General features: G+C 50.3%; 194 protein-coding genes and 2 non-coding genes across 196 annotated transcripts in view; 98 read left to right on the forward strand and 98 right to left on the reverse strand.

Moving 5' to 3' along the window:
• Positions 1 to 467, reverse strand: part of P153DRAFT_321494 (uncharacterized protein) — a 6351-nt gene extending 5884 nt beyond the window's left edge. The window contains exon 1 of the mRNA XM_033665143.1: positions 1 to 467. This exon is cut by the window's left edge and continues 2386 nt beyond it. The gene's annotated coding sequence lies outside the window, so the exon portion shown is untranslated.
• A 121-nt stretch (positions 468 to 588) lies between these two features.
• P153DRAFT_368835 (Snf7-domain-containing protein) lies at positions 589 to 1630 on the forward strand. The gene is made up of 5 exons (XM_033668621.1): positions 589 to 995; positions 1041 to 1101; positions 1150 to 1198; positions 1245 to 1453; positions 1501 to 1630. Exons 1-5 carry the CDS (start codon positions 775 to 777, stop codon positions 1624 to 1626), a joined length of 666 nt encoding a protein of 221 aa, XP_033521179.1. The 5' UTR covers positions 589 to 774; the 3' UTR covers positions 1627 to 1630.
• Positions 1631 to 2819: 1189 nt separating this feature from the next.
• Positions 2820 to 4536, forward strand: P153DRAFT_296649 (protein phosphatase-like protein 2C; the record flags this gene model as incomplete). Its single annotated transcript, XM_033664099.1, has 2 exons — positions 2820 to 4103; positions 4150 to 4536. 2 exons carry the CDS (start codon positions 2820 to 2822, stop codon positions 4534 to 4536), a joined length of 1671 nt encoding a protein of 556 aa, XP_033521180.1.
• A 344-nt stretch (positions 4537 to 4880) lies between these two features.
• P153DRAFT_345375 (CBS-domain-containing protein) lies at positions 4881 to 6686 on the forward strand. The gene is made up of 6 exons (XM_033666087.1): positions 4881 to 5123; positions 5176 to 5299; positions 5362 to 5511; positions 5566 to 5922; positions 5976 to 6085; positions 6150 to 6686. Exons 1-6 carry the CDS (start codon positions 4962 to 4964, stop codon positions 6372 to 6374), a joined length of 1128 nt encoding a protein of 375 aa, XP_033521181.1. The 5' UTR covers positions 4881 to 4961; the 3' UTR covers positions 6375 to 6686.
• An 83-nt stretch (positions 6687 to 6769) lies between these two features.
• Positions 6770 to 8400, reverse strand: P153DRAFT_70300 (uncharacterized protein). Its single transcript, XM_033673354.1, has one exon. The coding sequence runs from the start codon at positions 8103 to 8105 to the stop codon at positions 6828 to 6830; it is 1278 nt and encodes a 425-aa protein (XP_033521182.1). The 5' UTR covers positions 8106 to 8400; the 3' UTR covers positions 6770 to 6827.
• A 798-nt stretch (positions 8401 to 9198) lies between these two features.
• Positions 9199 to 11326, forward strand: P153DRAFT_368837 (rhomboid-domain-containing protein). The gene is made up of 3 exons (XM_033668622.1): positions 9199 to 9756; positions 9822 to 10798; positions 10874 to 11326. Exons 1-3 carry the CDS (start codon positions 9312 to 9314, stop codon positions 11033 to 11035), a joined length of 1584 nt encoding a protein of 527 aa, XP_033521183.1. The 5' UTR covers positions 9199 to 9311; the 3' UTR covers positions 11036 to 11326.
• A 307-nt stretch (positions 11327 to 11633) lies between these two features.
• On the reverse strand, positions 11634 to 13130 carry P153DRAFT_321511 (uncharacterized protein; the record flags this gene model as incomplete). Its single annotated transcript, XM_033665144.1, has 2 exons — positions 11634 to 12812; positions 12867 to 13130. Coding segments are annotated over 2 exons (1443 nt in total), but the record flags the coding sequence as incomplete, so codon positions are not given.
• A 383-nt stretch (positions 13131 to 13513) lies between these two features.
• On the reverse strand, positions 13514 to 14582 carry P153DRAFT_368838 (cyanate hydratase). Its single transcript, XM_033668623.1, has 3 exons — positions 14345 to 14582; positions 13862 to 14298; positions 13514 to 13816 (listed from the first exon to the last, which is right to left on the reverse strand). Exons 1-3 carry the CDS (start codon positions 14372 to 14374, stop codon positions 13795 to 13797), a joined length of 489 nt encoding a protein of 162 aa, XP_033521185.1. The 5' UTR covers positions 14375 to 14582; the 3' UTR covers positions 13514 to 13794.
• On the forward strand, positions 14520 to 18760 carry P153DRAFT_321516 (phospholipase D/nuclease). Its single transcript, XM_033665145.1, has 6 exons — positions 14520 to 15134; positions 15349 to 16360; positions 16500 to 17011; positions 17058 to 17163; positions 17267 to 17468; positions 17618 to 18760. Exons 1-6 carry the CDS (start codon positions 15009 to 15011, stop codon positions 18705 to 18707), a joined length of 3048 nt encoding a protein of 1015 aa, XP_033521186.1. The 5' UTR covers positions 14520 to 15008; the 3' UTR covers positions 18708 to 18760.
• A 96-nt stretch (positions 18761 to 18856) lies between these two features.
• P153DRAFT_70073 (uncharacterized protein) lies at positions 18857 to 20487 on the forward strand. Its single transcript, XM_033673353.1, has 3 exons — positions 18857 to 19429; positions 19487 to 19935; positions 20028 to 20487. Exons 1-3 carry the CDS (start codon positions 19005 to 19007, stop codon positions 20225 to 20227), a joined length of 1074 nt encoding a protein of 357 aa, XP_033521187.1. The 5' UTR covers positions 18857 to 19004; the 3' UTR covers positions 20228 to 20487.
• Positions 20488 to 21599: 1112 nt separating this feature from the next.
• On the forward strand, positions 21600 to 23477 carry P153DRAFT_359141 (uncharacterized protein; the record flags this gene model as incomplete). Its single annotated transcript, XM_033666846.1, has 2 exons — positions 21600 to 21749; positions 21804 to 23477. 2 exons carry the CDS (start codon positions 21600 to 21602, stop codon positions 23475 to 23477), a joined length of 1824 nt encoding a protein of 607 aa, XP_033521188.1.
• Positions 23478 to 23699: 222 nt separating this feature from the next.
• P153DRAFT_368843 (GAF domain-like protein) lies at positions 23700 to 25279 on the reverse strand. The gene is made up of 4 exons (XM_033668624.1): positions 24884 to 25279; positions 24702 to 24816; positions 24275 to 24579; positions 23700 to 24177 (listed from the first exon to the last, which is right to left on the reverse strand). Exons 1-4 carry the CDS (start codon positions 24884 to 24886, stop codon positions 24067 to 24069), a joined length of 534 nt encoding a protein of 177 aa, XP_033521189.1. The 5' UTR covers positions 24887 to 25279; the 3' UTR covers positions 23700 to 24066.
• A 284-nt stretch (positions 25280 to 25563) lies between these two features.
• On the forward strand, positions 25564 to 25635 carry P153DRAFT_t93. The gene has a single exon. It is a non-coding gene; the product is annotated as a tRNA-Arg (tRNA).
• Positions 25636 to 26669: 1034 nt separating this feature from the next.
• P153DRAFT_388120 (uncharacterized protein) lies at positions 26670 to 27053 on the reverse strand (the record flags this gene model as incomplete). The annotated part of the gene is made up of 1 exon (XM_033670726.1): positions 26670 to 27053. One exon carries the CDS (start codon positions 27051 to 27053, stop codon positions 26670 to 26672), a length of 384 nt encoding a protein of 127 aa, XP_033521190.1.
• A 431-nt stretch (positions 27054 to 27484) lies between these two features.
• Positions 27485 to 28589, forward strand: P153DRAFT_388121 (chromatin associated protein KTI12; the record flags this gene model as incomplete). The annotated part of the gene is made up of 5 exons (XM_033670727.1): positions 27485 to 27490; positions 27541 to 27556; positions 27610 to 27930; positions 27980 to 28251; positions 28305 to 28589. The coding sequence occupies 5 exons, from the start codon at positions 27485 to 27487 to the stop codon at positions 28587 to 28589; spliced, it is 900 nt and encodes a 299-aa protein (XP_033521191.1).
• Positions 28590 to 29529: 940 nt separating this feature from the next.
• Positions 29530 to 32016, reverse strand: P153DRAFT_433312 (tyrosine-protein phosphatase CDC14). Its single transcript, XM_033673018.1, has 4 exons — positions 31715 to 32016; positions 31329 to 31644; positions 31048 to 31276; positions 29530 to 31000 (listed from the first exon to the last, which is right to left on the reverse strand). Exons 1-4 carry the CDS (start codon positions 31781 to 31783, stop codon positions 29728 to 29730), a joined length of 1887 nt encoding a protein of 628 aa, XP_033521192.1. The 5' UTR covers positions 31784 to 32016; the 3' UTR covers positions 29530 to 29727.
• Positions 32017 to 32679: 663 nt separating this feature from the next.
• Positions 32680 to 34396, forward strand: P153DRAFT_377759 (SET domain-containing protein; the record flags this gene model as incomplete). The annotated part of the gene is made up of 4 exons (XM_033669754.1): positions 32680 to 32970; positions 33025 to 33536; positions 33589 to 34141; positions 34313 to 34396. The coding sequence occupies 4 exons, from the start codon at positions 32680 to 32682 to the stop codon at positions 34394 to 34396; spliced, it is 1440 nt and encodes a 479-aa protein (XP_033521193.1).
• A 689-nt stretch (positions 34397 to 35085) lies between these two features.
• Positions 35086 to 38491, forward strand: P153DRAFT_398898 (transcriptional activator protein-like protein acu-15). Its single transcript, XM_033671685.1, has 6 exons — positions 35086 to 35806; positions 35859 to 36178; positions 36242 to 36522; positions 36574 to 36931; positions 36984 to 37309; positions 37360 to 38491. Exons 1-6 carry the CDS (start codon positions 35320 to 35322, stop codon positions 38177 to 38179), a joined length of 2592 nt encoding a protein of 863 aa, XP_033521194.1. The 5' UTR covers positions 35086 to 35319; the 3' UTR covers positions 38180 to 38491.
• Positions 38492 to 38866: 375 nt separating this feature from the next.
• Positions 38867 to 39718, forward strand: P153DRAFT_297056 (uncharacterized protein; the record flags this gene model as incomplete). Its single annotated transcript, XM_033664134.1, has 1 exon — positions 38867 to 39718. The coding sequence occupies one exon, from the start codon at positions 38867 to 38869 to the stop codon at positions 39716 to 39718; it is 852 nt and encodes a 283-aa protein (XP_033521195.1).
• A 1865-nt stretch (positions 39719 to 41583) lies between these two features.
• P153DRAFT_433316 (uncharacterized protein) lies at positions 41584 to 44292 on the forward strand (the record flags this gene model as incomplete). Its single annotated transcript, XM_033673019.1, has 1 exon — positions 41584 to 44292. Exon 1 carries the CDS (start codon positions 41596 to 41598, stop codon positions 44290 to 44292), a length of 2697 nt encoding a protein of 898 aa, XP_033521196.1. The 5' UTR covers positions 41584 to 41595.
• A 304-nt stretch (positions 44293 to 44596) lies between these two features.
• Positions 44597 to 48567, reverse strand: P153DRAFT_321542 (DUF221-domain-containing protein). The gene is made up of 3 exons (XM_033665146.1): positions 48143 to 48567; positions 45708 to 48094; positions 44597 to 45659 (listed from the first exon to the last, which is right to left on the reverse strand). Exons 1-3 carry the CDS (start codon positions 48346 to 48348, stop codon positions 44614 to 44616), a joined length of 3639 nt encoding a protein of 1212 aa, XP_033521197.1. The 5' UTR covers positions 48349 to 48567; the 3' UTR covers positions 44597 to 44613.
• Positions 48568 to 49642: 1075 nt separating this feature from the next.
• P153DRAFT_368853 (uncharacterized protein) lies at positions 49643 to 51839 on the forward strand. Its single transcript, XM_033668625.1, has one exon. It carries the CDS (start codon positions 49827 to 49829, stop codon positions 51483 to 51485), a length of 1659 nt encoding a protein of 552 aa, XP_033521198.1. The 5' UTR covers positions 49643 to 49826; the 3' UTR covers positions 51486 to 51839.
• Positions 51840 to 52021: 182 nt separating this feature from the next.
• Positions 52022 to 53164, forward strand: P153DRAFT_388129 (uncharacterized protein; the record flags this gene model as incomplete). Its single annotated transcript, XM_033670728.1, has 2 exons — positions 52022 to 52261; positions 53060 to 53164. 2 exons carry the CDS (start codon positions 52022 to 52024, stop codon positions 53162 to 53164), a joined length of 345 nt encoding a protein of 114 aa, XP_033521199.1.
• Positions 53165 to 53481: 317 nt separating this feature from the next.
• On the reverse strand, positions 53482 to 54226 carry P153DRAFT_359151 (uncharacterized protein; the record flags this gene model as incomplete). Its single annotated transcript, XM_033666847.1, has 2 exons — positions 53482 to 53669; positions 53719 to 54226. The coding sequence occupies 2 exons, from the start codon at positions 54224 to 54226 to the stop codon at positions 53482 to 53484; spliced, it is 696 nt and encodes a 231-aa protein (XP_033521200.1).
• Positions 54227 to 54601: 375 nt separating this feature from the next.
• Positions 54602 to 56206, reverse strand: P153DRAFT_321544 (sure-like protein). The gene is made up of 3 exons (XM_033665147.1): positions 55919 to 56206; positions 55813 to 55870; positions 54602 to 55754 (listed from the first exon to the last, which is right to left on the reverse strand). The coding sequence occupies exons 1-3, from the start codon at positions 55928 to 55930 to the stop codon at positions 54787 to 54789; spliced, it is 1038 nt and encodes a 345-aa protein (XP_033521201.1). The 5' UTR covers positions 55931 to 56206; the 3' UTR covers positions 54602 to 54786.
• Positions 56207 to 56794: 588 nt separating this feature from the next.
• On the forward strand, positions 56795 to 57601 carry P153DRAFT_359153 (NAD(P)-binding protein; the record flags this gene model as incomplete). Its single annotated transcript, XM_033666848.1, has 1 exon — positions 56795 to 57601. The coding sequence occupies one exon, from the start codon at positions 56795 to 56797 to the stop codon at positions 57599 to 57601; it is 807 nt and encodes a 268-aa protein (XP_033521202.1).
• A 421-nt stretch (positions 57602 to 58022) lies between these two features.
• Positions 58023 to 59570, reverse strand: P153DRAFT_321547 (uncharacterized protein). Its single transcript, XM_033665148.1, has 2 exons — positions 59405 to 59570; positions 58023 to 59348 (listed from the first exon to the last, which is right to left on the reverse strand). The coding sequence occupies exons 1-2, from the start codon at positions 59507 to 59509 to the stop codon at positions 58407 to 58409; spliced, it is 1047 nt and encodes a 348-aa protein (XP_033521203.1). The 5' UTR covers positions 59510 to 59570; the 3' UTR covers positions 58023 to 58406.
• A 761-nt stretch (positions 59571 to 60331) lies between these two features.
• On the forward strand, positions 60332 to 62185 carry P153DRAFT_359155 (uncharacterized protein; the record flags this gene model as incomplete). Its single annotated transcript, XM_033666849.1, has 4 exons — positions 60332 to 60718; positions 60847 to 60936; positions 60986 to 61633; positions 61685 to 62185. The coding sequence occupies 4 exons, from the start codon at positions 60332 to 60334 to the stop codon at positions 62183 to 62185; spliced, it is 1626 nt and encodes a 541-aa protein (XP_033521204.1).
• On the forward strand, positions 62186 to 62710 carry P153DRAFT_70724 (uncharacterized protein). The gene has a single exon (XM_033673355.1). The coding sequence runs from the start codon at positions 62314 to 62316 to the stop codon at positions 62590 to 62592; it is 279 nt and encodes a 92-aa protein (XP_033521205.1). The 5' UTR covers positions 62186 to 62313; the 3' UTR covers positions 62593 to 62710.
• A 4419-nt stretch (positions 62711 to 67129) lies between these two features.
• P153DRAFT_70755 (uncharacterized protein) lies at positions 67130 to 69888 on the reverse strand. The gene is made up of 2 exons (XM_033673357.1): positions 68724 to 69888; positions 67130 to 68674 (listed from the first exon to the last, which is right to left on the reverse strand). Exons 1-2 carry the CDS (start codon positions 69726 to 69728, stop codon positions 67313 to 67315), a joined length of 2367 nt encoding a protein of 788 aa, XP_033521206.1. The 5' UTR covers positions 69729 to 69888; the 3' UTR covers positions 67130 to 67312.
• Positions 69889 to 70049: 161 nt separating this feature from the next.
• Positions 70050 to 71853, forward strand: P153DRAFT_297008 (uncharacterized protein; the record flags this gene model as incomplete). Its single annotated transcript, XM_033664131.1, has 2 exons — positions 70050 to 70436; positions 70495 to 71853. 2 exons carry the CDS (start codon positions 70050 to 70052, stop codon positions 71851 to 71853), a joined length of 1746 nt encoding a protein of 581 aa, XP_033521207.1.
• A 245-nt stretch (positions 71854 to 72098) lies between these two features.
• Positions 72099 to 72767, forward strand: P153DRAFT_70752 (uncharacterized protein). Its single transcript, XM_033673356.1, has one exon. The coding sequence runs from the start codon at positions 72345 to 72347 to the stop codon at positions 72678 to 72680; it is 336 nt and encodes a 111-aa protein (XP_033521208.1). The 5' UTR covers positions 72099 to 72344; the 3' UTR covers positions 72681 to 72767.
• A 219-nt stretch (positions 72768 to 72986) lies between these two features.
• Positions 72987 to 74075, forward strand: P153DRAFT_296734 (uncharacterized protein; the record flags this gene model as incomplete). Its single annotated transcript, XM_033664107.1, has 1 exon — positions 72987 to 74075. One exon carries the CDS (start codon positions 72987 to 72989, stop codon positions 74073 to 74075), a length of 1089 nt encoding a protein of 362 aa, XP_033521209.1.
• Positions 74076 to 74595: 520 nt separating this feature from the next.
• P153DRAFT_368860 (NAD(P)-binding protein) lies at positions 74596 to 75803 on the forward strand. The gene has a single exon (XM_033668626.1). The coding sequence runs from the start codon at positions 74713 to 74715 to the stop codon at positions 75709 to 75711; it is 999 nt and encodes a 332-aa protein (XP_033521210.1). The 5' UTR covers positions 74596 to 74712; the 3' UTR covers positions 75712 to 75803.
• A 389-nt stretch (positions 75804 to 76192) lies between these two features.
• P153DRAFT_368862 (vacuolar ATP synthase 16 kDa proteolipid subunit) lies at positions 76193 to 77384 on the reverse strand. The gene is made up of 5 exons (XM_033668627.1): positions 77334 to 77384; positions 77170 to 77182; positions 76903 to 77032; positions 76552 to 76812; positions 76193 to 76501 (listed from the first exon to the last, which is right to left on the reverse strand). Exons 1-5 carry the CDS (start codon positions 77348 to 77350, stop codon positions 76437 to 76439), a joined length of 486 nt encoding a protein of 161 aa, XP_033521211.1. The 5' UTR covers positions 77351 to 77384; the 3' UTR covers positions 76193 to 76436.
• A 311-nt stretch (positions 77385 to 77695) lies between these two features.
• On the forward strand, positions 77696 to 78384 carry P153DRAFT_296786 (L30e-like protein; the record flags this gene model as incomplete). The annotated part of the gene is made up of 3 exons (XM_033664111.1): positions 77696 to 77736; positions 77788 to 77955; positions 78213 to 78384. The coding sequence occupies 3 exons, from the start codon at positions 77696 to 77698 to the stop codon at positions 78382 to 78384; spliced, it is 381 nt and encodes a 126-aa protein (XP_033521212.1).
• A 673-nt stretch (positions 78385 to 79057) lies between these two features.
• P153DRAFT_368864 (uncharacterized protein) lies at positions 79058 to 80695 on the reverse strand. Its single transcript, XM_033668628.1, has one exon. It carries the CDS (start codon positions 80222 to 80224, stop codon positions 79313 to 79315), a length of 912 nt encoding a protein of 303 aa, XP_033521213.1. The 5' UTR covers positions 80225 to 80695; the 3' UTR covers positions 79058 to 79312.
• Positions 80696 to 81059: 364 nt separating this feature from the next.
• Positions 81060 to 81896, reverse strand: P153DRAFT_296579 (uncharacterized protein; the record flags this gene model as incomplete). The annotated part of the gene is made up of 2 exons (XM_033664094.1): positions 81060 to 81691; positions 81740 to 81896. 2 exons carry the CDS (start codon positions 81894 to 81896, stop codon positions 81060 to 81062), a joined length of 789 nt encoding a protein of 262 aa, XP_033521214.1.
• A 69-nt stretch (positions 81897 to 81965) lies between these two features.
• Positions 81966 to 86687, reverse strand: P153DRAFT_70823 (uncharacterized protein). The gene is made up of 3 exons (XM_033673358.1): positions 86297 to 86687; positions 86090 to 86243; positions 81966 to 86038 (listed from the first exon to the last, which is right to left on the reverse strand). The coding sequence occupies exons 1-3, from the start codon at positions 86409 to 86411 to the stop codon at positions 82366 to 82368; spliced, it is 3942 nt and encodes a 1313-aa protein (XP_033521215.1). The 5' UTR covers positions 86412 to 86687; the 3' UTR covers positions 81966 to 82365.
• Positions 86688 to 87049: 362 nt separating this feature from the next.
• P153DRAFT_388145 (small nuclear ribonucleoprotein Sm D2) lies at positions 87050 to 87559 on the forward strand (the record flags this gene model as incomplete). The annotated part of the gene is made up of 4 exons (XM_033670729.1): positions 87050 to 87069; positions 87119 to 87151; positions 87210 to 87467; positions 87517 to 87559. 4 exons carry the CDS (start codon positions 87050 to 87052, stop codon positions 87557 to 87559), a joined length of 354 nt encoding a protein of 117 aa, XP_033521216.1.
• Positions 87560 to 88588: 1029 nt separating this feature from the next.
• Positions 88589 to 89738, forward strand: P153DRAFT_70978 (uncharacterized protein). The gene is made up of 2 exons (XM_033673359.1): positions 88589 to 89107; positions 89202 to 89738. The coding sequence occupies exons 1-2, from the start codon at positions 88774 to 88776 to the stop codon at positions 89633 to 89635; spliced, it is 768 nt and encodes a 255-aa protein (XP_033521217.1). The 5' UTR covers positions 88589 to 88773; the 3' UTR covers positions 89636 to 89738.
• On the reverse strand, positions 89708 to 91474 carry P153DRAFT_368867 (mannose-6-phosphate isomerase). The gene is made up of 5 exons (XM_033668629.1): positions 91371 to 91474; positions 91298 to 91318; positions 91152 to 91240; positions 90867 to 91104; positions 89708 to 90815 (listed from the first exon to the last, which is right to left on the reverse strand). The coding sequence occupies exons 1-5, from the start codon at positions 91399 to 91401 to the stop codon at positions 89842 to 89844; spliced, it is 1353 nt and encodes a 450-aa protein (XP_033521218.1). The 5' UTR covers positions 91402 to 91474; the 3' UTR covers positions 89708 to 89841.
• Positions 91475 to 91613: 139 nt separating this feature from the next.
• P153DRAFT_345451 (uncharacterized protein) lies at positions 91614 to 93623 on the forward strand (the record flags this gene model as incomplete). The annotated part of the gene is made up of 4 exons (XM_033666088.1): positions 91614 to 91833; positions 92232 to 92295; positions 92413 to 92829; positions 93166 to 93623. Exons 1-4 carry the CDS (start codon positions 91723 to 91725, stop codon positions 93621 to 93623), a joined length of 1050 nt encoding a protein of 349 aa, XP_033521219.1. The 5' UTR covers positions 91614 to 91722.
• Positions 93624 to 94266: 643 nt separating this feature from the next.
• P153DRAFT_296392 (mitochondrial carnitine/acylcarnitine carrier protein) lies at positions 94267 to 95314 on the reverse strand (the record flags this gene model as incomplete). The annotated part of the gene is made up of 3 exons (XM_033664086.1): positions 94267 to 94921; positions 94975 to 95143; positions 95191 to 95314. 3 exons carry the CDS (start codon positions 95312 to 95314, stop codon positions 94267 to 94269), a joined length of 948 nt encoding a protein of 315 aa, XP_033521220.1.
• A 375-nt stretch (positions 95315 to 95689) lies between these two features.
• Positions 95690 to 96842, forward strand: P153DRAFT_424787 (glycosyltransferase family 8 protein; the record flags this gene model as incomplete). The annotated part of the gene is made up of 3 exons (XM_033672504.1): positions 95690 to 95741; positions 95801 to 96236; positions 96284 to 96842. The coding sequence occupies 3 exons, from the start codon at positions 95690 to 95692 to the stop codon at positions 96738 to 96740; spliced, it is 945 nt and encodes a 314-aa protein (XP_033521221.1). The 3' UTR covers positions 96741 to 96842.
• Positions 96843 to 96875: 33 nt separating this feature from the next.
• On the reverse strand, positions 96876 to 97316 carry P153DRAFT_368871 (uncharacterized protein; the record flags this gene model as incomplete). Its single annotated transcript, XM_033668630.1, has 1 exon — positions 96876 to 97316. A coding segment is annotated over exon 1 (188 nt), but the record flags the coding sequence as incomplete, so codon positions are not given.
• Positions 97317 to 97342: 26 nt separating this feature from the next.
• P153DRAFT_368872 (ARF/SAR superfamily) lies at positions 97343 to 99069 on the forward strand. The gene is made up of 5 exons (XM_033668631.1): positions 97343 to 97820; positions 97899 to 98054; positions 98194 to 98340; positions 98393 to 98508; positions 98560 to 99069. The coding sequence occupies exons 1-5, from the start codon at positions 97727 to 97729 to the stop codon at positions 98602 to 98604; spliced, it is 558 nt and encodes a 185-aa protein (XP_033521223.1). The 5' UTR covers positions 97343 to 97726; the 3' UTR covers positions 98605 to 99069.
• Positions 99070 to 100199: 1130 nt separating this feature from the next.
• On the forward strand, positions 100200 to 103416 carry P153DRAFT_407140 (Piwi-domain-containing protein; the record flags this gene model as incomplete). The annotated part of the gene is made up of 5 exons (XM_033672038.1): positions 100200 to 101349; positions 101373 to 101624; positions 101823 to 102444; positions 102500 to 102950; positions 103009 to 103416. 5 exons carry the CDS (start codon positions 100200 to 100202, stop codon positions 103414 to 103416), a joined length of 2883 nt encoding a protein of 960 aa, XP_033521224.1.
• A 658-nt stretch (positions 103417 to 104074) lies between these two features.
• On the forward strand, positions 104075 to 105243 carry P153DRAFT_433340 (uncharacterized protein). Its single transcript, XM_033673020.1, has 2 exons — positions 104075 to 104351; positions 104411 to 105243. Exons 1-2 carry the CDS (start codon positions 104145 to 104147, stop codon positions 105170 to 105172), a joined length of 969 nt encoding a protein of 322 aa, XP_033521225.1. The 5' UTR covers positions 104075 to 104144; the 3' UTR covers positions 105173 to 105243.
• A 197-nt stretch (positions 105244 to 105440) lies between these two features.
• Positions 105441 to 106755, reverse strand: P153DRAFT_296360 (uncharacterized protein; the record flags this gene model as incomplete). Its single annotated transcript, XM_033664081.1, has 2 exons — positions 105441 to 105624; positions 105677 to 106755. 2 exons carry the CDS (start codon positions 106753 to 106755, stop codon positions 105441 to 105443), a joined length of 1263 nt encoding a protein of 420 aa, XP_033521226.1.
• A 793-nt stretch (positions 106756 to 107548) lies between these two features.
• P153DRAFT_262259 (uncharacterized protein) lies at positions 107549 to 108091 on the reverse strand (the record flags this gene model as incomplete). The annotated part of the gene is made up of 1 exon (XM_033662839.1): positions 107549 to 108091. A coding segment is annotated over one exon (543 nt), but the record flags the coding sequence as incomplete, so codon positions are not given.
• Positions 108092 to 108520: 429 nt separating this feature from the next.
• Positions 108521 to 109312, reverse strand: P153DRAFT_388157 (uncharacterized protein; the record flags this gene model as incomplete). The annotated part of the gene is made up of 3 exons (XM_033670730.1): positions 108521 to 108997; positions 109048 to 109242; positions 109292 to 109312. The coding sequence occupies 3 exons, from the start codon at positions 109310 to 109312 to the stop codon at positions 108521 to 108523; spliced, it is 693 nt and encodes a 230-aa protein (XP_033521228.1).
• Positions 109313 to 110018: 706 nt separating this feature from the next.
• P153DRAFT_296388 (uncharacterized protein) lies at positions 110019 to 110553 on the reverse strand (the record flags this gene model as incomplete). Its single annotated transcript, XM_033664085.1, has 2 exons — positions 110019 to 110476; positions 110523 to 110553. The coding sequence occupies 2 exons, from the start codon at positions 110551 to 110553 to the stop codon at positions 110019 to 110021; spliced, it is 489 nt and encodes a 162-aa protein (XP_033521229.1).
• A 714-nt stretch (positions 110554 to 111267) lies between these two features.
• Positions 111268 to 112999, forward strand: P153DRAFT_296567 (glycosyltransferase family 15 protein; the record flags this gene model as incomplete). Its single annotated transcript, XM_033664093.1, has 5 exons — positions 111268 to 111545; positions 111601 to 111999; positions 112049 to 112135; positions 112186 to 112600; positions 112652 to 112999. 5 exons carry the CDS (start codon positions 111268 to 111270, stop codon positions 112997 to 112999), a joined length of 1527 nt encoding a protein of 508 aa, XP_033521230.1.
• Positions 113000 to 113386: 387 nt separating this feature from the next.
• On the forward strand, positions 113387 to 116335 carry P153DRAFT_368876 (uncharacterized protein). The gene is made up of 2 exons (XM_033668632.1): positions 113387 to 113517; positions 113707 to 116335. Exon 2 carries the CDS (start codon positions 113789 to 113791, stop codon positions 115985 to 115987), a length of 2199 nt encoding a protein of 732 aa, XP_033521231.1. The 5' UTR covers positions 113387 to 113517; positions 113707 to 113788; the 3' UTR covers positions 115988 to 116335.
• Positions 116336 to 116621: 286 nt separating this feature from the next.
• Positions 116622 to 117862, forward strand: P153DRAFT_368877 (uncharacterized protein). The gene is made up of 4 exons (XM_033668633.1): positions 116622 to 117037; positions 117088 to 117352; positions 117403 to 117531; positions 117587 to 117862. Exons 1-4 carry the CDS (start codon positions 116747 to 116749, stop codon positions 117661 to 117663), a joined length of 762 nt encoding a protein of 253 aa, XP_033521232.1. The 5' UTR covers positions 116622 to 116746; the 3' UTR covers positions 117664 to 117862.
• Positions 117863 to 118022: 160 nt separating this feature from the next.
• P153DRAFT_368878 (SAS complex, SAS5 subunit/transcription initiation factor IID, subunit 14) lies at positions 118023 to 119617 on the forward strand. The gene is made up of 6 exons (XM_033668634.1): positions 118023 to 118262; positions 118322 to 118362; positions 118486 to 118634; positions 118688 to 118839; positions 118896 to 119133; positions 119187 to 119617. The coding sequence occupies exons 1-6, from the start codon at positions 118254 to 118256 to the stop codon at positions 119273 to 119275; spliced, it is 678 nt and encodes a 225-aa protein (XP_033521233.1). The 5' UTR covers positions 118023 to 118253; the 3' UTR covers positions 119276 to 119617.
• Positions 119618 to 124464: 4847 nt separating this feature from the next.
• On the reverse strand, positions 124465 to 126623 carry P153DRAFT_71275 (uncharacterized protein). Its single transcript, XM_033673360.1, has 3 exons — positions 126247 to 126623; positions 124680 to 126200; positions 124465 to 124633 (listed from the first exon to the last, which is right to left on the reverse strand). The coding sequence occupies exons 1-3, from the start codon at positions 126490 to 126492 to the stop codon at positions 124631 to 124633; spliced, it is 1770 nt and encodes a 589-aa protein (XP_033521234.1). The 5' UTR covers positions 126493 to 126623; the 3' UTR covers positions 124465 to 124630.
• An 88-nt stretch (positions 126624 to 126711) lies between these two features.
• P153DRAFT_368880 (glycosyltransferase family 62 protein) lies at positions 126712 to 128227 on the forward strand. The gene is made up of 2 exons (XM_033668635.1): positions 126712 to 128032; positions 128098 to 128227. Exons 1-2 carry the CDS (start codon positions 126947 to 126949, stop codon positions 128116 to 128118), a joined length of 1107 nt encoding a protein of 368 aa, XP_033521235.1. The 5' UTR covers positions 126712 to 126946; the 3' UTR covers positions 128119 to 128227.
• Positions 128228 to 128815: 588 nt separating this feature from the next.
• On the forward strand, positions 128816 to 130128 carry P153DRAFT_321618 (uncharacterized protein). The gene is made up of 2 exons (XM_033665149.1): positions 128816 to 129398; positions 129489 to 130128. The coding sequence occupies exons 1-2, from the start codon at positions 129086 to 129088 to the stop codon at positions 129854 to 129856; spliced, it is 681 nt and encodes a 226-aa protein (XP_033521236.1). The 5' UTR covers positions 128816 to 129085; the 3' UTR covers positions 129857 to 130128.
• P153DRAFT_368883 (P-loop containing nucleoside triphosphate hydrolase protein) lies at positions 129911 to 132160 on the reverse strand. The gene is made up of 5 exons (XM_033668636.1): positions 131545 to 132160; positions 130986 to 131468; positions 130701 to 130938; positions 130452 to 130652; positions 129911 to 130401 (listed from the first exon to the last, which is right to left on the reverse strand). Exons 1-5 carry the CDS (start codon positions 131790 to 131792, stop codon positions 130114 to 130116), a joined length of 1458 nt encoding a protein of 485 aa, XP_033521237.1. The 5' UTR covers positions 131793 to 132160; the 3' UTR covers positions 129911 to 130113.
• Positions 132161 to 135490, forward strand: P153DRAFT_398936 (FCH-domain-containing protein). The gene is made up of 6 exons (XM_033671686.1): positions 132161 to 132512; positions 132572 to 132598; positions 132704 to 132888; positions 132941 to 133283; positions 133331 to 133411; positions 133459 to 135490. The coding sequence occupies exons 1-6, from the start codon at positions 132471 to 132473 to the stop codon at positions 135070 to 135072; spliced, it is 2292 nt and encodes a 763-aa protein (XP_033521238.1). The 5' UTR covers positions 132161 to 132470; the 3' UTR covers positions 135073 to 135490.
• Positions 135491 to 136129: 639 nt separating this feature from the next.
• P153DRAFT_71341 (glycoside hydrolase family 132 protein) lies at positions 136130 to 137896 on the forward strand. The gene is made up of 4 exons (XM_033673361.1): positions 136130 to 136186; positions 136242 to 137204; positions 137253 to 137656; positions 137710 to 137896. The coding sequence occupies exons 2-4, from the start codon at positions 136289 to 136291 to the stop codon at positions 137758 to 137760; spliced, it is 1371 nt and encodes a 456-aa protein (XP_033521239.1). The 5' UTR covers positions 136130 to 136186; positions 136242 to 136288; the 3' UTR covers positions 137761 to 137896.
• A 1319-nt stretch (positions 137897 to 139215) lies between these two features.
• On the reverse strand, positions 139216 to 141084 carry P153DRAFT_296908 (uncharacterized protein; the record flags this gene model as incomplete). The annotated part of the gene is made up of 2 exons (XM_033664121.1): positions 139216 to 140656; positions 141044 to 141084. 2 exons carry the CDS (start codon positions 141082 to 141084, stop codon positions 139216 to 139218), a joined length of 1482 nt encoding a protein of 493 aa, XP_033521240.1.
• Positions 141085 to 142374: 1290 nt separating this feature from the next.
• P153DRAFT_407148 (uncharacterized protein) lies at positions 142375 to 143608 on the forward strand (the record flags this gene model as incomplete). The annotated part of the gene is made up of 4 exons (XM_033672039.1): positions 142375 to 142524; positions 142708 to 142956; positions 143004 to 143309; positions 143361 to 143608. 4 exons carry the CDS (start codon positions 142375 to 142377, stop codon positions 143412 to 143414), a joined length of 759 nt encoding a protein of 252 aa, XP_033521241.1. The 3' UTR covers positions 143415 to 143608.
• A 289-nt stretch (positions 143609 to 143897) lies between these two features.
• Positions 143898 to 144581, forward strand: P153DRAFT_296927 (uncharacterized protein; the record flags this gene model as incomplete). The annotated part of the gene is made up of 1 exon (XM_033664123.1): positions 143898 to 144581. The coding sequence occupies one exon, from the start codon at positions 143898 to 143900 to the stop codon at positions 144579 to 144581; it is 684 nt and encodes a 227-aa protein (XP_033521242.1).
• A 723-nt stretch (positions 144582 to 145304) lies between these two features.
• Positions 145305 to 146394, reverse strand: P153DRAFT_359191 (uncharacterized protein; the record flags this gene model as incomplete). The annotated part of the gene is made up of 3 exons (XM_033666850.1): positions 145305 to 145517; positions 145571 to 146235; positions 146286 to 146394. The coding sequence occupies 3 exons, from the start codon at positions 146392 to 146394 to the stop codon at positions 145305 to 145307; spliced, it is 987 nt and encodes a 328-aa protein (XP_033521243.1).
• A 1355-nt stretch (positions 146395 to 147749) lies between these two features.
• Positions 147750 to 148745, reverse strand: P153DRAFT_263925 (uncharacterized protein; the record flags this gene model as incomplete). Its single annotated transcript, XM_033662850.1, has 1 exon — positions 147750 to 148745. A coding segment is annotated over one exon (996 nt), but the record flags the coding sequence as incomplete, so codon positions are not given.
• A 360-nt stretch (positions 148746 to 149105) lies between these two features.
• P153DRAFT_368890 (UPF0057-domain-containing protein) lies at positions 149106 to 150022 on the reverse strand. Its single transcript, XM_033668637.1, has 3 exons — positions 149715 to 150022; positions 149540 to 149657; positions 149106 to 149486 (listed from the first exon to the last, which is right to left on the reverse strand). Exons 1-3 carry the CDS (start codon positions 149729 to 149731, stop codon positions 149448 to 149450), a joined length of 174 nt encoding a protein of 57 aa, XP_033521245.1. The 5' UTR covers positions 149732 to 150022; the 3' UTR covers positions 149106 to 149447.
• A 1024-nt stretch (positions 150023 to 151046) lies between these two features.
• P153DRAFT_296627 (uncharacterized protein) lies at positions 151047 to 151640 on the reverse strand (the record flags this gene model as incomplete). The annotated part of the gene is made up of 2 exons (XM_033664098.1): positions 151047 to 151475; positions 151533 to 151640. The coding sequence occupies 2 exons, from the start codon at positions 151638 to 151640 to the stop codon at positions 151047 to 151049; spliced, it is 537 nt and encodes a 178-aa protein (XP_033521246.1).
• Positions 151641 to 152208: 568 nt separating this feature from the next.
• P153DRAFT_377801 (indoleamine 2,3-dioxygenase-like protein) lies at positions 152209 to 153831 on the reverse strand (the record flags this gene model as incomplete). Its single annotated transcript, XM_033669755.1, has 3 exons — positions 152209 to 152249; positions 152324 to 153485; positions 153541 to 153831. 3 exons carry the CDS (start codon positions 153829 to 153831, stop codon positions 152209 to 152211), a joined length of 1494 nt encoding a protein of 497 aa, XP_033521247.1.
• An 800-nt stretch (positions 153832 to 154631) lies between these two features.
• Positions 154632 to 155209, reverse strand: P153DRAFT_71626 (uncharacterized protein). Its single transcript, XM_033673362.1, has one exon. The coding sequence runs from the start codon at positions 155165 to 155167 to the stop codon at positions 154787 to 154789; it is 381 nt and encodes a 126-aa protein (XP_033521248.1). The 5' UTR covers positions 155168 to 155209; the 3' UTR covers positions 154632 to 154786.
• On the reverse strand, positions 154760 to 159426 carry P153DRAFT_321649 (uncharacterized protein). Its single transcript, XM_033665150.1, has 3 exons — positions 156408 to 159426; positions 155257 to 156357; positions 154760 to 155199 (listed from the first exon to the last, which is right to left on the reverse strand). Exons 1-3 carry the CDS (start codon positions 159261 to 159263, stop codon positions 155188 to 155190), a joined length of 3969 nt encoding a protein of 1322 aa, XP_033521249.1. The 5' UTR covers positions 159264 to 159426; the 3' UTR covers positions 154760 to 155187.
• A 1861-nt stretch (positions 159427 to 161287) lies between these two features.
• Positions 161288 to 162864, forward strand: P153DRAFT_296565 (Pex24p-domain-containing protein; the record flags this gene model as incomplete). Its single annotated transcript, XM_033664092.1, has 2 exons — positions 161288 to 161496; positions 161553 to 162864. The coding sequence occupies 2 exons, from the start codon at positions 161288 to 161290 to the stop codon at positions 162862 to 162864; spliced, it is 1521 nt and encodes a 506-aa protein (XP_033521250.1).
• P153DRAFT_345524 (P-loop containing nucleoside triphosphate hydrolase protein) lies at positions 162725 to 164600 on the reverse strand. The gene is made up of 5 exons (XM_033666089.1): positions 164470 to 164600; positions 164384 to 164409; positions 164322 to 164331; positions 163089 to 164208; positions 162725 to 163039 (listed from the first exon to the last, which is right to left on the reverse strand). The coding sequence occupies exons 1-5, from the start codon at positions 164535 to 164537 to the stop codon at positions 163010 to 163012; spliced, it is 1254 nt and encodes a 417-aa protein (XP_033521251.1). The 5' UTR covers positions 164538 to 164600; the 3' UTR covers positions 162725 to 163009.
• On the reverse strand, positions 164598 to 166598 carry P153DRAFT_345527 (glycoside hydrolase family 72 protein). Its single transcript, XM_033666090.1, has 4 exons — positions 166316 to 166598; positions 166196 to 166249; positions 165542 to 166148; positions 164598 to 165489 (listed from the first exon to the last, which is right to left on the reverse strand). Exons 1-4 carry the CDS (start codon positions 166422 to 166424, stop codon positions 164901 to 164903), a joined length of 1359 nt encoding a protein of 452 aa, XP_033521252.1. The 5' UTR covers positions 166425 to 166598; the 3' UTR covers positions 164598 to 164900.
• A 548-nt stretch (positions 166599 to 167146) lies between these two features.
• Positions 167147 to 168965, reverse strand: P153DRAFT_321661 (t-SNARE). Its single transcript, XM_033665151.1, has 3 exons — positions 168456 to 168965; positions 167770 to 168405; positions 167147 to 167659 (listed from the first exon to the last, which is right to left on the reverse strand). Exons 1-3 carry the CDS (start codon positions 168591 to 168593, stop codon positions 167321 to 167323), a joined length of 1113 nt encoding a protein of 370 aa, XP_033521253.1. The 5' UTR covers positions 168594 to 168965; the 3' UTR covers positions 167147 to 167320.
• An 862-nt stretch (positions 168966 to 169827) lies between these two features.
• Positions 169828 to 171691, reverse strand: P153DRAFT_359199 (palmitoyltransferas-like protein PFA3; the record flags this gene model as incomplete). The annotated part of the gene is made up of 2 exons (XM_033666851.1): positions 169828 to 171434; positions 171493 to 171691. 2 exons carry the CDS (start codon positions 171689 to 171691, stop codon positions 169828 to 169830), a joined length of 1806 nt encoding a protein of 601 aa, XP_033521254.1.
• Positions 171692 to 172496: 805 nt separating this feature from the next.
• On the forward strand, positions 172497 to 173885 carry P153DRAFT_388183 (glycosyltransferase family 25 protein; the record flags this gene model as incomplete). Its single annotated transcript, XM_033670731.1, has 2 exons — positions 172497 to 172879; positions 172955 to 173885. The coding sequence occupies 2 exons, from the start codon at positions 172497 to 172499 to the stop codon at positions 173883 to 173885; spliced, it is 1314 nt and encodes a 437-aa protein (XP_033521255.1).
• Positions 173886 to 174397: 512 nt separating this feature from the next.
• Positions 174398 to 176525, reverse strand: P153DRAFT_368898 (lipase/serine esteras-like protein). Its single transcript, XM_033668638.1, has 2 exons — positions 176196 to 176525; positions 174398 to 176137 (listed from the first exon to the last, which is right to left on the reverse strand). Exons 1-2 carry the CDS (start codon positions 176258 to 176260, stop codon positions 174847 to 174849), a joined length of 1356 nt encoding a protein of 451 aa, XP_033521256.1. The 5' UTR covers positions 176261 to 176525; the 3' UTR covers positions 174398 to 174846.
• A 133-nt stretch (positions 176526 to 176658) lies between these two features.
• P153DRAFT_71842 (uncharacterized protein) lies at positions 176659 to 179161 on the forward strand. Its single transcript, XM_033673363.1, has 3 exons — positions 176659 to 176760; positions 176860 to 176974; positions 177024 to 179161. Exon 3 carries the CDS (start codon positions 177048 to 177050, stop codon positions 179031 to 179033), a length of 1986 nt encoding a protein of 661 aa, XP_033521257.1. The 5' UTR covers positions 176659 to 176760; positions 176860 to 176974; positions 177024 to 177047; the 3' UTR covers positions 179034 to 179161.
• On the reverse strand, positions 179044 to 179930 carry P153DRAFT_368899 (Pcc1-domain-containing protein). The gene is made up of 2 exons (XM_033668639.1): positions 179768 to 179930; positions 179044 to 179740 (listed from the first exon to the last, which is right to left on the reverse strand). The coding sequence occupies exons 1-2, from the start codon at positions 179836 to 179838 to the stop codon at positions 179395 to 179397; spliced, it is 417 nt and encodes a 138-aa protein (XP_033521258.1). The 5' UTR covers positions 179839 to 179930; the 3' UTR covers positions 179044 to 179394.
• Positions 179931 to 180011: 81 nt separating this feature from the next.
• On the forward strand, positions 180012 to 180785 carry P153DRAFT_368900 (uncharacterized protein). Its single transcript, XM_033668640.1, has 2 exons — positions 180012 to 180419; positions 180538 to 180785. The coding sequence occupies exons 1-2, from the start codon at positions 180301 to 180303 to the stop codon at positions 180689 to 180691; spliced, it is 273 nt and encodes a 90-aa protein (XP_033521259.1). The 5' UTR covers positions 180012 to 180300; the 3' UTR covers positions 180692 to 180785.
• Positions 180786 to 181160: 375 nt separating this feature from the next.
• Positions 181161 to 181645, forward strand: P153DRAFT_368901 (uncharacterized protein). Its single transcript, XM_033668641.1, has 2 exons — positions 181161 to 181422; positions 181478 to 181645. Exons 1-2 carry the CDS (start codon positions 181303 to 181305, stop codon positions 181577 to 181579), a joined length of 222 nt encoding a protein of 73 aa, XP_033521260.1. The 5' UTR covers positions 181161 to 181302; the 3' UTR covers positions 181580 to 181645.
• A 201-nt stretch (positions 181646 to 181846) lies between these two features.
• On the reverse strand, positions 181847 to 186328 carry P153DRAFT_321673 (aerobic respiration control sensor protein arcB). The gene is made up of 5 exons (XM_033665152.1): positions 184978 to 186328; positions 184856 to 184928; positions 184714 to 184804; positions 184627 to 184657; positions 181847 to 184453 (listed from the first exon to the last, which is right to left on the reverse strand). The coding sequence occupies exons 1-5, from the start codon at positions 185888 to 185890 to the stop codon at positions 181947 to 181949; spliced, it is 3615 nt and encodes a 1204-aa protein (XP_033521261.1). The 5' UTR covers positions 185891 to 186328; the 3' UTR covers positions 181847 to 181946.
• A 169-nt stretch (positions 186329 to 186497) lies between these two features.
• Positions 186498 to 189498, reverse strand: P153DRAFT_388190 (glycoside hydrolase family 31 protein; the record flags this gene model as incomplete). The annotated part of the gene is made up of 8 exons (XM_033670732.1): positions 186498 to 187044; positions 187099 to 187355; positions 187415 to 187622; positions 187670 to 187914; positions 187977 to 188200; positions 188251 to 188376; positions 188426 to 189133; positions 189255 to 189498. 8 exons carry the CDS (start codon positions 189496 to 189498, stop codon positions 186498 to 186500), a joined length of 2559 nt encoding a protein of 852 aa, XP_033521262.1.
• A 1272-nt stretch (positions 189499 to 190770) lies between these two features.
• P153DRAFT_71929 (uncharacterized protein) lies at positions 190771 to 192050 on the reverse strand. Its single transcript, XM_033673364.1, has one exon. It carries the CDS (start codon positions 191615 to 191617, stop codon positions 190916 to 190918), a length of 702 nt encoding a protein of 233 aa, XP_033521263.1. The 5' UTR covers positions 191618 to 192050; the 3' UTR covers positions 190771 to 190915.
• A 683-nt stretch (positions 192051 to 192733) lies between these two features.
• P153DRAFT_296696 (DUF1771-domain-containing protein) lies at positions 192734 to 193611 on the reverse strand (the record flags this gene model as incomplete). Its single annotated transcript, XM_033664104.1, has 2 exons — positions 192734 to 193506; positions 193575 to 193611. The coding sequence occupies 2 exons, from the start codon at positions 193609 to 193611 to the stop codon at positions 192734 to 192736; spliced, it is 810 nt and encodes a 269-aa protein (XP_033521264.1).
• Positions 193612 to 193971: 360 nt separating this feature from the next.
• Positions 193972 to 194937, reverse strand: P153DRAFT_296795 (uncharacterized protein; the record flags this gene model as incomplete). Its single annotated transcript, XM_033664113.1, has 2 exons — positions 193972 to 194724; positions 194788 to 194937. The coding sequence occupies 2 exons, from the start codon at positions 194935 to 194937 to the stop codon at positions 193972 to 193974; spliced, it is 903 nt and encodes a 300-aa protein (XP_033521265.1).
• Positions 194938 to 195462: 525 nt separating this feature from the next.
• On the reverse strand, positions 195463 to 195881 carry P153DRAFT_388194 (uncharacterized protein; the record flags this gene model as incomplete). Its single annotated transcript, XM_033670733.1, has 3 exons — positions 195463 to 195499; positions 195548 to 195678; positions 195732 to 195881. The coding sequence occupies 3 exons, from the start codon at positions 195879 to 195881 to the stop codon at positions 195463 to 195465; spliced, it is 318 nt and encodes a 105-aa protein (XP_033521266.1).
• Positions 195882 to 199733: 3852 nt separating this feature from the next.
• On the forward strand, positions 199734 to 201474 carry P153DRAFT_296868 (uncharacterized protein; the record flags this gene model as incomplete). Its single annotated transcript, XM_033664117.1, has 3 exons — positions 199734 to 200593; positions 200639 to 200878; positions 200931 to 201474. 3 exons carry the CDS (start codon positions 199734 to 199736, stop codon positions 201472 to 201474), a joined length of 1644 nt encoding a protein of 547 aa, XP_033521267.1.
• Positions 201475 to 204872: 3398 nt separating this feature from the next.
• On the forward strand, positions 204873 to 205544 carry P153DRAFT_296694 (glutathione peroxidase 1; the record flags this gene model as incomplete). The annotated part of the gene is made up of 3 exons (XM_033664103.1): positions 204873 to 204915; positions 204974 to 205239; positions 205344 to 205544. 3 exons carry the CDS (start codon positions 204873 to 204875, stop codon positions 205542 to 205544), a joined length of 510 nt encoding a protein of 169 aa, XP_033521268.1.
• Positions 205545 to 205689: 145 nt separating this feature from the next.
• P153DRAFT_424821 (Phosphotyrosyl phosphatase activator) lies at positions 205690 to 206979 on the reverse strand (the record flags this gene model as incomplete). Its single annotated transcript, XM_033672505.1, has 1 exon — positions 205690 to 206979. One exon carries the CDS (start codon positions 206977 to 206979, stop codon positions 205690 to 205692), a length of 1290 nt encoding a protein of 429 aa, XP_033521269.1.
• A 462-nt stretch (positions 206980 to 207441) lies between these two features.
• P153DRAFT_296523 (uncharacterized protein) lies at positions 207442 to 208842 on the reverse strand (the record flags this gene model as incomplete). Its single annotated transcript, XM_033664090.1, has 2 exons — positions 207442 to 207704; positions 207771 to 208842. The coding sequence occupies 2 exons, from the start codon at positions 208840 to 208842 to the stop codon at positions 207442 to 207444; spliced, it is 1335 nt and encodes a 444-aa protein (XP_033521270.1).
• A 566-nt stretch (positions 208843 to 209408) lies between these two features.
• P153DRAFT_345564 (apses-domain-containing protein) lies at positions 209409 to 211864 on the reverse strand. Its single transcript, XM_033666091.1, has 2 exons — positions 211791 to 211864; positions 209409 to 211688 (listed from the first exon to the last, which is right to left on the reverse strand). Exons 1-2 carry the CDS (start codon positions 211836 to 211838, stop codon positions 209601 to 209603), a joined length of 2136 nt encoding a protein of 711 aa, XP_033521271.1. The 5' UTR covers positions 211839 to 211864; the 3' UTR covers positions 209409 to 209600.
• A 169-nt stretch (positions 211865 to 212033) lies between these two features.
• On the forward strand, positions 212034 to 212438 carry P153DRAFT_296362 (uncharacterized protein; the record flags this gene model as incomplete). Its single annotated transcript, XM_033664082.1, has 3 exons — positions 212034 to 212085; positions 212154 to 212278; positions 212334 to 212438. 3 exons carry the CDS (start codon positions 212034 to 212036, stop codon positions 212436 to 212438), a joined length of 282 nt encoding a protein of 93 aa, XP_033521272.1.
• A 268-nt stretch (positions 212439 to 212706) lies between these two features.
• P153DRAFT_321696 (4-coumarate-CoA ligase-like protein) lies at positions 212707 to 214892 on the reverse strand. Its single transcript, XM_033665153.1, has 4 exons — positions 213290 to 214892; positions 213133 to 213236; positions 212920 to 213082; positions 212707 to 212866 (listed from the first exon to the last, which is right to left on the reverse strand). Exons 1-4 carry the CDS (start codon positions 214649 to 214651, stop codon positions 212798 to 212800), a joined length of 1698 nt encoding a protein of 565 aa, XP_033521273.1. The 5' UTR covers positions 214652 to 214892; the 3' UTR covers positions 212707 to 212797.
• Positions 214893 to 216925: 2033 nt separating this feature from the next.
• P153DRAFT_368910 (uncharacterized protein) lies at positions 216926 to 218010 on the forward strand. The gene has a single exon (XM_033668642.1). The coding sequence runs from the start codon at positions 217143 to 217145 to the stop codon at positions 217701 to 217703; it is 561 nt and encodes a 186-aa protein (XP_033521274.1). The 5' UTR covers positions 216926 to 217142; the 3' UTR covers positions 217704 to 218010.
• Positions 218011 to 218598: 588 nt separating this feature from the next.
• P153DRAFT_407201 (uncharacterized protein) lies at positions 218599 to 219240 on the forward strand (the record flags this gene model as incomplete). Its single annotated transcript, XM_033672040.1, has 2 exons — positions 218599 to 218670; positions 218707 to 219240. The coding sequence occupies 2 exons, from the start codon at positions 218599 to 218601 to the stop codon at positions 219238 to 219240; spliced, it is 606 nt and encodes a 201-aa protein (XP_033521275.1).
• A 611-nt stretch (positions 219241 to 219851) lies between these two features.
• Positions 219852 to 222043, reverse strand: P153DRAFT_424825 (HET-domain-containing protein; the record flags this gene model as incomplete). Its single annotated transcript, XM_033672506.1, has 4 exons — positions 219852 to 221247; positions 221485 to 221645; positions 221685 to 221813; positions 221999 to 222043. 4 exons carry the CDS (start codon positions 222041 to 222043, stop codon positions 219852 to 219854), a joined length of 1731 nt encoding a protein of 576 aa, XP_033521276.1.
• Positions 222044 to 223239: 1196 nt separating this feature from the next.
• P153DRAFT_359218 (P-loop containing nucleoside triphosphate hydrolase protein) lies at positions 223240 to 225471 on the forward strand (the record flags this gene model as incomplete). The annotated part of the gene is made up of 4 exons (XM_033666852.1): positions 223240 to 223682; positions 223739 to 223771; positions 223831 to 225172; positions 225244 to 225471. The coding sequence occupies 4 exons, from the start codon at positions 223240 to 223242 to the stop codon at positions 225469 to 225471; spliced, it is 2046 nt and encodes a 681-aa protein (XP_033521277.1).
• Positions 225472 to 227182: 1711 nt separating this feature from the next.
• P153DRAFT_388206 (uncharacterized protein) lies at positions 227183 to 229286 on the forward strand (the record flags this gene model as incomplete). The annotated part of the gene is made up of 2 exons (XM_033670734.1): positions 227183 to 227752; positions 227799 to 229286. The coding sequence occupies 2 exons, from the start codon at positions 227183 to 227185 to the stop codon at positions 229284 to 229286; spliced, it is 2058 nt and encodes a 685-aa protein (XP_033521278.1).
• Positions 229287 to 229772: 486 nt separating this feature from the next.
• Positions 229773 to 230658, forward strand: P153DRAFT_388207 (uncharacterized protein; the record flags this gene model as incomplete). Its single annotated transcript, XM_033670735.1, has 3 exons — positions 229773 to 229804; positions 229853 to 230536; positions 230586 to 230658. The coding sequence occupies 3 exons, from the start codon at positions 229773 to 229775 to the stop codon at positions 230656 to 230658; spliced, it is 789 nt and encodes a 262-aa protein (XP_033521279.1).
• Positions 230659 to 231136: 478 nt separating this feature from the next.
• On the forward strand, positions 231137 to 232212 carry P153DRAFT_368916 (uncharacterized protein). The gene is made up of 3 exons (XM_033668643.1): positions 231137 to 231192; positions 231238 to 231913; positions 231963 to 232212. Exons 2-3 carry the CDS (start codon positions 231239 to 231241, stop codon positions 232002 to 232004), a joined length of 717 nt encoding a protein of 238 aa, XP_033521280.1. The 5' UTR covers positions 231137 to 231192; position 231238; the 3' UTR covers positions 232005 to 232212.
• A 474-nt stretch (positions 232213 to 232686) lies between these two features.
• On the reverse strand, positions 232687 to 233787 carry P153DRAFT_377826 (uncharacterized protein; the record flags this gene model as incomplete). Its single annotated transcript, XM_033669756.1, has 2 exons — positions 232687 to 232998; positions 233050 to 233787. 2 exons carry the CDS (start codon positions 233785 to 233787, stop codon positions 232687 to 232689), a joined length of 1050 nt encoding a protein of 349 aa, XP_033521281.1.
• A 2032-nt stretch (positions 233788 to 235819) lies between these two features.
• P153DRAFT_359221 (uncharacterized protein) lies at positions 235820 to 237826 on the reverse strand (the record flags this gene model as incomplete). Its single annotated transcript, XM_033666853.1, has 1 exon — positions 235820 to 237826. The coding sequence occupies one exon, from the start codon at positions 237824 to 237826 to the stop codon at positions 235820 to 235822; it is 2007 nt and encodes a 668-aa protein (XP_033521282.1).
• A 299-nt stretch (positions 237827 to 238125) lies between these two features.
• On the forward strand, positions 238126 to 241119 carry P153DRAFT_296903 (DNA ligase 4; the record flags this gene model as incomplete). The annotated part of the gene is made up of 1 exon (XM_033664120.1): positions 238126 to 241119. One exon carries the CDS (start codon positions 238126 to 238128, stop codon positions 241117 to 241119), a length of 2994 nt encoding a protein of 997 aa, XP_033521283.1.
• A 120-nt stretch (positions 241120 to 241239) lies between these two features.
• On the reverse strand, positions 241240 to 242600 carry P153DRAFT_388212 (Clavaminate synthase-like protein; the record flags this gene model as incomplete). Its single annotated transcript, XM_033670736.1, has 3 exons — positions 241240 to 242243; positions 242435 to 242487; positions 242545 to 242600. 3 exons carry the CDS (start codon positions 242598 to 242600, stop codon positions 241240 to 241242), a joined length of 1113 nt encoding a protein of 370 aa, XP_033521284.1.
• Positions 242601 to 242838: 238 nt separating this feature from the next.
• P153DRAFT_377830 (LexA/Signal peptidase) lies at positions 242839 to 243485 on the forward strand (the record flags this gene model as incomplete). The annotated part of the gene is made up of 2 exons (XM_033669757.1): positions 242839 to 242875; positions 242926 to 243485. 2 exons carry the CDS (start codon positions 242839 to 242841, stop codon positions 243483 to 243485), a joined length of 597 nt encoding a protein of 198 aa, XP_033521285.1.
• Positions 243486 to 245899: 2414 nt separating this feature from the next.
• P153DRAFT_407210 (uncharacterized protein) lies at positions 245900 to 247003 on the forward strand (the record flags this gene model as incomplete). The annotated part of the gene is made up of 1 exon (XM_033672041.1): positions 245900 to 247003. One exon carries the CDS (start codon positions 245900 to 245902, stop codon positions 247001 to 247003), a length of 1104 nt encoding a protein of 367 aa, XP_033521286.1.
• A 974-nt stretch (positions 247004 to 247977) lies between these two features.
• Positions 247978 to 248883, reverse strand: P153DRAFT_388215 (kinase-like protein; the record flags this gene model as incomplete). The annotated part of the gene is made up of 1 exon (XM_033670737.1): positions 247978 to 248883. One exon carries the CDS (start codon positions 248881 to 248883, stop codon positions 247978 to 247980), a length of 906 nt encoding a protein of 301 aa, XP_033521287.1.
• Positions 248884 to 249800: 917 nt separating this feature from the next.
• P153DRAFT_296792 (uncharacterized protein) lies at positions 249801 to 251689 on the reverse strand (the record flags this gene model as incomplete). Its single annotated transcript, XM_033664112.1, has 2 exons — positions 249801 to 251402; positions 251495 to 251689. 2 exons carry the CDS (start codon positions 251687 to 251689, stop codon positions 249801 to 249803), a joined length of 1797 nt encoding a protein of 598 aa, XP_033521288.1.
• Positions 251690 to 251981: 292 nt separating this feature from the next.
• P153DRAFT_377832 (tyrosyl-DNA phosphodiesterase domain-containing protein) lies at positions 251982 to 253764 on the reverse strand (the record flags this gene model as incomplete). Its single annotated transcript, XM_033669758.1, has 2 exons — positions 251982 to 252684; positions 252731 to 253764. The coding sequence occupies 2 exons, from the start codon at positions 253762 to 253764 to the stop codon at positions 251982 to 251984; spliced, it is 1737 nt and encodes a 578-aa protein (XP_033521289.1).
• Positions 253765 to 253974: 210 nt separating this feature from the next.
• P153DRAFT_368923 (ubiquitin related modifier 1) lies at positions 253975 to 254658 on the reverse strand. The gene is made up of 2 exons (XM_033668644.1): positions 254406 to 254658; positions 253975 to 254354 (listed from the first exon to the last, which is right to left on the reverse strand). Exons 1-2 carry the CDS (start codon positions 254597 to 254599, stop codon positions 254237 to 254239), a joined length of 312 nt encoding a protein of 103 aa, XP_033521290.1. The 5' UTR covers positions 254600 to 254658; the 3' UTR covers positions 253975 to 254236.
• A 206-nt stretch (positions 254659 to 254864) lies between these two features.
• Positions 254865 to 257316, forward strand: P153DRAFT_377834 (WD40 repeat-like protein; the record flags this gene model as incomplete). The annotated part of the gene is made up of 2 exons (XM_033669759.1): positions 254865 to 254993; positions 255040 to 257316. The coding sequence occupies 2 exons, from the start codon at positions 254865 to 254867 to the stop codon at positions 257314 to 257316; spliced, it is 2406 nt and encodes an 801-aa protein (XP_033521291.1).
• A 546-nt stretch (positions 257317 to 257862) lies between these two features.
• P153DRAFT_398985 (uncharacterized protein) lies at positions 257863 to 259686 on the reverse strand (the record flags this gene model as incomplete). Its single annotated transcript, XM_033671687.1, has 1 exon — positions 257863 to 259686. One exon carries the CDS (start codon positions 259684 to 259686, stop codon positions 257863 to 257865), a length of 1824 nt encoding a protein of 607 aa, XP_033521292.1.
• A 139-nt stretch (positions 259687 to 259825) lies between these two features.
• P153DRAFT_368925 (DNA glycosylase) lies at positions 259826 to 261625 on the reverse strand. Its single transcript, XM_033668645.1, has one exon. The coding sequence runs from the start codon at positions 261510 to 261512 to the stop codon at positions 260205 to 260207; it is 1308 nt and encodes a 435-aa protein (XP_033521293.1). The 5' UTR covers positions 261513 to 261625; the 3' UTR covers positions 259826 to 260204.
• A 417-nt stretch (positions 261626 to 262042) lies between these two features.
• On the reverse strand, positions 262043 to 267804 carry P153DRAFT_345606 (uncharacterized protein; the record flags this gene model as incomplete). The annotated part of the gene is made up of 3 exons (XM_033666092.1): positions 267718 to 267804; positions 266720 to 267665; positions 262043 to 266668 (listed from the first exon to the last, which is right to left on the reverse strand). The coding sequence occupies exons 1-3, from the start codon at positions 267780 to 267782 to the stop codon at positions 262043 to 262045; spliced, it is 5637 nt and encodes a 1878-aa protein (XP_033521294.1). The 5' UTR covers positions 267783 to 267804.
• Positions 267805 to 268017: 213 nt separating this feature from the next.
• On the forward strand, positions 268018 to 270768 carry P153DRAFT_398988 (uncharacterized protein). The gene is made up of 2 exons (XM_033671688.1): positions 268018 to 268542; positions 268651 to 270768. The coding sequence occupies exons 1-2, from the start codon at positions 268223 to 268225 to the stop codon at positions 270638 to 270640; spliced, it is 2310 nt and encodes a 769-aa protein (XP_033521295.1). The 5' UTR covers positions 268018 to 268222; the 3' UTR covers positions 270641 to 270768.
• Positions 270769 to 271101: 333 nt separating this feature from the next.
• P153DRAFT_345610 (uncharacterized protein) lies at positions 271102 to 272701 on the forward strand (the record flags this gene model as incomplete). Its single annotated transcript, XM_033666093.1, has 2 exons — positions 271102 to 271438; positions 271485 to 272701. The coding sequence occupies 2 exons, from the start codon at positions 271102 to 271104 to the stop codon at positions 272699 to 272701; spliced, it is 1554 nt and encodes a 517-aa protein (XP_033521296.1).
• A 1573-nt stretch (positions 272702 to 274274) lies between these two features.
• P153DRAFT_398990 (uncharacterized protein) lies at positions 274275 to 276549 on the forward strand (the record flags this gene model as incomplete). Its single annotated transcript, XM_033671690.1, has 3 exons — positions 274275 to 274818; positions 274866 to 275058; positions 275112 to 276549. The coding sequence occupies exons 1-3, from the start codon at positions 274446 to 274448 to the stop codon at positions 276547 to 276549; spliced, it is 2004 nt and encodes a 667-aa protein (XP_033521297.1). The 5' UTR covers positions 274275 to 274445.
• A 503-nt stretch (positions 276550 to 277052) lies between these two features.
• Positions 277053 to 277563, forward strand: P153DRAFT_72351 (uncharacterized protein). The gene has a single exon (XM_033673365.1). It carries the CDS (start codon positions 277151 to 277153, stop codon positions 277454 to 277456), a length of 306 nt encoding a protein of 101 aa, XP_033521298.1. The 5' UTR covers positions 277053 to 277150; the 3' UTR covers positions 277457 to 277563.
• A 2805-nt stretch (positions 277564 to 280368) lies between these two features.
• On the forward strand, positions 280369 to 281603 carry P153DRAFT_321746 (HAD-like protein). The gene is made up of 2 exons (XM_033665154.1): positions 280369 to 280552; positions 280628 to 281603. The coding sequence occupies exons 1-2, from the start codon at positions 280496 to 280498 to the stop codon at positions 281429 to 281431; spliced, it is 861 nt and encodes a 286-aa protein (XP_033521299.1). The 5' UTR covers positions 280369 to 280495; the 3' UTR covers positions 281432 to 281603.
• A 14-nt stretch (positions 281604 to 281617) lies between these two features.
• P153DRAFT_398993 (uncharacterized protein) lies at positions 281618 to 282034 on the reverse strand (the record flags this gene model as incomplete). Its single annotated transcript, XM_033671691.1, has 1 exon — positions 281618 to 282034. One exon carries the CDS (start codon positions 282032 to 282034, stop codon positions 281618 to 281620), a length of 417 nt encoding a protein of 138 aa, XP_033521300.1.
• A 431-nt stretch (positions 282035 to 282465) lies between these two features.
• Positions 282466 to 283255, reverse strand: P153DRAFT_368929 (uncharacterized protein). The gene has a single exon (XM_033668646.1). It carries the CDS (start codon positions 282904 to 282906, stop codon positions 282511 to 282513), a length of 396 nt encoding a protein of 131 aa, XP_033521301.1. The 5' UTR covers positions 282907 to 283255; the 3' UTR covers positions 282466 to 282510.
• A 3366-nt stretch (positions 283256 to 286621) lies between these two features.
• Positions 286622 to 287140, reverse strand: P153DRAFT_297013 (uncharacterized protein; the record flags this gene model as incomplete). The annotated part of the gene is made up of 1 exon (XM_033664132.1): positions 286622 to 287140. The coding sequence occupies one exon, from the start codon at positions 287138 to 287140 to the stop codon at positions 286622 to 286624; it is 519 nt and encodes a 172-aa protein (XP_033521302.1).
• A 2478-nt stretch (positions 287141 to 289618) lies between these two features.
• P153DRAFT_368932 (Actin/actin-like protein) lies at positions 289619 to 291177 on the reverse strand. The gene is made up of 4 exons (XM_033668647.1): positions 291083 to 291177; positions 290984 to 291030; positions 290775 to 290921; positions 289619 to 290711 (listed from the first exon to the last, which is right to left on the reverse strand). Exons 1-4 carry the CDS (start codon positions 291099 to 291101, stop codon positions 289881 to 289883), a joined length of 1044 nt encoding a protein of 347 aa, XP_033521303.1. The 5' UTR covers positions 291102 to 291177; the 3' UTR covers positions 289619 to 289880.
• A 503-nt stretch (positions 291178 to 291680) lies between these two features.
• On the forward strand, positions 291681 to 292804 carry P153DRAFT_377842 (60S ribosomal protein L5-B; the record flags this gene model as incomplete). The annotated part of the gene is made up of 4 exons (XM_033669760.1): positions 291681 to 291689; positions 291809 to 291881; positions 291930 to 292083; positions 292138 to 292804. 4 exons carry the CDS (start codon positions 291681 to 291683, stop codon positions 292802 to 292804), a joined length of 903 nt encoding a protein of 300 aa, XP_033521304.1.
• Positions 292805 to 293542: 738 nt separating this feature from the next.
• P153DRAFT_377843 (RNI-like protein) lies at positions 293543 to 297282 on the forward strand (the record flags this gene model as incomplete). The annotated part of the gene is made up of 3 exons (XM_033669761.1): positions 293543 to 293630; positions 293735 to 296551; positions 296606 to 297282. 3 exons carry the CDS (start codon positions 293543 to 293545, stop codon positions 297280 to 297282), a joined length of 3582 nt encoding a protein of 1193 aa, XP_033521305.1.
• Positions 297283 to 299596: 2314 nt separating this feature from the next.
• Positions 299597 to 300945, reverse strand: P153DRAFT_359243 (HAD-superfamily hydrolase; the record flags this gene model as incomplete). Its single annotated transcript, XM_033666854.1, has 2 exons — positions 299597 to 300311; positions 300368 to 300945. 2 exons carry the CDS (start codon positions 300943 to 300945, stop codon positions 299597 to 299599), a joined length of 1293 nt encoding a protein of 430 aa, XP_033521306.1.
• Positions 300946 to 303367: 2422 nt separating this feature from the next.
• P153DRAFT_296958 (uncharacterized protein) lies at positions 303368 to 305581 on the forward strand (the record flags this gene model as incomplete). Its single annotated transcript, XM_033664126.1, has 2 exons — positions 303368 to 303749; positions 303801 to 305581. The coding sequence occupies 2 exons, from the start codon at positions 303368 to 303370 to the stop codon at positions 305579 to 305581; spliced, it is 2163 nt and encodes a 720-aa protein (XP_033521307.1).
• Positions 305582 to 306024: 443 nt separating this feature from the next.
• On the reverse strand, positions 306025 to 306474 carry P153DRAFT_368939 (uncharacterized protein). Its single transcript, XM_033668648.1, has one exon. The coding sequence runs from the start codon at positions 306450 to 306452 to the stop codon at positions 306273 to 306275; it is 180 nt and encodes a 59-aa protein (XP_033521308.1). The 5' UTR covers positions 306453 to 306474; the 3' UTR covers positions 306025 to 306272.
• A 1716-nt stretch (positions 306475 to 308190) lies between these two features.
• On the forward strand, positions 308191 to 311490 carry P153DRAFT_297005 (PLC-like phosphodiesterase; the record flags this gene model as incomplete). Its single annotated transcript, XM_033664130.1, has 1 exon — positions 308191 to 311490. The coding sequence occupies one exon, from the start codon at positions 308191 to 308193 to the stop codon at positions 311488 to 311490; it is 3300 nt and encodes a 1099-aa protein (XP_033521309.1).
• A 10853-nt stretch (positions 311491 to 322343) lies between these two features.
• Positions 322344 to 324882, forward strand: P153DRAFT_368944 (uncharacterized protein). Its single transcript, XM_033668649.1, has 4 exons — positions 322344 to 322485; positions 322540 to 323064; positions 323112 to 323987; positions 324039 to 324882. The coding sequence occupies exons 1-4, from the start codon at positions 322466 to 322468 to the stop codon at positions 324838 to 324840; spliced, it is 2223 nt and encodes a 740-aa protein (XP_033521310.1). The 5' UTR covers positions 322344 to 322465; the 3' UTR covers positions 324841 to 324882.
• An 80-nt stretch (positions 324883 to 324962) lies between these two features.
• Positions 324963 to 327702, reverse strand: P153DRAFT_399004 (uncharacterized protein). Its single transcript, XM_033671692.1, has 3 exons — positions 327327 to 327702; positions 326082 to 327267; positions 324963 to 326033 (listed from the first exon to the last, which is right to left on the reverse strand). Exons 1-3 carry the CDS (start codon positions 327477 to 327479, stop codon positions 325144 to 325146), a joined length of 2229 nt encoding a protein of 742 aa, XP_033521311.1. The 5' UTR covers positions 327480 to 327702; the 3' UTR covers positions 324963 to 325143.
• Positions 327703 to 327981: 279 nt separating this feature from the next.
• P153DRAFT_368945 (amino-acid permease inda1) lies at positions 327982 to 330321 on the reverse strand. The gene is made up of 4 exons (XM_033668650.1): positions 329893 to 330321; positions 329607 to 329843; positions 328949 to 329552; positions 327982 to 328898 (listed from the first exon to the last, which is right to left on the reverse strand). The coding sequence occupies exons 1-4, from the start codon at positions 330057 to 330059 to the stop codon at positions 328218 to 328220; spliced, it is 1689 nt and encodes a 562-aa protein (XP_033521312.1). The 5' UTR covers positions 330060 to 330321; the 3' UTR covers positions 327982 to 328217.
• Positions 330322 to 332437: 2116 nt separating this feature from the next.
• P153DRAFT_368948 (DUF1754-domain-containing protein) lies at positions 332438 to 333467 on the reverse strand. Its single transcript, XM_033668651.1, has one exon. The coding sequence runs from the start codon at positions 333400 to 333402 to the stop codon at positions 332884 to 332886; it is 519 nt and encodes a 172-aa protein (XP_033521313.1). The 5' UTR covers positions 333403 to 333467; the 3' UTR covers positions 332438 to 332883.
• A 679-nt stretch (positions 333468 to 334146) lies between these two features.
• On the forward strand, positions 334147 to 334722 carry P153DRAFT_297094 (uncharacterized protein; the record flags this gene model as incomplete). The annotated part of the gene is made up of 2 exons (XM_033664139.1): positions 334147 to 334435; positions 334517 to 334722. Coding segments are annotated over 2 exons (495 nt in total), but the record flags the coding sequence as incomplete, so codon positions are not given.
• A 483-nt stretch (positions 334723 to 335205) lies between these two features.
• P153DRAFT_296707 (uncharacterized protein) lies at positions 335206 to 335529 on the forward strand (the record flags this gene model as incomplete). The annotated part of the gene is made up of 1 exon (XM_033664106.1): positions 335206 to 335529. The coding sequence occupies one exon, from the start codon at positions 335206 to 335208 to the stop codon at positions 335527 to 335529; it is 324 nt and encodes a 107-aa protein (XP_033521315.1).
• A 306-nt stretch (positions 335530 to 335835) lies between these two features.
• P153DRAFT_321781 (alpha/beta-hydrolase) lies at positions 335836 to 337598 on the reverse strand (the record flags this gene model as incomplete). Its single annotated transcript, XM_033665155.1, has 2 exons — positions 335836 to 336666; positions 336723 to 337598. 2 exons carry the CDS (start codon positions 337596 to 337598, stop codon positions 335836 to 335838), a joined length of 1707 nt encoding a protein of 568 aa, XP_033521316.1.
• A 1199-nt stretch (positions 337599 to 338797) lies between these two features.
• On the reverse strand, positions 338798 to 341129 carry P153DRAFT_321784 (6-phosphofructo-2-kinase/fructose-2,6-bisphosphatase-like protein). Its single transcript, XM_033665156.1, has 4 exons — positions 340818 to 341129; positions 339559 to 340735; positions 339334 to 339510; positions 338798 to 339277 (listed from the first exon to the last, which is right to left on the reverse strand). The coding sequence occupies exons 1-4, from the start codon at positions 340829 to 340831 to the stop codon at positions 339047 to 339049; spliced, it is 1599 nt and encodes a 532-aa protein (XP_033521317.1). The 5' UTR covers positions 340832 to 341129; the 3' UTR covers positions 338798 to 339046.
• Positions 341130 to 341380: 251 nt separating this feature from the next.
• Positions 341381 to 342582, forward strand: P153DRAFT_297070 (uncharacterized protein; the record flags this gene model as incomplete). The annotated part of the gene is made up of 3 exons (XM_033664135.1): positions 341381 to 341710; positions 341767 to 342417; positions 342472 to 342582. 3 exons carry the CDS (start codon positions 341381 to 341383, stop codon positions 342580 to 342582), a joined length of 1092 nt encoding a protein of 363 aa, XP_033521318.1.
• A 77-nt stretch (positions 342583 to 342659) lies between these two features.
• P153DRAFT_73230 (uncharacterized protein) lies at positions 342660 to 343399 on the reverse strand. Its single transcript, XM_033673368.1, has one exon. It carries the CDS (start codon positions 343226 to 343228, stop codon positions 342791 to 342793), a length of 438 nt encoding a protein of 145 aa, XP_033521319.1. The 5' UTR covers positions 343229 to 343399; the 3' UTR covers positions 342660 to 342790.
• P153DRAFT_296700 (mitochondrial import translocase, subunit Tom22) lies at positions 343265 to 343892 on the reverse strand (the record flags this gene model as incomplete). The annotated part of the gene is made up of 3 exons (XM_033664105.1): positions 343265 to 343324; positions 343408 to 343697; positions 343805 to 343892. The coding sequence occupies 3 exons, from the start codon at positions 343890 to 343892 to the stop codon at positions 343265 to 343267; spliced, it is 438 nt and encodes a 145-aa protein (XP_033521320.1).
• Positions 343893 to 344527: 635 nt separating this feature from the next.
• On the reverse strand, positions 344528 to 345421 carry P153DRAFT_266986 (kinase-like protein; the record flags this gene model as incomplete). Its single annotated transcript, XM_033662874.1, has 2 exons — positions 344528 to 344757; positions 344860 to 345421. Coding segments are annotated over 2 exons (792 nt in total), but the record flags the coding sequence as incomplete, so codon positions are not given.
• Positions 345422 to 347082: 1661 nt separating this feature from the next.
• On the reverse strand, positions 347083 to 348723 carry P153DRAFT_296544 (uncharacterized protein; the record flags this gene model as incomplete). The annotated part of the gene is made up of 1 exon (XM_033664091.1): positions 347083 to 348723. One exon carries the CDS (start codon positions 348721 to 348723, stop codon positions 347083 to 347085), a length of 1641 nt encoding a protein of 546 aa, XP_033521322.1.
• A 1101-nt stretch (positions 348724 to 349824) lies between these two features.
• P153DRAFT_359257 (uncharacterized protein) lies at positions 349825 to 352782 on the reverse strand (the record flags this gene model as incomplete). The annotated part of the gene is made up of 1 exon (XM_033666855.1): positions 349825 to 352782. The coding sequence occupies one exon, from the start codon at positions 352780 to 352782 to the stop codon at positions 349825 to 349827; it is 2958 nt and encodes a 985-aa protein (XP_033521323.1).
• A 1951-nt stretch (positions 352783 to 354733) lies between these two features.
• P153DRAFT_399016 (uncharacterized protein) lies at positions 354734 to 359278 on the forward strand (the record flags this gene model as incomplete). The annotated part of the gene is made up of 1 exon (XM_033671693.1): positions 354734 to 359278. The coding sequence occupies one exon, from the start codon at positions 354734 to 354736 to the stop codon at positions 359276 to 359278; it is 4545 nt and encodes a 1514-aa protein (XP_033521324.1).
• A 1063-nt stretch (positions 359279 to 360341) lies between these two features.
• P153DRAFT_368955 (uncharacterized protein) lies at positions 360342 to 364160 on the reverse strand. The gene has a single exon (XM_033668652.1). It carries the CDS (start codon positions 363770 to 363772, stop codon positions 360812 to 360814), a length of 2961 nt encoding a protein of 986 aa, XP_033521325.1. The 5' UTR covers positions 363773 to 364160; the 3' UTR covers positions 360342 to 360811.
• A 1267-nt stretch (positions 364161 to 365427) lies between these two features.
• On the forward strand, positions 365428 to 366125 carry P153DRAFT_265694 (uncharacterized protein; the record flags this gene model as incomplete). The annotated part of the gene is made up of 4 exons (XM_033662866.1): positions 365428 to 365504; positions 365552 to 365795; positions 365858 to 365920; positions 365973 to 366125. Coding segments are annotated over 4 exons (537 nt in total), but the record flags the coding sequence as incomplete, so codon positions are not given.
• A 643-nt stretch (positions 366126 to 366768) lies between these two features.
• Positions 366769 to 367366, reverse strand: P153DRAFT_73488 (uncharacterized protein). Its single transcript, XM_033673369.1, has one exon. It carries the CDS (start codon positions 367215 to 367217, stop codon positions 366849 to 366851), a length of 369 nt encoding a protein of 122 aa, XP_033521327.1. The 5' UTR covers positions 367218 to 367366; the 3' UTR covers positions 366769 to 366848.
• On the reverse strand, positions 367295 to 368342 carry P153DRAFT_359261 (uncharacterized protein; the record flags this gene model as incomplete). Its single annotated transcript, XM_033666856.1, has 2 exons — positions 367295 to 367583; positions 368269 to 368342. The coding sequence occupies 2 exons, from the start codon at positions 368340 to 368342 to the stop codon at positions 367295 to 367297; spliced, it is 363 nt and encodes a 120-aa protein (XP_033521328.1).
• Positions 368343 to 371410: 3068 nt separating this feature from the next.
• On the reverse strand, positions 371411 to 372381 carry P153DRAFT_73535 (uncharacterized protein). The gene is made up of 2 exons (XM_033673371.1): positions 372331 to 372381; positions 371411 to 372085 (listed from the first exon to the last, which is right to left on the reverse strand). Exon 2 carries the CDS (start codon positions 371931 to 371933, stop codon positions 371442 to 371444), a length of 492 nt encoding a protein of 163 aa, XP_033521329.1. The 5' UTR covers positions 371934 to 372085; positions 372331 to 372381; the 3' UTR covers positions 371411 to 371441.
• On the forward strand, positions 372301 to 372975 carry P153DRAFT_73528 (uncharacterized protein). Its single transcript, XM_033673370.1, has one exon. The coding sequence runs from the start codon at positions 372476 to 372478 to the stop codon at positions 372935 to 372937; it is 462 nt and encodes a 153-aa protein (XP_033521330.1). The 5' UTR covers positions 372301 to 372475; the 3' UTR covers positions 372938 to 372975.
• Positions 372976 to 377571: 4596 nt separating this feature from the next.
• Positions 377572 to 383589, forward strand: P153DRAFT_377859 (GCS-domain-containing protein; the record flags this gene model as incomplete). The annotated part of the gene is made up of 11 exons (XM_033669762.1): positions 377572 to 377603; positions 377682 to 378657; positions 378705 to 379037; positions 379091 to 379196; positions 379248 to 379310; positions 381329 to 381447; positions 381502 to 381567; positions 381619 to 381767; positions 381814 to 381942; positions 381995 to 382577; positions 382624 to 383589. The coding sequence occupies 11 exons, from the start codon at positions 377572 to 377574 to the stop codon at positions 383587 to 383589; spliced, it is 3522 nt and encodes a 1173-aa protein (XP_033521331.1).
• Positions 383590 to 384029: 440 nt separating this feature from the next.
• P153DRAFT_345676 (uncharacterized protein) lies at positions 384030 to 385215 on the reverse strand (the record flags this gene model as incomplete). Its single annotated transcript, XM_033666094.1, has 2 exons — positions 384030 to 384418; positions 384471 to 385215. 2 exons carry the CDS (start codon positions 385213 to 385215, stop codon positions 384030 to 384032), a joined length of 1134 nt encoding a protein of 377 aa, XP_033521332.1.
• Positions 385216 to 386114: 899 nt separating this feature from the next.
• Positions 386115 to 388138, forward strand: P153DRAFT_368961 (uncharacterized protein). The gene is made up of 3 exons (XM_033668653.1): positions 386115 to 386304; positions 386354 to 386961; positions 387018 to 388138. Exons 1-3 carry the CDS (start codon positions 386145 to 386147, stop codon positions 387984 to 387986), a joined length of 1737 nt encoding a protein of 578 aa, XP_033521333.1. The 5' UTR covers positions 386115 to 386144; the 3' UTR covers positions 387987 to 388138.
• A 549-nt stretch (positions 388139 to 388687) lies between these two features.
• Positions 388688 to 391407, reverse strand: P153DRAFT_321812 (uncharacterized protein). The gene is made up of 3 exons (XM_033665157.1): positions 391367 to 391407; positions 391143 to 391316; positions 388688 to 391087 (listed from the first exon to the last, which is right to left on the reverse strand). The coding sequence occupies exons 1-3, from the start codon at positions 391382 to 391384 to the stop codon at positions 388766 to 388768; spliced, it is 2514 nt and encodes an 837-aa protein (XP_033521334.1). The 5' UTR covers positions 391385 to 391407; the 3' UTR covers positions 388688 to 388765.
• A 168-nt stretch (positions 391408 to 391575) lies between these two features.
• On the forward strand, positions 391576 to 395088 carry P153DRAFT_433429 (uncharacterized protein). The gene is made up of 2 exons (XM_033673021.1): positions 391576 to 394026; positions 394100 to 395088. The coding sequence occupies exons 1-2, from the start codon at positions 391657 to 391659 to the stop codon at positions 394721 to 394723; spliced, it is 2994 nt and encodes a 997-aa protein (XP_033521335.1). The 5' UTR covers positions 391576 to 391656; the 3' UTR covers positions 394724 to 395088.
• On the reverse strand, positions 394715 to 395821 carry P153DRAFT_73703 (ssDNA binding protein-like protein Ssb3). Its single transcript, XM_033673372.1, has 3 exons — positions 395584 to 395821; positions 395226 to 395328; positions 394715 to 395110 (listed from the first exon to the last, which is right to left on the reverse strand). The coding sequence occupies exons 1-3, from the start codon at positions 395731 to 395733 to the stop codon at positions 395040 to 395042; spliced, it is 324 nt and encodes a 107-aa protein (XP_033521336.1). The 5' UTR covers positions 395734 to 395821; the 3' UTR covers positions 394715 to 395039.
• Positions 395822 to 396555: 734 nt separating this feature from the next.
• P153DRAFT_388263 (uncharacterized protein) lies at positions 396556 to 396855 on the forward strand (the record flags this gene model as incomplete). The annotated part of the gene is made up of 1 exon (XM_033670738.1): positions 396556 to 396855. One exon carries the CDS (start codon positions 396556 to 396558, stop codon positions 396853 to 396855), a length of 300 nt encoding a protein of 99 aa, XP_033521337.1.
• A 98-nt stretch (positions 396856 to 396953) lies between these two features.
• P153DRAFT_73722 (uncharacterized protein) lies at positions 396954 to 397946 on the forward strand. The gene is made up of 3 exons (XM_033673373.1): positions 396954 to 397420; positions 397471 to 397629; positions 397683 to 397946. Exons 1-2 carry the CDS (start codon positions 397051 to 397053, stop codon positions 397587 to 397589), a joined length of 489 nt encoding a protein of 162 aa, XP_033521338.1. The 5' UTR covers positions 396954 to 397050; the 3' UTR covers positions 397590 to 397629; positions 397683 to 397946.
• Positions 397947 to 398496: 550 nt separating this feature from the next.
• On the forward strand, positions 398497 to 400817 carry P153DRAFT_321822 (cytochrome P450). The gene is made up of 3 exons (XM_033665158.1): positions 398497 to 398932; positions 398985 to 399722; positions 399792 to 400817. Exons 1-3 carry the CDS (start codon positions 398697 to 398699, stop codon positions 400495 to 400497), a joined length of 1680 nt encoding a protein of 559 aa, XP_033521339.1. The 5' UTR covers positions 398497 to 398696; the 3' UTR covers positions 400498 to 400817.
• A 35-nt stretch (positions 400818 to 400852) lies between these two features.
• Positions 400853 to 400925, reverse strand: P153DRAFT_t94. Its single transcript has one exon. It is a non-coding gene; the product is annotated as a tRNA-Lys (tRNA).
• Positions 400926 to 401157: 232 nt separating this feature from the next.
• Positions 401158 to 403431, reverse strand: P153DRAFT_368966 (uncharacterized protein). The gene is made up of 3 exons (XM_033668654.1): positions 403170 to 403431; positions 402907 to 403032; positions 401158 to 402844 (listed from the first exon to the last, which is right to left on the reverse strand). Exons 1-3 carry the CDS (start codon positions 403322 to 403324, stop codon positions 401401 to 401403), a joined length of 1725 nt encoding a protein of 574 aa, XP_033521340.1. The 5' UTR covers positions 403325 to 403431; the 3' UTR covers positions 401158 to 401400.
• Positions 403432 to 405654: 2223 nt separating this feature from the next.
• P153DRAFT_377869 (uncharacterized protein) lies at positions 405655 to 406754 on the forward strand (the record flags this gene model as incomplete). Its single annotated transcript, XM_033669763.1, has 4 exons — positions 405655 to 405753; positions 405823 to 406414; positions 406468 to 406506; positions 406561 to 406754. The coding sequence occupies 4 exons, from the start codon at positions 405655 to 405657 to the stop codon at positions 406752 to 406754; spliced, it is 924 nt and encodes a 307-aa protein (XP_033521341.1).
• A 382-nt stretch (positions 406755 to 407136) lies between these two features.
• Positions 407137 to 408056, forward strand: P153DRAFT_345695 (uncharacterized protein). Its single transcript, XM_033666095.1, has 2 exons — positions 407137 to 407466; positions 407561 to 408056. Exon 2 carries the CDS (start codon positions 407588 to 407590, stop codon positions 407906 to 407908), a length of 321 nt encoding a protein of 106 aa, XP_033521342.1. The 5' UTR covers positions 407137 to 407466; positions 407561 to 407587; the 3' UTR covers positions 407909 to 408056.
• Positions 408057 to 408234: 178 nt separating this feature from the next.
• P153DRAFT_399031 (uncharacterized protein) lies at positions 408235 to 409228 on the forward strand. The gene is made up of 2 exons (XM_033671694.1): positions 408235 to 408315; positions 408405 to 409228. Exons 1-2 carry the CDS (start codon positions 408292 to 408294, stop codon positions 408984 to 408986), a joined length of 606 nt encoding a protein of 201 aa, XP_033521343.1. The 5' UTR covers positions 408235 to 408291; the 3' UTR covers positions 408987 to 409228.
• Positions 409229 to 409338: 110 nt separating this feature from the next.
• Positions 409339 to 411385, forward strand: P153DRAFT_368973 (DUF1692-domain-containing protein). Its single transcript, XM_033668655.1, has 3 exons — positions 409339 to 409672; positions 409838 to 410389; positions 410451 to 411385. Exons 1-3 carry the CDS (start codon positions 409588 to 409590, stop codon positions 410981 to 410983), a joined length of 1170 nt encoding a protein of 389 aa, XP_033521344.1. The 5' UTR covers positions 409339 to 409587; the 3' UTR covers positions 410984 to 411385.
• A 257-nt stretch (positions 411386 to 411642) lies between these two features.
• Positions 411643 to 413142, reverse strand: P153DRAFT_368974 (uncharacterized protein). Its single transcript, XM_033668656.1, has one exon. The coding sequence runs from the start codon at positions 412861 to 412863 to the stop codon at positions 411805 to 411807; it is 1059 nt and encodes a 352-aa protein (XP_033521345.1). The 5' UTR covers positions 412864 to 413142; the 3' UTR covers positions 411643 to 411804.
• Positions 413143 to 414627: 1485 nt separating this feature from the next.
• P153DRAFT_433437 (uncharacterized protein) lies at positions 414628 to 419275 on the forward strand. Its single transcript, XM_033673022.1, has 13 exons — positions 414628 to 415116; positions 415185 to 415495; positions 415544 to 415701; positions 415749 to 415972; positions 416028 to 416106; positions 416154 to 416326; positions 416564 to 416670; positions 416847 to 416974; positions 417026 to 417530; positions 417586 to 417809; positions 417860 to 417996; positions 418049 to 418232; positions 418281 to 419275. Exons 1-13 carry the CDS (start codon positions 414674 to 414676, stop codon positions 419061 to 419063), a joined length of 3456 nt encoding a protein of 1151 aa, XP_033521346.1. The 5' UTR covers positions 414628 to 414673; the 3' UTR covers positions 419064 to 419275.
• A 340-nt stretch (positions 419276 to 419615) lies between these two features.
• On the forward strand, positions 419616 to 420632 carry P153DRAFT_296995 (uncharacterized protein; the record flags this gene model as incomplete). The annotated part of the gene is made up of 2 exons (XM_033664129.1): positions 419616 to 420076; positions 420158 to 420632. 2 exons carry the CDS (start codon positions 419616 to 419618, stop codon positions 420630 to 420632), a joined length of 936 nt encoding a protein of 311 aa, XP_033521347.1.
• Positions 420633 to 421048: 416 nt separating this feature from the next.
• On the reverse strand, positions 421049 to 422578 carry P153DRAFT_345716 (PLC-like phosphodiesterase; the record flags this gene model as incomplete). Its single annotated transcript, XM_033666096.1, has 1 exon — positions 421049 to 422578. Exon 1 carries the CDS (start codon positions 422285 to 422287, stop codon positions 421049 to 421051), a length of 1239 nt encoding a protein of 412 aa, XP_033521348.1. The 5' UTR covers positions 422288 to 422578.
• A 1281-nt stretch (positions 422579 to 423859) lies between these two features.
• On the reverse strand, positions 423860 to 424630 carry P153DRAFT_359278 (uncharacterized protein; the record flags this gene model as incomplete). Its single annotated transcript, XM_033666857.1, has 1 exon — positions 423860 to 424630. The coding sequence occupies one exon, from the start codon at positions 424628 to 424630 to the stop codon at positions 423860 to 423862; it is 771 nt and encodes a 256-aa protein (XP_033521349.1).
• Positions 424631 to 425146: 516 nt separating this feature from the next.
• P153DRAFT_359279 (24-dehydrocholesterol reductase-like protein precursor) lies at positions 425147 to 427099 on the reverse strand (the record flags this gene model as incomplete). The annotated part of the gene is made up of 2 exons (XM_033666858.1): positions 425147 to 426807; positions 427027 to 427099. 2 exons carry the CDS (start codon positions 427097 to 427099, stop codon positions 425147 to 425149), a joined length of 1734 nt encoding a protein of 577 aa, XP_033521350.1.
• Positions 427100 to 427398: 299 nt separating this feature from the next.
• Positions 427399 to 428002, forward strand: P153DRAFT_388277 (uncharacterized protein; the record flags this gene model as incomplete). Its single annotated transcript, XM_033670739.1, has 3 exons — positions 427399 to 427598; positions 427664 to 427786; positions 427873 to 428002. The coding sequence occupies 3 exons, from the start codon at positions 427399 to 427401 to the stop codon at positions 428000 to 428002; spliced, it is 453 nt and encodes a 150-aa protein (XP_033521351.1).
• Positions 428003 to 428180: 178 nt separating this feature from the next.
• Positions 428181 to 429762, reverse strand: P153DRAFT_74102 (GroES-like protein). Its single transcript, XM_033673375.1, has 2 exons — positions 428527 to 429762; positions 428181 to 428473 (listed from the first exon to the last, which is right to left on the reverse strand). Exons 1-2 carry the CDS (start codon positions 429401 to 429403, stop codon positions 428292 to 428294), a joined length of 1059 nt encoding a protein of 352 aa, XP_033521352.1. The 5' UTR covers positions 429404 to 429762; the 3' UTR covers positions 428181 to 428291.
• Positions 429763 to 430297: 535 nt separating this feature from the next.
• On the forward strand, positions 430298 to 431914 carry P153DRAFT_345726 (ribosomal protein L15). Its single transcript, XM_033666097.1, has 3 exons — positions 430298 to 430652; positions 430706 to 430862; positions 430917 to 431914. The coding sequence occupies exons 1-3, from the start codon at positions 430342 to 430344 to the stop codon at positions 431430 to 431432; spliced, it is 984 nt and encodes a 327-aa protein (XP_033521353.1). The 5' UTR covers positions 430298 to 430341; the 3' UTR covers positions 431433 to 431914.
• Positions 431915 to 434587: 2673 nt separating this feature from the next.
• Positions 434588 to 435217, forward strand: P153DRAFT_368982 (uncharacterized protein). The gene has a single exon (XM_033668657.1). The coding sequence runs from the start codon at positions 434681 to 434683 to the stop codon at positions 434849 to 434851; it is 171 nt and encodes a 56-aa protein (XP_033521354.1). The 5' UTR covers positions 434588 to 434680; the 3' UTR covers positions 434852 to 435217.
• A 21-nt stretch (positions 435218 to 435238) lies between these two features.
• Positions 435239 to 437894, forward strand: P153DRAFT_368983 (uncharacterized protein). The gene is made up of 2 exons (XM_033668658.1): positions 435239 to 436062; positions 436115 to 437894. Exons 1-2 carry the CDS (start codon positions 435613 to 435615, stop codon positions 437522 to 437524), a joined length of 1860 nt encoding a protein of 619 aa, XP_033521355.1. The 5' UTR covers positions 435239 to 435612; the 3' UTR covers positions 437525 to 437894.
• A 198-nt stretch (positions 437895 to 438092) lies between these two features.
• Positions 438093 to 439316, forward strand: P153DRAFT_377884 (uncharacterized protein; the record flags this gene model as incomplete). The annotated part of the gene is made up of 1 exon (XM_033669764.1): positions 438093 to 439316. One exon carries the CDS (start codon positions 438093 to 438095, stop codon positions 439314 to 439316), a length of 1224 nt encoding a protein of 407 aa, XP_033521356.1.
• Positions 439317 to 443051: 3735 nt separating this feature from the next.
• P153DRAFT_424885 (lipase 3 precursor) lies at positions 443052 to 445053 on the forward strand (the record flags this gene model as incomplete). The annotated part of the gene is made up of 4 exons (XM_033672507.1): positions 443052 to 443643; positions 443699 to 444629; positions 444730 to 444865; positions 444920 to 445053. The coding sequence occupies exons 1-4, from the start codon at positions 443231 to 443233 to the stop codon at positions 445051 to 445053; spliced, it is 1614 nt and encodes a 537-aa protein (XP_033521357.1). The 5' UTR covers positions 443052 to 443230.
• A 296-nt stretch (positions 445054 to 445349) lies between these two features.
• On the reverse strand, positions 445350 to 446280 carry P153DRAFT_297076 (UBC-like protein; the record flags this gene model as incomplete). Its single annotated transcript, XM_033664136.1, has 2 exons — positions 445350 to 446176; positions 446229 to 446280. 2 exons carry the CDS (start codon positions 446278 to 446280, stop codon positions 445350 to 445352), a joined length of 879 nt encoding a protein of 292 aa, XP_033521358.1.
• An 842-nt stretch (positions 446281 to 447122) lies between these two features.
• Positions 447123 to 448578, forward strand: P153DRAFT_74208 (heme oxygenase-like protein). Its single transcript, XM_033673376.1, has 2 exons — positions 447123 to 447294; positions 447355 to 448578. The coding sequence occupies exons 1-2, from the start codon at positions 447233 to 447235 to the stop codon at positions 448355 to 448357; spliced, it is 1065 nt and encodes a 354-aa protein (XP_033521359.1). The 5' UTR covers positions 447123 to 447232; the 3' UTR covers positions 448358 to 448578.
• On the reverse strand, positions 448454 to 449583 carry P153DRAFT_321875 (glycoside hydrolase family 131 protein). Its single transcript, XM_033665159.1, has 2 exons — positions 448873 to 449583; positions 448454 to 448811 (listed from the first exon to the last, which is right to left on the reverse strand). The coding sequence occupies exons 1-2, from the start codon at positions 449490 to 449492 to the stop codon at positions 448583 to 448585; spliced, it is 849 nt and encodes a 282-aa protein (XP_033521360.1). The 5' UTR covers positions 449493 to 449583; the 3' UTR covers positions 448454 to 448582.
• Positions 449584 to 450033: 450 nt separating this feature from the next.
• Positions 450034 to 451830, reverse strand: P153DRAFT_368987 (glycosyltransferase family 31 protein). Its single transcript, XM_033668659.1, has 2 exons — positions 450810 to 451830; positions 450034 to 450751 (listed from the first exon to the last, which is right to left on the reverse strand). The coding sequence occupies exons 1-2, from the start codon at positions 451803 to 451805 to the stop codon at positions 450365 to 450367; spliced, it is 1383 nt and encodes a 460-aa protein (XP_033521361.1). The 5' UTR covers positions 451806 to 451830; the 3' UTR covers positions 450034 to 450364.
• An 86-nt stretch (positions 451831 to 451916) lies between these two features.
• On the reverse strand, positions 451917 to 453500 carry P153DRAFT_74244 (DUF427-domain-containing protein). The gene is made up of 3 exons (XM_033673377.1): positions 452945 to 453500; positions 452736 to 452888; positions 451917 to 452689 (listed from the first exon to the last, which is right to left on the reverse strand). The coding sequence occupies exons 1-3, from the start codon at positions 453016 to 453018 to the stop codon at positions 452101 to 452103; spliced, it is 816 nt and encodes a 271-aa protein (XP_033521362.1). The 5' UTR covers positions 453019 to 453500; the 3' UTR covers positions 451917 to 452100.
• Positions 453501 to 454725: 1225 nt separating this feature from the next.
• P153DRAFT_296835 (carbohydrate esterase family 4 protein) lies at positions 454726 to 457120 on the forward strand (the record flags this gene model as incomplete). Its single annotated transcript, XM_033664116.1, has 2 exons — positions 454726 to 454861; positions 454908 to 457120. 2 exons carry the CDS (start codon positions 454726 to 454728, stop codon positions 457118 to 457120), a joined length of 2349 nt encoding a protein of 782 aa, XP_033521363.1.
• A 1967-nt stretch (positions 457121 to 459087) lies between these two features.
• On the reverse strand, positions 459088 to 459745 carry P153DRAFT_74345 (uncharacterized protein). Its single transcript, XM_033673378.1, has 2 exons — positions 459589 to 459745; positions 459088 to 459403 (listed from the first exon to the last, which is right to left on the reverse strand). Exons 1-2 carry the CDS (start codon positions 459598 to 459600, stop codon positions 459155 to 459157), a joined length of 261 nt encoding a protein of 86 aa, XP_033521364.1. The 5' UTR covers positions 459601 to 459745; the 3' UTR covers positions 459088 to 459154.
• Positions 459746 to 459891: 146 nt separating this feature from the next.
• P153DRAFT_359289 (uncharacterized protein) lies at positions 459892 to 461459 on the reverse strand (the record flags this gene model as incomplete). Its single annotated transcript, XM_033666859.1, has 5 exons — positions 459892 to 460267; positions 460344 to 460570; positions 460788 to 460848; positions 460880 to 461019; positions 461166 to 461459. 5 exons carry the CDS (start codon positions 461457 to 461459, stop codon positions 459892 to 459894), a joined length of 1098 nt encoding a protein of 365 aa, XP_033521365.1.
• A 778-nt stretch (positions 461460 to 462237) lies between these two features.
• On the forward strand, positions 462238 to 471988 carry P153DRAFT_321887 (uncharacterized protein). The gene is made up of 4 exons (XM_033665160.1): positions 462238 to 466712; positions 466765 to 467168; positions 467218 to 471479; positions 471534 to 471988. Exons 1-4 carry the CDS (start codon positions 462467 to 462469, stop codon positions 471592 to 471594), a joined length of 8973 nt encoding a protein of 2990 aa, XP_033521366.1. The 5' UTR covers positions 462238 to 462466; the 3' UTR covers positions 471595 to 471988.
• A 394-nt stretch (positions 471989 to 472382) lies between these two features.
• On the reverse strand, positions 472383 to 473471 carry P153DRAFT_388292 (uncharacterized protein; the record flags this gene model as incomplete). Its single annotated transcript, XM_033670740.1, has 2 exons — positions 472383 to 472708; positions 473231 to 473471. The coding sequence occupies 2 exons, from the start codon at positions 473469 to 473471 to the stop codon at positions 472383 to 472385; spliced, it is 567 nt and encodes a 188-aa protein (XP_033521367.1).
• Positions 473472 to 476915: 3444 nt separating this feature from the next.
• On the forward strand, positions 476916 to 478065 carry P153DRAFT_368997 (uncharacterized protein). The gene has a single exon (XM_033668660.1). The coding sequence runs from the start codon at positions 477006 to 477008 to the stop codon at positions 477972 to 477974; it is 969 nt and encodes a 322-aa protein (XP_033521368.1). The 5' UTR covers positions 476916 to 477005; the 3' UTR covers positions 477975 to 478065.
• Positions 478057 to 479503, reverse strand: P153DRAFT_399055 (uncharacterized protein). The gene is made up of 2 exons (XM_033671695.1): positions 479446 to 479503; positions 478057 to 479397 (listed from the first exon to the last, which is right to left on the reverse strand). The coding sequence occupies exons 1-2, from the start codon at positions 479464 to 479466 to the stop codon at positions 478510 to 478512; spliced, it is 909 nt and encodes a 302-aa protein (XP_033521369.1). The 5' UTR covers positions 479467 to 479503; the 3' UTR covers positions 478057 to 478509.
• A 29357-nt stretch (positions 479504 to 508860) lies between these two features.
• P153DRAFT_296691 (uncharacterized protein) lies at positions 508861 to 509010 on the forward strand (the record flags this gene model as incomplete). Its single annotated transcript, XM_033664102.1, has 1 exon — positions 508861 to 509010. A coding segment is annotated over one exon (150 nt), but the record flags the coding sequence as incomplete, so codon positions are not given.
• Positions 509011 to 509361: 351 nt separating this feature from the next.
• Positions 509362 to 509607, forward strand: P153DRAFT_297112 (uncharacterized protein; the record flags this gene model as incomplete). The annotated part of the gene is made up of 1 exon (XM_033664141.1): positions 509362 to 509607. A coding segment is annotated over one exon (246 nt), but the record flags the coding sequence as incomplete, so codon positions are not given.
• Positions 509608 to 514694: the final 5087 nt, after the last annotated feature.

Genomic DNA, 514694 nt, shown 5'->3' on the forward strand with positions numbered 1-514694 from the left:
AGATGCGCGGATAGGCGGGGGAGCATGTCGTGGAGGGTGAGGTGGTGTGGTGTGGAGGAAGATTTGCAGAGGATCGAATTCGACAGACGCCGATGCCGTCACGAGTGGCACGGGAAAAGCAGTGGCGCTTGCACGCTAGAGATCCGTCTACTATTGCAACACAGCCCACCACCACGTAAACGTTGGAGATGCGACTAGCAGGCGATAAAGATGGGTGCTCATGAACAGGTGCTCGCACGTGGGCAGGACGAAGGCCACAGAAAGGATTCGACCACCTTGCAGGAGTCCTGTTCGCGGGACAACGCAGCCCTCACCGCACTTTTCAACTTTTGCTTTGCTCCACCAATAACCCGCCCTGAACGTCTTCAATTGCTTTGCCTACTGCAGTCACTTGTGTCAACCAAGTTACCCCTGGGGCACGACCCCTCACACCAGTAGGGCTACGTTGACAAACTGCGCAAACCATACAAACTCGAGTGCATGCTGGCATCTGCCTCGAATCTTGGTGTCCAGGTGCCTAAACCAGTGTTGAACCGCCAAGGCGCGGCGCGTATCGCGACATCATACCATCCGCCTCCAATTCACTCTACTATCACCACCACCCCCAACGTTTGAACCTCCACAGCCACCTCACCATACTCTGCGTCTCACATCCCTAAACTCTATGGTCTTGCGGTAGTCAAGTCAACGACTTTCCATTCAACACTACATTGCAACTCCCCGCATTGCCATCACCACCACACTGGATTACGATTAGCCATATCACGTGACGTCATGAACATCGTAGAGTGGGCATTTGGGAAACGCATGACGCCGGCGGAGCGTCTGCGGAAACACCAGCGTGCACTTGAGAAGACGCAGAGAGAACTCGACCGCGAGCGGGTGAAGCTCGAGAACCAAGAGAAGAAGCTCATAGCCGATATCAAGAAGAGCGCCAAAAATGGACAAATGGGACCCTTGCGTATACAGGCAAAAGATCTCGTGCGGACACGAAGGTTTGTGCTGTGTCTGGTTGCGAGAGCACAACTGACCGGATGAAGGTATATCCAGAAGTTCTACCAGATGCGCACACAACTACAGGCGATTTCGCTGAGAATACAGGTTGGTTTGCTGTGATCATGTTCTTGTGCTTGTACTGACCTCAGACAGACTGTCCGCAGTAACGAGCAGATGATGCAGTCAATGAAGGGCGCGACAGGTAATATCCATCATTGCCCGATTTTTCATCCTCTAACATCCGACAGCATTGCTGGGAAGCATGAACAGGCAGATGAACCTCCCAGCTCTACAGCGCATCGCCATGGAATTTGAGAAAGAAAACGACATCATGGACCAGCGGCAAGAGATGATGGACGATGCCATTGATGATGCCACGGGTATGGAGGATGAAGAAGAGAGCGAAGATGTCGTCAATCAGGTCCTCGACGAGATAGGCATTGATCTTGGGCAGGCAGTACGTATTTTCTTGTCACACGAGGGCCAGGCACTAACATCATGCAGCTTGGGGAAACGCCTAGTGGTCTGCAGAAGGCTGCTGTGCCTGAGGGTAGGGTGGCGCAGGCGATCGGAGGAGCTGACCCTGACGATGACGATCTCCAGGCACGACTAGACAGCCTGAGGAGATGAGGGATGATTTGTTTCACGACGGAGCGACAGCGATTATGATCGTGGCTAGGTTGGCTGTTTTCCACATATTTCGAATTCATAGTCAAAACGATACCACACAGCGCGATCAAAACACTTTCAGTGACTGCTCTTGTCGGGTTCAAAGACCACAACACGCCATAAAAAGCAAGTAACTCCATGGATCTGTACTTCAAAGGGGAACATCTCGTGCAAAGTACTGCATCTGTCCTGTCTGTTCTTTTCCGCGGCATGTCACGTAGCCTAGAGTTTAGCTACAGGAAGACCCACGAACTCGAATCCCTGCATACTGCATACTCCACTAATTAAAAGCACATGCATCGTTGAGCCTAGATTCTGCTGATCGTCGACGTCCCCGTACCACCGGGAGATCTGTCTAGGTGGCCAAAACGGTGCACTACCGGCTTCAAGAACGTGCTGAGAAATAGGTCACAAGGTCATCCGGCTGTCAACCTTGAACAGCCTCAAGGCTACACTTGTTACCGAGTTTGTAAAGGGTCTGGGCGGGGTAGCGAGGTGAACTATTCCAGGGCTCTGACAGCCGGTCAAACCCACGCCTTCCTGGATGCCTTTAATAGCCTTGTCCCCGCACGACAGGCAACACTCCCCTGTACCGCTTCGTGGGCTATTCCTAGACCTTATCCAATCCAACCACCCTCTTGTGTCCCCTTCACAACGTCTATACGCGCTTCACCCTTTGTTCGGTTACCCTGACGTGCATATTGCGACGTCATTCGCCAGCCCACTACACGACGCCCAGCTCTTGGGATCGTCTCCCTCGCAACATTGCCCACGCACCTCACACCTCTCCCTCCTCCATATCACACAACAAGATCGCCTACATCAAACACGAGTCTCTCGCAAGAATCTGAAAACCAGTACGTTTGCTCGCCATGCACGATGAGCGCATCAGGCGCACGGTCCGCCACAAAGAGGGGTGCATTGCTTGCTGTCTGCGTCGGCCGTCCGTTTGAAGAGAGCTTGAGCTGATTTCTAAGACTTCTGCAGGCTATTGACGTCACACGCAAACACGCGCCGCATCCCAAGCAAGCAAGCTCTCGGAATACCCGGCTCTACAAGATCCACGACTCTGTACAGGGCGCTATCGCGAAGCCTTCAATCTGGCAGGAAACAAGCGTCGCAGCTTCTCCAGCCAAGGAGGCCTGCTAAACAGGATGTTTGGCTCTACTCCTGGGAAGGACGACGAGGTTGCCGCGGTAGATGGTCCGCCGATCGGCGACGCGTCGAAGCCGGTGACAGTGGCAGCCCCGACGGAGGATGCAGCCATGACAGAACAGAGGGTTTCTGGTAACGGCATTGCATCAGCAGACCGTAGAAGCAGCGATCTTACCTCCAGTCCTGTTGCGGAGAAGAAGCGGCGAAGTAGTGGTGTGTCGCGTGCTCGGGATATGTTCTCGAGCGTGAAGCAGTCACTACATTCAAGCAGCTCTTCTCCCACGACCAACCCAGCCACGCCGGAGAAGATCGCTCAGACACCTTTACAAAAGCTGGGAAAAGCTGATGCGGCACTGATCGTTCCTCAGGGGTCTCTCAACAACTCCGCCGGTGAATCTGCGCCAGGCCCACGATCTACCTTCCGCGTCGGTGTCACAGAAGACAAGAACAAGAAATGCAGGCGGACGATGGAGGACACACACGCCTATCTTTACAACTTCCTGAGTACACCGGCTCCCTCATATAGCATAGACCCGAGGGCTTCCGCATCGAGTACAGGATCGGCGCAGGTCGATCCTACTACACAACCTGTCATCGAGACTGACAATGGGTACTTTGCCATCTTCGATGGGCATGCTGGAAACTTCGCTGCCGACTGGTGCGGGAAGAAACTGCACCTGATCTTGGAAGACACCATCCGAAAGAACCCAAATACCCCCATTCCCGAGCTGCTCGACCAGACATTCACCATGGCCGATCAGCAACTCGAAAAGCTGCCCCTCAAGAACAGCGGTTGCACTGCGATTACAGCGGTTTTGAGGTGGGAGGATCGAGTGCCGAATGCTCAATCATCTACTGGTTCAGTCCTGTTTGCGCCCGCTGCTGTTTCGGCTGTTAAGAACGCTGTCGAGAGTGGTCAAGTCGCCGATGTACCCAGCGCAGATCCCGCTGTCGACCACCCTGTAGAAGCGAAGCTACGCAACGAGGCTAGTAGACAGCGAGTCCTCTACACGGCGAATGTTGGTGATGCGCGAATTGTTCTATGTCGAAATGGCAGAGCGCTCCGCCTTTCGTATGACCACAAGGGTAGTGATGAGAACGAAGGACGCCGCGTAGCCAGCGCTGGTGGCTTGATCCTCAACAACCGCGTGAACGGCGTGCTTGCTGTCACGCGAGCTTTGGGCGATGCATACATGAAAGATCTCGTTACCGGTCACCCATACACGACAGAAACCGTGATTCAGGCGGATCAGGATGAATTCCTCATTCTGGCTTGCGATGGCGTAAGTACACTGATTCCCGTGCTTCAGTATTTGCTAACAAAACTAGCTCTGGGACGTCTGCTCTGACCAAGAAGCCGTCGACTTGATCCGTGGCATCCACGATCCCCAGGACGCCTCTAAAAAGCTGGTTGATTACGCCCTTGCCCGGTTTTCGACGGACAATCTGTCTTGTATGGTGGTTCGGTTCGACAACAAGGCCCTCCGACAGCGCAAGCACGAAGGCACAATGGGGGTAGAGGGTGACGCAGCGGGTGCCAGGGGTGGAGTCAGCGAAGCAGAAGCCATCGTCGCGCAGGCACGGAAGTCGATTGGCGAACCAGAGCTGTCGGTCGAGAGTGCAGCCTCCCAAATTATCATGGAGGAGGAGGAGAAGGAACCCGTACCCGAACTCAGTCTCGAAGCTGCAAAGGCGGCTCAGAAGAACAAGGTATGAACAGAGCACTGCGATGATACAAGGCTGCGCGTTCAACAGTGCAAGGAGTAATGAGAGGCTGGCAGCAATGTATGGGTTCGGTTTTCTATAGCTGGGGGAGGATGGTTTCTGGAGGTGAATGCTCCTACACATAGCAACGCCAGGCGTTCCCCAAATCAATCAAGCTCACACTGCACCGCATCTCATGCACATGCATGACTCAGGACCGAACACGGCCATGCGCAACGCTCGTTTCTCGCGTGAATGATCGCCGCAACGGGCCCGAGCGCATGCCCCACACGATATCGGGAACGTCAGGTCTTCAGTGCACAAGGCGAGGCTGCCGCTGCCCACGCACCCACGCCCTGCCTCAGCTGCCGCCCGTCCTCCTGAGCGCCCTCGACGTCCCTCCATGCGGCTCCGACCGGAGGAGCACCGCTGTCACGATGTCTGGCGCAGACGAGTCCACCGAAGCCCACGTTGACGACGCCGCTGTCGCCCAAGGCCACCCTACCTTTGTCTCCCCGCGCACGCTGCTCGAGCCCTCGCGGCCCACGCTGCCTCCGCGGAGCTTCACCGCCCTGGACCACGAGCAGCTGGACGGCCTGGTATGCGGCACCCCGCGCTGTGAGCACAAACGCGGGCACTGACGTGGGGCAGAAAACCATCCGCGCCTTCCTCCGCGCCAGGACGAGCTACGACGTGCTGCCGCTCAGCTACCGCCTCATTGTGCTCGACACGGCCTTGATGGTCAAGAAGAGCCTCAACATCCTCAACCAGAATGGTCAGCGCGCCTTGCTTGTGCGGGTATGGGGTGGGAATGTCGCGGCTGACTCGTGTGTGCAGGCATTGTCTCTGCGCCGCTCTGGGACTCGAAGACGTCGACCTTTGCCGGCCTGCTGACGACGTCGGACTATATAAATGTCATCCAGTACTACTGGCAGAACCCAGACGCGCTGGGCAGGGTCGACCAGTTCCGCCTGAACAGCCTGCGAGGTACCGCTTCCCTGCGCAACCACACATGCGAGAACCCGCCACTGACAGCAGCAGAGATCGAGAAAGCGCTTGGTGTCAAGCCCATCGAGACAATCTCCATCCACCCCGACCGCCCCGTCTACGAAGCATGTCGCCTGATGCTCGAGTCGCGCGCGCGACGCATACCCATTGTCGACACTGACGACGAAACACGGCGCACAATGGTCGTCAGCGTCATCACACAGTACCGCATCCTGAAGTTCATCGCCGTGAACGTCAAGGAGACGCAGAAGCTGCGGAAGCCGCTGAACGAGCTGAGCGTGGGCACATATACGGATATTGCGACGGCGACCATGGACACGCCTGTCATGGATGTCATACACATGCTGGTCAAGAAGAGCATCTCCAGCGTGCCCATCGTAGACAGAACTGGTACGTCGCATGGATTACTATCGCGAAAACAGCACTAACTCCCCCCACCCTAGGCGTGGTCCTCAACGTCTTCGAATCCGTCGACGTCATCGCCCTCATCAAAGGCGGCATGTACGACGACCTCAGCCTGACGGTCGGCGACGCGCTGCTCAAACGCTCGGATGTACGTTACCCCTCCATCCCCCCCTTGCCCTCAAAATTTACTCACACTGACACCCCTCCTACAGGACTTCCCCGGCATCTTCACCTGCTCCCTCCAAGACAACATGTCCACCATCTACGACACCATCCGCAAATCCCGCGTCCACCGCTTCATCGTCATCGACGACGAGAGTAAACTCAAGGGCATCCTTACCCTGAGCGATGTATTGGAGCATACCCTGCTCGAGGGCATGGAGGAGGAGGAGTATGATGCTAGTAATCCGCCGTTGAGCTGTGCTTATAGGGGGTGATGCTTTGCTGGGGTTTGCATTATGGGGCGTATTGGGCGTTTTATGGCGTGGCGTGGCGTGGAGGGATGGGATGGGATATGAATGGGGTGGTATAGTGGGGATTTGTGCATATATCCTCAGTTTCTGACTTCTGAGTTTTGGGCGGTGGGTTCTGGGTGGTGGTAATATCTACACATGCACATGCACATATACATGAACTGAAATTCTGTCTAGCTATTAAGTGCTTGTCCCTGCACTCCTGTTCACCTCACTCCTTCCTTTCTTTCTTTCGGCACATTAGCGCATAGTTTCCTCGCCGTAGAGACAAGACTGAAATGGGAACAGTAAATATCAATTACATGCATATGTAACTCAGACTCACACTTTATAGCATCTAACTGTAGTGTTTTCGTGAGTAAAGAGAAATCTTGGCTAGGAGGCTGAAAGTACGCATTGTTTGTATTTACCACCTATTTATCTCAAGGTACGGTGTCGAGACATATATACCCTCCAATTCAATGTTGACACAAACATTGCCAATATCGCCGCTAGTCCCACTCCAGCCATCACGAAAGTACCCCACCCTTCTAACTTGCACGTCTTTACTAGTGTCCGACAGCACACACCCCGTCCGCAGCCATCCCTTAGTGCGCGAATAGTCGTTATGTATACCTTCCTATCTACATAACTGTGCGTACCGAACAAACAAGTAGATAGACGCTGTGCTTGGACCGCACCTCCTTCCATCAAACATGAAGGAAGAGTCTCGTTTTCGGGAGGTGGTGGTGGTTGTAATCCGGCAGAACTGGTGCGTCGACGGATGTATACCATGCGCGCGGATACAGCGTGGAGTGTTAGTCTTGTAGCTATAGCGGTGATAGCCGTGGAGTCAGGAGGGGAAGATGGGGGTGATTGGGATGTGGGGTGGGTATGTGGATGGGAAGGGGAAGGGGAGGGCGAGGGGGTTGGAAGGGGAGAAGCGGGTGTTATGATGATCTGGGGAAGGGTATGCGAGATCTGGGTTCTGGTCGTATACTCATCCGAAAGGGGAGACGCGGAAGGAGAAGAAGGAGGAGGAGGAGGAGAAGGAGAACGCAACGGCTGGTGAAACTCCGTGTGGGAAGTGGGGAATGCGGAGATATGGTGTAATATCCGCCTTGTGAAGGTCTTTAAACGCTGGAAATGTCTGGGTTTGTCTTTCTCCTTCTCTCTCCACTTCTTCTTTAGTTTCTTCCGCGGTCTGTCTTCCCTCTTCGCCTCTACCTCCCCCTCATCCACAGGTTTCACAACAGGCCGAGCCGTCCAAACACACTCACGCCCATGTGCGAATCTCACCCCATCCGCATCTCCATCCTCACTCCGCACTGTGCCAAAATCCGATGAACAACTCTTACGCAGCGCACCCAGCGTGCCCAGAGCCTCTGCGCTAGCTACTGTGAAAGCGTGGGTGCGGGGTTGAGTAGATGGTGGGGAGATTGTGTGTAGCGCGGTCAGTGTGCCGAGCGAGGATGCCGTGGATACCGTGAAGGGTTGGGCGCGGGGCTGGGCGGGTGTGGATGGATGGGCGTGGGAAGTGGAAGTGGAAGGGGCTGGTTGGTATGTTTCTCCCTCTTCCTCTTGTTCCTCCTTGATGCTGGGGAGTGGGTGGAAAGCCTTCGTTTTCAACGGGTTGTTGGGGGGTGGATTCATAGTTGAATGAGGAGTTGGGCGAGTTTGGAAAGGGAGGTGGGTTATGTAGGGCTTTGGAGACATTGTGCGTGGATGATAGATTGGTATCTATGGTTGTGAGGTGGAGTGAATGGGGATGGGGATTTGTTTAGGAGTTGGGTTGGAAGCGTATACTTTACTTTACTCGGGGAGTGGTGAAAGTGTTTACTGCACTGTATTTCACTATACTGTACCTCTTGAATTTTTGGTTATGGCCGTTGATCTCGTTCACTCGCCGCAGTACATTGATCTTCTCATTGTAGCGAGGTAGTGAACTGGAATGGGCGGGGAACAACGAGAAGCTTTGCGTATGGTGCATAACTGTATATCTCTTTCTTGCACTTTTGATATGGCGATGTTCCTCTATATACTCGCCCCGTTGTTGATTCTTGTGTTGTATCTTTCTTTCTTGGGACGTGCATGGCTTTTCCTGAAATGGAGTGGGATGGGATGCGTTCGCTATCGAGGAACACTTGGGTAGTGATACGGGGACGGGGATAGAGGAACGGCATTGTGAAGCAGCCTTAGTTTCAAAGCTTGAGACGTCCGAGAATCGAGGAGTAAAGACGTTATGTGTAAGTCTGCAGTAATTCTTAAGTTTCAAGTTCTTAGTTTTTGAGGTGGTTTAGATTGCATGTTCTCGTATCTTCGTGTTCTGGCTGATTTCGACGTGAAGAGATACGTCATCTTCTTCTTCCTTCTTGTATCTGTATCTCCTCTTTGGTTCTGCGTGGTTTTCGGTCTTATCTCTCGATGCGAACGATGCGCGAGTAATCTCTTCACAGTACGTACTTGTCGTGGACAATTCGTCATCTCTCCACGGGCCCACATTTTAACATGTGCCGTTGTGTCAGTCCTGTCAGCCATGCGGGAGCTTCCACTGTCGTGTTAGAGCCAGGAACCATGCGACATGACACGAGTAACAACATATGCATATATCTGTAAAGTGAGGGCAGAGTGTGTGGAAGCGTAACAAAGTCGTGGTGTGGTTGTACCGGCGCCACAGCCCTGTGCTCGGGATATTTTAAGCAACAGCGCGGATCGTTTCAGGGGTGGTGGTGGTGTGGATCCGGGGCGCAGCTGGGAACAAACGTCGATTGCTTGCGCAAGCAACAACGCACGGCTGACCTCAGCCACGTTCCTTTCTCTTCAGCCTGCCGGTTACCTTCATAGCATTCAAGTTTAAAGCGTCGGTCTTTGTTTTGGCTTTCCCATGACACTCCCCCCCGTCGCCTGTCCACACCGCGCATAATGGCTGCAAACGACTACTACACGACGACGACGAGCAGCCCTCACGACCGAGCAGACGCGCCGCTGCCTCCCCTCCCCGGCCAGCACCAGCACCACGCCCCCACGTCCCCCTTCGAAGACCACACATACCCGCCCTATCCCGCCACGGCCAACTCGTCGGGCGCCCTGTCCGCCCACGACACTTCGTACTACGGCCAGCCCCAGCGCTATGATTCTCGAGACTCGGACCCCTTTGCAGACCACAGCGCCATCCCGCTGAACACGCGCCCCAAGGCCGACGCCAGCCCCTCGCGCTACGATGCAGACCCGGAGCGGTATCCCAGTGCGCCGCGCGACGCGAAGAGGAAGAAGAAGAAGGGCTGGTTCAAGGGGAGGGTGACGTGGGTGTGCTACATCTTGACGCTGGCCCAGGTCGGGGTTTTTGTCGGCGAGCTGGTCAAGAATGGTGGGTCAAGTTATATTCCTATGTATTGTGAATGGAAGGGAAGGCTAACAATACCCCCCCTCCAGGCATGCTCACAGGCTCGCCCATCCAGACCAAACCCTCCTTCAACATCATGATCGGACCCTCGCCCTACACGCTGATCAACATGGGCTCCCGCTTCACCCCCTGCATGCACAACATCGCCGCCGTCATCGCCGCAGACGTACAAGAATGGCCCTGTCCAAACACCACCTCCCTCTCCGCCGACGCCCCCAAATGCTCCCTCAGCACCCTCTGCGGCAACGGCGGCGTCCCCGACCAATCCAGCGTAACAGACTTCCACGACCGCTCCCACGAACCAGACCAATGGTGGCGCTTCATCATACCCATCTTCCTCCACGCAGGCCTAATCCACATCGGCTTCAACATGCTCCTCCAGCTCACCCTCGGCCGGGACATGGAGAAAGAAATCGGCCCCCTCCGCTTCACACTCGTATACTTCAGCGCGGGTATCTTCGGCTTCGTGCTCGGCGGCAACTACGCCGCAGACGGCACCGCCTCCGTCGGCGCCTCCGGCTCGCTCTTCGGCATCCTAGCCCTCACCCTCCTCGACCTCCTGTACAACTGGAGCTCCAAACGCTCCCCGGTAAAAGACCTCCTCTTCCTCCTCCTCGACGTGGCCATCGCATTCGTCCTCGGCCTACTCCCGGGTCTGGATAACTTCTCCCACATCGGCGGTTTCGCAATGGGCCTCGTCCTGGGCATCTGCCTGCTACATAGCCCCCAGGCGCTGCGCGAACGTATCGGCACAGATGAACCCCCGTATAACGCCGTGGGCGATACGCAGCACCTCGCCCCTTCTGCCGGGGAGACGACGTCGAAAATCAACCACCTGCTCAAGCAACCCGTGGGCTTCTTTAAAGGCCGCAAGCCGCTGTGGTGGGCGTGGTGGCTTGTTCGTGCGGGGAGTCTGGTTACCGTGTTTATTGGGTTTATATTGTTGTTGCGCAACTTTTATGAGTGGAGGAATACGTGTAGTTGGTGTAAACATTTGTCTTGTTTGGTGAGTCTTTTCCCTTTCTTCTTTTTGCTGTCTTGGCGGCTTTTGGGATGCAGAAAGCTAATGTGTGTCTTGTAGCCTATTACTACAGGCGGTGTGAATTGGTGCGATATCGGGGGTTTGAATTTTACGAACTCTACGACCGATTCTTCGGGGACGTCGAAGCGTGGGCTTGGGCTTGGGATTGGGCCGGCGGATGTGTCGCTTTTTGTGGCTGAGGCTGTGGGCGCGTTTAGGTGAGGGTTGTTGTTGTGGTAGGTCTTTTTCTTTTCTTTTCGGGTACTTCGCATTGAAGGGTCAAGGCGTACGGTACGATATGGGGGTTATACACATACACACACGCGGCGCAGATACCCATTCATTCCTTGCTTTCTTATCACGGCATGTTTGAGGGAGTATGGACATGGAGATGGACATATCTTGGTTTATTTAAAAAGAAGGGAGGGGGTATGAGTACATTGGCATTCTGGATGGAAGTTGGAAAGGAAAAGAAAGAAAGAAACAATTAAAGAAACATCCTGCACCGGTATCCTTCCCCTGCTGTGAGAACTTGAAGACTTTTGAATGACGCTGAGACTCTGGCCCGTTGCTAAAAGTACACGTTGAGAAAAGAAAAGAAGAGCCATATGCAGTCGCTCATCAAGTTGCAGAGAGACACCATGAACGATTTCAAGACGTCCTGCCCCACGCATAACTCCGAGTTGCTGGACTAACCACCGCCAGATATGACGGTATTGAGTCGAGATCCCGCCGTGTCATGCCCACAGTCCAACGGGACAGGAAACTTCGCTCGCTGCCCGCATCCAGGACAGCAAATCTACCACTGCGAGCGGTTCTGCAGCGGAAAGCCGCCAATCTGCGCCGCATACTTGATGGGCTCCTTCCAATCCGGGGGTGTAGTCACTTCATACTGGAGGTACGTGGCGGTCGGGGGCTTGTACTTTTCCATACGTCCCGTGTCAGGGTTCTGGATCAACGAGACCGGATTGTTGAGGTGGTCTGGACGCGTCTTCTCGTCGACGCCGAGGAAGCCACCGGACAGGCGGTCGAGGAACATGTTGTAGTCGTCTGCTTTGTTGATCTGGCACCTGGCTCCTCGACTCTCGCAATGCGACATGAGGGCTGTGGCGGACCTGAAGTACTTGAGGCACATGGGGCACTTCATGCGTGTTATGCGGTGGTCGTTCATGATGTGCTTGTTCATGTCGGCTGGGGAGGGGAAGGTCTGCTCGCATACAAACGGGCAGTAGTATTTGTTTACCACCGGGTCCCAGAAACGTTCTGGGTTCCAGTCGTCGCTCATGGGGTCCCAGAAACGCGTGCGCATGATGTTGATGCCGTGGGACTTCTCCATCTGGTCGTCGTGAGCGGCTATGGAGAACTCACTTACGCTGGGTGCAGGGTTTGGTTTAGCGTTGGGGAATAGGGTGCTGCTCGAGGATTTGCCTTCGCGGCTACCCCAGACTTTGAGCTGTCGGCTGGTAGACGCAGCGGTCGAGCTACCATGGTTTGAACCTCCGTGAAATGGTGATGCAACAGGAGAGCCAACGACGGTAGTAGACTCCGAACCTCCATTCAAAGACATACCGCTCATAGTAGCCGTGATATCAGAGTAAGTGCCGCTAGTTTTCCCCACCTGAGACGGAAGAGGCGGATACGGTCCCATGTACTGAGGAGTTGTGGGAGTCTCTGGGGGGGTTTCGGGCTTAAGAGCTTCGTATCGCACCTCTCCAATCTCTTCATCTGCCATCAATGGATCGTCATCGAGATTGATGCCACCATCTTCCTCGTCATCTTGTGCCGCGTCGTATTGGGCCGTCTTCTGCTTGAATCGGTCGTAAGCTGTGCCTGTCTTTAGGAGCTCAGTGATGAGGTGTTTGTGCACGATATGACCCTGGAAGTCGGCGGCACGGATCACATCGCAGTGGCCAAACTCAAGGTGTTCAATAAACAAACAAGCGCGGTAAAATGACTGCCGGCAGCCAATGCATGTGAGCTTCTGATCGACTTTGTGGTTCTAGGGCACGAATCAGTGACCATGCTATATTGCGATTTTGAGCGGACCACTCACGAGCTCAATGTGACGCTTCAAGCCCGATTCGGACTTGAATTCGTCGCCGCATACCCGGCAGGCTTTGTTGTGCATGTCAGGGCGTGTGATCTTGTGGTGCGCAAATTCATCGTACGAGTCGAAGTCCTCGTCGCACTTGTGGCAGTAGTCATGCTCGTCCGAATGCTTCTTGTGGCTTCGCATGGCCTTCTCCGTGCTGAAGTGCATGTTGCAGTCTTTGTACGTGCATCTGACACGCTCGATGGGTTCAGACGGCACTGGCATCCTGGGCGACTGTGGGTTAGATTGCGCTCTTAGTCTGTACGCTGTGAGCTCAGCTCAGTTAGCTACTTCAAGTGCTACAGGCTCACCTTGGGATAGTAAGCTGCTACAGCGCGACCGGACTAGCAGTTCTGGTTGTACGGGTGCTTGGGGTGATGTGGTGAGACAAGGTTTATATTGATGGCGTTGATCGTCGATACTGCCGTCGATTCTGTCTCACCGAACATGCACTTCACAGTGACTTAAGCGCAAGGTAGCGATGTGTTTGTCAGGGCAAGAAGATGATGAGCGATTGGAGAAATGTATGTTGAATAACCTCCTAAATCCTGGCAACTAAGCGAGTGGAGGCGGGGTGTAGAGTGAGATTGGGGGTTTTGTGAGCTTGAGGTGAAAGAAGGTAAGCGAAACAGGCAAGAGCGTTTTGTTTGCTGCTTGAGCGAGGAAGGAGCAATGTCACACCGAAGATGATGCCTACACCAGCAGCTTGTCTCGACACAACATTGATGGTTCTGAGGATACCTCACTGTTTACGAGCACTGACATGATGTAGAGTATATTTGAGTCATTTTGTGCCATTGATATACCTCATCATGGTAATAGTGACAAGGTCATACACACCACGTCAATGGTCATAAGTGTTTATACTATTGATCTCATTATACGTCGCTTAGAATCGCGAGTATGGCAGCCTGGATGTATTAGCAATGGAACGTTCTGAAAACACACAAACGTACCATTTCCCCCTCAAGGTGATCTTCGCCCATTCGCCCTTCTCATCAGTCTCTTTCTCAATCTTCGTGCTGAAGCTAATCGCACTCATGATTCCATCGCCGAACTTCTCGTTCAACACAGCCTTGTACGCATACCCGTAGTTCTGCACAATCTCATACAAGCGGTAGACGAGCGGGTCTTTGGGAGGCATCTCAAGGGACCTTCCGCGATCAGGGAATCCAGCAAGCTGCGACTCAAGTGTCTCTACGGGAATTTCCAGGACTTCCGAGAGCTTCTTGATGTCCTCTGGTGTAGCCATTGCTTGCCCGTAGAAGAGGGCCGCAATCGCTACCTCTTCGCGACCGACATGCTTTGCGATGGCTTCAAAAGTGAGGTTCTTCTTCTTCTTTGCGTCGAAGAGGGTGGGAGAAGACGGAGGAAGGCGAGGAATAAGGTCCTCCTGATGATACATGAGCTCCGTTGAATACATATGACGGCGTTCTTACCTGCAGGGTAGCTATGGGATGGCTTGACATGTTGACGGGCGTTGAGTGGAAGCAACGAGAAGCTGTATAGACTATCGAAGGACGTGCAAAGGAGGCTGGAATGGGAGCAATTGCACGAGATGCGAATCTGGCAGAGAGAGCAAGACGAGTACACGCAGAAGAAGCCATGGTTGAACGACTATTGTAGTGATTATGTAGCTGCAGCTATGGTGGGCAAATGGGGCACTGGGGGGAGTCGTTGTCAGTTAGAGCTACGAACCATACGTCACGAAAACGCGCTGAAGCTATGCAATACCCTGCAAGCCGTCTGGACCTTTCTCCATTGCGGCATTATCTCCGCGGGGATCTACGTGATGTCGGTAGTGGAGGTTTAATGGTGTATGATCAGCTTGCGATAAGAGAGGGGAGGGGGGCATCGACGACGGCTAGCACAAGGACGAGATTAGTGCTACAGACAGTTGATCGAAGACGTACGTGTTGTGGTGTGTTGATTGAAATCGCTCAGGGCTGCATCATCTTGATGTTCGCCTGCGAGTACCCCGCTGTCACAAGCCTGCAGTGCATCATTGCGGGGCTCTCAGCCGAGATCTCGAGCTGAACAAAGCCCTCTCTTTACAATCACAGTCGCACTGGAGAGACAACGAGGAGCTGCGCATCTGGCACGATGTCACGTCATCGCTATGACGAAGATTTGGCATATGGAAACCTCCCCCCTGGAGACGAAGGTGGAGAGGGGGACCGTGGGCTGGTGGGTGACATGGGTCGGCGCCTGTTCGGGGGCAAGAAAGAGGTGAGATACCTTTCTGCAAAGTACCATGCCTGTCATTCGTGCACCCTGTACACATTGCGTATGATCCAAGCTCCACCAGCTCCACAGCCTGTTTCGCGCCCCGAACATCATCCTTCACCCAAGGCTCAACATTGATTGTTCACGAGCGTTGGAATCGATTCCTCTCTTCGCAAAAACATACTTTAAAACCTCCTACTGACGGTTGTCTTGTTAGAACTCTCGGCCACAGCAAGGATCCTCCGACGCAGGCGGCATGTCGTTCATGTTCGGTAAACTCCATGAGACCATACACGGCCTGGGCTCCGACTTGAAGGATACAATCTCGGGGAAGACTGGCACTCCAGCCAAACCTTCTCAAGGCCAGCAAGGCGAACAGTCGGTGCCCCAAGAACTCCACAACCAGCATCGCTTTCTGAGCTTTGCGCCCGAACGACGTGGCAATGACATCAAGTGGTATGTCGATGGAGCCTCTTACATGTGGGCTGTGAGCGTAGCATTGGAACGCGCTCGAGAGTCCGTATGGATCCTCGATTGGTGGCTATCCCCAGAACTGTACCTCCGTCGCCCGCCAGCGAAGAACCAGCAGTATCGACTTGACCGGATGCTCGAAGCCGCAGCCCAACGTGGTGTCAAGGTCAACATCATTGTGTACAAAGAGGTTACGCAAGCTTTGACTCGTAAGTTGCTAAGTCCAACTTTGCCCGATTATCTCCACTCTCTCCTACCGCAGTCTACGGACAATTTTACAAAAGGTCTTACTCGGTTCGGGCTTGATGTCATCTTCAAATCGCTCGAAGAATGGGAAAGGACAGACCCGCTGATTGCACCACCTATTACAGTCTCTTCATCTCATACGAAGCATCACTTGGAGGACCTCCACCCCAATATTGGGGTGTTCAGGCATCCCGACCATCTGCCTGATGTAGCAGTCCTCCAATCCAACTTTCTATCTTCGCTTCGGAGCATGACGCTGTCGCCGGCAAAACTGGCTCAACTCCCAGGAGATGGTCTCAAAGCCATCTACGGAGCTCACGAGGGTACAGTTCTATACTGGGCACATCACGAAAAGCTTTGTCTGATCGACGGCCAAACTGCATTCATGGGCGGGCTTGATCTTTGCTACGGTCGTTGGGACACAAATTCGCATCCCATTGCTGACGCACACCCTGGTGATATGAATCGGATCGTGTTTCCTGGCCAGGACTTCAACAACGCCCGAATGATGGGTAAGTACATGCGGTCAAATTTACTCATTTCTATGGAGACTGGTTAGCATCAGTAATCGTTTCAGTTGCAACACGTCGACTGGAAAGACACGCGAAGCTATCCTGTTCTTTGGTTGCCAGGAAGCTAACGTATGTTTAGATTTCAACGACGTCAGCCATTGGGAGAACAACAAACTCGACAGAAGCCAAAGCTCTCGCATGGGTTGGTCTGATGTCGCTCTTTGCATATCTGGAACAGTTGTCCAAGATCTCCGAACACACTTCACGCAACGCTGGAACTTCATTTATGACGAGAAGTACAGCAGGAAGGCGACTAGGTACCAACGGCTTCCTGATACCAGCAGTGGCGCCCAAGTCGGTGGCGAATATCCGCAGCGTGGGTTTGAAGGTGACCAAGATGGTCAGCGTGGATTTGGTGATGAAGGTGAGGGTGAACGAGGTTTGTTTGGTCGCGGTGGAGGGCTCCGCCAGAAAATATACAGTCGTGTCAACGAAGAATACCATGAGTTCGAGCAACAACACGGACATGGACAGGGCGGGCAACAGCAAGGCTACCAATCACATGCCGAACATAGTGCTCAGGGCGGTAGGGTCGACTGCCAGATCACGCGCAGTTCGGCGCTATGGAGTCACAATCTTATCAACACAGAGGTGAGTACACTGATTGAATTAAGGAAGTTAATACTAACAGCTCTAGCACTCGATACAAGAAGCTTATTGCGAGACTATCAGGAACAGCCAGCACTTTGTGTACATCGAAAACCAGTTCTTCATCACGTCTACCGGATCAGATCGCAAAATTGGTACGCAGAAAATTCCTACAACCTCTGCTTTGAGCTTCCAGGAGTTTGCAAGCTGTCCTTTACTTAAATCAAACGTATCAGAGCAGCAGCTAACGTCAAACAGTCAAGAACTTGATCGGTGCAGCTATTGTCGAACGCATTGTCCGCGCTGCTCGTGAGGGCCAGAAATTCAAGATGATCGTCATGATACCCTCTGTGCCAGCGTTCGCTGGTGACCTCAAGGCTGATGACGCCCTTGGAACCCGCGCCATCATGGAATTTCAGTACGACTCGATAAACCGCGGCGGTCACTCGATCTACGAAGAGTACGTATTCACTACCATGTCTCCATCATTTCCACCCAACAGTGCTGCCCACAGTACCTTGAACTATTCCGATACCCTTATGATACAGTTTCGACTTGCTTATAACATTGATCCTATCCAACCTTAGTCTATATACTAACTATCCACAGAATTGCCAAAGCTGGTTTCAACCCCATGGATTATATCAGATTCTACAATCTCCGCAGCTACGATCGTATCAATGCGAGCAAAATCATGCGTGAGACGGAACAGAACAGCGGCGTTTCGTATTCCCAGGCTAGCGAAGGTTACGACGCTGCACATGACGCTTCTCGAGACAATCTCGCGTACGGCGCATACGAGTTGGATGGATCGTCGGATCAAGCCAAACGCAACGATTACGAGCGGTATCAACAAGAAGCTGCTAAGACTGGTAGTCGACAGGGCCTCGGCGACGGACGATGGGACTCTGTCAGCGAGTGCTACATGCTCAATGGCGAAGACATTCGTAACGTTCCCTGGGAGGGCAGTGCGGCGGATGAGATGGACGCATTCGTCAGCGAGGAGCTGTATGTTCACACCAAACTCCTCATCGCTGATGACACAACTGTCATATGTGGCTCGGCGAACATCAACGATCGCTCGCAACTAGGAGATCACGACTCGGAGATAGCGGTCATTATCAACGATCAGGAACAGGTTGACTCGTACATGGATGGACGTCCCTGGCGTGTCTCCAAGTTTGCCTCCTCTCTCCGGAGGGAGATTTTCAGGAAACACTTGGGTCTGCTCAGACACCAAGACCCGGAACGACCAAACGAGAACTTTGAACCCATCGGTGTAGCAAATGTGTATGACTGGGGCTCGCGCGAGGACCAGCAAGTTGCAGATCCACTCTCAGACGAGTTCCAGGGTTTGTGGAACTGGCGAGCGAAGACAAACACCGAAGCTTTTGCAACGGTGTTCCACCCAGTACCAGATGATAAGGTCAGGAACTGGAAGCAGTACGACGAGTACTACTCCCGATTCTTCGCGCAGGATGCAAAGGACAAGCAGAACATCAAGCCCAGTCTTTACAAATGGGGCCATGTGGTTGCGGAGAACTTCAGCTCTGGTGAACAGGGTGTGCGCGAGGTCAAAGATATGCTGAGCACCATCAAGGGCAATCTTGTGGAGATGCCGTTGCTTTTCCTGAAAGAGGAAGATATCGCCAAAGAAGGTGCGGGCTTCAACGCCTTCACTGAGGAACTCTACACCTAAGCGAAGAGCGCTTGATTCTGGGCTGCGCACTTTGGGTGGTGGGAATGGCTGAGCTTCGGTTTTCTGGTTTCTCGACAAGTATATATTACAAGAATGATTGAATGATTCCATGAACGCATCCGTTTTTTCTTGTTTCATTGAAAAGGGGATACGAAGGAGATGCGGCCTTATCGAGAGCTGATTGGCTCAAGCTGTTTAGCGCGAAATACGCCCTATTCGAACATATGAAGTTCTCTTGGTGTCACGTCACAAGAGACCGACGTGCAACGTAACACTTGAACTACTCCAGTACTTCTCATGCCTTTGCACAGGCGGTTTACGGCGCGAAACGCCTTCATTGTTATCAGTTTCTTGTTTCTCGGCGCATATTTCGTCCACATCAAAAATGTGATACGCGACGAGAGCGCCGCTCTCGCGGGCACAGACAGTGATCTCACTGATCTCACTGATGTCGCTGAACTCGCTGAACTCGCTTTACCACCTGACCAGCTAGTCTTGGACAGCGCGAGCGAGCACGAGAAAGAGACCAAGCAGTTACAAGTGAACACAGGCATCAAGATGCGCAGGACAGCAGTCGTGGTCGCAAGCCAGGCTTCGGAGAACGCGACGTGGTTGGACGAGTACTTTCCACAGTGGGAGAAGAATATCTACCGCGTAGACGATCCCCAGGCGCCGCTCACGGTGCCCAAGAATAAGGGCAGGGAGAGTATGGTGTATTTGACGTTTGTACTCCCTCTGCTTCGCCACTGAGGATCACTAGCTAATCCAGTGTGGTGCAGTTACATCATAGACCACTACGACGCTCTACCTGACAACGTCCTATTCATCCATCCCAACCGCTACCAATGGCACAACGACGACCCAGACTACGACGGTGTACCCATGCTGCACCACTTTCAGCTTCCATACCTCGAGCAGGAGGGATACGTCAACATTCGATGTGTGTGGTCTCTTGGGTGTCCTGATGAGATCAAGCCACTAAAAGAGGAGGGTGAGCATAGAGCGAGTATACATGCCGGTGGCTACTACAAAAAGGCGTTCCAGGAGCTTTTCCCGGATACACAGGTACCGATACGTGTTGGTGTGAGCTGCTGTGCGCAGTTTGCAGTGACAAGGGAGAAGATTCGGCAGAAGAGTAGGGAGACGTATATAAGGTATCGGGAGTGGTTGATGAATACAGAGTTGGGCGACGCAATTAGTGGGAGGGTGTTGGAGTATTCGTGGCACAGTGAGTGGGCATTTTCTTAGCATGGGGGCTGCTTTATGCGGCTCTGCTTGGATGTCCTCCACACCTCTTGGACCACGTACTAATGCTTACAGTGATCTTCGACAAAGAGCCCGTTCACTGCCCAAGTGCGGAAGACTGCTATTGCAAAGTTTTTGGGCTCTGCAACCTGAAGTGCAACACAGAAGCCTGTGAAGGGCGATATATGCTGCCACCTTTTGCGTCCCTACCACAAGGCTGGCCCCTCGTAGGATGGAACGACGAGCCACGTCAAAGAGCTGGATCTGAAGAATAACTCCATCAACCAAGGACACATACCGCACAGTCTCTCGCATTGTGAGCAGGTGTCGTGGGTCCCCTCAACGGGAAAAGCATCCACGAGAGCAAAATATTGTTTTCCCCGATATCGGCGATGATTCTTGCTCGAACCGGATCCGGAAGCTCTGTCGCAGAACTCTATGTGCTGTGCCGCATCAAATTTCACATAAAATGTGTCAACCTTTGGCTTATGACGCGACAATGGCGGTTCTTCAACAATAACCTGCATACGCTCGCCTGTTTGGTATCAATTCCGGTGACTTCTTTTCGATAGTACCGCATAGCTGTGCAGGCTAGACCTTGTGGTGGCAGTACCTCCTCTCCATGGAATATAGACCGACGAGCATCTGCATGCCTTCGGTAGCTCTCCCGCATCCCCCCTGGACACTCATTCGTTGACTTAGGAGAACCCTTTCAAACCCGTCGAACTTACCCTCGCACTGGAAAATGGGAGGGCAAAGGGCAAAAAATACGACGGGTCATGGTCTTGGTCCTTCATGTATGCATGCCTGGATCACAACATGTTGCTTTTTCTGTGTGGATCCAGATCAGGTAGGGAATTGCATCACCTCTCATTGGTGATTCGAGCAAGGCTGAAGGTCTTCGTCGCAGGTTGCACAGGACCTCTGGTCGTATTGGCGGGGGGGCTGAGCAAATGAAAAACAAATAGCCTATGGGCAGCTGGCTTCGAAACCGCGGTACACGCGATTAATCGCTTTCCCGTGCTTCCATGTACTAGGGTGTCACAAGGCTGAAACAAATTCATGATGATTCTGAGGCTCTGATTTTGGCCCCTGATTGGTCCGATATTTTAAGCGGAGCGGAGCCGCATGCTCGCATTCTCGCAGCTCTTCTCTGTGGAACCCGATTGTATCAGCTGTTCTCGTCTCGTCACATCAGCCCTAACACAACAAATATGTTTGATCGTTGTGGCCTGCGAACGCAGAGCCGCATGTCCGTTTCTCGCAACGCTTAGCCGAGTTCCAGTTTGGTGGCTTGATGGTCTATCCAACACAGCCGACCTGCAGGCTGAGAGTATGTGTGGGCCCTTGCATAGGGGATAACCAAGTCGATTCTTGGACTATCATTTACCACCCCGAAGAGGCTCTGCGGAGTATGCTCGGAGTACTTCACGTTCCTAGCTTGCCAATGTCAACGTCTGGTACGAGGCTATGTGCAGCTGATCAACTTATATTGCATCATTTGGTTGAGCCTCATAGCTCGATCTCAAAAGTTCATGTATTTCCACTTCCAGTTTACTATCATCGGGTTGCAAATAATTCAATTTTCTCTTCAACCTTGCTCGGAACTGCTAGGTCGTTATCATCTTCAGGCTTTTGTCAATTTCTATGACTATCTCTCTTGACCGGTTGCCGTTTGACGTCTTATTCCACATTGCGTCAGGCCTCGATTTCGACGACATCATCCATCTTAGCCACACATGCCGTCAACTGAAAGTTCTACTCAACGAGAGAACGCTATGTCGACGAGCTGTCGAGGTGGGGGAAACATGAGATGACCTATGAGTTCAGCTGGCCTAACTCTACCTCTAGACTCATCATCCGCATACAAAAGAGGCTCAACTTGCGCGAGAAGAAGCAATCACATACAAAAAAGCCTTGCAATCTGTATATGACAGACGAAGTGCGATTTCCAACGCGTACCCTTTTTCGGCTCGTGTCCTCGACTCGGGCAATTCTTTTCTATATCGTCAAGGCGTGATATGTGTACTGGATGGTAACACTGTCCGTGTGTCGGATGTACATTCGTCTCTCGATACTGTTCATCTTGATCTTACCTCTCTTACTCGTTCTAAGCATAACGTAGCATCACCGTTGTTAAGTGACGCAAAAGTCAGTCTACTCTATTACAGCGACGACATACTTGCGGTACATGTTACGAACGGTAGTCGACCGAGCAACAGTCATATTTACGCTATCAGTACAAACACTAACTCACCACATGGGGGAAGAATCATCCAAGCAATTTCTATCGAAGCATGTTCAAGATTATTTGTTAGACACACATCTCGCTATCTCTATTATGGCACACACACAGGGACAGGCGATGATGGCCACCGTAAGTGGGAGATCCATGGCGTGTCATTCGACCAGCAATACCCCTTACCCAAGTGCGAACGGCCTTTGCTACTCGAGAACTTTCACGGTAATGACATTGGATCGACTGTTGCGTTCGAGATACACGACAACTACTTTTATGCGCTTTCGAACCAGGGAACTTTCGAAGTCGAAGAGGTGGATTGGACTTCCTTTTACCACGTTATTCGCTTCCCTCTGGACCAGCCACTTCCTACTGCTGTAGAAAAGAACGATCGTTTGTTTCGTCGCCAACACGCGCAAGGTCCGATACACGACTCCTGGACAGATCTCACTCTACAGCATGACGAACGTACAAACCAACTCATGATCGTCGAGTCTCGACGCGAGTGGGCTCAAGCATCCTCTCGACAATCACGCACTTTCTACACCTCGGATATCAAGTTTCCTCCTAAGCCATCATCCACCGCATCGTCTCCTATCATTGAGCCTTCTGATGGACCAATGCTACCTGAAAACGATATATACGTGGACGTTCTCGGTTCGTCAGATAACCCAAACTATGCGCCTACACCAGAACGGCTTAATTGGATGGCACACCCTGAGTTCCACGAGGACGTGGTTTCACCACGCTCATTCATCCTCGCTCGCACCAAGTTCCGCGCGTACAACCACTCCTGCAGTTCATTCCTTGATCTCGTCGAAGACGATCGGTGTTGCAACGATCCATCAGCACCGCCGTGTCTGAGACTGCGGATTGGATCACGACGCCCTGCGCCTCCACCATATACTACAGCAGGTAATGGTATCACGTCGGCTATTCCTGAAGAGGATGTCAAGTATCGCCATTCACCAATCCGCATGTGGCCCCCTCCAGCACGAAAATGCCCTTGCGCGGCACGATTGCACCGCATCCTCAACCCCTCCGTGTCATCGCATAGCAGGACCATCATTGGTGTGCTGGACGAGCGTAGTCTCGTGTACATGGTCAAGCCTGGGCGTTCGTATGGATCGAGTGAGGAGAGTGCGCAGGGCACCATTGTGCTTGTTGATTTTGGTCGGTCGCTGCAATGCGGAGACAGCGCACAGAAGGGCAACATGGACGATGAGAGGTGCTGGCAGTGGACGGTAGGGCTTGAAGGACGGTGTCGGGGTGGGACGTGTCAATGAGCAGGATCTTGGACGGTGGAAGAGGCAGATGGTAAGCTCACCATATTTTGCCTTATCACTACAATCGGTATGTGTGTGCTGAACGTGCATATTCAACCGGTGACAAGGCAACCAACCCCGCTATAAGGCCGGTACTAAGACAAGGCTGAGCCCGAGTGTCATTTCTTTGGTTCGATAGAGAGGGGAAAACAAAGTTTTGATTTCATGTTCCAAATCTTTTGCCGTGACATTCTGCTGCTTTCCATATACAGCCCAGCTTCGTAGTTGCCGTCTCACAAACTCCCGTTGCCTTCCAATCAGCAAAGTACTCACACGTGTACTACCATACTCCTTTCTTACCCCCCCCCCTCTCCGTTAGTCGAAATACCCGGAGTCAAGGTCTATTCTTTGCAGCAACACAACAAGATTGAAAGTACTACGAAGCCAAACATGTTTAGTAGGCGTATACAAACAACACGTTAGGCGTAAAAGTCCTACAGTTTGTTTATATGTAGTTGTCAAGCTGTTGCAAGACCTCGCTGCAGCCTACTTAATTCCGGATATTCCGACTAACCAAGAGCCCCCTCCTGTTCCTCCACGGCCCTTCCCCTCAGAAATCACACGACTCAGCCAACAGCTTAGCCAACTCCTCCAACGCCCTCTGATCCTCCTCCGTAAACCCATCCAGCTCCGCACAATCAACATCGATAATAGCAACGACCTACCCACACACATAGAAGTCAGCATGCCATCTCCCTAACCCCTAACCTCCATCACACAGGAGAAAACTACTTGATAAAGAGAACACGCAAACTCACTTTCCCCCCTTGCACAACGGGCACTACGATCTCGCTCCGACTCTGCCCATCACACGCGATGTGCCCCGGGAACGCTTCCACGTCGCGAACTAGCTGCGTCGTCTGGGTTGATGCAGCGGTGCCACATACGCCGCGGCCGAAGGCGATGGCCTGGCAGGCGACGCGGCCTTGGAAGGGTCCGAGAAGGAGTTGCGCCGCATTGGTGGGCGAGGTGAAGTAGAAGCCCGCCCAATTCACCGCGTTGGAAGGGGCGGGGAGGGAGTGGAAGGCGTGCCAGAGGAGGGAGGATGTGTTTGAGAAGTTGCTGTTGAACGAGATTTGTTAATTGGCATTGTTTAGGTATTCGATGTGGTTTGTGTGCCAGATTATGAAGACGTACCAGACCTGGTATGGACTATTAGTATGATGGCTTACGAGTATACGGTTGAGCAACATACCCAATTCCTCTGCCCGTCGAAAAGCGCGTGCGCTTGCTCCAGTACTTGCGCGTATACATCCTTCTTGCTCATTCCATCCGCGAAGGCGGATGCGTCTGCGTGCACCTAGTGTTCAACCCATCAGCCTCCTCTCCTGTTATAAACTCCCCTAGTTAATCCCTCCCTTACATACCATGATCCCAAGTGTATATTCTCAAAAGCCCTTAAATCAATTCAACACAACCTGGTCGGCACAGTCGACAATCCCAACCGAACTCCACTCTGATTGGCCAACACGCTACACAAATCCAACCCAAATTTTTTGAACGATACGTCTTACAAGAGCAGTCAGTAAGTAGCGTAAATAGAGGATATTGCGCAATGGTGTAGAAACAGTTGAACGGCAGGTTATCCGATGAGTTTGAGCAATTTGTAATCGAGTGAAAATAAAAATTGCGCCATCGTTTTCTAATCTCTTTGGGATGGATGCTTTGAGGTGCCGTACCCTTGCTGGAAATCAACACATCGCGTGCGCGGTGGGGGTTTTCTCGGTGTGGGTATGGATTGCATACACGCAGGGAAGTAGGGTATGGGAAGATGCAAAATCTGAATTTGATTGGAGTGCCTGTTATGTTTGTTTGCTTGGGGGCGATAATGTAAGTAGGTTTGGCTGGTTGAACGTCCTCGGATCATGCCACCTGAGAAGTTCTTGTGACTCATTACCTCATCTGGATGCTCACTGCTGCATTGTACAAGGCTTTGAGAAACAAACATGGACGATGCTATGAGGAGCTTGTGGTAGCAGTACTGCACAGTGCAAATTTGATAGGTTATAATTTTCTAAATTACCAAAATCCTCATCAAAACACGATTGGCCGGTTGGCGCAATGGTAGCGCGTGGCCCTCCTAAGGCCAAGGTTGCAGGTTCGAGTCCTGCATCGGTCGTCTTTTTTTGTCGACATCCATCCACATCAGCATCCAAACACATATGCTCTTGGTGATGACTGTTGAATGTTTTTTTGCCGAGACAGACATCACAAGGCACATTCTCTAGCTTCGGAGCACTGGTATTTGCACCTATAAACATCTTTTGCTAGCTCTAGATATATGATGACGAGTGGCTATATGAGTATCACTCTTGTAGGTACGACGTCATTGGGTTTTCAAGGTCTCCTTTGCACTAGGCTTTCTGATGGAGTAGGCACATCTACATTAGGCAATCCGGACTTCTCGTCGTGTTTATACCCTTAGCATGTCCTATGTCCAGATCAGATATTACTCGATATTGCGGGCCGAAGCGGCTTAAGAAGCCAGGCAATCATGACCTCGCGCGCCTTTTACTATGCATAACACGGTCTAGTCGATATGAGGGGAATATCCGGATATAGTATTCCGGTTACACACGTGTACATGATTCATCTATAGTAGTTTCTGGTCTTGCGCGCCTAGTCATACCCGCCCCACTCACTAAGTAATGGTAGTAGGAAGTAGTGTAGAAGATAAAAGAGGATAAACGCCAGGTGCATGCCAGACACCCTAAAACTCCAAGCTAAGAGGATATACATGCAGAGCTGTGTACAGAAACCGAAAGGAACTGTGGGAATCGCTGGGAAACCCGTTACATGACCGATGGGAGGGGAATATTTCCAGAGAAGCAAAAGACACCGACGCAGCGGTGAAAGAGGGCAAGATCGTAAGATGAAGAAAAAGCCAGAAGGTGAAAAAATAGGCGCTTCTCCCCACAAAAACGTGGTCTGAGTGTCAATCCACCGCGACACGCGTGCCAGCGTGAGGGTCTCGTCGTGCGGGAAGAATCTGAAATCTGGACCCACTACGGCTGCTCTGGGAAAGTGGTGCGATTATCAGAGCCGAATTTGCCCGCGTTTCCCCAGAGTCTCGGACATAGTGGTGTTTGTAGCGTGCAGTGCTTGCAGAGTACACGTCGTCGTTGCCGTCTCTTGAAATGAAGTGAAGTGAAGTTATAGTTCCATGCCCTCGATATCGCGCATAACACACGCAATCTGTGCCCTCTTCGCAGCCTCGGCAAGCAGCGCGAACTGGTCTAGGTACTGTGTTGTCTCGCCGGCGGTCTGGCCTGCTCCTTGTCGGTTTGGCAGGTATTCGAAGCTCGGGTGTCTGTGGGGCTGCAGCTGTTGGCGCGGCTGTTGTTGTTGGTTCACAGACCCGAAAAAGTGTTGCTGCTGAGGGCCGGACGAAGGCGAGGTGAGCGGCGCTGTAGGGGCAGGCGACTGAGAGGCCAGACTCGAAGTGCTGCTGAAGGTTGAGGTGTGGGAGGAGCTCGAGGACTGCAGCGGGGCGAAGGCTGGTCGCGAGGCATAGGATTGATTTGGAACTCGGGACATGATGTGAGTTATCGAATTTGTTTCCTCGTTTGCTTTGAAAGGGCTTCGGGTGAGTGGAGGAAAGTTGGTGGTACGGCGCTGTAGATGTGATTTGGCAAGTGGATATCTGCAAATCAAAAAAGTACGGTGGATCAAACGGCGGTTGGATGCACGGAGGTCGGAAGTGAGCGGCCTTGTAATTTCTTCGCAGATGTTTCAAAAGTGAATGCTGAGGGAAGAGGGTAATATCTATCGAGTGTGAGGGCGGGCGAAGGCAAAGATAGGCAGAGCAATCGCGTTAGGAACGACCGAGGCTCGGGCTGCTAGAGGCAGGGACTTTCTTCCCTTGTGAGGTCACCGCCCGCAAATTCTCCCGGATTCAGCGCACTTGGCCTCGTTATCGGTGCACCATACACTGCACTTAGGCCATTTAGCAGCGGGAACAGCGCAAGATGCCAGTAAGTCGCCTCGTTGCACCTGCCGCCCGAGTCTCGACTGACGCGCATAGCTCGTGCTCATCTCAGGTCGCGCCTTCCTTCTTGGTGGCCAGCGGAATTAGACTGACCCCAGATTCCAGGCTACCCCTCCGCGGGGAAAACGACGCGTTCTGTCCAACTTAAGGACTACTTCGAATCTAAGATTGCCGCCTCCAGCGCCGATGCTCGCCTGAATCGCCTGAAAGTACACCTCATCAACGACCAGACGCTTGGTGTGTCGCGCAGTGTCTATCACACGGCCAGAGCCGAGAAGGATGCGCGCGCGGAGGAATATTCTGCCGTTAAGAGAGTGCTGTCACGCGATGATATTGTGATTGCCGATGGCTTGAACTACATCAAGGGCTTCCGCTACCAGTTGTACTGCGAGGCGAAGGCTGTACAAACACCCAGCTGTGTGGTCAGTACTCACATATATACCGACATGTGGCAGAGCCAGGCTCACAGTCCTAGAGGTGCACATAGGGACGCCCGCCGAGAAATGTCGCGAGATCAACACCGCACTGCTGGCAGACAAAGACAACGATGGAGGCTATGAAGAAGACGACTTCGAGAACCTCATCTTCAGATACGAAGAGCCCAACGGCATGACACGGTGGGACAGTCCCCTGTTCATCGTCGTCCAAGAAGACGAAGCGCCATCATGGTGCGACCAAATCTGGGACTCTCTCATAGGCAGCGACGGCAAGATGAAGGTTGTAAAGTCACACCAAGCAACAGTCCTAGTACACGCCCCACGCTCCCCGACTGCACCACCAGCCAGACTAACCTCCCCCAGAAACCCGCAACGGAGCAAAACTACCTCTACGAGCTCGACAAGACCACATCCGACATCCTCGCGCAGATCATGACATACCAGAAAGACCACGCCGGCGAAGGCGGCGGCGAGATATCCGTCCAGGACGTCGACAAGCCCATCGAACTCCCTGCGAACCCGATGACCCTCCCACAACTCCAGCGCATACGCCGTCAATTCATTGCTATGAACCGCCAGCACAGTTTCTCCAAGTCGAGGATAAAGGAGGTCTTTGTCGAGTACCTCAACAGCGAGTTCCTGCGCTAAGACGAGGCAGCGTGGTCGGAGTGTGTAGGAGTGTATGCCTGTATGCAGGCTGTGTAGACTCATATCACTAGACGTGTGATTTTTCGATGCTGGGCGCATGCCACATCACCGTGCATACGCGATCATGGCGTGGCATCTCAAGATGGTGTCTGGGCACGACACTTGCAACTCGATGCAGAAGCACAGAACTCGAACAGCATGTGCCAATGCTATGAATCCCGTCTCTTGGTTAGTCGGAATACCCGGAACTAAGTTGGCTGCAGCGAGGCCTTGCAACAGCTTGACAACTACATCTAAACAAACTCTAGGACTTTTACGCCTTACGTGTTGTTTTGTATACGCCTACTACACATGTATGTTTTTGTAGTACTTCCAATCTTGTAGTTTAGGGTTGATGTGTTGCTGCAAAGAATAGACTGTAAAACTCGCAAAGACTCTACTTATATGATGTTTCGCAGTTGGGCGTGCTTGAAAGGTATATATTGGCTCTCGGTCAAGTGCAAAAACAGGAAGTAAGTTACATTGTTTGTGGCTCCTACAAGCCGCAAAACTACACAATTGCAATTTGTTAAACTGTATGCAAGGCGTATACAGCTTGAAATTCAGGCACAAGATCCCTACACTAAACTTAGTTGTAGTTGTCAAGCTGTTGCATGATTTCGCTGCGTTCTGCAAGGCATCCATCCCAAGTCCATCCACCAAACATCACCCATCACATCACAACAGCAACAGTGAACGCATTTGCAGTTTGAAAATAGTTAATACTAAAAACGCCTCATTAACTTCATACACATTCATAAGCCCTCCACCCCGCAGCAGCCAGACGCCAGGGCATCGAGGAAGCAAGATCGCACACACACAAAGTCCGCACCAGACAACACCCGAATAAAGAGAATGAAAAAAGAGAAAAAGTTTGACAGGAAAGGAAAACCCATTCGACAAAAAACCCCGCCGTGCGCCACCCGATGGAAAAACCTAAACTGTTTGTTTGATAAACACAAAACGCCCGTCCTGCAGACGCAAAGGTCCGGGGATATGCTGCCGCCGATGCAAGTGAGGAGGAGGAGAGTGAGGATCCGCGAAAAACGCCAATATGTTTAGACGCTCAAAATGCTGCAATGACTACCAGGCTGGCCGCTCATGGCTTCGGGCGGGCGATGGAGTGAGAAGCGCTTCCTACACGTCCACTGGTTTTCCGTACGCTGGTCTTGCCCTCGGTGCTTCGTCGCATGGGACTCGAGCGGATCTTGCTCATGCTGATGCCGCTGCCGCTCTTCTCTCTCGGTGTCTTCGGTCGAGCACCAGCTGGCGCCGTGTTCTCGGCGTCACTCCCATCGCCGAAGCCAAACGACGTGTGTGTCAAGGAGGTCTGGATGACGGAGGTTGTGCTGAAGGCACGACGCTGCTTGTCTTTCAGGACAGGTGAACGGGTTGGCGAGCGAGACGATGTTCTCCGTGCAATCTGGCGCAGGTGGTACTCTTCGTCGCTCTCGCCGTCGAACCGTGTTACGTCTGCCCTGATCTCAGTGGTTGATTTCGTGAATGGCTCGTTCTCGTGGATGCGCTGAGGTGATTGTCGCGAGCTGCCATTACCGTAAAGCTTGCTAGTCTTTCGCGGCTGGCCTGGTGTAGGCGCAGGCAGGTTGTCTTCTTGAACACCGATATTCGAATGTGTGGCGTTGTTGCGCTCATTGGACTCGATCTCTCCAAGTGCAGCGCGCTTCTGAGAACCGTTCGGTGGGGTGAAGGTCTGGCCGTTGCTTGCAAGGCGCTGCTTGTGAGGAGACCTGGTTGGCGTAGAAGGCATCGCCTCGGCATACTTGGCTTTGATAGTGTCCTCGTAGAACCACTCGCGGAAAGTGGCCTGGTTGAGGTGAAGCCAATGTTGTTGAGGTCCAACGACCATTCCGGGGCGCATAAAGCGCATGTATGCGATGATCTCGTTTGCAGTGAAGCCATGCCTGTAGATCAAGTATGCTCCAATGAGGCAGCCGGTGCGGCCAAGTCCAGCTTTGCAGTGCACAGCAATCCCCTTCTTTCGGACCGTAATCATATCGTGCGCAAGGTTGACGAACTGTCGCACCAGTGACAGAGGCGGGCAAGTTCCATCGTCGAAGATCATGTTCAGGTGCTTAATGCCGAGTTTGGTGAAATAGCTCGATGAGTAAAGCTCAGAGTTCAAACGGACGACGAGACCGACGTTGCGTGCGCAGAAGTGGGAGAGTACGTTCTTGAAGGGACCTGGGATGTTTGATCGCTGAATCTCGGCGATGTTCGAGGGCAGTGACGCGTATGTTGAGGATGTCGTGGCGATCTCGTGAGTGGGCTGGTGTTGTGGTGACGCAAAGGCCAGGAAGTCGGGAGTGACCCAGTTGAAGTCGCCCATGTCGACACGCTCAAACTTCTCGTATCTGGACCAGTTAGCAGTGCTCCTCTAGACAGACCAAGATAGACATACTCTTCCAGACTGAAGTCCTTGAGCCCGCAAAGGCCCTCCTCCTTCGCTTTCCACACTCCGTAGATGACATCCTGAATGTTCAGGACGTAGTCTGCCTGGCTGTAGCCTGCGTCGCGGAAAGGCATGCAGGGTGGGTCCATCTGGGCAATGGGCGCTAGGGCAAGATGAGGTGGCCATGACTGGATGAGGACCATGTAACACGCCAAGATGCAGGCAGCATTCGCGCGGCCTGTAGTTGTCAGCAAGTGTGTCGCAAGCGTGGGAAAGTCGTTTTGGCTCACTTCTCGAGTCTGCGTTGCTCCAGAACACTACGGCCCTGTCCTCGTTCGCGGGGTCCCCCAACACCTCGTGTAGCTGCACAGCAAAGCGGTACAGGTGGCCAATGTGCAGTGGGCCAAAGTCGCCGTGGAAAGCATTGTACAGCAGTGTCTTATCAATGCTAAAGTACACCGGAGGATGTGTCTTGGAGCCAGCGTGACCTGCTTGTGCCCGCGACGAGCGCTTCGTCGGCGACTGGCTTTGTTTTGGGTAGGGGAACGGCGTGCCGGCGTCTGGTGCGTGCGTGTATGAGGCAAGGTAGAGTCGGTCTTGGATGTACTGAGAGGTTGCGTGCGTCAGTACTGGTTGCCATGTTTGTTTTGTTTTTGGGGTTTGTTGTGATGCTCACCTCGATGACCTGTCCGTAGCTGGTCGAGTTCGCGCGAGGCGTCCTCGAGGGTCTTGGGTGTGCAGACATGTTGCGGGATCTGTGACGTCCGAGTATGTGCCCTGGTTGGCAAGAATTGGCGAGCTGCAGTAGTCGAGGGGTGCGCGATGTGTGTTGGACTCGGGACGGAACAGCGGGCTCGAGCAGCGCAGTGGAGCGGCGGGGCGGAAGGGTTTCCTGAGGCTGTCGACTTGGTCGCCGAGTGCTGTTGACCTTTCGTGCGTCCCGGGAAAGAAATAACTGTAAAGATACAAATCTGTCCGTGGTGGAGGAGAGGGCGGAGTTTTGAATGCCTCAAGACCAAAACAAATGATGTAAACAGGCTAAGTCCGGTCTGGGCTTAGCCTCGCCATCGCACAGATCGGGACGACCCTCAGACCAAAACAACAACAAACTCCGCTTGGCCAGTGCACAGGTAAGCCAGTCCCCTGCTCACCGTCTTGTTGTCTTGCTGTCTTGTTTATTTGTTTGTTTATCTGTGCTCCATCGAGGGGCTCACCGCATCGGTCAACATCGAGGCACAGCACTCTATGCCAGACTTGAACAGCATTCAAGGCTTCACGCGTCGTGTTCATGCATTATTTTCGAGATTCACCATGGCAGCGTTGACGTGGCGGTGCATTGCAGCCCGCCTACGATTCATGACTTACACTGAGCAGGAACAACGATCGTCACTCTGGTGACCACTTTGCCCCAGGACTTGTGTGCATGATATCACAGGGTCCAAGACATATGGTTTCTAGACTACAGTGCCTATATTTCCGATCCCTGACCTCGACACGCGATCTGCACCACAGGATACCCTGCATGCGACTATAGTACACCGCATATGCATCGAGTGCTTGTTGTTTAGTTGGTCTGATCAACAAAAACACCGAGTGTTCGATTGACTACACGTTGTTGAAGGATATTGTTGCACCGTCAGCATGATCAGAAGAGGCAGAACCGAAGGATGGCTCAAACAGCCTATCGAAGCCTTGCCAAGATGGGCAGCGTTCCATGGAGTCTCCTTCGAGGGCATTAGAATTGGCCCGCTCCCTGGCTTCGAAAATAGAGGGTCGACCGTCATAGCAGATCGTGAACTGGAGGGAGGCAAGGTCGAGCCGCTGTTGGTTGTCCCGAGAGATCTTATAATCTCGCGGCAGAATATTGAGGTTCTTGCCAAAGCAGACCGCAATCTCCGTGAAGTCCTCGATGTGTTGGGAGATTTTGGAACGGTGATACACCTTTGACAAACATCCAGGCAGCACAAACGCTGACTTGCAGAACAGACGACAAGAGGCGCTGTGCTGATGTTTCTGCTCATACAAGCCACCATATGCTGCCCAGATACAAAGAACGTTGGCGTCTTGAATCCTCTTACCGAATATGTCAAGTTTCTTCCAGATGAACTGCTACCAACATTTTGGACCGAGGACGAGCAGGAGCTCCTTACAGGCACAACTCTTAGGCCTGCAGTTCGAGCAAAGCTGAGCAGCCTATTACGCGAATTTGAAACAGTTCGCACAGCCACAGAATCCATCGGCTGGTGTTCAAAGTACTGGTGGGATGACGATACTGGAATGCTTACATTCGACGATTGGTTACGGGTCGATGCGATGTACAGATCCAGGGCGCTCGAGTTCCCAGGCGTTGGTGATTGCATGGTTCCATGCGTAGACATGGCAAATCATGCATCTGGAGAAACTACAGCTGCGTTATACGAGGCTGACGACGACGGGAATGGGCTGCTTCTTCTGCGAGAAGGCAAGAAGGTCGGGAAGACCAGCGAGATCACCATCACGTAGGCCTAGTTTCAACTGATATTGTTCTTCCGAGAACGCTGACAACGGTAGATACGGTGACGATAAAGGAGCATGCGAGAATGTATTCTCGTATGGATTCCTCGAAGATAGCATGATCTCCGCACAGGTCATGTTCCTGGATCTCGATATCCCGGACGATGATCCCTTACGACCCGCTAAAATCTTTGTATCCACAGCCGCACCGGGCTTCCGCATCTTCGAAGACAAGAAAAACGGTACTATAGATTGGGAGAGCGACTTCATTTGGCTCGTCATCATAAACGAAGAAGACGGGTTGGATTTCAAGATTCGGCAAACTATTGACGGAAAGAAAGAAATTCAAGCCTTCTGGAAAGACCGAGAGCTAGACGATACCTTGAAGCTGAAAGAGTATCTTCAGGACGAGCCGTTGTGGGATATATTCAAGCTGCGTGCTACAGTTCTTCTGCAAAATCGCGTCGAGACGCAGATAGAGACGCTGCAGGAAATGCAGAGCGTCAAGCGTGAAACTTCAATTCGGGAAATACCGTGGAGTCTGGCGAAGCGACTCCGAAGTCTCGAGCTAGACATGCTGCAGCGTGCTGAAGCGACGTTAGAAAGCCAGGTAAGGAACGTTCCTTGAAGTCTTACCCCGCGTTTCGCATGTTGCGCTTCTCGTATTCAGGCTTGTTGGTGCATGTGAGCTTGGCTATCATGCCTTAGCTTACGACATGTCCATAATGGCCCGAACAACCCCCTGTCTGACATTTGTATTCCCGACTAATTCCGATCCTAGAAGTCTACTTTGATCGAGTCAGAAGTCGTACAGCGGTATTTGGGCATGGCTGGAGACGACGAAGAGGAGGTAGATTTCACTTGAGATATGCCAGCTTTCCATAGAGATAGACAACTGAATCGCGTCCATCACTTACACAGTATTTCTAGCCCTGTTGGCCACGTTGGCCAGGGATGAGACAGGGATAAGACAGGGACTTCAGCTTCCAATTATCAGCTCATTATCTCAACCGGGACCTTCCAATCGGTGGCTTCTCACATGCAGCTCTAAACCTGAAAGAGTGATGTTGAACGTCCACAGTCACACCCACGGCGTTGATCAATCTCCCATGACAGTGGGCTGAACTGCACACTGTAATGGACATTAATCGTGCATTTGTGAGCTCGTAGATTAGTCAAGCGACAATGTGGCAGAACTAGCACAGATGATGGTCATATGCAGTAAGAGGCGCAGCTGTCAGGTGCCCTGGTCGAAGCCATCATAATTCGTAAGGCAGCTCACGATCACTAAGGCTAGTCTACCGCACACCCGACAATCTCCTGCATGCTGTTTGGCGAAAGCACCAGAAATCACTGGCGAGCTGTAGTCTAGTCCAGCCAAGTAGGCAAGGGGTGTCTGTGGTGCTCGTTGGTGCGTCGCGTTTAACCCCGCAGGGCCCACAGAAACAGACCATGGTGAGGATCCTTGTGGTCGGACACCAAACCCCGGATGGCGCTAACAAATGGGGCGTCTTTGGATCTGACTTGCGTCAGCCATCCGCTCGACCAGACACTCTGCCGCCCTCTTGGACTCTCGTGCACCCACCAACTCGCGCTTGTTTCACAGCTCAACACCCTCGCACGCTTGCTATCAATATTTTGACATTTGTTGCAAAGGACATCGTTGATAGTCTATTCCGAAGATCCGAATGTCACAGACCGTGACAGCATCTGTCAGCAACAGCCGTTGGGGCTCGACCAAAAATTACCTCACCATATCGTCAACCACGTAGAAACATCACCGCCAACATGCCTGGAATCCTGCCTATGAAAGTTATCAAAATCGGATCGAGCAGCCAAGCCCGTATCGCCCAAGCATGCGATCGATGTCGTTCAAAAAAGATACGCTGTGACGGCATACGCCCTAGCTGCACACAATGCACAAACGTTGGCTTCGAGTGCAAGACGAGCGACAAGTTGAGCCGTCGCGCCTTTCCGAGAGGGTACACAGAGTCACTGGAGGAGCGCACGCGACTCTTGGAGGCAGAGGTGCGCGAGCTCAAGGAGCTGCTTGACGAGAAAGATGAGAAGATTGATATGCTCTCGCGCATACATTCGCACTCTTCAGTCGCACATACGACTGGAAGACGGCCATCGCACCAACCAGGCTCTTGGGAGGTTCGTGACAAATCGCCAGAGAAGGACGACACTTTCAAAGTGCAAGCACCGCTCCTGTCTGACAGTGCGAACCACGATTCGTATTTTGAGGGCGGCTCCAGTGGACGGGCACTTATTGGTACGATCTAGACGATGCGCTCCCTATACTCGAGCTATCTAACATCTCGCAGAGGCTTTCAACCAAAAGGCCCAAAAGACGGGCAGATTGTGCACCGGTATTAGCTCAAACGCGTTCTTCGGAGCGGAGGAGAAGACAGCTACTTCTGCTTCGCCCAAACGCATTGTTTCTTTCAAGGCGCCTCCTCGCCTAGTCTCTGACCAGATGATCAACATCTTTTTCCAGGAATGGGCGCCTCTTTTTCCAATTCTTCATCGTCCAACCTTTCTCTCCCTTTACGAAAAGTATGTCGCAAATCCCGACGATATGGTCGACAGAAAGTCACTTGTCGTACTGAACCTTGTCTTTGGAATCGCCACGTTGTCACGCGATGTATGTTCCCGCAAATATCCATCTGATGTTACACGACAGAAAGCTGTACTGACACTGCGCTAGCCTCATGACGGTCAAGACGCAAGTTCTTACGAAGCTCAATGGCAGGGTGCCATTGAGAGTTTCTTGATGGACAATGACATTGAAACCCTACAATGCCTCGTCCTTGCTCAGATCTTCTGCTTGTTGAAGGCTGACAATTCGCGGCTTCTTCAGTACAAGGGCCTGGCGATTGGCCTGTCACAACGTCTCGGCTTGCATCAATCACAGAAGCGTTTCGAATACGGCGCACTGACCAGCGAAACAAGGAAGAAAGTCTTCTGGTCGTTTTACACTGTCGACTGGTAAGATTTCGATATCAAGCCATGTTTGTTCGTCTGGCTAATCTGCCACAGCCTATCTGCTGCGCAACTCGGCCTTCCCATGCTCATCAAAGATGACGATGTGCACTGCGAGTATCCAGTCGATGCCGATGACGAGTATGTTACCGAAAAGGGGTTCCTGCCGACCTTGCCCGGCGAGTCGACCAAGCTCTCAAGCGCCCTTGCGCTCTTCCGCGTCACACGTATCCTGTCTAAGGTTCTTGTTGAGTTGTACCCGACTTCGGCCTCTCATGAGATCTCCTTCCAAACTATCGCGTCTCTTGCCGACGATCTTGACGACTGGGAGAGAAACCTTGCACCTCACCTCAAATTGACGTTTGCACAAGACAAGCCGAGTACGAACGTGACTAGCAGCAGGTCACCTATTCTTGTATGCATTGCCTGAGAGCCTAGTTCACTTGCGAAGTGCTGACAAAGTTTAGTCTTTGACTTACCATCACATCCGGTCGCTCATCTATCGACCGGCTGTTATTGCTGACTTGGGAGATAAAAGCTCTTCGGCCGCCGTTGCTGTTGGCGATTCTTGCAAGCACATTGTACAGATCGTTCAACTCCTCGATGAACGTGGACTCTGTTTCTCTTTCTGCTTGAGTCGCAATGAAGTACTCGTGCAAGCTGGTTTCGGGCTGCTCTATCAGACTCTGGACCTTGCCCGTGATGGCAAACTCATCAAGGACTACAACCGCCTTCTCTGCTCCGTTATAGAAATGCTTGAGCGCGGAAATGCTCGTGGCTCTGTGGAGTTCCGGTATGCTTTATTCCCCTTTTCAATTCCTCATTTCACTAACTGTTGATAAGTCGCATTGGTTGCGCTATGATTACTGTTCCTCGCGTCAACCCATTGCCGGCGCCCTCGCTGTTACGCCATAATTCTGATGGCAATATGGGAGCGCCAATGGACACTTTCCGTGCCACTCAAAAGTCACTGAAGGCTATCGCAGCTCGCATGTCTCCGGGCTCTACGAAGTGTGCTCAAGCACTCACAGCCTCACGCCGTGCGACTCTCCCTGTCATTCCACCAAGCATGAGTATGCACGCCAATCCATCTTCAACAAGTCTGTCCTCTATCCACTCGGAAACATCTGTAAGCCGCTCAGAACCAACGCATAGTCCGCTAGCCAATAGAGATGTTCTCCCCATGCCGAGCAAACACCGTCAAGACCAGTCCACTAGCTCCAATCGCAACATCGATTATCTCTCCTTTAGTACCAACACACTCCCGAATTACGGTTCTACTGCTGGTATCAAGAAAGACAACTCGTCTGTTGACTGGGAACGCTTCCTCTCATCAATCGACAACGGCCAAGCCAACATTTACGACACTATATATGGCGGTCCGCCTGCAGATGCCTTTCTTAGTATTGCACAACATCCCGCCATAGCTGATGCCAATTCTACCCTCTCGCCAGATGACTGGAATTGGGAGAATTACAGCGAACAAGCGCCACCACCGCAGAGTGTTTTAAGCTTCAGCGACGAGAGCTTGACTAGCGGCGAAGACTTTGGCAGCAACCCTTGCGACTTTGACCTACCGCCTGGAGTCGACAAAACATACCTCCCAGACTACATCAATTCCCTGATTGGGACGGGTGGACTCGATGTGAACTTTGGGTTATGATTTTCTACAGGTGTGATAACATGGTGAACGGGTAACATCAAGATGGTCGGATTTTGATGGCGGTTGGAGTAAATGTGTATGTCAGGGATTTCGGTTTGTTCGGTTTGCTTCTAGGTTGGGGGAGTTGGACTTTGCTACGATCTGCTTTTTACGATATCCCATGCGGGCGCAAGTTAGGCAATGCGCCGTTGTTGGGAGCTGAGGTGGAGATGTCATCACATGTTCAATAGCGAAAATGCGTGAACCTTTCTCGATAGATAATTTGAGTTGTCAAATTGTATGTAGTTTGCAATGCGCAAAAGATCGTGTTCGCATCCTTCTGCTTAATATTGCAATCCCAACATTGCGATCCATGTTGAAGTGCTGTGTATGTCATGATTTCGTCTCGACTTGACTTAGCAATCTGGGCCTTGCCAACCCAAGGTTGCGTCTGCGATATCCAGTCTTCATCCTAATCAAATGGGAAAGGCTATATCATGATGACTCAGCGACCAAGCTCCATTAAGTGGGTCTATTAGCCAAGCGATAGCCAGACGTCACCACTTTCCGGGGTTCAGACATAAACATTTACCTGATAGTAACGACGACCATTGGTAGAATTGTACATACAATAACTAAACCTCAACCATCGCTCCTACAAGCCTTGCTCTTGGCACTCGACACAACACACCAAAAAGCCAGACAGAAATGCTACGCGAGAACATGAAAGAGGTGGACCTTCTAATCCTAGGCGCCGGCTGGACAAGCACATTTCTGCTGCCACTGCTGGACATCGAGCACATCACACACGCCGAGACAACAACCACAGGAAGAAACAACACGCTACCTTTCAAATTCGACCCAGAATCACACGATGAAGACTCATACAAGCGCCTCCCCTCGGCCCGTACAATCCTCATCACCTTCCCCCTAAAAGGCCCCGACCAGTCCAAGCTCATCACCTCGCTGTACCGCAAAACCCACGGCGACGAAAACAACTGGATCCAACTCGGCTCAACGGGCATCTTCAACCAAGTCCCCACCGACTGGAGCACAGACGAAAGCCCGTACGATACCGCCGATCTGCGAGCAATCGCCGAAGACGAGCTCATGCAGTGCGTCCGCGGCTGCGTGCTCAATCTCTCCGGCTTGTACGGGGGGACCCGCATCCCGCGAACCTGGCTCCCACGGCTCGCCTCGTGCAAAGACGATGTGCGGAAGCGCGGGGCGGTGCACTTTGTGCACGGCGAGGACGTAGCGCGAGCCATCGTCGCGACGCACAGGAAATTTACACCCGCAAAGCGGTGGATAGTGTCTGATCTCAGGGTCTACGATTGGTACGATTTGATCATGAGTTTCAGCGCCTTGGCGGAGGAGGTTGAGGAAAGCGCGCAGGAGGCGGAGGCGAGGCTGCAGTTTAGCACGTGGGTGGGCGAGCTGATGCTCGAGGAGGGTGTGCGGGCGTTGCCGAGGGAGATGGGCGTGCTGGGGCGGAAACTCGATTCTAGGGGGTTTTGGCGGGAGCATGGGATTTGGCCTAGGCATCGGCGGTTGGCGTAGGCGTGGACACTTAGGAATTCATAGCGTGGGCTTGTAAGATTGGTCCTCCAATTGGCAACTGAACATTTCGGATTACTTTGTGCCCGAGCAATCTCCGTGGCATCCATCACTGGCCTATCGGTTCGATGAGGCTGACATCACGGGCGAAGTACCATGGTCGACAGCGTGCGCAGGATCTGCAGAGCTTTTTCCCCATGGTTCCTACCTGACTGGGAAATCTTCCACTAATACGCTGCATGGTCCTCTTGGTAGCTCACTATCTAGCTCAGGCTGCCGTTGAGCACAGGGCACCAAAGCAGCCAGAGTGAACGGGACCGACACGGGCATATCCCATATTGTCGCCATTCGACCGGAGGATCTCTCCTGCCGCTAGTTACCGTTATTCGAGAACTAGTGACCGTTGTTCCCGTCACTGGGCCGTTATCAGATGAGGCTACTATGGGGAAGGAAGTATCGTGATGGTCAGAGGAATCGGGGTCTACAGAGTAAACAAGGTCGACGGAGTGAATGAGGCCAGCAAGGCCTCTTGACTAGATGAAATTGCATCGCGAAGACTACATGATATCACTACAATACTGCTGTGAATAACAAAGTATCGTCGTGTCTGACCTCCATTACAAGCCAGTCCCAGCCAGTCAGCCCTGCATGCAAATTCCTCTCTGATGACATCAAGCAAGAGCTCTCACGGTAGCCATAACGTATAGAAAACTTTTCCCACCGTCTCCACTCGACGGGAGTTTCCAGAGTCCGAATTCTCACAGTACTGTCACGGTGACGGGGTGATATTGTGCGCTTCGACCGACATCACAGCCAGTTACGGCGAGTGACCCCGGTATCCAGACTTTGTTCTGATGAGCTCGAAAGTACTGTACCGAAGTAACCAGAGTAGACGAAGGAAACCAAGTAAACAAGAGTTGATGGAGCTATTTCCTGCATCATCCGTGCCCGACGAGCCCGACGAAAAATATGGAGAGAGAGACTTCCACGGTTCGAACTCCCACTGGGCTGTTGCGTGATTTTGTTAGCTCTGACTCATATGACGAGCCAGTTAGACACAGTCACTTTGGCGAGATCGAGAGTGAGGTATTGTAGTTGCCAGAGTAGCTAGAATCAGCAGTGTAGACAGAGTAGATGAGGTCAACAAAGCTGTGTTCCCATCGTCTCTGCTCGAAAAGGGAGTCTTCACAGTCTGAACTCCTACTGTACGATCACGGTGACGACGTGATGTTGACCTCCATCATGAGCCAGTCACGGAAAGTCACTCCGGTTCCATTGAGAGACAAGTACCGTGGTAGCCAAAGTAGACATGGTCCACTGAGTTATATGCCTCATCGTCCCCACTCGACGATAGACGATGAGAGAATCCTCATGGTCAATACGCCACCGTACTATTGCGGTACTCCAGTTGACGATGGGGCATTGTCGTATATGTCCCCTATCACAGGCCGGTCACTGGTCACACTGTTGATGTGGGGACGGTTCTGATATCGGTACGATGCTTTTTTGCTCCCATCGATCTCGAGGCCAGATACGGCCTGGGGGGAGTCACGATGTTTCTCTGGTTCGAGCCTGTTGCCGTGGTTGGAGAGCCACATGCTCTAACGGCGTCGACCCGGTCGACGACAACGAGCAAAATTTTCCCCTGGCAGAGAGAAAGTTCGTGATGTCTATGAACCGTTGTTTGAACTTTGCCCAAGTCCCTGGGGGAGAGTATAAGGACGAAAATCTGCCTCCTAAACCTGCTTCTCTTGTATTATCTCTGTATTCACAGCAGCTTCGACGACTTACCAGTACTTCCCATCACATATCTTGTCCCTGCACTCCTTTCTCTTCATTTCTCCCCCTCTTCCCCCTTTCACACCCATCCCATCACCATCATGGTGGGCTTCGTCAACGTCCCGGGGTACCCCCACCTCGTTGTGACCGCGGACATGGAGCTGGGGTGGTGCTACAACACGCTCAGCAATGAGTGTGAGCCGATCCCCCTTGCTCCTCCTCCCCCGGTTGGTCTTCAACACCAGCCGAGTTTCCTCGCGGGCGTGGCTCAACCCACCCCGTATTCTTCTATGGCGCCGTCTGGGCAAGCGGCGTCCTACCAACAGCCCTGGGGTATTCAACAACCCCAACAGTTCACCGCGGGTCCAGTTCAACCTGGTCCGTATCCCTCCTCGCAGCCTGTCGGTCTTCAACACCGGCAGGTCTTCTCCACAGGCGTGGCTCAACCCACCCTGTATTCTCCTATGGCGTCGCTTGGGCGGGCGACGTCCTACCAGCAGCCCAGGGGTTTTCAACAACCCCAACAGTTCGTCACGAGCCCAGCTCAACCTGGCTCGTATCTCCCCTCGCAGTCTGTTGGGTTTCAACACCAGCAGGTCTCCTCCACAGGACCAGTTCAACATGGCCTGTATCCTCCCTTCGTGGCGTCGTCTGGGCAAGCGACGTCTCACCAACAGCCCTGGGGTCTCCAACAACCCCAACAGTTCGCCACGGGTCCAGCTCAACCTGGCTCGTATCTCCCCTCGCAGCCTGCTGGCTATCAACACCAGCAGGTCTTCTCCGCAGGACCAGCTCAACCTGGCCTGTATTCTTCCCCTGTGGCGCCGTATGGGCAAACGGCGTCCCACCAACAGCCCAGAGGTCTTCAACAACCTCACCAGTCGTCCTTTGCGGTCGCGGCTCAACCCGCCCCGCAGGCCTTCAACGGCCCGGTGATGCAAAACGTGCGTCAGACATCCAACATGTCTGACAACGAGCACGTGCGAGCCATGGGCGCATGGACGCAGCAGATGCCGATCCGGGAGAATACCAACGGCACTGGCCCGTCGGCAGCTCCCGCACAGGGCCCCTCGTCGGCGCCAAAGGTCGTCATAGACTTCACTGGCGACGATGACGACGAGCGTGAGGTCGAGGAATTCGTCGAGGAGCCGTCCACGATGTGGGTAACGTCGTGTCCGCAGCTCAGGCAGCGGCTGGTGTATATATCCTCACGGGCGCAGTCGGGCCCCACCACTTACATGGGGCTTCTGCAGTGTTCGATGTACCAGGACAGGCACAGGGAGGGCCTGAAGAAGTACTGCAACCGGTTCTGGCCGTCGGACGAAGAGGCGTTGGCTGATGTGCGCGAGATGGCTCGCTATTTCATCGACGCGCAGAAGATGTTCTGGATCCATGGGGTCTGGGACGATGCGGCGACGGCAGAGGAGATGGCGGACGTGGTGCTGCAGAAGAGGGCATTGGCTGCGGGGTTGAGTAAAGAAAAGGATGAGGAGATTGAGCGGAGGAGGGTTCGGGCGGAGATGGTTGCGATCGCCCGTCTATCCAAGACCAAGCGAGCGAAGAAAGAGGCTGCGCAGCGGGCGAAAGAGGCGGCTGCGGCCGAGAAGAAAGCGCAGAAGGAGGCGAAAGCCGAGGAGAAGAGGGTGCAAGCGGCCGAGAAGAGAGCGCAAGCGGAGGCGAAGCTTCAGGAGAAGAAGAGGAAGAGGGCAGACGCCCTTGCTGCGCCGAAGACAAAGCGGGTGAAGTCAACTCCTGCTCCACCGCCCGCCCCTATCTCCGTTCCCGCCGCCGCCGCCGAACCTGTGGAGGAGGAGGATCTTCTCGCAGCGTTTGACGCTTTCCCGCCTTCGCCCGTTCCCGCCGCCGCCGCCGCAAACCCCATTGCGGAGGAGGATCTCCTCGCAGCCTTCGAGGCTTTCCCGGCCTCGCCCTCACCCGCACCAGAGGAAGAGTCCACTCTTCTTGCGGCGTTTGCCGAAGACGAGAGCGAGAACGGCGACGATTTCGCCTCGGAACTCGTCATTGAAGACCCTGAAGAGGGCAACACTTCTTCCGGGGATATCCCCACTGCTCTTGCCCTGCAAGAGCAGGTCCCCTCCCCGCCCATCTCCCCCCTTCTCCCCCTTGCCCAGAGGGCAACCTCTGACGACGACGAGGAGGGATTCGGCACCCCCCCCGTCCCCTCCTCACCCCTCGTAGTCGCCCGAGGGCCTCAAGAGGAGGTCGCTCTGCGCACGCCTCCCGCCTCGCAGACGCCCAGCCCCCTTGTCGCCGAGGACGACGACCTCGGCTCCCTCTTTGGGGATGACGAGGCCGGCTCCCTGTTTGGGGACGACAATGTCGGTTCCCTCTTCGAAGATGACGAGGTCAACTCCCTCTTTGAGGACGACAACCTCGGTTCCCTCTTCGGGGACGAGGAGGAGGCGGTACCGTCTCCGCCCGCCCCAGCCCCGGTCGTCGAAGACGACAACGACGACGCTGCCGACTCTCTGTTCGGCGACCCGGACCCGTCGCTTGAAGAAGACGAGCCCGAGGAAGAGGAAGAGGAGGAGGAGAGCGAGGAGGTGCAGTGTTGGCGCCGACGGTGCGAGGTGGCGCGCAGCGAGGTCGCAGTGAAGGAGGCGGCGAGGGTGGAGCTGTGTGGGAGGAGGGATTTTCTTGCGCACGCCTTGCTCAAGAAGAGGTTCGACAAGAGCATCGAGAAGGCGGAGGCGGAGAAGGCGGAGAAGGAGAGGGAGTTGCAGGTGTTGCTGGATAGCGCGCCGAGGGGCTCCCGGGGGGTGGGTGGGAGCGAGTAGATAGTCTTTTTTGGCGTTGGTGTAGTTGTCTCGCTGTTGTGTTTCTACGGGGAGTTTGGGTTTGTTTTGTTGTTGTATGCATTTGGGTCCTGGCGTTAGTTGGTGGTCATGTCTGAATATCATTTCTGTATTTGCCAACTCCGTCTTTGTGAATGACTGTATTCGAGAAACTAAGGAGGACGTTGTCCACTACTTGCGAAAAGATATAATGTATACCAAGTAAAACCCGCAACGCTATGCAAAAAGATTAGAGTACCTTAATAATATATAAGAAGGTTAAGAAGAACATTACCCAAAACCCACCCTCCCTTCTCATACCCTCTACACCTCCATATTCTCAAACGGATCCCGATCCGGCGGCAACCCCCTGTACATGACATTGCCAACAGCGTCCAACCGCGCATTCACGCTGGTGATCCAGATCCTTCGCGTATACGAAGAAGTTCGCTGGATTTCGTCCTTAGCGACGCCCAACTCATCCCATGGTACCCATACAGCAGGCTGAATAGTCCGGACCGCCGGGTGCTGAAAGCTGCGCTTGATGAGCTTCTGGCGGGCTTCGGGCTCGATATCTTCGAGTTCATCGTCGATGTTGTCGAAAAGGTTGGAGGTGGGGAGGACTTGGGCTTCGATATCGCGTACGGGACGTGCAACGTCGTCTAGACCTTGTTTGAAAGTAGTGGCAATTGCATCGAAGGGGTCTTTGTGTTTGTGCTTCTTAGGTGTGCCGCGGGACTTCGATCGCATACCAGACCTGTTCGACCAAGAAGATTTGCGACGGGAATACTCCGGCTTGGGTGGGAGTTCATTGGTGGCTAGATTCTTCTTGTCCATGTTGCTCATCTCGTAGGCTCCTTCGGCGTGCGAAGCTTCCTGCTTGTTCAACTCCTCCATATGCGCGAGTTCGCGCTCCTCTGCTGTCTTGTTGGCCTTGTCTTCAGCGTTGAGAGGCTGAATTTCATCATCGTCCTTTGTCCAGCGAGAAGCCTGCGCACGTTGGAACTCCTCATCTCGGGCTACTGCCTCATCTTCGAATGTGATGGGGAGGTAAGTGAAAAGGGGTCCAAAGGCACTGTTCAGAACAAACTGATATATGACAGTAAACCCCGCCATGATGATCATGATGATCGCTTGAGGAAAGCAGGCCATATTTCCGTCACCTATGAAGAACAAACCAATAAGACAAAGCTCTAGGAAATACAATCCGGTGAAGAGCTGGTTGACTGCTCTGGGAAAGAGCAGACCGTTTGTTTCAGCCTTTGCGTAAGAGACGTAGATCATCTGATAACGATAGGTAAACCAAAATAGACCGAAGGTGATCAACATCATGATGATGATCAAGGGTGAGACGACTGAGTAGATGATACCTGCGTGGTGTTAGCAAATTGCAACATGCATCTGGCAGTTGATCGTACCGATTGCACCGAAATTAGTGTACACCGGGATCATGGTTCCCCAGTTGATGCCCGGTCGACCCAAAACCCTGGAAACCTTCTCTCGTGGAGTCGTGTCAAAGAAACGGAATACAATGATCATGACGACCGCTCCGATCTGCAACAGTGTTCCCGAACTGATACTGAGAGCCTGGAGAATCATGTAGGAGAAGAAGTAATTGGAAGCCTGTGGCAAGTTCCTCGCAAGTGTAGCCGGGATGCTGATGGGGTCGCTAAGCAACTCTGAGAGGGCAGTCGTAATACCTGTGGATATTGAGACCACCAGAAACAGTTCTACAAACACGAATGCGAAATAGAAGTTTTGAACAAGGAGCTCGCGTTCGCCGGTCGTTGTTGTACCGGTGAATCCAGCTAAGAGGCGCAGGACAATGGGTAGTACAGCAAAGAGAACCGCCAAGAAGGCTGGAGGCAACACACCCTGGATGAAACTGATCGCCCATGTAGGAAGACGGTTCAGAAACGCCAACCAATGCACCTGGGTAGTCAAAGTTCTAATCTGTGACAACGTTCCAGTGAACGCGACAGGAATACCCCAGAAGATGATGAGTACCACAATGATAGCAATGACAAAGAACATACGTAGGTATCGTTCCCACCACTTCATGGTTAAATTTTCCCACATCACGTAGTTCGGGTTAACTTCGACAGTACGAGGAGCCATCTGCCTAGGAATATGGTAGCTGAGTGACTGACAAGCCATGTGCGCTGCGACCTGGTGATTGAACTGGATGAAAGCCGAGTTCATCAAAGGAAATCGTTCTGGATGGGCCTGATCATCCGCAATCTCGGCATTGAGGCGAGCCAATTCTTTGCGGCAGTAGTAGATCGTATCCACTTTCTTGCCGGTCAGCGGAATCGCCGGCCACCAGGACCACTTGAACCAAGGGAGACGCATTGTATCACGGTCATTGGGCTTGATGTACTGCTTCCACAGTGCATCTTCAGCATCCTCAGCAAAGGCGTCGTTGTACAATCCAGCGAGATCATACTTGATGTTCTCAGGGTCCTTGATCTCCAGAAGAGGCTCTTCGCCTTCTTTGCGAAACGGCTGCGGCTCTGCAAAGTTGCCGTGTCCAACATAAGCGTTCTTCAAAGCTACGAATGGTCGAAGTGCGGTGCTAGTGGCTTTGTGCTTCTTCTCGTCCTTCTTGGGGGAGTTGGTCTGGGTTAGAGTGCCATCAGAATAGGGATTGTTGCTCTCTGGCTCTCTCAATGGAGAACGGGTGTCAGAACTCGCGCCTCTTTGCTGGTAGTCCGCAGACGTTGGCGACATGCCAGAGAGCTCAGGGCTACCATCGAGGTTTGGTTGCACAAGTTCATTCTTAGTGTGGTGATCGTGCTTTCCACCAAACGCACCTTTGAAGCCGCCAACCATCTTCTTTCCAAAACGATCAACACCCTGTCCAACGTCACGGAATCCGTCGTTGATTGCATAGAGACCCTGCCCAACGAGTGGGATGGGAAAAAGATTACGTTTTCGATGAGTTGAGGAGGAGCGAGAAGACGACGAGGACGAGGATGATGAGTGGTTTTCCACAAGCACCTCTCGGAGTTGTTGCTCAATTTCGTGTGGATTACCGGCATCTGTGCCCTGATCGTGCGTGTCATGCGCAATATTATGGTTTTGCAGCGCTTGGTCGTCTTTCTTCTCTTTTCTTGTCTTCTGCTTCTTGCCTGCCTCCTTGGCTTCCTTCTCTTGCATCTTCTTGTGTGCTTTTGTACATTGGATGATGAGGTTAGTCTCGGCAGCTTCCAGTGCGCGGGCGATCTTGGTCCTCTTGTCGACCTTTTCCTGCAGGTCGTCGTAGTTGCGGTTGATCCAGATATCCTTAATACCGCCGGGGAAAACATCGTAAAGCGCGTCCAGGGCTGCGACAGTAAGCCACTTTTCAGGTATGCTTTGCACGAGAATGGTGGTTGCGGAAGCTCGAATGCGATGCTCTGGCATGGTGAGAATGGTCTGCCTCAGGCGAACAAACTTCCTGAGGGCCAAGTAGAAGTTGAAGCACACCCAGCATATAACACCAACGGCAACGATACAGTGTCCCCATAGACGATTGATCTTTTCAGGCGTGGCAACGTTGGGCCATGCAAACGAGTCCAAGCCCGACACACCCGGCACATCACCGTGGCGGTTGAGCGGCAGGAGGATGGGTAGGATAACAAGGGCCATGGGTATGAAGATACGAAGCAGGAGTTGCAGGTACTGCAGGAAGAGGTAGCCGTCGACGCCGGCCACGCGGACGAGCTCACGGTCGCTGATGGTGAAGACATTCTTGAACGACTCGATGGCGGTGACGGGGGCAGCGATGCGCTTCTTCTCGGGCACAAAGGCTGTTTTGTAGTAGCTGGTGTGGTCAGCGCAGCCGCATGCATGGTAGACGAAAGGCACGTACTAGATCTTGTGGAAGAGACTCTGCCGCGCCGCCTGCTTGTCGTCGGCGAGACCTTTGCTCGACCTGCGGACCTTCCAGTTGCCGCTGAAGACCAGGAAGAAGCTGATCTGCACGCCAAAGATGATGGCAGCCGTCGACAGCGAGGCGGCAAAGTTGGCTATGCTCTGGTTCGAGTTCTTCTGCGCTGCTCCAGCGGTAGACGACATGTTGTTGGTTACAGAGCACTAGAGGCGCAACCACGAGAGGTGTGAATGGCAATGTCGTGAGTCGTGCCGATTTCCCGCGTGTCTAGGACGTGCTGGCCATGGAGAGGGGTGTGGGTAGGGGCAGTCGCTATGCAGGCGAACGCGACGTGACGAGGGCGAGGTTGAACGAGAACCGTGAAAGAAACGGCCCAAGGAGACATTCCGCCAACGACGATGAAGCTCATTACGGTGATTCGCCAGACCCGAACGTGTTTCGGTCGCCGTTGCCCTGCGTTGGTGCTTGGCAGCGCCTCTGGCGTCACTTCCAAGTGCGCTACCACAACAGCCAAACAAACCCCTGCGACTTGCTCTGTGCAGCCGCCTGCCCAACGGCTGCACTCTGTTCGCGCAACGCATCCATGCGTTCTTACTCTACTCAAGCTGCACAAATTGCCTGCTGGGAGAGACTGGATTTCCACCTCCATGCCTCCACCAGCAGATGCTCAGGCCTGCCGTAGTGAAATTAAAGATTGCGGGGGCTGCATAGCGACCATGACGACATTCTGCATCGAAAGGAGCCTTCCAAGGTTCGGTACCATTGTTTTCGGTAAACAACGAGAAAACCGGGCATCGTGATCGCAACAACCCCTCCAGACTAGGTACTCGAGAGACTTGGCGTAGTTCCAAATCACTGCTGTGAACAAGCCCTTGGTCACCGCTTCGCCGCCACAGATGACATCTTCCACGTGCCCATCTGTACACCACTTCGACTGTCGCCATTTGTTACCCAAACTGATAGAGTAACAGCACGATTCGCCTTGTGAGCATGTATCTTCGATGATGTTTGCATATCTTCTTGATGTGGATGGTGCCCATGAGTTGCACGTATCGAGAGGACCAGCTCGGCCAACCTTGTTTCCTTTTCGTCGCTTCGTTCCCTTGCTCCCATGCTAAAAGTAACACATCGAATTTCAACACTCGCGAACACAAAATGCTCTTCATGTCACCATCTGCAACCTATCGATGGTAAACAATCTACAATACCTGGATTTGCTCACAAATAACCTCATTGGCGTTCCTTTACTAATCAGCAGGTCGGTATACGCCATCTTCCTACAAAGCACACATAACATACAATTGTGCATCGCTTCGAACACATACATCCGCATAAATTCACCGTCGTCTCTGAGCGACACGTTGACGGCTGCAGCAATACAGCAGACTGACGTGTAAACGTTGGCGAGACCATCAGATGCGGGGCACCCACGGATGCTCCCGCAGCTAGCCAACCTAGAACTTCACTCCATCGCTCAGCCTTTCCTATCCCATATTCGTCTCCCACCGCCACATTTCCGTCTCGCTACTGCTACATGCCCATCACCCAAGAGCCTGACCTGTTTTCTTGTACAAATCTTCGCGTTGGACGACCAGGACTGGTCACCGCATCCCCATTCACAGTATCTACCCCGCAATAGTAGCACCTAGCAAGAGCTATCCATATGTCAAAACGCAAATTCACAAAGCCTGGAGATCTCCTACCTGGCCCATCACCACGCAAACGACGTGCCCAAGGTACGGACCGGCCGTTTACTACCAAAACATCTGTATTGAATGACCTACCTGAAGAGCTCATCCTCGAGGTACTCGATCAGGTGCTCTGGTGGGAAGACGGCGATGCAAAAGCACATTACCAAACCTTGCACAGTCTCTCTTTGACAAACCGGAAGCTGTACCGACTCACAAAGTCGTATCTGTACACAATCGTAGACAATGTTTTTGTAGATTCCGGCAAGCTCCTGCGCTCAGCGATCCAGGAGCCAGAGCTAGCAAAGCGCATCAAATGTGTCCACTGGCTTGATGACCACCAAGGAAGCCCGTATCAGTGGAATCCCGACAACAAATACAAACTCTCCCAGATTGAGCGCCGCGAACTCTGCAAACTCGTCGACCGACTCGGCATCCCGGAGATCCAAGCATATCGCATAGGATTCAAAGAGCAGAAGATGCGTGACAACCTCACCTCTCTACTCCTAGTAGCCCCAGATATCGAGTCCATCGAAGTAGCAGACACAAATATGTGCTGCTCCCCCTCGGGCTACCGCTTGCGACCCATGTGGCTAAAACTCCTCTGCGACGCCGGCATGTCCACCATCCCGGGACTATCAACTCACTTCCAGCACCTCAGCACAATACGGCTTCAGATGGGTCCCATAAAACTCGAGCACATAGGCGGCATGCTACGTCTTCCCTCCCTCCGCGCCCTCATGCTCGAAGACATCTTCCATCCAGGCGAGATCCTCCCCTGGCGATGGGACGCCGAAGTAGCACCCCGCTGCTCGAACCTACAAGTCCTATACATAGAAAACAGCTACATCGACTCGCTCGCGGTCGCACAGATCCTGCACGCCATAAAAGCGCTCAAGCTCTTCTGCCTCGACTTCGATAACTGGATCCACAGCGCCGCCAACCGTTTCTTCGGCGAGCGGCCCCCGCTCATGCACTACCCCACCCTCGCCGCCGCGCTGCTCGCACACAAGGACTCGCTCGAGCAGCTCAGCCTAGAGGATAGCTCAGAGGGCGAACTGCGCGCGTTCTTCGGCGACGAAACGGGCTGTCTCGGCAGTCTGCGCGATATGCATAAACTCAAGTATGTCGACATGGGCCTGTATCCGTTCCGCCAGAACAAGACGCCCCACGACGACAACGCGGCGCCTGCCCGTCTCGCGGAGAACTTACCGCGCAATATCGAGCACATGGATATTAGCATCGAGGAGGTGCTCAACGACGCAGAGGAGAAGCGCTGGCGGCGCGATCTGGAGGACCTGGCCAGGACGTGTAAGACGATGGTGCCGCTGCTGAGGGAGATTCGCGTCGCCAAGCGCCTGGTGCAGGTCGTGTTTGTCGACGACGAGGTGCGCAAGATCAAAGAGAAGTTTGCGGAGCAGGGCGTTGTGCTGCGGTTTTGTGGCGAGGAGGGGTATCGGCCGACGGTGAAGCATTGTACTGGGGGTGGGCGTGAGAGGGATGAGGATGTTGATGTTGATGTTGATGATGCTGAGGTTGACGATGACGATAACGATTCGAGTCTGAGTATACAGCTCATGGCTGACCTGCTGGGGACTGCTGGGGGTACGTATGTGCACGGGCATGAGGTTTAAAAGGAGCTTCGATGTGTGTTGTTTTCAGACTTGTATTTTGATATGGTACGATATGACCTACTACTATTAGAAGATCCATAATGCGTTACTGACGCTTTTACGACCCTGGCATGATCGTTACCGTCGGCGACGGTCCTACCCGGCATTACATTTCCCGCGTACCTACAACCCTAACATAACATTACTCACAGTCCTGGTATCAGATCTTACTACTTCTCATGAAGTTAAATATTACACCTGGACTCTTGAGCGTTCTCACTTTCATCAATTTGTCTTCACCATTATGAATTTGTATAACGTCCACACAACCTAATCTCAAACTCCCTCTCTCTCTGTTATGGGCGGTTAGGTGCCAGAAAATGTTTACAGCTGTTAGGTTAAATGGGCTTGTTGATAGCTGCCAAATACATGATATGATTGATAACTACCATTGTTGCAAATTCTACGTTGGTAGCTGTCTGACTTATCTCTCGCCTCTCTCCCACCTCAGCTTGACCTCCCCCCCCACACTCATTGCTGCACATCGACCCGACATCATGGACGACAATTTCAATTCCAGCGACATTGAGGTTGATGCAGCACCGCCAGATCGACTTGCGCTAGCTGGTACGCGTTCTGTTGATATCATCTTCGCCAACACTTCCGCATTCCGCATCGAGTCTAAGAAAGCCGTCGAGCAGCTACAATCAGTCAATGGAGCGCCCACAATGCGGATGCAGCGTGCCCGATGGGCAAAATGCATAGAGCATTTTCTACAAAGAAGCTCTCAACAAGACGTCAGTGATGCTACCTCTCTCACATCTTCTAACTCATGTGACGACTTGATACTTGTCGACCGAGATATTGAACAATTGCTTCTGAGCACCCCCCCCCCCGAAATGGCGCAATTTAGTTACGCGTCCCGTGAATTACTTTCTTGATCGACTTTGCAACTTGCTCTCAAGTACACCATGCACACCATGCGCTACCAGCACGATTCCTGTGCCTTGACTCACAGCGATCGACAACATGTCAAGGACTACTTCGAAAAGCTACATAGCCAGAAGAAGATTACCAAAGAACTGGCTCGTGAGGCATTATGGTTGATGATGCGGGTCATGGCTCATCTTATCAAAGCTTTTCTTGTCCAAACCATTCGATTCAGGGTTCCAGACCGGAGCATTGTAATGTAGAAGTGCCCTGGACCTGCTCTCCGGTAAGTATGTAGCTGTCGCGCTGGTGGGGGGATCACTGGCGACCTGCCCTCTCAGTCAAGTGTAAAAGCAGGAAGTAAGTTGCGTTCTCTATGGCTTCTACAAGCCTCAAGACTACGTTGATAAGGTTCAACAATGTGCACGCTAGGCGTATACTGCTAGGAATCTAGGCAGTAGATTCTTATCCTAATCTTAGATGTAGGCGTCCAGCTGTGGCATGACATTGCTGCACCTTGATATCTTGATCAACCGAGAGTTGCCCTATTGGAGGACTTCGAACATGTGTTCATCGTACTCTCGCGCTAGGAGGCAAGGTAGCATCCGGATACTATTCCTCAGAGATACTTAGTAGAGGGTAGGAAGAGCACAACTCACTGGAAGACAACACCTGACCTGGGCGACCACCTCCGCAAGACACATTTTCTCAAAGGCAAAGAGTTGAGCACCATCATCACCGCTACAAAGGCGGTCACAGGAACTGACTAAGATGATGGGAATCGGATGATAAGGGCATGGTAGCTGGTGATGGATCATGATATAGTAGCTAGTTCAATTAAATCATCAGATCATATAACTGGTATTCCATTCGTTTGGTAAGTCGCTCAATTCGGATCACTGGCATGAGAGGGATGGCAATATCGATCTTGACGATGTCGGTAACGATGTCGAGGACGAGGATGGTAATGATTCGAGTCCGAGTATACATATCATCGCTGATTTGCTGGGGACGGCTGAGGGTACCTCTACTGAGGTATCTCGAACGGGCCGTTTCATCGTTGTTGAAACCTTGTTTGACAGACGAGTCATTCGTCCCGCTTCCTGTTACTGGTCTTCTTTCCCAACTCCTCGTCGTCCTCATTTGACTCTTCCTTGTCCTCTGTTTCTTGTTCTCGCGCCTTCTGGATCTCATCCCCAAGCTCGTTTGCCTTTTTGCCATGGCCAATCTCAATGGGATGATCTTCGCAATCGGATTCGTATTCAACGCCGAATCCTAGAGCACTGTCAGCCAATCCCGACGAAGTAGAAAGCTGGTTACACACCAGCCAACTCCGTATTCATGCGCCTATATTTCTGCGGTTTCCACTGCGGTGCCTCGCTTTCAAACCTGTTCGCCGTACCGCAAGCCAAAGAAAAGCACTCGAGTGCTTGTTGAAGGGGTCCCATATCCATGTCTTGAGATGCTTCCTTCCCTTTCTCCGCTGTTCCACCGGCTTCCACTCTCGCAAGCTCATCTCCAATTGCGGCGGCGAGTTCTCGACCAGCGGCTGTCTCTTCGCCGTCTCTTTCCTCCTCGCCGTCATCTCGAACGCGAGTAGATGCCCACGCGGCCAAATCACCAGCCAACTTCTTATCTGCATTTGATATAGCTTGCTCCAAGTTCGTCGCTAGCTCCTTCTCACCGTCTCGTCGAGCGTTCTCGAGACAAGCATGATATGTGATCAACGAGTCGATCGTTTGCATTAATTCCGCCTTGTACCTGTCATCTGGACGTTTTGCCGGGGTAGTCGTCTTTGTGGAGTGCTTCTTGTTCTCAGAAAAGCGACCCATCTTTGCGTTCTTGGGTGATGGAATGATATGGGTTTGGTTGTTATTTGGAGAATGTTTCAAGCTCGCGTCGAAGAAAATAGGATCCGTGACTTCACCGCTGGATCTTGATATGACGCTAAGATGTTTCGATCGTTGCCTAGAATGGCCTTATCTACTTTCACCTCTCTCTCTCACTTGTGGCCGTTATATCTCACACCTTCCAGTCTTTTCTCCAGACTGGAGTTCATACAACCTTCGCAAGACATATGCGGAACTAAGCTCTAGAAAAGTCTTGAATCAGCTGGACAACTACATGTAAGATTCAAGTAACACTTGTGCGCTTTACGTAGTACTTGTAGGCGTCTAGCTAGCTTTTACTTGTAGCGTTACTCATGTCGTTTCGTTGCGTCGTGTGCAGAGAAGAAGAAGGTAGCTGGATTCCAAACATTTTGACCAATTGAGAAAGAGAGAGAGAGGGAGCAGTGTTCAATATGTGATTTCCAGGTTTGTGTATGCATCTGGCACAACGACTGATATTCCCTACTCCAACACATGCACAACGCTCGATCCCCTCTACTGCACTACAGCTTAATCTCTCCCTGCACGCCACTCCCAACATGCATAAAACACGCCTTCAACGGCGTCACACTCGTATACCCCTGCGCAACAGCCCATCCATCATTCCCGGGCTCGCTCTCCTCAACACTCTCATACACGTCCTTGAACGAAGGCGCCCACTTGAAGTGCTTATGCGTGTACCTCACATGGGGCCGGTCCAACGGCGTTCCCGCCCCACTATTCGTCTCACTCTCCAGCACACCATCCGTGTTCCCGCGCAGCTCCGCCTTGCCCAGCTTTTCCTCCTGTTTGCGAATCGCGTTCTCCGTGTCCTCGGGTGTGTCGTCCGCGTCGGGCGGGACATCCACGACCTGGAAGCAGGATCCTGATTTCCACTTGTTCTGCAGCATGTGCGTCCAAAGGACTTTCCTGTCACCGACGTTCTCGACAAGCGGCACGTTGACGGAGTACAAGTGTGTTTCTGGGTCCCAGTTATCATATAGGTATTGGATTATCTTCGCACTGAGGGCAGAGGCGCCCGTGATAATGCTCGCGTCGTGGTTGCGGTCGAAGAAGGCGTAGCTCAGCGCGATGCTCTTCATGCCGCAGACGGCTGCTTCCATTGCGCCACCCACTGTGCCCGAGGACAGCGAGAACAGGGCCGTGCTGTTGCGGCCGTAGTTTGGCCCGCTGACGACGAGATCAATTGGGCCCCGGTCGTTGAAGTAGTGGTACAGGCCAATCTGGACGCAGGATGCTGGCGTGCTGTCGACGAGCACCCATTCTTCTTCTGTGCTGTGGGCGGGCAGGGGAGAAGTGTGCGTCGTGCCGCTGTTGGTCAGCTTGCCTGTTGACGTCGTTCGAAGGGGCTGTGGCCGGAAGTAGGTGGGTTTTACGGCTTTCCCGACCAGGTGCGCTTTGCCTATCCAGGAGCGTTGGGTGTGCGGGAGGACGACAGAGATGGTGTGGCCTTGGGCTTGGAGGGAGGTTACTGCGTGGGTTGTTAGGAAGGTGCTTTGAACGGCGTATATCATAGATGGTGTGCTAACCCAGCGAGTGCACGTATGGCGAGGATTGGTCTGAAGGCGGGCCATCGTCGTTGGTGATCTGAGTCGATTAGCACAGCTCTTGCACATTGGGTATGGCTGGACTTACTAGAATATGCATTTTTGGTTCTTCAACTTGGAGATAGAGAGGCTATCTTGCGGTCATGGAGAGGTTGTGGAGTAAACACGGACGTGGAGGGGCAGACGCCAGCATCGACGTGTGACGACGTGACGTGCTGAGCTGTCCCGAACGCGCTATCCATGTCACCAATTGACAACGACTCTCTTCAACACCAGAATCTTCTCAACGTTGCAGTCGCAAGTTGGCATTGCCGTCACGCGAAAAGTCATGTCTTCGCCGCGTGTCGAGTTGCGGTGCCTGCGTCATGGGTAGACGTCGCGTTTGTGTCACCATCACAAAGATGCACCAGGTAACCAACGCGATGAGCCACGCAAAAAAGAACTTGGCAAAAACGACTTCTTCAACCAAACAGCCAAGTACGGAAGTAAAGAAGAGACGCAAAGCCCCTCGCAAACACCGGACTCTCCATCACGATTCCCATCTCAAACACTCCTCACGGCACGCTTCAATGGCCCCTCACCCTCCCGACTTCCGCACCGCACCCGGTACTTGAACACGACATGTTGAAACGGGAACCGGGAGACTTAGACCACGTTGAGTATGGCCACACGCTCCGAAGTCGAAGAGCCGCACTGCGAGGCATCTATTTTCGGGCTTCGCAAGTTCGGATCCCCACCCGCGCCCCGTGTTGAAACGACCATTCTCCAGGGCCGAAACAACAAAATATCTTCATGTGTGTATATATATCAAGAGATGGGATGTTGGGGAAAGAACAAGATACCCAGTTCTCTACATCTACTTTCAAGTTCTTTGTTCACAGCTCTCCGAGCTTCCAAGTCGACATAACACGAGAAGTTATTCTATAACACCAACACACGTGACCTCACCACCACCACTATCAAAATGGTCATCAACGTCGCTACCGCCTCCCTCGAGGGCAAAGTCGCCCTCATCACCGGCGCCGGTCGCGGTATCGGCCGTGGATGCGCCATCGAGCTGGGCAAGCGCGGCGCCTCCGTAATCGTAAACTACGTCTCCTCCTCGGGTCCCGCACAAGAAGTCGTCTCGATAATCGAAGGCTTCAACAACGGCGCAAAAGCCATTGCCATCCAAGCCGACGTATCCAAAGTGTCCGAGATCCACCGCCTCTTCTCCGAAGCCAAATCCGCAATGGGAAAAATCGACATCGTAATGAGCAACTCGGGCACCGAGAGCTGGGACGTCACCGAGGAAATCACAGAGGAGAAGTACGACCACGTCTTCAACCTCAACACGCGCGCGCAGTTCTTCGTCGGCCAGACGGCATACAAGTACATCGAGGACGGCGGCCGCATTATTCTGATGAGTTCGATTGCGGCGGGGTTGTTGGGTGTCAAGGACCATGCGCTGTACAATGCGTCGAAGATGGCGGTTATCGGCTTCATCAAGGCGTTTGCTACGGACTTTGGGAAGCGCGGGATTACGGTTAATGGCGTTGCGCCTGGTGGCATCAAATCGGACATGTTTACGCAAAACGCTTGGCACTACATCCCAGGGGGTTCGCCGGACTGGCCGGCGCAGAAGATCGAGGATCTGATGGCGAACCATTGCCCGCTGGGGAGGTGTGCGGTGCCAGAGGATGTGGCGCGTGTGGTGGCGTTTCTGGCGAGTGCGGATGGAGGGTGGGTTAACGGGCAGGTGCTTACTATCTCTGGTGGGTCTTCGCAGTAGAGAATGTGCTTTGTAGTGTGTTGAGATGGGGGGGGGGTCTTTCTGCATGGTGGGGATTAGGGGCTTATGAGTTACAATTTTGCATGAATATACCAGTAATCAAGATCGCAACAAATGTTTTGAACCAGCGTGACAACTACGTGTACGATAAGCGTGGAAATATTATGCTTGAAATTACAGCCGTATACGCCTAGCACGTACCTTTGTTAATTTTGTGGTGTGGTTTTGTGGTTTGTAGGAGCTAGGAAGCAGAGAATGCATAACAACCCTGAACTGCAAGATCCAATGCTACAAGTACAACGAAGAGACAATCGATCAGTTCCGCTTCTGTGCAACTAACACTGTGTACTATTACTGGTAATCACAGTGCGAAAAGGGGTTGGGTTGTAGCTTCTATAGCACGTTGAAACATTTGCTTTTACTGTATTACGTTTATCTGCTTGTACGACAAGCTTGAATATGCTGAAGACTGAACTTCATACTACACGGACAACACACTGACAGGCGTGTACTAACAACATCCATGGCGTATAAGTTTCACCGTCAAGCTGTTGCAACATTTCACTGCACTGTAATTTCTGGTAGTTCGACTAGCCAAGAGAGATGGAGGTAGGAGGATGTTCGAAAGAAGCATTGATAATTAAAAAATATAGATCGGCATAGTGGAAAAAACGCCACGCGTAAATCTCGGGGTATATCAAAAATCCACTTCATCGCGTGGAGAAGCCCCATGCGCCAAAACAAAATTAATAGATAGTGGCATGCAATATGTACTCAAATCCGACGACAGCAGAACGCCAACTCATTAGTTGTCGAAATTGAAAAAGGCGTCATCGAACGACGAGTTCTCTGGATTCTCATACTCGTCCATATTGAACAGGTCGTCCAGATTGTCCGCGACCAGAAGATCATTGGTAGTTGTTGGTGGCTGCGTGACGGGTTGCTCAGCAGGCTTAGTCGCGGCGGGAGGGTCGGGCGGTGCAGTCGTGTTGGTGTTCAGGTCTGGGAGATCGGGCATGGGAAAGTCAATGTCCATGGCTGCGTTTGGGCCGGCATTGTTATTGTTGTTGTTGTTTTCGTCGTCACTGCTCTTTGCGAAGTCCTCGAGGCCGCGCAGGAGAGAGGGTCCTTCGTCGAGAGTGAAGTCTAGATCGCCGGACGTGTCCATCTTCATGTCGTCTTGGTTGTTGTCGGTGTTGTCGTTGTTGGTGTCGCCAGATGTGTCCATTTCGTCACCGAAGATGGCGTCAAAGTCAAATTCTGCCTCTGCAGGTTGCGCGACTAGGGACGCGTCTGAGGGTAGGTCTGTGGGCGCGGAGGTGGTGGTGGTGGGTATAGGTTGTGGCACGTGTTCCTCCTCAGGCTTAACGGGTTCCTCGGGCTCTGCTGGCTTCACAGACTGGCTGTCCTTTGATGGTGTCGCGACATGGGCTGGGGTCGTGGGCTCTGCCTTCACTGCTACGTCTAGCTTCTGTACTGGGACATTCTGCCTCGATTCTGCAGCAAGTCGGGCCTTGTCCACTTCCTGCTGTCTTGCTGCAGCCTCCCGCTTCTTGCGATCCTGCTTCATCAATGCAAGATCCCTTCGCAGCACTGTTTGCGCTTGGCGGACCTCGTTCTCCAGCTCGTCGAGGGCGTCGTGGAAGCGCTCAGTAGCAACAGGCACAGTACGCTGCATGCTCAGTTTCATGCGTCCAGTGCCACCGCCAGCATGGTGTTCTTTGACGAAGCGGCCACTGGAGAGGAACTGTGAGGCGTGAGTGGGACATTGCTGGGAGCTGTGTTTCTGGTGGGGATGCATACCACTAGATTGAGCATGCTCTGCAGCGTGTCGAGATTGCGGTTGCCAGGAACAGCAGGAGCGCGGGGCTGCTCCTGCCTAGCTGGGTCGGGTTTCATGGTGGCCATTTTACTGCAAGGCAGAGAGGCGTGAGCAGCTGTGAGGACTGAGGTTTGAAGAAGTGAGGAGTAAAGCTTGAAGGGTAAAGCTTGAAGCGTGCTCGGCGCGCGTTAACAGCTGGGGTACCATGATTCGTTCGCCCACATAGGGCAGCCGCTAGCATGCTTCCAGATTCCATACATAGCCAAGCCTTTTCAAAACTCATTCAAAACTCGCGACTGGCGTAGAGATCAGCATGCAAACCTGTTGCCTGAGAGCCAAACACGTCGCATCAGCACGTCGGCAAGCAGCCTTCGCCCTCGCCAGCCCAAAAGTGCCCTCCACCAGGTCACGCACAAACCTCGTGGTATCCACATTTCACCTCCACATTGGCGGAACCAGCACGCTGCGCTCGTAATTAACGCGGCTGCCGTAAGGCTAGTCGAGTCCGAAGCCAGGGCGGCCCGCCGTTGCATCGGCGCTTGTGGCCCTGATTCTTGCAACCTCACCATCTCTCACTCCTCCCTCTCTCTTACGGTCAGCCTGCTCTTATTGTCTGGCGTCGGGTTCGCTTCTAGGCTTCTACCTCTCCTTGCCCTTCCTCTGTTTCCTTCTCTTTCCTTGCGCATTCGCGTGTCTGTCGGTTGCCCTGTTCGCGACTGGCTTAACGATTTCTTAGCCGCCTCCTGGAGCTGCTCTCACCACCCCGCCTGCCCACCCACCAACGTTCGTGGCCTTGTCAACATCGCCGCTTCCCCATCGCCAATTTGACTTGCCCGTGAAACTCTTTCGCCCCCACACCCTAGATAGTCGCCAGCGCATTCTTGCGACCAACTTTCTCTCGCGCAACCATGGCCGACTCTGTATCCGCATCGCTCCCTCCTCCGCCGCCGTCTGCTGGTGCTCCCGGCTACGATGGCGGAAACCAGCAGCAGCACATGCCGCCGCCGCAGCTCGCCCCTGTAATTATCCCGCAGAACAACAATCCAATCCCAACTGCCATCAGCTCGCCCATGTCTGGCAACCCCATGTCCCCGACCAGTGGTGGTCCAGGCTATGCTGCGCGCCGTGCTGCTCCCGAGCCAAACAAGAGGGCACTGTACGTTGGCGGATTGGACCCTCGCGTCACCGAGGACGTGCTGCGCCAAATCTTCGAAACCACCGGCCACGTTCAGAGTGTTAAGATCATCCCCGACAAGACCGCCTCTTCTCCACAGATAGGCCACATTCACGAACCAGTAAGCCATCTCCTGTGATGTCTATCAGAAAGTTGGCTTTTCTCCGTCCCACATGTGGCACGGACCTGACCCGCTGACCCTTTTCGGGACTTCGCATCGTATCCAATGGCTAACAATGGGGCTCACAGGGTTTCAACTACGGATTTGTCGAATACGACGACCCTGCAGCGGCTGAGCGAGGCATGGCGACTCTCAACGGCCGCCGCATCCACAACAACGTAAGCGCATACTCGAGGATTACCCTAGAGCGGGGTCTGACTCAATTAGGAAATTCGCGTGAACTGGGCTTATCAATCGAACAACACGGCCAAGGAGGACACTTCCAACCACTTCCACATCTTCGTCGGCGACTTGTCCAACGAGGTCAACGATGAGGTCCTGCTCCAGGCTTTCTCAACTTTCGGTCCTGTATCAGAAGCTCGCGTTATGTGGGACATGAAGACTGGAAGGTCCCGCGGATATGGATTCGTCGCCTTCCGTGACCGCGCTGATGCCGAGCGTGCCCTCAGCTCCATGGACGGCGAGTGGCTTGGTTCTCGCGCCATCCGTTGCAACTGGGCCAACCAGAAGGGCCAGCCTTCCATCGCTCAGCAGTCAGCCATGGCCTCTATGGGAATGACCCCAACAACTCCTTTTGGACACCACCACTTTCCGACCCACGGTGTCCAAAGCTACGACATGGTCGTTGCGCAGACTCCTCAATGGCAAACGACTTGCTACGTTGGCAACCTCACGCCCTACACCTCCCAGTCTGACCTTGTGCCGCTTTTCCAAAACTTTGGTTACGTTACCGAGACTCGTTTCCAGTCTGATCGTGGGTTCGCTTTCATTAAAATGGACACTCATGAGAATGCCGCAATGGCCATCTGTCAACTGAACGGTTACAATGTTAACGGCCGACCGCTCAAGTGCAGCGTAGGTTGATCTGTTCCTTTTGTTATTTTCTTAGCTCACAATTAGATCTAGTGGGGCAAAGACCGCCCTCCAACTGGTCAGTTTGAAGGCTACTCGCCTGCAGGCCCTAACTCAGCGTATCCTCAAACGCCCAGCGCGTACTTCCCGCAATACGGGGGTGGACCAGGCGGTCCTATGGCAGGTGGGCCTATGTCAGGAGGCCCCATGTCGGGAGGTCCCATGTCGGGCGGTCCCATGTCGGGAGGCCCAATGTCAGGTGGTCCCATGTCAGGCGGCCCAATGTCGGGTGGCCCCATGTCACCTTCAGGTGAGCGGCACCGGAGGAAGCTGCAGTATCGGAAAACACAATCTAATGCGCGGGCAGGACCCAGCCCCGGCGGACAACCCTTTGCCCAACAGCAGGCTGGCTTCGGCGGTCCTGGCATGCAATACCAGCAGATGCAGCCAGGCAGCGCGGGTGGATATGGTCGTGGCGCACCCCAGCAGCAGCAATGGGGACAGCCTGGTCAGGGCAACTTCAACCAGAACGGCTTCGGCGGTTACCAGGGTTGAGCGCCTTTGCAGCATCAGTGTTCCCTTGTTCCACGCTGTCCAGCTTATTCTTACGACATGCTTGGTTTTTTAAACTTGCGCCTTTTGGATAGCACCATACTCTGGATCTTCTCATCTACTATCTGTTTATGTTCTTCCAAAAGGAATCTTTATCTTGTCATGTTGTTCATCAAAAATGGGAGCGAGGGAATGTTTGGCAGGCTTGGCTGAGCCCTGTGGTTGTAGTACCCCTTTGTACCTTTTTCTTCTGGGAGGGGCTTGTGTGTCACGGTCGATTGTTGCGTGGGGCATGTTGTCCTTTTAATGAATTTCCTTGTCGCGATGTTCTCTTTTGCTTGAGTGTTTTGGTTACGGCCAGGCATTTCTCCCATCTACGTTCGATCTTGGAATATTCTCTTTCGATCTAAAAGAATTTTCGCTTTGGTATTTTCTCTGACGTGGCGCATGCATATCATACCCCCATTGATTATTTTTTAGAGCGGTGTCTCATGTGTCTCCTTTGGATAGTGTGTAATGTCTGCCATGTGGGTGTGCTTGACTTGCGGTACACTCCTGTCGAATTGCCATGAGTGGCGGCTTGGAAGTGTTTGGCTGAGCGTGGGCATGTGTGTGGATGGAGAGCATTGTTGAGTAATTCCTGATACTGAGATATCAGCAGCATGCACGAGACAAAGTCCATGATAATGAAATAAAGTTTGGTGTTTGTTGGAAGCAAAGTAAACTTTTTTGAGCCACAATATCAGTGATTGCCGTGTCGCTTTCCTCTCACCTTCAATCAGACACAGCACATAAGACGAGAACTCCACAATCTGACACCACACAAACTAATCTTGCCAGACCTCTGCATCTTCACAGCTTCATTACTCAAGGAACCGCAAACCAAGTGTCAAGTGTGTACTGCCAAAGTCCATCGCTAAGGACCCACGTGACCGTGACACACTAATCAAGTGGGAGGCGGCGGCGCGTCAAATCGCGTCGTTGCACCGAGCACTCCCCGCACGGGCATGCCAACACTCGACATTGTCTCCCTAATACTTGTTTTTCTCGTCGCGGCTTTTCTTTGCTGTATGCTTTTCGCGCTCGCGAGGCTGAGCTTCTTTCCGCTGAAGGGGTTGGCATCGTCATCATCGTCGTTGCCATTGCTGTCGCTATCGCGCTTTCGCCCCGCGACTGGAGGGAAGGATTTGAGAGGGAATACACGAAGTGGGAATCGAAGGAGTTTAGCTGGGCTACATACCGCACACGCACCGGATTTGCGTGTTGCGAGTCAGACTGGCTTGTCTGCTGATACTCGACCCAACTCAACTTTCGCGTCCTCGTCGCGCCCATACTACGGATACCTCGCCTCTCAACCACACTCAACAGTGACCATGTTCCAGCAAGCCGTGAAGAAGCACGATTCCGTCGCCTCCATACCCACATCGAGTGTCAATCCCGCACAAAAGCAGCAATCGCTCGGCAACTCGTTCAATCGTACGGCGTCGACACAAAAGCCGGGGACGCGTCCGTTGGCCTTTGGGACGCAAAATCACAAGGGCGTGGGGACCCAACAGCCACCAAGTCAGACAGGACATGGAGTCAAGAGGGCGTCTAATGGCCTGGCGAAAACGCTGAGCTCACAGGACGATATATTTGATTACCCGGCGCTCAACCTCGCTGAGATGGAGAAAGAGAACAGACTACCTGCTGCATTCCACGCCTCGTCACGGAGCAATTCTGGAAGCCTGGCCTCGGCGTTATTCGACGAGGATGACTTTGATAGTGACATCGATCTTGATGTTGAGGACCCCGCCACGAAAGGGTCTGTTAGTTACCCTACGCTCCCTCAGATGCCCTCCACTAGCTCAACAGCCTGGGAATACCAGACATTTCCAACGGTCGCACAACTGAAGGCTGAATTGGCTAGCAGCCAGCCCATACCATGGTCTTCGTCTCCACTTGAACACTTCAAGACGCCTCGAAAGGCTGTACCCCCAAAACCTAAAGTCGAGACTCCACAGCCTGAGCCCGTGAAGACCAAGCGAGCAAAGTTACCCTGGCCGGTAGAGCAGACTCAGGTCAAGGCGCTTCCTACACCAGAGCCTGAGGAGCCAGATGAGGATCATGTTCAACATAAGAAGATGAAGTCCAGAAATACGATAAAGACGGAGGCTAGCACACCCTTGCCAAAAGATCCCACAAAGTCCCAGTACCCATGGAACACGACTGAAAGCGCTTTAAAGCAACAACAGAAGAACTTGCGGGAACAACATAAGCAGCAGACGAAGAGCAACAAGGGCACTGAGGATGAGGTCAATGAGGCCATGCAAAAGAAGAAAAAGAACAGTGTTCATCGCATCTTTCTCAGTGAGGAGCAAACCAATGTCTTGAACCTGGTTACAGAATATAAGAAGAGTGTCTTCTTCACTGGTTCAGCTGGTACGTGTTTTCAAAATCTATCTCACCCAGCGAGCTAACCGTGATAGGTACTGGTAAATCCGTCCTTCTTCGTGAGATCATCGCGGCTTTACGGCGAAAGTTTATTCGTGAGCCAGACCGAATTGCTGTAACAGCGTCAACGGGTTTGGCTGCGTGTAACATCGGCGGTGTCACATTACACAGTTTTGCGGGCATTGGCTTGGGGAAAGAGCCTGCAGAGGATCTGGTCAAGAAGATCAGGCGGAACGCGAAAGCTAAGCAGCGATGGATGCGCACCAAAGTCCTGGTTATTGACGAAGTCTCCATGGTTGACGGCGACCTATTTGACAAGATGGAGCAGATTGCCAGGACCATTCGCAACAACGGCAGGCCCTTCGGCGGCATTCAGCTGGTTATTACAGGCGATTTCTTCCAATTGCCACCTGTACCGGAACGAGGACGCGTAGCGAGATTTGCTTTCGACGCGGGAACCTGGACTACTTCGATCGAACACACAATCGGGCTTCACCACGTCTTCCGTCAAAAAGATCCAGTTTTCGCCAACATGCTAAACGAGATGCGAGAGGGGCGAATGTCACAGGAATCCATTGCGCTATTCAGGAAGTTGGACCGTCCACTACCTCCGACGGACGATAGCATTGAAGCCACGGAACTATTCCCCACGCGCCAGGAGGTCGAGCGTGCAAACACTCTCCGTATGCAGCAGCTGCACGGCAACGTATTCACATTCGAAGCGCGAGACGGTGGCACAATCGTCAACAAAGAGCAGCGCGATAAGCTCCTGCAGAGCTGCATGGTTCCAGAACAAGTCCACCTCAAGAAAGGCTCACAGGTCATGCTAGTCAAGAACATGGACGACACGCTCGTCAACGGCTCACTCGGCAAAGTCACGGGCTTCATGACCGAGCAAATGTTCAACCTCTACAAAGAAGACGAGGAAGCCTTCCTCGAAGGCGGCGCCTCGGAAAACGCCATAAAAACCGAAATGGCAAAGTCTTCCCTCGGCCTCAACACCGCAACCGTATACCCCGTCGTCCGCTTCGCCATCGTAGACGGCACAACGCGCGACCTCCTCTGCAAACGCGAAGACTGGAAGATAGAACTCCCCAACGGCGAAGTCCAGGCCAGCCGCAACCAGATCCCACTCATCCTCGCCTGGGCCCTGTCCATCCACAAAGCTCAGGGCCAGACCCTGGAGCGCGTTCGCGTCGATCTCGGCCGCGTGTTCGAAAAGGGCCAGGCGTACGTTGCGCTCTCGCGTGCGACGAGCATGGCGGGCCTGCAGATTTTGAGGTTCGATCCTAGGAAGGTGCTGGCCCATGAGAAGGTTCGGACGTTCTATTCGAGTTTGTCTAGTGCTGAGCAGATTGAGAGTAAGGCGAAGAGTACGACCATTTTGGGGAAGATGCAGGCTGCGAGGAGTAAGAAGGTGAGTGCGGAGCATGATATTTGAGGTGTTGTGTGATGGGAAGGATGGGATATGGAGTGTTTGCATTGGCGGTGTTATTGGGGTGTGTTTCTTGGGTGGCGCTCTAGGGGAGAGTACATGGGTAGATGGTTATAGGGCGTGTTTGCTCGGTGTAACGATTGTGCATTTCGTTGTGCTGGTGCTGGGTTCTTACTCCAGTGTCTGTCGTCTTTCTCTTTTCAATCGAACGCAGAACGATGATACACTATTTTCTTGGAATCAACACTCATATGAAAATTTTATGTTCTTCTTCCTCATGTTGAAATAAACTTATGGAACGTTGACATCGTCTCTACATTTCTCTTGATGAGTTATTTATATACCTGTTCATCTTCGGTGTCAGGATACTAAGTCATCCTACCCTAACCCCTTGTATTTCTTTTTAGAGGGATGAGATTTCAGCTCCATACTGCGTTAGAATAGCATTGTGTTGCGTCTATCTGCTTCTAGAACAGGCGTCATTACGCTGAAGATTGGCAGAAAGGATGACGACTTGACTCTTGTATGTGTGTATTCAACGACCTACGATCTATTCTGGTTAAATTAATCTAATCTTTCGTGTTTGGTCCGAGAAAGAACGAGGATAGTAAGTATTCACCCACGTACAATCCATTCAATTGTTGTGTACACATAGGCAGGTTGATCGATTACTGGCTACCATATTTTTCATTGTTTATTCGAGAAACACAGTCCCTAGTTCGATTCACGTCACTTCGATACGGCCAATGCAGATAGGTAGGGTCAAGGAAAAGAGTATGACAAAAGAAGAGAGCATGCTTTTCGCCACGAGATGAACAATAACAACAACGCTATGTATATACTTTGAAGAAGAGAAAATTGTGATAGTGCCATGCAGTGCAGTCCTACTTGATCCATTTGAACCCAACCCGCTCGGTGGCGGTCACCTATCCCATATCTGTTTCAATGAGCGCCATCTCCCACAGCGATTCCGCATACAAATCGCGGGAGCCTCGTGAGCCCCATCCGACCTTGTCAATTCAATCGAATTTAGTCAGAAGATCTAGACGCCTTCTTTTACTCTTCAATTTACCTGTCTCCCGCCATCGATCTGGTCACAAATCTTCGTCCTCTCCTTCCTCGTGTGCATCTGGAGAAAAGAGTTCTTCTGTATAACCGTCCAAGTTTGAGTTGGCAAATTCTTCTTCGAAGAGCTCTGGGCCCTCAGCGGGTACTGTTGTATTTTTTCGAGGCAGTATGGCAAACTCAGACGCATGTTCAGCTCAAATGTCCCCCCAATCCGCTTGGCTTCTTTTCCAAGGTCTTGTAAAGCGGGTTGGCTTTTTCTGCGGCTTTGTAGTCACAGAATGTGGCATGGTTTGTGAGGTGCGCGGAAGTCCATGTCCATCAACATGGTATGAAACGGACGGCAGATTATTGAATGGTGTCATGTTCTCAGAAACATAGTTGGCATCTGAAAGGTGTTGATCGAGTACCACGCCTTTTTCCAACAATGCTCTTACTATATCTTCCATGTCGCTTACATCAGATGGAGTGATCGTCAGTTTACTCATCCATGGCTTAGCAGTTCCCGGTCCACGCAGGAACACTGACGTATATACGTCGATCTCATCGGAAATTCGAGGAGAATTCATATCGGTATAGTTGATGCCCCATGTTTCTCCCAAAGAGGGTATGTGCAGTTCCAGAGATTCGAGTTGTAAAAACATCTGACCCGTGAAGAATGAGGCACTTTGACCTGGGCGTCGATCAAAAATCTGTACGTCCACGCCGCCTCCTTCCAGGCGTCTATTATATGGATATACAGAAATGAGTAGGTAATGCACAGCTTGAAGTAGCCTGAGGTGCTCAATTTCCTCGGAAGACCGCGATGCACTGAGACTATCAATGGTCCACCTTTTCAAATCAGCCCAAGTATTGAAGTAGATACCAAAGCGTTGCTTCAGATCTGAGCCGAGCAGGCTTGACATGATTTCCTTATCATCAATAGAGTCCACAGTAGATGGTGATCGATCCAGCAACCCTCTAGCCCTGATGAACAGTTCAGATCCGCTGCCGATCGGAGAACTGTTCTCAACTAATAGCGAATGAGCTTCCCTGATATGTTTGGTAAGAGCTGTCAGCTTCTTCTCGCTCTCACCTCCAATCACCAAGTGACAAGACGAGCAGATGACAGGTAAAGGGGGTGCCGTCCATTCGTTATCAGTGGCACTGGGCAAAGATATTGAATCGGCATTGTCTTCTTCGTCATCGCTCACTGGAAGGTCCTCTTTCATATGCGAAGGCAACGCGAACAGAGAGAGTTCTTCGTGATGCTTCGCCAAATGGCGACACAACTGGTTGAGCGAGGGAAGCTTTTGTTGACATAGCGCACAGTCCACTTCTGTCTCTACTTGGGCCTTTCTTTCGCAACTCCGCATAAGATCGGATATGCGTTCTTCACTTGCTAGGTCGGTGTGTTCGTGCCATGTATGTTCGCGAAAGCTGTCTGGCGACTGAAAAGGTTGGTTACATCCCTCAATACATTCCCACCATGTTCGATGTGCTTGCAGCTCATGGTTGAACCACTCGTGTCTTGACTCGTACATACGGTCTGGGATCTCGCAGGCCTCGAACGTACATATCTTGTCAAGGGTCAGATGCTAGTTTCATAGCAATCAATATTGAACTTACATAAGGCTGAAGATCTCGATAGACATGTTTGTGCCAAGCAGTCACTTGTCTGACAGAGGTGAACCGAAAACATAGGGGACACTCGAAGGGGTCGCCATCTTGACCATCTGTTGGTAGCTGCGGGGGCCGTAATCTGATCGAATCATTTGCCGAAGATGCATAGGACGTTTGCGATAGAACATCCTCGTAAAAGTGGTTGTGGCTTAACTCAATGACAGAGTTGCTAGCCTTAACAACTATTGGAATTGACGACGCCACAGTACTCTTGATCTTTGTTGATGGTGCGGTAACGGTAGTACGATATTTTATTGCGATCTCTTGTGGCTGTTCTTCCAAATCATAGGCGAGCCTTTCTCTATGTTCCTGACGGTACCGAAGATACTGACGTCGGCGAGAGATCGCTTTGCCTAGTCGGTCTATCAAATGCTCACTTGCGTCCGGGAATTTGCCTCGTACATGCTCAATGTCGAAGGATTCATAGTGAGCGACATCGATCTGACTGGAATTGTTGAATTGGTCATGGGGTGCTGGATTGCGTATCGCCATTGAAAGTCGCATGAGACAAGTATTGATCTCAGCCACGTTGGATACGAGTTGCCCAAGTTCTGTCGTCGATCGGTCTTGCTCCGGTTCGTGGCCATCCTCCGAGAGGTCTGATTCTGAATCTGACAAATCTTCCCAAGAAACGCGTTCTCCGGTGATGATGTCGGTCGCTTCCTGCAAGACTGTAATCAGATCCCGCAAAAGTTCAAGCACCTGATCCCGTATATGGGAGGCTTCACGAAGTCTGTGGTCGAGGGAGCTTCTGCCACTGCGATGTGCTCCAATGTTTCCGCACCATAGTCGAAACCGGCCAACCTCATCATTGACAACTCCAGGAGGCAGTTTGCCTTTGATGTGTAACTCTGCATTCACAAGACCATTGTAGACTATTTGGAAGCCATTAAAACAGGCTTGGACATGGTTGGCGATCGAGGATGGGTCACCCGGCCCTTTGAGAGCCATGATGCCCGTACCCTCCGCGGCTAGATGACTGAGGTTCGACAAAGGATCTGGGGTTTTTGTACGATATATCCGATATATGTGGCTTTGAGAATAGAGTAACCGATGCTGTGTTGCACTTCATCTATGCCCACTAGGCTGAGGGGAACTTTCGAGGTTGGGCGCATCTGCAGGGCCACACGTGCTTATTCAAGCTCAACTTCTCTCAGCCTTACCTCATTGTCGACAACATCATCTGCACTCGTTGCCGATGTTTTACACCTGCAATAATAACCAGAGCAAACTCTCTGTGATATATACGGTCTGCCGAACTTTCGTCCCGCGATGTCTGGATTCGAGGTTGCAGGCGTTGTTCTCGGATCACTGCCACTCGTCATTTCAGCCTTCGAACATTACGCCGCCGGCATTGCCACTGCGAAACGGTTTTTTCGATACAAGTCCGAGATGCGGTCTCTGATTCTTCAGATGAATACTGAACGCAGCATATTCATCAACACGATGGAGCAGCTCCTGACAGGGATAGTAAGGATCGAGCATATGGCCAACTTCGTCTCAAATGCGGGGAGCGACATCTGGAAAGAGCGTGATATTGAGATGAAGTTAAAAGACAGATTGAGAGGGGCATATGAAATCTACATTGAGAACGTCAAAGGAATGGAGTTGGCTTGCAACCTGATGATGAAGAAGTTAGCGTTGGACCCTGACGGGAAGGTATGGTCGCTCTTTCCACTTCAACTCTTTTTGGAAGATAGCAACTCATAGACGTTAGCCTCAATTCAGCGACCCCAATCTATTCAAACAAGAGTACAAACGTCTTCACTTTTGTATCTCCAAATCAGACTTTGCAGAACAACTGAGCAACCTAAAGAATTTCAACCAGGCATTGACTCGTCTTACGAAGCAGTCCCTGGAACTCGAGCCATCCAGGACGGACACAAGGGCTCGATTGTGCCCCAATTTCAAGGCATTACAGAGCTATGCACGCAGCTTATATGAGACACTACGATCAGGACTACAGTGCGGGTGTCAGAATCACGCGGTAAAGCTACGGTTAGAAAGCAGGAACAAGCTGGAGAAAGAGGAGGATCTGCTCGAACATACACCTTTCCGAGTGATATTCACTTACACTGCCAATGTCGCCTCTCCAACATTGGCACCCACGTTATGGAAAGAAGCGGACATCCGGTGTATTCTTGACCATCCCAAGCGTGTGGCTCTACCATCGCCTACGTCGAGTACCTGTGCGCCTCATGTATCCAGCAGACGAGTTCGGTTCAATCAGCTCGATATACAGGCTCGACAAAGCACTCGCTCTCCTGGCTCGACATTGACTGTTGTCGGGCAACAAACCATACTGACTGCCAAGCCCACACCAGAACAGATACAAGACCTTTGCAAGGCAATTGCTAGATTGCAACAACCACAAAGAGATATGTGTGTTGGCTACCTTCTTGACAGCGTCAAGCGAAAACACGGCATCTACCCATTGGACACACCAACCAACTGCAATCAACACCAATGGGCAGCATACTCTCTGCGAGATGTGTTACATGGACGTGCCAACGTCAGTCAACGCCTGACGCAACAGGACAAGCTCAGGGTTTCCGTCGACCTGGCATCAAGTGTGCTGCAGCTTTATAAGACACCGTGGCTGGACGAGCAATGGGGTAATGAGGATGTCTACTTTATACAACGACCAGGCCCCCCCATGGCGTCTATCTACGAGCATCCCTTTGTTTACCGCAAGTTGTCCACGACAGCTGGCAGCCAGTTTACCAACGCTCAGCCAGCAACACACAGAGTCATCCGGAATCAGACGCTGTTCACGCTCGGCGTCTTGCTTATCGAGCTTTGGTACGGGAAGTTGATCGAGGAGCTGCAGTTACCATGTGACCTCGACTGTCAGGGTACGCCAGGAGTCTCTTGGTGTACTGCTGAACGAGTTGTCCAGAACGAAATCGAGTTTGAAGCTGGGAAGCGGTACGCAGATGTGGTCAGACGATGCATCAGGTGTGACTTCGATCGGAAGGATACGAATCTCGACAACGAGCTCTTCCAACACGCGGTGTTTGATGGTGTTGTCGCGCCGCTGGAAAAGAATCTGCAACAGTTCAACAGCTTGGATTGAACGATATCAGTAGCAGCGATGTGAGCTCAACCTAGAGTTCGTCATGCTCGCCTCGAGTACGACGAATGAGCTGTTTCGAGTGACCGGACGCTTTGACCACAAACTTCGCAAGGCATGTCCGGTCAAGAAGAACGAGCTCCTTCGTAGTTGTCGATCTTGAGACCTGATATTCGTCCTTCGGAAGATTATGAGTACTAAGCGATTCAGGCGAGTACTTTCTCCGCTACAGCCTAATTTGACCATGTGGAGAGGCCATGACAAACTGCATGAACATCTGCAGCTCCTGTAATCTGGTGTTTGCACAGCTAGATACTGGTATACACACAGTGCGGTCTAGAAATGGGTTTTGTAATATGAGCCTGACGTGATTCAAGACACCGACTTTTGTATTCCGGCGAAGACGGCCTGGTGTAGTGGCAAATTCGGCCCACCCGTATGCGCGTCAAAATCAGGGTCTTGCAGTAGTGGCTTGGCACCCCAATCACGGGGTGATGGCGGCTCAAAGGCGCAGCCAAACAGAAGTCAGAGAGCGAGAATGTACTTTATGCCTTCCGCCAAATAACAGGAGAGCAGGTGGTGTAACCCGAGATCCTCAGCTTCATTGCCTGCACGTCATTGCTTTTGTCATTGTTCAGCTTATCGCGACCCTTCAAAGCAACCCAACAACCCCTGCAGGACATTCAACGGCCCCTCAGCGCAGCAGCAACATCGCAAGGTTCACCTGCAGCCTGCTTCACTGCTCCGACTCTGTGGGCGGTGACCTCGCACGTTGTCTGTCGCCTTCTGTCTGCGACGTGCGCCTGCCAAACAGAAATAGGCCCGACTAGCTAGTAGTCGTCCGACATTCACTGCCTGACGGCTGAAACGCTACACGCAAGGTACCACCTGCGTCCCACGAGACCAGAACGACAAAAACAACACTATTCTCCCCTGCATCCCGTAGCTTCACGTCGAATACGCGAATCCTAGCGCTGGATTATGTATTCTCGCAGCTCGCCGCCATGACAGCCACACATCGTTACTCCTCGCCGTCCAAGCAGGACGACTCCCGTGTGACCACCTCGACTGCTCGCTCCGTCACGACGGTCTTTCGAAGCCCTTACGAAATACCGCTATCGATATCCTCCCCAGACATGTTAGGACAGGACGTGTACCAGTCCATCACGTCGACGACCCCTTCCGAGCACCAGTCTCGACGACTAGCCAGCTTCCCAGACACCGAGCCCACGGGTGAAGCCAATACGCTTGTCCGCCAGCTCAGCAACACGTCCGACGACAGTACATCGTCGCGACGGCCCTCGACTCCTCGCTCGCGAACTGACCCGTCACTTGAGACTATGTCCACATACCTCTCACAGCCGCGCAGCCAGCCCACCTTCGCGCGGCCTCATCTGCGCTCCCAGAGCAGTTCTGGATTCCTCAACGCGCCCCCCATGATGCGCGCCCATTCACTACCCACCATCATGCACACAGTCGGACATCTTTCGCTCTCACCCTCGCCTTCGCTCTCGCCCATGCCGTTTGCCCGACCTTCGTCTCCATTGCGGTCACCCAAACGGACGCGAAGTCCACGGGGATCCGAGACTCGACCTACCATATCGAGCACTCCAGAGCGATATGGCATTGGCATTCGTTCAACCTCGATCAGTTCTTTCGAAGGTGCGCCCAGTGTGTGTGACATATCCGAGGACGCTGAGCTAGAGCTCACTCCCAGAGCCGGCTCAGGAGTGTCAAGCTTATACAGCAGCACGGGTTCACTGTCGAGGCGACGACGGCCAGCGTCGCCTCTCCACCAGATGTCAATGCCCCTTGGCGGACCACTCACAAGCGCCCCTGTCGTTGGCACACCGACGTCTACAGCCTCCTCACCGCTCCTTGCGCCATCCAAGTTCAACGAGCACTACCCCTGGTCGCTGGCTTCGTCGTCCGTCCCGTCGACACCGACTTCAATGCGATCTCGCAGTCCATCCATCTCGTCCTTGGAGACGATCGAAGATAGTCCTGATGCCGAAGAACAGGCTATAGAAGCAGAACGAATTGCCAAATTGAAAGCGGCAGCTGACCAGGAGGATGGTGGAGAGCCCAGGCGATCCAGCTTGGATGTGCCAGAAGGCCGTGGCCGCAACTTTGGCTTCGGCAAGAGAGACTCCAGGAAGAGATGGAGTGTCTGCGGTGCTGAGAGGCGCGTCGACTTGAGCTTGGACACTGTCTGGGAGGACTGATTGATTTCAATACTGGAGTCGACAGTCTCCGGCAGCTTCGCGTTGCTCACACATTGCATCATTGGAAGTTTGGGTTTGCTGCATTTTTTGGAGTTTTGATCTGGGTTTTTGCGTGGGTTTGACTTATTCCTGCTCTAATGGGTGTGTTTTTTTGCTTTACGATGGTTCGCTTTCCACCTACGACACGTTCTGACGAACACCACTGCTACAAAGCAAGCCATGAACTACTTCCACGTATATGGTATGATGCATTTCGCGATGCGATGGAGTACGCCGTCACTAGCATGATACCCTCCTGAAGCATTTTCGGCTTTGTACAGCGAGATAGCACATAGGCTACTTCCAAGATGACTTGGACTTTCTCAAGTAACTCAATAAAGTATTTGACAACATCTTCTCGCTCTCGAATGTGTAGTGCAATGTTCAGATGCCTTGCATCTCGGGTACTGCTGTGTTTAGGTAAGATTTAGTGGATGCTTGCGGCTGCCATTACTGGATTCGGCATCTCCAGCTTTGACGTACTCCACAAGAGCTTCGGATGTGGGGTCGCCCCTCCAGCCATGAGTCCATAACTCACCTCACAGCATTTACTGCACCATCACCCATCCTACAAACCTCCATCACATTATCACCCAACATGATCAACTTCGGCATCATCGGAACAAGCTGGATCACGCACTCGTTCATCCGTGGCGCCCAATCAAGTGGAAAATGGAATCTCGCAGCCGTGTACTCGCGGAAGGAAGAGACAGCAAAAGAGTTCGCCTCGAAATATGAGGGCCAGAAGGTCACTCTCCACACCTCGCTCGACGCCCTCGCAAACGACGCAAACATCACCGCCGTCTACGTCGCGTCCCCGAACATCCTACACTACGCGCAAGCCAAGCAGATGCTCCAAGCCGGCAAGCACGTCGTAGTCGAGAAGCCATCGTGCTCCACGGTCGAAGAGCTAGAGGACCTCTTCAAGCTCGCAAAGGAGAAGAAGGTCATCCTCGTCGAAGCCTTCCGCCACATCCAAGAAGCAAACTTCAAGATCCTAAAGCAGAGCATGGAGAAACTGGGCCCCATCTACGGCGCAAGCATCACGTACGCGCAGTACTCGGCGCGCTACGAGCAAGTGCTCGCCGGCGAGGTGCCCAACATCTTCAACCTGGAGATGGGCGGCGGCGCCCTCGTAGACCTCGGCGTGTACTGCGTATCCGCGGCTCTGGACCTCTTCGGCGCGCCTGACAAGTCTACGTACTGGCCTGTTACAATCGCCACGGGTTGCGACGGCGCGGGCAAGATTATCCTGCAGTACCCCAAGTTCAGCGTGTATCTGTGCCACAGCAAGATCTACCACTCGGATACCGTGTCGGAGATTTACGGCGAGAAGGGCACGCTGATATTCAGCTCGGTTACGGATATCGAGAGCGTGGTGTTTAGGGATGCTAAGACGAAGACGAAGACTGAGTTGGCGGGGAAGAAGGAGCCTGCGGACTTGAATCTCAAGGAGGAGGCGGTTGAGTTTGCGAGGCTGATTGAGGAGGAGGATTGGAAGAGCATGGAGAAGTATGAGACGCTTAGTATGGGTATTCTCAAGGTGCTGGAGAATTCTAGGAAGGAGAATGGGCTGTTGTTCCCCGGTGGAATATAGATGAGACGCTGGAGAAAGAAGAATAGACCTGCTATTGAGTGAGTTAGGGGTACTACAGCAACCTCTGCGCAATCATCAGATGTAGATAAGAGCGTTCATAGAAACAGAGAACCTCGAACATGAACAACTAGAACCAAGTTCCTCTCAGGCTTGTTCACGTCGTCGGCATTGCATCATATATCATCAAAGACATACAGCAAAAGACACTCTGAGATCCTCTGAGCCGATACTCCCGTAGAGAGGTATGTACTTACCTGACTACAAAATATAATGTCGAGACTCATGCCGATGTTATCTCATAAGCTAAGTCTGGAGAGAAGTCACTGAAGGCGGCAGCAGATATCACAACCAGGACTGTAACCCGGTACGCGCAGAGAGTCGCAATATAAGTAAACATATTCGTAGAACCAATGCATTCCGTTTCTAAGTGCAAAACAACTGATGAGACCCTAGAATACACGCCATCAAATGGACCGCTTTCGCCGCTTCCCATATCCATTATTTACCACCACCTCACTACCAACTCACACCTTCAACCCTCTTGATATTTGTCATACAGGACATAGTAAGGATATACACAAGAACATGTCGCGCATAATGTTCATGAGCGCCATGCAAGTACGAGATATCATGCCAGTTATACGTGTTCAGCCTAGCTCGAGACGAATGTTTGTCTGATGCAGGAGTCTTGTCGTGGGCTGCAACCGTTGGAGACGAGGTATTGCTTAGTAGCACTTGTCATCACCAGCCTTCGCGTTCATGAGAAGGGCGACAATGAGACCGTACAGACCTGGTTATGGGTTAGCAGTGGCTTCAGTTGTGACGTTGCGCTGTACGTACCCAAGACTTCGGCGAAAATCAGGATCAAAATCATGCCGACGAACAACCTGGGCTGCTGGGCAGTTCCTCGCACACCAGCGTCACCGACAATGCCGATGGCGAAACCAGCAGCCATACCGGACAGACCGACAGCAAGACCAGCACCGAGCTGGATGAAGTTGGCGAAGAGCGAGGACTCTTGCTTAAGACCGTTCGAGATCAACACGGACACGACGAGACCGTAGATACCAATAATACCCGCCATGACGACAGGAATAATGTCTGTGCGGCAGTCAGCAATAAGCTCCAGCATCGAGCATCAAGCCGTCAAAGACTAGCTTAGCCCTACGCGAAGGGGCGCGAGTAACGTACTCTTGACGATCAAGTCAGGGCGGAGGACACCCATGGCAGAAACACCAACACCGGCCTTGGCAGTTCCGTAGGCGGCTCCGAAGCACGCGAAGACGATGGCTGATGTGCAGCCCATCGCGCCGAAGAAGGGCTATTCAGTCATTAGTACGTTTTACGCGATAGGATGCATCGTGCTGGTCGATGCACAGAGGAGCGCGGAAGCTGTGTGTCGTCGCGATGCTGGCCGCGGAAGGGGGCAAAGCGGGAAGTTGGTTCCAAAGGACTTACAGCATAGACGGGGCTGTGACGACGGTGTTAGCGCGTGTTCTTTCAATACAGTGGGAGAAGACTGCTTCAATGCGCTGTGGACGCCTGCGAGCTGCAGCTTATCTCGGCAGAGGCAAGCTGGAGCTGCCTGCGCCATCGAGCAGAAGAGCTCTGCATGCACTCACCAGAGTTCGGAAACCATCTTTGCGGTGGTTTATGGGTTCGACGGGTCGTCTAGAGGAGCTTCGAGATCGTAGATGAGATGGGCAGACGTGGTGGATGCGACGACGGAGGCGGTTGTTGTGTCGAGACGGTGGTGACGATGTTGGCGAATGCAACTCTTCCATTGGCGCTGACATAAACATCGCGCTAAGGTGGTCGGTGCGTCGGCGCATCAGAAAAAATAGTCTGGACATGTTCGACTTCATTGCTCCACCACTCATCTTCCAACTATCCCCCAGGCGAGCAAAGCAGTGAACCCTCCTTCGGGCGAGCTAAGCAGTGAACCGAATACACATTTACACCTTTATACACCTCCAAACACACAATGGCCGAAGACAACTCCGCTGCTTGGCCCCAGGCCGACCAGTAAGTTTACCTAGTATAGCCCATACTTGCGCACAAACTGACCACAAACAGGGCTCTCTCGCAAGAGATCCTCGACCTTGTCCAGCAGGCCACCCACTACCGCCAGCTGAAGAAGGGAGCCAACGAAGCTACCAAGACGCTGAACCGTGGTATCGCCGAGATTGTCATCCTCGCCGCTGATACTTCTCCCCTTGCCATTCTTCTCCATCTTCCTCTGCTGTAAGTTGCAACCCCAAATATCTTTTTGTTATTGAAGAACTGGCCATCATCCACCTTGCGCAACCCACACAACCCCGAGTTTGGCTTGAGCAATTTGTTGAAAATTGTAACCAACTCGAATTTGTACGCGATGCCCACCAGCCAGAAGATTTTTGTCAGGATTAATTTCTGGCGTTGTGTGGAGGTGCGGAAGGTTTACTGGCTATTCTTCGACGTACAATCTATCGAAACTTGAGCATTGGCTGACTCTTACCTAGCTGCGAGGACAAGAACGTCCCTTACGTGTACGTTCCCAGCAAGATGGCACTCGGCCGCGCCTGCGGAGTAGCTCGCGCCGTCATCGCCGCTTCCATTACCACCAACGAGGCCTCCGATTTGATGGGCCAGATCCAGACTCTCAAGAACAAGGTCGAGCGTCTCCAGATCTAGACGCACACTACGGTTGTACGGATAGAGACGAGTGCGACTAGAGTCTGAAGGGAGATTGGAATTTGCAAGATCTACGGATGGATAAAAGCACCAGGGCCTTGGAATGAAAAATTGTCCAAACGTCTCTGTACGTAGATTGAGAATGAGGTGCTGATTTCGTTTCGGCACTGACTCTTATCAAATTTCAACTACTCTCTCACACACAACTTCCCGTACTCCAATTCGTGATGACTCACGTTGATAGTTCATTCATTTTAATCACAGTGATTCATACTCGAAGCGTAAGAGAGCACTGATGCATGGTTGGTTCTCCTCGCGAATAAAACTCAAGCTTTGAAGACATGTCGGTTGCATGGAATCTCTAGGCCCTCATTGGATGGGTCGTGGCCTTGCCCATCACCATCACCACTTCAATGCTTATTGATCATTGACACAAGCATATTGCTCCTCCTGTCCGCTCATTTTCCCCACTCGAGGACCAGGTTTCATACCGAACACATCTCTTTCAGCTATGAGGTAGCTTATACACATGTGTATCCATACAACCAGGATGTTAGAGGATGCTGTAACTGCACATGTAGGTTGAACATGGCTCTATTGGGGAGACACAATCATGATGCACTTCATGAAGAGGGTGGTTTGGGTTCATGGTTCAAATATTCCGATTCACTCAAATTATTCGATTTACTGCTTAATTTGGTTTTAAGGATTTCCTGTGTAGCAACTGCTTATATCTCACGAAACCAAATAACGCCTCGTGTAAGTTCCTCATGAGAGATACTCGAGCAAACAGTCGCCGCAGTCTGATAGTATAGGCCAAGGGAATCTATGGAACAAACCGAAAGACCTTTCCAACTCTCTTGACAACAAAAAACACAGCATGCATCGAGCACCTGCAGCTGATCAATCATACCAACCTTCCGGAAATCTACTGTCTTGATTCCCAAGTCATATACGCTTTGTATCCTAGTGACGAAGTTACACCATCGTAGAGCTCACACGTTGCCTTGGCGGACACTGATTCCTTCGACGGACGTGAGCTGTAGGTCCCGTAGTACCATGCGTTGTCGAATACCGAGTTGTTGCTCATACCCGCATTGTCGAGAACAGAGTTACTCGTCAAGTTCAGGACACTGACATTTCCGCCTCGAGTCACAATGCCGTTACTCTCGCCAGTGTTGTAAGCCAGGCTGAGAAGGGCCACGCTCACGGCGCCAATAACATGGACCAAAAGCCATAAAACACAACTGAGATTCACCATAGTTGGGACGCACACCCATCTTTGCCTTCGTGAGCACTTTATCAGCCTTGGAATCCCTCCTAAAGACGCAGCATCCATGATCCCGTCGAACTGCGGCAGCGGCCAATACCATTGTGCAAGAACCCACCAGCGGAGGATCTTCATATAGCTTTGGAGCGAGATGCTAAAGTTGAACGCAATAAGTAGTGGAATTACCGTCAAAAGTGCGTTGAAGAGCTGCGTGTAGCCTGTATTCAGGTTCTCTTTCCTCTCGAATGCGCAGAGCACTCCAGCACATATCGTGCAAAGGACGACAGTGAGGAGAAACCGCAAGACGCTAGTGCTACAGATCTTTGCCCTCTGTTTGGAACGGAGGTACTCGCGAACGGTGGTTGTTGTGTCGTTCCTATGTTCTGTTGGAATAGTGTAGGTTGTTGGGTCCATGGGGCTTTTCAGGTCCGTGAGAAACCTCTCTCTTCGTGTGTTGTTTCGGGGAGGTTGGAGAGGTCTTGCACGGGCGATGGGCTGGTTTGGTATGCTTAGGTTTGAGGATGCTGAGCTCGATGTAGATGCCCTACTCGGAGGAAGTGAAGGTGGCATAGCTTCGTGAAGGAGAAGTTTAATTAGAAGATATGTGTCATTACTTTCAGCGGGCTGTTTAGTCTGCAGTCTGTTTGACCTACTAAAATGTGAAACTAAGATACGTTAAAAAGATGAAGAAAAAGGGTGATGACGAATGAAAAGATCTGAGGGTAAGAGAGTCAAGATGGCAGAAGATTGGCGTGAAGGGAGGCCGCCAACGCCTTTTGTTAACCTACAGCCTTGCTCCGCCATGTTAGGAGTAAAAGACTGGGAAAGCTTGTTCTTGCTTAAGCGTTTGTCTTAGCCGGAACAGCCGGGCAGTGCAACTTTGGCTCTCGTTTCTACTCGACATCCCCGACCGTCTCCGACACCCAGGTTCTTCAATGTTGTTGAACGCGGGTAGCATGCGACTTGCGCTGTGAAGGTAGTCTGTGAGTTGTTGCGTTCCTTGGTGAATGCACGACTAGACAAATACAAAGCTCAATTTGGAACTGCTTGGAAGCCTCGAGCCTGTCGTTGTTGCCGTCAGTCCCGAAAGGGTGCGATGTAGGTAATTAATCTTACTAATTTGTTCAGCATAAGTTCGGAACAGCTATCGGATGCATCTTGCAGGAGACCACCAACGACAAGGCAGATAAGCATTTCGCAAGCAAGACGAGGCTGACGAATGACCAAAGAGATACGTCATAGGTTTGTTGTTCTCTTTCCTGAGTGACAGCAGCTCTGTGACCAGAGTCATTCGACTAATAAAATCTAGAGAAACGCGATGTGCACAAGACTGAGATCTAAAAGTCACGGGGTATCACATTCCATCCCAAACGCCAAAGCCCAGATCCAACCTAATCTAATCCATTTACCACCCAGAAAGCACCTCATCCACCTTCCTCCTCCCCTCGTCCCTGCCCCCAAACCCCCTCATATCCACATCCCCATCCCCGTCCTCCTCCGCAGTAGCAGGGACCTGTACATCCCCGAACCTCTCCGCGACTCTCCCCGCGACTCTAATCGCCAGACTCCTTGTCTTGCCCAACTCCGCCCCCAGCGGCGCATCCTTCCACACGAGATTTGGCTGTACGCTTTCCTTTGGTGTTTTATACGGCTCCAGCAGCTCCAGCAACATGCGGCTTGTATTGAGAGAGTTCTGCAGTGTTTGGCGGCGCGCGGAGAGGGCTTGAAGGCGTGATAGCGCGGTCGTGTAGTCATCTCTGCTGATCTCTACATCGGTATTGTCGTCGTCATGGTGTGGGTTGGAAGACTGTGGGAAGACGGTAGGTAGGCGCGCAATGCACTCGTCTTGTGTGAGATCATCGGTTTGGTATACCGTATGTCCATCGTCGTCTGCATCTGTCCCTGCATCCCCATCTTCCTCTTCGAGGTGTTGCAGAGCCCCGGAATCCCAGTACAAGTCATCGATTTGGGAGACAACGTGTTCTAGCATTTGCCGACTGTATACAATTCGCGAGTGCTGTTTGAGGTCGCGGTTGACTGGTGGAATTAGCAATCACCCAGTCATGCATTTCTTGATCCGCGTACCTTTGTCCAACACGCCTTTCAGGACGCTTAGCTCGATGCCGCCTTCATTTGCAATGGTGCGCAGGCGTTCTGAGGGCGCGATGCCTCGCGACAGTAGCTGTTTTCGTGTTTGGAGGAAGAGTTGCTTTTGCTCGACAACGGTGCCTTGTTTAGACATGTTGTATGAGGCACGTTCCTGGTGTGTTGAGTTTAGTTGCAAAACTATTCGAGAGCTTGCAGTGACGATGTTGGACTCGCGTTTGTGGGGTGCTAGCGCGTTTCGTGGATAACGCGTCAAGCATGTGACGAGCTGTATCGAGAACACCACTATTCAACTAGTCGTGTGAAACAAAGCATGGCTGAGATAGAAGAAGTCATGCATCAAAAGATGAAGAGACGATTGATTGTATTGGCTGTCTTCAGAGCCCTGCTACAGGCGAATCATAGTGCTCATACTCGAATGCCAATTGGCGTCGTGATATTCCAAAAAGCCACCACTTCAAACCGTTTATATACAATAGAATCATGCTTCATCCTCTCATTGCGTAATGCCGCTCATGCATATACAAATCGCCGAACGCCTTCCGTAATATGCAAATGTCGAATCGTCATGTCAAGGCCGTCGTTATCCAATGGAGTCTTGAAAGCTACTCTGTTACAGGAGTCTCAGGTGTCTTCGCCAGGCTTTGGCTTTCAACCTCAGTGCTCTTGCGTATCTCCTCCATATCCGCATCATTATTCACGACGCCAACGACATCTTCGATCATTGACGCAAAGTCAACAGTGATGCCACCCACATTCATCTTAAGAAGGGCGGTGGTGTCTGGACCCTCAACCAGTTCCATACGCTGGTGTCCGTCGTCAAAACCTGACATCAAGAGATCGCTACCAAATATGTTCGCATCGCTCCATAGCCCGATGGTCGATGTATTCGGGTCCTCGTACAGATCGAAGCCTAAGCCGAGAGTACCTGCTCTCGGTGGTGAACTCGTCATAGGCATGTCGCTAGATAGAAAGTCGTCAGGCATGAAGTCGGTAAAATGTGTCCCGGTACGACCAGGTGTGTTGAAAGAAGGAAATTCGGAGAAATCAAGGGCTTGACCCGGAGACGACGTAATGCCGTCAGACTTGAGAAGGGCGTTGAGCTGACGAGTGAACGGGGTTTCGGGTGCCATTGTCGCAGCACGGCTGCCTCGTGGTGTAAATATATTACGAGACGGCGTCAAGAGCAGGCCAGCACTCTCAGCACCGCGCTTTGGGGTCAGTAAGGGCCGACGACGAGAACCTGGCGTTGGGGTCTTGAGGAGATCTTGGAAAGGCTGACTCTTCTTTGGTGTTATTATTGGAGAGACAGGATCCTCAAATAGGTCAGTAAAGTCATGATCTTCCTGGGCGACTGGTGGTGGTGGACAATTTTCCTTGTCAGCAGTGTCCTGCTCGACACTTGGCAATGATCGTAATCGGTCGAGGTTGAACCACGCCACCTTTGGCACATCGCACGGAATACAACCATCATGGCCGATACCGGCATCTTTGCATCGTTGGCAGGGTCGTTCGCGATCGCAGCCTTTCTTGATCTTCTTGCATCGTTCACAGCGGGGCTTTTCTATTGGAGCATCCTTGTCAGCAACGTGGCTTGGAGCATCTTTGGAAGTTGTAGAAGGAACAACTTGATTGTCAACCAAAGACTTGGTCTCGCCATCTTTACGGGGCGATGGGAAAAGTATTCGCCGAGTGGGTCTGGGTGTGAGGTCGGGATCGATATCAATTGGAGAGTTTTTACTCCCGCGGAAACCAGCTGGGCTGGACTCAACCGCACGTCGAAACGCCGCTTGTGCCGCTTCGTGATTCAGCCCAATTTCGTTCTCAGTCGTCTGGAAACTTTCTGCACGCTCTTGGACATGCGGTGGTGGTAGCATCTCTTCATTCAGAGCACCTTGAAATGAAGCAACGATCGTTTCCTGCTCAACAGGCACGATAGCATCAGATGGAGGCACGACGGCATCGGACACCAAGTCATCATCCTGCCCTAGTGATTTTGAACGGCTAGCTGAGGTCTGATTTCGCTTGCGTTTGGCAGGTTTTGCCGCCTTGTTCCATTGCTTCTGCGGCCGCATTTCCTTCTTCTTGATCAGCCATAATCCGCAAGGATTGCACAGCGTGAGCGCCTCAAATAGTTTCCAGGTCTTCTCCTCTGGTGTTATGTTGTTTTTGAAGATACGGTACTTTTTCTCGGCAATGTTATCTTCCGTGGGCTCGATAACCTCATAACCAACGATACCAGTGCCTGCCGCTTCAGTAGAAAGTTCGATTCCATCGGGTGAGCCGAGTTCAACACGAGTATAGGCTTTTCTCCAAGTTGGCGTGTCGATTTCCCCACAATTGTTGCAATGCTCAGGCATCTCTCCAGCGGCAATGGCCTTCTCCAACTTTTCTTTCAGTTGTTTCTTTCTCTTAGCGTGTCCACCACTCCGAGGATTACCATCGACGGAAATAGGCGCGTCTGACATAGGCTCGCCCGCACCAGACCAAGTGTGTGATCTTGGGAGCCCTCTCGCTCTCGATGCTCTCGGTTTCTGTGTAGGTAGATTCGGTGTCGCGGAGCGGCTGTACATCTGAACTTCATTTTCGCTAGCGGGAGAAACATATGATACGATAGTATCTGGCGACCCGGCTTTCAAGCCATCTGGCTGTGACATATCTTGACCAGGATGCAGTTTGGTGCATGCCCCGTTGATCGACTGTTGCTGCCGTGATGCACACAACTCGAGCGCGCCGTCTCTCGTAGCATACGAGTTGGCAATCTGCACATTGTCCGTATCCTGCTCAACACTCTCAGTAATTGGTAGCATCGAACGTGATCTGGGGACGTATTGTTTCGGTCGAGGGACATAGGACTGGGGGAGTAGCTCAGTTGGCCCTGGATTGACTTCCTGCCAAGGTTGCTGTGATCTCGTCTGCTTCCGCTTGGCTCTTGCTTCTGGTGCAGTAGGAAGATCACTTCCGTCCCATGTTTTGTTTCCAGATTCCATGCCATCGTCTTCACGACCCAGCACCATGTCACTGACAAACCCAGAATCGGTTGGGGGAGGCAGAGTCGGCAGATTTGGACTTGACGGAGAAGGTGATACAGTACGTTTTGGGACTAGTGGAGGGGAGGAGGGCAGATCCGTGGGTGTGTCACCAGGACTTACCCCTCTTTCATCATCGGCCGAGTCCGTTGCATTATCCGAGAAGGAACTGGTGTCGTATGGAGACATGTACGGACGACCTCCATCCATCGAGGCATGTCGCAAAGTACTTGGTGCTGGGGGACGGCGAAGTCCACGCGGACCGAAAGCTGCATCCCCCGGTCGAGGGGTAGGAGCCCGAGGTACCAGCTCAGCGGAGGCAAGTGCAGCTGCGGAACTGGCCGTAAGAGGCTTATGGAGTCGTACAGAAGCGGCGGTACTGGCGGTCACACGCAACGACTCGTGATGGGTAAGTAGGGGAGTCTTCTTGGGTCTCTTTGCTTGGGTAATGCGCGCTCGCTTCCTTGGTGGCCCATCTTCCTGTTCTTCGATAACATAGTTGGGTTGATTTGGAAACTGTTGGGTGTGAGGTTGAGGATATTGCTGAGGATATTGTTGTGTGTGATGTTGTGTATGTTGTTGTGCGTGTTGTTGTGGAACAGGACCAGCTTCGCTCCGGACGGAGGCTCTCGACGCAGGTCGCGAGTCTGGGTTATACTGGTAGTGGTGGAAAGAGATGCTGCTCATAGCAGGGCTGGAGGCTCGGGTCGGCTGGGAGTTGAATGACATATTTGATTCGTCGAAGAAGGCATCGTTCCGCATTGGCTCCTGAGAAGGGCTGTGGCGGGTAAGCATCTGGTGGAATGGCTCCACGCCGCCAAATGAAGAGCGTTGTGCGGGCGTGTCGAAGAATCCTGGAGCCGGTTGTGCTAGTTGACCAAGAGTGGGGTTCTCCTTCAGAAAGTCGGCCCACGCATTGTAGTCGAACTTTTCAGGCATCAGCTGGCTCAGGCTGTGATAGCGCTCCATGTTCTCGACGTATTCCTTCTGCATGCATGTCGGGACAGGCACTAGCTTGAGCTTAACCTCCAGCGTCTCCTTGATTCCATTCGAGAAGAGACCCAGGATGTTCTTGCACACACGGCCAGTGACCATGGTTTGTGATTCGTCGGCAGGGGCATTTGGAGTAGTAGAGGCAGAGGCAAGGATCCATGATAGCATGCCCTGGCCGACCAGAGGCGTCTCGTACTCGGAGAAGTCATAGGCGTAAACGGTGTAGTCGTGACCCAGCCTGGCTACGAGTTCCGGGCTGAAGCGGTGAGCACGTGCGTGTCGATGGCGGAGTATTGACTAGACCTACCTTGCTGCGACGATTGCCTGTATGCACGTCTTGAGTTCTATGACTCCCACCTGTGTGTTCTCGTCAAGAGCCACCACCGGGACATTCAAAGCGTTCGGCAGCCGTGCAAGGCAGTTTGACTTGTTCTGGTCATCGAACGTGTAGAGTACCTTGACTGCAGGCGCAGGGTGTTAGAAAGGAGACGTCTCAGATACTAGACATGCTTGCCTCGCATTGGTCTTCGCGGAATGTCGCCCATATTATCCTCATCGACGGCAGCTGGAGACGCCGTCGTTTGCTGCATGGCTACACTCTCCGCCATGGTACTGCATGGGGTGGACATGGCTGCTCATGGGGCGGGTGAGCACGTCGTGTCGCGGAGGTGCTAGGCGAGGTCGCGGTTGGTAGGGGGATGAGCAGTGACTACGGTACGGCGATCGGACGTCGGTGGCTGGCCGGCATCGCGACGCGTTGGATAGAGCGTGAAGCGAGCTACGGAAACGCGAACTTGGACGCGATCAAGGGGGATTTTGCACGTTCTTAAATATCCGAGTCGCGTGTAACACCTCCACAGGCAACAGCACGCGTAAAAATCCACGGAGGAACCGCGAAATAGCGTCGATATAATGATGTCGTAAGGCTGGAGGCACGAGCTTCGAAGGTTGAGGCTAAAGTCCCATCGCGGGATCTAGCTACATTCTTGCTAGCCTAGAAGAGCTAAACGCGAGTCCAACGTGACTGCCAGGCAAGCTCCCTCACCTCGAACTTCGTGCTCGACGTCCAACTGCACAAGGTTTTCTCCCACCAAATATTCTGTTGTTTCAGAACAAGCCAAGTCAGTCGCCGCACCCGTCTTATTTGTCTGCGTAGAGTTTTGCACCCCGCGAAGCATCACTCGCGAACATTTCCAGGCAGAAAGTCGGACAGCAAAGGCTAACATTTACCCAGCTCCAACGGCTACATATACCTCCCACCGACAACATGGTCGACGCCAAGATCCAGTGCGTACTATTGTTGGTGCCTTGGACTACATGCGCTGACAGTGCACAGGGAGCTGCTCTCCAAGCCCCGGTCGGAATTGACGTATGCACACGCCCTACCCTCTGCTCATCGCATGCGGCATGCTGACGCTTTCACTTAGAGAATATGAAGTCGCTCAGGTTGAAGAGCACGAGCTCACCACCGGTCCTCTCTCCATCCTCCAGACCGCTGTTCGCTCGCGCACCCAGGTCTTGATATCATGCCGCAACAACCGAAAGATCCTGGCGCGCGTCAAGGCCTTTGATCGCCATTGCAACATGGTTCTCGAGAACGCCAAGGAGATGTGGACAGAGACCCCGCGTTTGGGGAACGGGCAGTACGGGAGGAAGGTCAACAAGGACCGCTTCATCTCGAAGATGTATGTTGGAATTATCTCGATGTTCTGCCTATCTTGCTAATTCCCTTAGGTTTCTGCGAGGCGATTCAGTCATCCTTGTCTTGTTGTCTTAAGCGATGGGAGTACGGCGGGATTAAGTTGGAAAACAACCTCGATCACGAATTGGAGTTTGGATGAATGAAAAGTTACATGATAATAGTGAAACCGGCACCACCGAACGAATCGATCAAGCGATATCCCTCAGTTTTCTCTTCTTCACTCCCTCACTCAGGACCAATAGGAACTCGACAAGACTGTGCGCATAAACATTTACAATCGCGTGGAGTCTTCCGCTTCGGCCTTTTACGTCAAATTCGTCCTAGATATGTCCAACGCGCTTTATGGAGCTACCGTCTCGTACTCGACTTTTACCATCTTGGACATCTACCCAACGACTGGGCACAAGGGACGCAACATTGTGAAATCTGCGATCTGAGCTTGACTGTGTGCTAGGAAGTCAAGGGTTTCAGCTTACTTATTGCTGGACGATGGCACAGTATGGCACAATATGGCGCCGAGGGATGGAAAGCTGTCCACCACAGTGGCACATCTCGCTCTGGAAATTCTGCCCGGCACACTTGGACGGCATGAATCATAACAATCACAGTCATGATATCACTTCTCGCTCTTTCTCGTCCTAGACGTTTGAATCCTGTTACTTGAGACTATCGCCAGTCGACCATGTCTTGAACAACGCCTGCAATCTGTAATACCATACGACGCGCTCAGTCCATACCTTGCACAGCCGCATTTTTTTCATCTTGAGCTTGCTTTTTCGTGTTTCTTATTCTTCCCCTCGCTTCCCAAACCACCAGTCATGGCCAATCTCAATGAGTAATCTTCACGTGCATAATCCGACACCTATCGTCCTAATTAGGAAGGTTTGAAGGACCGTTGATTACAGCGCTCGATCTCCACTGGAAACCCAGATGCGGAGATGCACAGTGCCTAGACTAAGGGGTTATAGTAAACTGTTAGTAGCGGTTACTGGAGCATTCACTCAAATTGTTCGGTGCCAAGACAACATGTCCCAAAACGTGCTAGATCGAGACCCTGTATTCGGAGACTTGGATGCTCTCCGCACACCCTGACCATGCAAAGAATCTAGATTGCACTCCACCTGCATAAGCAACACGTAAATCACCCCAACAATCACCGTCGCGTCATCGAAACCACTGCAAAAAGCACACCCCACCAATCATCCCCACACACCAACCGCACAGCTCGACACGCGCCGCGCGCCGCCACAACCCACTACTCAGACCCACCTCGACCACACTTCCTCGCCATGAATAGCTACTCCTTCCTCGACTCAAACGGCAACCCCAACATGCCTCGCGCTCCGCCGTCCCCCTCACCATCACAACCAGGCTCCCAGGTCAACGGCATGGGCGGCGCACAGCAGAATGGTGTACCGCTGGTCAACGGTCTGCCATCGGGCGGCCAGCAGACAGATATGAACTACCTGTGGGGCGTGATACAGCAGCTGAGCCAGCTCTTGGAGGAGAACCGCGCGCAGACGCTGAGCATCGTGAACGGGGTGCAGGCCATCCAAGCACGGGCCGCAGAGGAGGGTGGGGTTGCGGAGTTGGGAGTGAGGGAGGTGAATGGGGAACTGAACGGTATGTCACCACCTCCGATGCATCCCGAACACTAGATACCAGCTATGAGTGAGCTCTTCGTATAGGACGACAAGGCTAATATGTGGCCAAATAGCATCCCGCACCGCCGAACTCAACACCCAGCTCTCCGCCGCACAGAAGCAACTCTCCGACCTCTCCACCTCGAACACATCCCTCCAGACCCTCATTACAGACTACGAGAACGCACTCACACTCCTCCTCGATAAACTACGCCCCTACGCATACAATCAGACACAGTCCATGCTCGCACTGCACAAACACTACCAGACGCTACTGGACAACGAGCGCTCCACATCCATGTCCCTACGGCTCGAACATGCAGAGTGGCAGGCAGGACTGGGCCGCGTCGCCGATTACGCAAGGCAGGCGCTGCAAACACAAAGCCGGGCGGAGGAGCCGCTGCAGAGTGCAATCAAGGAGTTGAAGGAGGAGAACCGGATACTGCGGCGGTTGGCAGGTTGGGAAGAGCGGGCAGACAGCAGTGACGAGGAGGAAGACAAGGCATGATGTGGAATGAACTACGATATCATGAGTTTAGGAACAGGCATGCATAGCGTTGGCGTTTAGGACGATATCACGGGTTTGTGGCATTCTGGATCGTGGAAAGCGACGCATCGATATACAATTTTTCGTATATGACCAGAAGATTTTACATACTGGGTTCCCGCGTGAACCCCTAAATGGTCGTCAATTCATGTCTCATCACACAGCTTCTACTTCTCCTCCTCGATCTCGCAGAATGCTTTGAACAGCACCAGACCCTCGCCATCCTCCTCCGCGCCCGTCTCGCTCTCGATTACGACTTCCGCCGTAGCACCAACGAAGAACACATAGCCCTCCTCAAGCTTCTCCGTCTTATTACCGACACTGATGGTTCCCTTACCCTTGGTGCAAAGTATAATGCTGGGTCCTTCAATTGACCTGAAAGTGACCTTAGCACCCGACCTGTTCAGCGCCGACCTAACGACAGCGAACTCCGGAATTGGCGGGTTGTACAGGGTAGCAGAAGAGTTTGAGCTGTATGCCGCCGCGTTGAACGTTGCGTACGGGTAATCCGTGGGGTTCATCTTCTGCTCACTGATTGGAGCATACGAGTACGTCAACATGGTCGTCAGTGTGCTCACGTCCTTGAATTTGGGAGTGAAGCCCGCGCGCACGACGTTGTCGGACGATGCCATGCACTCGATGATGTCGCCGGAGAGGTACGCGTGGATGTCGTCGGCCTTGAGGAACATGGCCTCGCCGACCTCGAGCTTGACGTAGTTGAGGAAGAACTGCACGAAAAGGCCGATATCGCCGGGGAACTGGTCGTTCAGGCGGACAACGAGGTCAGCGAGCTCCTTGCCATCATTGGAGGGCCCGCCTTCGCCGGCGAAGCTTGAACCTTCGGATTTCGCGGATTCGATGAGCGAGGAGGTTGCGGAGGATAGGGCGTCTTTTTCTGTGTTCATGACTTTTGTGAAGGCGGACTGGAGGGCCTTTTTGTTTGCTTCGACGTCGGATTCCTTGTCTGATGTCTCCTTGCCCTTGACTGTGTCTTCGAAGTTCTTTGCTTCCTCCTCGCCAACGAGCTCTCGAAATGAAGGGACGGTCTTGAGGAAATGGGCGATTTCGGCAAGAGGTCGGAAACCACACAGGCCATCGAAGGGGGTGACCGCAATGGTCATCTCAGGTTTGTGGTTGTCATCTACAATAGAAAGTTAGCCATCGTTGCAGTAGTTTGACACAGAAGTCTAACCTGGGTAGTTCTTGGGGTCCTTAGAATGGAGCTGCTCCGCAAGCTTCTTGTTGGGGTGCGCCTGGATGCTCAAAGCCTTCCCAATGGACAAAACCTTGAACAGGAAAGGTAGCTTGTTCTCATAGCGCTCAGCAATGTCGAGCGAGAGTAGGCCTGGAGTTTGATCAACAAGCTCAAGCAATGTCTGCTGTGTCTCGAGGTCCTTGGAAGGAAGCGAGGGGTGGGTGCCCATCCATAGCTACATCAGTTAGCATATCAAGATGACGACTATTGGGAAAACCATGCCTCGGCATAGGGCTTCTCTTCTTCAATCGAGAAGTCTGAAGCTGTCGCAGCTCCGAATTTGGCGGCAGCAGAGGTCTTACCGACCTTCCCTGGCAAGCTTCAGCATACAGCCGATAATTAAATCATGGCGCGGGGCAGCATCGCACCCCAGTCGTAGCTGTTGACGCCTGCAATTTTGGTCAGTTTGGTATATTCGGCGGTTCTCGAAAACAAGCTTACCGCATTGAAGTCTGATCAAAGGATTGCGCATATTGAAAGCCGTGAAAATGTTCAGTGTAATGGAAAAAGAACAGCTCCGTCTGGTTGAAGTTAACTTTGGTAGAGTCTGTGCTCTGCCACCTCCGCATAATCGCAAGTCCTGCGGTTCGATTAAGCTCCACCGCTATACCTCTTTCAGCCTTAGCCTTCCCGGCTGCCCTTGCCCTGCATTCGCTGATCCCTCACGGCGTCTATACTTCAATTCCCCTTCTCAATCACCACTTCCTCAACTTCACAATCAGGCAGCTCTTGGCCGTCGCAGTTCTTTGCTTGCAGCAAGAACAGTTCAGCGGCGAGAGCGCTCCTCGCCTGCATGGCGGCGCGCAACAGGCCCCGCGGCGGGCCACTCAAGGACGAGTTCGACGAGGAAAGATCACTCTGGAACCAAATCCGAGCTGATGCACGGCGGATAGACCAACTCCTGGTAAGCATTTATTTCCCCCACATAAGTTTTCATTGTTTCGCGGACATACAATTACCCAACATGTCATCCACTCCTGCTCTCGAAAACAAGTCGTCCACCACACCCAAACCGAAAGTAAGCAGAATACTGCAACAACTCAAAAACTCGGATGGGTATGTGGACGAGGATAAGCGTAGCTCCCGGAGTCGATATCGCAGGGATGAAAAAGACCAACTCAGACTTTGGCATAACATCAAAAAAACAGCTAAACAGATTGATAAACTTCTGGTATGATGTGCTTCGGCCATAACGCTGATGTATTGAAACCACGTTGAGCTTATTTACTACAAAACATGATCACTTCTTTCACGAGTCTTTTATTTCACATTGTCCACTCCACATAGACTGATCAAGCGTAGGCGCAATCCGATGCATGTGAGAAGAGGATCACCGAGATACGAGCCGATCAAGATACTCGCATAGGTACGTCCCCAACCGCCAATGATCATCCTGAACCTCTTCAGCATATCTTGCAATCGTCAGTCGATGAGTGCAAAGCTTATCGAGACCACTACGTCCTACAATGACTAACCATAGTAGCCCGCGGTGACGCGCCTTCCGACCGCCTAGACGACGAACTCGAGGAGAAGCTGCGGGAAAACATCCGCCTGACGGAACAGATCGTCAAGCAAGTCAAATCCGGCGATGGCGTCGACGACATCTGCACGCAGATCAGCATTCTCTCCGCACTCCGCAGCCCAGAAGACCTCCCCACCTCTTCCGCCTCGCGCGCAACCAGCGTGGGCAAGTCCCAACGCGACCGCCAAGGCAAGCGCAAGCTCACAGACGTGGAAGACCGCGACGTGGCCGTGGAGAGTTCCGGCGGGCCCAGCCCAAAGGTCGTCATCAGTCAGAAAGACCGACTCGTGGCGAAGTCGGCAGGGAGCAGAGCAGGATCGGTGCCGGTCAGGGAGGGCAGCGTCAAGGCCGAGGACGACAAGGACGATTCGAACAAGGGTAAGAAGAAGCGATATTCCTTCTCCACTTCTTCTTCCAGGAAAGGCGCTGCTCGCTGAGTGGGCTCTTTTTTTTGCCCCCAAAATTCATGTCGGTTCTAGGGGTTCCCCTCTCAAACGGTGTTCCCGCATTTTTTCCCACAAATCTGGCAGATGATACCCCCCTCCCTCCGCGAACAAAAAAGCTTTTTCCTAGATTTTCTTCTTAGTCTAGTCGAGAGATTTTGTAACAACAACCGTCTTTGTCTCGATTCGTTCATTCATTCACTCACTCGTCCGTCCGTCCGTCCATCTCTCCCGTGTTCCAACCTCAAAACTAACACACACCACCCCCCAGACCCCAAACCCCGCCTAACCCCCACAACCGAAGTCCTCTACCGCAACACCAAGCAACGCGCCTCGGCAGAAGGCGAAGGCATCCTCTGCCGGGTAACCTCCGTAATCGGCGAGGGAAAACAACGCCGCTACGAGATCATCGACGCGGACCCCGACCCCCCGACCCCGTCACAGCCTTACCGCGCCTCCGTCAACCACCTCGTTGCTATTCCGCCCCCGGCCTCCAATCTCACGGCTCAGGATCTGGGGAAGGGCAGGAATGTTCTCGCGCTTTATCCCGGGACGACGACGTTTTATAAGGCGGAGGTTGTGGCTGCTTGGAGGGCGGCGGAGGGGAGGGTTAAGAGGGAGGAGGAGGGGGAGGGGAGGAGGAATTTGGTTAGGCTTAGGTTTGAGGGGGAGGATGAGGCGGATCGGGAGATGAGTGTTGAGAGGAGGTATGTTTTGAATGATAAGTGATTGTTGGGGGTGATTGTTGGGTGGGTGTTGGGTGGGAGATGGGAGGGTGGTTGGTTGGGTAATATGGTGGTGGTTGGGTGGTGACGTGGATGGTAATTACGTTGGTTATTAGATTGATATCTTGTTGTGTATACGAGTAGGTCGAATGAATTGGTGTAAATTGTTCACTCAACATAACCTCCCCGTTCTTCCCATACGCGTATCATCTACCATCCCACAACTCGCCGCCATATCTCCCTTGTAGTATTTGTCTCCTATCAACCGAGGAGTTGGGCGATGATCCTTGGAGAATATCCACCTTTCGCCACTCCTCCATACGCATCCTGTCATATCAACATGGATGGTAGACTCGTCAAGAGCTGCAAGTTCGGAACCACAAGTATTGCCAGACGCTATCCTACACCCAAGTCAAGTCTTGTATTCCTCCAGGATGAGGGATCTGGTGAGTCGGACCAGGGGCTTGCTGCGGGGTCGGAGAGGCCAATGAACCTGTTGCCTTTCCGTTCATCGCTGGGAGAGGTAGGTTTGGAGGAAGAACAGGATGCGTCATGTTCAACTTAACCATCGACTCGATAATGCGAAGGCCCCCCAACCCTTGATGTACTTTTCATCCGTAGAATTCTGGTGTATGTATTCTTCATTCCTACTCGGGAAGACTCCTCATAACACCCTCGAACGCAACAAGCGCCATAGCATTTGCCGGGAACGCCCTCAAGAAACACGGCAGAAACCCTCTCCAATACCCCTTCAAGCCAGCTTCCCTGTACACCGTCTTAGCCGCATCGCGCCACTTTGGATATCTTCTCCCCGCGCCCAACGGATCCGTCATAATCTTCTGCTTGATCACATCACTGGGGTACGACGTCATCCAGAAGATCTGTGCCGACAGCCCACCGGCCCAGAAGTTGATAGCTGGGGTGGAAAGACTGGTGTGTTGCTCGAAGGTGCGTGTGAACAGCGCATATGTGCCCCACCAGAAGCAGAAGAAAGTACGGAACAGGAGTGTCGCGCTGAGGCCGTGGTAGACGCCGGGGATGCCGTGGCCACGGTAGATTTTCTGTAGGCAATCGATGGGCCCGCTGTATAGGCGCTTGCTCTTATCGGCCTGGTATTGCACTTGTAGGCGTGCTTTGATGTGCTCGACGGGCGCGGCGACAAAGGATACCGTCAAGCCTGCCATTGTGCCTGCAGCTGCGTGGCCGATAATTGGGAGTTTGGGCTGCTCTTGGCCGGCGAGGTGGGGATTAAAGAAATTGTCGTTGAGGACGCGGCGGTATATGCTTAGGGAGCCTAGCATGCTGTAGGATGTCAGTGGCAGCCCTTGTATAGTCTGGGAGGAGGGTGCAAGTACATGCTGTCCATGAACATCCAGCCCACCAGTGGAGGCGAGGCGCCTTTGTACAGTCCTCTGACACCCTCATTGCGCACCGTCTGTAGCAGACAGTCCAGCGGTCCTTTGAACTGTGAACTGTCGGTGGTTTGAAGGCGGACTTTGATAGTGTCGAACGGGTGGCCGACTGCTGCTGTTAGCTCCTTCCACTTTCATACAGCGTTGGAGGGGCCTTACCTGAGAGCTTCGCGATGCCCGAGAAGACACCAGCAACAAACCCGCGATAATACTTTTGCGATCCCTTGAGCTTCTCAGACGGATCCACGACTGCGGCCGCTGCAGGCTTCTCGCCCGTCTTCATGACCGTGGCAGACATTGTCGCGTATTTCCGTGTCTATCTCTCCAAGTCATGCCGCCTCGAAGTCGAACGTGGAGAAAAAAAAGTACACGTCAAACAATGTGAACAAGGATATGCTCCACTGCCCATATCACGCTGTCAGCGATCGGAAAAGCACAAGCCTCCGCGACGTACATGATGACGATCTCGACGAAGTTCCGCGATCGGCAAAGTCGCAAACAAGGGTCCAGCGCGGGCGCATGTCGCGATTTACCCTAGATACCCCTCCGGCCAATATCTAGCTTTGTGAATGAAACTGCTATGCCTGATTGTCTTGCTTGGAATCCCTTGCTGCCACATAGACATTAATATCATATTCATAACCACTGAGCAGAAGTCATGACGGAAAGAGTCGCAAGCCCCCCACCGGCTGGTGTTACCTCGAAGAAGGGTGAGATAGACCGCTGGCGAGGTGCATATGCGATACATGTATATACTGATACTCGCCAGTCTGGACAACCCTGATCACAAACACAGCCTACCTCACCGGCCTCCTCACCCTCGATTACAGCCTCAAGAAACACAAGTCTGCCTATCCCCTCATTGCCCTCTATACCGACACCTTTCCGCCCGAAGGCCACAAGGCTCTCGACGAGCGCGGCATACCCAAGCAACATGTCAAATATCTACTTCCAAGCGTGCAGAAAGACTTCACAAACGACCCGCGCTTCTACGACTGCTGGAGCAAGCTGACGCCCTTTTCGCTCGAGGAGTATGATCGCGTCGTGCAGTTGGACAGCGACATGCTGGTGCTGAAGAACATGGACGAGCTGATGGAGTTGGAGCTCGACGCGCCGAGTGAGGCAGGCGAGGGGAAGCGGGTGTTCGCAGCGAGCCATGCGTGCGTGTGCAATCCGCTCAAGAAGCCGCATTACCCCAAGGACTGGTACACGCACCTACCACAATACCAGGAGTGTAACTGACTTCAGACAGGGTCCCAGAGAACTGCGCCTTCACATCGCAACACAACTCCCCCGACGATGCGCAAACCACCGGCGCACCCTCAGATGCAGGCCTCGGCATGCCCAATGGCGGCCTACAAGTCGTCAACCCCTCCAAAGCCGTCTACAACCTCATTCTCGAGCAGCTCGCCAACCCATCCTCCATGTCCTACGACTTTGCCGATCAGTCGCTGCTCAGCGACCTGTTCTGGGGCCGATGGGTAGCGCTGCCATACACGTATAATGCCCTTAAGACAATGCGAACAAAAGGCGTGCATCACCAAATCTGGAAGGATGACGAGGTCAAGAACGTGCACTACATCTTGAGCCCCAAGCCGTGGGACGAGGAGGCTGGCAAGTGCAGCAACGAGAATCACGAGTGGTGGTGGGTTGTGAACAACGAGCGGTTGGGAGAGGAGAAAAAGAGCGGGATCGTGGATGGCTTTTGATCCGGGAGAGTGGTGCAGGGGAGTCGGGGAAAATGGAGAGAACTGGCGAGATAATGTGGATATGAATAGAGTGGAGAGATTGATAACGATGCTTCCCAAAACATCATCAGATATGACTTTGGCTGCACAAAACGTGGTGCTCCACACTATTTCTCCTCTGTGTGATCCTTTCGGGAACAGGAGACTAAAGTAGGCTTCTGCCCCACTGTTGGTCGAGAGAAAGCCCCCCTCAATTACCTGGGTTCGCTGCCCCTGTTGCCACCGCAACGCACGCTTGATTACTCAAATTACCGTTCAGCAGAGAAGGCGACCGTTCAGCAGCGAAGACGGCCTTTTCGGTTCCAAATGCTCCGTCGAATGCTCCGTCGAATAATGCTTGTGTCAGGGCAAGGTGCAGCCCGGTAGCTGCGTGTACCTGCATCTAAGATTGCGGCAGAGTTGACGTACTGTAGTGCATTGCTGCTAGTGCTACTAATAGTGGCAGAGCATGCAGTAAGGTGCATAAGGAGCTGCTGCAGGTGCCCTGGTGCCCTTGCTTCACCAAAGTAATCTCCAAGACCCCTTTCTGGCAGACGCTGAAAGGCGTCTGGCAGTGTCAAGAGGGCGTGTGGACGGGTACCGGTAGTTAGAGAAGCGGGCACGGACACGTGCAGATCTGTCTCACCAACCTGCCGTTCCGCCGTCACCCTGAAGCCTCACACGTCTCTCACACCCGTCCACAGTCACGTCTTTAACCACTCCCACGCCCCAAACACCCCAATCCCCCACTGCACCCTGGAGCCCGCTACACACATCGCGTGATCCCGCCCACTGCTCTTTCCCTTCTCACGACACGACATCTTGCGGGCCAATTGCGCTTTGTGGTTACTGCCCGGAGCTATCAACACGACGACGGCTTGGCCCTCTACGACTCCCCGACACGAGCTACGACAACGACACCAGCCTTCCCACCACGATCCGACCGTGTACAGCGCGCCACCGACAACATGGGCGCGTCCATGTCCAAGATGATGAACAAGATCTTCGGATCGAAGGAGATGCGGCTGCTGATGCTGGGACTGGACGCGGCGGGCAAGACGAGTACGCCCCTCACCTCTATCGACGGAGAAGCCCTCTCCGGAGTCTGGCGACCGGGCCACAGCTAACCCGTGCGTGCAGCAATCCTCTACAAGCTCAAGCTCGACCAGGACGTCACAACAATCCCCACCGTCGGCTTCAACGTCGAGACAGTCACGTACAAGAACACCAAATTCAACGTCTGGGACGTCGGCGGCCAGGACAAGATCCGTCCCCTGTGGAGACACTACTTCTCTGGTATGTTGGGGAAACACGATTCGGTTCCGGGTAGGCGAGCGCGCGTGCGGACCCTGCACTGCGCATGTCTCTCCCTGCCCTGCCACATCGCCCTCGCCCTATGCTTCAAAGAAATCTTCCCACTAATGTATTGCTGTAGGAACCCAGGGCCTCATCTTCGTCATCGACTCCAATGACCGCACCCGTATCGAAGAAGCACGGACGGAGCTCACACGCATCATCCAGGACAGGGAAATGAAGGATGCCCTGTTGCTGGTGTTTGCGAATAAGCAGGATCTCCAAGGAGGTGCGTACAACTCGTGCAGTAACCCTTTAAGACATCTACTAACACAAAGCAGCCATGAAACCAAAGGAAGTCTCGGACCTGCTGCAATTAGACAAGATCGCCAAAGACCACGTCTGGAAAGTTGAGCCCAGCTGTGCGACAACAGGAGAGGGTATCTTCGAAGGACTGGTAAGACAACCCATTCCCTCTGACACAGAACATCCACTCACTCCCCACCAGGCATGGCTCAGCAACAACGTCAAGCTACCACAAGGTGGCAAATAAGTCCTCCCTTTCCCAACCGTCAGCGTCTCCGCCCCTGTACGACTACGTGCGCACACCTCTTCCACCTCGTTCCTGCATATACCCGATTTCCCTATCATAACGCCCTTGTATCAATCTCGTATGTCTTTCTAATAATCAGTCCCTACATCAGAGCGGCTCGACTACTCTTCGATTCTTTGCGTTTGTTTTACTTGTTTTGCTCCCTGTCTCTCTCCCGCCTTTTCTATCGCGTCTATGCGGTCGAGATACCCCACCCCATGCCCTCCGATTGGCTTCTTTTTGCTTCGCTGTACATGTAGATGTTCTGTGGTTTGCTGGCTGGGGGGTTGTTGTCGCGAGCTGTGGGTAATAGCGTGTTCGGATAGATGATTATATGGATCTGTATGAAACTGTGTTTGAATTGCTCTTTGGTCTTGTTTTGTGCGTTGTGCTGATGATGAATTTCTCTGCTGATGTGGACAGTGTCGGTATCTATTCACTTCGTCAATACAGTTATGGCATCGCCCAGACCCAGCCACATGCAATTCAACGCATCATCTTCCGCTACTCGGACACTCACACATTCACACTCAACCTTGCTGATCTCAAGAACTCTCATCCGGGTCCTCCAGTGCCTTCACACCGAACCGAAACCCAACACATCCTTCGTCACGCGAAACTGCGAATATCTTCGCCAAATCCCTGTCAAGGCATGGGATGAGGATAGAAGAGAAGGGAATGTGGGAGTTGGCCGCACAATCACTGGCCGTACAGGCCTTTTTGTTGCTGTTTGCCCTACATGTATGAGTTATTTCTTTGTGTGAAGCACATGATTCTCATCAGTTGCTAGATAGTGGCTAATCGTTTAGGTTTGTTGGATCCATGGCAAACTCATTTTGTCTCGGTTTCCACGATGATTGTCGAGCGAATAATGGGTGGCAATCGCGCTTGCTAGGGGGAGCTTTGCGGCGCTGAAAACTGATGAACGCCATCTGCCCGTTGCGTATATGAGGGCGAGAACGGCGGAAGGAAAATGGCTGATATCGATCGTAGAGGTGAGACTTTCTTTCCACATTTGAAAGGATCAACATCCGAATTCCTACAATCTCTTTCATCTCATCAACACTTCGATCATCTACCTTTCATCATCAACTCAATTTCAACCCCACATGGCCACACTCGCCCCTCCTTGGCGCAGGCAGATCGATGATGTCCTTGCTGATGGAAAACCCCCCGACAAGAAGAACCCATGCGGAAGATGCAACTCTGATCAGCATACTTTGGGGAACTGCCCAGCCGATGCAGGGACCAGTATGAAGGGAACGCTCTGGGAGAAGTTTCCAAAGATCCAACGTGCCGCAGCTGATGCTTACCTGAAGTCGCATTCACAGTACAAGTACAAAGCTCCGCCGAAGAATCCGATCACGACAACGAAGAAGCCTGAGACTTTGCCGATTACGGCTAACTTGAAGACCATGTCTCTTGCAGGGTCGTCGAAGGGGCAACAAGGCGGTAGTGGTGGACATGGGATTACGTCCAAGAATGGCAATCACAAGGCCGTTGTTCGCCTCCAGGAGCACGACCTCAAATATCACGAAAACAACAAGCAAGTTGGGATGTACTATCCATCGCCACAGTCGCTTTCCGAGCAAGAACAGTTTCCTACGGATACCGGCAAAGTCTGGCAACTACCAAAAGCTCTCGAAAATCGATCTGCTGTGCTGAACAATATTCAGGAGCCGAAGTACGCATTGAGAGAACGCTTCTTCTCTAACCAGTTCAAGAAAACGGACGAGGGCCAGCTGCCCGTCCCAAAGGCGGTTCTCACTAACCATTTCGAATATCAGGTCACCACTGAGACATTCTACGAGTACAAGGTCATCGATCTTGGAACCAAGAATCGCAAAAAGCTCAAAATGTTGTTTGAGAGAGCTATTACAACTTGGCCCTTTCTGAGAGACAACCAGGAACTCTTCGCCACGAACCACATCGATACTATTGTCTCTTGGAAACCTCTGCATGCTGATCTGCGTGATGGTAAGGACCTTGGAGGCGGCAGTGCTGAGTGGACCCAGACTGTTCCAGATGGAAACAACAACGTCCCAGCGACTTTCAGGTTTGTGAAGAGAATCTTTACTGACAGTCTTCGACAATACGCGGCAGCCAATCCCAACTACGAACATGAGAATTTCGACGACGTAGCTCGGTGTCTGAACATCGTCATCTCTAAGAGCTTCGACTCCGAAGTGCACAAGCTCTCTTCGAACAAATTCTTTGTCAAGAATGCCCGTGTTCCTCTGACTACAGGAAAACTCAGCCCCCCCTCCAATTGTCTTGAAATGATCCGTGGGTATTTCTACACCGTCAAGCCTGGTATGGGAAACATCATCCTAAACTTCAACATCTCAACCAGCGCAGTCTTCCGTCCGATACGAGTAGACCAGTTCCTTACGTCCAACGATAACACGTTCGAGGCTAACAAGCTTGAACACATCCTGAAAGGTAAGAATGTGTATGTTACCCGCAATCGCAAGGACGCCGATCCAAAGAAGCAAGAAAGGCTCAACAGCGAAGAATCTCGATACTGGAAGGTTTTCGAACTTCAGCGTGAGGGAAATATCGAGGACTTGACGTTTCCAAAGAAGAAGGTTGATGCCAACGGCAAGTTTATGACAAACGCGGATGGAACCTATCAGTATGAGGATCGCCGGATTCGAGTAGTTGACCACCTGACACAAGGCAAGCAATTCAAATATGGCTCCTTACGTACGCATCTAACTATTTCACAGTGTTTGGTTCACCTCCCATCAAGGACCGGCCGGCTGTGAACGTTGGTTCGTTCTCTCATCCAGTGTGGTACGCTCAGGAACATCTTCGTATCGTTCCATACCAAGCATACACGCGTCCAGTGCCCAACAAGTACACTGCAACGATGGTGACAGAAGCCGCCCGAAGCCCATCTGCCAACCGGGCTTTCATTGAAAAAGAAGGTCTTCGCAGTCTCGGCTTCACAACTGGCGCTGACGCGGTTCCATTCGTAAGTCTGCACATAACTTCCTGTTCGCCCCCTGCTGACTCGAGACAGAACAAATGCGCAGATATACCTGTTCGCTTGTTCCCGACGATGCTCCAGGTTCCTCGTACGGTCTTGCCCTTCCCAAGAGTTGAGTATGGATCGGTATCCGGCAAAGCTGTTGCTGCGCCGCTGATGTCGGGTTGGAAATGGCCCAGTTTTACAGCCAGATTCCTCCAAACATCACCACCGAAGTCGTTCAAATACGCCATTCTCACAGCTCCAGGATGTGACCGCACGACTGGAGATTATTATGACACACAATTACGAAAGCACTTTGACAAATGTGGCATCAAGAATGACCAGGCAAAAAGGGTAGAGCCCATAGGGCTCTCTTCTGTGCTCGAATCAACCGAAGAGGCCGATTTGGAGAAGAAGCTACAGGAAGTTCGCGACTCTGGTGCACGCCTGGTATTCCTAGTGCTACATCGTGCCAGTACAACGGTTTATCGAGACTTCAAGAACCTCGCCGACCGTCGCTTTGGGATGCACTCAATATGTCTAGTGGAAAAGTGGAAGAATGAGCAGGAGACTAACCAAATCATGACCAACGTCATGATGAAAATGAATCTCAAGCTCGGGGGCGTCAACCACGGAGTTTCTGACGTTGTTCAGTGGCTCAGAAACACCATGGTCTTGGGTGCGGATTTGGTCCATCCTGGAAGCGGCGCATTTCCGGGTACTCCATCAATCGCTTCCATTGTCGGTTCGGTCGACTCTCATGGTGGAAAATGTCTTGGATCCATGCGACTGCAGAGCATTGAGAAAACAGACCGTGAGGTAAGCCTGTGATATCATTATGAATGGGTTGTGCCGCTAACATTCGCAGATCATCGATACCAGCTCGGTGGAAACCATGGTTCTCGAACGACTGAAAGCTTGGGCGGCGGTGAATCGAAACAGTCTTCCGGACAACATCATCTACTACAGAGACGGAGTTTCCAGTGGTCACTATCCCAAGGTGAAACACGAAGAGCTTACCGCTATTCGATCTGCCTACAAGATTGCCAGAGGAAAAGCAGGCCTGCCTCCAAAGAAACTCAACTTGACCGCCGTGATCGTAACGAAACGTCACCACACTCGCTTCTACCCAATCGACTTCGGCGATAAGGACAATCACGGTAACAATAACTGCCTCCCAGGAACCTGTGTCGACAAACTCGTAACATCACCATACTACCAAGATTTCTTCCTACAGTCACACAGCGGCATCAAGGGAACCGCAAGACCCACGCATTACTTCATCCTCGAGAACCAGATCCCAGGCATGAGCTTGGAGAAACTGCGCGATCTGGTAAGTCACATCTTCTCGTGTCGTTTCACTTAACACACACTGACCCAGTCACTCCAAGACTCACAACCTGTGTTACTCGTACGTCCGCTCCATGAGCGGGGTGTCCTACGCGTCCCCAACCTACTACGCCGACCGCCTCTGCGAGCGCGGAAGAATGTACATCCGCAAGTACTTCAACGGTGACGAAGACGCCCTCTGGACTGAGCTCCACGATCTAAAGAAGACCATCGAAGATGCACAGAAGGCGGACAGAGCTGCGCGATATGGCGGCGGCTCGCATGTCAAGTCCAAGGCGGAAAAGGACCTGGAGGGTGATCATGCCAAGAGTGTCATCGACAACCAGAAGGCGTATGTCTTTGAGAAGATCGAGAGTGAGTTCTACATGTATCGGGACAGTTCTGATGAGGCCGAGAAATCGGATAATCCTTGGCCGAAAACTATGGATGGAACTATGTTTTGGATGTGATCTGAGCGGTCTGGGCTGTCGGGACGATATGGTGAAGTGGTTTCTTTTGCTGGAGCTGGGTTAGATTTACACTGGCACGACGCAGTTCCTTTCTCATTTGTTTATTTCCTTGGGTGGGGTGTTTTCTTGATACTCTCTGTTTTCTTGTCTTTCCTTGGAAAGTTGCAGGTTCGTATAATGGGTTCAATGTTTCAGTCTTTTCTTACTAGCTTAGAGGGTTCTTTCGTTTTCTTTATGTCATTTGGGCTTTGTTTTGCCTTGTAGATCTCCTTGTCACGATGGACTGGTTTTCTTTGACTTCCTTGTTGCAGCAGCCTGCTTTCCATAGATTTCCTTACTACAATAGACGGTTGCTTATAGACCTCCTTCCATTTGAACTTGTCCTCAGCCCTCCATCTCCATTTTGATGTCTTGTCAATCTTAGCATTCGGCGTTTAGCGTTCACATGATACAGACTACTTGGAAGGAATACACTCATGATACTCAACATCATAAGGATTTAAGTATTAAGCAGGAATACGTAGAAGGTTCAAACAAGACTTGGCAAATATCGAAAAGTGGAGGTTGGATCTCAACGCGTCGCGTAACCAGATATACGCCATCACGTGCTACTTTAGGCAGGGCAGTTTCAGCCAAGATGACCCTCGCATCCAAACAACCACCGTTAACCACACCCAACGTGTCAATATGGACATGCACAAAGTCTATTCCTCCATCGTCAAACCACCATGATACCGCAATTAGCGCTTGCGATAGTCGCAGCACTCAACCTCTTCAAAGCCGTCAGTGCGGAAATTGCGCCCGAGCTCACAACCGTCGTGGAAGGCTACAACGTGATCGCCAAGCTGCCCTGCATCGGCTGTCCGTTCCTGTACCAAGATACGTCGAAAGGGAGCAACGAGCCGTGGATAAAGAGGAAGGATAAAAACGCCCTGGTATATAGCTCTCGTGTCCGTGTTTGCAGGAGTGTGGGATGTTGACTGTGCTTGAATAGCTCCTCAATATCAGTCTGCCATTCGACTCTGCACATCTCAGCGTCAACACCGCCGCGCTGCTCACTTCGTCAAATGTCCTGCCCCGCATCTTCGCAAATCAGGTCTTGCTTGATACGTCGAAAGAGGATCTGGCTAAGCTCATCGACGCAGACCAACTCGAATCAGGCGGTTATTTCGGAATCTCGTATGCGTACTCACTCCGCCATGTCAAGGACTCAACAGCCCTAGTCTTCCAGTTCGACATCTCCGAGCTATGGAGCGATCTGCCCGAGACTCCCATCACCGTGAAACTAGACGACCCGGCGCAGAAGATGCTAGAAGTCGTCTTACTGCAGCGCCCGATGCTATCCGCCAGCGACCCAGGCCCAGCGTACGAAATCATCCGGACGTCGCTTGTCGCGAGGCCAGAATCCAGCGCGCACCAGCGCACCATGGCGTTCCACGAATGGGATGCGTTTGGCCAAAAGGGCACATCTGCACACCTGTTTTCGTCCCTCTTCGATGCGTTCATCACGTACTTGAGTTCTGGCGTCTGGGCGCTGTTTACCTTTGTATTTGGGATTATCGGCCTTTTTGTCGTGATTTGCTTATTTTGTATCTTTGGGTGGGGGTTCTGGAAAGATGAGTATGAGCAGGCGCAGCATGGGAAGAGGCGCGGGGGGAGTGGGAATGATGTCGAGAAGGCGAGGAGGTTTAGGAGTGCGGAGGAGCTGGGGTTGCGGGGCGGGGGGAATGTTGTTGGTGTTGGGAAGAGTGATTGAGTGATTACATGATGATATGGCAGGAATGGCGTTCGATGAACATAAATGGAAGTGGGAGATAGTCTATGTTCGCGAATATACAAAACGTCCGCCTCCTGTCTACGATGTGCTAATATATGTTCTTTTTGGGTATCCTTGTTCCGTGCAAATGCTTTAAAATGCCTCCCTGTTGTCCAGTCTATTTTGTGCCTGCGAATGAAATCGAATCCGGTAACGCCGTCGCCATGCAATCCATCCGCGCAATCGTGAGGTCGTAGAAGTTCACTGATCAAACATCCTCCTTGCCGGCTTCGAAGCGTTCGTTTTCCTTCATCAGCATCGTCATGAGATCGCCGTCCTCGTTGTCCTCAATACCGCCATCACACAGTCCGCCATCTCCATAGACCTTGCTCGGTGCATTGAGCGAGTCGGCATCCTCTTCTACCGACGAAATCTCCTTGTCCCTGTTCAGTCTAAAGTCAGCACAACTCCTTCCTATCCATCAAAAGCGGCTCCCCAACTTACGCATCCTCATCCTCAATCTTCCTAGCCAGCGCCTCACGAATCGTCGTACAGCTCCTCAGCACCTGCTCGCAGTCCACACCACCCTCCTTCAAATACCGCTCCACATCCTCCAGCTTCTCCAAAATACGCTCATGGATACTCTTCCCCGTCTCCTGATCAAGCCGCGGATCAAGCCTAACCTTATCGTACACAGCCATCGCCCCAATCTCAATGATCTGCCTGCTCTTCGCGAGCTGATCAAGACCCGTCATATGCCTGAGCATCAGGTCGTTCGAGTACTCGTACTGCATCGGCATACCGGTAGGATTCATCGGCATGCCTCCGTGGTAGGTCGGGCGTGCATTCGGACTGTCCATATCCATGGCACTAAGTGGTGTGCCGATAGGCGTTGGCAGCATACCGCCTTGCATGCCCCATGGCATACTCGTCGGTGTCTCGCCGCGTGACTGTCTGCCTCTGGCTCCGGGGCCTTGGCTTGCACTCCTGCCATGTTTGGGGTACGGCGCGCCTCGTCTTTTTCGATAGTTGTCGTCTTCTGCGGCTGCGGATCGCGCTCGTGGGGCTTGTAGGCGGAAGAACGTGGGGTTAGCAGGGACGGTGTTGGTGGTGGCGATGCGCTCTGCGTCGCCTTGGCTGAGGGAACGGCGGCGGACGTAGGGTTGTGGTGGCTGGGTGGAACGGAAGAAGCGGTTGTTCGTATGCGAGAAGACTGGTAGGGGATGATTATGGCCGTAGGTTGGAGCGCTTGCGGTAGTGTTTGGTTGGAATTGCTGCTGGAGTTCGAACGGATAGGGATGCGGTGTGCTTGGTCCAGGGGTAGGGTATGTGTTTGCTTCCGTGAAGGAGTAGTTTGAGTAGTTTGGCGTAGAGATTGTAGAAGGATTTGACGAGTCCGCTACCAGCGAGGAGTCGAATCTGTAGTCCAGGTCATTCAGAACGCCAGTGTCGTTCGATGAATAGCCGTTCTCAACCGCTGCAAAAAGTTGGTCAAGTTGCGCTTGACTGAAGTTATCCTGCTCCGTCGACGACATGTACGAACTACCAGTAGTGCCACCGTATGGCACGCTTGGCCGAGACATCCTCGAAACAACGATCCCAGATCTAAACTGTCAAAACGATGGAAGAGCGCGTGATCGATAGCTGCCGGCGGTCCAGAAATTGCGGGCAGAACGTTACACAGAGGACGGAAGGGTGCGTGACGAATGTCCAGATATAGTCATCGCTTTGTTTTCCTGATGGTCTGGGCTGAGACAGGTCGACGTAGAGAGTTTGGGTGAAGGAGATGGTGGCGTTGGAAGTCGGCGAATAGATGGACGGGTACCTACGCCTGGGACGCGGCGAGGAGCAAACATCAGTTTGGAAAAACGACTTATTGTGATGCTAGCTTGAGATGTTTTTGGTATATATCTGGAAGAGATGTGTTCTGCTGCGTTGGTGGCGCTTAGAAACAGTTGTCCTGGAATTCAAGACAATTGTCAATCATTTGTGCGCGTCCTTTGTATGAGGATGCGGCTATTGACGCATGTGTGTTTTTGCGGCGGCAGGATGGGCATTGAAACTGTAGATCTCATGTAGGGAAAGACAATAGAGGAGACCTCGAACTTGTGGGAGAAGAGTGGCAGATTGAAGAAGCCTTCGAGCGATGATATGTTGTTGCGCTGCCGAAGAATGCTGTGAGCAAGAAATACCTCACGAATCTTAACGCCTGTCCCTTTTTGCAGCCGTGTATGCCGCTAAACCCACCATGTTGTACAATAACCATATCATACACAACATCACCCCTCTTTCTCGACTCAACAAATCCTCTCAAAGGAGCTCGATTAAGTCTCCCCGATTTGGGAATGCCATGCCACCATCTTATTCTTTCTTCTCCTCCCCACCCTTTCCCTTCTTGTCCCAATTCCAAACATCCCAAATCTGTTCAAAGATCATGTCCGTGTACGTCTTCCCCTCCTCGAGCGCCTTCCTCTCCTCTTCGAGTCTCCTCTCCTTCCACCCCTCCTTCTCGTCTCCCATCCACAGCTTTTTCAACGCACCCTCCACGCCCTTCCCCTCCTCGCTATCAATCCCTCTTCTTTCCAAGTCCCTCCTCCCCTTCTCCCTCTCCTCCCTCAATACCCTTTGTACTTCCCGCGCCCGCTCCGTCGGCAGATCTACTGCGCGCATAGGCGATAACTTCTGCACGAGGCCGAGCCCTGTGTATGATGTGCACAAGTGGTCCGCTGACAGGTAGAAGCCGATGCCGAGGGAGAATGTGTAGAGGTCTAGTTTTCGCGGGGGTAGAATCATGATAACGGGACACAGGATGGCGCCGCCAATGGCTAGGTTGCGTGTGATGCGCTGGTAGCGTTGTTGTTGTTCGAGAGCAATGCGTTGCTCAGGTGTGAGTGGCGGTTGGACGGTTGGGGTTGCCATTTTGAGAGTGAGGGTGTGGGCATGCGATGATATGCGATTCGAGGTGGTTTTGTGTGGAGTTGCGCGTAGGGTTCGAGGCGTGAGGGCGTGGTTTGGTGGTTCGGAGAAGTGGGTGTTTTCGATGGTCGAAAGTTCGATGATGCAAAGATCGCGCTTAACTTAGCTCTTGATCGGCAAATCTTGCCTTGGAGAGGGGGAGCTTAGATATCACCAACACGATAACCCAGATGATGTTGGAGGTGGTTGAAAGTGTGTTTGTTCTCAGATTATGACCGGAAACAGACACAGAAGTCCCAGGTATCTCATCACGCCGCAGCCGCTTGTATCTGTATGCACCAACTGCTATGACGAATGTTGCCTGATGCAACATCGTAGACCATTCAAGTTGTAGTCTTTGGTCCAAAGACTGCCCTGCCTGACCAAGGTTTATCAGAGCCTTCGTCGCTTGAAGTCTGTCCTGCTCTCCAGCCGGTCGGAACCACCACCTCCTGTACTCCCATTCTCCTTCCTCTTGAGTGTTGGCTCAAACGTCCCACTACTTCTCAGCCGCTTTACTGGTGTCCTTTCATACTCACTGCTCCGCAAATTGCCATCTTCTTCCGCATCTGCTCCGTCCTCTGCCATCATGTCCTCGTAGTTCTCAAACTTTCGCTTTTGTGCTGTACTCGGAGTTTCCATCAAGCGCTGCAGGCGACTCTCGCGTAACCGCTTATTTACTTCTTCTGTGACGTCGATGTGTTCGACTACGTAGGCTGGTTCGGATTGCGCAGATTTGGCGCGCGGCGTGAGACCTGGGTCTACGAGAGGAGATACAGCGTGGGCTTGCGAACTTGGGGTGCGCGCAGGATGCACCGCATCTAATGATTTCGCGCCTTCTAGACTGAGTCGTTTGTGGGAGGTCTTGGTCTGGGAACGTGAGCGAGCGCATCTGCATCATTGAGCAGGGAAGATTATACCTTCTTCTCTGCCAGACCCTCACTTTCAAGTTGATCCCTAAACCTCTTCATGTCGTCTTGCAGTCTACCCGACTTGTTTCGTAGTGATATGAGATCGGTGGCAAGCCAGTCGGGCGCATTATGATCTGTCGCATCGAGACCTTCGTTGAGGAACAGTAATTGCGCGCGTAGGTTTTCGATGTGCTTGTCAAAATCCTGATAATTGTGTGAGTGGTTGATTTGGTAAGACGGCAATGCGACTCACCTCGAGCGAAAAACCCCCCATTTTACGTGGTTGTGTGGTAGTACGGAGAACGACGTGTGATGGATCTTGAGTTCGCGTTTGAGGTTGCGCTAGGACGTAATTTCCGTAAAGTCATTTCTGTCACAATTGAACTTGCAAGTGAGACCTGACCAGCCTTTCACATTTTGTGAGTGAGAGGTTAGCACATACGCGCTAACAAATCACAGGAACGTGTCGAGCAGATTTTGAAGTTGAATTTGAATGGCAACATGTAAGTGGCCTCGATTGAACGAGTACATAAGAATAACACAAGCTGCGATTCTACTCGTCTGCGCGTGATGGACAAACGTGTGTATCGTCTCCTTGCCTGAACAGGCATGTCAAGCTACCTTCTTGACCCTCTAAGGAGCTCCTCCCAAGCAATTTATGGGTTATCGTTTGCTTTTCAAATCGTAGCGTCGACTGGCACATAGTCGAGATCAACCATTCGTCGTCTGCGATGTCCATTCCCTGCTCCGCTGTGGGAAGTATGGCGATAGACAATGACAGTCTGACGACATCACACGCAGCAGTAATTCGAAAGTTGATGCGCATCAATCCTGTCAGTACTTCCTTGCCCGTGCGATTACTGAGATCTGACGTTTTGTGTGCTCGTCCACCAATTGGAGCACCGAGAAGCTTATTGGGAACCTCTGTTTAGCTCTGGCTGTCATATGCGAACAGGAGTCGAGTCACTCTAGAATGTTTCTCACCCCTCCTCTTCATCGCCAAAGGTGAGCTTGACAGCTTTGGCCTTCTTCTTGGCTTTCTTGGGCATTTTTGACTCCGACTTCTTGACATCCTTCTCTTCAGTCTTGCTCTCATCGAGCTCATCGCTGATTACTTTCGCCGCCTTGCGTTTCCTCGACGCTGCACCGAGTTCAGCAATGTTATCTTTTGACTTCAAGCCGTCCTCCTTGGCCTGCTGTTCATTAGACCCCTCTTTCGCAAGCTCTTGATCTTCGTCGCCATCTTTGCCCGTGACAAACGCTTCGTACTCCTCCTTGCTGAGGGACTGGTTGGTATCCTCCAAGACGTAAGTGGGTGCATCATCCTCATCGTCTTGTTTCATTCGCTTATTCCGGGGGACTGGTCTCTCGTGACGTGCAGAATCATCCCCTGCCATCTGCCCTCGCAACCGCTGCAAGAAAGCAGGCTGCGAGTTATCTGTTGAAAATAAGCATCTTGTCTGCAACAAGAGGGATCCACCCACCGAACTGCAGGTCTTTTGCCTTGAAACTCATTGTGTCCAAAAGTAGGGCTGAGTAAGACAGCAGAACGGCAAGGCGAGGTCACACAAGGCTGGTGGATGTCGATCGTGCCGGGAGCGTCCAGGCGGCTCTGTCGCCTGGCTGCTTGGCAGGTTTATCTCCGAGATTACGAGCTATAACCCCACGGGAAGCCTAAGATGATGCTTTAGATGGTACAGCCTCGAAGTAGTGTTGGGCACATGTGAAGGGCTCATATGATGGACAGTCAGATGTGCTTTCACGGTAGCAGTTGCCATTCTTTGTGCAGTCTGGTACGCTTGACATGCAGGTGCGTGCAAGCCTTCGGATACCGACATCATGTTCCCTACTAGCTCCACAGGACATCGCGAAACACATACGCAATCGCCTGTGGCCGAGAAATAAGAACTTCTGCACCCCCTTGCTGTCCTTTTCTCGACACGCCAGATCCAAGCGACGATAAGGTGTCTACAATCGGACCGGATTCTAATTGTTTCACTCACACTTGGAATAACCTCCACCCGCTCGTTACCTATTCCACTCCACCTCTCTGCGTTGACCACGTCGCCCGTTTCGCACCCACGCGCTCCTCCATTCCATCCCACGAAGCTCGAACGCCACGAAAACGGACTACTGGATAGACACAGACATTTCGCTGCGATTGGGTTCAGCACGGAGAGGAACTGCCTCGGCAGAGAATTCACACAAATCGCGGCATAAATCACAGTAATGGGGTTCATACAAGATTTGACGAGGAAGCTGCCGTCTTCGCAAGATGGCCTGGACACGTTGGACGATATGTCGCGCCGAGCAGAAAAACTGTCTCCGCGATTATCCTTCTTTCGCCGGCGGATACGACTAAAGGGGAACTCGTCCGTCTCAATACCGCTGGGCCTGGTCCTGCTGTTCCCATGTCTTGTCATAATATTGATTCTGGTCCTCTTTGTGCGGTCGCCAGACTCGCAAGGCATCATGAACATGCCCGCTGGCACTCCGCCATCAATACGGTATGTCTTATCAAGGATATGCATTTTCGCAGGACACATAGCTCACAACGCGCAGAAAGATAAGCGACAAGTACGATAAGCCATTCGCAATCGGATGTCTCGAACCCCAAGTGAACGGGCCCCGCGCCAACGCTGCATTTGTTGTCCTAGCGAGAAATAAGGAGCTGGAGGGCGTCATACAGTCGGTCAAGTCGATCGAGAGGCATTTCAATCGATGGTTCCACTACCCCTACGTCTTCCTCAACGATGGCGACTTCAACCAGACGTTCAAGGATACCATACTGAATCACACCAGCGGAACGGTGGAGTGGGGTAAGATCTCGGCGGAGCATTGGGGCTTCCCGGACTGGGTTGATCCAGCAGTTGCAAAAGAGGGAATCGCAAAACAGGGTGATCGGGCAATCATGTACGGTGGTATGGAAAGCTACCATCACATGTGTCGCTTCTACTCCGGGTAGGCTTGCCCTCCTTGGCCATCTTAGTATTATGCTAACGCTCAGAAGCAACTTCTACAAACACGAATTACTGCAGAAGTACGAGTGGTATTGGCGTCTTGAACCAGAAATCAAGTATTTCTGCGACATCACCTAGTAGGCCCACTATAACCGCATACACCGAGCACTAACTGACCATATCACAGTGACCCTTTCCAGCACATGATTCGGCACAACAAAACATACGGCTTTACTATTGCCGTGAAGGAGCTGCGAGAGACCGTTCCAAACATCTTTCGATATGCTGCAGCTTACAAGAGGATGAATAACATTACCTCTCAGGGGCTCTGGGAGATGTTCGTCGAGAAGCCAAAAGAGGAGGATGAGAAGAAGCCCCCAAAGACCGACACTAAGCACAAGAAGCCTCTTCCTCAAGAGATTCTCAACTCGGAACCTGGAGCTTTGCCGGAGATTGACCCTGAAGCAATGGAGGGTGAATCGTACAACATGTGTCACTTCTGGAGCAATTTTGAAATCGCGAGACTGGACTGGTTCCGGAGCAAGGAGTACAATGATTTTTTCGAGCTGATGGACCGTAGTGGCGGTTTTTGGATGGAACGAGTAAGTACACTCATGAAGTGTTCACGAATGAATGACTCTAACAAACTGTAGTGGGGAGATGCACCGATCCACTCTCTTGCCGCTGGAGCCCTTCTTGGCCCTGCAGATATCCACTATTTCCGCGACTTCGGCTATCGACACACGACCATCCAGCATTGTCCAGCCAACGCGCCTGCGCGCCAACTACCCAGAGAACCCTATCTGGAGTTAACGACTCTGGACGAAAAGAAGCGTATTGAAGAGGACGAGTACTGGGCGAGTCCAGATCCTGTCAAAGAAAATGGTGTCGGGTGCCGTTGCAAGTGTGATACCGATGTCGTGGACGTAGAAGGCAAGGAGGGGTCTTGTCTTGCGGAATGGGTAGAGGTCGCTGGTGGCTGGGCGACTCCCGGCCTATGAAAGTTATGATGGTTAAGGTTTCCTTGTTCTTATAATACCCTCAGGGTGGCATTTGTAGGAGTGTCAGCGTTTGTTCCCACATCTTATACGGCGCGGAGGTGTTTATGTTGCATCTTGGTCGAAAGACCCCTTCTTTGGAGCACGGGGCAAGACGGGATTACACGGCTTTGGCGGATTGCGTTTCACCGTTTATATTGATGGCGTTTATGTACGAAGAGACACATCAGAGTGGTCTGGCGGCCAAAATCAATCAGCTGAGTAGTATTGGGCTCTTGATCGTTTATCAGCGTCTCCACTCGGTGAATGTTTGGCGATATCTAATCGCGGCCGCGGGTCCAACGTGGGGTATGACCAGTGATGTTCTAAACCCCTCCTTCTCCATTCGGAACCACAGCAACTGACCACTCGGTGCCTTGAATCCCTGCACACGTACCACAACTTGCACTCTCCTATACGTAAAAGCTACTGATACTCACCGACACTGATTCTTCCTCTCAACTTTCCGCGTTTCATTTAAGGTGCGTGTTTGTGTGGTTCCCCGCCTGTAGCGCTGGCAAGGCATCCATTCCACGCCCCGTGACTAGGCAGCGTCCGCTCGTGCTTTCACACGGCCAGCTTTGTTCTGGACTTGTTTGCCCCTCCGCAGCTTCTCCTGTCTCTCTACACTCTCTCACCTCATGGCCATTTGCTAATATGTCTTTCCACAGCTCTGAGTCGTCTGAAGAGTTCCGATACCCACCAGTTCACGTCAATCACTTGCTGTCCAAGCTCGACCTTGACACGCTGATGATGAGGTCGACTAGTCGCCGGCTGCCTGATGAGGCTGGCAGTTTCATTGACGACAGCACTTACGAACTCCTCGGAGATAGTCTTCTCGCGACCTCGGACGACGAGGCTCACACTGAGTCGATAGCATCCACCGATACCCCAACGCCCGATGATGCGTCCGAGTTCAGCGATGACGACGATGACTTTGAAACCCAGTTCAACGACGTCCAGCATAGCGTTGACTCGCTGAACGCCGAAGCTACCGAACAACAGCTCGACGCACACCTGCTCACAAGCGGAGATAGTAGTACCCTCACCGAGATACCAAGTCATATGGATAGTAGTGAGGACTCACGCAGAGTCAGGCTGGATGAGCAGCCTACGAATACGTCTGGTGTTGTTCATGGTAGCAAGGCTATCCGAAGCTTACCAGACCAGACAAGCGATCTGCCTCCGGTATTCATGCAGTATGAATGCTCCGAAATCAGGCTCGTTGTCAAAGCAGCCTTGTCAGAACGTCCTATGCCAACGCCAGACTCCTACAAGATTCTCTACGTGGGTATGCCTGAGCAATGGTTGGCGGATGTCATCACTTCGCAAATCGGCAATGCTCTCATTGCTTCTCCCAGCGCTTCAAGGTCAGTAATGGTAGGAGGTCAGATCGAGCCATATGGCCCCGTCATCCACACGTACCGATGCACAAGTCTTGTGTCTGTCGTCTCTGAGAATGGAGACGCATCTTATGCCAAGTTTAACTTGGACGATGGGAGGCACATCACGATTGCATCTCGACCCACGTCCAACTCCGAGACCCAGCCCGACTTAGTGATCTTCTGCCATCCATCGATCCCAGGGTCTGTTAAAGACGTCCAAGAGTTCGCTTCTGCTCGTGAAGTAGTACGGCGGCAGAAATTCCCCTACATCGACCTTGCTCAAGCTCGACCTTACGGCGAAGGCGTTCCGACGTACAACTCACACAGCTTGAGTGTATGTGTCGAGGGTCGGAAGGATCCCAGTGATGATTACCAACTGAAAGAGGTGCTTCCGCTCGATCACTATCTATTCTCAGAACTCGAGCCGTCCCAACTGAACCGGCACTTGGCACATATAAGTCCTCATCTGGCCATGCCAGCCTCTGGATCCGTTCCCAAGACACGGGGATCGGTGACTAGTGACACTTACCACACCCATACCAAGAAGATGCAGATGGCTTGGCCAAACCTCAAGATGTTACTCATATATATCGTTATGACGGGACTCGTCTCGGTCTACTTCCTCAACTCGTCCATCTTGCCTATGGTCATGCACAAAGTGTCTAGCATTAACATCGAGTCATTTTCGCCTGCGTCCGCTTCCATCTCAAGCGTTCCTCTGAGTTCAACAGTGTTGTCAACTCCGGCTATGGTTTCTGCTCTACCTTCTCCCTCTTTGAAACCTACTTCGAAGGATCTTGCGTATGTGCCCCCACAAGAGAAGCAATATCCGAAAAGCGAACAGGGAACGAAGAAGGAAGAGAATACCAACATCTTCGGTATTGAGATCACAGGTGAACACCAGTTTGTTCTGTGCCCTTCCATCGATCTTCCCAGCAGCCGGAAAAAGCCACAGATTCAAATTCTGGTTTCCCGCAACTCACAAACGGTTCCAGTACGATCCAACAGGTCCATCAACGGCGTATATGTGGTGGACCTTGAGCATGAGTATCCTTTAAGCCAGTTCAATGTTAGCATCACAACCCATTCTCGACCTACACTGCAGCAATCCTTCCATGTCGCACTAGGAAGCAAAAAGTCGGCATACACGCAATTTCTCAATACAGCCAAGCGAGGCCTTCGAAACACTCAAAGCAGCTTCTGGAACGTGTCTTCTACGATCACTCAGCAAATACAGGCAGGCTTGGTTGACCTGAACATCGGCACTCACCTGTTGGCCGGGCATCCGAGCCAGGAAGTCGTGAATCATCTGCAGGGCGCGAAAGAAGCTGTGGAACGTCAGTTGGCTGTTGGGTCTGAGGTACTCAAGCAGGCACCTGGATCCACTTGGATGGGCTTGAGGAAGGCAACTGCTCCAATCAGGACCTCGACGCCTGTGTTGAGGGCGAGGACGAATGCACTTCGGCTGCGATGCAAGATGGAAATCGCCGCAGGGTTATCTAGCAAAGACGTAGCGGAGGAGCAAAGCTGGGCCTGCTCTCAAGTGCGTGGAAACCCTCGGGAATGAATGGTGCGCATGATGTCAGCAACACGATGTGGGGAGGTTGAATGCGTTTTGCTCGCCTTTGGAGATTTGGTGGCGTTTGGCTGTTACATAGGCTACAGATTGTGGCTTCGGGAGTTGGATTGAATGGAGGCTGATTATATCCACGACAACGGCGAAGACTTATGGAACATGGTGTCGGCATTCTGGGATAGGAACACGAGAGAGGGTGGACTAAGGCGCTCGGTATCTGCATTTAGGTTCTCGATGGCCATGGTTGTCAGTCGGCTATATCCTGTAGTATTGCACCAACATACCCCCTTCTTATTATTTACATCTGTCCGTTAGCTGTTATATATCTTTGACTTTAACGTGGTGAACATGAACAATGATCACATCCAGTCTTGTCCACAAACCATGAGATGACGTCAGATTGCGCAAAAGTAAGAGTATGGTTACAATATTGATGTCTTACCTGTGAAGCTGATTCAGACCAGTAACGACATGCTTGCAGATGTTTCATGTTCGCACAGCACTGTCTAGGACAGTGCAGATACCTTTGAATAGCAGGTGAACTCCTTGCACGTGCTAACTATGCCATGCTTGTAGCGGTAAAGGGTATAGCGCGATTGTTGCCCCTCCATCTGCGGCTTCCACTTCTAAAATCTAGGGCTGTGTGCTCAACCCTCACAACACAAACACACCACTCGTGAAGACTATTCTTCCCTTTCGCGCCCGACTCACTACAACACCCAAACACCCACATCTGCAACAGCCTCAAGTATGTCTGACGTCGCGAAGCCAGACCCCGCTGCGGATCAGGCCGCCGCTCCTGGAGCGAGACTGGTCAAGGATGAGACAGAGAAGGTCACGACAGGTATCGCTGCCAACCAGCCTAAGACTGAGGACGGCAAGCCCATGACGGAGAAGGCCACAGAAGCTGCCACATCGGCGGCGGCTACAGTAAAGGACAACGTCTTCGCTTTGTTCGGTGGCGGCCCAAAGAAGGAGAAGAGGGTGGAGGAAGACGACGTCAACGAGCCCTCGGGCGCTTCAAAGCCCAAGACCACTGAGGTATGTCTCAAGCCTCTGGTGTAGCGCGAGCCATGCTAACGCACGAGAAGGACGAGAACCCCGAGAACGAGGAGCCCGACGTGGATTTCCAGCCCGTAGTCCACCTTACCGAGAAGGTCGACACCAAGACCAACGAGGAGCTCGAGGAGCAGGTCTTCAAGATGCGCGCCAAGCTGTTCAAGTTCGACAGGGAGTCGCGGGAGTGGAAGGAGCGAGGCACTGGTGATGTCCGGTTATTGAAGCACAAGGAGAACGGCAAGACTCGCCTGGTGATGCGACGAGACAAGACACTGAAGGTCTGCGCCAACCACTACGGTATGGTACAGCGTGCTTTGATGTGAGGGGTTGGTACTGAGCGTGAACAGTTGTTCCGGACATGAAGCTTTCGCCCAACGTAGGCAGCGACCGCAGCTGGGTCTGGAACGCCGCGGCCGACGTCAGCGAGGGCGAGCCCGAGGCTCAGACTCTGGCCATCCGCTTTGCCAACAGTGAGAGTAAGTGCCAGTCTTGCGAAAGGCGCTGCAGATGGATGCTAATGTACTATCGCAGACGCCAACCTCTTCAAGGAGGCGTTCATCAAGGCCCAACAAGAGAACGAGGCGCTCTTCAACACGACATCGGAGTAGACCCGCCCTGTTTGGCGCTTGGACACGTTGCGTTGGTTGATGGAGACGGGGGACGGGTAAATATGCATGCACGATAGCGATGACATTTTTGGGAGGGTATGATATCTCGGTGGTGGAAAAGGCCTCCCATACCCTGCACATTCTAGATAGTAACTAAATCAGCCTGGCTTCACAGCCAAAGGCATTTCCCCAGCTGGCGCCTGTTAGATTCCGTGGTGGCACAAACCGTGACATTGTGAGACAGCTCATGTCGTGAGCTCTGGGCGACTGACTGATCGACTGCATTGCATAAGGTGATGCACGTGAGACGCCTGCCTTTACTTGGCTCACTGCATCATCACACTGCATTTTGCTGGACCCCTATCGTTGCAGTAGTAGCTTCAGCTTCGCGTACACACGCGTGTAGTCGTTTGTGCCAAGCTTAACTCTGCCGCCCCGCGACTGCGTAACGTTAAAGCTCGCGACCAGCCACCGCGCCGAACTTCAACCTCCGCTGCAGAAACGCGCTCACCTCTGCACCTGCCGCCTTACTGTCGCGCATTGTCGCCCAACTAATCTTCACATCGGCGCACCACTCGGAATCAGCCAAAATGCCGGACGTGGGTTCTGCTTTTGAACGCGGTCGCGCCTAGTCAAAGAAATGCTAACTGTTGATCAGGTCAAGCGCTGGGTCAAGATCATCACCCACCAGAAGGCTACGTATGTGCACTCTACACGCGATCGCATGCGCTCGAAAAGCAACGCTGTCGTGATTCCTGCCTGGGCCTTGCATCATTCCACCGTCCACGCGTTCGCAATCAGCCGCTAACATGTGTCGTGCAGCAATGCGCCCTCAGAAGTAGAAGGCTTCCCCATGAGAGCATGGAGCATAGAGATCTGGCTTGTGGGTGGTGACGACCAAGAGGTCATGCCTACGGTCTTCGAGAAGGCCACGTACAACCTCCATCCGTCGTTCCCTAAGCCCAAGCATGGTGAGTGCCAGACAAGCAGGTACAGCAGGGAAAGGTCGCTAACTGGAGGGCAGTCATCAAGAAGGCACCGTTCCGCATCGACGAGAATGGCTGGGGAGAGTTCGACATGCAGATTGTGCTCTCGACCATCGGCAAGGGCGGCGAGTTCACGCTTGGACACGACCTCAATTTCCAGGCTGAGCGCTACGAGGCCAAGCACCAAGTGGTGAGTGCATACAGAACTGGCAACAGCAGACGGTATCATACTAACGTGAATGCGAGACCTTTCGAAACCCGAGGCCAGAGCTTCTCGCGTTGCTGCAAGAGTCTGGTCCCACGGACATGAACGGCGCGCGCAACAAGGACCCCAAGCAGAAGAAGAACAGGCGGGACAAGAACGTCGACATGGAGAAGCTCGCCGATGGTCTGCAAAAGCTGAGCGAGGACGATCTTCTCCAGGTCGTCACCATGGTGCATGACAACAAGACGAGCGAGACGTACACTAAGAACGACGTCGAGAGTACGTTATTATACTATTCGCGACACCAGAATACACATACTAATATTTTACAGACGGCGAGTTCCATGTCGACCTCTACACGCTGCCCGACTCGCTGGTCAAGATGCTGTGGGACTACACTGCCTCAAAGACCGAGTTATAGACATGCTTCCATTGTCTTGCTCGCAGTCTGGCTAACAAGAGCCGTAGTCTCGAGGATTACACGGGCATTCGAATGCACACGACCATCTCGACCGCCCCGTTTCCGCCTCTGAACCGCCCATGAACGTCGGAGCGCGCCCTACAGCAACGACGGGTGAAAATGAGCTCTAACGCATATACATGCCCCCCTCCAGCTCCCTCGGTGTTTTGGTTTTTCTCGGAGCCGTGTTTTTTCTTGTCCCGGTCGCATGCAGTACCTGGATATAAATGCAGCACTTTTTTCTCTCTCGTCTCTCGATCGAGGCGCGCTTTCCCCCTTTCGCGCTGAGCAGTGGAGTTTGGGCAAAAGCTGGGTGGTTATGTACCTGATCTGGCTTTTTCATTGGGTTGGGAGGGGTAATCTTAGTTTATCGGGTCTGATGAATAGGTGGTAGATCAAAATGATTTGGTTTGCCCTGAATCTCGTATTTTCTTGTCTTGGTCCTCGACATGGTTGTGCAGTGACCGTCTTTTACATCAACGATCCCTTCGCTGAGGCATGTGAACACCGGGCCCGGATATCGGTATGCCCTTTTCTCAACTTTATGTCACTGATGCTAGAGCTCCACACTACAATATCCCTCACTCCCCGCTCTTGACATGCAAAGGCAGAACCACCATTCGAGTATAACCACCCACTCAATCAGACTCCCCAACCATCGCATTTCTTCCTGCATCATTTGAACTGTCGCATCTCGTCTTGCGTCACGCATATCCCTACCCCAACCATATATTCTACACAGTAAATGTAACGCACAACTCTAGTCGTAGTATTTTCACTTTACGGTCCCGAGAGAAGAAGGGAAGGGCCATGACATCGTCTTTCATCCGATTGTGTATAATTTGTGATGTGTATGCGTCTACAAGAGGAGAGCATAACCGTCAAAGCTCATGAATATATGCACCAATGCCCAAGCCCGTCGAGTTGTTGTTTTTAGGTCAAGATACAGCAACGCACACATATGGCGAGTATTCGGACGTCTCTGGACAGGACGGCAGAGCAAAGGACTCATCTTGATGGTTCTTGTGGTTTTTTGAGACATTCGTAGCTAGGTGGATGGAATGTCCTTCCTGAGCGGGGTTTCTGTGGAGGAGCAGAGGAGAACGACATGCGTTTCTCAATCACTTGTTTTTACAACTGCGACGGTAGGCTTTTTAGATAGAGAAGACCCTGCAAAAGCATCCTTGTAGTTTGTGGCCATATGAGATTGGTTTTTGTAAAAGAGTTGTGGGCTTTTTGGAGGTTTCAAGCGAAGATAAGCATGGGCTACTGGAGAGTATTTTCTGGTTCCATCGGAAGATATTCTTCACTTTTGATTAAGTGGATGGGCAGTGTTCGAAGGAAAGAGAGGCAACTCGAGTTATTAATATGGGGCGGCAGAAAGATCATGGAAGCTCGTCTGTCCAAATTCGGTTATTCTTCTGTGAGATTCTCGACGCATAGATAAGATCTGGTAGCTTTTTGTTGGGCAAAAGGGCAGTGTGTGAGAGTTGGAAGAGAGGCAATCGGTTGAGATGATTTAAGCTTTGGACAACGGCAAAGCCATGCGAATTCATCTTTCCGGATTTGGTCGTTGTTCTGCGGAGTTTGATTTTGAGAAGTGGAGGGAGGAACTTAGAGCCCGCGGCTATGATGTTGACCTTTTTTTCGCTCGAAAGGGTGGACATTGCGCAAATTGCGTTGGGTTTTAAAGTCGAGACTGGGAGGGAACATGTTGCTGCTGGTGTCGCTATTGTTTTCAGGGTTTGAATTTTATTTTTATGCAATATTCGAATAGACCGCGTAATTTAAGTAGAGGATGGGGGAAAGACTGGCTGTGAGGGAAGGTTTTAATAAGCCACCAACCACCTAAGCATTCGCTGCAGTAGTTTTGGCTTTAAACAACGTGGTTGTCTTCAGAACCAGACCAGGAAACGACATGGATATCCCATGTATATGTTTTAATAGGAGAGAGAATAGGGGGTTTGTGTACGTTTTTGAGACCATAAAATTCTGACACTTTTCGACACATGTCTTCCAACCCTGATGACTTGAAGAATGAATGCAGGCGGGGAGAGGTGGAACGCATGGAAAAAAATACACCAAATCTTGGTGACTTTTTAGGAACAGAAGAGCAGGGCCATAATTCTTCATGTTTTCCATTTCAGTCATAGAATAATCCCGAGCAGGGAGTCAACATATCCTTTTGATTGTAGAGGTTTACAATAAGCCAGTGAAATACAAACATATTTGCATTCTCGGGACTTGGAGAAAAACAATGATAGACGAGTACTACTTTCGAAGCTCATGGACGTCAACATGGCGTTTTTCAACTAGGGATTGCCTTTTTGTGATGTAAAGAAAGAGACAAGACAGTAAAAGTGCAAGATTTTATACACTAGATAACAGTAGAATAACTTCCATCAGACAGTAGCAAGACCAGAGGATAGTTTTAAAGGCCCTCGACATAGCTTTGTGGGTGTACATGTTTTGGTGAGATCTCAAGACAGACAACACAACAAGATAAAGTAGCGGTTTTTAGACGTGTCCCCACGGAAATCATGTCAACTTCTTCTCCGAGTTTATTCATAAACTCTCAATCTCAAACACAGACATGAGCACGTTGCGCATAGCGTTTGTACACAAACTGACACCGTCGACATAATCGGTACATTGAGGGGCTTTAGTTTGATGGAGCAAAAAAAAATATCATATACAACAAACTCAAGAGACGTTTTTAGCAGTCAACATGTCTAGACCAGAAGACTATTTTTCGCCCCTCCCAAAACGGGGCACATATTGTCCTTTTGACTTTTTTTCTGTTCCCTAGATGACCTGCGAAGACAAGAATAACCAGAACAAGGAATAGCAGGCCTCGTAAAAGGCAGTAAAGTATAGACCCGATTAGCGCAGAACGCACACATGGCAAGTTTTGCATAGTTTTTAGACTCTCGACACCAACTCAGGACATAGTATTGTTATTCGGACTTTTGGAAACATGTGACGTTCGACGTCGTCGTTTTGATGTTTTGTAGAGGAACAGACAGTCAAGAGCGTGGTAAGGAGACGACAGAGGGAGGTTTTATACACCACGGACTCGCAAGTGCAGAGCAGACATGATGAGGCCACCAGACAGTTTTGGTTTTTGGGAACTAAATGATGTGCATAGATAGAAAGAGCCGGTGAACAAGCAGAAGACTTTATAGAATGCAGAGCTTTAGGCTCAGAGCATATCGGAACGTGAACCCATGTTTGTCTCCGCCCATGTCGCTTTATCCGAGTCGTGGATTGCAGAAAGAAAACATGTAGTATCTTACAGTGTTTTTTTGACTCTTCTCGAGACACACCATACCGCAATGCGACGGCAATTTCAGAATCTTCCGACCACAGAAACGAGACATAACAGTGGCAGAGAAGAGCCTCTGAGATACATTCTGTAAACGTTGAGTCTTGTTGACACATAACCAGAAATTGTGTAAAGGAAGAGGACATGGCAGGCCCGGACGATGTTTTCAAACTCTGGCATGAAGCAGCTAGAGATGCGAACAGCAGGAGCACATTTGGTAGGCAGAACGTTTGTTTTTGAGAACCTAGTGACTAACTTTGGAAATCTCGCGAAGCCACATGGGCGAGATCAGGTTGTTTTGTTCGACCAGACATGAGTTGAAAAGGCTTATACTTTTTAACGTGGCACAAAGACTGCCCAGACTCCATGGATGATGAGGTAGTAGAGAAGTAATTAAGTGTATGGCAGGCTTCTCGCACAAGCCGCATTCAGCCATTGCATGTTGTTTTTGGGTTTTTGGGTCACCTCCACATAACGATTTCCGCTTTATTTTGATCATGTCGGCTCGGAACACAAGGACGCAGCCATGGTTTTCCCAAGGCCCATTTTTTGTTCACATACACATTGAGCACAAAGGTTTTTGTTAAACAACCGAAATGTGATGAGAGTGTAGTGTCGGACATCCAGTGAAATAAGAAGAAATAAAACTTTTATACCAACACAGAACACAGAACACGACCACGCACAGCAGCCATAAGTCTTGCTTGGACCCATTTTTCGTCCTCGCGTCCATAGTTCGAACAACGTTGTTTTGTGAAGTATTGACTCAAGATCCTGCGGATGTCGGGAAGAAATAGTAGAAGGAAGTTCTCATGGCAACCACACGTTGTTGTTTTGAATAGATAGGAGTCGGACAAGGTCGTTCGTATGGAGTTTTGAAGAAGTGGATTCTCGCAGCACACATGCAGTTGGCTTCACTGACTCTGTGATTTGTGTTTTTCGGGTCGCACACAGTCGGTCCATGGCGGGCCATGTGTTTGTTTTTTCCCCCAGTCCATGTAACAGTTCTTGGAATTTTTGAAATACGTAAAAGAGAGATAGAGCGCAAGATACAGAAAAGAAGAACCAAAGAATCAGGGAGAAAAGAGGGTATATATACACATCTACTCGTCACGTGTAGAATTACAAAAACCAAAACATCAGCCATTACCTACACATAAACACACACACACTTCCAGATATCTGCTCAAGACTTCCGCCTACCCACCACCACCACCACCACCAAGCCACCCCCCAACCCTCTCCTCCAAAACCCTCATCCGCCTCTCCCTCCTCCTCGCCCAAAACGTCCGCAGCGCACCATCCTTCCCAGGCCTCACCCTCTGGTCAACAACCTGCCGTACAACAACCTCACGCAGCGCCCTCCGCTGTTCACGGTTCCGGCGACGCGAGAACCGGTGTCTAACCACCAGATGCCGAACCTGTCGTAGCCTGGGTATCTGTCGAATTATGCGCGTTGGCATTCTGCGGTTCTGCCCTCTCGCAACAAAGCGCCTGATAACGCGGTCCTGCCGACGCGAGAGGCGGCTGCTGGTTTTTGGATCCCGGACTGCGCGTTTCGTGAGGCGAAATGGTTGGCGTTGGCGGTGCCGGATCTCGTGCATGATGGCGCGGTGTTCGTTTGTTAGGCGGGCGATGATTCTGCTGCTTTGGAGATAGCTGTCGGTTGCGATGTGGGATGGGGAGGCTGGTGTGGATGTGAGTTTACGGATTGGTAGTAGGTTTTCGGCGTCGGTTGAATGTGTGGCTTTTCTCGAGTACATTGTAGCGAATTTACGGATAGGTAGTCTTCTCCTCCTTTTTGCCTTCTTCGTCGTATCGGTGGAGCCCACAGTGTCAACACCAGCTTCTTTGTTGTACACTCGCTTTGGGAGGTTAGCAATGCCACGAGGAAGTCTGAGTAAACTCGGGTACGGGTGCACGAAAAGCCGTTCACGGGTTGAATTTCTATCAGTCATTGTAGTCAACACGGTCTTTGCATCACGTCTCGACTACTTGTGAAATTAGAATACAAGGCTAATCTTCACTAGGAAGACGTACATTGTCCAGATTCTTTTCCAGCCTCACGGCCGAGAAGCGCGAAAAGGGCACGTCAACCATCGTTGCCCCAACCACCTGCATCTCGTCTTCTTTCGATTTCTTAAAGCGACGCGTCATTGTCAACCCCTTCTCTGTCAAGGCACCGAAGCTGCCCTGGAAGGCGATGACTTTCTTTTTATCGGAAGGAGTAGCGTGCTGCCACGAGCCTCCTGGGAGCGAGTCCATGGTGCTAGGAATGCAGCCGAGTTCCCAGGCCCATAACCCAGTCTCCGACGCCTGTGCGAGTTCATCGAGGTCGTTGAGCTCGGAGGCTTCTGACTTGGCGGCTGGCGTAGGCGAGATGAAGAACTGCATCCAATCCCCATCCCGCACAACAGGGGTCAGAACTGATGCAAGGCCCCCAGAACCGTCTGCCGTACTTGTCGAATCCTCACTCGCACCATCGGTCACGGGAACAGGATCCAGTGACAACAAACCTGCCTTCTTCCCCCACCCGCCTCCGCCACTTAGCACCCGGTGGAGACGCGCACCTTCTGCAAGTGCCGCGGATACTAAAGAGTTCCACATGGGCGGATCGGTTTTCCAAAGACGATCCCAGAGATCCTCATCAATCTTGTCTGGTCCTTTCTCGCTTGAAGTCAGGTTCTTGGCGAGAAGTCTTCTTGTTTTGCGATACACTTTCGCTCGTATAGAAGCTGACATGACCAGAGCCCAAGCGCTGGTTGCCTGCGCGGGCTCGCCTCGGGACTTGAAAAATTGCGGAACGACCTGCTCAAGCTCCGAGGAAGCCGTGATGGGTATCTCATCGGGGCCAATGAGTTGACGGATGATATTACCCATGCATCCTTCGACTTGGCGAGGGAGGGTCAAGGGTATCAGGGGAATGCTGAGAGCAGTGACCACCCTGTTAATCACATTTCGTCCAGCCACTTTGACGGTATGGTATGAGACGTTCACTTTCGAGTCCAAGACGAGTTGATTGCTCTTCGCAGGTAGACTCCAGGTTGAGAGGGTCATAGTGGAGAGAGTACCAGTCTGGAAGACAGTGTTGGCCAGGGGCAATCGCAAAGTGTCGGCATAGTAGCCAGAGTTGGCCGTTCGTCCTAACCAGGTGAAGTCAATGGCGCCCGTTTCGGAGGGCGATTGTGTAGTGATTGGTACAGAAGAATCGGCGGGCAGTGTCGCATAAGCAATGCCCTCGAAGCCAGCCTCGGAGACGGGTGGCTGCCTAGTACGTCGCGATGGCTCTTCGTTGAATAAACCGGCTTCTTTCAGATGCCTCCCTGCAGGTAGCTTGTCAACGACGGCGCAGAGGACGTTCACCCTGAAGCTTGATCGTTCCACAGCACTCAGCTTTGGCGTATTAGATCTGTAGAGCTTACGGACAGCTCGCTCAAGGAAAGTTTTGTCCTCGTGAAGCCATGGCACGAAAGACGGAGTCACCAAAAATACAGCGAAGGTCTCGGTGAGCCAGCGTTGGGGGAGAACCGGATTGATGTGGTACACGACGTTGTTAGGTTGCTGTGAAGGTAAGCGAGTGTCGGGGTTGAGATGTTGGCTTCCTCACAATATCGGTGACAAAAGTAGGGATGATGATGGCACTGTTGGTGGGGGTGACGTGACATCCACTATCATCTGTAACCGATTTCTTTATAAAAACCGTTTGCTTCTTTCTAAACGACTTCTTCTCCGCATAGGATCGTAGTGTCACAGCGACTGCATGCTGGGGAAGCGGTCGTGGGCGATACAAGGTGCGGACAGCAGCCTGCGCGCCCCTCTGAAGTGGCCATTGTCGCGCGACCAGTGGAGACATTGGTCGAGGGTCAATTGAGCATGGTGGCGGTAGCGCGTGGTGTTGAAGCGATCCATGAGGTCAGGACTTTGAGCCTCACGAGCTCTAAAAGTCGAGCTGACTAAGCGTGGATGGTAGCTGTGGCAGATGGGCGATGGGAGATGGGAGACCAGAGGCAAGAGCAACCGCCCACAGACACGCAAGCCCTCCTGACACGTGCCCGTCCAAGCATCGAGGGCCATCCTCCCGCCGTACCATAGCATCTGCCCTGCTTGACTCGCCCAACGCTGTGCGGCTGGTTCCTGTGTCTGTCGACGCCGTCTCGCCCGCTTGGCCACATCTCGCTCCTCCCTGCGCCGGACCGCGACCGCGCACCCTCACCACCAGCGCTTTTTCCTTCTTCTGATGCACCCCTGGTAGACCATCTCAGTCTCGGCAGCTGCGGTTCGCCTGCTCTCCTCGTCCTCCCGCCAACATGTCACGCTCGTTCCGACGCTCGAACCCCATCACCATTGTCCTCGCCGCCATCCTCTGCATAGGCTTCTTCGTCTTCTTCTTCTCCGGCGGCGATGGTCCCTCGATCGCCAAGGCCCGCGGCGGCACAGAGACGGCCTCCAATCCGCTGTCCCCGCCCTCGATGCCCTTCCGCAAGTCCAAGGCCAACGCTCCCCCGGCCGCGCCGCCCGTCGTCCACTACTACATGAACAACCTGACGACGTCGCGGACGCCCATAGAAAACAGCGAGACGGTCCTCATCCTGACACCCCTGGCGCGTTTCTACCAGGAGTACTGGGACAACATCCTGCACCTCAGCTACCCCCACAACCTTATCTCGCTGGGCTTCATCATACCGAAGACGAAAGAAGGGAACGCCGCATACGCTGCTCTGCAGGTGCAAGTCGCAAAGATCCAAGCTGGACCCAAGTCCAAGCGCTTCGCCGCCGTGTCCATTCTGCGCCAGGACACCGAGTCTCCGCTGCAATCGCAGGACGAGAAGGAGCGCCATAAGATGGAGAACCAGAAGGCGCGTCGTGCAGCCATGGCGAAGGCGCGCAACTCGCTGCTCTTCACAACAATGGGCCCCACCACGTCCTGGGTGCTATGGATGGACGGCGACATTGTCGAGACCCCGCCCACTCTGATCCAAGATCTCGCCGCCTACGACGTACCCATCATTGCGCCCAACTGCTTCCAGCGATACTACGACGATGGCAAGAAGGCCAACAGCGTCCGCCCCTACGACTACAACAACTGGATCGACAGCCCCACGGCGCAACAGCTGGGTGACAAGATGGGCAAAGATGACATCCTGCTTGAGGGGTATGCAGAAATGCCGACATATCGCAGCTTGATGGCCATGATGTACGATGCGGGCGCAGATCCCACTGCAAAAATCAAGCTCGATGGTGTGGGTGGAGCGACATTGCTGGTCAAGGCGGAGGTGCATCGGGATGGGGCCATGTTTCCCCCCTTCTCATTCTACCACCTCATCGAGACGGAGGGCTTTGCGAGGATGGCAAAGCGCCTGAATTGGGACAGCTTTGGGTTACCAAATTACCTTGTAAGCACACACATCCTGCACACACATCCTACACACCCAAGAGCTGTTCACTGACACGTACGCAGGTATACCACTATAACGAATAGACTGTTGGCTTTGTTTGTACGGCGGTCATTGGGCGGCGTTCACATGGACGATATATCTCTTATACTACTGCAGTCATGAGCAATGGAGACGCCTTTTTTCAATTGGACTACAAAGCGTGTTTTTTCGGGTATCATCGATAGCTCTGCTGGTGAGTTTGGGAAAATCGTGTCAGAGTATTCTATTTATCTGTTTACTTACTCATTCTACCCCGCGCTATCTCAATCCTCCTCCTGTAACAGATCTTCATGCTTTTCCAGTGCGAATCAATATGCGTTGACGATGGAGAGTCAAAGATAGACCATTGCAGCCGTGAGGATACTTCGTGAGTTTCGGTTCGTGGGGTGGTGATGGTGCTGGTGGTGGGTTCCATGGTTAGTTCTGCGTCGAGTTGGGTTCGCGATGAATGAGTATTGGTACAGGATAAGTACTGGTACAGCCTGGTGTCGCCCAAAGTTTGGCTCCCAGAGAATTATTGAATTCATAACAGGCTGAGTTCGAGATTCAATATCTGCATTCGCCAGCAACTCAATCCCACAATTCCTCATCAGATGCAGGGTGTGTACATGGTTACGGTACAAGCGAGGCTAACATCGTGGGGATACCATCCACCAGTCAGACACGCACCGTCTCCCGCTCCCGCATAGATCTCGCGCCACCGCCCCACACCAGCACGCGTTTTTAGATCCAGCCCGGACGGCGCAAACCCATACGCTACGATATCCATTGGGGAACAACCATGTCTCCACAACGCTCAGGCTCCAGACCAAGCGCAAGCACGCGTAAACCACTCCTCCCCATCCTCATAACAGCGTAACGACCTAAACCGACCCTGAACCGCACAACCCGCCGACCCGACCAACCGATCGACCATCCGAGAACCACGATCAACCATCACCTCACCTACGACACAAATCCCTATTCCTAACTCCTACCACGAAAGGCAATCCCCGCGAGAATCATTCAGCCATGGACGCCGCCCCCCGCAAACGCACCTCCGCCGACCGCGACCCCACACCCTCTTCAAACACGACAGACGAAACTCGCCCCATGATCGCATCCACGCACTCCTCGGCAAAAGACTACAACGCCATATCACCCGACCAGCCGCATGCAAACGGCTCGGCAATGCAGACGGATGACACGCGACGGGAGCGCGCAGAGCGCGAGGCCGCAGCGACGGAGCGCAAGGAGGGGGGTTGGTGGCGCGCGACGTGGGAGAAGTACGGGAGTGTGGAGTTGGAGAATAAGGGGAGTGTTGCGCGGGATCATTTGGCGTTGGGTACGTCGTATCTTTGTTTTGTATCTTGTGGGATTTATCTATACACGGAAAGAAGAAGAACAAGAAGGATTTATACTAACGCGAAACCAGAGCGCACTTACCTAGCCTGGCTCCGCACCTCCCTCTCCTTCGCTAGCATCGGCATCGCAATCACACAACTCTTCCGCCTTAATACCTCGATCTCTTCTTCGCCGGATAACTCCTCCTCTTCCACGACCTCCCCAAAGGCCAAACTGCGGCAACTGGGCAAGCCGCTCGGCGCCACGTTCCTCGGCATCAGCATCCTCGTGCTAGTGATTGGGTTTCACCGCTACTTCGAAGCGCAGCACTACGTGATACGGGGAAAGTTCCCTGCGAGCAGGGGGAGTATATTGGTGGTCAGTGTTGTGAGCGGGGTGTTGATAGTGAGTAGTTTGGTGATTATATTGGCGACTGCGCCGATGGCGTTCGAGACGTGATGATGGAGGGGAGGTTTGGTTAGGGGAACATGTCACGGGTGAAAAACAAGGTGGGGACGGGTTTGATGGGTATCTCATCTCGTCTCATTGCTTCATATGCTCCGTCTATTTTGTAGAACATTGTTCCTCCTACTATATGCTCGTTTGTCGCGGGTAGAGCAGAGGCATTGCAATCATCAGCGCGCTGATCGCGCATACAGCCGTTGTAAGCACGCTGTGTTGTAATCCTCGCATGTACGGCCGCGGTCAGAATCTTTCTATGACCCCTTGGTAACCATCTCCGTCATCTCTTCCGTGCTCTTGCCAGCCCTGGAGCTCTTGATAATAGTCTGGATCATGTCCTCGACATTGTCCCAATCACTCGTATCAATCGGGTGGAGGTCCGTCTTGAAGTAACTCGCAATGTCATGGAGTTGCTGCCAACTCGCCTTGTCGTGAACGAATGTGAGGGCAACACCAACACGGCCGAATCGACCCGTGCGACCGATGCGGTGGAGGTAGGTCTCTGGGTCTGCATCTCTGCCATTGGCCATGGTTGGGACATCCTATGACTAGTCAGCACCTGAGCCCCAAAGCAAAATCACCTCAAACTTACGTAGTTGATGACCATAGTCACCGACTGCACATCGATACCACGGGCAAGAACGTTTGTTGTGATGAGCACCTTGGCTTCTCCAGATCGGAATTGATCAATGACACGATCACGCTCAGGACCCTCCAATGCACCACTAAGCTGGGCAACCTTGTGGCCCTCTGCTATCATACGGCGTTCGAGTTCTTCGGCGGTTCTTCGCGTCTGATTCTATTAGCTACGGAACCCAGAGCGCATTGAATGACTACCTACCCGCACGAAGATGATGGATGATGCCTGTGTCATGAGACCGTAGAACTTGAGTAGTGTCGCGTATTTGTCGTTGTCCTTATCAATGTCGATGTACAACTGCTTGATGCCCTCGATAGTAAGGTCCTCGTGTGCCAGAGTCAGCACGTTTGCGTTTGGTGCGAACCGGTTGGCGTAGCTGATGACGTTTGGAGGGAATGTAGCAGAGAAGAGGACAGTCTGAGTCTCCTTTGGCAGCATACTACAATAGTCAGCATCAGCCGTAGCATGGTCGTCAAGCGATAGTACCTCTTGACACGAGTGCACTGCTCGCCAAGACCTTGCTGGTCCAACATGTTGTCCGCTTCGTCCAGCACCAAGATTTTGATATTGGCTTGGTTTATCAGACGCCTTCTGAGCATGTCTGTTGCCGTTCCTGGTGTGCCGACGAGAACATGCGCGTCAAACTTTTGTCCCCTCCTGGTCGGGTCGGGAATGGCAGCAAGAGTTTTCAAGCCTTCCATGTGCTGACCCATGTGCTGAATCACTCCCAAAATTTGTCTTGCCAGCTCTCGGCTGGGCGCGAGGACCAATGCTTGAGGTTGCACCAGACTAAGGTCGATGCGCGACAAAATGTTCAGGGAGAAGGCCGCGGTCTTGCCAGTACCCGATTGCGACTGGGCGATCATGTTCGTAGGCGGGTCGAGCAGGAGAAGAGGCAGAGCTTTCTCCTGGATCTTGGACGGTTTGCGGAAGTTCATGTGGCGGAGGCCCTGGAGAAGCTCCTGAGATCTGTAAGGGTCAGCTTTCGCTTGCTCATGGCTATCCTCCCTGGCTTCCTCTGCCAGACTGGAGGTGGACAACTCACAGCTTGAGCTCCTCAAAGGACTTGGCCGAGAACAGAGGGTTGTTGGGGTCCGCCTGCAGATCCGCAAGCTTCACCTCGACCTTGTACTCAGTCTCAGCCAAAGCAGAGCCATTCGCTGGCTCGCCGCTGCCATCGACCTGGGCCTGTGCGAGTGAATCTTCGGGGACCTGTGCGACTGAGCCTACTGGGGCCTGCGCAGCTGCATCTTCGGGGGCCTGCGCGACCGCATCCTTGGGAGCTTCAGACATGACGAGTCTTTAGATATGCGACTGAGATTTGGGCGTGTCAAGGGCGGCAGTCGACGTCCGTGGTGGGATGCCTGTTGTGGTGGACGCAAATAAAGCGACGTCCGGTGGGGCCCTCCAAGCTTTTAGGGAGCGTGGGCTGGAGCAATCGCGCGTGAATGCTATTCTCAGCGCAAACTTGAGACTGGCCCAAAGGAAGCGCGCGTGAGTGAAAGAAAAGTGTCAGGGTGTTGATTTGAACGTCAAAGCAACGCGAAACAGAGCTCCAGGGCGGGGAACTCGAGGCGGCAGGCGTGGCCGAGGCGCTAGCCTCTTCTGGTGACGTGCGTGAACAGCAGTCGCGTCCGAGATGCGGATGCGCTGCTCCATCCAACACCGCATATTGTTGATGTCATGGGCGGACACTGTCAACAGACGGTACCAAGCGCGCGTGTAGACTCTAAATATCCATACCCGTACCCAGCATAGCAGGAGACTGCGGCAGAGATCCCGACTTCCCTTCTCGGCGCACTGCCCGTCTGTCAGCCCTCAGAGCCCCACTATTGGGCAACCTTGGAACGAACACGACGCCAACAAGAGTCCGCGCACTCCTTCACAGCCGCTCTTCCAGAGTCCTGCTCTCTCCATGCCAGGGCGCCAATCGTCTCTCTACTAGCTCTTTACCCACGTCCTTGCCTAACTATGGAGCTCGACATCGCGCCCCAGTTCGGCGCGGAGTTGAAGGTACCTGGACCCTAGATTCCACCAACCTCAGGCTGTCGACTGACACGGACAATTCGCAGGACGGCTACAAGAACGTCAACGCCTGGGTACGTCCCCAATTCGCCCTCCATGCCCTGAAAACACATACGCGACCGCGCCCCTGGCATCACCTGCCGCGCCTTCCGTTCGAGTGCTAATCCACGAGACTGCAGGTCTCCGGCGGCATATCCTGGCTGGACGACATCCAGCAATTCTACCGAGAAAGAAGTGCCATAGAGAAGGAGTACTCGGGCAAGCTCAGTGCCCTGGCCAAGAAATACTATGAAAAGAAATCGCGGAAAGTGAGCAGTCTGAGCGTCGGTGACACGCCTACTGTCACCCCAGGCTCGCTCGAGAGGTACGATGACGACTTATTTGGTAGCGACTTCAGCTTACGACTGGCTTCATAGCGCGTCCATGACAACATGGGGTGTGCAGTTGAGCACCCTGGAGTCTCGCGCTTCAGAACACGAACAATTCGCGGGAGCCCTGGTCACCCAACTCGCCGATCCACTCAAGACCTTGGCTGGACGATACGAGGAAATACGCAAGCTTCACAGCGACTACGCTTCAAAGCTTGAGAAGGAGCGTGACAGCCAGTATGCAGACCTGCGCAAGATGAAGGGCAAATACGACAGCGTTTGCCAGGACGTGGAGAAAGGCCGAAAGAAGGTCGACAGCGCATTCGACCATGGCAAGGGAAAGGCGCGGAACGCCTTTGAGCAGCAGCAGGTTGAAATGCGAAACATCAAGGTATGCCTGGTAGCGATTGCGACTCGATGCAATATTGACCTCGACAGAACACCTATATCATCAATATCAACGTTACAAACAAGCAAAAGGAACTGTACTACCACTCGTATGTTCCTGAGCTTCTAGACGTAAGAACACTTTCCAGCATGGAAGACAGGTACTGATATGATTGTAGAGCTTACAAGACCTTTCCGAGACACGAGTTAACAAGTTGAACTCGATATGGTCTCTTGCTGCAAATATCGAGACGCAGACTCTCACGCGAAGTACAGAATTCATGAAGCACCTCTCGTCTGAGATCCCGCGCAACAATCCCTTGCTCGACTCCATGATGTTTGTACGTCACAACGCTGGTCCATGGCAGGAACCCGGAGACTTCCAATTCGAGCCTAGTCCGGTATGGTTGGACGATGGAAATCTTGCAACAGACGATGCTGCAGCAGTGTTCCTTCGCAATGTTCTGACCAAGACAAAAGCTTCGCTTGGAGATTACCGACAGCAACTAGAAAAGAAGCGCAAAGAAGTAGAAAACGCAAAGACTGTACGGCGCAATATACGAGAAGGAAAAGACAAAAGAGATGAAGTGGACGTGGTTCGAGCTGTGTTTGCTATCCAAGAGGTCATGCATGAAGTCGAGCGGCAAAAGGTCAGCGCAGAAGTTGAGGTGTCTACCATCACCTCAGTTGTAGGCGATCTCAGCATCGGCGCGAGAAACCACAACTTCAAGTCCCAGACGTTCAAAATACCTACCAACTGCAACTTGTGCGGTGATCGGATATGGGGGTTGTCTGCGAAAGGATTCGACTGCAAAGACTGCGGTTACACCTGCCACAGCAAGTGCGAACTGAAAGTGCCAGCAGACTGTCCAGGCGAACAGACCAAAGAGGGAAAGAAGAAGCTGAAGGAAGAGCGGCAAAAGGCTGCTCAAACCGTGACACCAACGAATGGCGCCGCGACAGCCTCTAATTCTGATATGCCGCGCTTAGCCAGAAGCGACACGGTCAACTCGATGAACACTCTCAGCTCGGGCTACTCTGCAACAGCACATAGGTCCATTTCTGGAGGAATCTCCCCAACTGTGGAAGAGCCAGTAGCGGAAAAGAAGGTAATAGCGCCGGCGCCTAAGAGGAACCGTATTGTTGCGCCACCGCCTGCACAATACGTCAAAACCGATGATGAACTAGGCTCTTCGACGCCAGCATCACCAGAACTCAAGGGCAGGATGTTGTATTCTTACCAGGAGAATGGAGAGGGCGAATTGTCTATCCCCGAGGGAAGGGAAATCACTATTCTGGAACCCGACGGTAGGTCTTCCGCCAATATGTCCCCCATGTTCCGATATCTTATCGACCGGTCACTCACATACGACTACACAGACGGTACCGGCTGGATGCGAGTCCGTGTCGGCTCCAACGAAGGCCTTGTACCTGCTGCGTATGTTGAGGTTCTGGCCGCGACACCGCCTACAACCGCATCGACACTCTCTTCAAACCGCCCTGACTCGACATACTCTGCCTCGTCAGCATCAACGACCAACCTCCACGCTGCCGCTTCTTCTTCCGCGCTTGGCAAGAAGAAGGGTCCGGCTGTGGCACCCAAGCGTGGCGCAAAGAAACTGAAATACGTCGAGGCTCTGTACCAATACAACGCGCAAAGCGATGCGGAACATTCAATGACAGAAGGTGAACGATTTGTACTCATCAATTTGGATTCGGGCGACGGGTGGGCCGACGTCGAAAAGAATGGAGTGGTGCGAAGTGTCCCCGCGAACTATCTTCATCAGGTGTAGACTTCCTGCTTGACGGTCGTGAAGGATATGAGCCTTTTTTGATTCCTTGTTTGCATGCATTTGAAGCGTTTAGGGCAAAATATCATCATTGCGGTTGAATGGAATTTACATACGGAAACTATGGTTCGTGTGTGCTCAGGTACGTCTTGATTGAATCTTGCAACATTGAACTGTATGTCGACAAAGTCCTAGATAGCTGCTAGCGAGGGGTTGTTTTCTCGTTCATCTTCATCTTCACGCAGCACCATCGTATCTCACCTCATTTCATCACATCACATCATAATCCTACCATGAACACAATAACCCACTCAATGGAACATAGCTGGTGGTCGAAACTGTAGTAAGAGCAGGGTTAGGCAAAGCACGAGCGGTTAACGAACCGTCGCTTGGGGTGAGTTGTATACGTGGGTGTAGCGGGAGATTATGCGTGAGGGGCTATGCGATCTGTGTCCGCGTACACAGGTAGCACAGTCTATTGCTCTAGAACCTGCTGGTGAACTGTATGCTAATACTTCAGTAATACAAGCCAATATTGGATATAGTATTCTTTTCTGCTAGCATAGGCTGGAGTGTCTTTCCTTCTCGCTTCTAGCGTTTCTCTAATCTAGCTGCTCTCCTCACTCGTTCATTGTTTTGTTACTACTGTCTACTGTACGCGTGTCTAAACGTGGCTCGCGTTGCTCACTCTATTTGCGCTGTGTACTCGCTTCTTACGTCATTTCAATCTCATTTCCTCCTTCACTTCAATTTCCTCTGCAAACAGAGCAGACCACTAATCAGACCCTGGGCTTGGCATCAGTACACGCACAACAAACACCCACTTGGGACTCTCCATCTCTTCACCTTCTCACTGCAACTCACACTGCGACAGAACAAGACAATCTTCCGTTCAGTCGTGGCTCACGGCTGCGTTCATTCTTCCGCTCCTCCATCTTGAGACCTATCTCCAATCCACTCCTTAGTATCGCCAGTATACTTTCTTTGCTCCTTCCATTCCAGGCACGCCCCACAGAACAACAAACTACGTCAACACAGGTCAAGCGCACCGCGTCATCCAACGTATTTGTAGCGCCCGAAGCCTTCGTGTTAGTGCCTGCCTGTACGTACCAGCGAGGCAAGTGATTGATTGTCTCATGCTCGCTTGAGTCACTGACTGACCGTGAGTACAGTTACTAGCAACCTCTTACCAACACTCGTGTAGAAGCAACAATCGACCATGAAGCTGCATATTGCTGTCTTGGTGGCGACTGCTGCAGCGTCTGTTGCAAAGCCTCATGCGCAAGTGCACCATCATGCTCACAGGGTTGATCGACGCATCGCTCACCCCGATGTGATTGTTTACGCCCCTACTTCTGTCGAGACTGTGGTCGTGTACGAGCTCAATGGTCATCCCATCTCAGAGGAAGAGGTGCGTCAAGGTATCGCTAACGGCACTCTCGTTTGGGGAGGCGATGGCATTCTATCAACTTCGACGAATGGCCCCGTAACGTTTCCGACGGCTGTACCAGTCCCAGACGAGCCCAAGTCTCAGTCGTCCGTGCAGGAGTTCAAGTCCCAGACGCAGGAACCCGTCTCTTCGGCTGCCCAATCGTCGCTTCAAGCCGCCCCGAGTGCGACACCCGAGTCTGTTTCTGCACCGCAGCCAGCCTATTTCCCGAAGACGGCCGCGGAACTGGTTGATCATGATGGAAATTGCTCCGAGTGTGACGTCAAGTTCCCCAACAACAAGCTTCCCTGCAATGAATTTCCCTACGGATATGGCGCAATGCCTCTCTGGCATGAGGGCTTGGGAGGCTGGTCGGGTATTCAAGACCCAGTCTACCGTGGTAACGATGGCTTCGATGACATTAGGACCGTCGTGCACGGCTCATGTAACGACGGCTCTTGCTGCGAACCTGGCACGTTCTGTTCGTATGGCTGCCCCAATCCTTACCTCAAGCTCTCCTTCCCCACCAAGCAGGGCAGAACTGGTCAGACTGTCGGCGGATTATACTGTAATGACAACGGTCTTCTGGAGATGGCAGATGGTGCACTCGGCAAGACGCTCTGCGGTAAAGGCTCTCAGAACATGACTGTCAAGGTAGAGAACAAACTCTCTCAGTCGGTATCAATCTGCCGCACTGACTATCCAGGTGAACTGATCCACTCGAACCTGTCCACAGACTACTAACTTTCCAAAGGGACCGAGTCTATGGTCTTCCCGCTCACTGTCGGCCCTGGCGAGACCGGTTTCCTGGCCAACCCCGACCAAGCCAAGTACTTCTTCTGGGAAGGTAAAGCTACATCAGCCCACTACTATATCAACAAGCAGGGTGTTCCCGAGAGCCAGGCTTGTACCTGGGGCGTAGATGGTAAGAACAAAGGCAACTGGGGGCCTGCTATCTTCGGAACATCCTGGGATGACATCAACATGAACATGGGCTTTTCTAGCTTGAAGCAAAACGAGCTAAACAAGGGAGAGCCTCTCGATTACTCCATCACCTTCGCGGGCGACAACGTCGTTAGCCCTTGTAGGTACATGAAGTCTACCGATCAGTACTGCCAAGCCGATGAATGCTGGTATGACAGAGGTCGGGGTTGCACGGTAAGTCAGATAGGAGTTTTAGATCAGACTATGCTGACCTTCTACCTTCCCAGGCTGCCATCAAAGCTGAAGGCACCCTCACCCTGGTTCTCACCGACGACTAGACACCGCCACGATCCAGGCCCTCCGATCTATTTCCTTTTTCGATTTTGTGTAGATTTTGGGTCTCACGACACCTTCAGCTACATTTTCAAATCAAGTGTCTCAAGTAGACGCGATACGGTCAATACTTTCTCATATTGAAAAGCTCACCAGCAAGAAGACAGGCCTTTCTATCGTACAGATCTCGACGACTTTTTTGGAGGAGTTTTCGATTCTCGAAACGACTACAACTCTTTTCGATTCATCGGCATCTCTTATGCGGACATCTCTTAGATGCTCTCAACGATTATGGTTACTCTTTCTTCCGCTGTCGAGCTCTCGAGATCTGTTAGTATGACTCCCTATTTTCTCTCTTTTCATTTGAATATACCCCTTCGACGGCTAGCCACCGTATGTTTTTCAGCCTTGTTCTTCTGCCTACGAGTCTTCTTCTCAAATGGAATGTCAAATGGGAAGGTTCTTTGGACGTGGAGGATACATGATGGGTGGAAAGCATGGTGCTGGTGTGTCTTTTTCTTCTTTTCTATGATCTTCGAGGGAAAAGGTGGATGGGCTCTGGGTCACTTATTGGAGACTGGTCAATTTTCGGATTTTACTTCACGACCGATACTCTACTTGTGATGGATGGACGGTATCAAACCTTTAAACTCCTTTCTCTGCTATGCATTTACTATGGTGATGACTCGTGAGTGTTCTTGTCGTCTGACAATAGTCTATGTGCACTGCAGATGTATCGTTCTGTAGGCACTTCATAGTTGCTACATGGAGTTTGTTCAGTATCACGAAACATACCAACTACCTCAAGATTAGCTGTGGTCAGTATGACACCTTGTATTAGCGAAACTTCAGGGGAATGTTTCGCCTGTTGCACATACATCCCCTCACGTCGTACTAAAAGAGATACGGCACGGTGTTCATTTATCTGATATGGTGTTTATATTTGAATCCGAACAAGAACTACCATGTCCCTTCATGCCAGCTGCCTAAAGCAGTGAAATTTATATACAGTGTCATGGCTACTACAAAGCCATACTTGAGCACTCAAGCATACATGCTGTGTTCCATAATCCATAAACTAGCACAAACCTCTTTTTCCCGCGTCCGTGTGATAAGTAGGCACGACGTCCACGTGGAAAATGCCGTCATGGGGTGTTGGCAGGTGCGCTTCCGCCGAGATAAAACTTTTGGTGTAGATGCGACAGGAGGTAGTTGGCGCTTAGTCCAGATAACTGTGCCATAAACCCATCTAGGGAGGTAGCATGGATCCTTGGGGGTATATGCAGATGCAAAAAAAGCATAAACATTGTAACTGAGTTAAGCAAATAGAATACACAATCGGGTTTGCAAGTCTGTGTTTATAACACAGTTCGTGCGACTTGTCAGCCCAGATGAATTGACCATATCAGAGTAAGCGCGAGTAGTCTCGAGATATTCTCGATTGAATGCCGTGACAAGTCTCAGGTTGGAGCCGTGTTGAAGTTCAAAAAGTGTGTCGAGTCATCCAGGTTCAGGTTACCATGCGCAATGAAATCGGGGAAAGCGTCGTGTTCGTTGATCGCCGAAGTTTCGAGGGGAACGCCGTTATGACCACCATGTGTGAGGCAGCCAACACACTCACAGCCATCACCACATTGGCAGGTACCCGTGGCGTCGCTGCAGCTGGGCAGGACCATCTGGTTCCAGAAAAACGAAGAGGGTGACAATGTATCGGTTTCTTCCTCGTTGCCGTCATTTGAACTCTTCGCAACAGGGGTCGCTAGTGATTCCTCCGCCTTTAGGACAAGCTGAGCATTGGCCGAAGCTGGTATCCGGTTTGACGTGTTTGCGTGAAGGAACTGAGTTTCAGGCGCGGATATAGTCGAAATCGAGGATTGTTGCCAAGGCTCAGAAACTGGTAATGGAGCGCTCGATATTGTTGACAAGTTCATGCTTGCCTGAAAGGCCATCTGTGCTGAAAAAGGTGCCTGAAGATTTTGAGGAAGCTGGTTGAAGGCCATGGGTTGACCAGCTTTAGCTCCGATCCTGGCTTGGTGAGGGTAGGCAGGTACGTCGTACAGAGGTGGCGCCATAGTCCCAAACCCGCCGGTATACTGGAACTGAGCCATAAGCCGTACGTATTCCATCATAGTAGCGTTGTTGGGATGGGCTGCACATCCGAAGCAGCTACATGATTCGCCGCAATGACAATTGTGTTCAGGAGCGTGCTGGCCCATATGCTGCTCGGGAACAAGCTGGAGTATAGGACCATGTATTGTGGGACTCATTGACATCGAAGGTGGTTGCTGATATGCTGCCGCTGCATGGTTGTATATTGGTGCGCCAAGACCGAACGGGTATGATGGTTGTGCAGATGTTTGTTGTGGAAAGCCTTGAAACTGTGGATTCTGGAATTGAGGTTGTAGCTGAAATTGAAATTGTTGCCCAAACTGCTGAGTGCTGCTAGGTTGACCAGTGACGGCCACGTTCGCTTGAGATTTCGAACCACCACAACAAGACTTGACTGGCGCTGGCGCTGGCTGTTGCTTGGGTTTGCTGCCACAACACCCTCCTTTTGCAACGGGCTGCTGTACAGGCTTCGGCTTACAACAACTAGAAACACTCTCTTTTTGAGCAGGGAGTAGGCGAGGAGTAGAGCTTGCACTGGATGGAGGTGATGCTTCGATACTGTTGCTCATGTCGGTTGGTGTCTGAGTGAGCGATGAAGTATCGGTCTCGGTGTCTTGACTGGCTTTCATGGCTCTCTCCAGAGACAAAGGGTTGATCGCAGTAGATTTTCTTCTATTCTTCTCGATTCGACTGTTGCCAGCAACAGGTGCAGTCGCCGGCGATGCGCGCTCTGACGGACAAGCGCATTCTGAGGACTTTGGGATGGTGTAGTTGATGACAATACGCTCGCAGCTACACGATCCACTAGGATGCGGACAGCTGCTCAATGGCCGACCAGGTTTTCGAACCTCGACGAGCACTCGATCCCTGTGGTCGCATTTTGAAGAGCGATGTCCTCGGATGCATGGGCCGCTGTATGAACGTCAGTAGATGCATCATGAAAGATTGCATTGTTTCGAACAATATGCGAGCAAAATATCGCTACGTTCCGTCAAGCGTCGATAACTCAAGATGTCACTTCCACATTGTTTCAATCAATCCAACTAAGCGAGCGCCTGTTGACGGATTCGCTGATGAAATATCTTGATGTTTGTATCATGACTACGGACATGATTCCAGAATTTGAAGAAGAGATGAACATGGTGTAGGTCGGTGAGAATTGAACTGAGAGAAACGTACCAAGCGACCTTCTTGCGTTCTCCATTTACTTCGGCCCACATGTTGCGGGGCTAAGACGACAACAGCGAAACTTGCTCAATCCGCAGCAACTCGACCAGTACCGGCCGACCGTGTAATTGTTACAAGTAAGCAGGGTTGGTGGCGGAGGTGAGCGTGTGTTCGAGCTCGCGGCGCACAGCGCACGTGAAAAGGAATGCGGAGGGGCTCGGTGGCGTGTCCCGTGTCCCACTATATTGGCGATGTACCCCAGGCGAACGACGTGGTCGTACGGCGAAGCGATCGACTGGGCTCGAATATGGCCTGTTGTAACAGTCCGGGGGCAAAAGTAGAGCTTGCTCGGACCAGGTCGGGCTTGTGCAAGGCGCAAAGGGTCCAGTTCCCGTGTGGCTGAAGGTCTTGATACTGGAAACTTGGCCTCGATTACCCTGATGGTTACGTGTGATAGACGCAAGTAAGTGGTAGTCGCCGGAAGCACGTGAGTAGGGGGCCAGCCCACGCGAACAGGTCGGGCTGTTCTTCTGTTGTGTTGACACCTCGCAAGTTGAACAGAACCGAGTCGGTCGGGTGCTGTAGCCCGCAGAAGGATCGATTGGTAATATCTCTGCTTGGTGAATCGTGATACCCGCCCATAAGCTCTTCCGTGAGTTTCGTTAGCGTTGAGCAAGTTTGACCGTAAACAGCTTAGGGTGTATGAAAATAGGCTAGGGTGTTTGGAAACGGCTTTTGGGTAAGAGAAGTGTATTGAGGGAGAAGAGCACTCAAGATATAAGAAGCGTGAAGCGCCGGAAATATTAAGAAACAAGGAGCGCGGTCTGGCAAGCGTGTCTGATACTCGACCACGGAAGGCCCCTGCGCTACGCGACGACAGTCTGTTTAGCGGAGCGCGTGGAGACTTCGCGGAGTCAACAGAAGTCCAGTTAGGTGCGCGATGCTACAGTCCCAGAGGCCAACAAGAAGGTTTTGATGGTCAACGACAGCGACTGACGTTTTTGTTCCAACGTTCATCTGGGAAGGCTAGGCAGCGGCGAAACAGTCGTCAGTCAGCGGTCCGTCCCTCCCTGTTGTCAGCAGGGCTAGATATTCTCAACGGCCCTTAGAGATGCAAGCAGTTGCAAAGCAACTTGAGCCTGCTCATGTAGTCTCATGCGAGTGCTAAACAAGATTCTTCCGGGGCGAATGTTCACGAACTGTTGCTGCTGCACTTCGTTAGGATGATAGACACGTGACGTGATTGGTGCACAGGCCAAGTGGCTAAAAGTGGCTGATTGTGGCTCGCCCAAAATCTGCAACACCTGCCAAGCCACCATCTTCGTCACAACTTACCTTTCGCGATGGTTTCAGAGGCTGACGAGGGTGGCTTGGACCTCTTTCAGGAGCCTGCTGATTACTACGAACCAGAAAAACAGGCAACCAGTGCTTCTCACCAGCTGCTTTCTGGAAAGCAACTCAACGTGCGGTTGGTTGGGCATAATCCATTGTGGGTAAGAACCAATTCATCCCAGATATCAAGGAAAAGCAAGGACCATTTCTTCGTCATGTGTTTTTCTTAGCATGTTCTGGAAGGCTTTGAAAGGCTGTTCTCTTGTCGACTCCACGTTTTCACTGTAATCTTTCTGGTTTCGACGGTGTCACGGGGGGTTCGACACGGAAACTGACGTGGCTAGGGACATTTTCTATGGAACGCAGGACGAACAATATCGGCATATCTGGAAGAGAAATCAGAAGAACTCGTAAACGGCAAGACGGTACTCGAACTTGGCGCTGGGGCTGGACTTCCCAGCCTCGTCTGTGCTCTAAATGGAGCCTCTCAAGTGGTGGTAACGGATTATCCTGATGCTGAGCTGATTGAAAATTTACGGTACAACATCGATCACTGTGATCTGCTACCCCAACCTCGAACCATTGTTGCTGAGGTCAGTGAACTTGCTCACCGCATACAACGTCACTGACTGTAGCCCAGGGTTATCTGTGGGGGGCACCTGTTGAGGAGCTAATGAAGCATCTATCAAACGAGAAAGGATTTGACACACTCATATTGGCGGATCTTCTGTTCAACCATTCTGAGCACGAAAAGCTGGTCAAGACTGTGCAGCTTACTCTAAAGAAGTCAGCTGCCTCGAGAGCCTACGTCTTCTTCACACCATATCGCCCATGGCTTCTTGAGAAAGACTTGGCATTCTTTGATCTAGCTCGAGAATCGGGCTTCACTGTCACCAAGACATTCGAGAAGATCATGGACAAGGTTATGTTCGAGGAAGATCCAGGTGTGAGTCGATTTGAAACTGTTTAATTCCAGTGACGAGCTGACTTTCTTCAGGATGAGCTTCTTCGTCGTACGGTCTATGGTTATGAGCTTAGTTGGACAAGCTGAAACCTTCAACAAGACCTATACTTCCGTGGACGATATATCGCTACGAGGGGAGTCGAGTCAGACCCGAGTCGGATGTCTTCGATGCTTGCTTCGACTGGGCGTATCAGCATAATTTGCAGACTCTTCGAATGATTGGCTTAGGGGGAAACACGGATTCCCACGCTCCCATCCTCGTTTCCAAAGCAGCACTCAGAACTGAGCGATACGTCCACAAAAGCGGTTCAATTCCAGAGAAGACAAAACAAACCCAGAAAAATACTTTTGCTGTCGTGTTTCTACCCATCGCTGAGGACTATGTGACGGCACTACAGTTTTAAGCAGTTGAAACCTTTGTTGAACAGCCTCATTCCACAATGGTCCTATCAATATAAGAGACAACTTTCCATAATGCGTTCCCCTTCTTACAATCTTCATATCCCGCTCATCAAGCAATTCTTCCACAACCTGCACATCAAATTATTTAGTCTGAGTACTGCAGAAGTCATGAAGAGGTCGCACATGGAAGACCACATTGTAACTGTGCAAGTCTGTAGTAGACACACCCATAACCATGAACATGTTGCTTCCATCTCAAGAAGCTCGCTTAAACAGCATGCACCTGATGTAGTCCATCTGATCACACAACCCTCGCACACTGACAACCCGCGGCTTCAGCTCCATCTACCATCTCTCGAGCACGCGCACGACATCGAGATCCCTGCCCTACAAAAACTGTTTGAAACTTGGGCACAGCATTCGTCATATCAGATCCTAGACGAAGCAGCTCTCACATTCCCGACTTTCAGCGACAGTGTTCTCCTATACCGCGCGCTGCAACTTCTCCGTAGTCCGCTAGCTGTGGGCATGCAAGTCCAGCTCCTCCATCGGACTCGTACTGAACCACTGGATGAGGTTGACGTGCAATGTGTCTGGTGGGCGTTCAAGCACACGCCGGAGTGGAGTGTGTGGCTGCATGCTCTTATGGGCAATATTGCGGGCTTTGATTTGCTTGACAAGCAGCCTACTGGTGGGTACATTCGCCACTTCATGGAAACGGAGTTGCTGCTGTTGACTACTACCGAGCGTGACGATATTCATTCCATGTACAAATGGCATGCGCGGTTGGCCCGGCGGTCTACTCATCATATACCGTACTGGCGTCGAATGTTTTGCTGGCTGTTTGGTTAGATGCGACCTAGCTGATCTCTCGAACACGAGTCAAGATATCCTCGAGACTATCTTGTCCGTAATAGTACTGATAAAAATTAACGTGTAATCTTCTTTTAACTTTTTCTTATTCATCGTTACTCATAGATTTCCAGAAGACATTTTTCCTCCTCGAGTTTATCTCGGAAAATGTTCACTTCTTGCTGTTTCTTCAAAGTACTGCTTTCGAGTTAGGACTATTGAAGTCCGCACTGTTTTTGGGCGTGCGAGAGGAATTATCGCAATTAAGGGGGAAAGTATATTAAATCACTATTCATTTCTCTTCCTCTGTCGTGTGTCGAACGTTGTAAAACACACACTGTGTCCGCTATCGTTTCTAGAGCTCTCTGTTCGGATATCTGTATTGACCAAAAAGACGACCCTCGCTCATAAACTAAGGAGACAGGAAGCCCTTTGTTGAAAGGCACAAACATCACATTTTCAAATCAGCAGAAGAGGTAATATAGACCACAACAACCCAGACTCGCTTTATTTAGCTATGACACTCCGTCAACGGAATAGCCCCACCCCCTCCCGACTAAATACAACAACGAATAAGTTCTAAAGAGGGTATAAGTGAGAAAAAACAACAAACAAGCATCATTAAATCCACCAAGAAACCCGCCTATACCATTATCCCCCCGATCGTCCGCCTACCAACCACCAACCAATCCCCGCCAAAAACTGTTACTCTCCACAACATGTCTACTCGAGGTCAGGCTTGCCGAGAATACCGCGAGCCATGTGGCGCTTGCGGAGGTTGTACTCAACCGCGCGCTTCTTAGCCGAAGTCGACTGCGTGAAGGCGGCGGAGCCACCAAACGGACCAGCAAGCGCGGAGTTCTGCATGCGGACGACGCAGACGTTGGTCGCGCCGCCGGCTGTGCCCGTGCAAGTCATACCGGCGGGCATTTGCACCTATGTGTGTTAGCTATTGTGTGGTGGGGGAATTGGAGATGGTGAGAGCATACCTTGACGGGGAAGTCCATGACAGAAGCGGCAGATAGACCGCCGATGCCGATGCCAGGCACGTTCTGGGTCACGGTCGCGTCCTGGAAGGCGGCTGGGTCTGTGCCGGCGGAGGTAGGGTCGATCTGGGCGGTGAGGGGGCCTGCGCCGTCTTGGTTGACTTGGTGGAAGGTCATCGTGATTGTGCCGTCGTCAGCTGTGGTGGGAAGACCGGAAGAGGCTCCAGAGCCTGCTGCCGCGGCGACGCCCTTCTCGGTCGTACCCTTGGCTGTCTTGGTTCCGGCGGCCGCGCCTCCAGCAGCGCCGGCACCACCACCAGCACCGCCGGTGAGGGCGTCGAGCAGACCACGCTTGGTTGCAGCGGCACCGGCTTTGCCAGCGGAAGCCTTGCCAGCAGCAGCTCCTGCAGTAGTGGCCCCACCAGTAGTAGCTCCTGCAGCAGTCGCTCCTCCAGCGGCAGCTCCTCCAGCACCAGCTCCTCCAGCACCAGCTCCTCCAGCACCACCCATGAAGGTAGCAATAGCTGCAGCGGCATCAACCGCGCCTCCACCCTGCGTACGGCCAAGTGCGGAAGCCTTGCCACCCATCTCCCGAGTGCGGATGATGGAAGTATCCGCCTCAGAGCCGCAGCCGGGGGAAGCGCAGTCACGAGGAGTGCCATCTGCGACTGAGGAGTTGTCAGAACCATGAATGATGAGAAAACTGGAAGGTACTTACCGGAAAGACCAGGCATGACTACACCGTTGGCACCAGTGACCTGAGTGATGACACCGTGGGCCTGGACGGTGGCGGTAAGAGCCGCAACGAAGGCAAGAGAGTAACGCATCTTGATGGTAGAGTGTTGGAAGGGGGTGGGATGATTAAAAGTTGGTTGGGTAGTTGATTGATAGTGAAGGATTGAAGTTGAGCGAGAAAATAAGATATAATAGAATAGAACAAGCGACCAGCGCAAGAAAAGTAATTAGCGAAGAGAGAATGGGAAAGCGAGTCTGAACTGTTGATTGTGATGATTTTCCCACAGAGGAGAACGACATGCCTTATATACTGCATTTCATACCACTACAACACCCTCCCCCCCACCAAAGCTTAGCTAAACTAAGCTTCCCTGGCGCAAGGGTGCCGCACCTCCAAACGCTGGGAGCCATCTGCGGCAGCTTCAGCCGTGCAGATCCCGGTGTCCAAACATGAAGATGGCGATGGAAACCAGCCGTGATACTAGAAGCACGGACTCGGCGGGAAAGACTGAGACGATACTGGTCGAGCGATCACCCCGAGGGAGCCAGTATACCCGGACCTGCTGGATCATGCGCTACGGGACGATCTCCTCAGAGTCCCGAATGAGGAAGTTGCTGGCCGGAAATGGGAGATGTGTATTGTGTTATCGGAAGAGTACTTTCGTGTTTGGCATTCGAGGAAGAAGAGACAGATAAGTGTGTCATGATCTACGGGTTTGCTTCAACTTGACTTGGCGATCCTAAACAGCGAGTCTTGAGTAGTCAAGTGCTCGATGGTATAGAAATAGTGCGTTATAGTCGACATTGCGAGGCCGCGAGGATGACATCATGTACATTCTGATTTGCATCAGGCGACAAAGATCATTTTCCAGTTCGTGGGCTGTACACAACACTGCTTCTTCCGCGGCTCAAGCTGGAACTGGTGGTATGAAGATCGATGTCAGGGTTTCAGTCGCGGGGCGTGAAACTATATGGGTTAGAAGCGGTTGTGGCTTAGCGCTTTGGAGGTCCTGTTTCAGAAGCTCCAAAACCTCCAAACAGCTTCAACAACAGCCATGATACATCTTGCTAGAACCATCTTGCGACATTGCGATATGGTAATCGTGCGAAACTTGGAAATCGGACGTCAGATCAAGTCGCGCCAATCTTGAACCACGGAGCACAATGTGGCATCCGAACCGAGGCGGTACATTCTTCCCTCCTCAAGACTGGTTTCAAAGATTCCGACACGCCTCAAGAAGTAGCGAACAAGTCTCCAACGACCTTCCATTGATTCACCGCGATCTGCATGACAATGATCTGCGACAGCATCATTGCCTAGGACCTGTTGCAGACACAGAAAATAGCCGCCCAGTTCTCCAACTCAGGCGAATCCCCATCACTCTTCAACCTGTCACGGGAAGAGCATTATGTTCTACACACCCTCCTTCCCACCCACACCTCCTTCAACCCATCTCTTGAACTCCCTAACCTCTTTGATCCACACATACCGCACGCAAATTTCCTGTATCTCAAAATACAGCACTTGCGCACCAACCAACTCCTTCCGAATCAAGTTTCTGACAAAGAGCAAAAGCAGCTTCACGGCACGGCTCTGCGCCTCGCGACCATGATCGACAACCTCTCCCGCTGAGCCTTGCACAACTGGGCCTGAGCCTGGAGGACGTCCCATTTGTTCGATGGAACGCAGCGAGTGCTGTATGTAGGACGTTATGACAGGCTCGGGGTCGATGGACTTTTCTTCGAGAGCGTGGTCGACGAGGAGGGTAGTCAAGAAGTCGAGGTAAGAAAGTTCGAGAGGGAGATGTGTGATCTCCAGGACTGTGGGTACAGGCGCGGTCTGCAGCTTCTCAAGGATGTCCTGCTTCCACTGCTGGAAGTCGTTCAGTCGAGGACTGCCATACGTCTCGGACGGCGTTGGCGCGGCCGTCGAGGGTGGCGTGGGCAGAGTCTCGTGGCCATCAGGCGTGGCTTCAGGTTCAAGTATGCCCTCTTCGACCAGCATACGTAGAAAGGGGGCTATGTCGAATGGCTGTGAGTCGAGATAGACTTGTGTAGGCGTCCTCACAAAGGCGTTGTACAAGTCCCTCGGCGACGTCCCACAAAACTCGCTCGAATCCTCGTGACGGTTGGCTCGGTGGAGCATTGCCTTGATCAATCCCACCCTAGTCAGGAACATCATCTCCGTCGTTATTCCAGGCTCTGTAGCGTGTGCGCGCCCCCGCGCAGCACTCGACGCCGCCCATGGCAAAAGGGCATCCACCCAGTGCGTCAAGAACGGATTGTGCCTCAGCGGCGTGTTCTCGTTCAGGCGCCAAAGCCGGAGCTCACAGTTGACCAGTAACGCCAGTGTGTTCCAGCTCGGCGCCTCTCTACTCGTTGCCTCGATTGTGTCGAGTGTGTTCTTGATTCTCATACTCTCGTCGAAGCCACTTTCGAGGCCGTCTTCAACGCCATATGGTGAAGTTCGCTGTTGCAAACGGGTTTCTTGGAGATCTTGCTCTGCCACGGAATATTTCTGGTCTGGGTTGCAAAGGACCAGCGTTTCTGCAGGCACCAGCTGGGCGTGCATGTTCATATTTGCTGGTATTTATATCGCGCCTTTCGACTCGAGCGATAGTGATGGTCAGGGTAGGGTATGCTGCGGTGGGAGAAAGACATGTGTGCGGGCCGACGAGATGTCGCAATCTTGAAGCTACGAAGGCGCGTTGAACTCTGAGGTGGAACGCGCACGCCAAGCATCGTACCTGCCCAACTATGACGCACAATTGTGAAAAGTGTAAAGAATGGTGCAAATGAGAAGTGATCGTTAAAGTTTGATATTGATTGCTGTTTCGCTCGCTAATACACGCCAAATCTCCACTCGAAGACAAATATGTCCCAAGAGAACCAAGACGCCATCATGAAGTGGTAGTCATTAACAAAGCCAAAGCCAAGACGACACTCCTCCAACCAAAAACCTCCAAAACATCAAAACTATTCGATGCTAGACATACGCCAGTGGGATGTATCGGTGATGACGGTGATTGAGGAGGTCGCAAGCTCGACGTTGGCGAAAGAAAAAGTATGGGTATTATGAAGTCATCGTCGAAATGTCGCGCCGTCGTGATTATGTTGCGACATTATTCGTTGTTGCGCGCAGCCTCTAAAACTTGAGGATAATGTACAAGGCGTGGATGATACCCTGGGCGTTGTCAGTAATCTTGCTTTGTGTAATGATGATCCGGTGGAACTCACGGGAATGTAACCCAAGACGGTCAACAGGATGTTGATGAAGAAATCGGCACCGCATCCACGCTCGAGGAAGACACCGAGAGGAGGAAGGAAGATGGCAAGGATGATCTTGAGGATGTCGCTGTACACGTGTTAGCATTGTATACTGGTAAGATTCGAGCGTTGTTTGTGGACATACCTAGCGGTGAAAGCCATGGCGAAGGTATTGCTTTGGGGTTGGTAGCTGAGGTGGTTGGTTGGTTGATGGGCTTAGAAGTCGTTTGAGAGTTCGAAGAAGTGTGATGTATGTTTGTGACTTGTGAGTACGGGGGAGACACAGCGCATATTTAAGGCAAGAACCCATGACCAACGAAACATGGAATTCAGGCATGACGTAGCCAAAAGCACCGGCGCCGCGTATCCGAACAGGCGCCACAAATAAACCAACACCAAGCCTGCTCGCCCCATTGCGGCCAGACCGTCGCAGCCACATGCCGAGCCAGCCTCCGAGACTTTCGTGGGGAACGCGCACGCAGCACGTAACCGTTGACGAGTGGTTGGAGGCTGAGCTGCTTCCTGTATGCTTGGAAATCCTGGAGCGAGGCTGTCTTCGCGCTCGGCGTTAGCTGCCGCCGACCAATCCGCAAGATGACGCCACGTTTTGTGGCGCATACGTCAACCAAACGCTGTTCGTGATGAATGATGTCAAGTCTCGGCGGCAGGTTTTATTCCTCGATGGCTATCCGGTCGATCCGGCTGGATTGAAGAGATATCGGGAACCATGTAAATTGCAGAATGACACAAAACGTGCCCTGGAGGCGTTAGCCTACATTTACGATACACGCAGCTGGAGACTGCTCCCTCGAGGGGCTGAGTATCCAAGAAAACAATCTTGAAACCCCGGGAATAGTCAATAATGTGCGGAATTTGAAGGTATGCAAGTTCGTCCCCGGAAGAACCCGTGTACTGGATTTGTTGTGATTTTCGTGCAGACGCCGGCATCAATTAGCGGGTGACTTTGCATATCATTGCATGCAAATCTCTTAGGAAATTGTCATTTTGAGTACCTCATTAACCAGTCTCTAGCGCGGCAGAGAAAGCGGGAAATAAGCTAATGGTGAGACGCGACAACGAACAGGCCAAAGAACACCAAAATATTGTAAAAAAATCCGTTGTTAGATAGATTCAAAAAGGACTGGCACTCTATCAGCTTAAGCATGTAATATTTTGACGTTATTTGTCCTGTTTGTGTATATAATGGGGGGAGCGTCAGTGTACCCTATTGCTACCTTATTTCCCACTTTCTCTGCCTCGCTAGAGCCAGTGTTGGAAATCTGCCTCGTTCCATTTCCGTATCAACAGGTGGTACATGGCGCATACTTCAACCAAACACCACAAGATCTCATCTCACAATTCCAAAACGTCAAAACTTCCTTCAACACGCAGCTCACTAACACGCAACAGACGAACAAAAACCAAAAACACTCAAACATCCATTCATTCATTCGAATCAAGCCCGGTCTAGATATATCTACTGCTGCGCCTGCTTCTGCAAATCAACCTCCACCCCCCTCTGCCTCGCCTTCCCCTCATCATGCTGCCTCAGCGCCTCCCTCCTCTGCGCCTCATTCCCCGTCAGTCCCGCCACAGCCCCCCCAACCGTCCCCCCAACACGATCCCCAAACCCCTTCCCCAAATCGCTCAACTGTCCCTGCGCCTCCTGCTCCTTGCCCGCCCGATTCTGCTGAATCCCTTCTTGCTTGAGGCCCTCTGCGCCGGCAAACCCACCTAGCGCCTCTTTCGCAGCGCCGACGTTCTGGTTCCAGGACCCGGCTGTGCGGTCCGAGTCGTCTTTTGCTACGCCCCCCGAGCCCGAGACGGTGAAGGGACCGGCTTTGGCGGCGGAGTGGGATAGTGTGTGTTCGGCGGAGGCGTTGGCTTTGCGGGTTTCGCCTTGGGACTGTGGGGGGGTTAGTATGGATGGCTAGGTTGGATAGGAAGAGGGGAGAAGACGGACTTTGTCGGCGGTGCTGCCTGTGAGGGAGCCGAGCGCGCTTTGTACGGCGCCGGTGGCTTGGTCTACGTACGACGAGAGGGTCGAGGTTTGGTCCTTGTTGGTAGACATGGTTGTTCGGTATGTGTCTTTCGTAGGGGTAGTTTTGAGTTGATGTTGATTGATTGTTTGAAACTTGGGTATAAGAATTTCAAAGTACTTGTTAATGAGATCTCAAATCACGGTCGCTGCGAGGGTTTATATGTGTATATCGCGAACTGCGTTCATGTGAAAGATGACGTCAACCCCGCCCCACCTCACGATCCTGACACGGCGCGTGCAACATGTCTCTCCCAAGATTTCGCAACCAAGAGTACCCAGTAACTGAGTGGGGATCTTCACAGAAGTGGCGTCATCGCACACGCGCGTAGTCTTGCCTGCTCTACGATTCTCGCTGATTCTGGAAACTTGGACGCGTGTTGATGCATAGGGTCAACTGACCTTGTATCTGATACAACTTGTATGTTGACTATGATGCAATGCCCTGAGCAAGTAGCCTGAAGTTATTGAAATTAATCCACTCTTTTTGGTATCTAGTAACGCGTGTTTGCAATCCTCTACCGTGAACGCCCATACCCCAAAGAATCCCACAAAGCCACCGCCAAACCATCAACAACCATCCTAGACACACTATTCACGTCTATCCAGAAGTAAAAGGTAGTCTTTCTACCAGTGGCAGATCTGTATTCATATTAGTTTTCCGAAAAAGATCTCATAAACAAGGGTAGGAGAGAAGCAACTTACACCACCCTCACTATCATCCATACTCCAAGTCCCCGCAAGCCCCACAATCTCCACATCTCCATTCAGGCTCTCCTTCACCTTACCCAATCTCGCAACACCCTCGCCAAAACCTGCATTAGTTCCCATCTCCGCTGGTCCATTGTTAAGCAACCGCCGCGCCCAGGCATCGATAGCCGGTTCCCCAGTCTCGTCCCGGGCCTGCTTCAGGAAAGGGATCAAAGCGGTACCACCCGTGCCACGGAGCTTCTTACTACCGCCGGATTGCAGTGTGTTTGCGATGTTGACGCGTTGGGTTGCTGCTTGTTTCGGCGACAGCGAGCGGGAGGAGCGATTCTCTCGGGACTTGATGATGATGTAGCGGGATACTAACTGGATGTGCTTGTCGCGGAAGGTCCGGAGCATGGCTAGGCAGGCATCGTATGCGGTTGTCAGGCTGCGATCGCTTTTGTTCGCGGTGACGAAGTCTCGGATGTTGGATACGTCCTCCATGTGCTCGAGGAAGCGGCGGTGAGGGCCGGGCATGTACTGCCGCATGTCGACGATGAAGTTGTGTTGGGGGGCCGAGACAGACGCGCTCCCGGGGTTAGAACTGTCCGTTTGCTTTGCGCCAGTTGGGCGATGTTCGACGCCCAGGACGATGTCGAAGAACTGGATGATGGAGCTTTGCGCATTGCTGCCTCCGCTGAACTGAACGTAGGGCTGCTCGCCAGTGCCATCGTCGAAGATGACTCCATTCGGAAGACCGGCGTCTGTCATGTTCTTGCTACCTGCGAGAAATGGCCGGATGCGGTGGTAGAAGACGTGGGGATCGCAACTCTCATACATGCGTTCGAGAAGGGTACCAAGCTCATCCAGTCTCTCTGCGAAAGATCGGAGACACATCGCGACCGTGGTACTGTCGTTCCGCCTAGCTGCCGCAATAGCCTCCAACATCATCGGAACGATTGGCCCGGCTCTGGCCTCAATAGCTACCGAGACCAAGAAGAACCAGGATTCATCCAGGGAGCCGGTAAAAGTCATGTGAGTCGCGAGATTGTCCAAAGTGTCCATTGGCTCTCCACTGAACAGGGGTCGCCAATTCCACAAACAGACGCCTGCATACGTTGCCACAGGGGGAAGTTCCAGATGCTGGCATATCTTGAGAAACGGGATCGAAATGGGCGGTGGTACGATCTGTATCAACAATCAGCCTTTATTCACATTCAGGATTCGAGCAGTCGAGCCTTACATCGGCCGGTCTATCACCTCCCCAAACATACGCGTGCACGATGAATCCAAGCACCGAGTAAGCCCGACGCCATTCAGCTTCTGTGAGGAGGAAATCGGTCGATAGCACTGGCAGCGCTTCAACTATCCGACGTAGTCGCTTGGTGAGGATCAGGCTCTGGAAATTGCGCACAACGGTCTCCCAAGGCTGGTAGTACGCATCAGGCAGGACGTCAAGAGGAATCTCAGCGGGAAGGAATCCGTTCTCCGGAGAGACATCGTAGTCGGCCAGTCGCGGAAGTGGCGGAAGCATTATGGAAGAAGTGTAGGTGTTGATGTTGAGTATCGGCAGGCAGAACAAGAAGTAGAGGTAAGAAGTCAGGAAATATTGTAGGGAACCCGTCGCGTGATATTCCCACCGTCGCGGTCTCGGAGCCCCTTCAACAAAACCCAACGTCACTGCGCTACTACCCGATTGAATTACGAGTGCTCGAATCCGAGACACGCGCGCGTCATGTAAAGAGACCAAATCAGCCGGTGAGAGTTTCAGGAAAAGCGATCGGTATAGGTAAAGGTTTCGTACTCGACAGGGCTGAACAAGGCAAAAAAAAATATAGTAATCAGGTGTAGTGGGGGGGAACTTTTCTCAGCCGTGTGGGAAATCAGGCTCCGGGGGTTATCAAGGTGCCAAACCAAGAAACGTTGTGAATGACAAACCGAAGTAGGTAGGTAGGTACCCCAAGTACCTAGGCTGGAATAGTGGGCAGTGGCAATGACAGCAACGAGAACAATGAACAACGTCAGTACACAACGAAGGCGAGAGAAATGACCGTGAATCGCATTGTATAGTAGGACAGGACCTTCCATCTTCCCTAGATTATCCGCGGCCGCCACCGAAGTGCGGTGCGGCGGCGGCGGGCCCGCGAAAAAAGGAGAAAAATAGACCGAGGAAACCATCTCCCAAGCGTGTGGGACAGATTAGGTTGTTTGTGAAAATGAGGTGATTGATTTTGTGGAACATTATCAATCGGCTTAGTAGTGGGGAACCAGTTTAGGTGGTCGTCCCCCACAGTCGAGTGAGAGTTCGATGCGCCGTCGGGGCGGCAGGGATCAGGGTTCCTATTCAGGGTTCCTTCTAGGTCCTCGCTTGTGTGCCGGATGAACGGTGGGCTAACGTGATTTCTAGATACCCATCACGTGCGTCTGCTATTTCAATTTACTGGGTGCGGCTTCGCGAATGTAGTTTTGTTGTGGGTGGACAGAGGGGATTAACTGCTATGACTCCACACGCGAGCACGAGGTTTTTTCCACCTGCCCGTGAGCAGTATCAGCTCTGCACATTGACATCCGTCTATAGACCTAGAATAGTAAAAAAAAAACGCCACTTTATGTCCATCATCATCCATCACCCAAATATCCACGCTATCATCGCCTATCCAATACCCTCGACAGTAAAGATACGGGCAGCCCCAGACCGAGAACGTCGCGTGGCTGGAAGATGCTTTTCGGGTATAAATGTCGTTGATGATTTCAAAGCATGCGCGCCAAAACATGACAACTGACCCTTGCCCCCCCCTTCTCACGACCAAAAGAACTGCATTAAATATTGTAAGACTCATTGATATGCACACATAGTCATTTGTTATCATTCAAGATGTATTCATGGAGATTAACGCCCTTTCTGTGATATTGTTAGCACGTGACTATTGCACCGGCGGCATGGTTGGTATTAACTTACGAGACTGGCGATTGCCGCCGCCGAAGCCAGATCAGGCTTGCCCGAGACACTGCGTTGTGCGACTCGCGGGAGGCCGCTGGAGACGTTCAGCGGGGCTCCGTTCGCGGCACGTTTGACACCCGCTGCTCCGGGCTGTCCCTGGGCGGTCGAATGGCGACGCTGCGGAGCACCGGCTTTGACGGGTGAATTGCTCGGCAAACGTTCTCGGCTCGTGTTCACTGCGGCGTTATTTTTGAAGCTTGTCGTGGGAGGCTCCGGGAGAGGTCGCACGCGGGGTTGTGCTGGTGCTGTTTGCGACGAAGGCACTCGCTTGGCCGGCGATGGCGCACTTGCGTTGACTGGCTGTCTCTGCCTTGGAGTTCGGCGTATTCCAGTAACAAACTCGTGTTGCATAGCCTCGTCAGGCTTCATCCGCCGTTCAGGATCCCATCGGAGACAACGCGATATGAAGTCAAGGAAGGCTTCGTCGTCGCACTTAAGGGCCTGCTGTAATGTCTTCGAGCTCGGTCGGCGACGTCGTCCTTTCGTCGAGACTGTAACCCTCGGCTTTCCAAGAGAGTCGAAGAAAAGCTTCTTCCTGCTACTTTTCTCGATCAGGTGCTTCTCCGGAGGGCCGAAGATCTCCATGATGCAAGCAAGCTGTTCTTGCTCGTTCTCACCTGGGAAGATGGGATAGCCTGTGAGAAGCTCCGCAAGGATGCATCCCAAGCTCCACATGTCAATTGGCAAGCCGTAGCTCATACCCAAGATGACCTCAGGCGAACGGTAGAATCGCGACTGGATGTACGTGTAAACCTTCTCGTTCTCGAAACAGCTGGAACCAAAGTCGATAACCTTGATTTCCGAATGCAACGGGTGCGCGAGCAGAATGTTTTCAGGCTTCAAGTCGCAGTGGATAACGCGATGCCCTTTCAAGAGGACCAGCGAAGCAAGCATCTGCTTACAGAATCGACGGATGATACGGAGCGAGAAGCCTTTGAAGTCGTGAGCCTTGATGAATTCGTACAGATTCATGCCAAGAAGCTCGGTGGATATGCACAGATGGCCTCGGAAGTAGAAGCTTTGCGTGAAGTTGATCATGCTGTGTTTGTTTTCGGGATCCTGTGGGACTGTTAGCAATAGAATCAACGTCTCACATTAACAAGACTCACCCATTCGCGCAGCTTCTGCAGGATGTTGACCTCAACCAAAGCCTGCTGATGGAACCGCTTCTTGTTTCGGATGATCTTGATCGCGACAAGCCCTCCCGTCTTGTGGTCAACACATCGCACAACCTGTCCAAAGCTACCTTTGCCAAGAAGATCCACGACTTCGTACCGATAGGCAAGATGATCACCAAAAACGATATTGTAGTCGCCTCGATCATCGTCATACCCAAAGTTGGCAGTCTGCGCATTCAAGTCGCCGACATGCTTCTTCGCACCCTTTGTCCCACAGAAGTACACCTCCTTGTAATCGATGATCTCTCCCCGCTCGAAAATGTTCAAGCTAACCATCTGCAAGGCCTGCACTGGGGTGACACGTTCTTGAGGCTTCGCACGCTTGCGGAGCTCGTCCACATCGCGTGCGGCGTGCTCAAAGTCTTTCCGTTTAGAAGCGAGTTTCCTCATTTCTTCGTCCGCTATGGCCTCGTCCTTATCAAGGTTCGGGTCAAGGTTACGAGCCCTGAGCACATTGGAGGAACTCTTGGAGCCCAGTATTCGCTGCATTGGTGTCAATAGGGAGGAGCCCGATTTTGGCGCTGGCTGGCTTCGAGGTTGCTCATTATTGCTGGACGCCGTACGCGTGCTCGCAGTGCTGCCCGCAGTACCAGCACCCTTTCTTGGGCTGGGCTTTTCGACATCCGTTTCACTCGCGAGCGTCGCTGTGGATGTTTTGCGGCGTCCGAAGTCTAGAGATGGTCGAATGCGACTGGTGGCTGAAGTTGGGGTTGTGGTTGGGCTCGTAGCAGTTGGACCACTCGAGGTCACAGAGGCGGGTACTCGAGGTGGAGGCATATCGGCATGTTTTGGTGGCTGTGGTGCCAGTTCGTCAGATTTCTGAGAATCCTTCCGAGTGTGAGTACTGTTTGTAGGGTGGGATGCCGCCTTGGAAGACATCCCTCGTCGCCAACCTCCCAAACTGAGCTTACGCCTTAGCGACGAGCCGGAGGTAGGTGTTTCCGGTTCGGTCGAGGTAGACGTATGTACAGAGTCTGACGTGTCTTTCTTCTGCAACGGACGGGGCCCAGCAACCCTCGTACTCTGCAACTCCACATCCTTGTCGGCGAACTTGTGTTCATCGTTTGGTTGCCTGTTAAGGCGAGCAAATTCACCACTACCTTTGGGCAGTGAGTTCGAGGCGAAAGGAGTTGTGGCCTGGCGTCCAGGGTGGAGAGTAGGGATGGGCATGCTCTCCAATGTAGCCGTGTTGTCAAGCAAAGGTTTTGTGCCCCGCAGGTTGACAGCAGAACTGCTGCTGCGGAGTTGTTTACCAAACTCGTACTGATCCTGGGCAGCGGTCTTGGAGAAGAAAGTGGCTTTCGAGGCCGTCATAGGTGTGCTGGGTGTCTTGTTGACTGCACGCTTTGGTGGGGGCGTCACATTACGATGGTCAACCTCAGCAGAGGGAGCCGGGAAAGACGACATGCGATTGTTGAGTGGCGTGCCAAGCGGCAGCAAATTCAGTGGTGGAAGTCTGATGGGTTGGAGGTTTTTCTTGGTCGAATGTTGCGCTGCAGGAGCTCTGTCAGGCTCGGAACCAGAACCCACGGTCAAGCCCCTCCTGTGCCTGATCGACCCTGTACTCCTCTGCGAGGTGTTCATGTTCGCAGGATCAGGACCGGGACCCACGGATTCAGCGCTCTGGCTCGCAGCAGCGTTGGCGTTCGTGTAGACGGCAGGTTCTTGTGAAGGTAGTGGAGGCACACCCATCTTCGACGACGGCGTTGTGAATGTGAAGCTGGAGCGTTCGGGGTCCTTTGGCGATTCGTAGGCTTTGGGGATGGCTGGCACAGGGGGCACATCCTCTTCCTCGCCAGCCGCTGAACTGTGGACGTTCCTCTGTTTTGGTGTGGGCAGTCGCGAGCTAGACAGTGTAGGATTCGCACGTAATGGTAGGTTCGAGCCACCGACTTTCAGGGAGTTGAGGCTGGAGCTAGAGGACTGTGAGACGCCAGAAGCATAGGACTTGCGGTTTTGTTCGGGCGTCGCGCAGGTCGACGACGGTGTGACGCTGCTGGGGAAGACGATGGCTGGCGACTGGCTGAAGGAGCGCTCTTCCGGCGGGAACTCGCCCTGCGGAGTGGGCGGACCGACCGGGCCCCCTGGAGGCTTCGTCCCTGGGTTCATGGACAGCCTCCTGAGCCTTCGAGCGTCGGTGGGGCTGATGGTCCTCGCGCCAAGGCCAGAGAGATGCGGCAGGGTGGACTGCCGCTTGCTCGACGAAGACGAGGGCGTATGGCTGCGCTGTGCAGGGGGCTTGCCCGGCGAGCGAGCTTGGTTGTAGGGCATCGCGGCCTGGTCTGGCGTCATGGACGCGGCGGTCAGGTGCCCAGAGTACTGCCTGGCGGGCGAGTGGAACGACTTTGCTTTGGCGGAGCGTGTGGTGTTCGCGTATGCGGGGAGGGCAGCGGTGCTGTTGGCGTTGGCAGCGAGGGCCTCACGCCGACTGCCTGCGCCCACAGACGGGGCTCGGCCAACGCGCGTCTGGATGTTGTCGCCGTTCAGCCTGGGCATCTCGTGGCGGCTCTCGAAGCTGCCCGTCGGCATGGTGCCAGGGCCAACGCTCTTCCGCGGCGCGCGTGCAGCAGGATTGGGCGGCGGCGGCTGGGCGGGAAAGTGGCTCTGGCGCCGTGAGCGGATGGCCATGTTGGTGGCTGGCGGCGGCGGCATGGCCGTGGGGTCGGGCGGCGCAGAGCTGGCAGCAGGTGGGTGTGGATGTCGCTGGGCAGACTGGCTGAAGCGGCGCATCAGCGAGTTGCTGCGTGCCGGGCGCGACTCGGCCGAGGCAGCGGTGAAGGGGGCCATGGGCGAGGGGTGGGCGGGGGCAGGCACGGCGCTCGTGAAGCCGCCGGGCACGGGGAAGTCGCTCAGGGTGGGCTCGTAGGCGAGGCTGTTGGCGAAGTCGTCGAAGTTGACCGAGGGCACAAAGTCGCTCTCGCCGCTGCGTTCGCTGCCCGGGGCCGTCGAGGGAGCAGCGTGGGCGTGGGCGGGGGCCGGCTGGGCGTGCTGGACGAAGCTGAAGCGCGGGTTCGCGGTGCGCGTCGGCGTCGTCGCGGCCTCGTTCGTCGCCGTGGGAAGGAAGGAGCGGCCGTCGAGGGCAGCGGCGCTGGTCCCACTCGCGATGCTGAGCACGTTCCAAGGTCAGCCTGCGTGTCGCGCCCCGAACCGCCGTCGTGCTTCCTCGCCGTCACCGCCACCTACCTTTGCTTGGAGAAGTCGAGCGGGCGCTCCCTGGGTCCTAGAGGTGCCTTGGCCCGGCCGCGTAGTGGTGACTTGGTGTCGCCGGCAGGCGGTGGGCGTATCGTTGACAGGGCGTTGGAGGCACCCGTCTTGCGCAGCCGGCTGCCATTGTCGCCCGTCTTCTGGAATTTGTGCACGCGGCCCTCTGTGCCAGGTGCTGTTAGCATGCTGGCCGGCGGAGCGGTATGCTGCTGCAATGTACCTGAGGACCCGCTTGAATCGGATCGGATGGGCACGTCGGACGAGTCCATGGTCAGCATCGACACTGTTGACAGCACGGCTCTATCCGTCATAGTGGTTCAAAACAGCGAGGGCCCGGCTCCAAGCGTCGAGCTTGGGTTGACCTGAGGGTTATGCGGACATTGTGAAAAGGTCCGAGTCAGGGTGGAATTGGATCGCCGGCACAAGATATGTCCAGCAGGCGCCTTGACTCTCGCACGACGAGGAGAAGCGTGTTGGGACGACGTCAACGGTGCTGGACAGGGACAAGACGCAGACACAAAGGGATGGTGGTCGTAATAGAGAGAGTATCTAGCCTTGCCTAGCAAAGCTACGAGACGTTGTCCACTAACACCCCTGGCTCCGTGTGGACCTTTGAATCTTCTGCCCGCTCGAGCCTCGTCCAAACCGTCGACACGTCCCCCAGGGAACCGATGCACGCCCGTCTGCAACAGTCGCAGCAATCTGCAGAATGCAGTCGCAGGCACACTCGATGCGTGACCTCGTCGACAGTACAGTTGGGCGCGCATGGCGGGCCGTAGACAGGCATCCTTAGCCTGCACAGCGCGGCGGCACATTCAACCTCCCTATCCCAGCACGGCTTCCAGCAGGAGCATTCCTGGCTTGCAGCCATGGACCCTTTTGTGTCGCTTTGCACCGACGGCACTCGGCTTGTTGGCGCATGGACACGCTCACGTCTATGAACAGATGCAACTCCACACTCTTATTTCCAACCTTCTCCACACGCTGTCTCACAAGTAGTCCTGCCCTGATGCAAGTACCTGCCTCTATACAAGCATGACGTGCATCGCCCAGCAGCCACCAGGACGCCCAGCTCTGTCGCGTCTGCTGCCCTGTATCACCTGTCTGTTCCTCGAGGAACAGGGGAGTTCGCGTAACTGAAGGGTTCAATTGGGCTTGTGCTTGGCGCGCTAGTCCGTGAAAAGGAAGCGTGGTTTACACTTGCACATGCGTCATGTGTGCACTCGTTGCCTCAAGTTTCGAGCACTCTCTCAAACCAACATGACAAGATCGTGATCTGAAGAAGTAAAAGAGCTGGGATAACGTAAACAACCGTCTGGTAAATTCAGGTCTGTTCAGTGCAGACAAGCAGCCTCTCCGTCACATGTGATCCGCCGAGCTACCGACAGCCTGGACGATACAAGCAGTGTCTCCCAGAAATAACAGCCACTTTCTTGATCAAACTCGCCTTCTCCCAGAACTCTACATAGAAGAAAATTCTTAGAAACCCGTGGATCACGAAAAAACCCTGTTCTGGCATTCGAGTCTCCAAGTTCGAGGATACAGCTAGGCATTCACAGACGCATTGCTTCGAAGAAAGCTAGTTTGAACTTGAGACAACAGCCATCATGAGTGCCCGCGAACCAGACTCGGTCGCCAACCGCGACACTCCCATACCCATGGTCCAAATCCACCCAGCAGACGACCGTACGCCCAACACCGACGATGGCAAAACACATCGCCTCTCAGCGAGCAAGCTCAAAGACAAGTTGGAATCACTCGGCGACAACCTAGGACGCGATTCCTCGAGCAGAATGGGGGATCGAATGGTCAACCTGTACATTCCAGCACTAATCCCCCCAACTCTCAATCCCATCACTAACACCACAACAGCCTTCTATCCCAAATCCTCCCAACAGAAGACATGTCCGACTCCCCAGATTCGACATCAAACACAGACACCCCCCGCGCAAAAGACCGCCCCTCGCCAACCCACGACTCCCGCCCAAACTTCAGCCTCCCAACCATGTCCTCAAACTTTCGCCGCTTCAACTCCCGCATCGGCGTAGCCTTCGTCTTCCAGAACCGCGTAATCCACCTCCTCACCTGGAAACACCCCACCCAAACCCTCTCCTTCCTCTTCATCTACACATTCGTATGCATAAACCCGCACCTCCTCCCCGTCCTCCCGCTAGCCAGCTGCCTCTTCTTCGTCATGGTCCCCGCCTACCTAACCCGGCACCCACCCCCACCGACCAGCCTCCCAACGGACCTCTACCCGCTCGGCGGCCCCCCACTAGCAGACGCGCGCACCACCAAGCCGGTGCCAGAGTTCTCAAAGGACTTCTTCCGCAACATGCGCGACCTGCAGAACTGCATGGAAGACTTCAGCACCGGCCACGACGCAGTCCTATCCTTCATAACCCCCTTGACGAACTTCTCAAACGAAAATCTCAGCTCAATGCTCTACCTCTTACTCCTCTTATTGTCCTGCGCACTTTTCATCTCCGCACACCTCCTCCCCTGGCGCGCCATCTTCCTCACAACAGGCTACGCGCTCGTCGCCCTCGGCCACCCAACCATCCAATCCCACCTCGCCACCCCGGAAACCTCACAACGCATCGCCTCCGCCGAGCACGAATCCCGCGCCTTCCTCCTCCGCATATCAAAATCCGACATCGAGCTCGAAACCGCCCCGGAGCACCGCGAGGTGGAGATCTTCGAGCTGCAGCACCGCGCGCTGCATAACGATCTAGGCGAGTACCAGCCCGTGCTGTTTGGCGTCGGGCCGTATGCCCCACTATCTCCAGCACGTATCAGCGGCGACCGCCCGCGCGGGTCCCCGTTCTTCGAGGATGTGCTCCCGCCGAGGGGCTGGCGCTGGAGCGATAAGAAGTGGACGCTTGATTTGCTGTCGCGGGAGTGGGTGGAGGATCGGTGTGTGACGGGGGTGGAGGTGGAGATTGAGGGGGAGAGGTGGGTGACGGATTTGCATTATGAGGTTTTGGAGCATGAGGGGGAGAGACGCGGGGGTGGTGGGGGGAAGAGGGCGAATGCGGGGAGTAGGGATGTGGGGGAGGAGGAGAGGGCGGTCTTGCGGCGCGCGTGGGAGAGTCATGCGCCGGCTAGGAAGGGGGAGTGGAGGCGTAGGAGGTGGGTGAGGACTGTGGAGCGCATGTCGTTTAGGGGGTCGGCTACGGTGTGAAGTGGAAGTTGTATACAACTGGATTCTTGGGCAATGCAGTTCGGAGTTTTGACTTTTTGTAAAACCGTGGATATCGAAGGCGTATACATATCATCTCATCAAAACACGCACTCTCCAGTGACATGCCCAACAACCCCCCTCACTCTCACGCCCGTCCAACCTTGAACGACAAAATCTACCACCCGATTAGCCAGATCCCACCCCTCAGAAACAAGAATACTCACATCATTCTTCCCCACAGCAACAACATCATCCTCGCCCACCCTCCGCGCCCCCTCAGTCTCCACATACGCCATCGGCGCATCCCCCATAACCTTCCTATACACATCGCCCACGGTACTCCCCTTCTTAACCAGCACACAATCGCGAAACACCGCCGTCGAGCTCGCACTCCCACTCGTATAGGCGTGGATATTCCTGACGGGGAACACGGGCACGAGGCCGAGGAGTTGCGCAGCGCGGGATAGGACCTGGACGACGCCCGTAGACCCGAAGCGGTACAGCACCATATCCTTCAGGTTCTCAATCCGCGTTTTAAGTTTCTCGTCGAGTTCCTTCAGGCCGCCGCCCGAGGGGTCGCCCTGTTCGACTAGGTCGTCGCGCGTGTCGACGAACTCGCTGCCCTCGACGTACTTGACAAACCCCTGCTTAGCCAGCTTGCGCAGGAAGACCTCTGAGATGGCGCTGCACAGCACGATACTCTCAGGGGGTTGAATCTTCGCGATCTTGGCGATATTCTTGTCTGCGTCGGGATGGTCTATTTTATTGAGGGCGATGACGGTGGGGAATTTCTCGTCTGTAAACGCATTCACCACTCTTTCTATCGTCTCGTTGCTCCAGTCCTGCAGGTGTTCCTTTAATGCGAGTTTATCCAGACACCGCGCTACGACTGCGCTCGTGCTGCCGTAGCCCGAGAACTGGTTCTGCAGCGTCTCCACGGCTGTGGCTTTGACGGCTACATGGCGCCGCTTGATGCTGCCCCACTTCTCCATCAGGTTGCCCTGGATCCACCGCACGATTTCGCTGCGCAGCCATACGATGTCTTGGCTGGGGTCGTACCCGCGCGTTGCTTTGCCCTCGGCGTCCGTCGTCCCGCTCACGTCGACAACGTGCACAAGCGCATCCGCATGGCGCAAGTCGTCGAGGAATCTGTTGCCGAGGCCCTTGCCCAAGTGTGCGCCTGGGACGAGCCCCGCGACGTCGAGCAGCTCAATGGGGACTGAACGGCGGCCCTCGTTGCAAGACCCGTAGTTTGGTTTGCAGCGCTCACTGAGCCCGAGGCGCGCACAGGGGCATTCGATCTGGAGGTATCCGATTGCGCGCTGGGGATCAATGGTTGTGAATCTGGGCGTGTGCTGTCAGAAAAACGCGGTGGGGTGATATGTTGCGTTTATGTGGATCGAGGATGAGAAGCGCTCGCGGGGTATGAAGCGTGCAAGAGAGAGATGAAGACTTACGGGAAGTTTCCTGGTAGTAATCAGCTTCTCATTCTTCCAGAGACTGCGAAAATTCTACGGACCGACTTTGGAGGTGGCATCCGTCAAGCTACCAACATTCGCATCTTAGACAAGCCCAGGGAAGAATGGAAGGAGGGGCGGAGCGCACCTGTTCAACGTCGTCGACTTTCCTGAAGAGGGCTTTCCCACAAGACCAATGAGCGGATCGCGTGGCATATTCAAGGAGTGTAAGAAGAGAACAACTGGGTATCTAGAAGATGGTGTGAGTGAAGTGGGTGTATCCAAGTTGCAAATGTCCTCGAAAGTCTTATCGATCAAAACCCAATCACCTACAAAAATTCACTACGTCACGCGTCTTTGAATTGTTGCAAGAATTGTCAATACCATGCTATGAACAGAAATCACATATACTATGAAGCTAGTAAATGACACCTGGTCTGGTCTGTATTATGACCACCAACTCCAAAGAAAGCACACCTAGAACACTCTATCCCAAAGAACGTTGCCCACACTGGGTCGTAGGATCATACATCCCTGTACTATCATCTCGTGCGCGAATACATAGAACATACCGCAACCTCACAAGATGAAAGCACCACCAAGCATAGACGAGGCCAGGACGATGGCACCGCAAACAAGAGGGGCCATGGAGAACTGTCCGGGGCTAAGAGCAGCAGCGGCACCCTTGCTGGCGCTCGCAGATGTGGCGGCAGCAGCTCCCGATGTGACGGCACCCGAAGCCTCACTGGCGAAGTCGGAGGTCGATGAACCAGAGTCCTGGCTACCAGCACCGGACAAACCAGCACCAGTTCCGGCACCGTTCTTGAGGTAAGTCGAGGCATCAGATGGGAACGCAGGAAGCTGGTCGGAGCTGATAGTCACGTTCCAGGTGGTCGACTCGGATGGGCAAGAGGACGCCGAGCCGCTGCTCTTGTATCCACCGTCACCGCTGGGGTTGGCAGTGTTCGAAAAGGCATTCTTGAGAGTCGTGAAGTCATCGCGCTCGGTGACGGTGCTGCCGCTGATCGAGACAAGTCCGTAGTCGGAACTCTCCTGTGAGTATTCGTAGACAAGACCTCCAGAGTAGACGCCGGTCATGTTGGTGCTGTACAAGGCGGCAACCTCGTTGAACTGGCGCGTGTTCTTGTTGCAACCGTACTCCGAGAGGCTACGCATTGTTAGTATACACACCTGGAATGCAGTTCTTGAGTATGACTTACAAGATAGGGATGCTGTAGTTGCCGAACTTAGCCACCTTCTGGTCCCAGCCAGACGTGGTGTAGCTGGACGGGTCGCACCAAGAGTAATCGTTGAAGGCGAAGAAGTCACTTCGAACAGCATCGGCGCCGCAGTTCATGTACTCAGCCATCTCGAAACGGTTGGACTCAACGTCAGCAGCGGAGTAGCCAACAGGGACAGACCGGAGACCCCGGGCGTTCATGTAAGACTTCATGTCGCGAGTCACGGCCTTGACGTAAGGAGCGCAGTTGGTGGTCGCGTCATCGTTGATAACCTCGTTACCAGAGAAAAAGAGCAAAGTGTTGGTGTACTTGGAGAACTTGTCAATGGTGGCGTAGATGTTCTGGAGGTAAGCGGCGTTGTACGACTTCTGGGGGTTGGCTCGGTTGAGCGAGTACTTTGGCGTGTTGACGTCAAGAGCCAGGTAGATACCAGCGTCGGCGAGCGCGCTCATGCACTCGTCGTGGTCGGCAGAGTTGTCAACGGTGTAGACACGGACGGTGTTGATACCGAGGCTCTTGAACTTGGCAATGTCCCTCTTGCAAGAGGTTGTGTCGGCGATGGGATCAGCAATGTCAGAAGAACCACCTGGAGAGTGTCAGTTTTGAACGAGGATGATGCGCCTGGAAGCGTACCTGGCTGGTAATCAACACCACGGATGTAGAAACGCTCGGAACCGGCGAAGAAGGCTGCAGTAAGGTTAGTAACATGTTCAAAACAACGGCTGACCAGCAGTCAACACTCAGAATACGCACCATTTCCCTTGACAGTGACAGCAGTCAGGGAAGCACGCTTCTCAGCAGCGGCAGGAGTAGCAGCGACGGATGCGGCGAACACGCCGGCGGCAATGGCAGCAGTCTTCATGATGAAGGTGTGGTTTGTTGTGAGGATAATTAGAGTGGCACGGATTGGATGCGGAGAGCGAGGCTTTTGTAAACAACGGCAAGCAACAGCAGCAAACGGGACAAGCAGGCGCGGTGCCTGAGTAAACGAGTGTAGGGAAGAGGGTGATTAGAAGATGGAAAGAGAAATATGAGCGCAGGAAGTCGAGCGCGAGGAACTTGAAGACTGCAGAAACAGGTTGGGAATGAGCGTGTTTTAGGGGGTGGGTTCATTCTATCTCTGGAATACGCACCCCGGTTTGATTGGCTAAGCGTCATCAAGAGGTAAGAAGCACCCACTAGCCACTTACAAGCCGAACCAAGCGGACGCCAGGGGCCAAACAAGCCCCGGCCGAGATTAAACACGGTCGCGCCGATCGACCTTGTTCGGTCGTCCTCAGACGTTGAAACACGCGTCTCATTCAACGATTCCTAACAATGAAGATCTCTATCTACTGGTGTAATGACGGAATTTGCGATCGGATAACCGGGATGATCCCTTGTCGCGACACAAGCAGGCTCAGAATGCGGCTCTCCAAAACCTGTCGGTTTCGATATGCTTTAGGTTTATCGAAAGGCCGGACCAGTCACCACGAAAGAATTTGAGAAACCAGTTGGTGGCGTTTAAACGCCTTAGCAACCGCATCTCACCATCGTGCATGCGCTTTTGGTTGAATCGGTCATTACATATGCAAGCCACAAAAAGCAGCCATATTACAATATTATTAAATAGGATCCCAGTACATATATTATTACCCCTTCGTAATCTGCCATCCTGCGTCGACTGTCGTCGCTCTCTTCGTCATGATATTCAGGCAATATGATTCTCACGCACGACTCCAACCCAGTTACATGATGAAAAGTCTACCCATCGCCCTTTTACTTCTTCAATCCAAAGTACAGACCGACCGCTAGTCCAACGATGATAAGAATCAAGAGGACAACAAGCGATGTCCACCATTTGAGCTTCCTCGCACGTCGAGCAGAATCGATACCCTTGTCGAGTGCTGTGTTCGCCTGCTTAGAGTCATCGACGACCTGGACAGTCTGGGCCTCGGTCTGGACGACTTGATCCTCTTGGTAGATGACTTGCTCGTTGAGCTGGTTGAAGAGCAGGGCAAGTTCACCCATGGTCCTCTCTATGCGCTGAATGTCATTGTGACGAGCGCGGACGGCACCGAGCACGCTTGAAGCCTGGCCACTGCGGTTGCTCTTGAGCTGCGAATAGGTCAGTGTTGGTTCTGGAAATTTATGCGAGAAACGCTCCTGCCAGCTCCATCACCGTGGGCGCACACCCGGCATGTCTTTTGGGGAAAAGCAACACTTACAGCTTGTGTGAAGATACCCTCCTCACCCCAGTCAGCATTCGCTGCTTCTTGAACCTCGGCCTCTGTAGCTTCGGGGTTGATGACGCGGTATTGTCGGGCAATGGCTTCACGATACCTCTTGGAGTAATCCGACTCTTCCTTCTGGAAATCCTCGAGCTGCTTCTTGAATGTCCTCTTCAGCGACTCGACCTGCGTCCTCTTGAACGAGTTGTTCGGTTCCCGCGCCGCGTCGCGCTCCAGAAACTTGATCTCATCCTTGATCTGCGTATTCCTGATCTGTGTGTGCGAAACGATGCTCTCGAGCTCGCTGGAGGAGCCGCTGTCAGGAGAGGATAGCATGCGCTGGTGGATACTCGCAATTGCCTGGATGTCGGACGTGAGCTGGCCGATCCTTTGTTTTGTGCCGTCGATGCGCTGCAGAAAGTCCTGTTGGGTCAAAGGTTTAGCCCCAGGCTGCTCCAGAGCTGCGTGCCCGTAAGCTCCCGAAAGAGGTACGTCGGTATGAGGTATGGTCGTGTGAGGAACTGCGTGTGCGATGGGCGGGGCTGGTCCGGAGTATTGCGATGCTTGCGAATAGTTCGAGTCCTCGTGCTGTAGAGCCGGTGCGTTGAGGCGCCCTTGCGGCTGGTCGTACTGCTTTGTCGCGTCAGTTGGCGCTCTCACGTCGCGCAGTTGCTGGTGCTTACTCCTCCGCCATATGGGTTGGACGATCCATACGGGTTCGATGCTGGGTTCGACGCTGGGTTAGATGCGCCCGTACCATAGCCGGCCTCTGCCGCGCCATATGGGTTCCCGCTGTACTGCTGGTAGTTGTTGCCCGACATGTTGGTGGCGATTGCGATGTTTCAGCTTGGTAGGGGGAAGGAGCTGTGCAGGCTGACACGGAAGGTGCGGGAAGCTGCGTTCTCAAGCGCAATGCTGGATAAGTATTGGGATTGAAAGCGGCTAGGCACTGTGATTGACGGGGCGACTGACACAGACTCTCAGAGCGGTGTAGCGAGCTTGGAGCGGGTGTGTGGGCAAGGAAATGGTGTAATTAAATAAAGGCGCCAGCCTCAGCCCCAGTTGATTACGCACAGACGGCTCTGCCGTGCTTGGAACGACGTCAACTTGAAGTCTGTCAGATTGAGTGGCACCCACGGAATTTCCACGTGAGTCCCTCGTGATCGAGACCCTTAACCTGCGACAAGATCAACTCTTGCTGTCGAGTTTATATCTTTGTTGCCCTCATGGAGTGTGAAGCTTATTTATCCCCTCGGCATGTTCCCTTTGAGATCCTCAAACCCACCTCCCGCGGCTTGTCGATCACATGCGCCACTTAAGCAGCCCTAAGCCGCGACGCACGCACGATCACATCGATGCATCGACATCATTTGTCGAAAGAGAGGGCCTTTGTCGTGGCGCGCTGAATGTTCATTCTTGGAAATGCACCACCGAAGTGCTAGAAGACGTGTTCAGCAGGTGGAATTATCGATTTACTCTATCTGTTCTTCCAACCAGCTTCCCTTGAAAGCAAACTTATGTTGTTACAAACACTACCTCCAAAGAAAAAACAGCATACTTTTCTAATGTGTCAGCAAGCCTCCCGCTTTGGCAACTAACAACATCACGACAACAAAAAACAAAGATCAATCTTGAAATTTGAGACAGAGTTAGAGGAGAGGTCGTACTGCTATTTGTCAATTTTTATGTTATCTAGTAGTATTTTGAATAACTTGCACATATCGAGAACGACTATTTGAGTAGTGTTCATTCTCACAGCCATATTGGCGGAATGAAAGTTACGACTGTTGTATTTGGTCATCGAGAGAGTCTATTACAAAGACCTGATAGTTAATCAAGAAACACCACAATATATTAAACAAATCGTCAAGATTTCAAAGCCTGACAAAACGCCGCGATATGCAAGCAGCAACGATAGAAGAACACCAGACCATGCCCAAAGAACATGCGTATACACATACATACAACATATAGCATTCCATCATTCCCCGTTACATCCGCCTAAACCACGCCCTCCCCCAATTATCCAACCAACTGCGCCAGAAATATCAAGCTCTACGACTTCCAATCATCCCACTCCTGCGTTTTCCTCGGCCCCGCGTTCCTATCTCGACTAACACTCTTCTTCCCCCTTGGCGCCGGATCCAAAAAGCCTTCTGGGATGTCATTCCAGTTCTGCATGGGCGCCTGTACCGTTTTTGCACGATGTGATTTCCGCTGGTCGGCTGCTTGCTCATCGCTCGAGAGTTCGTATTCGTCGTCGTCGTCGTCCTCAGAGATGTAGTTGTACTGATCAAACTTCTTCTTGTTATCAAGGGTTTGGAGCGGCACATCACCGTCTGTGTACATGTCACTCCCTCGTCCCAGGATCTGATCTGCTTTGCACGGGCTTCGTCTTCCCTCTTTCGGCGCGTTCACGATCCCGTTGGAAGTGGTGAGGTATCGGCCCTGCTCGCCGCGGCGTAGGGGAGACTGCCACTCGGGGCGGTGCGGGTGTCGTGGTGAAGCTCCGTTGTGCCGTTGTGGTTGCCAGCCCTCCGTCGGCTTGCTATTGCGCCTAAATTCAGCTTCAGTAGGAGAATCAAGACCCCAGCCGGCAGCACGCTCACGCTGCTTTTGTTGTTGCTCCTCTGCTTCCCTCTCCCTCTTTATGCGCTCACGTGCGGCGAGCCACTTCGGACTGGGTTCCCACGACCAGCCGTCGCCAGTGGTGTTGCAGATTGGGACAAACCATGTCAAAGGTGAGGGTCCAAATACGTGGCCAAGGTTGCGCTTCCAGCCTAGGTCGAAGGCGTTGGGGAGGAGTTCGTTGTCTCGTTCGTCGAGGTAGTCCTCATAGCGGTTGTGGCTCTGTTGCCGCTCTCGTTCTTCGTACGACTGATACGCCGGGTGAGAGTACCCGTTGCCCATGGCCGCATTGCCTGGAGCTGGAGAGCGCAATGTCGACTCACCTTCCTCGGGCCTGGTGACTCCCGGCAGGGCATTCGCGTGGATTTCGCGCAGCTGATCGCTAATACTCAGCCGACCATTAGCCTGGGCGTCGAGATAATTGCGGTCGTTGTGGTTGTGTTTTATCGTGTTCCTCAGGGGCGACAAGTATCGTGTCTTTTCCAAACTCTCAATCGTCGTCTGGCCCCTGACTGAGAGCCACAGATGCCAGGCCGTGAATCCAGTTATGACGATTCCAATGATCCCTGAGAGCACGGCGAGGAGCACATAGTTTACGGGCATGAAGGACTCGGTGTACTGGCCGTCGCTGAGGATCTCGCTGTAGACCCATGTGGCAGACGTGGCGAAACAGGTCCAGCAGAAGAAGGTCAGGTATGTCAGGAAGAGTATGAACATTTTGTAGTTGCGCAGGCCAACGCAGGTCGCGAGCCAGGGGCAGTGATGGTCCATTTTCAAGACACAGCGCCTGCACGTCGAGCAGTGGTGGGCGCGGTCGGGCTTCTTGGACTGGCACTTGTTGCAGAACCTGACGTCGCCCGTCGACGCCTTGACGGTGAAGGACGTGTATTGTATGTCCCCTCCCTCCTGTGTGGGCAGGTGGCTGTAGCCATTGTTGAGGTTGAGCGGCGAGCCGGGATCGGTGAAGACGGCGGCCGTGTAGCTCCAGTTGAGCATGAAGTAGAGGAAGACGCCGAGCGCGGACGAGAGTTTGCCTGGCAGCAGAGTCAGCAGTTGCCCCAAGAGTGTCTGGTGTCGCGAGGGAGTACGCACCGGTCCAGACATTCGTCGACGGGACAAAGCCGATGCCCGCCTCGACCCAGACGGCCCACGACGTCAGGCCGTAGACAAACAGCAGCGGGAAATAGGTGACGGCGGTGCAGCAGTACCGCTCGACCTTTCTGGCCCACCCGCGGCGGCGCATGGTTCGTGAGGGAGACGACGGAGGGGACGGCGAGCCCAGCGTGGCCATGGTTATTGGCGCGACAGGAGCCAGATCATGTGGCGCGGTGGCAGCGCGAATCGACAGTCTCTACTCGTGCAGCACTCGATCCATCGACGGGCCGGACTCGACGAGGCAGCGCAACGCGGAGGACAGGAGACGCTGTTTCAGGTGCACCAACACACAAGACGTCACACACGGATGGGATGGAGCAGGACGGCGGGCGGGAAGGGCTAGAGGCAGAGAGGCGCGTCGCACTGGTCGTCAGCTATGGCGGGTCTGCAGGTGACGGCCGCTGTCGCTGTCGTCGTCGTCGCCCATGTCAGCTCGGCGGTTCGGCGGCTCAGCAAGCACGGCACGTGACTGAGGCATTGCATGTTCGACATCTCGACCTGGACAAACGCTGCATCGAGAAAGAAAGAAAGAAGGGCGGGCCAGCGGGCTTCGTGCCTGCCCAGCCTTATCAATCAACGGCCGCAACAGCGCCCAAGCCCGCCAGCCGTCAGACGGTGCTTCTCGGTGGCAGTCGCACACGCGTACCCTGCTGTCTTCACTTGGAGATCGGCCCTGGAAGCAATCAAACCCACTCTGTTTGACACACCTGCTACAACGGGCCGCGAACGTCGTTGCCACACCCCTGTCCGTGGCCCTCGACCCCAGCCTGGGTGGGAAGTCGAGATATGCTACGGACCTTCCTTGTCGCAGATAATTACCTCGTCGATCCACTCTCCTCCTTTGCCCGTAGATATTGCCGCAATCTTCTTCTCATCGCACGCATGTTGACCATGTGCTAACACTCTCGTTTGTCTTCCACTCTCCAGTCCTTACCACAGCTATGCTCGCCTCCAGGAAACGCCCCCTGCCGCTGCTGGTCGCCTGCACGCTCTTTTTCATAGTCCTCTTCTACCACAAGGCAAGGGCCCATCGCATATACCAGCAGTGGTCGTCGTCATCCTTGGTCGAGTCGGTCGAGTCGCACCCAACTAAGCTGCCAGCAAACCGCACACTGGGCTTCGGTGCCGTCGTCGTCGTATCCAAACCCGACTCTGAACGGCGCCATTCGCTGGTGCAGGCCGCCAACGTTACCGACATCGACCTCACCATCCCGCAACAGCCAAACTGGACGGAAGGGGACGTGTATCGCTTTAGAAATTGGCAGAGCGGCGCTCAGAGAGGCTCAATACTAGCGTGGTTAGGTCATCACAACGCCCTGCGCTGGTAAGTAGCCCGCTATCCGTCTTGGCCTGCCTTGCATGCAGCTATTCTCCGACCATCGCTGATTCGCTGCCGTAGGTTCCTCGATTCTGGCCTGGAGACCGCTCTGATCCTCGAAGACGACGTCGACTGGGACATCCGCCTGCGCAGCGTCCAGATTCCTCTCGCAGCCAGCGCTGCCCGCCAGCTCCTACCTTCTAAGCGCGTTGCAAACCATGGCAGGGACCATGCGCAGTACTGGGGCGACCATGATGCGTGGGATCTGCTCTACCTGGGGCATTGCGGTGACTATTTCGAGGAAGTCACCGAGGAAGGCCCAACCGGGAAGGTGCACTTCAACCTGAGCAGTATGCCGCATGTCCTGTACAAGGACGAGACGCTTCCCGACAGATCCAACCTCCACCCATTCACCCAAAGTCTATTCGGCGCGCTACAACTACCCGCACAGTCACGACTCCTGCACCGCTCCAAGTTCCCACTGTGCTCCTTCGGCTATGCGGTCACTCGCCCTGCCGCCATGCGACTACTTGGCGAGCTTGCACCCCCGATCCTAAAAGCAAACGGTCCCCGAGCATACGATGTCGCCCTCCTGCACGCATGCAACAAGGGGTCTAAGAAGCCCCAACATACGTCATACGCGAAGGGGCATCACTCAGCTCACGACCATTCAACCCTGAACCACAGCCACAAACCCCCCGGCCTCCGTTGCTGGACGCTGAACTCTGAACTCTTCCACCACATGCCGGGTCGGAGCCAGATTGCCGAAATCGGCGAAGTAGAAGGCGTAGAGTCAGGCGTGCCCCCAGTCGATGCAGCCGGCGAGGCGCAAGTCGAATCCCGAAACGAGACGACCAATATCGACTGCGGGTTCTGGAGCGGCGCATTCGCTTTCGACGATGACGACACGGAGGACTTGCAGTACTTGCAGGAGCATGTGGGGCGGCAGGGCAAGTGTCTGAAAGACGACAGGTTCCAGACGGATGAGACACAGCAGAAGCTCATACATTGAGAGTTTGGTCGTTGTTGTTGGTGTTGGTGTTGTTGTACATGCAGATCTCTCATCATGATATATATTTCAGCGGGACCACTATATGGCGTTACCACGGGCGCATGGAGTTTTACAGACCGAGCAGGTCAGGTCTGGTCAGATCAGGTCAGGTCATCAGGTCAGGTATGGGGAGGTTCTTATATGATTGTTTGTTGTTTGTTAGGTAGTTTGTTTTGCCTTTTTTTTTTCTTCTTCTCCAGATAACAAGATACCAACAACATCAGATGCAGCAGCAACAGCAGTAGCAAGTGTGCCTGCACAACAACGCCGCATGTAAAAAGCTGGTGGGATTAGCAAAGAGATTTTCTGGCCCGCGTTTTACGATCAGTATTGATACCATGGGTTAGATTAGTTGGTCGTCCCAATTCTCAGATAAGTTTTATACTGTTACTTTGTTTAGTGTGTGTTTTATCTTTGTTTCCGTGATGGTGAGAAGTGTTACGGACTGTCTAAGTATTCAAGTACTTCATGCCCACACACATGCAACACCCATGTCTCCGAATGCCGGAGAGCGCTTTCGCCACCCGAGTCTTGGCCTGCGGACGGATGTTCTGAGACAGAAGGCTTGTTTCGGAGATCACTTGCTTGGGGGTTTCCGGGGGTATGCTTGTTCTCTTTCCCTGGCAAGATGAGGACCTTGCTGCGTCGCAGGTGTAACGAATAACAAGTCATGAGATAGTGATCGAGAATTGAAGGTGGAGAAGAAGTGTATTAAAGTGTGAAATCTATAATTCTAGATAGAGGCCGAGAAAAGGCCTTGGAATAGAAGAAAGGGGAAGATTCGCCTGCCAAAGCATGTCCTGTATTGATCCAGAAAGGGGATGGTGATGTTGCGCCGTACGCCGATGCTATGATGCTTGTTTGGATACGCCAACTCGGGGAGGAAAAGAAGATAAAGGAAATTACATCAGATCTAATCAGGCTACAAGTCGAAGTTGTCGAGCCAGTGCCTGACCACGACGCGTCCCTCGTCGAACGACTTCTTGTCCATGCGCACAATGATCGCGGCATGCGTGTGCCGATGGTTATGAATGTGTACAGCGTGTTTGTTGAACCCCACATGATCCAACGCCTCGATCATCTTGAACTGGTCCTGCGACAAAGCTAGTGTAGGGAACTCGGGGACCGGTTCTCGTTTCTGCTCCTGTGTCGAATCGACGTCCGAATTCGAGGTCGTGCGCGCATGGGTTGGAGATGTGGGCTGGGTTGGAGACGCCATTTCCTCGTTGCCAGCCATCAGGTAATCCTGCTCGTCTGCGTCGTGAGCGCTCTCGAACATTTCCTCCACTTCTTGACGAGCGGCCCTGATCATGAGGGGGATGCGGTACGTGCCGATGTCGATACCTCCTCTGCCTGCTTCGTGTAGCCGTATGCGCTGTGAACTACGGAAAGACTGTATTGCGGAATTGACGAGGAAGAGGGTTGTGCCGATGGGGATGAAAACAATCAGGGCTGCGGCGATGGGTATTCGTCCAAAAATGGTTCGCGTGCTGGATGTCAACCGTTGTGTCAACGCTGGAAGCGGCTCGGGCTCTTTTGCTGAGACCGGGTTCTCGGAGTCGATGATGACGTCGTCGTATCCCGGAATATAATTGATCTTGATCCCTTCTGGGTTCACAAAAGGATCGGTCTGAGAGATTCCGGCCGTGTAATAGGTGACTGTACGATCGTTCACAATATTGGCATACAAGCTACGATGCTTGAACTGCGCAAGCGCTTGTATGAAGATGCTCTCCGGGTCCGCGAGCACAGCGAGTAGTGGCCGACCGGTATCTCTGAACCGATCAACTCCAAATAGTTGTCTACCACTCATGGAGAGCGTTCGAGCGCCCAGCACGTTCCATACATGGCTATGGTACCCTCGCAGGGGCGTCCGTACACCAAGATGCGGCGTAGCAAAGGTTGTGAAGTTCACCGGTTGTATCTTTTCAAACACTCCTCTGTGGTAGAGTATACCGATGCAGAAGCGAGCGATCAGGCCTCCGAGAGAGTATCCTATTACGCTGATCTTTGTGATGTTGTGGCCGTTCTTTGCCAATTCCTCAAGTCTGTCGCAGACCTCGCTCGCTACGCGTTCGCCGCCCAGCTCGATACCGTCATACGTGAAACTACCGGCGTTGTTCTTGGGCACGAGGATGTCAAGATTCTCTTCAGGAAAACGTTCGCGGAGAGAAGTAGTCAAGTACTTCAGATGGTCGGGGTTACCCCACAATCTGAGTACGTTAGCAGGCGAGATCCTCCCTAGAGAGCTGGGATGCGAGTCTAACGTACCCGTGAACAAGAACGGCCAAGTGATCTGCCTTCATGGAGGTGTGAGAAGATTCGGGCGAAACCATCGCGAGGTTTAGATGGCAAGATGTCGGAAGTCAAGGGGCGTGGTGGCTTTGTATATGCCTTGCGCTTGCATATCTCGCCTGAGTGCTTATCGCCACAAACTCGGAATGCGCCTAGCGTTGAAGTGAGACAAGTACGTTAATGTGGGTGGCGCAGTGCTGCAAGGTAAATGGATTCAAGGCAGCTTCACAAGGTCAAAGGACAAAAAGAAAAAAAGTTTAAGGAGAAGTCGGCGTACAAGTCGAAAATGGGCAAAACGACCATAACGTCATGTCGGAATCACGCGTGATCCAAAGCCCGCGGGTCCGTCGCGTCCCTGACTTGGCTTGGCGTGCACATGTCATCCACAAGTGGTGAACGTCGCGAAGCTTGCGCCACTCTCACTACGCGCAGCCTTCACCTTACCGGCAAGGCAAGGATTGAGTTCAAACTCTCTTGGGATAGCATTGACCCACACACATAATTTGTTTAGAGGTCTAGTTGATTCGACGCGTTGGTGCAGGTAAGGCAGCGGAAAGCAGACTTTGACACGTGCGAATCGTGAACTCTCGCCTCGAGGATTGGTTTGCTTGAGTAAACTCCTTTACTGAGGAGTAATCAGCCGATCTCACTGACCGTATCCGCCTGTTCACCTTGCGACTTCTTTGAACGCTAGCTCTACTAAGCTTGCTGCTTCCAATAATTCAATTCACAGACAGCAAGGCTTCCCCATTCTGGTATGTCGCTGAGTTGACAGGTGTTTCTGCTTTCTCACTTCCAGTCAAGACCAACCTTCAACGGATATCAACCATGTGGCCTTCCATCCCAGCGTTCAGAAGCTTTGGAAACATAGCATGTCCATCGGGTGCTAAGTGCGAACTTCCATATTGTATCTTCGATCATAATGCTGCAAAGACACCGACCGCGCAATCTGTTTTGGCCAACAATTCGGTTTTAGACAGAGAGCCAGACATAAAACGCCAGAAACTCAATGATGGCACAAAGGAAGTGGTCTCACATGCCGATCGAAGACAAGCTCAGACACCACCCAGATCAGTCTTTGTCGGATCAATTATACCCACAACCAAGATCCCAGCAGCAAACAAGGAAACCCTTATCCCCAGGGTTATCCCTCCAAAGGCACCGTTAGACAGCAAAGTCAACGACGCGCTCCCACGCTCTGCAACTCGACCGGTATCACCACCTATATCTGCAGCAGCCGCAGTAAAAGCTGCTTCAAAGCCCGATGTTCCAGTTGCTTTGATGCCACGGAAACTGACCAAGGAACCCACATCGTTCACTAAGAGGTTGGCATTACTCAAGGCTCTACATGGCTATATGAAGCCTCTTAACGACAAAATCGCGAAGGCAGTCAAACCAGAGATTAAAGCGCTGCATTTGAGTCCGAACCAGCTCAACAAGTTGGCAGTGGATGAAGAAGACCAATTGGCTAGAGACAACCCCTCAGTGTACGAGAACATACTGAAGCAGCGTCTGGTTAAGCTCAAATCCATGACACCCGAAGAATGGGTCAAGGGCAGGAGGGAAGCCCTAGCAAAAGAGCGAGGAGATCCACCGAAAAAAGCACCACCCAAAAAAGTCGATACTGGCCTCAGCGCAAAAGAGGAAGTTACCTTTCTTTCAACGCTCACATGTCCGCAGAATGGACTGGACGCTCACGGATATGTCACCAAGCTGCCAAGTCAGGAAGAACTGGACGAGGCGCGTGCTGTACAGACTGCAGCAGACTTTTGGGAAGTGTGCGACCGTTGCGCCACTCGCTTTCAAGTGTTTCCTGAACGCAGAGAGGAAGACGGTGCGCTTACAACTGGGGGACAATGCAGACATCACTGGGGAAAGCGCATCTTCCCGAAAAAGTCGAAGAACGCTGCTCCTGAACCGACAAGGTTAACATGCTGCAATGAGCCACTGGGATCACCGGGGTGTACCACTCATGAGACTCATGTTTACAATATCAAAGACGCGAAGCGGCTGTCACTCATGATGCCGTTCATACAAACGCCTGAGAATGACAAGGCTCCGCCAGACACTGCAGTGTGCTTCGACTGCGAAATGGGCTACACTACGAACGGTCTCGAGCTTCTTCGTCTTACCGTAATATCATGGCCAACTCACAAGGCCCTTGTCGATGTTCTGGTGCGCCCTCTTGGACATTTACTAGATGTCAATACCCGATTCTCCGGCGTCTCTGCGGAACAGTTCGTCAACGCGAAGCCCTACGACTCGGCAAACCCAAAACCTGTGCGCAATGACCTCCGTATCGTCGAATCACCGTACGTGGCACGAGATCTCTTCCTATCTCACGTATCACCTACCACTCCCGTCCTCGGCCACGCCCTCGAGAACGATTTAAACACCATTCGCCTGATTCACCCAACAATCGTTGATACAGTGCTACTCTACCCGCACCGCCAAGGTCTTCCCATGCGTCATGGCCTACGATTTCTCGCAAAATCCAACCTGGGAATCGAAATCCAACAGGGCGGAGCTGCGGGACATGATAGCTTCGAAGATGCGAGAACGACCGGTGAGCTCATACGTCATAAGATTGCAGAGAAATGGAAGGTCATGAAGAGCGATGGCTGGGTGATTCATGACGATGGGGTGCTCCCGCCGATGCCGACCGCTACTCCGCCTCCCCAGGCGCCCCCGGCTCCGTCTATGGTTCCTCCGTCTACCACTGACGTGCTTGGGGGTAAGCCAGTGGAGAAGCGGAAGTTTGAGGATGTTGAAGAGGAGACGGACGATGGGCCGCTGGCCAAGAAGCATGTGTAGTCTAGATGTGAATTCTGGGTTTGCGGATCACAGTGCAATATTGATATAGACTGGATCTGGTCAAGGAAGAACCGTCGTGTACTTTTACCTAGAAGCTCATGAACACTATGGGACAACTAGTCCTAGTGATAGTCGCATGACTTGAATGCATCTCGTGTCTCTCTGAGCAACCTCGCCCCGCATCGTTGTCACCTGAATATCGTGCTGAGGAACCCATCAGGCTCTGCGCTCCCAAGTTTGACCAGCATGTACTCCTATGACAACCCTTCTTCGTGCGTGTCATTCTCCGTATTCACCTTATTGGTGTTGTTGGGCCTTTGACTACCCGGTAGATTACTGTCCCTACGAGTTCCTTCATTTTTCAACCCTTGACTTCCTCCAAACCCTGCACACCCTCCAGCCCCTCCGTGACCGGGTCGTACAACACGTCGACATCCAAATCCTTCATCACGCCTATCACAACGCCAAGGCTCTCGAAGATCCCGTTGACAGCGACGCGTAGCATGCGGTTCGTAGTCGCCGCGTAGTTTACTTGTAGGACCGACTTGTCTGTCGCAGAACTGTCTTGCGGAGACGAGGATGATTGTGAGAGGGTGACGAGGGCGAAGGAGCGCCGTACGAGGGGCGAGAGTTCGGCATCAACGGAGAGAGCAAGGCGCGCGACAGATGCGAGGTGTGCAGTGGGGAAGGGGATATGGAGCGTACTGGTGGACGTTAGGAGATGGAATATGCAGGGTAGAAGGGACAAGTACAGCGTGCAAGGGAAGTCCTCAGCTTTCCACTCTTCCTCTGTCGCAGTCGCCATGTTTGCGAATTTCCTCTTCATGCGCGTTACCTGCACGACGAATGCTGCGCCGGAGTGGATGAGGCTTAAAATCGTGGAATGTGGGGGAGGGGCACATCTGCATTGGGTCAAGGGTTGTCTGGAGCTATGGCCGTGGCCGATCGCGACTGGGAGCTCCGGTGACAGCGTCATACATCATCATCGTCGTGTTTACGGCATCATGCGCCAAGATGGACGCAATGCACTTGTGAGCTGTGTCCTACCTCGGGATTCGTATTTTGCACTTGTTTTACTTGTGGCACAACACCTATATAGCCATTGACCTCCCACAATATCTGAACAACACTCCAAATCTCCATTGAACGCCTCACCACAATCATGTTCCGCAACATCACAAGCACGTCCTCGAGGACGCTGCGTACGATTCACGCCCGCCCAGTCCTCGTCTCCGCAAGCAGAGCCCCCCAAGGTTACGCGAAATATATGAGCACGAACGACAAGACGAACACAGATCAAACCTCCGATGACAAGCACGCGATCAACAAAGTAAAGGAGGGCGATGCCAATGATGTCCAGTCATCGAACATGAAGGATGGATTGAAGTGAGTGACATATCCGTCTTTTGTGCACCCGGACTTCCAGCCCACAAATCATCGTTCTTGCGTACGATATATGAAGGCCTTGAAGCCGTGTAGATGACATGCTAACATGTTCTTCCAGGAGCGCCAACAAGGGAGGCTCTGGCTCATCGGGTGGCCATGCGACGGAAGGGAAGGACTCGGCAGGAGGTGTGGCTAAGGCGAAGAAAGAGTTCCCCGAGGCACCGGACCCAGCGATTGGCATGCAGGATGAGAGGGGTGGACGTGGAGGCTGAGCGGATACACTTAAAACATGGGGTTAAGGGTCTTGCTATATGTATCATGTCAGCGACCACGACGACCGATCCAAATCAATATTCTGTCTGTTCACGATGGTCACTTGGTGATTCTAGTGTGGTGCATGCCATGATTCCTTTCAAGAGAAGCTGATATCACTTTTATGCTATGGTCAGCTTGTCTGCATCCGGCGAACGAAGTATTGATCTTCTGATCAGTATCAACGTATCAATTAAACCACCCCCTCTTTCACACTCGTCCTCAAAAACCACAACTTCGAACCTAGCCAGTCAGAGGTGGAGTGGCGCAAGACAGCTGAAGAGAATGGTATGCGAACCTAAGAGCTGGAATCTCAGCAGTCGTCTGATACCCTATCAACAATCCCTCAAAACTTTTTATCGAGTGATGAGAAAGATCGACTATCCCGCACTCACTCTTGCTTCTTTCGTGCCGTGTCCATGAGGGGAATCCCTTCCAAGCCGACGACGTATAAAACGCTCCTTCCAGCATGTTCACTCCCTCCACAGTTCACCCTCTACTCAATCCAAACCCAAACAACTCCATCCACATCTCATCTCCCACACAAACCAACCCCTACCCCACCCACACAATGAAGTCCACCCTCCTCCTCGCCACCCTCCTCGCCGTCCTTACTGCTGCAACCCCAACCCCCGACCTCATTAAACGCAACTGTCTAGACTGCAACGCGCGTCTCATCACTTGCAAGCGGGTACGGTACCGCAATTAACGAGATGTTCCATAGCACATACACTGACCTTGCAAAGGGCTGTGACTCGGCCAATACGGCCTGTATCAGGGCTTGTGAGTGCAAGCTTGCGGCGGAAATATACTGCAGTGGTCAGTGTCGGATGACGTGTCCTGCTTGAGAGATGGGGGAGATGTGGGTTGGTTGAGATGGGAGGGAGGGATACCGTACTGGTGGGATGGCGCGGGTAGTTTCTGTGATTGATGGATGATGGATGATGAATGATGAATTCTGTGTGTGTGTTTGGCTTGAACCTCTGCTTGATGTTCAGAGAATCACGATGTGTTGAATCGCTTCTTTTGTAATCAATCCTGCTGTGCGTAGTGAACTTGCTAATCTCGTTTACAAGGTGAATGTTTTGGCCTAGCATGTGGTGAACGCAATACTTGTCTGTGTCTTCTTCAATTGGTTGTTATATACGAGAATTCTTCTGATCTATTGTATACGTTCTATACCATGCATCTCATCAATTACCATACAACACGATATCACTGAGCCGCCATTTGTTCCAACAAGCTCTTGATCTTCGCAAGCAATTCCGGAACTCGAAAAGGCTTCGACACCACATCGTCCATTCCGCTCTCTTTCGCTGTGGCAATCTGTTCGACTCTCACATTCGCCGTCACGGCAATGATGGGGACATGCGAGTTCAGGGTTCCCTCAGCTTCCATCTCGCGGATCCGCTTGCAGCATGTAAGGCCGTCCATTTCCGGCATTTCAAGGTCCATGAGAATTACGGAGAGAGGCATGCCGCCTTGCGTGTAAAATTCCGTCTTCTGGAGGTGTTCGAGCGCGAAGATGCCATTATCAGCGGTGCTAACGATGAACCCACATTTGATGAGCTGCTTCGACAGGACCTTTTGGTTCACGATGTTGTCTTCGACTATGAGGACATGCAACCGTTCCAGTTCCATGGATTTTGGTTTGGCTACCTTGGGCTTTTTGAGATCAGACACGACAGTGACCGACTTCCGGGGTGATTTGACCATATCGGATTGGCCTGTTGTCCTCCGCGAAAGACCCGGTCTACTGGTAGAAGGTATCTTCTTGCATTGGATGAAGAAACCAAAAGTGCTCCCTACACCAGCCTGGGACGAGACACCTATCTGGCCGCCGTGGAGTTCGGCTAGTTGCCTGGAAATGAAAAGACCCAGCCCACTTCCGCCGTAGTGCGCATGTGTACGGGGCGACGCTTGCGCGAATCGTTCAAACAAAAGCTCCTTCTCTTCCACAGTGAGTCCGCAACCAGTATCTTGGACCTCGACTCGCAGATACAACAGTTCACTCGTGCTCCAATCCTCTCCAGCAGTAACGATGAGCGTGCTCCTCGTTGGAACGAACTTGAACCCCTGGGCTGAAAAGTCTGGTTTATCGGTCGAGGCGCTGATATGGACCGATATCGATCGCTCAGGTGAGGCTTGCGTAAACTTGATTGCATTAGTGATGAGATTGACTGTAATTTGGAGCAATCGACTAGGATCAAGTAATATCTGATCAATGCCAAGCCGTTGTAGGGACTCATCGGGGCAGAATTTGAACTGAATATCCTTAGCTTGAACCTCGGGCTTGAACATGCTCATAGCCCGCTGGACGACCTCGACTGGTTGCGCTGGGATCGGGGTAATGAGCAGCAAATTCGAGTCGAGCTTCGAGACAGTGAGGATATCGTCTACAATCGACTTCTGATGTTGCACACATAATGCGATATTGTTGGCCGCTTCGATGCAATCTGTAATCACTTGCTGATCGTTGCTAGAAAACTGGTGTTGCGTCAAGGTATCTCGGATGTCGTCCGAGCAGATAAGGATTGCGGATAGCGGGTTTCTCATCTCATGCGAAGTAATATCAATGAACTCGTTTTGTTGCCGCTTCGTCTCTTCGGCTTCTCGTAGTCTTCTCTCTTGCAGTCCTTGCGCCCATTTCATATGAGAAATGTCCGTAATTGAACCCATGACACTGACCAGTTCACCACCAGGGTTCAAGTCAGGCTGAGAGTATGCCATAACCCAGCACTCGATAGGCTCCCCATTCAAATCTCGAGGCTGTACGACTGGGCTCTTAAGCTGTAGCGGACGCGTCGATGGCTTAAGGGTGCTCATCATCTCATTCCACATGTCCAGGGCTAGGGTCTTGCTTTCTTCGGTAACCAGCCCCAAGAATCCAAGCTCATCATCGCCATCCTTTGGCGCTCCAGTTATCTCGAAAAACTTCTCATTTGCTTCGATCAGAACTCCCTCTGGATTGTAGAGGTACATGCCAAGAGGGGAATGTTCGGTCATCCGGCGCATACGGCTGGTCTGAACTTCCAATTCCCTTGTGAGCTGCTCCCGCTGCAATTGTGCAGTTTCTGCAGCGCGTCTGCTCCGACGAACCTCGTCTTCAAAGAGTAGGACAGATGCCAAGGAAGTGGCTAATTGTCTGTTGAGCATAGTCGCGAAAGCTTTGTAGTCTTCGTCGTATGCCCTACGTGGATTTACGCCAACCAGCAGGAAGGCAAACACATTCTCACCGTTCGTCGGCCGAACTGGGAAGATGATCGCTCTGTTGCAAGGATCTCCGTGGCCACGCCAATCAATTCCTTCGAGCAAAGATTCTGGAAGTGTACCATCTTTTGTTTGTAGCGTAGTGGGCTCTCTAGTACGCATGGCCTCCCTGAATGCCGGTACAAAGCCCTCTTGGCTTCGCTTGAGGTCGAGTCTTTGAGGGGACGCAGGATGTCCTTTCGGAATGCCAATGGAGCCTTCAAGATGGCAAGACTTTAGCGATATGGTGCTGTCTGAAGAATGTGATGCTGTATCTGCATCATCCGAATCGACAATTGAGTACAACAAAGCAAATGGTACATCAAAATGACTCTGCTCCAACCCCTCAAGAAGCCGCCGCCAAAATTGTTTGACCGTTTTCGTTGCACTTAGACATTCGTCTAAATAGCGTAGCATCTGTAACCTTCTGGCGCTGAGCGTTTGATATGTCGTCTCAAACGGAGTATTGAAAACTATGGGTTCACCGCACAATTAGCGAAGGATCCATGGTCTAGGATAGACATGCAAACAGTCCAGTCGTTCAGGCTCGCGAAGATATATCGCCTGGTCTTGTGTACAAGAATGGACTTACTGGAGCCCGTCAGCAGGACAACAATAAGAGTGTTTAGGAGCAAGGTTTAGTACCAGCCTAAGATTCGATCTGTGCCCCCAAAAACCTGTGTCCCCGAAGTTAATGTCTTGAGTGCTTTACGACACATGAAGTCTCACTGACAGGTATGAAAGACCAGGAGAAAAACGTTTCTTCCAAGTAGCCATTCCGTTCAATTGCTACTGCGTCATTTTCTCGTCGTATACTGTTGCCGCTGCAGGATACAGTTAGGATTAGACACGCAAGAATTCGGACATGAACCTACGTCCGCGCGCATTCACGAAATATCGGGCCAATGGCTTCCCAAGTTTCGGCGAAAGGGCCCGAGAATCCGGTGCCTAATTTTGATGAGTTGTAAAATACACTGTGGTGTATCTTGAATCTTACCCATGAGTGCAGGATGCTTGTTCCCGGCTGCTTCTGCTGCATAGGCTTCATTGTAAAGCATTGTCAGTTCCTCGCCCCAGAACAGAGCGCATGGAGATGGGTTCCGCATGACGAGATTGGCAAGTTCGCGAAACTGAGAAGTCCAAGTCTCCATTGCGCCCAAAGGAGTGTTTGCCCAGTCAATGTTCCTTGCGAAAGTAAGATATTCCGACATGAGGCCAAGAGGAGTTGGCACAGTCCAGTCAGGAACCGCGTATTCCGGCTTTGCCAATATCACAGACGAACTGCTGCCAGTGGTGTATTTGCTAGTGTTTTTGCTTGGGGTTATAGAAGTCGGTTCAGATTGCTGGACACTTGGACGTAATGTGTTTGTGGGTATCGCAGCCTCAGGAGTCACGGCTTTCTGAGGAGTTGCTCCATTGAGGCGGCGCTTACCTGCGTCTGGTCTTTGCGATGGCACAGAGAGCAGGTCACCTTTGGGAATATCGGAAGCTTGCCATAACGCATTCCCTGAAATAAACCGCCATCTTTGGCGAACAGTAGAACCCGTCCAAAGCAAACCTTGGTAAAAGAGCGTGAGGGGAAAGATGTCTCTCGAGTCGTTGATGGTGCTGACGCCTGAAACCCAGTTCCGGAAGTCATCGTATGTTGCTGAGTTAAGTTTGGTATCGGTGTATTCCTCAGGAGCGTCTATGATGCTGTCAAGGAGCTTATCGTGTAGTCTCAGGGCGGCGTTGCAAAATACGGGTCGAACAACGTTTTTCTCATCGTGGACTGAATCGGGATCTAGATCAAGAATGAAGGTAGGGCGGGAATCCTGATCCAAAATTTCCCGAAGACTGATGCCGTCCAGCTCCAAGAACGCGGCATCTTCCAAAGACGTTTTGCCTGAAGGTGATGATAAAATGTCCATGAATGCGTGATTAGCGCTTGAATCCGATATCCTGGACGATAGGTTCGGTGAAGTGCATCAGTCGCCGTCAGCGATGCGATGATGGGTTTGGCGATTTAGCGGTTACCGTATCGTGTGTGTGGCTGCGTGTGGCTGTTTTTTGACCAGGAAGCTCCCAGGCCGCGTGGATCTAGTCGATCTCGTCACGACGACGTTCCGGAAGCTGTACGGTGAACTACGCTCTAGGAAACTTGTACTTCTTTTGTTCTGTCTCTCTTGTCTGCCGCCGACTATCGGTATCTTATTCCACGAGTGCTTAGTTGTAACGTGGGGCGGTTGCTGTGGAAGCTCTCCAGTCAGCTGCCTCGGAGAGGCATGCGACCGTACGCGCCTCGCCGATGGAATCCATCTCTGAATTCGGCCCGAGTTCATTTGCGAAAGTCGATGTTCATTGGATATTTTAAATGACGGCGAAAAAGGGCAAACATCCTGGCGGGTCAGAAACAAGAAGAGCTTTCTAATACAAGGCTGGTTTGGTGGTTACGCGAAGACGTCCAAAAGCACCAAGGATATGTATGTTAGAGAACAGAAGGCTTGTATTGAAGTTCCGGTCAGATCCTTGTGCTTATTACAACATCTGCTCCCATGCCCCACGCAAGCTCGCATTCAATTCGTACTTATGCGCGTCTCCATCACCCATAACGGTGACACTCTTTACATAAAGTGTCGTCGGGAAACCAAACGTTCCCCTCGTCGTGATCATAGACCCATTCCAGCTGAACATGATTTCACTTGTACCGTTCTGCACCAAACTCTCCCCGTCGTCAAGATATAATGTGCCATTCGCTTTCCCGTCTGCATCAGGTGCGACAAACAATTCGAAATTCTGGTTACGCAACGCTGTTGTGGTATTCGCACTATTGATGCGCATAGGGATGATTGAGCCACCACGGACGAGAACAGGTATATCTGTGTGGGTGATGTTCGTGTAGGTGATCATGCTGCCAGCGCCTGCAACAGGTTTGTGTGTATACAAATCATACCAAGTACCGTTGGGGAGGTAGAAAGATACCAATGTCGAGTGTTCTACAGTCACCGGATTGACGAGCAGTGAGGGGCCGTAGAAAAACTGCGTTTCAATCGCGAAGGTGTTGGCGTCGTCGGGATAGTGCATCCTAGCTTGCGGTTAGTCCTCATTTTCTTTGACAATATCGAGGCTCCAAACTCACCACAAGGGCGAAAGCATGGGAGTACCGTCTACAGTCTGCCGCAGCATAGCTGTGTAGATGTAATCAAGAAGACGATAGCGCAGATCGATGGCCTTCCTTGCTGCAGCTGCTACAGATTCCCAGCGATATGCTTCTTGTGGTTTTGCCCCTTCAACATTATGGTTTCGGTAGAATGGGTAGAAAGCTCCTAGAACCATCCAGCGAGCGCAAAGATGTTCTTCGGCATCATTGAGGAATCCACAAACATCAGCACCAGCCTGTGAACCATTAGTAATTATGTCGTAGTATAGCAAGTAGAAGTTGAGAGTCTACGTACCATAGGGACCTGGAAGAATGCCACAAACTGCAGGAGATGACGAATTGAAGTGAGATACTGGTCCCAGGAAGAGACATTATCGCCCAGCCAGTGACCAACGTAACTGCCTGCGCCTAGGAAGGTGCTGCGAGTGATGACCATAGGACGCTTGTCGGGTCGTCTTTTCAGCATACTGTGACGGCTAGCTTCGCTCATCATTGTCCCGTACCTGAATAGAATGAGTCTCTTCTGTTGAGCGTCGACATTTGAACTTACAAGCTGTGGGTATCATACTCAGCCCAACCACCATGATGGATAAGATCTGTGTCTGCAGTCTTCCAGCTCAAAAGTCCAAACTCGTTTCTGATATTGTACGACGGATGGATAAGATCTCGTCCAGGTAGCCCCTTCTTTGAGCCAGGCTCCTGAGGAGAAACCAGACTACGAAGCTCGAGATGAGTGTTATCTCCTGATTCTGCTTCTGGGTTGTTGCATGGGTACTCGCAAAAGTTTGCAGGCTCCTGTAGATTCGAATGTTCTGTCAGATCCGATAGTTCAGGATTGCATGAAGAGAGTGTCTTACGTTCATATCGATCCACAGTGCATCGATATCCACCCCAGAATCGGCGTCGAAGAACTTAGCAAATTCATCATCCCAATAGCTTTGAGTATTATTCGCGAACCAGTCAGGATAAGCAGTGGGACCTGGCCAGACTATGCCCTTGTAGACACTGTCGTCATTTCTTTTGATGAAAGCATCTGCTTTCACTCCGTTATTGTAAGAAGCATAATCTTGCGCGGCAACAGCTGTAACTTCTCATCAGAACCGCAATATCTCGCCTTTACAAAGAACTGACCTGGATCCACCATGAGGACGTAGTGTTGGTTGTTGCGGTGGAGATCATCAACCAAATCGCGCATGCCTTTCAACGGGAACTTTTCGCCCAACGTAAATACCTTATACCTATCCATATAGTCGATATCTGGATGCGTTAGTGATCCATGGATTGTGTGTTGGAGAATGTCTAATACCCGTCCACATTGTCTCTAGAGGAATGTTGGCTGCATGATAACTGGCTACAACGTCGGCAACCTCGCCAACGCTCTTGTACCCATATTTACACTGGTGAAATCCGAACCCCCAGTACGGCATCATCGCAGCCTTTCGTGTGATTTCGCTATATTCGCGAGCAACGTCGAGAGGTCCAGGTCCAGCCATAAAGTACAGATCCACGACTCCCCCGATGACATTGTATTCAAGATACTGACCATTATCGTTGTTGATCTTGACGTCCATACCATTGCTGTTGAGCAAAAGTACACCGTGTGATTTTCCGGATTTTGCTCGGTGTTCATAGTAGACGGGATGGGTTCCGTAAAGATTTGAATTTTGGGGCACGGCGCCTGAGTCTCGAGCCCACAGTGTTCTGATATAGTTGGATATGGGCAATCGCAAGGAGTCGGTATGCTCGCCTAAGCCATAGAGATACGGGTTGTCGGGCAATGAAGTTCTTAGGCGCCAGTATTGGGTCTCGAAGATCAGGTTAGAACCTTCCGTTGTGAAGATGACCTCGCTGTTACTTTTACGAGTTACGGTGAATGAAAATGGCGCTTCCTTGATAGAAATATCGAGTAGGGAAGCGTCTGAGCTGATTGATCCTGATGGCCGAGGCACGACGAAGTCTGGAACTTGATAAACTTGCTCAGCCTTATCGTATATCATGACATGAAGGCGCGAGTCTGTATTCAATCAGCATAACCGTTTATCAGTAAAGTGTTACAGCAGTATTTTCTTTTGTACGACCAAATATTTGTCCTCATTGCATACAACGAAAGAGATAAGGATTGATTGTGAGCATACCTGACTGCCACTCTACCAGAAACTTCAGATCTTTTAGGTCCTGGCCATGGATATTGCAAGCTGTCCCAGCCAACGTAAGATCGGCTGTCAGTCTGCTGTCCGAACGCTGCACGTTGCTGGCATTATACCCCGGACAACCGTCAAGGCTTTCAAGTAGGGCTGGACCTCCTCCCCAATTAAAAAAACTAGTCCATAGCACAAGGTACGTCTGTAAGAGCGTTATGGGAGCCGGCAAAGTGGGCATAGTGAACTGCGAGAGCGATTCATTGCTGCTCGAGAATAAATATTGCCCTATATAGTCGACTGGAACACGATCCTTAGCGCTGATTTCTTCATCATCGTCTCGTGCAAATCCATCTACCAAATGGTGACAGTGGATTTTTCAGCGTAGCAGAAACTTGGTATGGATAGATGGCGATCTTACAGGCCGTCACGAGTGCAACCATGGCTAAAGTGCCGAGCGGGAGCGGAGCGGTTCGGTGGGTGTCTGGTGGTGCAACAAACCCGCCAAACTGAGTGGATGAAGATGTTGTTTTTCAGAGGATGGTTGGAGCGAATGGCCAAATGCAGGTCGTCACGATCCTTCGTAGATGCACAGATGCAATGCAATGACCCGCCGTGCATGTCAGATTCCGGGGTTAGAGAGCTTTGACAGTGGCTGTATGCGGGGTAAATTACGGCTTTCCAGTCCCGAGGTTACGTTGCCCAAAGAAACGAAAATCAAAACAGCTCAAAAACATGACAGGAAAAGTGGAATCAAGTATTGTAGTCTTCGTAACAAGAGAGATAATCACAAAGCTGTTACACCAGCCTCAAAATTGCGATTACCATGTCTTAGGGTACCTCCCAGTCCAGGACCAGTCGGCACACATGTGCAGCAACAGCCGAGAATGTCTCCACCAACAGGTCACAAGGCACCACATCCTCAACTTTTGTCTCCACCCTTTCGACGAAGCTGCACAAAATTGTTTACGCACGTTTCTAGAAATAGTCGGCCAACTCATGACCAAACACGTCGTCTTTACTCTTGCTATGTAATGAATATTCCACGTTTGGAAGATGGAAGATGGAAGATGGGTGTGCGGACAGGAACTTGGTGACGAAGTTCAGCGCGATGTCCATCAAAAGCAGCTCCTTACATCAGCAGTGCCGGCTGACCAAATTTTCAGCGATCAGAGAGCCCAGCAAAGAATGCCCAAGAAATCCATTCGTGGCGTACAGGTCAGGCGGTCTGGTAGACTATCACGCTGCCCCTTCGCCCTGCATCACCCAGTCACAGAACAACACACCATTGCATGAAAAACAGAGTGTTGCAATGATAGAATTGGCCGACATGTGTTGACCTTTGCTGCCTGCCACGACAAGGCTGCACCTCGTATGTCCCCTGTTATGTGGGCGTCACCAGCGGCAGGTGAAACGGCCACGTGTAGACTGGGATAATCCCTTCTTGATCGCAGGAGCTGCAAGAATAAGCCCACTTCTAGATGACATCATCGTTATAGGTCTGTCCAGCTATGTGTGCACCGTCCTCCTTTGAACAACGGCGCAGTATCAAATTGACAGATCTCTGTTTAGACTAATCACAGATCCGTACAGATCTTGCGTGTACTGAATCAGTGCATGGTAGTGTGGCTCGACTCTAACTGCCTTTGCTTCTGATCTCATGGGGCATAAGCTGCCATCGACTGACAAGGTTTCGCTGACGGAGGAACAAACGAGTCTTTACGGTTCTCGTGTATCTGAGATTCATCAACGACAGAAGCAGTCGAGATTTCGGCTGTTGATGATTCAGGAACCTGTGGCGGATTGCAGATTGGCGAGTTCTGATCTACGCCAGTAGACGGTGATGAATCAACCACTGGAAGTTGTCGGCCTAGTTCGGCTCTTGTAGTTGATGGCGCCTTGACTGATGGAGCCCCGTCCGACAGCGAGTCCCGAGACCCAGAAAACCGATCACCAATCGTCCAGTACCTGTTGTAGAGGTCTCCATGCTCAGTGCCTTGTAACACTAGCCCATAACGAATAGAAGGAGTTGGCGTTGTCTCTGCTGGGTACTGCGGCTCCATTCCAGGCACAACGAATCGGTTATTTGCCTCCTTATAAACCCCAGACGAAAACGGAGTAGATACATCCAGTCGGAGGTACACCCCGACAAACTCCTGCCACTCCTGCCACATGCGATTTGTCTTCTCAGCGGCGGTTTCTTCGCGCTCTTGTTTGGATTGAAGCGCTCTTTGCACACGGCTCTTGGTGCGGCGTAGACTCTTCCTCATGCTAAACGTGCTTGATATCTTAGACGTCGACAATTTGGAGGGAGCAGGCTCCTGCTCGCTGTCGTTCGCCTCGCCAGAGCCGCCGCTCATTTCCGGCACTCGCTAAGAAACGTGTTAGAGGGAGCTGGCTAGCGAGTTAGGTATTGTTGGATGTCACTTACTGAATACTGCTCGATTATATCTTCCGAAGACACGGATTGTTTCGGACCAACACGTTGGTCAGCAGTGGAGTTCCTCCACACAGAACCCGTCATTGGGAGAGTCGGGCGTATGGTGGATAAAGAGGAGCTGCAGTACATTAGGTATGTACGAGAGAGTTTGAAGTAAACACACCGAGGAGTCATATCTGCTTCGACTGGCTGCACATCAACGACCGGAGGAACACCTGCTGGAGGCGTAGGAACATGTGACAACTGAGGAGACTGGGTGGACCTCTCCCCGGTAGTAGATGTGCTTGTTTGCGACTGCATTGTGAACGAGACCTGAAAGTTGGGCTGAATAGTAATAGGAGGATTCGTAGGTGTGAGAACGCAAGCCATAGTAAAAGGTGTTGGGCGTTATATAGTGATTTGTAGTGGCTTGAATATATCACGACTTCTCAACTCTGGATCAGGGTCTGTTTTCACAAAGTGGTAGGTCCAATAGACATCATATTTTCTGCAGATATTGAAAAAGGCTGGTACTCAGAAGCGGAGTCCAACTCACCAGCTCGTTCAGTTCCAGTCACTGTGGGAGTATTCTTTAAATTTGATTACGGTCTGAAAGATCAAAAGTTTTCATCAACATATTGAAGTTGAAGGTAGGAATGGATACTACCTAATGCATAATCAATTCGAAGAAGGGAGGACGTCGTCTTGTGAGCCGGGAGATGTTCGAGAATCTCTACCCCAAAATCTGGTTCAGGACCTGCATATTCCCCAGTTGTGGAACCACCACAACTGAACCAATTACAAGTCACATAAATCGGTAGGTACTATCAGCCTTCCAATTATGTCTGTCGATCAGAGGGGAAATAGCAATTGGCATCAAGGACAGCGACGTATCGATATTTTCTGAATATTCTCTTCAACTACACATACCCCCTCTACTCACCATCAATGACGCAGCGGTATAACCCTGATCACAAGATCCAAAATGTACGCTAAATCTTTCAACTTTATCTCGCTCACCTGGGGTATCATCTCATTTCCAACATGTTCCAACCCCTCACATAACCGTGCAGCATCCCAGCTTCTTGAGCAGCCTAGGCAGTCCCTTGCGAACCATCTGCTCGATCTCATCGTTCTGGTTCTGGTTTTGGTTTTGGTTCTGGTTCTGCTGCTGATGACCCTGCTGATATTGCTGGCCACCATGCGACTGTTGACCACCTCCGTATTGCTGACCACCGTGCTGCTGACCGCCATGCTGCTGGCCACCATGCTGTTGCTGTTGACCACTGGGATATCCACCATACTGTGGGGCTTGCGGTGCCGGCGGCATTCCATGAACTGCGCCGCCCTGCAGGTTCACAAAAATACGACCCTCATTCTCCTCTGTCGCATACTGCAGTCCCAACTCGCGGCACACCTGCTCCACACGCGGCTTGATCTTCTGCACATGTCCCACAGAGTGGTTTCCCTTTCCGACAATAACATGCAAATGGCTCTCGCCTCGACTCCTCGCAGCCTTGATGCGCTCCTCCAACACATCCTCGGCTTCCTCGACATACAAGCCGTGGAGGTCGATTGTGTCTCCCGCAACACGCCCGGTGGCATTGTTCTCGCGGAAAATATAGTCGCGTGCTTGATTGTTGTATTGGTCCATCTTCGCCGCGTGCTTCTTGCCTTCTTCGCTGAGCTCGTGCGCGCGGCCGCCGTCACCGGACTCATAGGCTTGGTGTGCGCGGTCGAAGCAGGAACTACGCTTTGCGGCTTCCTGGCGTGCTAGGCCGCGCAGACGATCGTATTCCGCTTCTGTGTCGGCGGAGGCGTGGTTGAGGGCTGTTACAATGGTTAGTCGGTGGCTTGTGAGTGGAGGAATGCGCTGAGGTGGAACGGAGGGTACGCACAACGAGAGCCAAGCTGGAACATCTCCATCGCTGCCATGTTGTCGCGACACTCCAAAAAGAATAGTTGGTGTGAGATAGGGTGTTGTAGTGTTGTAGTGTTGTGTTGTTGTCCCTGTTCTTTGCGCCAAACAATCGACGCTAAGCGCTCTGAGCTGGCATAGGTCGAGATCGATCGGGGTGTATGCCGTGTCCACTCTGGACCTCAATTTCTGCACAGATCCCAGAGAATTTCGCAATGCTGAATACGGAGGTTTAAATCTTCATTGACGGAGTTTGTCTCGTGACTGTGCGTGTTGAGCTCTTCCGCGTCTCTCCTCCACACTGCTGAATACCCTACAAAGCTCTGGCTCCAATCGGAATTGACAAATCATGAGATCGTTTAGCTTTGAGACCAAGGCTAAAATCTGATCTTGGGCCCCACAAACACAATGAGGAAGGCTGCAACCCACAGCCCAAAGATCAGTCCGTACAGCTTTATGCGGCCCCACCAGCCCTTGCCTTCTGTCATTCGGCGCAATGTGCCCATTCTTCGGCTAGCAGCGTCCATGCCCATAGTGTTCTTGTCCAGCCCTGAGACTGCGCGATCGAGCACGCCCTTATCACCTTCCAAGGTGTTGCCAAAGTGTATCGATTGCTGTTTCAGTTGCTTCGCCATGTCGAGGAGGCTAGTCGTGAGGTTTTCTTGCTCATTGCGATCGTGTGACAGTAGCGCTTCTGTATGTGCGAGTGAAGGGTCGCCGGTCGTCGGGGCAGGTTTTGAAGGGAATAAGGAATTGCCTGTCGCTGACTGCGCTCCTTGGGCATCTTCGCCTTTGCCTCTCCGCCTCAGCTCTGATGTAAGACTTCTTGCCACATTCCGGAGCGCTTCATCGCCTTGTCCTGTTGATCCTGATACCTCGATTCCAGACTCCGTCTTGACTCTTGGTGCGTACGAGGGAAACTGGTCTTCTTCCTCTTCGTCCGAGTCTACCGACGCTTCTGACTCGGCATCGTCGAGCTGATTCAGCTCGTCTATCCGCTGATTGAGTTGTTTGATGAGCTCGCGTTTCTGTTGGAGATCGGTCTGTAGAGTGGACTTTTTGGATTTGGAGGGTAGAGTGGAGGCAGAATGTTCAAGGCTAAGGAGTAGTGTGCGCGCATGCTCGATGTTCTAGGGCAGAGTCAGTCGCTAGAAACAGAGTGGTATATGCAGACAAGAAACATATGAACTCACAGCACTAACGCGCGCCCGCTCATAACTCGACTTCCTCAGCTGGGGGGATGGTTCCACCAGAACTATACGCTCTAGTCTTGACAATAGTCGACTGAGGTTTATAGGTGCAGGATCAGGGTATGCTGACGGCGAGTGTGCTCTAGCAGCCATTGCGTGGACCTGTTCCTCGGCGCGGGGTTTTTTGTGTATGTGTTTCGAGAAGTGCTGGGCTTTCCGAATGATGGTTTAACTGCGGATAATACTCTCAAGCCTTTAAACACAGTATGCACAAAATCTCTAATCTGGAAGAGTTGGAAGATTGTTGGACAGTTCGAGTGTCAGGTGCATGTGTTCGAACTCACCAACGTCACTGCAGCGAAATGGAGGATCTAGCTGATCGGAGCCTAGCGCACTTTCCCCGATGTTCATCGACATCACCATGCAGCTCATTGTATACAGACTCATGAAGATATGTTGATTGTTTGTTGTATTATAGTAACATAAAGTCCTTAACGCCTAAACGTTCTCGCATGTCATAGGAGTCATATAACGCTCCGTATAAACTCAATTTGGTCTACTTCCAGCTGGGAAGCATATGGGTATGATCGCTCCGGTCATTCTTGCGATGACAACAGTATTGTACTCTGCGTTGTTGTCTCTTGACACTTATCAATTTAGAGTAATAGTATCTCGAGATTACTTGGACGGTTGAACGCCAGCGCCACGCGTAAAGCTGGACATGATGAGTACAATATCATCTTCATGTTTTAAGTTCACTTACTTGTTCCACATCGTTCCGAGTATGCCGACCTTTCCGTACGAGTCGTGTAGAGACTGTCTCCTTGCGGTGCTATGCTCATCTGTTTGTCGCTTCAAGGCCTCGAGGTTACCAAATCGCTGTGCGGCAGAAGACTTTGAAGAGTTAGTAGGGAAGGACAGTCATGAGTCAACACAGGTTCACGTACCCGACGGCGTCCGTCATAGGAGTTTGCTGATGCGTCCGATTCGCGACGTTCGGTCTCTTTCTTGATTTCTTCGGGCATGGCTGGCACAACACTCTCGTTGTAGTTCTTGTGGTTTTGGCTTGAGTACTTCTGCTGAAATGGAGATGGCATATCGAAAGATGTAAGGGATGAATGCTTGAAACTTTTTGGGTGGTGGTATGCGAGTTATGTAAGACGGATACTGAGAAATTTGGTTGACAGCAAGTGACATCAATATATATATCCATACACGAGCTCTAAGCTGAGTCTGACCCCTCACTTCGCGATCTCATGTTCACGAGCATTACGCTGACGATGCATGATCGTGCCAATAAGCTTTCGAACTAGGCTCCCCGCATTTCGCTTTCATGCCAATTGAACCCTGATGAACGGTAACAATGACACGAGCGGACAAAGGACTAAATCGACCTTGATGCTGGATCGTGAAATACCGATCGTGGCCAATGGTGGGCGAATCAGAAATGGAAAAGGAAACTTACTGTACATGCTCTAGAGGAGAACCACCGATTGACTGCCTTAAAGTGGCTGTAATGTGACGCGTTGAATTTCAAATAACAGAATTCAAGTCATGAACCAGTTCTCGGTCTCTCTGAGGGCAGAGTAGTTCCGAATATATGAGACGAGAATCGTAGGCAATCCAGCGAGCACCAAAGATTGGTCAGCGATCTCTGTTTTGACAAGACCGATCGCACTAATCTTTGAAGGCATGGTTGATGGCATTCTCCGCAAGCGTGAAAGCATTCGTAGCTATCGCACAAGCCCCTGATTGCTGTGGACTTGCTTACTATGACCAGTGCTCGCGATTGTAGCGTGCGTCCGTGAATTGTGAGCGAATGCTATCCGCTCGGACTATGTTCTGCTCTGCTAAGTGGACGGATTGAGCAAGGTCATGTTTGACAGCTCCTGGAATCTCTGCTGCTCGACAGCAAAGAGACACTGTGAAACGTTTATTGATAGGTGGCAGGAAGAGTGAGACAGCAAGTGGTAAGGTCGGAATGACATCATGAGGCACAGACTGTTTACACTGTTTGCATTCAGTATCAACCGACAAATACCCGCGAAGCGAGAGAAATGTCTGCAGACCTACTTTTCGCAGTCTTTGAACACACTCTTCATCACTTCCCTTTTCGACAGCAACCTGTGGCGCTTTTCAGGGCGCCTGATATCGCTTGATGTCGACAGCTGCGCAGCCTTTCATCCAGAAATCATACGTATGAGTTCGTCGAACTGAGCGATGCCGTGGTAGGTGGCCATGTCGCCATTATCTCTCAGAGCTGGACAGCGGCCACCTCTTCAAGGGGAGGACCTCCAGGAACCGGACGGCTTCCTGAAACCTTAGGCGGATGATCTCTGCTTTGGAATTTCTTGTCTCGTGTCGGAGGTCTGTCCGGGGCATCCATGACGACGCGGATCAACCACACCACCGCAAGACTTCCGCCGACCTCGGGAAGAACTGCAAGCCAATCACTACATCAGGCCGTCCTGACGACGTTCGCAAGTAGCACACGGGCGCTTCCATCAGATACGACATCCAATGATCTGCAATACCTCTGCAGGTACCCACCAAAGGTATGTTAGTATTTTTGTCAACACTGTCCTTTCATGATGATACCACATACATAAGCATAGTTCATCCTATGGTCAAAGACCACTGAGGAACAACTTAAGCAACGTCTTTCGCTCCTATCTGATCCAAATCCTTACCTTACGCTCTGCATGGCTCCCATTTTTAGCAGTTTTCTGACTGTAATACAGATAGGCATTGGCCCCGAATTATGCGAGTGATACCACTTTTGTGCCGTAAGTTAGGTCGCCACTTTTGCCACCTGTCCCGGGCCGCATGTTGTTCGAGCACAGCCGCCGGCGTGTTTTGTACTGCTCAGGGTTCAGCAAGTGGTGGCTGTGAAGGGCCCGTGTCACTGTGAGATGTCCAATTGAGGCTATCTTCCTGCCCGGGGATGTTGTCTTAGTGTAGCCTTTTCTAATGGTGACGCGCGCTCAAGTGCTCCGATAGGGCTGATAGTGCATGGTGATGTGACTTGCTCAAAGAATAGACAGCGGGCGCCATCGCTTTGACGCCTGAATGGAAAAGCAATTGCCGTCCGATAGATATGATCACTGTCAATGACACTGGTCACTGCACATAGGCTTATCATTGCCTGTGGTGAATCCTTGTCTTGATTGAAATGTTGATGGTCTTGCCGATCTCGGGTGGAGAACGAGGGAGGCATCCTCTTCCATCCCACACTGGAGCTGACAGTTCGAGCCGCGTTGCCCAGGTTTTCGGTTGGTGCATGGCGTGGACAATCACCTCCAGAAAGGGCACGGTGCGACGGCGGACGCAGGTAATCCCGAACGTCTTGATCTCGTCAGCGAGCGGAACAGTCTCCTCACTCTGGGTCCAGGAGTTAAGGTGCAGTGCCCAGTGAACGTCTGCAGTCGATCAAATTTGCGCACGAATTTAAAAACGTGTGTGCCCCCATCCCGGCGTGACGACTCCTTGCCAATCTGGTTTTCGACAAAAGAGAAGGGCCGCGAGAACCTTGCAAATTTTAATTCGTGGAATGGCCGCACGGGCCCTGTCTTTTGGATGAGCTGTCAACAACGCCAAGCCCACATGGTCAGCACCTGCCGCCGATAATCCTGCTGCGACCTTTTCCCCCCTCCTTCCCCTCTTCACCTCAACACAAATACTTTACGACATTCACCTTCGTACACCACGCACCATCGCTATCGACACTTAACAATCGAGCGATTCAACACGACCTATCAACCAGAATTTTTCGAGACACAATAAGAGCCCTTGCTCAGGATGACAATTCGGAGCCCAAACGGAGCCATTACTAGGTACTTACTGCCCACATGGTCTATTTCTTAGTTGTTGTTTCATTTGTTTGCGTTTTGCTGCGATCTTAAACCGATGTACTTTCATTCAGTCAATGTCTATTTCATATTTTGCCGCCAGCACAGCAGCCCAGGAAACCACAGGATGTTTCGCCCCACATGGATTCCTACAAGGCCACTTTCGTTCTGTTATCTTGCAACCGGATACCACGGAATTTATCCCTGGAGCTTCTGGAGTTCGTGGCCACACGCTCGAAGGATTAGTTGCACTGCCCAAGCGGTGTTCGTAGACTCGACATTCTCGAGGCCTCGGTACGCCGAGTTCGGAGCTTCAAATTAAGAGCTTATCGAAAAGTCGGTGTGCAAGAGTGGATTTGCTGGTCACATGGCGATTTCTTCTTTCGATCATCGACTTGCCCTCGAAGACAGCATGGTATCTGCAACGACGTGGGAATATCGTCAAGCCTGCCTGGCCAGGTCGTTCAATTATGTCCTTGCTCGACCTGGACTGGCGACGCGACAGCCTGTTCACTTGACCTTCCGTTCTACAATAGTACCCCAAGCCAGGCTACCGCCGCAGGACTAGTCCATGGAGATTCACACCCTTGGAACACAGCCGTGAGGAGTTCCGTGCCTGGGACATCCATTGGACACTAACTCGCATCGATTGCGACCATGGAATACTTTGGTGTTGGTGGAGAGTCAACAGTACGTACTATAGGCATAGTTTGCTTATCTGATCCCAACTTCACTTGATCTTCGAACTAACTTGAGGTGTGCTCAATGAAGAAGAGTGCGGAGTATCGGACAATGCTCACTGTCTTTTTCCCGTTTCTGTCTTGAAGCGTTTCTCGGATAGGATGGACCAACCGTTATCTGGACGCCCCAAGGAGTTTCTAATGCTTAACCGGAATCGACGTATGCACAGCCTATTCAAGGATAACAGCGAGCTATCCGCACTGCTCAATCAATGACCGGCGACTTTAATCTCCAGGTATGTTTCCTCCGCTTCCACGCTCAATTGTTGCACAGCTTTGCTAACGTGGATGCGCTCGAAGGTTTCACTCCGGCCATTTCTTTGGATTCCTACTAACATGGCGCTTTCTTTTGTTGCAGTTTATGGTTTCCAAATTTGGATTTGCATGCATTGCTGTTTCGAAACTAACCCCTGTTTTCAGCGACTCTTTCTTCGACTCACCACCGGAGACTGGTTTTTGCATCTCAAACATTACCGAGTGGAGAAAGGATATACCAACACCCATTGTTTCCTCACAGGAATTTTCTTTTTCTTCAGAGTTCCAGGACATGCACACATCAGGGCCCTTTGAGCTCAAGGATACTGTGTCTGAGTACAGCATGGACAGTGCATACCAAAGCCAGAGTAGTGCCAGCCGGCGCGGTCCCCTCAGGCCAGAGGAGTACCACCAGGACACACAAGGCGGGATGAACAACCAGTTCATTGGCAGCGACCTCTACTCACCATCACTGGGCTCCGACTGTTACAACACCATGGCTGACCAATCCCTGGACATGAGCCAAATGCAACTTCCAGCCGCAGCCGGAACCTGGGACAACCCGGAGGGGCCTGTATATGCTAATTACTCTGCTGGACAGGACTACACACATTACTCGACCACAAACGGCTCCCGATTTACACCCTCTGCTATCAACATGTCACTACAATGGGGGACGAATGAGTCTTTGTCTCAGAGCAATCCATTCACATTCACCCCATATTCTTCACATGGCATGTCGTTCAATGCTACGGCGCCTTCTCAACGAACCTGGAGCCACGCACAAAACGATGCTCCAGCCCGCCTTGCAGCGATGCGCAGCACATCGTCATCGACTGTGCATCAAGATTCGCGACGAGAATCCGCATATGATGTGAATGCATTCATTGCATCTCCAGTTAGCACAGCAAGCATGCACCTCCCACACAGCGTCGAATATGGGCAATCACCTTTTCTGGACCACAGGTAAGGCATCTTCCAGATCTATCAAGTCGATTACTGACAGCCAAGAAGGAACGAGAACCAAGACACAACTTCGACCTTTGTTCCCACTCGATCGCTGGACGAGGAACTCGACATCCCGACGCCTGCTGAGACTGCTGAGGCCAAGCTCGAGGAGGAACGGACAAAGGTTGCCCGTAGCCACCCACTTTATCAACAGGGGCCAGACAACGAGGGCAAATACCACTGCCCAGAAGTGGGCAAGCCTGGATGCAACCACAAGCCAACCTCTCTGAAGTGCAACTATGAGTAAGTCCATTATAACCCGACCATTGTTGTTGTCATTTAACACTGTTTGTAGCAAGTACGTCGATTCACACCTGAAGCCGTTCCGCTGCAACAAGAAGGCATGTGCCGAACTCCAGTTCTCGTCTACCGCTTGCCTTCTTCGACATGAGCGCGAGGCCCATGGTATGCACGGCCATGGCTCAAGGCCCCACCTCTGCCACTTCGTCGACTGTGAGCGAGCAGTCCCAGGCCACGGATTCCCTCGTCGATACAACCTTTTCGACCACATGAAGCGTGTCCATCAATACGAAGGCCCCACGACAGAGCCGTCACCTTCGATCAAGCCTCTACCCCAGAAGCGAAAGAAGTCTGCGTCCGAAGAAGGCAGTGCTAAGCGCGTCAAGGTTGCAAAGGTTACCAAGATTTCTGCCGAGCAACAGCTCCAGCAGCGACGCGACCAAATGACGGAGAGGTTCCTCAACAAGAAGCAACACATCATCGACATATTGACCAAGCTTGCTGGCCCAAATGACCTCAGGGACGACATTCAGTTGACCAAGGAGGTTGTGGGTCTTCACGATATCTGTGCCAACTTCAGGGAGAGCTTTGGCGGATGAACGATGCGTGTGTTAGCAGACTACGTCTGTTGTGACACTTGAATTAGGTTTGTCTTCATACCCGGATAAACTCGACCCTTTTCCACATGGATTCGCATGTTTTGTTTATTTGCTTTGCTTTCTGCGTTCTCCACTTGCCTGGATGGACTGCTCACGTCCCAGGAGGATGTCAGGACCAGGAACTTCCACATGCCGGATGGACATACCAGGATGACTGCCACGGATACAATCCAATGGAACACTCCCAGGATCTGTCCCTGCCGTGGACTTGGACTACCCAAGGACTGGCTCGCCTCGCGCGATAGAAGACCCTTTCGAGGGTAGGATGGACTATTGTCCAGCTCATTGCAACAAAGATTGGCATGAGCGTTGTTGTTGATGTATCAGATTGATGAAGGTTGATTGGAGTGTTGATTGCTGATGTTATTGCTCATCTATATAAAGCTGTTTTGAATTTGGATTTAGCTGGGGAGAAGAGACCATGCGGAGAGGTCAGTCTTGTATTGCCAGTGGCCTTGTCTTTTTTTGCTTGATGCAGAGGACGGCCCTGGAAAGTTAGTCGTTGTATGTAGAAATATTTGCTTTGCGCCTGATATTTTCGCGTTTGCATGACCACTCTTGATGTTTACGAACGGTGAAGTGTAGCATCTAATTCCTGTTTTCGTGATCCTCCCAACTCGTTCCGCAAACCTCGGCCTACTTTCCCGCATTCCAAATTCCTAACCTTAACGTGTTTTATCAGCCTGTGCACGCCATCGGCTTGTGCACGTAGAACACTATTTTTTAAGCTATACTTTTAAAGCTGCAATGCTACACATAAATAAAATTATTATAAGATTTTTTAAGGTAGTAATTAATAGAGTACTATTATTATTTTATACTATTTAAATTAGCCTAGGAGGTTAATTTTACAGCTATAGTAAGACTAGGGTAGAAAAGTTAGCTTATTATTAACTAATATACCTACTCTATCTTTAACTACTAAATTAATAGCTAAAGCTTCTATAAGCTTAAGGCTTTACCTCTTACTTTTTTAAAATAGTTTAATATCTTCTTAAAGTTATTTATTAGCCTAACGTATAAGCTTTTTCTTTTTTTATTAAGCTTATTTTTTAGCCTTCTTTATAACCTTTACCTTCTTTACTACTACCTAATTCTAACGCCTTTCTTTAAGAAGATTTACCTTAAGTTACTTTTATTTATCTTAAAGCTTAATTATCTTACTCTTTTAGTATTATAACTACTTTTATTTAAGGTCCTTTTACTCTTAGTAATTATAGGTAGTAGTAACTTTTAAAAAAGACTAAAAAATAGCTCTTCTATTATATTAAGCTAGTAGCTAAAGTAGTAATACTTTACTATACTACTTATACTTCTTCTTATTTAGGAAAGCCTTTTTAAGCTAACTATTTTTATACTTTAAAAGTATTTTTTAAACTAAAATTATATAAATAGTTTAACTAAGTTACTAAGTTTAATTTAAGCTTATATTAATTACTACCTCTTTTAAAAGTTTCTTAATCTTTCTTTAGTTTAAGGTACTTAAAACTAAGCTTATAAAGAAGCTTAATAATAAGTAGAAGTTATTTAACTAAAATTTATAAAGAATTATGTTAGAATCTATAAGTAAGATACTAGTAGTACTAAAGGCCTTTTAAATAGTTTAAGGCTTAAATAAGCTATTCTAGGTATAATAAAAAAGCTAAAAGAAGTTATACTTAGTAATAAATAAAAGTCCTTAGTACTTATTTATAAAGTTTAAAAGCTTAGCTAAGTAAGCTATTAATAAGGGCTTAAATATAACTATATTAAGAGGCTAAAGTATATAAGTTAAGTAAGGTAGAAGTACTATAAGTAGAATCTTATTTTTATTATAGTACTTAATAAAATCTATAGTAATATAAGAGCTATAGCTATTAATAATAAGTAGCTAGTATAAGTATTAAGCTTTCTTTTAAGTTTCCTAATTAAATACTTATTTAAGCTAAGCTAGGCCTATAACGTTACTTATCTATTTAGTAAGTAATAAGGTAAAGAAAGCTTAATAAATAAAAAGATTAAAATCCTATAACTAAGTATTTTAAATATTTCTAAAGGTAGCCTAATAGATAAGTACTAAAGTAAGAGCTAATTTATTAGTATAAATATATACTAATAATATAATCTACTTTCTATTACTATTCTAAAGTACTACCTTAATTTTTTTATATTTATATTAGTTTTTACTAAAGATCTTCTTTATCCTTAAAAGTACTCTAATAAGAAAGCTCTTTTTATCTATATTATATATATAATACAGCTTAATACTATACTACTTAATTTTATAGTATAGTTACTTAAAGTATAAGGTATATTTAAAGGTAGAATTAGCTTTATAGTAATTAGTATTAATTTTAGTTATCTAATATAAAATTAGGTAAATACTATAGTATATAACGTAGTAATTAACCTAGTATTTTCCTACTAGTTTACTAGCTATCTTTAATATAAAATTCTAAATTATCTCTTTTATAGGTAGTAAACCTTTTTTATAAAGCCTATTAATATACTATAAAAGCTTATACTCTTATATAGAGTTAAGATTTTAGCTATTAATTATATATTTATTATATATTATAGTTACTCTGTAATGCCTTTAGGATAACGTAGATTAGTTAATACTATATTTCTTAGCTACTTTAGTATAATTAGGGGATTCTCCTAGCTTTAGGTATTTTAAATTATTAAGTGTAGCCTCTATATTACCTATTTTAGTAGTGTTATGTAGGGTTAAAAAGATTAGATAAAATAGTGTTCCGCGTGCACAAGCCGATGGCGTGCACGGGCTGATAAAACACGTTATCCCTGCTTTGTGAGACGGAGGATCATTACCTTCCCTGGTCAGACCTACGTCATCCCCACCCACCCAGCTTCCTCGTCTTTTCGTCCGAATCGCGTTGTGATGGGCAGGGACCGAGGTTAAACAGGAACAGGAACACTCGCGCCACCTGCACGAGCTGAAACGGCGAGATTGCACTAAGCAGCACCGACACCAGCGGCACAGTTTGTCAGCGCACAGCAGGTCTGGAAGTGCAGGCTTAACAACGGGCTTATTTTTTTGCACATGCCCGCCCATGCATGCATGCACATGACACGGGATGATCCGAGCGACGATTTCCAAAGCTGGTGGTGCTGGTGCTGGTGCCCCGCGCGACATGATGACTGCCCGGGTTGCGCGACACATTGATATCTTTCGCCCGCGTGTTTTTTCTCCACTACTACTATCACTATCACTACCTACTCCTACTCCTACGACTACATCTTTGCATATCAAATCAACTGTTCTACGTCGGAATACTCTTACCCTACGATCACCACATATCACCACCAATAACAGCAGAAAAGCAGCCTTTGCAACCATGGCCTCCGCTACCTCCTTCTACGACTTCAAGCCCAAAGACAGTCCGTCCCCCCCCCTCCCTCCGTCCCACCACCCCTCTCTAACCCTCCCCCCCAACAGAGAAAGGCACCCCCCACCCCCTCTCAAAATACGCCAACAAAGTCGTTCTCGTCGTCAACACCGCGTCCAAATGCGGCTTCACGCCGCAATTCGCAGGCCTCGAGAAGTTATACAAAGACATGAAAGCCGCGCACGGCGATGACTTTACGATCATAGGCTTTCCGTGCAATCAGTTCGGCGGTCAGGATCCAGGGTCCAATGAGGAGATTCAGCAGTTTTGCCAGGTTAATTATGGGGTTAGCTTCACGGTTATGGGGAAGGTGGATGTACGTCTCTCCCTCATTCTTTCTCTGCTTCTTTCTGGATTGTTGGTGTGGTGATGGCAGGACTTCCACGCATGCAAGAGAGATGCTAATACAAGGCTGAATAGGTAAACGGCGACGCAGCAGACCCCATGTTCGAGTGGATGAAGAGCGAGAAACCGGGGCTGATGGGGATGAAGCGCGTGAAGTGGAACTTTGAGAAGTTTTTGATTGGGAGGGATGGTAAGGTTAAGGGGCGGTGGGCGAGTACGACGAAGCCTGAGGCGCTTAAGGCGGAGATTGAGAAGGAGCTTGGGAGGAAGGCGTAGATTGGGTGGATGGGGGGATGGACGGGGGGAGGGGAGGGGGGTGAATTGATACCATAAATTGTTTTTGTTGTATGGCGGAGATGGAATAGAACTGTTGTTCGTTTGTTCGATTATTGTTTGTTCAAGTATGTGAATCATCAGTTAATCAGTCGAAAGGCACCCTCCTTAACCCCCTCGCCCCCCCCTTCCTCGCCTCCCCCTCCGCCCCAATCGCCGCCGGGACTCTTATCCCACAGCAATCCCCCCACCCAACACTAGCATGCACATGTCTCTTCCCGGCCTCATCAGTAAAAACCTCCACCTCCCCGCCCTCCTCTTCCTCCTGCTCGCTCACCACCCCCGCCTCACCCTCCGTACTCATCCCCTCCACCGCCTCCACCAAGCTCCCAAAAAGAAAATGCTGCATAACCGGCAACTTCTCCAAAATCTCCTTCCGAAACATCTTCCGCATCCCGCCCTCAATCTTCCCCCACCCGCGACTCGCGGAAATATCATCCAGCATAGGACTATGCCAGCGCAAGCCCTCGACATTCTTAACACTGTTGACAAACGCGATTTGATCCAGGTAGATAAACTCCCTGGCCGCTTCCTCCAGGACGAGGGGATTGTGGATAGCTTTCGGCGTGATGTACGCGTGGTGCAGAAGCTGCGCTGCGCCGAACAGGAAGGGAAGGAACTGGTAGTCGTCCAGCCCCCACACGCCGTGGGACCCGGCGGGCTCGAGGTAATACGCGCCTTGGATGCGGCGCATGAGGTGCAGGTAAGCGGGTAGGACGACGAGGGCGAGCGCGGGGAAGGTTGGGGGTGCGAGTAGGCCAACGCGGTTCAGGCAGAGGAGCCAGAGGAAGAAGTTTAGCTCGTGGCCTGAGCCGTAGTCGATGCGCCGTTTGTTCCCGAAGGAGTGCAGGAGGTAGGTGGATATTTCGCGTACTTGTGCTGCGTCTATAAGGCCTAGCTGCGCGTGCCATTCGCATATCTGCTCCTCGACTCCGTCTAGAAAGTCGCGAAACACGGGGTTTCCGAACCGCGACCCTGTATCCTCGGGCGGATGCGCATCGAGCACCTTTTCGGCTTCTTGTAGGATCCGCACTATTTTCCCCACTGTGTCGGTGATTTCGTCGTCGCGGATGCTGGAGATGGGCCGGTCGCGCGCGCTGTCCGCGATCCCGTAGATGAAAGCTTCGACTAGTGTGCATGTCGGGCTGGCGAGGAAGAGCGCGTGGTCTTCTGGGCTGAGGATTCTGCGTGAGGGTTGTGTGTAGGTGTGGTGTGCGAGGTTTGGGGGTGGTGGGAGGGAGGGTGTTGGTGGGGGAGGGGCGGTGGGGGGTTCGCGGTTTCGGGGGGCGCGGCGGGGTGTGAGTTTTGGGAGTTTGGCGATGGAAGAGGGCGGGAGGGGAGAGGGGGCGGCTGGTGGTTGTGCTTCTGGTTGTGTCATTGTGTGTGGTTGTTGTTGTTGTGTGGTTGGTGGTTGTTTGTCTTGAGGGTTTGGGGCTTCGAGATGCGAGGTGGATCGGCCCGCGTTTCCGGGTACTTTGTCAGGACTGCATTGTATATGTCATTCAGAGGTGTTAAAATGTAATTGATGTAATCGATAATATGTAAGAATACAATCTCCTACGCCTGAGCCGCATGCATAGCAGCCCGGTCTATCCAGTTCCCAAACGCCATTCACGCGGACCATATTCTATCCAACCCGCGCTTCGAAGCTGATCTTCTATCCACCATGGACCAACAACAACAGCAAAGCCATGCCACCAAGCCAGAATACCAGAGGAAAACATGCAGAAAGATCTACCAACCAACCAACCATGCAAGACAAACACATTCAGATGCAGTCCACGCATCCAAACGAGGATAAACGCCACTCGAACACCCCAGACAATGCATGCAACGCCTTCTAATCGTCCATCTCACTAGGGTTCTCCTCCAGCTTCTGCCGCCGCTCCTCATCCATCTCCTTGTACGTCGCCCAGGAAAGCAGCAGGAACGCGCCGATGATCAGAAGTCCACCGACAATAGCAGCGGATGTGAGCGGCGAGTTGAGCGGCGGGGGAAGCAGCTGGTCGACAATAGCAACGATGAAGATGGTGAGCAGCGCCGCGACGGAGGACAGGACGGGGGAGGTGAGGGAGATGAGGACGAGGAAGGATCCGGAGAAGGCTGGGTATTCGTTAGCATTTACATATTCCATAGTATTAAAAAAAAAAAGGGACGGGAGAGACATACTAGCATTCGCCAACACACTGATGGCCATCATCCACGCCTGCTCCCCCTGCGGCAGCGCAAACTCCTCCCACCCCAAGTAATGCAGCACAGGTATCGGCACCCACAGCACACACACGGTGAACAGCCCAATCATGCTCCCGAACGTGTTTGCGAAGATGACGCCGCGCATCGGCTCTGCACCCTCAGGCGGACACGCCAGCCTCTTATACAACACCTCGTAGAACCCATACAAGACACTCCCCACGCCAATGACCAGATTGCCAAACGCGCGATTCTCAGCCTCGTGAGAGGGTGGTGCTTTCTCGCCGCCCGCGCCACCGCCCGACTTGGAGCCGTGTTTCGCAGGCGACGTGTCGCCGTAGGCAACGATCAGGACGCCGAAGATGGCGATGGCTACGGCGAGGATCTTGACGGGACGCGGTTTCTCGTGCAGAATGGGGATGCTGAAGGCGTATGCGAAGAAGGCTGAGCAGTTGTAGATAGCCGTCAAGTCGCTCGCGGTCGTCAGATTGACCGCGACGTACCAACTCCCCCCAGCCAGGGTAAGGGCGCAGGTGATGAAGGCGGTCATCTTGGCCATGTAGCGCACGGGCGAGACGAGCGCCTGGCGTGGCGTGGGATGCAGCGTCTGGTGCTGAACGGTGAGGGCCGTCTGGCGCAGGATCTGAACATGTCTGCGCCAGAAGGTGGGCCAGGGGGTATTCCAATTCTGGACGCGCAGCAGCAGCAGCATCGCAGGCCAGAGCAGGATCCACGACCCGTGCGTCATGTACAACATGCAGTACGGCTTCTCCCACTTGAGCTCGTGCTGGATGTAGACGGCCGTCTCCGTCTGCACGGTGAAGCTGACGAGCGACAGGGCGAGGAATATCGAGGCGTAGGTGTATTTTCTCCGCGTCTCCAGCTTGGCCTGCATCTCTGGGTCGCGCTCGTGGAAGCGCTGCTGCGTGCCCCTTCTGCTGAGCCCCCCGTTCTCGGTCCCTTCGTCGGTGGTCTTGCTGTGGCCCAGCAGCGGTGACACGGCGCGTCTCTCGTGGCCGCCGGGCACGTCTGGTCTCAGGTCGCTGGGCATGGCGGCGTCGTGCTCATCCCAGTCGTCAAACTCGACGTCGGAAGTACTGGGGCTGTCGCTGTCGCTGGCGCTGGTGGTGTGGTCGGGCAAAGGGACGGGGTTTGGCGGCTTCTTCCTGAGGGGGATGGACTCGGGCATATAAGCGGTTCACGTTGGGACACGGTGGGCGGGGGGTGTGACTGCGGCCGGCTGCAGGCTGGGTTTAGTGTGGCTGCTTGCTGATAGCCTATGTCTCAATGTGTCTTCTGGGGGGTTTGGCGGAGGGCAGGTCCAAGTCCAAGGCCGACGTCGAGTGGAGCCCCAACCGCCCAATCGCCGTCCTTGCATCTCCGAGTTCCCCATAGTTGCGCGTCGTGGCCGGCTAACGCGTGTAACAATTTCCTCAACATTGTCCACAGCCAGGGACGGTTTCATACGTAGACATGACTTGGTTTGTGTGGTGACTGCTGCACGAGCGCGATATCGACGTGCTTCCTCGAGCCTGACTGCCTGCCTGGGCGTGGGGGTTCCCCAGATGACCTTGCCCATGCACTGGTGACCCACATACACATGAGACTAAGTATCGCATTGCGTGCTCATCGACACGAGGTACAGTCAAATATGCATTAGGAGATAGCGTATGATAAACATAGCCACTGCACCGCCATGGCCATGGTGAGAAAATAACATATGGGGAATCAAAACAACGCCTGCACAAGAAACCGAACTGCAAAAAGCACATCAACACCTTTGAGAGGAAATGCATCGGTCAGGTCAGGTCACACCGGACTCCCCTCGATAGCCTCTGCCCGTTCCTGCGTCTCCACCTCCTCCAGCTCCTTCAGAATCTCCGGCAACATCGACTCGATGTCGTCTTCGCGTTCCCCCAGCGCCTTGGCGATAAGAGCCTTGAATTTGTCCTGCCTCTCACTCATGCCTGCCACCGACAAGTTGCCCACGACTTCGCGCACCAACTCTCTCCGCTCCAGCTGCGCCCGATGTAGAAGTAGCGTTAACCTCATCTTTTCCTGCATGTCGATGGCTGAATTTGTGTCGGCGTGATTTTGCTGTGGTGTGCTGTCACACAGTCGTCTTAGCTCGGCTTTCTGCTCAACCTCGAGGAGGGACTCTGCTTCCTCAACGAGCATGCGCAGCTCTTCTTCTTGCTGCCCGTCTGCTTCGTCGTCGTTGAGGTCGACGCGTATCATGCCCTGTAGATCGGCCACCTGCCTGCGCACTGCTTCGAGTTCGGCCTGTCGCCGCTTGACAACTCGCTCTGCATCGAATGATTCAATCTCTTTTTCTTGCAGCTCCGACTCGTAGGCGGCAGCCAGCTCCTCGCACTTCTCAAGAAGCGTCGGCGCGACTTTTGTCATGAGATGCGAGGCCGTCTGTGAGCGGTATTGTGTAGGTGAGCGAGGCGCCACACTCATGCCCATGCTCATACTCATGCTCATGCTGGGGAAGGGGTGGGGGATCAGGGGCCCGCCGTCTAGATGAGACATGTGGCCATTGAGTCGGTGTTCAGGCGGCGGCGCAAAGGGAGACGAAGAGGCTTGACGTGTGCGGCTGTGCATGCGTCGCCGTTGGTTGAGTTCGCGGATGAGGTCGTCTGCCGTTTCGCCGTGCTTGTTGGGTAGGTCCACAACGACATTGCGCCCCAGCAGACTTCGCACGCACTTCCTCGCCCCGTTCCGCGCAGCAATCATAATCGCTGTATCGCCGTTCTGGTCCTGCGCATTCAGCAGTCGCGTGACTTCGTCTGGTATCCACGTTTCCGAGAGCTTGTTGATGATGCAGTCGAGATAGTAGCGTGCACAGATGTACTTGTTGGAGCTGCTGGTGGTGGCCGCGATGTGGTGGAACACTGTGCTGCCGAACCAGTCTGTCCTGTGGACGGTGGACTGGAAGATCCTGACCATGCTCGGCATCGTCTCCTTGTCGAAGTTGTTGGTGAACATGACGGCGCGCATCAGGGGCGTCTCCAGGTTGTTGGACAGGCAGTCGATGTGGGCGCGGCGGTGCATGAGCTCCCTCACCACGCCGACGTCGCCCATGGCGGCGGCCCAGTGCATGGCGGCGTGGCCCTTCTCGTCGATGGGACGGTCGAGGTTCATGTTGGGCGGGGGCTCGGGCCACGAGTAGGCGTCTTTGTGGTCCAGCAGCATGAAGTAGTCGAGCAGCTGGTCGGCCCATATCTGGTGCTGCTGGTCGAGCAGCGACATCTGGTCCATGCCCCGCTTGCGCTTGCGACTGCCGGCCGAGAAGTGCGAGGCGTCCATCAGGTCGTGGTCGCCCAGCATCGACTCGGAGGCGACCGTCTCGTTGTCGGGCGTGTCTTCGCGGTAAACCTGCGAGCGGATCTGCGAGGCCTCGTAGGCGTCTTCGCTGACCTGCGACTGCTGCGAGTTTGTGACGAACGACTGGATCGACTCCAGCGAGTAGACGTTCTTGGCGTTCTGGGCCGCCGCCGCTGCTGCTGTTGCTGCCGCCGCCGCCGCCGCTGCCGCCGCCGCATTGCGCTTGGGCGGCTTCATCCTGTTGGAGGCGGCCGTGGCATGCTTCGGGGCGGGCGGCGGGCTCCTGTCGCCGGGGATGTAGTCGAGGATGGGGCGCATCTTGTCCAGGACGTTGTTGCGCTCGGCGAGCATGCGGCCGTCGTCGAGCGGGATCCACGTGCCCTGGTACTTTCCATAGCCGCCCTGGACCTTCTCGTGCACGCCTTTCTGCACCTCGCGCTCGAGGATGCGCGTGCGGGCGGGCTTGTCGTAGTCGGCCACCTTGAGGATGTGCGTCGCGTTGATCCAGTCGTCGGCGCGGCGGCGCATGACATGGTTGCCGCCGACGTTGATTTCGTACACGGGCACCTAGGCATTGTCAGTCTTCTGGCGGGTTGGCGAGTCCGAGACAGTCGACCAGCGCATCCACGGGCGCATTCACCCAGCCGAGTCGAGGCGAGGACTACTCACATTGCTGTACGTGGCCGAGTAGATCTTGCCGTCGGGCAGTGGGGGCATGGTGACGGGCGGGGAGTGGAGTGGAGATGGCAGCTCGCTCGCAGGTGATCTCGTGAACGCGTCGTCGCGTTCCCTCTGCCAAGCCTGCCGTCGTCGGGCGGACCGCAGCTTCCCCATGCCGACACCACTTCACCTCGTCCGCCGCAGAGCAGCCACCCGCCCGCACTCGAAGAGCCACCCGTCCAGCTCGCCACCATGACCGTCACCGACTCGATCAAGAATGCCGTTGGTCTTGGCGAACCGCGCAGTCAGTCCCGCCGCGCTCCCCCACGCAATTTGCTGCCCACCACCACACGCTGACAGCAACACGCATAGAGGCCACCCGCGAGGAGATGAGTGCCGCCCGCCTGCCCCTGCCCTACAGAGACTCGTGCGCACATCTCCTGATCCCATTGAACCGGTGTCGGTATGAGGAGTACTATCTGCCGTGGAAGTGCGAGGTAGGGCGCCCACCAGCCATTGGGCTTCGAGACGCTGTCTGACCAACACCTCCAGAACGAGCGACACAGCTACGAAAAGTGCCAGTACGAGGAGTTCAAGGAGCGCGTGAAGAAGATGGACGAGTTGAGGGCGGCCAAGGGCGGGGAACGAAGCAACTAAGGGAAGCGCACAAGACAAGGGCACTGCGAAACGACATGGGCACGGAATGTATATATCTCAGCAGCACAATTCACGACCAGTTCGACTACCGTTGAGAATGGGCAGGTCCATGTGACATTGTGGAATTCCTTAGTCATCAACATGTCCGGCACGATCGTGATTCCAGCCCAAGGCGAAGACTGCTTCTTCGTGTAAGTAAATGGCAGGTAAGTGAGAGGGAGACAAAACATGATTTGTTAGCCTTTCTAGGCCTGGTTGATGAATCTCTACCCACGAGGACTCTAACTGTAAAGCGACAACAACGCTAGTCTACCAATATGCAACACAAGACCACCCCCATCTATGTCAGCACATCTAATCTATAGCTTGGCCTTGGAAGCATCCAGTTCCGCCTTGTCTCTCAAGTGTCTTCTCAGAATCTTCCCAGACTACGCATCGTTAGCTCCAACCCATACAACAACAGGCACATGGCAATACTCACTGGGTTCTTGGGGATCGACTCGACAAAGTGCACACCTCCTTCCAGACGCTTGTGTCGCGATACTCGCTCTGCAACCCAGTTCTTGATGTTCTCGGCAAGTTCAGGTGTAGCTGTGTCTGGGTGTTGGGGCACAATGTAGGCTCGCGGTGTCTCGTCGCCGTTGCTGCGTCGGTCAGTACAATTCGCCTAAGAAAATCGAGAGGTAGAGCTTACGCCGCAACACCAATCACAGCAGCATCCTGCACCTCAGGGTGGTCCAGCAACAGCGCCTCGAGTTCAGCGGGAGCAACCTGCAGCCCCTTAACTTTGATCAACTCCTGTTCACGGTTAGCCACGCACTCGTGTCTCTTCCAGCACAGGATTCACCCACCTTTATCCGATCCACAATGAAGAAGTGGTTCTCCTTGTCCACATACGCAACATCCCCCGTCCTCAGCCACCCGTCCGGCTTGAGAGTCTCCCGCGTAGCCTCAGGCTTCCCCCAATACCCCTTCATGATATTCGGCCCGCGGACCCAGATCTCGCCCCTCTCACCCTGCTCGACTTCCACCTTGCCCTCCTCATCCGACACAATCTTCGCCTCGATATTCGGCACCAGCTCGCCCACCGAAAAGGACGCCGAGTACTTCGACGGATCGAATGTCGTCGCCGCGCATGTAACCTCCGTCATACCCCAGCCCTGCTTCACATTGATCGACCCATCAGGCCACAGCCGTTCAAACTCCTGGCTCGCCTCCCTGCCCAGCGGCGCCGCGCCCGTGGAAACATGCGCCACAGACGACAAATCGAAGGTCTTAGTCGCAGGGTGCTTAGCCATAGCGATCAGCACAGGCGGAACAAGCACCAGATCCGTAATGCGATACCTCTGCACATTCTGCAGCATCTGCAGAAAGTCGAACCTGGGCATCATATACACCGCCAACCGCTGCTTAGGCGCGTTTACGCAAAACGCCGCCTGCGCCATGGCGTGGTACATGGGCAGAAAGCACAGCACCCTCTTATGCTTGACTTTCTCCGCATACCCCGGTTGCAGCGCAGACATATGGATCTGCTGCGCGCAATTCGCAACATAATTCCTATGCGTGATCATAACCCCCTTCGCCATCCCCGTCGTGCCAGACGAGTAATTCAGCGCAACAACCCGATCCAGCTCCTCCTCAGTCCTCAACTCAGGCCACGCATACGCCTCCCCGCGCTCCACACAATCCACCAACGCACTCCAATGCCGCACCCGCCCGATCTGCGTATCTTTCCCCTCCCCCCGCCCCTCAAACGTCGCTACCCCGTCGTCAAACACAAAAATCCGCTCAGCACCCATCCCCGCCTCCCTCGCAGCAGCAACCCCCGTCTCCAGCCCCGCCTCCGCGCAGATCAAATACCTCGCCCCAGAATCGCGGATCTGGTACGCCAGCTCGCGCGCTACATACGTCGGGTTCGCGCCCGTGAACACGCCCTCCGCCATCATGATGCCGACTACTACCGACGGGAAGAACAGCGTGTTGCCCGAGAACAGGAGTACGCGGTCGCCGGGCTGTAGGCCCGCGCGCCGTAGACCGGAGGCCAGGCGCTTGGCATATAGGCGGTAGTCGTGTAGGGAGAGGAAGTATTTTGTGGGCTGGGCGGCGTCGATGAATGCTGGTTTGTTGGGGAGCGGGGTCGAGGGCGAGTCGAAGATGTAGGTTGGGAGGGAGACGCGCGGGGTGGGGATCTGCCAGCGGGAGGTTATCACCATCTTTTTCTTTTCTTTTTTTTTGGCTGTTGGTGGGTTTGGTGGGTGGGTGGGATGCGTGGATCGCGGTGTGGTGCGGTGCGGTTGAGATGGGATGCGATGCGATGAAATATGAACAAGCCTAATCAACACATCGCTACATGCCGTGTAGTCGTACTTGTACTTGTACTTCTCCTCCCACTCCCCCAATCAAGGCAAGTCGAGTCGAGTAAGCACTGTCAAGCGGGCGTAACGCACGTTCCTGATGCCGAACTAGATACCTACCATGCATGTCTGACAGCCGCCACTACCTACCTACTCTTCCATCCATCCATACACACCTCTTACCTACGCGCTATTCGATCTGTCGCCGTAAGCGCATTATCACCCTCTAGATACCCGCGAAAACACAGATCAGGTCTCCATCTTGACATCCAATGCCAACCACATACGCAGTCGTCTACCCCAGACTAGACACATCGCATACCCCAGACGCACAGACCGGGTGATGGTGCGAGCGCGATATGGGGTGGTGTTGGGCCGAGGTATTTCTGTGTTGCGTAGTCAGTAAGCGACAAGCGAGGCGTAACGTAGCGTGGTGTAGTCAGTAAGCGGGAAGCGAGGCGTTAATGTTGTTGGGTGGCTGACGTTGGATTTGAGTACGTAGTTGATGACACCGATATCTTATTGGATGAGTTCTTGATAAGTTTTTCTGTACATTGGACGGTGATGACATAGGAGTTGCTGGGTAGGGTTGGTGAGATGGATGGTGGTGGGGTGGGTAATGGGTAGTGGGAGATGGGCGGTGTGAGATTTTTTCTTGGGGAGGAAGAAGGAAGGAAGAGAGTTTAGGGGTTGAAGCGATGTGTGGAGCGATTACTGCTGTTGCTGCTGATATGCTTAGATGTGTTGCAAAGGGATATTAGTAGCACTTCGAAGTCGATTCGGCAAGGTATACTCAACCGATGCTGTACAAGAGGACGCCGAACCAGCCCGGCCATCTAAGCGGAGCATCGAACAAACGAGTGTAGATGTATAGATAACCAACCGTTTCGGAGAGCGTGGAGTAGATGCATCTCCTCTTCAGACTTGCGTGTTGACTGTCTAGGTTCTGCTTAAGGATGGAAACGATTGATGGTCACGGGAATTGCGACCAGGAGGAGTAGTAAGAGCGGGATCTATACGCTTTTTATTATGCGAGGTGAAGCCAGACGGGTATGTAGTGCAAGGTATCGCTAGCGAGGTGGACTGTCCAATCCATGCACCGGCAATGGATTACTGTTATCAGGGACACACGTTCACTGTCAAGGTACGGATGAGCAGTCGTCTTCGGCCCCAGCTAGACCTAGAGATGTCTGCTATAGCGCTAACAATGGGTTGGACGATGGCGCCACATTGGAGCGAAAGTCTGGGTGAGCAGGGACTGCGACTTGGTAATCCCCAGGGAAAAGAGAACGGAAGTCGACGATACTAGAGAAGTGGTATGACGCCCGCCCTAGCTGGTTTCAAAAACCACCAAGTTCTGCGAAGGTGAGTGTTGCCTACAGAAGAGAAAACCGGATACCGAGGGTGAGCCAAAAATGAACGTTCGGAAGATGCTGGTTCTGGTGTTGTCAATGTATGTTCTCTTGGCAACTCTTCCTGATTGAGTACCTTATGGATCTCCTCTCAGCCAATCCTGTAACTGTCCTTACTCGAACGACTAGCAACGAGTGGATAGGATGGAATTGTAATAGGAAATCTCGATCTGTTCTTACATTTACCACTGACAATGACCCTTCCCTTCTTTTTGAGGAGGCTCTACGAGTCGTCACAGCACGATGACCACCGCTCTGAAGTCCCATGTCTGCGACTAGATATGCGGGACCACCACCTGGAAGGAAAAAATGGCCCAAGATTCTGATGACTTATCAAGTCTTTCACTTGTTGAATAGATAACACGACAACCACGCGGTGAAAACGTTTGAAATTGAAACGGGAGCATAAGAATGAGCTTTATAATATGCTAAAACTTTGTATTCAAGAGTCCTGTCTGTTGGAGTTCTGATCTTGATGTTCTTGTTGCTTTGCTGACGTATCATAATCTTGGGCCAATTTTTCTTTCCAGGTGGTGGGACCGTGTTCGTCGTCATCGAGCAGAATCCTGAAGTTTTCCATTGACGAATCTACTAGACGTTATATAAAGCTTAGTACATGTCCGATTATGCATAACACCTTCCTGGTCTTCTTTTGATTTGTAAGCCGCTGCCTGATTTAACGACCCACTGGGCGCTATGTTACAAGCGAGGATTCCAGATAACCGGGGATTCCAGATAACTATATAAGATCGAGATACACACCCCGCCACTTCCAGGCTTACGCGCCCCAACTCTTACTCCTAAGATACTTACACCTGGCACGAATACTGTCTTGTCATACGCGTCCTTCGACCTACATTCGATCTCGTCTAGAAACATTGGCTATACCGACCCTTCATTCTACTTCACACTCCGTCCCAGCATATCCACGTCTCACGATGGCAACCGAATTCACTACACCCCTCAAAGGCCACTGCACATGCAAGACCGTCACATACGAAGTCCTCGCCCCCTTCCTCTGCACACACTGCTGCCACTGTACCTGGTGCCAGCGCGAAACCGGCTCTGCCTTCGGTATAAATGGCATAATCGAGACTTCGAACTTCCGCATCACTTCCAAGACTAAACCTCTCCTCAGCGACATACCTTCAGCCTCCGGGGACGGCCAAACAATGGCTCGATGCCCGAACTGCTTCGTACTACTTTTCAGCGGCTATGGTGGGGATGGAATGTGGTCGACGTTTGTGAAGGTGGGAACGCTGGATGATGAAAGTAGAGAACGTGTTCGCCCCGATGTTCATATCTTCACGTCGACTAAACTGAGTTGGGTTGACTTGACGAGCGAGAAGGAGAGGGGTGTGCCGGTTATGGAGGAGTATTATGAGAGGAGTAAGGTGTGGAGGAAGGATGCGTTGGAGAGGTCTGAGGTGCTGAAGCAAAAGAGAGAGGGGGCGAAGAAAGCGGAGGAAGAGGCTAAGACAGACAAGAAAGAGACTTAGATCTGAGAAGGATTGGAGGTCATCCCCAATCCCATCTCCTACATGGGCAAAGTCTTGAAATGTTACTTAGTGTTATCTCTTTTATTGTGGCATCTGATATCCACGAAGAGATTTCATACAGATCCAAATAACGCATCGTTTCTTCGGACACCATCACCGTGTAGTCTTGGCTGTCTTGGTGAGATTCTGGGGTGATCTCGGTACCGGCAATATTTGTCTACTAAATAGAAACAGCAAGTTGTTTCATATTCGACGTCAACTAAGCCTTTGCCACTTTGCTCCTTGACTCAACTATACCTACTTGTGCGTTATGTAATAATGCCTTTCTAGATACTTTGGTTTCATTCGGCTTACCTAAGTGAAACACTGCGGAGAGGATATGAGTTTGAAAAAGCTTTCCTCTCTGAGCATGTTGAGGCAATGTTCGAACAATAAGACCAATACTTGTAGTGTATGGTCGATGCAGAAGTAGTCGTTGCATCTTTGGTCATACAGTGTTGATTCGGCTCTGCTCGTTAAGTGAAAATCGTTATGTGAGTATCTGATAGTACAATACAATAAGCCAAATATTCGCCAAATTGACCGACGAGTACAATCGTCGGCTTTAAGCTGACCAAATTTCATCTAAAGGGTTCTGCACTCTGGTAATTGCTAAGAAAATCCCACGATGTGTAAGTGTTTTGCAAGTTGGAATATCAAAGGGGCTTCTCAACTACTAAGTCATACTATGAGTGAAGTCACAGTGCTAATCATGCTGTGAACGTTCTTACGAATCGGTAATTCGAACCTTTTGCTCTACGCCAAGGAGCGCGTTGCCGTTGTAGTGTTTATATTGCATGCAAGGTCAAGACATAACGATTCAACTGGCATAGCTCAGTGGTTGAGACTAAACGCCATGGAAGCTGATCAGCTTTCAAAAATTATTCAGCATGAGCTCTACCAACAACAAACAGATAATCTTACGCAGGTACGCTATATCTCAAGCTACTCCATGTCTTGCTAGTACATTGTGAGCAGCCCAGAAGAAAACGAGACAGTCATTTGCATATGCATCACCAACTCAACTGGTGCATCTCAAGGATTCGTGGTTCACAAGAGTGTCGTTCTGGCTTCCAATGTTCTTTGTAATGGTCTCAACTCCCGGATGAATCCTGAACACCCTCTTATCCGCGTACAATGGCATGGCACGCTCGATGTCTTCGACATATATCATGCATGGCTCTACTCACACAAAGCGCTCACCTCCGCTGAGCTCAAGAGCAAGCAACCGCCGACCGTTTCAACCAAGTCTGACTACACCGACTTGATCTGCTGCTGGGGCATGGGTCAGACGCTGAGGGATGAGACATATCAAGATATGGTCATGAGTTCCATCATCAACCGCTTACAGCGATGGACTAGCTCACTACCACCGCCGTTCATATACGCCCAGACGGCTAGTACAGTGGTGGGTATTTATCGGGAGACGACAGCAGATGCTTCCTTGAGGAAGCTAATCGTTGATGCGGTTGCAAGATCCGGGACTGTGGTTGATTAAGACTTTCAGGAGAGCTCTAGAAATCCCATCACGTTCATCAAAGACGTCATGGTTGCTCTAGCGAGAGAGAAAACGAAAGCAACTAAACGCACTCAAACGTTCACACAGTGCTCGCTTGGAGTTACGGATCTGCTCACTCCGTCTATTCCGACCACTTCAACTGCGTTTGCAAACAGATTGGGCCCTCCTGACCCACCGTCACCTTTCTTCAACCCGCGTCTCGAGTCCGATGTTCAGAAATCGCGCTCTCATCCGATGGCGGCCCCTTCTCCAAACTCGAGGAATAGTAGCAGCAAACAAGCACAGTCTGAAGAAAATGTGTTCGCGGCAGACGAATGCGCATATCATCTGCATTGCAAAGTGGGTGTTCCGTGCTCGCGCATTAGGCTTTGATGAACCCAATAGAACTGATGTACTGTCTATGGGAATATCCTGAATGAGAGTTGTTGCTGTCATGGATAAAACTTTAGCATGTATAACTGGTAAGAGGCTGGGAAGTTCCCGAGAGCGTCGTGGCATGGAAAACAAGGTTGCCAGAGACTTCAATGAGAGTATAGCGTGCCACAGGCAGAAACCACGATCTATTTTCCCACAAGTCCTGCCCATTGGGTCTATCCCCACTTGACTAAACCATCGATGTTGACTCGAAGCGCTATGGTATCCTGACACAAACCAGCCTTGATACTAACGTTGATCCCCAGACCGCTGTCTCCGACCACGAAGATATCATGACGAACATCAGCGCCGCTGAGTGGATCATAGACCTCAGCAGGGATCTGTTCTTTCACCAGCTCCTGCCATCCCCGACGAGCCCCAACAGCTGCAGCTGACGCAAAGTTCGGGACGGCTTTACACCAGTAGTGACATGTAGTGCGATTGAATCCAAACGCGACTGGAAAGTTTAGGGAATGCGCATAAGTATGAGACTGAACGCGGAGCAACAGGACACCAAAAGCCTCAGTTGTGTCGTTTGGTATCTGGAGTTCGTGTGTTTCCGAGTTCCAGAGTTCTCGCGGGAAAACACTAATGATGCGGACTGGTGGTAGGGTCTGGTTCGCTATCCGGCGACCAACGTGAAAGCAGCGAAATTCTGGAGTGATGAAGTCAGGTGGTACCGAGAGCTTTTGTCGGACGTAGATGGTACGCAGCTGACCAGTTGGCCAGTCATCAATGGGCACAACAGACCCTGCGTCGACCCTTGCGTATTGCATGCCGCCATCTAAGCATATCAGCCGAATTGCTAGTCGTTGGTTCATGGAATTGCTTGATCGGATCATGGCCACGACACGGCCTTTATCCTTCGGATCCGGTAGAAATTCAAATTGCACGCGAAGGCCAATGGGTGTCGAACCGATTGGAAAGGTTGATATGACATTTTCGAGCTCAATGGTGCCGCAATCGCGAAACTCTACAGGTGATCGCGCAAGCAAGCCTCGATAAGTAGACTCATCGGCGGTGACTGCACTCCAAGCAAATAGCGAGTAGTCGTCTGTTGTCTTGAGGATCTGTTCCTGCAAGCGAGTGAAAGCCTTTTCGCCTTCACCATATAGAAGTGGCATCTGAATATCGAATAGACCTAGTAAGCAGTATGCTTGGTCCTCGATGCGTGTTGTTTTACGAAAGGCTGCCCATGACATTCGCTCCGCTACAGAAACTTCAGCAGCCGATCTTCGTTCTTCAAAAACAAAAGTAGGTATTCCCGTAGTCTGGGAAAGCTCTTCCAGAAACTCTACTTTTTCACCCATCAACGTCCAGTCCCCGAAATAGAAGCGACACACAGCCGGTGCTACCAGTTCTTGTAATGTCCAGCCTCGCGTTGACCATCTGCTTGTTTCGAATGCGAGCTTTGCAATCTCGGATGCTGTCTTGACGCCGTCTCTGCGAGGGGTGGGTATGTCTTCCAGATAAACAAGACATACTTCTGCATTTTCATACCAGCGATACATGGAGTTAATGGCTTCCTGAAGCTCCGCACTTGACGATTTGTCGATGCAACAAGTATCGATCCTACCGAATGTCAAGATTGAAGTCAGCTCAGCTTCCCAAGACGTGTAAAAGCACTCTGCTGCACCATACATAAAGTATCCTGGAAGACCTTGCGTGTCTCAACATCAAACAATCATGAGACGTACCTAAAACTAATGTCAGTCTAGTCCCAAGTATAATAGCAGATCGCGTCCACGCAATTGTCCAAAGACTTCGGGTTTTTACTTGCGCATTCTAGGGCACAGGTCTCAAACCTACCATACGTATTTATACCCCAGATTTTGCGCCTCTCTTGATGCCTCGATAATCTTTGAATATCCTCGCCTGCTAAGAAGGTCATCTTCGGCGATGCTCCCAAAACTCGACCCAGAATTGCCATTTCCCATCATCATCCCCATGGCCATCAACATGAAACTGGACTATTCATTTTGGCTGGCCAGAGGTTCAGCAGATGACACTTGGGTGTTGGGTTGGGTTGAGAACGCCTTGATTCTGTTAATCCAGACCAGCTCTTGGTAGCTGATCTCATCTGGGCCCCATGTGTGAGACAAGATGGCGTAGTTTGGCACGTCATTGTCGTTGAACCACTGGAGTTCGATTGTTTCAACATTGACGAGCCGCATGTCACACCTTGCTCGAATGGGATCGAGGCTGAGGCTGAAGCTAAGGGTAGGTGAAGGTGGCGACATAACATGATGTAGATTGGGCGCTAGCGAAGCCCCCACTTTGCACTAAGTTCGGCCAACCACTTTTGTCCTGTCAATATACACACCACTACCAATGCAGACTCTCCGGGACAAACGTTGAGAAGGAGCATTAAACCCTGGTGATGCCTCAGTTCTTTCCTGTTATCACGATATCGTACAGGAATGCCGAAGCTCGCAGTACTGATGTCAAGCCACGTCTCATCATTCTGTATCCTCTTTACTAACTCTTCAAATCATAAAGTTTGATACACTCTAGTAGTCATGGCTCTGTTCGCAGCTATTCCCTTTGTTCTTCCTCATTGATAACGAGAATCCACAGCTCAAATTATGGTCACTCCTACTGTTCTTTGTATTTTCATGCTCACTCTCAGAAATAATCACCAAGTCTACAGGCGCCTTCTCCAGGCCTTTTGCAGATTGGGTGTGCGTGTTTTTATCCAACCACATGGATTCCTATTCTCCTGTCATGCAGTGTGTGATTTACCATGCCTTAGGGTCTATTTTCAGCTAAATATTTCCACGTATCGATTCTGCGTCGGTCGAAATCCGGACCATGTGTGAGAAACTGGAATAACTGAAGTTGCCTCGGCCGGGAGCATCCCCTGAACCACCTTGTCCTTTTGGGACTTATCAATAACGCATTCGACCCAATGCATCCTGACGTGGCTTAGACCAATTTCGGTAGATACCGGGAACACCCACGTGTAGACTTAGCTTGGAACTGACTCTCTTGTTCCCGCCCGTCGCACGCCCCGAATCTATTTTCCGTATTCCCTTTCTAGCATGGTCAGAGGCACGCCGCGCAATCCGAGCGCGAGCCGAGAAGCATAGATAGTGCTGTTTGCTACTTTGAGAACAGCCTCTGCGAGGAGGGCTGGAAGAGAGAAATACAGGGGTCTGACATATCGGAACTGGGAGACGTTGAAAGAACTCATGAAAGACAAGACGTTTATATACCACATAGACTCTATCTTGAAGCCAAACATGAACATTTCACACAATCAAGTGAAGACCAAAACTGTGATAACTCCACCTTCCTCACTAAGATAAATCGGGTTTAGTCAGGAACCAATGACGACAGAAGAAGCTGCATCTCACACACAGCTCTCCCACACCCACAAAGCACAATCGCATTTCAAAACTACGAGGTGCCCTAAACTGTGGTAGATCAAACAAACTCACTTGTGATAGCCTGTAGTAACAACACTGCAAACATCTGTGGGCCCAGCGTAAACCCCGCTACTTTACCAAGCTCTTCTTCGCCATCACGAATCACACATCGCGTACTAACCCAGAGCTACACAGTATGCCTAAACCAACAGATATCCCCTCCTTCGCTGCGACTCAGCTCACGCTCCTCGACGCCGAACTCCAAGCCGAGCTCTCAGAGACAAACGCGCTTCTCTCATCGCACACGCCTACCACACTCTCGCGAGCTGGTCTAGCTATTCTGAATCTCAACGTGGCATCTGTACGGACTGGATTTGGAGGCAAGACTGTGGTCGAGTTAGCGTTGGATCCTGCCGTCGTGGCCAAGGGCGAAAAGCCGGATATACCTGAGCATGGTATACGCGTCGGTGATATTGTAGCGGTTCAGGACCAACCCACAGGTAGTGCAAAGAAAACGGAGAAGCGCGAGCTCGCAAAGAAGGGTGCTGAGGGTGTGGTGTTACGGGCAAGAAGGGAGAACGTGGAGATCGTTCTGGACAAGGAGGATGCGGATGTGCCGAGTGGAGCGAAACTGTGGATGTTAGTTGCCTCGCAGCCGTTTGGCACCTCTGGAAGGAAGCTGATGGTTGTAATAGAGTCAAGCTGGCGAATGACGTTACTTATAAGAGGTATGCGTTTGAGGAATACAATGTTGATCCGCTTTATATTTAGTGCTCATACGTGACAGGATGAACCAGACGATGAGTAGGCTCCAGAAGTTCAGTGACCAAGAGTATACACCATTCATGCGAGTTCTATTCGGTCAAGCCTCGCCTACACCACTGCCATCAGACCTCAACGACCCCTCCAACCCCCTGTATAAGCTTGAGTGGAATGATTCATCATTGAACGACAGTCAGAAGGAAGCCATCAGGTTCGCCCTGGCATCTCGAGAGGTTGCTTTGATTCACGGCCCGCCAGGTACTGGAAAGACGCATACGCTCATTGAACTCATCCTACAGCTACTCAAACAGAAGCTGCGCCTCCTCGTGTGCGGACCGTCAAATATCTCAGTAGACAACATCGTTGAACGATTAGCCTCTCACAAGGTACCAATGGTGCGCTTGGGACACCCAGCTCGCCTTCTTCCGTCAGTGCTCAACCACTCTCTTGACGTACTCACGCGAACGTCGGAAGCTGCTGCGCTGGTGCAAGACGTTCGCAAGGAAATGGATGACAAACAGGCGTCTATCCGCAAGACGCGAAACGCTAGAGAGCGACGCCAGATCTACAACGAGCTAAAGGAGCTGCGACAGGAATATAGAGAGCGCGAAAAAGGATGCGTCAATAACTTGGTTACCGGAAGCAAGGTGGTTCTCGCTACTCTGCATGGTGCCGGAGGCTTCCACCTCAAAGGGCAGGAGTTCGACGTTGTCATTGTCGACGAGGCAAGCCAGGCTCTGGAAGCACAATGCTGGGTGCCTCTTCTCTGGGCCAAGGCTGGCAAGTTGGTCCTTGCCGGTGACCACTTACAACTACCGCCTACCATCAAGTCACTCAACTCGAAGGAATCGAAGACAGCAAAGAAAGAAGCTAAGAAGAGCAAAGACAACAAAGACAGGACCGAAGAAACCGAAAAGAGCAGCTCAGAACTGCCCATAAAGATGACGCTCGAAACCACGCTATTTGATCGGCTCCTCGCCCTCCATGGCCCGTCAATCAAACGAATGTTAAACACACAGTACCGCATGCACGAAAAGATCATGCGCTTTCCCTCTGACGAACTCTACGACTCAGGACTCATCGCTGCCGATTTTGTCAAAGACAGACTTCTTACAGATTTACCATACGAAGTCAAGGACACAGATGATACGAGAGAACCACTGGTCTTTTGGGACACGCAGGGTGGTGACTTCCCGGAAAAGATCGAGGACGAAGGCGTAATCGGCAAAGGAGGTAAAGGCATGAGTCTCGGTGACAGTAAGTCTAACGAGGCGGAGGCGGCGTTGGTCCGAATGCATGTTAGCAAGCTTGTTGGTGCAGGCGTTAAGGCAGAAGACATTGCAGTTGTTACGCCATATAATGCTCAGGTATGTCACTCGAAGCATGAAGGACTCCACATACGTATCAGGTTTAGGCTAACTGCTCTATCCCTGTTAAGCTTGCGCTGCTGAGCGGAATGCTCAAAGAAGCGTATCCTGGCATTGAGTTGGGCTCCGTCGACGGATTTCAAGGACGAGAGAAAGAAGCTGTTATTGTGAGTACAGTACGAAGTAACGCAGACTACGAAGTTGGATTCTTGGGCGAGAAGCGCAGGCTGAATGTCGCGATGACACGACCCAAGCGACACCTCTGCGTGATCGGAGACTCGGACACGATTAGCAAGTAAGCTCTCCCCTTTGCTTTTCCCTTATCGCACAATCATTACCCCGATCCCGGTGTTACACAATTCTCCGCAAGGTACCCCAGAGCCATGCGGAATGAATTTGTTTTACTGCATCCATCGCGTGTTACAAGGAGTTACAAAACGCGAGCAATGCCCTTCCCTGTCCTATACGCCCTATTTCAGTTTTACTGGATACACGTACAATAGCTAACACCGCACTCCAGGGGCAGCAAATTCCTCAAAGCGTGGATGGACTTTCTGGAAGAAAACGCAGACTTGCGGTACCCCAATTTGGCGGACGTATACGTGGACGCACAGGATGGTTGAGGTTGAGAAGTGGAGGTGGGACTTGAAACGTGTGCGTGGCAGCCTCAGAGCGGAGGATGGGCAGACACAGGCGACATGCGCTTCCTGCGATGATGCAGCTACGAGAAGTTGCATGCGCCGTGACTGGGCTGCACGATGGGGCGCTTTAACGATTCCTCGCAACGAGTCGCGAGCGGGGCCAGAAACGGCAACTCCACACAGGCGAGTTTGCAACGGCAAGCGGCAACTACGAAAGAAGCAAAGAGGTCATTGCGGCTGGACCGATGGCGTGTTCTGCTAATGGGCCCTGGTACGCTAGTGCACTGAACGGTGTGGTGGTTGAGTCGTGGATGAATGCTGGCCAAGCGGGGCTAGTTTACACCAACACCAAATCGATAGTGAGCGTTAACGCCTCAGCGCATCTTGTCCTCTCAACTCCAGTTGGAGGCCTCCTTTCGGCTTGCGTTGCCTTATCTCACCTCATCAAACATCCAACATAGACGCCACGGAGCCTGTTGAGCAGCGATTATCGCATTCCTCATGTACATATGGACGTCAGCCGATGCGCTAACCACGTCCCCGCAGCACTTTCAAACAACGACGTATGCAAGGCCAGGGTCTACGATATGCGCGCAAGCCAGTCTCGCCCGTGAGCCTCCCGCCGTTCCATGGTTCCTTTGGGATCTGGCAGCCTCCCGCGTGAATTTAGCTTTCGCGAGCTGTCCTGTTTGGGCAAGGCGCTTCGTTTCAGATAATTTGATAGCACGCGCCTCGCTACCATTATCCGCATGTCGGTGCAGGCCCGTGGCCGCTTCGCAACGCTTCGGACCACTTGCAGCACTCGAACCATTATCGAGTCGTCCCCTCTGGTACCCAGACGCGTAGCCTTGTCTGCCGTCTTGTGCAGGCCATACCTTTCGGCCTGCCGCATACACCGGCTTAGCTCTTCTGACAGCAGTGCGCTTTCAATACCTAGCCCCCGCGCCCCGCCCTAGACGTTTGATACATATTCCTTTCAGCTCCCCTTCATCTTGCGACGTCTGTTGCTTCACTGTCGCTCTTTCTTCCTCATTCTTTTTTTTAACTTGTTTCTGGTTCTTTCTCAGCATCTTCATTCTGTCGATTTCGATAGCAGTTCATGGACTTTTGCCAAAGGTTCCTGTTTTCCGCGCTGAGATAACACTTGAAGACGCTGCAGTTCTTTCCTTAATGTGCAGCTACTTAGCTTCAACGCGCACGGTGATGTGAAACAGTGTTTATATGGGCAACTCATCAGAACACAACCTGTACCGCCTGTGTAAGCGCAACCTCATCAGCATACGCACATCCGCAAGCTCCCACCAACGTTGTGCGGAGTAGCACACTCCGAATTTCCATGCTCAGGCACGAAAGTTTGTTCACCGCGAAAATGACCGGGCAGAATGGACTGCATCGCTCAAGCTGGAAAGTGGAAGCTATTCGACGAGGAGATATGAAAATTAGCGGACCAATGCCCATTGAAGAGGATACTCGGTTGAATGGAGAGGGGGAGATGGAGCTCGCAGGGAGACGGGAGTTGGATTTGCATTCTCAGCCGCAAGACGTCCCGGCGCAGCAAAACCAACGATCACAATCACCACTGCAGTCATCACAACCTCCAACAAAAGTTTCAAAAGATTCGATACTTCGAGATCCAGAGCATGCAGAAGGCCAGTTGCCACAACGAGAAAATGTGCGAATGCAACAGCTACCGATATCCCCGCTCAGAATGCACCAGGTAAACGCGACGCCATATGAGAGCATTGTTCAGTCTACTCCGCCCACAACTCCCACTCCCTTCCGAGGAACACCAGAGAGCATGACGAAGGCTGCTCAGAAGAAAAATCGCAAGAGTGGACTTAGGAATGTGTTCAGGAAAATACTTGGGCGGAAAGATCGCGAGAAGGTGGAAGAGCAGCAGGAAGGAAATGTGCATAGAGGACACAATTATCACAGCAGTGTAAGCAACGAGATAAGAGGCTGAGATTAATACTGACACAAGGCAGGATCCTGGACTGTTGAGACAATCACCACCGAGAGATATACAAACACCCAGTGGACCACGGATATCAGAATTACCAGTAGATGAGTTAATACCTCTTCATCCGATCGGGCTGCAACTCCCGTTTCCTATGAATGTCAACGCGCCGCAAGCAAGTTCGCCACAGGAGTACCTCATTTTCGGACATCAAAAACCAGGCATTGTCCGAAGAGCGACGCTACCCAACGCTCGTGCCTCCACGTCTCAGCGACACAGTGTCGACGAGCCCCGTGGGAGACTATCACCCTGGGATGAGGGACAAAATGAAAGCTCGGCACTGCCGGAGATTGGCATCGCACTGACCAGCCCCGTTCAAGCCAGAACCTCCATCCAATCTAAGCGTAGATCAAGAAGCGCCGGCGCTTTGCACGACTTATCCCAAGCTCGAACATCAATTGATAGGAGTAGAAGCGCTGATATTCGGTACTGGAGAGAGAGTGGTGCCTCTGCGAGTACTTTCAATTCACATGCAAGGCCACAGACCGCAAAAACAACAGAAATGGTACGAAGCGTGCATACGCAAGAACCAATTGTCCAACAACAGGAGCCAGTTGCTGAAATGAGTGCGACACTTGCACATTTCGACGAGCAAGAGGAGCAGGAGGCACAAGAGACTCAAGAAGAGCAGCATGAGCAAAATCACTGGAACAAGGAAGCACCCGTGTCAGCTTTTAATTTCGGCGAGTTCCAGCGCGGCCCCTTCGCCGATGAGAAACCCCTGGAGGTACAAGAGCCACCAATACCTGTGCGCAGCGAGAAGAGGCTTTCCATCGAAGACCGTGTAAAGCATCTGGAAGGCGGTCTACACGTTCTCGAATCATCAATGCGCCGCATGTCAACCCGCAACAACCGCCAAACCATTGTTCTTGAAAATGCTCCAAGACATACACGCTCGCGCAACCGCAGTTCCTCGCGTTCTATATCCGTGTCGAGCTTTTACGAACAGCCCATCATCCACCAAGCTGGCGACGACGATATGAACCACGCGCCTTTCTTGTCGACTACAACGCCTGCCAGCGAGGTCAAGGATTCGAAAGAGTTAGTAGCCGTGTATGAAACACTAGCACATGAGCGCGCTGCCAGGAGCGCCTTGGAAATTCAAGTTCGCACACTACAACATGACGTTGCCGACCTTCGCATCCTAGTCAACAGACTCTACACCTCTAAGGCCATGGTAGAACCCGCATACACTACGTCTTCGCCTAACTCTTCCCACGACGAACGTTTATCCACTCCAAGAGCGATGCGACACAAAGCCTTGGTAAGAGTTGATGTGCGGGAGAGTGTTCAGAGTCGCTTCAGCCGCACAGATAGTGAGAGTACGACTGGAGAGTATGACAGGAGGAGCTTCTCGAGCGGCCACGACGACGTGGTGAGTCCGGACGTTTGGGCTACGCCGAGTGAGGGGACTTTCTTCCATAGTGCGATGCCAACGCCTCGGGTGGCTGCATAGATTCTGCCTAGGGCCTATGGTGGTAAAAGCATGCTGTGCGCCTTTTTGGTGCTTTCGGTTCTGATTTCGATTTGTACTATATCTAGCGTGGCGTTGTTTGGCCCATCTACTTTCCGCCTTGGTTTGACTTGCTTACCAGTCATTCTTTGGCGTACGTGCAATCCGATCATCTATCTGCAATTCGCTGTACAAACATTCGCTTCTTGATTTGTTGATCGTATTCTGATGGGTTTCATCAGGTGATTGTAAGAGGTCATGAGGCTGAGAGTGAAAGGTACCACTCACTCTCATGCATAGTGAATGGTACATGTTAGTTACCGACAAGGTGAAGGTCAGAGATGCGCTCTCCTCTCACCTCTGTTCTACTGTTCAATAGTCAGAGCTCGCTAGATCTCAACCTCAATCCCTCACGACACAACGACACTCCACCACAACAGCTACCTCAAACCAAGCCAATACATACTATTCAAAGCCCAAGTCAGCAAGATGCAGCGTGCTCTCCAATCAGAAGCGCCCGAGTAGGCTCTTTCTTAGATTGTGTTCATCAACTAGCTGATGCTGTACAGTTTCGGCACGGTCATGGTCACAGTTCGAGTCGGAACAGTCCCCCACACTGTCGACTTTCCTGTCTACGAGCGCCCTATCCGCAAGTCTTCGCAATTCGTGGACAACGCCCTGAAAGAACCTTGGCAGGAATCGACAGACCGTGTCATTTCCCTTCCCAAGGTTCGCCGAAATACTTTCCAGATCTATCACGAATGGCTGCTTACGGGCAAGCTCCACACTGTCCCTCAACCTCCAAATGGATCCGGAATGTCGACAGAAAATTATATACTATATGTAGAACTCATATACCTCAGTAACGCTCTACACCTTGGATACTACCTACTAGATACCGACTTTACGGATACTGTGTGCGATGGCATACTCCAGTGCACTTCCAGCGCTTCCAACATTTCATTCTTTACCGTATGGGGGTCCGACTGCTATAAAGGTATTCCCTACGGAGAGCCAGCCAGAAAGCTCATCGTGGATCTTATTGCGTGGACTTCAAAGGCGTCTGGCATCAGGCGTCTGTCCAATAGACACCATGTGGAAGATCCTGATTTCGTTATGGACGTCCTCCAGGCTGTCGCGGCTAGGTTCATGTCTGCTAAGCCGTCGACTTCGCCTCTCCAGGGGTGGGAGACAAGCTGCAAGTACCACTGCCATGGCAAAGACAAGCCATGTTTCAGGGAGAAGGCGAAGAAGTCAGTTTTACTCTCTTTTGCACAGAGCTGAGCTGATGTTGAGCGCCAGATCCGTCGATTCCACTGGGAAGCGACCAGCACCGGATGATGCCGAGTCACACACCAAGAGGCAGCGAGTGTGAGGTTATGGTGGGTAGTCTGCGTGACTAATCTTGTTTGAATGCATTCATCGTCAACAGAAAACAAAAATGCACATCTAAGACTGGTGCTACGGAGGTAAGGATATGTGGAGGAATTTACCAACTCTAGGCTTCCTCACGGTCGGGATACCTGCTACAGCCTTACAACTCACTAGGCTTTTCTATAGAAATAATTCCTGATTTTATCGATTGAAGTATGCCCGAAAGTAAGAGACAGTGAGTGAGGCGCGTCTCTGGGTGCTCTTTCCCCTACTAGCCGGGTCTAATGTCAACAGCACGTCACTTCTCTTACTTGACATATCTCTACTGCAAGGGCATTCCCATCTTCCTACTCTCACCACTTCTAACCCTCACTTTTGACTCAGCGTTTGGCCTTCATTTCTATCAAAACACGCGTTAGTGCGACGTGCTGCAACCGCTTCGTCTCATCTTCCCTCAACTTTCGACCCATACGTCGGTCGTGGCTCCTCGTCAACAAAGTACGATGTTACGCTTATCAGATAGAGATCTACTCCAGTAGGTTATCTCATGCCCTACACATGTTCAAGCTAATGTGACAAGCATGGGCACAAAAGTCATCTTCGTCCGCGTCGGCCAGGAACCCAAGCATACGGATTTCACCGTTCACGAAAACATCATCCGCCTTTCATCCCCGTTCTTCGATGAAGTCCTCAGCCGCGAATGGAGAGGACCCCAAGAATGGATAGTCAGGCTTCCCGACTGCAATGCGCATACTTTCCATATTTACAATCAGTGGCTGTATACCGATCAGCTGCACATCAAGCCCCAGGTCGGTCACACCTTGCTCAATGATGGCCAATGGGAGTGGGACAATCTCGTCAAGGGATATTTACTCGGAGAATACCTCCAGGACATCGACTTCAAAGATACACTAATGGATGCCATGATTGATTGGGGACACTACGCTGCCAGAGAATATAGCAACGTTCCACCACGTTCGGCCGTTGAGGTTTACCGGTACACCCAAGACAGCTCGCCACTCCGTAAAATTGTCTTGGACATAACGTGCTATCGTCTCCTGAACAGTTTCCCGATCTTGGTAAGCGACTTCCACTCTCCCCAGGACTTTTTCACAAGCGTGCTGGATACCATCGCAGAGCGTCACCGAACATGCCAAGCTATTTGCCCGAGCTTCGCCGACAAAAAGTACTGTCTGTATCACTGTCATGGGGACCGTGTTTGCTACAAAGACAAGGATATGTTGTCTCAACAAGAGGTAAGACACACTGACGATGTCTTAAGATGTTGAGCTGAACCAACTACAGGCTGGCAACGACATGCTCAATTCAGTGCGCGAGACACCCTGAAGACGGGGTCATACGTCGAGGCCATCGCAGAACCTCTTACAACCCTTAAGTCCATCATATTCTAGTTTCACGAAAAACAATACATGAAGCACTACATGGAGATGTTCACTATCTTCCAGTTCGTTACAAATAGGCCCCAACTTTTGACAGTACAAAGCTAGACTCGGTTTCGAAAATCACACATAGTATATAGCAATAAATACAACCGATGCTCACGTACTGCTTTCTTATTTTTCTCATTCACTATGCAGACCTTCGCCCGGTTATGTAGTGCCCGCGTTTCTGCCTCTGACATTTCAACACGGCGGACGTAGTCGGATTTTGTAGCGTTGCGTACCTAGGCCCAACTTGTGGTGCAAATTATATATGATCAAGGCTTAACCACGAATTAACACATAGTAGTTGTTCAGACTGGACAATACTTAGAGCAAAATCTCACTAGCATGGGACAAGATTGGGATGTTGGGTCACAGTGTAATGCTGAATACTAAGGAAAAAAATAAGTTGGTAAGATATATCATCAAGATAGTTATTTTGTTGTTACTGATAATATTGCATTACAAGTTATACGCAAAAAAGCAAACAGTGGTATATATACGCCGCTCCACAAACAAAAACGCCTCGCTGTAATAAACAAGTCATTAACCCCCGCCAAGCTCCATCAATCAGACAACATCTCCACTCATACGACGCGCATCTCCTCACGAGCGTAATACGAGTCCGAATCACGAGCCTCCTTGGTAGCAACGTGAGTGTCGACAGGCTTCCTGCCGTAGGACCAAGCAGCGTAGAGAACGAGGAAAAGGATAGCCAACTGAGCGAGTTCGCCGAAGATGATGAACAGGAAGGCGACGGCACGGTTGGTGTTCGCAGACCAGCTGGCGGCGTTCTTGTAGATGACGACGGCTTGGGCGATGCTGAAGCCGTTGCGTGCCCAGACGACGGGGACCACGAGGAAGACGAAGCGGGAGAGTGTGGACCTGGCGTGGGATTCCTGGGGTTGTTAGTTTGGATATGGAGAGTTGGGTTGAGTGGGGGAACTTACGGTTGTGAGTCCGTTCTTCTTGGTGCCGATCCAGCAGAGGACGGCTTCGAGAGTGGCGCTCGTGGACGCAGTGATGACAACCGCGATGTAAGCGACATAGAGTGTGCGAACCATAAAGTCCGTGTGGACGAGGGACGAATACGAATACGCTTCGTTGTGGTTACCACGTCTCTGCATTCCCAGTGCCCACGATGCAACACCAAGGCCAAGCACAGCAGCAAGCCAGAACAAGTTCCAGATCCATGAGATGAAACCAGGGCACTTCAGGCCTGTTGCATTCTCCTCCATGTGGTTTGCGTGAAGCCAGATGGCTCCGATGATGCTGAAGTTTGTCAAGATGCTGGCCAACTGGTAGACGAACGAAAGGATCGAGATCATGCGTCCCTGCGATGTGCCGAAGGAGTTGACCGGTTGGGCAAGGTGGGCTTGGTACGCATAGGCGGATGTGATATCAACTGGCGAATCGACCATAACCTGGAGAACGACGATGGCGGATTGCGCTGCGTATGCGATAATGAGGGAAGAAAGTGCTGACATGAGGAACAGATGAGTACCCAGGCTCGAGTGCTTCTTGCGTATGGCCCCAAATGCCTTCCTCATGAAACTCGGGCGACCAGGCCCGCCAGCAAACTGGCGGGCGAGCAGCAGAGCTGAGGCAACCAGCAAGATGAAGGCAAGGCCAGAAGTGGCTAGGTGGAGGGAGAAGATTGCCTGAACGGTTTTCGTGGTCTGCGACATGGAGAACACCATGGCTGGAGAAGTGCTGATGGTTACCGTCTGTCTGTTTGTTTGTTCGAATCAAGATGCTGCTGTCGAAGAAGATCCTTTTGTGGCCTCACGCATCCCTTTAACTCATGGCCGTATTGCCCAAATCGATGCAGTCATACCTCCTGGGATACAGCAGCCACATCATGACGCAGGGATGCTATCCACAGCAACCAGACTACTGTGCCAAGAAGATAGGTTACCCGTCGATAACGTCCCGGATCGCAGCTAATGTGGCTGGGCTTCTGCGTCGTGCAGTGTTTTCTTTTTCGTTGGCCAGGGTCTGGTGTGTTGTGAGGCACGTTTACGAGTGGCGCTGAACCCCGGCTCCCGCGGCATGACGTCGATCTCGGTCGATCGCGGCCTGAATACACACGTCGTCGTCGCGTCCTCGACTAGAGAAAAATCCTCGTCGGTTGTTGACAAGATAGAAAAGAAAAAACAAGGTCGTGTGGGGCCCTGATCTGCGATGGGATGGGGAATGGAGATCGTTGACGATCGGCCTCTAGGATGCCACCGGGCACTAGGTAGGTTGTGAACGTAAACATCTTCCTCAGAACCCACACAAAAGATCATTTTGCACCCAGCAAACCCACGATGCACATGTACCGGAAGCCCGCGGAGAGTCTACTGGAAATTCATCTCAAGAACCTGCATCCTGTCTTTCTCAACAACGTGGACGCGTCGAAAGTGGTGTGGTGGTGAGGTCATACGCGTCCACAAAAATCTCCACTGCATTTCTTCTTACGGTGATCGACGGTCGCAACAATCAAGGTTCTCTTCTCGATGCGGCGTTGTCCTTACGTGCCAAGACGTGCTGGGGGTGTGCTCGCGTACAGAGCGAGACTGGGGGGTATATGTATTTGAGCATGTGGCCCAGCAACAGCCTCCCGTTTTGGTCTGCTGTCCGCCAACCCCCGTACCCCAAACTTGCTTCTCCTAGGAGAATAGAATCGGTGATCTATGCACAATTTACATCATCACCGTCGGCTGGGAGATTGTATTCCTCGGAATGAGTTTGTGAATCATGGCATCCAATAGATGGCTGGTTTCACAATCCCATCCTCCTCGCAGACAGCGGTTACTGTGTGTAGGATCCCCCTTGCAAAGAAGCCCCCTCGCCACATGTGCGTACTTCCCGAAACGCTCACACATCATCCGGATCCGTCATGTGTAACAACCTTAGCGAAGAGGATGCTACCTCGGAAGTAGACTTGTTTTCCACTTGGGGGAATATCCCAACGTCGTGTCCTAGATGAATTTATATGAACCCGCCCACCCAGCAACACATTGTATCCATCGAACCGCGTCTCGCTAAAAACCACCAGGCTGTCACATACCCAAGGCATATCCACACAGCAGCCGATCACTGATTTGACACCAACGTCATCGACCTCCTATTCCAAGTTATACCCTCCCATCTCACCCCCTGTCCGTCCCGCCCAATGCCAAATTTCCACGCATGCTTGCCCAGTCCTACTATTCCACCGCCACAGCATCATCTTCGCAGGCATAGTCATTGTCTGGGAATAGTAGGTAATCTTTCCTTGTTGGTAGGCGAGGCAGGGGGTTCTGTAAAGAGGGAAAAGGGGGTGTGGCGGTGATGGTAAAGTAGGTGTTGGTCATGATGGTGGCGAATGAATAGACAGACAGACAGACAATGTGTACGCCACATGCTAAATGGGTAGACATGTAGGCGAGGATAAAGACAGTAAGTGTTGCGAGCAAGACGAGATCAGATTACGGTGCAGTAGACCAAAAACAACGGTAAACAAAGCTCGCAACAAACGATTAACCTAGCTGAAATCTCCGGGTATCTCTAGAAACCAAGCGTAAACGACTGACTGGCAAACCTAACCCAATCCAACATAACAACACCATGCAATGCAATAACCCCCATCTATCTAAACCCCCACAATACAGGGGGAAGTTGGATATGATAGTCTCAACAGCTGCTACGAATAAGTCTATTGTTGCTGGCTTGTAGTTGGTTTATCCTGATTCCTTAGAACCTTACAATTATATTTTTCGAGCTTCGTATCACACTCTCACTAACCCTGGGAGGCAGCTTCCTACCCTTAAGCCGCTGATCAATCAGCCACAAGCCGACGACGAACTCGTCTCTCTTGAGACGCCCGACCCCCCTGCTATCAACCAAAGACCACACTTCCTCGAGGACATGCTCGGGCAGACGGCTGCGGGACCATATATCCTTAACGATGAGGCTGACGACGTCTTGAGATGGGTCGTCGCCCACAGGTGCGTGGCTCGGGGATGGCTCGGGGAGATAGAGACCCTTGTTAGCTGCCCACACGCCCTCGTAGCGTTTCCGCTCTCGGTCGGTGATCTGGTCGCGCCATCGTTTGCGCTCTCCTTCTTGGTGTTTGTTTGGATGCTTGCGGCCTTTGAAGCCCATGATGCGTGTGCCTTTACGCTTGTACTTGTCTGTTTCGTCTTCGTCGTCTGAAGAAGAAGGGTCTTTGCGCATGGTGGTGCGTAGTTTGCCGGTTGCCTTTGGTGGTGATTGCTTGGGCGGCGAGGGTGAGCGGCCGAAGGGCGTATGATGGTGCTTGCGTGGAGGGAAGAATGGTTCGATTGGCATAGGGGATGGTGCGGGGGACACGTTGCGAGAGGACGCGAGGGCAGCGCCTACGATGGCACTGGAGAGCGACTCGCCAGTCATGTGTTTTGTAATCTCCTTAACAGAATTGCGCTGGTAGTTGTTGTGGTATACTGAACCAGGGGACAGACTCATGGCGGACGTGGGGCGACGCTGAGCAGATAGATGAGGCGAGAAGTACTCGGGAGGATGAATCGGCGAGCTCAACTGATCCTGGTTTCGTGACTTGATTGGCAATGGTGTTGTTGGCTGTGGTCGGGCCTTTGGCTTAATCTCAGGCGGTGCCTCGTCTACTTTCCTTGACGCTGACCGTCGTGGCGGTGGAAGACTAGGTTTGGGCTTGTCGTCCTCATCTTGTTCTTCTTTTGCCGACTTGAAAGACGCTGGCGACGGTGGTGTATCGTGGCTTTCGAGAGAAGTAGATAGCCTTCTGTGAGCTGGCGTAGAGCGCGACAAGTCCTGCGATGCGGGCCGTGGGCGAGATCCTCTCTGAGGAGGGGGTTTTGGTGGCGGCGGGGTTCTCGTCTTGATGCTCGCCAACTGCGCTGGCTTCGGTGTGATCGGGGGAGATTTTGCCAGGACTCGAGTCAGATTCACATGTGACAGGTCTTTGGCGCCATCAGTGAACTGCGCCGGCTCTGGAGGCAGCTGAAAGGTGCGTTGGGGCTTTGGTGATTTCACGGGTGGCGAAGAGCTGTGGGAGACGATGAGGGGTATGGCAGGATGTTGCAAGGGAGTGGTTGGCCGATGCTGAGAGGACGTGGTCGGCCGGTTCTGCTCAAACATGCTGACGCGAGAGGTCGTAGGCGGGATGGGCGTGTCGTCGGTGGCTGTATGCGGTGGCTGAGCTAAAGTCGCAGCAGAACGTGAGCCAAAGCTGTCCCTCCTCTTGCGCGGCTGCTGGGCCGGCTTCTTGGGATCCAGCCTCGCCAGGACGTTCCCCACACTGCCCGTCGGAGGCAGGCCGTCCCCCTCGTCTGCATCTCGTGCGCTCCTAGCCGGCGCAACGGGGGCCTGCGACATGGGCTTCATGGGGCTGAAGCGTGCAGCTGCCAGTCGGGCGGCGATGTTGGAAGGCGACGGCGAACGGTCCAAGTTGTCGTTGGGTACGCCGAGGGTGCTGGAGCTGTTCGACTTGCTGACGGCTGGCCTTACGCTCTGCACGCTACCCCCTGTCGAGTCCCTCTTCAAGCTGTCCCGCGCCGCGCCTGCCTTTGTCGCTGCCAACAAGGCGCCGTTGTTTCCGCCTGTATAAGTGTTCGCCGGGATCTTCGGTTTGACGGGCGGTTTGTTGAAGGCTAGGGAGGCTCCTCGGAGGGCGGCATCGCGGACATTGTATTGGGTATCGCCGGTTGACTGCGGAGCCAGGCCGTTGCTGCGTGCGGAGCTCATTGAGCACCCATTGGACTGGCGATGATGACGTTTGCGATGTGGCAGAGAATGCAGCGAGAATTAGACGACTACAAAGCTCGTACGGAGCATAGGAACGGCATGACGGGAGGCTGACCAAACGAAGTGAGGTGGAGCCGTAATTACAGGGCTGTGCCAATGTCCAAGGGTCGGTGACCTCGTGATGGCGTGTGTGGGACGCGACTGATGCCTAACGTCACACGCGTCTGTCCCTCACCTCCAAATAAACCTAGCAGGAAGCACTTCCCACACAATCTCTCTCTTTCTCCAATGCACGCAACATGGCTCAGGATACAAGCATGCTCGACGCCGAGGCCGTGCAGGAGAACAAACTCATGTACGGCCAAGATAACGAACTCGATGCAAAGTTCCCAAACAGACCGCTAAACGTGCACAAAACTCTACCTTTCAACACACTTTTCAAAGAAATTTTCGATCCGCTCATGGAGAGTGGCAAGCGAAAGCAGCCAACAGGACCGCGTCGAAGGGTGGGGCCCACAGGACATTCGAACCTATCGCCGCACGAAGCTCGCCGCAACATCATCGAAAGATACATCGCAAACTGGCGAAAGCAGGTGGGGAATGACTTCTACCCAGCTATGCGGCTTATGATACCGGAAAAAGACCGAGACCGGGCCATGTATGGTCTGAAAGAAAAGGCTATTGCGAAGATCTTGATCAAACTCACTGGAATCAACAGAGACTCTGACGATGCGAAGCACTTGCTCAATTGGAAGCTGCCTGGCCAGCTGCATAAGGCCTCGGCCTCGACAGCCGGTGATTTTGCTGGACGCTGCTACGAAGTCTTGTCATCGCGTCCGTCAGAGCAGTCTCGTACCGAGCACAAAGACATGTCAATCGCTGAGGTGAACAAGACACTGGACGCGCTGTCCCAGACTGGCTTGGAGAACGATCAACTCAAGATTTTCCGTAGGTTCTACCGTAGAATGGATGCCGAGGAAATGACATGGCTCATTCGCATGATCCTCCGACAGATGAAGATCGGAGCAACCGAAAAGACAATATTCGATATATGGCACCCAGACGCTGAAATACTATTCAACATCTCGTCTAACCTTCGGCGCGTGTGCTGGGAACTTTACGACCCTAAAACTCGTCTAGAGGGCGAGGACACCGGGCTCAGCTTGATGCAGTGTTTCCAACCCCAACTGGCAGCTTTCCAAGACAAAATGGGATCTTTCGAAAAGATGGTTGCGAGGATGCAAGCTATTTCAGGAGACGATTCTTTCTGGATTGAGGAGAAACTAGACGGAGAGCGTATGCAACTTCACATGGTGGAAGACCCAGACGCACCTGGCGGCAAGCGATTCGGATTCTGGTCGCGAAAAGCTAAAGACTATGCCTATCTCTACGGAAAGCACTTTGATGGAGCCGAGGCCGGTGCGCTGACACGATTTATCAAAGATGCATTCCCACCAAATGTCAAAAACATTATCCTCGATGGAGAGATGATCACATGGGATATGGATGTAGACCACATTGTGGGATTTGGCACTCTCAAAACCGCAGCCATATCGGAGAAGGAAAATAAGACCAACAAAGACACGGGGCAGCGACCGCTCTTCCGCGTGTTCGACTGTGTATACTTGAATGACAAACTTTTAACACAATACACCCTCCGCGACCGCCGCCGTGCTCTAGAAAGCGCCGTCAAAGATGTTCCTCGTCGCCTGGAAGTTCATGACTACACTGAGGCACGGTCGCACACCGACATCGAACCAGCATTACGCAAGGTGGTCGCCGAGTCGTCAGAAGGTCTGGTGCTGAAGAATCCACGCTCAATGTACCGTCTTAACCAGCGCAACAATGATTGGATGAAAGTCAAGCCAGAGTACATGTCTGAGTTTGGAGAATCGCTCGACTGCATCGTTGTCGGTGGGTATTTTGGCTCTGGGCACCGCGGCGGCGTTCACTCATCCTTCCTGTGCGGACTCATCGTCAGGAAAGACGTCAACGCTGAAGACCCAGATTACCAAAAGTGTTTATCCTTCTTCAAGGTCGGCGGGGGCTTCAGTCGCGAGGACTACGCAGCTGTACGTGGTCGCACCGAAGGCAAATGGAAAGACTGGGATCCTCGACGACCACCCCCTATCGTCGAACTGGGCGGCCATCTAGAGAATCGCCAGCACGAACGACCAGACCAATGGATCCACCCTAGCGACTCGGTCGTTCTAGAATGCAAAGCCGCAAGTGTTGAAGGTAGCGACAAATTCCGCATGGGTGTAACGCTCCGTTTCCCACGCTTCAAGCAGCTTCGCATAGACAAGCGCTGGGACCAAGCACTCTCCATCTCAGAATGGGAAGAGCTGCGCCACTCGGTGCAGCGCTCGCACGAAGAAAAGGAACAAGACTTCAAGATCGAACAATCGCGACGGAAACGGGCTCGCACAACCAAGAAACCGCTTACCGTAGCTGGCAACGACACGGCGATTACGCCCTACGCAGGTCCAGCGTCAAACCTTTTTGCCGGCCTGACGTTCTATGTCCTCACAGACCAACTACACCCCGTCAAGACGTCCAAGGCAGATCTCGAGGCCATCGTCAAGGCGCATGGCGCCAAAATCGTACAACGCGACTCGACGGATCCTGCCCTCGTCATCGTCGCAGACAAGCGCCTGATCAAAGTCGCGGCCCTCGAAAAGCGCAATGCGAATAACATTGTCAAACCAGTGTGGATACAAGACTGCATCGCGCAGAGTGAAGCCGACGACGGCGCGCTACCGTATCTACTTCCGTTCGAACCGAACCGCCATTTGTTCCATCTTCTAGACAAGGATCTGGAGGAGTACGAGGCGAACGTCGATGAGAGCGGGGATGCGTATGCAAGGGATATCGGCGATGCGGAGGGGATGCGCAAACTCCTTGAGGGTATGGAGAGACCTACGGCGCAGGCGACGTTTGATCGCGATGCCTTTTTGCAACAGCTCGAGGGCCATGGGGAGATGTTCACGGAGCTGAAGAGCTACATGTTTAGTACTTTACGGGTTGCTTTCCGCGAGGGAGGTCCAAGCAATGCTGCTTGGGCGCTGAGAGCGCAGATGGCGCGGAATTATGTGGGCTTTGGGGGCGGAGTGGTTGTTGGAGGGGAGCATGAGCAGGGCATCACGCATGTCGTTGTGCCGGATGGGCAGGTGGCTTCGAGCAGTGGTCGAGTGGCTGTTGCTGGGCTGGCTAGGACGGTGGGGGTTGGATGGGTAGAAAAGTGCTGGGATGAGGGGACACGGGTTGATGAGGAGAGGTTTCAGTGGGGATGAGCGGCCATGATGAATGATGGGATGAGACATGATGACGAGTAATGAAGTATGGAAAACACCCCTTCATGGAATCAGATATACGCGCCGATCTCCATTACCACAACCCTCTTCATCATCCTTTCATCCAGTCTCCTCCTCACCCCTCCCTTGCGCATCCAGCAACCCCACCCCCCTTACAAAATTGGCCATGCTCCAAAACCCCCCACTAAAATCAAGATCATACCAGTAATTCACCGCACAGCACACCCCCTCCTCATTACAACTCTGACTCACCTTATGATACCACAGCGCAGGCAAATACAGCATATCGCCCTCCTCAAGCGTAACCCTCAGTGGCTGCGAGTACCTCGAATACGGCGTAGCATTAACCTCCGGACGATCAGGATCCCAGGTGGCAAACGGCGTGTACGTCACCGGCTCATCGATGCGGATATGCAGATCCTCTTTCCCCAGTTCCCCCAGATCCGGAGACGTAGATGCCGTAGCATACGTCCCCGCCAACACCGCCCGCTCATTCACACACGCCGCTTCCACGGGCGGCAGCAGCACAAAGTGCTTGCGCCCCAGGATCTGCACGTAGATGTTCTCGTAGTTATCCTTGTGCAGGGCGGTGACGGAGCGCGAGTTTCCGAGCCAGAAGTTGATCGCGTCGGGGTGCTGCTGGAGTGCGATTCTGGCCCATGGGATGCTGGGTGGGACGTCTGCGAAGAGGGCGGCGTACTCGTTGCGTAGGTTGTCGTTTTGGGTTTGGGCGTAGCGCGTTGGCATCGTGTCGTCGTGTGAGGGTGAGTGTGAGTGTTCCTGGGCTTGGATGGCGCGCAGCACTGCGGGGAAGGGCTCTGTGCGCTCCAGGGGTTTGACGAAGATTCGACCGCCTGAGGGTAGGGTTAAGATGGAATCGGCGTTTCCGTGGGGGGTTAGAGCTACGTTTACGGGTTTGTCGTGTAGGATGGAGGATAGGTGGGTGGCGGACCATTTTTTACGTGCGGGCCAGGTGGCGGCGCCGTTGCGGAGGATGAAGGGCCTGTTGCGGGAGACGTGGCGGAGGAACTCTAGGGGGGAGGGGTCTTCGGTGAGGATGGTGATTGTGGAGGGGTTGAGGTCGTGGTAGGTTGCTATTAGGTCTGGGGTGCGGGTTAGATGGGTGGGGAGAAAGAAAGCATGCGGTAGGAATTAGAAGGTAAATCAGTGGAAGGAATGGGTAGAGAATAATTGAGTAGAAAATGAATAAGTGGAGAATGAACGGGCAGAGAATGAACGAGCAGAGGATAAATGACTGTGTTTTCCAGGTAGCGATAATGGGAAATAGAAGCACCTCTTACAGCATCGTTCAGTTTCCCTTCGCCTTCGAGCCCTGTTGGTGCGGGTCTGGCAATTTCTTAGCATCTTTGTTGACGGTGGGGTCCGATTCATCGTGTCACACACCTCGTTGCAGCTTGCTCTGGGCTTGACAACCCAATCACTTCATCTTGGAGTAACATTGTGAGTTTTGGTGGAGTCACGTTTTTGTGCGCTCTCGCAAATCTGGAGAAGAAGTTGACATGCCCGGAGTTAAAGTCTTGGCTACGGAGTTTACAACGTCGAAGCTTGAACATCGATATGTGAGATCACCTCCACTTCGTCCACATCTTACCAATTCAATTGCTACCCCGCGTGTCCTTGAAACATCGAACAGCTCGTACAATGCCTCAATAGCAGAACACTTCACCGCCCTTCACAATGTCCCAGGCGCATTCAATCCTCGGTTCTATGCGACGTACATGTCCCTTCCCGTTCCCTCCCAGCCTCTACTAACACTGCACACAGGAAATGTATGGATCGCCGGCAACGCCTTCCTCTTCTTCCACGTCTTCACCACCTACATCGGCGGCATGGGCAGCACCACCGGCGTCTCCATGGTACCGACTATGCCATACACCTACCGTGGACCACGCTGCATATTAATCTACTCGTGCCTCCACCGTCGCGGCCGAGGCATCCGCGTCGGCGACGTAATCGCCTACACAAACCCGGTCTTCCCCCGCGACCGGGGCTGCAAGCGCGTAATTGGCATGCCGGGGGATTTCGTCAGCGTGATAACGCCTGGACGTCGCGACGCGGATCTACACAGCAAACCCGAAGACGGCGACTGGGCGAATGTGAGGGAAGAGGTTGTCAGGGTTCCGCCTGGGCATTGTTGGGTTGCCGGGGATAATCTCGAGTGGAGTCGCGATAGCAGGCATTTTGGGCCGCTGCCTTTGGCGCTAGTCAAGTCCAAGGTACTTGCTGTTGTTAGGCCGTCGCCGTATAATGATATTAAATGGCTGGGTGCAGAATATGCAGTTGAAGATTACAAGGGCGATGAGCATAAGTGGGTTACTCCGTAAAAGTGGATGTTATGGTCCCCGCTTGGCAACATCGTTGTAATAGGAAAGGTTCATTCCTTGATCGTTGTACACGTACCAAAATATGTAAGATGCCCTGCATACTCGAGAAACGGCTAGTTTGTGACTCACACCCAATCAGATTGACAGATTACAACTTTAAGTGTGCACGGCCTTAAAGATCAGTTGATCAGCATCGAGTTTACACTACATCGGTTCAGACCGTACGCCCAGAAACTCCTCGATGCGATCAATCTAAATGCCTCCTTCATAGAGAACAGCGAACAACCATGGCCGCACCAGCATCAGATGGACGAGTGAGCAGACCACGCCTTAACTGGGTGATCTCTATACAGATATTTGCCATCAGTTTCGAGGCTCCAGCTTCACATGCACATTTCTCGCATGTTTCTAAACGCTAAGCAGCCTCACATCCACATGTTCTACCTGCCGCACGAGGTTTAGTCCCTGTAGCAACTTGCCTCAAAGTTTCATATCTCAAATCAAGTTCATACAGCGTCTTTGTCCCATGACAATGAACACCACCTTCGCTCCGATATAACAGAATCCCGTCGTCCTACATGCAATGCCTCACTACGCCACTGTCTTGTGTCTTGTCTGTAAAGTTGTTATCGATAATAAGGGCGCCTTCGGTCTGTTCTCAACCTTCTTGGAACTATCCGAGGATACATACACAGTGAAATACATGCTGGCACGCGGCTGTTTGCACAACATCGGTGACTCGGGCTTCTCGACACTCTGAGCCGTAGGAGAGGACTGTGGTCACGGGGTCGATCAGGCGGACGTCCGTCGGGAGAAACTCGGCCTGCGAGCGGAGGGGGAGGAGCGTTGTCCTGGACTGCCTTGTTGGCCTGTGCTACAACTGCGAGCACGATTGGCCGCAATTAGGGCGGCTCGGGCTAGGCTCAGATATATCGTGGGTGTCGGTCAAGTCATATTTACGCATGCAACAATATACTTATCATTTTTACCAGTCTTCAGCGTATTCATGCTTGTCGTGGAATGAGTTCGTCGCAACACAGTAAAATCCCTCAATATTCTAACGCAGTGTTGGAACCATACCCCACCGCCTTGACACACAGTTACTGTGAGTAAGAGCACACAGTAATAGTACCAGAGATGCAGAGCTGATCAATCGTCTCTTGGCGACTGGCTGTTCAGTGTGCTGAGGCAAATTTGCGTGTTTGCTAGCTCAGGCAGCCATCGATGGAAGTTTGGTTCCTCGACCTTAGGCCGTGAAAACTTCTTGATCATGAAAAATCTACTTGGGCAAAATGCAGGGATCGAGAGCGGTCGTTTTGCGAGACGTGGAATTGATGTTTGAGATACGAGCAAGTAATGATCAGGTGACGGACTTTTTACTTCCTCTGTACGTAAACTGGTGGATATGGCGAATTATGCACGACACGACTGTGCACTGTGGAACTGCAACGATTTGTTCGTTTCCTGTCTGTGAGGCTCGTGCGAAATGGTGTTTTCAGTGTATAGCTAGAAATCTTCAAATTGAAGGTTTTGGAGTATGTCACATGCTTTCACCCATGATATGCACGAGGGGATCTTCAATACAAGAGGCTCGAATGCTGTCCATGCATGTCGAACTGGTTGCTCATTTACTCTCCACATGCAGACAAAATGATGTGTGATATGAAGATTAAACCCCATCCTCCCTGACCATTTCCAAGGCAGACGAGCAAGCGGCTTCTCAGTGTTCGAGAATGGGCTCAATTGCCGTGAGGAGAAGTTCTGAAGCAGTCCAGAACATTACAACTTGACTCCCTCTCTCGTCCACTGCGCTTCTTGGTGTTTGGCAACCGTCGGTAACATGTTCGTTCGGCCCGCTTTGGTCAGCAGAAGCTTGAGACGTGGCCGCCCAGGTCCCGTTTGTGGCCGATTCTGTTGCTGAGATCTGGTGCTTCTCCACTCCCATTTTTTCACGTAGCTGCACCTTCTGAAAGCACTGACTGTCCGGGGTACGGGGGGGCAAGGGGTCTGAGAGAGCCGATATCGAATCGGGTGGAGAGGCAACGAAACTGGGCAGCACAACAGAGGGTTTGTGTCACGATCGATTCCTATGGAAACAAAACGTTGGCCGCTACCTTAGCACATTCCCGAATCTGCGTTCAGCCAACCACCAAGTTGATAATCAAGATCCTATGACAATGTCGTGATATCGAAGAAGCCTCACTTGCTTCAGACGTTTGGTACCGGGCAGAAGAGAAAACGGCTCAGCTATCGAACTCCGCATCTCACCCAGGAAATGGTTCTTCATTTTTATATATAAACAATTTCTCTCCAGGAGCAAAAATAGAAAACATTAACTCCAGTTATTACATACTATCACCTCGTGTGATAACTACACCCTTCATACACTTCAAGAACCATCACCTCAAACCACAATGTCTTTGTCAGATCAGATCGCTGCCCTGCAAGTCGAGCTCGCTGTCGCAACGGAGCTGGTCGAATGGCGCAACCATCTGCTGGAACTGGAGACCGAGCGCGCCAACCACGCCATGGAGCGTCTCGCGCTAGAGCAGGCGTCGCGAGAGGATGACAGCCGGAGGGCGGTGGCATTGGTCCAGTCGCTCAATGGTCAGGTCACAGCGCTCCGGGGGCAGAACACCCGCCTCATGAGAATGTTCGAGGATGAGCTGCGGAAGCAATCGCAGCCGCCCAGGGCTGCGATGCCTGCCAGTTTTGATGGCGGTATTTGGCCAGGGCAAGTCCAGCAACATGTCAACATGCACATGAGGCCGGAGAACTGGGGTCCTGGAGGCCCCATGCAGCAAGCGGGACTGTTCAACCAGTTCCAGACCATGTCAGACGGAGACATGCAGCAAGCGGGACTGTTCAACCAGTTCCAGACCGCTGATCCCCAACTCCTGCAAGTTGGCTACGGCAGTAGTTCAGGGAGTACCGCGCAGGTACAACCCAGCATGCAGCCGCCCAGGATGCAGTTCCCCAACGTGCAGCCCCCCGTCCAGCCAGCACCCCCTGTCCAGCCAGCCCCCAAGGTCGCTATTCCGCGGTTGCCAGACCGCAACGCATCATCATCCAGCCGCTCGGCACCTACAACCAGGGGAAGAAGATCCCGTTTGCCGCCCGCCCCCCGTCGGGTAGTTGCCTGCATACACTGCCGGAACAACTGGTGGGCGGATACCTGCGACGATGGCGAGCCGTGCCAGAACTGCGCCCTGACTCATGGAAAGCAGGATTGCATGCGTCAAAGGTGCAAAAATAACTACGCTCGCGGGACTTGCACCTACAAGGATTGTAAGGGCACGCACGAGGGCGATGAGCGGTATCGAAATGTTGCGCCCACTGGGGTATGGGGGTTGAGCTTAATTGATCGGCGTAATGCTGTGCCCAGCCCGGTACAGGTATTGCGGGATAGGGCTCGGGCTGCTGAGGCCACGGCTGCTGCGGCTAGGGCTGCTGCAGCGGGTCCAGGAAATGGGGTTGGAAGGGTTATGGGTCGGACGGCGTTGACCATTGAGAATTAGGATATGCTCGGCGAAGCTGGATTCGGCGTTATCGGTGGATTTTCATGATTTGATTTGGAGCATTAGGTAGTTTGCAGGACTGGGATCAGGCAGGTATTATGCCTTTGTTATGAGCGGCGATGTAAGTAACAGCATATGCATTGATACCCAGGTAGAGGTTTTTTTTCTAGGTAGCATAGTTTGTTTATTGCATGTTTCATTTCTTTCATACCCATCACATGCCTGAAAAACGTGCCAACCCCTGAGTTCTTAGCCATGTGTAACGAACCATCACAGAGGTTAAGGAAGGGTGACAAAGATGATAGGTGAGACAAGTGAGTTTCTAATGTTCAACGCAGTGGGTGGATGACTCGATAGCAAGCAGTGATGTTGAAAAGGAAGGTGGCAACATGATTCCTTCTCAGTAGTAACAGTGATACTTGATAATGACACGAAATCCTTTCTACACATCCATCCTTCTTCACGTCCATGATTTCCCCGAACAACGTGAGACGTGCTACGCATTGCAAACCATAAAATAACGGAAAACTAATACCCAGAAGGCTGGAATATCGTTTAGTAACGCGCGTGAAACCGGTGCAGGTATTATGTGTCTTACCCTACTCCTTGCTTCAATTTCATCCCCACGGTCGGGGTATGGACTGCACTGCACGAGTTTTGCAGAAGTGATAGAATAGAGTAAAAAATGCCCACGTCGTTAATGTGTCAGCGCAGGAATGATACAAATGTATGCGTCAACCTTAGACTGGGGGAAGGGGGGTCGTGGAATTTGGATATGGATTCGGATGTTCTGGATATTGGCTTATTATTGCGTGGATGGGCTTATTCGTGCATACCACTTTTGATCCTATAATGCGCTACTCGCAAACATGGAAACCGCACACCCAAATTTCGAACAGCGGCCATCCAGCCTGGTCTGGCCTGACCTACACCCATCAATCTCCATGCAGGACGCTCTTGACTCACCTGCCCACTCACAGCAAGCCAGGCAACCGCGGCAGCGCCTCCCCCATCTCCACAGCCCTGCCCAACAACTCCCCAACCTCCCTCATCTCGCCAACATCCACATTCCCGAGCCTAATATCCAAACTAATCCCGAACTTTTCTCTAAAGCCCGCAAAACTGACAATCTCCTCGCCCTCCTTTTCCGGCGTCATAGTAGCAAGAAAGCCCATAAACTCGTTCCAGAAACGATCTCGGTCTTCCAGCTCGCCAACCCCGTCCTTTTCCGCTGATGCAGCACCGCCGTCCATGCGTCGATGCAAAGCTCCAAGCCGCTCCACCATGCGATACACACATGACCTCTCCCACGCGAACCGCTGGCCCTCTGGCTCCTCCACCGCGCTGCCAAAGTCGATGAGTACAACGTCTGGCATCTGGTTCTCTTGGGTGGGAAGACGCAGCATGACGTTTCCCTCCCACAGATCGCGATGGCAGACCGAGACTTCGCCGTGCAGAAATGCTACGGCGTCCACAAGTTGTCTTGCGATGTGCAGGACTAGGCTTTTCGGCACCACGGCGCGAGGCGTGCACGTCTTTGCCGTGGAGACGAGCTGCGTTAGCGAGGGGCCAAGGATAGGCGGTACGGCTAGGAAGCGCGCGGAGTAGTCGATGGGATGCGGGAAATGCTTCTGCATCGTCGCCGTCGTCGTTCGTGTGAGATGATGCTGGATTGCGCGCAGCATGGCGACTTCGCGTGCTAATTCGTCGTGGCTTGATCGGCGTGGGACTTTGAGGGCGACGAGTGCGGCCGGGGTTGTGTTGGAGGTGCAAAACCAGACGTCCCCGTGGCGTCCTGAGCCAGCCAGGGCGACGGGGGTGTACTTTTCCCCTGTGGTGCGGGAGATGCTGTGTTTGATACCGGGTTGGATAACGGCCATGGTTGAAGGCAAAAGAATGGCGGTGCGGTTGGAGTGGAATTTCAGGCGTCGCACAATGTAGAAAGGAGCGTGTGAAAGTGAACGAGCGACTGTAAGAGAGCAAGGGAGCGAGGGAGTGAGAGATTTTGCAGGTAGTAGGAACTCTTTAGCCTTAGAATGTCAAGAGCTCTGTATGGACGAAGTCTGAGACTGCAAACCATGGTTGCAATGTGCTCACGAACCATTACCATCAAATAGCACGTTGAGTGATAGGCCCAAAGTACAATGAAACCTACGTAGACCTACAAATTGTTGATGGTACTTCTCCTATACTACCAAATTTGAACAGCAGCAACGGTAAAACGTCGTAGATGGCACGTATTCCTTGACGGATGTTGTTGCCACTTATCCCAATATATGGAACGGTAATGGAATGTTACGATTGAGGTGGTTGCGAGACAGGCCAATGACATGATGCAGCGATGTTGGTCATCAGAACCCACGACACGCAAACCGGAGATCGTGAGTAGACACTTCGCAACGCTGCGTGCTTTACGTTGACTCATAGTCATTGTCAGTTGAGAAATTTGCTCGTCCACTCGTTCACCTCGTTGACGCAAACTGCCGTCCCGGCTGAATGATCGTCCACGATTCTTCGTACAGACGAGGATTTGGGTCGTAGGTTTTCCACTCAATGCCGCGACCGCGAGATGTCGTCGATCCGGTCTGCCATCGCAGGGTGAGATTCGAAAGACCTCAGGTCTTTCAGCAAGATCCGGTCGTTGCTGACATAACTGAGGAATACCGATATATTCCGCACAGCTGTATTCTTGCATATGCCGAATTCGCATCTAGTGATCAACAGTCCAGTTATCGCATGCCAAACTTGCATAACTCTGAGCAATTTTGATCGAGATGTCCAAGGCCTGTGGTCTCTATTACGGAAACTTAGCCTCGAACTCGACGGAATCCATGCCCCAAATCTCAATATCCTTGACGTCCTCTTTATTGAGTCTTTCGAGTTTTCGAATCGGCCCTGTCAGCTTTGCATTGAGGCTATTAGGAGGGCCATTCGGCACCGACATCACCTTCTCCTTTGGCGGAAACACCACCTTACCCAATCTCCAGATGAACTTTTCGCCTAAGCCAACGTACTTCAAGCCTTTGTACTCAGGACGCCATAGTTCCGTCGACATCGCAAACTCATGCATATCCGACCCCATGCTTTCGAGTTTGTCGGCAAGTTCCGAACCCGGACGTACTAGAAGACGCATAGCCCAGACTTTCGGTACTAGAGCTATGACTTGGCGCAGGGACTCGAGAGGTGGAACTGTGCAAGCGAAGCCGAACTGTTCGAGGTTGGGACACGCTTGGCAGAGGCGGAAGAGAGCGTCGTCGGAAAGCTGCCACGTATCGGAGAGGAGGAGGTGGCGCATGGTGCGGTGATTCGACTGGATGGCGGCGAGATAATCACCACCGATGCTACGACAGTGGCTCTCAGGTAGGGTAGGTGTACCAGGCGTGGCCATGGACGGCGTAGTGGGTGTTGCAGCAGCGCTGTTGGGGTTTATACCAGTTCGCGATTTTCTGTTGCTAATAAGATACATGCGCTCCAGGCCCTTGAACTTCTGAAGCATGATGGCGCCCTCTTTGTCAGTGTTCTCAGTACGCATCATCTTCAGGTTCTGTGGAATGGGTGTACTTGACTGTATTCTCCAAGTGTTATCTAGGAAGACAGTCATAGGATCAGATGTAGACATGGAGTTAACCAGTGTAACTTCTTCAATTACATGTGGGTCGCTGACATTGTCGAAGCCGTCGCCAAAGAAACGGGTATATAGATTGTACAGGGCGAAGCGCCTCAGAGGCATCTGAACTTTTGCGGCGAGGCAGCGTCCGAACAAGCCCATCAGATTGACTGACTCCTCGCCACTGTCACGCATGCGTGGGTTCCAATGCAGCTTGATGTTCTCGAGTCTCTTGGAGCCAAGGAGCAGCAGCGAGATATCGTCTGGGTAGCACAGCGGGTCGATGTCATACACGACCAAGGTGGTCAGGTGTGGCAGCGGCGGTATAAGCGTGGTGGGCCGTGGAGTTCGCTGCGTCTGACAGCGCAAGGTGAGGGACGTGAGAGACGGCTTGGTCAAGAGGGCCTGATAGACGGTGTTCAGCGGCTTGCTGTTAAGTTCCCAGGCAAAGGCGCGCAGGTTCTTCATCTTGTCGAGGGCAGCGCGGATGGCTATCTGCAGCATCATGCTGTTATCGGGCACGCGCCCTTGCTTGTAGTCTTCCATGTCGTGTTCGCGCCAGTCACCTATGAGCCTAAACACGTGCACATAGTCGGCAAAGGTGCGTGACACCAGCGTATTCATGCCCATAGCAAAGGGGCTCCCGCTTCCATAACCTTCAGGCCGGCCGTTGATGTACCGAATGTCCGAGTAGGCGCGCAATGTGACTTCCTCGTAGAGGCGCGGAAGAGTCATGTAGTAGAAGAGACGCGACGTGCGCGTGATGCGGGCGAGGTCAGCGACATCGTCGAGCTGCAATGGCCGTCAGCATCAGCGTCATCCAACTTGGGCATAACAGCAACATGGACACGAGTAGAACGGTTTGTTCACTGTGCTGCACGTACGTGGTTAAGAATGAGCTGGATCAAATGTAGCGGCAACTCTTTTGCATGGGCAGCATTTGCACGCGTACGTGCCGGTGACGTGAACCAGGTGTGCATGGGAGCTCCAGCAGGCCCATGAAAATGCTCGGCGGGAGGAGCTTCCTGTCGGGCCGTCGCATCCACAGGCTGGTGACGGGCATGAGGTGTGTCAGGCATTCGAAGTCGCGCAGTCGAACACACGAGGTCTGTGAGAAGAGAAAAACATCAATTAACTAGATACAATCATCGACAACATGGTGCTGGAGGTGCGTGTGCGTGCCTTCATCCATATCGGTCCGACCGTGGATTCTCCGAGTAAAGCCGCCCAAGCCACCCGAGCCACCTCCGCGATTTTCTCCCCGGTCGCCGCATTGGTCCGCGACACATCATGTCTGCATTGATCTGCCCTGATACTGGCGTTCCCCTTTGAATCCAAACCTTTAGTTACAGATGCTACTGCCATCGCCCATCATCCAGGCCTGAAAAACCAAGGCTGTCGTCCCTCGTATTCGTCTCCCGGACACTTGAACGGAACCTCGACCGTGCCCTCAAAAACACTCATGGGTGGCACTTCCCCTTCGCCCAAGTCCAAGCCCTCAAATTTCTCTCCAGGCACAGACATCACAATCCCACACTCCCAATTCCTGATGTTCAGACTTCCCATGCTCCCGTTCTTCAGTACCTTCTGACCGCCCCATGCCGATTCTGAGACATTCGCCGACCCAATGTATACCCACGCGAAAGGCCTTCCGTCGTTTTTCCGACCACGCGCAAAGAGCAGCTTGTTGTGCGAGAGCATGCCTTTGCGCGTTGACACGTAGTCCCGGAGGCATTCTCGAGGAAATGTAGGTGCATTGTAGTATTGTCTGGTCAGAGAGATGATGCCACCGCAATCGGGGCCTCCAACACTGTCCTTGACTGTCGCATCGGTGGGGAAGTAAATGCGGATTCCGTCTCGGATGTTTGGAATGGCTTTCTTCTCAGTAGTGAATTGCTCGCCACGAGCGGCGAGGGAGACGCGCTGCAAGAACGTGTCGTTGATGGCGCCCAGGGAGGATGCTGCGTAGTCAAGCTCGATGGCCTTGACATCGTCCAGACCTAAATCACGTATCGCTTTCGTGAGACTAGAAAGGCCTGTGGGATGTGTAGTTTCTGTCTTGTGCGCGCCACCACTGTTCCGTATCAGATGAATCCGGTGTATACTGACTGAAAACTTACATTGAGTGAACAAACGCAATGTGACCGGTTTGCGAAAAGTCGAACTTCAGTACCCCGTCGATGACATTCTTCTTCGTTTTCTGCTGCTCCAAAAAGTAGATCAATTCTTGACCAAACGGCGTCAGTTCCTCCCTCTTTCCGACCTCTCCATGCGCCGCTCGTGGTAGGTCGATCAAGAATACCGAGTTCTCCATACATCCAGGCTGCCACTCATTCCCAACCTCGCCCCAATCTATCTGAGTCATGTTCGCCGTTGGCACCACAATGCGCAGCTTTTCCTTTCCAAAGAGTAGCATGTATTTGCTATGCGCGCTGTGGATCATGCCATCCACAGGCGGAAAATGTAGCTCCATGTTGGGCAAGCCAGCATCTTTCATATCCTGAATATACCTCTCTTGAGTATCGCGACCCTTGACGTTCATGACCCAGATTTGCTTCACATATTGTGGATTGAGTTTGCTTTCTAGCCATTCTTGATTCCACATGAACGAACTGATAACTGCAATGTTCACACTGGGCGCTTCGAGAAGCTCATCAATGGTTATGTCGTCTGTTCGCGGATACTTTGTTGCAAATGTGCGTTTGATCGCCCCCCGAGGGTACCGAAGTACTATACCTTTAGTTGATGTGGGTTGGGAGCTCGATGTTTTTGTTGCACCTGTGGTTGGTGTCCTCGATATCTGCTTTGAAGGCCGGTCTGGCGAAGGTTCGCGCTTTCGCTTGTTCAATCTTGCGAGCCGTTCCTGCTCCATGGCTTTTCGATCAAACCCACCCAAACCTTGAGGTTTACTGACAGACGTCTCACTCGGGCTTGATACGGCTTCAGCACGTTGATTGGTGACAGTCGAACCCTCAGTTTCCTGAACTGAGAGAGCGAGAGCTCGTCTCAGATCCTCGTCCTCATCTTCAGTATCAGAGGTGAGATCAACAAACGCGTGTTTTGCAGATGTAGTCTGCGACGCTGTCAACTCGCTTGGTTGCATTGACATCGCAAGTGCCAACTTGAGATCTTCGTCGTCATCGGAAGAGGCCATAGTGGTTTTTATTGAGTCCAAAAAATCGACGATACTGAGGTTGATGTTCGTTGGATGGTGGGGCCACGAAACAGAAGGTCGAGACGACACGCGTGTTAGACTAACACGTGAGCACGTGAGTAGACTTGGCAATCTCATGTGCGCTTGCCGATACCTAAATCCATCCATTAATTATTTTGCTTTCATCGTCTCTCATCCACCAACAAGATCTTCATTTCTTACCAAGAAACAACGCCGCGGGAAGCCGTTCTTCCGAGCTTTCCAGCGATTGGCATAATGAATGCCATGGTTGTCATTTGGTCATGAGCCTTTGCACAGATGCAAGGGTCTATTCGTAATCTTACATAAGCAACCCAAGAACTTTCTAACAGCAAATACTCTCTCAGCACGGGTCGCACTGGCACGAATACAATAGATTTTGTTCGGTATGTCATGATGTTACTATGGTAGACATGACTTTGAGCCATGCTTGCTACCCACCGTGAAGCGTCGACACGAACATGATATGGTCCCGCTTTTGAACCTCGTACTTGTCTTCACCTTCCAGTTCCCAGTCAGCGTCGTTGATGAGCACCAGTATCCCAGGCCGTCTGTGGATTTGTTATGAATGGTACTAGTAGCTTAGTCCTTGAAATACTCACACAGTCCCATCGAGAACAAAGAGGTCCTTCCTAGGGTCCTTCATGACCTTGTCGCAGAGATACCGCACCAAGAACGCAACATTGGCTGGCGCACCAGACTCATCCTGGCTGGGTAGTGACAACGCATACTTTTTTTGGTTTGAGAAGAGTATCTCGAGTCCGCCGCTGTGAAGAGTCAGACGTAATTTTGGCATAGCAGGAATGGACCGCCGACCTAAACTCGATTGTTATCGCGACTGTATCATCGTTCTGCATATTTGGCTTTGGACGTTGGGAGAGAAAACCAGAAAGGGCTTCAAGAAATTGGTAAAAGTAGGCTGCACCTGCTGCGATACACACGGAAGCTTCAACACTAGGCCGGTTTCGGCAAGCTAAGCGAGAGTAGTGCTAGAGAAATCCTTAAGGTTATGACTTGCTATTCCTGCAGAGCTCTCGACATTACATCATATCCTGGCAAAAATGGAGATCTCTTGTGAGTTCAGTTCTATAGGCGGTAACAGAAATCCTGCCGCCGCCGACTGGGACGAAGATGGTTTGCAGTTACTGGCGTTTGGGGCGGATAATTGCATCGCGCTGTGGGATCCACAGGTACTTATATACTGTTGACAACGCAGCATATACTAATCTGAAGCAGGACGAAGAACTTCATGGAGTTCAGGCGATTTTGAGTGGGCATACCAAAGCTGTCAACGCGGTCAAGTTTTTCTCAACAAAGTCACCGGACGTCTCTGTTCTTCTGAGCGGTTCGGCGGACAACTCCCTTCGCATATGGCGCGGTGGACGCGGCAAACATGCTCAGTTTGAATGTGTAAAGACCGTCTCCGAACATACAGGCCCCATTACTCGGATAGCCACTCTTCAGGCATCAGATATCTTCGCTACCGGCGCTTCCGACGGCACAGTCAAAATCTGGAAACTCGTACACGATTCTGACTTCTCTTCGCTTGACGTTGAACTATTACAAACTATTGCTCTCTCGCCAAAGTACTTTCCGCTGAATCTCGCTCTTGCAAATTTGGATGAGTCATCTATCGTCCTAGCAGTCGCGGGCACTCGCAGCACCATCCAAATCTTCGTTTCTCAAGACACACAGTTCAAACTGTCCGGAACATTGACTGGACATGAGGGTTGGATTCGTGCACTAGCATTTACACGAGAGTCATCGGATGAGACCAGTGACTTACTACTAGCTTCAGCCAGTCAAGACAAATATATTCGTCTCTGGAGAATCCATCGTGGAGATGAGCTCCCTGCTACAAGCAGTGCACTGAATGATCCAGCTTTGGGGGGCTTTGGGAAATCTTTATCCAATAAGGCCCATTGGATTGACTCTACGGCAGCGAAGCATTCAATCACGTTCGAAGCACTGCTGCTGGGGCACGAAGATTGGATATATACCGCTTCGTGGCGGCATCGAGACGGAAAGCTGCAACTGCTTTCTACCTCGGAAGACAACTCTCTCGCTATATGGGAATCTGATCCCAACTCGGGTGTGTGGGTGTGCATTACTCGACTAGGCGAAATCAGCGCGCAAAAAGGTTCGACAAGTGCCACAGGAAGCGCAGGAGGGTTCTGGATCGGGCTTTGGTCGCCAGATGGGAACGCACTCGTATCGTTGGGGAGGACTGGAAGTTGGAGAAGGTGGACTTACTCGGATACGGAGGATATGTGGGCACAGCAAGTCGCAATCACAGGCCACGTGCGGGAAGTAAGAGGCGTGTGCTGGTCGAGAGATGGGTCGTACATGGTGTCAACCAGCTCGGATCAGACCACAAGACTCTTCTCGCAATGGAAGCGCAAGGACATAACGCCATCATGGCACGAGTTTTCGCGGCCGCAAATCCACGGTTACGACTTGAACTGCATCGACGCGGTTACCAACTCTCAATTCATCTCAGGCGCAGACGAGAAGCTACTACGCATTTTCGACGAACCAAAGGGCGTCGCCGAAATGCTCAACAACCTCTGCGACATTCGAATGTCGACCACCGCAGACCTCCCAGACGCAGCCAACATCCCCGTTCTCGGCCTCTCCAACAAAGCAATCCAAGCCGTAGGTGACGACGAGCCGGTCGAAAACGAGGACGAAGAGGAGCGCGAAGCCCTGAATCCTTCTTCAGTAGTGCGCAAATCTACACTCGACTTCCAACACCCACCGTTCGAAGACCACCTGGCGCGCCACCTCCTCTGGCCTGAGACAGAGAAGCTCTACGGCCACGGGTACGAGATCTCTGCCGTAGCTGTCAGTCGAGATGGCGGCCTTATAGCGACTGCATGTCGGGCGAGTTCTATCGACCACGCTGTCATCCGTCTCTACGATACGAAGAACTGGCTGGAAGTCAAACCTGCACTGAAAGCACACTCCCTGACCGTCACTGCACTGCAATTCTCGCCCGATGACAAGTACCTACTAAGTGCAGGGCGAGACAGACAGTGGGTGGTGTGGGAACGCAGCGACGAGCCCGCACTATACACGCTCCGACACTCAAACCCCAAGGGACATACACGCATGATCCTAGGCGCGTCGTGGGCGGCACTAGACCAACCGACCTTCCTCACAGCAGGACGAGACAAGAGCGTCAAGATATGGCAAATCACGGATACAGAGGTGATCCTAAAGACCACGGTGACTGCAAACGCGGCTGTCACGGCCGTGGCATGCAACAACTTGCCTGCCGACGGAGCTATGTTTGCTTTCGGGACGGAGACGGGAGCCATTGGGATCAGAAGTGTGGAATTCGACGCGCTGGATAAGGTTGGTGTTAGTATGGTCGGGACGGGGATGTCGCCGGCTCGGACGATCAATCAGATCGTGTGGAGGCCGGGAAGGAGTATTGCACAGCAGCAGGTTGCGGTGGCTAGTGATGATACGTCACTGCGGATATACAACGTCAGCGTTAGCGTGCAGTAGCTATGGACGGATTTTCGTCGTTGATGGGAAACATCGCATTTGAGTAATCAATCCTAACTTGCCAAAATTTAAAGAAGCCCTGAGACTCTTCTACATGATCATGTCGTTGCTACGCTTCCGAACTCGCCCGCCACCTCCATCCTACCTTCTTAACGGTCTTCCCAGCTATCTCAGATTGCAAAGATTCAGCATCATCGTAAGGGAGCCGGGATATTGTCCATTGCATGTACCGAAAAGGAGGTGGGTTATCACATATACAAAGTCTAACTAATCAAGCTTGAATTTCCTAAACTCATTGCCTCAGTGACTACAATTGTCCGTGTTTATTTTTACCATACACATAACCCCTTTCATCCCTATTCGCCTGGGTCACGACTCCAAACTCAACGCATAGACATAAATGCCTATATCATGCCCCCCCCCCCCCACGCACCCAAGTCAAAATCAAAGCACATGGCATCGAAGACTCCCATCCAGGTGTGTCTCCCAAACGTCATAAGTGTGTCTAGCACTACCTCATACTCGACCATTGTTCTGGACCGAAATTCATCCATCAACAACTGACCAGCCAGAAGCAGCTCCAAACACCGTAGGCGTCACACCACCAGCAACGTCAACGAAGCCCTCGCTGTCAGTATCCTCATGATCTGTGTCCTCGCCACCAGTGTACCCGCTCTCAGTGTCCGACTCAGTATCCGTCTCGATTGCGAATTCCGAGACAGACGCAAGAGAAAGTCCACCCTGGTGCCTGATCGCCTGGATATCCTCCTCGATCGTCGTTGATGGTGAAGCGGGCTGACGGGGGGCGTTAACAGCAGTAATCTTACCTTCTGCATCTGCTGACTTTACAGTGTCTTCCGGCTTCTCGTTGGGATCCCGACCTCGAATCACTAGATACAGCTCCTTGACAACGTGGACGATCTGGAAGATGTGCTCCACCTGCTCGATAGGGAAGAAGAAGTTTGTAAGCTGTGAGAGGCCAGCGAAGACGAGTGCCATGCCCGCAAGACAAGCTATGTGGTACTCATCACAGGAGAAACGAGCTACGACTGCATACGCCAACCAGGCACAGAGTTGAATGATGATGGTGCCGATGGTATATTTTGCTTCCTCTGAAGCCTGATAGAAGGTTTTGCGGACATTGAATTGAGCCAATCCAGACTTGAATGTATAAAGCGATGTCTTGTTGAGCGTACTTATGGCTGCTAGAAGGTACATGAGAGCCCAGCTGCATTCCATGGATAGAAAGAAGCGGAGCACGAGGGCGTTCATGGCTATGAGTTTGCCGATTTTGGTACAGAGTAAAGTCAGGTTGGCAACCCTGCGATGCGCTCGTGCGGTATCCTTTTCTGATATCTTCTTCTTGTCAGAGCATTCACCGATACTACCTGGTGGCAGTGTCTCTCCACCTTTCTTGACGCGTTCTTGGCACTGGGAAGAAGGATACATAAGGCGGCAGGGAGTCGGCGGATTGCATTGCAGATCGAATCCGAAGGGCACCCTCGTGCGCGGCTGAGGCGGGTCCTGGACGTTGAGATGCCCTTCCTTCTTGATAGGAGCTGCATCCATGTAGCCCTTTCTATACCACCAGTTCAAGGCCACATCGGTCCTCTGTCGTATGAACTCCAGAGTTTTCTCTGCGACCAGGCGGGAACGATAGCGTAAGTTTGCCCAGTACATCGGGATGGCGTGTTGCACAGCCGGTCGCATAACATGTGGCGAATACAGAAGCCTCCCGCAATTCTCCGTCGTCCACTTGATAGTCTGGTCACGAATATCTGCGTAATCGGTCCAGCCGGGGACAGGCATCTGAGCGTTGGCTGTTTGAAGTCCGCGTACGAGACATTCCTCATATATCTCCATGAAGCCTCTGCTGAGCGGCGTAGACATAATTGCATCGAGTCGCTGGTAAAGCACTTTCTCTCGAAATCGATCGTCCATGGCGGCGTTTAGCTGGAGCTTAGCATTGTCGAGACGTACAACGAGGTGCTTCGAGATGGCGCCTAGGCCGACGTCGATTGTCATGAATGAGATGGCCAAGTAGGCAAGGCATACGAAGAGGAGAAGAGCACGCGGTGCGATTTGTTGAGCCCTGCTGGTGCGGGACTGCTCATTGTTCTTTGTCTTGGGGCTAGTCGACGCGTCTTTGCCATTGACTTCCCGATAAGAAGACGAGGTCCTGTCAGCTTGCAGTGGCCTGTCGACAATGGATGTGGCACAAGATCCACTCGTGACGCCATCAAGAGATAATGAGTTCGATAGGACGTTCTGTTTATCTTCAACCTCACCCCGGCTGTCGACGTGTCCCGACGTTCCAAAGAAGACGGTGTTCTCCAAAGGTTCAGACGACTTGCCGATCCCTTCTGCCATGGTAGCAAGGCTGTCTTATATGGAGAATGAGAAACGGTGGGCGTGCGTAAGGTCGTGAAGAGTTGGATTGGAGAGAAATGAGGTTCAGCTATATAGCAGTGAAGTTGAAAGGTCGGGTGAGCGAGGTCAATACGTGATTAGATTACCACAGGTGAGGTGAACGCCCATGAGAGGAACTGATTCACCATCAGCGGTGACGTTTCACTGGGAGATGCTAGTCAAGACGGCAGGCAGCAACAGCGCTGCACCTTCCTGCTCCTGCCGTTTGCTGCTCGGTGACACGGCGAAACCAAAGCAAATAACATGACCCAAGCTTCGCCACCCGAATACACACTTTAGCCATCTCAAGCAGCAGACAAGGTCGGAGACTAGGTACATCTTCTTCTATGCCATGACTTTGTTCCTGATATTGCAAATCAGACGTCGCGACTTGCCCATCTACAGCCTTAATCTCGACTTTTGTCTACCCAACAGCACCGGTGACAACATCAACACCAGCACATTCAGTCACTCACAAACTACTTGCGTCTCCCCCCACGACGAGGCGCCTTCCCAATATCCTCAATATCAGGAACAGCATGTACGTCTTCAACAGCCCCCTCCTCGTCCTTGATCGACACCTCATCCTTAACCGGCACCTCATCAACCACCTCCTCCTCCTTAACCACCACCTCCCCACCCCCCTCAACCGCAACAACAGCCTCCTTCTTAACCCTAACCTTCGTCTTCGCCTTCCCCACAACAACACTCGGACACAGCCCCCCACCCGCCAACTTGCAATCCCCACAGCGTCTCCCGACCGGCAAACAAATCGTCTGCCCAAAGCCAACGAGCAGATTATTAATATCATGCCACTTATCCCTGGGCAGCCAGCTCTCCAGCGCCGCGCGCGTCTGCTCGGGCGTCTGCGTCTCGTGCCATCCCCACAGATTCGTAATGCGGTGGACATGCACGTCGACGCCGATGCCGAGGTCCTTCCCCCACGCCGCGCTCATAGTCAGGTACGCCATCTTGGGCCCGACGCCGGGGAGGGACACGAGGCCGGGGATGGAGTCGGGGATGTCGGAGGCGAATTTATCGCGCAGGATCTCCGCGGTGGATTTGATATACTTTGTCTTCAGGTTGTGGAAGCCGACTTTGCTGATAAAGGCGTTGAGGTCTGCGGGCGCGATGGCGAGTATGGACTCGAGATTAAAGCCCCCGCGCATGTTGTCCTGCATGCCTTTCATCGCCACGGCCGTCACGGTGTCTTTCGTCTGGCTGCTCAGCATCAGCGCAATCAGCGTCTGGAACCGCTGGTCGCGCGGCGTTCGGCTCCGCTCAGCTAGACTCTCACACCCCATTGTATCCACAGGCGCGACATTCTCATTCCGCATCTGCCGCGTCAGAGTGTACATCTCCTCCCAGTTCGGCGGCGCTTCGTACTTGACACCACCACCCGCACTCTTCTTCACGGGCGCACGACGCGCTTTCTTCTTCACAGGTGACGCCTCGCTCTTCACCCCCTGATTATCCATACCCTTCCCCCTCGCCCTAGCTTGCTTCTTCGCCTGCTCCGGCGACGCAATCGCACCCAACGCTACCTCCTCACCCTCGCTCTTCACACCTGCTACGCCCCGGTTCCTCTTCCGCTTCTTGCTCCCCCACTCCGTCTCCGCGTCTGAACTCACATCCGGCACAGAACTTAGCGAGGAATCCGAGTCCAGCGCCGCGTTCTCGTTGTTTGTGCGCGCGCTGGTGCTGGGGCCGGAGTGACGTAATGGACGCTGTGCGCGCGAGGCGGCGAGGATGCGCGACGTGTCGCGCGCGATGCGGGAGGTGCGCATTGGGAGTGTGGTGTGTGGTTTGGGGGTGGGAGTTGTTGGGGGTTTCTATGGGAGGGTGGAGAGTGGACGCGACGGAAAAGGGTGGTGAGTAATGAGTGATGGGTGTGGTATGGTGTAGTGTAGTGTAGTCCGTTGGAGGCGTACAGGCCAATGAGAGGAAGTGGAGCGTGACCGTAACGCGCGTCCACGTGATGGGATCATGATCGCTTGATCGGGGGGTTTGGATGGTGCCTTTCTCACTGTATTTCATTTGTAAATATTCCAGCGAACTGGATACTAGGTACTTCTGGACACACTGTTCAATCTACCTATGCCGTTCGTTTACCTGATACTATTCATGATCATCGATAAATAGCGACTTTAACATTGCAAAAAAGCCCAGAAAAGCATCAATGAGATTACATCTACCAAACTCTACCTCCTCTCGGATACACACACACACAGCAAAACAAACTATCCAAAACTCCCCCGCTTTTGCGAAAACCCCAAACATTCACCACCACAGTCCACCCTCACTTCCCCCCAAACCCTCACTTCCCCTCGACCTTCCCCCCCAACCCAAGACACCTCCCCGCATCCTCCAGTTCCCTCATCACCCTCCCCTCAAGCGCATTCCCCCCCTCACCACCCCCATCCTTCTTCCCCAACAGCTCAAACTCCCTCTCATCCGCGGCGACAATCCTCTCCCTAAGCGCCCCCTTCCGACTCAACCAGCTCTCAACATCCTCCTTGACATTCTCTCCATCCCAGTCCAGCGCCGCAACCTCATGCGCCTGAATCCCCAGCTTGGGGCCCTGCTTCCGCACGTCGTCGAGGATGGCCGCGATGAGGGCAAGGGAATGCGTTTCCGACGCTATACAAAGGGAGATTTTCGTGCCGGCGGCGCGCGAAGGCGAGGCATTGATAGCGCGGCCCGCGCGGCGCAACTGCTCTGGGAACTGATTCAAGAAGCTAGCGACTTCTGCCGCGATGCGTGGGCCGACGCTGAGCAGCAGGTTGAGACAGAGCGGCAGGAGGCCCTTTGTCCAGACGTTGTAGATGCGGGGCGGGGCGTCGAATTGGCCTGTGCCGTTTTGGCGGCGGAAGTAGGTCATTATGTTTGCTGTGTTGAGTTGCGAGAGGATGCCTTCGACGGCCATTGTTTCGGCCATGGCGTGGATGCTGGAGAGGGAGAGGAGGAAGAGGATGCTTAGTTCGCTGTAGATGGGGTCGTTTGTGCCGTTGTTTTGGACGGTGAGGCGGTCGGACCAGGAGAAGAGGCTGGTGGCGTAGCGGATTGTGTTGCTGTTTGCGAAGAGGAGTGCTGCTTGGGTTTGCCACTTTGCCATTTCGGGGATGGCGATGATGCGTTGGAGGAGGGCGGTTAGGAGGGCGAAGTCGGAGGGTGAGACTGAGGACGGGTCCGCGTGGAGTTGGGTTGCGAGACTGCGGAAGCCTTTTGCGACTGTGTCGGAGAGGATTTCGAGGAGCTGCGTCGAGATGGATGACGTGAATTCGGTATGGCTGGTTGGTAGTGTGCCACGGAAACTGGAGCGGAAGGCTGTTTCTTCCGACTCGTCCGACTCTTCGACTAGGTGGAATTGCAGGGCGAGGTATAGAATTCGAAGTTGCGAGCGGTAGTAGTGTACTGCGTCTGTAGAAAATACGTCCTCGAAATCGGGTGTAGAGGCGCGGATTGCATTCCATACTGGTGCGAGGAGTTGACGAGCGTGTGCGGACTGAACGTTTGCTTCTACGAGCTTCTTTAGCAAAGCAAAAGCGAGGTCGGCGCGCAAAACCATGAGCTGGCTGAACAATGCTTCGGGAAGGGTTGACTGGGCATTGGCCTCCATACACTTCTTCACGACGCCGACGAGTATCTGCACCAAACGTTCGTCTCTGCCCACGACATGGCTCAGCTCCAAAGCTAGCAACTTCCAGCTCTGGAGCAACTGAATCTGCGACTCGACTAGGCCAAGATTCAAGTTGGCCTTCTCAACCTCACTAGCAAAGCCTAACCCTTCCCTACGGCCTGACCAGCTGCTGTCGAAACCCAGAAGATTCTGAGCAAGCTCAATGTCGTAGAAGAAACTTCGACCAAAGTCTTCAGGATACAGCGCTGTTCGCTTGAGGTTGGCCAACGACATGCCAGAAAATTGCCGTTCGAAATTCTGCTTAAGATTCGCGTGGAGTGAGACATTGTACGCTGGCAGATCCAGAGCGCTATCCTCTAGATACCCCAAGGATGGTACAACATCTTTGAGAGGGGTGATGTCCCCGACCTTTCGTGAGCTGTGAAGGTACATGGCGATTACTTCACAAGCTAATGACGTAAATCTGTTCTGATGCGAACGGATCAAGATCTCATCGTTGGTCTTGGGCTGTCGAGGTTGTTTTGCAATCCATTTCAAGTACGCAAGCAGCTTCTGTATGAAGTCCTTCTGCTGTCGTAGATCACTCATCGCCCATGACCAGTTGTTCTGCGCCGAGGAGACGAATTCGAGCATCGCTGTATACAGCGGCCAGGGGAAACTGATTTTATCCATTTCCAGTAGGTCTAGATCCGCTAGTGTGTCTAGTGCTCGGGTGAGCAGCGCTTTGTTTCTTAATGTCGGAGCCGAGTCAGGTTTGGATCTGAGCGACTCGCGTGGAGTGCTGCCGGTGAGCAAGTACAACGAGAACCACTGCTGCTTTGACGTCACTACTGCAGATAGAAGATGCCAGACATTTGTCTGAATGTCAATTATCCTTAGCGGCTCGTCTAGCTGAGACAGCACACTTAGAAAGCTCTTCGCAGTTTGGGGTCCCAAATGGCCGAGTAGCGAAGGAGGCTCTTGTTGCTCGCGCTGTCTTTGAGCCGTTTTGTTCGCGTTCTTTTCTTCCATCGCCGAGTCTTCTTGTTCCACAACACGGGGAGCGCCCAGAACGAGGGTCTCGAGTAGTAGAAGGACCGGGGACTTCCACCTGTCGCTAGTCGCATACAATCTTGCTAACAATGGAGTTGCCTTGAACAGTTGCTGCTCTAGATGTGTCCAAGGTTTGTTGAGTAGCATGGCTACTCGGACTAGGATATCGGCGAATTCCAACGTTGCCTGCGTTTGTTGCTTCCACAGGGCTCCAGAGCTTGTGAGCATAGTCGTATCTCCTGGACTCGCTCCGATGACCAGAGACGCCAGTATTGGGTTTGGCGGCAAGCCATTATCTGACTCTGTCAGGTACAACTGAACAATATACTCGGCTATGGGTGCGATGAGTTTGGTAACTTTGGCGGCGAGCGTTGGGGCATCATCGACGCCATAAGCAAGCTTTAAAATTGTCGTGAAGGCTTTGCATATGGCGATATTGATCTCAGGACGATGTTCTGGGCGAGCGTACTTCCAGCTCAACGAGCTCTCATATATACTTGCAAGTGTCCGACCAAAGGTGAAAAGCGCTGTACTGATGATCTTGTCTGAAGTGCCGCTCTCGGACGAAGCCGAGGAATTAAACCGGCTCAGCGCTTTACTGGCAAGTTTGGGGGCTTTGCGGGCGACAGACTGCTCGACTGCATCTTTGACCAGTGCTTCGTACAATCGTATGCATCCAATGAGGAAATCATACCGGCCAAGAACCATCTCTGTACCAATCAGGACCTTTGCTAAGCTTCCGCCGTTTCCGTCCCCTTCTAACAGTCGACTCCTTGCCAACCAGGGCCATACTCTTTGCGGGGCGATGACCACAAGGGCTTCTAAGAAATGAGTGCAGTTCACCAGAAGCTCCAAAGAAGCTTCGTTGTTCGGTTCTTGACATAAGCGTAGTAACTCTTCTTCGAAAACGGCAAGGACAATGCTGCCCATGTCTTGGCCGCCGTCAATGGTGACGTTCAGTGCTTCTAGTAGCTCAGTTGAGCAAATACCTTCAGAGGATTGCAACGACGAGTGCAACAAGTCGGCAAAGAGGCAGATGATCTCAATCACGCTTTCACGCGAAGCCGGTTCCTGTGTAGCGAACTCAGCCTTGCCACTTCCGACTGGGTATGTGGAGAGGAGCTGGACGAGATAAGACAGGGTGGAGTGTTGGTAACGCCAAGCTGCGACATAAGGCTGTTCGCTGTCATCGACAATGATACCCTCCGTACCGGCAGGAATCTCCATAAGCCCAGTCGACCTGGATGACGCGGTTGATGTGAGCAGACGGCGCTGGCCGCGGAAACTTGACGTTGTCCCTGACGAGAACAGGGGAAGAGCTGCTGTAAGCTCGACCCAGTTTGCGTTCTCTTCTTCACGTGTCAGTGCGTAGTCTCTGAAGCCATCTGGTAACCGCTGCATCATCTGGTTCGTGTGTGTGAGCTTCTCGACGAAAGTTGGCATGCCGTTCTTGATTGCCTTGTCGCCCCTCGTCAAAGCACTGCAGAACTTGAGAAACGGCGTCATCTCGTAAGGGTAGCGTTGGCGGGACTCGTCCAGAAGCATGGGCCTCAGCACATACTCGTCTTCCAAGAAGAAAGATACGACGGGGTCTGTTTGGCGAGAGGTGGGCTCGTCTACCCAGGTGCGGAACGTCCTGTTGCCGGCCAAAACAGTGTAGGTTGTTACTATCAAGTCTGGACTGTATCCAACAACATCGCTCCCAAGAGCAGCGCGAAGCAACTGCAGGAACAAGAGACGGATCCTGTCTCGAGATATCTGGTCAACGGGAGTCCCAAAAGCAGGCAGGCCAATCTCGACTAGCTGGTTGATGATGCCCAGAACACCGACTGCTGAACTGACTTCGGCGAGATTCTGGTAGGGCATGGTGTTGTCAAACAACTCGTGCGACTCAAGCCTCGCAATAGCCATGACAGACTCCTCCAGAGCGGAAGGTGCTGGCAAAGATGTCCGGGATGCATTGGGCGACTCGATCAACCGCTCGCGTTCCTGCTCCTCGTAGCTCGCGCGGTTGGTGAGTCTCCACGTGAGAACGGCCCAGGCAAAGATGGGCGGCGTAGCAGGACTCGCGCCCAGCAGTTTTGCTTCTCCAAAGATGGTGGTGATGTTTTCGACGACGCCCGTGTTGAGTATGTACGACGACGGATGCCAGTTCTTGCAGTTCCCCGAGTCGATGTCGTTCATGACAAGGTCCACCTTGAGGATTGCCAGCGCGACGAGCGAGGTGAGGAGCTGGATGACCGGCACGAGGGGCTCCTGCTGGGGAGTGACCTATGCGCACTTTAGCTACTGTGACTGGGCGCAACATGCAGCACCACTTACGGTTGGGAATTCGCGGAAGAAGCCGCGGGTCATGAGCGCCGTGAGCCAGTCTTCGATGGTCGCGGCTGGCAGGAAGCCCTTCGTGACGACATCTGCATGTGCGAGGGCGAGGTGCAGCAGGTGCAGCAGCTCTGTCGTCTGCGCGACGACCCATTTCTCCGACGCGGCCTGCACAATCGACTCGGGCACGTCCCAGCCATAGCCGCCCTCCAGCGCCTCGCACCTCTTCTGCACGGCCTGTAGACACTGGTCGAGCGCCGTGGCGTTGGAGGCCGACGAGGGGCCCCCATTCTGCGCGGCGGCGATGGTCTGGCCCAGCTCCTCGATCCAGCCGGCGCCCACGGTGTGGTAGTCGGTGCCGTAGATTGTCTGGCTGCGCAGGTGGGAGGCGGCGCCCCACGAGACGAGCAGCTGGCTGATGCGCACGATCGAGGCGCACGTCGAGTGGTAGATGTCGACGATGCGCAGCCGGCGCTGGTCCTGCGTGTCGAAGTGCGTCGAGCGCGAGGCCAGCGGCGCCGCGAGTATGGACGAGTTGGGAGCGAAGGTCGAGGCGCCCAGGTTGGCGAGCCCGGCGGCGTCGTGCACGCTCAGGGCCTCCTCCTCGGTCAGGCCGCTCAGCAGCTGCATCGTCGGCCGGCTCTGCCATTCCTGCGCGACCAGCTGCAGCGCCGCGTGCTCGGACATCTGCGCCTCCTTGGACAGCCACAGACTGTCGGCCTTGATCTCGTCGAGGCTGTAGTGGCCATTCTGCGCGGGCGTGACGCTGACGGGCGCCGTCTTGGATTCGAAGCGGCTCTTCTCGTGTGTCGACGGGTCGGGGAACGGCCTCCACGGCCTGCTGAGGATGTCGACGTTGTCTTTAGCGGTGAGGAAGGCGCGCAGGGCGTCGCTGCTGGACGCGGTGCCGGGGTCGCAGAGGGCGCGGTAGGCAATGTCCCAGGTCCTGGGCCTGTTAGCACCAGCTACCTCGCAGCCGTTGTCACGGGGAAACATACACAAGCTGCTGCTCGCCCTGGAAGCACTTGGACAGGTCCAGCTCGGGCGATTGGATGGGGGCCATGGTAGCGCTGCAGTGCGCGGTGGGAGAGGCAGCTAGCCAAAGGCCATAGAGAGGCCGTGTTTGCGTGCGTGGGCGTGTTTGGGCTTCGATGTCGCGAATCTTCGCGCCGTGCTTTGCTTGGACTGACTTTCGCGCGCCACCAGCCACAGTGTGGCTTGACCCGCCGCGGGAGCTAGCTCGAGCTCCCATGTCATCTCTGACTGGCGACTTGAGGACCGCCTATTTCACTCCACAGCCCTGTCAATAGCACGAGCATGTGCTGACTCACTCGTCGCCTTGCGCAAACATTTCCACTTCCATACCATCCAGAGTACTGTGCAACAACAACAGCCTCCACGTCCAATTGACTCCTGCTGCCCTCATCGCGGGGTCACAGACGACTGATCCATCCCACCATCCACCATTTGGGACGGCACGCCACACCCCAACTTTGCACCAACATGGCTTCTCTCGACCTCATCGACCACTCGCCCCGCAATCCCACCCCCTCCCCGTCCATACCCACCGCCTCAAACGTCGTCCTCATCGACAACTACGATTCTTTCACCTGGAACGTCTACCAGTACCTCGTCTTCGAAGGCGCCACTGTCACCGTCTACCGCAATGACGAGATCACGCTCGACGACTTGATTGCGAAGAAGCCTACACAATTGGTAGTGAGCCCAGGCCCAGGGCACCCGGAAAAGGACGCCGGAATCAGCAACGATGCGATCAAACACTTCAGTGGCAAGATCCCCATTCTTGGCGTGTGCATGGGAGAGTGAGTCGTGCCCTTTCTAGTCTTGCAAGGGGGTCCTACAGCCATGGGGGAAGGCTGCTAAAACTCATTGTCAGAATAGAGCCAAGATAAATACTAACACCCACCCAGACAGTGCATCTTCTACAGCTACGGCGGCACCGTCGACGTGACTGGCCAGATCCTACACGGAAAGACCTCACCGCTCAAGCACGACAACAAGGGAGTCTTCGCAGACGTCCCCCAAAATGTTCCTGTCACCAGATATCACTCGCTCGCCGGTACTCACGGCACCCTCCCAGACTGTCTCGAAGTAACCGCTACGATCCCCGCCAACCCCGATGCCGACGCGAAAGAGGTCATCATGGGAGTGCGCCACAAGGAGTATGTCATAGAGGGTGTGCAGTTCCATCCCGAAAGCATCCTGACCGAAGATGGACGGCTGATGATGAGGAACTTTCTACGTATGCAGGGAGGAACTTGGGCAGAAAACGAGAAGCTACAGAAAGAGGCGCATGCCCAGGCAATTGGAGCTGCGACTGATGGCGACACCAACGATACAAAGGACAAGAAGACGTCCATACTTGACAAAATTTACGACCACCGCAGAGCAGCTGTCGCGGAACAGAAGAAGATCCCTTCGCAGAGGCCTAGCGATCTCCAGGCATCATACGACCTTAACCTAGCGCCTCCACAAATAAATTTCCCAGAACGTCTCAGGCAGTCGCCTTACCGACTCTCACTCATGGCTGAGATCAAACGCGCATCGCCTTCCAAAGGCATAATTTCTCTTTCTACATGTGCACCTGCACAAGCAAGGACATACGCGAAAGCTGGGGCGAGCACAATCTCGGTGCTGACGGAGCCAGAATGGTTCAAGGGAAGCATCGACGACCTCAAGGCCGTCAGGCAAAGCTTGGAAGGAATGCCCAACCGCCCAGCAGTTCTAAGAAAAGAGTTCATCTTCGAGGAGTATCAGATCCTCGAAGCCAGGCTTGCAGGTGCCGACACCGTACTCTTGATCGTCAAGATGCTTGACCAAGACCTCTTGAAAAAACTCTACGACTACTCTCGTTCGCTCGGAATGGAGCCTTTGGTCGAAGTCAACAACGTTGAAGAGATGGAAATCGCAGTAAAGCTAGGGTCTCAGGTTATAGGTGTCAACAACCGCAACCTCGTGAATTTCGAAGTCGACATGGACACAACAAGTCGTCTCATGAGCTTAGTACCGAAGGAGACTATTGTGTGTGCCTTGAGTGGTATCGCTGGGCCTAAAGACGTCGAACCGTACACGCAAAATGGCGTGGGTGCGGTGTTGGTAGGTGAGGCGTTGATGCGGGCTTCCGACACCGCGCAATTCATCGTGGAGCTCCTAGGTGGTACTTCGACAAAGACAACTCAAGAACTCAAACCTCCAATGGTGAAAATATGTGGAACGCGCACTGCTGAGGCTGCAAAGGCTGCCATTGAAGCAGGAGCAGATCTCATTGGCATGATACTGGCCCCTGGGTTAAAACGCACAGTATCTGCTGAAGCCGCTTTAGCAATTTCCGAAGTCGTCCACAAAACTAGGAAACCACACATCTCGAAGTCAGGTCTCCTCGTCGACTCGAAGTCTGCTTCCGACTATTTCGAACACGCTTCATCGCGACTCGTCTCGAATGAAGATCGAGCGCTTCTCGTGGGCGTGTTCCGGAACCAATCGCTGGAGTATGTGCTTGGGCAGCAGCGACTATTGAACCTAGACGTTGTGCAATTCCACGGCCAAGAACCTCTGGAGTGGGCGAAACTGGTCCCGGTCCCGGTCCTCAGAGCGTTTAATCCTCAGGATCGTGGTATTGGGTTGAGAGGTTATCATGCACTGCCACTTTTGGACGCTGGATCTGGGGGTTCAGGCCAACAACTAGACCTTTCGGAAGTTAAGGAGGTATTCGCAAAAGACGACGGAGTCAAGGTTGTATTGGCTGGAGGGCTCAATGCTGAGAACGTGCAAAAGTTCTTAGCAAGCTTGGACGAGTACCGGGATCGCGTCAAAGCTGTGGACGTCAGCAGTGGTGTAGAAGAGGACGGTCAGCAGAGTCTGGACAAAATCCGCGCTTTTGTGAAGGCTGCTAAAAGCTAGGAGTACGCATACAGTATCGCAATTCAATATGTAAGATAGGACTTAAACCAAACGAAGCGAAGTATCGTCTCCCTTATCAAACAAAGCCATCTTCTTGACTTCCTCTCATCTCTTATCTGACATTGCTCCTCTATAGACGCAACCTGCTTTCGTTTTACTTCCTATCTTCATATCCCTTCTGTCTCTATCTTGACCATCGTCCAGTGGCCCCACAATGGAGCGCCTTGCCACTCTCTCACCCGTCGATGACAGCCGCACGGCCTTATCCAACAGCATCTCACTTCAACAGCTACACACTACCAAAAAGTAATACACACACAGCAGCTTTCCACAGATCCCAGGCCTCGCACCTATAAAACCCCTGCCCAACCATACCCACAATCTTCCACTACGATACTCCGCCTGTATTCCACAACATCCCCAGGCACAACAGCCTCACGATCTTGTCCCGTCCATCTACAATGGGCATCCTCAGCCGTCTCACGATAACCGCCATCGGCACCCTCGCGCAAGATCCCACGCAGCTCAAGAAATGGACAGAAGCCAATGGTGGTAAATGGGTTCCCCGCATGCAGAAAGGCGTCACGCATCTCATCGCTAGCAAAGACGCTTGGAAGAAGCGCGTCGACGCCGTGCAACAAGCGGCCGACGTTGGAGCGTGGGTAGTCAGCTATGATTGGTTGGAGGACTCATTGCAGAAGCGAAGGAAGTTGGCCGAGAAGAAGTATACATGGGAGTTTTCACGAAAGGAGGGGAAGAAGAGGAAGGAGTTGAAGAGGATGGGCGGGATTTTGGATGGTTCGTATACTCCCGCGTTGAGCGCTTGCTGGCTAACGAAACACAGCGAAGAAGTTCAACGATGGCTGCGTCAAGGCAAGGGAGGCGACGGGCTCAGGTACGTTGCGTCGTCGTTCCAAGCCCAAAGCTTCGAGCAGCTTCTTCTTTGGCGCGCAGAGCAACACACCGCCCACCCCCTTCATATCCTCTGTCGCGGATCTGGAGCGCAGGAAGAAGGAGCGCGAGGCTCTTGCATCTGTCGAGACCCCACCTTCTCCCCAGACCATCCCACGCTCCAAGCCCTCCCAACCCACCGCCTCCCCCCCAGCACCCGTTGAGCAAGAAGCTAAAACCCCCTCGCTGAAAGATCTTTACCATTACTACCTCGACAGCACGGGCTTCGAGTACAAAATCACCCTGGTAAGAAGCAATCTGTACCTCAACAACCTCGCACGCTACCAACTCTGCATCCTGGAGACGCACACGAAACCACACGCATACTGCACGCTGATCACCTACACACCGCCCGCACCCGGCATCCCCGTCGTCGCCGCAACAAGCCAGCCGCTGAAACAAGCCCTCCTCACTTACAACAACACCAACACCACAAACACACCCTCCCCCGAACCCCCCACTCAAACCCAACCACAAACCCCCCACCCCGAAGCCGCGCGCCTCCTCGCCTTAACCACACCCCCCATCCCCCCCGCCACCACCCCATACAAAGCCCTCCTCACCCCCCTCAACAGCCCCTTCGCCCCCGCCTTCCACTCCTTCCGCACCGCGTTCCGCGACCTCACCCTCCTACGCTGGGAGGAGCGCTTCGACCCCGCCAAGACGCTACAAAAAGCACGAGCAAAAGCGCTATGCACCGAGCCGTTTGTGTATGCGCGTCCGGCGCCGGGGATGCCGGATGGGAGGCGGCCGCAGGGGGTGTTTTGTGATGAGGATGGGGAGGGGGGGTATGTGAGGAATTCGTTTGGGTTGCCGGGGCTGGTGGCGGGGTTGGGGAGGGAGGGGGTTGTTGGTCGGGCGGTGCTTAGGGATCTGGAGGAGGGGAGGAGGGTGGAGGAGAGGGAAGAGGAGAAGGGGATGAGGGGTGGGGGTGGGGTTGCGGCTGCGGTGAAGAAGAAGTCGGGGTTTAGGGGGCCGCTGTTTAATGGGGTGGCGGGGAGGCCGAAGTTGGATTCTAGGGGCAGGTATTGCACGGGAGGGGCGAGGGGAGGCGTGGTGGGACGGGAGAGCGACTTTGTTAAAGGGAAGTATTGGGGGTATGAGGAGTGAGGGGTGAGGAGCGGGAAGTGAGGGGAGGGTGTGTTTGCGCGTTTTTTGGTCAGGTCATGTTATGGCTTTCATCTTTTATCTTTTATCTTTCTCCCAGTTCTTATATCTTCTATCTTCCCATCCACAGATCTTACTTACTCAATTCACTGTCCCAATTTCCCCCCTCCCAACATCTCCATCCCACTATGAACCCAAGTCACGAGATCTCAGCATCCAGCGTCCTAGAATGATGGCGAGTCGAAGTATCACGAGCGCCCCACACACAGAAAACCTAGAAAGACTAGCCCGCGAGAAAACCGCCGTACCGCATCAAGAAGAGGTTATGAGCAGTGTAGTACGGGAATTTGTGTTTGCGGGCTGAAGTATGCTTTGATTGATGGTTGACTGATGAGTGGCTGCCTGGGCTGCTTATTTGGATTTGTGGCTGCGTTGGTGGATGTATTGAGTAGTGCAGTGCAGGTGGTGATAGATGGGCGGTTGGGTCTGCTTCTCTGTTACTTGTATTGCTACTACTGTGTACTTGGACTGATGTGTGATGTGTGGAAAGGGGTGGGGTTTAGCTCTTGTTACAAGTTGTAATACTGCATCTTCACTGTGTCGCGTCTATCTTCTTCTGTAACAGGGGTAAATACGCTGAAAAGTCAAGGTCATGATAGGAACCTTTGTAGCTCTTGGGATCAGGCCTTGTGACATAGAATTTTTCTTTGTTTTCGTTGTGATGGACAGAGAAGGGAACAAGTCTATATCTGCGCATAGAGCTGTACAGGGCCAAGGTCGAAGATGTAAGCTGGTTTGGGCGAGTAGTTTTCAAAGTATGACAGCTGGTCGCGTGAGGGTTCTACGGTTCTTTTTGATTATTAATTGTTGAATGAATTCTACGATGCCTTCTGTCATGTTTTTAGAGGTTTGGGGTTGGACTCACCTAGCATGGATTGATTGTTACACCAAAATCTTAGACGTACCCTAATTGTAATGTAGGAGTTACTTGAACCGTTGAGCTGCTACATGTGGCGATGATATGCGGGTAATAACCTTACACTTGGCAACTCTGTTTGTAAGGTCACTGGCTTGGACGATTTGAATTCACGGGAAAGACGTGAATGATCCAGCGCGTCCTGTTTTGCGCACTGTTGGTCGTTGAGAGATGAGGGTGATCAGGCTGGCTTATACTTGCGACCTTGCCTGGTGCTAAAGCCAAATCATGGACATATATCAGTTCTATGCATTAGGTCTATTGTCCAAATCGAGGGTACTGGTACGATCAACAACACTCTGTAAGTGGTCTTAATGCATGTAATTCAGACCCTATATTTAGCTGTCTTCGATCTCGATATGTGCAGCGGTGTTAGTGGTGGGCTTCGGGGTCTTCCTCTTGCGCGGTTGTGGCTTGAGCAAGCGTTAATAGTGCATAGAAAGAATGGGTGCCGACCAGTAGAATGTGGGAGGGTATAGCCTATCGGGTGAATTTTGCCTCGCCTATGAGTACGCGGTAAGTAAATCTCAACTTTGTGGGCGGTTAATAAACCTTTGATTCTGTCTCACCCCCTGTCTCTCGATCTCACGTCAGCCGCCACCCGATTTTCCAACGATACGAAATTCAGATAATTGTGGCAACTCCATCAAGAAATGACAGAAATCGCCGATTACTCTTTCCTGCAGAAGAAGTTTATCACAATAATATCATCATGACTTAGATCTCAACACAGGCGCGTCCAATTCCCTCGAGTGTCTTGATCAAGTCAGTATGTTGGACGATAACGATAACGACCAACCCTCGGCAGTGGCCGAGGGATACTCTCTACTGAAGCCTAGCAGCACTCTGCCTTCTCATCCAAACCCGTCTTTGGCGTCGTTCCAGTCGGATACGACCACTCAAAAGCACGCTTCTGTTCCGAGTCGTATGTGGAGAAAATGGGAACGGTATTGGCGCGATGGATGGCACACTGAATACTGGAGCTGCTCGCTGGCTATCGTTTCGCTCGTCCTCATGTCCTGGATACTCAAAAGCTACGAACACGAACGACTTCCAGAATGGCCACTACATATAACGATCAACTCGATCATTGCGCTATTGACAGCTTTCCTCAAAGCGGGCCTCGCTTTACCGCTTTCTGAAGGTAAACCCCCAAGACAGACAGCTTGAGAAACTGCTGATATGTCTCAGCAATCAGTCAATTGAAATGGGAGCTCTTTCAACATTGTCCACAACCCCTCATCACTATGGACGACTTTGACTCTGCTAGTCGTGGTCCTTGGGGCTCTTTACAACTTATTTTCAGAGTTGAGAAAGATTACCTTCCCAAGGATGCGAACCTATGGCGGAGAATCCTTTATCCTGTTTTCAGATGGCGTCTGCGGTACTGTTACTCGGGTTGAACAGCGTACTAAAGCGCATACTGATGATACTCAGAAACTACCGAGTCTATCTTGCTAAGCTAGCTGCCTTCCTACTCATCATCACTTTCTTGTCAGACCCTTTCTCCCAGCAGATTGTACGATTTGTGCAATGTCCAGAATCAAGGGATGACCTCGATGCGAACATCTCCAAAACTAACTACTACAATGCTGCGGGTCCACATACCGGCGCAATCAAAAACGAAATCGATGGACCAATGAATGGCGCAATCAACAGGGCCTTGAATGACCCTCCTGCAAATGCATCGTCCGTGGTATCAACCAATTGTCGTTCCGGAAACTGTACCTACCCTCTGTTCTCGACTGTTGGAGTTTGTCATAAAGTTGAAAGTATACCCGAAGAGATAAGGGTCAATCTTCTCGAATCTACAAGCGGACAGCCTTACCCAGGTCCAACTCGCAATGTTACATTGCTCACAAATGGTATGTGGGTAGCAAATTACACTGGATATACTGTTGCACCCATATGCAAGACTCAGACATCCTCATCGATGGGGGACGGGACCCTGCTAAGTCTTAAGATGTTGATGGATTGGACAACACCAGTCCGGGATTATGACAAAGATACCACCGAAGAGGATCCAAATGGGCTCCTTGCCTTCAATCTCGAGATATTTCCATGTATTCGTACTTACCAATCGTCAATAACCAATTTCATACTTGACGAAAAGCTCATTGCCACAACGCAAATAGGTCTCAGCCGCAGACCGGGATTTTTCGGGTTTCTTTTGGGAACAAGTCAAACGTTGCGTAATGGAAAATGGGAAAAGTGCCTTTCGAGCCAAACACCAGGACCAGGGCTAGAAGAGATAGTCGAAGCAGACATTGATGCCGCTCCTACCGGGGAACCGGTCCCAGAATCCCCGACGATATTCTACCCACAAGACTGTATCTGGAAATTTGCACAGAGTTCTTTGTTCGCTATTCACGACGCACTTGACGACGCCATAGGCCATCTAGAATTAGACCTAGACACCAATTACTACATCCCAGTCGGTTCAGTGGCTGCTAAATCGATATGCGGAGTGGGGGTTGAGAAGAGTTCAAAAAGTGTGGACAACTTTTTGCAAAATCTCACGGATGTCATGACTGCCACTATTCGAAGGCGCGGGAGTGGAGGTGCAGCAGAATACGTACAAGGGATTACCACTGTGCAATCCACATGTATTGAGATTCGATGGGCTTGGTTCACCTATCCAGTTGTTTTGGTGCTTCTTACGACAAGCTTCTTCCTCTTGGTCACTCTTAAGAGCCACAATGGGCAGAAAAGCATATGGAAGTCATCGAGTCTGGCCGTTTTGTTCTGTTCCCTAGATGAAACAATGCGGGAAAGGACGCGGTCTGCCTGGGGAAGAGATGATATATTCCAGTATGCAGAAGAAACGCAAGCTCAGCTTGTGTCTGATAGTGAGGGAAAGGCAGTGTTCAACTGAGGTGGTTCATTAAGAATGACAAAACCATATACTATGCAAAGTGCGTCACTTCATCGTTGTCATGCCTAGGTGAGCGACAGGGTCGCTTATAGCGCAACGTCGGCGCATTCGTGTTCGACAAGAAAGCTAAACGATGTGGGGGAGAAACAAAGACGAGCGAACTCATGAGGATGTGTGCAAGAGTCGAGGAACGTGTGTGTATATGCAGCCATCGTAAGGATGGGCAAGCTTTTCGAGCTCACTTGGATTTATGCATCAAGCTGATCGATCGCGAAAATGAAAATCCTTCTCACCAAAATGGGTGGGAATGTGGAGGAAGTGATAATACTTCTAAACGACGAATAAGAATGTCTGCTCGCTTTTCGATAAAAAGTTCACCCCTGCATCTCGTTACCCGCCGCTAGCCAGTACTAGTTAGGGGTTTCTTTCGATAGCGTCTCTCGATCAACAGCTTCCCCTCGTCCCTGTTGGGGCACACAATTGCTACAACTCCATTGTTCAGTACGCCCACAGCACTATATCCCTTAATTTTGACAGACCGAAGACAACAGTTTTTTGGTGTAGAGCTGAAAGATGGAATTAGTGTAATGTGTAATGGGTAATGCGACGACCAACCCAACAACACAACTCTACAGAGATGAGAGAACTCAAACGGCTATTTTCTATGTCTACTGCTCTTCTCGTGGGTGTGCGTATGTGGCGTCGTGGCGGTAGGGCATGTGCTGGTGCAAAGTATCTGTGTCGCTTCTGTCTTTCGGGTTTACGCAAGATGGCGTTCATGGCGTTCATGGCGTTCAACGGGCACGTGGTGGCTTTACCTGTCTTTCTATCGAAAGTGTCCGGCGGGTTTCAGCTCAACGCCCTATCACTATTCACGGAACACTCGTATCACAGCGAATTGAGATGAAGCTAGCCCCAATTCATAGGTTGGCGTCCGGCAGCGAGTCGAGATTCAGCCAGCCTCAATTCCTTGGCCGTTCCGCCCCTTACTTGCAAAGACTAAACATATATACAGGCAGTATGCTACTATTCATTTGGAGCCAGACACTCGTTCAACCTTTCTTATTACTTGTTATCTGTCATTGACAGCTCACTGTCGTTACGTTCTTTCATTAATAAATATGTTGTTCACTCTACTCGTTACAGTGACAGCACTTCTGGGCTTCGTCCAAGCCTCACCATATGGCGGGTACGGGTACGGCACGCCCGAACGCCCTTCTTCTTCTAGCTCGAGCTCTGCTGCCCCAAGAACCATTACCAAAATCTCTACTACTACAATCAAGCAAACTGTAACGAGTCAAGGCTACTGCCCAGTCACTATCAAGACGGTGTCGCTTCCTGGCAAGACGGTAACAAGCCAAGGCCCTACCACTGTCAAAACAGTAAGCCTCCCAGGCAAGACTGTAACAAGTCAAGGCTCCTGCGCGGCGATTGTTAAGACAGTGTCGCTTCCTGGGCTTCCCATTACCAAGACAATTACCTCTTCAGGCGTCTGCCAAGTCACCACAAAGACTGCTACTTTGGCTGGCGCCGTCTCGACTGTCACAACAACTATTCCTGGTCTCAATGCAACCGTCACAGCGACTGTTCCTGGCCTCAATACAACTGTCACAGCGACTATTCCTGGTCTCAACGCAACAGTCACTACAACTGAGACGCTGGCTGCAGTTACTACTACAGTCAATGGAGCCAACTCTACAATCACGACTACCCAAACGATTGGTGGAGCCAACTCTACTATTACCACTACGCAAATCCTGCCTGCAGCGACGATAACAATTGACGGCGCCAACTCAACAGTTACGACGACCCAGACGATCGAGGGTGTTAATTCAACAGTAACGGCTACAGAAACCTCCACGACAACCCTGCCTGTAGAAACTTTCACTCAGAACTTCACGACTACATCTACTCTGCCTGTGGAGACTTTGACACAGAACTTCACCACTACTCTGCCCGTAGAAACCGTCACTCAGAACTTGACAGCTACAGCGACTGAGAGATTCACAACTACTCTCCCTGCGGAAACTCTCACGCAGAACTTCACGACTACGTCTACCCTGCCTGTGGAAACCCTCACTCAGAACTTCACAACTACAACAACTCTTCCTGTGGAGACTTCCACTCAAAACTTCACAACAACCGTTACCTCGACAGAGACTTCGAGCTCGACGGCTACTTTGACTTCGACGGCTACTCTGACTTCGACGACTGCCGTGAACCCAGCGTGCTCAGCCACTTCGATACCCATAGCCGTAGGGGATATCCGATATGTACCACTCTCCTCCGGTGACGCAGTTCTGGAGCAAAACAACGGTGCGCTTTCTTACACTTCAGGCGGCGTCGCAGCTCAACGCTTTGTGACTGGCGTATCGGTCTGCCCTGGTACCACATACCGATTATCAATCACTGCAAGGCGAGGCACCAACACCAATGCATCAGGCTCGACGGTTAAAGTGTACATTGACGGTGTTGTGATAATATCAGCGATTCTGGGTACGAATAACATAAATTACTTTGGAACTTTCACCGCTGTCAATGGCACCTCGTCCGTAGTAGTCGAGGCTGTATATCCGCCGGCGACAGGAGCATCAACCAACAACAACGTAGTACTTCGTCTAGGCTCCTTAGTTAGTGTTTGATCTTGAACATTTTCTGGCAAAGTATGAGTAAGAATCAGTTCTGGCCTGGCTGGTATATCAGGAGTTCCTTGTTAGTTTCATACTGATTGACGGCACACACACACATTACTTTTTCAACCTTCTCACGAGCCGTTTGTTCTTATGCCTACATACATGTTCCAACGTTTAGTCTACCTATATTCCATAGTTGTTTGAAAACCACACGAATTGTATTACAAAACTTATCCTCTCAACAATAGCATTGTTCTGACAGACTAACTCTTACGATACAGTCTTGTACAAATCTCTCTCCATGTCCATCACGCGGCAGACAATAATCTCCACATTCCCTAGGTAGCTGCGCCTGTCAGCCGCAAGCGTGGCTCTAGCTCGTCTTTTTTCTTCCCTATACTCAGCCGCACCTTTATGTGGTAACCCACGGCTTTCCACGACGCTACGCAATGTTTGTTATTATCCGTACATTCTTTTGTCTGCGTTCATGCGAGGAATCGACCGCCATTCTGGAAATTTTCCTGTCCGAGGAAACTCTATATCCTCGTGTTTGCCATGCACATGCTCGACCGTGGGTTTACGCTAATGCAGGTCCACCCAGCGCCACCCCCTTTGTCCCTTCCCCAATCCTAACATCCTCTGCTACCAAGCTTCACACTCTTCTAAAATCAGAGGTTGTGAGGAAATTGCGTAATTTGGTGGATGGTTCACGCTCTTGGTCTAAACCTATCGTCAATGCCAAGCGTTTGATGCCTGGCCTGGGATATCTCAGTGTTGAAGTGTATTTATATGCTCTACACAATGCAGATCTTGACGAGTCGACGAGTCACTTTTTGCACGTTCAATACAGTGGCCAAGAGAAATCACGACATCCCATGCAGTGTTCGTTCGACACCAGGCGCATGCTACTCTTCGTGAACGGCAAGGACAACAAAGAAGTCATAGGGTTAAGTACAGCTTGAAATTTCGATGGCTCAAGACCCCTTCCTTGGAATCTCGATTGACACTTTTGATATCGATTAAAGAACAGGCCCTAAGTTGAATACGCACGCGTCTTGGTCCAACGGCTTCGAACACACCCTTCATTGAGCCGATGATGTCGTAAATTATAGCAAGCATCTTAGGTTCACATTGACTTCAAGTGCTGTGTCGTTCCAGCTCTGCTGCATACAGCCGAGAATCCATGTTATCGATAAAGCAAGTCAAGTTGCCGAGGTACCCCAGCTTTCACCACCAACACCCCAACAAGCAGTCCACAACCACCACAATGCCCTCACAGCAGCTCTTGCATATTCCCACCCTTTCCAATCGATATGGCTTCATCCCATAAACCGCCGAAAGCGATTCTCTTCGATATTGGCGGTGTAGTTGTAAGCAATTTTCCCAGCCAAAATACTCATATCTGCATCGATCCACGTGTAGTAGCTAACGGCACACCAACCTAGGTTATAAGCCCCTTCCAAGCCATCCTCGACTATGAAACCGAAAATAAAATCCCGATTGGCTACATCAACTACGCGATCCAAGCCGGGCCGCACGACACAGGCGCATGGCAACTCATCGAGCGCGGCGACGTAGAGCTAAACGACGACTGGTTCGCCGCGTTCCGCACCCAGCTCTCCAACCCTCAAGTCTGGGGCGCGTATCTGCGCAAAGTCGCCGCGCAAGGGGAGCTGGGCGGCGGCCAAGTCGTTGACGGCGGCGGATTACCCCCAGTCCCGGATATCAACGCCAAAACGCTGTTCTGGCGCATGATGCGCATCAGCCGCGCCCCGGATCCGTATATGTACCCTGCACTGCGCAAACTGCAGGAAAGTGGGAAGTTCGTGCTTGGCGCGCTGAGCAATACGGTCGCGTTCCCCACCGATATCCTCGACGACGAGGGTGTCCTGTTCACCAAAGCGCTACGTCATGCGCCTGCGCCGAACCCCTACGCGCAAGACTCGACGGATATCACAACGTGTTTTGACATCTTCATCAGCTCTGCGCATGTGGGGTTGAGGAAACCGGACCCGGCTGCGTATGAGCTCGCGGTTAGGGAGATGGATAAGATCTCTCGCGCAAAGGGATTGGGTGGGGTTACGGCTGAGGAGACGCTGTTTTTGGATGATATTGGGGTTAATTTGAAGTTTGCGAGACTTTCGGGGTTGAGAACTATCAAGGTGGGGTTGGGGAGGACGAAGGAGGCGGTTAGCGAATTGGAAGCGGAGGTGGGGATGGCGTTGTTAGGGGATCGGGCGAAGCTGTGAGGGTTGAACATTATGACTGACGTTTGTTGCAGGGTGGTACTGACATTCCGCTACAAGGCACTGGATGGCATCTCGTCTTTCGAAAAGAACATTTCTCAGACGGTGGATAACTACATCTTTCTTCAATACATCACACCACAATAGCCAATCGAATACATTCCGCATCCCCTCCCTTCCCTCTTCATCTCACCCCCCACCCCCCGCCCTCCTAGCATCCTTCAACATCATCCGCCCAACCTCCACCTCAACAAGAACCAGCAGTTTCCCCAACACTTTGCATCTCGACTCCCCCATCTCAGGCCCAATATCCAAACACTTAACCCCACCCTTCCCCATGCTGTACAGCGACGCGCAGAATTTACTCTCGCTATCGGGTGGTTTGGGATGACGACCTAGCACGCAGGTGGGGTGCTTGGCTGGGAAGAGAATCCAGGCGAGTGCTGACGATTTAGCATGGGGGTGTGTTTGGTGGGAGGGAGATGAGGTACTTTCTATCAAATTGCTCAGGTACGATATCTCCGTTTCGTTCTCGTTGCGCAGGTTTGGCGGTGATTCGCGTGGTTGGAGGGACCGCTCGGACATGCTGGGCGTGAAGGCGTCCATGGTGGATGCGGATTTGCTGCTTCCCGTTCTCGATGCGGCGGGAAGGTTCTTATGGGGAGATGTGAGTGAGCGAGCCGTGTCTGTGCATGGTATGTTTGCTAGCGAGGGAAATGGCAAACCCTGTGTAGCGATGGAAGCGGTCCAGTGCTTCTTGGAGGGTTGGCGTACAGTGACACGGCATGTATTGTTACGAGGGCATTGTTCAGTTTAATGCTGGGCTTGGGGTCAAGTGATGCGAATTGAGCATACTCGGCTCTGGTGGGCCGCTCCAACGGGGAAAATGACTCACTTTTCGTGGTAGATACGTCAAGGTTTAGGATATGGTCCCTGGGAGGATGGAGGTACAAACGTGCTCTATGGGGAAAGCCATACATGATGAGATGTTACACAGTCAGTGTCAGCATCAAGCTAAGTATTGGATTCTTTCATTCCTGTCATCCACGCTCAACAATACAGTGGATCTCTCCTATCTCCTCTCAGCGCTTTCCCTTCTTCTTCTTACCCCCATTCTTGGGCTTCTCTTTCTTAGCTGCTTCCTTTCCCGCAGCCGCATTGGCCTGTTTGGCAGTCCCTGACCTGCTGCACCGGCCGACGACCTCACTCCCCGACCCGTTTGATTCCCCAGCATCGTCGTTCGTCTTCGCACCCGTCGCATTCCTTGGTCGAAGACCACGTCTCGGCTGAACGACCTCTGTCTCCTCCACGAGCTCATCTTCTCCACCCGTATCCTGTTGGCTGACACTTCTCTTATCGTCTTTCTTGGCTCTGCGGGCCCGCGTCTCCTTTGGTCGAATCTCCTCCTCCACTTCCACAGTCTCTAACACCACCTCATCCTCCTCATCCTCCTCAAACCTCTCCACATTCCTAATCATCTCCTCAGCAATCTCCTCCACCGCCTCTAACAACCCAAACAACGCCTCGGCCCTCGTCCTCCCTACTCGCGGTGCAAGGATGAATCCAAGGCCAGTACGCGCGTCGTTATCGGTTCGAAGGAGTGCGGCTCGAAAATACTCAGTGTCGTCCTGTTCGTACCGCGCGAGGTGTAGTCTCGCATATCTTGCCGGCCATACCGAGTCCACGAGTTCTGTAGCATGGGTCAGCGTGTGTATTGTATCTCAGTGAGAGACGTGTACGAACCGAGGAGGAAGGTCAGCGTGTTGCAGTCAGGTCCGGAGATACTTCTGTCGTCATTTTTGGGCGGCATGCTGGATGGAGGGGCGAGCCTTTGAACGTAGTTGATCGGATGAGTATGGTCGTGTGGAATCGGGGGGTTGATATGTCACTGCTGGTTGTGCCGTGCAGCAATCATGATATGGCAATCATGCCTCTTGTGACTGGTTTGGGCCTTGCTGGAGTTGGCGAGAAAGTGATGGTGAGTTTGCTGGAGTCATATTCTGATGGTGGCTTGCTCTAGTATATTCTAGACATGCGAGAACCAAGTTGCAAAGTGTGAAAATGGGAGTATGGGTTATGACACCCGTTACATGTCTCTCCAGTTTAAGGTTGTCCCAACGGAGTCAAGACGACAGTGATGTATTCTCGTCTATCGAGCTCCACCTCGTAGCTCGTTAATGAGGAATCAGAGCATATCATTGTCCAGGTAGGGAATTCTTCTCTTAGGGTCAACCTTTATCGATCCCATCAGTCCAGTCCATCTCAGGAGAACATGATACTAAACGACACTGTTGATCAGTGTTGTGAGCTCAAGACAAATTACAGCAGTAGTTTCCATCCGACGACTTGTTGTCTGATCGTGGACAGGGAGGCTGACGATACTGATATTACGTACTACTACTCTATGATATCGCTTCGAGTAACCACATAATCTGGTATTATGACCTCAACAATGTGTTTCAACGGATGTTCATTTAGAACCTCGCAGCCCATAACAGCATCTTGCCTTCGCATATGTATCACAACAACTTCCCAAGTTCTCGTCAACTGGTTACCTTCCACAGGAACTTAAATCAATGCTTTTATCAGGCCCGAAGATCGATTGCATATCTTCAGCCTGTCTCGGAGATTTTCTCAAATCCTGCGGGCAGTGTAGTCAATCGGCTGGACATTAACCACAACCATACAGAACGTATAGAAAGCGATACCGAGTCTGAGCACCGCTCCAAAGTTTACGATAACCTTACCAGAGCCTTGGAAGAACTACATCGCTTTTACGCGTCCTTTCTCGGAAGCGGATTTCGTGACGGTACTTGCCTCCCTCCCTACCGTTCAGTGCCTCGCACATCTGACTCCACGCACAAGCCTACCATTGAAACGTAGTCCATGTAGAAGATCAGCTCCTTCTTATGAAACATGCATCTGCACGCACGACTCCTCACCGTCCACATGTGAAAAAACACCCACCATCCACCAGCCTCTCTCGAAACCCTGTCCTGCTGCCCAAACTCCACACAGGGCACTTGACAACACGCCTATCCCCACCCTCCAGGAATCAAGCCTCGCACATAGCCGCTCCTCTGCCCACGGACACGAGTCGACGCACAGCGATCTCCTGCGAAAACTGAATCACACTCCCCACGTCACCGCGGATCTCAGCGTCGCAGGAGGGGTGTGTCATTTCCGTGCAGGTCCCCGCCCGGCCGAAGTCACGGCGGTGTGGAATCGGCCCTTCGCGGGTCTGGGGTAGATGAGGATGTTCGCATGACGGGGGGGGGAGGGGGGATGGTCGTTTCGATGATGGAGGGTGGGTAAGTCTGCGGGTGAGGCGCGGGCCGCGGAAAGCAGGGAAAATAATGACGATGTGGTGAAGATGCTCTTTCGCGTTGTCTATCATGACTTTTTTTCGTTAGTAGGGTGCTGGTTTCTACGTACGGTAAACTGTAGATGCCAAAACACGTGTCTTTTGAAGCTCCAAGGCGAAATCTCACCTCACCCCAGTCATTCTCGCCAGATTCTCAAACTCAAATCAGAGGAAAGATACTGCCGTGACGTCACAATCTCGCAATCCCCCATATCGACGCCGCGTCTACATGCCGAAATGCATCTCCGCATTCTCCATATCCTAAACATTTTCCTTCCCTGTTACGCCCCGGCAGTATGCGATTGGGTCACAGCACAAGACGCAGGGTCTCTCTCCACAGCGCCCCCATCAAGCCTCGCACAGCATGCGCCGTCGAGCATGAAACAGCGCATCGCACCCGACGAACGAGCCACAACTCCCCATTCCGGCGATCGCCCTGCAGAGTGGTAGTAAACAAACGGTGAAGACGCCAACTGCCGGAGACCCGCAGGCAGCATAGTCTTTTTTGCGCAGCAGCTGCCCGTCTGCATTCTTTCGCCTAGTAGGTAGTACGTACACAGTATGCATGGAAAGAACGTCAGCACAGAACGGGTCTATGTCTTGCATTGTGCAGTGACGGGGCAAACCCTATTTGCGCAAGCCGCCCCGGCAAAGCAAACGAGTCCGCAAAAGAAGCGGTGACGAGATTTCCGCACAATGACTGTGTCGGTCATGTGGCTGGTGTGGGTTTGGGGTGGTTCGACGTTTTTGGGGAGCTCGGGATTAACGTTTACACGTGGAGCCGTTGGATACGAGTTCGGCACGCCGCTGCCGAGTTTGGTGGGCGTGTACCACCACCATGCAGTTGCTTTGTTGGAATCTGTGCATGCGGGTTGATAATCGTTGGGTTTGCTGCTTGGAGCATGTCGGGTCGAGTTTGATTTGATCTACTTACGTTTTGATCGTCTTGCTTTGATTTACGTATTTACGTATGCTTGAATGGCGTGGTGTGCATTGGCATTGGCATGTGAATTCGGATTCTCCTCCCACCACTACATTTCCGCAACATCTACTGGATGAAGCAGACAGTGTAGGTACCTTACCGGTAATAGGAATTAGATGCCCATGTTGGATAGTCTTGCTTACAACCTGGTCCCTGTCATGCGGATCACCGTCCGATATACGCTAAGACCTTGGCCCAAGCTGTTGGCGCCAACCAAGCGATTAGGATGCAAGATAGCGGTTCTTCGCTGTCGTGCGGAGTGGAGAAGAGAAGACGGGAGTGGAGCGGTAATTCAGGCGTGCAGCAGAGATGAGGCACGGGCACGAATACGAGTTTTGCGCACAAACAACAGCCCATGATATTTATTTTTAAGTACATCGACACCGACCCATCATCTGTTCCGCCCAATGCCGGAGTGGCGGTGCGTTCGGTACTAAGCTACAAACAAGTGGGGATGCATACAAAAGAAAATAGGAAATTTGGTATCAATGAAGCGATCGAAAGGACCACACTCCAGCACTTGGATGTGATGGTGATGGGAGAAGCGAAGGTTGTAAAGAAAATGCCCTCCTTGATCCTTGTGTCCGTGTCTTTTATGCAACTCTTTTCTTATATAGCACCGGAAATGACGCGGAAGAAATAAAGGCTAAGCCAGTGTTCTGCCTGCCAGAAACCTGCTCAATCATTCTGAATCGAAGTGGTGATATAAAAACGCCGATGATGCTCCGTATGCCAGGGTACCGTAACGCCGAAATCTTTGTTGCTTGGGGATGACGTCGTCGCACAGCTCGACATCTCATCATTTTGGAACTCTCCTGGGTGCCTCCACGGCTTTTGGGTCGGTAAGTCAGCTACTACGAACTGAAGTCGTGCGTCCATGACGCTTGGCCTCATCACGGATCAATTTCTCGACGTGCGACGATACATCACCAGTGCGGAGACCAGCAGTGAGATAGCCGTCAGCACCCTCAAGTTCCAATGGAGTAACGGCACCTGGACTGGCCATGGGCTCCAGACGAGGGCTCGTGGGCTTCGATCCCGGGCCTCTGACTTGACGGTTCGTGTTGGCGAGGAGCTGTTGTTGGTAGTGATACATCTGCTTCTGAACTTCGTATTGTCGACTACTGGATCGGGGCGAGACTGGGGCTTGAGGGCTGTTGGGTCCAGTGACTGGTGTTGCTGCAGTGCTGGAGTTGGCTGATGCAAAATTGGCAGGGTGGAAGCGTGGCAGCGATGGCAGTCTGAGATGCGCAGCGGGTCCAACGTTCGAAGATTGACGCGAATTGAGATTTGGTCGTCGGCGACTTTGGGAAGGGGCGGTTATAGCCTCAGTCCTGGGCGAGAGAGGCGAGCTCACGGAGGGCATGGAGCGATCAGCTGCTCGTGAAGGCATGTTTGCGGATGTAAGGTTGTGAAGACGGGAATGAGTCGAACAAGCCAGAGACGAAGTCGACGGCGGTTTCATATGATGTGTGCTTGTGTGGGTCTCGTTTTGACTCTTGATAACGAAAAGTGAGGTCAGACGAAACTGTTATATCGACTTCCTCCTGAACGATGGTAAGGGAAGTGTAGCGAAGTGAGTACCGCAGATTCGAACGGTATCGCGATACTGATATAGAATCGGGCAGCAGGGGGAGGAGTGGAATGCTTGGTCTCAGGATTATCTTTGGGGGCGCAGGCTGATCTTGGGTGGAAAGAGCAATGTTGATCCTCGGTGCAATCGTCCCTGAGAGGCTGGAGAGGCTGAGACAATGCACGGTAGTGGACCCTGGTTTTGCTACTGAATGCTAGGAAACGCCAGCGACCTGTTATAGATAACAAGACTGGTATCGGATGCAACGTGTGGCTTCGGGCCGCTGTGGATGGAGGACGGTGTGGAGTAGGTGCGCGTGTGTTGTACCGTTGATACGGGTCCACACAAAAATGCCTTGGGAAGCTAAAGTGCGTCGATCAATGTAGGTGAAGATTGTTAATTGCTGTCTGGGCTACCGTGGTGGGAGGAGATTGCTTGGAAGCGTTGAGGAAGATGGGCGGTAATCACGCAAGATGGTTCATAGCCTCCTTTACATACCCATCCAACAAGCGGTAACGGCGCCCAGCTCATCGTCATCTATCGTGCACTTGCTTGGTGGGGCCTTTAGTTGTTGCTAGTCTAGCTTCAGTTTACTCCCTGGTAAGAAGATGACGCACGACGTTCAGCAATCCGAACTCGAGCTTTGGACGGATTACATTATGGTGCATTTTGAAATTCGTTGATATAACGTGATCCATGCTCAAGCCAATCGGCAGTTACTCCGATTTGTTCAATAGGCTGCAAGGAGACCACGTTATATTATTGCAATTCAGCAATTACCATTATCCACGTGATGCTCCTGGCGCTTAACGTGATAGGATTTATCTCATGAATCAGACGCTCCTCCAATTAACGTTAATTACGTACTGTGTAATTAATGCTTACGTACTTGCGCACAGGGCACCTACAACGTTGTTTGCAGAGCGTCTGAGGAAAAATGGTTCCTAGCTTGGTGTATCTCTAATTTAAATAAGCTTTTAGTTTTGGATGGCTATATTAGTCTTCCTACTACTAGAATTTCATATTTTTATGCCATAATTAGATTGTAGAGCAAAAGAAGAATTAATAGCTTATTTTGGTAGGTAGTAATTAAACTTGTGGCGTAAGGTACATGTACACGCTCCCGTAAGGTGTGTTTTTCTGGTTTTGATTTTTAGAATTTTTAGTAAGAGACTTTTAAAGGCTCTACTTACTGCCTTGTATCTTGACCAGTTTCTGCGTCGCAATCTTCAAACTATACTTAGATTGTAGAGCTGAATTTTCTCTTTTAAATGGTATATGAATTATAAAATTCAGATATGTATTAGTGGTACAAGTACAGCGTTGAAGAAAGTGACCAGAAAGTAACCATTTGATTAGCTGTACTACTAAAGCACGAACCATTTTCCCTCAGACGCTCTAGCTGAAACTGCTGAGCTATTATGTGATACTTAAATTACAACGTTTTGTTACACGCTATTTCAGCTGGATCCGGCGTCTGATTTATGAGATAAGATAGGATGCCGTGCTCGTTGAGCGCTTCTTCCTGTGCATGTGTGCATGCTCCATTTTTTTCCACACGACAAAACAAACATCCACTCAGCACGGAGGTATAGCGACCGAATCAGAATCGTGCGGAACGTAGCCGAACACTGTTTACAACAGTTGTTTTACTAAGGAACATTAGATAGAGCCAAGCTGGTATTGGCAATTCTTGTCATCCTCGTACTAAGCATCGTGGGATCCTACCTAGACCATCCGCGAGCCATCACTCCACACTTGTGATGACGCTCGCTGGGCTCCTACGCGACAATTGGGCGTTACTTGCCATGTCGTGCAGTTTACCCATCACTGCAAAGTCCGAGTGCAACCCCCGCTAAATGTTCGAATCGTAGAGTTTGAACTTGGACCTCGGGCATAAGGAAGGCGGGCGAGTTTAGCGCGACTATCCACACCGTGATGACTTTTGTTGACAAGATTCACGCATCCCGCGCCCGATGGAGAAGTGTATGACTGTAGTCGCTAGACGAAACGTGGCAGAAAAGAGCAAAATGATGTCGCACAGTATGCCCGCCACAGCCGCCGGACTTGCTCGGACAGGGTAAGAGCAGAGGATTGTGTACCCGGGCCACTCAGAACCCTGGATATAAACGCACTGAAAAATACGTTGAGGTGATTTTCATTGAGCTACATCAGCCGCAGACAAAGAAGATAGAAGATGTGTCACGTGTGGCTTCGGAAGCACGGCAGGTGAGGTTATGGGCAGAGCCGTCTCTTATTGTCATTTGTTGGAGGATGTGTGTGCAGTCGGTTCCCTTCTCAGCATCATCTCGCACCCAGCTTCTCCAGAGCCTTCGAGCCCTGCTCCTCCCATTCCGCCTTTGATATCCACATGTTCTCCTTATCGGCCATCTGTGCGTAGTCAGCATCTGTATATGGAATGGAAAGGTCGATCGGCTTACAATGTTTGCGAGTACAGCACCGCCGAGGAAGACCATGTGTCGTCGCCTTGGCGGATCCTCGATGCGAACTTTGAATTTCTAGGGCGCTTAAGTTAGAATTGATCATCAGTGAGGGGTAGAAGCAAACATACATTGAGTCGCTCGGGATTTCCTCCCAAGACCTTTGTAAGCCACAGCTGCTTCAGCTCCTTTTCCAGCCGGCTGGGCAGACCCGGGTACATGCTGCTGCCACCACTCAACACGATTGCCTTGTACAAGCTGGTCCTGACATCGACGTCCGCGGCCTGGATCGTGTTGAACAAGCACTCGGCAACGCCGGGCTGCTCGACGTCAACAAGATGCGGCTGGAACAGACACTCGGGCGCCTCGAAGCGCTCGCTGCCCACTCGAATGACGCGGCCGTCTGGAAGAGTGTATGATTCCACCAAGACCGTTGTGTCTTCGCTGAGGCGCTGGTCCAGCTCGAGGTCGTACGAAACATAACAGAGCTTCTCCTTGATTTGGCGTACAGTCTCGAAGTCGGCGGTTCGGTTGAGTGCATACCCTCTCCGTAGAAGCAGCGCGATCAAGTTACGAGTAACGTCTCGTCCTGCGACATCCAGGCGACGGGTGAGGTGGTTGAGGACGGTACTCTCGTAGACGGGGACAATGTGCGTGACACCATCGCCTGAGTCGACAACGACACCAGATGACAAGCCCTGGGCGTATAGAGCCAGCACAGCCTGGATAGCTACGTATACACCCCCAAAGCCATAGCGCTCAAACATGACCTCGCACATTGTCTCGCGGTTCTTGAGCGGGTTCATCGGGGGCTCGGTGAGCAGGATCTTGCGGCCATTTGTGTCGAGTTTCATCTTCTCGTGGAACGTGTAGTCCCAGAGGTGCTGCATGTCGTCCCAGCGCTTGACGATACCGTTCTCCATCTGTCCAAGGTGAGACAGCGTTAGTCGACGCTGCACTCAACGATGTCTTGCATGGCCACATACAGGATAGGTGATCTGGAGCATAGAGCGCGCAGCCGCCGCCTCATCTCCGCACATTATGTCCTTGAGCTGAATGTCCCCTCCATTCTGCTCTTCGGTACGCAGAATGGGCCGGCCGACTATCGAAGGGTACTGGTGGTCTGGAAAGTTCTAGCAGGGCTGGTCAGCTTCAGAGAGTCTGGCGGTGGTGGTGCAATTGCGGCAAGACCGACCTGTCCTGCATAGCCCGCCTTGAGGAAGCCGGTTCCGCCGTCGAGAACTGAACGTCGCGTCAGCAGAGCTTGTAGAGAGAGTCGGATGGCGTTGCATACCAATGGGAACTTCCGCCATGCTTTCTAGAGCTCGAGATGTGAAAACTGGGCAAACAACAGCGTGTGAAGAGCGACCGTGGTTCGTATGTTGCGTTGTGCCTGCAGCGGAGGGGCTGACGTTGAAGGGTCCGTGAGCTCTGTCCCAATCAGGGCAATCCAGATGCTCGAGAACGACGTGTGCAAGCTGGACTAGGTCTGGAGATAGATACAACGATGCAACCAATTATTCAATGCAAGGAGATCTACAAGCCTACATATAATTAGCAGCCATGTTCAATACTATTGTTGACAGCTGGACTACTTCCAGGCTCCAAGGCATGTAGCAAGCAGCGTATATTCTTTGGCTGATGAGGAAATATCTTCAAATATTACCCTACATACACAGGAGCCGAATTGCAGCAGCATCAGCGTGGTAATAGTCTTTTCGCATTGCACTCCCATCTTGAACGGCGTGGTCACCCACCTTCCAGAGCAGAGGTCGCGACTTGAGCATGCCACTAGCGCGCCAAGCCCGCACACATTCAATATCGCCCGCCCACCCACGAACTTTCTCGAGCAGCTAACCTCAGGAACATCAACCAGGAGACCAGCCGTCAAGATGCCTACCGTAAGTATACCATGAGATACCCCAGCTCTCGCCCTGAGGGCCACCCCGCTTTCGAGTCGAGTCTTTGCGAGTTGCTTCGAATGCGGGTTTGAAGCGCTAATCGCTGACTCTGGGAAAAGGCCAAACTCCAGAAGAGCAATGCGTACTTCTCGCGCTTCCAAGTCAAGTACAGGCGTCGCCGTGAGGGAAAGAGTATGTACACCGCGCACGACGCTGATACACGCATCTGACTGTGCGCAGCCGACTACTATGCCCGTAAGCGGTTGATTACCCAGGCGAAGAACAAGTATGGTGCGCCCAAGTACCGCCTGGTCGTCCGCTTCACGAACAAGGACATCATTGCCCAGATCATCCACTCGGAGATCAGCGGTGACAAGGTCTTCATGGCCGCCTAGTACGTTCTGCGCCGTGTTCGCTCTCACGCGCAAATCCACTGACATGCTCCCAGCGCCCACGAGCTGAAGCCCTACGGTATCACCCACGGCCTCACCAACTGGGCTGCCGCCTACTCCACCGGTCTCCTCCTCGCCCGCCGCACGCTGAAGAAGCTCGAGCTTGACGGAGACTTTGTTGGTGTCGAGGAGGCTGACGGTGAGTTCACTCTTACCGAGGCCGCCGAGGTCGACGGTGAGGAGCGCCGCCCATTCAAGGTCTTCTTGGATGTCGGTCTCACCCGCACCTCCACCGGTGCCCGTGTCTTCGGTGCCATGAAGGGTGTCTCCGACGGTGGTGTCTTCGTGCCCCACTCGGAGAACCGTTTCCCCGGTTACGACATGGAAGGCAAGGAGCTCGACGCCGAGACTCTCCGCAAGTACATCTTCGGTGGCCACGTCGCTGAGTACATGGAGACGCTTGCCGATGACGACGAGGAGCGCTACAAGTCCCAGTTCAGCGGCTACATCGACGAGGACATCGAGGCCGACGGTCTCGAGGAGCTCTACCAGGACGCACACAAGCAGATCCGCGAGGACCCCTGGAAGAAGGAGGACGGTGACGCGCCCAAGAAGTCCAAGGACGAGTGGAAGACGGAGTCCCTGAAGTACAGGTCCCAGAAGCTCACCAAGGCGGAGAAGGAGGAGCGCGTCCAGAAGAAGATTGCGGAGCTCAAGGCTTAAGCAGGCTCATCTTCTTCACTGTACTGCACTTGATGACGAAAAAAGCACGGCTTCCGGCGTCTGGGGGTGAATTGGGAATGATACCTGTATAGGCATGACACTGTACTTAGCCTAGCATGAATCCAATGAGATGACGAGATGGCATGCTGCTGTCGGCTACCGCCACCGCCATCATGACCAAGCACACTACTTTTGGCACCTGCATCTGTGAACTGGCGTGTGAATATGACACTTGAAGTCACGATGCTGTAGTTTCAGACGCTCTATTTTGGATTTGAGTTCTGGGTGGTTGTTTCAAGGCTGAAGGATGAGTCAGTCTGCGCGCTGCAATTAGCAACAGCAGTGGATATCGATTGATGCGCTCGTCATGGAGTTGAGGTCATATAAGAGTTCGCGGTCAACGAGTTTCGGACAATGTGAAAGATCGAGTGGGCGCAGCCGAAGCCGCGGTAGCTCTCGTCATTGCAGCCGACGTGCTCACCATACGGCCCCGCCCACAGCCAGCAATATCGCCATCGCGCACAGCACTATCACGCCGAGTGGGCATCGTACGACCAGTGTGTGAAAAGAGCGAAGGTTGCCCGGGTCATCGCCGTGTGTGTATTTCCAATCAGCATTACCGCCGACGGTCGAGGGAAGCGCAAGACCCCGCTGCTATTCGGCACGGTTGACGGCTTTCGTCTCGTGACGGCATCGCACATTACACCAGCGCATGGCCGCGTCGATATAGTCGCAAACATGGCAGTTCCAGCGTCGCATGAGCCCCAGGCCGCCATGGAAGACATCCACGGTGTCGACGTTTCATGGTTGCACCACTCTAGCAAAGGTAGGAAGCCAGGCCCGCTTACGTGGTGCTCCACTGTGCCGTGCATGCGGGACGCCTATGCGAATGCGAACGAGTTGTTGGCTAACGGCTATCCTGCTCCCCAGACCACCACCACCACCGCCAGCAGGCGCCCTCGTCGCCGGGACTCAATGGCGATGTGCGCCCCAGGACCTCCTCGCGCAGCGGCCTGCCCGCCCGCCCGCTGTTCGCAGAGAAGGCCGCCCCCGAGCCCGCCCCAGCCGTGAAGCCGCCCTCGCCACCGCCGCCTGCCACTGTTGCTGCCCCGCCTGCGACGTCGCCCCCGCACAAGGGCCACATCAAGCGCCCGTCGCTGCTGAGCCGGACCAGCTCGGAAAAGGTACCCACGCCCGCGGCTGCGACGGGCTCGCGACGCAACTCGTGGATGTCCAGCATCAGCTCCAAGTTCTCGTCGCAGAACCCGCCCGCCCAGACGACACACGCGCAAGCCCAGGGCGCGCCTGCCAGCACCCAGGGCGCGAATCCCACCACGCCCTCGGCTAATGGCGCGCTGAACGGCATACATTCAGCCGCAGGGGGCAGCCACCACTTCGGCGCCTTTGTGCCCCAGTCGCCAAAGAGCAACTTCCTGTCCAGCGCGCTGCGTCGTCTGTCCTCGGGCACACAGGTCGCCTCCTCCAGCCAAGTCCTCACCAACGGTGGCATATGTCCGAGGCGAGTCTTGAACGTCGATCCCAACCGGACCCGCTGCCATGTGCCCGAGCTGGACCAGAACAAGTTGCGCAAGGTGGCCTTCTGCGTCGACGTCGAGATTGCGTGCGGGCCGAAGTACGCCAAGGACGCAGATCCGGACGAGAAAAGGCAGCGCGACGACAACAAGCTGAAAGAACGTGGCGAAGGCGAGGCGCTGAAGAACCCCCACAGCGTGGCCCAAGAAAAGGACACAAATGGCGTCGTCAACGTCTCTCAGGAAGCCGTGGGCAACGAGTCCAGCCCAAATCCAGAGGGCACAATACTGCACGAAGACGGTAGTGAGACCAACAAAAAGAAGGAAAAGAAGAAGCGTTCCGAGGCTGAGCGGAAGGAGAGGAAGGAGAAGAAGCGCAGAAAGGCCGAGGAGAACGGCACCATTCCCATGGAGCTCACGAGGGACGACGACGATAGTAGTGTCGATGTTGCGCCTGCCGAACCTCGCACCGCTGCTCCCAAAGTTCAGGTTCGACCAACCATCGACCCTCTACGCATTTATCGAAGATGTTGCCAGCTTCGCGAATCGCCCATTCTGAAGCGCATCAGTGACCAGCTCTCCAACCCGTCCGCGTGCTCAGCAGGCGAAGTCAACCTTCTAGATCTCACAGGCTCGAGGCTGCAACTTGCTGATATAGTAACTCTCTCGGACTGGCTCGCCATTGTGCCAGTGAAGAAGCTCTTCTTGGAAGATGCAGACTTGACTGACGAGAAGATCAGGGTCGTTCTCGCAGGGTTATTAGCAGCCAAAGATCCCCAGTCTCCAAGAAAAAGTGTTTCCATGGAAGCCAGGGACGGGAAGAGACAGACCATGGGTAACCAGGATGGATGCGCCATCAAGAAACTCGTCCTGAAGAACAACCCCAAGATTACGTCGGAAGGCTGGAAACACATCACTTTGTTCATTTACATGTGCAGATCTATTCTGGCGCTCGATGTTTCCATGATACCCTTTCCCAAACCACAACCACAGACGACCCCGGCGCCTAGCAACGGGGAGCAAGGCTCAGCAGATACAGCAGAGTCACACCCACGAGATCTAGCAGAGGTTATGTGTAGGAGTATCTCTCAACGAGTGGCCGGTTCCCGTCTCGAGGAACTTGTCATGGCTGAGTGCGCTCTCACATCCTCAACCGTCAAGAGCATTCTCGAAGGTTGTATCAACACGGGTATCAAACGGGTTGGCCTTGCTGGAAACGACCTTGACAGTGAAGGCCTGGAACATGTCTTAAACTACATAAAATCTGGGATCTGCGAAGGCATCGATCTTGGCGGTAACGACCTCCGCCAATGGATACAGCAACTTTGTGACAATCTGCCAAAGAACAGTCCACTTTGGGCGCTGTGTCTCCAAGACACAGGCATGACACCCGACTCCCTCAAGATACTGTTTCCTAAGCTTGTTTCCCTACCGGTATTTCGATTCTTGGACCTGTCGCATAACAAAGGTCTTTTCTCCCACCAGACGTCATTATGTCTTCTTAGGAAATACATGCCTCAACTCCGAGAGCTGAAACGGATACACTTAGTGGATGTCGATCTGAAACCTGCTGATGCAATCGCTATCGCAGAGATTATTCCAGACTGCCCGCACATTGCACATCTCAACATCTTGGAAAACCCCGAAATATCTCGTGTTGCGAGATCCGAAGATGAGGAGACGCAAGAAGAAGCCGCTGCGTTGTATGCCTCGCTCACACTGGCTGCAAAAATATCTCGGTCACTTGTCTGCGTCGATGTAGACGTACCGACTCCAGAGATGGGTGAAGTCGTGCGGGCTCTTGCCAAACAAGTCGTGGCCTACTGTCTCCGGAATATCGAATCCATCAACCTATATCCTGAGCTTCCAGCAGTACCAAAGGATGTGGAGATACCGGACATCCTTATGCACTTGGTAGGGGAGAAGGACGATTACGTAAAGACACCTGCGTCAGACAACGATTACATCGTCGGCGGCACTGGCATTGCGAAGGCTCTCAGCTATTGCTTGTCCCAAAAAGACACAGATTACCGCAGAGTGTCTGTTCCTACAAGTGGCGCAAACACACCACGCAGCAGAACCGAGCTAAACTCTGAAGCGCCAAGCAGGGCAAGAACCATGTCCAAGACGTTGCTCGACACTGCGCGAAACACTCGCGCGAGAATCCAGCCAACTTTGCACCGCGAGGCTCAAGGAGGCGACGTAATAGCATACCGTATGTCCTCTCAACACTCCCAACCCCTTCTGCTTATAGCTAACACCCCCACAGGCCGTCTTCTCTTCCTCGACCAAACCCTCGAAGGCATGATCCAACGCTTCGAAGACGAGTACCCGGAAACCCGCATCCCCCACTCCGACTCCGCCTCCACGCACAGCGTCAGCTCCGTGCTCAGCTCCTCCCCGCCCGCCTCCACCGTCGCCACCCTCTCCAACAGCGTAAACCTCTACCCCGAATCCGACGAAGACGAACCGCACCTCCTACGCTCGCGCCACAACTCCGACGTCAGCCTCGCATCCCGCAACATGGCCCTCGAAGAAGGCCGTCTACACCGCTTCGGCCACCGCGTCCGCACAAACATCCTCAACTCGTCGCGCCCCTCGTCGCCGTCCCCCTCCTCCCTACCAGGCGGCCGCTCCCCCGCTCCCCCACCGGAAAACTCCACAGAAGGCGTGCCAGAGCATCTGCATGCTATGCGCGAGTACTTTAGCAATCTGAGCGGCGAGGAGCTCACGCAGATGACCGAGGGCGTGGGCTGGGATAAGGCGTTTGAGAAGTTGGTGCAGAATGTTGGTGAGCTGAGGGAGTTGGAACGTCATGAGGATCCGGTGTCGTTTAAGAGGTTCATGGATAGTCAGATTGCGGCGCTGAGGAATCGGAATCCGGATATTTGTCCGGAGGAACCGAGGGGTAGCGCGAGGGGGGATGAGGTTGCTGTGGAGGATTGATGTGTCTCGGTGGTGGTGGTGGTATTGTTGGGAGAGGAAGGGAGGGTTAGGGTAGGGTAGGTTGCAGGCTGTACCATTCATGATGATGGGGCTTTTGTCTTGGTTTGGAGAGAATCGCGCGTGGGTTTCTGGCTGTGTTCTGCTTGGCTTTACTCTGCTTTACTCTACTCTACTCTACCTGGCGTGGTGTTGTGTAGTGTTCATCTCCCATACCCTATCTGTATTTCTTCTTCTGAGTGTTGCTTTCTACGGGTGGACATGGTGTTGATATGAAGGAAACGCTGGTATTTATCTATCTATATATCTATCCATCCACCCATCTATCTTCGCGCGAAACAATATATTCCCATTCTACTCAACACCCTCCCCCTCCCCCGCTAGACCACACCGCAACACTACAGCGCTTATTATACCACAAACAACCCAAATACACGGGATATCGACACTTTCAAGGGCTTATACTAGGTGGAGTAAACATCTGCTTTGTGCTGTGTCCGCGCTCGATGGAGGTTTAGGACGAGTGTTGTGTGTCTACGTATTTTAGATATTGGTTTTGGAGGGTCGTGGAGATGTACTTGTACAAGAAACTACATATTTGGCACGTGTAGCAGGTAGCCTTGCACGTGGGTGCCAAAGCAACGCCGCACACCAAACTCTCTCCTGTTCTAGGTCAAGACTATGCAATTTCTAGAGGATTCAAATAACCCTGTAATAGCACAAGAGGAAAGAGCAACTTCTTCTAAAGATCTTGATAAGATTTTAGGTTGCACGACTTAGTTGTTGATATGTATTGTGGCTTTGGAGAAGGTGAGTTTGTAGTGTTCCTAAAGATCTTGGTTGCATCAATCTTCGAACAACTATGCAGAAGAAAAATACCCCGTTTCGGATAGTATCGTAACATCAAATATTCAAAGCCCCATGTATTAAAAACCCGTGCAATATATCACCTACATACCTACACGTCCCAGCGCATCCCCAGGGTCCCAACAGCACGCATCCACGTATCCAAAACACGCCGCAAAACGAAACACACTCCCCTTCCCATCTTTTCTCCATCTACCCCAAACAACGCAACCCACCGCATCTAGACCCCGACCGCCACGCATCTCATCGTATCGTATCGTACCGTATCGCATCACACCGCACCCCATCGCGCCCCTCCACTCTCGGCGCGAGAAATTCTGGATTCACGGGGTCAGGGGCCCACGCGCGTGCGACTCGCAGCCCATCCATGCCGACATGACAGCCCAACGCACAACATTGCGAATTGTATCCAGCAGGGGGTTAGCATGGATGACGCGATGTAAAGAACCCTGCGCGCTTCGAGAAGGTTTGATGAAGGACGGGTGTGTGGGGTGCGGTGGCGTGGCTGACATCTGACATCTAACATCTAACATCTAACGGCTAGGCTAGGCTGATGGTGAGTCGGCGCCTGGGCTGAAACACCGACCTCAACGTCTGTTAGTTAGTCGACGTCTTCGCCGGGAAGGGAAGGGGGAGCGGGGTCCGGCGATAGCAGCGGCACGGGCTTTATTATAATGTGTTGCGCGTGCGAAAATTTTCTTCGCGATGACGGCGTAGAGGTGGGAATGTGCGGCTGGCGTGCAGGCAGGTAGGTGGGTTGGTTATGGTGTTGTGTTGGGTCCAGTCGGTCGACGCGGATTAGCGTTGTCGGATGCAGAAAGGTATGGGCCTGGGAGAGATGCTGAATGGCTGCGGCGATGCATTCGGGCAATAGTCCCGGTGTGGGTTGGGGGCGATTGGAGATGGACAGCTGCTGGAATTTTGTGTTTTTCCTTATCGCTGAGGGAGGGGTTTATTTTCTGCCATCTGTTGGGGTTCGAAAAGGCTCCTAGCAGGGTTTGCAGCGGATGGAGGTGCGCAACTTGAGAACCATGTGGTAAGGTATGACGATTACATGGGAGGGTTGCGCAATACCGTCACTCTTACCATTTGAACTTGCATACTGAGGTTGTCGAAGGTGATGTTGTTCAGCAGGTCAAATGTAGGCGATACTTTGTGGAGGTCAGGTCTGATTTTGAAAGTACAAATGTTTCATTGTAAATATCTAAGTGACGATGAAAAGTAACATAAGCTCGTCTGGTATCATCGCTGGCTGGTATCATGAAAATCGCTCTTCTAGCTTTTGCGGGCCGTTTGAACCTGTGTCTGTTCGTCGTCGTGAAGGCGCAAGTCGCCCGTATGTTGAGAAGTGAGGAAAGAAATACAAAAGATATGCCCCAAACGCCGGCTGCTATGAGAAAATCAAAATGTTCCACTCTAGGGAAATGGGAGTAGGCAATACTAGTACGACCTATTCTTCGGTCACACTAGTCGCCTGCGCGCTCTCTTTGAGAGATTTCCTGTACTCGCGCTCCATGCCGTGCTTGACGGCGTCAAGAACTGTTTCGACAATCGCCTTGGGCTGGAAGCGAGGTGTTGTACCCTTCTGGAATACACCGGTCTCGACCAGGATAGAGTACCAGTTGGCATCTTTGTTGAAACTGTTGTACTCGTTTGTGCCCCTAATGTCGGACTCTGGAGTGTCGCCAACAAAGTATACGGTCGAAGGCGGGGAGTCGATGTTGTGGGTATCTTTGCGCCATTCTTGAAGCAGGCGGGTTGCGAACTCAAAGGTACCGATCTGAGGCTTGCCGAAGGCTGTTGTCTGGAGCTCCTTGCCAGTGACAGCTTGGTACATAGCCTCGAGGGAGACACGGAGAGCACCCATGCCAATTCGGGTCAGGTCGTGAGAAGCGCTCCAGACGACGTCGTTGTGGGAGAAGAATACCGGAGGGCCATCATCGAAGTTCTCGGACCTAGTTCCTAGACGGCCCTTCTTGGACATTAATAGGTCGAGGATGATCTGCTGGTCCGATGCCCAGTCGCGTGAATCGGCAAACACGAAGATAGCCTCGATCTCAACTTCGGCGAAATTACGGGCACGGGAATTCTTGTATTCGTCGTCGGTCAGCTTGCGGAATGGAGTAGTGTCTTGGTTGTCCTTAATAATGTCTCCAGGTGTAACGCTAGAGTCAACGTCAGTAGTGTTCTAGCAAATACCAGGAACTCCACGTGTACTTACACATCTTTGAAGCCATAGCTTTCAGCGACATCGCGGCACTTCTCACCCTCCCCGCCTACGACCAGGACGGTGTTGTATTTCTCTGCCATTTCCCTCATGGGGGTATGTCCACAGATGAACTGTCCTGGTGAAATCTCCATCTCCATCTGTTGGCTCAGTTGAATACAACGCTCAGCTTCACTTTTGCCACCACCGTTGGTGACGAAGATGTATGGCACTTTGACGCCGTATTCGTTCTCACCGTTGAGCATCTTCATTGCTTCAATGGCTTCTGGGAGCGGACGCCCACCTCTGATCAAAACACCATCTATGTCGAATGCGAAAGCGTATTTGTCGGTGACTGTTGATTCGAGAGCTGCCGCGCCGGGCGATGAAGGCGTGCTATCAGCGTCAAGGCGGTGTCTTGCAGACTCAAACCCGGCAGCGATCTCTGAAGCCTCTGATGGAGCCATGAGATGCTTCGGGGGAACCACAACGGCAGGCCCCATCTGAACATTTTCGCGAGTGGCCTCGGTGGAGGACAAACGCCGCGTAAAGCGGCTTCCCGCTTGTGGTACCATAAGAGCAGAAGCAGACATGGTTCGTGTTGGCAAGCAAAGTGACAAGTTTTGGGTCGAAGATGGGTCGGTTTGAGTGAAGGTTCGTCAACGGCCTGATTTCGGTGGTGTTGTGGGAAAAGATATGGGTCTGTGGGGGAAACCGTGGCCGATTTATATCTTCGAGTTTTCGTGGGGATGGTTCGTGCTCCAGGTTAATTGTTGGAGACGCGGCAAGATGCTTGGGTTTTTGTGGGGATGGATATGGATGTCGGTGTGAGCATAGTTATATACCTGCGCTGAGCAATGATGAACTCCCCTCCATACATCGACTATTATCGATGAGCACATTACTCATGACTTGTCGTCCCGCCCTCATTGCGGCTCATTTGGCCGCAATCAGCGTTGATGCTGACCCTAGGCGTAAATGCTTATCGTTGAGAATCGCTGAGTCCCCATTCATGTGGACCCATTGCATCATAACCGTTATACCAACAGTTACACACCGCACGTAGTGGTGCTGCAAGGACTGCCTGTGCTTCTGCTATGGGGAAGGTTTCGCTATTTCTCTCGATCATCATTCGGTAGCCAGTCGGTAGGGTTGCAGTAGAAGTGGAACCACCGGTAACAAACCTCCTACGGTACTAAGCGCGCCAAAAAGACTGGAGACAAATTCCTGGGCTGGGCCATTCCCCTGCAGTAACGTCCTTTCACGGCCGCGCTCGAGCAACGGTAATGTTCTTGGGCGTCACAGATTTCGAGTAAAGACGCTATGACGTCATCCATGCTGGAGGCAAATCTCACCGAAGCATCTTCCGCCGGGCCAAGTAGCCTTCGAATGAGGGGAGTACAAGGCAACCCTTCCACCTTCGAACGATCGCCAAAGAATTCAGATCGCCGGATCCTTGGCCGCAGAAGAGAAAGAGTCGGGATGAGTTCTCGTCACCCAGTATGTGAACTTTCAGGGACGAGTCTGAGGCTGGGAGGACGGCCATGTTCGGCACACATTTCGCATCCTCATCCTCCAGATGTTTCCTTGCGTATTCAAATCAGATGAGATCTACAACACATGCGGCAGTCCACTCTTGCGTCGAGCGGTCAGCTTAGTGACATAATGCAGCATATCGAAGGTCTTATCGCTTTCTTCACGTGTCACAACCAAGTGGAAAGGGCCGAAGATACGCTCATCCCGGTACTCAGCAGCTCATACGCTGTGGGTCGTCTCTAGATGAGTATCCACAAAGGAATCCGATTGTCACGCTGACGTAGCTGTACCTTGGAGCGTTCTTTGAATCGAAAGGATTGCATTATCAATAATGACACAATGCAAACAACATGCAGTGTCTGATAGCCATGGAAGCTTGATACAGCGCTTGCATAGACGTCGGCGAGTTTGACGGGGGTATTTACGCGGCGCGAATGTTTCCATCCAGGCTGGGGCGGGTAATCAATGATGTTGCAAACAACACTTCAGCAACACCAGAATCGCCACTCCAAGCCATGGGGGCTGGAATCGAACGAGATGCTGCGCCTCAGAGCAACCGGAATGATGGTCTAGGATTGTGGATTCCATTCGGGTCAGTATCAACACGACATTCGGCCACGAATACTCACTTGGGGTGCCTGACTGAGGCGAAGTACATGAGCGCACTCATGACCAATAAACCGATAAACACGCCAGAAGGGACATAAAGAGTTGGATCAGTCGAACAACAGATAACAAAGGGACAGCAGATATGTTCTAAGGTAGTCTCGGATCAGCCGGGTGACCTTGGGCGACTGCACTCAGGTTTACACCTGTACGTTTATATCTTAGAATCGGGTAGAACCAAGCTTGGGTATGGGCCATACGGTCTGCGTACGGATAGCGCTACTATTGCGTGATTATCTTTGGCCTTTTAAAAGGCACGAAAGCGATCGCGAATTGGTAGTGCTTGGGAATTGCTTAGTGGTTGTGCGCGATTCTATTTCTCTTAAGTACAAGAACATCGCGTCAAAGTAGGTATGTGGATACGAGCTCACCGCCTGTCTCTGCTTGGAACTGTTGTATTTGCAAACCATGCGATTGTCAACGCAGGTAAACTGCTCACTCGGCGAGTTCTAAAAGGCTTTGCGGTGAAGTGGGCGAGAATGCTAATCTCGAGGATCATGGGACTGCGATCAACCACAATCACCCGATTGTGTGTTTGTTTGAGACCGGCGAGGATGAAGGTATTGGTGAGTTCGGAAGAGATAGGTGCACCGGGTGATATTCTCGACCTCATGTCCGGCGCGACATGTCGGCTTTTGATTTGCGTGTGGTGTGAATAACAGACAGCGCGCAGACAGTGCCGACTGGGAAGAGGAAGGAACGTCTCACCTTCAAACGGAAAGTACATAAATCTACCACTTCTGACCCCGCCCAGCCATCTTTTACTCACTTCCGTAATACTAATCGACTATCAACGCTCTCTTCATCACAACGATGAATTGGACTGGAGGCAGTCTGCAGCGCACCAAACACGCTAACAAAGGCGTTGTGCAGAAGCAGAAGGCCTACTTCGCGCGCTCACGAACACAGCTCCAGAACGGCTTACGCTCACCTGTCGCACCCTTCCGTCCAAGTTATCTTCGTAAAGATGACGACCACGAGTCGGGTGAACGGATACGGTCATTCCATCCAGGCTCCACACGTCATACTAGTCACACAACCAGACAGCGACATGGAGGGACAGGACGAGGGACCTCACCGCTAGACAGAACACGTTGCCACGAAGACGAGGTAGGCCACGCGTATCAAGTGGCTTCAAATGGTGTGTCACGACATACTATTTTAGGTCTGGGTTCATCAGGAAGTGCCGTGAGAGGTGAGCAGGGTGGGCTTGCTCAAACGTACCGATGAGTTGATACAATGGTAGAGAAACCGGACCAAAAGCGGAAAGCTGACGACGCAAACATTGAGGCGCAGTTGCTTGAAGCCAACAAAAAAAGACTTCTCAGACAGCAGGATTGGGTTGGTATCGCACCTTCGAAACCAGCAGATCTACGCTATAGGCCGAGCAAAGAGACGGACAGGATTGGCAAACGTAGAAAGATTCATGGAAGACATCGTGCGTCCGCTCGCCGAAGGAGTAATATGGAACTCGCAGACCAATTACTCCAACCTACAAACGATGATTATGCATACATGAGCGGCGCACTTCCCATTGACGCAGCAGAAATCAGAATCCGAGTTGGTACAGACGCGTTGACAACCGCTTACTCGACCCAGCCTGATGACTGTGTTCAGTCACAGACATCATCGGACCCCATGCTATTCGAGCAGGCATCATCAGATTTTATGCTGCTCGATCCCGAAGTCCCCGACGCAACACGGCGAAAGGAGCCGCATGACCTGAAACCTGCCACTTTGGAACCTTGCACGTCAATTGAAGAGTTTCGTCCAATTGATAACCACGAACACCAACTCGCCAACGAACATACCCAGCCATTCGACGGTGACATGCGGCGAGCATTGCAAGAACCTGGCGCGAAAGGCAGAAGTGACTCTGATCCGGCGCAGCTGGCGTATGTGGGTCACTACGCACTCGCTGTGGAGTCAAAAGATAGAGAAAGTGAGGCGTCTGCTCCTGATTTCCAGATTACGCATTCCGTGGCAGGGGTCAGACGCCCACTGCGGCTACTCTTTGGAGAACCCAGTTCATCTAAAGGTCCCCATGACTGTACGACGTCGCAGCATGATGGTATCGGTGAAGGAAAGCATGCTCTTGAAGCTGACACTGTAGGCTTATCCAAAACGGGACACATGGATCAGGCCAGCAGCAATAACATGCCACAAATTGTCGACAAAACTTTGACTATCGGCGATGAGGAACCATGGAAACCATACATTGCCTTCCCAGATGAGAGTTCAAGTTACTCAACAGCAGCGCAAGACCTCGAAACGAGCTTGATGCATTCCTACTCCACTGCGCGAAATAACGAAGCCGAGTTTGTGGACTGGTCACAGCATGCCACGCAGGGGAATTACACGCACGTCCACTCAATGTCCGCCTCTTCGCCTTCTTTTATGCGGCCTAGCGAAAAGTTGCCTGTTTGCCCGGCCTCACCACGCAATATAGACAAGGATGATAGGATATGGCAGAATTTCGTGTTTGGGAGCGACGAGGACTCTGAATTGGAGACAATAAGCGATTGCAACGGAGTTAGCGAGCAGAGGACGTTGAAGGTCTTTCGCGGGTCCTCACATCTATCCCTGTCTGTCAGCTCCACTTCTACACCGTTCAGAGCAGGATTAGGAATGGTTTCTTGCATAAGCGACAACTTACAGGACGTAGCAAACTATCCGCCACTTCCAGGGTCCCCGTCGATCGCCCCACGTTTCGATGGATTTGTCGAGGAGTTTCACCATGGGGAACAAGGCAACGACACGACCTCTGGCGAGCAGTCGGTCACTCATGCATCTCTGCAAAACAACGCGTCGTTCAATACTGATTCCATCTCACCGATGATGTTCAGCGATGCAACAACGTCCCGCAGCAGTCAAAACCAATTTGGTCGCATTTCGGATGGATACTCCGGGCGAGCCACAGCAGGTAATAGTGAATTGGGGCGAATTCAGCAATCGTCGATGGCCTATGAAATGCCTTTCAGCAGCGATAACGCCCTTCATCTCATTGATCCTGACAGCTTAGTGTAAGCTCTATAGACACCGAGTGTTCTGAGTCGAGTGCAATCGTGTAGCAGTCTCGCCTGCGTTATGGCCGCAGTGAACAATAAAACATGAATTATAAAACACGAATAAAAAACGATTAGATCATTCACGTAATGCTGGTTAGTTTACCTCTGTGGCTTATGTTATATACTTCAGCACGGACTCAGCTCGGCCCATCTCCTCTCATCTGCACATGAATGTACTTGTGGCGCCGCAACTAGAGTGGGAAAGTTGCGACAGCTTACTCGCCGGGAGGCTACGTAGGGCAAATGGACGGACGCGTCGATAGCTTATTGGCTGATGTACGAGCTGTTTCGCGTTACCTCCGCGCTTGCGTGATGTCCTCTCTTATTTCAGCACACTCTGCATGTCATCGGCATGTCTCGAATCTGCGAGTGACAAGAGCTATTCGGACCGGTGGTGACAGAATCTCGGGAATGTTGTCCTTAGCGAGAGCGCTACGCTCGACTCCCGGCGTACCTATTGCGTTTGGCTAGGGTTTGCTCTCGCATCTGTACCTAGCAAAAAAGGCCAAGTGGGCATTGTTCCGGCGATGAGCAAGCGTATGATAAGGCACGAAGGAACGCGCAAAGGCACTTGACAAGACTGCAGCATTTCTTGGATGATTGGGCGTGGAGCAACGACGAGGGAAGATATCACACCGCTTGAAGATGGGTCACATGGCTCTCCCCGTCAGCGAAGCTGGCAGGGCGAGTGCCGTTTGATGTGCGGGGAGCACGATCTGATTCGTGAACGGCACCAGGGATGCGCCAAAACCTTGGAAAAACACGAGCTTCGAGAAGACGACGTGGAAACCGGCATAAAAGAGGAGGTCACGCGACGACGTGCAGCGCATCGCGACGGATGCGGACGGTGTGTTGAGAGCAGTGGTGTTGTCGTCGCCGGATCTTCTTGGAGAAAACAAAGCATAGTGTCGACTCTGACGCCGTATTGCGACCGGCAACCAGGGGTGCCTCTGGTTGTGAGGCGACGGGGCTACCCTGAGCTCAGTTGCCGATCAAGATGTGCCGGCGTGGGCTTGCACTCGTTTCATCGTACCGCGCCACGTGCGGTGGGAAGGATGGAGGATTTCACGTCGCCGCAACCTGCCTTGTCTGAAGCTGCGTTGAACAGTCATACCTATTCATCACCGCTACTTGGCCCTCATCCAAGGCATTAGTGTGCAGTAGAATCGACTCATCGGTTCCCTGGCAGAGACAGCTAGTACTGCCCGTATTATCCGTAGCCACAGATTGGCATCGCAGACGTGACGGCAAAGACGGCCGAAACGCTCGTCAAATGAATGGTGGGCAACGTGATGTCAAGGCTACCAGGTCGGGCTCGTAGTCAGGTCGTGTCCTTTGTTTCGCAAGCAAAGCCAGCGCTCGACATGGAAGGATGACTAGGCAAGTCATTATTACCCAGACACGAACCGCAACAGGGAACGCGCTCAGCCCTACTCATCCCCCCAGCCACTGCAAGTAGCCATTGCGCCATCCCTTGCTGACCGGCTGGCACGGCCGGCAATGTGGCATGCAGTGCTTGCGAATGCCAATCTTGGGGGCCGCGTGCGTCGTGACAATGGCAGAAGTAGGTAGCTACGCACTCGCTTGGGCACCACAGCATGTGCCGAGGGCGGCCAGCAACACGCTGTCTTGGTGCCTAATGCACGTATGGGCAGGTTTGCAGCATGGCAGGTTTGCACGCCAGAGAGCCCGCGGCGCTGTCATTGGCTGCCGCGACTGTCTTTCAACGGTCGCGGTCGCCAGGACGTCATTCAGAGGCCGTTTCAAATGCTACACTTAGGGCGGTTCTAGCTCCAGTGCCGTTGTTTGTGGCTAGGATGGTCGACTCACTCGGCCAGGGGCGCTGGCCGAGGAGCCGATCCGGGCTTGGAAGGGGATGAGCAGCCTGGGTTGGTAATGTAGAATTTTCCAGGAGAGAGGTCGCAGGCAGCGCCAAGTCCGTGACGGCTCCGATTCCTCATACTTAGGAGTACCTGCCCTTGAGGCGTGCGCTCCTTCCACACCACCGCATCGTACCTGCCGTACCCGCCACAAATAGACACCCTCTGCTGCCGCTACTGCTGACTGCTTCTGCCCTGGCCCGACGCCCCAAAACACCGTAGCTCCGCCTCTCCACCGCCTCACCTCCTGCACGCTATTTTCGCGACCTTGTGCGAGCATCTCTCGGCTGGACCCCCACGCGCAGACAAACCTACCACCGCACACCCCCCTGCGACGCTGGCTGCAACTCGCTGCAGGTAATCTCTCGTACTTGTAATACAACGGCCTGACTGCGTCGCGCTTACCTGATTACCCTGCCCGCCCAGCGCGCCTGTTCGTCCGCAATCGTCGTAGCCAAATCCCCAACGCACGCAGCCTGCCGCCCAGACTCACGATGCACGAGTAGCCCACGCTCCCTGGTTCCCTAGGCTGTTGATCCGCTCTGCTTTTATTCCCATTGGCGCCCGCCCGCTGTTGCACTCCTTCAGTCCCATCTTCGCGCCATGAAGATACCTTGACACTGCTTGCTGTTTTCTGCCTCCCACTCTCGCCATGGTGTTCCTCCATGACGCATACGCGCGCCCACGCATGCCCTCACCACAGCCCAGCTTCACTCGCATGACGACCGCCATCTCCATCCCCACCCGCGGCAGCGGCATTTCGGCGCCTGCCCACTTCAATGGCTCCCTCCAGTCGACCCCCGAGGGCATAGTGCCCATGTCGTGCTCGCTGCCCGCCGTTCCTTCCTACACCCTTCCCGAGTCGCTCCTTCCGCCGCCGACATCTTCGCCCTCCGCCATGGCCGAGGCCCTGGGCAAGGGGCCAGGGCTGATTCGACGAGTCAGCCGTGGCGCACAGGGCATTCCCCAGCGATTTCGCCGCGGCAACTCAAGCACACACCGCGACCGGAGCTCGGGGCCAGTCATTATGCGCCGACGCAGCGACAGCAGGACTGCCGCCGACGGCGAGGCCAGCATCTCCGATTTCGACGGATTAGAAGAGGAGGAAGCAATCGACGACACCTTCGGCGAGCCTGGCAATGCCCTCGGTATCCTAAGCACCAGGGCCATTGTCAGCTCCATCCCCGATGCATCCGTCATTGCACCCGTTCGCAATTCCCGTCTGGAGCAAGGCACCGTGCTTAAGAAGGTCACGAAGAAAGACTCCAAGGAAATCAACCTGCGACTCGACATGGAATCTGCCAAGGTCTTCTGGGATCCCTCTCGACCCTCCAAGTGCTTCTACATCGACGACGTGAAGGAGATCCGCTGTGGCCCTGAGGCCCAGCACTACCGTGAACAATGCCTGCGTTCGGAAAACTGGGCCCCTTACTGGTTCACTATCGTCTACACCGATACCACACGCTCCAAAGGCCGCTTAAAAACGATGAACCTGATCGCGCCTGACGTTGGTGTCTTCACCATGTGGACACAGACACTCAACTCAGTGTCACGAAACCGCATCGACATGATGGCTGGCCTACTGGGCTTTGCTGACAAGAGTGCGAAGCTCGTTTGGCAACGCGAGACGAAGAAGCGCCTCAACGGTGGCGAAGGCGAAGTGTCTCTGGATTTCCCAAGTATCGCTCAGCTGTGCCGCAGCTTGCACATCAACTGCACTGAAGCGACCCTTCGCGCGTATTTCGAAAAGGCCGACGCCCAGAAGACTGGACAGCTAGACCAGTCACAGTTTCTGTTCTTCGTCAGACGTCTCAAGGAGCGTCAAGATATCAAGCAGATCTTCAAGTCCTTTACCTCGGGATCAAAAGAAATGGACAAGGTCACCTTCTTCTCATTCCTGCAACGCGAGCAGGGCATTGACGTAAATGCTCACCTCGATTATTGGACGGTCACCTTCGTAAAATTCGCACGCGCAACCAGGCCTAGAACAACTCCAATCGCAGGTGGCGAGATTCCGCTTCCACCGACAATGAACTTTCCCGCTTTTCAGACATTCCTGACGTCAGCCGCGAACTCCATCTTCAAACCTTTCAACTCACAAGCGCAGCTCAACCGACCATTGAATGAATACTTCATCTCCAGCTCACACAACACCTACCTTCTTGGTCGTCAGGTTGCAGGTGAATCCAGCACTGAGGCGTACATCACGGCTCTCCAGAAAGGCTGCCGTTGCATCGAAGTTGACTGCTGGGATGGCAGCGATGGCAAGCCAGTGGTCATGCACGGACGCACACTCACCAGCAGCATCTTGTTCCACGACACGATCAAGGTCATCAACAAGTATGCTTTCACTGATTCCGCATATCCGCTCATCCTTTCTCTTGAGGTGCATTGCACGGATAATCAGCAAGCGCAAATGGTCAGCATCATGGTTGCAGAGTTTGGCGACAAGTTGGTGCTTGAGCCGCTGGACCTCGAATCTCAAGAACTGCCGACACCAGAAGATCTGAAGCACAGAGTCCTCATCAAGGTCAAGTCTTCTGCTAGTGAAGATTTTGATGCAAGGGCTTTGACGAACGAGCTTGCGAACAGGAGACGGGAGCGCAGCTTCAGTTCGCCCTGGACTCGGCCAGTAATACTGAACGACCACGTCATCCCCAACTCACCTCTCATCTCAAGTCCTCCTTCCATGAGCCCTCCAGATCGCGCAACAACATTCTGGTCGTCACCACGCACATCAACCACTTCCACAAACAACACAGTACCAACATCCGCCATTGTCAGCTCGGCTGAAGACAGCGACAGCCCTCAGGTAACTGTTGCTGAAGAGACAAAGAAGTCTAAGAACCCCAAGACCAGCAAAATCATCAAACTTCTTGGCGATCTAGGTGTGTACACTAAGGGAGTAAAGTTCAACGACTTCAACTCCTACGAAGCCAAGACGTTCAACCATGTCATCTCTATCAACGAGCGCTCTTTCGAAAAGCTTACCAGGCCTGGGGCGCCGCAGAAGCATATGCTTGAGGAGCATAACATGCGCTGTCTCACTCGCATTTACCCGCACGCTTACCGAATCAACTCATCAAACTTCGATCCGCTCAAGTGCTGGCGACGTGGTGTCCAGATGGCTGCTCTGAACTGGCAAACTTACGATCTCGGACAACAGCTGAATGAGGCCATGTTTGCTGGTGGCAATGACCGCACCGGCTATGTACTCAAGCCTGCTGCATTGCGTCCAGAGGGGCAATTGTCGGCACTCGACCACAAGAAGGCGCCCAAGAAAGAGGTCAAGTTCACCGTCCAGATCATCTCTGCTCAGCAGCTACCGCGTCCCAGAGGACTGGGTCCAGACGCTAACATCAATCCCTATGTCGAGTTTGAGATGTATTGTGCCGAGGACATGGGCGCAAACGCCACTGGTGTTGGTGGACAGGACGCTTCTGCACGCAACGGCCACTCCGGCATTGGCAACCCATTGCGAAAGCGGACACGCATCGTCGAAGGAAACGGCTACAACCCTGAATTTGGCAACGAGATCGAGATGAAGGTTATCACGCGATATCCAAGCCTGGTCTTCGTGCGGTGGACCGTCTGGAATTCGCTCGATGCTCGTACCACCAATCACGCTCCCTTAGCTACCTTCACCGCCAAACTCAACAGCATTCAGCAGGGTTATCGTCACCTTCCCCTCTTTGACTGCAACGGCGAGCAGTATCTGTTCTCCACCTTATTCTGCAAGGTTAAGAAACAGGACATCGTTGATGCGCCTGAACCTATCGTCCAACGCACTGGCTCACGCCGATCTTCTTTTGATCGTCCCTCAGGAAGCCCTCTTCAAGAGCCTACGACTACCAAGTCTCGCAGCTTCGTCAGACGCCTCATCCGGGCCCCGAGCGAGCGCAGGAGGCGCAAAGAAGAACGCATCGGCGCTGAATCCCGCGAGTCGGAGCTTGACCATTTCAGTCGTTCGAGTACGATCGAGCGATGATTGGGGTTTGCGATGTATCCCCATGTTCAGCTGACGACGACGCATACGAATTGCCGGGCTCCCGCTACGCGTCATCTCAACTGGACCTAGCTGTTCTTGTATCATACAGTTTTCCTATTGGTATTCAACCCAACGTCCGAGGACCTCTCAGGCATATATCGAACGCTCCTTGTAGGATCGCGTCACGACCCTTTTTTTCCATATTTCCATGTACCTGGGGAGATCTACAAAGTGAGGCGAAAAAACTTTTTCGTGGCGGCATTATGGGAGGGAAGTAGCCTTCATCCCGCTAACGGCTATACACTATTCGCCGAAGCGAAGCCTTGGCAACATCCCATGTTTCAAGGCTTGATCGACAGGACCTCGATCGCTTTTTTCACTTTTTTCATCTCTATTCAGATTATACCCTTTTCATCTGTTGTTTACCACACTGTACGGGGTTTTGCATGGGTCACTGGCGTAAGACAACACTCAAACACAGCTAGGACGGTGCCGGCGAGCATCCAGAGCTATTTGGGCGACGGCAACACTTGAGCGATATCCTTAGACTTCCTTCTTTCGTCGGGCTTCACTGCTCACTTGTTTGTATTTTTTCCCTTTTCTCCTTTGTAAACGCATTTCGTATTGTTGATACGAAGCTACGACCTCCCCATACAGCATCAGACCATGAATGCATTTGTTAGCCTGGCCGCAGCATGCGCCTAGTTCGCAAAACCGAGGTTTTCCGTGGGGGCGAAACTGGCTGTCTGCTGATCTGTTTTTTTTCCTTGCCTGCGGGAGGATAGTTTTTTTTCGCTTCAGTGCGTATTAGGCATGCAGGACATGGCTACATAGACTTGCCATTTTGGCGCCGACTAAGTTAGGGCGGAAGAGGTGCGCTGGCAAGCGTCTTACCTTCCTCCATGGAACAGCATATCCAAAGGGAGCAACGAACGGAATATACCACACATGCAACAATAGGCTAGCTATCATAGAAACATAGAAATGATACCATTGATTTTTTTTCAATATTAGATTACTACTCACAAGATGCTTGTCGTGCGTGCGTGACCTTAGTTTCGGTATCAGCTTGCGAGTCAAGACAATGATACATACCTAGCTATCTACCAAGCAAAACCCACTTGCAACCGCAGCCAATACACGCAATCGAGCAAGCAAGCAAGCAAGCGCCCTCCAGCAGCTCCAAACCGGTATTGTCGATCTCCCCTCCCCTGCCTTCTCCGCATCGACGACGACACCAGTAACGAAAGGCAGAAAAACTATCCCACGGCTACGGGGGCCCCTGCCACACCCCATTGACGTGTCTAGCTCCGGCCCTTGCCGCCCTTAGCATCCTGGCCCAGCCAGCCCCCCAAGAGCCTGGATGCCTCGGTCGCAAACACCAGGCGTTGGTTCGCAGCTCTTGTTCTTCCTTCGCCGTTTGCGCTGCTCGCGTGATGCGCTTGTATGGAGGGAGGGAGGGGGGAGGAACGAGGGTGGGGGGCGGTGCGCGTGCATTGTGTATGATGCAATGCACATGTATATGCACTGGCCTGAGTTCTCGTCTATACTATACTATGCTATACGATGCGATGCGATACAATACGGTTACTGTATATGCGGGTCGTTTGGGAGAGAGACAGAGAGAGCTGAAGCGAAGCGAAGCAGCCTACACGGCTGGTTCCGAGCCCGAGCTCGAGTACATGCCTACTTGTTTGGTAACAGACTGGGGAGCATGCCCGCGTTCCTGCATGCATGGGTGCATGTATGCTTGCCTGCTTGCCAGTTCTGCCTGCTTGATTCGGGGGAGTAGGTAGTAGCCCTCGCTCCAGACATGCAGGAGGTGTATGTGTACCTACACAGTATGCATGCATGCATGCGAAGGAACATACATGCACCACGACGCACTACTACATCCTGTATCCACACGCATGCGTGCAGACTCCAAACTCGGGCGCGGACAAAAGGAGATTTTCCCAAACTGCCAATCGTCTACCTACCTGTTTACCTACGTACCTTGGGGAAAGTGAAGCGTAAGCGTGAACGTGAGGGGAGGCCATAGATGGACAGTGCAAGGCATCGAGCATTGGAGGGATAACACCGAGGAAGCACCGCGTGGATGGTGTGTGTGGCTGGGGGATGGGATCTGGAACGCAAACGTGGGTTTGGATTGGGTTGCGGGAACGGAAGACGGGATGGGATGGGGTGGAGGTGGTTCCCATCGCATTTGCGCTAGTGACGACGGTTGAGTCGAGTGACGCCGGCGCGCTGGGCTCGATCGGCGGATTGAGTTTGGTACGGTTTGAGCCTGTGGATGGGGTCGGTGCCGGGTGGGGATGGAGGTGTATTGGCCGACGCTACTTCACGATACGATGTGATGCTTTTCTCGCATGACGGCAGATTTACCACTGTGATTTCAACGGTCTTGTGGTCTCGCGCGTCTATGGGGCGATACGAGGTTCAGGCGGAGCGGAGCGGGTTTCCCTTCGTTTGCGCTACGCTCGCTGTGAGTATGCGAGTCATATACCATGTACGTTGCATCATAATCAATACCATCATCGTTACCATTATTGTCACGACCGAGCGGTGACTGCTTACCCCTTCTGATTGCATATGCGATGCGATGCGCGAAATACAAATATGCTGCGCCGTCCCGTCTTGCGTGCTGGGGACCGCGTGCAGAAGGTTTCGACGCGTAGCGCAACGGGAGGGTTTAGTGTGCAGCATACCATGCAAGGGAAAGTTATCTTTGTCGTGCAAATTGCCTTTCGGCACGTTTGAGGTCGGATGGTTGCTTGATTTGGGCATTGTTAGGTACTCTATGCAGAAGTTTATTTTTCGATTCGTCGGAGAATATGTCCGTTGTGGGTTTGTGATGTGGATGTGGATGTGGATAGAGAGATATGGTGTTGATGGGTACATTAGGTACATACATGTTGCAACCATGAAACAGACGTGCTTGCATTGCTATACGATGTACGGCTATTTTTGCAGTATGCGGAGGCTGACCCCCTCGTGCATGAAGGACGTCTGATCGTGAGACAGATCAGATTGTGTTACCAGCGGTCATCGGTGAAGCTTGCATGGCTGCAAGCTCTATTGGAGCAGGAGAATCAGCGCTTGATCTGTATCAAACTCATTGTAGAATGTGCTGCATGTGGCGAGGCAAAGTCATGTACAAGGGCCGGGTGAGGTTGCCGGTTGGATAAGAATTTATACATGCAAGGTGTGTCTGCCTTGTCCGCTTTCGTATGAGTAAGAACATGCAATTCCGGTGTAACTTCTTCAACAATCGCCAGCTACTGCAGTGAGCAGCTGTATGCAAGCAGGGTACGTATTACGTTACGCCTTCACTATGGACAGTGCGGGGTGCAGCATGGTGAAGTTGAAGCGCCCTGGACAAACATGGGCATTTTCGAACAGCAGGGTTTGTTAGCCGGTCACTCCCAAAACCGTACAACTACCAGTCCCCACATCTCTATGATTGTGGTGTTGGTTGACTGCATGTTGTACCGATTCCTGTTTGAGACGGCTGCTTGCATGAACCAGCAGCAGACTGTATGAAGCCACATAGTCTTTGTTGAAGGGTGTTGGCTCGCTAGTCCAGCTCTTTGCATGTCACGAGGGTGCCATCGTCTGAGCACGTTGGCAGCAATATACCGAAGTCGTGTGATCGTTCGTGTTGATGAAATGGACGTCTGAATACCCGATGCTTGCGCACTGGAGCATCAGGTACGTAGCTACAGTTTATCCCGTTCCTTCGTAAGCTGTTGAAACACGGAGCGATTAGCTTCGATCTGTTCGTCCTCGCATCGAAGATCTTTGACGAGACTTGCAATATCCGAGCTGACTGTATTAAGCCATGTTATCCGGTTGCGCCTTCTGGTGTCAGACAGCTGAGCCTCGAACCTGGTTACGTCTCGTCAGCTAGCACGCGGTGTAACCATCTGCAGATGGCGAGCAGAATTGGTTTATTGAGTCTCGACCCTGTCGAGTGGTCATTGCGATAGCTGAGGACAAAGAAACAGCCGTAAGAATGCCCTCACATGAGCTCTATGGGGTCGCGTGCAACAGCGAGGCTGCATGCCTGAACAACACATCGTGCATGAAGTCAAGTTGTAGTCCGGACAGACAGGGATAGTAATCGAAAAGTGTCGATGCATCATCGTTCCTAAGCAAGCCCATTCACTACCTGAAGCGGGCTAGTACGATTGAACGTCTGTAGAACTGGTGTCCTGTGGCGTGAAGGTTTCGTCTTGCGTCTTTATTACCTCAGGCCTGGATCTTGTGGCACAGCTACCGTGCAGCAATGAAACAAAGCAACTCCTTGCGTATCCGGAGCTCGTTGAGTCCCAACAAGAATGCCTTGCTATCTCCGATCTAACCGTGTGGCTGTCTCGTCAGGCAAGCAGAACGTATCGGAAAGTGAGGCTGAGCACACAGCGTCGGCTGTCTAATGCATTCGTGGAAGCCGGCTATGGCGGCTTCAGTGAGGAACCCAAAACCTGTTCCTGGGTGTCAAGATGACCCACTCGACTAATCATACTCTCCGAATGATGAGGTTTGAGACACTGAGTCGGCGTCCTATGCGGCTCTTATGCACCCCGCACGAGCAGTTCAACCAATTCCTCCTGCTGGGCCAATGCTGCCCTTGTTTCTGGAATATCTCTTCATGCAACCCCACGCAGTCATGCCGACGCCCACAGATAGATATGAGTGTTCGGTATTTCTCCGGCGGTATTCCTCGGCATACTGCGCCGTGTGGCTTTGAACGTGGTGTCTAGTGCTCATCGAGTGGGCGTGGGAGTGGTTGTATCTTCTTGTACTGGTACATGTGCCTGACAATGAGTTGCTGACTCAGTATTTGTTACTTTGCGAAATAGTTTCAGTCAGCCTCAAGTTACGTGATCAGATTATAGAGCGACCCTCTTCTATCCTCTTTTGCATGCACTCCAGCTGGCGTTCTCGTTGCATACTTCTTGCTCGACTCTCCACTGTCTTTAAGGTTGGCATTCTGGACAACGTGACACAAACCACAACGTGACATCAATCTGTATTCGCTGACAAGCAGTTGAAGGCTTTCATGCAGTTCTCTCCCAGATGGCACCTGTGATTGCAGTACAGGGAAGAGAATACCGACTGCATATGGGGAGTAGAGCACTTTCGTGAATCTCGTTCAACTCATTCAGAAAGGGTCATTTGTCCCGTCATTCTTGGCCCGATGACGAGCTGTTGCGGCTCTGCTTGGACGTAGTGCAAACGGGAGGCTGCCGAACGCGTCTGACGTGCAGCATCGCGTCACGCCATTTAGGCCGGCAACTCGCGTGGTCAGGTGACGTCCGATTGCAGAATTGATGCTCCAAATTATGGCGACGAAGCAGGGTCAAACCAGGCAGTGCACTGGGGTAGAGAAGAGTGGCAGTGGATGTGCTTGGGGAAGATGACGGACCTGGTGCTGCTCGCAGACCCTGAGAAGTGAGAATGCCAAGATTGCGAAAGGGCAGCATCCCACTTCAATCGCCGCAGCCAGACAATCTTTCTGCCGCCACCCACCTGCTCTTTGTCGCGCGCAAACACACGGCGCACCATCACCTCGCCCTGGAAATGGTGTGAACGGCCACCCTGATCGCCCCTTCCACTTTCGACCCCGCCAGCCAGCAAGTGGCCCAACATTTTCCCCTCGACCCGACCCGACCCTCACAAATTCCCAACACAGCCTCGCCATGGAGGGCGCGTTCACGCACATGGGCAACCACCTGGTGTCGGACTCTGCGGCGACCATCAACGCGGGCACTGGCGACGACGAGAGCATTCTAGATGGCGAGCTCGCCCGCGGCGTAGGCCTGGGCTCGCGCAGGCGGGCAGACGACGAAGAGACGGACCTCTATGATGACGACGACCTGGAGAGCATGGCGAGCATGCCTGTGGGAGGCGCCAACGCCAAGGCTGCCATGCGCACCGACGAGGACGTCGAGACGTTTGAGCTGCCTGCACACGCCTGTAAGCACTCGCCCCATGCCCGGACTGCATTCCCAATATCCAACACACATCCCCCTGTCTGAATTGCCTACGCGACACCCACTGACCCTCCAGGTGCCTATTGCGGTATCCATAACGCCGGCAGCGTCGTCAAGTGTCTGGCTTGCAACAAGTGGTTCTGCAGCGCCCGCGGCAACTCGTCGTCGTCGCACATTATCAACCACCTCGTCCGCGCCCGCCACAAGGAAGTCCAGCTACACCCGGCCTCCTCGCTTGGCGACACGACGCTGGAGTGCTACAACTGCGGCATCAAGAATGTTTTCATGCTTGGATTCATCCCCGCCAAGTCGGACACCGTTGTCGTGCTTCTGTGTCGCCAACAGTGCGCCACGTCCTCCTCCTCCAAGGACATGACGTGGGACATCTCGCGCTGGCAGCCCTTAATCGAGGACCGCTCCTTCCTTCCGTGGCTTGTACCCCCGCCGACTGACCAGGAGCAGCTCCGTGCCCGCCATCTCAGCCCCCAGACCATTGCCAAACTCGAGGAGCTGTGGAAGGACAACGCGAACGCCACAGTAGCAGACTTGGAAAAGGGAGCTGGTCAAGAGGAGGTAATTGCCAAGGTTCTGCTCCGCTATGATGACGCCTTCCAGTACCAGAATGTCTTTGGCCCCCTGGTCAAGATCGAGGCCGACTACGATCGCAAACTGAAAGAGTCACAATCACAAGACAACCTCGTGGTGCGCTGGGACGTTGCGCTGAACAATAAGCACACGGCTAGCTTTGTCCTGCCAAAGCTCGAGCTCGGTGACGTCAAGCTCGCCGTGGGTGACGAGATGCGCTTGCGGTACACTGGCGAGCTGCGCGCTCACTGGGAAGGCGTCGGTTACGTTATCAAGATCCCAAACAATCAGTCTGACGAAGTGACCATCGAATTGCGCACCAAGGGCGATCACAAGTCCGTGCCTACCGACTGCACTCACAACTACAGCGCTGACTATGTTTGGAAAGCTACTTCTTTCGACCGCATGCAGCACGCCATGAAGACGTTTGCCATTGACGAGATGAGCGTATCTGGCTACATTTTCCATCGTCTTCTAGGTCACGAAGTCGCATCTGCGCCAATGAAGAACCAAATTCCCCGCAAGTTCAGCGTCCCCGGTCTCCCAGAGTTGAATACCAGTCAGGTCAACGCTGTCAAGAGCGTCCTCCAGAAACCACTGAGCTTGATCCAAGGGCCTCCAGGCACAGGAAAGACGGTCACTTCGGCCACTATCATCTACCATCTATGCAAGATCAGTGGTGGTCCAGTCCTGGTCTGCGCACCCTCCAACGTCGCCGTGGACCAGCTGTGCGAACGCATTCATCTTACTGGGCTGAAGGCTGTTCGTGTTACTGCTAAATCGCGAGAGGATGTGGAATCTCCAGTCGGCTTCTTGTCTCTCCACGAGCAGGTCCGCATGAATGACACCAACGTCGAACTCAACAAGTTGAACCAGCTGAAGAGCGACGTTGGCGAGTTGTCAAGCCAGGACGAAAAGAAGTTCAAGCAACTCACTCGTGCAGCTGAGCGCGAGATTCTCAATGCGGCTGATGTCATCTGCTGTACTTGCGTTGGTGCTGGCGATCCTCGTCTATCCAAGATGAAGTTCCGAACCGTGCTCATCGATGAGTCGACGCAGTCTGCCGAACCAGAGTGCATGATTCCCTTGGTCCTTGGATGCAAGCAGGTCGTGCTTGTAGGTGATCATCAGCAACTTGGTCCTGTCATCATGAACAAGAAGGCTGCTACAGCTGGACTTAATCAGTCTCTCTTTGAACGCCTTGTTATCCTCGGCTGCTCTCCCATCCGACTTCAGGTGCAGTACCGTATGCACCCTTGTCTGTCTGAGTTTCCTTCAAACATGTTCTACGAAGGTTCTCTTCAAAACGGCGTAACCATGCAGGAGCGTGTTCGTCGGGACGTTGACTTTCCATGGCCAGTCGTTGACAACCCAATGATGTTCTGGTCCAACCTTGGCGCAGAGGAAATCTCGGCCTCTGGAACATCTTACCTCAACCGCACGGAAGCTCAAAACGTGGAAAAGATCGTCACTCGATTCTTCAAGGCAGGCGTGCAACCTAGCAGCATTGGTATCATCACGCCATATGAGGGCCAGCGCAGCTACGTTGTGAGCTCTATGCAGGCGACTGGAAGCTTTAAGAAGGAGAACTACAAGGAAGTCGAGGTTGCCTCTGTCGATGCTTTCCAAGGCCGTGAAAAGGACTTCATCATCCTCTCTTGCGTACGTTCCAACGATCACCAAGGTATTGGTTTCTTGAGCGATCCTCGCCGTCTCAATGTCGCTCTCACTCGCGCGAAATACGGCCTTGTCATTCTTGGAAATCCAAAGGTCCTCTCCAAGCATCCGTTATGGCATTATCTCCTCCTTCATTTCAAGGAGCGCAACTGTCTAGTCGAGGGACCTCTGACTAACCTCCAAGTATCACTGCTCCAATTCAGTCGCCCGAAGCAGACTTACCGTGGACCCCAGCGTTACCAAATGGCCTACCAACATGCCAACGCTATGACCTCTGGCCGTCAAGCGGGCTGGAACGGCAACAAGCCAACCCGTCAGGAGTACAACGACAATGGTTCCATTGTTGGCTATATTCCAGACGACGTGTCCTCCGTCCACTCCTCTGCTCTTGGTGGTGTCGGCGTTCCCTCCAACTACCCTCCGATGTTTTCAGGCTTCCAGGAGTCCTGGCCCCTTCCTGGCCGCAACGGATCCATTCCTAAGGGCAAGAACGGTGCTCCAGCAAGCGTTGCAGGCGAGTCTGTCGCCGCTAGTGAGCTGACCGACACCCGCAGCGATGCTCCTGGCGGCATCAGCCTCTCTGGATTGAGCTTGAACGACTACAACAAGCCTACCTCGCTGAGTCAGTCTGACCGTCTATCTCGTTTCGTCGAGTCGACACGTCAAGGTCCGAACATTGGCACTGGCTTTGGTGCGGCCCGTGGATTGCGTACTGGACTTGGTGGATTTGACGATGACGATGCTCGCAGTGTGTCCACGGCATTTGCCAGTCAGATTGGTGGCCCAGGCAACTATGACTGATTTCGCACATGTTGGAGACCTAAGGATTGACTGTCCTATAGGTACTAACACTCGTCGAAATGACTCCCTTTCGCCTCTGTGGAGCCATATCGCGGAGCCATCACCTCCACACGAAAGTGCACTTGCTCCGACAGACTCGAAATGATGATCGCCGTCAAACTGTCTCGACTTTGACGTTGGAAAAAGCTTGTTCTACAGCATGTATCAGCAATCGTACCGATGGTGTCATGTTGCACTCACTCACCTATCGCGTATGTTTGGGTACAACGACATCGCGAGGACACCCAACGTGGATCCGTTCTATGACAGCCGCGAGTACTCTTACCAACACTGCCTGCTCACGTAGACCATGCAACAAGAGCATCCCGCGAAGGGGTCATTCATGGGACTTGGAACCAGAAGTTACACAAGTCAAGCGATTATCTCCCAGGTTGTGCATTCGATTCTTCACACTCTTTTCGGGCCATATTGGTGATTTGGGGGGCTTGTCACGACATTCAGTACTCCGAAAGGAAACGAAAAATATATAAAATCATACTCTGCTTTTTTTTTTGAAGTAGTCTTGACTTGTGACTTTTGCTTCTGTCGCTCGTGCTGTTGCTGTTTATTGTCGCTTGTTGTATGCTTCCCTGTGTTGTACCATTCGCTTTCCTTGTGAGCCGCTGTATATCAATAGCAGTAGGATGATTTGGTTTCGGAGCATTGGTTCACGACATCGCACGTTGTGTGTGGACTTCTTTGACGATCCGCCACAACTGCCACAATATCGAAAAGGAAGCGAGAAATGGACCTGGGATATCGGATATGCCAGACAGATAACGGCGTCGGAAGACAAGAAAAACTACCCAAGCTACTGCAATGAAGGAAAGTAGATACATCATGTTGGACGGTGATATTGAGAATTAAACACATAAGCGCAGGTACCGACACGCATGTGCGATCCCAGATCCGTACTGGACTTGAATGGGGACATGCAGACCTCGGTTTTTATTTAGTTGTCGGCTGTGTCTTATCGTTCTGAGCGTATGTATTGCGGCACGGTCAATGTTAGCCACTTAGCGCCCACCGGGATGATGGCCATATTGCGGATGGTGGCGGGAACAGTCTTCCTTGAGACTGGAGGCGTCGAGAGACACGGTGATAGCTCGTTTGACCAGCCACCTAGTAAGAGGTTCGGTAACAACCTCATATGGATTAGTTTTATAGTGAGTTCATGGCGGCCCTAGGCGGTAGACTGAGGAGCTGGTCTACTTCAACGGCGGTGTAATTGCGCTGATTGTTTGAAGGATCGTGTTCATGATCGTAATCGCATGTCAGTTTGTTCGCAAGCTGGGTGATATGAGAAGGGACAAAGTAAGAACAACGAATGTGCTCAATAAGTATGGTCTGTGAATAGGCGAAATGCCTCGCACACCGGAAAGACGGACAACTAACTTTCTGAAGACAATAGTCGGTACAAGACAACAGGATAAGTTGATAAATGATAGCAGCAAGACTTTTAAAGAAAAAGAAAATCATTTTGTATTTCTACGTATGCACAGCTTCACCGTTTTTGCATGTTGTTACGTACACACTTTTTGGTGTGTGGGGACTTTGCCAACCGGGTGGCTGGTAAGCGTGTTCCTTGATCCGATAGATGGCAACAACAATTCCGAAACGTTGGGTGGCTGTGCATGGACTTGATTCAGCGAATGGCAATGATCTTCAAACCGGCCCCAAGAATATCTTCAGGCCCCCAGGCGATGCGTCAGATATATTGTCGCGTTATCTCAAATTTAAGTAGTGCTTACCTTGCTTAGAGGAATTCCGATCCATGATAACAGGGCGTTCTTCGATCATCCCATTTGACACAAACCGAGCGTCTAATTTTCAAGAAAAGGAATCCCAAAAGCGATTGAGTTGTCAGATACTGTGGCATGAGCGACGCAACATACGGGTGGGTCCACAGTGGTATATGTACATCACGAATAATCGCTGACCATATGAGCAGCGGTAACTACGCTCCACTCGAGCCAGATGTAGAGCTGAGCACACGAAACAGCGTGTCCAAATACGCAGACGAGGCCGAATTCGTCTCGAAAGAGTTGCCGGAAAGACCGCCATGGAGAGCGACCCGCACTGCAGATTTCAAACATGGATGGCGTTTCGGCGTATCTTTAGGCGTGGGAATGTGCTTCTTCGTCTTCATTCTTAACATCACACTTACCGTCTGGGGTTCACTCCGCAGCAAAGCAAATGATGGGCATATATTCCGCGGAAGCTGCAAAGAAGCGAAACAATACAATATGGGCATTCATATTGTGATCAACGTTTTAAGCACTCTAGTCTTAGGATCCAGTAATTACGCTATGCAATGTCTGTGTGCGCCAACCAGAAGGGAGATCGATCGAGCGCATCGAGACGGACACCTGCTCGACATTGGCGTGCAGAGTTTCCGGAATTTACGGACTGCCAGACCGCTTAAGCGCTGGATATGGATTGTGCTTGCGGTTTCTTCATTACCGTTACACCTGCTGTGAGTAGTCATCATGCTCTGGTGTGATCCTATTGACGATGATAAAGGTACAACTCGATGTTCTACTCGACAATTATCAACAACGATTACGACCTCTATTTCGCTTCAGAAGACTGGCTTAACGGCGCCTGGTACGACTCATATCATATTCCCGCTGGTGGCATTACGTATATAGAATATGTGTCTCAATCAAGCTACGATGTCACAGCTTACTACGACTCAGATCCTGCTGCTATTGTTTCCGCTTATCAGCGTGACTCTACGCAATTCGAAAGAATGGATCCTGCCTCTTGCACCAAGACATATGCAAACTCATATTTGTCCGATTACAGCAACGTCATCTTGATCTCCGATTCCGTTGGAGACCACAACGCTACATCGTCTATAACCTCCAACAATATAACACGACCCTCTTCGTTGCGTTGGGTGACAGCAAGCGCCTCTAATCCGGAATTGTGGTCGAACAACAACCGTTTTGCATGGCTGTGTTACTGGGTAGAAACAATCTGTACTAATGCGTTAGCCCAGAAGGAAGCTGCCATTGAGCCTTGGACTATATATGGCTACGAGGTCAGCGGATGTGTGAGCCAGAAAGTTGAGGAAAAGTGTAGTGTCAATTTCAACCTGACCATTGGTATCATTGTTATTATAACAAACCTGGCAAAGACACTTTGCATTCTCGCAGTCTGCCTCCTATTAACTGATCAGCCTCTGATCACTATAGGTGACGCAGTCAACTCTTTCCTGCACTCTCCGGACCAGTCGACGAAAGAATGGAGCCTGATGACCCAGGAAGAGATCAAGTTGCAATGGACAGATCTTCAGCGAAAGGGCGAACGTCCATACCCGAAATTATACCGCGTGCAAAATGTACGTCGATGGAGAGCGGTGACACGCAAGAGCTGGAGAAGTTTCCTGGTTCTGTATGTCTAAATTACTATTCCAGATCGATTCTTACGTACTAACGATACCAGCTTCTGCACGGCTCTCATCATCGTCATAGCCCTCCTCTCCTATTCCATGGCCAATCTCGACGACAAGTCTTTCAACGCCCTTAAGGACCTTGGCTTCGGTACTGCAACTGCCGGCAACGTAATCCAAGGATGGAGCATCCCCGTGGCAGGATCCACCGCCCTCCTCGCCAACGTCCTCGTAGCCAACTCCCCGCAGCTTATACTTTCCGGCCTCTACCTCAGCTTAAACGACTTGCTGACTCGCATTCAACTGGCTGTAGAATGGGCCAGTTACTCCATCGAGCGTAAGCCCCTACGCGTCTCACATGATCGTACAGGAGCCCAGCGCTCAACGTATTTCCTGCAGCTTCCCTATCGATACGGTTTGCCATTAATGGTCATTTCATCGACAATACATTGGTTGATCTCACAGAGCATATTTCTTGTAAATATTGACACCTTCAACTCCGCAGGACATCCAAAAGTCGACGAGCCGTCGATAGCAACATGTGGATACTCGCCCCTTGCTATGATCTGCACGCTTGTCGCCGGAGCTTTGGTCGTCGTATATGTGATATCGATAGGGGCTAGACCGTTGGAAAGTGCCGGGATGCCGTTGGTCGGGTGTTCTAGTGTTGGTATTGCCGCTGCATGTCATCCACCTAGAGAAGGAAATCATGAGCAAGAGGCGTTGATGTGGGGCGCATTGACCGAGGGACTGCTCGATGAAAGCGCTACAGCTTATGGGGAGGATCATGTTGGGCACTGTACTTTCTCAAGCTCCGCTGTTGATAGCCCTGTTGTAGGGAGGTTGTATTCGTAGTCAGTAATATGGTTCCCTTATGACTTACAAATCAAGCTCCGCTTTTATATTCGACTGGTTTTCCCCTCTGATTCTCCACGCATCGAACTGGGTTCAGAACGTTCATAAAAGTGACAATGGGCGTCGAATTATCTACAATAAGTGAACCCTCGCTGATGACCGAAGAGAGTTAAAACTATATTTAGGGCTAGATGCCCACCAAAAGCTCTATATTCACCACTTGACAATTGCAAGTACAACAAACCATCTAAGTTAATCTATAACAACCATCGCCACGCCTGATAACGCTCACTAAAGTTTCGCTCAAAACCCCTGACTGTTAAGCTGACCAAATCCCATATTTGGCGCCCAACCGCCGAAGTTGTCTGCAGATAAATCGTTCCACAAATACAAATCTCCGTTTTGGAAGGCCGCCGAAAAGTCTCCGATGTCGGGAGTGAACCCGGATTGGGGTTCTATGGCGTTTCCATATGGAACGCTGTTTGCTGTCCATGTAGGATATGAACTACCCATATTGAAGTTGGGCGCTTGGGCTGCCGGTGGCTGTGCTTTCGGCTGTAGTGGATGAGTCGAAGACGCGTTATTTCGAGATGTTGGCTCTGCGAAAGTGGGTGTTTGGTTTGGCACTGTCCTAGAGCTTTCATCCATGGGATCCGTTTTCCTGCGCTTCAAGTGCCGTCCTTCTTGACGCCATTGTTTGTACTCATCGTGCCAACTTATGAGTTTGTCCTGGAGAATGAAAGACCAATGCGAAGGTGAGCGACATTTCTGAGGCCCAATAGCAACCGTAATCTTACGGATAATTTCATCCAGGTAGTAGTCAGCCTTTAGTTTTTCTGACTCGATCAATTCGCTCATTTCCGTGTCAGTCCCCACGCCATACTCAATTTTCAGAATTACTACCAGCGCGTATATAGCCCTGACAAAGATGCTATTCGGAACCTTTTGTAGTCGATCGATCGGCATCTCCAAAACGCAATCGAGGATTGCATGTGCCGCAGAGATGCACTTGGTTGTGGCGTTGATTTGTAGCGCAGAGTGTGAGAGTAATGACTCTGGCTGAACACTGTCATCATCCAGGGCGGGCAACGTGAAGTGTCGATTCCTGAAGTCGGTCACATCGTACCGTCCTCCGTCCATGCCGAACTCCCACATCAGCAGCACAGCAGCATGATGTTCGATCATCAAAAAACCTAGTCGAACAATTAGAGACGTCTCTGAATAGGTAATCTGCGACTCACAAGTCATCACCTCATCCGAGACGGACTTCTTCCATTCCTGCATTCTTCGATCGAATATCCTCAGGATCACCTGCATCCTGAGTTCTGAGAGGCTGAAACTGGTACTAGCGTCATCGAAACCAAACGCGGTATGCGCCTCGTCCGAGATTCTCTGGAGCTTAAGCCATGCGACGGTCCTTTGGTCCGCAATAGACTTCGATTTCTCAAGCAGAACGAAGCATTCCTGCATCCAGCTGTTGAACAGCAAAATATTAGGGCGTTTCATTCGCATGGATTGACCTGCACTCATGATGTATAAAAACAAAACTGTCCGACAATGCTCAAGCAGCTCCTCCGGAGAGGAGATACGCTGCAACGATCTGATAGCCCTCTTGGGTAGCTGTTCATGAGTCCTCGGCCTGGAAGCCAGCCCAAGTTCGAGCGCACAGGAAGCAGCAAAATTTACCCACTGATAGATTTGCAAATGGCCTGGAGTTTTGGGTGGTGAGTAGTATGCGACCGTGACCATCATCGCTTGAATGCACTGAATCGACTTTTCACCCTGTATGAATGCCGATCGAGCATAGAGATATACAGCCTCGTCATGCAACTGATCAGACAAGGCGCATCCTTTTGATTGCGCAGCCGCCGCCATCACTGCATGAAAAAGCGCTGGTTTCTTCTCTCTTAGCTGGGCGGCCGTCCAATTCCTAGGTATCGAGATTCCGGGACAGGCTTCTATCAGGTCGTTCTGCCAGATATGTACAAGTTCTTCTGCCATTTGCATAGTGATTACCCCGCGATCTATTATGTCGTTTTTCGAGGGACCAAATGAGTCTTTGCAGTTAAACTCCCTTTGAGGGGAATACGAAGCAGGTGCATCGTTTTGGAACAAGTTAGGCCAGTGACTGGCGGTTGGCGGTGGAGGAGTCACCATGCTCCTTGATGGGGTATGCTCTGTACTGTGCTCTGGCTCGTTTGTATGGTCTTCCGCATACTCTTGGTCGCCGCCATCTGTGGGTGACTGATCGCTGTGTTTCAGAAGGTCGCGCATCTGCTTAACCTCTTTCTCTAATTCGGCGACTCGTACATCTGTTCTTTTGCGTTGACGTCTCTTGACAGGTGGCGCAAACACGCAGGTCTTTCCTGCTTTTGCACATCTCTGACATTGGTTGGAGCCTGGTTCGGGATTCGACAAACAACGAACCTAGTAGAGTGTCAGCCGGATCCTCGACAAGTCTTCAAAACTTCTACAGAAACTCGAACCTTGGATGTCCGACATGCCTCGCAGGCCCGATTCAAAGATTGCTCTTGAGGATTTCTAGTTTGCTCGGAGGAATCGCCGACTGGGTGATTTAGCATCGTCGTCCAGAGATTTCCTCCCCCTCGATCGCTAGGCGGGCTCATCTGGTCAGACATGATGTTATGCTCTTTTCAAGCAAATTTTCGACTCTGTAATCATATGACACAAATGTTCAGAATTACACCTCGGCACTAATACATGATGTTTCAACACGTGTCGAAAACGCGAAGGAACCCACCTCGCTAGGCGAAAACACGAGCTGCTGAGAAAGAGGTCGATTCAACAAAAGGCGAACTATATATGCAGTAAGCAGGATTGTGACCAACGAGGTGTTGAGGCACGGAATGAGCATCGATCGATGACGAGGGAGGACTTTGGAGGGCCTAAACAAAGCTAGCACCACCCCTGTCCCAAAGCGGCCAAGCCGCAATCGCGTTTTCTCCACCTAAATCTACAAACACGAGATCTTTCGTCTTTGAAGGTAAACTTTGTAGTGTTTGGGGTTTTGACATTAGGGAAAGTTATCGCATATCTACAACTGAGGCTATCTCATGTCTCTAAGCAAGGCTTCGCAGGAAGAATGAGGATTCTCAACTGATAGTACTCTAGAGCTTCCATCATTGTCCCTGTCACGAACAAACTTGGCCATGTGAAGATGTTACAAGAGATCAGGCATACAACCACAAAAAATCAAGCATTCAAGCGACATCAATAGCGAAGGAGCGAGTCATTGAAGATAAAATATTCATCGAATTGCATTCAGGGATATCGAACTTGCTCAATAAACAAAATATAACGAATATTGTCTGGAATCGTCAAGACATCCATCCAACTCTGCTGAAACAACAACGTTTTCAGCACAACCACGCCCAGAACTTCCCGACAAAAGTGGTAGGAATGTGCTCGGGCCAGACCTCTGCGTCCATAGCAGCCTTTCCACTCCAGATATCCGCCTCGGCAGGCTTAACCATCTTCGTGCGTTTGAATAATTTCCAGAAAACGAACAGAATGAGGAAGATCGGGCAACCTATGTAAGCCGTGAAGAAGTCGGTGAGCTCAGCGCTTCCCCATGGTGTCTCGGTGAAGACCCTGAATCCGTTGAAGATGATGATCAGACCGAAGTAGACGAAGGCGACCCAGGCAGTGTATGGTTGCCACACGCTCTTGAAGATCAAGGTGTTGCGGTCTACACCTTGTGCGATAAGTGCCTTACGGAACTGAACGTAGGTGTAGCAGATGGAGCACCATGTGAAAAGTTGAGCAATGGTCGTAAGGTTCTGGAACCAATTAAAGACGGCGTTCGCTCCAGTACTGACACTCATGTAGGTGAGCAGAGAGATCGAAGCAGTGATGAAGACGCAGTAGATCGGTACACCAGACTTGGAGCACTTGAGGAGGAATTTGGGAGCCTGGCCGTTCTGGGCGACACCGAACAAGTAACGCGAACCAGTGTAAAGGAAAGCGTTACCAGAGCTAGTTGCCGAAGTCAGGATGACAGCGTTGATGATGTGCGGGAGGACAGGGATTGAAGCGCTCTGAACAAGGTTAGCATATGTACTTTATAAATATCGCGAGGTTCACTAACGTTGATAGCAATGACCCAAGGGGAGCTGCGACCATCGCCGGTGCCAGCAGTGAGTCCCGGGTTATTGGAGCTGACGGTCACACCGATGATAAATGAACCGAGGACGTAGAAGAAGAGAATACGCCAGAACACTCGTCGCACGGCCTTGGGAATGTTCTTGCGAGGGTTCTCAGCTTCACCGGCGGCGACAGCAACCATTTCAACACCACCGTACGAGAACGCTGCGTTAACGAGAGTGGACCAAAGACCAGTAAATCGACCTGTGGAGCCCGTTCCTACGTATTCTTTCATCGCGCCCTCTTTCCAGTAACGGAATCCTCGGCGATCGTGGTCGGGAGCTCCACCCAGCATAATAACAAGACCAGCGATGAGCAATCCCATGATCGTGAGCAGCTTGATTGAAGCGAATATAAACTCCGCTTCACCGTAGATCGAAACAGCAAAGATGTTCAAGGCGAGGATGATGACGATGATAATCGAAATCCAGATGGCAGGACTGTACTTCTGATCTTGATCCCAGAACGAGATGACGAGAGCAGCAGCAGAGATCTCAGCGCAAAGTGTGATTGCGGATTGATACCAGTTATTCCATCCAACCGCGAAGCTTGGAACATCGTCAGCTTCAAAGACTTTGAAGAGGGGGAAAAGAGCAACTTACCCTAGCGCAGGGTCGACATAGCGAGCACAGTATTGCGGGATCGCACCGGGAAGAGGGAGCCAAGTAGCCATTTCACCGAGACACTGCATCATCGCGAATACAGCGCAGCCAGTGATAGAGTAACCGAGGAGGACAGAGACGGGACCAGCGCGGGCGAAAGCAGTTCCGATACCCAGAAACAGACCGGTACCGATTGTACCTCCTAGGGCAATGAACTGGATGTGACGGGACTTGAGACTGGAGCATGATCAGCTTAGGATAGGCAAAAGATTCCAACGCAGCTTACCCTCGCTCGACATAACCGTACTGCTCGGCAGTCGCAACGTCACCATAGAGATCAGCAGCCTCTCCATGACCATGGCTCTGAAGCCCGGTAGCGTTCTTCGCGCCATGACCTGACGTATCCGAACCCTCAATGGGGTACTGGCCCTTCTCATAATCGTTGGCCGACATCGTGGAGATGTTGATTCCGTAAAACACAAGGGTTGTTGGGGTCTTAAGACGCTCTCACGATGAGAGGAGGCAGCCTTCACAAGCAACCACGAAAAGGGAGATTGGACGTATCACCGGAATGAATGAGGTGGTATCTCTCTGGGGAAAGGTGAGCACGATACCACAGGGGCAAGCTTTATATTAATCCGCTGTAGTGGTATCGTAGTCCGGCCCTTCGCACCTTCCTTCTGGTAACAAGCACACCAGGATGCACGGACGGAACCATCCCAAACTAGTAGTGGCGGCTGGTGCATCTGCGGCCCAGTTGACATAGATTGGTATTTTCAGCGAATGGTTGTTGGTAGAAGAGGGAACGGACTCGCCGTATCGCACAGGCCACACGCGCATGCTTGAAGCTTGCGTTATGCCGCTGATAAGGGTGGGCCAACCACCCTGGGTAATGACAAGCTAATACTAAGCACTTCGCGTGGGGTTCTCCGCAGTGCTTGAGTGCTTGGTCGCCCTTGAAACGCCCCCGGAGCGTCTTCGGTCTAGTAATTAAGTCTCCCCAAAACGCACCCAATGGCCGAGTACACCCACGAAGATGCTGGCGGTATGCCTCAATTGAGGCGACGCACGTGGCGTCGTTGTCCTGACCGCAAACGTTGGGCAAAGCGTGGTTGGCGTGCGGTTTGGCAAGAGACAAGCCTGTGGGGCGTTCTGGGCGTTCTGGACGGTCGTAGATCACCAACTGGGACTCGACCACTGTGGCATGAACGAATGACAGATTCAGGCCACCGTCTCGAATTGGAAACTTTCTAGAAATTAATAGCGCATGCTATCGTCAGACTCACATGATTTCAATCGGTCAACAATGTCATCGCGAAGTGTGCAGCAGTAGATTCGGAGACTCTGCTGCATTCTATCTGCACTGCTACGGTTTCAGGCACATTTCAAACTTGGAAACGTAAGCCTCGATAGAGTTTCCTTAATTTCGTTGGAATTTTGAGTGGCGATCTATCGCGTTTCTCCACAATACCACATCGTCGCGTGAGCAGTACCGCGGCGGAGTATCAAGGCAGTCATCCTTACGAACTTTTTCAGGGTCCAGGCTATCTCATCGCGATTATTGGCAATCGCCAAGCCACCGGTCAATAAAGCGCCTATTGGAAGACAATCGCGGCGATTCCGTGCCTCATGTCAACGCCTGAGTTGTTGTTACATGCCTGCCGACAGATTTGATGTTGCATCGGAGTCTAACACCGCTGACCTGGAACGCGTACACAACCTTCAACTCCAGCATGCTTCCATCGCAAAATTGGCCTGGCTTTGTTTGCCTCCAAAGTACCGACGAAAGCGATCGAGATCCCCGATCCTCGTAAGATCATCGCCAAAAGATCGACAAATACAAGCAGAACTCAAGAATTGTAGCTTTCTCGCCTCCAACCCCGCATCCGTAGTGTAAGCGACAACACTCGCGTCCTGCGAGATGACACATAGATCAGCGTAGCACTCGCTTATGCCTGCCAACAAGCACGCACCCTACTCGAAGTCAAGAAGCCCGCTACACGCCCGATCGATGCTCTGCGGCTCTCAATCAGTCGCACGTTTAGTCTCACCATGTCACAACACTTGCGATAAGCGTTTAAAAAATATCTCGTCATGTTGCGCCCCTATCTCTGTTGACGACGAATTTCTCGTCCCAACAAGCTAACGCCACACGGGCTTGGAATCGCTTGTTTGGACTACGAATTGCGGGACTAGTCACCGACCCGCGATTGCATGAAGGGTCTTGATTGACGCTTTCAAGCTTGGTTAAACTTCTTCCAGACTCTTATCCGGAATTCCATGTCGCAAGTGGGTACAAATTCTTTAACGCGCGTCTCAGTTTTGATCTCGGACACATGGTGTCGGTTGCTTACTTCATTACGAATGTCGCAATGATAAGACCCCATCTGTACATGCATGTTCCTGGCGTTATCTCTGGTCAGTGTCTCGCCAAGTATGAGGTGAGCCACAGGTTCGTCACTTTTCCACGCTGCCTGACCTGGATCGCGGGTAGACTAGAGGAAAAACGCAAGATTGCGCATGTTATCTGCAGTTGAGCCTCAATCAAAACCAACATCGGTCGGCTCGGGACTAGCCATCGCACGCATAGGCTACAAATCCAGGCCTTCGGGATGTTTTACGGGTCTGGTGGGGCGAGGCTAACCCTCGATTGCCAGGCAAATGTTGTGGGGAGAGATATCGAGCAGAGGTATTTAGACGCCAGCGCGTTTGCGCATTCGCAATCCCAAAAGTATTTGCAACCCATGGTGGGTGTTCCAATGACGACGCGAGTAGACATCGCCGCTAAGTAATGCTTACGCTTTTATCACTGCTCATTTCACTGCGGACCGACTTTGTGGGACAAATACAGAACCATGATGTGGGTTGTAACCAGTCAAATCCTGCCGACTCGTTGACCACGTTACCTAGTTACGAATGCGCAATCAGTCGACTTGCCAGGAATGAAGGACTAAGACAACGTGGGAAAGATCTACTTGGACGCACTCCATACAAACCATTGGGTTCATTAGAGCATACGAATACGCGCATTAACACACGCCTTTGGAAGGCATGATACCAAAAGATTTTCATCGAAACTCCTGCGAACCGGCTTTCGCTTGTCCGTCCTTCTCGTTCGCTCTTGTTGTCGTTGTCTACGACTCGCTTGTATTCAATCTTCACTCGCAGTACATCCACCTTGACGTCCCGTCTTGTGGTCCTAGATTCACGACCGGCACGTCCAGATGCATAGCCATGTCCACACGCACCCAAATCCAGTCGCAACCACCCCATCCTGTTAACCAGGTCCAATTTTAGGCATATCGTGGTGCTCACTCAGTCCACTGAGATACTTGTTCAACTCCTCCACCTTCTCCTTGTGCGTCTTAACACCCTCGCGCTTCAGTCGCTCCTCCAAACGCTTGCGCCTCATCTCCTCGTGTCGTTTCTCGGCTTCGGTTTTTCTTCTACCACCACCGTCTATAAGAGCTTGCGCTGCAGTTTCGGGAGATATAGAGCGGTGAGGTGTTCCCGAGGGGGATTTTGGCGCATCGGCATTTGAGTGGGCGGCGGTAGGGGTAGGCTTGGAGGAAGATGAGGAGACCTCTGTCTTGGGCTTCTTCTTTTTCTTTTTCTTGTCGACGCCGGCGCCCTTGAGCTTTAGGGCGCCGCCGGTGGCAGTTGTGTAATCGGAGGGAGGCATCGCGCGTCGTGCGTCGTGAAGGTGTGGAGAGCTGATGGCAGCTTCAGTGATCGATCGTCGCGCTAGTGGCTCTGCACGTGATGCTACGGAGGACGGTAAGTACCGCGTGTGCATTTCTGCTCGAACATAGCAGGCTGATCTTCTGAACAACGTTACTTTTTCTATCGAAACACTCTCTGAATCTAGCCACAAGGACAGAAGATCTGAGCAACATCACGATTTCGTTTATGGAATCCCGTCCAAGGATCGTAGCCTTGTGTGGGGTTAATTACCTTACGGCTTATCACCACAATACTTGGACACTCAGACTGCACACCCTTTGGAACTACCATTGGATGTCGAAGTCCTTTCATGTGCGACTCCACGAGGGGCGAGGAAATGGCGTTGGCAATATCTTTCCACTTGTATACCTATTCAGGCAAGCGTAAGCATAAGCTGAGTAAGCGGTGAATCCCAAGTGACCCAAACAGCAGTTTGCAGGTGGCAGTCGCGCAACGATAATTTTAGGTTGCAGCATGTGATGGCACAGCCTCCACCTCCGCCTCATCTGCACTGCCTTTGCCGGACGCTGCTTGTTTGATGACACTGCCAAGAGGGTAACATTCACCAGTAGCCCTGAAAGCTGGCTCAAAGACAACGGCGGTAATACTCTTGCGGTATTTCCCCATTCACACGATTGTCTTGTTGTACAAAACCTAGCTTTGCATCGTTCTTGAATCCACATCACACTTCGAAGCACAAAAGGATAGTCAATCTTGTGCTTGCTCATTGACTTCGACTCAGGGAACAGGTGCGGATATCATTTACGACTTTCACAGTCGCCATTGAACAACTGCAAGATACTTTGTGGTCCTCAACATGGGTCTGTTTAGTTCAAACAAACCTCCACAACCACCTCTACCAACCCTTACAATTCATCTCTACAGCCCGGCCGAAACGGTCTTCAAGCCCAACGACCAAGTCTCAGGCCACGTCATACTCACGCCCATCGAGTCGATAAATCCACGCGCTGTCGAAGTCTCCCTGTTCGGACAGTCGCTTGTCTGGCTCCGGACTTCTCACAGCAGCAGCAACAACCACACATCGTACTATCATTTCCGAGATAACGCACCCCTATTCGAGGTCACGACCGATGTACTGCTGAACCGTGGACTGAATAGTAACCAGTACTATCACAATTCAGTCGGCGCATATGTTCAACGCGACGAGAAGAGTCCGCCTGATACAGATGACCTTCAAGCAGGCCAGGTGTATACGTTTCCTTTCAGTTTCCGCTTCCCAGAAGGGACGGGTAATAGTAGGGTCGCAAGCTACAAGAAATCAGACGATGCACGGTGGACCGTCGGACCTCACAACCTGCCACCGTCGTTCTTTCACGGGTCCAAGTATGCGCACGATCTTGATGACGCGGACTTTGCGAAGATTGAATACGGCATCAGGGCAAGATTGATTTGTCCCGGCACCGGTATCGTCATCGGCAAAGAATTGAAAGACCTGATCACCACGATCCCGATTTCCTTCGCGCCACCGAATACGCAATCCACTCTCCCTGGGCCCTTAAGCGTACTCAAGTTCCCGAAGACCTTTACCCTCCACAGTTCCTCGCTCTCTGGCCAAGAAACGATCGGATTCCGACAGGGCATGCGTGATAGATTCTCATCAAGCACGCCCACCCTTGAGTTTCAAACCAGTCTCGAGATCCCAGATCTGCTGACTTGCGGTTCGGAATTCCGCTTCCGCGCCGCATTTACCGTGCTCTCAAAGTCGGACAACGTCGTCAAGATCCCATCAATCCACTTCACTATACTGAAACTAGACTTGCTGGACTTCACATTCACGCGTGCGTCGCGCGACTGGGAAGCATCTGATTCCCGGGACGGTCATTACCGCAGCAACAACAACCACAAATACGAGACCATGCCGCCGCCCGACGCTCCTTATTCGAAGCAGGAACAAGTCGATTATTCCGAGCGCAAAGAGCCTCTGAACGCCCTCCCGCAGTCTGCGACGCTTGAACTTCGGGAGGTACTCAATGAGGATAGGAAACAGATGGAGCAAGCGGGTTATGCTGAAGTATGGTTCACGGCACGGGTGCCTGGGTTCACGCCTCCGGGCTTCAGGAGCTTCGCGGTGAATAGAAGTTATAGGGTGAAGGCGAAACTTGGGGTTGAGGTTGGGGGGAAGAAGTTTGAACATGAGGTTGAGAGTAGTGTGAGGGATATGGGTAGTGCGCCCTCGTAGTGCGGATACTTGGGGATGTACAGACTGTGAGATGTGCAGGCTATGCGTTCTTGCGGATGTTTGCTGGCGGATGCGTAGGTGCTGAAGTATTATGGGAGGCAGGGATGTTGATACCCTTTTTTCATGTATGTTTATGTCGGGTTTGAATGGATAATTTCTTGAAATTGAGTTGACACGCGTTGGTGAAATATAATATCTGCCATAGAGCGCGTCTGACAAGAATGATGGATCTTCATAACATAGTAGAGTGCAAATAATTGATATATATTCACCACATCCCCCACTCTCCACTATCCATGCACCCCCCTAAAGCCTAAAAGCCCCCGTATTACTCGACAGCAAAGTCGCCGAATCCTGCCTAAAAGTGTCGTCGGTCAGACTATTGCTATTCGCGCCAAAAGTGAGCAACTTCCTCGCCTCGCTCCACCGCGGCCACGCCGTAAAGTCATTCCCGACATTCGGATCCAGATTATACACAAACGAGAAGTAATAGCCCCTCGTAGTCTTCGCCGCGTTATTTGGCAAAATACCATAAAACGTCTGCAGCAGATCCGAGCCGTGGAAGGTGCCTAGGATCGGGGTGCCATAGTCGTATGTAGAGAGGTAGGACCACGACGGCACGCTGGGGTTAGCCGTGTTTGCCAGGTCGAGGAACAAGCGGCGCGAGAGCGTGAAGACTGCGTCGCCGACGAGGGCGGAAAAGCGTTTGAATTGCGGGGAGATGTTGTTGAAGAGGCCAGTGCGGAAGGGGGAGCCGTCGACGAGGGTTTCGGGGTATGAAGCAACGAGCTGGTCGACGAGGGCGGGGGAAGCGTTGTTGAAGTAGAGGGTTTGGAGGTGTGTGGAGAGTTGGGCGGTTGTGGTGATGTTCTGGGTGAAGAGGCCGAAGAGGGTGCCTTCGTCTTCTTGGTCGCCGACGATGAAGGGCACTTTTGCGTATTTGTTGGCTGCTACGAGGACTTCTGGGGAGGAGGTGAGGACTTTGCCGTCGGGCCGGGGGAGGTACGATAGTGCTACTGTGGAGTAGGAGAGGATGCCTGGTACGGAGTTTGCGGCGTTCAGGAACTTTGCGTAGGGCAGGGCGCGGAGACAGGCGAGGGTGTCGGAGGAACTGGCACAGCCGGCTTCTTGTACGACCTGGGGATTTGTTAGGATGATGTACTAAGATTTGTTTGCAGTGCGGGATGTCTTACCTTGTCGTAGACTACTTGTCCCTTTGGACAGTCTACAGGGTCTGTCGGCGCGATCGATCCCGAGTTCATGATTCCACCCCTGAACAGTGGTTTGCCATTGTACGTATTGTCCCCATCATACATGACCATCTGATCCAGAACGGAAATCGCCCCAGCGCTCTGCCCCCATATGGTAACCTTGTCAGGGTCGCCACCAAACGCCGCGATATTATCAGCAGTCCATTGCAAACCCAGTCGCTGGTCTAGAAGTCCCAAGTTGGAGGATCCATCAGCTAGTATTTCTTTCCCTGGCATGAATCCAAAGCCGCCAACACGGTAGTTGACTGCCACGAATATCACGGGCTTCCCTTGCGCAACCGATTCCAGCACAAGTGACGTGCCATCGTACATGGAGGTAGAACCAAGCTCGAACCCTCCACCTAAGACCCAGAGCAGAACAGGCAGCTTAGCATCTGCTTTTGTGCCCGCAGGCCTCTGGACATTGACGGTCAAGCAGTCCTCCCCTTGGTTAGTAACCGTCTGAAACAGCGGCGTGTTGAGGAGCAATCCAAGTGTGTTACCCGGGAAGTTGGATTCGTCGACACTGAAGTAAAGCTGCGGACACGCTGTAGGAATTCCCGTGCCGTCGATCGACCCGAGAGCAGAGGTCAGAGGCTGGGGTGGTTTGAGCCGCAGCTGACCGACTGGCGGTTGAGCGTAGGGGATGCCATTGAATGTCTCGACGTTGAGTAGACTCTTGCCTGCGACTGTGGCTTGTGGTGATGGTGCGATGACTGTAGGAGCAGCGCGTTTGTCGATAGGATCAGCGCGCTTTTCGAGAGGAGCCGGAGCGGCGAGGGCTAGAGGTAGAAGGGCGAGGAGCGATGTGACCTTCATAGTGGGCGAATGTAGACGTATATCCCCGGCTATTTCTCTTATTGGTGAAGTAGAGAGAGAGGAGCTGAATCCAATAGCTGCCTTGAAGAAGTTCCGTGTGACAGCGTAGCTTTATATCCTCGTCCTAAGCCAGCACAAATTCTAGTACATGACCGCCGTCCCGCAGACTGCCCGGATAAAAACAAAGTCGAACAAGTCCAGGTGATGTTGACGGAGCAGATTCTGACTACGGCCCTGCCGTTTGTGCAGAGACACCCATGTGAGGCTGGCATCCCCAGTCGCCGAATAGCAGATCTCACCCCCTTACGTTGTGTAGCCAGTCCTGCGGTGTTCCCGCAATTGCGGGGGAAAAACTGTTATTTCTGTCCTAAACCATGTTGCTTCCGTAGCTCTAGTCAGGAGAAATACCCTAAGTTGGGATAGCCTGTCGAGAATGCGTCCGTCGCTGCTAGTGTGGTGTGGAGGAGGACATCAGGTGGACCGCCGGTGCAATCCATCGACGAATCAGGTCGGCCCTTCTTTTCTTGAAATGCATGTGAAAGACCGTTGGCGTTTACTGTTTGTCTCCTGCCCTGTCGATCGCGATGTTGTCCTAAAACCCTCAATACAGATGACGTGTAAAGATAAGAAATGCCATGACGGCGTTGCCACGCAGGAGGATCAATACAACAATCGCCCTCGTGCTGCTCCTTTCATCTTGCAAATCCTCATCTCGGGCTAATAGCCGGGGTATGCATGTATACTCATGGATGATTTATCAATGTCCGTGTCCCTTGGTACGGACATGTTGCCTTTCACGGGCTCTTCGCGGGGAAAACGCGGGGTAAGAAAAGCACGACCTGACCCAGGAACCTCACTTAATCAAATTTCTTGCACTAAACATCAGAGACTGAACCTACGTACGAGTGGAAATAGTTATAGGAAGCCGAGGCAGGATTGGGGTATATCGTGTGAATTTCTCATGTGAGAGCTGGAGGATGGCGATTCGCTCGTAGTGCTCTGGACGTTTGTTCCAGCCGCCGACCACACCGGTGACATCCTGGTTGGGCGATCGGGTTTAATTGTGAATTTCCTGGATACGCATTACGGCCGTAGAGTTGTAATGAGGACTGGAAGGGAAATGGTAGGAATGTATCGAAGGTTCCTTCTGTTTGTCTTTCGTTACTCTTTCTCTAGACCACCATGAGTAGGACGTACAACGAGATGTAATAATGTATTCTTAATGGATAGCGATGCGCCGCAAAGCCTGTACAGAATCGAAACTCTTTCGCAACGCTATCAACTCACCATCCAGACCTCTACTTGCATAAACACAAACTCAAAAACTCATACGCATAGTCATTCATGATCCCAATCGTCAGTCGTCCAACTCCGAATCCTAGTCCGTCTGCTGACTTGCCCTCTCGTTATCGAACGTGGAACCATACCGATATCGATATTGCACCTGCTCATTCAGACGGATTAATATGCGTGTTCTTCAGGTTCAGAGGCTGAAGAGAATATTCTGGTTTCTCAGTCCCAGGTTCTAACTTGGGCGTGCCAAGCCCGGGCGTAGGACTTACGGCGCCGCTTGGAGCGACGGGGATCTGGATGTCTTCGGGACTACCGGGAACCATCTTTTGGGGAAGATCGGGTATCCTGATGCGTTTTGCGACATTATTGTAGCTTGAGGGAATGATCTGGGGAGATTGTTAGCGCGGTGAAGTTAACGGAGTTGGGTAGGTAAAGAGCTCACTTCGATAATCTCGTCGCGGGGAAACTCAAGCTTGGGGATGTCGGCTGCGTTGCATGCCATCAAATAACCGTAGAGCACGCGTAGAACAGATTCGTGGGCGATGATGAGCAAGTCATTCTCCTCACGTTCGAGTTCGAGGATGATGGGTTCCATACGGACTGCAAGGTCGTGGTAGGACTAATGTATTGTTAGTATTGTATCTGTGCTGACGAAGTTAATCCTCACCTCTGCTCTTGGGTATCTATGGTGATAGGGATCAGCCTCATGCTTCTTGACCTCATTGGGGAAATCTTGTCGGATCTTTTGTTCTGACATCTTCTCACAGACGCCGGGATTCATTTGGCTCATCTGTGACCGTTGTCGAACACGGTATCCCATCGCCGCAAGATATTCTGAGGTTTGAACGGTACGCCGACGAGTCGAGGTCCATATTGTGAGTGGTTTCAGCGCAGCATCCGGCGCTCCTTGATCGATCAACTTCTTCCTCTCTTCTTCACGGTACGCCAGCAGCACGTCACTCATCTTCTTCGCGTAATCATGTCCTTCTGGACACAAACTTGCATCGGCCTTGTACGAGTCCTCCTCACGTGTGGTTCCAGCACGCGCAAAGTATGTCTGCCGAGACTTGATATGCAGGTTGAGGAGGTAAAAGACAATTCGTTGTGATAGATATCCGAAGGCGCAATTGTTGACGACCACTCGCTCCCCAGCGTTGATCATTTTAATCCAATGCAGGTCAGGCTCCTCCATAGTTTCGTAGTGTGGTATCCGCGAGTTTATCCTCGCCAGGTAGTCCTGAACCGCATCCTCGTCCTTCCAGCCTTTGTAGTCAGGAGACGAGATTTTGACTCGACGAACGTTTTCCTGGATTATGCGCTCATCCGTGCAGTGTGATTCAATGAAAATTGTCTGAATGCCATTCTTGGCAAACTCCTTGGCAAGCGACCTGCGGCCTTGAGTGATAGCGTTTACCGCATCATAGATGGCGATTTGACCTTTTTCGTTCTCTAAGAAATGGTAGATGTCGTCGCGGCATTTCTTTAGGATCTTGTTTCGCAGAAGCACAGATTGCGGTGATGCGTTCAAGAAAAAGTAGTCGTCGGGTACATCTGTTTCAGGGCCAAGCGTAGCGCGACGATAGTCTCCCAAGTGAAACACGTGAGTCTTGACACCAAGCCAGCGTAAATAGCGCGCAACAGCGACAGAGGTGTGTGTCTTGCCTCGCGCAGGCAGACCAACGGTAGCAATAACAATGCGCCCAGAGTGGAAGAGTCGGCCAGATTCCGTGCTGTAAAGTTGGGCAGGGGCCATTTCCTCCTTCTCAGGCATATCATGGATGCCATCGACGAAAGTACTCGACCGCCGCCGAAAGCGGGGCGAGTTGGCGTAGATCTCCGCCGTCCTGGTAAACTGTGAGTCTTCAAGTACCAAACGTCGAGCTTCGATGCCTCTACTACAGCTCAAGGCGGGGTAATTGCACTTACAGTAGGGTGTCCATGTTTGCAAAACAATTTCAAGAGTCTAGAAACAAGAGGAAAATACACAGAGGTCAAGAAGGAAAGACAGGCACAGCCTCGAGATTTCAAAATGGAAGGATGAGGTTGAGGTGGTTCCAAAGCGCCGTTCACTTCCGAACTGGGGTTCCGGGCCTGATATGTGTTTGCCGAGCAATGCCAGACAAGGTGCGGCAATTGGCGAAGGATGACTGTGCAGCGACACACAGAAGCAGAGAATGTCTCGATTGAGTCTGAGGATTCGGTAGCAGTGCAGGAGGAAGCTGCACAGAGAAAGGGAACAATGCCAGCCGTATCTGCTATCGGTACCCTAAAGGTATGACGACTGGGCTGTTAGCGTGGGCTTAGTCATCGCATGGGAACATTTTCAGAGGGCACGACTGAGCATCATCACGACGAAGACGACGAAGCGACCACGCCGGACTATCAGCCACCCCCGCCCCCACCCCATCCCGCTGACACTGCCATCTCGTCCTGTGCACGGCGACGATTCGTACGAGGCTCCCCACACACACTCTAATTTCATCATAGCCATGGCCGCCGTGGAGGTGATGCCCACCAAGGAGCAAGCGGTCGACGACGTGCTCTCCCACAACGGCGCCTACGGCCGGCTAGGGGATGTCTACCGGGCATTTCAGGAGCGGAGAGAGGCATTGGGGCTGTCCAATCCCGGTGTGGTAGAGAGCATTGCGCGCGAGGTGCAGCGCGATGTCTTCCTGAACAACTCGAGCTTCTCTGGCCTGCGGGCCGAGCTCACCAAGGCCTTCAGCGCCGCCCCGCTCTTCCAGGTCGCCCACTCGCTGTCCATGGGATCGCAGCTGCAGCCGCCCTACTCATACATGGTCCTCTACGGGTCGCCGAGGGTGCGTTGCCATGCCCTGTCCCAGCACTGCAGTGCCTGGTCGCTGACGTCGACTAGATTTTCATGCAGGGCAGTCTCGACAATGACCTGCAGTTCTCCGGTCGCTTCAACTGGCGCTGGACGTCGGCCCTTGTCAGCAAGACGGCCGTCCAGCTCACATCGCAGGGCAACATGGTCTCGCTGGAGAACGACTACACCGGCGCCGACTTCTCCGCCTCGCTCAAGGCCGTCAACCCCTCCCTCCTCGACGGCGGCATAACCGGCATGATCATGGCGAGCTACCTGCAAGCCGTCACACCAAGGCTGTCCCTCGGCATCGACGCTTTCTGGAGCCGCCCCGCCACCGCATACCCACCAGAGCTCAACGTCTCGTACGCTGCGCGATACAGAGCTGCCGACTGGATGGCGTGCGGACAGATCATCCCGGATCGCGGGGTGCTAGAGGCCTCCTACTGGCGCAGGCTGACCGACAAGGTCGAGACGGGCATCAACTGCAACCTCGCCTTTGCCGGCATCGGTCCTGGAGGCCCCATGGCAGGTCCCCAGAAGGAGGGCCAGGTCACCATTGGTGCCAAATACGACTTCCGCCAGTCGTCCTTCAGGGCGCAAATCGACAACCAGGGCAAGGTCTCGTGTCTGCTGGAGAAGATGATTGCGCCGCCCATCCGCGTAACTTTCTCTGGCGAGATTGACCACAAGCAGGGCCCAGTAAGTGAACCCCCGGAACACGCCGCGCATGTTGCACAACTGACAACCCCACAGCAAGCTGCCAAGCTCGGTCTGGCCGTCGCGATAGAAGCCGCCGACGAGGCTGTCATGGAACAGCAAGAGATCCCCGGCGCCGCTGTCCAGGCTGGCGCAATCCCCTTCTAGACGCCGCGTCTGAAGATGACATGTACTGACTATACTCCCATAACTCTTCTCTTTGCTGTATTATCACTTTTCTGGAGCGCGTCTAGTTTTCGCTCTCATGATATCCGGTGGAACGATTGGTTAGGGTACTGCATGAGCGAAAGAACACCATCTCATCAACACGTTTGAGCCGAGCTGAAAAAAAGGCGCTTTGTCATCATCTAATGGGCTACGCATCTGATAGATATGGAAACGACGCGATTGTGTGTGTGTGTGTTTGTGTTGTCGCCAGATGGAGGGTGGCATGTTTTGTACGTATATGATGTGTGGTGGTGGTGGTTGGTCGTAGCATAGCGTGCGCGCTTAGAATCTGATGTACAACAATCATGGGATAGACGACTGTTAGTGCGGGTGTGAAGAAGTGCACTAGCGAGCGTGACGCAGTGTGGGGGACGGCATGAGGGTCCGTTGGGATGCGAGTGCGACGCCTTGCATTGGTGAAGAGTCGAGAATATAGTACAAGAAATCGTAGAGAGATCGCTCCCTCGATTTGTATGGTGTACATAGCATAGCATAACATTCCATGCTTCGTTTCCCTCATCATTGCACCTCCTCTAGTAAAACAAATGCGAGAAATCCCGGCGCCAGTCGTCAAAGCGCTATCCATGCAAGCTCACCATATACGATCGAAGACGCAGCATCTCTACAACGCAGGCTTCGCGCCCTGCGGCTGTCCCGGTGTCGGTGTACCCGGCGCCATGAACTAAACCCACACTGTTAGCCAGCGTACTCCGGTACAATGCAATGCCATGTCCCAAAGACACAAAAAAAAGCTCAAGAACATACCTCATTCTGCGCCCGCTGGTTCATAATCTCCTGCCTCTCCTGCTCGACAATCATCTGCTCCTCGCTGTACGCCAGCGCCCACGGCACGCCCAGCAGCAGCGCGCTGGTGCTCACGACCCAGAGCGTCTTGCCGCCCATGGCCAGGCCCGACTTGAACCACGACGAGACGGTAGCGACTTTGGAGTTTACGGAGCGCCGTGTCGACGCGGGGATCATGTCTTGCAGGGCGGAGAGGCGCTCGAAGAAGTTTTCGTCCGGAGGGGCCGAGACGATGGAGGATGTGTCTGACTCTGTTGTGGAGGGGTTAGTCTTGCGCTTTTCGGTGTGTGTATGTGTGTGTGTTGCGTATTAATTGTATGGTGGGGAGATTGTGTGCAGTGGCAGGGCTGAAATGTACCAGAGTCTGTGTCCCAGTCGTCGTCATCGTGAGGGCCGCTCTGCTCGCGAACAAACTCCTCGTCGACGACTTCCTCGAGCTTGACCATTTTGGCGGTGGGGATTCGGCGATTTGGTGGCTTTGGGGGGGTCGGGTTCGAGAGTGGTGGTGGTGGATGGTGGGTTGGTTGGTGCCGGTGGTTGATGTCGTCGCTGACGGAATGGAGTGGTTGCGTATCGCATCAAAAGTTCAGCGAGCTTGGCCCATGCCGGGGTTTCGCCGGGTGGATGACGAGCATGTGCACGCGACGGCTGGACTGGTTCACGAACATGCGTGATGTACTGCAAGAATAAAATGTCATGTTTTCTCTGAATGTGTGTCGCTGCTGGCTGTGAGAGAAAGTCATTATTCGTTGTCTTCGAAAAAGTCAGTCACTTCCTCTATGAACAATATTGAAGCACAGGATTGGATATTCTGGAACCACCCGCGCAAACAGTTATATATGTTCAAAAAATGTAGATATTGATTTTCATGAGCAGCAGGTGATGAAATAGAACAGAGCTCGTATTTCTCCAAACTCTCAATGTACCAGATGAATGTTACGATAGCTCTGGCTCATCACATCGCCTAATATATAAGTCTCTTCACTATCATTGAAGTATCACCCCTTCTTTCCATCGATACGACGACGCCAATACTCGGGCTGCTATCTTCTACTCCTCTAATTTCCTCATACCTTCTCCATCAGCCCAACATGCTCCTCTTCCGCCCTCTTAACCGCACATCCGCCAGCCTCCTTAGCACTGCTTTTGCGCCCTTGTAGCTCCCTCCATATGCACTCAGGACTTCCTGGAACAACGGTTCTGCGGCGGGGTGTGTTGCCGCGAACGCGCGTTCAAGCACGTAAAGATCAACAGCGCGATCTTCGTCTGCTATTGTAGAAGTTGTGAGCCCGAAGTCGATCAGGTATATATCTCCAGCGAGAAAGTGTGGAGGCGGAGGTGGTGATGGCGGTTCGATGGAAGGAGGATCTATGCCACTCATCGCTGCTTCTCGGAGCGCAGATGGTGTTGGACGGCCTGCCGGTCGCGGTGGAGGCGTCGATGGAGGAGAGGGTGTCCGTAACATGATATTACTCGTCGTCAGATCCCCGTGACACACGCCCAGGTTGTGCAGTTTCCCCACCTCACGTCCCACTCTGCGCATAAGGTCCAACATTTCCTCCTTCCCACTCCCATTGCTCTCTTCTCCCCCACCGTCCTCCTTCGCATGTTCTTCTGCCCACCCATCCAGCACCTTCCTTACAGTTTTTCCCTCTACAAACTCCAACACTAACCACCCCGCCTCTGGATCCGCACCTAGTACCCCCGGAACGTTGACGCCCTCTTTCTTCACGCGTACTAAGCTCCTCGCTTCCGCCAGTAATCGTTGTTTCGTCAATCGGCGGTCGAGAGTGGGATGTCTGTAGGGTTTTGGCGGCCGATATTTGACAACGACTGGAATATGTGGGGTGAGAAAGGTAGTTTTGTAGACGAGAGCTTCCGCGCCTTGGGTTATTTGCGTAAGGTTTTGTGACGAGAAGGGCGGCGGGAGAGTATGGAGGGGGAGAGCGGTTTCCGGGGGTGAAGGAGGAATTATTGGTGGGACGGTGGAGGGTTCCGTCATTTTTGTACGAGGCTCGACGGCGCGAAGGTGAGCTGGGATCGGTATATGGTGGTTGAGAGGAGAGCGTCGTGGACGGGAAAGTTTCGTGTTTGTGTTTACAGGTCGAAGCTGCCCCGCATCGTGAACGACTGCTCCACCATGACGCTGCTCCACAACACAACCAGCAGCATACCATTCTTACGCCATATATAATTTCCACTTGGCCAAGACATATATGAGCATAATTTCTGGCGTCGCAGAACAACTGCGGTTGGCGCATACATCAAGTCATAAGCTACCCTAAAATATAGTCCTCAATTTGTAGAACGGGGATCAACCTAATTCTTCTCCATTGATTGCGTCGATGTTACTTGCTTGAATATTGACAAGTAAGTTAAGACTCGTCAAGCGACACAGGCTCCAGAGCGAGAAAAAGTGAACTACATTTATGAGCTTCCAAGCTCACACACAACCACAGACGAACAAAACAGACAACAAACGCCGTTCCAACCTACCAAATATCTCCTCGTACGCGGGCAACTCAGAACCGAAAAAGTGCAACTAAATGGACCAATCCCTATGCCATACCCTACCCTACCCATCCAACACCATCTCATTTCTCACTTCTCAGCCGCGAAACAACCACCATCCCCTTCTCAATCTACCTATCAAAACACCCCATCTACCCACCAATCGCCGTGAGACAACAATAGCAAGGCGACCCCAGCCCTACCTACCACTCCAATCAAATCCCCCACGCGAGAAACACGTTGATCGCCGTTGCACGTACACGTCGATCATCAAACGGTTTGACGCCGCCGCGACTCAAGAAGATTGCTCGAGGAAGCAAGCCATCCGTTCGGGAGCCGTTGATCGACGAGCTTGGACTGTACTGGACTGGCACATCTTATGAACATCTTATGAGGATTGGATACAGACTGAACAAAGAGTTGAGAGATTAATTTACGCACGTTATCTTGTAGTAATACATCACAGCGCTCAAAAACAATATATACTTGAGTGAAATGAGTGTGATAGCATATGTAGGTCCTTCCACCTATATAAACCTACTCATACGCTTTCCATTCCATTCCATTTCTTTCCTATCCTTTGCATTTCCAACTCCGTTGCATTGAAATCGAATCGTACCACCCCCACTCCACTCACTCCATCCTACAACAGTAGAGAACGAACAGCGCAAACATGCCCCCCCCTCTTTCAATCGCTAGCAAAGAAAAAAATAGCAACAATGCTCAAGGAGTGCAATGAGTCTCCAGCCACAGGCGCAGAGCTCGTCGTTGTCCGCGGCAAATCTCCATGTCGGATGTGCATTTGTGTCCATTTCTTGCTGTGGGGCTCCCCAGAAGGTTCAAGAGCAAAAACAGATAACACAAGAGAAGCCATCCGCATGCTCATTAAAAATCAGTTGCGTAAATGTTCGGGACAAGAAGTTCAAACAAGAGGATCTATCTCAGTCATGGCATGCAAGACGTGAGAAGAGACGAAGGGTAATCGTAGGACCAAAGTAGGCGCAGAACAGGATCCACCACATGCACCACTCCGCAAAACAGCAAGGAAATGGTCGTAAAAGGGCCGTAAGAATTGGGCATTCAAATGCTGCCGCAGGAGATCATCTCCCAATGTAATTGATTTTCCTAAAATAGTGTGCTCTTTCGCTTCTCGGCGCTGGTGAGAATGAGCCTGGGTGTACCTGCGCGAATCTCGACGAGACCACCTCCGGTAGAAGCACCATCATCGCTGCTCACACTGCTGGCAGTGTAAGATCGATTGACGGAGGCACGGTCACAAGAGCGCTCCTTCGAAGCCTGACGCTCTGAGCCGATCGCACCGTTGGCTACCGCGCGGAGGCTGCCAATGCTAGGCCTGCCGGAAAGGCTGCCACTTCCACCACTGCGACCGCTGTCGGATTCGTTGTCAGATGAGGGGAACGTCTCGCTGACAGGAGAGACGCTGCCGCTACCGTCTCGGTGACCACGACGGCCAATGCCAGCGCGTACGAGATTGCTCACAGCCTGTCGTCGTTGGCGGGTAGCAAAGTTCTTGCTGCCCTCATGCTTGGTGGTGGGGCTGGCCTTGAGCTCATCGATGGAGGGAGGGCCGCGGGGCTGACGGATCGGGTGTTCTCCGGCTCGTGCTTGACCGGGTCCAAATGTACCGGTCATTGGAGTAGCTGGGAAGCCGACGGGACGGATAAGAGCAGATCGGGGACCATCGGACGTCTGAGCGGTCGTATCAAGAGCAAGAGAGGACAGACCCTTCTTGTGGCCTCGACGGAAGGCATTCGCGGAAGGTGGTGGGAGCGGGACAACGTCCTGAGGCGGCGTCCCCGACTTCTTGGGAGGAGACACACTGCGCGAACCCCATGGGCTAGGATTGACCTCGTTGGGAGGGGACACGTGGAGAACTGGCGTGTCGAGCTTTGGTGGCGATGGTGCGAAGCCCGGAGTCGGCGGGGGCGGAGATTGCGACATGTTGGACTGCGCATGCATGTCGTTCTGCTGGAAGCTAGGGTCCACAACGTACTGGGACTGGCCGGTCATTTGGTTGTATACGAGGTAGATGCCGGGCTGGCCGGTCTCCTGGATCAGCGGGGTGTTCTGGAGCTGCTGGCCGTACGCGTTCACTTGTGGTGTGTACTGGTTGGAAGCAAACTGCTGCGCCTGACGCATGCCACCGTTGATGTTCATGCCCCCAAACTGCTGCGAGGTCAAAGCGAGAAGTTGCTGCTGGAGCTGCTGCTGCCTCTGAGCGAGGTACAACTCGGTAGCCAGCAGCTGAGCCGCGACGTTGGGATCCATGTCGCCATCGTCGAATTGCATAGAGGGAGGGGCCAAGACTTGATCGTAGATGTTATGCTGTTGCTGCTGTTGCTGATTGTGCTGCTGATTGTACTGGCTGGTGCTGGGGAAACCAGATCCAATGGCAGTCTGGGGACCGCCCTGGTTGGCTCCAAAGCCCTGCCTCGGGTAGCGGTTGCCAGGTTGAGGACCAATGTTGTGCTGGCGCTGGTTGTACGGAGCCGACGCGGGAGGCATGGCTGACGTGGGCGTCTTTGGGGCGGTGCGGAGGCCAGCCAGGAGATGAGAGCGGCTCGTGCGGGGCGTCGAGGCCTCGTTTTCAGCAATTGGGGCAACCTTTGGTGCCGAGGCGACGCTGAGGCGCTTGAGCGCAGCGCCCTTGCCTCGAGATGCAAAGCTCGACGACGGCATGCCAATGCCGCCGGCCTGGAAGTTGTTGTAGGACATTTGAGCAAGACCGCCTGCGTCCATGCTCATGGTGGGTGTGGAAAACGTGGGGAACAAAGGGTAAGGCTGCAACAAAGGAGCGGGCTAAGCGCGCTCGAAAGGATACAGAATGGAAGAGGAGATGCGAGGGCAAGCAGAGATGGAAGCGGCCGAGAGATGTACAGGCGTTTGCTCAAGGCAGACGCGGGACCAGAGGGCGATTACGTGATTAAGGATCGTTGTGATCGTGGTGTAAGGTAGAGTATTGGATCGAAAACCGGCCGATGGGCGATGTAATGCAGTTGGGGCTATTAACAGGAGTCTGCGGCTGTGGAGTCTGTGGGGGCGTCTTGTCGAAAGCAGCAGGCGCGAGTCGTGCAGAAGCTCTGGACAGGACGGGGCAGGACAGACAGACAGAGGCGGACAGGAGTCGGCTGGCGGCTCTTCTCACAGACAAGAGCGACGAGGCTGGCGCGTGCTCACGAAAGAGAGGATTAGGATGGATAAGGCTGGTGGTAAGATGCAGAAACCGCACTGGGACAGAGAAGAGAGCGAGGGGTGAAGGGGAAAGAGCTCGGTGGGCCAGGAGAAGAGGTGACAAGCGACGGACGAGCGAGCGCTGGGCTGGACGAGGAGGCGTGCGCGCTATATCATGGATTCGGTGCTGTTCCCACCTTAGCGTGCCAGTGCGCCCCTGACTGACTGATCGCCTACAGCTATTTGAAACAACGGCAGCGCGATGATAGGCTCGCGATCAGGACGCCGTTTGCGTTGCAGAGGGCGTGGGAATCAGCGGTTAACGACACGTAAGACACTCTTTTGTAATCCCCACACCTCAATTTCACGCAAAATCCTCGATTCCAAAAAAAGCAATTAACTGAAAGTTACATTCTCCGCCCATCTGTCACTAAAAAAAGTTATTTCTCACCAAAATTGGCCAGGAAATAGAGGAGGAATATGGTGTTTTAACCGGGGCAGGCAAATGCCAAGAAAGTCTATACTTAGTTGAGAAGTTAGCTCGTATCAGCGCTATTTAGCTGATTGAACGGGGACTTAGCGCCTCTCATGTGCGTGCTCGTTAACCGCTGCCCATGGGAATGGATGACGATTTGCCGATCCCCTCTTGGTAAATAGCGCCTTACTCCTTTGAGCCTAGACTCGTGGACCTCGCTGTTTGAAGAGCGGGTTATTTTCGTTCTTTCTAGCTTTCCTAATACGTGCTAGCTCATTTTGATGTTGTTTCTTCGTTAGTGGACGAGGAAGAGGAGGAGGCTGCTTAGTCCGACGAGCCCGAGGAGCCTTCTTTTGCGCACCCAACCGAAAGGAGTTCCGTTGGAGATGCAAACCAAGCTCTTGGTACAACCCAGCCGCTGGTCGATCACCAGCAAGCTCAACATATCCGCCCCTGATCCATGCCTTGGATTCTTCTTTATAATCGTACACCAACTGGAATAGACGTACAAGAGCTTCAGCAAGCGAGAGGTCTCTTGCAGCGCTGCGGTCTGCAAGGAACATGTCTGGACCGTCATCGACCTGACGTTTTGGTATAGCTTCGAAAGCTGTACACAGGCTTTGAATACTTGCATAGATTGTTGCTAGAGAAGAATCCGCGCAAGATGCGAGGGCTGGTAGGTAATCCAAGACCGCAGAGGGCCTTGGAATCAATAAACAGACATCGATTGAGAATCCTGGCCAGCGCTCTGATAGTTTCTTCCATGACTGGTTGTTAGTACTGAGCCCATCTGCACCCGTACCCACAACTATGACGTGAAGTGGTATCCCGAGTTGGTGGAAATGATCCATGACACGTGAATGTAAAGCTTTGTGTTGCTCCACAAGTAGGAAGTCGTTGCTTGAAATACCCCACATGTGATGGATTATATGGCCGTGCTCGCGAGGGTAGAAATTGTCGAGGTCAGCTGCCGTGTAAGGATGTGAAGTTACACCCGTAGGAATTGGGACGCGGTCGTTGAAGGCCTCGAGAAGTTGACGCCCCCGCTCCAGTAAATGCATGGCCTTTTCATGATCAGGATTGGAACTGGCCCTTATCTGTACAATTACCAAAGTCCTTTGTAATGGTTGTTGCTCACCTTTCGCGCTTACAATCATTAACGGTATTGGCTCAGCAGAACTCCTGTGGTATTTCCCTGTCAACTCTGTCCACTTGATTCCAGATAAAAAGACGGATTTAAAGCCGCTACCTTTCGTTTCTGATAATCTCCTACGGGTGTCTATCGTGTTTTCCAGTACTTCCCTGATTTTACTGTAAGGGGCCCTTCCGTTAGGGCATGTGAGCAAGTAGGAGATAACCACCTGATTTATTGTTCGTCTAGGCTGATTCCAGATGCATGTAGTCTGAGATCTAGAGGGTCCATACTTGGTCGTCCACAACGTTTTTTGCCGTTTGGCTTGTTCCACATCCAATTCAGTAGCTATGGGCAGTTTGGCCATCCAATCGATGGGTCGTACAGTAGACTTCACGTCGCAGTCGCCGACACTATCGAATTCATTGGAATTAGAGTCGTCGCCGACATCATCGACATCCATGAAGTCACAGTCGTTGTCGTCGCCGTCGGAGGAGCCTTGATACTCGTCGGAGCTATCATCGAAGGCGCCGTTGTCTTGGCCAACACTGGCCAGGTTTGGAGCAAACAAGTCCTGGTCGATTGCGGCCTGCACGCCATCTTGAACCAGTTGAATGTAACTCATCCGGATTGCTTCGCAGTCTCGCGTGGCGCCTGTGGTGGTGATTCTTCCATGGTGAAACAACTCGAGGGCGCATTCAAGGGCGAAAATACCGCAGTCGCTGCCGTTTCGCTGTGTTGGACAAGGTCCAAACTGTACCGTCCATTGATGGTTCTGCCACTGTTCCTGGATGTGCGGACTAGAAGTCATGGCTGTGATCTGATGCAAGGCCCGCCTCTCAGCGACGTCAGGTTTGTATCCCGCAGAATCGTAAATCAAGACGCGGCCGTCTGGTGTGGCAGTGCAGGTAACCCAGTGGTTTCTGTAGCCAAGGATCCAGATCAACAGCGTGACAGTAGGATCGAACAGGAACATGAGATACTGCTCTGCATCAGATGAACCGTCTTTGTTCAGCGGCTGATGTCGGAAATATTCGCTGGAGCTCATCGGAAACAGCACCCGGTTGTCGTACACTGTCCACCCAAGCGTGTCGGTAAATACGTTGCGAAACGGAGCCTTCATACGAGAGATGGCATGGAGGATCGAGTCGCACAGTTGACGGCCACTTGCCAGGCGCCGAACGTGCCTCATGTACACTGCGGTTTCAGGGGCGATGAAGCTGTCCTCTGAGATTGTGGTAAACTGATATTGCTCCGGGTACACCTTCAATTTGATGGAGTCAGTGCACCCACCAACTAACCTCTGGATTTGAGAGATAGCAGCTGCAGTTGGTGAGCTCGCTGCACTTTTGGCCATTTCCATGGCTTCCTGGGAATCCTCTACAGCTTCTCTCTCCGCTTTGGCAGTGTCGGGAACATGCGACTCCACGTCAATGGGATCTCCTTTCGTACCGTGGCCGGCAGGCTCGGATGTCGCACCAGAGGTTGGAGACAGTGCTAGTTGCACCAGCTCTGCTAGCTTTCTCGCCATTGAAGAAGACTGCTGTACGGACGCAGCTGGCAGGTTCATTGCCTGGAGTAGAGCAGGAAGGCAGCGGTCGGCATAATCCTGCACGCTCATGTTACTCTCGTATCGAGGGAGAGTGACTTCTGCAGGCGGCGGCACCGAAAAATCATCCAGTTCCATGGCCATGGGGAAATCATCGCTTTCTTGCTCGCCCGGCAAGTCGACCATTTGATCAGCCACAGGAGGTGACACAATAGTCACTTTATCTGACGAGGGAGTCTCCAAGCCCTGTCCATGCAGAGGTGACGATATCTTCGTCGGAGACTGCACGGCCTGCAAGGTTGAACTGCTCGTGCCAGGTCGACCCCAAAACTCAAATGTTGCAGGCCCCGTTTCATGGGTCTTGCGCATACGTTCCCAGGGCAGAACCTGCTTGACTGGAGGCGAGGGTATTTGGTTACCATCGCCGCTTTGCTTACGGCCCCTTGTGGATCCGTCATGGCTACGAGATGTAGACATGGTGTGTATAGGTGGAAGCTGGCCAGCAATATGGCGCAGCTAGAAGACCTTCCGAAGAAAATCTGTGAGTGAACCTTGAGCAAGCTCGCGGATTCTGTCTACTTGACACGGGTAGACGCCTGATTATGCTCCCCGAAGTTCAGTCATGGCTCATGGCAGCGTAATACTGCCCGCATTTCATCGCTTTGGAGATGAAGAGAAAAGGAGAGCAGCGAAGAGAAAAAAAGTGCATATGAGCGGCGGAGTGGGGCATCGCACGAGGCGCCGCCGCTGTTGAGGTAGGAGCGAAGAAGTCACGATGCGGCCGGCCAATGTCGCACACATCAACAGTGATCAACTGCTCCAAAGGGATGCAACATTCCAATTCAAAGTCTATAGAAAACCGTCTTCTAAACCACAATGTACAAAATCTTTCCTCGGTCTATCTTGAATTGTGCTGGACCACGTCACTGGGTTGCTGAGGCAAATGTGGCGTACTGCGAGTCTCAAGAGTGTGAGTGAGATTCTCCAGGGAACGGCGTTCAACCTACCGATATTGTACTTTACATCTTATGTCTCATGACTAGGGTTGTCGTAATAAATCTAGAACCGGTGTCTGTCCAAAATTCCCCAATGCCCTTCCTGAAGGTCAGTGGAACATTTTGAGATGACTACACATCTTCCTTACAACTACGTGATTGTCATATCCAACAATCGATTGAGGAGAAACAGACGTGAGTGAAGCGTCTCGTGGACAGGCATTCACATCTGTTAAGAGATAGTTGGAACTCTTTGCACGGTGACTTGATGATACTCGTTAACCGTACCAACAGCTGTCTTATACTCATCTCTTCGTTTCTCCGAGTTTATCTGCATCCGCTGCTAACACCGCTGTATGTACTGTGAGTTCGTGGTGAGCGCCTTCGTTTCAACCTGAAGTTCGTGGCACAACGCTCTGCTCGTTCTGACCAGCATCCTGACAAAATTATCGAAGGCCTAAAACAGGGAGATTCCGTTGTCGAGCTTGCATCCTAACAGGATTATCGAAAGCCTGAAGCAGGGAGATTTCATCGAGCTCGAGCTTGTGGAGAAGCTCAGAGAAGGTCTGGGGCTTATTGCTGGCGTTTGCTATGTTCTAACCATGCATCCTGACAGGATAATCGAAGGCCTGAAACAGGGAGGCTCCATTGAGCTTGAGCTTGTGGAGAAGCTGAGAGAAGGTCTGGGGCTCATTGCTGGTGGTATGCGGAAAGAATGTCCCAATCGAAGCGATGCGCTGGGCGGGCTGAGAACTGCAGGTTTGCAGAATTAGGTATTCAAGTCAGTATATGGTCCTATTGGTTGGCAGAAGACAAAAAGAGTGAAAGAATACTTGTATTGTTTCTTATCTATATTCCTTCACACCGCAATCAAGTCCCACATCCACCTTAAGAGGGTGAAAATATCCACTGGAAACGCGTTGGTGATTGTTTGGGTACGTCTAGGGGCTTTCATACGAACGGCACTACAGTCCTCCTTCACCATCCTATCCGTGACGGCATCAGTGAAAGCATCTTTCACCCCACACTGGGCTTCCTGGCGCCGGAGACCGGCAATACCTTTGGCCTAGGGCTTGGCAGCTGCCACAAACTCTCGAGGCCGCTCGCCCACACCTTTTTTTCCCCATCACAAACTGCACTTCTGACCGCGCCGTGTGCTTGCATACGCGCCTCCACCAGCTGACGCTCTCTGTGACCATTGATAGGTGCCCCCCGTGTAAGTGGGCTGTTTCTCGGTGCATCTCACCGAGATAGGTTTCTGAGCTCCGAATAGCTCAGCGAGACTTCCGTCTCACTCCCAATCTGTGGTCTTGTCTTCGGACTTGAACTGCAGTGCCGGAACCTGACTCAGCTTCGACTGGGCAGTACACCTGGGCTAATAACCTGGGTTCTAAGAGTGTCATATTGCTGGCCTCTTTCCACCTATACACACCATGTCTCACCGACATGCCTCCCCGGCCTCTGGCCCTTCTCCTACTGGGGAAGTATCTATTAGCGAAGCACAGGATGTGCGCAACTCCCGCGAGCAGTCCGTAACCATGCACGATGACACCTTGAAGTGGTCCGACGTGTCGTCAGTTGATGAGTCTCGTGGTGGGTCTTATGCCATCGAGGAAGATAAGGACATCATGCCTTTCGACCCATTAGTAGGTGAGGGCTATCATGAGACTGATGACATGGAAACCCACGTGGAGATCGAGCCTTCCAGCGCAGTGATGGGTGGTGACGAGCCTAGTGGTTCTGGTGCCATTCAAGAGGAAATGGAGATTGACCCTTCGGAAGAAGTCGTGCAGGTTGCGACTGGCGAAGACATGGAGATTGAGCCTTCGGCAGAAGTCGTGGAAGATGTGCAGACTGTGACTGGCGAAGACACGGAGATGGGTGATAATCCTGGGACTGGCGAATCCAAAGAGTTGCCCGAGCGTCCGAAGCACAAGGAGAAGAAGACGCAGGCAGTCCCTACTGTGCCTAAAGAGCATAAGCTGTTTCAGTTGAGCTCACTGCCTGCTTCGATCCGCAAGCAGATCATGGATCAGGACAGCGACATTTACGCTGATATGACACAGATCACTTCAACCATTGGGATGCGAACTGACGATATTTTCAGCCTTCGGGGCTCCGACACAGCCCCATCGCAGCCATCTTGGATGAAGAAACAGGGCAGGTTAGAATGTGTCCTAGGGTTTCGAGCGATGGAAGCCATGAGCACGGGCAATTTTGTCGGACACATCCACGAGCTTGCTCCGAAAGAAAAGGGCAAAGGTAAGCGGACTGCTGCTGCTGAACCAGCACCGAAGGTAGAAAAGGCGAAGGACGTCATCAAGGTCTCTTTCTGTTCTGACAGTCAGTCGCCAAACATCGAGATCACCACGCGAGCGGACGGTACCAAAGAGGGAGGTTCTGCGAGATTGATATCCACGCGCCTCTATCTTTCTGGAGATGTCGACTCCTCCTGGGACAACGACAAAACTGCAGCCATCAACACCTCGACCGAGCCTGTTGGTACTCACTTTGACGTTGTCGGTAAGTCAGGCAACACAGATATGGCTCACATGAGGACAATGGCCGACGAAAACAAGCTGTTTGCCTTGAACATCGGCCTCAAGCGAAAGCCTCAAGTATGGACCGGAGTATCTGTTGCAGAGGTTGAGAAGATTCTCGTTCGCTCACACAAGGAGGGTGAACTGGCAGGGACACTAACTCGAGATCTGATGGTCCAGCATCTCAACAAGTCGGATATGATGACGATCTACTTACGGGTTAGCAACCCAGAGTCAATGGCGCAGCTGGTAGAATTCGTTGACTATCTCAAGCGGGTCGGCGGACTGGCTCAGGAGTATGGCAATTTCTGGTACTACCGGCTACGACTTGCGAAGGCAGGGCTCAGCCCCGACGACCTCCTCAAGCCCGAGTTGCCTAGATACAACTTTCCCGTTCCACGCTGGTTAGTCACTACGTGGCAGTTCGAGGAGACGGTAGATAAGAGCGGAAAGGTATCGTATTCTAACCCACAGCCTTACTACTGGGTCCCGCATAAGGCCTTCCCGCAGTACCCGAACCCTGACGAAGCAGCCTTCCTACTGAAACTCGGCGTTTTGGGCGAACAAGCTCGACAAAAGCGAGCCCTGATGGAGCTTGTCCAGACTGGGGGTGAGACCCTTCTCCGGGGTATCTTCAAGAAGATGGACGACGACCAATCGTCTGGAACGTACATTGTCCAGGTCTTCCTATCCAACAATGCCCGAACGGGAGAACGCGGGATCAAGATGCCTGACCTTGGAACGAGGCTCCAGCTGGTCATTGATCTGGTTACACCGGCGGCCCCAACACCAGCCACACAGCAGAAGTTCCGTGGAGCAGTTACTGCAGACATGTTCCACAACAATGCTGCATTTGCCTGTGTGGTGAATGGTAAGCAGAAGGCTCTGAAGCATCTCAGTCAAGGCCATTCCTACCCGGTATGGCTCAGCTATGTCATCGACTCGGTCCCATTTGCTCGACAGATGGGTGGAGTGCAACAGGTTCAAGCCATCGATTCCTCCAACAAAGGTGACGGCATTGATCTCAAGGCACTTTGCTTGTTCGACGAGAATGTACCTGCGTTGTACACCAACGCTTTGGCTACTAATCTGGCTCCGATGTCAGCAGACTACAAGTCATACCTCGACGAGAAACCAGAGGGTAGCAGGTTGAACAAGGGACAGACGGATTCAGTCATGGCAGTTCAATCCTCTCAGTCTGGTCTGGTCGTAATTCATGGACCACCTGGTACAGGCAAGTCGACAACAGTGGATACCATAGGCCAAGCAATCGTCCCCCTAGGCTGCAAGGTCCTGTATTTGGCTCCACACAACGAGGCTGTGAACAACCTGTACGAGAAGTTCGACAAGACCGCCAAGCAGGATGCCCGCGTGCCACAGGAGTCTTACCTTCACTTCACCGGCGCATATGCAAAGGTCGACAAGATGAAGAAGGCAAGAGACGACAAGGCAAAGCAGCAGGCTGTGAACCAGGATCCGGAAATGAGCAGCGCGGACGCGGATGCCATGGCTGGCGCTGATAATCTAGCAATTCGCTACGCCCGTACAGCCCTCACCAACCAGTCAGCGACTCGAGACGTGGATTGGGAGTTTGGCAGCAAACTTCTCGGAATGATTGAAAAGTGGGCAAGCACTCCAGATCATCCTCAACACCATGATGCTCAGGCCTACGTCAAGTGTGGCGTGGACATTGGCTACATTCACGATCGCGAGGCGCGGCGAGAGAAGCTTCAGGATCTCGAGAACTTGGAGTGGAACCTTGGTGTGTACTATCTACGAAACCATGTCAATGTTTTGTTCTGTACAAACTCCACGTCGGCGCATCCTCTTCTTGTTGCGGCATTTGCGCCTCAGTTGATCATCATGGACGAGGCTGCGCATGAGTCTCTTGCCGGCATGATGGTGCCGTTCGGTGCATTTGCCCACAGCACTCTTCAGGTGATACTGGCTGGGGATCACAAGCAGCTCAAAGGTGTCTTCGCAGCCAAAGACTCTAATCTCGGGCATAGCATGTTGTCTCGCAACGTATTCCAGGAAGTTGCCGAGGATCACCGCAAACTTCACGACGTCCGTGTTCTCTACGAAGGCTACCGCATGCTGCCTGAACTCTACGAATTCACGAAAGGGTTCTATCCAGAATCCATGGGTCGGCCAGGTCTTGAGGCTCACGCGAGTTGCAAAGACATGTTGTCGGATCTACGTGCGATTGTGAGTATGTACTGGCAAGACCGCCTACGATCCTCGTACGAGGGCTCGCGTGTTCAGATCGCACTCGACGTCAATGGCAAGGATGAATCCGCATTCGGTACCACCTCCAAAGTCAACATGAAAGAGGCTGAGACCATTGTCTGGTTGATCAAGGACATGCTCAGTTATGTGCCCGATCCAAAGGTGCATGAGAAGCTGATCAAGAAGCCCCATCTTCAGACCGTCAGGATCACTTCGGCCTCTATTGGAGTTGTCTCTGCCTACCAAGGTCAAGCCATCGAGATCCGCAAACGACTGACACGGGAGAATGTGACCGACCAACATCTCATCATGGTTGCCTCAACGGGTCAGGCCCAAGGCAGGGAGAGAGACATAGTGTTCTTCTCAGTTGTCATCAACAATGGAGAGCTTCGACCAGGCCACGACAGTGTGGTTCCCATTGGGTTTACAGCCGATGACAACAGCATCAACGTCTCGTTCTCGCGTCAGCGTATTGGGCGATATGTTGTGGGTGGTATGCAGGCTCTGATACAGATGTCTGAGGACAGGCACAAGATCTCCCAGAGATACGGTAAGTTCTTCAGCTATCTCAGGTCGCTAATGATCAAGAACAGTGTGGTCTCGGCGGCTGAAATGAATTTCATCATGGACGCGGTAAACAACCCACAGCGAAATGGACCTCGGGAGGGAGATGGAGATTTGAATCTCGTCTGGTACTTCAAGAGCATGTGTCTGGAGAAGAACGTCATCGATGGTCAAGGTGGCTCTTCTAAGGCAGGCCCGAAGCCAGATCGCCCCCAACGGACAACCGACGTCCACCAAAACGCTTTCGGCGAAACTCCGAGGCCTTCCCTTTCGAACTACAACACTGTGCCACAGCCGTTGGATGCGGACTTTAGTGGTGTAGCTCAAGATGGGCTCGCACCACCACCCAAGAAGGCTAGGGGAGGTCGAGGTGGCGGCGGTGGAAATCGAGGCGGCGATGGGAGTCGAGGTGGCGGAGATCGTGGTCGGGGTGATCGTGGTGGTGGTCGGAGTGATCGTGGTGGTGGTGGTCGAGGCGGCGGTGGAGGTCGAGGCGGCGGTGGAGGTCGAGGCGGTGGAGGCCGAGGTGGCGGAGATCGTGGTAGGGGTGATCGTGGTGGCAGAGGAGGTCGAGGCGGCGGAGATCGTGGTCGGGGTGATCGTGGTGGTGGTGGTAGTGGTCAAAGTGCGTACAGCGTAGCCTGAGGATCTCGGTCTTCTCACAAGAGGTCTGTAAGGATCTTCAATACACGCACCATGTCACTGTTACAAAAATGCACGCTCTCATATGACCCCCAGAACAATTCAGTGTTGTGCTACGCGTTCCCACATCATGTCCCCTTTCACCAGTGCAACCAAATCCTCACTCGTCTCTTGTCTCGACATATATGTACAGCTAGATATCTCTACCTCTTTGCGGCATGTTTGGCTTCTTGAAGAGCACAACGTCACCGCATCAGTGCCTAGTGCCCAGTACCCAGCTCACCCCAGCTCACCCCAAAAGAACCCCCCCACAAGAACACACATCTCGGCGCCTCCTCGGAGCCACAGGGAACAATAGCAACCAGTTAACGGTTGTTCATCCCCAACACCACCAGTCGACACAACGAACAATGTGTACGCCCACAACAATACCTAGCAAAGTACGCACGCACGCACGCACGCAAGCCGCCATGAAGACATATAACCCCCAACCACCCTGATCTTTGCATCTCTAAACCTCTATTTGCTATATCCACGCTCACATTCGCAATACTGTCACCCATCGATATCTACACTCATCGACTTGCCCAACTCGAACTCCAGAAGCATATCGAAATGTACACACTTACACTCACACCCCTCCTCACATCACATCACCACACCCTCTCCACCCTCATCGAAACACTCACAACTACATCTACATCTACATCCACACCACGCCGCCCATCCCGCAAACGACCGCACAAATCCCAGCCACAAACGACACACACACCCATGGGCGGCATGCAGTGCGCAGTCATGTGAGCGTGCTTGTTCTGCGCGTCGAGGAGGGTATGGGATGAGAGCGCTGGTCGCTGATCGTTTCCCCGGTTCTTGAATGATGGTTTATAGTTTATGGTATGTGGGATTTTCTTTTCACGAGGCTGACGTGTACTGACTGGATCAAGTTGAGCGGGGTTCACTACATCGTACGTCGGACGTTGAGCGTTGGGGGCATGAAGGGTGTGTAAGACATAGCGTTGCGCGGGGGAAGCGAGTGTGAGCCATTTATTCTTTCATTCATCCATTCATTCATTCACCAGCAAGTCACGCGCAAACACAAACAATCCCAACGAATACACCATCTCAATTCTCAATTCTTGATTGACAATATGCGTGATTTCTGTGTTTTGTACTTTGATAGGTATATATGGTGGTATCGAAAATAGCCACTCATCTACACAGGGAAAAAAAGGGGGAGAGACGAAGAAGAAGCTAAGAAAAGGAGATACTCGCTGATAGCGACATGGAAGTAGCCTCGCCTCATGAGGGCATACATCTACAGGACACAAAAGGCGATAAAGATATTTGGCGAAACGCGAAAAGAAGAAGAGAAAAAGGTCCCAACTTCATCCCTTCCGACAGTAGGTAAAACTCCGTTTGAATTCCAACGCCGTATAAAAAAAAACAGGCAATGAAGCCTTGTGTTGACCAGAAACTCCGCGCCTGTGGTAAGATGTTTAAAACCAATTGAGCATTATGCCAAAAGACGGTCGTTTAATCGTCCTTGGCACTAGCACTCACATACCCGTCATCAACCTCGTCGCCCCGCTCAGCAAGCCCGACAAGCACCTTGGTCGCATCTAGACAACTCCTCACAATGCGACGACGCGCCTTGTCTGACAGTCCGCTACGCCGCCCCGTCTCGTGGCCAACCCACGTGCGCAGCGAAGCGGCGATGCGCTCAAGTCCAGAGCCAGTTTCGGCATGAAGTGTGGCATCCTGCATGAAGCGTGTTAGGACTCGGTAGCCTGCGACAAAGCTGAGCAGCGTGATGGTGGGTTCGGGGAAGTAGGTGTTGTTGACGACGAAGATGCCGGGGTGCCGCGCTTGTGCAGATGACGATTCGGCAAAAGAAAGGCATTTGGCCAGCGTAAGGGCTTTGCGGACGTCGACCGCAACTGAGCCGTCGCCGACCAAGTTCATGAAGCCAACGTCCTTCGATTGAGGTGCTGGTAGTACCGGTAGCGCACGAAGGGCTGTTGCGATGCGTGCATTGCGGTCGTCGTCGAACACAACTGCTTGGGCGACTAGAGCTCGTACTTGAGCTTGCGAGTTAGGAGGAGAGGATCGAAGGGCAAGCTCCAAGTCGGATATGACACCCTCCTTGGGCGATTCAGCCTTACTACCGAGGTAATCCGCAAGGCCCTTCTTCAGCACGGTGCTTGAATACCAAGCGGCAAGTGCATCCAATGGTGAGCATATGTCAAAGTCCTCCACAACGCCATCCATGGAAAGGTCAACGTCCGTCTTTTCGGCACTTGGCCTATTCCAAGCAAGATTGTGCGCGCGTTGTACAATTGCAGGGACCAAAACTTCGTCACATTGTCGTTCAAGAAGAGCAACCAAGTGCTCTGGAAGACGTTCCGCTTCGCTGTCCTGATTCGATGCTGTATTTGCGGCAATTTTGTGTTCGCTGCGAGCCATGTTCCAGTAACTCTCTGCCAGTTTGGCACTAAAGTGGTCGATCCACCACGAACTGAGACCTGCATTGCCGATTTCCCAAAGAAGCACTCGGATGTGCAAAGCCTTCAACATGAGACTTGCTGGTGTATCTGGCAATGTACCTGATGCCACCAGGGAAAGAATTAGGCGACTCCAGCTGATTTCTGCGTCACCTCCTGTGAGTTGAGCATCGAGTGCAATGGTCCAGGCTTTGACACGGGCGGCCTCTTGCTCCTTCGTAATGCCAGTGAGATGTGCGTACCACTCCCAGCCAATGATTTTTCGTGTACTGAGTTTGAGGGTCTTCAAGCCGAGAGCTGCCGCCTCGAGGATGAAGTTGTGCTGAGGAACCCACACAGTTTGAATTGCCGTTAGCCATGCCTTTCGCCGGACTTCAACCGGAGATGCAAGCGATGGTGCAGGCGTCAGAAGAACTGCGGGCGCGGCCTTCTTCTTTGGCTTCGCTTTGAAATCGAGTAATGGCATGACCAGGTAGGCAAAAGCCCCAAATATCAGAAGGAGCTTGACGATGGGGATCTGAGTCGTTGAAACGCCGAACGAAGCTTGCGGGGCAAGAAAGTGATGGAGACTGATTGGCAGTGCAAACAGACCACGACCTCCTGGCTCTTCTTGTGACTGCTCGTGCTCGACCATACCCTCAAAGACCATCAGACCAGCCAGCGCGCCGACCATTAGTTTGCCCGCCATTGCTCCGCCGCGTCGTCCATTGACCATTGGAGGTCCAGGCATGACTGAGCGGTTGGTTCCACCGGAGTAGGGTGGATATGCAGGCGCGTAGTGTGATTGTGGGGGCAGTCCTCGTTGCAGGGCGGCAATGTTATCCGGTACGGGTATCATCCCCTGGGGAGGGCCAGACATTGGCATTCCATGCGTTGGCGTGTACGGTTCCTTGTGGTATCTGGCGTTATCAGGGGTGCCGACGGCTGCGTGCATTGACATGGACCCAGACATGGCCAATTTCTCGTAGCTCTCTACCCGTCCCTTCAAAGCGGTAACCTCATCTTGCAGACGCTTGTTACGCTTCTCCAAATGTCGGATATACTCGGTGGCCTTGGACAAGACGGTGGCTTTGTTCAGCTTGTGCGCAGGGGTGAGGCCTTCCAAATCCTCGGGGTCGTCTTCCTCTTCTGTGCCGTTAGGGCGTGACATGACGCGAAGGCTCGGTACACTGTCACGGAGAGCGGCAATCTTGTCGTTGAGGTTGTTGCGGTATCTCTTCTCGATCATGTTGTGGGCTGTCTTCTTGGGTGGCTGTGACCGCTCTTTCTTGCCTGATCGTGTCGAGTCGTCGGGCTCGTCTGAATCGGACGATGCCTTTCTCTTCTTGCTGCTGCTGATGGGTTCTGGCGAGGAGTGGGCTGACGACGAACTGGCTGGTCCATGGCCGAGGGAGCTGGGGCTGTGGTGGAGACTGGGTGTGGAGATTGCTGGTGGCGGGGCGGCAAAGGCTTGCTGGTCGAAGCGAGACGACGAGAAGAGGGTGTTGTCGCCCATTTGCTGCTGCTGCTGTTGGTGTTGTTGTTGCTGCTGCTGCTGCTGTTGCTGCTGTCGTTGTTGCTGCTGCTGCCACATCGAGGGCGAGTAGTAGCCGTTCTGCTGCTGGACGTCTGCGGCGACGGGGGAGCTCGACGCATTGCCGCTAAAGTCGAAGGCTGGCGGCATGTCGACGCTCTGGCCGAAGGAAAAGGGCACGCCGTTGGACTGGGCAAACAGGGAGGCGGCGGTGGCCATGGCATTGGACGCCATGGCCTGCGTCTGCTGGCGGGGGTCGAAGACGGGCGACTGCTGCTGGGCGGGGCGCGGGTAGGCGGACATGGGCAGCTTCGCGTCGGGGTTCTGCGAGACGGCAGCGGGGTCGTAGTGCATCCACTCGTTCCAGTTGCTCAGGTCGTCGGCGGGTGCGACGAGCGCCATGTCGTCGCCCGGGGCGGTGAACCACGGGCCACGCATGCCGCTGAAGGGGTAGTTGCTCGCCAGCATGGGGTCCTCCATCTTGCCCGTATTCGTATTGCGGCGCGGCGACGGCGGCGAGGGGCGGCGCTGGGGGCTTGCGGGCAGCTTGAAGTCGTCGAAGACGCAGTACGGGCCAACCTGCAGCAGGACGCCATGTCAGCAAAGCGGTCACGGGAGCGCGGTGCGGTTCGCAGCACGCACGGCGATTCTCTCCAGCTCGAGCCCGTAGTCGGGGCTGCCATGGGCGTCTGAGGCCATTGTGCTGAGCTGTGTGTGTGCGTGCGTGTATGTGTGGACTGGCCGGCGCGCGGACGGCAGCAGAAAGCGAGGACAGGCCAGCAGGCCAGGCAGGATGGGCAGAACAGGCAGGCACGACGGACACGACGGGCACAACAGGTATACCCGCGACGGGCAGGCGCGACAGGGAGTGGTGGTAGGGAAGGGGCCGTCTTACCAGCTGCAACGAGGCACGGAATCAGGTCATGCCTCTCGCCCACCAGCTTCTCGCGATTCGGGACGGTGCGGAGCCTGCCGTTCACTGTGCGGTCCAGAATCCAGAATGACTGCAGGACGGTGCTGCTGCAGGGCGGGAGGACACAGCGCTGCAACACTCGCCGGGGTTTGCACTGCGATCGTATGATCATGGTCTGATGGCCGCCGAAGCAGGCTGGCGTGGCAGGGGGCTAGCCGCACGCCGCCGCCACTACGGCCATCTCGTGCTGCTGCGCGACGACGCCATCGTGTTGCCAGGCGAGCGTCTGTCTGGTGCTGCCTCAGGCTTGGGGTATCAAGTATTGAGGGCGTTTGTCCGCGTCCACGTTTCGAGTCCACATGTTGTTGAGTGAGACGCCAATCACCGTCCACCATCACCACCGCTGGGCCTCGTAGACTCGTAGACGTCAAGCACGCGTCAAGAGCCACTCCATCCGACGTCAACGACATGTTTGGCCCTGGATCTGAGACGAACATGCCAGATCCCCTGCCCACATGGTGTTCCTGCGTCTAGGGTGCTGCCGGGAACGCTACTGTCGCGGGCCGGATTTAGGTCACTTGTCGATCATGTTTGCTTGTTCTCATATGTCTGCCATGGCCGTCGTATAGTTGCTACGTCTTGCGTCTCGCTGGGCTCTGTTGTTCATTTCCCAGTCGCTCGTCCATCATGTAGAGGTTCTGCTTGTCAATCAACCACCAGACGTTTCCTATCCAGTGTGGGTTATTCCTGGACGTCAGTCGTCTGTCATGTCCAACCTGTCCCGTCAAGATGCCTGTCAACGCTCTACTACGCTCTACTACGCTTCTTTAGCGGTGGCCGTTAAACCTAAACTCTAGTGTCGCACAAGGAAGATAAGACTTCAACTTTTCTTATCTGGAAGAGATATCGATTCTATGCGACTCTTTGGCTTACTATGACTCCCACATCGCCACTTCAGCTTCCATCTTGCAGTATGCACCCACCCACTTGTCCAGAAACATCCACAACCAAAGAACTATTATTCAAACAGCAACCACAGCTGCTCCCGCTAGACTTTGAGACACACCAACAGATCTAGCATCACTGTTTCACATCCTCTACTTCGTTCTTCTGCCTGTTGATACGCCATACCTCATTGCGGAAGTAGGCATCTTGCCTCCACGACCACAATAATGGTGGGTAAATCACCCGGCAAACCGCGCCAAATCTGACACAGGACTAGGTCCGGACCGTGACAGACGACGACATCGGCCTGAGGGTGCTCCGCGAAGGCCCAGCAGACGCACCCCAGATCGTCGAGTACATCCACACCACGTTCGATCACCCGATGCCACTGACCACCCCAGCATCGTCGCCGTCCATGGCATCGGAGCTCACCCAGACGATACCTGGTGCAAGAATGTCGGCACAGCAGAGGATCCGCGCTGGGTCAACTGGCTCGACGCAGAAGATATGCTGCCAGCTGTAGCTCCGTGTGCGCGCATCATGCGGTATGGGTACCATTCGCAATGGTTTGGGGCAGGGGCGATGCGGCAGAAAGTATCGACGGTGGCACAGCGGATGCTGCTGGCCCTGCGGCGGAGAAGAGTGGTGCGACCTTCGATTTGACATGTTTTTTTTTCGTCGTCGCTGACCAGGACACGCATGACCAGGACTTCCCATTCCGCCCGCTTCTCTTCATCGCGCACTGTTTCGGCGGGCTGGTCGTGCTGAAGGTAAGTAGTCGAGCTACTGCATTCAGCGCGTGCCTACAACTAAACTCCCCAGGCGCTACTCGATGCCCAGCTCGACGAGAACGACTGGCCCGGCATCTTCGCCTCGACAACTGGGCTAATCTTCCTCGGCACGCCCTTCCGCGGCGCCGAAGGAATGAGCCAAGTCGAAATGCTCGAGGCGGCGCGCCGAGAACACCACCCAGATGACGTGCAAATAGACATGCTGAGCATACTGCAGCCAGGGAACGAGTTCCTGCAGGAGCTAGTCGACCAGTTTGGCAAGACGCGGCGGCAGGCTAATAAGGCGCACGTCGCGTGTTTCTACGAGCTCAAGGTTAGTAATGCGGGGAGGATCGTGGGGGGGACGGATCGCATGGTAGGTTTGCGGGTGCATTGTCTATCTTACTGGGTCTGATTATGGCTGCAGAGATTCGTCGTCAGTGAGAGCTCCAGCTGCCTCGATCTGTCGGATGCGACGAGCAAATTCTCACTGTCTCGGACGCATGGTAGGTTGAATCAGTTTGGGAAGCCGACTGAGGAGGATTTTGAGACGTTGGCGGATGTGATTAGGGATATGGTTGGTGCGTCTCCTGGGCTTGTGATGGCACGAATACAGTGTAAGAATGTGGTGTAGTAGTCGGTGATACTTAGAGGAAGTTGATGGGATGCAGTAGGTGATTGCAAGCGCAAGATTGATGTCAGTCTGTGAGATGCCGGAGCTTGAACTGCTCCTACTTAACAACCTATCAACAAAGCACCCTTGAGGAACCACCATTCCCTACAGCCTTATCGGGATATGCAACATCCAACTAGCAACCAAGTCTGCACGTCCCCATCAGCGTAAACCCAGCAGGCTATCCAAGCTAATAAATAGGTCCTCAAAAGCCCATCTAAAGCAACCATCCATAAAAGCAATCCTATGCCAACCTCACAACCGAGGCTTTGTAGTTTTCCACCATCGACAATAACATAGCAGTACGCGAGTATCTTCTGTGGCCATCCCGTCCACCGAACTGCCACTCACTGCCCCTTGATCATTCACAACCGACAGAGAAAACCCGCAGACACACCACATAAAGACGTATCTCCCTTCTGCGCAGCACACGCCAGTGCCTAGCATAAGTCGGCTGACGTGCAAGGCTCTATAAACACACAGCGGTTGTAGCAGAATAGTGCTGAAAGAGCGATTCATAGTCATTAGGATGGTTGTTTGCAAGTATGAGCATGTCATGACTAACACACGGCTCAAGCAGATACGGACATGGCTCTTGAACGTCTTTATTTGGCGCTCACGCATGCCGGCTGACGGGAGATGGATATTTTCGCGTTGGATGGAATATACTGCGCATCATGGTGAGACGTGACAGCGCCTGGTTATAGAGAAGCTGGACGTTTCTCGCTGGAGGAATGTGCTGACTGAGACATTCTGACGGGTCGAGATTTGGCATATGATACGGGACTTCCACACCCTTTCGCAGAAAACGAGCTAGTGTTTGATGGTGCGGTGGAGGTTTTCTGTCGCGCTACGAGCTTTTCGGTGGAGATGGAGGTAATACAGTTACTTGATGCACTCGGTGGTGTGGATATGTAGTAGAGGGCGAAGAACGGTGCGCTGTTTGTTATTATGTCGAAGGCACCTTCATTCGCAATTGGAAGCGAGGTTCTGGAAGAAGTCAATATAACTGACAGCCCATCGTATTAATACCAGTCGACGGGTAGAATGTAGCTCTATTCCTTATAAATGGATATCGACGGGGGTTTCAGCTTCAACCATAGGTGTTTTACCGCCTGGGGTATTTACTTCTATAAGAAGCCAAATTGCAGCGGAGAAGATGTATCAGCACACTTTGAAGAAAGCCATTAGTGTTGAGCGTATTACCACCTATACTTCAGCGTTAAATCCAACCATATAGAACTCTCACTTGTTTCTGATCGTCAAGGCCATGTCGAGTTCGCCAGGATCTGGTATGCAAAAAACTCCCTCAGGCTATCAAAAAGTGTTGGGAAGCAATCACTCAAGATATCAGGCTTTTTGGTAGCGGTCTCATTGCTTTGCACAGGAAGACAGCCAGGGGTATCGCTTTGAGCAAGAAAGTGTGGGTGTATGTACAAGAACTGTAACTTTGAGTTATCATAAGGGAAGTTAAGCTAGATTCGTTGGTAGCTGTACAATAAACGTGTTATATCCTAAGCAGATAGTAAAACGCATGTGTCAGGGTAGAATGTAGATATAAAGGGTTGCTAAGGTACCTGGTTTAATAAGTACCTTTCCGTACAGATAACTCGTTGCTAGTACATATCATGCCCTCCTCTCCTTCGGTACACAACTCATAACATCAATATATTACCTTAACGAAGACGATCTGTAGTCACTGAGTATTCCTGGTCCTAACCCAGCGGTTCCCGGCACCGCGTAAGGCATAGTCTGCAAACTTCAAGTGTTTGCCTCTCTATCACTTGCTCTCATCGTTTCGCAACGGATACTCAAACATCGACAAACAGCATGCAAAATACATACGACCATAGGACGTTGAAAACAAGGCTTCCCGTTCGCTCAGCCCTATTTAAGCAACGCACCGGCGGATTAGTAGCTTGGTTGGTGACAATAAGCGAATTCCCGCTGTTGTATGTTTTTTGCTACCGAGTGGGGAGTGTCTTGCTTGTTTTTGCCAAGTCTGGGTGGTTGGACGAGGTCGTTGTGTGGAGAGTAGCGATGGTGGTTGAAGTCTGCAAGAGTGGTTGGGCAAGGCCAACTGCCCCTTTAGCATGTATCCACTCCTCTCCATATCCATATACAGATGTGAAAAGACATACGAGAAAAGTCATGTGGGATTGAAGGATATCTTACTGCGTAGATGACTCGTTGCCGTTAGTTATCGTAGTCAGCAATAAACCCTTGCGACCTTTCCCCTGATATACAACAAGTCACAATAACTTACATTCAACAAACACCGCCTTATTGATATGATGCACACAGTTCAGTCAATTAGAGATAGTCAGAATATCGGGACTTTATCCACGTCTAACAATGTTACCTTTTTTCACTCTCGTGGTTGACATCTTTCTCCATTCACCAGTAGGACAACAAGGATTTGCCAACCCACCTAAAGATCACTAATTGCTGCTGCTTATTCGTATATCTCCACTTGAATGCGTAAACAATAGTTAGAGTCTTTTGCATGTCTTCGCGATCAAGGCAGACTGGCCATACATATCGCAGTGTGGCTCTCGCGGGATGCACGCATAGGACAAAAATGCATATGCTCTACTATTCCTAGACCGTCAAGTTACTTCATGTCTGAAAGGGATATTAATGTTATCGACTTTCATATTTACTGGCAATATAGTTCACTTGGTAAACAGTAGTGTCGTTCATCCCCCAAGTGGACGTGACGTATATCTAGGTGAGCAAGAGTTTAGCAGGAGTGCAAATGATGACTTTAAGTGGAAATGGTTAAAAGCCTTGTCCACATTGCAAGGCTAGACGATTCAGTCCAGCAAAACATGTCCATTCGTGTCTCCTTCTCGCATTCTATCAACCACGCTACGCTTTCAAGTTGCCTTGAGCCCCCTATTCATATCACACTACGAGCCAGACCGGAACTCCCACCGCAGAGCACAGGTGTTCCTGGAAGCCATCAGGCCGAACCGAAGTCTGCCCATAGAGTAGCTTTCTCTACTCCATCGCCATGAATGGTATATTCATACTGACCTCGAGGCGCGAAGGAGATTTATGTGATAGCTCGTTTACATAAGCTGTCGCTGTCTATATCCCCTTCGAAACTGTGTTGATTATACGTAGACACCCCCTTAGAAGCAGCGTTGGTTGTGTGTCGAGTGTATTCGTCGACCAAAGAATCTTCCATGGATGGCCCAAAGTTGGGAAACTAAACTTCGGTCAATGGCTGCCCGGGCTTTCGAACGCGCGTGCTCGCATTGGTATATTGAACAATCGGTGAGTCGTCAAGAGGTGATTGATCAGCTCTGCTTCTCTGCTACTATCACTGTGTACTCGTACTGATATTTGCTGTGTGTCAAGAAGGTGGGAGTAAGCTCCTGTATCATGTCGGGATATTAGGGGTTTAACTGTATTGCGTCCATGTAATTCTATATCAAGCATGGATACCAATGACGAATACGTCGAAGATTTACAAGAATAATCCATACCAATGACATTGCCTTAAGAGACGAGGAGGAGCTGGGTCATGGAGCCCACACCCCCTCAACTGTACGAATAAAGTTGTCATCCAACAACCAGATTTTCAACACTTCCTACCCACCGGCGGAGGAATTATGACAGTCTAGAATATATTGGGGCCTTTCTTGTCCTCGGCAGTGTTATCAACGTGAATGAGTGCAGCGTACTCGTATCTGCCTTAACGGTGGCGAGAGTTGTATCTGCCTGGCAAGTTGTGTACCCAAGCAACCCTCAAACTCTCGACAAAGCGTCATGCCTGCAACCCATCACATAAGCTATCGGAGCCACTGCATCACCACCAACGGACCACGCTCGTTTGCGAGGCTCACACTGAGTTCCAAAACAGACTGTCGCGTCACTTCAGATCGCAGCGATAGTCTGAGGCTACTGGGTATGCTTTACACGGCTAGATATGCGCTTCGCCGGCATCTTTCACCATTATGTGAAGTTTATTTGCACCCAATGAGCAAGGGGACAAGATGACAAGTCACTCCCCAAACACATCACAACACGTGGTTGATCACGATCTCTCACTAACAGAAAGTCTGCTCAATACCCACCCTCCCATGTCTCTACCGAGACATCAATCCAACTAGTCACTCTCCAGAACATGTTGGGCTCACTGCACTTGGCTCGATCTGATCGATAGGAACCTCATGCATTGGCGCAGTATTGGAGCCCCTCGGGATAGCCACATTCAGCAAGTTACGGCTGATATCCTCCCCCCCCCTCCCCCTGTTCCCAGGCGTAAAAGATCGGTGCGGCACATACAGAATCTCGTAGATCTGTTGGACAGTCCACCCGCCCGGGTAGGATTCGAAAACAAAGGAACAGCATGACAGACGTAAGAGAAATCAGGTTTTAGCATGTTTCCCCCGCAATGATAGTGCGAGTGGTCATGACGGTCCAGTCCTCCAGTTGCCTGATTCGCACTTTGCTCAAGAGGCTATGATACACCGCCGCCAGGGCACTTGTCTGACATGGTCGCCGCAGGACTCCTGCCAGGTAGGTAAAAGGAAACCTGTGAGGAGTCTCCTGACGTTCTGGCCTTGCCGTAAACTCACCGTTGCCGCGGACCTCCCAATCGTACCTACATTGTGCAAGACTATCGATCGCCAGCCGCAGATTCGAGACCACCCCATTCCCCATTGAGGCGACCGATAGCATCCTGGTCCTGTACTTGAGTCCCATTCACCGGAGGCGATGAAAAGTGTCTTTGTAGATCCTACCAAGGCGATTATACCTCGGGATTCCTGCAACACGTTGCAAAGCACGAGCCCCACAGCTATCTGGGCGTAAAAGTAGCGCAAGAGCTCGCACAACTTATGCTTCAAGGCACATGTTGCACGTATCTTTTGCTCGGAACGAGTGGCCATTGTAAAGTGAGCAAGTAATGCACATGTATCGTACAGTGCAAGATAATGCAACCCCGTGCTCTGAGAGTTCGACCTCGCGAAAACTCTCTCTTGGAGCTAATACGCGCGAAAGTCTCCCGTTCGATATGCATGCGTCATCACATCGAGTTCCCGTAACGATAGCGAGAAAAAAACAGTCAAATTGCTTCTTTCGGATCTTGCCACGCCGAATGCGACGTCCCGTGATTGTGTGGCGCCAAATAGGACACTGGGCTGCCGTAAAAGAAAGCAGCCATCCAGCACACGGCAGATATCGAAATACCGTGATTCGTTGGTGCGTATTCAACGGCACGTCAGTGACCAGTGCTGGCGTGTGCATATCGGCTTTTGCCAGTTCACTACGGCTAATATCGGGGTCAAAGGGGATAAGTAAATGCCCTATTGCCGAAGTTGCCCACATCAGCCCTGTTACCGTTGTGTACCGGCAGAGGCAGAGGTGTCAGCGTGTCAGCATGTCAACTCTGACTCTGGTGCTTTTGACGATCCTGTGATCGTAATTTCGAGGTCTGGAAATGAACCGGATTTTGAGTCCAGCATGCATAGACGCTAAACCTTGTGGGAGTCAGCTTCCTGCACTCGAGCATCAGATCACTGCATTTTCGGGTCGGCATCGAGATTGGCGATATTGTGTGTGCAACGAATGACCCCACTTACGGTTCGAGATGATGCATCTCGCACAACGGATCAGGGCAGACTGATCTAAGATAGAGTTCACAGTTACTACCGTGCGGCAAACGTATGCGTTCATGACTCGAGCCCAAGTAGATCTGGAGTCGAAGGAAATTTTGGGATCTTACCGTCCTGGATTAGAGCCATCGGTTTCTCCCGAATCCGATCGCGCTGTTCAGCAATGATCAGCATCGCCCCATAAACCCGCTGATCTCCGTCGGAACTAGCCTTCTCGTGTGGAGACGTTTTCGGTACCAGGATCCGTCGAGGACGATGGAACTTTCAATGGCAACTAATTGGTCTTGCCTCTCGTCAGTTCGCAGGGCTGAACATCTGCGTTGGTACTACAGCTCATACAAAGGGAGATGTGGATGCAGAAGCAGGTCATCGAAGGTGACACAGCATCATCAGTCCAACCGAGTGGTTGTACATGGGAATCCAAGGCGTGGGGTGAATGGTGAGTGTTGTCAGGAGTGCTTCCATGATGGAGCTCGTGGATTTCATGGATCCCATGTCCATCAGCCCCAGACGAGCGTTGTGTACTCGCCAAAAGCGAAAGCGAGTTCAGTTCTCGGAAGAGGAATGCACGATGCTGCAGGGGCACCCGCAGAATTGGCGGGAGGAGGGCACGCACTGGCTGAAAGAGGTTGCGTCGAACGAAAAGGGTATCTGCTTTCTTTTGGCGAGTGCTCAAAAGAAAAACAAAAGCCGGAAAGAAACGGCTGGACCCTGTAATTACTCGGTAGCTGTTTCCAGCGGCGCTTACTAAGTTGGGGCAAAGCTCGAGTCAAAAATCCCTGAATGAGTGCAGATGCTGCAGAGTGGACTTGAAGCATGGGAAGCACCAGGGGTATGCATCATCAGCATCGCGTCGTGTGTATCCTTGATCCTTAATTATTTCTCCTTGCGCAAGTGTCCGGGGTGCAGACCAATATTTTAGATGGCGTGACCGATTTCTGACGCAACAAAACCCTGCACACACAAAAGTTGATGAACTCCAGATGGAGACCGACTCGTCACAAAACCATGTCTTTGGGACGTGATTCACTGATATCAGGACCAAAGCAGTTAAAATTCGTAAATTGATCAACAAGAAGTTACTATCGTCCGCCGTCATATTTTGGGAAGGGCAAGGCTAAAAGTAATATGTTGTCCTTGCATGGAACCTCCCTGTCGCATGCCGACCTGCCGTTTTCTCTACGTTGTGCATCGCGAGAGGCGCGCGTCAGGTTGCGAGACGACGGGTATACATATTTACGCCGATCTTGTACCAAAGAAGCAAATTCGCAATCGCCTGATATCCGCTTTTTACAGTGCCAGGAGCGTCGAGCGACATGAGAACGTACTGTGTACGGAAAGTTTACCTCAACAATCGTACGATACATCGAGCATCGACTTACACAGATGTGTTGGCTGATGCAGGTCGTGCTGCGCCGCCTGTGGACATAACGGAAGCTGGGCCTTAGAGCCCACTTGCCTGAGTAGGTAGTTAGTATGTGGATACGGAGGGGAAAGTGTGTTACGACGAGCCTTGAGATCAACCACAAGCGAAGCCGCAAAGTCTTGTTCTGCGAGCTTAAGAGCAAAAAGTGATCCCTCGTGCGCACCATTCAAGGGTTGCTTTTGCACTTATAAAATGCAAGGAACCCATCCGACAGCGCCTAACCCATCTTAACGAGTACTTGGGCGACAGCGGTTGTCGTTGACGCAGCCCAAAGGATAGAGTCAGGAATAATCGTTGTGATACCTAGTCAGACCATTTCCACATGGAACGAAATCGGAAGGGTTGATATGGTCCGATGAACGGGACTGCCATGTTGTGCTCCGCGGGTGACAAGAAAATAAAAACTGCCACCTTGCTTATCAGAACGATGTAAAATTTTAGGCTCTTCTGACCAGGATGCTGGTGTCCTAGGCACGGTAGATGTGGGGTATCGCATCTCCGCGAGATCGTGTTGCAGCACGCGACGGGAATACAAGATCGATGGCAGGTTGCCTAGACAGGGACGAAGCTTGCCATTCAGATCAGTGGCCATGGGTCATGCTGGGTAAACAGTCTGATATTGTCGACAGACAATACAAGTAGACGTCCTTGAGTGGTCTGGGCCAGTGATCAGAGTAACAATGAATGCACGAAGCGATCATTTTCATGTCAACCAGCCAAAGTTAACTAGATGGAGTTATAGCATCAAAAGGGGAGTCACAGTCAGCCTACCTATATTGTATTGAGTATTGAGTAAGGATTGTGATTATAAGGCACCCAGTCTCCCGTTGTTCGGCACTTCGACTTGAAAATGCGTCCTCAGCCTTGGTGGAAGATGATGGTTTGTTCAGTATACGAAGTCTCGCTTGTAGGCTCGATAGTTTGTTCCTTCTGACACTTCTCGTGAGTGATAGTTGTTGCCTAGCCTGATCTTGCGACTAAGCTGTGTTCTGCCGTGTCGCAACACAGGAAGTGTATGTGAAACACATCATGTTTGGCTTTCGTGAGCTGTGCCATGCTTCAAGGCACCGTTACATCGTGTCTTGCATGGCTCGGAGTAGAGCCTGGAAGGGGTTGCGACTGATCGGTAGCTCTACCTATTCAGTCTTTCTGAATGATTCATACGCCCTGGTTGTCACTTACTCGTAACCTATCCCCCAGGTTAGTTGTATTCTGTAGATCTATGCTCGTTACAATGGTGGGCCAGTGCAGCACAACACACCCTTTTGAAGTTGACGTCCAATTACCTCGTAATACCTGCCGTATGCGGATGACGTGATATTAACAACTATAATGCTGAAAATCCATAAGGGGTAGTGACCGTGTTTTAGTGGAGGATTGATAACGCAACCGAGCCTTCTACGCTGGTTCGACGTTGTGAATCACCGATCTTACTGACAGGGAACAGTGGTTTCGTGTCACGTCGGGAAGAGTACTCCGAACTGCTAAGCGCGAATTATGAATGTTGAGTTCACCGCAGCAAACGATTGCCATGGATCATGCTTGTCGTGTTCTCATTATTGTCGTGAGCGCTTGTTGCACTGAACACAACGTAAACTGTACGTATTGGTTGCACTATGCCTCGATATTGACAGCCGTTATCATTGTACGAGCATTGGTCGGGAATATTGTCCCGTAGTCCCTCGGTTGACCTGGTCAACGGCAATGGCAGGTGAGCTTTGATGTCTTTACGGCACTCTGCTCCGTTGATAACAAAGACGCGCAATCAACGTAGAAAGCAGTTGTCCTAGGTAGAGCAACCAGGGCAAAGGATGTGGGTAATGTTAAATTCGAGAATTCAGCCAATTTGAACGGAAGGCTTGTTCATAGTGTGGTTGTGTGGCGAGGATCCTCGGGTGATTTTCCGACTTGACAGCCGCGGCGCACATGGCGATACATAGCAACGCGGACTCGATTGGGCGAAGGCACATCCACAGTTTGGGTCCTACAACGACGAAGACACATTGCACAACAAACCTGTGGAAACAAATAGTGCACTTTGCAGCGTTGGCAACGGTACTTGAGGAGGTGACGTAGCGAGGCGTGTCGCAATTTTAGAACCAGTGTGAGACTTTCAAGAAAGTGGCCTGATGTGCTGCCCTGTATGTGCTGACGTTTGCGACTCGGAGCTTGCAGGCTTTATGAGGTCTCGAGAGTCGAGGAGGTTCCCTGGCCGGTAGGTGGCCGGGGGAAACGTCCGCTCCCCGCTGGCGCTTTCTGATCGTGCCGCCGCCGCCGATTCAGATCGATTGGGGTTGGCGCCATTCCATAACCCACCGGCGCAAATCTGGCAGCATCATACGATGTTCTGAAATTTCGATAGACTGAACAGTGTTATGCTCCCTTGGCGGGAAGACGACGGAGAGTCGAGGGGCACGCATGGCTGGGAGCAACGAGCTCCTTTTCGCCTCGACAGACAATGGCTTTGTCATCGATGTCGGACGGATGGTGTAACCCTCACGTATTCGGAAGATTCACGAAGAACAAAGTTTTTGTTCGGGAACTCGCCAGCCCTAGCGCCAGTTCGTGGCGTCATGAACGGTTTGGACGACAGGCGATCAATGGCTGATGCCCAACAGGCTGCAACGCCTCTGCACCGACAAGGCAGGACACACGGTGCCTCTTGGTGGTGGCGCTCGAGTGTCTCTATCCGCCCAGATGCGGTGCCAAGGTGGATGACATGAACGTGGTGGGATGTGCGAGGTGCACGTCGAATGTCCGGTCGGCAGTGATTCGTTCCACGCCATTGGGCTGTTCCCCTTCCGGTTTGAGAGAATCTCATCTCGTGTTCTGCGGCGCCCTCATCTGTGCGGCTGGGCGCGATGTGCATCCCCTGCCATAACGGCTTCGGATCGAGATGTCAATGTGCTTGCAATATTCCCGAGTTACGAGCCCACTCAGGCCGACGGAGCCACGTCCGCAGTATTTGGAGCGGTGGTGCACGAGCGCCGGCCTCGAAGTCCTGACGACGCGGATCCTGCGCCCAGCGCTGTGCTTTGCTGCTTTGGAAACGCCAGTCGACCAGATCAAGGCTAGACATGGCAGGGGATTTTGTGTGTGCACATCCCTGCCTTCGGTGAGTCGCCTGGAGACGACACATGGGGCCCTGTCGCACTTGCAAGGACCACCGCCCAAGCACCAACACCAGCACGCTGTCCACATCATCCTGGCGGGGGCAAATAATCGTGCCGCATGCCGCAGTCTGGGTCGTCTGGCCTGCTCACTCGTCGTTCGTTGCCGCGGCGGTTCATCTCCGATCGCATCTGCTCGAGACCCTCGTACTCGCTCATCCTCCTGTCATGTTTGCAGGCGTATCCCTTGAACGGCGCTGAACCTTGCATTACGATATCAGAGACGTCACGGGACCGCCTGTCATCGATGTCCTTGTCACACCTCGTCGGACCATTCTCTCACAACCATCCAGCACATCGGCGACGCCCCAGCATACTCGAAACTAATACGCACTGCAAGAGGAGGACACGCGACCGAAGACATTGATTGAGTTTGAGATCCCCACACCTGCTGTGCCTGCCATCCACGTCAGCCACACATAGCATCGAGATCGAACGACGCACCGCCTTGGCTGTCCGGCGAGCCACAGATTTCGCGGCACCTGCCATTTCGGCCATTGTGAGAAGAGTTGGACGTGAGGCGGAGGCCAAAACATTCTACCGATAATCCTTGGTCTTACATCGCCATTCCCAATACGACTGTATTGCTTCTGCAACTTTCTTGCCATCATTGACGGAACCAATTCGGCTGCGCTTGCGGGAAAAGGAACGAACCATCAGAGCAGCCGCGCTGCGTGTCGCTTTACGGGAAGGTACATACGCCCAAATCCACATTTCCCCGCCGTCGCATCACCACATCACCCTACCCGCCCGCAATGGAGACGTTGGAGGCTTCCAGCCGGCCAAGGTCTGTTCTCTGTCCCGTCGATGGCCCGGGGTCGTCGCATCATGCATGGTGCACGCTTTGCTGACCGTTCTGTTGTAGCATGGGCCTCCCTTCGATATCTCACTTGAACTCTGAAAAAGCCAAGCGGGAAGAATCGTACTATCAAAGAAAACATCCCGTTTCCGCCATGGACAGTCCGTTGCACCCTTTTGCAGCAATGTCGCATCTGCACAACAATCACCAATCGTCGCCCGCCAGCGCAATACCCGCCTCGCTTGCAGGCTTACTATCACCTCCCGAATCACGACGAACGTCTGGCGACGACAAGGAGCCGCATCGATCCGCGGCTCTGCAATCACTGCCGTCAATACATGAAGCCCTAGGCTCGGAGCAGCCGCTGTCTTATGCGTCAGCGCCCCCGTCTTCTGCTCCAGTGGCAGCTCCTCAGCACTATCTACCACCGTCGGTGACCACTCCGCCCTCAGATCAGGGGACACGACGCTACCCTCCAGATCTCCACAGTAATCCAGGCCCCTCCAATCCCTTTTCACACCCTCGCAGCCCGTTCGTCGGCACATCGGCACAACAGCATCCTCCTCCTCCACCTCCTCAGAGCCAGATAGATCCTTTGTCCCGTCAGTCATTCTCAGAGCCGCGTCCTCCATATTCCGCCCCGCAACAAACCCCCAAATTACCATCACTTTACCCGATCAAGACTGCTCAGTCCCCTACATTGAGTACCGCTCAATCAAATACGCCGTATTCCTCGTATCCGCCGCCACCGTCTTCTGTTTATGAGGCACCTGCGCCTCAATCAGCACGATCTATGAATCACCAATACTCATACCCTCAATACCCTTCAAACGCGCCCCCGCCAAGTGGTCCGAATTCGGTCTATCCGCCTGCAGCGTCGACATACTCTGCTCCATCTCGATATCCTCCCGCGCCTTGGCATGATAATTCGGAAGTCGCTCGCTTAGAGGAAAAGAAAATCAACCATACGAGTCTAGCCCCTTACGGAGACTCTGTTAAGCGACATTTGGAAAGCTTTGATATTGAGGCGTCTCTGAATGAGGTATGTCATGCTTGCACCCTCTTTGTAATTGTTTTTAACCCAGCTAGATTGCCGATGGTGCAGGACACATTGCGGAGTTCTCCAAGGTTTACAGACAACGAGCCCACGAAAACCAACGTATTGGCATGACTCTGCAGTCTATGCCAAGACTGGAAGAGGTGGACGACATGCTGAAACAGAATGAGCGGGTGCAGATGTCTCTTCAACGTATCCGAGATGTGGTCCATAATCATCACCAAGTGAGCATTGTCGAGACACCACAGGATTCCCGTTACCGACAGATGAACGGGTACGATCACGAGACATCGAGTAACTATGGGGATGATACCAAAGGCGTTGGGGGCTTTGCAGCCGGCGACAACAAGTCAAGAAAACGAGGCGTGAGTTATATCCTGTGAATTAAAAGCGTCGACAAATCCTAATGATTCAACAGCGAGCTGCTCCCCCTGGACGATGCCATAGTTGCAACAGAGCAGAGACTCCAGAGTGGCGCAGAGGACCCGATGGTGCCAGGACCTTGTGCAACGCATGTGGTCTACGTAAGTTCTACCCATATTAAATCCCCCTTGTTCATCTGCTCACATTTATAGACTATGCCAAGCTTACCCGCAAGATGGGTGGCAAACCAGCCATGACAGCTGCTTCTAATCTGCGTCCAAAATCCCTTGATCATGGCTCGCCTGCGCTATAGGATTGATCTTGGCTGACATCAAATGGCCATGTTTATCCCCCCATGATTGCAGACGCATTCAGGTTCAGTCCGTCTGAACTTTCTTTGAGATCAACCTTTGAGACGCTCTCATACAGTACATCATCGCCCCATGACTTTTTACGAATCTCCTTGGATTTCTGGCGCCGGATCATAATTACATTTCCAGGAAAAATTACTAAGTTCACGACGAGCTTATTTCAGAGACGAAAGATTTCGAACATCTACTGAGCAAATCGGCATAGTCTGAAATATGTTGTACACTACACCTCGATCTGCAGATATTGTGGTTTGACTTATCTCCAAACCCGAGATCATCGTCATCTAACTTGAGGGTTGGAATTACATGGTGCACAGACCATGTACCTCGGGCACAATTCTCGAACGACTGGTCGCTTCTTTGAGTAATTTTTGGCGTTGACTTGTTGGTATTAGCATTGGGCTTTTTACTTCTTTTGTTTTATACCAGCAGCGCTTGCATTTTGGCACCTGCGCCGGGACTTTCAGGTTCCCAAGAGGTGGTTGACGGCGTTCTTTGTATACATCACCTTTTAGGGTCGCTCGATCAGCAGGCTGACGGTAGGCGCGAGGAACAGCGCTCGTCATCGAATGATAGGAAAGGGCTTTAGGCATTTTCTTTACACTCACACTTTGTCAGAAGTGTACGAACTGATTGTGCATTTTTTCCACAGGCGTTTTCCAAAGATACCACCCTGGCTTTCAGTCCTGTAACGTAGAATCATTTTACGTACCTGCAGATTTTATTCAAGTTTTCTTCTAGGAGAATTACCACATTAGCATTACGAGTTGATGCATCTCCTGACCTTCGTGTGAACAAGTTTGTATGTTCAGCCTTCTTCGCATGGACTCATTCATACTGCACATTCCATTGCTCGTAACGTCAGAGGCCCCACAATCTGTCAAATCGGCATCGTGAGGAGAAACACCTCGCAACCGATGGGCACCTGTCACACTCAACGCCATGCAAGGTACTTAAAACAGCCGCAACACGATAATTGTGCCGTCAAGCATGGGTTTGTTGGGTTTGCGTAGCTAGCATCTCATGTTTGTTGCCTGCTATCTTACATCCAGCAAGCCCCTTTATTCCTATGCGAGAACGTAGGCAGCTCATAGTTCGAAAAAGACATAAAATTGATAATCCTGTATATCATTACCCAGCTAATTCCCAGAGGTCCAGGCTCGTCTGCAAGGTGGAGAAGAAGTGTTGATCCGCCCACTTTTAGCAAGCAGTTTTGAAGAATATACCGGTCGTCTTCTCAGAACTGACAAACGAGAGGTTGGGGTACATTGGTGTAACGATAACTGCAGCCCGCTAATTTTGATCCTCGTGAATATACCATGTTCTTGTAATCCCGACAAATATCTCCGATCTGCATGTCACGGCTACTTGCTGCTTTGAAGCTGTTCGCCGGTACAGTACATGCATGTGGGAAGACCCGACGGGAGCCTGGATATCTGTTCCGGGATATTTGTGCGTATACAGAGCTTTTGCGCGTACTTGGCAGCGGGCGTGCTGTCATTGTGCCTCCGAGCCATGTCACATAAGAGGTGAGGTTGGGTGAGGTGACGATACGACAGGGTTCCGCTTTCGTCGGAAACGGAAAGAGCGGACTTGCAACTGCATTATTAATCCAGAGCTGTCTAGCTTGAGGATGACTTCTCATACCATATCACTGCTCGAGTTTTTCCTCTGCTCTCCAATCTCCCTGCATCGGCGATTCTTATGCGAAGCTTTCCTTTTGCTCGCTGTAACCGAAGAAAAAGCTCGCGTTCCTTGCCCCGCTAGTTAAATTTAGAAGCCCCGTCTGTTTGTGCTTCCCCGCCGCGCAGCAGAACACACGACCTACCATCCATTCACACGTCTCCCCGTCCCGTCCGTGTGCCGATCCGAATCGGACGAGAAGCCGTGCCGAACTCAATCAAGGATGGGTCTGCTGTGAGATATTTACCAATCGTATGGTCTGCGCCTGCTGATCTGTATACAAAGTGCTATCGGAACGCCGCTTGACTGGCCTGAGGCCAAGAAAGTCGCGGATCATGTAAGAGAATGGGGGATTGAAGTATGCGCATTCTGGAGAGCGAAGGACATGCGGATCTAAGATTAACGTTGGCAGCAATTACTCGCGATTTGGCGAAATGCAAAGGGGAAGGAGAGGGATGCTTTACTTTGGGGAGATGAGGTGCTTATTCTGTCGGATGACTGCCAAAACAAGTTTTTGACTGGTTTCTAGGTCGAATATTTGGTGGTCTGCTATGACCAGGACAGTCGTAAAGTCCGGTTATCTCTTCGCCAGGCGGACATTCTAACCGCATTGGCCACCGATGAAAAGCTCATACAGCAAGGAGGAGGAGTGCCGGATTTACAGACAGGAGATGCGAGGTTAGTGTTTAATCACCTCATGGATATTGTATACTGACCGTTGCAGGGGTAAGGTAAACCCTGCTCCTGTTTTCCACCCTGAGTTTGGGAGGTTTATGCTCGAAGCAACGCCGGGGAAGCCATGGGGAATTGGTTTTAAGGATCTTCTTGATGTTGAACCCAATATGAAGTGGAGGTAATAGATCTCCACCCAAGACTACCCTGCTCATCACTGACGCACTATATAGAAGGAAACTTGCAAAAGAACACATGGAGCCAAATGAGTTCCCTATCACTCTGACGACCTTTCCTCGTCTAGGTTCTCCCGATTGTCTCATGCCGAACTATCCTGCCTCAGGACCAAAACTGCGCTCACAGTATGTTCCGGATGAAATTGCTAACCCACACATTCGCTTCCCAACTCTGGCAGCCAACATCCGTTGGCGAAGAGGTAAGAAGGTCGAGGTCAACGTGCCTGTTTTCAGGGACGAGAAGACATCGTGGCCATGGAAAGACCCCACTGTCAACTACGACTTACATCAATGGCCCGAGGATGATGATGTTCGAAACGGAGCAGCAAAGGACAACTACATCCACATGGACGCCATGGCTTTTGGCATGGGTAGTTGCTGCCTGCAGATCACTTTCCAAGCGAAGAATATCGAGGAGGGACGGAAGATGTACGATCAACTTAGTCCTTTGGGACCCATCCTACTTGCTTTAACGGCCGCAACGCCTGTCTACAAGGGCTTTCTCGCTGATACTGATGTGCGTTGGAATCAAATCAGCAAGGCCGTAGACGACCGTACACCGGAGGAGCTAGGGGAGAAGGTATGCTATAAATTCAAGCCTGGAAGCTAGTATTGACATCCCACAGCCACTAAAGAACGATCGATGGCGATTGCCCAAATCCCGCTACGCATCCAACTCAACCTACATCTCCCAAGACCCACGCCTACGTCCAGAGTATCTCGACCCGGATCTTATTGTCGACAACGACATCAAGCAGCGCCTCATTGAAGGAGGCATGGACGATCGACTCGCCACCCACTTTGCCCACCTCTTCATTCGCGACCCCATCGTTGTGTTCGCCGAGGATCTCGAGGAACTCGACCTCACCAAAGCCGATCACTTCGAGAACCTGCAGAGCACAAACTGGCAGCACATGCGCTTCAAGCCACCACCACCAGGTCTTGATATCGGCTGGCGTGTCGAGTTCCGCCCTATGGAGATCCAAATCACCGACTTCGAAAACGCAGCGTTCTCCATCTTCATCGTGCTTATCACGCGGGCCATCCTGAGCTTCAATCTGAACTTCTACATCCCTATCACACTCGTGAGCGAGAACATGGAGACGGCTCACATCCGCGACGCCGTATCGACGCAGAAATTCTGGTTCAGAAAAAACCCCTTCTCGTCAAGCAAGACTGGCACGTCAACACCTGCCACAGCCGACAGCCGGCCGGCTACACCCCTCGGCGCCGTCGAAGACGAATACGAGCAAATGACCATCAATGAAATCATCAACGGACAGCAGTCCACCGAGGGCGGATTTCCTGGATTGATTCCCCTCGTGGAATCCTACCTCAACAGCATGAATGTCGATGTCGAGACGCGCTGCGATATTGCTACGTATCTCGCCTTGATTCGGAAGCGTGCTGATGGCACGTATTGGACGGCGGCGAAGTGGATCAGGCATTTTGTGCAGACCCACCCGGCGTACAAGAAGGATAGCGTTGTGAGTGATGAGATCACGTTCGATCTTGTCAAGGCAGCGGAGAGGATTACGAGGGAGGAGGGACGCGATGGGTTTGGAGCGGAAATGCTGGGGAAGAGGCGTTAGTATCTGTGAAGGGTGATTGTGAAGGGTTTCGCAAAGTGTGTTCAACCCTTAGCATATGCATGACTAGCATTGTTTTCATGAGTCTATAAGACTTTGCACTGTTTCAACACTCAAAGCAGGCCATGCGGAGGCGTACACGAAGATCGTGAGTCAGCATGAGAGAGAGACAAATGGCAGAAGATATCATTATAAAGTACTGTAAGAAATCGACAATCCCAAGTCATCCGAAATAAGTGGTATCTGGAAAAAGTGATTACAAAATTCAGCCTGATGATACGTTGTAAGGCGAAGAAAAGTATGAAAGCTTCCAAATCCGCACGACCTCATCCTTACTCCACCTTCACAGATTCATCCGTACTTGGAGCGCGTGTGGCGTAAATGGCGACGAGGTATAGTCCGCCCACTGTATCAACTTGCTGGCGCAAGATCGACTAACACTATCAAGCCTGGTCTTCAGCACTGTCACTGTGCACGCTGAACTTGCGATTGACGTGGATTCGGTCATCCCCCAACAGACTCTTCTGTCGCGGAGAGAGTGACGCTGCCACACTGTCCGTCTCAACGCCACTCTTTCTGTATGTGCCGATACTCAGCTGACGGTTCTTCTCGCACGCGGTTGCTCCGCTCGTCATTGAAGACGTTGAGGCAGGTCCGTAGAACTGATTATGCAGCAGCCGTTGATTCGAGTCTGGCCCGCGGTAGGCGACATTGGACTCGTTGACGACGCCGGCCCAAATGGCAGAGAGAGGGAGGAAGATGCAGACGATTGTGAGGACTTGCTGGCCGAGCTCGGGGACTTGACGGTGGAACTCGAGTGTTGAGAAGATGCCTAGGCTGGATTAGTGAAGTCCTTGTGAAGATGGAATACAGTGGAAGCTTACCTGGGATGATCATAGTCTGACAACCCATGATGAAGACAATTTGCATTGGGCCAAATTGAGGCATCTTGAGCTTTCGCCTCTGGATGATGGCGTGTCCCAGCTTCCATGTGAAAACGCAACTGAAGAGCCAGATGGCGACGGCTTGCATGATATACGATGTCGAGATGAGATCTTGATAGGGTAACATGTCGTTCCACTTCAGCGTCTGTTCGTTGCTTATTATGATGACGGCGAACTTGAACCCGACTGCGATCAGTGCTACGAGTGTGGTGATGCCCATGATGAAGTAGCGATAGACAGGTATGGTGGTAATGCACACAACCCAGACCTGCAAACTGAGCGATACCATAACCAAGATAGTGACGATCAAGGTCATCGTGTTGGTAGCGACTGTAGTAGCGAGGTCCGATGAAGTGATGCGACTCCAGTCCCCAGAAGCTTGAGCATAAGGATGCCAGAAGTTGCCGGTCAGAAAGGTGCACGACAAGATGCAGCGGACGGCGTTGGTGACGAGACAGAGAGCGTTCATGACGAAAATCCAAGACTTGCGCTTCTCGGACCTCGTCAGGAGAAGCAGGACCAACAGGAGGATGATGGATGCCCCAATCTGGGATCCGACGTTGATAGCCCTTCGGATGCCATAGAGACGATAAAACTCAAAATCAGTCATGGTGACGGTGAAGTTGGACCCGTCTTGGTGGAGTAAGGTGATCTGCTGCTCCCAGGCATCGAAAGATGGTGGCATGGTGCTATCCATTGCGTTTGATACTGTTCGGTGTCGTGGGAGAAAGATAGCCAAGTTTACCGTGCAGCGGAGGAGTAGCACGCTGATAGTGGAATTGGATGTTGGTGAAGATAAGAAGATGAACGCTAATCGCCAAGGCAGACGTCTTCTAGGAAGGCGAGACTTGTGGGTGGTTGGAAAGAAGGAAGGAAGAAATGACGAGCTGAAGAAGGAATGGAGTATACAGGTAGCCCACGCAGACAGAAGATATCAACACCGAGGACACTGGCACATAATATCTAGAGTACAATAGCGGGTCTAGTGGTTGTTGAAGCGTAGAGCGAGGTGCGGGTTGATAATAGCAGTCGCACCGCAACACTGGGATTGTACTCACAACACTCGAGTGAACCTCTTCACCTCAGACACCCGAAGCTCTTGCTATTGTTCTTAACACCTTCACTTTTGGATTCGGGAACGGAACCTGCAAAGAGTGAAGCGCAACCAATACCTGTCGTAAGTAACCTTCTCATGTCTTGCAACGAGTTGTAGAGACGCTCGAGAATACTATCGAGGCTCGCCTAAGGATCCATTTCTAATCATCGCGTTTGTAGTGTGGTTTTCCTTACTATTGTTCTTCTACCGGCTGGTGTCAAGGCTTTGAGACCTACGTTTGCGCAAACGCGAAACGATGCACAACCCGCGAACATATCGCCACAGGACACGAATAAGTTAGATTCACTCATGAACATTGCACCAATGACATTGGATATGGACGGTTGAGATTCAAGGCGGAAATACTCGTGAGAGTGAAGGGTGGCTTGGGGAAGTCGCAACTGTACTAGCGTAGCGCTAACGTCGCGTTGAACCCTGACATTCATGCGCGTCATCTGATTTCGCGTTTGTAGCAACCCGTTCGTTCGCCACAGCGCGCGTCAATTCACCTCGAAAAGATGGGCTGGACGTTGCTTGTGTCAGAGGCCACGGGATCGAAAACATCGCCGCTCCCGAACAACGCTACCGCATACATCGTGCTATCTTTGGATTCTGCTTACGCAGAAGTTGTGCTTGAAAAGGACCCAAGGGTGGTGCAAACAGAGCTTGGCCGAATCGGTGTGTTTGCACTCAAGATCGCCATATTGCACTCTGTTAACCGATGCAGCTGTCGGGCCTTGGGGCGTGAAGCTCGAAGCTACTGATGATACGTTCAACATCTTACCTGGCCAAAATGGCCTGGCTGTTTCTGCAGCGGTTGACCCACGCATCCAGAAATATGAATTGAAACCACGCGCCGATGGCCACTCAGAAGCTATTTTCCTGCGCCATGGAGACATTTTCACGCCTTCCAAGTCTAAAAGTAGTCTCACTTGCAATTGGGACCTATCCGAGGTACTTGTCGACTCTTCAGCTGTGGTGACAGAGACTGCGATTCCTAACAAGGCCTGGACCGTTGTCGCCGAGGCTTCTGAAGAAGTCACAGATGACGAAGAGGAGGATCTTAACAAGACTCTCCCCGCCATATCGAGGTCTACACCCAATCTTTCTCATCAAACCTCTATCATCGTGCAGGAGACCCCAACGGCAGCTCGCATCAGCGGTCAAACCGAATACTCACCAGCTCCTGAAATAGAGAAAGGCCATAGCGAAGCTGTGGAGAACACGCCACCCTTGGCTGAAGAGCCTAACGTTGAATCCTTTTCAACCGCCCGCTCTGGACAGTCGGAGAGTGGTGAGGCAGATGTGACGAACATAGATGCCATTTCAGATGAGGTATTCCAGAAAACACATCCTAAAATTTGCGTCAAAGATCTAAGTCTTATACCCAGGTTCAGGCGAAGAGCCCAGCTACAACCAAAAAGCGCCACAGCCCTATGGTTAGTGAGCGTGAGTTGGAAGAAGATATACCAGTCCGAGCTAGCAAGCGTGCAAAGAATGCGCCTTCTAGTGACCACGATACCCAAGATAGCCGACTGAGTAGTATTGACGTGGATATGTCACACAAGGCTACACCTGCAACGAAGGGTAAGAAGCGATTATCGGACGTTCCAGAAGCGACTCCGCCAAGGTCACAGAGAAGTTCGCAACGCTCACGTACAAGTCCAAATTCCGAGCCATATGATGGTCCCGACCCACGAGTGGCGTTCAGTAACTCAGCTCTCACAGAGACCAGTACAGCAGTGAAATTTCTCAAGAAGAACGGGGGCACCTTTGTTGATTCCATCAAGGGAAAACACAACTACAACATTCTGTGTGTGAAAGACGGGGCACTCAACAAAACAATGAAGCTCCTCCAGTCACTTGCTCTTGGTATCCCCATCGTAACCGACAAATGGCTGCTTGAGTCCGCAAGAGCCACCCATTTCCTCGCGCTGTCCGATTACCAACCCCTGGTCCCCGAACAAGAGCGGGAAGGGAACTTTGAGCTCGGCAAAGTCTGGTGCAAACCGCAATCCACTTTTAAAGGTTACACCGTCTACTTCACCCCTAGTCTCAGAAGCACACACCCTGCTTTTGCCGAGCTCGAACAAGTATGCAAGTCCGTGGGTGCAAAAGTCACAAAGAAGATTGGCAAGGGTGAGCAGCTCATCGTGCTCGGGACAGATGAACATGACAAGGAGGCGGAGGCACTGATGGGTGAGGGCGTGGTTTGCTACAACAAGGACCTACTCACCAACACCATTCTTCGAGGCGAGCTTGACTTGAACAGTGATGAGTTCAAGATCAAGACTAAGGCTGCTTCGGCAGGTACGGGCAAAGCTGCGAAGAGCAAGCGGACACGCCACAGTACAAGTTAGGCTGGACTGGGGTAGCTGTCGGCAGGTGTGAAGATTTCGGACGTTTTTCGACGTGGCTCACGGCGCGCATGTTTTTACACGATCTGGGAGAACAAACTGTTTCATAGCATAGCATAGCATAGCAAGCGAGGTATCCTGTCTGCATACAGGCTTTGATCTGATATCAGCATTGCAGATCCACATGCACTGAGTACTTGACTATAATGTGATATTACTGGTGGTGCTTCACCCGTTGATAAAAAAAGACGTCGTAAGCGAGCAAGACCCACCCATCCACACACACATACCCATATCTCGCCCACTCCCCGCGTCGACCTTCCCAATCTATCCGCGCCCCACAACCCCCAATCCTGCTCTCTATATCCCACCAAAATCCTGAGCGACCATCAAATCACGTGCCAACCCAGTTGGTCCAGTCAGCACAATCACATCCCCTGTGGCGCGTAAGTTTCACCCACTCGCCTGGTATGGCATAGTGCACCTCACTAACAAAGAGTCTGTAGAATTGGCTAGCGCGTCAGACTGTTAAGTTCGCAAGATACCGGCAAATCTGGAGGCTGGAAGTTCGAGCCTTCCCGGGGGAGATTTTTTTGGCATTTCATTTTTGGGATTTGGGGGGTGGTGTTTGGAGGGGAGAAAGGGAAGGGAAGGGGTGGTAGTTTGAATGGAGAAATCCACGGCAAGAAAGTTGACACAAATCAACATCATCATGTTCCAATGCGCAGAACCTTTTTAAATCATAGACTACTCCTACTCCCACCACCACCACCACGACTACTTCACTTCCTCTTCTTCGCCGCCCTCTTCTCACCCCTAACATCCTTCTTCAACCTCGCATCAACCATCTTATATTTACCCTTTGTCCCCTTCGGCCTCGTCTTGATCCCCTTATTGCCGCCCCTCGCAACAATAACGCTAACCTTCTGCTTGGGCTTCTTCTTGCTCGCGCGGCTCATCAAGCGGGAAATACTCTGCGCCTTCTCCTTCTCCGTCATGCCCTCCTCATCAGCGAGCATAGCGCTCTTCTTCTTGAGTTTCTCCAGGCGCTGGGCGGCCTTGAATTTCTTGCGGGCCTGCGCCTCGCGCACCTTCTTGATGGGGCGGGCGTTGAGGGCGCGGAGCTTCTCCTTGATGGCGGCTGCGCCCGCGGCGGTGACGGGCCGCTGGAGCTGCGAGTGCTTGTTTTCGTCGTCGAGGAACCAGTCGGGCAGGCCGTCGACGTCGCGGAGGGAGTAGCGGTTGAACGAGTCGTCGAGGAGGTCGTGTTTGGTCTTCTGGCCCGTGGCCATTTGGTGCGCGAGCGTCATGGCTTCGGCGGTTATGATGTCGATGTCGGGCTTGCCGTTTTTCATGGGGATGTCGTCGTGCTCCCATTGGGTTTCGTCGCGCTTGACTTCTTCGATCTTGTCTTCGTCGTCTGAGGAGTCGTCGGCGGGGGGTTGCTGGGGGGGCGATGGCTTCTTGGTGTTTGTGGGTGTTTTCTTGGGGTGCAGTGCGATGGTTACTTTCTCGTCTGCGTCCGCCATTTCGACGTCCTCTTCGACGTCAATGCCGCTGTCCTCGTCTTCTTCCATTTCGTCCAGTCCGTCGATGCCCTTGAAAATGTCTTGGTCGAAGAACCGCGCTGCTCGCTTTGTGAGGCCTTTGCTGGAGCCGTCTTCGTTGTCGAGGTCTGTGATCAACGCCTTGGGTCCCTCCTCGTCGTCACTGCTATCGCTCTCTTGGTCTTGTACGAGTTCTTCGTGGTCGCTCTCTTCTCTTTCGTTCTCGGAAAAGCCGTTCCACTCCCCATCCGCATCCTCTCCCCTGGCTCGCTTGGCGCGGTATTTGGCGTCTCTGATTGACCTCTGTTCGACATACTCGCCGTACATGGCATCGAGATCTCGCTCGAGATGATCTTCCTCGTCATCGGTGAACATCTCCTCCTCGCTCGACTCGTCCTTTTCGCGCTCGACAATCGTTGCCATCTTGCCCCTGGCGATGCGAGAGAGCGCGCCCGCCTTGTCGACAGCCTTGAGAGCGAACATGGAGTCTTCGCCTTGTGGACCAGCTTGCTCCAGACCGATTTCAAAGGGTGTCGTCATGTTCATCTGCAGCCGTGTGATTTCCTTTTGTTTCCGTTCGTTTTCGATGCGGCGCTGCTTCCTCTTGGTTTTCGAGTCCTTGTCCTTGAGTTTCTCTAGCTCTTCCTGTAGCTTCATCTCCTCATCCATGGACTCGATTCTCGCCACCTCTTCCCCTTCTTCCACCTCCTTTTCTTTTGCTTCTTTAGCCTCGTCCTCCTTCTTCTTGGTCGAGAAGCCAAAGATGTCCCGCACCTTCAGACGCCAGCGGAGAAGGCGCTTGAAGTCAGCCCGGCCCAAGACCTTGAGATCGGCGCAGCAGTCTCTGACTTCCTTTGTTGTTTCCGGCAGCTTGTCGATGGTCGAGATGGCAATGTCTCCGTTGGGCTTCTGTTCGAAGCTGAGCTTATTCAGGCTGCCCAGCATGGCGATAGGATCGGTGGTTTGGATGAATTCCGACACGGGCACTTCTTTGAACTGGGTCCAATCGCCCTCCTCGTAACCGTCACGCTTGCGCTTCTTCTTCTCGGGGTTGAAGACCTTGGCCTCGTTGTTGGGGATGGCGTCGGGGAGTTCGGCGAAGACGCTGCGGGCGTCGAGGAACTTGGGGTCGAGGTTCTTGGGGGCCTTGTAGCCACGGCAGACGACGAAGATTTCGGCGGAGACGTTTCGACTCGAGGGCGGCTTCGTGGCCTCGACCTTTGTGAACAGCTGGTTGAAGACCCAGAGGAGCGAGTTGTAGTCCTTGGAGCGGAAGATCTTGGTGACAAAGGTTCCACCCTCGGCCAGAAACTCCGTCGCCAGCTTCATGGACTGCAGCACCAGCTCAGCCTGGGTGAAGGCGTCCTGCACCCAGGCGGTACCGACGTTGGGCGCACCGTCGTGGAGGACTGCATCGGCCTTCAAGTGCTTGAGGTGCTGGCGCAGCGTCGCGCGGCACTTGTCGGTGGTGATGTCGCTCTGGAAGGTGATGCATCGCGGGATGGGCTTGATTGGGGCGAGATCGACACCGACGATGAGGGACTGCGCGGGCATGACCTAGAAAGTAGTGGTGAATATGGGTGCTTGCGCCAATTGGTGGTTGTGTGTGTACCTCTGAGGCGACTTGACACCATGATCCCGGCGCAGCGCAGAGATCGATCAGGACCTTGCTCTTCTCCAGGAAGTTGTATTTTTTGTTCAGCTGGATCAGCTTGAAGGCGGCACGGGCACGGTAGCCCTTTTCCTTGGCGAGCTTGTACCATTTGTCGAGACGACCTTTTCCATGCTGCAGGATGTTAGTCTTGTATCGGCAAGTCGGTGGATCTGAGTGCGCACCTTCTTCTGGATCGCCATGGCTGCGGTTCGGCGTGGTGGTGAGGCGGCGGGCAGGTTCGAACTTTGCGCCGATACTTTTCTGACCGGGCGGTGGCAGAAAGTGGGTAGCGTGGACACGCATAACACGCTAGCGGCACACGGGAAGCCAGCTGCGTGCGTCATGGCCAACAAGGACGGGAGGAAGGCGGCCTACGTGCGCGTGCATCCTCCTCACATGTCCTCCTTTTGCTGGCAGACGGGGTCTCTGGACACTCCTCCACCACCCCGACTTTGCCCACGCGCCCGCCGGCATGAATCCACGCAAGAAGTCGAAGCCAAACCCTGATGTTGCGCCCGGCAGCGCTGATGGCTCCGGCGCGACGCCAGACACGCCGGCCGGGAGTGTGACGCTGCACGATGCGCCCTCGAGGCAGTCGTTGGCAGCGTCGACGGCGCCTTCGAGTGGGGCCGCAACGCCTACCACGCCCACAACACCCATCGCCCCAGGCAAGAAGTGGCTCGGCGGAGCAGGCAGCTGGCGGAGGAAGGCGCCTCCCACTGTCACCACAGCCAAAGAGAGCATTGGCGTCGGTGTGAGCGGAGGAGCCACGGCCGAGCTGCCCGGCGAACAGCCTAAGAAAGCACGGGACGACTCGCCCGCCCGCTTCCTCACCAAGCGCAAGTCGAGCAAGAGTGTCGTGCTGCCTGCGTCCATGACCAAGCTCCACGTCTCCTCGGACGGCCTGGTGGACGACACACCCACCGCGAAGCCAGCAGAACCGGCGACCGACGTGGCAGACGCGCCAACGCCAGACATCGACGAGCCTCCCCTGCCACCCGAGCCGCTCAAGACGCAAGCAACACAGACGGGCGACGCATGGGGGTGGAAGAGCTGGTGGTCAAGGCCGGATGGCTACAAGGAGGGGACCAAGGCTCGAGGTGAGGTACAGGGGACCATGGACGCGGCCCAGAGCACGCTGTTGCCCGAACCGACGCCCTCTGAGGAGCCGGATGCGTCAGTCAAAGGCCTTGAGACCAGCACTACGACAGCCAGCGCCCTCGAAAACAGCACAGCCACCGCCAGAGTCCTTGAGAACAGCACTGCGACGATGGTGAGCGAGACACGTCCAGACGGCGAAATGAAGGATGCACCGCCTGGACCAGCACAGAACGAAGAGCAAGACCAGGACGGAGACGCGGTGATGAAAGACGCACCAGCTGCCAACGGGAAAGCTCCGACAAGGCCTTCGTCGTGGTTCTGGTCGTGGAGCAAGGCGCAGAATGCCCAACCCAATCCTCCTCCGCCAGTCGAAGAAGCCCCAACGTCGCAGCCAGACCAAGTGCCAGAAGCATCGCCAGAAGTGTTGCCAGAACTACCGCCCAGACCTGCACCCAAGTCAGCACCCGAACCAGTGCCCGAACCAGCCCAAGACGCACAACCCCCACAACAGACAGACACCCCCGCCCCCGCAGAGACGATTGCCCAAGATGCTCAACCTACCTCAAAAGGCTCAGCAAAACCCTCTGGCTGGGCATTCTGGTACAGGGGCAAGCCAGAAGACAACCAAAAACCAACCGATGGTGCGGCGCAGAAGCATGTGGGCGAGGTGGCCGTCTTCGACACGCCTTCACAATCCCATCCGGAGGCGGCTCAGTTCAACGAGCAAGAACAGCCCAAAGACGATGCTCCTCAGAAAGACGACGTTCCCCAGAAAGACGATGCTCCCCAGAAAGGCGATGCTCCCCAGGAGTCACTACAACAATCAAAGCGCGACTCCATAACCACAAGGTCGCTCAGATCCCTACGAGGGCGGCCGAAGACGAAAAGCGTATCAAAAGACCCACCAGCAGATACCCCCAGCTCTAGCAATACCGTAACACCTACAAGCACCTCACCCGTACGAGAGCCTGCACCATTAGAAACTGCCCCGGGAACCCAGCCCGCGCCGAAACAGTCCACAAAGACCAAGCAAGAGCCGCCAAACCTCTTATTTCCAGAGTTCAAGACCACGTACCAGTTGGTGCAGCAGCCCAGCTTCTGGAAGCAAGTACGTCAATACTTTCTCGGGGGCGAGCCCGCTACACCACATCTACACATCAATCCAGCACCACCACGAATCAAAAAGGCCGTCGCCATTGGTATTCATGGCTACTTCCCCGCTCCTATCTTCCAGAAAGTCATCGGACAGCCCAAGGGCACTTCCATACGCTTCGCCAACTCTGCAGCTACCGCTATCAAAGACTGGACGGAGGCACGGGGGTACACCCCCGAGATCGAGCAAATTGCTCTGGAAGGTGAGGGGTTTATCGCTGAGCGAGTCAACACCCTGTGGAAGCTCCTGCTCAACTGGATTGATCACATCAAAGCCGCCGACTTCATCCTCGTTGCATGCCACTCCCAGGGTGTGCCGGTCGCGATGATGCTGGTTGCCAAGCTGATACAGTTCGGCTGTGTGAGCTCGAGTCGCATTGGCATCTGCGCCATGGCAGGCGTGAACATGGGCCCCTTTATCGAATACAGAACAAAGTACTTTGGCGCAACAGCCGCCGAGCTGTTTGAGTTCTCCAACCCAAAGAGTGTAGTCAGTCAGATGTATCTCGCCGCGCTGAACGAGGTGCTACGCTACGGCGTGAGGATCATGTACGTGGGGAGTATCGACGACCAACTCGTATCACTAGAGGTAAGCCCCCATCTCCATCTCCAATCCCACCTCATGACACCCCCCTTGCTAACCAAACACCCACGAAAAACAGTCCTCGACCTTCTCCACCCTCTCCCACCCATACATCTACCGCGCCGTCTTCGTCGACGGCCGCATCCACGCCCCAGACTTCCTCACCCACCTCGTCGGCTTCACGCTCAAACTGCGCAACCTCGGCCTCCCCGACCACGGCCTGATCCGCGAACTCTCCCCCGCCCTCGCAGGCTCCCTCTACGGCGGCGAGGGCCACTCGCGCGTCTACGAAGACGCAAAAGTCTACCAGCTCGCCGTCCAACACGCACTAGAAACTACTTCCCTCCCTGTACACACGCGCGACGCTACTTCCTCGTCGTCCACGCCCGCCCCGTCACACCGCCTGCGCGCCCCCGTCGTCGGCGCTGATAAATCCCAGTCGCTGTCGCAGACGACGCAGAAAGATAAGGCGGATATGTATCAGCTGCGTGTGAAAGACTATGAGAGCCCTGCTGCGGGCGTCAATCAGAACCCGTTCTTCCTCCCCTGGGCGATGCGCGGCTTGCTCGAAGAAGAGTTTGTCAAGAAGGCGCTGGGGAAGGAGGTTGAGGAGCTGTTGGGCATGTTTGAGGAGTGGACGCCCAGTACGAAGCAGTTGAAGGATGTCAAGTTTAGGCTTGAGGCTGTGAGGAGCAAGTTGTGAGGTTTTGTTGTGTGTGTGGGTTAGCGGGCGTTTTTGGAGAGGCGTTGTATACCGGTTTGGGATTGCGGAACGTTGAGAGTTCGTGAGCGTGGATGGACGCTCATGTAGATTTCATAACGTAAACGCATGTGCATATCAATTGCTGGTTCGTTTTCACAGACTGCTGCACTGTGTATGCATGTCACACATGTGATGTCGAGATTATCTATCCGCTCTCATGCATTGATAGTCGTGTCGTGACCTGCCTGGCGTCGACATGACGCCCTCACGTCATTCTTCATCCCCAAATCTTCTCCTCCACGCACAACAGTCAAGCTCATTCCCCGTCGTAGAAAATCTCCTTGTGGCGATGCGTAGCGTCCACGACGGCGTTTGCAGCGGTAAAATCTGCCCACGTTAGCTCGGCATAGAGAAGAAGCAAAAGGAGCGAGCGAGCGGAGAAAGAAAAAGGCGGAGACGCATGGAGTAGAAAGACGGGGCAAGTAGGATGGGAGAAACGTACCAATATTCGTGCCGAAATCTGTTGCGGCTTGTACTTTGACATGCAGGTTCCCGTCCACCTTGCCGATGATTTCTACCGCGTGGTTGAGCGCCAGGTGGGCGTCCTGCTTAGCATGTCGTTAGTGAATAGATTGCAACATGTATTTAGTCACCGATGCTATGCCGTTCCTTGCCGTGCACTCTTTTGATAGTTTGGAGTCCTCGATTGAACACGCAAATGCGTAGAGAATAAAAACATAGGGACGGAAACACAGAAACTTGCTCAACGGGAATCGCAAACAACGAACATGGAAATAGACATAAAAGACGAAAACATAGCGCAACGTAGAACAACACGACGTAACGTGACCACAGCTTACCCGGTTCAGTATCACGTCAATCTGCCCCCCGGCATCGATGACTGCTGTTTCGCCGCGCAGCTGGACGACTGTTCCCAGGACGCGGACGATGCGGTGTTGGAAGTTTGCGAGGTGGGTAGCCAGGACGCGTGGGGTTTGTGGGTGGTCCATTTTCGATCAAAGTGTTGGAGGGGTGAGTATTTAGCCTGAGATGAGGAAATTGTTGGTGGGCGTGGTGGGTTGTTAGGAAGGAAGGGAGTTTGACGCGTTGAGGCGCGTGGGGAGGGGCGAGGGTGGGTTAGCGTGGTGCGAGGGCACGTGATGGGGGGGCTTGCATCGTTTCCAACGCTGTGCGTGCTTTGTCTCTCTTTCTCTCTCTCTGTCTTTTTCGGCCGTGCTGTTGTCTTGTTGTGGACTGCTGGTATATTACGCCTGCTAGTTCTGGCTCTACTATCTGTCCGTTTTTGTCTATGTCTTCGATGACCTTGCGTATCGCGATGGGAGATGTAGGTTGCGTTCGTTGTGTGCTGTCACTTCTGTAACCCCCACTCCATCACTGGAGAGTAGGAGATGCAGATTTTGTGGGACTGATCGGGCGGAGAAATTTGATTCAATCTCGTTGTCGTTCCTTCCTTGCCTACACTCTGGAACTTTGCTTATGCTCAGACTGTGGAGTCGGTTGTACTCGATGTCATTTTTCACCAACAGGGACATGAGCGACACACTATTCATAGATGCCAAACCTTCAGTTGGCGTAGGTAACGCCCCGCATATCTCTTGAGACAGATACATTCCAATCAACGTGCTATAGAAGTGGTCGATCACTTTTGTGGTCGATCATTCCTGCATGTTCAGCAGTAAGGTCAACGTTAGAGGTCTAAAGGCGCAGCAGAAGATGATATCAAGCACTCGCCTTGCACTCCATCTCACTTACAGAACTTCCCCAACCTCATTTTCATCTTGCGACGTGTCACACACTTCTGCGTCCTAGCGATGAAACCACGCGCATCTTATTTCACCTCCCGTCAGTACCCCAAGGACGAGCCAGCAGCACGCGCTGAGATGTTCAACCTGGGACCTGCGGAACGTGGATCGCACGATTCCCACTATGAAGCAAAGAACGATCCCGAGCCAACGTTTCGCGAGAAATGGTCGAATTTTCCATGGAAGACGTTTCTGGTAATCTCAACATCACCGCTCGCCTTAGCCCCAATTATTGTTCTCTCAGCTGCAGCAGAAGCAGCATTGCAAAACTACATTGGCGGGCGCGAATACTATACCATTGGTTGCTAGAAAGAGCAGATGCACGCAACGTGGGAGATAATGGACTCGATATATTTCGTCACACCTAACTTGAGCTTCGGATCAATGACTTTCACGCAAGTTGAAGTCATCGACGTCGCATGGGATCTGATCGTTGGAAGAGGTGGACAGGTTCTGCTCGCCTAGGTCAATTATCGCATATTCAATGAATGGCTCGTTTACCACATGGAACTGCATTTGACGTCGTACAAGATGTATGCGGCGATTGCTTTTGAAACAACAACAATGAGCATCCTGGGTGTGCTTGGGAAGGAGTTGTTGACTTATGGCAAGTCGTCGTGGAAGCGCTTCTTTCGTTGGCTGGCTATATTTTCCATGTTTCTCTCGACTTTATACGTCCTTTCGTTTCCGACATTGATGGCTGGTTATATCACAACGTATGAACCGTATATCGAAGACTACGACAACAACCTCATTGAACTGTGGAAGGTGGTGAAAGCCGAATACATTATCAACGATGCTTCGAGAATTGGTTTCGCGAACCCTCTTGTCGTAGTCGAGGATGACTTGGAGTTGATGAGAGCGATTAGGGAGTGTACGTATTCTAGATTGCCTGGGAAGGCTTGACTGACGGATGCTTTTCAGATACCATGCGACTAATTGCAGAGACCAATAGACTGGTTGACAACAACACAAATTACGGTGACCTCACGACATGGGATCATTACACTGGTACATCTGTATCGGAATTCCGTTCTGAATAGAAGTTTGAAGGCAAGGTCGTCAAACTCACCATACCAAGCTGTAAGCAAGACTTCGTGACAAGTACTATCTGAGACATACTAATGGTACCCAAGTCTTTATTGAACATAATAAGCAGTCTGCTCAGCCATAATGTGCCGGTCAAAGACGACTCCAAGCTCGACCATAGTCACTACACAATCAAGGACAGTGGCCGCCAAGGCGTGATTTATGATCGCGCATACCTCCTCGCCCGTGGTCGTGCAAGCCCAGTGAGACCTACCAATGGGGCTTCTCCTACATCTTCCTCTTCATGGTGTCCATCTTCCAGTTCGTCTGGTCTTGCACGATGGTGGGCTTGTGGCTAGACACGCGGTACCGATCTAGGATGTACCGCAGTGGAAAACGACCAGGACTTTAACGCAGTATTTTAGATCTGTCGGCTGCTACACGAGGTGAGCTGGGTACACAAGCCGAAGACCTGTTCTGAAAAGCTATTTCCCTGAAACGGACATATAATTTGTGCTATTGTCTGCATTTGCCATTCACATACGTGTCCACCTGGAAGTGAAGGGCATGTTGAGATATTGTCTCGGTAGATTCAACTACCTATGTCATTGAGTTATCTATATATTCCAGTGCCGACGTGTGAAACAGCAAAAGATCAATCTCTAGCTGTTCCAGCTAGTAGATTGATGTAATCCTACGCGACACGACGTTATTATTTTCGTTCTCACTTTGCCGTCTAACCTGCAAGATTAGTAATGAGCGAGACTGGTAAACCAGTTTCCAGGTTGTAGCGTGACGTGATGATACCGAAAAGAAGTGGACATAGAGAAGTTAGGGCCGAAGATTTACCGCTAGCGTGATCGCGTGTCTGGATCATTTCGAAAATAACGCCCCTGATGCTCTCGCCTCAGCTCGGAGACTTACCAATCATTTGTGTATCATATTTTTCGCACCTAGAAGTCTACTTTGAAGTGAACGCAGTCAACACCATCATCTGGTACCGAGCCCTTCCTGAGGCTCCTGCCAATTTCCCAAGCTGAGCCCATCATTCTGATTAGAGACCTTCGGATGGCATCCCAACAAGCTTGCTTAGCTACCGATTGTTCTTACTCAACCACATCATGATATTCAGTTCACTGCTGGGGTTCCTGCAGAGACAGGCTGTCCCTCTTACAATCTTGCTTCTCATCACCCTGCCATTTCTGACTTATTATGTTTCCATGTCGAAATTCGTCCGTAAAGCGAATAGTAAAGCATTGGGGAAACGGCCACCAACAATCCCATATTGGATCCCAGGAGTCTATCACACCATCAGTCTGGTATCTGTAGGACCTCAGAAGTATTTTGGGATGCTCATGTAAGCAATAATATATGTCCATTCGTTTTAGCCAAATACTGATGTCCTGCAGTAAGGAGTTTGGTAGTTTTGCGCCTTTTGTAGTCAAAGCAGGATCACATTCTATCCTTGTACTACGAGACCCGAATCACATCCAGAAGATACTCAGATCTCCAAAGCAACTAACTTCTACTGCTTTCACCGTCCGAACATATAGCAAAGTGTTTGGCTCACCAAAAACAGCTCTGAAAATGTACTCAGACAAAGGCGTAACCGAGAAACAGAGGGAAGCTCTAGAGTATACACATCTGACTTTGCCTCGAAAGCACTTGACAGGTGTATCGCTTATACCTGTCGCTGATCTATACACCTCAACCCTCTCTTCAAACCTCAACGACAAGATGTTTCAAACGGAGTTCTGGACCATGGTTGAAGACTTTTGGTCATTCTTCCAGCAGACAATCACTCGCTGCATATTAGAGACACTCTTCGGATCGGCACTGCTTAAGCAGTACCCAAGCGTCGTGCGAGACTACTGGGAATTCGACACAGGTATCGAAAATTTTACCCGGGGGTTGCCGCGCTTCGTGATGCCTGCCGCACACGATGCCCGTGACCGATTGCACCGCGGCATCGAGAAATGGCTAAAGACTAATCATAGCGGAACTGACTTTGCGAGGTTTGGTGATGATGATCCTGTATGGGATGAGCAGAAGGGCTCCAAATTCATCCAAGAACGAGACGATGTGTTTGCGAAGGCAAGTCTAGATATGAGGGCGCGAACCTCGGAGATCTTGGCAATCATGCACGGGTATGTATATTCCAGACCACACCGAAGACAGGCGAGAAAGAAGTTGTAGAAGCTGACGCGTGTCTTTAGATCTCTATCCAATTTGGTCCCCTCCACATTGTGGATGATCATTGAGATTCTGCGGCGGCCACACCTAGCTAATCACCTTACTGCCGATATCCTCAAATATAGTCCACCACAAATCGCAACCTACGACATTGCCACAATCACGGACATGCCGCTCTTTCGATCTATTCACGCCGAGATTGGACGACTTCGCGTGGCAAGCAGTACGGTCCGTACCAGTGAAGTTGACAACTTCCAGCTCGACGATCAATGGACACTCCCCAAAGGCCTGTCAGTATTGCTTCTCTCCCACGATATCTCCATGAACACCAAATTGTGGGCGAAAACACGGCCCCGGACTGTCGAGAGGCCGTTGGAAGAATTCTGGGCAGAACGGTTCCTCATACCGGATAAAGTTGGAAGTAAGCACAGAAGAGTGAGGGAGAGGAAGGAGCAGGTCGAAATTGGACGGTTCGATATGGACGGTCTCGAGACGTTGCATACCACTTTTGAGGGCGGTGATCACTTCTCTCCAGGTCAAGCATTTGTCCAAGCGATGCAAGCAGCTACCTTAGCCGTGCTGTTCACCGAGTTTGAGGCACGGCTTTGTGACCCTGATGAGGTTGCCGAATTAATGCCTCCGATTCTTGAGACTGCGTACGGGGTTATGAAACCTCTTGGCAAGATTGCTATCCAGATACGAAAACGCAAACCGAGCCAGAAGGTTTAGATAGTCTAAGAGAAACACCAAAGACTCTCCAAAGTCTATGTATATACTTTTACGATCGTCTAACAATAATACACAAGAACTATACGTGTAGAAAGAGTTCAAGATAAACCTCAGCACATCGACCCGTCCTGGTATTTTTTCCCATCATCCAACACCTCTTCAATGGCTCAAACCTACTCGCACCCCGATCTACTCTATGCTTGATGTTACATAGTATGTGTGAGGTGACTAGCGTGCGAAAAAAAGACGGCGCGCACAGACCAGACATGGAAAAAATTCCACTCCCGATTCTCCACACGCCCACATCACCACCACCACCATCACCACAGCAAAAATACAAGCAAGCAAAAGAGAAAGCCTGACGTGGGGCTCGAACCCACAACCTTGAGATTAAGAGTCTCACGCGCTACCGATTGTGCCAGCCGGGCTTTGTTGTTGCTTGTTGATGGACGGATGTACACGATCAGGGGTTATGACACCACAGAAAACTTGAGTGGGCGGGGATACTATCGCGATGATGATGACAGCAACCTGCTTAAGGGCCAACGAGGCCTGTCTTTTACCTGTCGACACTTGGTTAACGTTTGGTTGAAACTTGGTTGAAGTTTGGCTGACATACACCTACCTCGTATGCACATGTACATCATTGGAGGGAACAGTGTGGTTGACTAGACGTGACTTCGTACATTTGAATGATACCTAGCTGCCCCAACACGGAGACACCCAAGCACTGATACCGGTACCTATCGTAAAGCGTTCCCCCACCTAAACCTTCTAGAACACTAAACCCCACCCGCTGGAAGACACTAAGAAGCGAAACATGCCTGCAAACATACAGGCCAAACACAATCCTACACGCCATGATCACATGTAGACCTTTCTCCACAGTCTTGACTCGTGCGATTACTTCCACTGGCCCTGGCTCAACTTTAGCAAGCCTTCCACGCACCCTGCCTCCTCAGCCGAACTCAAGCTTGTCCGTCCGCTCATAGGGCCGCCACGCATGAAAGATCTTAGTTCGTCGTCCTGCTCAGGATCGCTAGATTCGTTACTGCCTGCGCCCTTCTCTCGCGCAAGCATGGCGCCCAGACTCGAGGTCTGCGACATGACGTCTGTGTTCTCGCCCAGGATTTGCCGTGCTCGTTGAGAAGCTGAAGGTGTGACGACATGACGCTGTCGACGCGCTGATTTCGGCATGTCGGGCTCCCAGTTCTCTTTGTCTGATTCTGTCTGCAGCATATCATCCGACTCAGTCTCATCGCCGCCCTTCTGTTTGCTCTTGCTTGGAACGCGGCTATCGAAGGTGGATGCGCGTTGCACGGAACCGCGCGACTTCTTGACTCTCGGACTTCCTAGCACCTCATTCGAACGGTGTCGAGACTTGAGTGGCGTGTTCTGGCGTGCTTGGTTCTGGGCTAGTATTTTCCGATTTGCGCGTAGCAGTCCAATTGCGTCCGCTGCACTCCCACTTTCCTCTTGCTCTGCGCGTGCTGTTAAACTTGTGTTGTATCGACTCTCGGGATCGCACCAGAACTCCCATGTGCGCGAGTCCCTGCTTCTACCGATGTTTGGCGATACCCTGGGCATCTTCGGACTTGGCTCCCCACGAGCAGCAGCTGCCAGCCGGTCGTTCAGTCCAGCGGCACTGTAAGTCCTTCGCAACCCCGCAGCGGCGCGGGAGAAAGTGGCGGCGTTCGCCTTCGCGTGTGGGGGCGAGGGTGTCTTGTCGAGGTCTGTTACCACGCGTGCTGTGCCATCTTCATTGGTAGATATTCGCACAAAGGAGTGTGCGCGCTTCAACGGACATGTGGCTGACTGCGGTACCTCGGGCGACTCGGCAGGTTTCGAGGGAGCGTTGGGGAAGGTGATGATCTCCGACGCATAGTCTTCGCTGTAACGGACGAAGGACGCGCTGCGGCGATTCGAAATCCATGACGTCCGTGGTTGCGAGGCGCCCTGGGTGGATGCGGTTTGCTGGGAGTTGCTGATGTCGGGTGGCGCCGTATCTGCAGGCGGGGAATCGCTAGGCAGTTCGACTGTGGAGGCAGGCGGTTCAGCTGCAGACTCGCTTGTTGTCTGGGATTCGTGGTGGACGGTTTCGCGTTTATCCTCATCGCGCGCCTCTTGCGCCGTCTCGTCTGGAGTTGCTTCAGGTGTTGCTGTCCGCCCTAGGCTATCAGACGTCCGGTCTGCTTCCGGCTCCTGCTGCTCCGGCGCGTTCTCGACTTCGCGCACACTCGTCTCGTCTTCGGTGAGCGGGTCAGACATGATGGAAGATGATGACATCAGCGAAGCGGACGAGGAAGGCTCGAGCGGTCGGGAGCGGCGGCGGTCGTTCTGTCGTTTACTAAGAGAGGGGTCAGTCGTCGCGCACACTCGTGACCAGCACGGATACTGTCGGGCACGTACTTTTGGAACCAAATTTGGACTTCTTTCTCGCCAAGCGCGACTTTTTTCACGATGTCGAGGCGTGCTGCTTTGTCGGGTTTGGAGTTGATCAGGTACTCTGCTTTCAGAACATCTTCGTCTTCCTTGCTGCATGTTGAAGTCAGCATGCATGCAGCTACGCGCGGGGCTGTGCCGGAGTAAAGCCACGGCACGTCCCACCATCAACGCGTCGCGAACATCATAGACGGAATGAAAGTACTGTAGGAATAAGTGAAAACACGCACCTTGTTCTGCGTCGTCTTTGCCTAGCAAGAGGTTTGTTATCGACGTCGGGAGACATCTGGTTCGCGACGGTTCTTTGCGAATGTACGAGGAAGGCGTAGTCAGCATCGCGCCTGCCAATTGGAGACGCGGATGGCAAAGGCGAGGAGCTGGCCATCTTGAGTGATCGACACAACTGTGAATTGGATGAACTGGCACGCGCGTGGTATGCAGGACTAATTGGCAGTGGACGACGATAGAGAAAAGATATAGGAAACAATATGGTGGCAGGTGTGGAAGCGCGTCCAAATCGTGGACGCGCCCGCGGTTAGTATGTCTCGCATATGGATCCACTCGCACTTTCCCGCTGGAACCATGGTCTGTGCACGTTCGACCTTGAGCGGAAAGCCTCAGAACAATCGCTGTACTTTTTGTAGAACTTCAATTGTGATTATTGCAATACACCACTGGTTATTGCGCTCAAGATGCATGCAGGTATCAAGATGTCGGAAAGAAGATCCATCGAGTGCTTCTTAACGCGATGCACGACCAACGCGAGCGCGACCTCGGATACCAGCATGAACGGCAGCGCATCCCGACCCACGCGTCGCAAGATACGCGTCGCAGACTACGCGTCCGAGCGTTCTTACTACTTCCGCCGAAGAACGATGTAGAGAAATACTCGATCGAAATATTAATCGGCTGAAAGTAAGCAAACGTACAGGCGAGTTCATATTGTCAAATGATGGACGCGTTTGCACGTGACCTTGCTAAAGTCATCCAACCCGCTCCTTCCGCAGCTGTGATATCTCTCAGAACTATGTTCTCTCGTCAACCGTAAGATCAAGATCTATTGCCGACACTGATGATGGACAGGCATCAACGGTAAGTGAACCCCCACGACTACGAGGACCCGAAGCTCTTGGCACTTAGGCTGAAGGTTGCCTGCGACTACATTTTCCTACACATACACTTCTCTTGTCATCATTAGCATCTGACCTGCATACGCCACTTGAGCTTATACGTAAATGTCTGTTAGTCTGTTGCAAGTCCCCATCCTTACCGGTGAGCATGATCTTCAGAGGCTAAGACTGGGGTTTTCAAGAGCTGGGTTTTCCGAAGCTGCCATGATCATGTGGTACGCCACTCATCCTAGATTCGCCACGTTTTCTGCCTGGAGCACTCTTCCACACCGCCTACCGTATGCGAGTTGCGTCTCAAAGTTATTCGCTTGGAACAACAACCTATGAAGAGAAAATGGTGAACTTGACTAACGCTCCACTTACTCACCACGCTTATACGCTGCTCTCATGGGTTCCACAACCGTTCGGACATACGCGAGATTAAGATATTGTGCTTGAGGCATCGGCGGACGCGTCTAGCATTACCCTAACAGCGTCACCGGTTATGATATCATTCGTCTTTCTTGTCATTTCCCGTCTCCTCATCTCACTACTCACGGAATCCCTTGCACATGAACCCTAGGTTCACGTATCGGATTGCCCTGTCAGGCCAGTCAAACAGGCGTCTCGACCGCTCCCGAACCATATTCTTGTGGCCAAAGCTTAGGTTTGTTGATCTAAGAGGGATTCTCTTGGTCAGGTCAGCCTATGTCTTAGCTACCCTACAGTGCAGAAATCTGCGTACGCTCTCCGGACAGGCCGTTCGAGAGCTTGTCAAGAGGCCGCCGATAAGGACAAACCCTTGGCCCCATCTGCTTGTTGGCCGGTGACTGGATCCAGGTGCCATGATAGGCAACCTTTGAACATTAGGTGAAGGATTTCTAGATCACGATTGGTTATCACTCATCGACATGTAATCTCTTTCATAGACTTACATGCAGTCCCACTGTTGGATTTTGATATAACTCGTCACGACTAACAGCACATTGTGGTCATTCTTACCGCCTTCCAAGCCCGCACCAGACTTGGAATCACGAAGTGCCTATATTTTTTAGTGTGCAGCGGATCGGGTCTGGAGTTTGGATGGTTCTGAAGACGATTGAAACCATGTAACAGGCGTTGAAACCAGGCAACTGTATACTAGCCGCTGATAGTGCCCACCAGGTCCTTCCCAACTTCGCTTACTCGCGACCACCCCTGGGTAGACGGTAGTCGATATATTCACCGTACGTCTGTGCTAGTCCGATAATGCAGCTCGCTCCGATGTAACTTCACTAGCAACGGTTCTGGTCTGCTTCATCGTTGTTCTATTGGTGAGATGGTAACCGTCTCCCAGAAGCATGCACTAGAACACTTTCATAATCATCAACTAAGTACTAATTAGTGTCGGAATTACTCATACCAAGTTTACCAAGACATCTGGCTCGATCACTGCCTCCCATCACCAGTCCGGTGAGTCATCAGCATGCATGCGGCCAGAAAAGCAAGTCCATGATGAGGCTTCAGTCCATAGTCGAGCCCCTTTACACGGCATCCTAGCAATTTGAAGCCTTTGCTCATCCAGAGTATTCTCTTCCAACCTTCGTGGCTTCAGGATATGTCCAACATGCGTGTCGCAATAGTAGGTACTTGCGGTCTGGCGTTGCTCATAGCAAAGAGAATCCACGATTCTACCAGTCATCAACTTGTCATACTATCAAGAAGCGTAAGTGATCGTTCCACAGTTCCTTTAAACCTACAACATACACACCACAGTGACACTGACACTCAAAAGCATCGAGCAAGTCTCATATCTCGAGGATATCAATGTCAAGTCGTCGACTACAAGAACCCGTCTTCTCTTCAGCACGCACTGATGGGTATTGATACTGTCATCTCCACAGTGACTGGCAACTCGCAACTTCGGCTCATCGAGGCAGCTGTACAATGTCGGGTGCGTCGATTCGCCCCCGCTGAATTTGAAGGTCAGCCAGTGCTGCGAGGACAAAACAATGTGTTGGATCGTGGCAAAAGTGCTGCTTTGGCTCTATTGCAACATTACCGAGCGTATATCCAGTCCACCGTTTTTGTCTGCGGCATACTTTATGAACGCTTTGCTGTAAACGGGATGTTATCATGTGGCATTGGTGTCAACACAGGTTATGGAAGAGAAGGAGACTACATTGCTGACCCGCGCAATATGATCGCTGAAGCACCAGCGTACGACGCTGCTCAGAATAACGCGTGTCTGTGCTTGACGTCCGCACACGATGTGGCACGCTTTGTGGTCAGATCTTTAGAGATGCCGAGCTGGGCTCCAGAGATGTCGATGAACGGTGAGAGGACGACGGTTCACGCACTCGTAGAGACCATCAAGGTTTGCAGAGGTAACCTAATTCCTCTTCCACATAATTCATTGTTGCAGCTAACATCTCACAAGGGCGACAGTGGAACAATATTGTATGGGAAAATCCTGCCAGTCCGTTTTCCAGCCGCTGTTATCTCAAACTCCAGCGCTGACCAAACTCTACAGCTCTTCAGTACCAAATTCATATGGCCCAGATGGCAGGAGATGTACCTACGCAGCGGCGCCTTGCTACACTTGGTGCCACAGCAGAAGGGCGTTACGACTTTGCTTCGCCGGCATACCTCAACACATGCTTCCCAGACATTCGGCCAGTCGCTTTTCGAGACTGGTTCTTACAGAACTGGGCTTTGGTGCCTTGAAGGTCGTCTTATACTTACTCTACGGATGGCAACCGGTTCCGTCGCTTGGACTTCAATTATGTTCGCTTGTCTTCCTTGAGATTTGACATACACATTAGTTGTTTTATGTGACGTAGATGGTGGAATCGACAAGTACCATCAAATATTATTCAAAATAGCCAACAGTCAACCCACCAAGGCATACATTTTCCTATCACAAAGCTCATCCCATTAGTCGACACCCTCATCATACACGAACTGCTATCATTACGGAAACAAAGGTCTAGAAATGATAGTGATTCATCCACTCTAATCGATATCAGCATTGAGGCTGTTTCGCCGGTATTGCGCTCAAACAGGGTTTTCTTGCAAGATGAATTAATTTTCCTTGGTTTCCATGATATCCCAATGTCTGTCGAAAACCTTGGGGCGCCCCATCGCTTAGATGTTCATATAGCACAAGGTTTACATGCTCCAGTTTTACAAAATAAGCTTTGCCCGATGACGCCACGGCCTGCAGTGTGTTGGCAGGATTTTCGATGAAGGCAGCCGAACGATGAGCATCGTGCAATTATGCAGTAGTTCTGACATCACAAGACCCACCGAAACATTCATATACTATAAATGCGCAACATGGCTTTGGAAACTCCATCTCAATCCAGCACCTAGTTCAGAATATCTAACAACCCGTATTTCGACCTACTACGTCTTAGTTTATTAGTAAATCAGCAACGTAAGTTTTCACTTGAAGTCACTCTATCAAAAGGCTTCGAACTCGAGCATAGCTCAACATATCAACCGATACATTTATGCTAACACCTTCCTAGTCCTTCAACTCAACGCAAAGCACAAAAATGGTTTCCTCCCAACAAGGCTACTCCAAAACTACTACCGACATGACTGGCAACCAGGAAGCCGTCGACAAGGCTCAAGCCAACCTGCCTCTTCCAGAACAGCCCCCTGCGGCCTCAGACTTCAACTCCGCCAGTGCAAGCACTATGAATGTCGGTTCAGGTGAATTGTCGGGCGATGCTTCGTCGTTCACTGCTGGACGTGAGGCACACGATGGGCTGGAGGGCATCCCAAATGACGCTGTGACGAGAGATGCGAAGAATAAGAAGGGACTGGCGCAGACGACCGGAAAAGATTACGGTACGCCTCCGAGTGCGAAGTAGGGTCCGAACATCTTGATACAGGATGTTTGGGGTTAGATTTACGATTTACGACTATGGGGTAGGCGAGAGCATGTCTGCTCTAATTAGCTCTCATTATTGTTGTTCCTTGGCTACATCAATTGCAGAAATGAACAATTGAATCTGAATGAGTATTCAACATGGTGTGATATGTGTTGTGGTGAGACTCGAAAGCGGAGTTGTTATCGATCGCACACGTAATTGACGTCACAACATGACGCAAAGCGCGCTCTGTTCACGACTTAGAAGCCATAAGAGGACTGCGACGACCATTCTCTCTGAACAATCTACAACTGCTCACCTTAGACCCGCAACTACTCCCATATTCTGCAATTGAACCAAGTTTTCAGAACACAACTATCAACATGTCTTCCACAAATGGACAGAAGGTATGTACAATCACTATTTCCGCCCCAACGAGTCAGCACCCGGCAGCCACCAATCCGTCTTCCAAGGCACGCATCTAATACACATCCAGGTCACTACAGACCCCGCCTCTAATAACGTCATTTACGAATCTGCCGGTACCGTAACCTCCGACTCCCTTGCTGCAGAGTCCTCCTCCTTCGGTGCTGGTAATCCCAAAGCCGCCGTCTCCCAGCAGCCCTCCGCCTCCACAACCACGAACACAACCGACACCTCCAACGCGACACGCCTCGATCCTGCTATCGATGCTGAGACTCGTGGCGCGCAGGAGGGATGGAGCGAGGAGTCGCAGCTGAAGGCTGGACAGCAGCTCGGCATCAAGGGCTTGGGTAAGGAGTCCGGCGTAGGGCCAACGTGGAACACAGTAAAAAGCGGACCAGGCGCTGCCAGTGTGGCGCCTACGGGCACAAATCCTAGCGATGTTAAGGATGGGAAGCCCAAGGGCGCGAACCTAACAGAGGATAATGAACTACACGGACGGACGGTGTTTGGGCAGGTGGGAACGATGCAGGACCCAGGACGAGTAGCCGAGTCGGAGTTTGGGAAGAAGGATGCGGTGACTGGTGGGCCTAAAGATGCCCCACAATCAGGGGAGAGTAAGTTCAGTGCGCTTGGAGGCGACACATCTGCGTAGACGGTTGATGATATGACAACATGTTAAGAGAGATACCCGTCTGTAAGGTGTTTCGTTAGCGTATCGTGACCACGAGCATGTCAACTACATATTCCTGCGTAGTCCCTTGCAATGCTCAACCTTGTCCTGTCTTTACACGTATGGTTCAGTAGATTGAGAGTGAAGGTGAGAATGATGTTCTCGCTTATATAAAATACCCAAAGCCGAGATGCGGCGAAATCTTGTGATAGCTTGATAATTACAGGCAAAGCTCGTATAAAACTTGTATGCCTTAGGTATAACCAGTATACGCTTACAATTTTGTTTAACTCGTGGTAGTTGAGCTTGAAGTTTAGTCGCGTATTATTTCGAGATAAATATAGCTGAATTCCGCGTACTTCAACCCCCTCAACGCGGTCTTTCCCAATCCGGCCTCTTCCGCGCTTGGCACCGCGTAGGGCTGAAACTCCCAAGGTGTCCTTTCACGAACATCCAACATTGGCCGCGCAATCCTCCAACGTCGCTCCTTTACTTTTCAACCGCTCTTTCCTCTGAACTGCACGGTTTCTTCCGTCGCGATTGGGTCTGCTGTGCCCTCAGAAGACGCGACTGAGTGTGCAACATGAACGATTTCGGGGACCGCAGCCTCGATGAGGATGCGTTTGGGACTGCGAAGGGGGGGATTGTGTCGAGTTTCGATGCCTTTCGTAAGTAGATCTTATTGTGATTAAATAGTGGGAGGTGAGGAGCTGCGACATGTAGCCTCTCTGTATGCTCTATGATCTAGCCTCGCTGGTGGAATTGAGATTGGAATGTCAGAGCACGCGCGTTACATCAGATCTTTTTGGAGTATCGACTAACAAGTCAATCAGCCAAGACCAAGAAGACATACCTTGTACAAGGTCGTAATTCCTCCGGGTGGACCGTAACCCTCATCCTAACGTGCATTTGGCTCGCCTGGACCGAAATTGCGCGATGGTTCGCGGGCACGACCACACAATCATTCTCCGTAGAGAAAGGCGTATCGCATGACATGCAAATAAACCTCGATGTTATCATTGCCATGCGCTGTGCTGACCTGCACGTCAACATGCAAGACGCAGCTGGTGACCGGACGCTGGCTGGCGATCTGCTGAGGAAAGACCCTACGAGCTGGGGGCAGTGGACGGGCAAGAACATGGAGAGGGGCACGCATGAGCTGAACAAGCAAGGCGATGAGCCGGGCTGGGAAGAGCTGAGCGATGTGCATGACCATTTGGGCAAAGCGAAGAAGAAGAAATTTTCCAAGACACCGAGGATCAAGGGCCTGACCGACTCGTGTAGAATATTCGGAAGTCTGGACGGCAACAAAGTGCAGGGTGACTTCCACATCACAGCGCGAGGACACGGGTATATGGAGTTTGGAGAGCACCTGGACCACACATGTAAGCTCCGCACAACCACCAATACGAGGATGACGAAACCTATTTGCTAACACTGACCCAGCATTCAACTTCTCCCACATCATCCGCGAAATGTCCTTTGGCCCTTACTACCCCTCCCTCACCAACCCTCTCGACAACACTATCGCTTTGACCCCCACGCCAGAAGACCATTTCTACAAGTTCCAATACTACCTTTCTATTGTGCCCACCATCTACACCGATGACTCGTCAAAACTCCACCTCCTCGATGCGGACCGCAACACCGCCGGCTCCCTCTTCAGCACCCATGCCATCAAGACAAACCAGTACGCGGCAACGTCACAATCGCATACGGTGCCGGAGAACAATGTGCCTGGCGTCTTCGTCAAGTTCGACATTGAGCCCATCATGCTGAGCGTAGTGGAGGAGTGGGGTGGCTTCTGGAGGCTCGTGGTCAGGCTGGTGAATGTTATCAGTGGTGTGATGGTTGCAGGAAGCTGGGCGTGGCAGATGTACGAGATCGGGCTGGAAGTTTGGGGCAGGAAGCAGAGGGATAGGGGACATGGGTTGGGCATGTTGGGCACGCCGGCGAGGGAGAAGAAGGAGTGGGAATAAGCTATTGAAGAGGAGTCTTAGACCAACATTGCATCTGTGGCGTTTGTGGACCGGAATGTGGGCCTGTCATGGAATCTCTTACCTGGAGAACTCAAGGGGTAGGTTTCGAAAGTAACTATGTGTTTACACAGTTCATTCGAGTGATTCGCGTTCTGTCGGTAATTACCTACTGTTTTGAGAGAGGATGTCTATAGAATTGGACGGACCGCTACTCTAGCGCACATCGTGTGCCTTCGGCTATGCGTGATCATAGACCTAGTTGTTTTCCAATCGAAGCACAGCTAGGATTGTCACGGCACATTTGGAACCTCGAGGGCTAGCAGTGACGTTGGACTGCATACTAGGGGAGAAGTCACAATGCAAACAAGTAACAGATTGACAAAAGCAAGCAGTCACACCACCGAGCAATTTCCTTCACTGGCCTGGCATTGTGCCCCTTCTCCAGCTCGGTCGACTTGACCTTTCTGACACTTGATTTGAACTCCACGTCCGCTTTCTTGATTGCCAATCTTATCCGTCCTCGCGATGTCCACTTATCAATCGCTTTAGAGAGTCATAGTCTCGTACCAAGCGTACGCAGCCTCACTACGCTTCTATGCTTACGATGTCTCTACGAGGAAAAGAAATTGTAGCAAGAGAGACTGAAGCACAAAGTCTGTGTTTCGAAGACTGAGTAGAGAGCAGGCATACAGACTAAGACTAAGGATACATGTGTTCTTTTTGTCTATTGTATTGAAGATCTAAGGAGACTCACTTTCTCAATGACCTACATGATGTATGTAAGCTCGTAACATTACTTGACAACCCAAAGCGTCAATCTGTCAATCCCGACTGCTCGCTATCTGCGCCATGAACCAAGGCTTCGCAATCTTTGCAATTTCAATCCTCAACATCGCCTCATCCACCTTGTGCTCCACAATATACGTCTTCTCCTCAACCAGAATGTCCCTTTGCATCCACTTCAAAAATTCCCCCAGCCCCCTCATACCTTGCTCAAAGCTTTTTTCTCTCAAGATATCCCATCCCTGTTCCAAACGCTGCTCCGAGCACCATATTTCCGCCGCTGCCGCAGCAACATGCCGTTTCTCCTCTTCAGTCTCGGATTGCTTCTTCGGCGGGTGTGCAAATGTAGGCTTGAACTTGCCGCCTTTGGTCTTGAACCAAAGTGCTGGGTTGGCGTTGTATTGTGCGGGAGCAAGTTTCCATACTAGCCCCTCGCCTTCGCCATCTACTCCAAAAGTCGCTGCAAAAGGACATCTTGCGGCGACTTGTTCAGCCATTATTTCCAACTCAGTCTGCGTTCGTTGAGGGTCATCAGGGTACAGTGTTGCACGGAATCGCCCACCGCGGGAAACGTTGTAGATGTCTTGGTTTGGTACTGTGATGGCGATGTAATCTGAATCCCTCACCCATTTCCCGTTGATATTAACTGAGACGATGACGAAACGTTTGGAGAGCTGGGAAATAGCGACGCCTTTTTGAATGTTGCTACCGATCCATTCTCCTGCTATAAGAACTGGGTGTGTTGGGTCCAGCGTCGCGCTTGGATTTAGCTGCGTCCAGCGCGCTATGTATAGGTTGCGTAGCCGCAGGAGGGTCTTTGTCTTGCTCGACATCGCTTTTGCAAAACCTTGGTTGTCTTTTGAGGTTTGTAGGTGGACGATGTTGCGCGACTGGAAGACGATACTGTCGTCATTGTAGACGAGTACGTCTGCGTGCGTGCCATGGAGCTTGACCATGCCAACAATGGAAATTGGCTCTAAATGGACTTCCTCCTCGAGGTTCTCGGGGTTTTGGTTCAGATGTTGCAAAGTTTTGATGATGTCTGTGATGTGGTTCGTGATTTTTGGGTAGAGTGTTGACTCGTTTGGGAGCTCCATAGTTGGTCGAGGATCAACGGCACGTATTGCTGAACACCCAGATGCCACTTTAGTTTCGATAGTTTCTTTCGTGCAAACAAAGCAGCAAGAAAGGCTGAGATGAAACGGAATCCAAAGTTATAGGCAATGGGACAACGAGGCTTAGCCGATGCTCTGCGTGTATGACTCCTATGACTCCTACGCGAGACGCGTTACTCACCTCCATGTTGAGACTGACCCGCGTGGCGCAGCTGCGCAGCAACGTTGGCAGTGGTCGTTCTCGAAATCGGTCGTTGAAGACAGCACTTCTGAATAGTTGGCAGCTGGAACCCATACATTATGTGCTTGGCAACTCCAAGTCCGGGTTTTGTACGGAGGCTGAAAGATACATTTCATGTTAACACAATATAAGGAATGCCTCACAGTGTACATGCAATCTCATGATCGAGGTTTAGCGTTGCGCCTTACAACCTTTGTTCTGATCCACCAATTTGTGTAGCTTTAGCCCCCGTTTACTTATGTTTTGGTGACTGCAAGGCTTACTGAGGTCGTCCAGCCCTACGACTAAACCTCATGATATGCTAGCGTATGTACACCTCTAGTCTCTAAATGTACTCGTAATCCGCCTGCGCCTATGGGTCGATCAATATCGCAGCAGTTAAGCGGATGCTACAAACATGAAATAGATCTGCAACAGTAACGACAATCTAACAAAGAATACGTCCGATAAACGGACTCGCAGCTAGAGCTCGCTCGGCTTTCCGCGGCCTACTTTATTCATTGGTTGACTATGGAGTCTTCTCATAATGCAAAGGCCTCCAAGAACCTCTATCGTCTGGTCACAAAGCTTCGCTCATCGAACAGAAGGTATCGCGATGTGTGGCATAAATATGTCAGGTGATGCGTAAAGATACTTTGTTATCATCGCTCGGTCCGAATTGTGTTGCATTCCCATTGCCGGATGACGATCCCGATCACATGACGTCGGCCCAGGGATCTGGTATGGGCGATGTCATGTGATCGGCATCGTCATTCCGAGATCCGGTATGCGATAAGGGATTCCATAACATCCTTGGTGTTGAGCTTTGGTGTGGAGTCTCACCATGTGCTTGGAGACAGAAGCCAACCTGATCTACAGTTGGCAAGTATGTTGGAAGGTAGAATACTGGTGGCAAACGATCAAGGTTGGGAGCCAGAAGTATGCATATGCTCGTATGTTGGTTCATTCACGCGTGAGACAGTCTACAAAACAAAATGCAATAGTTGTTCGCAACTACAAAATATGTTGGAACCCGTCGAAATCGGTTGTCGGTGGGAATTCATGTTGTACTTGGTGTGGCGTTGGAAGGTGATTGTCGTGGTCTTTGTACCCGTGAATGGATGCATCTCAAGAAGCAAGATGGCAACCACCAGCGCTACAGATAAAATAGACGACGAAAATACAACGAATGAAATACTTTTTGTTTCATTCGCTCAGTAAAAATACCATCTTTTATTATCCATTCCAACCGTACGCCAATCTTGAGTATAGCATAGTGTTGGCGACGACAAGGTCTCGATGCCAACAACATCATGAAATACCAAGGGTTGAGATCGGATATTCCAGGATCTCATTGGGAGACCTGTCATGGGACGAAGACAACTGATTCAGCGATTACGTTTCTAATCTTTCGAGGCCGGAATTATACTGTCTCATGGCCGGAATCATCACCGCATCTGTCGTATATAAGCTCAGACGAACACACACTCGAAAATTCAAATCTGCAACAGGTCAAAACGACTCCAGGAGACTTCATACTCATATCGAAGACCTTTTTCGCAATTCTTTACCATGACGTCCCCATTCTTCACTTTCCCTGTCCTCAACGACACTCGTCCCGATGATCACTCCATTCCTGCCTTCATGGTCTCGACGACGCGAGGCTTCCTCCCTCGCCAAGAACCTCTCATCGAACTGCCGAAGGAATTTGCAATCCTCGAATCACTTCTGCAACGCATGCCAATAAAGACACTCTCGGGGGAACCTGGTCTCCTTGCCAAATTCACCTTCGGTGACACCGTGTTGAAGGAGTTGCCAGACCTGACTGCTGAAGTCGAGAAGTACAGCCACGACCTTGTCGTCATGAACGCCCTGTATCGTGACTACTCCTTCCTGGCCTCGGCGTACCTACTTGAGCCATGTCACGAAAGGTTCCTCAGAGGAGAGTCGTATGGTCTGGGCCGACAGTCACTGCCCCGTTGCATCGCATTGCCAATTGTCAAAGTCGCTGAGCTGTAAGTACTCTTATCTTTGTAGGATTTTCTTATGTTGGTGTGACTTTGGCTAATACAAATATCATCAGTGCGGGATTCAAGCCTTTCATGGAGTATGCTGGTTCATACGCGTTGTTCAACTACCGTCTGGAGGATCCCGAAAAAGGTCTTGACTATGACAATCTAAGGTTGATTCGTGCCTTTGAGCATGGTTTGGATCCCACTTCCTCCGAGGCGGGCTTTGTTCTTGTTCACATCGCGATGGTGAAGCAGTCTGGTGCACTAGTGAAGGGCGCTTCTGAGATGTTGGAAAGTTGCATGGGCAATGATCGAGAGCGGTTTGATGACGGCTTACGGACGTTGGTAGGCGGGTTAAGAAACGTCAACGCTGTGATGAACAGTAAGTACATGAGCGAATGCTGTTGAAAGACACTGATCAATCGTCTAGCAATGTGGAAGCGTAGCAAACCCAATGGATACACTAACTTCCGCACATTCATCTTCGGAATTACAAAACAGACAATGTTTCCAAACGGCGTTATTTACGAGGGAGTCAGTGAAGAGCCGATGTCTTTCCGTGGTGAATCCGGAGCAAACGACAGCATGGTATGTTACCCATACTCACTTTGAGATCCGTTACTGACAACGGTCAGATCCCAATGTGCGACAATCTGTTACAAATCCAGATGCCACAATCACCTCTGACGGACATTCTCCAAGATTTCCGTCAGTACCGACCTGGCAACCACCGCGACTTTCTGGAAAGTGTTCGCGACAGCGCTGAGAAAGCGGGCGTCAGAGAGTTTGCAAAGGGTGACTCTGTTTCCGCTGCTCTCTATCTCCAGGCTCTTGATCAAGTCCGCGACTTCCGTTGGAGGTAAGATCACTACTCTTCGGGTTTCTGATTGGAAACTAATCAATAATTGAACCAGACATTGGTCCTTCACTCGTGAGTATATCCTTAAGCAAACGGCACATCCGACAGCGACTGGAGGAAGTCCGATTGTAACTGTAAGTTTGATATAATGTTTGATGTACATGTACTGATTGTGTCGCAGTGGCTGCCAAACCAGCTTGGCGCTGTCCTGGCGCAGATGGCAGAGACGTTCGAATTCTGCAAATCGGTAAATGGCGCCAGCGATATCATGGACTTTGCAAACGAACAGCGTGAGACGCTGCAGAAGGAGGTGGCCAAGTACTGCAGTGAGCGAGGGGTTGCAGCAGCAGCATCGTGAGGTGATGACGCTAGGTAGCTTGGCGAGGCGGAAAGGAAGGCGCGTCGAGGGCGCGACAAGGCGCGGTGTTCAGCAATGCGCCGTGCTGCTTAGCAGGTTCAATAACGATTTTTATGTATCCAAAGTATTTCTTATATCACCGATCAATGATCTCAGAATCGTGAGTCCTAGTGCTACTGCTTCTGCATGCTGAGTGCACAATGCATCACATAAATGGTGATGGCGATTGCTAGGAAGCTACGTGTAAGGGCGCATTACCAACAACGTGACATTGAATACGACACAGTCATGTCTCGGGCTCGACTCTCAATCAACGCCCCCAGAGTCATCCTGTGGTGTTGTGAGTCAAAGACAATGTCTATGCGTCATCGCTTCGACGGTACTAAATGGCAGCTCTCCCGCCGTCGCTCGTGCCTGACCTGAGCACCCCACGGCCATCCAGAGCACTCTCCACCCTTCAATGAACGCTGCACGACATCTCATGGAACATTCACACCGAATGCACATACGACACAGCTCATTACTACGGCGAATATTACGGACAAGAACCTGACAGAACTACACATACCCACACAACAGCCATGACCTCACGACACCACCACGTTGCGAAGCAGAACCCGGTAGAGCGTCGCAAGGGCGAGACCGTATGCAGTCGTGTAACATGATTACTGCAGCTTACTAATTGATCATGACAGGCGCTGAGCGAATTCGCCGACTACGTGCAGAAGCAGCAGGCACTGCGCCGTCCGCCAGGCCAGGCCCCCGCCGAGCTCGAGGACCATGACGAGCTGAGCATCCTCGACGAGCTCGGTTTGACCGACGACACCAAGACACACATTCGCTTGAAGACGCTGCTGATAGGCCCTGACGAGGAGAATGTCGCTGCCCTTGCCGAACACGTCAAAGAGCGCCTGACTGAGGGCCATGGCGAGGTCATGTTCGACGTCGGGCTGGAAGACAGCGGCGAGTCTATGGCTTTCACCACAGAGAATTGGGACGCCGCCTTGGAGAGAATAGGAACCGTTTGCGAGCAGCTCAAGGCCGATTACAAGCTCTTGATGACGCGGAACGTAGGTGGCGACGTCGAAGTCGGACCCCGTGACGCGAAGGACACGGGAGTTTGTGGCAAGATGATTGTGCGCCAGCGGCCGGAGGGCGTAGACGATGTCATTGAGACGAGGATAGCAGTCGTCGGAAATGGTGAGTCGGGTGGTACTTTTCTTCTATGCCTTACACAACCAGCTGACTTTCGCAGTCGATGCTGGCAAAAGCACCATGCTCGGCGTGCTTGTCAAGGGCGGGCTAGACGACGGCCGCGGGAAAGCACGAGTCAATCTCTTCCGACACAAGCATGAAATCGAAAGCGGACGAACTAGTTCAGTCGGCATGGAGATCATGGGATTCGACAGCAAGAGTGATGTTGTCGTCTCGACCGTTGCTGGAAGGAAGCTCACCTGGGAGGAGATTGGACGTCGATCTGTAAGCTCTTGTTGAAATTGAAGATTTGGAGCACCCGTTGACTCGTACAGGCGAAAGTGATTAGCTTCACCGATCTGGCGGGCCATGAAAGATATCTGCGTACTACCGTCTTCGGCCTACTTTCGAGCGAGCCAAACTACTGCCTCCTTATGGTCGCGGCGAACAACGGAGTGATTGGTATGAGCAAGTACGTGTCATGAACACCAACCGACAAACCCGGCATTGCTAACATTGTGCAGAGAGCATCTTGGAATTGCTCTGGCGCTCAATGTCCCGGTCATGGTCGTCATCACCAAGATCGATATCTGCCCGCCGCAAATTCTCGAACAGACCATCACTCAATTAAGCAAAATTCTCAAATCTCCAGGCGCTCGAAAGATTCCCGTCTTCATCAAGAATCGAGAAGAGTGCATCAATACTGCTGTAAGTTTCCTGTTATAGTCATCGAGCGCCAGACGCTGACCAGATTAGACCCAATTTGTTTCTCGGCGCATATGTCCCATCTTCCAAGTGTCTAACGTTACGGGTCACAATCTCGACCTAGTCCGTACTTTTCTCAACGTTCTTCCGCACCACGGCAACTACGATAGCTCTGCACCCTTGGAGTTCCATGTCAACGACACATTCTCTGTTCCGTTCGTCGGTACAGTCGTTTCAGGTGTAGTGAAATCCGGCGTTATTCACGCTGGTGACACCATCCTGATTGGACCCGACAGCCTTGGTCAATTCACAACAACAAAAGTACGATCTATCGAGCGGAAGCGTATACAGGTCCCTGGATGCTCAGCTGGCCAGTCGGCTAGTCTCGCACTGCGCAATGTCCGAAGGAAAGACGTGCGGAAAGGCATGGTGGTTCTCCACAAACCTGACAAGCCCGATCCGACGACGGGTATCATTCCTAACCCCAAAGTTTACCGTGAGTTCGTCGCCGAAGTACTTATCTTGTCCCACGCCACCACCATCAAGACCAAGTACCAGGCTATGCTGCACGTTGGCCCAGTCTCTCAGACATGTGCTATCATCGACATTGATCGTCAGTACATACGAACAGGTGATCGAGCGCAGGTGGCATTCAAATTTGTTCAGCGGCCCGAGTATCTGACGGTCGGAGATCGTATACTGTTCCGCGAGGGTCGGACGAAAGGCCTTGGAATCGTTAAACGCGTTGGATATGACCCAAAGCATCCTCTGAACCCTGAGTTACAGAAAGAGTTGGAGAAGGAAAAGGAGGCGAAGAAGGTTGGGGCGTCATGAGAAGAGAGTAGTGTATCCAGACTAAGACATGTGATGCTGTAAGTAGTCGCAAGCAGATAACTTCATATGACACAGCCAGTATGCCTAAAATTGCAATGAAGTCGATACATGTCAAGATCGCTGTACCACCTGCGATGATTATCATGTATCATAGTGGTATCACGTTTTGTGGTGGCAGAAGTGAAATATCAAGTTGCGTCATGAAACTGGAGCTACCGCAATGTAGAATGAGGTTACAAGTTTGTAAATGCCCTCTAATTACGTGTCTCGCCAAAGCAGGTACCGTTTCTTACACGACGAAGCATCCTTGGTTGATCGTCTTCGCATCCCGGGTTGAGCTTGAACGAAACAAGCTTCAGCGATGGCCAATCATGAAAACCCCGCGCGGAGCCAACCCGCTGCCACCCTTCATCTTCAGCTGGTCATTGCATAAATAAGCTTATTTGCCTCCTACTAAGGTATCTCCATCTTTATTTAAAGAGTGACGCAGTCGACCTGACATGCACAGGAGGCCTTGCATCTCCTCAATTGCCATCCTAGAGGACCCTCGCAATGAAAGCCAGGCTCATCAACCTCATCCCAGGAGTGCGCTGGGTCCCGCACGACCTCCCCGCGCAGGACTCTTCCTCGCAGAAAAGCAAACCGCGCAAGCGCTTCTCGCTCCGGTCGTCTCCGCATCCATCTCCTCTTGGTGCCGTTCATAATCGCAAGTCTACGCTCTCGTTGCGCTCAGAGCCCGATGAGGTTGTTGATGCGCGTACGCTCGCGCAGGGTCAGAGCATCTTCTTCGCCATGCTCCCGCTCGAAATCAGAAGGGAAGTGTACGAATACGTCATGGGCGCGGAGAGTGTGCATCTGACGCTTGGCGCGAAGAAGAGGCTCGGGCACTTTGTGTGTGAAGAGGGCGGGGATGGCGGGGGGCGGGAATGCACGTGTCGCGTGCTAGGCGGTGGGAAGGGGAACGGGCGTTTGAGCCGTGGGGGGCTAAGCATAGCAATGGCTTGTCGGAGAATGTATGTTTTTCTTCTTTCGTTCATTGTTTTTCTCCTTGCATGCTATGACTACGGAAGCTCATCCGGGGATTTGCCTACCAGGTACTCTGAAGCCGTGCCGTATCTCTACCGCTCGCATGCTTTCTCTCTCCTCCATATGAGCCACCTCCTCCACCTTCCCACTGCCGTTCCGCAACCCCGTCTGAACCAAATCCGCACACTGCGGCTACGCTGGACGATCCGTGCGCTTCCCTATTTGCGTCGCGGGCCGGCTGATCGTGTCGCGTATCGGGAGGACACGGCGATGTGGGAGCGGGGATGGGCCATCATAGCAAGTATGCAGGGACTCCGCGACTTGTATGTTGTTGTTGTCGACCCGAGTCCGCAGGACATGTGGGAGAGTAGTTGGGTGGAGCTAGAGGAGCAGTTGCTGCAGCCCGTGAGGAGTGTTACGAAACCGAAGTGCTTTGAATTGATGCTGCCGTATGCGAGTTGTGGTGTTGAGTGGGAAATGGGTTCGAGTCGAGTTGTTTTGAGACGACCGGACGGACAAGAAGGGTTGGAGGATGAGGTATGATATGTTGTCGACGATTACTGCATTTTTCAGGGCAATGACCGGTGCCATTGTTTCACTCCGTTCAATATGCCGTGATGAGGTATCTGGCGGCTGAGTACTAGCAAGAAACCCTCAGGAGTTGTTCTATCATATTGCCTTCTCTAAGACGCAATCTTTTCTGTCTTTCGTAGAAGACATCGAGATATCTCAGTCATCAGGTGTCTCATCTCAGTTTGTTTAAGTCAGTGCACTCATGTGCAACCGGCGTGTTTGGGTGTGTGGGGATTGGGTTCCATTCAGGCGTCAGGATACGCGCTCGACAGGTGTCTCATATCTATGTACATTTCGCGATCGTCATCACATTTTCCTATCTCCAATATGTATTTCCCCCTTAGCTACGCAACTCTTGGACATCATCCTTGCCGAACACAGGCCCCTTACAATCCGAAGCAATTGGCATAGTACGTGACGGAAGCCGGCCAATCCGAGAACAAAGCCTTGATGCCAACCTGCTGAGCCAGAACATCCAGCACGGTATACATATCTCCGTCGTTGTTGGTGACGTTAGCAACGTATTGATAGTAGTAGCCACCACCGTCAATCTGCAACCAACCGGAGCGATCGAAGCTCCAAGCAACAATCTCCAGACCATTCTCCTTGCAAGCAATGGCATATTCGGATGGGATGATTTCACCCTCGTCATTGACTTTGGTCAGGGCAAACATAGCCGGCGCCATGATCTTAACACCACGCTCAGCGAGAGCAGGAAGGCTAGCAGTAGCATTTGCGTAGCCTTCTGCTGTGTCGACGCGCTCGTCCAGGTACACGGCTTGCTTGGCAAACTCCGGCTCGTTGTCGATCCAGTAGAAGATATCGGCTGGAAGGAACGACTGAGGGAATACACGGCTGGGATCGATGCCAGCGTTTTTGAATGCATTGATCATGTCTTGTGCGTATTGCTCCTGGGTGTATCCGTCATATGGCATGGGAACTTCGGGCGTCTTGAGCTCAGGCGTGAACTTGAGGCCCCAGTCGTCGACAACCTTAATGTACTCATTTAGGGTCATGAGCTTTGGGCAACCGCTGGCGTACAAGTCGGTGCGGAAATACGGTGTGCCGTCCATGTACTGGTCAACAGTCGTCCCGTTGGCGTTGAAGCCGTCCTGCTTGCCGCACAGCGTCTGAAACTCTGCGAGAGTGAAGTCAGAAGTGCAGCACTTAGCTGTAGCTTCAGTGCCATTGCCAGCCGGTGTAAAAGGCGTGGTACATTTGTCTGCTAGTGTGGTATTGAGGACATTCGTTGTGGTGTGCAAGTCGCATTGCGCATGGCGGCAGACGAGTTGCTTGTCCTTTGTGAACGCAACGTCGCATTCGATGACACCGGCTCCTTGTCGATGCGCAGCATTGTACGCCGGGTAGGTATGCTCGGGAAATAATAAAGACGCGCCACGATGCGCAAACACAAAATCCGATGTCTTGAATGGTCCTTCCGAGCAGCTCTCAAGCTTCTCTTTCAGCGGACCCTCGTCCATGTCGTTAACCAAGAAATACGGCCGGTCTCCCACCTGGACATTGAGTTTTACGGGTTTGTTCTTGTGGCTATAGTCGCCGCCTCGAGGGAGAACGGCAGCGGACGCGAGGCCAGCAAGGACCGATGAAGCAATGAAAGAACGCATCGCAAACAACCCACAAACTCAATGGCCGAGAACTGGGAGAAACTGCTTCTGCAGGACAATAAACCTGCGGCTACGGCCTTCTTATCTACATCACGAAGATGCGAGGGCTCCGCATTCTATCCGGACATCTATCAACGCAAGGTAGCCACACGGCACGAGCTCCAGTCGCTCCGATCCATGTGCGCGACAAAGTCCTCACACGTGGGGGAGATACCCCGACGGTGGCTTTTAAAAACGCATAGAGGCTTGCGGATGTCGAGGGTGAGAGCGGAGAACTATACCAAGCGAGGCGAAGTGGTTCGATTTGTAGCTAGATTGCCCAGGTGCCAAGTATGTGCGTCGACTCGCACGTTGAGAAACGACAGGATAAGAGTCGTGAGGCCGACGAGGAACCGACATGAACATGTACGGATCGTATTGGCGGATCCTTCTTGTACGTCATCACCGACCGGGAGTTTGGTAACCACTGTCGTTGTCGTTTGGTTATGTGATCGACGTCTGTTACCTCTCATACACATATAGACTTTCTACTGGGGAAGTCTGCAGATTATTTTGCAGTGATTTCTGTCGATGACTTACCGGAATAGAAGATTGGTGACGCTGGGAGGGAGAATGACAACGATCTTACAAGAGACGAACCTCTCGTATTAACGCTTGTAGTGTTGATTAGAACCTCATTCGGACAACGGACTAGAGAGATGTGAGTTCGAGGATTTTAGCTTCGTTCTCGGAAACGGCTATGGAAAACATTGCATCCTCATCCCATACCTTTGTTTTCGCTCAGCCATGGATGGAATTTGGCTAAGCTACAAAGAAGCGTCAATGTCGTATTTCGCCTCAGCATTCGTCTAAGTTATACCTTGCTGGTTTACATGCTCTGCCTCGTGTCGATTCTCTATATCTCCATGTCTGGTTGGTTCTTCGTCATGACCCCCACATACGCGTTCTTAGTCGCGACGTTATCACTCGTTGTCTTTGCCAGAACCCATTCAGCATATGACATTTTGCCCTATCTGCAAAGCAATATTTTACACATGGCTATTCAGTCAAGCATAGCCATGGTAAAGATGTCCAATTGTAGTTGTAGAAAGAGATTACAACAGCTGCTTCAGTCCACCGCTTGGTAGTCTTTCCATGCAAGCCATCAATCAGACCGTACTGCTTTGGAGAATCTCTGGCGATTGTCTCAACTTACCGTACTATTGTTCTGTGCCTTGTGTCATCAATACTAGCGCCGCTATGTTAATAGTCACATTTGGGTTGTTAGTGATATGGGAACGAAGGTGATTGTGAAAGTGAAGGGCAATGGAACGTTTTTTTGGACAGGGAAAGAAGGAGCAAATGGGCCATGATTGGCTTTGAGGACGATCAACCTTCGGCTCACCTATGGCTGGCGCTTGGAGTAAGCTAAGTTGGGAGAGCTTGAATCTATGCGTGTATCTGAGGACTTGCACGTGTTTTCCTTATGGACTAAATCCAGCCATCTGAAGCTTTCAATCCAACCTGATGGCTGTAGTGCTGCCTTGAAGGTTCTATCTGTCATTATTCTGGCTAGAAAACCCTGACGTCCATCTATGGCGACCATCTGACCATACTCATGGGATCTTGTTGCGCGGTTCCGCCATCCAACTGTTCCATCAACCAACCCTTTTCCCTCAACTGCATGATACCATAAACAGCCATTTGCATCGATATGCTGATGTTGTTCGTCCGCTGCCGAAGCTGTTGGACTTTCTCCGTCAGCAGATCCCGAAACTGCTGTGTCTGAGTATCAAGGAACGGACCCGCACGCAGGACGAAACCAACGAGGAGATCGAAGTTGTCGTGTAGAGCGAGATGACCAGAACACACCATGCCTTCCATAACGTTGAGCGCGATCCCAGGAGTTAGACTTGTAATTCTCCCTGTGTTACACAGTTGGCCAAGGAAGTCGATAAACCCCAGACTCCACACCTCCATCCTCATCATCTCGCCGAACTGCACCTGACACGCTCGCATGAGTTGGTACCGAATCAGGAAGGCTCCCCTAAGGCCCTGCATCTGCGGGTCTGGGTGCGTGAAGTCGTCGTCGATGAATACGGTCAGCAGCTCGTACGCTCTGATCGCTGTTGTTACCCATGCTGGGTCCTCGTGTAACCGGGCTTGGATGACTTCGACAACATAGGAAAGTCTAGCGAACTCCCGGTTCAACTGGGTAGCAATCGTGTGCACAGAATTTGGGATTGTGGTGTCGTTGGAGTCGGTATCGCTAGGGAGGCTTCGGAGAACACTGTATGCTAAATCTTTGAAAGCGCCTAGGAAAATCCCGTCGATTCCGTTTTCGGCAAACGCCAAGTCGGCCATGATGGCTGGGGCGTAGGATAATTTTGAGCTACTGCATGCGAAGAAGAAGAAGGCGTGTTGTGAGGAGCGTGGTGCAGAGATTGAGATTGTTGTTTCTGCCTCGAGAGGGCATTAACCGAATTGTTTGCTTTCACCTCACCCCACCCCACCTCACGATGTCCAAATCCAACTCCAGGTCTGGCGCGGTTCAGGTGTGTCCAAAAGCTTGCTCCGCATAGCTCAAGCGCCACGACTGTCCAGCGGACAATCTCATCCGTGATAGGTTCCTCATACACATCCATTTCTACAACTCTCTTCCCCACTAAATCCTACACTCGCCTTTTACTTGACTTCTTTACACTCGCCTTTCCAGCTCAACTTCGTTACACCCACCATTCCTGCTCAACTTCACAGACGACTTGCCCACCAACTATTACACCCATTTACATCGCAGCCTAAGCCGCTGGCCGGCTCCTTCAGCGCCCCAAATCTTACACACTTGCATGACATTGATCGTTGCGGGTACCTCGACAGGCCTCAGCCTTTCCACTTCCAAGTCGAGTTTCGGTGAATCTCGTAGTCTCGACTTTTGATCGACTTCCAAATACCCCAGAAACCCCCAAGCGGCCAGACGTTCCTCAGACGCATTCCCCAATCCTTATTCGTCATCTGCATGTGCTTCTCGATATCGACATGCACTTTGTCATATACACCAGGAAATGTTTCGGCTCTGTACTTGCGCCTGAGGTCCTCATGCCATGTGCGGTTGAACTGTGCCCAAAACTCGTCTTTGCTGTAGTACGTATGTGCGTACAACCATTTCATACCCCCCATTTTACCCAGTGTCTTCTCCAGAGCGCGATTCTTCTCGAGGTACGTTTTCGGGTTCTTTGGTCCAAAACCCCAAAGCCCAATATTGAGCATCTGGTCGTCCTTCAGCTCGCCCTTTGTGTGAGGATGCATAGTCGGCTGCTCACTCTGCTTGAGCGGACACAGCCAGATTGGCCAGATGTCGAATGTTTTGTCGGTGTAATCGATAAACTTCTCCGCATTGGGATATGGAAGCGCCATGTCTTGTACAATATACCGCGTTGCTATCCCAGAAGCGTGAAGTGCGCGGTACAGCATCCGTGTGTGCAAGAAATCGTCCAGGAACCAACGGGTATACTTGTTGAAGGGGAAACGCATGTAGTTGAAGGCGGACCGACCGACCCAGAAGCCGCCCCGGTCGTAGCGGAACATGTACTCTGCCAGCGGGATGTATTCGACAATGGGCGAGGTGGAAGAGCGAGTGAGAGATTCGACGTGAAGGTAGAACCATGGGTCCCAGGGGTGACTGAAAGTCTGTGGCTTGGTGTTTGGGGGAAGCTCGTCTGTCATTTCGCCGGTGATGATTGCTCCATGCTTTTTGCTGAACAAAACACCATCTACGTAGTCATTCGATTCTCCATTTTCACCCTTTGTTTGCTCTCTGACTTCCTTCACCGCTTGAGACACGCTGCGTGTAGGATAGTATGTAGTCTTGACAAATTTCTTCGCCTCGACTAACTTCAAGTTCACAAGCGTGGTAACGCCTAAAGTGCCCACCGCTCCTGCTGCCCCACGAAACAGATCCCGATTCTCTTTCTCGCTAGCTTTCACAACTTCACCATCTGCAAGAACCATTTCGACTTCGTTGATGGTTCGATCAAAGAATCCATACTTGAAACTACTGCTCTCGCCTGCCGTCCCTGCATATCCGCCTCCCACTGTGATTCCAGGAAATTCCATGACAACGGGCGGCACAAGGCCATGCGGAAGAGTTGCTTCCACAAGCCTGTCCATAGGTACGTTTGGTTCGACGAGTGCTGTACGTGTCGACTTATCGACTTTGACTACATTGTTGAGGGAACTGATATCCACGACGCGTTTCTTGACATTTGGTCGCGTGCTGTTCGTTGAGCCGTGGGAAATTCGAAAGGGCTCCTTGCGTGTGAAGTAGTCTTTTACTTTTGAAGCTACTTGAGCCACAGCCCGCGCGTGACGGTCCATTGTAGGCATGAAGAACGTAAGAAGGAACCTCAAGTGACTTGGGTTGAGAAGGTCATTGATGCATCCTAACGGTTCACTAACGACATGTGTGATCGATGATGCGAATTGAAGACGTCGGTGTTGAGGTTTTCTCCGATCATCTAGCTTAGTCTGGATGTAGCGCCGATCTGTATTCACATAGCGCGTGCGTGACGCGTTGAATTCCAACGTCGTCTCTCAGATCACTCCTCGATAGTTCTTTCCCTGTGCGGGCTCGAGATCCTAGAGCACTAGAACCCTTGATCTTTTGGATGAGCAAAATCGCAACATCAGGCCCCTGTATGTCGCGAGCCGGACTTGTCTCCAAATACCATCTAGACGGACGGGACAGTTCTACTAGTCCATACGTTTTCTTGTGCTCCAGATGCCCAGAAGACATGAATGCTCGATCTTGTGCCCGCTCGATGAAGGATCACACATCATGGTATGCATCTTCCAGTAACTTGCAGGCAAAGACACCGATATTTAAGGGGCAATTTGCCCGAACTATGTAGACTAAGCATCTCTATCCACCGCATCGAGCATGCTTTTCCGTCCTCCAGGAGTCGCACCAGCGGAAGTCACAATCGGACAGCCCTTCGCAAAATTCAACGTGTCAAGAAGGTCGCAAAATGAAGTGGATATAAAGCTCGACCAGGAGTGTTCAATCCGATCACCATATTGTAGCCTTCAATTCTACAGTCCCCATAGTATCATCCATTCCAGTAATACCAACTACGATGCATCCCCTTCCTCTGACTCTTGCTGCTTTCCTCTGCACTCTCTCTTCAGCGAACCCAATCGTCGAGAAACGTGCCGTGACCTGCTTAAAGGTTAGTGCGACAGCGACTGCGACATGGACGAACGCAGTGGGCAAAACTTGCAGATGGACTGGCGTTGTCGGTAGCAACTTCGGGGTCAATAGCTTGAATGGCGGGGAGTACGTACACTAGTTTCCAAATGATGAAATGTACAGTAGACAACAGTAGCTAACTTGCTGGATAGTTACAGCTGCAATGGCCGCTGCGGCGCGGGATGCACTGGAACGGCCGTCGGGAATGCGTATACGCAGGATTGCTTCTCCCACGATGCGTGCTCGTGGTTCAACAATGCTAAGGGGGGTGCTAGGTACGTCGTTGTCGTTTCGTTCAATATGCGAGGCTTTGTGGATCAGAGCAAAGGCGTAAGGATGTGTGTCGCTGACGGAGAGATAGTGACCCGAATTGCGGTTCTGCATATAATGCCGCCGTGGATGATACGTTGAGTGGTACGGCGAAGGGGTGTGGACAGACTAATCCGAACAATGCGGCGGAAGCGCCTGGGACGCAACCAGTTTGTGCTTGAGAAAGACATTGGGAGAGAGAACAAGTTTTTGACGTAGGATAAAGGAAAGGACAGAGCATGGCAGACATGTAATTACCAATAAGCCAGGCATCAGAACTGATGGCAAATCCAGCAGAACATACAACTTTTTTATGCCTCTCGATATACGCCCGTTATACTTTTCATGAGTGACGCGCCTTCACAAGTGCGCCGTCTTTTCTGGACCGCATCCACCGTCAACACACCAACCAACTCCAATGCAGTGCATACCCGGAAATCCTACACAGACAGAGCCAAATCGAGTCGGTAATCAAGGCGCACGCACAACCTTACGACCTGTTACCTCGAATCGCTGTAGCTCTTGGATGATCTTGGGCGATTCAGCGAAGTCATAGACCTCGATCTTGGGCGTAATCTTTCCTTGCAAGGCGAGCTGGAGCAGCTCATCCATCTGCGCGGCCGTACCTGTTGAGGAGCCTTTGATTACCAGGCCTGTCCGTGTTAGCAGTTTGAAAGAACGTGAGGAGAGTCAGGAAATGTCATACCTCGATTCGCAATGTGTATTGGACTCATTGGGAACATGAAGCTGTCCGGAGGCAGACCAACGCAGACGAAGACGCCGAAATTTCGGACAAGCGACGGCGCCTGGAGGTATGCTTTCTCACTGCCAGCAACACAGATGACGGCATGCGCACCTTCCCCATCCGTCAGATCTTTCACTGTCTGCACGACGTCCTGCTTCGTGTAATCGACAAAGGCCACAGCACCCATCTCCTTGCACAGCTTCTCCTTATCGCTGCCACCATCAATGGCAATGACCTTGTATCCCTTGATGGTCGCAATCTGCACGCCGATGTGTCCTAGCCCGCCGCCTGCCCCTATGATGGCAACGAATTCGCCGGGCTGAACCTCTGGCGTGAGTTTCGACACTGCGCCTGCGAGCGAGAGACCAGCACAGAGCAGCGGCGCGGCGACCTCACTCGAGACGCCAGCGGGGATGTGGGTGACGAAGTCGGCGTCCGCGACTACATACTGCTGCAGTGTGCCCCACACACTCCGGCTGGTGTTGCGCTGACTGGCGCAGTGGTTAATCCTCCCCTTCCTGCAGCTTGTGCATTTATTGCAGGCGCTGTAGAGCCACTTGACACCCACACGCTTGCCCATCAAGTCTTGCGAGACGCCGGGACCCAGCTTCACGACGTACCCGACGCCTTCGTGGCCAGGGACTGGGGTGTATTTCCCAGGCACCTCGACACTCATGCAGTCAGAGTGGCAGATACCCGAGCACTCCAGCTTCACAAGGACTTCGTTGGCGGCGGGCTGCTGGACTTCGACGTCATGGCGGATCTGGAGGACACAGCTTGGGCTGGGGTTCTCGACCCAGGCTACCGTCTGCGTGTTCGGAATCGTCTGCTCAGACATGATGTCACAGAGTAAAGTAAGGATATGGGTCGACGGTTAGCAAGAGAGAATACGGGAGCAGCAGCTGCATCTTTGTGGACAATTGTGCTATCTCAGCCTCCATAGCTAACCCCGCCGCCCCTCGTTCGGAGGAAGCCGAAATGTACCAATAACAGCCACCGAAGTCCGGATGCTATCTGGCCTGCCACTTTGGGTTATAAGTTTTGCTCCACTCACGCCTCTGAAGACCGGATTTCGCAAGTGGCTGGATCGACTAGTATAATGTTAGTCAGCAGCAAAATCTGCCCCACTCTGGCATCTGCTCTTGAGTGTTGGTTCATCGAGTAGATAGTAGATCTTGAGAGATGTGTATGACTCCTGATCTGGATCGAGGAATTGTGACGCCATCACGATCGTGGCTTTCCCAGAGTATCTTGGTGTCCTGGGTTGCTAAGCTAAGTACTCTTCCTACTAGGCAATGACCGTATTTCGAATGCCAGGTTCACCTGGGCGTGAGGATCCTAGCAGAGGTAGTAGAGCCGCTCAAGGAAGGGAACGAGAAAATTGTACAGTCTGAAAGATGTTCCAAGCTTGGCCTTGCTCACGACTTCATTGTTGTGAGTGTCGTAGATTCAAGAACCATCCTGCTGAAGGTGGTTTCTTGGGATTGAGCGCCTCTTGGTCACCAATGATTTGGTATCATGGTTCGATCAATCGTGTGGGTGTTGGATGCACGCGATTCACCCATCAATTGGGGAGGAAGAACCTGTCGTACTGATATAGCGATGCTGTTGTCTCGGTGACCATGTGCAAGAGAGCTGTCGTGGTGTGTTGTCCGAAACAGGCAAGGCCGCGGAGGTGAGCGTCAGGCTGGGCATGGAATTAATTCTCAATGGCAGCTCACGACGGGCCCTCATCAGCCCGCATCCCGCACCCGCAACCCCATACAGCCCCTCGCCATGCCGCCTCGACTGTGCGCAGCCTTCTCGCTGCTGTCCATTGCGCCCAAGCCAGCAGTCACGCCCGTCAGGCCATTTCTCGTCCCCGCCCAGCAGCGATGCGCGTCCATCCTGTCGGCGCTCTCGGACAACAAGGGCGCCTACAACAAGAAGATCCGCCGCGGCCGTGGGCCGGCCTCGGGCAAGGGAAAGACGGGAGGGCGTGGTCAGAAGGGTCAGCATGCGCACGGAAAGGTGCCCGCGGGCTTCGAGGGTGGCCAGACGCCTGAGAGCATTACAAGGCCGGAGAGGGGGAGGGGCGTGTACAATCCGTGAGTCGCATGCGAGCCCATTGTGTCGTGGGGGGTAGTGCTGACTGGTCAAGATTCAAAGTTGAAATGTCGCCCATCAACCTCGACCGGATACAATCGTGGATCGACCAGGGCCGCCTCGACCCCTCGAAGCCCATCACCATGAAGGAACTGCACAAGTCGCGCTGTCTGCACGGCGTCAAGCGACACGGCGTGAAGCTGCTGGCACGAGTACGTTTACCGCACGACGCTGCATCAAGAACCTGACTGACAACACTCCCACAGAACCCTGAGCAACTGACGTCTCCGATACACATAGTCGTGTCCCGCGCCTCCGCCGAAGCAATAGCCCGCATCGAATCCCTCGGCGGCAGCGTCACGACCCGCTTCTACTCCCCAACAAGCATCAAGCGTGTGCTACGCGGCGACTCCCACCCCACCATCTCGCTGCAATCGCCGCCGTCTCTGATAGCGCTGGCATCGACGTCCAACGCCAACTTGATCCCCTCTCCCATACTGTCCGCCCTTGAATCCGCCCCGGAAGAAAACAAAAAGGACGCCCTGATCGCCGTCATGAAGCATGTCAACCAGCAATTCAAGTACAGGCTACCCGACGCAACGGCGAGAAAGGACATTGAATACTACCGGGACCCCGCCCACAGGGGCTATCTCAACTACATGGTCAAGGACGGCGAGAGCCCGAGTTTGTTCTTCAAACCGCCAGGCGAGGCCAAGGATCGAAAGAAGCAGAGTGCCAGGCGCGACGCGGCCAAGGCTAGTGCTGACAACCGTTTGTTCTAGTTGTTGTGCTGAGTTGGATTGGCGGGAGGGAGCCTGGTGTATGTCTCATGTAACTGTACACACATCTATAGGTCTTAACAAGACCTCGATATTGCGAATAGCAAGGCCTGGTGCAGGCGATGCATTGGGAAGGTGGTTTTGCAAACTCGTTTGCTCCTTGTCCGTTGTGATAGCGGAATTCCTTGTGATATTGCATCCAGACTGTGTGTTGTGAGCTGAACCACGCACGGTGCTACAAGTAATGCATCTTCTCGTCCGGTAATGGAAGAACAACGTTCAAGACACTATACCCCAATGCACAAACTTCAGACCGGTATATACACATGCCACACCCTCAGGAAACAGAGTTCGACGCAGCGTCAGCCACTTGTGTGACAGATACGGGTACTTGTCGTAAGCACTACAATCAACATATATGTATACTCCCAATCAAGCAATGCATCAAGCTGTGAGTTACAAAGCTGACCCGTGTATCTAATATGAAGGGCAAAGCGAGGACAAATATCTATCGCTGTAGATGAAAGTGATGCGAGTACAATGGCGCGTGTCGAGCAGACAAGGACAAGTTTGTTGGTTAGCGTAGTGCTTCGTTTCGTTTCGATTCGTTTGTGCGACGTGGTGAACCATGTGACAAACAGTAGTCTGTTTTACGACTAACCTGGCAATAGTACAGTGTCTTCTGCATGAATGCATGGGGGTCGAATGTAAATGTGCTCGATAGGCGGTAGGACTGTGATATGGAGGATGACGAATGGGATGTGCTAGGGTGGGTTGGGGGAGATTGCATGTATTGTGTGTATGTATGCTGAGACGTGTTGAGAAAAAGATCTATCGAATGACGGGGGACGACGGCGGAAAGGCAGGGCGATCGCAAGTGTACATCGCCCTGGTAGTCATCATACTGACGACGCGATGGCTGTTTAGACCGAGCTGGGAGTCGGTGGTTCGTCCTCCGGTGCTGCTGGGGAGTGGATGGAATGGTGGTGGTGTGTAGGATTTTTATCTTGCTGATCCATGTTGGAAGGAACAACTTTTATCACATAATGCGTGCCGAGCGGACCGTTCACGAAGCTGTCAAGTCGAGGCGAATCGAGCCGGACAGTGTGGCGCTGTGTGGTCCAAAGTCTAAGCTCAACATGACCCTGTCTTGTGCCCTCTGCACTCTGCCCCTCATTCAGAAAAGTACATGTACCTTTACGGCGTGGCCTAGGGGACCTTGAAGCCCGTGATACAGTCAGATGTGAGGAAAAGGATCGGCCTGATACGGATGACCTTTTCGATGGATTCCTCCAAGTCGTCGTCTGCAGGAGACCAGCATACTTTGCCCCCTCCCCCCCGTCTTACCTACTTTTCAGGTATTTAGTGGAGCGGGGTGGGCGACCATAGAGGGATGGATGATGCATACCACCAAAGTATGCGGTGTAAGGAGCTAAACTCAGAGTCGTTTGGCAAGGAGAGTACCTTGTCATGTCGCAGGAAAAGACAGGTACTCTCGGCATCTGGAACAGCTGTCGTGTCCGTGTGCTTAAACTTTGGCGTCTTCGGCACGACGGAAGCTGAAAATGACCATATCAGCATTAGGCCGGTCGTGATTGCGAATAGAAACTTCGCCCGGAAGCCTGCATCGTCGCGTCTCAGTCTTGTGGACCGGTCTTTGCGTATGGGCATCAGACATGGTATGGTGATGAGGAGGACAGATTGCGCTAGGCTGGGCTAGCTGGTAGCTGGGTGGCCAAGCCCTGCTCGGCTGGAGTTCTCAGGATATTGATAATCCCGAACTCCGCAGACGTTAGTGAGGTCGGCGAGGGCAAGTGTGCGAACAAAGTTCCGAGTAGGGTTTAGGGCGGTCGTACACCAACCAACTCCCACGTCCCGCTCTCCTGAGTGCTCGTAATCGTGAATAGATGCCGACGTACCTATCACGGCCTTGTTTGATCATCGTCGAAACTAACGACCATCGTCATCTCCACAATGTGCCTCCGACATGTGTTGGGATGCTGCTCGAGAAGTTAATAATTCCCGGCGGTATTTTTATACCTACATTATTACAGTTAATCTGCTGGCTTGCATTGCACGGCCCGCGTCGTTGATTCACGTTGTTGAGTTTATGGCTGGCCATGGCAGAAGCGAGGGTTGGCTGGTTGCCTAAGTGATGGTCCTCTTACCACGTCTCCGTCTACCAAACAAGCGAGCAGGCGAGCGAGCATTCACGGGCTGAAGACGGCCAAGAGGCTGCGTCGAGGCAGGAGCCAACCAGGCCAAAGGCGACCCACTGCGACACAGCTTACGTCACGCATGGACCGAGGAAGGCGCGTTCGATCCTTGTGACTGTCCGTTGGCGTCTCGTCTTCGCTCCACCACGCCAACGACCGTCGACAGAATTTGACATGTCGCCGGGATGTCACGTCTCTCTTGCATTGTTGTGTCTTTGATCGCGATATCCCGTCACAGTCTCACCGTTAGCGCTGTCGGCCTTAGCAGAGGCGTCGACTACCGCATTAGGCTTGCGCAGAGCGTCTCGAAAAGCAACGGATTCGTGGGTGTGCACTGGGCCATCGACCCCCTGCAGAGCCGTGTTTGCAGAGAAGGGCGACACCTAGCGAGTATGCTGGTAGACAGATTGCGTTTGGCCAGGGCCGCTGAGCAGGCGGTTGCGGTCCTGGGGTGCAAATTGCCTCAACATGGAACCGCACAACAGTCTGGCGTGAAGGAAGGCATGTACCTAGCGCCGGGGCAGGTGCAGGCGAGCGATTGGCTGGTGACGCGGGCCAGACATGCAAGCAGCGACTCATCCGCATGACTGATTGGGACCTCACACGACGCAACATCACTTGCAAGCAAGAAAAAAAGACGTTTGCACGATCAGCAGCGCTCGCACCTCAGCCTGCTTTGTTCGCGTCGAGCAGGTTGCCGGGGTTGGTGGGGCTGCTCGTATCGCTCCTGATACGGCTCTCACTTGGGGGGTGTGGTGTGTGGTGTGTGTGTGTAGTGTGTGTGTGTGTGTGCATGCATCAGCGCGTCGTCGTCCTGGCTTTTGCAACGCCGTTCGCGGACTGCAAGGCCAAACACACGGCAAGGAATGCTGCACGCGTGCGATGATGCCGTTCCACCAACGGGTTGCCTGGCTGGCTACACTCAGCCGCTGCATCAAGCGACGACGGTCCTCAGCATCGTAATCAGCAGCATCATCATCTCGTGTGCTCCGCCTTGGCTGGTGCAGCAGCTGGCCGTGGTGGGCTGCGTAAGGGATGGAGGCTACCTATAATTTCGTTCTGGGACCGCCGCACTTCTCCGGGGCTGCCGTGCAAAGGATTAATGAGGCCCGCCAGCGCTACTGTTTCTGCCTGGATGGTCCGCCGTGCACAGCGAGGGAATGGATGACTGCTTGCTCTGCTGCCAGCCCGGCAGTCGTCAACTGAGGTGAGGTGACGGCCCTGCTTCCAATCAGCACGCGCGGCTTTCTGAGGGTGGCGGACGCGGTCGCGGCGGCGCAGTTAGTGGCTCGCCCTCGCTATATACAGAGGCCGTCGCAACGCCTGCCTGACGGGGATGTGCATGTGGATATGGGATGGGGAGGTGCACGTCTGCGGGCCAGATAGCGGCGTGAATAATCAAATGGATCCTGCGGCCGCCACGATTCGTCGCAGCAAACGACGCCGCTTGCAGTTGCTGGTGTCGTGACCGCCGCCAGTAGGCTTTGTCTTGTCTGGCCTTGTCGTGCCCGGCGTCCGTGCAGCCCTAGTCACAGTCTTTCACGCCTAGCAGCAGGCGCGGTTGATGTCAGAGCTGCTTCTGCTTCCGGATCAGCCTCTTGGTGCAAGACGCCCCCAATGCCTGGAACCTTCCGACCTTCACAGTCACGAATAATGTATCCAACGGCCTGCGCAAGCAGTAGCAGGCGGGCCCAAGACAAGCCGCCGACTCTTTATTGTGTCTCCCTGCACTCTGCTTGGCCTCATCCACCACCACCATCATCGCCGCCGTCTGCCGCATACAGGCTACCACCCATTGGCCTACTTACATAGTAGTCGTCGACACGCCTGCCGTCTCCTTGCTTGACTTGCCTGCCCTCCGGTGATGCAGTGAAGGACTCTCGCCGTCGCCCCGTCCACCTCTCCCCGTCCACCTCTCCCCGTCCACCTCTCCCTGCTTCGCCATCGCCATCGTCTGCGCCGTCCCCATGCTCGAGCTTCAGCTCCCACGTCCAATGCCTCACGCCATCCCACGGGAGCCCCCCTTCGACCTCTTCTCCTCCGTCTCCGCCCGCTCACTGCTGCCCAAGCTGGATGTCACCATGCACCTGCCCATGCCCCGGATCACGGCCAGCCACGACCACGCCAACACGCTGCGGACGCCAGACCTGCCAGGATCCGCAGTGAGAGCCGTGTCGTTGCCGTCAGCCCAGGGCGTTGGCCCTCACTATAGCTACCAGCTACCTGCCATTGGCACCTCGAGGGCAATCACAGCACCGAGCAGCTCACCTCCTCCAAGACAGTCGCAGCAGCAGCAACCACAACATCCCCAGGAAGCGAGTCAGTCGCCGCGGAAGAAGTGGACCATACAGCCAAACCTCCGAATACCGTCCACCATCAGCACGCCACAAGAGGGCCTCCCACAGTTAGCAGCAGAGGTGAGTCTGGCAGATACTAGGCCTCGTCATGGCAGAAAGTTGACTTATCTAGGTGACCTGCCTCTTTTGGTTCGAGAGCTCGACGGTGTTGAAGCAAGTGCTTGACGTGACCAAATCCCCACGGTCCATCCAGCCCCTTGTCCCTGATGCCATGCCAACGACCGGCTTCCGCAAGTGGGTGGCCACCATCCTCACGACGACCCAGGTTGCTCAGAATGTCATCTTATTAGCACTGCTTTTCATCTACAGGCTGAAGCAGACGAACCCGACGGTCAAGGGAAAGCCCGGCAGCGAGTACCGCTTGTTGACTGTAGCTCTCATGCTTGGCAACAAGTTCCTCGACGACAACACCTATACGAACAAGACATGGGCCGAGGTATCCGGCATTTCGGTACAGGAAGTGCACGTCATGGAGGTCGAGTTTCTCAGCAACATGAGGTATGGGTTGTACACATCAAAGGAGCAGTGGGATAAATGGCACACCACTCTCGGCAAATTCGGCACCTACTTCGACCATGCATCTAAAATCGCCATATCTGCCCGTGGGAGCCCATCTGGACCATCGAACCATTCGTTCGGCGTACAGAACTATGTCCCATCACCGCCGACCACCCTGCAGCCATCCCCACCAATGTCGACTACCTACTCAGCAAATCCTTTTGCGTTTGTTAATACACCGTCTTTGCCGTCACAGACAACTCCAGCCACCGTGTCCCCAGTTGGCCATCGATCCGAGTTAGGTCCCATCATGCAACGCAAACGAAGCAATGACCACAGTGGCGAGCCGCCAATGAAGAGGCAAGCCCATGGTTTCGCTCCTGGACCGTATAGCAACGCCCCCCTTATCCCAACATTGCAGACGCCCGTGAACAGATCATTTGAGCCATCACCATCTACAAATAGGCTGCCACCATTGCCGAGTCTGTCTATACCTCCGCCGCAACATCTCCCGCCTGCTCACGTGAAGAATTGGTCAGAGCTTCCGCTGCCTATCCCCGGCAGCCGTTCGATGGCCATGGTCTACCCCCCGCCTGTGCAATGGCAACAGCCTGGCAGCACGCCCACTTCTTCAGTGGCGCCCCCCTTCTCGACAACACAGACGCCAACTACCGATCGGTCTCGCCAGATTAGTCCATATCTTCCTTCTGCTGAGTCTTCGCCCACCAGCGCGTCTTTCTCAACGTCACACTCACGGCAATTATCACCATCTCACTTTCTTAGCCAACGACAGTCACCATACCGTCCAGTTCGTGGTGTGCATACTCTACTTGTGCCGCCTCCCCAAAAGTCAATTCACAATCCTGCACAAAATATTGCCTACGACCAGATGCACTACCAGCCTCTAGGTCGACCTATGACAGAGTGCCGAGCTGGTCTTTTGCCCTACATGGATCATGGGGCGTGGCCTGCGACGAACCAGTTCAACCAACTTCCCGTTCCTCAACAGCCCGTCTTCCGTTGAGCCGACTATACTTTCCAGATCATAGACGGCTTCTTTGCATTATGTTTATTTTACTTGATGCGTTTTGAGCGAGCATAGCATTTGTTTGGGAAAGTCCCATTTTGTTTTACAGCATGCCGCTTGTCGAGAGACTTGACTGGCTTTCTTTTACCGTTACATCACACAAAGCATCCGCAGGCGTAATTTCACCTTTTTTCCATTCCATCGGCATTGCCTGATGAGCAAGCGAGCGAGCTTGCTGTTTGAGAGCATGTGTAGAGTGCCGAGGCGGATCTCGGATATGATTTAGATTGGAAAAAGTCCATAGTGGTCAGTTCCTCGACGGAAATATACAGAGCTTGGCTCTAAGCCAAATTGAAATCTATGCAATGTTTTCAAAAGCGGTATTTCTTGTGATGAATTGACGCGTGAAGTCGTGTTGAATGAAACGCTCGTTGGGTGTGGGACGTGAGGTCGGACTGCCAAGCCACTACTAAATAATTGTCAATTGTCGCGTTCGCGGCTTCGCGTCCGACGTCAGCTTCTCGAGGAGCAGCACACGACCTACACTATCATCCTCGCACACAACATGCCACCACCAAAAGTCAAGAAGCTCACCGCGCAGCCGATACGCACGCGTCAATTCGCTGGGAAACCGGCTGCGGCCGAAGCAAAGGAACAGTCCAGTTCGGACGAGTCCGAGTCGGACGAGGAAAAACAGCAACCAAAGCCCTACGCGAAATCCAAGCCGGCGCCAGTCTCGTCGTCGTTTCCCAAGGCTGCGCTCAAGTCGAAGCTTGCGGCGCGACAAAAGCAGGATGCGGAGCGTAAAGCACTAGAGGCCGAGTTTGAGACTGAGAGCGAAGACGAGGGCGGCGATCAAGGCAGTGGGAGTGGGAGCGGGAGTGGGAGCGGGAGCGAAGACGAGTCTTCAGAGGAAGAAGAGTCGAGCAGCGAAGAGGAGGCGCCAAAAAAGCTGTTGCGACCCGTGTTCCTGAAGAAGAAGGAACGCAGTCAGGGCATGGCCAAGTCAGCAGATGTTCTCGCAGAGGAAGAAGAACGGCGGCGGCAGGAACAGGCGCGAGCGGTTGTTCAAGAGCAGGTTGAACAGCGCGCAGCTGAGCGCGCTGCAGGCAAGAAGGACTGGGACGACGACATTGAAGACGCCGACATCGACGCAATCGACGATACCGACCGACATGACCCCGCCGAGTACTTGGCCTGGAAATTGCGCGAACTCAAGCGCATCAAGCGCGAGCGCCTCGCCATCGAAGAAGCAGAAGCCGAGCGCGCTGAAATTGATCGCCGACGCAACCTCTCCGCTGCCGACCGCGAAGCTGAAGACCGCGCCTTTATTGAGCAGCAGCAGGAAGACCGTGGCGACCGTGGTCAGATGCAGTATATGCAAAAGTACTTTCACAAAGGCGCCTTCTTCACTGATGAGCTGGCAGAGTTGGGCGTCGATCGCCGGAATCTGATGAACGCGCGCTTCGAGGACCAGACAAACCGCGAGATACTACCCGAGTTCATGCAGATACGCGATATGACTAAGCTGGGCAAAAAGGGCAGGACGAGGTACAAAGATATGCGGAGCGAGGACACAGGCAAATGGGGAGATCTAGGCTATCAAGGGCCACGTCGCGACGCGGGCGAACATGGGCTGGACGATCGCTTTCGATCCGATTCATTTAATGCAAGAGATGGCGGCAGAGGAGAGGGCGCGACAGGGGCTAATGCGAAACCACTAGGAGACAGGAAGAGATTTAGTGACGAGAGAGAGAGAGATGGTAAACGACCGAGGTTTGACGAATAGCGTATTTTCCCCCAGTTCCACGCACGCAGCTCCACAAATCCAGAACAGAATGAATGCTAGCTCTGGCGGTGGGGCGACGAGAATGCGGGGAATTATCATCCGAGGGGCGTCGATTGAAACAGTGAGCGGGGAAATGGTTCCCGACCCGACCCCAGCTTCCGAAAGCGTCCACTCAACCACTCAACAACTCAACAACAACAATAACAATAACTTCTCTTGGCAGCTATGAGTTCCGTGCAACTCCTCCCTTCACACAACTATAACACTCGACAGCATTGCCGGCATAGAGAAAGGTCTGAAGCAAAACACCGCCGACCACTTTATAAATACTTCTGCGCGTGCTACAGAATAGGTCATGCAAACTATATAGCGGTCGATGTCTTCATTAACCTACGCCAAGGGTCGATCCCGCACTGTTATTGGCGGATTTCGGAAAGAGCTTCAATGCACCATCGACAGTACGAGTTCAGTAACAGTGCAAGCATCTGCCGGAAAATTACATGCTGTGATATTCTTTGTGACGTACCGTATAAACTGGGCTCTCTCGGAAAACGCTAGTAGGGGTGGCAGGTGTGCTAAATAGACGCTCTAATAAATACCCCTAAGTAGCACTTAGGCTAATATTAGAATCCACTAAAGTTTTTATTAGCCTAAGCCCCTATTATTTTCTTTATCCTATGTGTAATTAAGCTCTCTTACTTATGTAAATTTGTTGTATTTAACTACCTGCATATTAATAGGCCTCTTACCTAAAACCTCTACCTATAACAAGGTCCCCCTAAGCAATGTTACTGTAAGTAATCTTATAGCTAATTATTCTAATAAGGTCTATTGCAGGCACAGCTACTAGACAATTAAAGACCTTATTAGTACTACACAGCTATACAAAGTACCTAAAGCTTTGTCTAGGCCCTATACAATTATCTTACCTTAAAAGAAACTTAGGATTATACTCTACTTTATACATTATTAGATTAAGGATAAGAGCTATTGTAATAGTATTAAGTAGAAGCAGCAGTGCCTCTAAGGACTTAAATACAATAGTTATTAGAGACTGCTAAGGACAGTAGACACTGCGCGCTACTTTAAAATACTGCAGTCTACTGCGTAGGATATATAGCAGTAATAATATAAGATAGTTAGGATAAGCTAAGGCTGTTAAGTACTTATATTAGGTAATAGTTATAAGAGGTTTCCTAAGCTTAAACTTAAGTTATTTAGGTAGTTTATTAAGTAGAGGCAGATAGGATAAAAAGTATCTTAGTACTAGTTCTACTAGCGTAGGAAGATTATATTTAATACATTATATAGTAAGGAGCTTAATAGTAACAGTAAAGTTAGTAATTATAATTATTAGGTATAGAAAACAGAATTTACTTACTTTAGGTAGCCTTTTAAATTCCTATTCTCTAACAGCTAGTTTAAGGGCTTTCTTTAATAATAGGATATATCCTAGCAACGCCTTACTTATGCTAGCTAGTATCTTCTACCTTACTACTTCTAGCTTATAAATTATTTTCTTTAGTTTATTTACTGCAATTTATTTCTATAGATATTAGTTAGCTACTTCTAGCGCTTCTAATTATCTAATATACTAAATATAGATAAAGTTCTAATTCCCTTTAAGTTCTTTAATAGGTATACTTACTATCTTAAGGGAGAATATACAGTAGGTAGAAGTATTATAAACTCTAGCTAGGCTAAATATTAAGCTATATTAGTATTATACGTATTTATTAACAGTGTGCTAAGACTTAAGCTAAAGCTTATCTTTTATAGTATAGTAGGTAGTAAGCTTAATAAGAAGAAGTAAGTTAAGTAGGACTCTTATATTACTATTAAGGTTAATCTAAGCGCGTATAATAATAAAGAGCTCCTAGTTAAATAGTTAAATAAAGAACTGTTTAATATATTAAAGGAACGTAACAGCTTACTTATAATAGACTATACTACTTTCTATAAAACTAAAGTTATTAAGGTAAAACTCTAAAAAAATAATATCTATCTAGTAATAATCCTAGGCAGATATACTAGACTACTCTAGCTACTAGATGTTAGTATAAATAAGTCCTTTAAGGTATTAATAAGGGAGAAGCTTAAGTTATTATTAGATAATAAAACCTTAGAGGAGAACTTAATAAAATAGATAGTAATTTTAGTACAGCAGATAGCAGTAATAAGGGCTGTTACTAATGCCTAGGATAACCTAAATAAGCATAAAAGATAGCTTATAAAGGACTCTTTTATCTATACTAGTATTGCTATTAGCCCTATTAGTACTAATAACTACTTAATTAAGATTAAAGACTTCTCTAATAAGGTAGACTTTACTAGTTAGGAGATATCTAAGAACTTAGCAGAGGACCTTACTACTGTTAAAATTAAGGAGGATAAGGATAATATATTTACCTATTTATTACTAGAGAATAAAGAGGAGATGCTTACGTACTAGGAGAAGAGTTATAAAGCTATATTAGTACCTAACTTAAAGAAGCTTTTAATTAATTATTATATACCTAAAGGTAGTTAGTTAAATAAAGCTTACCTTATAGAGTAACTATTAGTAGAGGATACTAAAGGTTAGATCTTATTAAATCTAATTATTATTAATAGCGCTAGAAATTTACTTACACTACTAAAAATAGCAAGGTAGGTAGAATAAGAGAAGAATAAGAAGATATAGTAGTAGTAATTAAAGCTTAGAAAGGATTATAGTAATATTAAAACATTAAGATAGATATAGGCGTTAAGGTTATAAAGTTGTTTAGATTATTTAGATAGACTCTAAAGTTTAAAGTTTTCTAAAGTTCTTAGCGCTATACTAGTAACTTAGTATTACCTAATTAGGTAAAACGCTGCTGTAATCTAGTGCTACTTATTATACTAGTAAAGAATTAGGAGGATTTTAGAGCCTACTCTATAGTATTTATAACTATTACTTATATCTACTTTTTACTGCTAAGCTTTACAAATTTACTAGCTATAGATATATTTTTTAGAACGCTTAGCTAAAACTTAAGACTAGTAAAATATAGCTCTAATTACAGGTATAACCTTAACGTTTAAACGCTATATCTTATACTACACTAAGTAACTTAGCTGCGCGTACAAGCTACGCTACGTAACTAATTTTACGTTATTCTTTAAAAACTGTAAAAAATTAAGATCTAGGTGTAATAACTCTAAAATCTAAGCTTTAAATGTATGTTTATAGAGCTCTACTATAGTTATAGAGCTAGATTTAAAGGTATAGATGGCAGTTTGTATAGGTGGCGCCACGTAACGCGGCATTTAAGTATTCAGACTAGGTTCTAGTTCCCGAGTTCCCCTGCTAGCGTTTTCCGAGAGAGCCCAGTTTATACGGTAGCAGCCACTCGTCACCCTGTAGACACTTCAGGGGACGCGTACAGATTGGCTGAATCTGTTAAATCAACAACACGCGTCTTCCAGGGGAGCTCCAAAAGCGGAGATGCAATCGAAATATGGTAGAACGAACGTCCGGGTAGAGAACAATACCCCGGTATGGGGGTAGAATACCCATGACACACAGTAGTTTGCATGGAAAAAAGACGATCAGGTTTCTAGCATATGCTTTCTTTCGCACTCGTCCACCAATATGCTTGAGGGAGGGGAACTTGCTATTCCCTTGTAGGCTAGGAATTTTTGGTGGAGCGGGTAACGTACGGACGCCATCAAGGTATTATATTGCTCCCTCGATTCATTTCCACGACGTTTGATTATGAGGATTTCACTTGGTGTACGCCTCTTTCGGTCGAGACTCTGAAGTGTTCTCATGCAGTTTCGACTGTAGCTCCAAAGCCAGCAGGATTCCTCGACCACAGAGTTCAATGCAACTTGATAAATAACTCCGTACACGTTCGCGCAAAAAAAGACGGCAGGCAATTGCAGCAATAATGAATTCTCTCCTCTCATTTCTCTGCCTCTGTGGTGTTGCCTTCGCACAGGGGAATGCGTCATCGCCCACTGTTCGCTCGGACACTGGCATCTTCCACGGCCGCTATCTCGCAGAGTTTGACCAGGACGTCTACCTTGGCGTCAAGTACGCGCCCAAACCAGTACGTTTCGCTCCCGCCGAGCTCATCAAGGCGACACCTACCCAGGACTTCAATGTCACTTCGTATGGTGTTGATTGTAGGGGGTATGGTTCAGACACAACCCTGCTGGTGAAGGATGGGTGGACACAGATGGGGGAGGACTGTCTCCATCTGAACATTGTGAAGCCGAGGACAAAGCAGAATAAGAAGCTACCCGTGTTGTTATGGATATATGGAGGTGGATGGCAGCAGGGCGCTACGAGCGATCCACGGTTAGTTGTTCTCGCAAGAGAAGGGTAACGAATAGGTACTGACACGGGTTCATAGATACAATATGAGTTACATCGTACAGCAATCGGTACTCAACAATAAGCCTGTCATCGGAATCTCCATCAACTACCGCATGGCCGCGTTCGGCTTCATCGACAGCGAAGAAATTGCCGAGACAGGGAACCAGAACCTAGGCTTGCGAGACCAACGCCTCGCATTCAAGTGGGTGAACAAGTACATCTCATCCTTTGGCGGCGATCCCGCCAAAGTGACTATCTGGGGCGAGTCGGCGGGCGCATACTCGGTCGGCGACCACATCAACGCATACAATGGCGACAACGACGACTTGTTCCGAGCCGCCATCATGGAGAGCGGCGGCGCTGTCGGCGCGCCCCTCAACGGCACAGACTGGTACCAGCACATGTACGACAACCTGACGGCGAGCGTAGGATGTGACAACGCAACCAACACGCTCCAATGTCTGCGCGACGTGCCCTATGAAACCATCGCCCCCTACGGCTACCAAGGTCTGGAGTGGTTCCACACCATCGACGGGTCCTTCATCCCGCGCTACGGCCAGCAATCCCTCACAACGGGCCGCTTCGCAAAGATCCCCATCATCCTCGGGACAAACACCGACGAGGGATTCGGCGTTAATGGCGTGAACACCGATGCGGATGCCATCAACCAGCTCGTGCACTCGAAGCGCTGGAACGTCAACGAGGAGCAGGCGAAGGAGCTGCTGGCCTTGTATCCGGATGATCCCGCTGTCGGTGAGCCATATGGCTGGGGCAATCGTACCTGGCCGCAGAACGGTCTGCAGTATAAACGCTACCAGTCCATCGCCTCGGACCTAGCTATGTTTGCCCCTCGACGGCTGATGGCGCAGCAAATGAGCAAGTATGTCGAGAACGTGTATTCGTACCGATGGGATGCGCCAAAGTTCAATAGCACGCCGGCTACGATTGGGGTTAATCATTTCTCAGAGGTAAGACATATCTATCCTCGTACATGTGTTATCTTCTCGTTGCGCAGACTGCGGGTAGCATGCATGGTACCGTACTGTACTGTACTGACAGCACAAACAGATCCCCTTCGTCTTTGGCAACACAGAGCAGCAGATCACGCCTCTGGGTAATAGCTCCGCTAACGTCGCTCTGTCGCATCTCGTGATGCGCATGTGGACGTCTTTTGCCTACGACCTCGATCCGAATGACCACGGTGGTATGTTGTATTCTCTCTGATAACTGTCTGTGGCTGAGCTAATTGATGGTGAAGTTGCTGGAGTTCCTGTATGGCCGCAGTACCGGGAGAAGGTGACGAACTTTGTGTTCCGCGCGGATAAGAGTTATGTGGAGAAGGATGTGGATAGGAAGGAGGGGGTGGCGTATATCAATAGTTTGGTTCGTTGAATGAGTGGTCGGTTGGTCGGATGGGAATGAGGTGTGGTGCCATGATTGGAAGTAGGGGAACTTGCTGCATATGCATGTATATATATATATAAGCCTGGGGAACGTGTTCTGGAGAAACAGTGTCAGATGTGAATACTTGCGCGAGTGGAGTCTAGACTATGAAAACCCTGGTTGAAACCAATACCGTAAACGCCACCGCTTGCTATATACCGAGAACGAGATGGCAGAAAGACAAGAAAATATAGACAAATCTCCCAAGATGGACAGGTGTTATGTGATGAGGCATCGACGGCAGGTCATGCAAACTTCCTAACGACCATGAACAGCAAGGCTGCTACAACAGCGTAGATGCATGTATCGATCCAGGCCAAGGAGCGATCAGGATTCTGTTGTGCGAGTTGCTGCACTGGGACTGGTCGTGTTGTCCTTGTTGGTCTGAGCGTAGGTGCGGTGGGAGACGGTGCTACGTTTGACGTTGGAACTGTTGGCGCAGGCATGGGTTGGAATGACGAAGACGACGGCGAAGACTCGACAACTTTGCCCTTTTCCATCCATGGCCCCCCCTCGTCTTCCGTCTTCCTCAGCTGGTCGCGATATGCCAGACGTAGTTCTTCAGGAACCTCCTCTTCCTTTCGCTTGCCTTCCCTCTCCTCGATTTCCTTTACTAGGTCGTCCGTGTCCTTGATGATGTCGGCGTTATTCTTCCCACATGCTGCACATTGCCAGACGGCGCTGTCCTTGGCCATCCTCTCACGCGCATCCTTGGTACACTCGATTCCTCCCAGCTGGCCCTTTGCATCGGTATCCATGAAGCTTCGTATGGCGACCAAGGCAGTCCTCACGCCCCAGGCCGGCTGCCACGTCTCCTCATGATGTCCCGATATGCTCAGACAAATCTCTCTGTTGACTTCGAAGCGGCCGGTGGGAGTGAGGAAGCGGAAGGAAGGCGGGCGGAGTGGATACTGAGGTGGGAGGATGATGCGACCGTGGTATATGCCGCCGGCGTAGGGGGAGGGCGCAGGCGGACCTCGCAATGTGAAGTGCCATTCGAAGAGGTTTGTTTCTAGCGGCTCGGCATGGTAGTCTGAAGAGGGCGAGGTGGACAGCTCGGAAGCTTCCTTTACTGCCACACGTCAGTTCCCAAGTCATGATGGGGCGATGGGACGAGCACCTACAGATACGCTTGATGGTTGGGTTCTTGGTGTTGAACTGTCCGCGGGTAGACATGACGGGTGGAATGATTTATCGGGGCAGTGACATGTGTTGGGTAGAGTGATTCACCGGTGCAGTGACGTGTGTTGGGTGGAATGATTTATCGGAGCAGTGACATGTATTATTCATGACATGTGTTGAGTGGAGGTGTTGGCGCTGACGTTGGGCGTGTTTGGCAAGCGCGGCCCGCCGTAGCTAGCCCCACTTTCCTCGGCCTGCATCATCATTCTACCACCTACCACCTACCACCTAGTAACGACCACATTTCGATACAACTGAACTATCTGGCAGGCTTCGTTCCTGGCGCCTGCCGAACTGAGTGCTTGCCTTTCCACTCTTCGCTCGCAAGCTGCACGCGCCCATGTCTGTGATGAAGTGTTGGATTGACGACGAAGCAAGACAGACATGTCCTCACTCGCAGGCCGTCAAGATGCAATCATACAGACGTGAAAGCGCCAGCTCGTGATAGACACACATGACATGACCTGACCTGGCATTCGCAGTCGTGTGTGGGAGTAGTGGGCCCGGTCCGCCATGTGTCAACCGTCAGCCCTACCCGCACATGGCAGCCTGTGGTGTGACGGCGATCCGCATCCCAGTGATCTGATGTGTTCCCCAGAGCGAGCCCTGAAGATCATGCACGCCTCCACAGTCCTCCATCCGGCCTGCCCAGACGTGCAGCTTCAAGACGGACCGCGTGCGTGCCTTGCAGCTGTCACGTCGCCTTTGTCTGCCCAGACTTGTTAATCACGTCATGCATATCAACAGGCCGAGCTATCAACTAGCCGTCGCCACATGGATCCCGCACGAGTCGGACCCTTAGGAAGTTTGGTCTCGGGCCCGTGTGCGCGTGGGGCCTGCGCGTGGTGACGCCCTGCCTCGACATTTCCTGTGCTCCATCTTGTCCTGGCTCTCCCGCCAACTTGCTCCCTTTGCTAGACCACACTGCGCTGCCCAACTCTCCAAGATGCTGGAGCGATGCGATTCAACGACTGTTTCGCTGCCCGCCGAGATCAACACGGCGACACGGTACGCCCTCCTTGTCGCAATCACCCTCCCCTCAAGCGCTGCTAACCCTCCCGCCCACAGAACGCTGCACACAACCCTCAACCGCCTCATCACATCCCGCCTCCCGCTCGCCCTCCCACCACACGCCTCGGACCCCACTCTCTACGCTACCGGCCTCGTCCACTTTGCCCACATCTACCTGACCTTTGAGTCTCTCTGGGCCGACACAATACGCGACTACACACCACACTCCGAACCCACGGCGTCCTCCAACTCGCCACTCCTCTCCTACCTCCTCGTCAATCCCTACGATTCGCCTTCACTATTCACATCCACCCTCGGCGCCCCAACACAGCCATCACCACTCCTCGCCGCATTCCTCCAGTCCCTGCGTCCAAGAGGCCTGGTTCGCTCGGTGCGCCTAAAAAAGGACCTGGAGTATTTACTCGACCTGCACCCCACCGACCTCGAAGTCCTGCTTGCGAAATACCCCGGCGACAAGGTCGCAGACTTCTGCACACATATCCGGAAGAGCGTCAACGAGAAGCCGTGGACACTGGTGAGCTATGCGTGGTGTTTTTACATGGCCGTTTTCTCCGGCGGGAGATGGATACGCGGGGGCCTTCTCAACGCTGGGCCTGAGTTTTGGCCGGCGAGCGACAAGGTAGACCTGCAGCAGTGCGGTCTGTCATTCTGGCACTTCCCCGGTGCGCATGATGGCGAGGACATCAAAGCAGACTTCAAGACGAGACTAGGTGCGGCCGAGGCTCTCTTCACGCCTGACGAGCGTGTCGATATCATTGAGGAAGCCAAAGCCATTTTCCACCTTTGCGCAGGACTGGTGCAGGAGTTGGACGAGCTGGTTGGGACGGATTTGAGCCTGGCTGAAACTAACAGACGTCAGCCGACCCCGTCGGAAGAGAAGCCACCCATGAACGAGAAGAAGGCGGAGAGTGTCACGCGAGTCGGACGTATATCCGTTCCCAACGACCCGCTCATGAGATTCCTCCGAAGGCCAGAACTCACAGGGTCGATTGTTGCCTTGGCATGCCTGGCCTGTGTGGCCTTTGTCAGACTGCAGTGAGGAGGAATAATGGAGTTGCTGTGAGTAGTAGATGCCTTGTCATTGTCTAGCACATTCTTCTGAGCACGGCGAAACGGAGCGAGATACCCTACATTCCATAGACGTTTTTATCCCACTTTTCTTTTTCTCAACCCAAGCATATCAAAAATCAAACACGAGTGAACTTCTCACCCGCCGAACCTACTGACCGTGCTACACACACCAACACCGACCTCCCATCCACGCTTACAAACTGATGCAACCATTTGCGCTGTCCTCGAGGAATACACCACCGTAGATCTGGCCCTCGTTGAGGTTCGGGCTCTGATAACCACTGTTGACAACGTCGTCCGTGCCCATTGGCTTCTTCAAGATGCCGAGCTGGAACTGGCCTTGACCAGAAAGATCGACCGCGAGGGGCCCAGCAACCTTTTGCAGCACGCGGGCATCAGCCGAGTAGTAGATGGTAGTTTGGCTACACCCACGAATTAGCATCTCCCCTCTCACCTTCACAACATGGAAAGATCCAAACCTACTTGTTCACATAGTCCAACTTGACGGCAAAATTCTGCCACTTCTTCATCTCCATCTTGGTGCTCCACAACTGCTTCCCCGCCCGATCCAGGATCTTGAACGAGTTCTTATCCGCATTGCTCTTCCCAATCAAACTGCCAGCCTGGAATTGGATCTGATTCGCCGAGTAGTCCGCCGTCTCATGCCACGCATTCAGGTACTCGTGCGTGAGATTAAGCTTGCGCGCGCCGTCCTGCTTGACGCTCCAATGCAGTGTCTTGACGCCTTTGCCGCCGGGCCCATCGGCAGCATCATTCATAAACTGCAGGCCCGCGCGGCGGAACCCGTTCTGCTTCTGGAAGATGCTCTTGTCGGAGATGGTGACTTCGACGGCAGTGTAGTTTGCACCGTCGAAGCGCGAGGCCGTGTTGGGGAACAGCAGGATGTCGGACCAGGTGAGGTTGTTACCCTTGACGTAGTCTTTGTTGTAGAGGCCGAGCGTGTCGAAGGTCGAGGGGGTGGTGTTGACGGGGATGCGGCCGTCAAAGACGATGGGGCATTGGGGGGCGCGGGGGAGGACTGAGGGCGCTGCGAGGGTTGACGATGCGGCCGCGAGGAGCGAAAAGAGAGTGGTGCCGTGCATAGTGACGGATGGGAATGGGAAAGGTAGAGATGGAAGTAAAAGGAAAAGTAAAAAGTAAAAGAGCGACTAGAAGTATATGTTCGAAGATCTACTTACGATGAGGAAACTACAAGAGACTCCAACCATCACTCTTTATACAACCACAGTAAATTACTCCCAAGCACCTACGCACTTGGCCCCTCTCCTCTCATCCTTCCGCAATTCGTGCGCATTACACTGCTCATTACTTGGTTCACAGAGGCGTCTTCTCTCCATCCCCATGTGAAAATGGCAGGAGGGAGTATAGGCCCGAAACGACGTACCGTTGCTGCCTTTTCAATCAATCCATCAAATCACGGGTAAGCTCGGTCGACATCGACATTTACAACCACACTAACGTCGGGACGTGGTGTGGTATGAGATAGATTAGCGGTCCGTTACTCCGCATGGGAGATGAAGATGGAGATGGCAAGGCTAGAACCTGTACGCGCATGTTCCTTTGGACAGCGCTAGAAAGAATATGAGAAACATGTCTATGTGTTTCAAAAGGGACCGTGATTTTGGCCGAATGATCATCGCGTTTGTTTGATAGTAATAATAGACACGGCACCCGTTTCGTATGGAATCCAGGCGAGAGCGAATGCGACTACAGATTCACCACGCATACCAGAATGGAAGAGGAGAAAGAACTACTATAAGCTATACATGCTCAACCCATCAAGCCAAAGATATCAGCCAGTTAACCCAACATGCTAAATATGCTTTCGCCCCTAGTCTAGACAACAACCTTTTCGTATCCAGAGTGGTAGTGTGCAAGGATCCAAAACGCCATACATGATCGTGACAACAGCAACGCCTCCCAACCAAGTGTTGATACACGTCTTATTCTCGACTCACCGCACCTGCGGAGTCAGCCATGTAGCCTCCTCACAGCCCTCGTAGAAGCGTCTCTCGCCCTTTTCCCCCACTACCCCAAAGCCCAGGTTCCTCAGCTTGCCCGAGTCCCAGCCTGAGACGAACTCGCCCTGGCCGCCGTTCTCTCTGTTTACGGCGTCGCCGAGCTTGATGTAGTCTGCATGGCGGCAGACGGTCTGCGAGTAGGACCACTGCAGACAGTGGGCGTCGTTGGCGCACTCTGAGCCGCACGAGTTGGCGTTGCGGTGGGCGGGGCGGTCGTTGGGGACCGGGGCGGTGGAGAGGTTGTCCCACCACTCGCGCGAGGGGCCCTGGGAGAGGAAGGAGTGGGTGTAGGAGAGGAGGGAGGAGTAGGTAAAGGGTTTCTGCGGGGACGAGTGTGTCAGCGGTGTGGTTGCGTCATTGCAAGGGCAGGCTGCTCACCAGGTTGTAGGGCCGTGTGCGCTCCCACTTCCACAGGTCCTCCATCTGCTCGGGCTTGATCTGGTGCAGCGAGAGCAGCGGGACGCACCAGCGGTCGCGCGTCGTGGTGACGTCCTTGAGCTGGTCGCTGGCAAAGGTCGGGTACAGGGCCTCGAGGCGGACGCCCGTGGCGTTCTGGATGGCGTAGGCGAGGACCGAGTCGCCGCGCTGCTCGCCCTGCAGCCACGTCTCGTAGCGCAGGCTCAGCGGCGTCTTGGCGGGCATCAGCTGCTTCATCAGGCCCTGCGACAGGACGAAGCCGGCGCCGCCATAGGCAAACCAGCGGTCGTTGGAGCCCTTGTGCGGGGCGCCCATGTAGTGCGGCTCGGCGGGGTCGAGCTGGCTCAGCAGGCGGAACAGCGTGTCCCACACAAAGTAGACGTCCGACTCGAGGAAGACGAACCACTTGGCGCGCGGGTTGGTGGCGTAGGCCTTGTCGACCATGGGCAGGTACTTGAAGCGGTCGAGCTTGAAGGCGCGCTGCGACTCCTTGGTCGCCTCGCCCTCGCTGTGGGCCTTCTTCTGCTCGACGTAGGCGCGGAAGTCGGCGTGGGCGGCCTCGTAGCTCTTGGGCAGGTCGGCCAGGACGTCGACGACGTGGCGGTCGCCCAGGCGCTCGTCGCCGTCGCCGACGATGAGCAGGTTGGTGATGCAGCTCGACACGGTGCCGACGTGGGCCCGGTTGGCGGCGCCCTCGCTGGACGCGACGCGCAGCACCACCTGCACCTCGTCGAGCAGCTGCGTGGGGAAGTTGTGGCAGTAGTCGAGCTCGACGGCGTTGGCCTGCTTCTGCTCGAGCGGCGGGAAGAACGACTTGGTCTTGGCCTTGTGCACGGGGGGCTGCACGTGCGGCCGCCGGTGCGAGAGCGTGTAGGCCACGAAGAACAGCACCAGGCCGGGCACCACGAACCGCCACGGCCGTCGAGCGAAGCGGCCCGCCAGCACCGTGGGCATCATGGGAGCGAAGTTGGGGTGCTCGTCGTCGGCGTGTTGTCGTCGTCGTTCCTGTCGTAGTCGTCGTCGGCGTCGTGGTGTTGATGGCTCGAGGTTGGACTTTTGGCTCCCTGCGTCAGTCTGCACGCTAGAACCATCTCAACCCTCAACACAACAAACACATCCATTACTCGACACCCACCTCCACACCAGCTGTCCATGATATGCTGACGATATACCAATAATACAATAATAATGCAAATGATCTACCCACGATATACCAATGATATGCTAGCGATATACTAATGATATGCTGATATCACCCCTCCTTCACCCCGTCCACCCACACCTCCACCTTTTCGTTGTAAAAACACATGTACCCGGCAATCGGCGCGCTCTCGGCCGTCGGATACCGATAATACCACACCACATCCCTATACACCTTGCCCCCGACACGCACATCATAGTAGTTTGCCCGGCCCTTGTACGGACACAGCGTCTCCAACCCACTCTTCGACAGATACTCCCACCTCACACTCGTAGGCGGCAGATAATACCGCGTGCGCAACGTCGTCTCCAGGAGAAACAACGCGCTCGAGCTCTCAGCCAGCGTAACACCATCCAAAACCACTCTCACCGTGCGCGTCGAGTTGAGGATGTCGATGCGCTTGTACGGGTCTTTGGGGTGGCCGAAGACTGCCACGTCTTCTTCGAACCATTGGTCCATTTCGTGAAAATCAACCTTGACAAGGTCTTTCAGCTTACTGCTGTTGAAGATGACGACGCGGTCGGTGCTGCGATTGCCACTGCTGAGGCGCGCAAGATGTGCACCACCATCTGTACCGTCAACAACCGACAATCTTGTCAGTTTGGCATCTGGGGTGAAGCTTGAAACAGGAACGTAGAACCTGGACACGTCAGTTTGCATCGTGCACCACCTCGAGGGAACAGTACTGCGGGAAATTTGGATGCTCCCATACATGGTACGCCTCGATCGTGTCGATGACGTATTTGCCATTCAGCAGGGCTCGCACGCGGCGCGGCGTGTGTTCACATCTATAAGGGCCTTCACCTTCAGACGTGAGTCTTTGTGCAAGCTTGACAAGACTACGCGTGTCAGCTCTGCCTAGGATGATGCTCAAAACTGAACCAGTATAACGAACTCGCTGGTGTATGCCATCTTGTGTGAAGACCGAGAGGAATGCAACAACCGAGCAAGGAAAGGAATCTGTTGCATAGGACTAGGATGGATATCAACCACTCAATAACTGCTGTTTGTAGAATGTAATGATGTAGGAAAGAAGTGGGGTCAAGCGGGGAAGCGTCTAACTAACAGTGATCATCAACGTTGACATTTATCACGCTGCAAGTTGACATAAAGAGACTCTACCTCCTCTGTAAGCAGCGACTTCACATGAACAGTCCTAAGTTGAAGGTGTGGTATGGAGTTGCTACAAACCCTCTATGCCTCCATGGCTGTCGATAAACCGTATGTTCCCTCAAACTCGTCCTAGCATGCTTTAATCACGCTTACACGATGGATTCGTCGAGTTGAGCTTCGTGGGCTGACCAGCATGCAGAGTATACCGTATGTCACCCGTGGTAAATCAACGTTGCGGTAACGCAAGCTGGATTCAGTTCAAGGCTTTTGACGGCATCCTATCCTTCGGTTGTTATGTCCAGGATGGTCTCAAGCGCCTACCAACCCTACTAGGTTTATCGTCAAGCCGCTTGGCAGATCGGAGGTTTGAACAGAAACAAAACAAAGCAGACGCAAGGACGTTTCGAGGCAGCCCAGCAATGTGGTCGGAACAGAGTGCTCATAGCTGACGGCGTGCGGCTAGCTGCTTCGGGTGCTAATTGACTGAAACATGGCGGAGCTTACAGCGCACTTGGCAGGGGTAAGGAGGGATTGGACGGTGCGAGGAAGCGAAATTGGCCATGCAAGAGAGCAATTATGAGGAATTGCAACCATGCGAGTCGGTTACAGTGCTGACTGCAGAAGTCCTGGGTCTTGACGAGGGGCTTAGTACGAGAACTGGCTTCCTTGAGATCGCCAGCGCTTTGTCGGAGCTTTGCGCCTGTTCCGCACACCCTCCCACAGCAACATCCACCAACCGCGACTTTCTTCACCTGATCAATAAATGCAAAGCCCCGTATTTGCTTCGAGTGGCAATATAGCACCACGCGCTCCACCCTTTGATGGATGCCTGCCATCGTTCCCGCAGTCTTTTGACAAACCACGGTCCGTCACCGTTGCTGACAGCATCTGTATCGCCTGTCCGGCAGCAAGCCAAGTATTGGAGTTCGTGTTCAGAGTTACACAAGACCAAACGCGTGATTCTACGCACTCCACAACGCCTGCTTGGATCACCTAGCCCCGCCCTAGATAGTGCGGTTTCATTTCCTCTGTGGGGAATCCACGGCAGACACGCAGTAGTAGCAGACTTGGGAGTCTCCAGCTCAGCTCCAGGTCATGGAAGTGGCGTAGATCGGAGCGTTGGGTGTTGGCAAAGGCTCGTCGTTACAGCCATCGCGTCGTCGGTCACGGAGACTCCTCGCCCTAACCGCACATTAGCGTCGCCTGCCGGCCAGCCCTATACCAAGAGAGACCGAAGCGGGTGATAGATCGACACCCGGCGCATGGGCTCAGACGCCAGTGTACTCCAAATAGAAGCTTCGCTTCCCGACATGCCAGGACTCCATCAAGGCCTGCATGCCCAGTACGCTAGCTATGGCTCGGTGTCATGCCTCGTGCCGCTACCTAAAGCTGATCAAGGAGGTATATCTAAAGCAGGAGCCCGCACCTGCTAGAGCTTCATGAGCTTTCGTCTTATTCCCACAAACCCTCTTGTCAATCCATAGGGTAACGATACTCTTTTTGGAAGTCCTCGTGACCTCCGTACATTCGCTTTTCATAGTCTCTCGCTTCATCACCTATAATATGCGTCGTTCTGTTTTAATTGGCCTCTTGGCCGGATTTGCCAGCCAGGTCTCAGCAGCCTGCAGCTCGGCACTCAAGATCGATGACTTTTCCAAATGGTCGTCCAACACCAACAGCTTGGGCTCGTGGACAAGCGGTACGTGTACTCATCGCCATCTGTGGACTGTAGCTTATCAATGAAGACGACGGCTCCATGACCTCAATCACGGCCAGTGGTGGAATCCTCTCGTTCAAGCCAAAGTCTGAATCTTACTTCTATGAGACCTTTACCTGCCAGGCTGCAAGCACCAACGGCTATAACTCCCTTCAGTTCACTGTCAAGGGCCCCGCCAGCGGTTCCGCTACTCTGGAGATCCAGACCCAGGCCTCTTGTTCAGCCACAAGTTACACCTCGTACTACACCTCCATCTCTGGCCTGACCGGTAACTCTCAGACCATCACTATCCCCCTGAGCCAGTTCACTGGTGCTAACGCCAACGCCATCACCGGGTTCGTCTGGTCCGGCTTCTCGTCCACCACGGCAACATGGCAGTTCAGCAACGTTCAGTTTGGCTGCGGTGGTGCTGGTTCGGGCTCCAGTTCAACTGTCCGATCCAGCTCGACTGTCCGACCCAGCTCGACCGTCCGATCTAGCTCGACTGTTGGTGTGAGCTCGACTGTTCGTCCCAGTTCCTCCACGCTCATCACTTCTACAAGGCCCAGCGGAACCTGCAGCCCCCTTTTGATCGATGATTGGTCCTCGCAGTCTCGTCTTACCTTCTTGTTTTATAACTCCTTCACACTATCTACCTCTTCAGATGGCACCATGAAGTCTCTCACTGTCGGAAAACCATCTTCCAATCGCGTGGAAATTGTTCCCACTGACCGCAGCTCTTACTTCTACAGTCAATTCCCTTGTGTCAACGCGAAGAACATGTATGGAGGTATCTCGCTCCGCATCAAGGCTCCTGCTGGTACTACGCTCTCGGTTGAGCTTGACTCCTCCAATACCTGCGATCCCGGCGTCGCTGTGGCCGCAACCCAGTCGTCTACTGATCTCGGCTGGACCTTTGATGGCACAGAGAAATTGTACCTCATCCCGTTCTCCAAGTTCCCCAGCCTCAACACTGAGAAGCTCGTTACGATACTCTTCTCTCAGTTTTCGACCACCGTCTCCTTCGGTCCCATGGCTTTCTACTGCGGCAGCACTGGCGAATATATCGTTACCACCAGTACCAGTCCGGCTGGTCCTACCGGCACTGTTGCCGCACCCTCCGGCACCGCTGCCGCTCTCGTCGTTGACAAGTTCGCAAGCGCTGACAGCAACGCTCTCGGCAACTGGCACGGTGGTGATGATGGCATGGGTCTTACCTACTCTGCTGGCAAGCTCACCATCAAGTCTGACGACGCCGACTACTCTTTCTACACTCAGGTCTCTGCGAGCTGTAGTGATTTCAGCAAGTACAAGGGCTCATACCTGCATATCGCATACTCCGGCACTGTGGCTTTCACTGTCGCTCTGCAGCAGCACAATACGGCTTGCAACCCTGACATCGCTCCTTACCCTGAGACCTGGGACTCTGTCGAGGCTTCTCGCTATGCCAAGAATGGTCACATTTACATCCCAATGAACCACTTCAACGTTGAGATGACGCGTGTCGTTGGATTTGCTCTCAAGGGCTTCTACAAGTCAGACGCAGTTGTTTTCTCTGTCATCGAAATTGTGCCTTCCGTCCCTGCCGGTACCGTCATTCCTATTGACGAGGAGAGCGGTGACCTCGTTTTCGCTTGCAAGCGCCCTAACAGCTTCGCTTTCGCCATCGATGACGGTTCTCCAGAATATGCCCAGGAAGTTTTGAAGATCATCCGTGAGGAAGGCATCAAGGTGACTTTCTTCACCGTTGGAGCCCCCCTCCTCGACGCATCGACCAACCTCACAAACGTCTATCGTGAGATGTCGGCCGCCGGCCACCAGCTTGCCATGCACTCTTTCACGCACCCCAAGATGGAGGGTCTTTCCGACTACGCATCCATCGACTGGGAGTACAACGAGGACATCAAGGCCATGAAGCAATCGTTCAACGGTCTCGAGACGTCTTACTTCCGTCCTCCCTTTGGTACCGAGGGCGCCCGTATGCGCTCCCGTCTTGCAAAGGCCGTCGGCAAGAAGCCCACCATTACCAACTGGTCCGTTGACGTCGAAGACTGGTTGTGGGCGGAGTCCAACACCCCCGAGCAGCAGCTCACTGCTTTCCAGCGTGACGTGAACAAGGGCGGAAACCTAGTCGTGCTACACTACCTCTACCCGTCGACCGTCGGCTACCTGAGGCAGTTCATCCAGATTGCGAAGAAGACCGGCAAGCAGCTTATGCGTGTCGACCAGTGCATGATGGATCCCAACGCTCCTCCTTTGTAGGTGATTTTCGTTTCAAGCGGTATCATTGGATGGATAGGGAAAGTGGATGGATGGAGTAATGTTCTATAATGTTGAAAGATGGTTCAGAAATTATTGCGGCTTTGGTAAAACGCACCTCAGCGTCAGATTCTAAAACTAATATATCTGCTGTTTCATGCCACCGTGTTTTTATTTTGCCTACGCTGTCTCGGCTGTGAGTGTTTGAATGTTGTGACACATTAGCCCTAGCAATAACCTACTACCTATGTGAGCCATGTCAGCCTGGGCGAATCACATGCATTCTGTTTATCTCGAGGATGTCGAAACCATTAGTGTGTTCAAAGATTCTCTTGCGTACCTGCGCTAGGGCAGTCCATGAACGTGGAAGATTAATATTTGGAGGTCTTGCAAAGAAAGACAGAACGTGGGTGTCGAACCGAGGAGGAAGTTGAAGCCATATCTCCCTCTCGCACGTCATTAACATGATCGTTCCAGAACAGCACTTTCATGTTGACAGCAAAGTAAACAAAGAATTATTCTACTGATTATCTTGTTTTCCGTCAAACTACTAATATGTACTTTCCTCTTCATCCCCGCAATTTGTCTGGGCATGTGTGGAGTCGAATTGTACGTTGGGGTCGAAGTAGAGTGTAACGATACCGGCATTGGTGCGAGTCCAGCTTGCTGGCTCAGGTGCTACATCTGCTCGGTGATCACGGCATACTTGGCTTGTAGTATCTGCTGCAGGAACGGATTCGTCAGGGTCTGCAGTTGTTTGAACTTGTCGAAGGAAGTGCCTTTTCATTCGCCGAGCTTTTACAGGTGTGATCTCGTTTTTTCGGCGTATGCGGATCTTCCTGTTTTCTGCGTGCCGTTTGCAAGGAAGATGTTCACACTCTGGTATGGATCACAATTGCAATGTTTTGTGCGACTGTATTTTCAGTCTTGTGGCTCATGGGGCCGTTGTTAAAGTTGAAGTGGAATAAAGGCTTGAAGTGCGTCACATAGGAATGGCCGTGATTCTCCGTTCAATTGAGGATTCTTATAGCTATGAAGGTGAGTGACAAGTGACTTGAGAAATTTTAGTACAGATGTCCAATAGCCAGAGTACACAAGGAGGTTCGTCGGAAGTCAGGACTTCAACAACGTGGCAGCGTCGTCTTGGCGTGTTAACACGATACACTCGTCAACATTTCTGAGGAATCAGTTGACAAAACGCTTATTACTGTGCTGTTTACAGGTTCAGAAGAAAGTGAGTTCCGGTAAAAAGTATCCGGGACGAGCCTCATCAGAGCGGCAGATCCCGGGAGTAGTCATTGGCATGTTGGTTATACGATGGTTTGGCGAAAATTCACATCGTTCGTACTTGTAGTTGAAAAATATATAAAAGGCGTAAAATGCTTGTTTGATTGGCATCTTTCCCTATGTTTGCTACGGCACTGAAGCTTGCTACTAACCGTTCCAGAGATCTCAAGGAATGATATTTTACGTTTTGAAACACTCCTTGGCCGATAGAACTGGGATAAGCTGCACCAAAGGTTCGGCATATTCTGCAGCAAACAACCTCATATCGTGGAGTTCATTGTCCAATTGCGTGTCTTTCCGAGCATCGAGGGAAGAAACCTATGCACATGGTACAATCTTCTTGGCCGATTCGAAAGTCTGGCGCCGTTCGCTGACATGTTTGTACGTCGCTACCGTTGTAGGTGAGACAGAGAACCTGCAGACATTGATGTGACATCCTTCAGTTGTAGAATATACGAACCTACCAGCTGCTCCAGACACCCTCTTTACAGTCAGCTATCTCGATAGCTTCCTGTATGGCTCCCAAACGGACCAAATGCTTGGATGAAGTCCAGTGCTTCGCCTATATCCCGTCCCGCAACAACTTAGTCATGGTCATGCCAAGTCCGTTTGCATAGCAAGACTCAGACACTTTCTCGAAGGCGTCGGCAGATTTGGCGAGTTCCACATCGTTGTGCCTTCTATATCTGGGAAAGCCATGTTACTGATTAACGTGGAGTGCTTTGAGGGACATCCTTAAGATTGCCGTGATCAGGTCATGACGTATGTCCGGACTGCAGCTTTGGTCGTTGCGAACGAGTTGAACATGGCTAATAGTGATGTGTCGGTGTGGTACTTCTGGTTAGACCACATCTTCAAAATGCTGCTTTTGCGCATCGGAAAGACAACAGTATTGTGATAGCGACACGATAAAGGCATATTTTCACTCCCCGTATACTCTCCCGCATCTTTACTGTCTGGAGATCGAGATCCGTACAGTTCGTCGGAATCGGCGAGAATCTGATTTTTGTCAATCGTTAACAATGACAAAAAGTCCTTCATTTTACTTTCTGGAGTTACGGTATTATTGAACTCAAAGGAGTCCTGTTCTTCTTTCCTGTAGTCGCCATCTTGAGTTTACTGGGTCATATTTGTAAGGGGCCAGTAGACTCCATTCTTTGCACGGAGACAGTCTAAGTACTTACCATTGACAGCATCCCGCCCCTTGAAATCCTTCAGCGAGAGACTGGCCTCTATGTGTTGATGTTCGAGCGAGCAGAAAAAGAAGTCGAGATGCGGAAACTTGTGGCCTCATCAATGCAAGAGTGTCTCTAGTTTGGCATGAGTGGCATCTATAGCAGCAGCCGTATGTTTTGGCTGATTCAAGTTCTGTATAAGATTGTATGTCATAACCAAGCGGTAGTCTCAGGTGACAGGCTTGATCTCATGCTGGACGTCGGAGTACCATGCCAATGTAGAAAGATCGAATGCGGAGTGTGGCGCAGTGTTCAGTACTCGTGAGTTTTTCCATGGACTAGATAGACATCTCCGCTTGCATGCTCCGATGGCAGGTTGATGACCAGAGTTCCGAACACCCCCGGAACCTTCTCCGTGTCGCGGTGTGCTTTGAAAAATGCGTTTTCTTCGTAGAACAAGACTTTATACCGCAGTGCGGACGTTGGTACCTGCACGCCGAGATCCTGTATGGCCTTTTGTTCAAGACATCTAGGTACGTTGTCCATGCGTAAAAGGGCGCAAAGGTTATTGGCATCGACGCAGTGGATGTGTGTCAATCGGAACTGGAACTCTGCGGCATCCAACTCCCAAGTTTTCCCGGACGGTCTCATCGACAAATGTTTCGTCCTTCCTGCCGAATGGCGATTTCTTACACAAAAGAGCAATGGCCTGCGCACCACGTGTCGAGAGCGGTAGTTACACCGAGCCAAAATCCGAGACGTACAAACCGGGGTTGACATATTGCTTGTGACTTTGGAATGCAGAGAATGTGCCTTGATACTTGATCTCGTCCAGACAGTCTTGCAGTCGCTGTTTGTAATCCTTTTCTACGTCCGATCCATCGCTGTCGAAGCAACTATTCAGCCTGTATTTAACGTAATCAGAGTTACTCAGTCTGTGCATCTTTGTCTTGCGTATAGTCAAGCGTGTCGCTGCAGAGCGATTAGACCACTGGATTGGAGTGTAAGATGACAAGAGGCTTTGAGGGGGAAGGCGTGGAAACAAGCGGATATAACATGAAGTTGGCCGAGCGCGTTAACGCCAAATGGAATAGCGTGGCAAGATCCCAGACGCGTCATCACGGACTCAACACCAGAGCACGTGCTACAAGAGAGTCAATCACCGCAACGACATCGTGACTGACGACTAAAACACTTGATGAACGCACCACTTGGAACTGATTATCTGTCCCATCGAGAACTTTGAGTGAGTGAGGGTGAAGAAGAATACTACTTAGAGTTTTTGTCAGTGAAGACATACAAGAAGGTTATCAGCACCCGGATCCGGAAACGATAACCACTCTCCAGATATCTCATCGTCACCTCTCTCCACTGGAGTAATGGCAACGTATCAACCAAACACTCCGGCGACAAACCCCTCGCCTTCCCAATCTGCCTTACCTATTCCGTGCCACAGCGCCTAGAACTATGACCTCCCTGCATCGTGAAGGTCAATTCTCTTGTCGATTCGCATATCACTGGTTCACATCCGACAGCTTATTGTACCCCCTCATTCCGTCCTTGTGCCATTCCCACCCTTTCCATACATAACTCGTGCGAATGACCATGCCACTCTCCCGCGATACCTCCTCTCTGTGCATAAGCTTGTTGGCGGTTGGTTGCTGGTCTTTGTTCCAACGCTCGATAGCCAGTTCTTCGGGGAGGAGGTCGGAGTGTAGGAGGTATTTGTAACTGTAATTGGCGCGGTAATGGTGGTAGACTGAGATTGGAGACTCGTTGCGGGGGTAATGAGATGGATTCTGGAGGACGTCGACGTCGAATTTGTAGATTATGGTGTCAGCACGGGTGTCCGTGTAACGATAGAACTCGACAGGTGCCATGACGTGGGTGAGCGGCAGCGATATGGTAGGAGTGAGTGAGGGATCTGGTTGTTCGAACGAATTCGGTATGTAGTTGTGGACTGTAGGGAGATCGGAGCAATGATGGCCAGATAGCGCTGAGGAAAGTGGCTGTCGGTTGTGGAGAGTGCGGTTGTATTGTCGATGCACACTGAGTTGAGAAGACAAGAAAAGGTGAAGCCGGAGTCGGGCTTTTTGCCTTCACCCTACCATAGCAGATCATTCACCATGGCCACGTTTCCAGCAGTGATGATGGAGAGTGAGGTGACACGAAATAGCAGATGCTCGAACTACATAGCGCTGACAAGTAATACGACGGAAATTGCATGGAAGACGCAGCGGCTTGATGTGAGGGAAAGAGCCAACATGCCAGCGTGCGCGTCAAGTTGTACTTGGAACATACATGCCGCTGACTGTTGTTGGCACCAACAGGCCCAAATCGATTACTATTCTTGTACGTTTGTCCTCGACTCGGCGCAATGGCACTCGACAACTGCATGCACAGGTGCGAGAGCCTCACGTGTCCAGCGGGTAGACTAGGACCAAGCTTGAAACTTGGAAGCCAGAGATGGAGCAGAAGAAGAAGGGAAATGGGCCTAGGTTTGCTCTGGGCAAGAACAGTTGGAAGTCGGGCAGGGCAGACGTACATGGTGGTGAGGTGTCGGGGATGAGATGCTGAGATGATGTGGGGCAGCCAAGCCCGGATGCTGGTCGGACGTGCAGCGTGGGACAGGTGGAAATCCCCTGGCCGACGTGCATGGATGGCTTTCCCAGTCGACGCCCAACACAACGACGAACCCCCGCGAACTCGACGACGTACCCCCGCCGTCTTAGCGACGCGTAGCTACACGTAGCTGTACCCTCTCCAGGCCACTCGACGCAGCCCACGACAGCCCAGGCAAAAGCTCCTTCCGGCCCTCCCGCCGCTCGCTCGCCCAAGGCCCACGACCGCGTCGACGACCTACAACGATGGCCTACGGCTGAGCACCATGGCCCTCCCCACATTGCAGTTCCTGGCGGGGCTCCTCGTGCTGCTGTACCTGCTCTCTTTCGTCTTATTCGCCTTCATCCGCGTCGTCACAGGCGTCTCGGTGCAGCGACTGGGCTACTCGGGCCTGCGGCGCATCGCCTTTACTCCCAAGGATGGCCTGCGCATCGAGATTCGCGGACTGGGCTTCTCCCTCCACCGCCCCACCTTTGCCCAGCCAACATGGGTCAGCGTCGTTCTCACAGAGGCCAAGGTCATCGTCGACCTCAAGGCCCTGGGAGAGAAGCCTCGAAAAAAGGCGCGATGGGCACACTGGACCAGTGCGTCGACGCACACCGACAAGGCCGAAAAGAGCATCTCGGAGCTCGCGCCCGAAGACGAGAGCGAGGCCCCCGACGGCCCTGGGAGCCAGACATGGAAGCGGCTGACGGAGGCCAAGGAGCAAATTAAGCGTCTGCACGGGAAGATTCTGTGGATTCGGCAGGTGGATTTGATGGCGCAAGGAGTCACCATGGTTGTAAAGGATGTGGGCTCTCTGCACGTGGGCAGCCTGGTCGTGGCTGTCGACACGAGGCGCAAGACTGTCGACCACAGCCGCCTCTTCAATCACCACAAGCCAAAGCCAGACGAACAACAGCGCCCAGCCGAGTGGCGCTTGATCGCTCGTACCGTCCTCTTCACACCCGAGGGTCGCGAGTCGACCGAGATTCTGGACCACTGCACCCTCAACATCCATGGTTTTCTCAAAAAGGAGCTGGAGGGCTTGCGTGATGCGTCCATCGCCCTGAAGCTCGGTCGCCTGCTCATCCCCTATGACGATCTTCACCTATGTCTCGAGCGTGCAAATAACTGCCGACCATCGCACTCACTAAAGAGTGCCCATATTGGCCACACGCCCATCTCATTGACCGATATCATTGAAGAGCTAGACCAACCAGGCACCCGCAAAAAGGGTATTGCCCGCGCTGTTTCGGACTCGAAAGAATTTGCCAGCTCTATTCTTCGCGGCATACATGAGTTCCAATTCGCTGTCAGCTTCTTGGGCCTGACCAAGCAATTCCACGCCAACCATGAATTGGAACCTCCAGTCTACCTGAATATTTCGATGAAGGAACTCGGCATGGACCTGCTCCGGCTGGATCCTCGCAGTCCTGCTCATCTCATGTACTTTTCGCCTGATGACATCGCTCACCAGGCCCTTCTTGCCGCCACTCAGATATCCGTTGGACTTGACGACGGAAATGGCCATCCTGAGCGTCTCCTCTATATTCCCATGGCTACCACTACATTGAACACTACACTTCCTTCGAAGACCGTTCAGTTCTCGGATGACGAGAACAGTGCTGAGCGCAATACCAATATCTTATTCGCCAATCTTGTCATCACTTCTCCATCCTTGGATCTTGATCCTAAGCACTTACCTCTACTCCTTGCCATGTTTCGGAACTTCAAGTCTCAGCGTAAACCCTCCAAAGATAGAAATCGCAAGCGTAATCTAGTTGGTCGACTCTTACCGAAGGCGAATATCAAGATTTCAGTGCACGAACCTGTCATTCGAGTGACGTTACCCCCGACAGACCCGGAAAAGCAGGGATCTGACGAGTTTGATCTACTCATCTCAGCCTCCTCGTCCATGTCCTGGGATATGGAGTCGTCCCATGCTGCAGATGGTGAGCTCCACTATGCGCTTGTATCAACCTTCCGTATGAATTCACAGCAACTCTACTACCAGAACACATCAAGCGAGAAGCACAACCTGCTCACTACAGATTATCTTGAAACCAAAGCACAGCTTAGCGCTACTCCAAACATTGCGCTGGAGATCAGGTCGACTGCACAGTCGTTTTCTATTTCCCTCGTGCGACCCGAAATTATTGAAGGGCTTCGACAGATCAACGCTCAATTGCAGAAGGATATGAGTCGAGGACAGAGCACATCCAGAAAGCAGGCCAATTTCCTCCGCAAGTTGCCGCCGTGGCTTGCGTATGTCCACCTACAGGGCTCGGACTGGAATCTAGAGGTCGCTGGTGTTGATCCTGCGGTATCGAAGCATAGCCGGGGCATTGCTTTGCATCTGGACACCTGGACAGCTGAGTACAAGCAGAGTCGAGATGATGAGAGTGAGCTGAAGCCTGTACGACGCCGCGCAAGTCGTACAATCAACCGTGATGAGCACTTACTACGGTCCTCAACAATCTCATCGCCTATGTCGCCGAGAAAAACGATGGGTAATGCAACAGATGGGAGACGACTTGCTCTACATTTTCATGGTCTGGAGGGTCTCATCATTGAGAGTGCTGATCAGTGGGAGAATGATCCTTGCCTATCGTTACCAGCCATTGAGATAGCCTTCAGCACATCATCAGATAAACAGGGTACACTGTTCCATGTGCATTGCTTCAGCCAGAGTTTGTTTGTACATCATTCTCTTTACCGTCATTTCGCCGTGATGATGGCTATGCAGGTACTGGCAAGGTCTTTTCATTGGCGCACTGAGCCTGTCACCCAGGAGGTGTCAACACCTCCCAACTTGTCTCGTCACTTGACGGCACTATCCCTCGACGACGATAGTGTCGACTCTTTGAGCAAACTGAACCCCGAGATCATGACGATCGAGGCCAAGGCGCAGTTTGTTCAAGTAAAGATAGACATGCCCTCGGATCCCCATCTTATGCTTCAAATTTACGGATTGGAAGCGAGTCGGAATCGATGGACCAATCCTCAAGTCCGATCACGTCTTGTACGCTTATATGCTGAAAACCCCAACATAGAGCATGTCTGGAGTCGCATTGTGTCTGTCAAGTCTTTACGAATAGACTACAGAAAATCGAAGCGGAGATATGGTCACACAGTCACCAACGAACAGTCGTTCGATGTCGCCACGGATGCCATCCGTTTCGCTGTGCCACACCAACTTGTGATACACAAGATCTTCGACAACGTCGCAAATGTTACCAAGACCATCAAGCAGGTGCAACACCGCTTCAGGACTGGGTCAGACGATTATGTGCTGAACAAGGAGCCAGAAGGCCCCAAGCATGTGCCAAAAATATCGCTACGGAGTCGTGCGGTTCTTTTCGAACTTGAGGACAGCTCTTTCGAATGGAAACTCGGCACCATATATCGCATCGGATTGATGGAGCAAAAGCAGAGGCTTGCACGAGCACAGGCCTTCGATCTGAAAGTGAAAAGGCTGCAACACTTGGATGAACAGCGTGGTAACTCGCGTCAACGTGCAAGGTCGGCTCACGGCCATCGGGCGCGAAGCAAATCAAAGAGGAGAGACAAGGAGTTTAAGTTTCACCGACGCGGTAAGAGCGAGGATTCGAGTGGACGAGACTCGATGAATCGAGACCGAATGGACTATCCAATGCGGTACAACTCGGATGGGTTTAGTGGTCTCAGCGGTTCGTGTCAAACTTCTATTGAAGAAGCCCGCGAGAAGTTGAATCGTCTAAATGCTCAAACCTGGAGGAAGCGCATTGATCATGCGTTGGGTACCCAAACCAGAGTCATGCACGACATTCGCTCTGTATTTTGGGGCTTGGACGAGATACCAGACGGTGTTGAGCAGAAAGAGACCATACTTGCCATACCTCAACGACCAGCACTCATGGCGCTTGCAGTGAGTGATTTGGATATTGTCGTTGACAAACCCTCATTTCCGTTATCCGAGTATCCGCGATTTCTTCACCGCGTTGGTAAAGGCATGCCTTTCGAGACCCAATATGCTCTACTCATACCGATGCTCCTTCAAGTCAATATGGGCGAGGCCAAGATTGTCCTTCGGGACTATCCATTGCCACTCCTGCACATCCCCTCGATAGGGACTGCTTCATCGTCACGTTTACCGAGCCTGTCATTGAAGACCGACTTCGTGATCGCGGAAGAATACCGAGACGTTGAGTCTTCGAGAGTAAGCAGGGTGGTTGTGGTACCCCAGGAGTGCACGTCTTCCGGCGAACTCACTGGAGGGTTTGCGGTCGACATTCGTCGCACCGTAGCGCCTGTCAAGACGTACTCGGAGATGGCGATTGATATCAACTCCGCGCATCCCACCAAGATCACTTGGGGTACGTCATATCAGCCTGCAATTCAAGACATGATGCAGGTCATCGAGAACTTCACGAAACCTGCGATCGACCCATCTGAACGTGTTGGCTTCTGGGATAAGATACGATTGACCTTCCATTCCCGTATCAATGTGTCGTGGAAAGGAGACGGAGACGTTCATCTCATTCTGAAAGGTAAGCTCATCTAGTCTCTCTGTTCCTAATTTCATTGGCTGACCTAGTTCAGGTTCGCGCGATCCTTACATGGTCACTGGTCATGGTGCAGGTTTTGTCATGTGTTGGCAGAACGATGTCCAGCTTAGTGTTGCCGAGGATGAGGACCCCAGAAACTTCATGAAAGTCACGAGCGGAAACTACGTTCTAGCTATCCCAGATCTCAGTCATTACGCACGCCATGACGCTGACTCACTGGACTCGACCACTCGTCCAGAGACTGCTTCTAGTACGTCTAGTCGGAAGCAGCCCGCTGTGTTTAAGAAGACAGTGATGAAGTTGAATGGTAACGTTCGTTGGGTTGTTGGGCTGGTATTCGAGCGGACTCTTGAAGACGGTGGGCGCTCTTTCAACTTTGGTCCTCATTACGATGTTGTATTGAAGAATCCCAAGCATGCCAGGCCATCAGGGAACAAGGTAACTATCGTCCAATATGGTACATATGCACAAGACTAACCAAGACAAGCAATACGATGCCTTCCGAGGGTTTCGTAGTGACCATATCCACATGTCCATTGCCATCGCTGCACCGTACGACCGAGAATGGTCTGTCGCTAATCTCGAGCCTTCAAAAACATACAATAGTGTTCATCTTACGCCCAGATTCTTCACACACTTTTTCAGTTGGTGGTCAATGTTCTCGGGAGCTATGTCCTTACCCGTACGACAAGGCAAACTGTGGCCCGGCGTGGAAAAGTCTAGCAAGAAGTTTGGGCGACATCTGGCCACCATCAAGTACAACCTCTTGCTTTCACCGCTATACATGAGCCATATCTACAAGCACAAAGACGCGGAAGACTATGGATCGGATGTTGTTTCGGCAACAGGCTTGAAAGCGCGTTTCGACAGTTTCATGCTCGACCTACACATGCGGCGTGAAGAGTTCCGGACTGTGGTACAAGCGCCCAAAAACCAAGCGGACAGCAAACAGAATCAGACCACTGGCATGCGCATAAACCAAGTACAGCTTGATCTAATCAGAACGGACGTGCGCGCCATCTCGGCTAGTATCGCGGCAATCAACTCCGATGATGTTGACAATGCGACGACTGAGGATATTGCAAACTTCAACCAGGAGTATCTTCTTGCTGATCTTTCCAAGTTCACGATTCCAGACAACGATTGGGGTTGGGTGGATATGGACGATTTCATTGAGTTGGGCTGGATTTTGCCATCGAATCGTCACCCGGAAACACAAATCTTGCCACTTGCTTTTGCTCCCCATTTCACTTACTTCCGTCAAACCGACCACGCCGACAACATCTCAGGTGATCCCAATCGGACCAGTGCGTTCGGGAACGAGCCTACGCACCATTGCGTCATGTCAGCACGAAATGATCCTCGGCAAATACAATGCGGACTGATTGAACAGCGTATACAGCGCGTCAAAGAACAAGTTGCATTCAACCAGAACGCGATCGGTGATCAAGAGCTCAAGATTGTCCGCGAACCCGAGGGCAAAGAAGAGTGTGAACGTCGCTTGGACACCCTGCAAGAGCATGCTCAAATCCTCCAGCGCAAATTGGAATTTCTGGTATCAATGCATGAGAGCCTAATTGAGGATCTGCGCGCGAACGAACGTGTTACGGTTGCTGTTCCTGACAGTGATACAGATGAGAAAGACGAGTATCACGAGGCCCATGAGCATTATCCTTCAGCAATGCCAGAGGAGAAGGGCACAAGTACGGCACCCATCGCCGACTATATCAGTGACTTCAACAATCGATTCATCATCCACAACGTCCATCTAAAATGGAGTAATTCGCAACGTAACATTATACTTCGCTACATACACCAGGTCAGCCAGCGTCGTGGTTTCGTCTACTACATGTCTCGTCGAGCAGTAAAATTCATACTTGACGTCGTGGAAGAACAGAACAAGTCGCGCGGACCTTCAACATCGGAACGTTATGAGGGATCGACCACGCCCATGACTCCACCAGACGAGTCAGGCCCAAGCATCGATGATCATGTTGAACAACTGCTGCAAGATGCTAGGAATTTCATTGGTCCAGAGGAGCCGACTCGGGGCGAAGTCTCTGACCAGCCCGAATCCCATCAAGCCAATGGAGGCGGTATCGCTTCCGAGTATGTCCCTCAAAACGCATATATCGTTCGTCTCATTGCTCCGCAAATCCAACTGCAGAGTGAAAAAGATATCAAGGCCGCAGTGCTGGTGACAGCAAAAGGCATGCAACTCAAGGTGCTCCAGATCATGGACAGAGATAGAGTCAACGACGATGTCTCTGGTTTGGTTCAGCGACGTTTCACGGCTGCCATGAACAGCATGCAGATATTTGTCACAAACACAAAGACTTTTGGTAGCATGGAAGATATTCATATGTATTCTGGAAGTACGTACGGGGCACCTGTACGGTCGGCCTGGCCGCCTTGGGTGCCATTTGAAGTCATGTTCGAATTCCACTCGACCCCCTATGGCTTCCAACGGGTCATTCAAAAGACTTCAGCTAGCATGCGTTTTGATAAGTACAATACCCTTCGTTTGAAGTACAATGACGACATCTCTGGCGGCGACTCCGCCTCGTCGACGAGTGCGACCAACAAAGAGAGTAGGATCGATCACATCTGGGTTGACTTCCCTCACATCCGAGCTCTTTGCGATTCGAGACAGTACTACGCGATGTACGTCATTGTACTCGATTTATTGTTGTATAGCGAACCTCTAGGTAAAACGCGTAATGAACGCCTTGAGAAAATCATGCTCGCCTCGGATTTCAGCGATCTTACTGGCGCCCCTAATCTTGTTATCGGCCTTCAAGAGCGAATCCGTCAACTGGAAGAGATCAAAACCGTCTTCCAGGTCAATGAAACGTTCCTCGACAAGCAAGGTTGGGAAGATCGTATCGAAGTCGAGAAGGATTTGGCCATATACGAAGATGAGCTATTCTTCGTCATGAAGGCCATCACTACCACGCAGCGCAAGCAAGACGATCGTGCACAAGCAAAGGAGTCTACAGGACTGCTGCGTTGGTACATCTCGGCATCAGAGATCGTCTGGCACCTTCTCCGTGAAGGAGAAGAATCTTTGGCGGAATTCCAGCTAAAGAATGCAGTATACGATCGCACAGACCACAATGACGGCTCAAATTCCAACTTACTGGAGATTGGCAAGGTTCGCGGCTTGAACCTGCTTCCAAATGCACTGTATCCTGAAATGATTTCGCCCTACCTTGAGAAGAACCGTGTTTTACCAAAGAATGCTAGGTGTCTCAAGGTCGAGTTCATCATGCTTGAAGCCATAGCTGGTATTCCTGTAATGGAACACTTCGAAGTAAGTCTGTTCCCGTTAAAGGTACAATTGGAGTACGAGATAGGCAAGAAACTCTTCGAGTATGTTTTCCCTACTGGCAAGAACAAAAACGGGGAGAATGGAAACTCTTCGCCTTTCTTGATCAAGCATGCTCTCCCCTCGCCAGACGAGGATGATGATGATGGAAACGACGCTAGTGTCAATACCAGCATGAGCGCGTCATTCTCACAAGGGAATGGCATAGGGGAGGCTCTCAAGCAACGCCTTACTCCTACTCTGCAACTACCAGATCCGCAGCAGAAGTCCGATCGCAAGATCAAAAGCAGCCCAGAGAAGAGACCCGGCGCTCAATACTTCCGCTTCTTCCGCGACAACCCATCTCGAAGCGGGACTGAGCTTCGCAGGACCTTGCATCCTAGTTCGGCACTGGCACCGCCCGGAAGTTCACCTGCATATGTCCCGTCCAGGCCTGGCTCCATTCGAACGGGTTCAACGACGGGCTCTATCGCAGCGTCTCAAAACGAGTCTGAACGGAGTAGTAAGCGATTCGCACTCTATCGCACGGGAACCAACAACACTATTGCGAGCGACAAACGTACTAACAAGAAGCCGAGAAGCGATGACCTCACGCAGATGATGAACCGTGCGAATAACTACATGACGCTGGCATACATCAACATGCAATCCACAACACTCTGCCTATCTTACAAAGGCAAAGGACAGCGCAATTTCGAGGATGTGCACGACCTTGTCTTCAAGATGCCGACCCTCGAATATCGAAACAAGACGTGGTCGAATCTGGACCTCGCACTCCAGCTCAAGAAGGATATCATGCGCGCCCTCATTTCCCACACCGGCGCCATCATCGGCAACAAGTTCTCACAGCATCGCCCTTCAAAGAACGCACCGTCCCGCCTACGCCAACTTACAAGCAGCAGTACCAAACTCGCGGCGTCGCCCGATCTCTCGGGCACAGACTCGAACTCGATACGCGACTACAGTGCTGGCGAGTCCGACACCGAAGCCAATTCAAGGCAATCCTTCACTAGCGGGCGCCAAGGGAGTGTATTTAGCACCGTGTCCGAGGAGTCCTCACAGCGCTCCCTCCGACCGGGCACCAGCTCCGACGCGCGCTCCCTCCGACCGGGCACCAGCTCCGGCGCGCGCTCCCTCCGACCTGCCACCAGCTCTGGCGCACGCTCTACGCACGGCAGCATCATGGGTGGCTACCACGGCCTTGGCATTGACGAAGTGGCCGATGGACGGGCGTTTGCGGACGAACTGTCAAGAGTTGACAACACGGAGCCTGTGCATGCAAATCTAATTCACAGTCTTAGCAAGCACTTGACACAAGTCACACCGTTTTCTGGACATAGAAGGGAGAGAGCGGTGAGTGGCGGCGCGAGTATGAAGGAAGGGAGTTTTTTGGGGGGCGAAGAAGGAGATGGCGAGGATGGGTAAGTAGCCCCTGGCATTGGCTCGGGGCCTGAACGTTTGCTAACGTGCCGTAGGCCTAAAAAGAAAGCCAAGATGTTCGCTCAGAAGTTTCTTGGTCGCAGTCACGGCAGCTAGTGACTCTTGTGCGCGTTATCCACCTCATCACGGTCGGTAGTAATGGCTTCTTTCACGAAGTACCACCGGGCTCTCACTATTGTGAGTTGTTATATTGTATGTACCATTGCTTCTCACTTTAGAGTCTTGTTTGCTATGTGTTTCTTTCGTGTGGGGAAAATTGGTTTGCTACGCGCGACACCGGCGTCAAGATAGATGGAGGTCTGCTTACGTTGTTGGTTGCATTGGGATACTGTCGTCTTGCGATTTCATTTTTGTTTTGTACAGCACTAGATGATACGTCCATATAATACGCTACCAATTTCTTCGTTATAAAGCCCGTGCCTTCTGTCAAAGGCTATGAACATATGTTGTTGCATTGCATGTAAGTAAGTCGAATATAGACTAAGCACCCATCAACGATACTAAGTTGGCGATAAACTCCCACATTTTATCAACTTAGAAAAGCACTTCAGTTCAAAGTTAAGCATTCAATCGGCGTATCGTATCATTCAGATTCAGCCCCAGGTTCAGGAATTTTGATTGTTCGGTTTTGCGTGTCTGAAAGCAAATGTAAAACCAAGAACGTGCTTCAAGAGACACTATGTTGTTCTTGCCTATGTCACATTCGACTGGTCTGAGTGTCTTTCTGCCTGCTGCACAACCGTTGAGACTCGGGATGCCTTCACGCTTGGTGCAAGCTCTTCCTGGCTGCTCCTGGTGTCATCCCAGTAAGGGTCTTCTCTACCTGTCCTAGATCGTCCTGGCCCCATGTTTACAATCTGCATTCTGATCTCATCTGGACTACTTCAATTTGTGCCCGATCGACTGTGAGGCTGTCGCACATGGCCTTGCGTGTCGTATAAGATATTTGTCGTGCAGACAGTACGGTAGAGAACAGCGAAGGCAAGGCAGCAGCCTATGCAGACCGCTATGGGAGTTTCGACCATTGTCCAGATTGCAAGCCATGAGGGACTGGGCGAGGCGGAGATGCCAGCGTTGATGCCAATCTGGGCGACGCGGAGAGTGGCGACGACGATGCACACGAAACCTGATGCGAAGAGGATGATTACAGTTATCTTTTGTCCTCGTGCCATTTGTAGATTCCAGACGAGCTTGATGGGCAGGGCAATAACTAGGTAGTGTCAGCCGCCGATTGTGTGACGTAGCGACAGTCGCCCTTGATCAAGCGTGGTAATGATGCCTATGTAAGACACGCACACAAAGAGAAAAACCCTGGGACTTGCTCATGAAGTCTGACAGTATGTCAACCGTGTAAGATGTGCACAAATTGGCGAACTGATCGTGTACACTTCGAGCACCTTTGCAATCCCCGTTTTCTCATTGATGCTCCAAAATCCAAACAGGAAGTCACATATGAGGCGATACAACCGGCAAGAGACCACACAAAGGTTATCCTTGGAACAATACAGTATAAAAAGGGTAGAGTTCAGAAGAGTACTTGCGACGACGCAAAAAAAAAATATACATCACCAGGGCTTTACATCGAAGGCAAACTTTTCATCAGATTCTTGTAAAGTATCAGCAGAGACAACTTGGCAGACCATAGAGCAAGTCAAAACAATGTGTTTGTTAGAGAATTATCTGTATATAGAAACAAGTTCTTGTTGCATAGTCGGGGGCGGCGCAATATCACCTCGTTCGACCTTGTCGATCATATATATCTTGGGGAAGATGGTCATGTATAACATCGCCATGACAAGGAAGAGAAAGAATGCCAGATATAATAAGAAGTCCTGCATTTCCCATCTTTTGTGATTCCACATTTGCATGCCCGCGCACGTGAGAACAAAGATCGAAGACAGTGTTATCATGGCGTAAGAAATTCCGGGAAGCTGAAATTGCGAGAACACGTCTTTGTAAGTGGAGCCCGACATGGCTGGTATGTTATTGACAAGAGGAAATACCGGGTTAACGCCAATTGTAAGGAGGCATGCGTGGCCAGCGGTAGCTGTCGAATGGCTTCGTAGTATGTGACGAGGTAGAACGTTGGAAGATATCGCTTGACTTGCTCGAAGTTCATCAATTTCAATGCATGTGTATTGCATCTGTATGCATTGGTGCCTATATGGAAGTCCAGACCATGGGAACAAGTTGGAATCGATTCCCAGGCGGCACACCATTCCGAGCGGCACACAGAATGGGTCAGAAGCCTGGCCTCGTACTGATGCAAGCCGGTAAGACCTCCACAACGGACATGCAGGAGAGTTCGTTGTGAGACGATGCGTATATCCTCGCTCAGACCGGGTTCTGCGCTCTTTAGATACCAGTGAACAGAATGTGTCGTTGGCCCTGATACCATTGAAACTAGCATGCTGGCAGTCTATACTTTGACCAATAATCCGAGTCTGCCCTGTTCGATTCGGAATTAGTATGAATGGAACGGCTTATATTGACGACATGGTAGATGTGTCTGAGGAATTTGTCTACTGCTAGTTGAATCCAGTCTGGATATAAATTCGGACATGGCCCCTTGACGCTGAGGTATGGATGCTGAGCAATTAGTATGCAGTTCAAATATGTACAATTTATTTCAATTTCTTTAGCATGTGAGTGGTCAAGTCTGTCCATGCTTACAGCTTTCGCTATATCGCATGCTGTCTAGCGATAAAGGTACAATGTAGAGCTACTATTGTCACTAACGGTGAGCACTAAAGTGTTTCGAGTTTCTCAACGCCAACACAGTAAAAGTGTCGTGACACAGATCCAAACACGATTTAACAAAATAGCTCAGAGATTGTAAAGAGAAAGAGTAAGGGTGTATCTTCAGCGTTGAAACAGAGAATAGTAGTAGCAATTATGCTCAACCAATATGTAAGAAACGTCTCAGAAAACAAATCAAGTTTGGAAAACGATACAAAACGCCGAAAACTTTTACTGATAAACCAGAACTTTTTGTCTTGAACAACAAATCATAATTTTGTATGGCTCTTTACATTCAGCTTGAGTTCATCAAGTATCACATTCCCCCCCTTCCTTGCCCCTTTCCCCCTCTAGCCAGTTGTTATTCAATATGTAATATAGTTGTCAAAGGTTAGTCCCCTGTACCGTCCGCGATAGAAGCTTGAATTAGCCATGGCTACTTCTACATAGTCTATGCGTACAAAGTGTTTACTTTATCTCCAATCTCCCACTCAGTCAAGTTATATACTCGAACCTATCCGCCGTCTTTTTCGTATTATACTCTTCAGCCTTACCAACTCAGACCAGATGACCTTCTCTTTGATCTGGATTGACCGCCTGCAGAACTACACGCTCAGGCTCGGCGGTAACCATGCAGTTAGTTGGATAGTATACAGATGAAAGAGGCTGTAGTACGCGCTTTCAGGGTTCGGACGAGGAAGAACGAGAAGTGTATGCTCCGAGACTGGAGCGCCGACGTCAATGGATGAGGATCGTCTTGGGCCCGGGAGTATGGAACAATTGGGGGAGTGTGTACAGAAAGATTTGCGTTTCCCCGTTGTAGTAAATGGCGAAGGTGCGTGTAATAGTCGATGAACTGAGAGATCGTGGCGCCGATGCCTGTCACAAGAGAAGTTATGAAGTCTTCAGGGGCGAGTATGTGTGCAAACCTGATAGGGGAGGGTGGGGAGGCGATGCTAGCAAAGCATTGACAATGAACATCTAGGCAAAGGCGCAGATGGGATAAACGGACATTGTTCCAGGGATCGGCCGTGAAATAGGTGGGGCAAAAACGTTTAAGTTAGCTAGTATGCTTCGTAAGGGTTAGAATGTCCCTGTGATCGTGTCCGTTGTATACCAGTTGTTGCACATCCAACTACTTATCATTCCTTAGCCACAACCTTTCAAACTACGCAGTCCTGAGCATACTCCACAAAGGATCCTCTAACTGCCGTTCTAGTTGCAAGGCATACCTGATCACTGTATCTGGGCACTTGTACATTTCATCTTTGAGTGTGTGCCTGAAATGAACCAAGCCCTGGAGAATGACTAAGAAGCTGATGTGGATGGAGTTCTGCTTCGGTACATACTTGCTGATTATCATGAATACTGGCGGTAGGGGAACATACTGGGTCTAGCAGTTCATGGTCACAGACTGCACCAGATGAATGAGAGGACCCTGTGTCGATAAACCGAGTGGCTGGTTCTGCAGGCGATGGTAGGTAGAATTAACAGCACCCGTCAGGTGGTTGATGACGTCTTTCATACAAGACACCTCGGGAATGACCATGAATTTATACAGAACGGCCATGTTTACGAACCGCAGAGGAGGATATCGACATCTTTGCGTGGGTGCGCACGCCACTTTGGCAAGGTTATTCGAACGTGGCTCTAAGATTAGTCTCCTAATGATAACGGCTGACCATCAAGTATAGCTTTTGAGCAATGGTAAGTACGATGTTGTTCGAGCGTCGATGCCTGATATCACTCCCTTTTTGGACAGTTTAGGAGCTATCATCGCACTACACCAAGCCGCGCCCTGCGTGATAACAGACCGTAGAAAAGACACTTGATAATCTACCTCAGCTTTACTTCTACCATGACACGTCCCTACATCGGTAGACACCTACACACAATCAAGTACAACAGGGATGGCTGCCAAGTTTGCCCCCTACGCACTCATGCCACGATATATACGTATAGAGGCGGCAATGCTGTATGGATGAACAACTTTATGGTGAGTCGTGAGATTGGTTTCTGCCTTGTCCGCGCGATGTAATACTCACCTGGTGGATTGGATGCGATAGCCATAAGATAGGGTTTATGCCCATCCACGAGATTGTCTTAGTACTTCCTCAATATCGAATTTCACAGAGTATCGTGACCATGCTGATGTGGAGATGCGGGCCAGATAATTCATACGAAGAGCCATTTTCAACGATATTGTCCAGAAAGGCTGACACTTATGTCTTTTCTAGCCACTCTCACGACGGGTAAACGTCCAAATCGTTCACAGAGCCTACATGAGCTTATCATTGCTTAAAGTAGATGTTTTGAAGCCTTCGCCAGGTTATTACACAATATGCCTTAGGTAGCAATTGAGCGAGGTCGGATACCGTACTAAATTCGCCGACCTGCCGTCAACGATACGTCATCGATATTCCCTATGATTCACGTCATTATTACCCTAGTAAAGTCAGACGAAAACCCATTGATTCCACCCTTATTGGACATCACTGACGATGAGCGACTAGTGGAAGCTAATCATTGACCACTCGATTGCCACTCGCCGAAGACGTGGTTTCGCGAAATGGCAAGTCAGTATTGCCACCGTGCGATAGACTGATCATTTGGTGGATACATAATCTTTTTAATGAGCAATGATACATTTGGTTATTCACATCTGTCTTTCTTTAATCTCAGTCTCCTTTGCGTTACTAGCAGCATTACTGATCTTTGTTGGCATTGTCGCGTATTGCAGCCCTGGGTGTCATCACGAGTTCAGTCCCATGGATTCTTCACCATCCCCCGCTGCAATCATTCACACAAATCATGCAACTCCAGTCCACCAGAAACGAAAGCGTCTTCCTAAGCCGGTTATCTCTCCTTTTTTCGCAAAGCTTGGGGAGAATACTGTCTCGAGAACAAACAAATCGTTAAGAAATACTGCAGCGTCTGTTCCGCGGGTACGCCTCTCAGGTCTTTCCGCTTCTACAGAACGTCGTCAGGGCACAGTTATTCGTATCTTGAGCGATCCACCAGTTTGCTCTCAAAAACTAGCCAAACGCAAGACGTCGCGTCGTCTACGAGGGCCAACAATTTCACCATACTTCTCGTCTCCACTAACGAAGCCTCAACCAGTGGACCCGTTTTCACTTCCAATCGTCCCTCCTGGTCTCGGCTTCACCCTTGAGCCAGCAGGACCTGTGGGACTAATTCAAGAGCGTATATGCAGAAGTTTGTTTGCCTTGGTTGTTCAAGCCATGTTATGGAACAAGACTAGAGGCACTGCCGGTCGCCCTGTACTCTTCCAACTTCTGTGCACATATCCCACACCGGAAATATTGGCCGCTGCGAATGAGGAAGACCTTGTGAATATGATCTGGCATCTGGGACTGCAGTGCAGTCGAGCCTCAAACTTGATCAAGATGGCAGCTGGATGGATTGAAGCGCCTCCTCGTGCAGAGACGATCTTGAAGAAAAAGACTTTCAAGCCAAGCAATAATGGTGGTTGTGAGATATCACATCTCCATGGTGTCGGCCAATATGCAGAAGACTCTTTCCGCATCTTCGGTAGAGATCGATTACGTGCAGCTGATAAATCACGGTACAAGTTCGAACCTGAGTGGAAGCGAGTTATACCACAAGATAAGGATTTGCGGCGATACATTCGATGGAAATGGGAGGTAGAGGGATACGAGTACGACTACGAGTCAGGACGTCATTGGAAGAAGAAGTCTCCTATCACGAATGCCTAGAACTCCGGTGTGAATTAAAAGGCTTCGCTGTCGGCAAATGGAAACAAAACAAATTGTTACATGTGTGTATATTGAATTATATAGATTCATAATGTAGTGCCTATTTCTAGGTTAAAACCACTATACGCCCCAACAAGCGCCGCAAGAGAGACTACACTAGATGAAACCTCTGGATTGCAGTACCCGCTCTTGTTGATTAAAATCCTCTGTCTGAAAGCTCAATACCCAATTGCATGCATAGCAGCGTCAATGAATCCTCCGCCACCACCACTACCTCCTCCACCACCTCCGCTTAAGAGACCGAACCACTTCGCCAGAGCATCAAACTGTATACAACACAGCTTCTAATCTACTCAATCTAACGCGTCTAGGGAATGTTCTTCTGCATTGGTTGATAGAGGATATTTGGATTAGGCAGCAGGCGCACTGTATTTGTAGGGAAACCAGAGGAATGCTTCATTTTTGGTGATTAATCATTGGACATTTCTTTCTCTCAGTCGACAATTCCAGAACATTCAATGTTATTTCTGCTTCCCTAAGAATTTACCTTGCTTTCCAATTCCATCTCTGGTGGGAGCGAAAAGGGAACGCGATTGATGCCATAGCTGCAGTCCTCGAGCTGCGCTAGCTCCTCAGGATGGTTGTAAAGAAGCGGTACAAGTAGCCGGGAGAACGATTTGAATCTTGGTTGGTATTTCGCAGAGGCAGCCTCGAATATTGGAGGATAAAAGCCAGCACAACCCCAATCGATCAGCCAGACCTGGTTGCTGGTGTCTAGAATGAGGTTTCGAGGGCTGAGATCTCCATGAACGAGGACAAAGTAAGGACACTGTAGAGGTAGAGCATCCGGCGAGGCTTGCTTGTAACGCTTGCTCATGTTGAGTTTCCAGGTAATCCACTTCTGAAATACGTCTTTCGTCGGAAACGGTCCTGCGCCATAGTCACTGAACCACATGCCACGGGATATTCCTCCGCCATTAACGCCTGGATGATCGCAGTGTACAGATTGTAGCTGATCAACCATAGCCGCAACCTGTTCAGCCACACTTTTCTGGACATCGAGAGTGAGTTCGTCCCAACATGTGTCCAGGGAAGGACTCTCTATATAGTCCATGACTATGTAGCCTTCGACACCAAAATATGACGAGGAATGATCAATGTTGAAACAACGATAGACTTGAGGCAGCCTAACTCCCGAAAACTTCGTTGCGACGTATCTCATAGTCTCCCCTTCTGAGGCTAGAACAGTGGTCCCAAATTTCATGACCAGAGTTTTGGACAGTCGTACGACTTTCATGCGCGCAATCGAGTAAAGAACTGGAGCAACTTTGCCATATGCTATAAGTTCCTCCTCTGGCATCGAAGAGATATCAAAGGCTGCGCTATCTAGCGGGAATATAGTTGAAGGACTTCGAGCGGCCGGCTATGTTCTTTAGTGATTTTCCATCGCGAGCTGAGATAGGGCACTTACATCGACATAGGGTTCCATCATCGTGCACGGGCGAGGGGTGGGTGTTGCTTAAGCAGTGCGACTATGCCTGCCCACACATTTGACTAATGCTGCCCACAACCCACATCGCGCAACACTACTGCGGCTCTAAGTTATTAGTGCGCGCTACGTAAGATTTATGTTTAGCGTGTATCTATCAAAAGTTTCTAGATAAACTTATAACCTTATTATTATTTTATATTTATAGCGTATTTATACTACAAGTATAAGTATATAAATATAATATAGTAAGAATCTAATATAGTAACTTAGTATAAAGGCTAATACCTAGCCCCTTTTTATATAGTAAAAATTAGTAAGAGTATATAGTAATAGTAATAAAAAGCTAATTAGTATACTATTTCTTAATAACTAGCTACTTAATATACTAGTATAAAAAGATATTTAAAAGCCTTATTAGCTATTAGTTAAGGTTTAGTTATATTATAAATACTAGCTTATATTTTAAACTATAGCTAAGTTAGAAAAGCTTTTTAATTAACTAGTAATTCTAAGTAAATAACTAATATAGCTTAAAAAAAAGTATAGGTAGTAATTATTTTTATAAGTTAGCTAGTATATTAATACTCTTTACACGATAAAGGTTAAGATATAAGTACCTTATTTATTTCTTTATTTATTAAATGTAATCTTCTTTTATAACTAAAATTAGACTTAACTAATAATATAGTTCTATTAGTCTAGCTAAGAAGTTTCTATACTTTATCTTATAATAAACTAATACTTAAAGAGTAAAATAATTAATAATTAGTACTAGGATAGTACTTTAGATATCTTTAATAAGATCTTTAAAAACCTAGTTAAGTAGTAAAAAGAAAAAAAAAAAATTACTTAGTATAATAGTAATATAGCCTACTAAAGTAATTTAAAAATTAGGTAGTACCTTATATTTAGTAAAAGGCTTTAAGTAAAACTTAATAAAGTTAAAATTTAGCTTTTTTAATTTAAGTTTATAAAACTAATAATACTTTCTTTTATACTAAGTTTTTTTAACTTAATAGTATTACTATTAAGTATTACAGTAGGGTAACACAGATAAAAAGTTACTTTAAAAGTCTACTATTTTAAGAGCGTATATCTTAGTAAGTAATAGAGCTATAAATATAAAAAAAGAAGTTTTTAAAAGAGAAAGCCTAGCTTAATATTTCTGTAATTAAAGGTAAATATACTTACTATCTAGTAAAATTAATATATAAGCTAGAAGTAGACCCTAAAGTTTTTCTTTATTTTAACTAGCTAGAACTTTTTTTTAGACGTATAAAGTTCAGTTTTTTTTAGGTATATATAGAATAGGCTTTAATAAGCATTACATTACCTAATTTATAGTATAAATTTGTTAACTAAAAGATTTTTAAATCTAACTTTAAATCTAGTAATAGTAAGTTAGTAAGCTAAAATTACGTAATTACATGCTAAAATAGTAGTATATAATAGATATCTTCTAGAAAAAAAATCCTAGACTTCTATTTCCTTAGTAATATTTTTAAAATAGAGCTAAAATTCTTAAAATTTAAACCTTAAGTTAAGCTTCTTTTAAAAGCTAAAACTTCTACTTCTACTATAGCTATAACGCTAGAAAAGCCTCTAAAGTCTATTAAAAATACTATTAATAGAATAAATTAAAAAACTCTTAATATAACGCCTCTAAAATCTATTAAACAAGGACGTGTTTCTAAGCTATCTAAAAGAGAAGAAAGAGTTATTAACAGGGCTATAATAAATAACCCTAAGGTTAGAAATAAGAGTATATTAGTTAAAAATAACCTTCCTATATATAAAAGAAGCTTACAAAGATTTTTTAAAAGAGAAAGATATTCTATTAATATAGCTTCTAAAAAAGCTTTATTAGATAGATATAAAGCTAAAAGGAGGCTTTTACTAGCTAAAGAGTAGGATAAAAATATTAGAAATATAAAACTTAATAAGATAGTATTTTTTAATAAGTTAGTAATCTAGCGTAGGTATAGTACTAGAAAGGAATATTACAAAAAGAAGGAAAATAACAGAGTTAGTAACTAAATAGTTAATATAACTAATATAAGTAAGTCTAAAATCTTTTCTAGTAAGCTTAGTTTTAGAGCTTTTTATTCTTTTTATTCTTATTTAACTATCTTTTTTATAGCTTTAAAACTAACTTTTTTATAGCCTAAAACATTTCTATCTAAGTTTTAAGAGTAATTAAGATAGGTAGATACTCTAAATTAGAGGTTATTAAAACGCCTTTTATAACTAAGTCTTATATAAATAAAGACTACCTAAGAAAGGTTTTAATACGCTATATTAAACTAGCTATTAAAAAAAGTAAGTTTATTATTCTTTATTTCTAACTCTTTTATTATTTTTAACCTTTATTTTTACTCTTTTAATTTCTTTTAAATTCTTAAAAAATTCTTTATACCTATATCTATTTAGGGTAGAAGTTTTAGTAAGATAATATTAAAACTTATAAAACGCTAAATATAATAGCTTAGTTTAAGAGAAATAAAATTTCTTTTTATTAGTATTTACCCTACAGCCTAGATCTAGTACCTATTAAAAATATCTAGAGTCTATTAAAAGATAGACTAGATAATAAAATAAGTACTAGTTTAGAAGTAGAAGCTAGTAAGGCTAGTGTAGAAGCCTTTAAGAGAGCTATATATAAGAAGTAGGATTTAATCTTATAATAGAGTATAGATAACTATATTTTATCTATGCCTAGGCGTTATAAGGTAGTTATAGACGCTAAAGGGTAGTATACTAAGTACTAGTTAGCTATTACTTATTATATTATTTTATTTTAACTACTTTTACTACTTTATTAAATTCTATCTTTTTTACTTGAGTAACTATACCTAAAAAACTTAGAATCTAATATTAATAGATAGATAAGAAAGTTTATACTATTTTAAGTTAATTTTATACCTATAAAAAATACTTATTACTACTTTTATTAAACTCTTTTTTACTCCTCTTAAACACTGCTAAAGAACTATCTTCTAGAGATTACTAAGCCAAGGTAGTATATCAGAAAGTTATAAATCTGTATTTTCTCTTTCTAAATCTCTTTTTTTTATATTTATAGCTCTACTACTAACTAAGATATACACTCTTGAAATAGTAGACTTTTAAAGTAACTTTTTATTTGTGTCACCCCAGTGTATAATAATACTATTTTTACTAAAGATAAAATATATTTTCAGTAAGCTTTTATAGACCTTAATTATACTATCTAAGAAAAAAAACTTATAAAAGTAATTAACAAGGTATAAATCTTTAAAATAGGACTATAGAATTAATATTAAATGTCGATAAAGCAAGCTTATCTTATTAAAAAGTAGTAGTAAGGGTAATAGTAATAGTAATAGTAATAGAAAGTAAAGGGCTAATAACTTAAAACTAAGTTAAACCTTAGATCTTCTAGTAAGTATAAATATATAATAAGAAATAATAAGTTATAAAAACAGATATATAGCTAAAATATAATAGTAACGTAAAATATTAATTTCTATGCTTTAGAAATAACCTTGTTATAGGTAGGATTTTATATATAATTAAAGTTACTGAATCTATCTAAAAAGGCCTTTATTTAATAATTAAGTTATATTTATACATTAATATACAGATTAGTTATAGAGAAAATTTAAACCTTTATACCTATAATAGTAATAAATGTCTATATACTAATAAAAAGTTATAGTAGTCCTAAAGCTAAGTTATATTATTAACAAGAGCTTAAAAGAATAAGGTAGAGTAGTATTATACAATATAGAGTAAGAGCCTTATTAAAGTAACGTCTTAGTTAGTATAGTTATACTAGTACTAAAGATTATTAATTTATCTAGAACTCAATTTAGCTAATTTATTAAATACTTTATAATCCTTTTTTTAAGTAAAGAAACGGCTATAAGTTTAATATATTAGTAGATTACCTATAATTAAACTTAAAAATTTAAAACTATATAACGTTAATTTCAAAATCGTTGTGTAGTCTATACCTTATTATTTATATACCTCTATCTAAGTAAGAAAGGTAATTGCTAGATATTTACTACAATACTTACTTTAATAAAAATAGAAATTATAAGTAATTAAAATTATAAACTAACCTTTACCTCTAGGTAATAGTTAGGCTTAAAGAGAATAGTTAGTATAGTAATAAAAGCTTCTAGCCGTATATAGACTACTATAAAGATTTTTCTATATTACGATACGTTTTAAGTTTTATATTATTATATAGAAGATAAAGCCTTTTATATACTTCTAAAACTATTAACGTAGTTAGTATTTAACTAGGATTAATAAAACTATTAATTTTTAAGTAAGTACTTATAAATCTCTAGGGTATACACCTTAAGAATTAATCTAATTTGTTAGTAAATACCTATTAAATCTATACTCTAATTCCCTGTTTAAACAACTATTATATTACTAGCTATACTATTTTCAACTAGATTTTCAAGATATAAATAGTTATATTAATAAAATACGTAATTAAGGTTGGAGCTATAGTAATTACTATCTAGGTAATCTAGCTAAAGAAGGAAATACTAACTATACTTACTTAAAATCTATCTAAAGAGTAGTAGATCTTAATTCTATAATAGATTTATAAAAGAATAGAAATTAGGCTTAGACTTTACTTCTACCTTAGTCCTACCTTAGACGAGCTAGAAGAATAAATATATATATATCTAAAAAATAATTTAACTTCTAAAAGAGTATATTACTATTTTTAGAAATTTAAAGAGCCTTTCTTTTAGACTAGTTTATAATAGTTTAATTCTTTACTTTTAAAAACGTCTTTATAGGAGATAAAATAGTTAGTTTAACCTATAATTATTTATCTTTCTTAAAAAGATTCTTTAATAAAGAGTATCCTAGAAAGTCTTTATAGTTAATAACGTTAAGAAAAAAGGATTATAGTGTTTAAAATTTACTCTAGTTATATTTAAAGATTCTATAGAACTTCTATTTTACTACTAGATAATCTTACCTAAATCCCTTAAGTATAGCTCTAGTATTAGTATTAGTTAATTTTAATCTAGAAGTACTTAAAAGTAAAGTTCTTAAATATCTACTCTAGTTATAATCTTATAAGAACTACTATTAATAAATAGATCACTTCTAAGTAATATAATTTACTTTAGTATATAGGATAAGGAAATTATCTATAAGCTTATAGTTCATAGTATCTTAGGTAAAAGAGAACTTAAGCTTTAGTTATTTAGGTAAACCTAGGCTTTATATTTAGATATTAGTTAATAAAATTCTAATAAATATCAAGAATATTATTTAGAACTTTTTATACTTTATAAAATACTATTTTATTGTTTTTTAGTAGTAAGTTAGTACTAGTTTTATATTTTATAAAACTTATTACTATATCTACTAGCTACCTAGTAAAAGAATAAAAACGCGTTTTATTAAATACTTATTAGCTATTACAATAGAATCTACCTAGAGGTAGTAATATTAGTAACTACTAAGAACATAATAAAGTCTATTAGTATATATTATAGTATATTTTTAAAAGATTCTCTTAAATAAATAATATTTAGTAATATATTAGTAGGGTACGATTAGGAATATACTAAGCCTTAATGTAATATCTTACTAATAAGACTTAATTACTTAGCCCCTTTTAACTAGTTAAAGTAAAATAAGCTTATATAAAGAAGTCTATCTAGTACTCTATAGATCTTTTTTTTTAAAATAGATAGATTAGTTAGATAACTTATAGCTTATAAATCTGTATTAATATATAGTTTTTAGGTTTTGAATTCGTTATATTAAATATTCTCTTTTTAAGATCTATAGTATAATTTATCTAAATAAATATATTACTTTAAGTCTTTTTAAGGACTCTGATAGGTAGAGCTAGATAATTTCTAGGAGTTTTGCCTATAGCTTTCCAGCAGTATTACTAGTAAGAACTTAAAAATAAGTCTTAATATATAGTATTATTAGAAATAGTTAGTGTATAGATTAATTTCTATATATCTATTTTAAGGAACGGTATTCAAGCTTATATCTTTAGATGTTATTAGATTAGAGAAAAATTATATATTAACTCTCTCTTGAAATAGTTATTTAAATTTACTAAGTAACGTAATTGAAATTATATATTAGTTCTAGTATTACAAGAAGTTAGTAACTTTTTCTTCTTCTAGACTTAAAAGAGTACCTACCTTATCCTTCTTAATTACTTAGAAGAGAGATAGAAATCTATAAAATTAAGTCAAAAGCTAAGTTATAAATTAAAAATAAAAAATTTAGAAGGAGAAAAAGGTTTTTAAATAATATAAAGGAGCAGTTAATATAATATATAGTTTATTAAGTAATATAAAGGATTTATAACTTTTAAAAACATTTAAAGCTAAGTAAATAAATATAATTAATTATACTTTATTTAAAGAATAGACAAGTTAAAAAAAGATTTAAGATTTAAAGATATTTAAAAAGTAGAAATAGTAGCTTTGGTATAGAAAGCTAAAAATAATAAGATCTAGTAGAGTACTTTACTATAACTTTAGAAGAGCTATCTAAATTTTACATTAAATAAGTTAACAACTTACCTAAGACCTAGTATAGAAATAAGGAAGCCCTAAATAAGTATTATAAAGAATCTTTTCGTTATAATTAATGTTACTATATTACTATTATATTACAAGATATTACTACTTTATAGCTATAATTATCTTTTCAACTCTTTCTATACTTTTATCTTAACTCTTATTAATAGTTAGGTTTTTAGTCTAACCAATATAGCTAAAATAATAATTATTAATAAGAGTAGGTACAAAAGGAGTATAGATAAGTTAAAGTTTAAAGAAAAAATAGTAATAAGATATTATATCCCTAGAGAATAGAGATTAATGTATAATCTTATTATTATATTTTTATATACGCGTTTTAATTCTTTTTATTAGTTTTTATTACGTAGGTTTACATTAACTACAGTAGTTAAAGTTTAACCTAGTTATAAGTTATTAGCCCTCTGCTTTCTATTACTATTGCTATTACTATTACTGTTACTATTACTATTACTTCTACTTTTAGCTTTAACCTTATTCTATATTAACTATATAAGACAGCCTTATAGTAAAGTAATATACCTCTTCTATTACTATTATAATTCTTCTTGTCTAGGTTATATACCTAGATTCTATAGAAGCTTACTTGAATTATCTTTTATTCCTAGTTAGAGTAGTATTATTACGCTACTTAGTAATAAGCTTATTAAGTTAACAAAGCTAAGTATTAAAAAAAGCCTTATTAATTTTATAAACTTTTATAAGGAGGAGCTAAACCTTAACTTTATAAAGCTATACTTTAAGTTTTTTATTAATTTTATAGTACTATAAAAAATTTTCATTTTCTAGGTAGAAGGTATTACTATTATACTAAGTAATACCTTTTATTTTCTTTTACTACTTAACTAGGTTTATTTAAATCTTACTAGAGATATTTAAAATACTATACTAGTACTAGTAATAATTTATTTTAATTCTTTACTTAATAGTTTACTATAAATTATAGTATAGGAACTTTTAGGCTATACTAATAATATTATCTTATTAATTAACTATACTTCTAGTAGTAAAGAAGGATAAAATAATATAATAAATAGATAAATAAAGTATCTAGATTGTTACTTTTAAAGTATAAAGGATTCTTCTATACTAGCTTATTAATATAAACTATTATTACTTAGTAGTATATATTAGATTACTAGTTAAATAAAGAGATTTTTTAATTTAACCGTAGTTTATAACTTAGAGTTAAGCTAAACTTTAATTACTGCCTAGGCTTCTAAATATATATCTAAATTTATATATTCAGTACCTAGTTATTAAAAAATAGCTAATTAGCTTTCTATTCCTTTTACTATATACTTCTACTAACATTTACTATATAAAAAAAGGCTAGGTATTAGCTTCTATACTAAGTTACTAGATTAGATTCTTACTATGTTATATTTATCTGCCTATACTATAAGTATAAATACGCTATAAACCTAAAGAAAAAAAGATATTATACTAATAGAGAGTATACAAACAGTGCTAGCCTATATTAAAGATTAATTAATTAGCTTTAACTTTATTTCTTATTTTTTAAGCTACTTTTAGTAGTATGTAGAATAAACAGTATAAAAATAAAGATACTCTTACTAACTTAAATTTACTTACTAGGTCTCTTCCAGGTAAGATAAGTAATTAAAAAGAACTAGTTAGTTATAATTAAGTATTTAATAAAGAGACTTATAAGAACGTATAATACTTATACTTGGGCCTTATTTATACTATATATAGTAGCTATATTACTGTAGATTTTACAAAAGATTTTAATAGAGATAAAACTTTCTACCTATATATCTACTTTTCTTAGCTTATATCTTTTAGCTACTTAGAATAGCTGTAATTAAGCTACTGTTAATAGCTAATTTAGCTAAGCTTCTAGATGAAATAAATATATACTAAAGGCTTTCTATTATTATTAATTAAACTCTTGTTAGCTATTTAACTTAGCCTAATATAGCTCTTATAAGCTAACTATAATTTCAAAATAACGTTATAAATAACTAGAATCTATGTACCTAATTTTAGTATAATACGTTAAGGATTTAGTTTTAGGGGCAGATACCTATTATTAGTCTTACCTATAAGTTTAGTTTTAAGTAGCTACTTAGAAATTATATATAAATAGAAGCTTATATAATACTATAAATTTTAACTAAAACTATTTATAGAACTTTACTATAAGAAATTCAACTAGAGTATAAGTAAATCTAGCTTAAAGAATATATATTTTATAAAACGAACCTTTAGTAGTATAGTCGGGCTTTATTACCTTGATTATTAGTTTTGTATAATAGTAATACTATCTTCTAGCTTTTACTAAAAGTAACTACTACCTAAAACTAATTAGAGTAGAAGTAAATTTATTATAAAGAGCTATAATACTAATAAAGTAAAGTTATTAAGCTTTTAGATATATAAAGAAAGCTTTAAGCTAATTTACTTAGATAAAAGAATAAGAATTAAGTACTAGTAAAGCAATTAATAGCTTAGAATTATACGATAAATTAAACTAGATAAGAAAAAGAAAAGCTAATCTATTTAGCAATAACTAACTTTAAAACTAAATTATATTTATTTTTAAATATGTAAAGCTACAAACTTATACTCTTTAAAAGCTAGCCTAATTTATTTATTATTTCTAAATAAAGTTTATAGTTTAGGTAATTATAAATAGCTTTTACTAAGCCTATTCTAATACAACTAGTAAGTTTAGCCCTAAAGCTATTATTAGTAGCTTAAAATATCTACAGTACTTAAATTATAACTAGTTAAGACAATATTATTATTATCCTATTTGTTTATATCTTAATAGCCTTAAAATTGTAGCCTAGGAGTAGTATTATTTGTATATAGCCTAAGGGCTTGCAAAGGCTTATAAAATATATTATTAAAAAAAAATATAAAAGGTTTATAATAGATATATAAACTTTATTTTAAAGTAGTAGTATATATATATTATAAATATCTTTTTAAAAGTACTCTAGGTGATTTAGGTCTTATTATAGATTAAAATACTTAGACAAAATCTATAGTCTAAAAATAAAAGAGATTTATATAATACGTTACTAATAAGTTTTAGTTATCTTTGAATTTCTTTTAGTTAGTAGATCTAATTAAGCTAAAGATAAAGTAGTTATAACTCTTTCTCTATTATAGGTTATACTGCTATACGCTACTTTAATTACAATTACTATTACTTTTACTATTACTATTACTATTACTCTTACTATTACTATCGTAATATTAGCTACTTATCTAGACTTTTAAGAAGACTAACTATATTAATACTCTATTATTACTTATACTAACTTAATGTTCTTCTTTAAATAAACTAAATTAATAAACCCTAGAGGTTAGAGATAAATATGTTACGCTACAATTAGGTCGTTATAAACGCGTTTTAATTATTTATTAGTCTTTATTACGTATGTTAATACTAACGACAGTAGCTAAAGTTTAACTCAGTAATAAGTTATTAGCTTTCTACTTTGTATTACTATTACTATTACTATTCCTATATTGTTAAAAATAGATAGCTTTATCCTTATTCTATATTTATTATTCCTGTAGTAAGATCTTATACTTTTTAAATTACTTCTATAGTTTTGTATTTGTAGGAAGTTAACCTAGAATCTATAACAGTATATTTAAAGTAGCCTTTATTTTTAGTTTAGTATTATAGGTTTATAGTGTATTTATTCCCTAGAGGACACGGATTAATGTGTTACGTTACTAATGTGTTTTTGCGCACGCGTTTTAATTGCTTGTTAGTTCTTATTGTATATTTACACTAACTACAGCAGCTAAAGTTTAACCTAGTTGCAACCCTTTGCTTCCTATTACTATTACTATTGCTATTACTATTACTATTATTGCTGTTACTATTACTATTACCCTAATAGTTACTCCTTATACTGCTAACAGTATATATAGGTACTATACCTACTTAATTACTACTACTAATCTTATTCTCTAATTATAATACTAAAAATCTATAAAAGCTTACTTAAAGTAGCTCTTATCTAAAGTTAAAGAAGTATTATTATACTACTTAGTTATAAGCTAGTTAAGTTAAAAAAGCTAAGTATTAAAGAAAGCTTTATTAGCTTTATAAACCTATATAAAAAAAAGCTAAACTTTAACTTTATAAAGCTTTACTTTAAGCCTTTTATTAACTATAAAGCGCTACTAGATATCTAGATCTTTTATATAGAATATATTATAATTATACTTAGTAATACCTTCTATCTCTTTTTACTATCTAGTTAAGTCCTTAGAAATCTTACTATATTAATTTAAAGTACTATAATAGTATTAGAGATTATATATAGTAATTTATATCTTACTAAAGTACTATAGGATACAGTACTTCAACATCTAAGCTTTAGTAATAGTATTATATTATAAGTATAGAATCTTAGTTATAGTAAGATAAGATTAAAGATAAAAAAAAAAATAGGTTAGAAGGCTTTAAAATATAAAAGATCTTTAGATATAAGCTTACTTATATAAACTATTATTTTTTAAACTTCCTTTAAAGCTACTTATTATATATTTAAAATTACTAGTTAATAAAAAAGTTTTTATAATTTAGCTATAGTTTATAATATAAACTTAAGTTTATTACTAAACTAAACTTTAACTAACAGCTACCTAGGCTCTTAAATATATATTTATATTAGTATATTAAGTAGCTAGTTATTAAGAGATAGCTAAATAGCTTTTTATTACCTTTACTATATACTTTTACTAATATTTACTGTATAAAAAGAGGCTAAGTATTAGCTTCTATACTAAGTTACTATATTAGATTCTTACTATATTATATCTATCTATCTATACTATAAGTATAAATACGGTATAAACCTAGAATAATAGTATATTTATACTTATAGTATAGGTAGATAGATATAATATAGTAAGAATCTAATAAAGTAACTTAGTATAAAAGCTAATACTTAGCTCCTTTTTCTATAGTAAATATTAGTATAAGTATATAGTAAAAGTAATAAAGAGCTACTTAGCTATTTATAAATAACTAGTTACTTAATATACTAATATAAATATATATTTAAAAGCTTAGGTAGCTATTAGTTAAAGTTTAGTTTACTTATAAACCTTAGTTTATACTATAAACTAAAGCTAAGTTATAAAAAATCTATAATTAACTAGTAATCTTAAATAGATAATAAGTAGCTTTAAAAAAAGTTTAGGTAATAATAGTTTATATAAATAAGCTAGTATAGAAAGACTTTTTATACTATAAGGCTTTTTAACTTATTTTCTATTTTATTTATAATTTTATTTTACTATAGCTAAAATTATATACTAATAATATAATACTATTACAAAATTCTAAATATTTAATTACTCTATTCTATAGTACTTTAGTAAGGTTTAGATTACTATATATAATCTTTAATACTATTATAGTAGTTTAGATATTTATAGTAAAAATTTTAAAGACCTAACTAGATAGTAAAAGAATATAAAAGGTATAACTTAGTATAATAGTAATATATTTTATATAAAAGATCTAGATTTCTAATAGTACTTTAAGATTAATAAAAGGCTTAAAGTACAGCTTAATAAAGTTAAAGTTTAACTTCTTTTTATATAAGTCTATAAGGCTAATAAAGCCTTTTTTATAACTTAGCTTATTTAACTTAACTAGCTTATTACTAAGTAGTATACTAATACTACTCTAACTTTATATAAGGGCTACTTTAAGTAAGCTTTTATAGATTTTAAGTAATATAATAAGAAAATAACATTAGTAGTAGTAATTAAGTAGATATAGAACTAGTATATTCTGTTAGTAGTATAAGAAGTAACTATTAGAGTAACAGTATTAGTAATAGTAATAATAGTAATAGTAATAGTAATAGTAACAGGAAGCAGAGGGTTGTAATTAGGTTAAACTTAAGAATAAGAACTAATAAGCAATTAAAACGCGTACGCAAGAAAACAATAGTAACGTAATATATTAATCCCTATTCTCTAGGTTTACTTTTAGTTTAAGGAGTATAATTTTACTACTTTATAGTAAGCTTATTTAGCAAAAAAGGCTAAGTATTAGAAAAAGCCTTATCAGTTCTATAGACTTTTATAAGAAAAAGCTTAAAGCTAATTCTTAAGGTTATACCTAAAGCTTTTTATTAGCTTTAATATACTATAGAATATTTACATTAATAAAATAAAAAGTACTACTTACTAACTAAGTAATATTTATTATTATTTTCTACTACTTAACTAGGTCTTTAGAGATCTTACTAGAGATATATAAAGTACTATACTAGAACTAGTATATACTTATATTAATCCTCTATTATAGGATTTATATAAGATATAGTATAGAAAACTCTTAATTTATACTAATAGAGTTATATTATTAGTTTAGAATAATTCAAGTAAAAAAGAAAGATAAGTTAAGATAACTAGATAGAAAAATAAGAATAGCAACTGTTTAACAAAAAAGTATATTAATATACTAGCCGATTTATAGAAACTATTATTACCTAGTTATATACATAGAATAACTAGAAAAAAAATGGTTTTCTCTAACCTAACTAGAATTTACTACGTAAGTTAAACTAAATTTAAATTGATATAGCTGCCTAGGCTCTACATTCTATATATTTTTTAGTATATTAAATAGCTAGTTATTAAGAAATTGCTAATTTGCTTTCTATTACTTCTACTTTATACTATAACTAATATTTCCTATATATTAAGAAGCTTAGTATTAGCTTTTATACTAAGCTACTATAATAAAATTTTACTGTATAACGTCTATCTCCTTATACTACAAGTAAAAATAGGCTATAAACCTAAACTAAGTAAATAAATAAAAGCTTACTTAGAGTATATCTTTTTTTAAACTAGAGAAGTATTATAACACTATTTATTTATTAGCTAGTAATTAAAATAAGCTTTATAAAAGGGTAATAATAATTAGGCCTATCGAATCTTACAGGAGAATCTAGACTTATACTTTATAAGGCTTTACTAATAGGTTTTTCTTAAGTATAGAGTAATACTTAATATAAAGATAACTTAAGTTGAGAAAATTATAATTATACTTATATCTTTCTTATTTTCTTTTACTCTCTAAATAAGTTGTAAAAAATATAACTAAAGACATTTAAGATACTATACTTAAACTAGAACTTAGCTATATTAATTCTATACCTCTTTATTTACTTTAGGATTTAGCGTTTTAGCTCTTAGCCTACCCTAGTAGAGTTAAGTACTTCTTTAGGTATAGTTCAGGTTAGATAGTAAAAGAAGATAAATAGATAGAAAAAAAAAGTTTTTTGGATTTTAACTTATAAACTATAATATAGATTTTTTTCAAGGCTGATTTGAAAAAACGATAATAAGCTAGACCTGTCTAAAAATTAGTCTAGTAATATTAATAGAATAATTAGTTTAATTACTTGTATTACCTAACTATTAGATATATTATAGTCTAGAATCTAGAATTATACTTAACTTTAACTAAAAACTACCTAAACTTCTATACTAGCTAGTTATTAAAAAATAGCTTATTAGCTTTCTGTTACTATTACAATATACGTTTACTATTACTATACAAAAGAAGTTACGTAATAGCTTCTATACTAAGTTTCTATACTAGAGTCTTACTATATAGAGTTAATATACTTAAACTAGAAGTATAAATACAGTAGAAATGTAAAAGCACTACACGTTATAAAAGCTAGGCTATAAAGAAACATTATTAAAAGAGTAGAATCTTAAGCGTAGAATAAAGTTGTAAAAGAAACATATATTTACTCTATAACATATAGCGTTATCTATATAAAAGCTATACTTATTTATTAAGTTAATATAAACAAAGATATAAAATATAAGATTAAGTTATAATAAAACTTAGTATAATTTAAAGCTATATTATAAACTATTAAATTAAAAAAAACTATATTTACATATCTTACTTAAATTATTCTTGATCTACTTCAGGATTAGAATTAGTAAACATAGAAAAGATATTTAAGATATAAATATTTTTTAATCCTCTAAAAAACGATAAAAAGCTAGCTCTAAAAGGAATTATAGAGATAATAAGATAAACTATTAAGAACTTAAAATACTAGTCTTCTGTTAAATAGAGTTCTTATAGTAGCCTACTAAGTTTCTATAGTGCGTAGCTATTAATGTAGATATTAGTAGTTAGGCTACTAAGCTATAAAAACTTACTTCCTAAGGTTCTACTACGCCTAGGTATTAATATAAATTACTAAACTATAATAAAGTAGCTACTATTATAAGGCTTTAGTATCTACTAAATAAGTAGTTTTTTCAAAAGTAATATAGTCTTTATTAAAAATTAGCTAATAAAGACGATTTAAAAAGTATAATAGAAAAAGGTTTAAGCTTAAAGTAGAAAAGTAAAGATAGGTCCTTCTTACTATTTTAGCTATAATAAGTTTAAAATATTAAGTTATTTAATAAATAAAGTTAGTTTTAGTAGTGTTACAAATTATTTAAATAAAGCTTCCAAGATGTATAAAGCGTTAATAAACTTATTTTATCATAACTATTGAGTATAATAGAGATATTTAAGAAGTAGAACAAAAACTTTTATATATACTTAGACTTTGTCTATTATTTAAGAGTGTTTTTTTAGGTTTATAGCGTATTTATGCTTGTAGTACAGGCAGATAGATGCAATATAGTAAGAATCTAATATAGTAACTTAGTATAGAAGCTAATACCTAGCCCCTTTTTATATAGTAAATATTAGTAGGAGGAAATAGTAAAGGTAATAAAGAGCTTATTAGCTATCTCTTAATAACTAGCTACTTAAAATACTAATACAGACTTATATTTAAGAGCCTAAGTAGTAATTAAAGTTTAGTTTAGCTTTAGGTTATAAGCTATAGTTAAGTTAAAAAAGCTCTTTAGATAACTAGTAATCTTAAATCTAGAACCAGGTAATAATAGCTTATATAGATAAGCTAGTATATAAATATCCTTTATACTTTAAGAGTTAAATTCTTTATCTATTTATCTATCTATCTTGTTTTTTCTTTCTTTACTACTAAGATTATACTAAATTAATAATATAACTTTATTAGTATAGCTTAGGAGTTCCTATACTATATCTTATAGTAAATTAATAATTAAAGGTTTAATACAAGTAATTACTTATACTAGTATAGTACTTTGTATCTCTAGTAAGATCTGTAAGAACCTAGTTAAGTAGTAAAAAGAAATAAAAGGTATTACTTAGTATAATAGTAATACTTTTTACCTATACAATAAAGATATTTTACAGTACCTTAAGGTTAATAAGAAACTTAAGGTATAGCTTTATAAAGTAAAAGTTAAGCTCCTTTTTATATAAGTTTATAAAACTAATAGAGCTTTCTTTAATACCTAGCTTTTTTAACTTAATAAACTTACTACTAAGTAGTATAATAATACTACTTTAACTAAAAATAAAAGCGACTTTAAGTAAGCTTTTATAAATATTAGGTATACTATTAAGAAAAAAAGAATTATAGTAGCAATTCAAGAGGTATAATACCTTACTATAAGGCTGTATAATTAATATAGAATAAAGACAAAGCTAGAAGTAGTAGTAATATTAAAAGTAATAGTAATAGTAATAGCAATAGTAATATAAAGTAAAGAGTTATAACTAGATGAAACTTTAGCTACTATAGTTAGTATAAATAATAAAAACTAATAAACAATTAAAACACGTGAATAAAAACACAATAATAAAATTATATATTAATTCCTGTCCTCTAGGGATTTAAGAGTATTAGGGTCCGTAAATTAATTATATAAGTAGTTAAATACATTAAAGTAAGATTATAGTAAAGTAACTACGTGTAGAAGCTAATACTTACTTTTTTAATAAATAGTAGATATTAGTAAAAGGATATTATATTAGTAATAAGAAGAAGATTAATTATCTCTTTGTAATATTATATCTCTAACACTATCCTAGACGTACCTTTAGATGCCTAAGTAGCTATTAGTAAAAGTTTTATTTAGTTGTAAACTTTAGATTAGATTAAAACCTATAGCTATATAATAGAATCTTCTTTAACAAGTAGTTTTAAATACATAACACCTAACTTTAAAGAAGGTCTAAGTAACAAAAGCTTATATTAGTAAACTAATATACTAGGAATTTTTATACTTTTTGTTATTCTTATTTAACTTTTTATTCTATTTATAATCTTAATTAATAAAAAAGTAAGATAATAAACTTATTATATCATACTATTACTAGAGCGTAGGTACTAAAGTGCTTTATGTTATAGCTTTTAAATTAAGTATAGTTTACTCTATATAATCTTAAATAGACTTATTATACTCTAGTTATTAATAGTTAGATTTCTAAGAACCTACCTAAGTAGTAAAAGAAGTTAATAAGTTTAACCTAGGGTAGTTATAATTAACTTATTTTAAAGGATCTAGAAATTAAGCTGTAGCTGAAAGGTAATAGAAGCCTTATAGTAAATATTTCTAGAGTTAAAGTTTAGTGGTTCTTTATAGAAGTTTATAAGGCTAATAGAGCTTTCTTTAATACTAAAGTCTTTTAACTTAACAACCTTACTACTAAGTAGTATTCTAAGGCTACCTTTACTCTAGATAAGAGCTACTTTAAGTAAGCTTATATTAAGTTTTAAGTACAATTATTAGAATATAAAATTAATAGTCGTAATACTATAGGTGTAAAATCTATATATACTATAAGTAGTATAAAGATAAGTAACTAGTAGAGTAATAGCAATAGTAATTAGGAGTAGAAAGCAATAACTAGGTTAGATCTTAGGTACTATAGTTAGTTTAATAATAGGAACTAATAAGTAATTAAAACAAGTTTACAACAAAAGAAAAATAGTAAGATAATATATTAAACTCTATATTAATTAATTGTAAAATAACATAATACTATTATTAATAATAATTAAAGCTTTAGATTAAGGTCGATAAAAAATCCTAAATAGTAAAGTGTATAAGAATACTAACTATAGTAAATGTATCATTTATTAAATATAAGATATTAATAACAAGATTTAAAAACAAGTAGATAATAAATTATAATAGCTTAAAAGAATGTTAATCTATTTAAAGAATATACATTATAATAGAAATTAACTAATATAGAATAGAAACAAATTAAACTTTCTTTTTAGAAAAAATAGAACTATAGAAAACTATATATATAGGCATCTATATATTCTTTTGCCTTCTTAGTATAATGTTAATTCAGCGTAATTATACTAAAACTAGAAGTATTAATTTCAGAAAGAATATTAACTAGATAAACTATAGAAAAGAATAAAGTAAGTTAATAAGATTTATTACTTACCTCTAACGCAGTACTAATAACTATTTAAAAAAAGTAAACTTAAATTAATTAGCTTCAATAAGATACTTTTAGCTAGTATTTATCTCTAGGTTGTAATAGTAACTTAGATATTCCTAGGTTAAGATAGTTATTATTGTTAAAAAGAAGTACTAATAAAAAACCAAGAAGTATTAAATAAGGTATATATTTAAAGAAATCAAGCTAAAAGCCAATAACAAACTCTACTAGTACTATATTATTTTCACTTATACTTTATAGGACTATGTTCTAGAAAACTAATCCTTTATTTTTTTTATAAGTCTTAGTTACTTTCTTGTTTATTATAATGTATAAATTAGTTAAAGTAAAGTCTACTTCAAAAGGTTTAAGTATTCTATTAACTATAGTAGTTTGATTTTTTATATATATAGGTATATAAGCTAACGACTAACAAATACCTAAGATTACTAGACTTGGCTTAAATTATATATACTAGTTTATTGTTGTAAAGATTAGTAGTTGTCTTCTACTTAATATTTAGAATTTAATATCTAGATTTTAATTCTTGTCAGTCGTTTTATTCTACTATCTAGCTATTAACTTTATAGCAAAGCTAACCTTAGACTAATCCTAACTTTTAACAGTTCTAATATACTTAGTAGTTTTGGTTTTTAGTAAGATAACACTTTTAGACACTATAAGTAACTTAGAGTAAGAGAAATACTTAGTAGTATATAATTTTTATAACTTCTAAAGCTATTTATAACTAACTTAAAATACTTATTAGAAGTTTACTATATATTGTATAAGATAGAACTAACAAGTATTAAGGGTTTATAAATAAAAGGCTTAGGTTAGATTAGAATTTATTTATACTTAAGAGAGTAGCTTTAATTTATAAATCTTTTAACTTATTTTATACTAATTAGATAGTATATAAAGTAATTTATAAATATATTAGATAATTTATAGCTACTACTAGAACTCTTAGAAGAGTAATAAGAAAGAGATTCTTATATTATATATAAATAAGATTACTATAAATTGTAATAACTTACCTATTTATATTAACCATACTAAATACATTTAAGTAATGTATTATAGAACAAAGCTTTCCAAGAGGTTTTAATATAATTAAAAACGTTTTTTAAAATAATAGTAAATATTCCATTTACTTATTCTTGTAAATAGAGAAGATATAGAACTAATAATTATTAAGAGGCTTAATTAATTTTGCTTTAAGGTACTTAAATTTGTTTAATATAACTTAGGTAATAAATTTAAAATTTAAATAAGCTATATAGTTATTAATAGTTTATCTCTAAAGAATAAAGATTAATATATTATGTTACTATTATATTTTAGTTACGCACGCGTTTTAATTGCTTATTAGTTCTTGTTAGAATTTTACACAAACTACAGCTACTAAAATTTAACCTAGTTATAAACTTTCTATATTATTAGTGCTTTACTTTCTATTTCTATTACTATTACTCTTAATATTATACTACTACTATTACTGTTACTTTAAGAGTTACTACTATTGATACTCCTAATAGTGTATACAGGTTCTATACCTACTTAATTACCTCTACTAATTTTATCTTCGAAATCTAATTCTAAAAAATTTCTTAAGCTTACTAAAAGTAGCTCTTATCTAAAGTTAAAGTAGTATTATTATACTATTCTATAGTAAGCTAATTAAGTTAAAAATACTAGGTATTAAAAAAAGCCTTATTAGTCTTATAAACTTATATAAGAAGAAGCTAAGTTTTAACTTTTTAAGGCTTTACCTTAATCTTTTTATTAATTCTAAGGTACTATTAACTATCTAGATTTTATATAAAAATTATATTACTATTATACTAAATAAATCTTTATAACTCCTTTTACTATTTAGTTTAATCTTTAAATATCTTACTATAGAAATTTAGAGTACTCTAATAGTTCTAGAGATTATATATAGTAATCTATACTTTGTTAGAGTACTATAGAGTATAGCACTTAAATTTCTAGGCTTTAGTAACAGTATTATATTATAGGTATATAATCTTAGTTCTAGTAAAATAAGTGTAAAAATAAAATAAAAGATAAGTTAGAAAGCCTAAAAGTATAAAGAATATTTAGATACTAGCTTACTTATATAAGCTATTACTACCTAGACCTTTTCTAAAGCTACCTATATTAAATTTTAAAAGACTAGTTAGTTAAAGGGTTTTTTTAACTCTACTATAGTTTAAAAGATAAAAAGGTTTATCCTAGAGAACAGGGATTAATGTGTTACGTTACTATTGTATTTTTATGTACGCGTTTTAATTGTTTATTAGTCTTTATTATTTACACTAACTACAGTAGCTAAAGTTTAACCTAGTTGCAAGTTATTAGCCCTCTGCTTTCTATTACTATTACTGTTACTATTGCCCTTGCTGCTACTTCTAGCTTTATCCTTATTCTATATTAATTCTATAGTCCTGCAGTAAGGTTTTATACCTCCTAAATTACTTCTATAAGTCTCTATTTCTAGGCAGTGTACCTAGGGTCTATAAAAGCTTGCTTAAAATACCTCTTATCCTTAGTTAAAACAGCGTTATTACACTACTTAGTAGTAAGGCTATTAAGTTAGAAAAGCTAGGCGTTAAAGAAAGCTCTATTAGCCTTATAGACTTATATAAGAAGGAGCTAAACTCTAACCTTATAAAGCTTTACCCTAAGCCTCTTATTAAGTATAAGGCGCTGCTTAATATTTAAATTACTTAAGTAGAATATATTACTATTATACTAAGTAATTCTTTTTATTTCTTTTTACTACCTAACTAGGTTCTTAGAGATCTTACTAGAGATATCTAAAGCACTATACTAGTACTAGTAATTACTTACCTTAATCCTTTAATTATTAGTTTACTACAAGACGCAGTATAGGAACTCCTAGGCTACGCTAATAGAATTATATTATTAGTTAGGTATAATCTCAGTTATAAAGAAAGATAAGATAAGATAAATAGATAGATAGATAGATAAAGTATTTAGATCTTAACTCTTAAGGCATAAAAAATATTTATGTACTAGCTTACCTATATAAACTATTATTACCTACACTCCCTTTAAAGCTGCCCTAGTTATATATTTAAGATTACTAGTTAATTAAAGAGTTTTTATAACCTAGCTATAGTTTATAATATAATCTAGGGTTTATAACTAAACTAAACTTTAACTAATAGCTGCCTAGGCTCTTAAATACGCGTCTGCACTAGTATATTAAGCAGCTAGTTATTAAAGAGATAGTATTCTAATTAGCTTTCTATTACTATTACTATATACTTTAACTAATATTTACTATGTAAAAAAGGGCTAGGTAATAGCTTCTATACTAAGTTACTATATTAGATTCTTACTGTATTGCGTCTATCTGCTTGTACTAGAAGCATAAATACGCTATAAACCTAAAATAAAAAGGTTTATAACTAAACTAAACTTTAACTAATAGATACTTAAGCTTTTAAAATGTATATCTATACTAGTACATTAAGTAGAATATTACAAAGAGATAGTTAAGCTACTTTTTAATACTATTCTTATACACTCTTACTAATATCTACTATATATAAAGGGGCTAGAGATTAGCTACTAAACTAAGTTACTATACAATAATCTTACTATACTATATCTATCTACTTATATAATAAGTATAAATACGCTATAACGCTAAAATAAATAAAATTTAATACCTTATAATAGCAAAAAGAGCTTAAATCTTACTCAGCTTATATAATCTAAGATTTGCTATCTAGTACTAATTAAAAAGAAAGAAAATTTAAACTTTAAGCTAAAGATTTACTTAAAGTCTATATAGCTTTAAGACATTAAAATAGAGATAAAGAATATTAAAAAAGACATTAGAAAAAACTATATAAGATACTAAACTAAAGCCTTTAGAGCTTAGCCTACCTTTAAAGTAAGTAAAAAGCAAAATAAAGTAATTATAAGTACTTATTATCTATACTTAAAACTAAAGTCTTTATTATTAATTAAACTTATAAGCTTGTAGTCTTAGTAAATTACCTTTACTATATAATAAACTTAGAATAAAACATTTCTATACCTATAATATTTTAAGTATTTCTTAATATAGGTAATAATAATTAAGTTCTACAAAATTATAGTATAGCTATTAAAGACTAGGAATAACTATAAGTAAATATAAAGTAGTAAGTTTATTATATGCAGGTATAGTAAGTAAAGCCTCTTAGCTTTTAGATAAGAGTAAAGGCACTTTAATATACTATACAACTCTGTAGTATTCTATATAGTTATATATTAAATACTAAACTTGTTCTTTTTTCTATATAATATTACTACTATAACTTAGTCTTCTTACTAATAAAGTATTATACTTTACTTTTTATTAAGCCTCCTACTAAGTAGACTTGATTTAAAAATAGATTTCAGTATTTCTAGTCTTAAGCTTTTATAGTAGTATATAAGTGCTAGACTAGAATTATATATTCTAATAAAATTAAATTTATACTACTTTCTTATAAAAGTAAAGATCTTTTTCGCTTATAATAAGTTATTAGTTTAGGTTTAAAGCTTGTTTATACTTCTAGTATAAGTAGATAGACGTATTACAGTAAAAATTAAATATAGTAACGTAGTATATAACCTAAAACTAAGCCTTACTTTACAATATAGATATTAGTTTAAAAATATAGTAATAATAATATATAGCTAAGCACTTATCTTTTAACAGCAAGCTACTTAACATACTATTACGAATATAAATTAAAGGTCTTAAGTAATTATTAGGGAAAGTTGAGCTTGAAATTGTAAACTATAGTAAAGTAAATAAAACTTTATTATTTAGCTAGAAAGTTATATTATAGAACTAACTTATGTTTGCTAAGAGTATAGGTAATAATAATAAATAAATATAAGCTATTAGATATAAATTCTGCGTAGCTTAAAAGTTTAGATCTAAATACCTTATCTATTAATCTGTCTATCTGTGATGGATCCGAGCCTCTATGCCCCGCTGTTACGTGACTTACCCCGCTATTACGTAATCTTAGCGCTGAGTTAGCAGGAACACTAAAGCTGCTTAACGCGTTAAGATACTTGCCTTATGCAATATCTTACTTTTTAGAGGAATTAACTCTTATCTTATCTATCTTATGTAACCTGTGTTAGCTCCTTTATACTATATTGTATTATCCTCCTTACCTACGGTACACTTACAGAAGACCTTTTCTGCTTTTAGCGCACTACGGACACTACCTACTGCTTTAGGTAACCCTGCTGACGGATTAAGCACTACTAGGCCTATCCTCTAGGGAGCTTATACGTATAACGTGTAACGAGCAATTGCTTAACAAGGCTGTAAGAAGCAGGGTACGCGTAGACGCCTAGTTAGCCAATTAGCGCGTTGTGTGTTATAGGACAAAGCCAAGAGACTTTAAAGCTAGCCTAGTAATTAATAACGCCAGCGCTGGAAGAGGGAATAGCTTACCTAAGAAAGAGTAGCAAACTAAGTAAATTATTTAGCTAACCACTGTCTAAGTACGAAAGCTTGTGACTAACGCAAAATAGTAAAAGTAAACACTAACTCTCTTACCCAGCAATTTAACCAACTTACCCTATAGTTTGCGATACTATTAACCCTAACTAACTGTTTACTATAGATAACACTTAAAATACCAGCTAGACTATAAGCTAGTATGTAAGCTAAGCCAACTAACTAGCTGCGCAACTAATAGTCCGCTGCTCTACGCGCCGTAGCTTATTTTTTACGGCTTACCCTACGCTCTCTACTCTAGATAAGGATCTGCCTCTAGAGCCTATAATTTAGAATAAGGATAGTTGCTTTAACCTAGTTATTTAAGGAAATTGGATTTAAGCTATCTCTAAGCCCAATAACCTAGCTATACAAGTTACGTTTAGCAATAACTAATAGATTAAACTTAAGAACATTAACACTAACAACTAACAGATTCTAATAGGCCAGGACCTTAATAAGGAGTACCCTAAAGGAGACGCTAGTAACTCTATAACAGCCCCCAGAGCGTTCCTAAACGCTACCTCTAACGTTAATAAGATTAACACCAGAGATAACTTACTAAATAGTATTACTGCTAACCTATTGTTCTTCTTTAACACTATTGCTGCCTTGCTAGAAACTATGCGTGATATTTTGTAGTGTATAGAAGCAGCAATTAACTATAACAACTTGCTGAATAACTCTACTAGCGTATTATGAGACGCCTACAATAAAAAACTAAACCGCATTCGCAACTTAGAAGTTACGGTCTAGTAGCTATAAAACCAAGTCAAGAACCTCAAAGGTAAGCAACCTATTACCTTGGGCTTGCTACACTAGACCAATGCCGCTACTGCTAACTGTAAGCAAGCTCTATAGGAAGTGATTACGGAACGTAACGACCTGCGCGCAGCTAATAACAAATACATCTGTTAGATTACTAACCTGTAAGATATAGGTAATACAAACAGCAACAACGTTGTAAGCCTGCTAAAGTAACTAGAGGACTCTAAAGCTAACGTAAATAACTTACGCTTATAAGTTACTGTCCTAATAAACTAAGTTACTAAGGTTAATGGTTAGTATACAATATAAAAGAAGAAGGCAGACTAATTCTTTATAGACTAACAGAACTCTGATACAGATTGCGCTGCAATGTAACTCTAGCTTGAATAAACTAAAGAGCGGTACGCTAACAAGGATAATAAGTGCAAGGGCCTTTAACAAAACTATAAGGACGCTGTTTCTTATCTGCAGACCTACATTCCTACGTATAGAGACCGACAAATCCTGGGACAAAACTTTGAAACAGGCTCTTTGCAAGATAATGACTGCAGCTAACACAACATGCTCTCCCCCATCGCTAGACAAGGCTGACTACTAGTCTGCACAGTAAACACTGCAGGTCTCCCGCCTAGCTTGTTTAACGTTTCCCCACCTTAAAGCCCTGAACGCAAGTAATAAGACTACCTTAGTAACCAATTCTAGCGACAGTCTACTCTATAAGAACTTACTCCTGCGCTTATGTATAGGAGTACAGCCTACGCTGTTACTTTTAAGCTTCCCAATATTAAAGTATAGGATAGAGAAGACAAGAAGACGTATAATAAATGGCGTTATAATGCAACGCGCAAGTGTAGTACTATCCTTAATAAATATTACGCTCTTATGTACCTTAAGTAAAAGATTATAGGCTACGCCTAAGATCTTATTAAGGAAGAAGCTAAATCTGCGTATTACTTTAAAGACTTGCTAAAGGCGCTTAACCTATACTAGGGCTGTGAGATATATAAGCGTATTATTAAAGCCTGTATAAAGCTCTAAGATAGATCCTGTAAGTATAAACCTAGAGAATCCTTTATAATATAGAAGATGCGCTTTATAAAGGTAATAGCAGTGCTAAATACTAAAGACTAAGCTAAGCTTATTGCTAAAGCCTATAGCTTAATAAACCCCTAACTCGCCTCTAAGGCCTCTATAGGCTCTACCTAGGGAGAGACGCTTACCTAATTCCTTAACTGTGCCTATAAACAGGAGCTTAATTAAACAGAGATTAACATAGGATAATAGTTAAAAGGCTCTGCATCCCAAGTACAGCCTATACGTAAAATAACAAATCTGCGCAATAATAATAGCTTTAACACTATACCCCGCAATTAGGCCCCTGCCTTAAACTAGTTACGCTGCACGAACGCTTTTAGTTAAATAGATAAATAACGTAAGAAGCTATAAAAGAATTGTACCTACTATAAATATAGTAGTTAGAAATATTAAGTAACTAACAAAGGCGTTAACTGCAAACTAAAACCCTTTAATTAGATTTATAGACTTAACCTTAACACTATTAACGCTAATTACGACACTACCCAAGCTACAGATAACAAAGGTTCTAAGACAGAGGAGGAAGAGGCCTTGCTTAACGCAATAAACGCGTTAGAGGACTTCTATAATAATAACAGCTATGTAGTTAACTTGTTACATTTTTATTAGCTCCTAAGTAAAACTATGTATAGGAGTAAAAATGGTGTAAAGTATGCAGTAACTCCCGGCAGATTACTAAATACTACTAACGGCTTAAAGTTGCTGCAATAAAGCTCTACGCAACCGGCGACACTCCTTATGGGCACTACTACGCCTTAGTTGCTGCTATTAATACTACTACTACTATACTTAACCCTGCCTTCTAACTAGACTTTAACTGTTGCGTTACAGTTAATAACAAGAATAGAAAAGCAGTAAGCCTAGTAGATACTAGAGTAAGCGCCTACTTCATGAATTAAACGTAGGTAAAATAATAGTAACTTAAAACGCTTAAACTATACAAACCTATTAAACTCTTACTTACAGATAGAGGCGACGTAGGTAAACTTACTAATACTATTAACCTTACTATAAGACACGGATCTTACACTTTAACTGTACTCTATTACGTTATAAACATTAGGAAGTATAACGTAATCCTAGGTATAAACTAGCTAGATAAACACCAGCCTACTATAGGATTCGGCGCCTCTTATTTTATAATATTTGCGTCCCCCTACTATACACTTAACTGCCTGTATTAAGGTATTCCTAAAGCTATATATAATAACCGCGCTTCTAATAGTAAGTTGCGGCGTGTACTTGCACTACTGGGAAACGTGTCCCTAATTAGTGCTAACGCTGCCTACGCTATAGCCCTATACAACCCTAAAGAGGTAGTATAGATTAAACCTTACTATTAGAACTGCCTTAAAAACTATTTACTAAACTACTCTAACCTTAATGCGGACGTATTCTGTAACTCTATTACCTAACTCACTGCTATCTTATAATTAGACTACGATAAGTATATAGATAAGATAGAACAGCTGTATATAACAGAGGACTAAATCAAGGCCCTAATACCTAACTAGATATACTTAGAGATAAAGGACCTGTTTAACCCCTGGATAGCTAACAAATTACCGCCCTATTAATAAGGTATAGATTACGCAATTCCTATAGAAGGAGCGTTGCCGCTAAAGCTAAAGATCTACAGCCTTATATAACCTAAGACAGAAGCTATTAAGATATACATTAACGATATAATAGGTAAAGGGTTTATCTAACTAAGTATATCCCTATACGCAGCACTAGTACTAGTTGTAAAAAAGCTAGGGGGAGGCCTATACATTTGCGTTAACTACTATTAGCTTAATACTATTACTAAGAAGAACTGCAACGCCCCTCCTGCTATTAAGGAAACTTTAGCCTATATAGCAAAAGTTAAGCTAATAAGCATTGTTAACGTTGTAGCAGCCTTTAACACTGTTTGCATAGCTAAAGGGGATAAAGAGAAAACTGCATTTATAACTAGATATAGGCTCTATAAGTACCTTGTTATACCCTTTAGCCTCTGTAATGCGCCTAGCACATTCTAAACCTTTATTAATAAGACACTGCGTAAACACCTAGACAAGATCTACACAGTATACCTAGATAACGTGCTTATCTATAGTGAGAATAAGCAAGACTATGAGCGATACGTACTCCAAGTTTTGCGAAAACTTAAAGACGCTAGACTATACCTTAACCCAACAAAGTGCAAATTTAAAGTTAAGCGTGTTAAATACCTTAGACTTATCCTTACTACAGAGGGTATTAAGATAGACCCCGCTAAGGTTGCTATAGTAATAGAATAGAAGCTTCCCTGTAGTGTTAAGGACATCTAGTCTTTCCTAGGATTTGCGAACTTCTATTATTAATTTATTAAAGGCTTCTTAACTATTGCTAAGGGCCTTACTGTACTTACCTATAAAACAGATAAACTACGTAAGCTTTTCCCGCTAGAGCTAGGATTAGCTATAATAAAGTTATTTAAATAACTAAAAGCTGCATTTAACACCGCTAGAATGCTTGTACACTTTAACCCTAATCTTAAGACGTAGCTCGAAACGGACGCCTTAGACTTTATTACGGCTGTAGTACTCTTATAGAAGGATACTAACAGCGTGCTCTGCTCTGTTGCCTTTCTGTTCTACAAAATAACGCCTGCGGAATGTAACTACAAGATCTATAATAAGGAACTGCTTGCTATTATTATCGCCTTTAAAGAATAGTAATTTAAACTGTTAGGAACAGAAGACCCTATTAAAGTCCTCTTTAATTACTAAGCACTACAGTAGTTTATAACAATAAAGCAGCTTAACTGTTAATAAGCGCGATAGGCAGAGTTTCTATCTAAGTTTAACTTCTATATTAAATACTAACCTAGTGTACAAGGCACTAAGCCTAACGCGCTTACTAGACGCCCCAGTGACCTACCTGAATCTGCTAACAACAACAGATCTAAGCACCAAGTTTAGCTGGTTATTAAACTAGACCAAGTTAACCCAGACGCACGCGTTGCCACTATCAGCCTAAACCAGGACAGGGGTATACGCTACGCTATCTACCTGGCTAACTGCTAGTCTGGCCGCATCCCTAAGTTACCTATAGATATTGCTTTATTAATGTACTAGCTAGGGGAGGAAGATAATGTAACAGACGCCTACGCTAAAAGCGCCTTAATACTTAGTGCACTGTATAACAAGCTAGGAGATCTGTCTAAAGCAGAATATGAATAAACTATAGACCCTAATTACCTAGCGCAAAGCCTAGACGCTGAACCCTTAAGCTAGGAATAACTGTTTAAGCTTATTAAGCAAGAGACAACCTATAATAAAATAATTTAAGCTATTATTAAAGCTTTAAAGGCAGAACACTGCCAAATTCTATACAACCTTATCTATAGCCCGCAAAAGCTGCGCCTAGACCTTACTAACTGCAGCTATACAGACGGCATCTTATACGTCCAGAACAGGGTCTTTACCCCTAACTACAGTAACGTACGTACTAAGATCCTAGATGGGATTTATTATTTGTTAGCTAGAGGATATAGTAGGAAACACTAGAGTTACACTAGGCTGGTACGCTGGTACTACTGGCCCTGTATAACAATAGACGTTGCACAATACGTCTAAAACTGCCTTATCTATAAACAAAGCAAGAGCTACTAGAATAGAAAGCACAGCTTACTACACCTATTGCTAATCCTATAAAAGTACTAGTTAAGCATATTAATAGACTTTATTACCTACTTACTGCCATATAAATACAATAGAAGGACGTTCTTAAATATCCTAGTTATTATTAATAGGCTTACTAAGAAGAAGAAGTTTATCCCTATAGTAAGCCTGTAGGTTAACAAACTTATCTAAGCGTTTATAGAGTATATATAGAGGGAGGAGGGGTACCTTAAGGAGATAGTTAGTAATTAAGGCAGCTAGTTTATATTATACTTCTAGCGCTAACTATGCCAGCGTCTAGGAACCTGCCTAAAATTTAGCACTGCATATTATCTAGAGACTAACAGTTAGACTAAGAACGCTAATGTATACTTAAAACAGTACTTATAAGCATATACTAACTATAAATAAGACAATTAAGCTCTCTTCCTGCCTATAGCTAAGTTTAAAGTAAACTTAATAATAAGCGCAAGCATAGGCGTTTTACTATTCTTAGTAACTAAAGGTTACAAGCCTTGCGCAGGACTAGAGCCCCTAACACCAACTACTGCTGCGTTAGGACTAGCCTAGCGCGAATAGCTTAAAGCTAACAAGTTTGTTAAATATATAAACGCGTTGCGCAACAAACTATAAGACTTGCTAAGATGGGCTATTGCAAAGCAAGAAGAATACGCTAATACTAACCGCCTGCCCTTACTATAGTTTAAAGTAGGAGACTACGTTATGCTGAACGCGTGTAACCTGTAGACAACGCGACTAAACTGCTCCCTTAACTATAAAAACTGCGGACTATTCAAGATTATCTAAATTATTAGTTGTAACTACGCTTACTAGCTCTAGCTACTACCCGCCATAAGCTGGGTTTACGACGTGTTTTACCTATAGCTACTTTACCTGTATAATGAGTTACCGCTCCCCTAGCAACCTTGCGACAAGGAACAACCAGCTTGCTTTAACCCTGAAGCTAACGACAAGACAGAGTACGCAGTTAAACGCATTAAGGATTACCGCGTAAACCGCCGCATGGTTAACCTATCTATATACAAGAAAGGGCTGCTACAGTACCTGGTGCGATGGGCTAACTACCTGGAGGGCAACGACAACCCATTATGGGAACCCTACGTTAACATAATTAAGTTATTAGATATGGTCCATGATTATTACTAATAGTACCCCAGTAAACTACCTGTTTATAAGAAGTTTGAGTTACTAACTAGTAAATAGGACCTGTTGTCCCTGCGACTGAAGTAACCGCCCTGACAAGACGTACGCTGCTAATGGTCTGTTGGCAAGCTCTTTTGTTACACCTTAACGCATACATTACTGTAATTAAGAAGGGAGCTGCTACTAATTGTCTTACTACGCACGCGCTATTGCTCTAGACGGTAATACCTTTGTACACAACAGCCTGTGGTATAAGCACTAGACGCTGACCCCAACGCCTGACAAAGTACTAGGGGCTAGAGGTTGGTTAAGCGGCTATAGACTTAGCCTTTGGGGGGTTTATAGTGTTTGCTGAACCTCTAGTTCTGCTAAAGATCGTTAGGCGAAGGCAACGCAGACAGTGCTGAAGCCTGCTAAAGCAACCCGAACTAACTACACTATTTAACCCTTTCCTATATTTATGTATCTCTTACAGAAAGAAAACTACGACAGATAACCCAGAAGCTCTCTATACGAAGACCCCAGTCTACCCCCGCAAAGCCTCTACGCGAGCTACCTGTATTAATAACTTACTGGACATATTACGACTGGCATTTATGGACAGCAGGGAGGACACACAACGTACGGCCTGCGGGAGTACGATTAGAGGGCCTAACGGAGACTAGGTTACAGACACGGACAATGTTTTGCGACTGTTGTTTACGTATATGACGTTAACAGTTATAGAGTTCAAAAGCGATTGATTTATAAGCGCTGGAGCCGCTCTTTTTGAAGGGGGGGGTAGTGTGATGGATCCGAGCCTCTATGCCCCGCTGTCACGTGACTTACCCCGCTATCACGTGATCTTGGCGCTGAGTCAGCAGGAACACCAAAGCTGCTCAACGCGTTAAGATACTTGCCTTATGCAATATCTTACTTTTTAGAGGAATTAACTCTTATCTTATCTATCTCGTGTGACCCGTGTTGGCTCCTTTATACTATTAACTTAATTTAACTAATAACTAAGGGTATACTTAACTAATAATGTAATTCTATTAGCGTAACTTAAAAGTTTTTACGTTGCGCTTTATATTAAACTAATTATTAGAAGATTAGAGTAAGTAATAACTATTACTAGTATAGTACTCTAGATATTTCTAGTAAAATCTTTTAAGACTAAGTTAGGTAGTAAAAGAAAGTAAAAAGTGTTACTTAGTCTAATAGTAATACCTTTTAATTAGTAAATATAAAGATTTATTAGTACTTTAAGCTTAATAGAAGGCTTCTTATATATTTTCTTAGTGTTTTAGTAAAGATTTGTTTTATATAAGTTTCTAAGACTAATAAAACTTTATCTAATACTTAACTTAATAAACGTAAAAGCCTTACTTCTAATTACTATTAGAATAACACTTTAACTAAGAATAATAGATATTTTAAGGTACCTTAAATAGACTTTAGGTATTTTATCTGATTAGAGATAACTATAAGAAGTAGTTTAAAAGAATAAAACTTTATTATAAAACTATAAACTTAAGTTAGAATAAGGATATATATAGATAGCTAGTAGCACTAATAGTAATAGTAATAGTAATAGTATTTCAAAATACAAGAGCTAATAGATTATAACTAAATTAAACCTAAATAATAACAGTAAGTATATTTATACAAGAAGAACTACTAAGCAATAAAAACGCGTACAGAATAAATATATAGTAGTAATCTAAAACATTAATTATACTTAACTAGATACTATATTTTATTACTAGAAGCAGTATAACTTTCTAAAATACTTTCGTAATTATAGATAGTTATATTTAAGACGTATTAAATATAAACACTTTTAAGATTATTTCTCTAAATTTTAGTAATGTTAGATTATATTATTTACTTTAATAAAGATTATATAAGCTTGCTTAAAGCAGCTCTTATCTAGGGTTAGAGTAGCGTTGTTACGCTGCTTAGTAGCAAGCTAGTTAAGTTAGAAGAGCTAGGCATTAAAGAAAGCTATATTAGCCTTATTATTTTTTTTAGGTTTATAGCGTATTTATGCTTGTAGTACAGGCAGATAGACGCAATATAGTAAGAATTTAATATAGTAACTTAGTATAGAAGCTAATACCTAGCCCCTTTTTATATAGTAAATATTAGTAGGAGTATACAGTAAAGGTAACAGAGAGCTAATTAGCTGTCTCTTAATAACTAGCTACTTAATGTACTAATACAGACGCGTATTTAAGAGCCTAGGCAGCTATTAGTTAAAGTTTAGTTTAGTTATAAACCCTAAATTATATTATAAACTATAGCTAGGTTATAAAAACTCTTTAATTAACTAGTAATTCTAAATATATAACTAGGACAGCTTTAGTAGAGGTGTAGGCAATAATAGTTTATATAAACAAGCTAGTATATAAATATCCTTTACACCTTAGAAGTCTTTATCTATCTATCTTATTTTTCTTTATAACTGTAATTATAGCTAATTAACAATATAACTCTATTAGTATAGCCTAGGTATTTCTACGCTGCGTTTTATAGTAAGCTAATAAGTAAAGGATTAAAGCAAGTAATTCCTAGTACTAGTGTAGTGCTCTAGATATCTCTAGTAAGATTTCTAAAGACCTAGTTAGGTAGTAAAAAGAAATAAAGGGTATTACTTAGCATAACAGTAATACCTTCTACCTAAGAGATAAAGATATCTTACAGCGCCTTAAGCTTAATAAAAGACTTAGGGTATAGCTTTATAAGGTTAAAGTTTAGCTCCTCCTTATATAAGTCTATAAAACTAATAGGGCTTTCTTTAATACCTAGCTTTTCTAACTTATTAAGCTTACTACTTAGTAGCGTAATAATACTACTTTAACTAAGAATAAGAGCTACTTTAAGTAAGCTTTTATAGATCCTAGGTATACTGCCTAGAAAAAGAGAATTATAGTAGTAATCTAGCAGGTACAATACTTTACTATAGGGCTATACAATTAATATAGAATAAAGATAAAGCTAGAAGTAGTAGTAATAGTAACAGTAACAGTAATAGTAATAGTAATAGTAATAAGAAGCGGAGGGTTGTAACTAGGTTAAACTTTAGCTACTGTAGTTAGTATAAATAATAAAGACTAATAAACAATTAAAACGCGTACACAAAAACACAATAGTAACGTAACACATTAATCCCTGTCCTCTAGGGATATTAGCCTTATAGACTTATATAAGAAAGAGCTAAACCTTAACTTTATAGAGCTTTACCCTAAGCCTCTTATTAACTTTAAGGTACTGCTAGATATCTAGATTATTTATATAGAATATATTACTATTATACTAAGTAATACTTTCTATCTTCTTTTACTATCTAGTTAGGTTCTTAGAAATCTTACTATAGATATTTAAAGCACTATAATAGTATTAGAAATTATATATAGTAATTTATACCTTGCTAGAGTACTATAGAATATAGTACTTAAATATCTAGGCTTTAGTAATAGCGTTATATTATAGGTATATAATCTTAGTTATAGTAAGATAAGATTAAAGATAGAATAAGAGATAGGTTAAAAGGCCTTAAGGTGTAAAAGATCTTTATATACTAGCTTACTTATATAAACTATTATTACCTAGACCTCCTCTAAAGCTACTTATTAAATATTTAGGATTACTAGTTAATTAAAAAGTTTTTATAACCTAGCTATAGTTTATAATAATAAACTAAGGTTTATAAGTAAACTAAACTTTAACTAATAGCTACTTAGGCTCCTAAATATGCGTCTATATTAGTATATTAAGTAGCTAGCTGTTAAGAGATAGTATACTAATTAGCTCTCTATTACCTTTACTATATACTCCTACTAATATTTACTATGCAAAAAGAGGCTAGGTATTAGCTTCTACACTAAGTTACTATATTAGATTTTTACTATGTTGCGTCTATCTGCCTGTACTACAAGCATAAATACGCTATAAATCTAAAAAAAAAAAAATAATAAAGATAATAAAGATTTTAGGTAATCTATTAAAGGTTAATTTAAATTCTAGTGTTAAGTATATAATAAACGACTTAACCTATTAAAGCTACTAAGTAGGACCTAAATTGTTCTTAAGCTATTTCTAGTTAATAAAGACGCTAAACTTACTTGCTAGTACCTAAAATTCTTTTAATTTAAACTTACCTAGGTAGAAGTCCTTAAGTTTTTTTAAGTTTAACGAAATTTAAAGGTACTTAATCTTAAAGCTTAAAATAAGCTAGCAGTTTAGTAGTAGTTAATAGGTAGAATAGTTTAGGACTTTAGATTAAAAAGTTGTGTTATATATATAATATTAAATTACTAGTTCAGGATTTCTATATTAGTTTCTAGTATATAGTAAACATCTCTTAACAGAACCTTTATAAGATTTATAAAGCGCTTATTTAGGTACTAAAAGTTTATACTATAATAAAGATACATTAATAATTCTAATTTAGTAAAGCAAGATCTTTTAGCTCGCTATTAGAATCTAAGTATAATAACAGTATTAGTTTTTACTTAATTTATAATTATTAAAGTATTAATTATACTACTTACTCTAAGTCTATTAGGGTTAAGATATAAAAAATATTTCTGTTTAGACTTTATAAACGCATTAGTAAAATAATAATTAAATTATTGTTTTTTTAAGTTAAGTAGATCTAGTTAATCTACTATAGATATTAAATCTCTCTATAACTAGTTAAGCTTAGATATTTATAGGTTGTCTAGTAACTAGCTTAGTAACACTATTCTTTTATAAATAAATAAATTAAACATAAAGCTTTTATAATAACTATTAGAAGCTGGATGTAAGTTCTAAATCCTACTATATTAAAGAACAGAAATCTTTTAAGTAGAATAATAATTTACTTAGAGGCTATTAGCTTTTTATAGTGTTAATATCTTTTTATATGTTTATAGTAATCTAAGTCTTTTATTAAATTTCTTAAGATCTTAAGTTAAATTATAGAAAAATACTCGTATACTTTAGAAAAGGTAATTAGTAAGTTATCCCTAGAGAACGGGGATTAATGTGTTACGTTACTATTGTGTTTTAGTTACACACGCGTTTTAATTACTTATTAGTTCTTATTATATTAGCTAAAGTTT

This window comes from Dothidotthia symphoricarpi (genome assembly GCF_010015815.1).
Source record: "Dothidotthia symphoricarpi CBS 119687 unplaced genomic scaffold P153scaffold_16, whole genome shotgun sequence".
NCBI classification, from domain to species: Eukaryota; Fungi; Ascomycota; class Dothideomycetes; order Pleosporales; family Dothidotthiaceae; genus Dothidotthia; species Dothidotthia symphoricarpi.

Excerpts from the sequence above, each read along its gene's own strand:
- P153DRAFT_74208 (XM_033673376.1), top strand. The coding sequence starts at position 447,233 with ATGCTGGAGCGATGCGATTCAACGACTGTTTCGCTGCCCGCCGAGATC. Across the intron at positions 447,295-447,354 it reads GAGATCAACACGGCGACACG|AACGCTGCACACAACCCTCA; the intron begins GTACGCCCTCCT and ends TCCCGCCCACAG.
- P153DRAFT_70752 (XM_033673356.1), top strand. The coding sequence starts at position 72,345 with ATGGCGGCTCAAAGGCGCAGCCAAACAGAAGTCAGAGAGCGAGAATGT.
- P153DRAFT_368910 (XM_033668642.1), top strand. The coding sequence starts at position 217,143 with ATGGCAACCGAATTCACTACACCCCTCAAAGGCCACTGCACATGCAAG.
- P153DRAFT_368837 (XM_033668622.1), top strand. The coding sequence starts at position 9,312 with ATGGCTGCAAACGACTACTACACGACGACGACGAGCAGCCCTCACGAC. Across the intron at positions 9,757-9,821 it reads CGGCGAGCTGGTCAAGAATG|GCATGCTCACAGGCTCGCCC; the intron begins GTGGGTCAAGTT and ends CCCCCCCTCCAG. Across the intron at positions 10,799-10,873 it reads GTAAACATTTGTCTTGTTTG|CCTATTACTACAGGCGGTGT; the intron begins GTGAGTCTTTTC and ends TGTGTCTTGTAG.
- P153DRAFT_398988 (XM_033671688.1), top strand. The coding sequence starts at position 268,223 with ATGGCTTCTCTCGACCTCATCGACCACTCGCCCCGCAATCCCACCCCC. Across the intron at positions 268,543-268,650 it reads CTTGGCGTGTGCATGGGAGA|ACAGTGCATCTTCTACAGCT; the intron begins GTGAGTCGTGCC and ends ACACCCACCCAG.
- P153DRAFT_321812 (XM_033665157.1), bottom strand. Across the intron at positions 391,088-391,142 it reads GGTGTCAAGTCGCCTCAGAG|GTCATGCCCGCGCAGTCCCT; the intron begins GTACACACACAA and ends ACTACTTTCTAG.
- P153DRAFT_368966 (XM_033668654.1), bottom strand. The coding sequence starts at position 403,324 with ATGGCCAGCTCCTCGCCTTTGCCATCCGCGTCTCCAATTGGCAGGCGC. Across the intron at positions 403,033-403,169 it reads CAAAGACGACGCAGAACAAG|CAAGGAAGACGAAGATGTTC; the intron begins GTGCGTGTTTTC and ends TTCAACATGCAG. Across the intron at positions 402,845-402,906 it reads GTCCAAATTTGGTTCCAAAA|TAAACGACAGAACGACCGCC; the intron begins GTACGTGCCCGA and ends CCCCTCTCTTAG.
- P153DRAFT_70073 (XM_033673353.1), top strand. The coding sequence starts at position 19,005 with ATGCCTTTGCACAGGCGGTTTACGGCGCGAAACGCCTTCATTGTTATC. Across the intron at positions 19,430-19,486 it reads GAGAGTATGGTGTATTTGAC|TTACATCATAGACCACTACG; the intron begins GTTTGTACTCCC and ends AGTGTGGTGCAG. Across the intron at positions 19,936-20,027 it reads GTTGGAGTATTCGTGGCACA|TGATCTTCGACAAAGAGCCC; the intron begins GTGAGTGGGCAT and ends TAATGCTTACAG.
- P153DRAFT_433437 (XM_033673022.1), top strand. The coding sequence starts at position 414,674 with ATGACGTCCCCATTCTTCACTTTCCCTGTCCTCAACGACACTCGTCCC. Across the intron at positions 417,997-418,048 it reads GGAGTGATTGGTATGAGCAA|AGAGCATCTTGGAATTGCTC; the intron begins GTACGTGTCATG and ends AACATTGTGCAG. Across the intron at positions 418,233-418,280 it reads AAGAGTGCATCAATACTGCT|ACCCAATTTGTTTCTCGGCG; the intron begins GTAAGTTTCCTG and ends TGACCAGATTAG.
- P153DRAFT_321696 (XM_033665153.1), bottom strand. The coding sequence starts at position 214,651 with ATGGTGATAACCTCCCGCTGGCAGATCCCCACCCCGCGCGTCTCCCTC. Across the intron at positions 213,237-213,289 it reads TCATTGTGGATCGGATAAAG|GAGTTGATCAAAGTTAAGGG; the intron begins GTGGGTGAATCC and ends AACCGTGAACAG. Across the intron at positions 213,083-213,132 it reads GCTGTGATTGGTGTTGCGGC|CAACGGCGACGAGACACCGC; the intron begins GTAAGCTCTACC and ends TGACCGACGCAG.
- P153DRAFT_368860 (XM_033668626.1), top strand. The coding sequence starts at position 74,713 with ATGATCAACTTCGGCATCATCGGAACAAGCTGGATCACGCACTCGTTC.
- P153DRAFT_71929 (XM_033673364.1), bottom strand. The coding sequence starts at position 191,617 with ATGAGCGGCGGCTCTGGCGAGGCGAACGACAGCGAGCAGGAGCCTGCT.
- P153DRAFT_70978 (XM_033673359.1), top strand. The coding sequence starts at position 88,774 with ATGAATAGCTACTCCTTCCTCGACTCAAACGGCAACCCCAACATGCCT. Across the intron at positions 89,108-89,201 it reads GGTGAATGGGGAACTGAACG|CATCCCGCACCGCCGAACTC; the intron begins GTATGTCACCAC and ends GTGGCCAAATAG.
- P153DRAFT_368876 (XM_033668632.1), top strand. The coding sequence starts at position 113,789 with ATGAGGTCGACTAGTCGCCGGCTGCCTGATGAGGCTGGCAGTTTCATT.
- P153DRAFT_368872 (XM_033668631.1), top strand. The coding sequence starts at position 97,727 with ATGGGCGCGTCCATGTCCAAGATGATGAACAAGATCTTCGGATCGAAG. Across the intron at positions 98,055-98,193 it reads GTGGAGACACTACTTCTCTG|GAACCCAGGGCCTCATCTTC; the intron begins GTATGTTGGGGA and ends GTATTGCTGTAG. Across the intron at positions 98,341-98,392 it reads TAAGCAGGATCTCCAAGGAG|CCATGAAACCAAAGGAAGTC; the intron begins GTGCGTACAACT and ends AACACAAAGCAG.
- P153DRAFT_368843 (XM_033668624.1), bottom strand. Across the intron at positions 24,580-24,701 it reads GAGGAATTGGGTATGTTGCT|GCAACTTCTCAAACACATCC; the intron begins CAACCGTATACT and ends TCTCGTTCAACA. Across the intron at positions 24,178-24,274 it reads CCGTTGTGCAAGGGGGGAAA|GTCGTTGCTATTATCGATGT; the intron begins GTGAGTTTGCGT and ends GTGTGTGGGTAG.
- P153DRAFT_71842 (XM_033673363.1), top strand. The coding sequence starts at position 177,048 with ATGTGGCCTTCCATCCCAGCGTTCAGAAGCTTTGGAAACATAGCATGT.
- P153DRAFT_321649 (XM_033665150.1), bottom strand. The coding sequence starts at position 159,263 with ATGGCCCCCTTCACCGCTGCCTCGGCCGAGTCGCGCCCGGCACGCAGC. Across the intron at positions 156,358-156,407 it reads TGCAGAAGCTGCGCGAATGG|GATCCCGAAAACAAACACAG; the intron begins GTGAGTCTTGTT and ends ACAGTCCCACAG.
- P153DRAFT_368974 (XM_033668656.1), bottom strand. The coding sequence starts at position 412,863 with ATGGAGCTCCCAAACGAGTCAACACTCTACCCAAAAATCACGAACCAC.
- P153DRAFT_368923 (XM_033668644.1), bottom strand. The coding sequence starts at position 254,599 with ATGCCAAAATTACGTCTGACTCTTCACAGCGGCGGACTCGAGATACTC. Across the intron at positions 254,355-254,405 it reads TTTGTTCTCGATGGGACTGT|ACGGCCTGGGATACTGGTGC; the intron begins GTGAGTATTTCA and ends ACAAATCCACAG.
- P153DRAFT_73528 (XM_033673370.1), top strand. The coding sequence starts at position 372,476 with ATGGAACTTTCAATGGCAACTAATTGGTCTTGCCTCTCGTCAGTTCGC.
- P153DRAFT_73535 (XM_033673371.1), bottom strand. The coding sequence starts at position 371,933 with ATGTGGGCAACTTCGGCAATAGGGCATTTACTTATCCCCTTTGACCCC.
- P153DRAFT_368932 (XM_033668647.1), bottom strand. Across the intron at positions 290,922-290,983 it reads AGGCGGGCTATGCAGGACAG|AACTTTCCAGACCACCAGTA; the intron begins GTCGGTCTTGCC and ends CAGCCCTGCTAG. Across the intron at positions 290,712-290,774 it reads TGCTCCAGATCACCTATCCT|ATGGAGAACGGTATCGTCAA; the intron begins GTATGTGGCCAT and ends CACCTTGGACAG.
- P153DRAFT_398936 (XM_033671686.1), top strand. The coding sequence starts at position 132,471 with ATGGAGCTCGACATCGCGCCCCAGTTCGGCGCGGAGTTGAAG. Across the intron at positions 133,284-133,330 it reads TTGAAATGCGAAACATCAAG|AACACCTATATCATCAATAT; the intron begins GTATGCCTGGTA and ends TGACCTCGACAG. Across the intron at positions 133,412-133,458 it reads ATGTTCCTGAGCTTCTAGAC|AGCTTACAAGACCTTTCCGA; the intron begins GTAAGAACACTT and ends ATATGATTGTAG.
- P153DRAFT_70823 (XM_033673358.1), bottom strand. The coding sequence starts at position 86,411 with ATGTCCACCCCATGCAGTACCATGGCGGAGAGTGTAGCCATGCAGCAA. Across the intron at positions 86,244-86,296 it reads TCCGCGAAGACCAATGCGAG|TCAAGGTACTCTACACGTTC; the intron begins GCAAGCATGTCT and ends CTGCGCCTGCAG. Across the intron at positions 86,039-86,089 it reads CAGGCAATCGTCGCAGCAAG|CCCGGAACTCGTAGCCAGGC; the intron begins GTAGGTCTAGTC and ends TCACCGCTTCAG.
- P153DRAFT_321875 (XM_033665159.1), bottom strand. The coding sequence starts at position 449,492 with ATGCACGGCACCACTCTCTTTTCGCTCCTCGCGGCCGCATCGTCAACC. Across the intron at positions 448,812-448,872 it reads AAGTTGGACTATGTGAACAA|CCAAACTACCATCTACTACT; the intron begins GTAGGTTTGGAT and ends TCGTGGGTGTAG.
- P153DRAFT_368880 (XM_033668635.1), top strand. The coding sequence starts at position 126,947 with ATGTCACGCTCGTTCCGACGCTCGAACCCCATCACCATTGTCCTCGCC. Across the intron at positions 128,033-128,097 it reads TTGGGTTACCAAATTACCTT|GTATACCACTATAACGAATA; the intron begins GTAAGCACACAC and ends ACACGTACGCAG.
- P153DRAFT_72351 (XM_033673365.1), top strand. The coding sequence starts at position 277,151 with ATGCGACGACCAACCCAACAACACAACTCTACAGAGATGAGAGAACTC.
- P153DRAFT_71626 (XM_033673362.1), bottom strand. The coding sequence starts at position 155,167 with ATGATAACAAATGACTATGTGTGCATATCAATGAGTCTTACAATATTT.
- P153DRAFT_321547 (XM_033665148.1), bottom strand. The coding sequence starts at position 59,509 with ATGGCCACCATGAAACCCGACCCAGCTAGGCAGGAGCAGCCCCGCGCT. Across the intron at positions 59,349-59,404 it reads AGAGCATGCTCAATCTAGTG|TTCCTCTCCAGTGGCCGCTT; the intron begins GTATGCATCCCC and ends CACGCCTCACAG.
- P153DRAFT_368948 (XM_033668651.1), bottom strand. The coding sequence starts at position 333,402 with ATGCACACGCGGTACTTACCGTCCTCCGTAGCATCACGTGCAGAGCCA.
- P153DRAFT_399055 (XM_033671695.1), bottom strand. The coding sequence starts at position 479,466 with ATGATGGAACCCTATGTCGAT. Across the intron at positions 479,398-479,445 it reads TGATGGAACCCTATGTCGAT|CCGGCCGCTCGAAGTCCTTC; the intron begins GTAAGTGCCCTA and ends TAAAGAACATAG.
- P153DRAFT_321673 (XM_033665152.1), bottom strand. The coding sequence starts at position 185,890 with ATGGACATTTTATCATCACCTTCAGGCAAAACGTCTTTGGAAGATGCC. Across the intron at positions 184,929-184,977 it reads CAAGCATCCTGCACTCATGG|GCACCGGATTCTCGGGCCCT; the intron begins GTAAGATTCAAG and ends CATCAAAATTAG. Across the intron at positions 184,805-184,855 it reads TTTCGTGAATGCGCGCGGAC|CGGCAACAGTATACGACGAG; the intron begins GTAGGTTCATGT and ends TGTATCCTGCAG.
- P153DRAFT_345524 (XM_033666089.1), bottom strand. The coding sequence starts at position 164,537 with ATGCCACGCGATCCGCTCATTGGTCTTGTGGGAAAGCCCTCTTCAGGA. Across the intron at positions 164,410-164,469 it reads AAGTCGACGACGTTGAACAG|CTTGACGGATGCCACCTCCA; the intron begins GTGCGCTCCGCC and ends GAATGTTGGTAG. Across the intron at positions 163,040-163,088 it reads TTGCTGTGGGGAAGAATGAT|ATTTTGTCGTTCAAGGTTGG; the intron begins GTGAGTATTCTT and ends ATCGGGTGGTAG.
- P153DRAFT_368899 (XM_033668639.1), bottom strand. The coding sequence starts at position 179,838 with ATGGCGACTGCGACAGAGGAAGAGTGGAAAGCTGAGGACTTCCCTTGC. Across the intron at positions 179,741-179,767 it reads CTGTACTTGTCCCTTCTACC|CAGTACGCTCCATATCCCCT; the intron begins CTGCATATTCCA and ends CCTAACGTCCAC.
- P153DRAFT_71275 (XM_033673360.1), bottom strand. The coding sequence starts at position 126,492 with ATGTCTCCACTGGTCGCGCGACAATGGCCACTTCAGAGGGGCGCGCAG. Across the intron at positions 126,201-126,246 it reads CTACTTTTGTCACCGATATT|CAACCTAACAACGTCGTGTA; the intron begins GTGAGGAAGCCA and ends TTACCTTCACAG.
- P153DRAFT_345564 (XM_033666091.1), bottom strand. The coding sequence starts at position 211,838 with ATGCCCCCACTGCCCGACGGCAAGATCTACTCGGCCACGTACAGCAAT. Across the intron at positions 211,689-211,790 it reads ACTCGGCCACGTACAGCAAT|GTGCCCGTGTACGAAATCAA; the intron begins GTGAGTAGTCCT and ends GACAATGCCTAG.
- P153DRAFT_345527 (XM_033666090.1), bottom strand. The coding sequence starts at position 166,424 with ATGAAGACTGCTGCCATTGCCGCCGGCGTGTTCGCCGCATCCGTCGCT. Across the intron at positions 166,250-166,315 it reads TGTCACTGTCAAGGGAAATG|CCTTCTTCGCCGGTTCCGAG; the intron begins GTGCGTATTCTG and ends ACCTTACTGCAG. Across the intron at positions 165,490-165,541 it reads AACTACAGCATCCCTATCTT|CCTCTCGGAGTACGGTTGCA; the intron begins GTAAGTCATACT and ends AACAATGCGTAG.
- P153DRAFT_433340 (XM_033673020.1), top strand. The coding sequence starts at position 104,145 with ATGATACCGCAATTAGCGCTTGCGATAGTCGCAGCACTCAACCTCTTC. Across the intron at positions 104,352-104,410 it reads GGAAGGATAAAAACGCCCTG|CTCCTCAATATCAGTCTGCC; the intron begins GTATATAGCTCT and ends GTGCTTGAATAG.
- P153DRAFT_368973 (XM_033668655.1), top strand. The coding sequence starts at position 409,588 with ATGAACGATTTCGGGGACCGCAGCCTCGATGAGGATGCGTTTGGGACT. Across the intron at positions 409,673-409,837 it reads GTCGAGTTTCGATGCCTTTC|CCAAGACCAAGAAGACATAC; the intron begins GTAAGTAGATCT and ends CAAGTCAATCAG. Across the intron at positions 410,390-410,450 it reads AGAGCACCTGGACCACACAT|CATTCAACTTCTCCCACATC; the intron begins GTAAGCTCCGCA and ends ACACTGACCCAG.
- P153DRAFT_321618 (XM_033665149.1), top strand. The coding sequence starts at position 129,086 with ATGGACGCCGCCCCCCGCAAACGCACCTCCGCCGACCGCGACCCCACA. Across the intron at positions 129,399-129,488 it reads GCGGGATCATTTGGCGTTGG|AGCGCACTTACCTAGCCTGG; the intron begins GTACGTCGTATC and ends ACGCGAAACCAG.
- P153DRAFT_321542 (XM_033665146.1), bottom strand. The coding sequence starts at position 48,348 with ATGTCGTCTACCGCTGGAGCAGCGCAGAAGAACTCGAACCAGAGCATA. Across the intron at positions 48,095-48,142 it reads AGTCTCTTCCACAAGATCTA|CTACTACAAAACAGCCTTTG; the intron begins GTACGTGCCTTT and ends TGACCACACCAG. Across the intron at positions 45,660-45,707 it reads CACTAATTTCGGTGCAATCG|GTATCATCTACTCAGTCGTC; the intron begins GTACGATCAACT and ends AACACCACGCAG.
- P153DRAFT_321516 (XM_033665145.1), top strand. The coding sequence starts at position 15,009 with ATGTCACGTCATCGCTATGACGAAGATTTGGCATATGGAAACCTCCCC. Across the intron at positions 16,361-16,499 it reads CAACAACGCCCGAATGATGG|ATTTCAACGACGTCAGCCAT; the intron begins GTAAGTACATGC and ends ACGTATGTTTAG. Across the intron at positions 17,012-17,057 it reads ACAATCTTATCAACACAGAG|CACTCGATACAAGAAGCTTA; the intron begins GTGAGTACACTG and ends TAACAGCTCTAG.
- P153DRAFT_433429 (XM_033673021.1), top strand. The coding sequence starts at position 391,657 with ATGAATCCACGCAAGAAGTCGAAGCCAAACCCTGATGTTGCGCCCGGC. Across the intron at positions 394,027-394,099 it reads ACCAACTCGTATCACTAGAG|TCCTCGACCTTCTCCACCCT; the intron begins GTAAGCCCCCAT and ends CACGAAAAACAG.
- P153DRAFT_368987 (XM_033668659.1), bottom strand. The coding sequence starts at position 451,805 with ATGATGCCCACGGTGCTGGCGGGCCGCTTCGCTCGACGGCCGTGGCGG. Across the intron at positions 450,752-450,809 it reads GCACACGGCCCTACAACCTG|AAACCCTTTACCTACTCCTC; the intron begins GTGAGCAGCCTG and ends TCGTCCCCGCAG.
- P153DRAFT_368961 (XM_033668653.1), top strand. The coding sequence starts at position 386,145 with ATGGGCTGGACGTTGCTTGTGTCAGAGGCCACGGGATCGAAAACATCG. Across the intron at positions 386,305-386,353 it reads AACAGAGCTTGGCCGAATCG|CTGTCGGGCCTTGGGGCGTG; the intron begins GTGTGTTTGCAC and ends TAACCGATGCAG. Across the intron at positions 386,962-387,017 it reads TAGATGCCATTTCAGATGAG|GTTCAGGCGAAGAGCCCAGC; the intron begins GTATTCCAGAAA and ends TCTTATACCCAG.
- P153DRAFT_368853 (XM_033668625.1), top strand. The coding sequence starts at position 49,827 with ATGTCAAAACGCAAATTCACAAAGCCTGGAGATCTCCTACCTGGCCCA.
- P153DRAFT_321544 (XM_033665147.1), bottom strand. Across the intron at positions 55,755-55,812 it reads GCCATACGTGCACTCGCTGG|TAACCTCCCTCCAAGCCCAA; the intron begins GTTAGCACACCA and ends CAACCCACGCAG.
- P153DRAFT_368916 (XM_033668643.1), top strand. The coding sequence starts at position 231,239 with ATGGGCACAAAAGTCATCTTCGTCCGCGTCGGCCAGGAACCCAAGCAT. Across the intron at positions 231,914-231,962 it reads ATATGTTGTCTCAACAAGAG|GCTGGCAACGACATGCTCAA; the intron begins GTAAGACACACT and ends AACCAACTACAG.
- P153DRAFT_368945 (XM_033668650.1), bottom strand. The coding sequence starts at position 330,059 with ATGTCGGCCAACGATTATGAGAAGGGCCAGTACCCCATTGAGGGTTCG. Across the intron at positions 329,553-329,606 it reads TATGTCGACCCTGCGCTAGG|CTTCGCGGTTGGATGGAATA; the intron begins GTAAGTTGCTCT and ends CGATGTTCCAAG. Across the intron at positions 328,899-328,948 it reads CTTGGGTCATTGCTATCAAC|AGCGCTTCAATCCCTGTCCT; the intron begins GTTAGTGAACCT and ends AACCTTGTTCAG.
- P153DRAFT_368898 (XM_033668638.1), bottom strand. The coding sequence starts at position 176,260 with ATGGTTTCGCCCGAATCTTCTCACACCTCCATGAAGGCAGATCACTTG. Across the intron at positions 176,138-176,195 it reads TTGGCCGTTCTTGTTCACGG|ATTGTGGGGTAACCCCGACC; the intron begins GTACGTTAGACT and ends TAACGTACTCAG.
- P153DRAFT_368929 (XM_033668646.1), bottom strand. The coding sequence starts at position 282,906 with ATGATTAGGAATGTGGAGAGGTTTGAGGAGGATGAGGAGGATGAGGTG.
- P153DRAFT_368925 (XM_033668645.1), bottom strand. The coding sequence starts at position 261,512 with ATGCGCACCTCCCGCATCGCGCGCGACACGTCGCGCATCCTCGCCGCC.
- P153DRAFT_70755 (XM_033673357.1), bottom strand. The coding sequence starts at position 69,728 with ATGGCTCTCAAAGGGCCGGGTGACCCATCCTCGATCGCCAACCATGTC. Across the intron at positions 68,675-68,723 it reads ATCGAGATCTTCAGCCTTAT|ATATGTACGTTCGAGGCCTG; the intron begins GTAAGTTCAATA and ends ACCCTTGACAAG.
- P153DRAFT_368883 (XM_033668636.1), bottom strand. The coding sequence starts at position 131,792 with ATGTCTGAAGCTCCCAAGGATGCGGTCGCGCAGGCCCCCGAAGATGCA. Across the intron at positions 131,469-131,544 it reads TCCTTTGAGGAGCTCAAGCT|ATCTCAGGAGCTTCTCCAGG; the intron begins GTGAGTTGTCCA and ends TGACCCTTACAG. Across the intron at positions 130,402-130,451 it reads TGACTATGGTCATCAACTAC|GATGTCCCAACCATGGCCAA; the intron begins GTAAGTTTGAGG and ends GACTAGTCATAG.
- P153DRAFT_368939 (XM_033668648.1), bottom strand. The coding sequence starts at position 306,452 with ATGCGCTGCACGTCGTCGCGTGACCTCCTCTTTTATGCCGGTTTCCAC.
- P153DRAFT_70300 (XM_033673354.1), bottom strand. The coding sequence starts at position 8,105 with ATGTCTCCAAAGCCCTACATAACCCACCTCCCTTTCCAAACTCGCCCA.
- P153DRAFT_71341 (XM_033673361.1), top strand. The coding sequence starts at position 136,289 with ATGAAGCTGCATATTGCTGTCTTGGTGGCGACTGCTGCAGCGTCTGTT. Across the intron at positions 137,205-137,252 it reads CTGCCGCACTGACTATCCAG|GGACCGAGTCTATGGTCTTC; the intron begins GTGAACTGATCC and ends AACTTTCCAAAG. Across the intron at positions 137,657-137,709 it reads ACAGAGGTCGGGGTTGCACG|GCTGCCATCAAAGCTGAAGG; the intron begins GTAAGTCAGATA and ends CTACCTTCCCAG.
- P153DRAFT_368955 (XM_033668652.1), bottom strand. The coding sequence starts at position 363,772 with ATGGAGGACCCCATGCTGGCGAGCAACTACCCCTTCAGCGGCATGCGT.
- P153DRAFT_368835 (XM_033668621.1), top strand. The coding sequence starts at position 775 with ATGAACATCGTAGAGTGGGCATTTGGGAAACGCATGACGCCGGCGGAG. Across the intron at positions 1,102-1,149 it reads CGATTTCGCTGAGAATACAG|ACTGTCCGCAGTAACGAGCA; the intron begins GTTGGTTTGCTG and ends GACCTCAGACAG. Across the intron at positions 1,454-1,500 it reads GCATTGATCTTGGGCAGGCA|CTTGGGGAAACGCCTAGTGG; the intron begins GTACGTATTTTC and ends AACATCATGCAG.
- P153DRAFT_321887 (XM_033665160.1), top strand. The coding sequence starts at position 462,467 with ATGGCCCTCCCCACATTGCAGTTCCTGGCGGGGCTCCTCGTGCTGCTG. Across the intron at positions 467,169-467,217 it reads CCAGGCCATCAGGGAACAAG|CAATACGATGCCTTCCGAGG; the intron begins GTAACTATCGTC and ends AACCAAGACAAG. Across the intron at positions 471,480-471,533 it reads GAAGGAGATGGCGAGGATGG|GCCTAAAAAGAAAGCCAAGA; the intron begins GTAAGTAGCCCC and ends AACGTGCCGTAG.
- P153DRAFT_433312 (XM_033673018.1), bottom strand. The coding sequence starts at position 31,783 with ATGTCTGCACACCCAAGACCCTCGAGGACGCCTCGCGCGAACTCGACC. Across the intron at positions 31,277-31,328 it reads GAGCAACGCAGACTCGAGAA|GCCGCGCGAATGCTGCCTGC; the intron begins GTGAGCCAAAAC and ends TGACAACTACAG. Across the intron at positions 31,001-31,047 it reads AAGGACTTCAGTCTGGAAGA|ATACGAGAAGTTTGAGCGTG; the intron begins GTATGTCTATCT and ends TAACTGGTCCAG.
- P153DRAFT_398898 (XM_033671685.1), top strand. The coding sequence starts at position 35,320 with ATGCCTGGAATCCTGCCTATGAAAGTTATCAAAATCGGATCGAGCAGC. Across the intron at positions 36,179-36,241 it reads TCGCCACGTTGTCACGCGAT|CCTCATGACGGTCAAGACGC; the intron begins GTATGTTCCCGC and ends ACACTGCGCTAG. Across the intron at positions 37,310-37,359 it reads CGTGGCTCTGTGGAGTTCCG|TCGCATTGGTTGCGCTATGA; the intron begins GTATGCTTTATT and ends ACTGTTGATAAG.
- P153DRAFT_73703 (XM_033673372.1), bottom strand. The coding sequence starts at position 395,733 with ATGGACCACCCACAAACCCCACGCGTCCTGGCTACCCACCTCGCAAAC. Across the intron at positions 395,329-395,583 it reads TTGACGTGATACTGAACCGG|GACGCCCACCTGGCGCTCAA; the intron begins GTAAGCTGTGGT and ends CATGCTAAGCAG. Across the intron at positions 395,111-395,225 it reads AGATTTCGGCACGAATATTG|ATTTTACCGCTGCAAACGCC; the intron begins GTACGTTTCTCC and ends TAACGTGGGCAG.
- P153DRAFT_368838 (XM_033668623.1), bottom strand. The coding sequence starts at position 14,374 with ATGTCAAGCCATCCCATAGCTACCCTGCAG. Across the intron at positions 14,299-14,344 it reads ATCCCATAGCTACCCTGCAG|GAGGACCTTATTCCTCGCCT; the intron begins GTAAGAACGCCG and ends ATGTATCATCAG. Across the intron at positions 13,817-13,861 it reads ATCACCTTGAGGGGGAAATG|GCTGCCATACTCGCGATTCT; the intron begins GTACGTTTGTGT and ends TAATACATCCAG.
- P153DRAFT_368997 (XM_033668660.1), top strand. The coding sequence starts at position 477,006 with ATGGATTCTTCACCATCCCCCGCTGCAATCATTCACACAAATCATGCA.
- P153DRAFT_368983 (XM_033668658.1), top strand. The coding sequence starts at position 435,613 with ATGCTCGAGCTTCAGCTCCCACGTCCAATGCCTCACGCCATCCCACGG. Across the intron at positions 436,063-436,114 it reads TCCCACAGTTAGCAGCAGAG|GTGACCTGCCTCTTTTGGTT; the intron begins GTGAGTCTGGCA and ends TGACTTATCTAG.
- P153DRAFT_368864 (XM_033668628.1), bottom strand. The coding sequence starts at position 80,224 with ATGCCACCTTCACTTCCTCCGAGTAGGGCATCTACATCGAGCTCAGCA.
- P153DRAFT_399004 (XM_033671692.1), bottom strand. The coding sequence starts at position 327,479 with ATGTCTGACCAGATGAGCCCGCCTAGCGATCGAGGGGGAGGAAATCTC. Across the intron at positions 327,268-327,326 it reads AGGCATGTCGGACATCCAAG|GTTCGTTGTTTGTCGAATCC; the intron begins GTTCGAGTTTCT and ends ACACTCTACTAG. Across the intron at positions 326,034-326,081 it reads CTCGGATGAGGTGATGACTT|GTTTTTTGATGATCGAACAT; the intron begins GTGAGTCGCAGA and ends TTGTTCGACTAG.
- P153DRAFT_368862 (XM_033668627.1), bottom strand. Across the intron at positions 76,813-76,902 it reads CCCTGACTTGATCGTCAAGA|ACATTATTCCTGTCGTCATG; the intron begins GTACGTTACTCG and ends ACTGCCGCACAG. Across the intron at positions 76,502-76,551 it reads GATTTTCGCCGAAGTCTTGG|GTCTGTACGGTCTCATTGTC; the intron begins GTACGTACAGCG and ends ACCCATAACCAG.
- P153DRAFT_368890 (XM_033668637.1), bottom strand. Across the intron at positions 149,487-149,539 it reads CCGTCTTGGGTTACATTCCC|GGTATCATCCACGCCTTGTA; the intron begins GTGAGTTCCACC and ends GACAACGCCCAG.
- P153DRAFT_345726 (XM_033666097.1), top strand. The coding sequence starts at position 430,342 with ATGCCGCCTCGACTGTGCGCAGCCTTCTCGCTGCTGTCCATTGCGCCC. Across the intron at positions 430,653-430,705 it reads GGGAGGGGCGTGTACAATCC|ATTCAAAGTTGAAATGTCGC; the intron begins GTGAGTCGCATG and ends TGACTGGTCAAG. Across the intron at positions 430,863-430,916 it reads GCGTGAAGCTGCTGGCACGA|AACCCTGAGCAACTGACGTC; the intron begins GTACGTTTACCG and ends ACACTCCCACAG.
- P153DRAFT_345695 (XM_033666095.1), top strand. The coding sequence starts at position 407,588 with ATGGTTTCCTCCCAACAAGGCTACTCCAAAACTACTACCGACATGACT.
- P153DRAFT_321746 (XM_033665154.1), top strand. The coding sequence starts at position 280,496 with ATGGCTTCATCCCATAAACCGCCGAAAGCGATTCTCTTCGATATTGGC. Across the intron at positions 280,553-280,627 it reads TCGATATTGGCGGTGTAGTT|GTTATAAGCCCCTTCCAAGC; the intron begins GTAAGCAATTTT and ends ACACCAACCTAG.
- P153DRAFT_368877 (XM_033668633.1), top strand. The coding sequence starts at position 116,747 with ATGTCTGACGTCGCGAAGCCAGACCCCGCTGCGGATCAGGCCGCCGCT. Across the intron at positions 117,038-117,087 it reads CAAAGCCCAAGACCACTGAG|GACGAGAACCCCGAGAACGA; the intron begins GTATGTCTCAAG and ends ACGCACGAGAAG. Across the intron at positions 117,353-117,402 it reads GGTCTGCGCCAACCACTACG|TTGTTCCGGACATGAAGCTT; the intron begins GTATGGTACAGC and ends GAGCGTGAACAG.
- P153DRAFT_74244 (XM_033673377.1), bottom strand. The coding sequence starts at position 453,018 with ATGCAACAGATTCCTTTCCTTGCTCGGTTGTTGCATTCCTCTCGGTCT. Across the intron at positions 452,889-452,944 it reads AAGATGGCATACACCAGCGA|TCTTGTCAAGCTTGCACAAA; the intron begins GTTCGTTATACT and ends TGACACGCGTAG. Across the intron at positions 452,690-452,735 it reads GAGCATCCAAATTTCCCGCA|GTTCTACGTTCCTGTTTCAA; the intron begins GTACTGTTCCCT and ends TGACGTGTCCAG.
- P153DRAFT_73230 (XM_033673368.1), bottom strand. The coding sequence starts at position 343,228 with ATGGATAGCGCTTTGACGACTGGCGCCGGGATTTCTCGCATTTGTTTT.
- P153DRAFT_399031 (XM_033671694.1), top strand. The coding sequence starts at position 408,292 with ATGTCTTCCACAAATGGACAGAAG. Across the intron at positions 408,316-408,404 it reads CTTCCACAAATGGACAGAAG|GTCACTACAGACCCCGCCTC; the intron begins GTATGTACAATC and ends ATACACATCCAG.
- P153DRAFT_321661 (XM_033665151.1), bottom strand. The coding sequence starts at position 168,593 with ATGTCGGGCAACAACTACCAGCAGTACAGCGGGAACCCATATGGCGCG. Across the intron at positions 168,406-168,455 it reads CCAACCCATATGGCGGAGGA|CAGTACGACCAGCCGCAAGG; the intron begins GTAAGCACCAGC and ends GACGCGACAAAG. Across the intron at positions 167,660-167,769 it reads AGGGTATCTTCACACAAGCT|CTCAAGAGCAACCGCAGTGG; the intron begins GTAAGTGTTGCT and ends ACCTATTCGCAG.
- P153DRAFT_368982 (XM_033668657.1), top strand. The coding sequence starts at position 434,681 with ATGGAGGCTACCTATAATTTCGTTCTGGGACCGCCGCACTTCTCCGGG.
- P153DRAFT_368878 (XM_033668634.1), top strand. Across the intron at positions 118,363-118,485 it reads ATCACCCACCAGAAGGCTAC|CAATGCGCCCTCAGAAGTAG; the intron begins GTATGTGCACTC and ends TGTGTCGTGCAG. Across the intron at positions 118,840-118,895 it reads ACGAGGCCAAGCACCAAGTG|ACCTTTCGAAACCCGAGGCC; the intron begins GTGAGTGCATAC and ends CGTGAATGCGAG.
- P153DRAFT_321784 (XM_033665156.1), bottom strand. Across the intron at positions 339,511-339,558 it reads ATAGATACCCAAGAGCAGAG|TCCTACCACGACCTTGCAGT; the intron begins GTGAGGATTAAC and ends ACAATACATTAG. Across the intron at positions 339,278-339,333 it reads CCCGCGACGAGATTATCGAA|ATCATTCCCTCAAGCTACAA; the intron begins GTGAGCTCTTTA and ends CAATCTCCCCAG.
- P153DRAFT_73488 (XM_033673369.1), bottom strand. The coding sequence starts at position 367,217 with ATGCGTGAGCGCCAAATAAAGACGTTCAAGAGCCATGTCCGTATCTGC.
- P153DRAFT_321822 (XM_033665158.1), top strand. The coding sequence starts at position 398,697 with ATGATATTCAGTTCACTGCTGGGGTTCCTGCAGAGACAGGCTGTCCCT. Across the intron at positions 398,933-398,984 it reads AAGTATTTTGGGATGCTCAT|TAAGGAGTTTGGTAGTTTTG; the intron begins GTAAGCAATAAT and ends GATGTCCTGCAG. Across the intron at positions 399,723-399,791 it reads ATCTTGGCAATCATGCACGG|ATCTCTATCCAATTTGGTCC; the intron begins GTATGTATATTC and ends GCGTGTCTTTAG.
- P153DRAFT_74102 (XM_033673375.1), bottom strand. The coding sequence starts at position 429,403 with ATGTCTGAGCAGACGATTCCGAACACGCAGACGGTAGCCTGGGTCGAG. Across the intron at positions 428,474-428,526 it reads AATACACATTGCGAATCGAG|GCCTGGTAATCAAAGGCTCC; the intron begins GTATGACATTTC and ends TAACACGGACAG.
- P153DRAFT_368900 (XM_033668640.1), top strand. The coding sequence starts at position 180,301 with ATGAGCACGAACGACAAGACGAACACAGATCAAACCTCCGATGACAAG. Across the intron at positions 180,420-180,537 it reads AACATGAAGGATGGATTGAA|GAGCGCCAACAAGGGAGGCT; the intron begins GTGAGTGACATA and ends ATGTTCTTCCAG.
- P153DRAFT_368867 (XM_033668629.1), bottom strand. The coding sequence starts at position 91,401 with ATGCGCAATCCTTTGATCAGACTTCAATGCG. Across the intron at positions 91,241-91,297 it reads CGTCAACAGCTACGACTGGG|GGAAGGTCGGTAAGACCTCT; the intron begins GTGCGATGCTGC and ends GAAGCTTGCCAG. Across the intron at positions 91,105-91,151 it reads AAGAGAAGCCCTATGCCGAG|CTATGGATGGGCACCCACCC; the intron begins GCATGGTTTTCC and ends TAACTGATGTAG.
- P153DRAFT_70724 (XM_033673355.1), top strand. The coding sequence starts at position 62,314 with ATGTTCTTCCAAAAGGAATCTTTATCTTGTCATGTTGTTCATCAAAAA.
- P153DRAFT_73722 (XM_033673373.1), top strand. The coding sequence starts at position 397,051 with ATGGAACTGCATTTGACGTCGTACAAGATGTATGCGGCGATTGCTTTT. Across the intron at positions 397,421-397,470 it reads GATGAGAGCGATTAGGGAGT|ATACCATGCGACTAATTGCA; the intron begins GTACGTATTCTA and ends GATGCTTTTCAG.
- P153DRAFT_368901 (XM_033668641.1), top strand. The coding sequence starts at position 181,303 with ATGAAGTCCACCCTCCTCCTCGCCACCCTCCTCGCCGTCCTTACTGCT. Across the intron at positions 181,423-181,477 it reads GTCTCATCACTTGCAAGCGG|GGCTGTGACTCGGCCAATAC; the intron begins GTACGGTACCGC and ends GACCTTGCAAAG.
- P153DRAFT_368944 (XM_033668649.1), top strand. The coding sequence starts at position 322,466 with ATGAGCGACGCAACATACGG. Across the intron at positions 322,486-322,539 it reads ATGAGCGACGCAACATACGG|CGGTAACTACGCTCCACTCG; the intron begins GTGGGTCCACAG and ends CCATATGAGCAG. Across the intron at positions 323,988-324,038 it reads TGGAGAAGTTTCCTGGTTCT|CTTCTGCACGGCTCTCATCA; the intron begins GTATGTCTAAAT and ends TAACGATACCAG.
- P153DRAFT_345375 (XM_033666087.1), top strand. The coding sequence starts at position 4,962 with ATGTCTGGCGCAGACGAGTCCACCGAAGCCCACGTTGACGACGCCGCT. Across the intron at positions 5,512-5,565 it reads CCGCCTGAACAGCCTGCGAG|AGATCGAGAAAGCGCTTGGT; the intron begins GTACCGCTTCCC and ends TGACAGCAGCAG. Across the intron at positions 6,086-6,149 it reads CGCTGCTCAAACGCTCGGAT|GACTTCCCCGGCATCTTCAC; the intron begins GTACGTTACCCC and ends CCCCTCCTACAG.